Raw genomic sequence first — 472,530 nt, 5'->3', positions numbered from 1 at the left:
TATTCATTATTTATTACATTATAATATTATATATGATTAAATTATTTGATATTCATACATGTTATATACGGAAAAATAACTAAAAATGTAAAAGAATTGAAATTTAATTATTTCTATATAAAAATATTCCGTATTAAATTTCACATGCAAGAAGAAACTTCGTGATAGTCAGATTTCGGAATCTAAGCTACGCGTTTTGAACACTGCTTTCATATATTCGAAAATATGTTTTGACAAAGGAATCACTGGACGCTATTTTCATTAATATGTAATTTGTAATCAATTATTATATTGCATTGTGTTTTTCCATTGAAATTCTTTTTTTAATGCACTACTGAATTCTCAATAATAGAATAATTTTTCTAATTCAAAGTAAAATGAGGAAATGCAAACTGAAATATTAATAGCTCGTTAGATAAAAGATGGGTACATTAATTATTTTTAGTTCAGGATTTTCAGATTTAACACTTTGTACGTCTATTAGCAGTTTCCCGATCACGTGCCTAGGTGCTACATGGGTAAAGGAAAAGCAATGGGCACGATGACCGTATTTCATAAGTTTATAATAATATCTCAGCGACAGTAGCTATGCGTTACTGTATCGTATACGATGTATTTTCCACATTGTGTATATGTGGATAGATTGTGAAATTGCGTCACTTCGTTTCGTCCCTTGATCTATCTAAATATCATTATTTTTTTACAATACATATATAGTCTTCCAATTATAAAATTATTTCTAATTAAAATTGAGATTATACATATTTTTATTGCGCATTGGTTTTACGCAATGGTGGCTAGTCATCGCCAGTTGACTTTGGAAACATAAATAGAAAATGGTACGTAAATTAGAGTGTGAAAGCAATAAAACTCGGGGATATTGGAGGCGCCGCAACACATCCTCTCTCGTGTAGGCTTCAGTACCCGGCTGATATGTGTGATAATCGTGTATTGTGCGTGTGTTGGTGTGTTTGTCTTTTGCCATTTCTTAAATATAGGGTTAGATAGATAGGTAGCATATTCTGTGATGTGCGTGTTAGTTATAAGTAGGTATCACCAGGGCAGATTGATACAGTCTCTGATCGGGTAAGCGCATTTTCGTATAATCAATCAATCAACCTCTGAAATTATTATTTGAAAAATAGATGGTGAAATTGGCACAAATGGGGAATGATAATCGTCTAGTTTCGTCTATCGATTTTTCAAATTTGACGATTTTATCACGCTATCGCGATCGTAATCGCGAAATAGGACTCGAAACGCTCGTATATTGCTCGAAGTTCTGTATACACATGTACGCGTGTATGACCAACGATCGTTATAATCGTTGTTCGTATATTTGGGCATTTAGGTTTCGTGATTTATCATTAAAAGTAATTTTTTGTTTGCGATCTCGAGCCTAGATTTAAGTTTCAGCATCGTGTCCGAAGCAAAAAGAATCCTTATAAGCTCGAGAGACTCTATGGCAATTTGCCATAGAAGAGGGCAACTACTAATGGCTTTCCATCCAGAGGATGAAGAGTCATTATTGTTATTACTTCGTCACTATGCTCGCTTTTAGAATTTTAGCTGTAGTAGTAGTATTTATAGTGGTAGTAGTGGTCTATTTCTTGGCCAACGTAGATGTTGGTTCACCTTCATATTGGGCAAATTGCGCCTTTTTTGTACTGCCAGTAATTAATTACTGTTACGACTGAATGTCAATTTCAGTTTCAATTGGAGTTACGATGGAGTGATCGTGGTCGCTTCAATGTCGCTAATTATAATATAATTATAAAATATTATAATTATAATTATAAAATATTGCGATCGTCTTTAATATGTTTTATTATGAATTGTTAGAATTTCTAATGTTTTATTTTATCTAAGGCTGAATTAGAAAAATTGTGACTTATAATCAATTTTGTAGTGTTGCATTTTTATGGCTATTGCAAATATTTTTCCGTCTAATAATGCAGGAAATATTTCTTTCTTTATTTCTACAATAACTACTGTTGAGCAGTAGTTTCCGTATCTGACTTGATTCAAAAAGTTTCAGTTTCTAGCTTAATAATACTTTCAAAGTTGCTGCATTTTATTTTTCTTAAAGAATAACACACAAACAAAAATGCAATTTCTCCGATCATTTATTTTAATGAATATAAACTTAGTAAAACAACTTTGAAACTACGAAGATATCAAGTCTTCATAACACTGAAATCATCAAACTTTTACAATCACAAGAGAAGTACGTACTGATTAAAATAGTCCTTAAATTTGATTAAAAATTTTCAATTTTAACAAAAGTTATACTATTGATATTTATCTTGGAACGATATTTGTTATATAGATAAAATCCTTAATGAAGTGCAATGTTGTTTAATTCCTTCACACGTCTCATAATTTTGTCACGGAATATTGTCTCCTGTGTAGTTGACAAAAATCGATTGGCTATTTTAGTCTAGTGGGGATCGCAAATGAAGATACACTGTTTTATGTCCAAATTACGTAAACAACGTGCGACGCATGTGTCGTTCACGCGGAATGATTCATGATTGCTATCTGCAAGCTTAAATATCTTTTCCGAAATCGTAATAATGTCATAACTTTTCTCATTCCAATAATAACAGTTGTAAATCTTTTATTCCAGCAATAAAGTCTGATGTCGAAAATATTTGAGAGAAATATCACGGATGACTTTGCAATCGTGTATCAGCTATAATTATAGGTACTATGCTTTTATACATTTGTTTCTATTGCAATCAATTTTAATGAAAAAAGTGCAAAATTCATACAGGTTTAGGTATTAACTATTCTCCATGAAATAACGGTCGATAATTCTTTATTACAAACATCATCCACTGCAGCAAAAAGTTTGAAAAACACGTAATATTCCTGCTCTTTTATGTCTGTTTAATCGCACATAACTTTTTTTTGTCAATAATCGTAGAACTTAATTTAATCTCAAATTGCAATTTTCAACTTTACGCGATCTCCTTCGCATAAAAAAATAAAAATCTGCTTAATACTTTTATATTCTCCTTTTCACAATCAGTTCAATGGAAGTAACTTTATTGTCCATATCCATAGAAATATATATGCATGTATATATTTCTATCTCTATTCTAAAATATATGGATCGATGCATTAATAAAATGAAAAAATCAAGTATCGTTTGTGTAATTTATGAAAACTTGATTGCATGTCAAGCTATCTCGACTTTCATCCAAAACATTCAAGACAAAGGAGATGTAAGCTAACAATAAGCATGGATGGAAGAAGTTCTTCCTTTATTTAAGAAAACTTACAGGTGACGAATTGTAATCGATGAAGACAAATTCTTCTTCTCGTGGAATCTTTCTTCTGGAGATTCGAAACAACGATAGGAGTCCGGAGGAACGAAAACTGATGTGCTAGCAAGAATAGTATGGATTTTCTATTGAATCGTCCTTCCAAGTATATAATTTTTCTATCATTAGAAACTGTTTCGTATAACTTATTTCATAACGGTGCGATGGTATGTATCAGTTTCCAACAGAGACAGTGATAAATCTGAGCCGTCGAAGTTTTCAAGTTCTAACAAACACTAGAATTAAACGAAATTTTGATAAATACTTTCATGAAGATAAATAGAGACAACGATAGTACAATATAGCGGAAAAAAGAAATCTACAGTGATACAACTAAAGAAACCGAAAACAAAAAACGAAATACAAAATAGGAGGTCTCATTTTATATTCAGACGTGTATGTATCTACCTTTTCAGCGTTCGAAAAAAGTAAAAGCGCTTTGCCATGAATGCATATAAAATTCTTTATTGCTTGAATGCACATTTAAATATAAACATATAAATATGCATTTAAATAAAACTAATCATTTGCGTAAAGCATTTTCACGGAAATCAAAGAAATCTTTTCATCTGGATATGTCAAAATATTGCTGCGGAAACGATAATGAGACGTTTCAACGATTATCGAAATTTTCTGTGATGAAAATCTCAGCTGATCTTCGCGAATTCACGCATTCATAATTTGACGCGCTTCCAAAGCACAAGCAATCTGCAATCAACGTTTATTGTTAAACGAAGCAATGCGCGGCGATAGAAATGCATAAAATTTGACGTTCGAGTCGAACGAAAACAAAGAAGTTGGAGAAACAATGAGTGAAAAGCAAAATAGAGAAAAATCAAACTGTATCCTCTCCTTCGATACAGTGCATCATCAAGTATTTCAACGGTACGTACGTGACAATGTTACGGATCGTACGCAATGGTGAAATGTAATCGCGCAATGTCACTGCGAGAAGAAGCTAAAGGTCAGTTTTCACGGTGAAGGGAAATTAATCGGTCACTTATAGATAACTAGAGTCATGTAAAAATGATAAGCACCAAAAATAGCGTGAATTCTGGAGCACACTTCTTTAATAACATTTTTATATCAAATGCGATAAAGTATCTCACGAGATCGAGGATTTGTGTCGGAATTATAACTTACGTCGCAAACGTCTCGTCTCCGAATACGGAACTTATATACGGAACAAACTGTCGATTTACGAGTGACACAGTACGGTTAACCGCGAATCAGAGAAAACACACGAAATCGCATAGAAACGGACGAACATCAAATTCACGGAACAAGTTGCATAGCTACCATGGATGGCGAAAAGAACTCGACTACCGGTTTTGGATTCGGCGAACAGAATTCTTGACAGTTCGAGGCTAGAGACGGTGTGACAGACTCAATGACACTTTCCGAAAGATAGAAAAGTATACACGAAGAACCTCGGACGGAATGTAATGGTACGCGCGCGTAACGCCTGCTACGGAGGATGCGGTACCACTGAACGCTAAGGGGTTGCCGCTTCATAGGCGTCCCCGACTCGCTAGGGGCTGCTAACCGTGAGGCCAGCCAGGGTTGTCGGTAGTTGTAGTGGTGTGGTACTAACGTCGGTGGTGGTGGAAACGAGTATCGAAGAATCACACTGCACGGAGCCACCTGCCGATGCGTAACATGTACCAAAGTTTCGCTTGTCGAATCGTTATCTGTTTACACACAAAATATCGTCGTAGAAAATTGCTTGGAAAATACCGATTATCTCATTGTAAACGAGATGATCCACACTCATATATTGAATGTCGGATGTTGTTGTTTTGTTTTTGGCACAGGATTAGTGTCTATATTATAAGATTTATCAACATATGTGATATTGTGTCGATGTTCTTGTACTTTTAACGATTAACCCTTTGATGGTGTAGTTAAATGACGAAGAATTCAGAATGAACGATTTAGAAAATAAGTGTTTATTTGTCGTCAACGTCATTTGGTGTCAAATACAAAGTATTTTTAATTCTCAATCTGACAATTTTCAGTCCTCATTCTCTTGCGTCGTTATTTTCAAAATTCATTTCTTCGTTCTCGCGGCTCATAACTCACAAGCGTACGTGCGATGATCAGATTGCACAAGTGCGAACAGTTTCTAGTTTTTCCCAATTTTCCATTTCTACTATTTTCTCCGGGTCTGTCTTTATCTATCTCAACTTTTGTCTTTCCTTTTCTAATACTATTTCACGTCCGGAATTGTTCCATTGCGACTCAGTAATTGCATCGGCACTGGAATCTTCGATTCTCCTGAATCTACGTCAGACTATTCCTTGATTTTTCTACTACGTCACTCTGTTACATGTACTTAGTTCATTACTACTGATCGTTATACAATTACGATATGTTCAGAAGTTAGACGTTATTAAAGATGGTGAACACGTTAAATGTTTCACTTTGTCTATTGTGTTTACGCGATAACAAATAATATATTAAAATATCAATCGATTGGATTAACCTTATCCAGATTAGATTAACATTCGCTGATTAGATTAAACTCTTATGATATAAAATACATTTGTATATAAGATGTTAAATTAAAGTGTTTCATTTTATCAAAATGAGCAACGTTCAACGGTGAATTTCAAAGACTAAAAATGGATAATTATAAAAATAATTGTTGATAATTGTACATTCCCTTTGCCAACCATATGTGTTTAGTAAATAATTATTTATAAGCTCCCAAATAGTTTTCCGCTTTTCCTGAACACTTATTTAGGTTATGTCACTTTTGAAATATATGCGCGATATATCTAGCCATACGCATATTTATATTTTAGTCAAACGTACCTTTATATTTCTAAACTGTCATAAATATATTTTAAAAAATGGTTTTTATGATTGACATTTTGCATAAATTGTTAACCAGCATCAAGGTCCCTTTGGCGCAGAGGATAGCGCGTTGGACTTCTAATCCAAAGGTCGCGGGTTCGATCCCCGCAAGGGATGATGTGTTTTGCATTCAGTAATAGAAAATTATCTTTCTGAATTGCTAGACACACTATATGTTTTTGAAAATGTCATCGTAAACAGTTTTAACTCACCCGTCGTAACTACATTCGTTCGTACAGCAGGTAGTAAATTTTATTTTATGTCTCAATCGATAAAATTACTTTTTAAAGAAACTTTTAGCATAAAATTGGAACGAGAATTCACGCGTATTAATAACGATTCTCTTATATTCTCCTCAAACTTCAGAAGTTTTCCAACAATTTATGCTTTTCTCCTCCAAAAAGGGTAGATTATATTCATTGAAAGAAAAAGAATATTTTATTATACGAAAATTGAACCGAGGATTAGCATAAGCGGCAATCTTGCGCTCGGTTTCCGAAACATACCTGCCATGTAGAAGAATTGGTATTTTATCTCCGGAACTTAATTTAAAACAAAATTCAGAGCACAATTTCCTACCTTTTCACATCCTTTATACGACGTCAGTGAGTGGAATCGAAAGGGAAAATGTGTGGGTGAAAGAACTGGAGTAGAGGTTTCCAGGTCAGGTTAAGAAGCACTCGTTATTGGACCGAAATATATAAACGTGTAAGGAAAGAATCAGATTTTATTGTGCTCAATAGCTACAAGAATCATTGTTAAATAAAGACCTAAGTATCTATTCGATATAGATGATATCTCACTTAAATCGAAGATCTTAATTATTTCTGCTGATGTTGAAGATGATAACAAGTAAGTTGTAAAGATTTAAATAATTTCGTTTATTTAATTCTTGCGATATCGTGTAATTGTTGATATTTTTTATGCGACGATTAACGATGAAACACTCTAAGAGATCGTAAATATGACTAATAATTTAACGCTACTTAAATTGTCCATAAATGCATTCAAATCTTCGCTCTAATAATAGATAGTTAATGAAATATGAGAAGCTGTATGCACGCAGAGAAAGTAAATCACAAAAGTGAACATTTTAATCGTTTTTAATCTCATTTCTCTGACAAATGGCACGAAGAGAGAGTAGGTGGATTTCATCGGTTCGCAACGGTTCTAACGCGACCATTCAATTTTCTCTCGGGAGGATGAAAAACGTGCGCGTAACGTTGTTAGTACGAAGTAGAAAATTTCATTTGGAACGGCGAGAAGTAACGCAATCACAAGCGTACGCGCCTCCAGGTTCGAAGGTAGGGTCGTAGGAACTTACCTGGTGGGTTCCGCGTGAGCCTATCAGAGGGATGGGTTTAAAGAGGCCGCGCAGCATAGCTTCGGCTAGCGTGTGCCTTGACGCGGAAAGCCGGTTAGTCGGTCTCAATCCTGTGTGTCGCTCGCATATACCGAAACGTTCCACTCCGCTTCGAAAGTCTATCCGTGCCTTTTCCGAACTTTCGCCAAATTTTCCTTCGACTCGATCGGTGAAACTTTGTACTAAGGAAACTTCTCTTCCACTAGAGAAGAAACCAGCGCCGTTGATTTTGTTTGTCGTTAGTTGATCAATTTGTCTAACTAGTCGCGAACAAATCGTTTCTTCCTGTGAATTTTTCTGCGATCCAAAGTGCACGTGGATAGGATTTATAGCGATTATCTTGGAATTTGCGCATCAGAGGGTATGTTGATTTTCTTTTTATGCTAGTCCTAGAATAGCGCAAGCGCCTGTACAACAACGTATTAAGTGATTCGATTTGGTTTTGTAAACAGTCAGCACGTGTGAACAACGCAGCTTGCGTATAAATAATTCCTTCTGAACTAGATCGGCATTTTTCTTTCAAGTTTCTTTTCTCTGCTATTACAATCGATTCTTGTCGCGCAGCTTATTGTCCGTATGTAAGTTAAACATTGTTTTCCATATACGTATGGGAGATATATTGCGTGTGTATGAAATTAATTGAATGTATTTATGACAAATATCGATTGTCAAATATCATTTGAATGATAGATAATTTTCATTCTAGTATAATATTAGATACAAGTGTAGAAAATAAATACGACGCAAGTGTAACGTAACTCTGGATTATGTTATCTTTCACGCTTTCAAGAACGTCCTATATGTCTTATATATCATACATGTACGTACATTCCATTAAATATGCGTAATTTAAAATTAATAATAAGTCGGTATCCATTTTCGAAAGTTTATTTCAAAGTATTATTACATTGTGCGAAATTCGATCTCAGCCTTCTATTTGACATCGTTCAACAATAGGTGTTTCCAACAATTACACGGACAAGTTACATCTCATGGAGTTTGAAAGAGCAGCTGTTTTCTGGGAACAAGCAGGCCGTAATTGTGAAACATATATATCAAAGTCAGTAACCAGATATTGTGTGAGTTAGATCTCACACCTTTTCACAATAGCTTTACGATAAGTAGATTATGTATACGCGATTATTTTTCCAAACTCAAAACCTTTTTGTTCATACTATCAGATCTACGTATGTGCAATTGATCTCTAAATGACTATCTTACAAAGCTAATGATTCTAGTAACAATAACTGTAATGATACAATTATATCAAAACATCAACAACAATGATATCAAAACATCTTACAGGAAAGTGTTTTCGGACTATTTGTTGATACACCATGTTAGCCGTATCGCGTCAAATCTAACAGAACCTTATACCAAATGCCTATTTACTTTAATTATTAGCTATTGAATTAATGGAAATATTCAGCAAGATAAAGCAATCTTATTATATACGACGTTCTTGCAAAGGAGATTTTTTACATACTTGTATCTTTCGCACTTTTGCTTTGCTTTGCAAAATAAGCATATCAGAATATGGAAAGTTTCAACAATAGAAAATTAAGGAAGATGAAATTAATTGCACACGTGAGCTGCAACAATCAAACATCCTACGCGTACTTTTTCCCACCCTGTACGTAATATGCACTAACAATAGCAAGCTTGTTTCCTTTACATCTTCAGAGTTTTTACACTTACGATCCATTAGTATCGAAACGATAATGTTACATAGAATTGAATTCATTTGTATCGAACGCTAAACATCGATTTTGTAGCCAGAATCATTCGTTGTCTTTTTTCTTGCTACAATATAATAAATATTGTGTAATATATTCTATTGAAAGTTAATAGAAAATATGGACAATTCACGCGTGTATTAATCGTTGTGATTGGGCATGAAATAGCTGAATCGCGTGAGTAAATTTGGAGTGACCTAAATTGGCGTGCGAAGATTCCCAAAGAGTAATCAAGTCCCGCAAGAAAAAGCGAATTGAATGTACCGTTAATCCGCCATTAATTTTATTCCAAGTACTGTGTTACATCGTATGCAAATGCAATGTTTCGTGTGACTATTGAGATTTGCGCATCGTGAATCATTTTTTGTTGCAGAGTTCACTAGCTGTTACACACTGTGCAACGTAATATGTACGTTGTACAATGATAAATCGATCGACGTGTTAATTAATCACTGTACAACTCAATCAACGGGGAAAGCAATTCGAAGAATTGTGATTAATCGATATGAGTAGCCTCGTAAAAGTTTTATTTTCTAAAGTACGATGATCAAAGTTAATCGAGTGTAATTGTAAAGAAATCTGAATCACATTTGTTTGTTAAAATAACAGTGGCAATACTTTGTTGGGTAATTTCCAAACAATTCATATCCTTGTAAAGTAACGTTGAACAGCGAAAGCTCGACGAGCCAGTCATGGAGAAGGGATCAAAGAAAGAAGAGACGCAACAAGATACGACGAAAGTAAGAGATTATATCGCGAAGCTACGACGAAGTAGTCGCAATCGAGAATCGTATGACGAGATCGCAGAACTCGAAGCTGAGCTGCGAAGGGCGTACATTACGAAGGAGCTGCAAGCGCAAATCCTAGAAAGGGAGACCGAGCGTTACATCGAGAATGTACGGAAACAACAAGCCGCAGAATTGATGCGATTGGAACAGCAGGCGGTCCTCGAGGATGATCTTCGCCAAAGATCCGAGAGCCTCGAGAAGTCGGAAGATTACAGGAAAGAACTGACTATTCAGATGAAACGGAAAGAAGAAGAGAAGAGTTTGATGATGGAGGAAGCTCGCCACGAGAGAGAAATCTTAACAGAAATGGATAGAATAAGAGAACAGCACGAAGAACTTAAAACGCTTGAGAGAAAAAACCAATTGGCTGAGACCTTAAGGCGAGAACGTTTAATTTTTCAGGAAATTAGGCAGATTCGCGAGGAAGAGGAGAGGGCAGCTGAGGCGGACAAACTTTACAAGGACGAAAAATATTTAAAGGAAATCGATGAAAGAGTTAAAAGAGTGAGAAACCTTTACGAAGAACAATTAAAAAGAAGGGAACGAACAACGAGTAAGATTGCCAACATACTGATAAATGCAGAAACTAGAAAAAAAGAGAGAGATATTTTGATAGACGAATTGATAGCTGAGGATGTAAAGTATGAGTCGTTGCTGAAAGAGGAAATGGAAAATATTCAAAGAAAGAGGATGAGAGAGGAATTGGCGGTTAATTTGAAAGAACAAATTGTTTTCACAGAACAGTGTAAGTTACGATTTGTTGAGCAAGATAGAATGTTCGCAGAAGAAATTATGAGAAAAATTGTAGAGGATGAGAAAACTGCCAGACTGACTGCTGCGGCTAGACGTAGAATGCAGCTACAGTATCGAGAGGATTTGGCTCGATTGATCGAAACCCGACGTAAGATTCGAGAAGAAGAGATTTTCAATACGCAGGAAACTGCTAAAGAAGAAAAGAGGCGCGAAGAAGCCAATCTAGAACGTATTAAAGAAGATAGAAAACGATTGTTGGAAAAGCACGCGTCGAATGTTGGTGACTTTATTAATAAAAGCGCTCTTTCTGAAGAGGAGCAAAAGATTATCGAACAATTCGCATAATTTCACGAGTTTTTAACTCATAACCTTTAGCTAACTAATCCTTAATTGTCAATTAATTAATAATGATTTACACAAATCGACAATCGTCCATAAGTTAAATGATATTATTGTCAGGAGAACTTAGTTCTACAGTCTGAAAGTTCTCGAATATTTAATAGAAGATAGAACAAATCTACATCCCGGCACCTGTCGACAGGTGTTGCTAATTATTAAAATGTTTCACTTCCTTTGTGAGAGTTCGCCTGAGAAATCCAGAAAAAGCCAGATGCTTAGTTGCGTCGAATTTAGCACTATATCTGCAAGTATTTGATTCGTGTAAATTATTAAATTAACATTAGAAAATTAAATCTTGCCAAATCTATAAAAATGACGAGCGTGAATTTATTATGCAACAGGATAACAAAGAATGGAGTGTTCTGTTCTTTAAAAGAAAAGACGAAGAGAGCACATAAGTACCTACATATTGTCACAGAAAAAGATCGCGTTATGCGGACTTGAGAAGCGTCGTTTATGAATCTATTAAGTTAAGCTGTTGTAAGATCACTACATATGTTGCTACATAAGCAGGACTTGCTAGCTGAAATTCATAGTTGTACGAAATACCGTCAAATAGAGATCTTAAATTCAAGCATCATGTAGCGACGTAGATTAATATTATGACATCCAGGGCCGCACGTAGAATTTTATGTGGTCTGACTGACCCAGATTTCAAATCCTTACTTTCTTAGATTTCTGTCACTTCGCATATCCAGATGCCTTGAAATATCTAGGTAAATTTTGACACCTGACCAACTTTACGATTTTTCTATATCGCGAAGACTACTGTAGGTATTGTGCTTAAAAATGACTAGCATACATACATAGAAATAAACGAGGTCATTGTGACATATAATGTTCAGTATATTTTATAATTTTATCTTTTACATCTTATTTAACTAGTTAATTGGGTGTGACGTGTATACTCGTCGTATGAAATAAAAAATTGTCACTTACTATAAAAACTCAAAATTTTAGTAAAAAGTAATATAAACGACATTTAATGGCATGTTTCCTTTATACTTCCAGTAAACATATTATGTATTTTATAAAAAAAGTTTGATTATTTGATTATGCGTATATCGGCTATTCTCAAAACTCTTTTGTGTTTTGTATCAGCTACACCATCAAAAGCAAATCCACTTCGAAGATGTGCCGTCTGCTCAAAAAATGGAATCCGTAAGGAGTCACGTTACTCGTACTCCACTTGCGAAGTTTCACTTTGTGCGGTACCTTGCTTTATAAAATACCATACTGAAATCAACCGAATTTCTTAGATCTTTTTTCTTTAATTTTTCTTGTTTATGAATTTTGTTATTTTCTGGCAATTTTTAAGTTTTTAATAGCAATACCTTTTTCAACGATGAATTGACAACTTTTTATTGAATGAAAATGTAATTCTTCCTCGTTCTGCTTTATTTTTGTCGTAAAATTTATAATAGGAGCATGTGCCCTGCGTTCGACCTGTATACTCGTCATTGCTTGATTTTAACTACGCACCCTGTAAGGGATTTTTAAAACTAAATTCCGCTGTTAACAGATTGCAATTTCGGAACTATGAAATATTACGAATGATTTTTCTGATCCATTTAATTTTATTACTATTAATATTATTATTATCCCTGATAATTATGAAGGGGGGAGGGGGTGTACGTCTGTTTGAAGCAAACGCACAGAGTTAGTTAGAAGATTTCTGATTTGATTAACGAGATTAACGTCGTTTCGTGTTCGATGCGTAACTAGCGGAATGCAACCGTTTAAGTAACGACAGAAGCCGATCATCAAACGTAGACTGTTACGTTCTCCGTCTTCCGATTAATGCGCCCGATAAATCTTAAACACGACTGCGACTAAATTAAACTAGCTAGAGAACAAGCCGGTTTAAAGGTGATAGCAACGTCAATCGATTGCACAGTTTAGCAACCCAATCGATACCAAACGTGAGCGTGTATTTCCTTGAAATTGGGATCTGACGTTGGAAAACTCGATCAAAGGCTTATCGAAACGAATAGACTTTGAAATTTTGCCAAGCTTAGAAATGTCGAAGGACATTTCTTTTCATGAAATAATATAAATTGAAGAGAGTGTTAAAGAAAAGTAATTCGCAAATGAGCAGATTTTGTAAAACTTGGAAGGAGAGGAAATAGTTTTCAATTATCCTCCGTACAAAAGGGAAATGAAACACTTTCAATGCTAAATGAAAGAATGATTATTTGATGCTTACTCGTAATGGTACACCGTTATTTCAATTTACTTGCACGTTACGTGTATCTTCGTTTTCTTCTTGCTTGGAGTGGAAGAATCAAGTTTCTTGATCGTTAAAAGCAATGGTAGATATCTCGTTAACGCCTTTTTTTCGCAACGTTAAATTATATAAGCTTACAGACTGCAAATATTCCTTTGTTTATTTAAAACGTTAAAAATATAAGTAGAAACACAAAAAGGTTTCGAACTAAAAATAGATATGTTTAACCAAATAGTGAAATAAGAGATGCGAGGGAAAGAAACAACTTTCATGAAACATATTTCTGGCTTTAGTGCGGTTAGTCTCTACGCACTGGAACGTATAACATCATAATCATTCAGAAGACAAAATTACGCGCAAAACGGTATAATGTAAATTAATTGTTTAAGAAATTTGTTAAAAATATCAAGATATCTATTTCAGATTATTCCAACGAATCTGCACATGGGCATAGAAACCTAACCAGTTCGTAAATATCGCCTTAAACTAGTTTCAAGTCGTGATATTTATATATGCAGAATGTAGAAACATTTAATCCTCTACTTTTCCGTTGAATGAACTTTGTTATGATTTTTAAAAAAATTGTAGTATAATTAATGTTTTCATAAAAAAATGATTATCTTACCACGTCCTATGCTTTCAATGCTTCAACATGTTTCTATTTACATACTCGCCATTGTACATGTGCAAACTATTTTTTCACTTTTTTTGAAATTATTGTATAATGTTTTTTTTAAACAGTAAATAAAGTAGAAATACGTGCATGAAACATAGAATGACACGTGCAAGAAATACGTAATGGACTACTGTTTCCACCTTCTTTGTAACATGTAATTTGTTATGGAAAATAATCCTTTTTTTTTTCTTTTATCAATTGACGATCGCGTGACAACCACAAACTCAACACGTTTCTAACAATTGACTGTTTTATGGCCTTGTATCGAGTATACTCCTCGTTGTAACGCTGCTCTTTCTTGTGCCGAGTAACTTCGTTTAGTTCTCCGGAAATAAATTGCCTTGGAAGCAGAATGCAAGAAGCGAGAAGTCAGAAGTGCTTCGTTTTTTCGCACTATGTAACTGTTTCTCTGGCTAAAACGATAGAAAAATCGGGAACGTTTTTCGAATCGTAGGACTCCAATTATCGCTTGTATTCAAGTTGTATATGGAAGAATGAAACGTTTAATCGTAAAATAAATATTGAAAATTTGCAATATTTATTATTAATATTTATCAATATTTATCATCAATATTTTTACACTTGACATTGCGATATACAACATTGTACTGTAACAAGTTATTATGTTGGAACAGAAAATGATTTATGCTATTTTCCGTTTGTACAATAACTTCTTTGACAGTGACATTTAGAAAAGTGTGTATGTTATGTATACATATGTATGACGATTAGAAAGAAACCATTTGAAGGGTGTCTATGCAACACGTTGTACGACGTGCCGTGTAGCGGAGAACTTAATCCGATAAGCGAAACAAGCAAAAAGACGTTGCGCTTGCTTCTTAAACTTATAATCTTCAATAGTATAAATTTTACGTATTTTGAGATAAGAACGGTTGGAGATATACGCTTCCATATCGAGGCAATTGACTCTGCGTAGACATATTTTATTTTCTGCTATACATAAATTTCCGATTTTTAATCTTCCAGTATACAAATTATACCTTAGGCGTCATTACGTTATCTTTTATATATAAAGTGCATAAATATGTAAAATACGTTAAATAATCATCGAAACTAGCGAAAGTAATATTATAAAATTAACGCGGCTACTATTTTTAGTTATTATTTAAAATAATAGAAGAATCACAACGAGATAGACGATTCATAACGATGGAATTTAAAGTATACAAACAAGTGCAAATATTTAAATCTTAGAGAAAACACTTTCATTATGGATTCCTTTTTTACCAATTTTTAAATAAAACTACTAAATAAATTGTTTGTCTTCTCTAATTTGTAAATCCAGTTACATAGCAAACAAGTACAAGTCGATTATTTAATTTGCCAACTTGAATTTATTAAATAAATTATAAAAGAGTTTGAAGAAAGAAACAGGTTCTAAATTACAAACAATTAACAATTTCAGTTTAAACATTGAACTTTCAACCAGGAAACAAGCCAGAACGAAGAAATTAATCGTCAGGTATGCTCATGGCATGATTTATGAAACGATCACGATTTTTGAGGTCAAGGATTTCTTTTTATTGCTTACATATATCAACACTCCATCTCGGCAAAGGCAGTTAGTATGGCTTAGGTAGTTTTTAGAAATTCGTGGCTCGTCCTCGGTGACTTAAGGATATGTCGTAAATGAGGACTTTCCAAAGAGTAAGTTTGGTTGTAACGGTTCGATGACCGAAGAGTCAGACCTGGAGGAAGTTCCACACCGTTGCCAAACTTCGCCTACCGCTCACTATAGGGACCGTCTTCCTCCCTCTCTGAAAAGGGCTCTAAAAGTACCTGAAAAGGGGACAAACAAAACTCTTTAGATATAATCGGTAATTGCAATTTTTTAAATGTAGAGTAATCAACGTACACTGTTGGCCATAAGTATTTGAACACCTCGACCCTCTTGCACGATTGATTAATACTAATAACGTTGCAAATTAGAAGATATAGGTGACTACTATTAATAAATTTTCTCACGCAGCCATAACGGGATAAAACTCGTTGGTATAAATTCATGAGACTTTTTAATTAACCGAATAAATAGTGTTTGTGTCGATATTTAATATTCTTTCGAAGATTTCAACTTTCATGAGAGATAAAATATTTTCATCGACATATGTAAAAGGAAAATGCTTTTATACGAAGAAATTAGTTTTCGTGCCATATAGCGATTCAGGAAGAATTACACTCTGTTCACTCGTGCCTCGTTGTATATCGTGTATCTTGTTATCTATTCAATCGCATGGTGACAAATAATATGGTGACAGGGCTCATCCATCGTAACGTTACAATCTTATTGTGTCCCATTGTGTCGAAGCTACAGAATACCAAGAACTGCTACTATAAGCTACATAGTTATTCGGTCGCTTATTCCGTCCGCTTTTACAGAAGATGGCTTTGTAATACCATAAGCTACTGTTATACATATCGCCGGTTTGATAGCGGAGTGACATGCGAGAATGACACGTAAGATGAGGTTTGCATGATAACGCTCGCCCACGCGTTTCGCAAGTGATATTAAAAAAGCTGCTTGCATTAAAACACGCAGTTTTATGCTGTTCGGTATATTTACCCAAACTCTCTGCTAATGGCTATTATTACTAGACTATGAAGGTTTATGTAAATACATATTTTTGAAGAATGAAATCTACATAGCTTATTATGTGATTAGAAGGTTATCAAAATGTGCTCTTTATATTCCATTTTCTACATAATGATAAAGACATACGTGCCATATGTTGTAAACGAACAGATACATACGAATACATAAAGTGAAAGCATTCGAAATGGTAACAGGCGTTTATACTCCATTTGTGATGGAATCAATAGAATCCCAGTGCACACCTGACAACCAGCTGTTCTCGTCACGGTATCGTCATAGCCTTTCCTCGCATATAACTCACGTTCCCCATCATTCTCCGGGACACTGCATCGTGTACCAAGCCATGCATATCCTCGTAAATATTCTACTTCCTAACTTCCATAGAGGTCAAAATAGAACTGACGGTTAAACGGTTGTACGCTCTTGAAACTGCAATGTATAACATCTGTAGCACATCATAATAGTATAAAATTTGATCGATGACCTCGTACATTCTGAAAATCAAAAAATCTTTGTGAGTGGTATTAATTAATCGGGATATAGATATAAATTGTTATATTCTTATTGTGTAAAACTGGCAAAACTTTTTCAGCTACCTAATAATACACGGTATCTATAAACACAATCGTAACGCGAAGTATGATTAATTATTTTTGTTTTACACTGTTTCCTAAACATGAATCGCATTGCACTCACGAAACACTATTTGCATTCATGTACTACATCGTATATCTAATTATGCGACGTCTACCATCTTAGCGATTTATACAGACACTCACACTCTCCTGGCTTCGTCTAGACCTCTCTGGATATATGTGCATTGTTGGTAGTTGTCGCAGTGGGCGAAGGAATGAACTTTCTCGTGCATAACATATGCAGATCAACCGACCATTATGGAAGGTTACTTAATGCATTTACGAATATTACTCATAACGTTTCTTGGTCGATTGTGACGCGTGGGTTTACTCACTGAAACCGCCCTGGCGCCTCTCTGTAAACGCAAACCGACGATCGATTCCAATTACTTTTAATTGTGAGCGAACTATAGCTCTAGTATTACAGTCTATCATCTGTCATCTATCACCGTTTTTTTTCGAATAATGGCTAAAGCAATTCAAACACGCTTTACTACGCTTTACACGCTTAATTATCGATGCTTTGAATCGCGATATATGAGATTATGATAAACTAAACACTTTTATGCATTTATAATATGTAAAAGCAGATGAAATAAATTTCAGTCTAAGCTCTATTTCTCTAATTAATACTCATAAAAATATAAAAATATTAATATTTGTGACTTTTAATATAAAATCGGACCCTACATCGAGGTTCCGTGGTGTAGTGGTTATCACGTCTGCTTTACACGCAGAAGATCGCCGGTTCGATTCCGGTCGGAACCATTCTCTTTTCCTTTTTCATGCGTACGTATTTTGTGTATATGTATATCATGTTCCAAACATACTTTTTGATAATTTTACGAACAGATAATTTTAATTGAAAAAAGAATAAGCGAGTAATGCATACTTTAAAAGTTGCATTAACAGAGATTGTGAAATAAGGAAGAGAAACAAAAATAAAAAATATAAAAATGCTATAAAAATAAAAAATATAAAATAATACAAAAATAGAAAATATAAAAATAACATCAGATTTTATTTTATTATTTCAGATGTCAATGCAGCGAACAAATTAACGTAGGTTGAAATGTTGCTGTTATTGCTGTTGTCGCTATGAACGAGAGCCGGTGCTACATCGATTCGCCCGTGCTCGCTGAACATCAGCTATTCAACCGGAATGGGAAGGCACTCAGGTGTGATTATCATAAACGCAGCCTATACTACCGTATTATATTACGGGTTCGCGTTTAATTGCTCGCGACAAGAAGGGCGTCGACTATATACCGTACATTGATTTATCGTTCATAATTGAAGAGTAGAAATCTGGAACACTTTTCTCATCCCAGTCAAGGGGCAGCCGATTAATTTTTAGTTCATTATTCGTCAATTTTCTTCGCAACTTAGCGTGCTTTCAAATATATTCTTAAATGCGATCTCTACCAGTTTTATCACTGTTAATTGCTGCTTCGAATAAATAATACATTTCGTATATGTAACAACGACAATGAACTTTCATGGGCTGGTTGCTCCATCAGATTATTCAACAAATATGCAATGTTCTGTTAACATGTTTGAAAAAATTCGAGATTACTTCACGTAACATTTTAATCGCTTTTCCGTATAATTACGCAAACACGAGGTTTGATCTAGCTAGATAAAGATGTTAGATTTCGGTTTAAAAGTTTGTACGTTAATAATCGTTAACAATTTTTGAAAAAGCAGGGTCCTATACAACTGAACTAGTTTCTAAGTTTTGTTTAAAATAAGTTCAAAATGGTTATAATTTTTGTAAAATTTCTATAAGTTGTAGGAGCTTCGTTTATTTTATGATTAAAATTGAGAGAATGAAAGGTCTTTCAATCTGTTTCAAACAAAGAATTTTCGAGCAATTAAAGTATCAAAGACAATTAGAATTATATGTATATAAAGAGAAATAAAAATAAAATGTACCAACATTTTCTAAATTTTAGAATTAATCTTTAAACCGAGATGAAACGTTCAAATGCGTAGAATATAACAAAGATTTATTTAAAACGAGAGCTTTGGAATTATTACGCAATTATTACTTCGTGAATATGTCGAAAGGAAGTAGTTAAACACGATGAAACGTCTGAAGGCTAAGCAAACAAATCGTTTATATCGTAATTGGATAAATTATCTCCTAACATGCAATTACGACACGTCCAATTGAACAGGGAGAAAAGCAGCAATCGTTTTAATCGTTATATATACACAGCGCATTAAACAGCTTTGATTTCAGGGGATCGAAAAAAAGTGTGTTACTTTATACAACCGACTGTGGTGACGGAAAAGAAGATCTGGGACTCAAGCTCCAGCAACGATCAGTTTCTCTGGTAAGTTTAGTAACGTCTGTAAACTAATTACTATTATGTCTTCTTTACAAACAGGTAAGAAACAAGATGGGAATATGAAATTAATCTGACAAGGTTTTATTCTAACTATCTCGCAATTTTAGATCGACAATAATAGAAACACGAAAGAGACATTCGATTAACTCGTCGGATAGGAATATCCAGAAATAAATTGTTCCTCATGGGTAGTTGCCAGCTAATCCTAGATTAGGAATTGGCGTATCTAGTATCTCTCGTATGTCGCCTTCCGGGTCTACGAGGCTGGTAGAAGCTTCCATCCCTGGCAATGATTATATGTTTCTCGACTCATGATACTCCTTCTTCCCGAGCACACCCACGATCTTCGATGATTAACGAACGCGAAGACGACCCGTGGCGAACTAAGGCTGCTTTTAATTGCTTCAATTAACTACGTTGAAGCAGCACGATCCGCCAGTAGGAAGTATCGTAGTGCACTATCCCGACGTCACAAAGCACTGGCCTTCGCCAGTTATAACTTGACATTCTTTGTTCGTCGATACCTCGGGGGATATGTAAGATACTGTGACCATCGATAACGCTTTCTGTTCTATCTGCTGCATTTATGATTCGAAGAGTCGTCAAATACATAACCCATTTGTATTATATCGAATGACAAATCAATTGTGCTTTGAGGGAGACGGCCGCAATTATGATAAGATACAGCTATATTGCCAGAGAATCAACTATGGCTCATTTCATATCAACGGTTTAGATAAATCATCGAGAATAAACCAGATTTTAGAAGTTTCATGGAAGCGAAAGATGAATTAATGCAACGATTGAATTAATTTCACAGAAGCTTGGCTTTTATTAGTCGCGTGTATGGAAAGATTACATCGATGTGCGCGATATCGGTAATCGGTAATTGTTGTCTATTACTGACGATTATCCGAAATATCTGAAACATTATTCGCTTATATAATTTCCAATATAAACAAATACACATATATAAGATTGATAATATGTATCAAGACGGAGCTAATTTCCATAAGTAGACCTACTAGGAGCATCCCAAACAATGTAAATTCAACCTAACTCCAACTCATTTCTAATAATAGAATGAAAAATGTCCCATTAATGTGATGGATCTCGTTTGTACGTTGGTCATCGTATTGAGATGGATCGCCGAGTCAAACGGATTTCGTAATAAAGCTTCACAATCGGTCTGGGCTTGAACGCTTTAAGAGGGTCGATGTACCCGCGCATTATACGATCATCATGCGTACATATACATATGTGAAGTGTCTCCCTCACACGCCTGATACGCGTATAGTCGTGAGAATCCTTGAGCAAGTCAAGAAATCGTAATTCTCACGAGCCCTACAATCGGGCCTTTCGCGTAATTTCTCGGCTTGGGTTGCAGTCACACGCCATTTGCCTGAAGCAACTAGAACAGCAGACACGCATCTTTCTAAAGTTGTATTTAGAATCGCTTCGTTCCTCTTCTCGACATTGAATACGCATTAACCACGCTTTCATAACTTTCTATTGTACAACGTTTATTCAAGCCGACATAACTTACGTAGTGCACATGTATATTGACGTTATAAATACAATAAGTGAAGTTTTCAAAATGATTAACAGAAAATCGCCACTTTTTACTTTGCAGTTCCCATAGGCAGTAATTAACATGATTTGTAACAATTTATACGAGGGGAGCATAATCAATTAAAAATATTGTATAAATATGTTATAGAGTTTTAGCAATAATAATTTGTGAACTTCCGAAGGATATTGTATTTTATTTTTTTTCATAATCGTACAAGGGGAAGCTTTTTGGGAAGACATTATCGAAAAAATAATTATTTTATTACGATCGTAATTATCGTACGCACGCGATTATTCTCAGTGTTGAGATCTCATCACCTGTAAAAAATCTTCCAAGCATCACGAGTATTATCTTACTGCGAAGACTCACGAAGGACGTTGATCGTAACAGGAAAACCACGACCCTAGCGTGTGACGTGAAATATGTGGTCAAGAAATGATTCCACAAAACTGACATTTGGTTTTTTACAACTCTGAATATTTGCAAACGAAGTGCAATCTATGCGTGTGATAAAGTTTACGACCCACATACATATTTAAAAGTCCCATTTTATCTAAACTGTAAATACATAAACTGAAGAAATCTGAATTCATATTGCTGATATAAATCTAACTTTTTTCATTTCAGACTGCTCTACATACAGGAAGTGGAACGCAGCAGCAATATCTGGAACCAAGAATGGCGCAATTAGAAACCTTGGAAGCAAAGGTAATAAAATAAAGAAGATTTATATCGTTTAGTATATAAAGTGAAAATAAACTTTTTAAACTAAAATTACATACATAATACATATTTTATAATTTTGTTAATAATAATACACAGCGAATGCACAAAACAAAAACCTCCAAAGTACGAGGAACAAAATCTTAGGAAGAAATTGCATCTACAATGACCCCATTGCACAATAATTTACCAACTAATAATACATTAGTGAATTTACAAATTACAAGTTATAGATTGTAGATTTTTTTTCATAATTTTAAAATTTTACTTACTTCTTTATGTAAAGGAATTTATTAATGCTGTAACTTGTAACTCGTAAAATTTCACTAATAATACTACTTCAGTTACGCAGCAGAGTCCATGTTACTTAAAAAATTTTGTTTCGCTATTCTAGAATATGAAATTCTTGCTACGCCCAGGATCATTCTTTTTTACATTTTTTTTTTCTTTTTGAAAGACTCGCGCAAAAAGGTAGGTATATGGAAGTCGTTTTTAACCGTAACATCCCGTCGGAAGAAACCGAAGGCGATGTTTCGCGGTTATTGGCGGGTCCGCAATAGCCCCCAGCTTTTTAAGGCTGTCCAACCAGTGATTTATATGCAGATGCATGGACCAAACTGTGTTTCGTTCAGGGCCCTTCACTCGAGTTTCGGACTGAGGGACCGTGTGCGCGCGGGTGCCATTAAAACTGCCCCGAGTCAGCACACAGATACCCAATAGCGCAGCATCCTCAAAAATTCTTTTTTTTAATTCCACTTATGTCGATAAAATCGTAGGGTTTTGTTCCATTATTAAATTCTTCTATCTTTAATCTTTCGTGCGTATAATAATTTAACAGAAAATTAAGAAAGAGACAGAGCAGTGAAAAGATAATTTTCTTAAAACTTCTAAAATACATTTTAGTAAAACGTACACGTTACTTTTGATTAAATTTATATTGTTTGTTTTCCTACGATATAGGAATATAGAAATAAATATGTTACATACTACAACTGCCTCCTTAATTTTGATTCACTAAGATATATCTGTTAGAAGGAAAAATCATGTATCCATCCGTCATCATACACGAAACAACTGTGATCTTTTATCTCACCCTTCGGCGTTAGCAAGCATATTTTCTTAACTTTCTTAAGACGCGATTAATGTACGTTGTCAGATTCGTTGACTTCTTCGAGCATGCTACAAAAATCCATTCCGATGTTTACGCCCGAACAGACCAGCGCGAAGTCATGTTTTGCCATCTCAGAGGAAAAAAGCAAAAGCAAAAGAAAGAATGGACGAAAGAGTAAAAGAAAGAGAAAACAGAAGGAGCGTGCTGTGCACAGGGGGCTCGATATGAATAATGAAGAAGAACGTCGACTTGAAAAGGTTGCATCGACGTCGATAGGATATCTTCTTACCACGAGCCAAAAACGTTTTTCAGATACGTAATGATCTTTGTCGATGGAAAGAAGATTTTCGCATTGCTTCGTAACAATTTTTGGAACTTTCTATACAAAGCTCAAAGTTTGCGACGAATATTCTTTCGTAAAAGAAATCAGCGACTCGAGGACAGTGAAGTAAATTTTGTTTTTATGTAATTTATAAATCCATAAATAACAATGAAAGTTCTTAAAGTTGGTAATAGTAACAATAAAATTCTAAAAAGTAATACATATACCAAGTCTTTACACTTTACTGCTAAATTTGTAGCTCGCTACAGATTAAAGATTATTATAAAAATACAAAATGACGAGCAACATTTATTTTCATGAGAATGACAGAAAATAAACTAAAATACCATTTCATTGTTTCAATTTACCGCTAAATATAGTTTATTTGTAAATGTACTAATCTACTGGTCAAAGGTAGGCTTTAGTACGTCCTTGGGTTGAAAGACTCAGACAGATCTAGTCAGCCAGATTGCAGATCCTGGAGTCAGTGCCCTTTACTGTCTGAACAGCAATGCGCCAAGCAAGATTTCGTCTTCTTAAAACGTTGAAAACATTGCCTTTCACAAATTTCGCGCTCGAATAACTGTTTTCAGAGATAATAATTTAACTTCATTGGAAACAATGGAAGTAGCAGCAAGCGCAAGAAAACTTTACAATATTTTGATCAATGTAGAAATAGACACATATAATATTTATCGTTATAACAGATACGTGATGATCTCTGCAAATAAATTTTATTCCATCTATTAAATTTTATCTCTATGTTGTCATTTGCTATAATTAAAAGAATATTCAGTATTATATATGATATATATAATGGAAAAATCCTGCACTGTGAAAAACTGGAATTATACGAAGTGATTCGTATGATTTCAGAATTATGTCAGGAATTTTATTGTTTGCGATATATTTCAGGGAATTTGTTGATACTATCAGAACACATGGAAAAGATAAAGTAAACGCGAACACGCGCGCTATTCTCTGGGCGCAACTATTGTATCGTACAGTTGCAGAAGAGGGTGGCAGGATTATCTCGGAAATGCGGATCTTCCCCATGCAAATTCCGCAATAAATTTCCGCTTCCTCCGTGCACACCGCTATCATCCTCCTGCAATGTAACGTGTACAGCGCGCTTCCACACGGGAAAAAAATTCACGGAATGTTCGTACTGAGATCACCGTCCATCCGTTCCCACTTTTACTTCTCAACGGGGGAGAAGAAAGTGTTAGATTTGATACAACTCCTCGCTGCGTGTCTCTATTACCTCATTATTTCAAAAATGTTATGTGGCACTATTTTGTTACGTTATGAGTCACCGCGTAGTATACTTTCCCTCTCAGTTAAAACGTCTCATCTATCGTTTTGAACTTTGGAAAAAGTTTCGTGCCATTATTGTTTTTCTTTATCCAATTGAAAATATTTAGTTCTTATTTCCTAACTTTATCCGTATAACTTTGTTTAAAAAGATGAAAAACACACGGAATTTTAGATATTTCAACATATCTTGTAAAATCAAGAAATGGTAGATAAGGACATATTCGCGATATATAAGATCATATATAAGATTCAGTAATTCATAGAGTCAGATATAAAAGGAAAGAAATAGTACATACGTACAAGTTCGTTAATTTATTTCATCGCTATCGACTGTTTGACACTATGGCATCATTGGAATATCATGTTTATGGAAAGCAAGTACTTCACGGCTTGCACCCAAAGCCTTGAACTCGGATTGCCTTTTGTTTTCTACCACATACAATACAACGTGCGTAGTTGCTTTGTTCGATTCTGTCAACCTTCACCAAAGACTAAAAAAAAACGAACCAATTGCAAAACGATAATAATAATATTTTCGTATCCTTACGCAGATTCAGGCACTATTTGAATAAAATATTTGAAATAATTGATTATTTATTAAAATAATATTGTAACACTGCGCACGTTAAAACTTTAAAACAAAAGGAATTCCTAAAGTATAATTCTCTAAGATAGGAATACTGGACATAAAGGTAGAAGTTTCGTAACAGTAGTTTTATGTATAATCAGCCGTCTACAGTTCCCTTTCCAAGAAAATAATTTCCGGTCTTGAAATAATACCATTCTTAGAAACAGTGTAACACTACGAATCAGAGTAATAGCATTCTAGTTATCAAAACTGTTTGTACTTAATAATCTTATTTCCTCTAACTTTTTTAAAAGTTTGTAACTATAAATCGCATTTATGATTTTTTAAAATCGAACAAATGTACAGATACGAACACTAGACGGTACGTTTACTATTATACTTTTCACTACGTTAGAATTGTTTTACGTTTTCCTTCTTAAGGCATTGACGTATAATCTTCCGACTTAAAACGAAATAGGATCGCATGGAAAGTTTTATCCTATAACCGTGAATCTTTATGCCGTAAATCTTAGTTGGAGATAATCTCATGAGCGGACGGCGAGTAGCCGGCGCGAAAAAGGCCCAAGCGAACGAAGAACGTGCGAAGCGAAAGGTGACGGTTAGAAACCGTTTATCTTACCTGTGGATGAAAATAAATGCGCCAAGACTTAACAGAGTCTAAATTAACTTATTCAGTAACTTCATTACGCAAACGGAATTCTATAACAATCTTGCGGTGCTGTATGTCTAAAAGTAAAAACGACACGAGCTAAATATGACATATTAAGTATCACAATTAATTTACAAAATTTCAATGCTTTGATAAGAGGTGAAAATACAAGCAGAGCGCAAGGAATGTTTGGCAATGGCTACGGAGGATATCCGGTTAGTTGAATATTTTCTGCAAGCAAATCTAGTTGGTGGTCTCGTGTGGGACACACTGGGCGTGCAAGGTCTCGTATCGCATCCTTCTTTCTGGTTGCTGCGCAGTCAAGGCCGGCATTGACCTTCTCCGTGTTGTATGCCAGCAGGAGAGACCAAGTGCTGCTTTCTCAAGGACCATCGGCGTGCAGTACCGACGTGGAACTCCATTAAGATCGAGACATCCCGTTCCGACTATCGTCGCAAATCATAGATTTACTAGAGCGATAAATTTATATTTACACCGTCGCTGTTTTACACCCCGAGTTTCAACCACGTTCAAATCACATCCTTAGGCTAAAGAAATATTGATTCTACCATATTGTGAGTTTAGCTTCCGACTATTAGAATGAATTATTATTTGGAAGATCGAAAGATTAGACAAGACTCGGTTTCTTTTTGGAAATTTGTAACTGTTTATACGTGCGTGTAAAATACGATATCACGATTGTAATTAAGAATATCTGTTTGTCCTCAGATGGCCAGTATCGAAGTATCTTTGTCAACTACGCCAAGAAGAAAGAAAGGTGGCAGCATTTCCGGTGGAGTAATATCGCCAGCTGGTCATCGAAATAGAGATCATTATAAGGAGCTAGACGCTCTTCGAATTGCATTACGCGACAAGGAAAATATCATTCAAACGTAAGAAACGTTTCATGAATATATAATAGTATAGTACCGAACAAATGTTTTCCAATAATCGCTTCTTGCTGTAGCGTTCTGATTTTTTATATCATTTGTAAGAAAACGTAAAGTTTCGATCGCTTAGAGCGATCGGCTGGCTTTCGTCACCCTCCGTCCGAAGAAGAGAAAGCAAAGACACTTGAGGGTGCAATAAATTAAGCCCGCCGCGTACTGAATCGTGCGCTGGCAGGCTGCAAGGAATTTGCGACTGCTACGCTTACGATATTCTTTCATCTTTTGTGCAATTGTCAACTTTTTAAATAAATCTTAACGATTCAGTGACTGTGTTCTCTTCGGCATAAATAAATCTATGGAAAATATCAAATAACATTTCAAATATTTCGGTTTCGTTTCTATGGTTAAGTTTTAATTTGGTTTCACAGACTGAAAGGGCAACTGTGCAACACACTGAGCAACAGATTAGCTTTACGTAATGGTGCTCCACCTCTAACCGAGGCTGACAGAAAAGCAGCCGAAGAACGACTTCAAAGGTTGCGACGCGATGCGGATAATAAGCGGCTAGCGATAAAAAATTTGAAATTAGCGCTCGAACGACTAGATATTACAGAGTAAGTAGAAAACTTGAATGATTCTTGTGTTGTCAATCATCGATTACGCTAAATAGATATATTTATAAGCGTGTCAATTATTGAAAGAATAGATTGCAACAAAATTTATATTGGAATAATAGAGTAAATAAAAATGGGAAATAAATTGTGAAGTGACCGTATTATATATAGAACCCTATATGGCACATGGCTTTCATTTAGAAGGCTTGGGTTCAGTTGCCTGTATAAAAAAATTTTTTTTCTTTATTTATATATTCTTCTCGTTTATTTTATATGCAATTTGTATATCTTGCGAATAATTATACCGTTTATTATATTTGATTGTAATTATCTAGTAAAAAAATGTAACTTAATTAATCATTTTTATTCCAGTAATATCGATGTTCGAATTCAACAAGCTGAATTAGAATACAGACTTGGACGCGAAGAACTCGAGCTTTTAACTCTTCGCGAAGAAAGCAGAGCTTTACAGGCTGCTTTGGAATTGGCAGAGACCCAGGAGAAACAGAAAAATGATACAATATTTAGGTATCTGTCTTAAAGCAATAAATACTTTAAAAATGACAACTCGATAAAGATAAAGATATTATATCGAATTTGTACGATATATGTTATAACTAGGTAAAATATATTTAATCGTATCTTAAATATTATCATTGAGTTTATTACATTAACGAAATTTTAGGCCATAATGATTATGAAATACGATAGAATAAAGTATCTTTGATATTTGATTTATAGTTGTATCTCTGGTTCTACGCAAGTTACGATCCATGCAGTGGAAGTTAGCGCAGATCCAAAAAGTCCCCGTTTTGGTGCTGGACCAAGAGAAGACACACCTGGCTTGTATGTCGATTGGGCAGTTGAAGATTCTGGATTATGCAAGGGAGACAGGTTTCGTACAGTACAATATTCCACATTTTATTCGATAACTATACTATACACTTAAACATAAATGATTACTAAACTGCGGATATCTATGTTTATGAACACAACTAAACAGGTAGACTCTAGCTAGAGATTTGTTTCATTTATTAAATATTATGTAACTAGTACCGTATTTTGAATATTTTATATATTTTCGCATATTATACGCAGTCATGGTGAAATTTATAAAAACAATTTAATAAGTAATCCAATAAAAAGTCACAAAGTGACTCATTATCTGTATAACGGTATATTATTGTAAACAGGATTCTTTTCCCTTTATCTTTAGTCCGGATACTGACGACTGGCGGTGAACACGGTCATAAAGTATGTTTTCTACGCCTAGCAATTAGCACGTAAAAGGAAAAACGATTATTTCTTCTCGCTGAATGAAAAGATCGTACAGAATAGATCATTTGATTTCATTTATAGTCTTCATGACAGAACACCTGTCGTTCGTAATAAATTGTAACATTTCTCCAAGAGAAAGCAAGCAAAACTGGGGTAATAAAATTACGATTTGTGATCAAAGAACAATGAGGAAGAAGATAGACAACGAAGAAAGTAAATAAAAAATAAGGAATAGGAAGAAAGGTGAAGATTATTAAAAAAGGAAGCACATCAATACATATAACTATAACACATAACACCAACTGCTCACACTATGTAACCCAGCTATCATTGTCGAACAATAGTGCAATCTTGGCATTTGGTTCCCAACAGGTCACTGTAGCGTGAAGCAGCACCGGAAGTTCGCCGAGTGCCCTCGCTAATTGCACCTGCGGCTTCACATGACCCTATCCTTTATCCTCCCTCCCATTTTCATGTAGATTTTTTAGCAGCGTTTGTTACAACTCACACCGCTGTATTTTACATTCAGCCTTTTATACTTATTTAAATGTATAGTAGAAAATAGTATAAATGATCAACATTGTTTTAAGTTTAATACCTTTCATGAATGATTCGCTTTGCTTTACTTTGTTCTTGATTAGAATTATATAATTATATAGGAATTATATAAATTCTCAAAGAGAATAAATTAGTCTTTTCGCCAAGTCTCAGTAGAATAAGTCAGCCCTTGCTTCGAAAACTGAAAAATTTCACCTAATTAAGCGTAATCACGCTCATGAAACTCGTACTTATCGGTCAACATTGTCTACAGAATCTTGGAAGTGAATGGAAAACTTGTGGTGGGAGCAGGCAGAAGCGATCTAGCAAGGCTGTTGGCCGTTGCACCCGATGCAGCGCAAATCGTGGTCCTTCGAAAAGGCGAATCCCTGGCAGCACTCCGCACTCTTCGATCTGATAACCTTAGGCTGACTCACAGGATCGGATATCTCGAGGAACAAGTCAGGGATCTTCTCGCACCAAGTAGAGCCGAGGTTCCTGCAGACCCTCCACCGACCCGTCAAGAACAAGTTCAGGTATACGAGAGGACGACAAATACATTATTCTTCTTAGTTGAAAGCATTGTACAAAAAGATATAATACATTATTCTATACGTTAGTCCATAGGTCTTTATCATTTCTTCACAACCCTATTATACAGGATGCGGCATTTAAATGAAAACAACTGTACAGTAGTTCACAAACTATTTGAATATTCTTTTAGAACAGTAAAAAATGTTTGTAAATTCAAAAGCACCCAATTTATTTCGACATTTTGCAACAACTAGAATTTAATCTTTATTACTTTTTTTTTAGGTTTTTCAAAAAGGACCACAGGTAACTGCGTTAGTTGCAAATCTTCCTGGCCTTAATGTACGGAATTCGATGGAATTACGGCAGAGTTTACCAACAGTAAGAAGCAGGCACAGTGACCATTCAAAACGTTCGCTAGACGTAAAAATCTCGAACGAATTCGACTCGTCATCGGCTAGCATTTTCAATGGTCATCACAAATCACGAAGTAAACAAAAACATCAAGGATTTCCATTAACCAGGTCAACTGCAAGCTTGGATTGCAAACAAACGCAGATACAATCGCAACTACAACGTAGAAGACCACCGCGCGTTGAATCAGCTTTGGAACATTTATCTAAGAATCGTAAAAATTCATCTCAAGTACAACCGTTAGACTTCGATTCCGAACCAACCTATTATCGATTACAGGTATTTTGTTAAATTTTAAATTATGATTGAAGTAACTAAACGGATGGATAACATTTTCTTTCGCAAACATATTACAATGATTATTTGAAAGAAACGAATGTCTGGTAGACCAGTGATTAGTTATTCGTGAAATTAGAATTATGATTTCCGTAGCTTAGGATTCTTTGTCATTTCAGGAGACTCAGTCGCGAGCGTCAGAAAACTCGGATATATCGGTAGTCTATAGCTCCCAAGAATCGAAATCTCGCCCAGCACCACCGAAAAAGCCACTTCGATTGTCTCTACATCGAGCAGCTAGTCTTCAATCCGTAGAAAGTGCACCACCATCTGCACACCATGAAATAGCTAAAAAACCGATGAAAAGAAGTCATAAAGGTGATCCACCGGAGAAAGGCATTCGAACGGAAACAAATGGAGAAACAAATAACCAAATGCAAGAATCGCATTCCAATCCACCTCAACCTCCGCCGAGGACACCTTCCAGAGCAGAGTCTTGTCAAAGTGCGTTACGATGGCCTTCCCCTAAGCCACGACCTCATTTAGCACCTGTCACTATGGAAAAATGGTGCTAAACAAAAAAGAATGTAAGGGAAGAAAGAACCATTATGATATGAATGATATTTCAAATATCGACGTACACTGCATATTATACATATTTTTATGTATTATCTGTTCAGTGTAACATGAATATTCGAGTAGTATTAACAACGAATCTTTTAAGATCTCTGTTATTATAGAAAAAAATTGGGGAACTTACGAAGATTTTTATACGATGCATTTGTAAATACAAAATGATATTTTTATGCTTTTTACCTGTACTTTAAGAAGACTGAATTGTTCTGGATTTATTCGTACGCTATTTTTATACCTATTTTTAAATTTTATGTTTAATTATATTGGCTGATAATGTTTCGTTGTATACATTCATTTCATGTACTATGGAATATAAACGTTCAAAGTAATCGATTACGTAAAAAAATTTCGCTTTATAAGTTAAACAAATATTTCGTACAAAGTACGTGAAACGTACATTTATACTCCCTAATTTATAAGCATTAGTTCTAAAAATATGAATCTTTTTTTATTTTTATGTGATTAAGATAGCTTTATATATATATGTATGTATATCATTACGTGAACATCAAATCCAATTTTTTTTCATCAATTGCTAGTCGAAGTATATGTAGTATTAATTAAAATATTAAAATAATCATTTTTTTGAAAAAATAAAAATTTTATGTAATAGAAATATATAAATAGTTTTATTCTCTCAAATTACATATTCTTATCGTAGAATTCATTCTTATTTCTGCATAGTTCTTTGACAAAGTCTAGCAAGAAGACTGTTCATTTGTAGTAAACTATTAATTCCATCCACTATTCCTAGATGAGTTATTCCAATCTCCTAAAATGATAGTTCCAAATTTGTATTTTCATATCTATATTGATATAAAATATTCATTACATATTCATACACAATATAAATATATTTTAACTTACTTTTATAAAATCTAATTTTAATGGTTCTTCGATGGATAGATTTGTACAAACTCTGAATATATTACTGATCAAATCTTCTGCAGAATATCCCATTTTCCATAAATGTTCCATTATCTATAAACATTTATCAAAAAGGGCATTTTATATTCTTATGGTATGTTAAATGGAAGTTTTTAAAATAGCATAATATCTTACCCCATATGCTTTGGAAATTTTACCCTGTGCACATAATTCCAACATTTCTTTAAGAAGTAATGGATGTGGTTCGTCACAGACTTTAAAAACATTGTCACTGTTTACATGTCCAAAACCATTATAAGTTGATTGTAAATTATTTAGAGCCTGTCTCATATCACCCTGTGCAGTAAATACTATTGCTTCTAAACCATCATCTGTATGTGAAACCTAATTAATTCATTATATATATAGTGTTATTGCAATACATTTTCATTCAAATATTTAAATAAAAATACAACAATTTGTTAAAGATTGATCGTACATCTTCTTTCTGACAAACTTCAATAATCTTTGCTAAAATTTGCGCATCTGATAATTTTCCATATCTTAACATGGCACAGCGTGACTGTATTGGCTCGATAATTTTTTCACTTGTATTACAAGCTAGTGCAAACCTAGTTGTATTGCTATATATTTCCATTGTCCTACGTAATGCTTGTTGCGCACCATCAGTCATGCTATCAGCTTCATCCAGAATTATTATTTTGTGTTTTCCTTTTGCCAAATTTACCTGAATAAACATGGAATAAATGTTTGACGAAGAAAATTTAAAAGGGATATATGAAGGGGTTTGATATATTATCAAACATAGAAAAAAATACTTACCCTCTTTTGGGCAAACATTTTAATTTTATTTCTGACAACATCTATTCCTCTCTCATTTGACGCATTTAATTCTAATACTGCTTCCTTAAACGCTGGTCCTAATAAAATACGTGCCAAACATAATATAGTTGTAGTTTTACCAACTCCCGGTGGACCAGCAATGATAATATTAGGACAGTTCCCATGTTCAGCAAATACCGATAATCTGGATACTGTGTCTTCATTACCAACAATGTCAGAAAATATTTGTGGTCGATACTTTTCAATCCTAAACAATTAATGACCTTCATTTATTAAATTACTTTGTTTGCATTCTAACTTCCTTTTCTATTACTCTATAAATATATAAATCAATTATGGAATAAAAACATAACCTCAAAATTTGTTAATTTCGAAATTATATATTTATTTATACTGACATACCATGGCAAATTGGCCGATTTCTTATCTTTCTCTTTATTTTTTATATTATAACCACTCGTCGATGGCACAGCTTCAATATTCATAGGTTCACCGACAATATTCTCAACTCCCATCTTTAAACTTTAAGTTAAAATCGCGGGAAAAATCGACCAGTTCGTTTAAACATGGATAAAATAGGAATATAAAGTAACAAGTTTTGATCATTTTTGGGACAGTGCAAACAGGAGAGTTGCATTATCGATTAGTAATGATTTTTGATAATAGAGGAACAATACCTACGTACTAAATTCTTAAAAATTTATATTCAAAATATTTCATTTACGGAAAGTATTTATTATCTAAAAATACTATAAGAGAAAGATAGAAGAAAATACATATAGTAGAAGGAAAGAAAGATATATAATGTAATCTTGCGATAATATTGACGGCGTAACAAAATACCACGCTACGCCTTAAGAGGTCGCGAGTATCGATCGAATTTTGCGCATCTAGTAAATTTTACGCGATCGTCTCTCTTTCACTATCGTTTTGTCGATGGCTTATGGAATGAGATTTCAATATGGCAGCCGTCGTGATATCTGCACGAGTCAGTATCGCGGAAATGTTTTGAACTCGTTGAGTAATCGCGACAACCGGTTGACGTACAACGCATAGGTTAGTAGGACGAAATGACATTTTGTTCTTGTATCAGCTTTCTTCATCGAATAGATCAGTTTGTGTCAGGAAACCGGGTTTTCGTGAGAATCGTTTTTCTCGTAAAGTTGGGCCGCTAAAGTATATAGTTTGGCCGCAGTATCGTTCCAATGCAGGCATAGGTTACCTCGGCTTTTTCATTCCTTGAATCAAATTCAAACGCATATCACCTTAAATGGGAATCCGACGCTCGTTTCGTTTAACCTGACGATGTATGTGCATGTAACATCATGTATGTTTTGCGATTGTATGCTTGATGTGTGTACGTTTTTCTCAGCGAGGCTACATGTATGCGTGTACGTGCCAGGTGTGTGGATGCTGTTGTCGATGCGTGTATATTCATGAAATGTTTAGAATTGTCGCTTATCTTTTCTTTTCGAACGGGACATTGGTTGAGTGTCGCGCGTGTTTAAACGTCAAGAAAGAAGACTCGTCGTGTGTGTTTTTGACACATCTCGCCATGCTGAATGGACAGCATGGTGTTGCGGCCCGCTACGTACCGAACAATTCACTTGGGAACGGCATTTGGTAAGTTAATATAACTTCTTCTGTGTCATTTTTCCCCTATCATCGTTCAGTCATCGAAATTTTTATGACAAGTGCTTTCTATTGTATCGTTCTTCGATATCATTTAACATCCCACTGTATTTTGAATATCAGCGCCATGAAACTTCTTCATTATTTTATTTAGAAACTAGTGTCATTCTTAATTACTTACGTTGAAAATTAAGGAATTCTATGAATTGCTTGTTAATGCAAATACGTAGTATACTACTTTTATTTCGGCATACTCAGATAATCGCTTCCGGTTCTTCTTGATATTCGAAATATTTAATCGTGGGAAGGACATGATTCATTAAATTTTGCTAAGTTTGCGTCCTGCTAAATGCGATTCCATTTTTATTTGTTCAACATTTTTAAATTTTATACACACACGATATTTTACATAATTGATAATAATAGAAATTAAATTGTTATTAGTTTATTCAAAATCGACCACTTTATTTATCGCATGTTATTAAATTGTGACATATTCATAGCTAAAATCTGTGTATATATATTTATAGATATTGGACATCTATTGCTTATTGCGTAATCCGTTCCTAATTTATTTTACATTTAAGTAATATCATATACATAAATCAAACAATGTAACATCCGTTGTGCTGTGATATAGATTTCATCATCTTACTTATTAGCATAAAATCTACTGAACGAATTTTATATGTGTATATATATATATATATATATATATATATATATATATATATATAAAGCAATAAATTTTCTTGCACAAAATGTTTGAAAAAGGTTTGTAGTACTTACGTTCTTCATTTTAATATACTCATTTATACAGTAATTTTACAATTAGTTTTAATTAACTAGACAACCACGTTCAGGAACATTGATGAATATTGATTTGAAAAAAGCAGACATATATGTATATACGTAGATAATAAAGCGCAGCTTCAGCATGTAAAGTATGCAAGCATACACAGTTACTTGAACGTATAACGCGTGTTATAAGTTTACATTAACACGTGTTATTGAATTCGATTATTTCCCACGATTGAAAGAGCATATTTATTATCTCTTGGGGATTCATTTTTGCACTAAATCCGTAACTATATTAAATAAATCTTAATTCAATACAATAGTTAGACTGCGGATGCTTATGCATTTTTTAATAATTTAATATTTAATTCAATTCGCGATATGAACTATTATTCAAACATTGTTTTTTTTTACGGTTATATCTTTAAATCTAAAAATCTATTTTTAAATTCGCTGTCTAAATATTAGGACAAAACGATGTTACAATATTAGTATTAGAACAGATTCTACTGGTTATTTAAATTCTAAATTTGAACAACTATCAATCATTGGAAACGCGTAAATTCTCTTAATCCGACAGCTATTGTTTTCTTGTCGAACTTTCTGTAGTGCATCAGTATAATTATGGTTGATTTTATACATGTTTGTTGCTAGAATTCGGTCTAGATTATATATATACCTTTGAAGCACCTATTTTCTGCTTTTCGGCCCTGACATATTCGGTTGACGCATTCTGTAGATTACATCGAATAATTAGAGAATACGTACTGGTATCAGTCGTGGTCGGCTGTTTTTGGCCCGATCATTTATACTCTTTCTGAATTTACTAGACGCTAGAGAAATATTACAGTGTAAGAAATATTACGCATTAAATCTTCGCTACTGGCTTTTCGTTTCGGTTGGCCAATCGAATCCGCAAATATCAAATTATCCGATTTGTCTAGAGTATATCCGGTTTAAGTATCTACTGCGCAATTCAAAAGATTACGTTAATATTGGAATCTCTGGAAATATCGATAAAAAACAATTTAAACGTTTCAGTAAGTTTCTCGTATAAAATAAGGCAACTTCGGTGCATAACCTTTTTTTTGTATATGTGTATATGTTTATTTACTTTCTGGCTTCGCAGCCCGGAGACAAGGACTTGGCTTACACATTTCCAACTCGCACTCATTCCCATACAACCGCCACGGTACTCGCCATATCCAAAAACCCACACTTCCATCTCAAACACACATATCACCTTTCATATCTGATACTAAGAACGTAACATTTTTTGTACTTTCAATAATCGCAGTCTAATCCTGCTGTGTCGTTTTGGTCATTCTCAATGCCTAAGAATTTGTCTGCTAAAATGAGATCACGATTAATGTAAAAATTAGGGCATCGCGATAGAGTTAAACCGATCGTACAGTATAAAACGCTATGGAAGAATTAGTTAATCATTCGTGAGAACACTTTTCAAATTGCACCGTTTGTTATCGTTATAATTGTCAAAAAGCGATACAGCGTATCTCTATTATGTTTTCGGATGCTTAGATTAGCGGATTGTTGATATCAGTTCGTAGAATTGAACTCGAGCCTTGCTGAATGCGCTTCAGAGAACATTTCTTAACTTCTGTTTGCGTTTAGAGGGGATTACTGAAATCTTCAAACAGCGCCGATGGCGCAGTAATAAAGTAGCTTTGAAAAAATATGAAACGTGCATTAATATTTGTAACGATAATTCAGATGGATATAGCGAAAAAAATTGATATGCTTCGACACATGTCGAGTATAGTAGCTAATTAGTATTGCATACATGAAATGCAAAGTATTTGGGAAAATTATCTTCAGATCGTTGTTCACTCTGAAAATGAATTGCTTCTTGAATATCCTTAATTCAAGAGCCTACACGTATTCCTAAGCGTAATCTCTTCAATGTATTCCTGTAAAGCTTTTAAGCGAGTTATTATAAAAATATGTATTAATAATAATAGGTTTATGGGCCATTACGTTTAGAAAATATCAAGCCACTGTCTTTCATGCGTTCTTTCTTTTATATAAAAAACTTATCGTAATTATCAAAGTTGATAAAGCAAGATGGATTGTGTGTCTTTTAACAACGTTATTCATTGCTTCTTGCGCATAGTTTTTCCGCAGTCTGTTTATTATGCAAACGTAGAGATTTGCTGATGAATTAGTAGCAGAACTAATTTCAGAAACTGAACGCATTAAACAATAAAAACTTGCACATGACTCACACAGAACACTCGAGATGGAATATTGACGTGTAGGCGTATCATTGCATATTTTTTTTCATTTGTATCCAAATTTACCCACGTGTGAGATCATCATAGATATCATCAATTGAGAAACGAACAGAGCTTGAAATAGACATCTTTATTAAGTATATTTATTAATCCAACGACAGCTACGGTTCCGTTAACGCAACATTTCATTTACAATCTTTTTCTTGTTTAATTTACAGGATCGTTGGATTCTATTTTCTAACATTACGGTTATGACAGGAAGTTTCAAGGACTTGCTTGATATTATTTTGTTATCGCGTTTTTATTGGACGTTAAAATTGCGTCAAAAGATGCATTAGAATAGTTACGGAAACGGAGAATTTCTTTGCTCTATAAATAACAATTTATTGCGATTGCACTGTCTTTAGAATGTCTAGGCCCGTATCTAAAAGAGGAACTACGTACTGTACGGTGTTCTAAGAAGGGAGAATACTTAATAAATTTGGACCTCATTGTGTGCTAATTTTGCGAATCGGTATAGATGCATTTACTCCTGCAACTGACGTGAAACATATCAGAGTTTGAACATTTTATGGCTTTAACTGCTTTCTCTTTCTTAATTATTTGACTTAAATATATTTCAAATAGTTACAAATTAAAAAGTTGGAACAAGTTATTACAGAGATTAATGAAATTAAAAGTTCCCACACTGGTTAACGAGAATTTATGTACCTTGCATGTTGTTTTTATCTTGATATTTTTGATGAAAAGTTTCTTCCAACGAAGAAAGATATTTTCGCCGGTTAAATATCTTTTCGTGTCAAAAATTTCGCCATATATCTATGTTAAGAATCGTGGATCTTAATTACCGAAATAAATGTATAGGAACACTTGGATTACGCTTAGAATTGATATCAAAATAGTTTCAGATTTATTTAATATGTGATTTACAAGATATTCGCCGATATACATTTGCACGCGTCTCAGCACTTTCTTTGTCTCACCATCTTCTATACCACACTACTAACGAAACAGTTGCATTCATCTGTTTTTCGAGACGCTGTGCACGCACATACTCCACACACTCATACTCATATATGTGCGTCACTACTACGCGGCTAATCTAACGTAGTACACAAAATTACACATATCTCGATAATCTATTTTATTTGACAAACATTAATAGAGATTATAAAAATTCCAAGATAAGTATTTTTTTGCGGGAAGACCAACTAAATTGTTACTTTTCGCTGATCACTAACGAAATTCTTGAAAAATAAAGATATTCGCGAATAGGTTGCGGATGTCTATGGGTTTGTGAAACGTTTAAATGAAATATACGTGATAGACAAAAATTGTATAAAATACAAAGTATTGCGTAAAATATCAAAAGCGCAGTATCTATTCGTTATGATGTTTAACACGTGGAATAAATCTCCGCGTTGTGGTTCCATTTCTCTAGTTTAGCATTTACAAAAATACTAATTTGCGTAAACATCCGCAGTCTATTTATAAAACGACGCACGATTAAAAATACGAATCTGCGACAAGCGCAGTCTCGCATCAGAACGATTGTAATTATCGCGAGAAACTTTCAGGAATCGCTTCTTTGCATCTCGCGCATTTTAAAAGAGCAAGCAATGAAGAGATGGTAACGAGCCAAGTGATGATATATTGTGCGATTGCAGTTACACAATCCTCTTCACCAAATCTATAGATCAACTGTCTTGGCACTATTTCGCACGGTGCCCTACCTACCTAGACCTTATTTTCATTGTGGTTCCCATTGAAAGTTTATACTTTTTAATCTTTTACGTAATATTCTTTATGGCTATTGTCCACAGCGATTCGCGAAAGTAATTTTAACACGATTATTAAAGTTGGAACGTATTTTATATGCGTATAACGTGGCTCGCAAAAGTATTTGAATGCTTCTGCGAATCTTATTAGAATATTTCATATTCTATTTTTATAAACTACTTTCATTTTTCCAGTTTTACATGGCAGATGAGGAAACAGCATTACGTATATGTATTGTAATAACGTAAATCCTTGGGGTAAATCAGACGATCGATTCTGGAAAATCGAGTTTATTTTGGGAATAATTTTGGGATAATATAAATTTTACCTGGAAAATCGAGAATCGTTCTTCTCTCGTAATCTATTCTATTCAGCAAATGACTGCCGGTAGAACAAGACAAAAATAAAAATGTCGCTTGTCGGGTAGTTTGAATTCTATAGAATTTACATATATAAATATAAATATAAATATATATATATATATATTTGCACTTTAAACTTAAGTTTGTAATTAAGTTGTATTAAGTTTGTACACGTATTAGATAATTTCAAAACTTTTATCGTTTACACTGCTCTTCTTCTTTATCCGTAACGATACCAAAAAAAAAGAAAAAAAATGAGGTAGTTACGATATCTCACGACAATATTAAAGATGACGACGAAGTGAATGAATCTCCGCATCTCGACTGATAAAGATAAAGCGCACAAAGAACACAGACCACACCCTCGACCACACTGGAAAAGAAGAGAACCTATTCGTTCTCATTAATTGAAGAATCGCTGAGTGAATAGGTATAACTAACTCTCTAATTAAGAACGGATAATTTTAAGTAAGTGTGTGTGTGTGTGTGCATGGGTGCGCGCGTGTGTCAAAAGAAATTGCGCTGTGGTTGCACCTAAATGCCACGCACCCGACCTAGTACAATGCATATCTTTTCGCGCGAGTTCATCCCGAATGTAAGATAGAATTGGGAAATGTTGCAGAAGACTGCTAATGTGTTTCCAATTAATCATTCGGCTTCTAACCGTTTGTATAATTTCTTTGCAAATAACACGCAGTGGCTCGTAGAGATATTCGAATATCTGAACCAGGAAATTTCTAGCTAAGTTTATAGAAAGCAAAACTATCGCAATTCGTTTCTCATCTGTAATTTTATAATTGAAATACATATGGTGTATCTACCATCGGTCGAAATACAACAATTTAGAGCAAAGAGGAGTACTTTTCTTTCATAGAAGAAGGAAACAAGGGAAACAAGCTGTGTAAATAATAATAATCTTTGCGGTGTTGATATTTGCCAAGATGGATTTGAGGAAGTCCGCGATAAAACTGTTTTGTAGTTCTCATTATGTAGCTCTACTTAGTGCGCTAATATTCGCCACGTGAATTTTGAATCAACGTAACAGAATCAAGATTTTTGGTCGTAGAGTATCGTTACGATGCTATCGCAATAACGTGATTAAATGTTCGATTGCTGTTGGTTACGGCGAGCTGTGTCGTCCTTTACCCAACATTTGCTGCACGTGTTCCGTTAAAACAGGTAGCTTGCAATAAATTATTTTTATAATTATTTATATCTACCACCTTGACCTTTTTCTTGAATGGGAAGGCGATATGGTGGAGGAAGACTGCTTTATCTCTTGCATTACAAGGTTGTTTATTGGGTAAACATGCAATGTATATGCGGTCTCGTGCGTATATCATCGTAAAAATTTCAAACACGTCTGCTCCATAAAAACTTTAAACGATTAATATAACACGTCGAATTAGAAATGTGTCTTCGTGGAACGTACAACAAATAGGTATTTCTTTTCACGGTTGGTTATTTCTGTTATTAATTTGTGGCAGGCTTTCGAAAATTGCCAGTTTTTCTGTATGTAATAAATAATAAATAAATAAATAAGACTTACAGGTGAAATTCGGCAACTTGAAAATTCAACAAATTTTGCGACCTTTCATAAATGTAATTTATGTGATGCTGATAACGGTCTAATTTTTTTCCTACTCAAAAACGATCTTAAGAGTGAAAACTCCGCCCCCATACCATAAAGAAATCTTAATTTTTGATATTATCGTGAATATCTAAGAAACTTTATAAGATACAGAAGAAAGTTAAATAAAAAATTGTATTCTTTCTTATAGCCTATATCGTGGGTGTGAAAAATTTTCAAAAGAAATTTCTTCCCCATAATCCACTTCCACCTATGATCTTTCGAAGGTTCAATTCTTGGTGTATTTTTTTCGCCCCCCTTTATTTACACGATACAATAAATCCACGATATGTACGTGATATCTCACTTATTTTTAGACACGACTCATTCTCTCTACTTATTGTTAGTTGGATATTAGCGAGAAAATGCTACCGTAACCGTAACATTTATTTATATCCGGCATATTTCAGGATAAGAAATACAGAACAAATTACGTCTATAATTTAATATAGTTAATATAATTTAATCAATATAAGTAATTTACATGAGCTGTAATAGCTACACAAGAGCTCAGGAGCAGCGTTGTACGTTGTTTCAATTCATTTATTTATTCGTAAGGAGCTGCTCGAACAGTATCCATACGTGTGACAACACGAAATAAAACAGGGGGTAGTTTTTGAGAAAACATTCATTTTTGAAAATTGTTCACATCCGCAATACAGATCATAAAGAACACTTCAACTTTTAATGTAACTTTTTTCCTATATCTTACACATATAATTTCTCAAATATTCAGGATAATATGAAAAGACGAGATTTCTTTGGCGTTTGTTTTACCCCGTTTTTCAGCAGAAAGAAAACTGTTCCGTTATTAGCATCGCATGAACTAAATTTCTGCACCGTCAAATTTGTTTGAATTTTCGAATCGCCGAACTTCCCTTTTAAATAATTCGTGGTTTTATCGGTACTCGGGGAGAAAATATTATGTTTCTAATTGCATGACGTAAAAGTAATGTGTCTATAGCAAAGAAACATGAATATAGACAGTGTAAATATTCCGGGGCGTGTCTAAACTCGTGCACGAAGCCTTTTCATAAGGAATCCACGAGAGAATAATTATCTCTTTCAAGAAAAATGAGTTTGTATGTTTCTCAGAAATTCAGCGATTAAGTTACAAAAATGTATGATTAAAACACGTCGGTCTCTGTAGATATAATTTCTCGTTAGGTATACAACTTTCAGTATATCAATTAATCTTTTCACAATCTAATTGCACAGAATAATTATGACTTATACTTACTCTCTTAAATCCAATTAATTCGATACATACTGCAACAAATATGTAACTCTGCTAAAACGACCGCATCAACATTTAGGTAAATCGATATAGTAATAAAGTATAGTAACAAACAAGGCTTATAGACATTGAACAGTTAAATTCTGTATATTAACTTCCATTCATTCTTATTTTTAACTGCTGCTTTCGTAATAAAATAACATTTCGAAGTATAAAGGGGAAATATTTAAGGCAGCTTTTTTGTCTCTATTATCATCGCGATAAAATATATTTTCACAGTACCGAACGCGAATAATTAAATGGAATGAATTCCAAGCTTCATCTGTGTCATATAACAGCAAATATTTCAAGAGATTTATTTCAATCATTTAACGTGATACCCTTCAGCACTCCAAATGAAGCATGACAACGTAATCGATATTTCACTACCACGATCTTTCTGTCTTTTTTTATTTTATTTCGAAAATACGTACCTAGCGTGTCGGGAACAACGAGAGTAACAACACTGCACAGTGCGAAATGTCAGCAATATAGCACGAAAAAATTCAATTTTGATAATGAACCGAATAATGATTGGTGAAAATATTTTTGAACATTTACCACACACGATCTTTACGTGTCATATGAAACGTATTAGAATATGCAAGTTACATTCTTTTGTTAACCATGGGAATAACCATCGTTACTCCCAGCATTCCTTAAATTTCCCATCTACCAAGCAGTTTGCTAATTGATCATAGGTCGGGATTTTGCCCTGATACGCGGTCATTTCAAAATTCATATTCATAATGAAATCACATAATCGGACGACTCTTCCCTTTTAAAATTTTATGCAAATACAATTTGAACCTGATAACTTTCTATAAATGAATCACTATAATTATAAATATATAATCTGCGTTCTAGCTGTCTTGCTTTTACTTTCAGCGACATTATTCCAATATCTATATTTTTTTCGTTTTATTAACAAACATTAAATATGTATCAACGTCTGGTCGAATATAGATCGTGCCGTATGTTACTGGAAAACCCATGAAACTATTGGGTTGCCAACTAAGTGATTGCGGATTTTGTCATTGGGTGGTATTGACAAATTTTGGGTATTTTGTCATTGGGTGGTATTGACAAATTTTGGGTATTTTGTCAATACCACCCAATGACAAAATCCGCAATCACTTAGTTGGCAACCCAACATAAAAAGTTCGTATCTCCTTAGCGCAATGTATAATTTTGCCTGGTTGGATCGCTGAAACGTCACTAAGAACTATCGGTTAGACGCGAATTACGAAAGAGCAGCAAATCGGACTGCTTGGTCGCAGGTGGAAAATGTAGAAACGACAAATGATTATGCTTCACCTTGTACTTCTTCCGCGTATCTATATTCAGCCCATCCGGTCACTGTGTTCGCCACTATTGATCCATTACAGCTACGTGCAATGCTGGAACCAACTTTTACACGCGACAAGAAGGTAAAAACAAGCAAAAGTTACTCTCTTTTTTTTCCTTTTATCGTGTTTGCACATTTTCCTTTCTCGGCTTTTCCTGTCACATCGTACCGCAAGAAACTGAGAAACATTGTCGACCGCAGATAATATCTGCGAAGCCAGCGACCACCGATATCGTTTACGATCGAGACATCGCTTCATCTTTTATAAATTGAAACGCTGAAAAAGTTGTATCGATAGAGAGCTGATGTTTGCCGATGTTGACAGCCGTAAAAAAAATGTCAGAAGAAAGTATCGCGTCTCTGGGTAGATAGTCGTTTCGGTTTTGATACTCTGAAGAACAATTTGTTGGAAGTAGAGAACTACGTATGCTAAATTAAATTCGTTTAACTGTTGTTCCCAGTAGAGAAAATTGAGAATGATTGTTACGCTTATCAGTTGATAAAGTTTCGTCTCTTTAATTGAAGAATTTGCAGCAATAACGGGGTAGCAGGAAAATGTTTATCTCGCTTTACATAAAATGGAATATCCTAAAATGGAAGGTACCTGTTAAATTCAGCCCAAGGCATAATCGTTAAGACCGTTTGAATATTTTTCAGTGTCGTAATGTTAAAACAACAAGGAATTTTTGTTCTTATTTTTACACTTATCGATGAAATTTTTATTTTGCTAGAACAAGCGTGCCACGTGAAAATTCCGAACGTTGTGGAAACAAAGTTGAACCACAATCAAACCAGTGTTTAACATCCAAAGGACAAAAGTTTAAAAATATCCAGTTGCAGCGAATTTCCGACCAGCTTAGGAAATATTTTCAAACTGATACACCCCTGTTCTTCTTCCTCGTTATATTGCACTGTAATTAATTTACAGGTCGATTCGATTCGGAAGAACACGAAAAGTAGTACTACGAAAATAGCAGCACGAAACCGTGAAAGCGATTTTTCTAATTCAAACAATAGAATGTAAAAGTAAAATGTAGAGAAACGATAAAACCATAGACGATTGAAAGTTTGTATTAATACTATTATTTATTTCACCTATCTCGAAGCAAATTTTTCAAAATCCGGCCGAAAATTAAACATAAATTGCTTTTACGACTTGAACTGCATAACAGTAAACGCTTGTTAAAAAAAAAAAGAGTATGGTGTTGAAGGAAGATAGCAACACGAAGCGCGTTAGTACGATATTGATACTAATTTCATGAGTCCTTTGCCCTCGGCAACCGTTGTTGCCTGTTTTTCATTAACTCGCTAATTAAAAGCTGAATTCACGAGGAGAAATTTACGGTTACTTTATTTGCGTATGTATATTTTATATTTTTATATATGTATTTTACAGGAAAATTTATGGAATTTTTAACTTTCATAGCATAATTTTTCATTAAAAGTGTAAAATTTCAAAGCTTATGTAAGAATAACAAATTTTTAGGTGGTTTTATAATTACGAGACACAGCGAATCCTCGCTAATGTAGCGTGCGCAAGGTGCGAAGCTTTTTACGAGCTGATGTATTTAGCGCTAGCTTGGTCACAGTCGCACGATTACTTCATGATTTCCGGCATACGCGATGACGCACAGAAACTGATTTGGAGTTTGGAGAGTGTACGCCACCGGCCTACCTGTTGAGACGACGTACAAGTAATTTTAAACAGCGTTTTCATTACGCTTTGTACGTCCGTCAAACAAACGGGACTCCGAGTTTCGATCCGATTACGCGTTTAGTTCAAATTGCGAAAACTATGTTTTAAAAGCTTGTCGAATTGCCTGTCGCTTCTGCGCGAAGATTACTCTTCCTTTCGTGCGTTTTTCTTTTTATCCTTATCTCATCGTTGTTGCCTCGACTCCCAATCTCGACTATAAACTCGTTAAACGCAATAAACTGAGCAACGCTGAAGCTTCACCTAATGTCAATTTATTTTTGCATAAATATTCGCGGTCTATCAATATTTAGTAAATTAATTAGTATCTGTAGGATGTTCGATATGCCTAACTTTATTTTGTCTTAAACCTCATGTGGATTAGTCGAGTTACCTGAATTCGAACAACTCTAGACCACTTTGTCAGTATCAACTTGTTAATTTATTAAACTTGAAATACATTTTCAAGTTATCCTTATTCTTAGTAGTTTTATAGCTTGGATTCGAGTAACTTGACCGATCTAACGAGTACTTTGTTACGAGCAGTACTTTTAGCAAAAATTCCCTTTGAACTTAAATGAAACGAAATAAATATTAATTCAATGAAACTTCTTTTCTTTTAATATCTATAGTTGCATATGGTTCCTTTATATTTATTAAATGCAAGGATTATTTGATTTATAGATACTATTATTTATCATTTTTATCTGTCGTGTACAAACAGAATGAGAGGAACCACAACGAAAATAAAGTAACGATTACCCTCGGTTCTATGGCTCGATCCAGTTCTCTTTGTTTTGCTTCCTAATTTCCTTAACCAATAACAAATTATACCTTCCTATTTGTACTTTCACGATGCATCTCTTTTCAGTACAGAAAGAAATATCTTTTTCTAGTCCCGATTATATTTTATTTATAGCTGTGTCGGTTAGAAGTATGTGATTTTCTTTGTTTACATTTTTTTATACGTTTACTTTAATTACTTAATGAATTTGTTTTTCATTAACTTCTCCTGTCTTTGTAAATGTATTCGATGAATATCCGTTCAAACGTATGTACATCGAGTGGAAGGTAATTCCACCGATTTTCATTCTTGGCGCATCTGCGAAATCTTAAAAAGGTCTTATTTCGAAAGAACAAGGTACTTAATCGATACTTGGTCCATTTTCTTGCAACGCCATCATGGTTCAGATTCTATAGAGTAGTGGATAACGTAGATGTCTGCAATACTGTCGCAAACTTACGTTATCGATTGTACTTAGTCTCGATTGTGTCTCTAGATGGTGCCACATATTTGAATTCAGGATTCAGGGTTGCCTCGTAAAATCTCAATGTCTCGTTACCTCACTACGTATTTCTTTATTACTAATTTCTCTTTTCCTCAAAATACACATCTCGTTCTTGTCATAACTCGATGAAAATTAAATTTCTATAGTATGCAATGTATGTTAAATATTGCTTTCGTATTTTATGCGGCGATTTTGTAATATTTGAAGAAAGAAAGAAAAACGGACAAAGTGTCGTTAAGATTACAGTAGAAGAACAAAGAAACGAAATATTAAGGCAAGCTTCAGTTTAATATATATGTGTGTATATATATTCATGCGCACGACTTGGTGAAAACGACGAAAAGGTAGAAAAAGAAAACGGAAGTTGGCAAATACGAACGTTGCAGATATAATGTTATTGATTCTGGAAGTATTAGCTGTCCCGTTCCCAAAAAATAAAAACGAGAGAAAGGTGACCCGAAACATGCGAAACTCTGGAAGCTTATAATTTCATTCATTTTGAAAACATTTTATCTCGCGCACATATACCTACATTTAAGTTTATATATTTGCTACGTTTGTTTTTAAATCCTTCGCAGGCAGGCATATTTTTTTATACTCTGTGGGCAAACTGGATCGCTTAACCTCGTCTCTGACTTTTTTATTTTTATAGGCTTTCAAAAAATGTACGAAAGTTCCGAAATATTTTAATATTTATCTTCCTACTACATTATACAGGCGTTCGTTAACTTAAAATGTTCGAAACTTTTTTCGATACAGATAAAAATTCAGGAAAGAAATTTAAGAGTGAACTTTTTTTTTCATTTAATTGACCTAGTTTTACCGTTAACGTAGTTAACGATATTTTTTTACGTTCGTCGTTTATGATATGTGAAGGGTTTAATCGAAAAGAAACGTTTGTTGAAATTTCGTTTCAGACAGTTTTCACAACGCGATAAATTTCATTTTATTTCTACTCTCTCTTCCTTCCTCGAAAGGATTTCCATCATTTTATGTTTTCAGAGCATGCATGAAAGTTTCAGAATTTTCTTTTGCTTACTTAAAAGGTGACATTTTTTCCCCAACGAAATAATTATTCACGTAGCGCAAGAGACGCGCGTTTCCCATACAAATGAGCCATCGCTCCGTTATTGGCATAGAGTACATAGAAAATATGATTAGTATGATGGGATAATGTCTAAAGGAAGTTATTAAACATAATTACTTGCAGCTTCCAAATAGAATACACAACCGGCCACGCATAAGGCGTGGTATTTCAAGACGTGATATTTCGCTTGCGCTATTTAATTTATATCGTTGCGTTCCTGAACAAATTTACAGTTTCAGTCGCTTCCCACGGAACGGGATATTTCGCCGGGTCGTGGAACATTTTTGTAATTGACGATACAGCGAATTTAACATAACTAACAAGAATGTATTACATATTTAACGAAGTCCAGGAGCGAAGAAATAAATAACACAAATAAATGTCTCGAACCGTTTAAGATAGACGAGGTTTAAATATCTAGTATGTTTTACTGGCCAAATCGCTAAGGTCTATCATATATTAACAAGTATAGACAGTTTTATGCCTTTCAGTGTAAGCTCTAATGTATGCTTGAAGGATATACATTGATGTTAACTCTACACGTTTTTATACTCTGTGTCTGCAATTTTTTTTTTTTTTTTTCTATTATGATTTATTTTCGCTCGCACGAGCATAAATCGCTATTGTACGACGGAGAAAAGGGACGAAACAAGAAATATAAATACCATTTTTTTTTTTATCTCTGTAGTAACAAATCAGCGAAACAAAATTTTACTGCATTTCAGAATTCTACAGAACGTACTTTTGTGTTTCGAATAAACCTGAATGTTTGTTTCCTATTAACCTCTTAAAGATAAAACTAAGCAAAGACAAATTTTGTTCAATTCTGATTCACGTCGTAGACACATTCGAAGTAATCAATATACATTTTTATCTTTTTCTTTCGGATAACGTCTAGAGACGATAATTAAAACGTGAAATACGTTATTACGCGTATTATGTTTTAATTAAAAATTTATCTCTTAACGCGAAAATGCTTACTCTTATCTCATCGTTTCTTTACTTCGCATTTGAAGTGCAATTTAATACTTGCTCTAGGTAGATGATGTAATTGTTTATTTACATTCTGTAGTTATTCGTGTATCATAACTATTACTATCGAGTTCCATCTAGGATCGAAGAATTTGAAGAGATATTTGCTTGGCTTCGAATAGAATCTATAAATCACTCTGTTCGTGATAAAATCCACAGCCACAGAAGTTCCAAGCAACTGCGGAATTGAAAACAAGCAGAAGTCATTTTAAAGTATAAGTATTTTTAATGTCTACTAAGCAAACAAATACTAAAGTCTCAATTTTTAGAACACTCGATAGGATGTTTTCTTCTGCAGATATAATCCGTAGAAAATCTTACCGATTCTTTAATTGTAACTATTTTGGAATTCCTTCGATCGAAAAATAGCATGATCTAACGCTCGATTATTTAACGTGAAAACGTGTAATAGTTACAACATTCGATTAATATTATATTATTGTAATGTTAAATTAAATTAATATTATAGTATTATCGGTATGGTTTAAATATATTTATGCATTTTCCATTCTGTTGGACAGTTGCGTAATCTCGTGGGAATACGAATTTTTCACAAGCGAATAGCGTGGATTTTTTTTACTCCTGCACCTGTTAAATTGATCTAACTTTGACTATGCAATTTTTCGTTTGAAAATTCTATATTTCGGCTTTTTTCCAGTTGGAAATCATGTTTTTACAAATTTCATTGCACCTCTTCCATCATCCAATCCCAGGCCGAGTCATAACGATTTCTCTGTACATTTATCAGTTTAGTATCTGCGCTTGCTTTCGCAAATTATGAAAATAATACGAAATAAATTTGATTAACGATTGAATCTCTCTTCATCCGTAAAAATAACTTTTCGCAATTTTGCAGAATATTATTTTTGAATAAAATTCGGATAAAGATAAGAACATTTTATGGAAACTGTAAATAAGTCTTTTTATACTTGATAGGATTAATAAATATGATCTAACTATTTACGTGCAATCGGGAAAGAATTCGAAACTTCTCTTAAAATAGCAGAGATTCTATAAGAAGTTACAGCTTCAAGTCGGTCCGTACTTTTTCATTTACATGTATAGCTTCTGGATTTCTTAGTAAATCGTAAATTGTATCATGGCTCTGATATAAACTGTGTGAAATTCTTTAAACAGAATGCTTTTCACTCTTTGACTGTATTTCATCCTCGATTAATATTTCTTTCTTCTCCATTTTTATTCGACATTAAAATTTTATAAAACGAACGAAACCAAATTCGCTGTCGATGGTATTACGAATTAAAATATTGAAGTGGTTATTAAATTAATTACTGGAATGCATAAAAATCTATATAATATCAGTTTGCTTATGTCATAGAATAAATAAAAGGTAGCAGAGGTATCTACCTGTGGGAATCGGAGATTTAATCAAACTTTTTTCGATGACCCGCACCAAAAACGAATGAGATATAAAAGACAAACGAACGACATTCGAGACTTTCGAATCCATCGGCAACGAATCACAAGGACAGTTTCTAGTAGTGATTAAATTATTCGCTAATGGAAATTAAAATTTTTATCTTTCTTTTTTAGAAGGTATTATCAACGAATTTCTAAGATTCTCTCAATAAAATGAATTTCCCAAACGCAACTTCGTTTAAACTGTTCTTATTGTTTATTTATATGCAAATACTGTATTTTTCAATTATTGTTTCAATAACATTGGCGATTAAAGCTGACTCTTCAATTTATAGTTATAGAAAAAATATTAGCGATCGAATCGTGGCAGCTCCACAAACACCTAATCGCGAATATCAGAATTGAGATTTTTAATGATAAATGTTTAATCGAGCACGCGAGATTACCCCTTTAATTTGTCATCGACGGATTACGCCAGGCTTCAACATCACTCCCTGCTGTTCGTGCAGATTCATCAAAACAAAGTATAGGGCTGACTCCACAGAACCTTAACTGCGGAAAAATCTGATTACTTGTCCGAGAACTACTACATTTGTTACTCGAACGTATTCCGAGCTTATTAAAAAATAACGGTTTTACTCGTCACTAATTTTACTATAAGCGATCATTATACACGTTACAATCAATTTACATTGCGACTTAACTCATCTTCGCCGTTTAATCTACCCGCAAACAAAGCTAACGCGCTGGATGCTGCCTAAGGGGAATGAGTCGATTGGTACACAGCCAGCTGCTGCGCTATCTGACACATCGATGTCTTTTCGCAATAGATTAGACTTCGCGTTAACTAAGGGTTAACCTTGGACCATCCAAAGATAGATAAAGTGATTTCTTCCACGAGTAATTATAAAAAGTACAGACTTCTCCAGATGATATTAACAGCTTGTATCTTTACCTGCTAACCTCTTCAAAGAAAAAGTTCCATACAATGGAGAATTTATTCGCTGTGTAAGAAACCTTTTCTTTTAGAACATCGATAGATAGACACCAGTTCCGATAGGAACTGAACAGTTTAAAATAAAAAATTCTTCGTGATTCGTAAAGCAGCATTTACTGCTTGAAATATAATGTCGGATTTTTATGAAGAATCTCAATTCTTTATAAATGGCAGCAGTTTGGCAAAATTGAAAATTTTGAAGAAATTGAAAATTGAACAGAACAAAATTGTCTACCACAGAAACAGTCAACCTTAAACATTTCTAAAAATCAAATAATCGAAATATAAAAAGAAAATTGTTATATCGTTGTGTCGTAGAACCTCTGATATTTTAGTTACGCTTTGACGAGTATACTGTAAAGAAGTTATAAGGTAAAGTTGGCAGAAGCGTGGCACCTTCGACATATCAGATTGTCGATTAGAAATTAATACATCGATGAAGGAATCGTGCATCGAAGGCTTGATCCTTGATTGCTGGTTCTCGTCGCGCTGCCCGCATTGCGTCGGATTGCCCTCACGCCGGCGCCTTGCACCCTTTGCTTTTCTGCTGCCGATTCGGCCTTCTCTTCATCCCCTCCTTTCATCCTTTTCGTCGACAACGCCCCTTCCATTGCGTCCTCTACGCAGCCAAGATGCTCGTTAAGCGTTTCATCCTTGCAGATACTTTCATATTTGGCAATATCGAGTATTTCAAATATTTCAGCCACCGATCCATTTCTTTACCGCTCGTACGAATACTATTTATTCATACCGTCTAGTATCCACGGAAATATTATTACTGTTACGTCTCATCTATTTGTCAGATGATCAGCAAAATAGAATTATACAAAATTTTATATAGCTATTGAATTTTATTCAATTTGTTTTACCTATATATAGTAAACTTATCGATACCTATGTCAGTCTTACGAAAAGTTTACTTTTTATTTATCGTTCGAATGAAAAATTGAAATTATTAATTTTCGTCGCGATTAATTTGATATACAACTCCTTAAGAAATTTCGGAAATCCGAAGAAATATAAGAATATAATATTCTTACCGTAATTGTAGGTTTGACGACGTAAATGATCTCACAAGGAAGATTAATTTTGCATACGTTATATCTTCCATCTTTCTCACCGAAGCTAAAACAGGCTAAACGTTAATTTCGTTTTATACTCGACGAAAAGTTTACTACGCGAAACTATAGTTAACGTTACTCAGTGTAATTAAACTTCAATTATACCACATTGCCGCGTTTTTCCGTCCTATTTGGGCGTGGGTTGTAAGTACTTACTTTCATCGCTTTGGTTTGTATTAGGCGTCGTTAATGAAACAGTTGATAAATTACTCCTCGAACTGAAATTTCAAAGAACTTGCATTAAATTTCATTTATCGAATGTCCAGATTTCCGTGAAAATAATAGAACGTTATTTTGCAATATATCTCTCTTTATATCTATATGTCGTTCGTTAATGTTTGAATAAAAATCGACTATAATTAACTAGGCTTTTTAAGTGTTTACTTCCGTCTTACTTCATGGTCGAAAACTGGAGATTCTTCGATAGGCGGTTGAACGGAAAATTTGCTAAGTAAGGCCAATTTAAAAGACTCTTTGAGATACGACAACCATTTTTAACGAGCTAAAATAGTTTGTTCTAAAATTCGACTAATCTAAAAGCGTTCGTAATTATATTTATGAGAAACTGATCATTAGTCTGAGAATCTCTATTTAACGTCAGACATATAATAAATAATAAAAACCAACATTAATTGTAAAAAGAAGACTGCAGGTTTTCTTCATTTCCATTAAATTGTGATTTTTCTTTTCACGTTCAGTCTCATTCTCCGTGTCCCTCGCTTAGATTATTTCCGAGAATTGGAGACGATGACGAAGCCGATATTAACGGGACATCATTGTAATTCTGTTCAGACAAACACCGCTACATGCAGACATTACAATGACCATGCATGCGTTATAGCTTATCGGTCATTTTCATTAAGAATGCTTTGTTTGACTGACACGGTACGTATCTGAAGCTGTCAAAACACAAACAGTTTGACCAAGTTAGCTTTAGCAGTCAGCTGCGTGAACGAACCAAAAGAGACAATCAATGGCGAGGGAAATACGACGCCTTGCGTTCTATAATACAGGGTGTTTTACCCTCAATCGAATAACTGAACGTCTCTCTGGAATATTTTTAAATTACTTCAATCGATACTGAGAAACAGTTTTAAAACAGTCTGAGCGGTGTCAAAGGAGAGATATTGTGGAAAAATAATTTCTTTTAACACATTCGCCGCTGCTACACTTGTAGCTGCACATTCTCCTTTGTCACAGAAGCAAAGACGATCTTAAAACAAATGAAAGAAGACCTTGGAAGGACAATTTTCTTCGTAAAATTCTTCCTTCCAAAGCATTTAGGCGTTAAACGTTTCCCAGTATCATTAAAAATAAGGAGAGATACTTAATTGTTCCCTTAAGGATGACAAATCCTATTTATATGATATAACATTATATAGAACATCTAGAAATCCTTCGCGTTATAGCGGGGTATCGAACGCGATCGTACGATAACTTTGTTCGAACGAAATTGTCACGATAGCGTTAGAAACCCACAGAATGGCGCTATAAACCAGCCTTAATTCGAACGCTCCTTTGAGGTACCATAAACTAGCATCATCACTTTTCAGATCGATATAATATTTTATTAACGAAACTCTACCAGGTGAACACAACGCTGGTTAAACACTTTGTAGTCCAAGCGTAAGTGATCGTAATGGTGCTACAGTGCATCCTCGAGCGCATAGGGAATAAATGAGTGGATGAGTTACTGTCATCGTTTCCTCCTTTGCTTCGTGCTATAGTCATACTCCACGCCTGAAAAAGCCAGACGCGATTCAATTAATAGCATCGGTGAAATTTTACGAGTCACAAGTTACGTGTTACAGAAAAGATCCTGATACACATATACGAAAAGAGTTTGAGTATAAGAATGTAGGCGTTTGAAACAATCAGAGTTACGATCGAAAGAGACGACAAAAATTTCGAGCGATATGATTTGGTTTGGTAAAAAATAAAAATGCAGACCGTCTAAGGTTTCGTTCATTTACTTTTGATTCTCAAAGGAAAAATCGAATAAGAGGCTGCTCTGTCGGGCACAATAAATCTCAAACCACACAGGCATTTCCGCCGACGACGATTTATTTCATGGCAATTTACTTTATCCCGTGTGTTCGTCCAACCATGTGCCGTCACGGTCACAGCCACAAAATTAGAGCCCTTCGCTTGATGCTTCACTCGATTACAGAACCAGTGACTTTTTCTCTTTTAAATATTTCCCAGCGTAGTCACGTGCATTCGGTACACGCCTCTCCTCATCATATACGTATAAAAATAATTCTGTCCGACTCTTTCTTCTCTCCCGATAGCTTTTACGCTGTGGAATTTAAAATTTACGAGAAAACTAATTAAGCCATACAAATACGAAATGGCTTTAGCGTACATATAGGATTACATATACACGTGTTCGTAATTAATATACGTTGGCCTGTAAAAATATCCGAGCAAACAGTTTTCGTACTCCTTTCCGTAAAAATGAAAACTAAAAGAATTTTAATTTATCCCAGCTAAGCTTGAGTAAATTTTATTTCGAATAAAGATAACAAATGGCAATTTGAAGCAACGAGTCATTTCGACTATATACTTTGATTTATGAATAGTGCTATTGAAATAGTGTAATCAGAAATATACCTTTAATACTGTAAGCAAGATTCACAACATCCGACATTCATCCTTTCATAATAAAGGTACAAATAAATGATAAGCCTGGACGTAATAGGGAATTGGGGAAAATGGGAAAGAGGAATATGGTCTAAAACAGTGAATTTGAGATATTATGTATTCTCTTGGTTATCCAGTAACGAAGGAGTATTTATAATTTATAAATGTAAATTAAAGAATTAAATAGATGAAATTCTTTTCGTAATGGCCGGACAAGTCGACACTGATATAGATTCTTATATAAATTCTTTCCCTTATACCAGTTTTAAAAATAATTTGCGAGAATATTACTGCCTAGAGCCTTAGCCAACGAAGACAGTATTAGAAAATGGTTTTAGGAACTTAATACTTATATAATATATTGTGGTGTTGAGAACTTTATTAAGAATTCGATTATTTCATTTATAATAAGTACAAATAATTAATATTTAATAAAGTTTATACTTTTCATTTGATTAAAACTTAAGCTGAACTATTTCATGTAACTGTACAATTGGAGAAAATTGCGTAATTAATCCTTTTCTGGATTTGCAAGGAGATAGAAGAGAAAATGAGCAGTCGTCACAGTAGAGTTCTCCATTGTGCGCTCGGCACTTTTATGAACTAGAATGAGATCGTAGCAAAGAACTTTATTGAATTTAAATGAATTCATTTATATGCTAATTGACGAGGGAGTGTAAGCTAAGACTGAAGTTGCTGGAATTTCGGGTGTCTAAAAGAATCTTTAAAAAATTATTACACGCAACCTGAAATTTAGTAGCTTAATTCTTAATTCTCTAGTTGTATAATAATTTTATGAGTTCCATACGTCCACTATAACTTTTCGAAGATTTGTTTTTAAGATTTGCAGGCCAGAACGTTAAGTGATTTTATGGGATGATTCAGCGCTGACAGCGTTCGAGCCTCTCACAATCAGCGGTTCGATGAAACACATAATTTTAGCTGCCTAATGTTTTGGCACACATTGCTAACATGGTTTCTGACACGATCGAGAATTTCGAACTATTTTCGAATAAAAGCAGATTGTTCATAGTTTTATATCTTGGAGAATTTGAAACTAGTCTGTCAAGGTTTCGGTCATTTTTGTTCCCTAGTTTTCGTGTTCTGCCACTCTCAGAACGTGTTGTATCCTCAAGGTTTCAGATAAAACCATTCGACTGTTATTTGAAATATTTTTCAGTATCATCGACAATTTCAAAACTATTCGTGATGTTGGATGGATTTAAATGAAATACCCTGTATCTTCGGCATAATTTTAGTATAATTTTAAACAATCTGTGAAAGTATTGGTCTTTGCATAGTTTTACTAAAAAAGTTAATCGAACACGCCATGGGCAAATATTTCTATACAGATCTCTGTATAATTTTACAAATTGAAAAATAAACTTCGATTCAACTGAATTTCAGTTGAAATTACTCGTTGGCACTAATTAACTAGTTATCGAAGCACGTTAAGATAATTTGTCACTGTACGGCATGTCGCGTACGTTTCCTTCCGGTATTGGAATCGATTTCGGAGTTTAATTAACGAAGCTAGTTTGAATTCGGCTACAATTGATCTTGCCATGTATCACGGCCGTAACGACAGTCTTTTAACGAATAAAATTATAGCAAAGAATTTTTTAAAACCGCAACCAACTTCTGCGATTCGTCGTCTGAATGTACAACTAGATGCAGTGTGTATTTTAAGTATGAAATGGAGAAACATGTGATTGCAAAATATGTGGAAAAGAGTCAGCATGTCAGCTAACTTGCCGTTGTAAAAAGCTAGCGGAAAGAGGAACATATCCGCACGAGTGGTTCCATCAGTGAGCAGCGCTTTGCTGTGTAATACGCGAGATTTTTCATGAAAGAGCACGTACTACGTCTAATCTGAGGAGCGTTAGATGGAGTGATAGTTGATGACCAACGAACGAGTATTTTGCTTATGGTAAATTAAAAGCATACCGCAGTGTATACACGTGTGCTATCTATGCGGAGTTTAAATTAATGTAATCTAGTCTAACCATCTACATAGCTAGATACTTTGGCCTAATTTCAATTTGTCACTCCTCAAGTTTTTTGAGGAATATCCATGTCACTTTCTAAAGTAATTCTACGAAATTGAAGATATTTATATCGTTAATTTGCAAGAAAAAAGTGACACAGTTGGAAATCTATTCCCTAATCTAATCTGTTCCATTTTTATTTCGTTTCACAAGTTATAATTAAATTGCGGATATTTATGAAAACTCATATTTTTATAAATATGATTTGAAAAATGGATGCTTCGATACATCGGATATTTTACATACTTTGTTTGTTTCAGGTGTGCGGCTCAATACTGGCAAAATACGCGCAGAAAACCCAATAAGGTAGGAGATCATGCAATTTAATATTTCAAACTTTTCGTCATAATAATTGCACTTCATAATTTAATATTTAGGTACGATATATATGCGAGCGTGAAGTTGCAAAATATTTTACGCCGTCGTGTAAAATTTATTTATTTCATGCATACAAAATTTTCTACACACGCATAATAATCGTTCATAATCGTTAATCGACATATATTCAAAGACTAAAAATAACATACACATGCAAGGTGACTTTATTAATTGTGATAGTGTAAAACCACCGGAGAATTTTCAACTTTTGTACAGTTAAACTCTTAAAAGCTACTATTGTAATTTCATTTTATATAAATATTAATTATAAGTATGTAAAATATTAAAGTATGTTCCTTCTTTTAATGAAAATATAATACTATTCGTATAACTGTGAATTAATTTTATATAAATTTTTCTAAATATTCTTTGTTTTAATATAAAGCTTCGTTTAGTATAGAAAGCTGTTATAACGGAAGTTAGCATCTTGTGCTCGCTATGCATTTGACCAATAAGAGGTCAAGCAGCTCAATTTTTCGATTAATCGCTCTCACTGATCTGATTTATAAGTCCTTAGTTACCTTGGTAGCAAATACGTCATAACTTCACTACGTGTAGACTGTAGACACGTCATTGAGACGTAAAAGGATATTGATTTCTTAGTTCTCTTGTAACTGTGGCACATCAAAATCCAAATGTTATAATGAATTAATTCTCGCCTCTATTCACCGTAACCGCATCGTCACATTTGTACACATCATATCCAGAACTAACGTCATTCCACATGATGTTTACACGCATACGTGGATATGAATGCTGGGTACCTAATGAGGACATGTGCGATTGAGTTTATGTCTCTAAAACAAAATATACAGACGTAGAATAAACAGTTAAGTGAAAAGTATTGATTTCAACGTAATGATAATAATAATTTAACGAGTCAATTCAGTTAAGATTGAAATTTTCTTGCTTTATGAAATTATATATTTTGCTCTTTAGTACGTAGTAGTAAATACAAAGTTACTTTTTCACATTTTCCATATTCTGTGTGAAACATGGAAAGCAAGATAATATAATATAATATAAGATAGTATAATATTCATAATACAGAGGAATGGGTGTGTATGTATAATGTATATATGTTAAAACATGTATATGAAATTAATGATAAACCACCGAAAGATGAAACGGCGCATATGCAGATTGCATAAAAGAATTATTCGATACACATTTGTAACAAATATATGTTGATAGGATGTGAGTAATATTTCGAATAGAAATGGTCGTTTCAGAATGATTAATCTTCACAATGTTTGCACGACGTATTTCGAAGAAATAGAGCATACACGAAGTAACAAACGACAAGTTTCAAGAAAATTGGTCGATTTGAAAACAAAGTTTTCGACAACATCAAATGATACTAATTTGTCTTGTCGTGCGTTCGTTACCCGATTTTGTGACAAGTTTTATAAGACAGATATTCTGTTGACTACATCCTCCGTAAATGTTTCCATTCTACTTATTTTTACTCCTCCGCGTTCCGCGCCATTCAAACGTATACGTAATAGCGAAACGTGAAAGAGAGACGAATTCTCGTGCACAAGATCACCATAGCTATTCTAACACATCTACGTGTGTAATCCTATAATCGAGTAAAATGTATAAGCCCAATTATTTTCAATTCACTTGTCTGTATCTGTTTGAAAGCAATTTGAAATTCAAGTTGACCACTTGATCGATTACTATTGTGTCCTTTTCAATTATACTCAAAACGTTAAAGATATAAGAAAAGCGAAGGAAAAAATTGGAATGACACGTTGATACTAACGTTAAGTGGAAAAGTTTTAATCGTACTCTTGTATAATTAGTCTGAATATATTTTCTTCTTTATGACACGTTGCATAACTTTCTTTTCATGATTTAGTGTAGCTCGAAACTAGGACAAAGAAGTTCTTTCACACGTCTAGAAATATAACAAATATTTTGGATGCTTGTTATAATTAGATCGCGGGTTTTTATGCATTTATGATAAATTTGAAGATGCATATATTTTTTTTATTAAATTGTATTCATAAAAATGTGAAATTACATATACGTATCAAATGTGAAGATACAATATCGGCATTGTAATTATGTTTTGCGCGTTTTTAGTTGGTCGTCTTTCATTAATTAGAACAACCACTAATGTTCTTCTGATTGTCTGGAATTATTTATAGCACCTTTGTTAGGAACGATATATCGTTCCCTTTTGTTCCTGCTCGTTGTATAGTCTTTATTCGCGGAGAAGGAATAATGACGATAGAAAATTCGATTTGTTTCTCGAGCAACGAGGAAAAAGGTTGAGTAGAAGGAGAAAAGAGCCGCCGGTGTAAAGGTTAGGAATATGTCCGATGAGCGGCTCTTCGTGAAATAGTAAGCTAGGCACGAAGTTTGCCATCTCGTTTCGCCTCGTTTTTTGCCATTGTGCGCGCGTCACTTTCCTCGACTTGCCGGCGAAACGCTCATTGTTGTCTGAGCTTTTTCTCGTAACCTTTGTGGAGGGCGGCCGGTGTACATAAGCATGTAGCACACTCCCTATAAGTATAATACGTGCAATCTTTCTGCTACGTAGCCCTCTCTGTATTCTGCCTTCCTTTTATGTCCTGTCACCTCTGCCTACACCCCTCTATCCTTCTTTTAGGCCCAACGTTCATCCTGTAAACCATCGAGTACGAGCCAGAGGTAGAGAGAGGTCTCCAGGTGGGCGGAGATCGATAGAACCGCGACCCAGCTTTACCCTAGCAGGCCGGGGAACCTGGTACTACTAGTTTCCGCGATTCCTATGTACGCGATCTTCGTGTGTACACTTATATTACCCTTCATGAGTATTTCGACACTTCCAAATTATTGCAAATATACATATATACAATAATACATATTTTGATCTAATTTTGGTCCCTGACCTCATCTTAGCTAGTTATACGTATTCTTGGTAGATGTTGACAGATAGTGGTATGTCGTATCGACGAAAACAACAATTCATATCTATTAGTATAAATAAAGAGACAATTAGTTAAATGTGAATAAAACTTAAAGGATTCATAATAGAAGCGATTCTTGTTAAAAATTCCATGACTTTAGATCTCTGTTCGACGTTGCTTCGTCCGAATGTTTCTAGTCACATCCTAAAAGTTTATACATATTTTATGAAGCCTTAACTATTCATTGCGGGTAGACGTAAGACTAGAGCGATACAAATATATTTCTTATTTCAGCTTTTTAGCAGATCATTTTATTCCAGTTATAAGAAGAAGTAAAGAATTAACAGTAGAGAAAATATGGGGGAGAAAATACCAATTTTTTGATCAAATTGTACCAGGTGTTCAAATATTTATGATAGTCTACACATATACAACCGTAACAACGGTGTGTTACAAAATATAATTAGTGTTTCATACGCGATTTGCTTCCTTAACCACCCTTCTGTTATGCTCTGCAAAATACAGCTTTGTTTTTGTTCTTAACCAATTGTGTTATGTTTTACCGACGATTTTTTTCTACGTTTATTTACATCTTTACAACTCCGATCTTCCTATCGTTCAATGATTTCTTTAGATCGAAAGAAACTTTGTTTCTTATCGAACTGATAGAAGTAAAAATTGTAATCAGAACTCAAACCATTCGAAATTAAGTACCATGCAAAATTATCTGTGTTTCATTCTCGAAAACTGATAAAACTTGATGTTTGAGAAAAATATTTTACTGTGTTTTAGCAATTTTGAACTATTAAACCGGTTTAATTTAATATAATAATTAAGGGTTCGTTTTTCTTTTTTTGGAAAAGGTATATTTGTTTCTGCAATAACTTCCGTACCCAATTGCAGCGATTTTCTCGAATACTCACGTTTGTATCAAAATTATTATCACCCCTTCATAAAAATTTAATAATACTTTGGTACAATTAAATAATTCGGTTAGAAATAATTTTAATGAAAGAAATATAGCTATAGGTCGCCACGATTTCACGCACTACTTCGTCCCTATTTACACGATTCGAGAATATTCTTAATAAAAAACGTCCTCTTGAGCACGATCCTACTCACCTCGCATGTTACTATAAAAGATAAAAACGAAAATATTTTATATTGTGATATTAAAACTAGAGCGCGCTATAATTATCTAAAACTTTTAAAAGAAACTAAACTATAGTAGCTTTGTGAAATTATATTTGTTGCTATTTAGTATATAATACAAAATGTCTTTCTTCTCGATTTGCATAAGTCATTTAAGCATGCAAGAAGTTTACATTGTGTAGAATAAAAGAAGAAGAAATATATTTCATGTTGTGTGACGTTTGTCCGTTTTAGAACAGTACCTACCACGAATGGGAAGTTGGCGAAACAGGAAATGTTATTGTACATACAACCACCATCCTTCGTTTGTATTCTACGAGACTTTGCTGTTAAAATATTTACATTGCGCGCAATTGGTGCTGTTGTGTTTGGATATGCTAAAAGACTTAAGACCAGGTTTTAAAATAAAAATACGGTCGCTATTTCAAATGATCGATATATACATCTATTTACAATACTGTGACGATCATGAAAATATAAATACGACTGACTAAATATACGGCGATAGATCGATTACTTTAATATTATAATTGTTTTATCAAAAATCTTTTTGTTTAGCTATTTCGTTAATATTTACTAATATTGACTCAATTCGGATTAACGATCGAAACGTGTTTAAGAATTAAAAGATTCGATGATATTTACACCACTTGCTTTTAAGATTTTAACTCGACATTCTCTTGTATTTCACATGCCTCGTTTATATCGTACAATTTTAACATTTGTCACAACGTCGATTTCACGAAATTTCATTAAGCTATCAGGCTGCTACTACCGATTTGCCTAACGTGTGAATCATGTAATTAATATTTCTGCTTGATATGCAAAGTTTCTGCAGTTGTAGCAGCTGTCTTGGTAATTTAATCAACAATTACGTACGCTCTGTGTCACTCCCTAGTAACATTTAAAGTAACGTAACGGTAAGCGCAGTTATACAGAATGTTTTAGAATTAGTGATATGGACCGAAACGAAGTTGCATCACGATTATTCTATGTGAGAAAATCGATCAAAAATGTGGAGTGACATTTTTCGTGTAGAGATTTTTTCAAATAAATTTAATTTGTAACAGTTTTACTTCGCCAAATTCAACAAGAGAAACATTGATATATGCAAATGTTAAAAAATTGAAATTATATAAGAACGAAAAAATTCTGAGATTTAATGGAGCATACAGTGTGTAAAACTTTATTAGAATGCACTATGGTTTACAATTATGTTCTGCGTATTGTACGTTTGTAAGCGTTCTTCAGGGTATTTCCATTTTTCAAACGTTCCAATGCAAAAAGAATCTTCTCTTTGAGCGGTTCTCTACTCGTATTCAGCTCGCAGTACACAAGAAATTTGACTCCATAAGCAAAAATCCATCAATGTACGTCCAGGGATCATATTGGCTATTTTACCATAACGATCGATACAGCAGGGATATTGGTAACGTTTCTGAACACAAATGCAATAAAAAACTAGTCTATAGTGTACTCTAGTATCGATGAATTTTCAACATCGGTTTATTCAAGAACAAAAGAAGCATAAGTATCTTTGTACGAAAAGATGTTGCTTTATTAGTATTTTCAACTTGCCTTTTCATGTAGATTCATCCACTTTTAAATTATTATATAATATCAATTCGGAAACATCCTGTATATTATTCACTGGAGTAACTATACAAAAATAAAGAGAAGATAATAATCGTTATTAATCCTTAATAGTTACGATATCTGCAAATGTTGTCTGATAAACTGTGTCGAAAATGTCAAAATAAGAGCACTCTTGGGTTATTCTTCATTAGCGACACGCACGCACTTGCGTGACCACTAGAATGTAATTAACTTCACCTTTTTATTACACGCTCACACATATTTTTCGGTTTAAGGGCCGTAGCTTGCAGCCTATTTCTTCTTTAACACCTTTTATAGTTCCTTAAACTTTTCACACGTTACTTGAACATGGAAACATTACTTTGAATATTACCTTACGAAAATTTCGTTGAAATAATGGTAACATAACGAAGGATTAGAATTTCTTTTTAACAAATTAAAACATCTGTCACATTCTCCTAGGGATTAATATTACCAAAGACACTTGTGTATTTTTAGTAACTGCGAAAACAGAAGATTTGATAGTCATATTGACTGGTTTGGTAGCTGTAGCTTCGGTATCGAAAACTTGTATATATTTCGCTATACTTAAAGAATAATTTTGGACAGGTTTTGATGGTATCAGCCAGATGTCGTAAAACGTGCGATATATATATAATATTATGCATATATTCACATTAGGATACGCCAAAGTGATATTAATGTTTTATGTAGAGACGTAACTGCTGGCTACAAAAATCGATAATTCTGGGTTTCGAGCTGTGTCGCGTGAGGTGCACTCGTTACACTATAACTATCATCAATCTCTCTTTTTTTCTTTCCATTTCAATCTGTTTTCTCCCCTTTCTTCCTCTGTCTCTCAGCTTCTTGCACAACCTAAAGGTAAAGTGTATGATGTTGGATATTTTTTTTAGTCTATTACATTGTCGTCTGATAAATTCTTCTTCGTTAGTAACGTTAGTATTTATACCAAATTAACCTAGGAAGTAATGTCCATTTTATGAACATTAAAACATATTAATTTGCTACAATCTTCCGCTACTTCGTTTAATCAGCTAATGCACGTTGCTTTCTATTACTTTCTCCCTACTAGTTCTCTATTCTGGGAGCTTTTTAATGTTAGTTTCATTAAAAAGGAATATGAGTTTTGATTTGAAAAGACCTTCGATGTATTCTGCTTTCACAAATGTGTCTATCTTTTATCCATTTAAATAATTTTACAACATCTTGGGAAACTGATAATTGGGATGTATCTGATAAATACAAAGAACTGTATGAAGTTTTTAAACTGTATGAAGTTAACTTCCCATTTATTAATTTTCGTATCTTTTCTTTTTTCCTGTTCCAAGTTGTTTTACGTTTGTTCTACATTCTTCCAAAGCGTTATTTCAATATCATATTTAGTTTAGGAAATAATTCGAAAAAACTGTACCCAGTAAGACAGTGGACGCTTCTCTTCATTTTGACAGCAATAATATAGAGGGTTCTTTTTTTGGAATATGTGTACACCCTTGTATTCGTGTTCCGGTCTTCAAATTTTTTATTCTGGTTGTTCTACAGATGAACTGCTACTAAAAAAAAGAACCCTTTACTGTATACTATTGCTCAAAATAATGAGAAATGTCCAGTGTCTTATGTGTACAGTTTTTCCAAATTCGTACCTAAACTAAATAGGATATTGAAATAATATTTCACAACAATATTTAAAACAACTAGAATAATCCAGAACAACTATTACATGTTCGATTTTCAAGAAATAGGGAGCTGGTGAAATTTTCACTTGTTTGGAATTACTTCTGGGAATGTTTTTATTATCTTTATCATTTTAGGCATTTTCCGAGATAAATCATTATCTCTTTTTAAACGATGTATAACAAACATGTGTGTGTATATTTCGAAATGAACTTAATGGAGTTGTTGATATGTTCGCAAGGAGTACAACCGCCTCGAAATAGAAATATCCCTGAATTTATCATCCTAAATCCTACCATTCAGGTACTGAGTAACAGCAGCATGGTCATCCGCTTCGAAGTCAAAGTAAACATCTGTGTCACTTGATGAGCGCTTTTTAAAGACGGAATTAAAGGTTGCGACGGAAGAGGTGGATGAAAAGCAGCATAAGCCAATAAGAGATCAAGCAATATTCATTAACGAATTTACATTGTTGGTGAAAGTACACTGCTCAGAGTAATTAGAAGCTCGTTCTCCGATGTTACTTTGATTTTTATATCCATTTCTTGTATCTATTCATATTTTTCAACATTATGTTTCTTTCCCCCGATTAGCAATAACTTTCATTTTTAATACTTCGGTAATTTCATTGAAACACCGTAATAGACTTCCTTTTAACTAGAATTCCTCAGAGAACACTGGATATAAAAAGTAAAAACTCGATATAATTAATTGAAGTTTCATTTCGTACAAGCGAGATTGGATTACGTTTTATTCTTAGATTTAATAATTGGAAAAAAGTACACCGTAAGTACATCTAGGAAGAGGTTAAGTAATTCCATTTTAACGAGCAGATACTCCCACCGCAAAGTGATAAATTGATTGATATGCTCGATAATGATTTTTTGACACCATTCAATGCTCTTCTGTCGCGTGAAAAAGATCTCATGTCCAGATTTCCTTCTATGCGATGAATTATGTAGTGATTCATGTCTAACTTCGTATCAGAGAAACTCTCATTGAGTTACATTTCAATGGAAAATAATGATGTTATGTAAGAGAGAAAATGATAACGTGCAAATATAAAGTGAGATTAATAATATACAGCGTGGCTCTCATTTCTTTCCACAAAACCATGCAAGCCATATTCTATGAGTAAAATAGTAGCATAATGCAATTTATCTAAAGTTTCCTAGTAAATTTTGTCACTTGTACTTCGCAGACATTGAAGGATTAAATGATTGATGATCTACTATATTCGCTAAAATATTCTATAAAATTGTATGGTTCTGCAACGTAACATGGAACTTATAAGCCCGCAAATCCTGTATATTTAGGTCAGCAAGCTCGTCCAATTTTCAAAATTTGAAATGAAAAATTTATTTCAGTGTAATTTGCGATTTTTTGTATAATCACTTACTTAGTATAACTTACTTTGTATCACAGTTTTATTATTTGGAAATAACCAGTTCGTTCTTATTTTTAACAATCAGAAATTATTACAAATCGTTAACTATAGGACAAAGCTTTTATTTTCTATAATCATGATATATCTTTGCCAAAGAATATAACGATTTTAGCAAATATGAAAAATGAAAAATTAGTGTACACTAAACACGAATACCGAACGTCTTTAATAATTTTAAATTCTTAATGAACTTCTAAACCTTTAAAGTTACGAATTTACGATGAGTCTTAAAGGTTTTTGAAGTCTTAAAAGACTTAACGTTTTAAAGTCTTTTTAAAGAAAAGCTTATTCCGAAATCACTCGTTATTTTTTCCTTGTTCTTTTTATTCAAATATTTCTATTAATTGAACCTTCTAACTTTCGAAAGACATTAATTTGCTTGAAAAATTTTCACAATTGTAATGTTTAATTTTTATAATCGTGTTTCATGTAAACACAATTAATATTAAAGTGTCAGTGTTCTACTAAATGATTATAAAATCTTTAATGGATCGCAGTTAATTACGTTAATCTCAACTCGGAGATTGAAATGGTTTCACCGGGTCAATAGAGATAATCGTAAATACGATCGATGTACGGGCCGCCACATTGATGAAGCGATAAGTGAAAATTCGTGCACTCGTTAAAACGTAGAAATTATACGATTAATATGACGTTATAGCGATTCCTCGCTCTAACAAATAATATTCGATATTCAATTAGATGGAAGCGTAATTTGAACATCATGTAAAAGAAAATAATTTATGAGTTTTACGAATGACGTGAGCGTATTTGCCAACCAAGAAAAGCACGTTTCAACGAGATGCATAAATTTATTAACGAGCTCGCGTGCTTCGACTAGTTGATGGAAAATTTCCATTGTGGAAATTGCGCACTGCGTCTTTCGTAGGAAAAAATTAAATCTTGCTGATTGGCCAACTCAACTGGAGAGAGTTACTTCCGAAAATGCACTAACGAGTTCTTTTTCACGATGAGCAGCCCACTCGTGCAATTATGGGCCGCGATTGGAGTCCTTGATCCTTTCTAGTCGATATGTCGCAAACAGTCTCTGGTCCAACCTAGAATAGACAAACTACGATTCGCCTCGTAATGAGTAGCGCTGCTTGCTAACCAGTGACTGAATTTCAATGAAGTGACTAGAACGAAATTCTGTAGATATTATAGTTAAAGTATTTTACCTGAGCGGAATTATGAATCTTTTATTGAATACCTATTATTTCGATAAAGCTAAATTCGATAGAATGACATTTTGTACATATGCATCTATTTACTCATACAAAATAAAGTTTTTTATATTTAATCTGTTTTCTATCTGTGATTAATCGATTAAGCAATTCCGACTTGAAATAGCGTTCAATACAACATCGAATTCGGGGAAAAAGACTTATTGTGGAAATTCATAAAATAAGAACGAATTGACAACAATGATCTTCTTTAATTGATATCCGACACTTGTACGCGTAGCAGCTAGTTAACGGTAAAAGTTTGATGATATTGGTGACCGTGTGACACGCGAAGGGATTTTAGTTGCCCTTTGAAATGCCGGGGGTCGTTGCAGGCATTATCCAACTTGCCGATCTTAATTTCTTCTTACGACGAGCGCGTCAAGGCTTTCACCTTCCTTGCAAGTGGATATACATAGGTATATTGTACGATTTCGTACGACACGCGACCTAAACTCGCGTTTCACCACGATAAACACGAAAATAACCGGATTGTACGCTACTCGATATGCATTTTTCGTGACGTCACGAGATTCATCTGTGCCTAAAACTTGCTACGTTCAACACTTAACGTCTGCAATTAACATACACGTTTATACAACACAAGCTGCTACAGAAGCTTAAAATAATGAAGACGATCGATAATGTCAGGTTGTTATTGATTACGCACAATTTTAAAAGCCTGTTTCTCAATGGTGAATATATTGAGAGTTGAAAATCCTTGGTAGTGGAATTTAGGAATTTTCTATTCATTTTTTAAATATAAAAACTGCAATTACACGTTCTTTTTTTACTGTAGAATGTTTTATCGTTTGTGCAGAACCATAGTGTTGTAGCTATAGAACTTGCATAATTTAATGTCGTATCTGTGTTTCTTGTATTTCACACACTGTCTACATGTATGTCTACGACCCCACTGTGATGGAATTTATCGGTAATTCATCAATGCAAAGAATTTCACTTGAACTGTAGCACTTCTCGAAATTCTTGTTGAATTTATCGACAAGCATTTGAACCTCATGTACGTATACGTTGTTACATTAACTCAGTTCAGTTCAAATATCTCCAGTATTTCAAGGAATAAACGAAAATATTGCAAAAATTCGTTTTATCGACCTGTGTCCGATATTAAGATTGACGATAATGGAATAGCAATTCCATAAATAAGAAAGATATGTTGATATTAAGGTCACTATAAATAAATATTTAAAAAGGAGTTTAATTGTTGTATCGATTTTCCTGTAAATAGAATTTAGCTAATAATTATGTAAATGGGAAATGTACGAATTCATTCCGAAAGTACGAGATTATTCGTATCGAATTGAAAAAATATTAAGTGAAAAATCGAACGAAATCCGGAAAGTATTTTTCTTCGTACGAACGTTCTGGATTACGAAAGATCCAGATACGCGAGATGAAGGACTCGACTCGGTGTTTGATTGCGTCCAACGTACCTGACTCTTCCGGATGACCGACAGGTGCAGATCCATATTTATCAAAAAATTACAAGTAAGACGATTTTTATTTAAATAAACTAATACTATAATTATATGCTATTACATAGATATTTAAAAAATGCAATGCTACATTGAATAATTCCCTTCAGCGACTATGTCACGTTTCTTCCCGGTTTTGAAAGTTCTCCTTATAAGCACTGTTAGAAATCAGTTTTATCGAATTAATCGTTACGATCATTGACTGAGACAAGCAACCGGTAGTCATCGGTAATTGTGGCCACTAGTCAGAACCACTGATGGTCACGAGTAACCAAGTCTGCGGACAACCTTAAGACAATGCATCATTGAACTACTTGCGATCCCTAGGCAGACCGCAGACGTAACCAATCATCGTAACCATTAATGGTCGCGATCGATTTTGTTTTGAGCACTGGTCACAACGACCAATATGATCGTAAATTGCAAAATCAGTTAACATAAACCGTAAGGGAACGTTAGTTATCGACAACAGACACTTACAAAGGTTTCTCATTGAAGATTGTTAGGAGAACAATCTCGCTGCTGGTGACAGCCGTGCATTCTTTGTCACATCAAGTTAAATGGTTTTTTAACTTCTGATAGTTTTGAAACAAATATAGAAATCGTTCTAAAACTTTTTATAGGATTGTACGTATTGTAGGCACTTAATTCGGAAAGTTCTATCTCACACGGAACTGTGAAGTTCTCATCTTAATTTCCTGTACAATGGAGCATTGCTCACCTCAATTACAACCAACTTGTTCGAAATTCAGCATCTTGTTCTTCTCTTTCACGTTTTACTGTACATTTCTGCAGCACAGTTATCCAGAAAATTTCTTCAGAAATTTCTCCAATCAGTTAATAATCATCGGCTTCTCGTATTTCTTAGCGTCAAAGTTAGTTAATTTTAAATTAGGAACTTGCCAATTCATTTGAACATATTTAACTGTAACTTATTATTATTACTCTTAATAACAATAAGGTTTCTCGCAGAAATGGATCCATGCAGGCAATTATTTAACATTATACTCGCTTATCTTCCAGTTCGATCATTAATTTGACACAGAGGATGCTGAGAAAGCTGTGGTGCACTGTAATTGTTGTGATGTTCCGGTATGAGAGATTAATGGACTTGAGCGCAGAGTTGTAGAGAAAAATAGAATTTCTATATTATTATCAAGAGATACTTGATCGAAACTAAATTAAATATAATGTCACGGCAAAGGAAATAGTCAATTTAATCAAAGATTACAATAAATTGATAAAAGAAGACAGTAATTTAATAAAGAATAATTCCGTTAAGAATACATTGAATTTTGTAACTGCTAATGCCTCGCTTCTAAAAGAAATAATGTATTTTAAATCATGTGGAAAATTTTATTCTACTCCATTTTTCGCCGAAAGCAGAATGTACGCTGAGCAGCACAGCGGTCAAATGGCTTTGGCTTTCACGATAATAGCTGCAGGGGCTATTTCATCGCGATTTTTGACAGTAAAGGTATTGAAAGATATGTTAAGCACCAATAAATACAATAAGAAGAAGGTCAACTACAATAGACAGCTAAGCATCTAGCTAAAAAATGTAGAATACTTGGCATACTTTATATATGCGATTTTGCGTTAAAGTTTCCGTATTACTGGAACATTTATCTAACCTGGCCGATATTTTCTTATGGATTTAAATCATTTTGGAAAATCTCAACAAATTTGCACTCTCAATTTTGCAAAAAAAAAAAAAAAAAAAAAAAGAAAAAGAAAGAAAGGGAAGGAAAGCGTCATATAACAAAACTTTATTCCATATCTTCACGTGAACTCATGATCTTATCGATTTCATCGTATTTACTACGACATCTCATATATGAGAATCTTATAAAAACTCAAAGATGTTCAATGATAGCAGAGCTATAAAAGTTTTATGTTCGCAAAGAAGATTTATTGGTTTAGAAGTATGTAGAGAAATGACAGTACGAATTTATCAGTAACGCAACGAGCACGGTCTTTGTTCGTTTTTCAACGCTTCAATTTGCAGAACGAACGGATGCGTATACTTCTTGTGGTTGCTCTCAAAGCCAAAATCACGCATACATGTTATAGACAAAACGCACAATTTTCTTCCCTTCTTTCAGAGAATATAAAGAGTGAGAAACAATAGCGACTCTGTCCCAGTCGATTTCAGTATCCATGACCTGATTACTCGTACCTCGTATTGACGTTACCTACAGTTTTCACTAACGAGTCGTTAATCGATATTAGTACCATTTTATCGTTTTAAATTCACAGCATTCGAACAAGCGGTCTACCAGCTCAAAGCTGACTCGCTTTAATCGGTACTCATTCAATAAAGATTTATTGCTACGTTAAATCCTCATGCACAAAGGTACATTCATTCCAAGAATTTGCGAATTCTTCGATCTTTAACAAAGAGTGAAAGGAGAATGTGTAATATTTCGAAATTTACTCGGAAGCGTATTTACATAAAAATACCCGCGTTTCAATTATATCACTGATTATGGGATTTTATATTTAATTCTGAGTGCATAAATGCTTTGTCAATTGCTTGTTTTACCCGACTGTATTATTTGTAAAACAAATTTAATAATTTAGTCATTTTCAAGTAATAAAAATTAATAACAGCAAGCAGATATAAAGATGTAACAAGAAGGAGTTATGAATAATTATACACGTGGATGACTAGTATAAATATTATCTGTGTACACGAAGAAAGAGCAATTTTCCAGGGTCGCTAGCTTTATCTATTTGTGTAAATGGAAAAACGCACTCCTAAATGTCAATACACCGTATGCGTTAAAAATTGAACGTCTATGTATCGTATACACTAAAAGATGAACTCGTTGTATCCATGAAAAGCATAGAAGTGAAAAATATAAAACGCGAAACCACGAATACTACACATTTGTCGTTCTTTGGCTACGTGCAGTTGGTGAACGGTTCCACGAACAGTACTTTGTTTTTTTCTGTGGCTGTTCTCCCGCCAAGAAATCAGTGTATGAGAATTTAAAATAAAACTGTGCACGTAATGATGTAAACGGCGATGAGCACGTAACAGGAAGGAGAAAGATATAGAAAGGAGGAGAAGAAGGAAAAGAAGGTAACGAAGGAAGAAAACGGTAACGTAGCGAGCAGCGCCGTCGGTGGTGGATGCGGTAGAGGTTAGAATAGCGGTGGGTCGTGACGGTGGTGGAGGCCGCCGTTATGCTGTGGGTGGGATGCGCGAAGTTGGGACTGGGGGTTGGTGGGGAACGGACAAGGAGAAGGTGGGGGCCGGGTGGCAGCGGAGGCGGCTCGTTTAGCACGCAGGATCAGCTTCAGGGAGAACCTCGCTTCGTCTCTTTTACCTCGCGCTAGCTAGTAGCTCCGCCGCATTCGTACGTGCTACCAAAGACACGCGTTCGATAGAGTTGCGTATAGATCCATAGAGATTTCCTTTCAAATCGTTTCTGTGCGTCTATTTGTTCTTTCCCCTTCGTACTTTCTTCTCTTTACTCTTTCTCCTCTCTCCTCTATTTTACCTCTCGCTTTATCCATCCATCTCTTTCGTTTACCTTTCTTCTTTTATGCTTTTCCATTCACTCGTCTACAATTACTTCTCCCTTTTCTTCTCCCTGTAATTCTGACTTTTTTTTTTATTATTATCAATCACTTTTCCTTCCTTCTCTCTCTCTCTTTCTCTCCCTCTCTCTCTTTGTCTGTCTGTCTCTTTCTCTGGCTGTAACGACACGTAAAATCAGGAATTATGGTTCGATCGCTGTAAGTGCGATCAATTTCTGTACGTATGAGCGTACAATGTCGATGAGTCGGAAGAAAGGACAACGAATACAGACAGGAAGCGAGAGTGTTCGTTGTGTGTCCTCGACGATGATCGTCACCTAGAGAAGCGAGTACGCACGCTCGTTCACGGAGAGACAAAAATGAGGCGCGTCAGGACGTTCGTCGGAACAATCGACGCCGATGTTGTTGTCGTTAACGTACCTTCACAGACGAGTACAAAGAGAATAGAGTGAGAAAAGGGGAGAGATAAAGAGAGAAGGGGTGGGGGTGGGGGAGAGGTGGCGTCTAAGCCGCGGAGTACTACGGTTTAGGTTTGGGGTAGGGCGCGATAGTGGTATGGTTCCCGTTGACGTTCGAGTGCCAGGCTAATTGCCTTTGAGACTTGTGTAATTGTTCTTGAAATGGCGAAAAAGTGAACGAACAGGGCTAGTCCCTGGTGAAAAGAAGGGAAGAAAAGACGAAGGAACAGAGATAAAGGAAACCTCGAGTGTACTCCTAGCACTTCTGCGAACAATTTCAGCTTCGAAGAATTCAGAATGTAGAACAATTCGGACTGTCGTAGTATCTAACGAAAATAGGGATGATTCTCGGTAAATTTGAATCTTATCTTTTCTTATTTTCTTCCTTTCTTTTGTACGGGACTCCTGATCGTCGGAACGTTAGATCGGAAAGAGGAGATTGCCTGACCGCGGCTTATCGACGATGCATAACCCTCCCGTGCTCTGTTTCTCCTTATTCCGTCTGCCCTCGATGTCGTCGCACATTGCCATAAATACTATTCAAATTATCGAAATAATATAATTGCCTTTTTTTAATTGGTCGTTCACAGGATGCGTGAGTGTTTCACGTTAGCCGAGTCGTCGGTAAATTATGCGTGTACATAGAGGATAGCGGAGGGGATAGGCGAGAAGAGTGGAGACCAAGTGTCGTAGAAACTAGAATTCGGTCGTGTGTTGTGAAAAAAAAGGTGGGTGTCTTTGAAAACTGCAGGAAAAAGCTACTCTCATCGGTTCGTCAGATTCGTTATTGCATTACTCACTGGCCACAGTTTCAATTCGCGTGCACGAGTTCGCGTATTTACGTACGTACTTTACCTACTTTACCATTTTATCGTGTTATCTCCACAAGGGTCCGAAGTATCACGAAGGAGAGAAGCCTGGAATTGCCACGAAACAGCAACAAGGTCTCGTGCATCGTAAAACTGCCTACGTAGATCGTAGCCGGTAAGATGATTCAAATTATTTCCAACGGCTTGCAAAGCAACAGACTACAAGACGAACCTACCGCTTTAACGTATGAAATATCATCGGGTGAAACGAAAGTAATTGTGTGTTCATTCTATTGTTACTTTGGTTGCTTCGCCTAACCACTATTGTTTACCCAGGAAAGATCTGTATTTTTCATTATTTTTACAAAAGTATAAATTTGACGTTAATTAATTGTATATAAGGAAAATTGAATTGTGTGTAAGGAAAACAGTATTGATATTATACACATATCCATTTTATATTATCACGTATCTATGTTTCTATATTTATTGCCTCATTAAACATTTCTGTAATGAAATATGTTAGATAGAAATTGTCACCTATTCTCGTATCTAGCAATAAAAACTGATGTTATCGTACAAGAGATGCATTCGTATTATGAATATTTTATCGTCACGCATATGTATCGTAGCTTGTTTGAGTATTTCTCTACGAAGCATGCCTTTTTAAACAACCTTTTTTTACTATGCAGATTGTTCCATGATTATGCATAATAATACCCTTTTACTTATAAGAGGGTGGCGACGAGCCTAAAGTGTATATTTGCTCGCAAAGCCGTTGCAGTTCTAGATAGATCGATATATTACTTTGAAGAAAGTCGAGGCGTTGCTAGTTTGATTATTGTAGTATAACCGAATTCTTAGAACTGTTGTCAGATACCACGAGAGAGATACTTTGTATACTATATGTAATAATATGTATAATATATATATAATGGTATATATAATACCATTAAACAAAATATATCAAAAACGAATTATACTTAAGTGCAAACTTAATGTAAAAGCGATTTAAAAATATTCCTTCTGTTCAGTTCAATCTCCGGTACAACTTACAGTGCTTATCCTTGACATTCCAATCAGTTTCTATGCTATGAACTTTCGATACAGATGACTATCTGTCACAAATCGATCTTGAATAATTCATCCCGGCTTCGCAGTCAGGAACTGGGTACCTCTGAAATTACCGTCGTTCAGAGTTGCTTACAAAAACAGAGGGAAGCATAAGTGACTTTGATGGTGTTTCTGATTGTTTCGTACAGATTTACGATGAAAGTTTAATTCGGTCATAAACTTGAAAAATAAAACGATTACGTTAGAATAACAAAGTATTATTAGAATCAGCTAAATTTTAACATTTTAAAATTCATCTTGAACTTTAGGCAGAATAACCAAGCTTGTTTATGTAATGAGACATATATATATATAATAACGAAAAAATATGGTCAGGTTTACGATGAAAAGATACTAAAATTAGGATAATGACTCGAGTGACTCTGTGGTAGGATTGTTTGTGTCAGCGAGAAGGTAGCATACATATAAGAATTGTTATGAATCGTTTAATTGTCTTGTGAGGAAATCACGAAACGACGGGCCTTTTCTGCTCGTACTATTTAAACTTGGGTAATGTGGTAGAAGCAATAAGACGATAACGATAAGATGATATCATCTTCAGCGGCATTATATTGAACATTTCGTCAATTCGATGGCAAAGTAATCCAGACTCGTGAACACCGTTTAATATGGTTTAATATCTGATCGAAATCGAATTGCTCGCCGAGCAAGAACTCTCCGCAAGAGCAAATCTCTCCCGATTTCTCCTGCCTCGAGAAAAGTAATCGGACACGTACGATATAGAATCAACCTAGATTATGGAAACGATTGCCCAAAGTAATTGCGTCAAAAATGTTTGTTTAATATGTCCGTCCACCTAACAACTAACTTCGTCAGGTGAAATTTCTGATATAGATGAAAATGTCATATTTTTAATATTTTTCAAATCAAACGAGTGCCTCGTTCAATCCAAAAATAAAATTGTTACGAAAAAGAACACCTCGTGATATTTCTTGTATAGTATAAAGATTATCATTGAGACTGGCACAGAAAGAAATCTAGCAATTATGTAATACCGACCGGATTGGAATGGCATGACCAGTTTTACGCCTTCTTTGTTTGTATCAAGCACAACGTATTCCGAAGACGGTATACTTGAATATGTATAAATGCCATCGACATCGTTTCTGTCGCTCGTGTTCTAGATCACCTTTAACGTCCCGGTGCCATGGCGTCTATTAACGTTGAATAACGTCAACTTGTGCTCGTTGGTGAAACAAGCGAATGACTTCAATTAAAACATTACTTTTATAGAATAACTACAGATAAAATTAAGCGGCCTAAAAGAATCAATTAATGATCGATTCGCTAAGAGTTTGCGTTATTGTGTTAAGAATTTATTAATAAATGTCAATTATTTCACAAATAGAATACTTTTGGTAATTGTAAAAGACAGAAAATCTGCAATGCTTCATTTTGGTCAGTTTGGTATCTCAAAGTTAATGAAATATACATATTAAATGTAGTCTAATCATCTTTTATCTAGAAATTTGTGTCTTTAGGTATACATACAATCTTTCGTTTAAATATATAATGATCTATATACGTGTACATTCTAATACAAAATTGGTGAAAGGAACGTTGCTACGCGATTCAAAGTAATCTTAAGACATAAACCTGTTTTAACAAAGCGGATTCTTTGGTATTTAGATTGTGATTGATAGCAAGTACAGAATGTGTATTTTTGTTCAGGAAAGACGTTTACTCTGGCGAAAAATCTTTTTATATTACCATGAAGTACCACGCGTTCTAAAGTTAGTCGATGTTCTCAAAGTCAAATCATAAGTCGCCTTCACAAAAATAGGTCGAATATAAGGGAGGATAACACCTATATGCGATCAAAAGCTGAACATTGTGCGCGATGTTGAACTAACGGCCACCCATTCATCGACATTTCTCGTCCTTTCTTGACATTTTCAGACCTTCTAAGAATGTTATGGAAATCTCGGTTGCCTTTCTTGAAAAGCAGCTCTACTTATCCATTACAACCAGTATTCAACGAATCGTGTGTTATACGAAATTATTCAGTTCATTAATGGTTCGAAATTTTGGGAGAGACAGTTATTTTCAAATCAAAAAAAAAACTCACGATCACGAGTTCAGTTCTTATATTTTATGATCCTATGTTTACATTTTTTCTTCTTATCTTTGCTCATAGAATAAAGAAGCCTAGTTTGACGGAAGAAAACTGGAACAGTTTATATATTGTAATATTGTTTTTGTTTTCATTTTTACTTTTATTTCCCATGTGAAAAACATTTTCTCATATTTAAACTTTAAAATTCCTTCCTTTTACCGAGAAAATGAAACATTGAAATTCTTTCTTATCTGTCTTTTTCACTCGATTTCCTTCTCAATTCCAGTCCTTTCATACTTTCTGAAAAGCTGCGCATTCGTGGATTCATTCACATACTTTTTTTCGATTCGGTAAAGAGTGATTCCTGCAGAAATATTCTTATTCTTGCAGAAATAACAAGTATCGAGCAATTAAATTTTCTTTTTTAAAGGGTTTAATATCTGTTACTGTCTTCATATTTATTATCCATCAACAGAAACAAGATCACAAATAAATGGCGAAATTAGTCATTCTATTTGACCTGCATATGTTCGAGCATACATGTACGGCTATACCGCTGAAAGGGTTAAACGTGACGTGAAAAATATGCGACCGCGGAACATGCTGGCAAAACCGCGTCACTGTCTGCAAACAGCACTGCTATACTACTTGTAACAAGGACCTATCTACGAACTCGGTGCATGTACCGAAGAGGTTTCTCCATTCTGACTCCAAATTGGCCATTATGCCAATTATGCGGTTAAAAAGTATCACGCGCGCGGAAAAAATGCGGGCATATGGAAAGCGTATAAACATCCCTTCTTTTTTTGTCGTTAACAAACGATTTACATATTACAAATGATAGAGGCTGTATGGCGATAAAGGTTCCGCTGATAGAGAAATCTACTACACGATTTCAATTCTGTTAACTCTCTGATACTAGAAATCTGTTTGTTTTCTAAAAGAAAATTATCAGCGAGTATTTTTACTTTCCTAATCTCTTTTTTAAATCGACGTTTAATGTCACAAGTCACGTGTACACGACAACGAAGATTGTATTAAACAGAGCTCTCTGCGTAATTTTCATTTCGTTAATTTCTAAAAATGTACGTTTGCATAAACAACCGTGCTATAGTAATTATTCGAAATAAATAGAAACGAGACTCAACTACTTTGAGTTAGGAGACACGAAATTGTTACGTACTGCGAAATAGACTGAGCGCGAGATAATTTATGTATTACACATAGATTTGTATTTCTTTGACAATTTTACGGGCTTCTATGATTACTTACCGAGGCGTTTGCGTGTTAAATCTCTGCTCGCACTTACAGTCACTTGATGTTTTTCCGCACCAAGGCTTCCCAGGTGTTTAGAAAAAAGCATATGCAGCTCGTAATGAGATTCGTAATTGCACTCTCCTAGAAAGCTAGTGCGTGTATCCAATTTTCGTTAATAATTGCGCGAACGTCATAAAGTACATAACAAACAAAATCGCCGGAAATTCAGACAGAAATATCGTTCCATTGACAAAGCACTTTTGTTAAACCTCTGAAATTTTAACCAGATTTAATGCGATATAATTTAGAAATTTTTATTGATTTTTTAACCTTGATTTATGCTCTATTAGTTTAATTGTATTTAATCCGGCAATTGTTCGTATCTCACTTTTTGAAAGTAGGTGGACAGAATTGAAACAACTAAAAGCTGTGTCTTTCTGGAAACATCAGATTCATAAATCTGGAGCTTGCGTACGTGCAGTGAATGAAATACTGTCCGAAAGAGAAAGCGATTGAAACTATCAAATAAATGTTTCTACAAGCAAAGTTTTGAGTTATTTTTAACCAGCTGGTTAAATGTCTAGTTCCTATACCGTATATACTACCTGTATTCAGTCGTAAATGAAAAATCTAAATAAACGTATAACATTACGAGGAACTATTTTAACAATTCATAGAAAATTATTTGAAGCATTGAGAGCAACGGGGTTAGTTTGCTCTTAACAGCTCATTTTATTACGTAGCTAATCAAAAATATTAATGTTTCTGAAATATAAAGCGTTACGATATAAACATAAAATATGTGACAAATTTTTTATTATTTTTTTTATTTATTTCATACTAGAACAATTTAACTGTCTTGTGTGCTTCATAATTATACTGTAACATTTCACATTTCAAAAACTTTAGTTAGCCTAGTGCTACATTCTGGTTGGAAACTTATTGGGACAATATGTATACTGAAAACTTGGTGAAAATTGACAGCTCGAAGTAATATTGGCAGATATGACTTCGTGGGATTTTTATACTTTTTACGAGACACTCGAGGGTAAAACGGGGGTTATATAACGAAAAAGGGACGGGAGGAAGGGAAAGTCCCAAGAGAAACATTTGAGGAGGAACCATCCGATTCTGAGGAAATTCATGAACGTTGAATTGACGACCCTAGTGAATGAAGACTATAAACAATACTATGAATATTACAAACGGTGATACATATCTACCAAATATGTTCTTGTAAATATTATATGATTGCAAAGGATAACCAAATTGATAATCAAACTGTCACCGTTTACTACTTTCTCAAAAATCATATCAATCAAGTAATGATTCAACAGATTCGATATCTTTTAACACTTGTAAAACAAATGTATAATTATCACAATTAATATTCTTAATTGAGCCAATGAAATTTACATCACTATAGCTTAGAGTTTTTCATGCGCTACACTGGAAAGATTCAAAACATTTTATATATTCGTATAAATATTTAAATTTATATTGTAGATAGAAAAGTATCACAAGAAGCTAGCCGTGTATTTTTTAGCACTAGATAGAATTCCACACGGAATCTGAGTTTCAGCCTGTATTATATAGAGTAAAGAGCATAGCCAGTGACGAAAATGGTTGCGTTCGCATTTGTACGAGTACACAAGAAAGAAAATACGGTATCGCGGACGTGTTGACATACTCATCAAAACCGTGAAAGGGTCGGAAGCTTGCGGATAAGCAATCTACAGGGAGTGTGTATCCACAAAAGGATCCGGGACACGTCTACATGGTGATTTTGTAAGATTTGAAACAACCGTTTCGAAGCTCGAAGATTTTCCAGAACGAGCTTCGGGATCTTTTATCGGAAAAAATTGTGATCAGTAAATTCTTATAGTTCGCGAGAACTAGTCTTGTTATCAACTTTAAATCCCACTTGGACCAACGAAAACGAGTAGAACGAGGCGTCGAAAGTTGCTATTACGTCTCACGAACGGCAGATTACATTTCTAATTTTAGAAAACATCTCGTCACATAATAGTTTTCGTCCAGAAAAATATCTTCAGTGTCCAATTTTCAATATTTTTAGAATCCAAACATGGGTAATGTCTATAAAAAAACAGTTTTAGCCAGACTATGAAATCTATTTTCGTTCATTTTCAAAACATAAAAGTACTATTTTATACTTATTTCGAGTTGGAAAATAAGAGTGTAGTAGCACGGAAAGAAATCACAGCAACTTTCTGGATCATCTGACAGAGCAGTACAAAGCCAAGTGCTCTTACATAAACAAGTGATAATTAAAGCGGTATATCACGATACTTTCATTAAAATACGTATTATATCCTAACAAAGGGAAACTTTAGTATTCTATACCGAGAATCTTAATGCACATAGACGCTATATTGCAATGAGAGGAGGTGGTGCTCTCCCTCTCGCAATTGTTCGTGGCTCACTTCATTTCCTTATTCGCTCATCACTTTTTTTCTTTCCTTTTTTCTTTTTTCTCACTTTCACAGTTTCTCACCGCGAAAATTTAATAGAACAATGACTAACGAATCTCGCTATTTATGCCTCGATCTATTATTATATAACGCGTAATATAGCCCCCTTTTCTTTCTACACACTATTGGTAACGTTCGTACATTTGTGCAATCGTTGAACGTATCTAGAAAAGTCTTCTTCCGAAATACCATTTACAATCGTTAGTTTATACTGCTGTATGCACCAATACGGCGAGTGGCTTTTGTTTCACGATAATGCCTTTCTTACACCTCAATGGTTGTCTCTTCATTTTTGGTTTGCGAATCGATTACTGCCATCGACCATCGGTTTCCTCTTTCGAACTTATTTATAAATGTAGTCATGGAAAGAACTCGTTTTGAGGACGCGAAATTAAATAATAGCATAGTGTATATAGTATATACTCTAAACAGTGAACAGTAAATTTTTCTCTATATGGCAACAGTCTGAGGACTTTTTGAGTGCACTGTATAATCCTATATAAAATAACGAGAGATGCATTAACTTGTATAATAAGGTCGTTCGTTTTTCACAAAGAAGGCTTTTAAATTTAAATTGGTAATAGAATCGCATTCATTTTTTGACATGGTTCGGAGGGGTAGGTACTCCACGAAGTTCACAGAAATATTAAAAAAGAATGCCATTGACAATTATTAAGAGATAGAAAATTAACTAATTGTTAACTAGGTAGATCTGGTATAAAAATAACGATCCTTATCGCTCTTAAAGGAATTGAAACAAACTTATCATACAACCTAATGTGAACTTGTCTGCATCGCGACGTTTTTTATTTGATACGTAGTTTATCGGAACGTTTTTCAGATGAATATTTTACAGTTTGCCACATGTCAAATCAAATTCGAATACACGTTCGATAAACACGTCCGCCCTATTTTTCAGTGGCTGTATCGATCTCGTCACCACTATCGATGAAACACAGAGTTCCGATAGCAAACTAACGAGTTTATTTTTAACGTAGTTGAAGAAGAACCTGCAGAGCGGCCGTGTGCATGCACTGTACCGGTAAATTATAGCGACTCCCGATGACTCTTAATTGGTTGAAACAAGTCGGTTTTGCGGTCGATCGATCGAAGGATACGATAAAACGATTCGGCTTGGAGTTTCCTAAGTAAAAACAATCGAGTTGTATCTTGTTTTATTTCTTCTTTTCCAGGTCGTTTAGTATCGTAAAAATAGCAAATTTTTTATTCCGAAGAATGAAAAATAACAAAAGCCAAGTATGTAGACACGATGCAGCGTGGCTCCTGCTCCGCTGCTTTCCTTTTAAAACTTTTCTGAAGCGTTGCACTCTTATTGTAGAAACTTCTCAACTTGACATCAACAAAATCCGTTGTTCATTCGTTTCTTTTACAAGGATGAATTAAAGAATTAAATTGCAGAGTTACACTGCCGAGAAATTGGTGCTTCCGACTCGGAGGAAATTGGAATATCTCGAAAGCTTCGCTTAAAAAACTTCTGCTATGAACAGATATACTTTTTGCACGTTAAAAGGGAAGCAATCGAGTTTGGTGGTAAAGTAATTTCACGTGTCGGTATAAAAGCATTCGAATCTATCCATCTGTGACTGTTGTCCTATATACAGAATTAAAAGTAGAACAATCCTATCAAATTGAAAACAAATTTGGCAACCAGATAAAATAAGATAAATAAAGTAAAAAGATGTCCTATTTTGAGTATAGTTTCCAATGCTGGTTACCTCGTACTATTATTTATTAAATTCGAAACTACGAAAAAAACAAAATTTTATTTATACAAAATTTTATAGTAGAAACAGATGAATATAGAAATCCAAGGAAGGCATTAAACTGTTTTTGTAGGTATTGATCCATAAATTTGTACCGTTAAATCGAGTGCAGTTCGATTGACCATAACGCGAAGCGAAGATTTCTATTAAACTGCGGGAAGTTTTTTATTTTCATACGGCAGCTTATCGATTACCGTTCAGCTTTGTTATCTACATGTGAATAGACCCAGGAAATGGGAATGGCGATACATGCTTCCCTGTAAAATAACGTGCAACTTGTCGAGTATGCCAATTTCTACATTGTTTCTCTCTTTACTGGCACAAAGAAAGCTGTTTAATTACTTCAAAATCATGGGCAAATAATTTGTAAAATTTCCTGTATAACGAGAATACAGACAGATGGCAAAACGCAGATATAAGTTACTAAATGTTCTATTCTCTAAGCTAGAGAAGTCTTTTAGACTAGAACTCATCGATCACAACAAATTTTTATCAAAATGCCCGCTAAGATATAACATTTAACTTGAAACGTAACTTTTTGGGCGTGCAACTTGGTTAAGAATCGTAGAAACAATGTTGTTCAAAAACATCACCAAAAGAAGAAAACGTAACGAATGCTTCAATTCGATATCTTTATATTTTTAGAAATTCCAATAAAATACTCTAGAAGTTCGTTTTAAATAGCTTAACGTATCGGAAAATAGAAGCATAACTTCCTGTGAAGTATTTAGCTGTGAATATCCAGCTGTGGTATGCCACTCAAAAGTCATAGTGGGTTTACGCTGGGTTAAAGGTCGAGAGTTAAGAAAGTTATCTGTTCATCCATTGAGTTAGGAAACCAGAGGCCAAAGTAGAGTATGTCTCCAATCCAACGAGTATGTCTTCAATGCTATCCGATGTGACTTCCCACGATAGACCATGTTAGTGCAACGGTGGACATATCCATGATATGTCTGTTTATAATATCTAGTGCTTCACTGGAGCTACTGCTTGTATTGTAAGCGGTAGAAATTCATGTGACAAGACCCAATGTCGACGATACGTGTACTGACTATCGATGACTATTCTAGGTCTGATATTAATACATAATTTTATGATTTTTGTGGACGCCCGTAATACTAATTTGCCAGAAGTTTACATATATAAAGGATTTGTCTAAAGGATCGTTTTATACGCGTAGTTTATCATTTTGATTGTGTATTAGGGATCTTCTAAAAATATTAAAATGTTTCGTATCAAATAATGTTATCGTAAAGTTGTTATCGTTATCCATCATCTACTTGAACGATACTGCTCTTTTATTTAACGTCATCGCTCAATATCTCAGTCTTTTCGTATTTTTATACTTTTTCTTTTTCCTTCGATATCAAATATCATCCACGTGTTAACGGATTTGATGGTATCTGGATTTAAGGCTACAGATATCTACATGTATATTGATTGCAGTTGCTGCGCGTCTGCGTGCGCCGGCCAATGCAGATCGCTGTCGCATCATTTCCTTTCCAGCTCAATCTATCTTTCGGGGGTTGGGCAATTGCTTTAAGAGTGAAAACCGGGGCTGTCGATCCTTTAGTATTTATGACTTTCCGCATTACCACCGTTCACTGCTTTGCTACAGGTCATTTTTATCCCAAACAGCTTGGTTCCGAGAATCTACAAATTGAAAAATCAATTACCGGCAACCATAAATCAACCGTGACCTTAGCTCACAAAATTTGGCGACTCTATTTACATGTCCCTATTTATCAGTTAAAAATAATTTTAATATAAATCGCGACTGTAGTTGATGGAACATCGTATGTAAAAGACATTTTTGTTTAAACAATTTTCTGAAATTTCTGCATTTTCTTCAAGGCATGATTGCATCCCCTAAAATCGCATTATGACCCTGAAAAAAGTAGATTTGTGTTGCGGTTGACCTACTCTACTTGCACACAAAGTTTCGTACTTCTTTCAATTTCCGGGTTTCCTAACTGTCCTGTCTGATGCTAAATAATGATGCTGAGGCAATTACCGTGTATTTGCAACGAGGTAATAAGCAATGTGTTATCACTAGACTGTGGATGTTTTTCCATTCAAATCTGCATATATTTTTGTCAAAATGATTAAGAAGATTTAACAATAATAAATAAAGGTTTCACCTAGTGAATATTATAACATGTGTTTTCCTCTGGTAACCTGATAAATTACCTGGTAAATTAACTGTAGCGCTTGAATTTATTGTACTTTTTCTGGTAATCCTATTTTCTCTTTGAAACAGTTCCAGTTAGCAGTGGAGATTTACAAAGCGACAACAAAGACTTTGCTGCTAATTGTCTGAATTTTACATGAATCTGATACCCTACAATTCAATAATTTAACTGTAGAGAATTAAATACCGCAAAATGGACGATACCGCTGAATTTAACGTTTCTAAATGTCTGTTATAATCGTATTAATTGCAGAGGTTATTTCAACATAAATGATTTCTACCCTGAGAAAATTAAGTTTGTGTCTCTCTATTGTTCCTTCCAGGACCTTCAGAAAACTGGTGCTAATACTACTCGTGTAGCTAGATTTATGAAAGTTATTCTGTAAGAATAAAATAATGGATGTGTATATTATACAAACTCCTAGTCCCCAATCGATGAGATTGAAGTCAAACTTCAGGAGCGTGTATTACTTACCTCAACAAGTAAAAAAGTCTTAATGAATGTGGGTCGAAATATCATTAGTTTTGCAGTTACAACAGTTTTTATCAGTAAAGTATTACTTGCGTCTGACTACAGCATATGTTCAGTTCGGTCCATTTTAACACACACTTTAGTGTGTTTCTTTGTGAAAGCACACACACGTTGGAAGATTCCTAACTGTTTTCTCATCTGCAGCCAGCAGTTTCCGATTCTTTGTCTCAATTCGCTTACCAAAGTAAGTGGTTCACTGGACATTATATTTTTAAAATGTCCCCACAGATAAAAGTTTAGGAATTTGTACTATCGTTTATGAACCACAAAGAAAGTAACCCAGCTATTAAATTAGTTTAAAAAAAGATTCATTGAAAATAAGCGTCACTTGTTCGAAAAATAGCGTCAAAGTTCGCCATCCGAAAATATCTATAAATGACATCCTTTTTGTACGTTTTGAGGATTTTATATAAACCTACTTTATTGAATCTTATGCTCAAAATTCGCAAGTTTTCCGTGATTTATGGGACGGCAGTGTAAATCTGCTGAACATAGCAGCTATGTCATGGGCCTGACACGCCCAACCTACTTTTCACGAAGCTTAGTGTTCAAATGTTGTTTCTTACTTCTACAAAAGTGAGGAATGGTGCATAAACCATTTGTTGCCTACATTGGAGAGATAAGGGTTGCGACAAATCAAATAACGTACTTTCCAGGAAGCACAGATATGCTGCTTCTGTTAATCGATTTAGTAAAACGAGTGGCCCAAACAGTTAATCGCCAAACTTATGCTATTATAGGGTCATAGTCGAAAATGTTTTATAACATCGAAACGAACGATTAAATTACGGAATTTCTTGTAACGTTGCTTATCAGTAGTTCCTGTACGACTAGTCTCAGAGATTCATTAATATGGTCATATTCAATAGTTCCCTCGCAATAAGGATATTACTGCCCACTACTAGTCATTACAAGCTAGTATATATTAAGCTCCCAGAGGTACAACTACCAAAACCCATACACTACTCAGAATCGACAGTATATTATTGGTCAGCTAACATCCAAGACAAGGGATATATCAAAATATTTTACAAAAAATATATTATACATCTATTTGCGCTGTAAGATATTTTTTACTATAAAAAATTTATTCATTCTTATTAATGAACAGCGTATATCGTATTCACGAATCAAATCGTATGATACGCGATCTTATAATGAATATTGCCCACTAAATTAATCTTGGGTAATTGGTTTGATCGGATGAGCGATGAACTGGTTTGATATGGAAGGTCCGATTTATCGACCATAAACTCCTCCATTCTGATGAGAATCCGAATGTGACTTACTAAATTATTCGAATTGATTTCTTGTGCGTGACTGGTTTCTTTTTGCGTCTTATTTCAGTGTTTGAATGTGAGATTCCTTGGCATATTTTGTTAGTTTTCTTTCTCTTTCTTTTTGCCTCTTATTCTGCTGATTCTCTTGCCTCTATTGCTCTTGATATCTCCTTAACATGCTTCAGATTCCCTCTCAATTTTCGTTTCTTGTCACATCCGTATGTCGCGTGTGCTGATAGACGAGAATCTTTATCTTTGTTCCTTTCATATCTTACTAGATATTGGTTTGCCTTCGAGGATTCAATGCCCCAATGAATTCTCTTTCTTGACTTTTATTTTCTTTGTACGATTTCTATATTATTGGTGTCTGAAGCATCTAACTCATTCAATAGGTACATCTTCGTCATTCGTTACTTTGCCATTAATTTTTATGCTTACGGAATTTCCTTTATGTCTATGATTATGCTGTTATGCATTCCTTTATCGATTATCTACAAATACGTGATCTGAGAATATCTGCGATATGTCTATCGAACATAAAAGATATGAAAAATTCTGTGTCAGAAGTTTCATACAAAAAGCTCCTCAATTGTGAAAAATTGTTAAAATTTGAAAATATTATTAACATTAAATGTGAATCGAAGTAAACTATGTAAGATTATCATTTAAATAGAACATCACGTGCTATGTAAACGATGAGACGAAATTATATCCGAATACCTGACCCAACGTAAGGTACACAAAATTGTCATTTGAATAGAATATTACATAAAACGTGTTCAGTAACAATGTACAGTTGTCGTAATAATTTAACAGTAATGGAACCATGAAAGTTCGTCTTATTAAGATCTACCTACTGGCTTGATTAACTTATTGTGTTCCTCTACTTTCCATCTACTGTTCTAATTTTACAATTTGTCGTCAGGAAATTCTCTAACATTTAGACAACTAAGATATGTACACGTATTCCCATGGAACGAAGAGACAGTGGATCGTGGAATACTTGATTTCCTTTGACACGTTTAAGCTTGTTTCTTTGGTTTACAGAGTTAAGATTGCAACGTCCATTTGACGCTTTAATCCACTTCACGATTCTCTTGGGTAGAAAATAGAGAACGAAAGACAAGAACAGCTGGAAGACAGTGAGACTCAAAGAGGACAAATAAAATTTGCCGGGAAATGTACTTAACCAATTAGTACTAACGATACTAAATTTTCAAAGAATCCAAGAGCCAAAAGCTGAGATTCTATCCCGAGAATGAAAATTGATAATATACGTGGCGAAACTAAAACCTGAAACTTGGAATTGTTAACTCCTTGCTCCATAATATCCACTCATACTCGCGACATAAAACTTTTACGACTTGAAAAGTACTCGTAGAAAATATCCTTGTCAACAAAATTTTCTTCGAAATTTTAATACGTCCGTTGTTTCTCAGATTATCACTTGTTTCTAAGTAATTTACGATCGCGTTTACTCAGCCATTCCCATTCATAAATTTTATACGCATCATTCTATAAATTTACTGTCATTATAAAGGTACATGAAACGGCATGGATAAATTTAAAAATTTTAAAAATTTGTTAAGCTTTAAAAACGTCCTTGATTTCGTTACACTTACTTAGTTTAAGACGACTGTCTTTGTGACTGAAACCAACGAAAGATTATGTCACTCGAGAATAGCGACTCGTCACGTTGATGGTAGCCAGACCGATAGGAAACAATGGGATTTCCTAACGGCTCTCTTCTCCACCGATTCGTCGATTTTCTTCTGTTCAACTATGGCGCAAACTGTGTCACTTTCCCTGCGTCCTTGTGTGCTGCTATAATACATACCAATGATACTCCCGGTATTATAAGCGCAGTAATACGGCCGTAGACGTGAATGTAATTGCCAATACGCGACGCTCTCAATGGTGACACGTTCATTGTTTACCGCTGTGATCCTTTTCTACGAATGATCGACGAACGATACGAAACATCAAGCCAGACTTGAACAATGCTTCTTTGTTGCTTTTTCAAACAAAAGCTTTTAAGCATTTGTGTTTGCAAAGATTGATTGCTTTCTTATACTTTCTTCTCTGATAAATGCATACATTTTTATTGTCTTTTATGTAGATAAATATCTATAAGATGAATTATGAATTAAAAAATAGGTGGTCCATCATATCTAAGAAATTTGGATTAATAGCGTCGAATTAACTCGTCTTTATCGCCCAACAGGTTGAATAGACTCAGGATCATTAAAAAATATCTTGTACCATCTAAAAATTCATGTCCACGACAACTATTCGATCTAGGATTTCTGTTATGGCGTAATGAAATTTTACACCAAATTTGGTTATATGTTGTTTGTTCGATTTTTATAAATTATATCAGACGTAGCTATGTGTAAGACAGGTAATTAATCTCTTAGGCAAGAGCTTAATCCAGTAAGTAGCCGAGGAAACGGGTGCAATTCAATTGACATAGATCGGTGTCGTCTTTACAGCGAGGTCTCCTGATGTGTGCGTTGTGTTAATTATGTCCTACATTTACTTCGCGTTACACGAGGTCTCATCGTTGGTCCGTCGTTGCACGAAGGACCTCTGATACGCGACGTGTTAGCGTGCCATTAAATCCTGCTAGAGTAGCGTAATCGTTATACGGTAGACATACGTATTTATGATAGATCTTCTCCTATATCTAATGAATAATAAGTATTTGTAACGAGTCTTTCCGATCTTTTTTTTTTTCTCATTCTCTAACTCTTTCGCAAGGACGAAACTGGTTGTTTATCGACATTTTACCAACTAATATTTTTAACTGCTGCGTTGTGTGACGTATTCTAGTAGATCATGAGTTGTGCATGGCTAATATTTGCACGGCCATTGCTAACTAGAAGATCAGTAATTCGCAAACGTGAACATAATTTACGCGTTCAAGTCTCTTATTTATGAACAAACTGCGGATATTTATGCATTTATGATGATTTTGAATATGCGAAAATAAATAACGATCTGCACAGATGAAAAATATCTGAAATAAAAATACGTATATTGCGATATTTTTTTTGGTAAAAAATAAAGTATATTTTAAAATAGCGCACACTTATCTAATAGATACAAAATGAAGGTAATTCTCTGATGCCGCAGTTTATGACGCAAGCAGAAAATACACAGTTAACTGTCTGTCGGATTCTAATACCATTTTAAGATAGTCTAATTCTTAGGCAAGTCACGAGCTGCCCCGACTTCCTCTCTTCGGACGTGGAAAACGAAACTCTTTCAGCCGACGAATCAACTTGCCTTGAAGACTGCCTCTTTCTTAAAACTTTTTATTCGGATCGTGTATTGGCTACTCATTACGACATTATTTTACGTTTCTGTTCCTCTGCGGTTTTGCGCGTGCTTATGCTTTCAATGACGTTCTTTCTATATAAATACACTCATGGCAACTTCCTCTTTTTCTCTCTCGTTTACTTATTCATTTACATTGCTCCCTATTTACTCCCTAGGACACGTTTTCTATCTCTCTTCGTTTTTATGTTCCTTCTTTCTCCCTCGAGTATTTTCCAAAAGCTTTTACGACACAAGTTCGACAACGATAAAAATTCTATTATTAGTAATAATACAGAAGAAAATTACTGATTGGTAATAATATTAACACGCGTTATTCTTTGTTGTAGATTTCAAAATGGGTTGTTTCGGCAGCAAAGATAAGTTGAGCAAAGAGGATATGGATTTCCTTAAATCACACACAAGATACGATGAAGCAACTATAAAAGAATGGTACAAAGGATTCAAAGTAAGTGTACATTTATTTCATATTAATGTTATAGATTTATTCTTTCTACGTTTATCATTATGTATTAACGATAACAATATCATGTCCCTGTCTAATCTATACTTTAGGTTGTTACGTTTATCAACATTCTATCAAGTATAATCTGTTATGCGCTCAAACATTTTACGAGCTATGAAAGTACCTATTGTTAGAAGTAAAAAACGAAGAAGAAAATATTAATAGAAACGTAAATCAATGAATCTTTGATCATTTATGCTATTGCGGCCATTATCGATCGCTAAATGAGAGCTATAGAAAGAATATGAAATATCTTTAAAGTTCGCTCTCTTAAACGGTTTATTGGGTATAAACTCGATTCTTGAAAGATTCTCTTCTTGTCCATCGAGCCAGCCCCTTGAGTATTTGCTCGAGTTTATTCAATCAGATAAAAATAAATAATCCGCATTAGTTTGAACTGAATAAGTTTTCATTGGCTTCTTCGAAAAGTGCATAGTCCTAGCCTTAATTGGACTTTAAACAAATTCTATCAATCCCGATCAAAATGTCCAATTCCTCGAAAAAGTTAATTGCTCGAAGTTTCTCGGATAGTTTAAACACTTCAAGCAAAACCCATACACGTGGTACGAACAAATTAAACTAAGCAAATTGTCCGTTACCGTTGGACATGTTTCAACCCATTCCATATACGTATACCTACCTATCTCACGCAAACTTTCTTGTTCCTCAATTGCAGTACTTGAGTTTTCCAATCGAAAATTAAATAAACGAGTTTTAGTAGTTTACATGTTCGATCCTCCTACTATTCTATCAGTAACGAGCAATTTCGTTCGAAAAGTGTAAAAGACTTTGGCCTCAGAGCTTTGTTGCATTCCCTCTCATTCTCTTCTCTTTCTCTCTTTTTCCCTCGTGCTGTAAATGCGTACGCGTACGCGTAACCACCAGGGAAAATCGGTTTTTCACACTCTATTTCCGTTTTTAGCAAAACCATCAACGTCGATATAACTGTAAAACATCGTCTAACTCAAACCATTTCACTGTTAGTGTATAATCTCTTTACAAAGAGTGAGAAACACCATTTAGTGCAAACGAATTCTGTATTTTTAAGCGATGAATTTGACTGTACCATTAGATTTGACAGAAATCTATTTGCTTGAATAACAATTACTAATTACGTTGGTTTTTCTTAGCGGATATTTTACCTATTTGTATGCAGATCTACAAAAAAATTGATTTTGATTTATAAATTACCAAGTCGCAGAATATCTCTCGTACTAAGGAACCAGAAATACTTGACAGAAGATAGATCCAAAGATTATTCTACAATTATACATGTATAGCTCATACGTGTATTCGTCATATATATATATAGTAGAATCATTAAAAAGGACGATTAAAATGTTTTTTACACTAAGAGGATTTTAAAATAACTACATTGCTATGACATTTGCTTGCGTAACAAATAACACGTAAAGTGTTACTTAATTGCTCATCTCGACGTTAATTTCTAACTATATTATGCGCAAACAATTTATGTATACATTACTGAACGAATTGCGTATATAAATAAATTTCTGTACTTTTTTAAGAAAATTGCTTAAAATTAGTTATTCGACTTTCTAAGTAAAATGAGAAAAAATTATATCCTTGCAATCAATATGATAGTTTTGGTTTTGAAATAAAATTGCATAAGCATAACAATATTTTTCTAAATAAAGGTACACGCAGACACACAAACACTTGTTTTTCTTTACGTTATAGCAAGATTGCCCAAATGGTAGATTAACGCCAGCAAAATTTGTCGACATGTACAAAATGTTCTTCCCATCTGGCAATGCGGAAGAATTCTGCGACCATGTTTTCCGTACATTCGATATGGACAAAAATGGCTACATCGATTTTAAGGTAAGATGAGATCTCCTCAAATTTATTTTTACTATTATGTTCCTTCGCGAATGGAGAAGTACGTCTTTCGTCGAGGATAATACATGCAAGTATATATGCTAAGAATAGGACTTGAACGCTTCTGATACCGCAGTTATTCTGCATGATTAAACTTTCTCACTTTTTAAATCGTTTTGGACTATGAACGTTCCGTTTCTAAAGAAATATTCTAGTTTCGATACTTCGCTGACTACCGTTTTTCTGAAAAGAATTACGCGATTTATCTTCATGCGTGGAGTGCAGAAGAGTTTGCGTTTATAAGCGAAGCAAGTAAGTCATTCTTATATAAAGTAGAAGATACAAAGCTGACGAATAGATTTGAGTAATGTTTATTGTACAATACAAAATTATCGCACACAAAATATTATTACAAGATTCGGTTTCATCTCCATTCATATTACAGAATATTCTAATTGTTCTTTCTGCTTAATCAACATCTGATACACCGATGTTCTCAATTTTTTGCCACGATACACGTCGAATTTGATATTCCACACTGCGGCTCCCTTTATCTCTAAGATCGTTTAGGTGAAACTGAAATCTCTGGATCGCCATTGCATCAGACACAGTCGTGGACAAAACCATGGACAAGTGACATTAACAGTCCTTACTACGTAGTAGAAGGCAACGACATCCACGAAATGCCATGCCAACCACACATCCCTTATTCACATAGGTATGGTTTGCCTACCAATCTCTGAATACGCAAACACACTGAAAAATATTCAATACTCAACGAGTTCAGTAATTATTTTATAGAAAAGACATGTAAGAGGTGTACGACCAGTATTGAAGTTTTTCGCGAAGACGATATACAACTGATATTTTAGAGATTAAATAAATTCTCTCATTTTTCTTGGAGATAATAATTCTCGGTTTCGCTTCGAACGGTGAAAGACTGAAAAAGAAGTATACGAGTTTTATTAAATTCAAAAGGGTATAGAGCTAAAAGTTGCGATCCTTAATATACGAAAAGGAAAAAAAGGTACATTTCAGTAAAATTCTGGTAGAATAAATGGTTACGAAATAACATCAACGACCTATCAACATTGCCGTCTGTAGCAAATACATTTGCAAATACAAAGGTCTTTAGAAAAGGCTACGCCAGTGATACATAGTATAGAGAAGTAGCCGATGGCAGAAATTTGCCAGAGGGGCCAGCACGTCGATGGGGTCAATACGAGAAGTGGAGACACTTCGGAGGTCAGGAAGAGCAAAGAGCCGACTCGCCCTCGACTTCGTTCTTTAAAACCCTCGCCGTTTGTCTACCTCAGGCGTCAGATGACCTAGTTCAACTTTACTATATCTTCAACGGCGATGCTCGAAATTCACTGCGAACCTGACGTAGAAGCGTCAAGGTATCCAAAGATTAGCGCATCCACTTTCTTAATACTGTATTCTTCCTTAAAAAGCTGTTTTTTCTTTAACCTCGTGACCAGTCGTTCCATCTCTACTAGCTTCCGGGATATACCAGAAAATGTTTTTTCAACTTCTGACAATGAAAGTAGACAGTTCTCAAAGTGAGATTATACGTCTCTTGAGCGTTAATTGTAAAAAATCTACTTTGATTGGTAGATGAACAGTGTCTTGAACAAGATCAAAGGATGGAGGAACGCTGCAGGGTCGAGCGATGTTCCTTGCGCGAGTGAAACAAACATTTAACAAACTAAAAATATTGAATGGAGCGTTCTTTCGAGCCTCAAGAGAATTTATCGCACTTTACTATGTAATAATTTAGTTACCTTAGAAGCCAAGGATGGTGTCCAGAGCCTCGTTGAAATTGGACTGATATCTTGAGTCTACATTTATTTCTTGGAACTAAGAAACTATTGCCAATAACTTTTCTGTCATCTACGAAGAGTTTCGAATTATTAACAGGACAACAGCGAGGAAAAAGAAATACGCGCACATCAATTGTATTACGAATTTCAAATGTACAGTTGTGCATATTTTATTATCAATATAAATCGTGTAACATGAAGTGTTATGAAGTCTACATTATTGCTCGCCGACAAGAAAATTAAATTGTGTTATTACACAGAAATAAAATGTCAACATCAGTGACTACACGGATATTACCTACCTTTTATTACAGAAATCGTAATGTTTTATTGCAGGAATTTCTATTGGCCATCGATGTAACGTCTAGCGGGACGCCAGAAGAAAAACTAAAGTGGGCTTTCCGGATGTATGACGTTGATGGAAATGGCGTCATTGATATTCAAGAAATGACTAAGATCGTTCAGGTATTATGTGTTTCCCATTAATATATATTTCTCTTCTAGCAGATAATAGCGAAATCTTTTTCCTTTTGTTTTACACTGGTCGTACGTTTACAGCTTAGAGATAAGATAGCGCAAAAAGACTACGTCACTTCACGTTAAATCGTTTAGTTTTTACGTCGATATCAATGAATTTTTCAAGATGAAGTATGACACTAAATACAATTAAAAAGAGAGGTTTGCCGTCAGTTTGTCAATTTCAAATTCACTAAAAAAATAAAAAGCTTCGAATTTTCCAATTGTTGCCTATTTTTATGATAACGGGCTCTGCTTACGAACTTTCGAAAACGAAACAAAAATTGAACAGATTATATTTTTCTATTTCTAGGCAATATACGACATGCTCGGTGCATGCTCGAGCAACAGACCAGCAGACAGTGCAGAAGAGAGAGCGAAAAACATATTTGCAAGAATGGATGAAAATAATGACGGTCAACTTACCGAGGAGGAATTTTTGAAAGGTTGCCTTCAAGACGAAGAGCTTTCAAAAATGCTGGCCCCTTAATTCCCGTGTTTTGTTTCGGGATCGATTATTAATAGTACACTGTTGTCAAAAAACATTCGTAAAATACCAACCGACCGAGCAACAGCGATGAAAGCAATTTCAGATACATCTGTCTTTCATACGAAACGTATTTGTTGTAGAATTATACATACATATACAGACGCACGTATTCGTACGCGCCCGTACACATGCATACACGCACAAATACACGGACACGCGCGTGCGCGCGGATACATTGCAGCATTACAATGGTTAATACGAAAACCTGATAGAACACCTTTAATTCCCAGAATTGCAATTGGCAAAGAACAATAACTAAAGAATCGTTGTCTTTCTACGTTCTAATTTCGAGTCGAGTTACCGGAATCGAATAATTTCTCGAAAGAATTCGTCGACAGATTACTTTTTAAGGAATCGGATTTAAGTGCTGTGAACGCGAAAGGAGTCCACCCTTGATCTGAATTTACAACCGGTGATACGAAGGAACTCATACGTTGACTACTTGGAAAGTATCCAGCATTAGACATCCAAAAAATACCCAACTTCTCAACAAAAAAAAAAACAAAAACAAAAAAACACTTAGACTGTGAAGAGGACAACATCGGCAAGCAACGCTTTGCAATCATGACCATTTTAACATTTTATATAGTTGCAATTTCGTTGTCGGATGTAAACGCAAAAGAAATATTTCAATGAGATTGCATCGAGGAGTTTAAACTGATGCTTCCGCGGCAAGTACCTTAAGATTGACGTTTAAGGTGAACGTTAATTACTAGACGTAATTTGACAGGATTTTTCAATGTTTCGTGATCAAACGGTTCAGACAGTTGCTCTCCCTTTATAATTTGAACAACGACGACAAAGTGCTAGGACATTTCGTGAGTGATGGTAACACAACGAATTGCAAGAGAGTACTGTCGAATAGGTAGAACAAATTTTCAATCGAGGAATGCAATTTTATATTGCACGATATACTTCAAATGGTACATTTCACACCCAAAAAGGTATGTCATATTAACTAGTCAATAGTTAACTGATTAACATTTTCATTGAAATTTTTCTCGATCTATCTGTATAGAGTGTCTGGCAATGAAGAAAATATTTTCCAGGGTGATCGTACGTTATAAAATACTATGAAACTTAGAAATAAACAAATTATATTTATATTTGCCGAATTACTAGGTTTCAAACATTATTTCGTTGGATATTCAAACTTCTATAATCAAACAATATTGTTTGCATTGTAATTTTGTTTCTGTTTTTAATTGCATTTTATTTGACAATATAAAATCATTCCTTCAAATTCTTCCTTTCAATCCTTTTTGTCAAACATTCTATACTTTTCAAAGATTTCACTGATATGTCTTATACCAGTCTAAATACCGTAGGTCCTGAATTTATTTTTTATTCGTTCTACTAAGAATACATGCTACGCTATTTAAAATTTTCATGAGTGTCACTGTATAATTTCTCATATACGTATTATAGTGAGTGTATAAAATATACGCGCGTCGTCTAAAACTAGAAGATAAATACGAAACATTTAAGTTGGCAATGTATATGCGTGCAATATAACATGTCTACAAAGAATACTTAGTATTATTGTGTAATATGCATCAAGCACTACGTTCCTTAAAATTAGGGTAGTAATGGAATATATTCGACAGATAAAATCTATAGTTTAACGGAGATTAAGGAACTTCATGTTGAATAAAAAATATGTCAACGATGTTGTCCCTTTAAATTTACTTGCAATAATTTAAGATGAGGGCATATAGATAATAATACATTCATCAGCTGGTAATAAGGAGATATATTGTGAAAATTATAAAGTTTGTAACTCGTTAACTTCTTTGTGGTAAGGAAATATGGAAGCAAGGTAACCAGCTCTGAAATTTATACTACAACTGCTTACCAGCACGCATGCAATTTTTTGCTTTTTTCATTTCTAGGATCACGCGTAATAAGATGAAAATGCACGAGACGATTTTTCTCGAATCGGCAGCCAATCCGACATTCAGTTATTTATTGGCACGAAAATATAAATGATTTATAAATTTTATTTTCAATTTAATTTTTTAATGAATTTATACACGTTGGCCGGATCCGCAACTGAATCCCATAAAATTGCCTTGTGCATTTTTAGCTTAATTCCGCTTATCCTTTTATGCATCCATGTGATTTTTCAGTTTCGTAATAAACTTCGATTTTACGCTTAATGTAGCTCAATGGAAATCAAAAGTATACCCATAAGCAGATTAATAATTTTATACAAAATCTTCCGCTCGACAAAATTAACTGTACAATTTTTTACAAAATTTATTTCTTTTATTTCTAAACGAAATAAGAAAGCAGAAAGCAATTCGAACGAAAGGTATGGCGTTAATGAACTTTTATCCATGGTATTTCATTATTATTTTGATTCCTTATTTTTGTTCTTCTTTTTTTTACATCAGAGTTATCTGTGATTTTTAAAGCCTATAGATCATTCATTACTATTTAGATAGATGAAATAAAAAAATAATTTTTCTTCTTGAAAGAAAGGTTGCCGACACAATACTTGAGATTTTACGAATTTATATAAATCACGGGTAAAATATCGTTTCATTAGGATTTGCTCGGAAGGTTTGTAAGCAAGAAGTAAGTAGGTATCTATGTACTAATATGCAGTTCGTGCAGTTGATGTAAACAAAAATCGCTCGCGTTATCCGTATAGTTACATACATATTATGTATTGTATAGTAGACTAAGTACATATCATTGCCTCTTAAACGAAAATCGACCTGACGAAGTTTTCTTCGTGTTTTTACAACTTCGTGCTTCGATCATGCATACTACGATTTCAGTCAATTTTAAACGTGAACAAATTTTGTTCGTTAATACGATATTGGAGAAAAGATGCGACCTCACCCGCGCGCGCGCACACACTCCCAAAATCTTTAAATACATAATTATACGGAGTGAATATATTATTCATTCGCGGTATGATAAAAAAAAAAAGAATGATCTTTATTCATTCGTTGCAATTTATATAATCAGTGACATTCGTTCATTTAAATACATCGGCACAATATTGATTTTTTTAAAAATGTCCTCAAATGGTGGCATTGTCCATAAATAAACGTGATTTTGTATTGCATTATTTCATTTTGTTTCATACAAATTATAGTCGACTAATTACGTAACTAATTGTTTAAAATGATAAGACAGAAAAAGATGAATAGAAATAGGCAACTTTCGTATTATTATTAATTTATAGACATATTACAAGTATATGCATACATGTATGTTGAGATACTTTTCACGTTCTGTGTCCCTATTCGTGATCTTTTGCTTTGTCCCCAATAAATTGAAGGATAATGCGTAACAAAGCATCGCAATTCTCCTTAAATCGAAAGTGCAGCATTGACAATCGAAATAACAAGTTTCTTTATTGAAAGAGTCAATGGATATAGACGAAAAATTTTATAAAGCTTAAGAACAAACCCAAAGTGCATTATATATTACAAACACGTTGTTACATCTCAGTTTCCACCTTTGATTTTTGCAGCGTTCAATAATGAAAAATTAATTGCTCTCATAAAAGAATACATTAATAAAACCATCTAACTCTACGAGTAATCTGTTTTCTTCGTAAAGAAGTTATCTGTATTTTTTCATTTTTTCATGTTTTCTTGTACATACTGACATACGAAATACATTTTATAAGCCCACGTATAAAACATTTTATTAAACATCTTTGAATCTTGTCAATACGTACGAAATACGTACGTTAATACGTACGAAAGGGGCGTAACTCACCGGATAGAAAAAATATCACATTCAGTACGTACTCACATTTTATCTCCAATAAGTATTTTACTGAATTAATCTTAAGTTACAAAAGTTCAGTATATTTGTATGTCGTAACAATCCCAATAATTTCGTAATATGTGTCAAAGTTATTAAAACGACAATTACTGTTACATCAACGTAATATACGAAGTAACAACTCAATGAACAATGCTTAATCACTTTGATGGAATATTCTACCGTTAATATATACCCCATAGAGGGATATTTTATGAAATCTACTATGAAAAATATCCGAAAGTATAATCAATTGAAACTACGAATCTTTCAAGCTAAACATGAGAAATTCAAATGCAAGCGAAAAATTGAATTACCTACGCTATTTCACAAATCTATACTATTTTATATTTTTCTACGCCATCCATTCTATCCTCCCTATACATTCAATCACACTTCCAACCTGTTAAAAGGCACGCTTCTATCTTTTTTTTTTTTTTTTAACTAATAATTATCACTAGAATGCGGATTTCTATGCATTTGTGGGAAATTTAAAGGTGCAAGAAATGCACAGAATGCGCATGACAGGCAAAAATATATAAAATATTCAAGATACAATATTCTTCCATACAATTATAATATTTCGTAGGGGAAACAAAGCTTAGCTCCCATTTTTTAGTTGTATTCTTAAAAACATGGATTTTCATAAATATCAACAGTCTAATCACTCTTTCTACAACTTTTTGATAAATTACGCATTACAGCTATAAAACAAAACATTATAATACAAATATACTCTATGTATTGCGCGATAAAGAGATTCGTGACAGTCCTCGAATGACATGGTAGACATTTTTTATTTTCAGGCCTTCTTCGAAAGTTAGGATCACATGAATCCTTTCAGAAGAAATGTGGTTTAGACCAGTTTTGCTTTCAATGTATAAAATATCATTGTTGCTTTTAGGGGTGCGATAAAAGTGTCTTACGTGAAATGATTGCATTCAAAAAGGGACATATTACGATATATAGAACGTATTCCTCTTCTTTTTTAAGTCTTTTAAATATATTTTAGGATAGGCAGCTTCTTTTATCATATAATCTATTTTTTTACAATATTATTGACGATATTATGACAAAATTTAGCAATGTATTTATGCTTATATCTTTACATTTTGTATAAATACTTTCATGTAATTTATGTATTCCACGAGACTAATCTCCCATATATCTATTAATAAAGATACATTGATACCAATATATGGATATGGGTATGAATATGGATATAGGGATAAATATATGATGATTATTGTAACATGTAAACCCTGACGAAAGTCGAACTCGTTTGTTCGTTGTGCTGCTCGTGTAATAATCCGTAAGCTGTTGAAACATTGAAGCGAGAATTTCAATTCGAATTATACTTTCAAATAAATGATTAATTTATTTAAAGAATCACCAATAAAATCCTGTTGTCATAATAATACGCGAAATATATTTCGTGACTTTCAATTGCTTTGTATGTAAAAAAATTTTCAAAACACTACTCACAAATTTTATATTCTTATTCCAAAAATTCTTCTAATTGAATAAATATTTTAATGCTTTTCATTGCATCGAGTTACACGTAATACTTGTTAAAACTTTCCAAGCGGTGTAAATGAAATTTTTTAAATTTCATAAAACAAAATAAACTTCGCTTTCACGTTATTATCATAAATTACTGAATAATTGAAATTAATTCAAAATTCACATTACAATGATATACATTATACAATTTATTATGATAACATTAATTTCAGAATTTCATTGTATATTTCATTTCGAACGCAATGGTACACGTATCATCAGTGACGGTATATGGTTTGAAATTAAATGTAAAAATGGTATGAAGATACAAAAGAAAATATCGTTATTACATTCATGCTTATTTTTTTTATTTATAAAAATTGTTCTTTTTTTTGAAATTATATTATCACAAACGGATTTATGCAAATTACATTACTCAAAGTAGATCTGTATATTGCTCGAAAATTCGTTTAATTCTCATAGAATTGCAATTGCTAAAAACATAATTATATATGTATATATTTGTGACAGACAAAATATACTGCCGATTATTATTTCTGATTTTACATACTTCGACGTCGTTTCGACAATTTATTTAGTATATAGGCTCTTTAGGACCAGTAGTCTTCGATATATTTGAAGAATATATAGCCTTTGTAGAAATCTAAGATTAATAGATTGTAATAATGAACATAATTTGAACAGATACTTCAAATTTAAAATATCTTCTCTGCTATTCTTTCTCTACTTCTTCTCATTTGATGCTAATGCTGACGTTGTATAATGCTGCTTCTGCATCTACTTTCCGTTTTTATGCTGACTATTAAATATGAACTTGATACTAAAGAAACAATATGTATAAACTCTTCTATCATATTATGTAAATGAATTCCTTGTTGTTCCCTCAAAATCTTAAAATTCATACTTCGAATCTTTAAAGCTGTCATTAATTTACCATCAAACCAGTGAATAGATTTCGAAATATAATCGTAATAAAATTATTAGTTTGATGTTGTATAAATAAAATTGTTTAGAATCAATGTTTTCGAAATTCACCAGACTATGTAATTAACAACCAAAGGCTTTTAACAATTTAATCTGAATGTAAGTTAATTAAGTTAAGAAAAATTCTTTTCTTAGGAAAAAGCAAAATCTGTAAAGAGATTTATTCGATAACTTATTAAATTTTTGTATACTTTGCTGGTGTCCAATCATATTAAATAGAACATTAAATAAAAAATGTAATAAATTATATGTAATAGCGTCGTAAAGTATGTGATAGTTATGTGTTACTTTTTATTTTCCAAGAGCAAAAAAAAAGACTAAAAAATAAATAAATATATTTCGGTGGAAAGATTTATGAAATGTATAATAACAAGTAAGAGGTAGTTCAATGTGCAATTGAACGATAATTATATTCGTATCGTTTAGTATAAGATTATTAAATAAGATTGTAAATTTATTTGAAATCACGATCGACGATTTGACGAAATCTTATGACTGTATACTTTATGGCCTTGCTATCTTATAAATTGAAAGGTTTGAGATATACGTACTTCTTCCAAAAACCAGCATGTTTACACAGTTTTATTATAGATTATTTTGTAGTCTTTAGATTTTCGGATCTCTGTGTCTCTTCAGAAACGTGTAACTAAAAATTGTATATGCATTCGTTATACTCATTAAATAATGTAAAATGTATGAAAGGAAACGAGATATATATATATATATATATATATATATATATATATATATATATATTTGCTAACGTAGTAACATTGATTTTGCTGATATTAAAATTCTTATGTAACCTAGCTAATGCGCGCCACAATACTGTATGAATTTTGTATATACAGTATATTTCAAGAAGGGTGCGAAATAACGTCCTTTAAGAAAAGTTTTACCGACTTTTATCTGTAGTTATTTAATATACATATGTATGCGTTCTTTTAACGAGAATCTTGCATAGGGCACAAACATGTTCGATTTTCAAGAACACTGTATACAAGGTCTAAGAAATTCATTAAGTTGGTTTTTTGCCTAATGATTAAAAATCTTAAAAAGACATGTTAAAAAGAAGGAAAATAATGATTCAAAATAATTTAAAGAACTATAAAAATGATATATATATGTTCTTTAGAAATAACCTATTATTTGAATAAACCGAATTTTGCTATTATGTATTTTATTCCAATCATTAAATTACAAATGTAGTATTATGAATTAATGTATGTTACAATTAATGCGTTACATTTACCAAAAAACTTATGAGACAAAAAGGCGGCTGCTACACTTGTTATGTATGTGCGTGTGTGTGTGTATACATATACATATACATACTATATATAACATTTCTTAATGTACATTTGAATCTTTCCATAAGGAAAAAAAATGTATTTTTTTTCAAATCCATTTGATCTAATCGTAGAACTGACTATAACAATGTAGCTAAACGCAATTAAATCTTTTTTTTCGCAATTAATTAATTAATTGCGAAAATTAATTCGCGATTTTGAAGAAAACTGGGACGGGTCACATATTGTGGAAAATGAAATCTACCATATTTTTGTAACAACCTATAAAATAGTTTCAAGGATATTTTTATTTTATCGCACATTCATTTCATGCAATAAACTGTCTTATCGTTAACAAATATCATCCAACATAAAATACATGGAAGAAATTTCTGTAAACAGATAATTTTGCAACAAGTACCTGAATTTCAGTATTCGATTGTAGTATTATTTCAGACCAATCAACCCATTTTTCTTTGAAATCTCAATACAAATTCGAAAAAAATACCTTGCATCTTGTTACATACATAAAAGTTTGTTCTAAATCATATTTGTCATCGCTTCTGCGTACTTTTATAATCTGTTAGAGTCGCCGTATAATCTTTGGATCACAAAATAAGAAAATTCGTAGTTCAAGTTACGTATTACGTACGTAATATGTAATTACATATAAGATGCAGCTAATAAAATTAATCAAACTATGACCGATAGTTTCTATTCATAACTTACTAAAATAAAGTATTAAAACTATTATTCAGTTTCAGAGCGGCAAGAAATATTCGTGATCCAATGATTAATCGTACTTATAAGATCGGTAGTTCACTTCTAAAACACGCATCTTGAAATTGACATACATTATGCTGCAAATTAAAGCGTACAATTGCATTTATTTTGTGATATTTTAGTAGTATGAATTATTTCTGAGATATGAGTATATCGATTAATTAATTGGTATTAATAAACATGCGTATTTCATGATACAGGTATATGTAATGCGTCAGTATGAACATTATACTATGGGTCGACATAAAAATAGATACAGGAGAATGTGTTTTACAAGAATTACTTGACGCCATCCATACATTTGCTTAAAATTATGTAGATTATCGGTGGTAAGAATCTACAGCACATTATCAAGCGCAACGGATAATATTACGAGTCTAAATATCATTAACATACATTATTAATCATGTCTAATGACCATTTTTGATTCTCGTTTACTTTTAAGTGTTGAGAACCAAATGAGAATAATAGAACTTGCTAGAGACAAAATGATATTAATTTAAAGTTGACATACTACAATACTCTCGAGATGATTGCGTTACGACTCAGTCACATAATTTTTATCCTTCGCAGAGAAAATTTTAGATAACATACAAATTGTAATCATAGAACTACAAACTATTCATGGATAATTTATTATTTTATTATTAATCGAGTCTCCCTTTAAATCGAAACTAAATGAATGTCTTTTTTAGATTTTAGTTCTTTTTCTTTAAATAATCTAAAATACAATATAAAATATTGTGCATACATAGAAATGCTTTCAGACTTGAACAGACACCGACATAATTCCAGAAACATGTTTTTTAAATTTTACACCTTTAATTCACGTTCGTAATACACGTGATTGGTCTAATAAGATCTAATATATATGTACTTATTACGTCAACACGATACCTATTAGTATTTCGTTTAAACAATCAAACATAATTTGTTCGTAAATGGTATGCACCGCGAAAAAAAAAACGAAAAATATCGACATTACTCATCATTACTAATAATATTATAATAATAAATCACAGTATGCTATAAATGTATTATCATTCTTATTGTTGTTGTTGTTGTTATTGTTGTTGTTGTAATCATTGTTGTTGATGTTATTATTATTATCATCATTATTATTGTTGTTGTTGTTATTATTATTGTTATTGTTACTATCATCATCATTGTTATTATTATCGTGGTTGTTGTTATTGTTATCATTATCATCATTATTATTGTTATACTATCATCGACGTTCTTTTATCAAAATTGCTGTTTCTTCTATATTTCTTTTTACCATTACTAGAGCCACATTAACATTTTATTTGTTTTGTAACAATGGTGTGAATGTGTATGACTTTATAGGTGCAAATATAATGTTAACAGTTCGGTTTTTGTGGTGTATGGTGGATCTACACTACCGTTCAGAAGTATAAAAGAAAAAAATTACTGCGGTTAATTAAAAATCATTTAGTCAGAAATCAGCAGGTGTGCGGGTACTTTTGAACGATAGTGCATAAAGAAGTGCACGTTGCATAGCTGTTTCATCTCGCCGCCTCGTCAAGTCGATAAAGGATTGAAACAATATCAGCGAGTCCATAATCTACTCCGTAGTCCTATCTCCTCCTCCTTTCTCCTCTTCCATCTCTCTTTGAATATGATTCATGAATGTACACATGTTTTCTATGGCCAATGAAGAAAACCGCAAAAGCCCGGTTTCCACTGAGATCATGTAATTCGACAATTTTTTAAACAAATAGGTACAAACACTTATGTACTCTTTCTTGTTTACAGGCGTGCCTGGTGGAAACTACCAGCCACGAAGTGCCTGTTTTAAACGGCACCAGTAGAATAGTAGTCTAGTTAGTGCTTAATTATCCACTAATTGAATTCTGAGACCCCTTGACGGAATTTTAAAAGGGGACTTCGAATAACCATGGGAAAACAAAACAGCAAACTGAAGCCAGAAGTATTAGAAGACCTCAAGCAAAATACGGAATTCTCAGGTAGATTTTCATCAATTTTGTTCATATATGTATTTCATTTAACATTCAATTCAATAATAAATAATTCGAAATTCAGTTAACTAATATTTTTTTCACTTTAATTCTATCTAACAGCTAAGAACAAACTCAATAAATCTAAAACTTCTAACAAAGAACTAGGGGGAGAAGGGATTTAACTTTTTAATTTTTATTTGCACATCTCATCGTCAGGCAGATTCATTCAACGTAATACCAACTCAATGAGAAAATGTATGTCTTTTTAAAGATGCTGAAATCCAAGAATGGTACAAAGGCTTCTTGAAGGATTGTCCGAGTGGGCACCTCAGCGTAGAAGAGTTTAAAAAAATATATGGAAATTTCTTCCCTTACGGTGATGCCTCTAAGGTAAATTAAATTATTGATTTATAAAATTTATTGAAGGTATACACGTATTAATTGAATAAAATTAATTCATCTGATAAACGATAAAACTTTTATAATTTTTACATTTTTTCAAAGCATTAATTACTATCAAGCAGTCGTCCTAACTAATTTTCAAAATGTCTGGTTCCAATTTTCTTCTTCTTTTATTACTAAAATTACTAAAAGCACGACTTTCATTAACATTGAAATATGCTCATTTATATACATTTTATCGTAATTATAACTATTTATTTGAGATTGTTCTATCACATTATTCACAAATATGTTACGCGTAGTTTGCAGAACACGTATTCAGAACATTCGACGCGAATGGGGATGGAACAATCGACTTTCGAGAATTTCTATGCGCTCTCAGCGTAACATCTCGTGGTAAACTGGAACAGAAATTAAAGTGGGCCTTCAGCATGTACGATCTTGATGGTAATGGTTATATTTCGCGGCAAGAAATGCTGGAAATTGTGACGGTAAGGATGAAACGATTACGAGGAATGAAAGCTCAATTTTGATAATTTTGCGATACTGGGCTGTGAAGATTTCAAATATTCGATTAATGTATCCATTATAATCGGAAAACGATTTACCAAACAGTAAAAAACAAGATCACAAATATCTTAATTCATTTTAATGCAACCTAATGCCTAGTTAATAGTGGCTTGAAAAATAACAAAAGAATATAATAATAATAGCTTCTTTTTCTCAGCCTCCAGGCCATGAAAAGGGACTCGGTTTACAATTAACTCTTAAATTCAAACAAATACTCGTATTTCATTTATTTCTAAATACTCATATAAAAATACTGCTCTACTTATCAGGCAATCTATAAAATGGTGGGGTCCGTAATGAAAATGCCGGAAGATGAATCTACGCCAGAAAAAAGAACCGACAAGATATTCCGACAGATGGATAAAAACAAGGATGGCAAATTATCGCTCGACGAGTTCATAGAAGGGGCAAAAAGTGATCCGTCTATCGTGCGACTGTTGCAGTGCGATCCTAGTGCACAAGCTCAGTGAGGCCCTGGGCTATTACGCAAGTATTACTGTGTCATCTATATAACAAGGTCGGGACCCGGTCCGATAATGTCCACTAGAAATAAAGCAAATAGAAAAGTTACGTTCATAAAGAAATATCCTGGATCTGAAGGATTCACTTGGAAATCTATCAAAGCATTACTGTTATAATTTAATTCTCTTTATTTAGAAAGATATTTACTTACAAAAATTAGTTAATAATAAACCAGAAGAATTCTATTCCTTTCAGAAATTATTACAATTAATTTTATTTTCTTATGAATCGTAATAAATGGTATAGAAAACATTTGATAGGTTTTCACGTGAAATATCTTTACGTAATTATTTACTAAAAAATATAGGTGGTAGAAATAAGAGACATTTGTAAATTGGACCGGAACCCGAATAAGTCCAGGGCCTCTGGGCCCATGGCGCTTGCGCATACCGCAAGCTAGTCTACAAGACTAGTCCAGTCGCTCCGTCTCGTAAACGGATCGGTTTTAACACAACAAGTTTCATATATTTCGATAGTACTATGCTGCGTAGGGACGAATGACTTGTGAAGCTATCGAGAGATCCCGAGAATTTTGATTCGTAATAATTCTAAACAAACGTAGAAATATAGAATACAAAACATGAAATACTACGTATTTCTACGTACGTAGAAATTCTACGACGGACATACTACATATATTACCCGGATCTTGTGGTTGATTTTTCTGATAATTCTAACTATATGTTCCTTTCCGTTTTTGTTATTCGATCACGCTAGTTAGAAGATTATTTAATCTTATATTATTTTTTCTATTTTTTCGATGCTCGCAATCTTACGAAACACTCGTAAAAACCGATTTTTACAAAAGCTCGATGTTATTGAACAATATTTTTTACGATATAATTGCTTTTAACTACTGTTGACCTTCTTTTAACGAGGTGATTATATATTAGCTATATATTATCATATATTATTACGTATATTAACGTTATCATGTGTTCGCGACCTTCAGTTAAAATTAAACATTATAAATAATGCCCCTCGTCGACACGTTCTCGAGTAATCGTTTTTAGCACAAGTCCCCGTCATACGCAGCTTAAGGGTAAATTAATCTTTAAATGCGTTACATGATTTTTGTAAGCTATTTGCAAAAGCATATTTTATATTAAAAGATAGTAAACGTTTATAATTTTAGCAAAACGCCTTTGATTTTTCAGTACACGCTGTTGTAAAACTGTTAATTACCGAAAAGACTTATTTACGTGGTATCGTACTATATTAGCAACGAATTTAAGCAATTAATGGTCATCGAAATAACAAAGGTCATTGGAAAAGGGTATAAAGCGAAAAGTCTCTTGTTCAACGAAATATCATGCTTTCAGAATGCATGTGTAATATGAAGTTTTGTTCTTCTTTATAGATACGTAACATTTGCTCAAATAGCCATTATGTTTCATTTTATTAACAAATAACAAAAATGTATAATGAAAGACTGTGGAAATATTGGTATGTTAACGTTAATTGAAATATAATACAATTAAATATTTTTGTAGCTTTAAACACATATTTTTTTCTATTCTAATATTCTACATTAATTTAAATAATCATTTAAAATTTCCGTAAAATTAGATAAACGTTTCTTCCAAGAGCTACACCCCCGTGACCTTTGTTACAATTGCTTTATTAATACACGTTAATTTTGATAGAATAAATTCAGCTAGAAGAATAGAGTAAAATTAATCATCTTCTCGTAAAAGAAGGAAAAAGTGTAAAGTATCATTGCCTATTCAAGTAACTGAATTCATGACGATTTTCAGTTGCTTTTGAGCTACTGAAAACCTACCAAGATTTCGAGCCGAATGGAAGATTTGGACAAAAAGAAATGATGGAAAAAGAAGCAAATGACGAAGAAATGGCAAAGAAAATAAAATGAAAAATGGGAAGCCGAAAGAATCACGCTCACGCGCATAAACTGTTTTAGAGATTTATTTTTACGAGTGCGTATGTCGCGTGTACGTGTGCGAACATGCTATGTGTGCGACTAAGTATTTTAATGTGCATTTGCGCGTATGCATACGAATAGAGAAGAAGCAGCGAATAGTACAGAGTAGCAAAGAATATGAAAGGAGTAATGAGATACAAAACTTTATATAAGGACGACAACAAACTTAGACTTAAAAACAGATGCAAAAAAGAAATAGCGAATAATATAAAATCTCCCATTAGCTATTGTTCAATTAGAATCAATTTATTTTATCACACATTACATATATGTATACGCGACATTGTAACTCTGTTCATTTTTTATCAGTGATACGACATAACAATTTACTGGTTCCTTAATTATAACATGATCGATTTATAACAGAATTTCCATTAATTACGCAAAATAAGATATATATTTGTAAATTTCAATTTACATTTCGACAAATCTTGAAAGATTCGTCGTTGTTCTTTATACGTTATTATTTTTTTCGATATATTAAAATATGATAACCGTTGTTTTATTAATTTTTCTGCCCTGCTTGGTATCACTGGAGAAAATGACCAATACACATATGTTATGATTTTGCACTTGGTCGTTACACTGGCAGTATTGTTTTACAGGAGAGCAACATATTATAAAGATACAAATATGTACATATATACATCCCACATATATATATATATATATATGTATATATTTGTATCAACACATATGTATACCTATTATACTTTCTAAGATGTACATTCTTTCATCTTGTGCTCATTAATAATTAAGGATAAAGACTACATAGTTATATCTTTTATCCACATAGTCACTGTATAAATTAAATAACCTCATTAAAATTAATATATAAGATTCTAAAATAAATCTTGAATTTTTCTCGCTATTCAATAGGACATAAATAGCAACACGAAAGGAGAAAATTAGTAATTATAAAAAAGAATGATGACTTTGCCTTCTGAAATATACAAAAAGAAAGAGAAGGGAAAATGAAGAAAATTCTATTTAGGTAAAGTAGGATCGATATTTTACATTCAGTACTAGTTGACACAAAATGTAATTATTGTATCTTAAAACAGGAGAAGCAATAAGCAAGAAAAAAAAAATAAATCGCGACTAAATTAGCACGATTTTAAAATCGGTGATGTCGTGTAATTTTTATAATTTCACAGTCGCCCAGTATTTAACAATTTTCTAACAGTTTTTTTATGAAACAAGCACTTAAGATGGATATTAAGTCGTGTCAATTCGTTAAAACACGAGTAGTATTAGTCAGTTAATATAATTCATGAATTGAAAAATAGAAGGAAGAAACATTTTACGATGAATTAAAAGCTATTGAATTGTATGTAATTAAAAAGTTCTCCAAACGTACCGTTGTATATATTAATTCTTTCTTCTCATTACGTATTCTTCCTTTAATTTATTCCAAAAAATTTTGTTTTCTATCTTATACTTTATAACGATTTTAATTTATTGTTAAAATCATTTTCAAATTATATTATTTTATATGTGACTAGATAATATTAAATTTATATAAAAAAATGATTTTTTGTTAATTTATTTTTAACTTAAAAGATAGTTTCATTAATTTTCAATATAGTATTAGCAAAAATTTGAATACAACATTTTGTTTATCCAATATCTATTAAATTGCTTAAATAATTTTTAGAAAATTTTAGAAATGAGCCTTTAAATAATCAATTAAATGACAACAACAGATATATGCACAAAATAATTTCAACAATGTAAGATGTATGTATTTAAATACGCAAATATCAGGAATGTGACAAGTGTATATAAATATATTTAATTGTATTGTAAACATGAAAGTTTTAAATTGTGACAGATACAACAAAAGCAATTTATTTGATATTACTATTCTTTCCATGATTATTATATATGTATGTATATAAATATATTTTGTTTCTGTCAATAGCACTTATCAAATGTTCTCAAGTATTATACACTCAAACTAAAAAAAATGGAATGATTTGTAATTAAAACACAAAAGTTGATTTATTTGTTGCAAAATTTTCATTATTATATATTTAATATGTAATCATAGTAGTAAAGAAAAAGTTATAATAACTTCATTTACATTTAAATTTTATAAATTTTCGAAAGATAAAATATTCTTGAAACCTTTAATGGTACAACTATTTTATTAAATTTATTTCTTATGATGAAATTCTATATTTTGTTGCTAATGACATTTTACATAATTAATTTATTAAAATGACAAGTATCAGAATGTACTTTTAAAAAAGAAGAAAGAATGGAACATTAAAAGTATACCTTCTATAAGAAAATGTATGCTTAAGATGAAGGAGGAAAAAATAAAGGAAAAAATAATACTATGAAATGAATATGAAATATAAGTTCAAAATGCTGCAATTAAGAATGTAAATTTCAACATTCAAGAATTCTCATAAAGTAGTTATATGTACTTCATTTTTTTAAACATTAGATACAATACATATATTAAATAATATAAATTTTGTTCAAATTTATTTAAAAAAAGATATCAGTGATGACAGAAAAATTATAGCCATTAAGGGTTCCTTTGATATTCTAAAGAAAACTATATCTTACGAAAGAACATTTATAAACTTCGTTAAATTTATTGCTAAAAATTTACTATACTGCTATACCATGCTGATTTATTATAACCCAAGTCAATTGAGAAATCACATGTTACATACTATTGTTCAAATATATGTTATATATTGTTATCGAAAATAACATTTTTATGAATTTCTATGCTGGAATAAGGATTGCAACTAGTAAAATAATATTGAAATAGCATTTACTGCTCGTGTTTATCGTGATATTTCTTCCTAAACTATATAATTTCTTCCTAAAGATAAGATGTATAAAATTCGAATCCAATTACTGAGTGATGATTTTAACTCCTTCCAATAACACTTCATGATTTAATGGTTAAGAAAAAATAAAATTTATGCCAGAGCTATATAGCAACCTTAACACTTTTTCTCTCTATCTCTTAGCATGAAAAGAAATACCTAACACTTTTCTTTCTGTGGGTTTAATAAATGTTAACATTTGTTGCATATTAAAATTTATCTATACTATATTATGATTTTTGCCTAATATTTTAATATTCCTAATAAATTAGAGATTGTTCTTTAGAATGTCAACAGTATAACAGATTACTAATATTTCTTGTACCAAGAACCTATCACAGAAACTTTAATAATACTTCTAACATAGTTGGTCTTATTAATAACTCATGCCTTGAAAATTTTCTGCACTTATAAAAATCTTCTGATACCTATCTTAATAATGATCACAATGGAGTCGTATAGTTTCACAATTAAATAATGTTATACATGCGATATATACATTATCCAAAGCAGTATTGTTTTAATTCATAAAAATCTCATTCTTTTCTTTGTTACTATATCGTCATTATTCTTTATATAACAAATTATTTATGCCCATATTTGAGTAAAATAATTCTGTACTCACAAAAGTGATATTTTTATAGCAAAAGATAAGAATACCTACTGTGTGTGTTTAATAAAGAACATAATAAAGAACAATAAGTGTGTTAATATGTAAGGAAATATGAAAATTTAAAAATAGTCATATAAATAATTTTTTAAGTTATTTATTGTTACACAAGTATTTGTTCCATTCATAAATGGTAGAATAATAATTAAAATTGATAAACAAACTATACGGCTCAAATTTTAACAAACAAAGGAGGTAATAAATGAAATCCTTCACCAAAGATTATAATCCTCTACCGGTGTTTCTCTCATACATTAAAAATAGATGTTCTCCTATTGATATTAATATTGTATCTTTCTTCTTTTACCAATTACTTGTTCATGGTAACTCTGTAATCTTTTGTAATTCTTGATGTCTTCAAAAGTTGAGTATTTTTTAAATCTTTCATCTGTTTCTCTTATGTAGAATTTCACTTGATTGTCTATGGCTCAATATTTTTTATCGCTAGGGATTATTAACAGATTCAGTTTAAGTCTATATATTTATTGGTGCTAAGTGTGTATGTGAAGTACAAAATGTATATTATTAATATTATGTTCATCATTATTACTAAAATCGTTTTGTCAAACTTTTGCTTAACCACTTCCGTGTCAATATCTTTTTAAAGAAATCTATGTAAACCATTGATTATTAAATACAAGCAAAAATTTATCTAAAAGATGTCATGTTAAAAGTAATTTTATTACTTTTATTATTTTATAATTAATAATTCCTGATCAGATACTGAAATGGCTCATGCAAAAGTAAAATATTACATTTTTATATTGTGGTATCCCCAATTATAACAAATAATTAATTAGTTAATTCAGTATATAGTTAATTTACAATCTGTGTAACAATATAATATAAGATACTAATATTGTACAAAGCAAAAGAATTAAAAATCAAAGCATAATTCATCATTTTATTGTTATATTGAGACTAGAACACCGGTACAATATTTGCGTACAATATTGGTTATAAGACATGAAATATTAATTTGCTTTATGCCTTAGACATATTTACTATAAATTAAAATAATAGTTTGTCATAAGTAATGGTTATTAATAGTGATTTATTATTATATATAAGGATAAAATAATTTGTGTATCAATTAATTATTACATTAAAGTGTTGATATTATACTCGTTCAACCTGAGTTTTAATATATCTTAAAACATTTCTAAGTCACATTTCATGACGTTTTTCCATTTTTATAAAATGTATTTCTAAAATGTCATTATATTATATTCAGTCATAAAATGAACAAAATTTATTACGTAAATTATAAAATTGTATATTCTTATTTTATACAGGAGCATACCATTAATTTACTATTTAATAATATTAAAAGAAAAATATTCCAGAACTTGAAGTCACTGCATCATATATAAAGGTATTATGAACTGGTTTATATTGATTTGTAACAAATTTTATAACTTCTTGAGCTGCAAGGCCACCTAAAAATGCTGATACCGAATGCAACTCTGCTCCACCAAATCGACAAAATTCATGAACATAATCATCTTTTACCAATGGTCCACATCCCCATTCATTCAGTAACTTTGTTATGCATGCCTAAACAAAAAGGACAGTTATATAATAATATTCATACTTTTTTCCTATTAAAATAATTATTTTATATGAAATATACCTTAAGCTTAACTATATCAGGTTCTACTTGATCATCAAATTCTCCAGGATATGAATTATATTCTGTTTGAAATTTTTCAACCCCCCTAAGAACAACGTAATAAATCATCATACTCTCAGGATTTTCTAAACATTGCACTGAAAAGAGTAGAAAATTATTAATTACTAATTTATGTCACTCACAGGATGTTTAATATTTTTAAAACTATACAATTATTTTTAATCATTCTGCTTCTAAATTTTATAAGTTATTATATAGTACCTATATTGCTTGCATCAAAAATTTTAGAATCATATTCATTTGCGATACACGTTCCCCTTTGGACATGTATGTTCAAAGCATGTCTGCAAAACAACTTTACATCTCTTTCAGAAATGGAATCTGAAGATTTTCCTAATTGTCGTAACAGTTGCAATGTACGTCGCCATACTGCTTCTGCATCAACTATCGCTTGTTTGTGATATCTACAATAAACAAATTTATCTAAATATACTAGAAAAACGATATCTTTATAATAAATGTCTTATAATAAAGAATCTCACATTTGCTGAAATGTTATATATTTTTCTGTATCTGCTGTCATATCTGGCAAAGTACCTTTTAATGGTAATAATCCACCTCCCTCATTTTCAACAAAATCTTTTATTGCTTTAGCTATAATCCAAAATGAACTACTCTAAAAGTATATTAAATTAGTTTAAAGTAATATTATTTACTTGCATGATAATACTGTTTTGTTATACCTTAGCTGTTAAATTGATGCATTTATCATCATTAAGAATATTCATTACATTCTCTGGAATCTCAGTACATCCTACACATGTATTAACAGCTTTAATAGCTTCTTCAAAATTTTCTTCGCTATTTGCAGTATCATTCTCATCTCTCCTCATTCCTTCTTTTATCATTTCTTTTAATTGACTTTTTTCTTTGTAAGTTTTTGGTAATTCCCCATTATTTAGAATCCAATTTTCTAAAAATTTGTACAATATAACTAAGTATGGTATATGAGAGTGATCTTTAAAACTCAGTTCATCTAAATTTATGCTGTCAAGATGCTTCTTTAATGTCTCAAATGGTTTATCTAAACGCAAATCTGGAGTTTCATTGTCTGGATGTGTTTCTATGACTGTATGTTCCTTTATTTGAATCCTCATATATGCAATAAATCCTATACTTCTACACACTATTAAAGGTATGTTTAATTCCCAAAGCCTTTGTGACAGAAGAATTAAAGATCTGAAAATTTTTTCTTTTAAAATATATAATTTAAAATAGGTCAAGTTCCTACAATAATTTATTATTTATAATGATTCTTACTTTTCAACTAATGAAGTAGCTACAACAACAGTAAAATTGTTGAAAAAGTCAGGACTATTGCATAAAATTTCTTCAAGTTCCTCATCTATATAATCACCTCTAACATCAGAATTTAATTCTAACAACATTTGTGTTGCTACCTGTGCTCTTGATTTCCCTATACAGTCTGCTTCTAGAAAGAAACTATTTAAAAATACGCATTAAATAAATTTAAAATATTTTGATACAACTCTTTTATGTATAATTATTAACATCTCTGCATATATACTTTGCCCCAATATCTTCATTAGTAACCTTTTTTCCATCTACGATTGTAAATGCCCCAATGCCTGGTAAAACTAAGGATTTTAAAATTTCTGTACCAAGGCCTGTAGCGTTTATGACACAAACATGTGCACTTTCTAACGCAGTTTGACCATGATCACCCCATAACCTATTGGTAATTATTAATATTATTAATATATATAATAATATTAATATTATTAATATATTAATTAATATATTAATAATATTAATATTATTAATATATTAATATTATAACTAAATTAATTAACTTATTATAAAAATTTAATTATTCGTCAGGCTGATTAAAGAGAATTATTTTATCATAAATATACAATTACTTCCAATTACCTTTCTGATCCTGAAATAGGATAGGTTTTATATATCTATATATATATATGTATAAAATCTATACCTTAATTGTCTATCATATTTTCTGTTTTTTTCAGATTGTTCTGGTGATTTCGGAGCTGGTGATGCCATAAGGATAGACTAATAAAAATGGAATAATAATACAACACTTTAGATCAGATGAATTACACTTCTGATCAAACTATTAAACTGACATACACAAAACAACCATAAGGACAAGTTTACTTATAAACTTTCACAAATCGTCATGAATAGAGCAGTTTCATAGATAGAACATCATAAGAAAAAAGAAGTAACCCCTTACAAACTGAAAAGTTCAGTTTAAAATTTTATTGTACGATTTATTGAAATAAATAGTAATTAGCCTACGCACGTATATTATTACAGTTGTAATACTGAGTTATTGCAGATAAAATAATCATATATATCACGTTGATTAAATTGATGTATATGTATGTGTTTGGTATATATAATTTATACTCCTGACAAATATAAACAATATTGTATGTAATTTATATTTTGTCGTAAACCTCATTTATTATGTTGCGGGTTGATCGTACATTGTACACCATGCTTTTGAACAAAAAGTTTAAAGTTATTTTTATTGCACTATGAAAATTTTCATTTTTTTATAGAAATGGTAGGTAATTAAAATATTGAAATGCAATCAAAAACATATCTTCAATTAACTTTGGCAATAATTAAACCACATGTTGTTAAATCTCCTTTTGTGCTTCAGGTAAGAGGATATAACCTAAATTTAATGCAAATTTGAGACATATATACAAATGTAAAACTTTTAAACGGCAGCAAAATAGGGTTGGTGGAACAGTTGATTTCCATTTCTGAATAAGATTATGGTAATATTTAAATATTATTGTAATTTCAGAAAATTCGAGATTCAATAATTGACAACAACTTAAAAATTGTCAGATCACGCAGAACAATAATTACTCAAAAAGAAGCAGTGTTATTTTATGAAGAACACAAAGAAAAGTTCTTTTACAATCGTCTTCTGACATTTATGTGTAGTGGCCCATCAGATATTTATATTTTAACAGATCACAATGCTATTGCTAAATGGAGACAATTAATGGGTCCTACAAAAGTTTATCAGGCACAATATACTGCCCGTGATACAATTCGAGGAATGTATGGTCTATCAGATACAAGAAATGCAACGCATGGTTCTGGTATACTCTTCACTTTATAAATCCCCATCTATGTTATTTGTGTATAATATAAAAAAGTGTTCTTTTAGATTCAGTTGCATCTGCAGAGAGAGAAATAAGAATATTCTTTAGTGATTTTAATTTTAAGAAATGGTACGAACATGATGAAAAATATTATAATTTAGGTCAAATTCATTTTGATCCAGTAGCTTTTGTACATACTATTAACACGAGTTTCCCTAATAAAGAACAAGTTACAAAGTAAATATTGTAAATAAAGTATTACTAAATATTTAATAATATAGAATTTTACAAAAGTTGTGTATATTATATACAGTTATTAAATATAAATATACATACATATATATGTATATCTATATAGATGATGTATAATAATTCAGCACCTGACAAAGAAATATCTTCAATATTTAGGAACAATAAAATAAGTTGATATAAATGTATATATTGTAATCTTGTTTTGGTTTGCTCTTTACTTGAGATTTAATAGAAGTACCCTTTGCTTTTATACGAACTTATCAAGGATTAATCTTGATTTTCTCACATTACCTTTTTATATTTAATTATGTATTATCATTAATAAATAATATTTGAAGTTATGAGACATTAAACTTAGTTTCTAAATATACATATAAAATCGATATACTTTCTTTTTAGGGATATTGATCAAAAGGTTTCTTCTTGTTCTTTGGTTAAATATGTAGTTGAATAATCAAGTATACAAGTATTTCAATTGAAAAAAGAAAACTATTATACGTATATGAACTTATTTCATCACTTTCGAGTGCTGCTAAAAAGCATTTCTTAACTACCTTTTTAATTCTTTATGAAACTTCATCAGTTTTCGAGATAAGCTTTTAGGATATTAATGTTTGATTTGATGAACTTTGCAAATTGGTAAAGCTCCATTGAAAAATAAGGAAAAATAATTCCTGTTTCTTATACATTAAATTATATAACTGTATATAAAACAATAACAATTTAAGCATTCATTTTTACATAAACTTTTGGTCTTGAGAAAACTTTTATCCCTTCTTCTAATTTGTTCAGTTGTTTCTCTATTTCAATTTTTCGTCGTTGCGCCCTAAGGGTATCCACTTTTATAGGCATCATATTTAATTCAGTTACATAATCTTGGTAATCTAGAATAGTAATATTGATTTAAATAAACCACGATTTCACTTTAAAAAATTTAATTTTTAAATTACATACTCTTTTTTAACATTTGCAATGTCTCCTTACGCTCATTATCAGGTAATGGAACATGTCCATTTGGACAATTAGGATCCAATTCTTCTACTTTAGCTCTCTGTACCCTTTCTTGAATTTCCTTTCTGTTCTTAATATACCTAATCAAATAGTTTTTCAACAAAAAAGTTTTAGTCAGAAGCTTTAAAATCTAAGAAATAAAATTAAAAATGGTATGTACAAATTATAGATCACTGATGTAATAATTGCTATTTGTAGTAAAAAATATAAGAAAAAATCGAATCAATGAATAATAATAAATATACGTATAATACATATTTACATACCTTGGAACTACACCCATGCGATAATTTGTAGGAAGATTGTTATTATTACTATTATTACTGGTGTTGTTATTCATTTGGGTTGCTATCTTATTAGTTACAGTGGTATGTTCTTTGTTTAATTTAATAAAATTTACTTCTTCTTTAGATAATACAGATTTGGAACTTTTTGTATCATTTTTAGCTTGTGTATTTTTTTCAACGACTCGAATATCTCCTTGATCTAAAGGTGAATTTGTTATACTTCTTGAAGATACATTAATTTCTTCATTTGTATTATCTTTATTTATTGATTCATAACGATTTAAATATTTTTTTGAAGGGTATCTACACAGAGAAATTATTATTAGCAAACTTTAGACTACTATAATAACAATAATAATGATAATGACCTGTACACAAAAATAGCAAATAAAATAACTCTGAATAAAATATACAAATATACATACTTAACTATTCCTTCAGAAAATAGATCATCAATTTCCTGTGTGTCCAGTGTTTGAATACCTTGACTTTTAACTTTAATTTGAACCTTTATGTCATTGTCAGTATCTCCAACTGATTTATATGAAAAATTAGGATTTGATGAAATATTCTCATGTAATTTCTGCGTACATTTATGTAATCCTTTATTTTCCTTTTTTCTTTCTTTAATTAATAAATTATTACTTGTTGAATGTATTGTCTTTTTCATAAAAATATTATCTTTGTCTAATGTTGACGCACTTATTTTCTTACACAATTCTTGATGCTGATCTAATTTACTATTTACACTTGTATTCACATTATCATCCTTTTTTGTTCGAAGATTTGTATTAACTTTTGATAAAACATTATTATTTTGATTATTACTATAATTATTATTATTAATTTTTCTACGGTTGGATATTTGTGATTTTTGTACATCTTTTGTTCCTTTATTAATATGTAAGTGATCTATACGACGAAGATTTTTGACATTTTCATGTATGAAATTTTTTCCTTTTACTGATTCTAAAAAAGAAAATATTAATTACTAAATAATTTACAATAAAAATATAGATAACAATCATTATAAATACTAGAAAATATAAAGTTACTATTTTAATATTAATAAATAATTTTGTAAAAGACATACTTGAATCAGGAAAAATGCCTTTTAGCGTTGTCATGTCCAATTGTTATTTAATACTACTGCCTAAAAGTGATATTTTTTTTCTTCGTTAATCCATAAAATAAACAATTACGATTGTAATATTTCTAACTGAATAATTTTTAATGCATAATTTCCTTTACTATTAGCGTTACTAAATAAACAATGTTGTTTATAACTCGAAATATACAATATATAAAAATGATTAGAAAAACAGTATAGCCAACACAATTATTAAATTTATTCTGCTGGGAATTTGTATAAGGTATTAAAAATCATTTTTGTATCCATTTTATGAAAATATACAAAATAATTCTTAGAAGAAAACCTAATTGTGATCATTTTAAATGAACAAAAAAGAAATTGTATAAAAAGATGTTTACCTAATTAATGAGATTATTATTCAGTAATATATTTTTATTAAAACGGATAAGAACATTCAGAAAGCACATTTGCTTTTTTTTTGGTGAGATTACACAATGCTTCTACATGAATTGATTTCTTAAATAATTTTGTCATAATTATAACATATGTATTTATAATATGATACACATTGCAATCATTGTTTATAGTCTATTCAACGTGTTGAGTTGATTGAAGTAAATAAAACCACGTGATCGGGATCCAGATGAAACAGGATTGCTTCACAATCTTGAGATATTATAAAATGAAATACTCCGAAATAGCTTTTGAAGAATGTCTTCCTTCGATGAAAACTACAACTTTGCATACTGAAGGAAAAAATAAACTATAAAATAGGAAATATAAAATTACATTCTCGAATGTTAAATTTCTAAATAAAGAAACCGGACATATTCGTCAAACTAACTTCAGAAAATATATCTCTTAACCTTTAACCAAGTATATTAAATTAGGAAGCAGAGACAAATCTTTTCTACACTAACGAATATAAATCTATTCTTGAAAATCATAATTTGTTAGTACTATAGACTAGACCACGATCGTTGCATATGACTGCACCGGCCAATAACTAGAGTTCCATATACCTTGTGACCAATATCTTTTCCCTTAATAATTTAATTCGTTAAATTGACTACAGTAGATCTGCTGCATCTTTAAATTAATTTTGGTAGAATAAAATCTTGTATATATATTATATCCAAGTTAAAAGGATTATTGTATATAATAAAAAAAATATTAGTGGAAGGTATATTATTCATATCACTTTTTATTATAATTTTTTAGATAATAAAATTTTATTATTTTGTATTGTTTTAGTTACTGCGTTAGTAAAAATATTTATATATTAAAATAAAATTAAAAATGAAGCTACCTTTAAAATAGTACAATTTATTATTTTTTATACTCATCTTTACTCGAAAATACGATTAGAAACAATAATACCAGATTATATCAGTAATTATGATGAAATTTATATATGGAAAATATATATGCATTTCAAACTATATACTTTCTGTGACTTATTGTATATTATACATTTTTATATAAATAATTGATTACGAAATGATTTATCAAATATGTTATTAATTTTTAAAAATTGTTATTTGAAAGTGAATTATGTAAAAAACGTATTATAGGATATAAATGACACATGATCATGTATTTAGAATTAGACTTGCGAAAATACCAGTGTAGCTTCTTTATTTAAATTGATGTTAACATTTTAACAATTATTAAATAATATGAATGAAATATAAATAATAACACGTGTTTAAAGCGAACGCTTTGATTTAAAAAAGGACTTTAAAAAGTACACGGTATCCTTTCACTTATTCTCTATATCTTAACATTTCAAATTTCCATTTCCCTGATATACTCTTACATCGATTTTTACATTATTATGTCATCTTTAAATAAATAAGTTATAAGATCTCTTTTTTAAATAGATATAATACAAGTTGTAATTGTTTAATCAAATAAAATAACATTGTTTGGTACGTTAAGTTTTGATGGTCTTTTGGAACAGCGTCTATACTAAGTGACTTTAGCCGTTTGGAGATGGATAGTTTACCGTGTAGACATCAATTTACGGTATAGGCTTGAGACAAAGCGTAGGGTAAAAATAATATTTTTTCTGCAAGATCAATTATTCAATTGCCAATTGGACAATAAAATAACAAAATAGTGCGTTTGACAATTAATTAATTTCAGTCATTTATCGACAGTGGTGTTAATTCATAGCTGTAATCTTGACAGACGTTTTATACTTGTGAAAATTTCTGTTGCCGACGCAATTTTGTATTTTTATTACAATTTTATTGCAGGTAAATCATGAAAACGATTTCTGACTTAAGGTTATTCTTAAAATTTCTTTTATTTTTAAATATTTTATGAAACACTTGTATTATTTTCGAAAAAAGGGATTGTATGTCAAACCATCGTCTTTTGTTGCGTTAGCCAATTACACAGAAAATGTTTTCCCGCCATATTAGTAAAACTTGTTTCGGGTATGAAATTTTTAATAAATATCAGTTTTAACCTTTAATAGAAATGAAAACTTTTATGTCACGTTTCGAATATACTTATACTATCTTCCCGTTACGATTATTTAACTTTATTTTTATGTTATATTTATACTTATTGCTCCAAATTTAATTCACTTGTACTCTAAATTTTGAACAAACGATCTATACAAATTTATATTAAAATTAGTTGAAATAAAATTTTATTTATTTTAAAAGGATAATTTTACTATTATTTTACAATTATATCAATAATATCCTGTCTATTTAATATGTCAATAATACTAATAATGGAGCGTTTATAACATAACGTGTAGTATGGTTATATAGAAATTTTCTGTTTAATAAACAATTACGAATAAGGAATGCTATACTTGAAATATTTTTTCATACATGGAGAATGTTATTAATAATTAAAATTAAAGCTCTATAATAAATAATTAATATATAGATTTGTAAAAGAAAGAATGATAATATTGTAAATATTAATCTGAATAATTAGTTATCGATTTCAATTGTAATTTAAGTATTTAGTGGATACATAATAGTAATATTAATATTAAGAGAAAAGCATATTCTTAGAAGCTATGTATTACGAGCAAGTATTTCTTCTCGTTATAAAACAATGCTTTCTAATATACCTAAACATTATAGTTCATATACCTTGAAAGAAAGAATTGTTTGATCACCTTCACGTATTAAGAATTATAATAATGGATATGAATAAATAATATTTAGATATAATATGTAATTTGACATCAATTGAAATTGTCATAGTTTATTATATATATTGCATTGAAATTTTATAGTTACATAAAAAGACTTTCTGCAAACATGAGTAATACAGTAGAAAATGGAAGTGGTGATAATGTATCAAAGAAAAAAACTATTGAAGGTATATATCAAAAAAAGTCTCAGTTGGAACATATTTTACTACGTCCCGATACTTATATTGGTTCTGTTGAACCAATGACGGAAATGATGTGGATTTATGATAAAGAAAAAGAATCAATGGTACAAAAAGAAATAAAATATGTTCCGGGATTGTACAAAATATTTGATGAAATATTAGTAAATGCGGCAGATAATAAACAGAGGGATCCTAAAATGGATACAATTAAAATTGAAATTGATCCGTAAGAACTATTTAATATCTATTACGAAATGGATAATGTATAATAATAATTATATGAATTATAAAATGAATCATAAATGATAAAATTAATGAATAATAAATTTTATTTGTAGAAAAAATAATGTTATATCTGTATGGAATAATGGTAAAGGCATTCCAGTGGTAATTCATAAAGAGGAAAATATGTATGTTCCTACAATGATATTTGGCCATTTGTTAACATCGTCTAATTATGATGATGAAGAAGAGAAAGTAACAGGTGGTAGAAATGGCTATGGTGCCAAATTGTGTAATATTTTTAGCCACCGCTTTACTGTGGAAACCGCATCTAAGGAATACAAAAAATGTTTAAAACAAGTAATTATCTTATAAAAACATTTGAAATATTTGTTTTATAGTAATATGTGTCTGTAATTATTTAAAATAAATATTTATAGACGTGGAATAATAATATGGGAATTGCAAGTGAGCCTAGGATTAAAGACTTTTCTGGCGAAGATTTTACAAAAGTCATATTTTCACCAGATCTATCAAAATTTAAAATGCAGTCTTTGGATGATGACATAGTTGCTCTAATGTCTAGAAGAGCTTATGATGTAGCAGCTTCAACTAGAGGTGTTAAAGTCTATCTTAATGGTACTAAGATTCCTGTCAAGAATTTCAAGGACTATGTTGATTTCTATATCAAAGGTAGGGAAGATGAAGGTGGTAATCCTTTAAAAGTTGTATATGAAAGTTGTGGAGCTCGCTGGGAAGTAGCCGTTGCTTTATCTGACAAAGGTTACCAGCATATGTCTTTTGTAAACAGTATTGCAACAACAAAGGTAATAGATATAATGAAATAGAATAGATGAAATTAATGTTTATGTATAAAAAATTGAACAAACTCTTTTGCAAACAGGGTGGCCGACATGTAGATCATGTCACAGAATTAATAGTGAAACAATTAACAGAAACATTAAAAAAGAAAAATAAGGCTGGAGTAACAATTAAACCATTCCAAATAAAAAATCATTTGTGGATTTTTGTTAATTGTCTTATTAATAATCCCACATTTGATTCACAAACTAAAGAGAATATGACATTGCAACCTAAAAGTTTTGGATCAAAGTGCACACTTAGTGAAAAATTTATTACAGCTGTAATTATTAAAATGCAATTTTATTATTAATATAATACTTGTCTATATATGTATTAAATTTTAATTTATACTTAGGTAACGAAAATCGGAATTGTAGAAGCAGTTTTGACATGGGCGAAATTTAAAGCTGATAGTCAGTTACAAAAATTGGGCCCCAAGTCAAAACAAAGAAAATTGCAAGGTAAATTTCGTGTATATTCATATGATACAAATAATTTTAGTTATTTATATAATCTTGTATTTCAGGTATACCAAAATTGGAAGATGCTAATGATGCTGGAACTAACAAATCATTAGAATGTACACTTATATTAACTGAGGGAGATTCAGCCAAAACCATGGCTGTATCTGGACTTGCGGCGATAGGTAGAGATAAATATGGTATATTTCCTTTAAGAGGTAAATAGTGCAAACGTCATGTAAGTGAAAATTACTTAAATTATATATAATACTATTTATAAATGTTTTCAACTTTAGGTAAAATTTTGAACGTAAGAGAAGCAACACATAAGCAGATTTTGGAAAATGCAGAAATTAATAATTTAATAAAAATTCTTGGGCTCCAGTATAAAAAGAAATATGAAACTCGAGAAGATTTAAAAACATTACGTTATGGAAAAATGATGATAATGACTGATCAGGATCAGGTTAATTTTCTATTAAATTTTACATTTCCATGTGCATATTTTAATTGTGTAATAACATAATTTTGTCAAATGTATTTATTAGGATGGTTCACATATCAAAGGCTTATTAATTAATTTTATTCATCATAATTGGCCGTCATTATTGAAATTAAATTTCGTAGAGGAATTTATTACACCTATTGTTAAAGCTTCAAAAGGAAATCAAATATTAAGTTTCTTTTCAATGCCAGAATTCCAGAAATGGAAGTCAGAAACGGAAAATTTTCATACCTACAAAATTAAGTACTACAAAGGTTTGTATTTCTATTATTTTAAAAATTTTGTTGTTTTTTTTTGTTGGGAATACATAAAAAGATCTGTTACTTATAGGTTTGGGTACTTCCACTGCTAAGGAAGCAAAAGAATATTTTGAAAATATGACTAGACATAGAATTCGATTTAGATATGATGGAGATCAAGATGATCAGAACATCATCATGGCTTTCAGTAAGAAATGTGTTGATCAACGTAAAGATTGGTTAATGAACCATATGGATGAAACAAAGAGAAGAAAGGAAATTGGTCTCGGAGAACGCTTTCTGTACGAAAAGGATACACGGACTGTGTCCTTTTCTGATTTCATTAATGTAGAATTGGTTTTATACAGTAACTATGACAATGTTCGGTCTATACCAAATATGATCGATGGTTTTAAACCTGGACAAAGGAAAGTATTATATACATGTTTAAAACGTAATGACAAACGTGAAGTAAAAGTTGCACAATTAGCTGGTTCTGTAGCTGAACATTCAGCATATCATCATGGTGAAGTTTCTCTTATGTCAACTATCATTAACCTCGCACAAAATTTCGTAGGAAGTAATAATATAAATTTACTACAACCAATTGGTCAATTTGGTACGAGACTCGCCGGAGGAAAGGATGCGGCGAGTCCTCGTTACATTTTCACAATGCTCAGGTATACATGAAATTGCATATACAGAATGTCTGTTTTATCTGTACAAAGTAGAGTATCTCATGAAGAACTAAAGTATCAAAGAAATGTTTTTGTAAATGATATTTGGCATAATTAAGGACATAATATAAATTGTTTTTTCTCTAAAATAATCTTCCTTAAAGCATTTTTTTAATACTTTCAGTTATTTATTACCTCATCAAAATAAAACAGATATTTTGTACAAGAAACAATCTATATATATGTAATCTCCTCTGTTATTCACAGTCCATTAGCAAGATATATATTTCACAAACATGATGATCCTTTATTAAAACATGAATATGATGATAATCAAAAAATTGAGCCTGTCTTTTATGTACCAACTATACCAATGGTATTAGTGAATGGTGCCGATGGTATTGGTACTGGATGGATGACAAAGATACCAAATTATAATCCTAGAGAAATAATTGAAAATTTATATAGAATGATGGATGGTGCTGATCCAAAACCAATGGTAACATTTTTTTTAAATACTTCTTTAATATTCATTGTACATGTATTTTACCATATTTTGTCGCATTTTCTACAGGTACCATATTATAAAAACTTTAAAGGGGTCATAGAAAGTTGTGGAGATTATAGATATGTTATTAATGGAGAAATCTCAGTGATAGCACCAGATAAAGTTGAAATTACTGAACTTCCAGTTGGGACTTGGACTCAAACATATAAAGAAACAGTATTGGAACCAATGTTACATGGAACTGAGAAAATCCCAGCTATTATTACGTAAATATAATTGTTATTTTAGTATCAGTGCTAAAGATAAATGATAAAAAGATATTTATTACTTGTTTTCCCTTACATTATTCTAGTGATTACAAGGAATATAATACAGATACAGCAGTACACTTTATAATAATGATAAATCGTGATAAGTTAGTAGAACTAGAAAGAGATGGTCTTCATAAAGCATTTAAATTGCAAACAACAACAACCGTTACATCTATGGTAAAAGGCAAATAATATATTTAAGGTATTTAAAACTCAAACTCATTTATAATAAATTCATTTTTGCAGTGTGCTTTTGATGAGAATCTATGTCTACAAAAATATGATAGTGTTCTTCAGATTTTAAAAGGTTTCTATAAAGTAAGGTTAGAAACGTATCATAAAAGAAAAGAATATTTGGAAGGTATATTACAAGCAGAGGCATCTAAACTTTCAAATCAAGCACGATTCATTCTAGAAAAATGTGATGGTACTATAGTAATAGAAAATAAAAAAAGGAAAGATATGATTGCTGAATTAATTAGGCGAGAATATGAATCTGATCCAGTCTTGGCTTGGAAGTTATCACAAAACAGGGAAGAAGTTTTAGTAAGTATTGCGTCTTTATTTTAAAACAACATATTTGAAATGTATTAAAATTTAATTGTTATGCTACATTAGGAAGCTCAAGTAAGTAATAAAAAGAAACTTATGTAAACAAAAACATTTATTACAACTATAATTTTTATTTTACTCTAAATATTTAATATGCAAATTTCTGTAACATATTGATAGGAAGAAGTAGCAGAAAATGTTGATGAAGAATCAGCTACAGCATCTACAGCTATTGGAAAAGAGAACTTCGATTATTTACTAGGAATGACATTGTGGTGTTTAACGAAGGAAAAGAAAGATGAACTATTACGCCAAAAAGACGATAAATTAGCAGAATTGAAAAGGTTACAAGCTCGTACACCTATTTCTTTATGGAAAGAGGATTTAGATAACTTGTTGAATGAATTGAATAGAGTAAGCGTAACTTCTTTTTATTTTTAATAAGATAATATTTAATTTTTCTCATATATACTATATTTTACTATAGTTAGAAGAAAAAGAACGAAAAGAAGAGCAGAAGTCTAAACAATGTATTAAAAAACCACCCTCAAAGTATTACACTTCTGATGATATTCGTCGAATAGTACCCATAATTGATACTGAATTAAAAAGAAAGATTGAAAAAGCAGAAATTGTATCTAAGGATAAAAAGGAGGGCATAAAGAAACATCAAAGGGTAAATGGAGTACACGTTATTAAGTCTTTTCTTTTTTTAATAAAATCGCTTCTATATTTTTTGTGGAAATATAATATAACGTTTTATGTAACATAATAGGTAAAAAAAGAACCAATAGAAGATAAAGATGAATTTGACATGTTGATTGAATCAAATGCCAAACCTATAGACGATAGATTGGGCAATTCTCCAGAAAAGATAGAAAAAAAAGCTGGTGGCAAAAAAAGTATATATGCTCATAGTTATAATAAAATAAAAAATTCTATGAAATTTATCAATAATAACCATTTACTATATTGATTAGGATTGAAACAAACAACATTACAATTTAAGTCCAAAGTGAAAAAAGAAAAAGACGACAAGAAGAAAGATAAAGATTCTGATAGTAATGATGATATTGATTTCGGCAGTATTTCTCCTCCTCCAGCACCTCGTACATCTCGTAGAGCAGCAGCAGGTATTAATTTCCATTTGATATTTGTCAAATTTATGTGTATTTTTAATATGCTAATATTTACGAAGTTTGTTTTCGACATTACAGCTAAAAAGAATTACAACTATAGTAGTGCAGAATCTTCTTCTAGTGATGAAATACTCAGTGTTTCTTCAGACATGGAGCAGTGAGTACTTTATTTATAATTATATAACGTTATATATGCATACATAAGCAATATATACTCATTAAATTTATTTTTTAGTAAAACAAAACCTACTACAGCTGTCATTAATAGCGATTCTGATGATATTCTCAAAATACATAAGAAACGTAAGTAAATGTTACTGTCATGGACTATTAGTTTAACATATTAATTATATTGTTATATTGATACGCTAATTTCATATAAAAATTATAATAATTATAATTATATCTCTGTTCAAATAATAGCTAGTTCGGAAGAACTTTTTGATTCATTAGTTGGTAGTACTCCAGAAAAACAATCAACAAAAGCTCCTGCAGCATCTAGCGAAGAATCACCTTCAATATTCTCACCTCCGATGAAAGGTAAAGTATTCAATACTTTGTTAATTGCAAAATATTACATTTGGTATTCTTAGTTTGTGTTTACATATTTACAAAATATTTTATACAATGTCATTAATTTATATCTTCACTAATATTATAGCTATCAATGTCACTAATATTATGCCTCATTATTTATGTTTTAGCTCCGGCTAAAAAGAAAACTGAAAATGGTGGAAAGGCAATGAAAAGGCAGTTAAAGAAAAAAGTTGTTTCTTCCGATTCAGACTCGGAGGAAGTTATGTTTTCAAATAAACAAACTCCCGTAAGTAACAATGCAATTGATAATAACAAAATAAAAACTATTAATAAAAATTTATGACATATCACGAAAAAATAACGCAAAAAGACATTTATCAGTATTTTAAATTCATTTGCTATTTAATTGCACAAAAATTATTTAATTATACAGGTAAAGAAAAGAAAGAAGAAGTCTGAGTCGGAGGAAGAAAGTATTCTTAGTGCAGTAGATAGTTCTCCGGTACCACCTCGAAAAACTGCCGGTCGTGCTCGTAAACCTGTTTCATACGCAGTTTCGGATGATGATGAGGATGATTCCAACTGATCGATTTTGTACAATATTTTAAAGGCATAAGCAAATAAACACGATCTTAATCACGATCTGTGTGATCACATTTGATATAAATTTTAACAGATTTTGCCTTCATTAAGATCAAGGCAATACAATAATTTTATATGATATTGTACATACATATACTAGAATATATAAATTAGAATATTTTAAGAAAATTACATTTTACAGTGATAATTAAATAATATATGCATAGTGTGCAATGCGATAATACATTTGAGTCATGACTGACTGTATAACATTTGAGTATCTAAATATTTAAATAATATTCAATTTTAAAATATCTATACTATCTCTGTATGTTAATTTTCTGGAGAAAGATATTTAAATACTCATTGTTTTGTAAAAAAAATTAATAAAATATTTTTGCACATGTTAGAATATCAGCTCATTGGAAATGGAATAATGTGTGATTTGTTGCAAAACTCAGTATCAATTAAGTCAATTTTGTTATTGTAATAATAATGTATATATATAGAATGAAAAATTTAGTTCATCTTCATAAAACACTTAGTCACGTATTAACTATTACACATATTAACTACTGATCACATACCTTCTATTAATAGTATTGGTATTGAATGAAAAATATAATTGATGTTCTGTGTATGCTTAATAACTACAAATGTAGAGATTCACAAACATATGACAGTAATGAAATTTTTGTATTTATAATACGGATAGACTATTAATTTAAACATTAAGACTCGTTATATTAATTAACTTAAATTTGTTTTTATTTATTTTTTCTTTTTGTATGTTGGATTAATTTTGGAACAAAACACATTTTTTACAGACATCTAGCTGTGACATATCATTAATAAATAATGTACTTACCATAATATATGAAGGTAATTGTATTAATTAGCACATTCGTACGATTAATTATCTATATTCTGTGAACAAATTTTAATAAAGATAAATGATCTAATTAATCAAATAATACATAAAGAAAGAGAATATTAATCTCCTTTTCAATATATGTTACTAAACATGTTAAAATTTTAATTTACAATATTTAAATATTGTTAAAAATAATCTTTGAATATTAAAGTTATTTTAATTCTTTTTTTCTTAATACGGATATTATTCGTTTGTTCTACTATACCACTACATTTGTTCTCAATAAAAGAGGGCATAGAATAGTGAAACTACATGATATAAAAGTTATTCGCTTTTTTTTTTAGGAATAATGTAATGTGCAGCTAATAATTTTAGCTGCTCTACCTTTAAATTTTATAGGTGCCAAAGCATTTTAATATGTTGAATTATTATTATCTAATATTTTATTGTACGGGATGAAATAAAATTGATTTAAAAATTCCAAATGAAAACTTACATTAAAAAACAGACAGTTTTTATTTAAAATATTTTCCATTGGAACTATTTTTTCAAAAATTCTAAGCGCACGTTTCAAACACATGAAACAGAAATGAATACATCATTGAACACAAAAATTTCAAAATAAATGAGTAGGTCAAAACAAGTTCATGCAATCTCCTAAGTTTTCACTAGTTGATTTTCTTTATAATGATGTAGGTATAAAAATAAAATTAATGTTTAAAGAATCAAAAGGATCGATAGGCAGCGAAAAAATACGAGGAACATATAAATGGCATAATTCTTGAAATATTGTTTTGTTTTAAAAATCAAATTGTTCTTGAACTAAATAAATTTGTATGCTATTGTCAATATGCTAATAGTCAATGAAATTACAGATTATGAAAGTGATTTGTTTTTTTCATGTATATATAAATATCATCACAAGATATCAAATCAACCAAATGAACAACTTTTGAGTTTTTTGAACTGTATGATTGAAAAATACGGGTTTGAAAAAAGTGTATTATAAGTAACTGTTCAGAATGGAATTATGTAATAATTGTATTGTACTTTATAAACATTTATAGTTTTCTTAATTTTGCCAATTTTGTAACAAATCTTTCAATACATTATACTACAGGCTTAAAACTATTAATGAAAAAAAGGAATTTGATTTCATGATTCTTTAAAATTCGATAAATCCCATAAAAGCCCTTGAGACTAGAATGATTAAAATCTTTCAGCAGATCATTCAGTATGTGTATGTATATACTTCTTGAAATTTATAGAATTTACTCGATAAAATAACATAATTTTATACTATAATTAAAGTTAAGTATAAGTAAAAAGTTATGTTTTGTTCTTTATATACAAATATTCTAATCAAATTCAATGGAAATAATATTTTATATTATATTCCTATCCAAAAATTTACCTAATGAAAGAAAATAATTTTATATCCACACATATGTATTGTAGGAGAAATATACACTGTTATATGTGATTCATATTTAATTAATAAGTTTACTAACTTTAAATTATACACAAATACGTAAATTTATTGCTATAACGTTTCATACAGCATCCTCGACGCAATTCCTGTTGTTTATGAGGAAGATCGTGACTATGCTGACACGCAAGGGCGATAAAAAAAAACTTTGTTTATTAAAGAATTATTTAAATTCCTCTTTTTTTAAAATGCATAATAATACTCCAAACTCTAGCATGCATATAGTTATAAAAGCACATAGAGCAGGAAATATTATTATGTAATGCTTTTCTTTTCAAGTTGACCCGTAGTTTTTAAAGAATATATCTGATCAGGCAATATTTGAATATTTGTGCAATGAATTTTCTATGAAAAAAATCTTATTCCTTGGATAAAAATTTGTTTTCGATATATGCATTTAATAGTTTTATTAACGATGCATTTTTAAGGAGTCTTCACTATATACAAATGCAAAATTGCTTCTATCGCAAAACATATAAACACTGCTTGGTGCAGATTTGTTTCATTTTTTATCATTACAAATAATCCCAAATGAGATTTCATAGAATAAATGCTCGTTAAATGATTTTTTTTCGTTCTTTCATCAGTTTGACGTCTTATTAAATGATTTAATCTTTTCCTGGTAGCAATTTGTTGTGGTAGCAGAACGATATCCCTGTTTTTTAAAAGAAGTGTTTTTCGTAAATTTTACTGGCCAAAGTATATGCTATTTTTTGCCCAAGAATAGTATGCACCAATTGTCATTTTAAACTATAATAAATATATTAAAATATAATGAAACTAATCGCGATTATTTTAACCATTATGTTCAAGCAAAATTTCTGAATTAGGGAATTTTTGCTCGATTACAGTTAATTTTTTAATTATATGAAAACGATGATTACATAAATATACCGAAAAATTGAAAATTTTCAAATTTGACAATTATGCATACCCGTCCTCGGAGAAAAAGTAAATGAATTTATTCATTTTCTGACTAGTTTGTCTTCGAACTTAGTTTACAAAAAGCACTTCCTCGTAGAGGAATTTTAAAAGTATACGCTTTCCTGTTTAATAAATTTGAAAACCGCAAGAGAAATAGGAGAGGGAAGCAGGAACGGTTGGCTTTTAGAATAGAAGCGATGGATCTAGTAGTAGACTCTGTTCAGACTTGTAATGTATTCTCCTCTGACCATTCTTTGCCAATCACGTTGGTATTGATTTATCAACCAATACCGTGCCCACATTGTACCAACAACTTACAACATTTTAACAACTTTCTAGTACTCCCAAAAGCTGCAGGTTGTCGACAGACGCGACTATAATACAAAGCAAGGGCACTTGATAAAATAACTTAATCTTCTATTTCATAATTATCTATATATAACGTACATATATAAAACAAATTATGAATAAAGAAATAGCAACCAGGTCGGTACAGTATCATGAATCTTACTTTAAAAATTTTTAATGCCTGATTATAAGAATTGTTATATATCACGAAAATGTAAGATCATAATTATCGCGCCGAAGTCCACTCTAGAAAAAAATGAATCACTCTATTAGAAAATCATGGATTAAAAATGTACATGTGCATGGAGCATATAAACCGTGGACTGCGATTCTGTATGTTCTTTTTTTATTTGGGAGCATCGCGATTCTTTTACTTTCTTTGCATTCGAACCTTAGACCAATCAATCCGGTGTAGATAAGCCCACTCATTTCAGAATAGGAACAACCAACCAAATCTCCTCGTGTGTGTATGTTAATCGTTATTAGTCATGATATAAGTAATAATGTTAATATTTGAATAAAGTAACATGATGTGCAGTCAAATATTCATGGAATACTTGGCTGCACGGAGGTCATGCGAGGATCCACCACAGTTGTCTTTCCACTGTCAATGCTGTCCTGTTCTTTACACCATATATATATATTATATCGGATTTATTAGTATATATATATATATAGTATAAATATATACACGCACACTAGTTTTAACAATCTTTCGTCACACTCATTCATCCATACGTAACTTCAGAAGAGAGGAACGTCTCCATAAAAGCAAAGTCCCTCTACACTGCTTTGACGCGCTTTGCCTCGGATACTTTATCTTCCGTTGCTCTCTTTATTTTCACCGAGTAATTTTCACTTGTAATGATTTCCGTCGCTATACTCCTTTGTTTCCTTTTCTTCTTAATTTGAACTTCACTTTAATTCACAATGACTTATCACATGTTTATCTGTTTCTCTCATTTCTTTTTAAACACTATTATCAAGTCAGCCCACTGTTTGATACAAGGAACGATAATACAATTGAATATTTACGAACACAACATTTTTGTCATGCTGAATAATGTAGCTTGTATTGTAGAAAGACGCAAGCTTCTGGACTTGCGACGACCAGTCTCGCATCTCTCTTGCAATGTCCTATGTAGTTGGCCTGTAAGTATAGTTGTAAAGGTGTGGTGGAAGTGGTAGTGATGGCGGTAGTGGTAGTGGAGTGGTAGTGGTAGTGGTAATCGTGGCATTGGTGATGGTGATATTATCCGGTTTTTAGTATTTACAATTCGTTATAGCAACCGCTATGTTCCTAAGATGAGATGGTGTGCAATTCAATGTTCAAGATTTGGCATGTATTAGTATATCGAAGATTTTGTCTTTAGTTTTTTTCCACTACGAACTGCTTGACGCGTTCATACCACTAAACATGCCAATATTAAATGTGGTTTGTTGCTGCTGCTGAATCTGTTGTTGTTGTTGCTGTTGTTGCTGATTATTCGCTTGACGGCCATGTTTTGGCACTGGAGGTTGTAGATATTCATGTCTAGCTAATGTCAACACATCTATGCGCTCTTCTTTCCTATATGCTAGGCAACTTCTTATGAAACTCTGTGAAAGTAAAAACATTTACAAATAAATTTAGGATTTTATTTTCATATTGACAATTACTTAAATTTTTCTAATTCATATGAATTGATACTAAAATGGGGTACCTTTGCTTCGTTGCTAACAGTTGGTTTATTTGCAAATTGAACTTCAGTGGCTTTCAAAATTGTATTCTCTTCTAAAATTGTTGCTTGAGATTGATTATGTCCAAAGGGCTAAAAACAGTTTTTAAAATGTAGATCTTCAATGTCAATCTAATAGCAAATCAATGTTATATAGTTACTATAGTATAATAGTCATTATACCTTTTTGCCATATAGACATTGATAAAATATAACTCCTACACTCCAAACATCAACTTTCGATGATATTTTTGGAGGATTTTTACCAATAACAAAACACTCTGGTGGAAGGTACCTACATAAAATATGCATTTTACTAATCAAGTTTAACATAGAAAAATATAAAAATGTTCCTAATATCATAAAGTATGTCTCTAAAATGAGGAAGTACATACCAATAGGTACCAGCTCCTTGAGATGTTAAATCCATTCCATGGTCTGGATTATAATTTTCCTCATCCATTACTTTACTTAATCCGAAATCTGTTATCTTTATTTCTCCACAAACATTACCTTCAGTTAATAATATATTACCTGCAAAATTACAACAATAATAGTATATAATTTAAAATTTTACTTTATATAATAAAAATAACATAAGTTATATACAATAGAAATTTACCAGGCTTTAAATCATAATGTATGACTGGGGGTTTTATTTCATTGAGGTACTTTAATGCAGATACAACTTGCATAACAATAGATCTTGCTTCTCTTTCAGGTATAGTCTTATGCTGAACATATTTAATAAAATATTTAATTACAGTAATACATAATAAATGTTATGTGAAAAATACGTTAATACACACACCTGCTTAAGATAAAAATCTAAATCATGGCCATCACAATATTCCAAGACAGTACAAAAAGAATTGGCGTCAATTTCAAACACATCATACAATTTCACAACACGAGGATGATCAAGAGCTTTATGTATATTGTATTCTCGTAACGCATGCCTGCATAAAGAATAAAAAAATATATACATATATACATATATAACAGCCAAGTTATATATATACATATATATATATATATATGTAAAACAATGTAAAAATATATCCTTATATAAAAATAATTAATGTCACTTATGTATAATTAAAACTGGTATTATTTCAAATATGTATTTTGTTGCGAAACTGTAATTACTTTTATTTTATTAATTAATTAAACTGTTTAATTCCAAAATAAAAAATTTCATTATAAAAGTACTTACTTAATATAATTAGCTTTCTTATCTTCTTTCCAGTCTTTATTTAGTTGATGCACTTTACAAGCGACATATCGTTGCTCTTTTAAGTCAAATGCCTGTAAAAAGCGAAATACTTAAAAAATAATTAATTAATTGTTTACTAAAACAAATGTTACTTTGAAATTAATAATTTCGTTTCTATACCTTATGCACTTCGCTGAAGCCACCTTTTCCTAACAACATTAATAAAAGGTAACGTTCATTCAATACAGGATGAGAATTGAATCTCGATTGGTCCTCGTTGTGAATACGTTTCAGTTCTCTAATGTGCAAGTTTCGTTCTCTTTCGAGTTTTTCCATTTCTAATTGCAGATCAGCGTCTTCTTTTTTCAACGCACTTTGTCTTAACTAAAAAGACAATACATATATGAGATTATGTCAAAACTACGTTTATTGCAAATAACAATCTGAAAACTTTGCTACCTTGAGTATTTCATCAGCTTCATAATACTCTTGCCACGTATAAGATCCAGGTACTGCATCTGGCTTTAAGAATGTAGCTTCTGTGCCATTATGCAAAGAAGGTTGAGGCTGACTACGTTTCCTACCAGTTTCACTGTTCGATGGCCTTTTTTTGAGTAGTAGCTTTTTTTGTTTATCAATTTCTTCTCGTTCAGTTGCGATTTCTTCTTGCCGTCGAGCTAATTCTTGAAACGCATAACCATCCGTCCAATTTTCTTGAAACGTTGCACCCACCCTTTGAGTTACAAATTGACCCAACCTCAGTCTATTTTGCATACACTTTTGCCTAGCCTCCTTTTTTTCTATGTTTGATTTTTCTTTTAGTAGCTTCTTTACAACATCTATACACTTATTTATATGAGATTTGTGCTGTTCAATTAATTTTTGTTGATTAGCCATTTGATGCCTAAGTTCATCAGTTGTCTGAAAAAGAAAATATGTACTGTTAATTATATGAAAATACAAATACTAATAAATCTTATTATAATAATAAATAATAATAAAAACATTAAAAAATATTTTACTTTTTATGCATTTTTCTTTTTGGAAAGAGAAAGAGAACTAGATGCTTTCCCTATTCTATTTCTACTACTAATGTATAATTTTACACTCATAGCACATTTCAGAATTTATTTTACTTACTCTATTTAATTCATCAATTTTGTTGTTACGTAATTCTAAGTCTGAAGAGGCTTGAGTTTCAAATTCTTGTATCCTCTGGCAAGTAAGTTCTGTCTGAAATGTAAATAACACATTTTATAATAAATACAAACAAACTACTGTAACATCTGATACATTTGTCAACATAGTTCATAAATACCAGATACCTTGTTGCACCCAAATGGATGTAACATGCAGTTTCAGTTTTAGTGCAATTTTTGATAATTTCATTTAGAAAAACGATCAAAGTTCCATCTTTGATAGAAATTTGTGATAAAGTTAGTTCTACACATTATTTAATTTAATAGGCCAGCCCTTTTGCTATTAAAAGTAAAACTACAGAGCAAAACCCAAACATATAGATAGAACAGAACTACCACACAGGCAGCAAGGAAAACACCAAAAATGTATGCATGATTTAAGGTATGCATGTAAAAAATTGTAGGACATTGTATATTTTATACATATTTTTTTCTATAATAATTGATACATTGTACACTATAAAACAATTTTTTTTTAATTTTATCACTTTTGAAATATAAGACTATAGCCAAATACCAAGTCAAAGACGGTAAACATGCACACCTATTTTTAATTTAGAAATTGAAATAAATGGAAATAAACAATTTTAATGACTTAAAAGCAAAACAAAATTTATTAAATAAGGAGTGACATTACAAGGTAGCCTGCACTCCTATGATAACAAATGGATACAGCGCTACAGTCCAGTCAGAAGTTAGCTGCAAATTTACTACAAACATCTGACAAGAAATGCCCATTACGAAACTAATTTTAGAAAATTAAAGTATATAAAAATGTATAAAATGTACTCTCTTATACCAAGTTGCAATAAGAGATAATAAGAAAAATGTAAAACGTGAAATAAAAGGAGTAAATAATATTTGTAAATAAGATATCTTCTAATGAAAAAAAATGATATTACAAAGGAATGCAGTTATTTTTTGAGAGATAAATAAATTAATTTTGAATATTTGTATGCTCTAGATACATAAAATTTCTTACATAGTTATTACTCCTAAATTATGGTTAAGTATTTGCTACATGAACACACAAGATCAAATTTTTAGTTTAAATTATATAACTTTTTTACCATTTATGAAGAAATTTTAAATATTTGAACAAAAAATTATACTATTTATAGCCAAGATTTTTATGGGTCGTTTCTTATAAAATGCTTGCAGGAATTACCGAATTTTGCTTACATTTGGGGTGTTAGTCTTCGCTTGCCTGACCTGGCTTGTCCTACTGAGGTTGGTAGGCCTTACCTGCACCTGCTTGCTGACCATCGAGCCTGCAGGTTGTGTTGAGGCTGGTGGAGGAGGAGGTGGAGGTTGAGGATGAGGTCTTGGCGGCTGCATCAGTGAAGAAAATTCTGCCACTGAAGAATTGGGTGTTGTTACTTGTGGTGAAAGGAGTTGTTGAGGCGATGGTGGATACTGTTGAAAAATAATTACACAAAATATCAGAAAGGATGTAAAGGAAAAAGTTACAGAGTCATAATTATATTATGGAAATGAAAAATTCTGTTAGAAATGATATAAGTAGTGTATGTCTATGTATCTATATATGTATACTTTTTATATTTACCATAGGATATCCCTGTTGAGGTGAAGGACTTTTAGCACCCCCATGCCGAATGGGGCTATTACCCAAATGATGCTTTGAAAAATACTCATTTATTTTTTTATTTTCAAGAGCAGCAACAGATCTAGACCCCTTGCTTCCTATAGGTCCCCCAGTAATTCCCCCACCTCCATCGTCAGCTTTACGTTTCCTTTTCCTCTCCGAAGGAGTTCTTGGTACCTTTTCTGGAGTATTTGGATCTACCTCCTTATCACTATGTGATGAGCCTAGTTATTGCAAAATAATCAAGCTTATAAAATGTTTTTGCTATTTTTAATTTACTTATTAGGTGGAAGTTTGTCTTTATCATTAAATAAAATAAAAATATACTGACTTACCAGTGCTCATGTTCGAGTCTTGACTATGAACTGACTGACCAGAGTTTACAGTTGATTGAGGTGCCATCTGAATTTGTGACCCAGCAGACATCTGAAATGAAAAAAAGAGAAAAAAATATTGATATAAAATAATAGCCGAAATATTCTTATTTGCAGATACTTCAACAAAATAGAGAAACGACCATTATGATGGTAAATTAAAATAATAGTTATTAAAATATTACCATACAGAGTAAAAGCTATTATTTCGTACAATTATTTATATCGCAAAATTTAATATAAACCTCCTAGAAGAAACAACATGGAGAAAAATATCGCAACGCGAATCAAGATTCGTTACTTTCAGTAGAGGTTACACTTCGAAAATCATACCGGCGTACAAAATACTAGATTATAAAAATCGCATGTTATTAAGACACGATTTATTATACAGAAGGAAACTTAGGATAGAGAAAGACTAATAAGAAAAAAGAAAAACAAAGGATGTCCAAAGGAGAAAGAAGTAGGTTCAATGGGAAATGAAAAGAGAAAGAAGAGAATGAAAAAGACAGTGCAGGAGAGAAAGAGAGAGAAGTGACACCTTCCAGGATAGCCTATGGTGGAGCCCCATAGTCGTATTTGCTATTTGAGCTAATAGACAGTATGTCAACCATAGGCACGGTTCCGCGCACAATTTGTATGTAAATGACAATAGTACAGTATGAACAAAATGTCCAATATATGTTTAGAGCTAGAGGAATCACGACAAAATGGAGGACCCTAACAGAGGGGAACGACGGAAGGGCAGGGAGTTACAGAGCTATAGAAGAGGTAAGAGGAAAGGCGATGGAAAATGGAGAGGGGGTGGAAGTAGAGAAACAGAGAGAATGGGAGATACAGAAGAGGGGTAGGAGGTAAGAACTCGATGGCAGAGGAGTGGTTAGATTGGGAACCACGGACGCGCTCCGCAAGGGGGCAGTTTTACTCACTGTTTCACATCCGAACTCTGGTCAAGTCGGATAGTTAACTGGCTTTCCTATCGTACATACTTTTCTGCATACGCACCAAATGTAGCCGCTAGGCAAACTGCCTTCAATGAACAACAACGATAACCGTGGCGACACATACGTCATCCGATTTGTGACGTCGATTCTTCGATAAATTACGCACTCTTATTATTATCATCGGCGGCGTGTCAGCCACGTTTACTCCGCGCGCGGTTAAGAACCCGGATTAATGGTAAGTTCTCATGGACGCGGTCACGCGTTTGCGCGTTTGCCAGGCGGAACGCACACGTTCGAATTCCACGCTCTGTCACTGATGTGCACACGTTATTATAATTAAAAGTATTGCTGCCACAAGGCATTGTAAATATAGATGAATCGTTTATAAGGTTACACTTCTGTCATCTTCATTTTATTCGCCAGTATTAGAAGTATTTCTTTCACACTTCAAAATTTCCGATTTACTCAAATTCATATCGTTCATTAATCATTAAATGTGTACGCATTTGATGTATAATATATTAGTACGATAATCGTAAATATAAGCAAGAGCATGTAAACTTGAGTATCACAAATTGTAATATACTTATTGAATAAAAGAAACACTCGCATTCTACTTATATACGTATGTTTTCATCTTATTGAAAATGTAATACTTTGCTATCTTCATATGAGATTTTTTAAATTTTATCAAAGTAAAGAAAAAGAGCCAAATAAAGCATATAAACAAAGCAATAATAATAATAATATCCTTGAATACTTAAATTAACTGAAATATATTAAAACTGTATGTACTTAAAATCGTATTGTATTAATAATTAATAAAAATCAAGATACAAATAATAAAAAAATAAAAGCGCAATTTTTATGAAAATATCACGTCTTCGAAATATTAGAAATTAAAACTTATGTTCAAATTTTATTTAAATGTCTAAAATCATATTGAATTTTAGGGAAACAAGTGTAAGCAGATATGTACAATCGTAGTATATGAATAAATATAATTTCCTCCATGAGATTATCGAGTAACAAGATTGTTTGAAAATAACAGCAGACGTGTGAAGCTTTAACGTAATACTCATGGTATACGCTCATCCTTGCTTCATCATAAATACTACGAAGTAGAAGTAAGAAGATGAAGAATCGAAATTCGATTTAAATTACAGTCACACATAGATTACAAATATCGAAACCTATGCCTATTGCAATGCAGAAAACTTATGTGTATCTAAATTAGGATAACGATGAATTACAAAGGTAAGGATTTTATGGCTTACGGGTGATTCGTTTCACTTTCTTGCACTTTACTGAACATGCCAGCAATCCAACAAAAGATAGGAAACTTCCTTATCGATGGATCAATGTCTGTGCCCGGAACTGGGCTAGAGGGCCGGGGAATCGTTTCTCCGGCAGCGATTTGCCTTTAAGTTAGCTTTGCTATGTGCGCTTGCGTTAGTGTGCGTAAGCAAGGAGGTTACATGGGAAGTAGTAACATATACGAACCCAGTGAATCGGGACATGCGGATTTTACAGTACACTCCTCTATGCCTCACGACTTGACCCTTCTATGAGCATAATCACCAAGTCGTATCGAACGATCCAAACGCCACACGTAAGCTATCCTTTGAACACTCACGAAGTTGGTTCACTTCGTATCTTCTTCAACTATGCAGTTCCTCTTGTAAAAGCGGCGTGCAGTTAGCGCGCCGGGTAAACAGCAACAGCACCAGCAGCAGCACCAAGTGCCGTCAATGGCCACGATAAACGGCATTACGCGTACGTTTCACGGGCCACAAGCGAGCCAAAAACCCCAGCGTAGTCTCGCCTAATCGAAACGGAACTGGAACTGTCCGACCACCGTACTGTTCGCATACTACTACCTAGCGGAGGTTTCTCTTTCTCTCTTTCTTGGCTGCTCTCGCACTCCCGCTTTCCTTGCCTCTCTTCTCCTCTCCTATGTACGGCAAATGAGCAACGCGCGAGATTCCGAGATGCGGCAAAAGGTGCAACCTCCACCTCCCCGCGACGGCGCTACTGCCCAACGATCACAACAGACAGGGAAGAGAGAAAGAGAGAAATTGCCGGAGTGCGAGAGGGAAACCAAGTGAGATCGAGAGACCTGCGAGAGGAAGCAGAGGAGAGGAGAGGAGGAGGAGAAGGAGGAGGAGGAGGAGGAGGAGGAGGAGGAGGAGGAGGAGGAGGAGGAGGAGAGGGCAAGCAGAAGTTGGCGAGCTTGGTGGAAAGGGATGGAGGACAAGTTAGAAAGAGAGCTAACTGAGTGACGGAGAGGTTTTGTAGGGGTAGGGTCAGGAGAGGTAAAGGGGAGGAAAAGGGAGTCGGAGGGAGGCATATGAGACATTCCTTCAGTGAACGGGTCGACCGAGTGTGAGTGCAAGCGAGCCGGTAAAATCGATGTGGCGAAGTGTAGCTGTGCCACTACGGCGTGCAAAGGGTGTGCTGTACCCTATACGTGATCAGTAATTTGCCTTGTGACGTTGTGTCGTACAGTCAAATACATTACAGTATTAGGTGTTCAATTTTATGTATCGACCAAATCAGATACGTCTATGTAATAAATATCCACTATGTATCTAAGAAATATGGAGCAAAATGTTTTTTTCGAAGTAATATACGCATATGTTCATTTTTTAATGTCGCTAACATGAATCAAAAGTAGGTATTAAACTGTATATATTACGGTGGCGTAGTACTCTTTTATATATAATACAATATGCCTGTGCATAAATACATATTATTTATTACTTCCTTCTCATTTTCATTCTTCGCTTATTTAATTATTATATTATTGTTCTTATAATAAATATAGGATTTTAAAAATTATGTCAAGAAATTTTTTTACATGTGTTCATTATATTATGATAACGTATTTGAAAACCACTAAGCATTTGAAAAATTTTTCCGATGGCATATAAATCTCTCAATAAAATTTCGGTATCGTAATAATGAAATGTCAAGATTCTTAATGTTGGCAAAAGTACATACCTAATGCGTATATATAAACCTGTCGAAGCACGCTTGAAGTTAGCTGCAACATTGTTTTATTTCGTAGGATCTTGTACTGACTTGCATAGTCGTATTAAGTATCGTGTATTGAGAGTGGCACCTGCCTCGGAATCAGAAGAACAGAGCGCCCTCGCAGTGATTCTACTAGTTACGCTCCTGAAATACGCCGTGCCGACGTGTGTTTCAGCCAGTGCGAGGGCGTATTAGCGAGATGTAGACCTAGTGGTGGGGATTGAAAGAACGAAGCGTACGTATGAGATGACGGCTCGACGAACGAACATAACTGGTCAGACCAGCGGCCTGGCGAGAACGCATAATAGGTTTAGGTTGAATCATGCAGTGTTTCTTGCTATGTAATCGCGTTTTTACAGTGTATAGTGCGGTTCTATGCTATTTATCATAGTGTTTAGTTTTCATTTTATTTTCACGATCGTTTACTAATTGCTCACATCTGGATACATTATCAGTACAATTTGTCGATTAAAAATTGTTGTGATGTCTTATTTGTGTGTTCATATTTAGAAGAATGTTTTTGAGCGATTTTATATTCGCATATCTGTGATTACTATGATACATATTTTTTTGTAATTTAATATGTTAGTTATTTCATTATACACAACTTGATATTGTGCGCACTTGATATCGTGATTTGAGATTATATCACTTTTGTTATTGTTATCACTTCTATTACAATTGCGAACTTTGATAAAATTATGAAATATCGAAGTGCGGAAATCATTACTAAAATAGTGTCAGCGTTTATGCGTGTCTTCTGTTTTCTGACGGCACAGTTGAACAAGACGACGAAATAGAAGTATATACCTCATACTATCGATGTGATACTCAGACAAGGAGCAACGTTGCAATATTTCGGATACTGTGACAACATCGCATCAACGCAGTGTTTCCATTTTTCGATGTATGTACTGAATAGTTCTAGCATATTTACTTAACGGACGTACAGTTCGTTCTCAAAAATTCGCTTTCTCGAAATAGAATTTGTGTTGAAGTATTTTCACCACGTGTTCGATATTAGATTTAAGCATACGTGATTCTTTATAATAATCAGATTTGTAATAAAAACTATTAAACTCAAGAAATTCATAAATTAATGTGGTTTAACAAGAATATTTCGATAATAAAATAATATAGTATATCTTTAAAAGGTGTTTCGATTATTTTATCACATAGCTAATTGCATAATTAATCTAACATTTGGTTAAAAGATTAGTATAAATATAGCACGTACGATTAGCATAATGAATAAGGGAATTTCTAGATATTCGAAAAAACATTTTGATTTCGAAGTAGTCTCGATACCTTTCAAATAAAATAAATGTCTTGATAAAATGTCATAATATTTCTGGATATTATGAACATCCTCTTCGATATTAAATTTTAACAATTTAGGAGGTACACGTGACATGTATAGACATCTTGGCATAAATATAAGCATGAAAAATAGGAAAGAGCTCAAGAGCACATTAACGTAAAAAAATAAAGTGAAGGTAGATACACGTTTAGCTCCTAGACCTTGCAATGCCATTCGATTGTAGAAAACAGTGGCGACAACAGCCAGCAATGTTCGACGTGACGGCAACACAGCAATGACTACCCCCACTCTTTCATGGACGGAACCACTGTTTTCCCCTCCATGTGTTGCCTTAGCCCCCTCCAATGAACTCCCAATAGGTCGCACGCTCATTAGCCCAGTCGCGCACGATTCTCCCTCTCTGCCCCGTGTAGTCGCATGTCTCTGGCCGATCAGCTGGTCGGCCACGCGGCGTTGCCTCGTTGCCTTGGCTTGCGCTTTGCTCACTGTTCACAGCCACGCGGTTTTCTGTGTACACCGTTTCAGGAAAAGCTAGGTATGTTCCGGTGCCCCGAGTAAACGGCGTGTGCGCATTGCACACTAAGAGTTCTCATCATTTTGCTCGGGTTAAAATATCCTTTTAAATATAGCGCAATCGTTACCGAATATTTTTATTAATTTTGCATTTTCAACATGCTTATTTATTTATTTATTTAATTTTTAAAATATTTTCATAACCGCTTTTAAATGCTGTTTGTTACCTTCCTGGTGGTGTACTATTCAATGTATTATTTTAAATAATTTTTAATCTAGATTGGGGTTAAAGTCTTGCTACGTATATTCCAAACTTTAACTAACTTTTACTTATTCCGCTGTTTGCAATATCTTTCACACATTTTAACTCTTTCGAAACCACCGAGACTATTTCCAAGTTGCAAGATCATTTTTTGAAAGACTGATACCACGCATTTTTCTAAAATTATGCAGTCCTATTGCAACATAGAATTCGATTAATAAATGGGATTATGCAATGCATGAAATGAGTAGTAGTATTTTCATTAAATATATCACGAGAATATAGATTACATAATGTATCTACGAAAACGAGGGAGTTGATAAATAATAGGTTATAAAAATAAGTAGTGTTCTCTTCCTAAATCTAAATTATTGAAAGCAAAAGTAAAATAATTAAATATTTGAAAGTATTGATTACTTGTAAAAATAATAGCTACATAATCTCATGGAAAGTGTGATAATCGATTTCGCAGATTATTAAATAATAATTAAAAAAATATTTAATTTTTCTGAAACGAATTTTTATGAACGTTTTTTATGAAACGAATTCTTCGTTAACCTGTCAACCGGTAAAGTCGAGTTAATTCGTTACTTAAATTTTTAATCTCTTAGATACAATAATTTCTTTACTTATGAATGTTATATTTTTAGTGCGTTGTTTTATTTCTGCTGAAAATAAATTATATCATATTTATATTTGGAAGAATTGACTTATTGAGTTAGATTGATTTATTTTTAAGTTAACTGTTAATTTTATGATTATAGAAATTTCTGATTAGAGGACGATCCGGTTATCAGGATAAGATCTACTTTCAATAGTTTTTTCTAAATTTTCATTTATAGTTATGATATATTTATCTATATTTATAATTTTATCTGTAAGTATTAATATAGACTTGAACATAAATTCCTAAGTTCATGATTTAAATATATACATGTAAACACTATGTTTATTATACGTTAAAAAGTATTGTGCAGTAATAAAATTATTGTTATATATACATATATACAGATATATATTGGAATTATATTATTATTTTATTATATTATTATTTATTATACTATATTTTATATATATATATGGAATTAAAAAAAGTGTCTTCGATAAAAGATCAACGTGTACTTTGATATATCACATTATTTTCTTTTTTTAATATCGATGATAAAAGAATGATGTTTTATCAATTTTTTAAGTATAATTACTGTGATAACTTTATATAAAACTGGCGCAAAATTTTATTAGTGATTTATACAGCATGATTTATTTGTTATATTATGTATGATATTTAAAATAAAACTTAGGGTGGGGCTCAAATATATGAACCTTAACCAAATACTAAACTAGGAAGATCAGTAACGATCGAATGCTCTAGTTCTTCTACGTGGCACTAGATGGTTGTTGGTAGCGACCTCTTTATTACGGCCAAAATTTGTTTCCTTGACGATTAGTAATTTTGAACAAAATGTTATAGATTGGAATAAAGTTATATTTTAAAGATCTTTCTTCTATTTTCTTACTCGATTAATACAGTTAAAGTACACATTACCGAAGAGATAGTGGATAGAAGTGTTTTGATATGCTATTTAATATAGAAAAATTATCCGTTATTATCGGTAAATATATAGGAAATCTCTCAGAAATTACAGAACTTATAAACGTTCATAGGGAATTCATTAGAAACTCACAAGGATGTGGTAACTCTGAAAATTCTGTGAACATTAAATAACTAATGTACCGAATAATTTTTTAGAACTTTATATGCAACGCACTTCTCTTCGAATTTCTTTAACATTTGTTAAAAATTTTCAGAACATAATTGACGCATTTTCAGAAAATAATTGCAATTGAAGAAATTTGATCAAAAAGGAACTAAATGATTGTATTCAAAGATTGTATTTTAAATTACTTAACTATAGAATATGTATAACAGATGTATGCTGCTATTTTCATATCTTCTTTCAACTAAAGTAATTAATGGTATAATCTGAAGAGGACTAATTCCAAAAAGAATAAGACAACAATTTATAATAAAATTATAATAAATAAAGTTTATAAATACTTATGCATGTGAATAATTATTTAAATATGTATTTAAATGCTAGAAAAATGAAACAAATGACTATGTAGACAAGAATAAGACGTATAAAAGAAACAAATAGATAAAATTAGAAGTTAACAATAAGAAGACACACGAATAAGTAATGAGGAAGAAAAAGGAAATATGTACATACGTGCATATGTCTATTTTTCTTGTATGCACAGATATCAACGTATCAACAGTCGGCGAAAGGTGTTCAATGTGACGCTACATGCGGATGGTAATGTAGATTGCGGGTTGAATTTTAGGTGTCGCCCCCTTTTCCGTGCTGTATCATAGATGTGGTATAAAATAAATCTGACATTCTGTGTATTTTTGTGTCACTCGGTTTGGGTCTTCGCGAGTACTCTTATCATTTTCATGTCGTTACCAACATTACCGATTTAACATCAAATAAGATTAGTACACTTATAATGATATAAAGTTAAAATTAACTATAGTGAATCACGTGTTTTCAAAATAAAATTTGGAGCATATCACTGTGTTTCTTCAATATCTTACTAAGCTTCATCAACAGCAGAAGGTCATGAATGTTATATCAAAAATTAATAAATTACATACCTGAATTTTATTAACTACAAATCTCTTATTAAAATTACAAAATCCCAAATATCCGTTTCTAAAATAGATGATCAAAGTGAATACTTTTATACGAATCTTTTCTTTAAATGCTAGTAGGTGATTTTTTGTGAAAAAATAGAGAAAATATAATACTACATTTTTTGGGAATCAAGTTGCGCACATTTCAAATGAATCTGAGTATAAACTACTTACTTATTGTTAAATCCTTTTTTCCAGATTTAGTCACACATAAAACTCTACTTTAGTAGTGAGAAAACGAGTGATATTCTAGACCTTTAGTCCTTTCATTTTTCTTTAGCAATTATTTGATAAAGCTCTGAATCTATGTTTACATAACATTTTTTCTTATTTATATCTATAAAATACTGGCAACGTTTGGCTAAAGAAACTTAAAACAGCCTGTATATAATTTAAGTAAAAAATTCTTATTACAAATTTTAAATCTTTATGATATTTACTTGATTGAATTGAAGAAAAAGGAACTTAAAATTTTGTAATTTTAATAAGGGGTGTTTATGCTATAAGAGTTACATATATCTTTTGATTGCTAAGGTATGTGTGGTAAGGCTACTTGAGTGCATTAACAATACGCAGTATATAGGTTGAAATACATAAAGTGTGACAAGCCACTTTCTTCGAAACCGTTGCGCATATCGATTTTTAAATTAAATGAACTAGGATAATTATTTTGTATGCAATAAATTTTATAGTCTCCTAGACTTGAATTTTAAAGTTTCGATAAGTATTTATAATATGATAAATTAGAATAATTCGATTATTAACGATGTGAAGTTCAATTAAAAGTTTAAAGTTTTAATATCAGATGCGTACGAGAACCAGTCAATATGAGATAGTAATTCGTGAAGAATACATTACGATACCAGTTTTGCAGAGTAGATCAGTATGTAAACACAATAGTCATCGAGAAGAAAACTGAAATATCACTGATACAAGACAGGACGAAGTTACAAGCTTTTGAAACTCGAAAAGGTTCTAGGATCGTTGAACACAGGTCTATCTATACGTGTTTGGTTCTCAAGGTTGGTAGGTAGGTATGTATAAACCTTCCATGCAATGTGCGTAGTACCTACTTACTATCGAAAGGATCAATACAGGGGACATGCACCAGCAACTTGCTTGTTTTCATGAATCTCCCTCGCTAAGACTGTTGGTTACGAGTCAATCTAACCCATTATACTTTTACTATGAAAAAGGTAGCTTCTTGCTTTAATTTTTGATAAGTCATATGATGACGAACTATTATATGACCTTCATATTTTATATTAACCTAACCTAATTTCCTCTTTTAAACTTTTATTATTCATTTCCGCAATTTTTAATTTTTTAATGAATTTTATCCAATTTCATCGATCTAATACATTATCATGTAGCGCAATTATTTTATGTACATGCGTGTTATTTGAATGGGTTAAAATCTAATTTAAGATTGCCAAATTATTTGCATATTTTATGAGTTTTGTGAGCGTTATAAATATAAAATGCATCTTGCATTTGTAAATATAACCATTTATCGTAACTGAAATTATAAAATTACAGAACTAATAAACTCAGTCAGAACAAAATATAGGCTAACGGATTTATTTTCAAAAAGAAGAGGTACAAGAAAGGATATACCCAGAGATGATTCGCGTATCCTTTAACCTCTCTGATCTCCGGCATCCTATGATCGGTCTAGTTCGGGATAACTCGTGTACATTCGTAAGTCTTGACCGTTCGGGAATATGTCGAATTTTATAAATGAAGTATTCTTATAGTTATAAATTATGGTCGTAATAATATTAGGGTCATACAGAAGTTAATGAAACACACGGAATTCGAGAATTTAATCTTTTTCTTTTTCGAGAAGACTAAAGAAAAACCACTAAATATGTACACCACTTCTTACAACCGTAAAAATTACTCTAAAATTTTCAATTTTTGCACAGTTACGAAATACAAGATATGACATAATAAGATCTAAATAAAAGTATACGAAATCAAGCAGTCACGTATATGATCGAATGTCACCATGTTCTTGGACATCGTGTCTTTTTAGATTGTTGTTGTCGCGACCGTTACTTTATCGAGGGATGATACCACCCTTGTGTGACCACGTCTGCCGGGCACGTGGCAATAAATCAGAACGAATGATTATGATATGAGCGAATGCGGGATTGAAATTGCGTGTCACATGTCCCTGGTTGATGATCGAACAGCTTTATCCGAAGGAACTATTAGATCATCCTGAAAATTTCCACGACATTTTCGTATTTAGTTTTAATGGCACAAAAATACCTATTTCAAGCATATCAACATAACCATATTTTAAAGGTTGGTATCTTTTGAAATAATTGCCTGAACGATTACTAAAAAACAAAAGGTAACAATAGAAAGAAATTTATTCTTTTCTAACAACGCTGTAATAAAACGAATAAACGAATTGATCAATTTTCCACTAGAATAAAATCCTCCGTGAGTATTTTGTTGCAAAAATCAAGACAATCGCTGCCTGCCTGAATCCTTATCATCATATCACTTTCATATTTTATATTTTATTTCTATATACAGGGTGATCTACGAATTGGTTGACTTTTTTAAATGACACTACGTAACTTTGACTTCATACCGTTGTAGTGGACGTTAAAACGAGTTCAACGACCTGTTACTATGGCTGTAAAGTGATACTGAATGAATGTCGATTTCATCAAAGGACAGTCATCGTTAAAAATTATTTTATTTCCATCAAATTATACGTTTCAACATGAGCTTCAACACAAAAAATATTAATTATATGCATACTACAAAAAGGAGCACAAACAGGCTACAGAAATAGACAAGCCTTATTTAGTATGATATTAAATGTTTAGAGAACGTTGGTTGAGCACTTACGGACCTATTTCTTGACCACCTTTATCCCCGATTTGTTCCCATTAAATCTTTTTCTATAGAATCAGCTACAGTCAATGGTCTACGCTATTGCAATTTATAACATTGATTATCTAAAGCACCGAATCCGAACAGCATGTCAAAACATTCGTTATGACAGCATTGTAGGAGCAATCGATACAAATTTACTGCATCTTTCGGAATCATGTTTACAAGATTATGAGATACAGTTAGAGCATTTATTATAATAGGACGCACAAACGTACTGCAACACTAAAGAAGGTGCGTTTATTTCTGTACGTTGTTCATGTTCCTTTCGTAAGAGTCCTTCTGTGTGTATGACTAACATTTTTCTTGTTGAAGGCTAACCATTTTGAAATGTGTAATTTGATCGAAATAAAATTACTTTTAACGATAACATCTCCGTCGATGAAACCGATATTTCAAGATTTTGGGTCATTTCAAGGTCATAGTATAGCAGGTTGCTTAACATCAGCTACAATAGTATAAAGTAAAAAATACGTAGTGTCATTTAAGAAAGATAAGGCGACTTTGACCTTTTATCGAAAAAACAATTTTTTGGAAATGTCTTATATTGAATGTCGATTGAAAATTGATTAGCTTTTATTTAAAATATTTCTTTGTCGGACCATTGGAAGTGTCTGAAAAATCGTAGCGACCGATTCGAAGATCGCTCTGTATATAATGCCCATAATGTATACATAAATTGATCACGTGCGAATATCTTTAAGAAGACAGAAAATTTTCTTGGATACAAAGTTCACGTCTAATATGTAGCATTATAAACTAGACATTTATGAGATACGTGTGATACTTTATAAATATCATATAATATCGAATAAATCCTATCAGCACAACTGTAATTCCGAGTGCAAAGGGTTAAGAAAATACTTCATCAAACTATGCTCATCATCAATGATGAGCATCGTGTAAACACTTGTTCAGTAATTTATTGTCACTTTATCCCCTGACCTGATCTTAACGTCTAGTTTGGTAAACATGAAATCAGTTATGATCTGTAACCACAATATGAATCACAAAATGTTAATATGAATTAAAAGAGATATTCGCAAAGATAACTTATAATATATAATGTACTTGATAATCTATTTGTGAATGAAATTGCAGCAGAAGATTAGAAACGGCAAAATCTATGTGTAAATTTCTTTAACAGGTAGTAAATAAGAAAAATATTAGTCTTGATAATACGTTGATAACTGCAGCGAGGAAGGTTCGAAACTATCGATAGCTGCGTTTCAAGTAACATCCGCCGGAGGCGAGCAGTGTCGTTAATGGTAGGTAGGAAGTAGAATTGCGAGAGAAGGGGAGAAGCAGAAGGAACGGACGTGCATATTCGGCTTCTGTAGGGAGCATAATACAACCCGATACGATTTAATACGATCCGTCATGATTCGGCATAGTTGTCACAGCATACCGAATGATATGAGGCGTTGTATAGGAATAAATTGACCGCTTATTTGTTCATTAATATTATTTACAAAAATTAGTTAAGGGGGACAATCGTTTGAAACTAGAATAAAAAAAAGAAAGAAAGATTCGTATACTTAGTAGTTGCGAAGATAAGAATTCTTATTTGAAGATAGTTTCGGTAAAATTCGACAAAAGGCGGCAAGTTTGAAGATCTGTATCTTTTCTAACAATTCCGATATTAGCAAAATGATGACAAACTCCCTATTTTCATATGAATTACAATATACATGTGAATAAAATTCAATTGAATAAAATTTGGATTTAGTTTCGATAAGATTCCGTACATCGAGTAGAAAAACAATCAATTTGACGTGGAATGGCTCATACACCTTTACAATTATTTATAAAACTTTAACATTAAGTATCTGATAAATTCTCAATGTTTTTATAAATGTTGAATTTACACGTAAGAGTTTCCCTATTATTGCCATAATCGCGCCTTTTTAGCTTCCGGCTAGCTTCGAAGACTTACAAGCTTTTCTTTCTATGGAATAGTATATCTCTTCTTTATCTTCTCTTAGTGTTTTCTTATTTTAATACAAATTAAAACGACCTTTGACGGTATTATTACGGTTAGACATTCGTACACAGTTTAGGTCTCCTCACGCGTCACTGTTATAAGATAAAAGGAGGTCAGAAATAGGTTAATAGTTCAAAAGTACAAGCCAAATATGTTGGCCGGTCAAGGTCATTTCTCTATCGTCGATTCACCATATCAACGAATCTGATATAACAAAACCTACAAGCGTGGTAGTTTGACGGGCAGATTACAGAAGTGACTTCAATTTTTCTTCTTACGACAATATACTTTATTCTATCTTATGCGTTACGAGGCTCTTCATTTGTTAGTCTGTTTTTACTTATAGCGTATGCTTCGTCTTTATATTTACGATGAAAATAGAACTTAAAAAAAGCTGGGAGAAAAATGTCTTTGGCCAGTCTTTACATCAATACAATGCAGTACAAGTGAAAGGCAGAATTTATAAACAACCCTGATATATACACCTGACTATGTATTACAATTAGAGTTCGAAGATACATAATGTAAAAAGGCCTGGCAATAGTATATAAGTGTAAAGCTCTGTAAGTGAATTTCACAAATTACAAGCTATCTGATTGCTCTATTCGATGTGAGATAGCAAAATTGTACAATAGAAATTGATAGTATAATCTACAACTTGTCATTTGTCATTTGCTATTATGTGAGAGGGTTCTGAGTATCTACATGATTAATGTCCATTCAAGCTAAATAATGCATTTATTATGTTATATTGTGATCTGATTATGTGTTATAACGTAATGCTACTGACTAAAATTTTGTGCAAATAAATGGATTCATAAAGATAAAGGCGGTTTTACCGTATTTACAACCTAATTCAACGACCTTAAACCATCAAACAATTGACCTTAAACCATGAAACAACCACTATTATTTTTTCTAAGATAGAATTCATCGACTGCCTAACGGAAGGAATGAATATATAGAAAACGAAGAAAACTGTTTCGAAATTTGAGACCTACTTTATTTTTTCTCTAAATAAGTCTAAAGCTTAGTGTAAAAAGGGCAGCGAATTAATTTGTACACTAATATACTAATCTCCACATAATACACGATATCGATACTGCTCCAAGAGGCAGATTAGGGTTACATCGGATAGTGCGACTCGGGACATCCGTGAAAGTCATCCCATCGTCGCATAGCCTAGGAATACAAGGCGGATCAGAAGGGAAACTGGCCCTTGCAAACTCTCGAAGTTTCGCAAATGTTCGACTGCACGATATAATCCAAGTTTGGTAATAGGGTGGTACACCTGAGACGGAGAATCTCATATCAAACAGCGAATTGTGTACGTTTGCAAAAATATACATAGGAGTAAATCTTCACTTTACATTTCACTGCAATTGATGCATGTTCCATTAAAAACAATTCGTTAAATATGTATTTTTTACTATTCATTTTTATTGCACTGTTAATTGTAATATAGATAGATCGTAATATAGTTAAACTTTCGATTAGAAAAATATATTTTACGAAAGAAATTCGATGGACGATCGTGTGTTTTACAGATTTACATAGGACAATCTGCAGTTTGCCAATACTTTTATTCGTCACTGTATTCGTTCGCAAAAACAGTCGCTGTGACCTAAAAGCGGATTCGTCTGCTCAGAATATGTAATAAGTTTGCTATGACCTAATGGTGAATATATTCTCTCAGTAATTATCACTTCAATTTTAAAGACACACAAATTTTTCCATCTCACATAATGTCGAAAGATATTATCGTTATATTGAAACGATCTGCAATCCACTTTAATCGACTTATAATATTTGCTAAATATGCAAAAAGAATGAACAGAAAGGGAAACAATGCAGAAGAAAGCAAGGAAAAAGAGAAAGAAAAAGTACAGGCGAAAAATAGCTTACCCGTGCTCCGAGAAAGCGGGCCTCCAATAACTCCTGCTTCCTTGGGTCCAGGGTGGCCTGAAAGTGCTCCATCTTGACGCCAGCGCCTGAAAAAACACATCGTGGTTATTAAATCAAACTGTATCAACTTGATGAGAATTCTTAAGGAGAATTGTTTAAAGAAAATGTACGGATTAAAAGCAAATTTCGTGGTTCGAAACTAAATTAAAGTTTCGGTAAAAATAACATTCGCAATAAAGAAAGTAACACGTTTTAAGCATATAACAATTGGCAGGACAGACAATGGAAAGGAAATAGCATATACAAAACGTACAGTAATTCATAAAATTATTTGAACACTTAGAGTTAGTAGGAAACTTTTACGAATATGTTATGATATTACATACATAACATATTGTATTAAGTAAAAACCATTACCATTATAGCGGTGATAATGAGTCATACTTCATTACAGCGCTAATTAAATTTCAAAATGCTTTACATAGCACGCATAATATGCTATTCATGAAAGATTTCCATAAGTATCCAAATACTTTTGCGAATCAGTGATAATGAGCGCCAATTTTTGTTAAACTCTGATATAAAAGACAATTTAAACAAATATTTCATGTCTACTTCCTCCTTCTTTTCCCTTTCTCAAAAAAAGAGAGAGAAAGAGAAAGAAGAAAAAGAAAGGCAGAAGAATGCTATATGTGGAAACATTTTGTATCGTTGAACAATCTTCGGTTTTGCTTCGTTTTTATCCTCATTCAAAAAGCAAATATTTTCTATGTTGATTATGTCGTATTTGTTTAATAAACTAGAAGGACACTTGTCTCTAGTTCGTTGAGTTTGCCTATTTTCCTAATGTGTACCCCGATTTATGAAATAATAGAGAGAAAAGAATTTGATACACATCTTCATTCATTAACGCAAAGTCTTTAATATAAGGAAATTGTATCTTATTGTTAGTTATCTGAAATATTTGAAATAAATGATGAAATATTTTTTTTTTAATTTATAATTAGAAATTTTAAAAGTTGAAAAATATTACAATTTCTTAACGTAAAATTGTTCTTTTTCTTTAATAAATTTAAATGGATATAATAGTTATTCGGTTATCTTTTCTTACGATATCCAAAAAAGAATAGAAACAAATCTTTAGGGAATATTGAATAATATTTTGAATATTCATATCTTATCTTGGGTTGCTCGGTTAAAAATATTTGGAAAGTGTAACAGCGTTGTTCTAGAGTTAATATCGAAGCAGTAAAGTATTTAACTACTTTTTTCACTTTCGACACAATATGGCACCAGATCCATTTTCATGACTCTATTGGCTACCTTACTCGCCACTTCACCACCCGTCAGCCACGGACCTACTCTACCCTTACTCTTAGCCCTAACCTTAGTCCTTCTCAAGAAACACAATTCCTATAGTTTTTACCACTTAATTTACTACCAAACTCCGCCATTTTCACACATCTCCTTTCCAATTAAAATAAACAAATATTAAGGGCACAAAGGATTCAATAGATATCACACACATATCCAATTACTCATCGTTTAGTTACAACTTGTGTATTCGCAGTTATTATTTTAAGGTTAAGCTTTTGAGGAGTCGAAAATTATAGGTAGATTTTTAATTACGTGATTAGTTAGCAACTTAAACCTTCCTGTTGTTCAAAGGTTTGTTATATTTGTATTAAATATAATAATTTCATACTTGTACATACTTCTCTCCCAATAATATTAAAGTAAACTAAATATATTTTTCAGATGGCGCTGCTACTTAATACAGAAATAAGAACTTTATTAACCTTTCTCAGATCAGACTGCAACCGTGAAGGAATTAGTCTGATATGCTACTAGTAATATCGGTAGCATAACACAGCTTTGTAACTAGGGAAATCTCATTAATAACGAATTAAAGACTCAATGCGATATTTACTGATTTGATTTTTATTAGATGAATGTCTCCAAGTTGGTAATAAGCTAATAACGGTGGAAATCAGTTGGGGGCGATGGGTGATGCAGATGATAAAGGAAATATGCGAGAGAACAACAAATAATTAGGAACAATACGAATGTATGCTGAACAAAAATCTTTGTTGCAGATGACACACAGTATTGTGCCATTAATCCGCTGCTGTTGATTTTATTCTTAAAACATTCGGAAAGAGATTGGCTGAGAAACAACGAAGATGGGACTGGAAATTCATTTGACTGTGAAATTTGTGATCGACGTTTTAGCAATTGTCGATGAAGATATCAAGAAAATCTTCAAATCGTTAAAAAGTTATTCCAAGGAAAATTAGCTCGGCGTAAGTATAGATTGTTATATGTTAACAGTATAGGAGAAACGGACCTATTGTTAGAAGTAGCAGAGTGTTCTAAATACGTAAGTATTTGGTTCTTTTCAGATGACTCTTTTTCATTACCTGGAAAAGAAGAATATATCTCTTGGACGTGTTCATCAGCCCGATGTTACTTTATAGAATCGAGATGTGGCGACAGTAAAAAAAAGGACGAAATGGCGATAGGATTGTATAGAAATATTCCAGATTACACGTGGAGATTGGAATCAAGCATAGCGAGAATAAGTATACAGATCAAACAGAGAACCGATAAGTATGGCATACTGATCATAGTTAAAATGAAAGAAAACGATGATTTAGGATTTGCCTAAAAGAAGATTTGGGGGTACAAAATGGCAAATCTTTAGAATGGGAAACAGAGTCTATTAAAGCTTTAGAAGTAGGAATAAAGCTACCGTCATCTGATCAGGAATATGACATCCTGGAGAATAATGAAAACTAAAAAATGTAATGGCAAATATATCCGAACATATAAAAAGATATTTAGATTGTGATTAGACTACGGATATTTATGCGAAACATTCTTATAGACATAAATAAAAAATTGGAATAGAAGAGTAGTGTCTTACTCTTCATATATAGTAATCTTATATTTTTGCATATCTACACTTGTCATAAATGCATGCATATCTGCATTTTAGTGATAACGAAACGGTTAAGCGTCATAAGTTTTTGAGGAAATGAAATATCGTGTGAAGTATTCGATAGTATTCGATAACTTTATCTTACTACTTTTATTCACTGAATAACTTAAGAAATCAATTCATGGAAAAAATTTTCCAATTTACAATAAATAGTGCAATTAACATTTCGAGAAAAAGATTCTATTACACGGTTATAGAGCTCGTCAAACAGCACGAAATTTTCCGTTAAGATTTTTTCTAACTTCATTTAGAGGAGGGATAATATAATTTGGCTGAAATGTTAGAATTCAAAAGCATTATGTGTTATGCATTATTCCCAAAATATATCATTCGACGAAATCATACATTTCAGTTTCGTCATTGTTATTAAAATAGTATAAATTATGTCACGCATTATGAGTGAATATGTGTATGTGTACATATGTATATCTAACAAAATTCCAAACGGCATTATACTTTATTTTTTGCCCGAAATACAGCGTATAAGGCGCATTTTTCCTGGGATGAATAAAAGATTGCATGAATTGTATTATAATATCTTGTAACTCGGATGGTAAGGTCGGAATATTCGCCTAGATATTCGATATATAAAGTAATTATGTCAAAATATTTATCTATAACTCTTCATAAAGTACAGAATGTTACATATAAAAATATGTCTCCTTTTACAATTTTTCACATATAATAGGAATTGTAGGTATATTTGTTAACTGTTACCAAATACATATATAAACATACATATAAAACTGAAATACTATTCAATATTTTCATTGAATGTAATTATACTTTTGAAAATGTTAAATAACTTCATACAAATATAGTATGTCTATACAAAAATTAGTGTACATCGTTTCAAACGATAATAAACAATTAAAAGGGCAATAGACAGCAATAAATTTCTTTTACTTTATTAAAAATTCATTTTTTTCAGTCATTTAGAAAAAGATCCATTGCCCACTTTTATTAAATTTAATTATACGATCTTATGCTCAAAATGAATACTTTTATTTGTGTATTCAATTTAAATATTTAATTTGACTTTAGGTTTTTAACAAATCTTAACTGAGACCTTTAACATCATATCTCAGTTAATAACAGAAAAAAAATTTTGAAGCATTCTCATATTATATAATCAAACCAACAGTTACAATTAACAATTGTTGCATTAACATAATAAAGCAAAAATTTCTTGTATAATATTTTTGATAATTTGGTTTCATCATGCTTGACATAAATATAACACTCGTTGGAACAAGATAAAGGGCATTGGAATAAGCTTAGACTAATTTTTACAAGCAAAAGATTGTATAATTATATTTATGTCGTGTATAAAGCTTACTGTTAATGTCATTTATGAAAATAAACATGCCATATTAATTTCATCTACATATACATATAGATCATGACGGTATCAGCCATGACATGACATTAATAATATTAATTTTTAATTTGTCAATATCTAATATAACATTTTTATATTGCGAGCAAATATAATATATTACATAAAAGAATAAGACTTGCCATGCTTTATAGGTTATTAAAACATATTGATAGCAAATTGTTAACCTACTAGTTATATTGTAGTATGATAAAATAACAGTGGGGCTCATAGTATATTACATTCTATACACAATACTTTATTTTATTTACCAAATTAAAGGAAGTGTAAATTGCAAAAGATTATTTATTATCTCCTGCTTTCCAAAAGCAGTATTCTGCAGAATCCTGATTACCACTGACATTTTAATGATAAAATGTAAAATTATAATAAATAAAATGTGTAATTTTATAATTTACTTGTAATCATATTTCTTTGTCATTTTCTTGTTACTGGAATATAATATAATAATAGGTGTTTCAATTTCAGTATGCTAGTAACTTCATGCAATATAGTAGGGTGCTCGTCTAACTTGGATTAAAAAATGTGTACTCACATAATATAAAATTTATAAAACTTACCACCACCAGAATTCCAACAGTTATCAGTCATCCCTGTTTATCCATCTGTAAAGTTGGCACTACATTATTACACTGACATCCAATTTGTTCTATTATATCACATCACAAATATATTTGTCAGGTATATGCACTTTCGATGCACTTTTATCTGTCTTGCAATCTTTAAATAAACTCCTAGTTTCGTTGAGTCTTCTTACACCAATGAGAGCAAATATTACATTAATAATTTCACAACACTATCAGCACACAATATCAAATACATTAAAATAATTGTAGATTTCCATATTCAATAAAATTTCTGTGACTTATCTCTTTGAATATAATATATTTGCAAAAACTATTTTATATAACGCTTAAGTAAATGTACCAATAATTAAATGTAATGTATCGACATATAATTACTGAATTCAACAATTTTCATTTATTTCATTTTTAATAAAAACTATATTTGGGAAAAGAATATTAAAACTTTTAATATTATTTAATATTAATTGTATACCATATCCCTTTTGTATTTCAATCAGATACTCTAATGCATTATCTTATATATATAATATTATTAAATTTTATTAAATAAATTCAACTGAAAGATAAATTATTTTCAGGGTATAGGCAGAGCGTTGGTATCAGATGCACAATAAAATATTGTTAGTTAAAAATTGGAATCACTACAAAAAGAATTTAATAATAGTAATTATTTAAAATATTAGATTTTTAGATAAATTAATTTCCCAATTTTATGATAATATTTTAAGTGTAAATTTCATACAAAAATTTAGTATAAACATATGTACCTGTATAGAACAATACTATATCATTCCAAAAATCTAAAATCACAATTTAAATATAATCTTTTAGGTAAAACGACTCATATTTTTCTTTTTCTACAGTGATAAATTTCTTGAATAATAATCTATATTGCTATATAGTAGTAACAGTTAGAAAAATGACTGCCATATTAACCCCAAGTATATGTTAGGCAAACAAGAACACATCTGAATGAGGGATGATTGGTCAAACGGCGTAATAAAATACAAAATAATTCATCAAAATTTCATCGTAATTATATTTTGAAATGATCGAAATTCACGTAGATAAGAGTCTTCATTAAATATTAAGGAGAGGTTATGAAACCTTGTAAATAAAAACCTTGTAAATTCAGAGCAAAAGCAGTATGATATTACAGAATGACTAGAAATTTGTACAAGTTAAGAGAGAATCGAATCAGTCGAAACAAGATATTGAACCTGTTGTGCGGCGAAATCCTGTATCATAGCCATAACAGTTAGCTTAAAACTTGAAATGAAGTATAAAGAAGTACGAAGTATTTTTGTCGCGCGATCAAATCAGTGAGCCACCCCTCGCATTTTTTCAACAACGTATTGAGAATGTTCGTTTGACAATTTTAGTATGTTACCATATATGGTCGACAGAAATTCATTATCATAACAAATTCGTGCGATAGTATTTAATGAGCTAAAAGATTTCAAAGGAGTAGGTTACTTGGAAACTAGACTTGACATCATGACGATTCTTACGAAAGCACAGAAATGATCGTGATACATGTTTATGAACGATTTGTTCATAAATGTACCACAGGATATCTCTATATTGTCCGTATTACACTGTTTCCTCTCCACCCCTCCCTACCCTTATTCTTTCCATCGCTACTTCCTTAGATAATTCTATCTTTTTCGTACTGACCAACAAGGTTACATGCTCATCGATGTGAAACAGTGTATGAGTCGTGTTCGTGAATTTTAGTGGTCAGTTAACAAATGCTCTGTCTTTTAACGTACCTTGTAAAACATAATAAAACACCGTTTCTTCCTCCTACTTAGTTTTTGTTTCTTTCCTTTTTGCTCTAACTAACTACCTCTTTCTTTCTCTTTCACGGCATAGCGCATTTTGCTTATCGAAAGAAAGGGGAAAACTCATCTGGAAAATGGCTGCCACCAGCCAGTTACCGATTTATCCCTTTCTTGCATAGCTAGTTTTAATGTGGATAGTAACAAGTAAGAAAACATAAACGTTGCGAATACTCTTTGCAACTAACACGGCAGATCGTTGTTATGATCAGAACACCGATTACGCGACAGCACAAACGTATATTCTAGACGCCGGCACATACACGTAATAATCGCACTACTTGCTACTCCGAGAGAGTATACGTACTAGTTTTTTCCTCCAGAAATCTTACGGGAAGTTTATCTTTTGTCACTTATACATACGAAAACAACGCGCCACTTGTTAACACGATGATTTATCACAAAAAAGTCACTGGAGCGAACAATAATCATCAGCGTCTTAAAATCACTCCAATTTTCTTTTGCACGTATTTCAACGACAGTGACGTCGCTTCACCATGGCACTCGCACGAGTTTGTCTGTCTCACTCGCATCAATAGTCTCTTTCGCCACCTTACGACTTCGGGTATTATCGGTGAACTACGATGTTTATTCGGCACATCGGCTGACCAGTCACTGTTCACACTCAGATCGTCTCTGCTCTCTTCGTTACCTATTACTTAGCTACTTTCGGATAGTAGGCACTGCTGTCGCTAACTAGTCTTCTAATTAATGAAAATATACGTAAACAAATTATTTCTAACGATCATAATCTACCTTCCTTTTAATTTATTATTTTGTTCAAGAAAGTTATTCGTTTATCTCTGAATAAGAAAAATTGTCCAATCTCTTTTATGGAATTCACATCATACCCATTAATCTATTGTACTTAAGCACATGCAATACAATATATATGTATATGAATGCCTATGCATGCGCTGCCGTATTACATTCATAAAAGAACGATATGTGTTAATCTTTTACAATGAAATTGTATCAATTATGTATATATACATATATACAGATTCATTCTCATTTCAAATTACCATATACCTCCTAGTGTCATGATTTATAGTATTATTGTACTGTGGCGTATTAGTCTTTTTGATATCGAAGATTTATTCTTTGATACAAGAAATCCTACTTTTTAACACAGATACACACGAAAATATACATTAGAAATATACATAAGATCATAACCATAACATTAAGATTCGTAAAAACTTCTATGAATATAAATAATTGTATTTCTTTATGAACTCAATTCACATTTTTATTTAAAATTCTACAGAATTATCTGTAAAACATGATTCATATATAAGAATATAAATATAAATAAACTACATCTACTATATAGGTGAAACGATAACAAGATAGCCTTTATCAATATGAATTATTTAATTATACTTAATCTTATTTTTTCGTAAGGGTATAACAAATTGTATAATTAAGTCTTTGAACCTGCAGTCCGCTTAAAATGTTATTTAGATCGATATTTCTTTTTATAGATGTTGATGTTCCCTTTCTATTAATTATTGTTTTAAAAATAATTTCATACGTAACTATATACTCTGAATGCATGTGTAGTTCTACTATGTGTAGTTCTTAATAGCGTTTGATAACTTCGCATATTCCTTTAAAGGTTTATAAAATAAAATAAATTTGATTACACGCATTTGTTAATCTTGAGGAAATGCAAGTTTAATAATAGACTGATTGAATCCAATATATTTCAAATTATTTTTAGAAGATTATCATCTATTAATTACGAGTAATTCTGTATGCTGATCAACTCCAGTCTGATTTGAACTTCAACTTTATCTTTTTATAGCCGGAAATATCTCAAAAAAATTTGAAAGTAAAGTTTGTTATTTTTAAGTGATGTTTTTTTATTATGTATTTTTAAATAGAGTTCGAATAAATACAATAGTCCTGTTTTGTTAGTATTCATTTAGAATTTAGTTAGAACTTTACCTTACCTCGATTGTCTATTGTTACGCATGATTATTATAAAGAGAAATCATAATGTAATTTATTAGTAGTGAAGGATGGAATTTTTTAATCTGTGAACAGAATAAAGACGCAATAAAAGGTATGTATGAAAATTCTGGCTATGTAAGAAAATTCTGAATAAAATCAATAAAGTTGTTCGTAAACTAGCATGACATTAAATTCGTTTCATTACTTTATATTATTTTGAGAAAAGTAGCGAGCTAAATAAATAGAACATGTGTTTACATGAAATTTTTAAATTATTTTCATGTTTAATTTATTTCCGAAGTTATTTCCACACATACCGTATATATAGAGTATTTAAAAGAGTAAATGAACTCATTTTTGAAAATGTTTTATTAACGAATTATTTAAAAAATTGAACATTTATTGTGTCAATTAAGAAAAATTGTACAATTTTATAACTTTCGAGCTTTGACTTGTAAACTAATAATTATCATTAATTATTATTCAATTATTACACACATGATTTTTCAAGTTATTACGTTTAAGCTACAACAGATGTTCAAAAGTTTCTTCTTATGCGACAATGCAATGTAAACTTTCACTTATCAAACTATTTGTTGTATATATTTCTGGCGTACTTTGGCCTGTTATAAATGGATTTGGAATATATTACTACAACTTTTTCTTAACCTCTTATCATCAACTATTTTATATCGTTTTATAGATAAACATTATGGAGTATTAAATCTAATAACAGTACCCTATCAAGTGAATTAATGTTCAAAAAATTCATCATTAAGTAAGATCATATATATACATTTTTTTCAACTAAGAATTTTCTATGAATTGAATTGCTAGCATTGACTACGTTTGAACGTTTCATCATTGATCTGTTGTAAAATACTAACTCTTGCCTGGATTAATCGAAAGATGATATTTAATGGCTTATTATCGGGCTATTTTTCAAACGAATTATTACTCATTTACTCATATATATTTTATCTTTTATAAATGATTTATATTTCTAAATATAAAAAGATGAAATTTCACCTAAAAAGCTGTAAATCAGGAAATTATTTACAATTTTCGGGCGACAAAGGAATTTAACATGGTGAAAATGTTAACAAGAAGTACTTAATGTTGAAGATGCTATCTTTCTAGTTAAATAAAAAAATATTTTTTCCGTTTGCTCTTAGAATAGAAGAAATTCGATGATATATTTGCGTGGTATTTTATATCCATAATTTTTTGGATCGAATTAATCGAATAAAACGCCAGGGCAACGTTCGATATCAGACATCTGGTTTATATAATAATTTCTCGTACAATACACAATTTACCAGCCATTTGAGGTAAATATTACAAATTAACAAACTTTATACTTTCTCACTCATTCGTTCTAACATTTATACAGTACATCATTTTTAATTAATATCAAATAATATGTATGTATTCTCTTCTTAGCTTTAATATTAATAAAGATTTCAATGAATTAAAATTTGTATAAAGAACAAAAAATAAAATAATAAATATATGGCACATATAATACATTAAGAAATTAAGATGTAACTAAATATTAGACTAAATAAAATGCAAATACTATCACATCTGGGGAACCCTGTTTTATGAATAAATAACTAAATAAAAATTAACGAAGTTTTTACTTTATACATTATAGATATCTATGTATATACACAAAAAAAACGTCATCGTTTATAATTGTTGTAAAATACAATAGATTTTGTCATATTATGCGTGTAACACATAATATATACATACACTCATACATGCGGTGACTAGTACAATACAGTTTTATAATGTGAAAGCCAAATACATACATACAAAAAAGATTTCTTATACTAATAAATCTCGCATGACTCACTTTTTTCCTATTACAAATTTTAAACCTTGTGCCAGCAAATTTGGCACGTATACATAAATAAAAGTAATTATTTTTGTTTATCATATTTCTGTGTTAATGCGAAATTCTGATAATTATAAACAAAATCTCACTATTTCCAATTTACTTATCGTTATAATCAATTTGCGTACATACATCCATCATCAATAACCTTTTGTAACTTCTGTAACAAAATTGCAATGAATATTAATAATTATATGAAGTTTACTAACAGGCAATGCAGTTTTACTTAAATATTTTATACCTCGCTATTACTATTTAAACTCAATTGGCGAATATTTCTAATTGTAAAAAATTATTTTAAACGCTTGAATTAATTTGTTAAAATATTGCGGTATAATTAGTTAATGAAACAGATTTCTAATGAATTTCCTATCTTACTTAAATACATACATTGTTGACTGCTTATCTATTAATCTAACATAATGTAAATATTCTATATATTTGTTATAAGCGTGGAATTTAGGTTCTTTATATTCCGTATATAATTTATACAGATACAGTAGTATATTATAAATAATACATTACTGTTTTTGGTTTCGAGATTATAAAAATCATTAAATTGTTTAAACATTTTTGCATAGAAAAAGATTACAACTATTACACATATCTTGGTTTTTCTAGTTTAATTAGATGTATAAGATTAACGCGCGTTTTATATTTTGTAAAGAATTTCTAACGTTTTATACTTAAAATTAAATAAAACTTTTTATATTTTAAAACAAAGATGGTAATCTGCGTAAAAAGTATAAAATATATGTACAGAGCACCTTATTTTAATTTCTCCATGAAAGCTAATCACTATTAAATAAAATGTGGACTGTCTTCCAAAAAAAAAGAAGAAAAATATAATGTGTATTGAAATATTATAAAATAATGTTATAATTATAATATTATTATAATATATATATAATAATAATATATATAATAATAATATATATAATAATATTATTATAATAGTATCGGTTTCAATTGGATATTTAAATACTTTCTTCCATTTTGTCTCTCTCTCTCTCTCTCTCTCTTTCTCATATATTACTACACACGCATACACACACACACACACAAAATAAAGGTCCAGGTACTTGTCAATAAAATATATCTTACCGCATGAATAAAAATAAATATTGTTGCAAAATAATTTATATTTATTTAATAAGGTTACTATTACTCGATTAGAAAGATCACAACAATCGCGGGAAGAAAATAATTAACGAGCTAATAAAACGAAATATTAACATAAAAATATACATTATACCTTTCTTCAGCACATTTATCACATTGATACATTCTATTATTCAAAATTTTATTACAAGTACTTATACTATCTGGTTTGTGATTTATACTTTTTCTTACATGATCTATTTCTGAGAAGTAGCTAACTTCTCTGTTTTACATACATGCTATCTGCATAGTATGAATAAATTACTTTTATTCTACCATATTTATTTAGAGATAGTAGATGTACTATCACTCTTGTAGGAGTCGAGAAAAAATGAGAGTCCTGACAGCAAAAATCGAACCCGCCTCGTTCGTACTTTGTCGGCTAGCCAACTGCAACCTATACAACTCCGCTAAGGCACCCTCGATGATTCCTCATGTTACTCCTGTCTATTAGATATGGAGGCTCCGATCTCAGACTTTTTCATCTAGCAAAGGGTCATCCCGAAGTGAACTACAAAATTCTTACGTGTACGAGTTTTATATTTTCGAAGTTAATTCACGCGTATTAACTTTTTTTTCAGCTGTGGATGAGTGTTTAACGAGTGAAGTTAATGAAAATGTAATAATTTTCTATATATTATTAAGAAACAATGGCCTTTCTCAGATTTTATTACCGAATTTGTCTATTTTCACTATTTCTCTATGTCTACTAAATGTGGATGACTTCTGTTAGAGAAAATACAAACTCTTCCTATTAATTTTTAATAGTCACTTCGAGATGACTCCTTATGCGTTTCGAAAGAAATGTTAGCTTCATAATCATTTTAACAAATAACTGGAATTTGTATATCGTTTCGTATTAATCCGCAACCATCCCGAAATTTGTATTATTAGTAGATACATTAATTTCTTCGTTTTCAACAGCAGTTTTATTAGTTATATTTGAAAGTGTTTGATGTATGGTTGAGGTTTGATTGTCAGCAGCCTTTCCTTCCTCTACTGGTTGAACTGTCGTTAATGTACTCCACCAGTTAGAGAAAGCTCCTTTAGCTTGTGACAGTGCACCACCTAACAAATAAGACAACTATCTTTTAATTTATCCGAAGAATTGAGATTTCTCAAAAAAATGATCCTCAGAGGAATTTCTATCCTGTTGTATCATCTCGTGTGAACAGGTTCTGAACAGGTTTTTCCTATAACCATTGGTGCAAAAGATATATAATGAATATGATTTAATGATTCAAGTGGTACAATCTCTACAGACAAATGTTGAGAGTTTCAGGAATTTCAAAAATGTATCGTTTGTTCTCAGTATTCATATGTCGCATATTTTCCATTCCATTTTGGAAGATGCGAATGATGTCACCGTCTCATGCAGTAACTTTTGTCATGTCCTTTAATAGCAGTGGTAACTTGCAAAGCGGTCATTAAAAAAAGATGACAGCCTTGAAAATAATCTTTGCCACATTTCATGCAATAACATTGAGTTATAATTGTGATTTTACAATTTCGTATGGATTTAAATTTTATTTTTTTTTTTTACTTTACAATATTAATGTGAGCCTGCAGTCTGCGATATCAAATACTGGTTTCGGTATCTCTCGTGCCTCTATTGTAGTAAAAGACTCAATTTCTAAGACTTCTTTCTTTCTTTCAACTTAAAAAAAAAAAACTTGCTTGAAAAATAAACATGGTTTGTTGTGAATGATGGATTTAATATTCTTTGGAATTGTAGACGCATTACACATAAAACTCGATGATAAAAGATTTCGCAGAATATTAATCTTTGCAAATAAATAATGCACACTTATTTAAAAAAAGAATTCATTGTCTTTTAACAATGTTTTCATGACATCCATTCGATGTTTTGTTACGGAGTCTTGGAAATGGAATTTCGATGATTCAGCGAAAATTATAACTTTTGTTAATGAAATGTTTTAATCAAATATTTCAATACGTTTTAATAGAAACAGCATTTCTCTCCATTTTAGTATATAAATATTAATAATTCTTAGAAATTATTAAGATCAGACTGATCGTAATTGCGATTAATGTGCAAATCATAATATTTTTGTACCGGTCGGTGATTATCGAAAACGGAGCTGGTTTGAAGTATTTCTTGAGAAATTTCTTTACGATTAATGTAATCTAGATCTTTACATTGCTAGCATTGATAATATGAATATTATTTCTTAAGTTATTTTCACAAATAAAAAATTGGAAAGGGAAGAAGGTTATTGTATAAATAAATTTACAATCATTTATAACCTTTTTCTTTCCGAAAGCAGGCTATATCACCTTTCTCATGCAAATTTATTAACGGCTTAACAAGTTTTTAACAAATTTTGCATACGTCTTCAATAGCAACCAATTAGTCCTGAAAATTGTTTAACATTCTTAAAAGTACTAAAAATAAGCAATTCCTATATTGCTTCAAATTCATTTAAGAATGCAGGAAGGTTTGAGGTAAAGATACGAGAAGAAGGAGAATGAGAGTTACGAATGGAGAAAAACGGACACGGCAAAAAGAAATAAACGAATAAAAAAAAAAAAAATAAAAAAGTGAATGCAGAAATAAATAGACAAAAGCATGGAAGAAAAAGAAATATATATAAGACAGAAATAATATGTATAGTATAAATCATACTATACATTATGCAAAAGTTGAAATAAAATTTATTACTACGGATATATCTTTTCTTTAAATATGTAATTGAAACGCAAACAAAAAAGAAGTCCTTTTCTTCGAAATTAATGCACAAGGTTCCTTGCAATTCGATTGATACTCTTCTGCCAGTTCTGATTGCAACAATCGAATCGAATTCTGTCGTACTACTCGTGCGTTTTCATTAGTTAGAATTTGAAATTTACTTTAGATTGAAATAACGAGATAATTCTAATTATTAAACTGCAAACGAATATTAAACATAACATTGACTATTTTATTGTATAGTATTATAATAATGTAAATGCAGGAATATATAATAATCAATATAGCTACTACAATTATCTTAAGAAATATTGTAATCCTACCACTGCCATCAATTCAGTTATACATGTATTTATACTAGGGCCTTGCATTATGATCAGCCCCTAGTAAATACGCTAACGTTCGTTAATTCTAGCTATAGAAAGATCGAAATGGTAAAAATCAAATGTTTAAAAATCTTAAAGGTTTGATAACCACGAAGTCGACATATATTTTTATGTCGATTAATAAGTTATTAGTTCAACAATAAATGTTGCAATTTATCCATCAGCATTGCTAGTAACGCATATTTTTAATTTTACGAATTTAGATTCTTATATAATGGTAAATATGACCTTATAGAAATTTATGAGTTGATTATTAATAAAACATAAATAATTTAGTTTTTCATATAATAATAAAATTTATTGAATCCTCATTTGAAAAATTTTGTAAAAATTTGTAAATCTTTTTACATAGTTCTATTTAAAAAAATAAAAAAGGATCGCAATTCCTTCCCCAAATATATTCTTATATTATATGGAGATATTTCTTATTGTTATCTTAAATGGAAAGATCTGTATGCATAAATGGACTTACCTACTGCTTTCCCAGTTGTTGCAACCGCTCTTCCAGTTGATGCCATTGCTTGATTTAATTTTCTACCACTTTCTGTATTTTGCATTGTACTAGAATGAATGTATTACTTTAGTTCTATATATTTATTATCCCATTTTTTATTACCGTGATTATTAGATACTTACTGTGATAATCGTAATTTCATATCTTGCACTGATAATTGTCCTGCAAATGGATGACCTGGTTCTATATTATTAATTTCTGGTTTATTAGAATTACTCCATATCTTATAGTTATTCGTCGAGCGCCAAGCAGCTATAAATGCAGAATTGTAATGATCAGACTGACGAGTATCTTGCTGCATAGATGTTCTCAACATGCTCAATAAGTAAACTCGAAATTGAGTTCTAATCCATTCGTCTCCACCTTCCCATCCTACACCATCCAAAAATATATCTTTGCGTGGCTCTGCTACATGTCTGACTATGTAATCCGCAAATCTCAGATCCTCAGTTGTAAGATGTAATTGCCTTCTTAATTCTGGATCGCTTGTTTCTATCCTCGTATTTTCAACCTTAACACGTTTTAATAAAGCAGATTGTCACTAGTACTATATTTTTTTTTCGAAACAAAATACTCCATTTAAAATTTACCTCTACTAATACATCAATAAGTTGTTTTTTTTGTTTAAATAAAACATTTGTTGCACCCACTATATATCCTCTGACATTAATATCTGCCAAAAGATCTAAATATGGTAAAGACAGGTATGGCAAACATAGATAACCCTTAAATATATTAATAGATTATTAACAATTTATCATATTTTACATATAATATGGATTATTGATCTATATCCTCATACCTTTGTAAATATGTTTAAGGGTAAACCGCACAGTTCCGGATTTATATGAGCAATTTGAGTAATATTATTTGTCAAACGTGCGTCCGAAAGTGCATCGTTACTTGTATCACGTGGCAGTGTATTATCAGTGTCTGTTGTACTTAATGTAATTGTATGTATACTCTGTACCCTGTGTATATTGTCATTTGGCTTTGAAGAATATATAGAATTATTTTCTTCTGCATAAGATTTGGTACATTCTTGTGCTGATTCAACTTCAATAACTTTCATATTTAAATTTTCATTTTCATTATTATTTTTTTGTACTGTTATATTTTTAAATTCATCCATACATTTTCCTTCCATAGTTTCAATATCTTTATTATCGTTTATGCATAATGAATTCCTATCTGAATTACCGTTAATATGCACTGCCATTCTATCAGATATGCTTTCTTTGACACAATTTGTAGAAGATAGATTGTTATCAATGCTATTTATTGATATTTCTTCCTCATCAAATGTAGGAATAGGAGACATGGGTCTGGATGGTCTAAAAAAAACAATGAAATATAACTCATGAAAATAATATAATTAAAGGAAAGTAGTTCTTTTCTCTTTTCATGTTAAATATACTACCTGACACATGCAGCTTGTTGTAAGCCATGTTCTATCATGCCAGGATACAATGAGAGTAGTGTTAATATTGTAGCACATAATGGTTGAACTGGTGATTGATAAAAAACTATTTTTTTTTCTAGTAGAAGTAGTTTAAACAATAAAAGAACTTTATGGCGGAACTGCAATATAAAATCTCTTGCAGATAATCCTATAAATATAAATTTTTTTAATGTAAAATATTTCTTCAAGCTATCTTCATTTGAATTGAAAATGTTTGAATGAAATAATTTTGATTCTGATGATACTTGTTGACAATTGAAAATGAAAAAAGTAGTTACCAACAAAGATTTGTGGTGGTATTTGACTCTCACAACTCATACAAGAATTAAGGTGATGATAAGTATCTTCCAATAATGATACTTTACTAAAGTCACCTTCTTCAAAATATGCATGTGTTATCAGTGCCATTTTTACTTGAATATGACCGTATAATGGTAAAGTGCTTAATACACACACAGATTTTTGAACTGTACCTCTTGTTATATCAGATGTACGATTTTTTAATTTCTGAAAATACATAAATGTTTAAATAGTATCATTTTTCATAATATAAAAATACACAGTATAGCAAATATACACAACATAATTGACAAGAATGTAGTTCTTTTATAAAAGAAGAGGTAAGGAAAAACTCTTTTGATCAGTTGTATAGTTTTCGAGAAAAAAAGCTTAAAATTTTATATTGTAGTACAGATATTTTACTGCATACTTTTTTATAGAATCAAACTTTAGACATTCATTTACAATGCAGTTGATATATAAACAATATTGACATATATAACCATCAATTAGCCATAGAATTGTTTGGCCTCCTACCTGAATTTGCACATTAGATGATGTTTAATGGTTTATTGTGATGCTAACTTCCAAATGAACCACATGCAAGAAATTGACATGTTGTAGGGAAGAGTTTAAGTAAATGTAATGATGCTTTTCTCAAACTTTTAAAAACAAAATTTCATCTGGAGAACTGTAAAATAAGAAATTACTTAAATTTTTTGATATTAAAAGTATTTGCCAATACTAAAGAAAACATATATCTATATATATATATATATATATATATATAATGGTAGTTAAATATATCAAAATCAAATGTTAACAAATTTTGTAGATAATATCTTCTGAATTATTGAGTTTTTGAAATATTTTTGTAACTTTGAAATACTATGTAAATATATAAAATCAAGATTGATTAAGTACATTTTATCAATATATTTGTCTTTTACCAATCAGGACAAGACTGATTTATAAAAGAAAAATATATATTGGTAAAAGACAATATATTGATAAAATATACTGATAAATTTTCCTATGAGCATCATAAAATTTGCAGATTTATTTAATTACATAAGGTTTATTTTCAAAACTATTTTTCTCGAAAATTACACAACATGTAACAAAATATATTGAAGTTTGACATTTGAACGTTATTAAGCTTGTAAAAAAAAAGATATTATTACAGTTGTTATTATTCTCTATTGGAACTCATTTTTGCTTCAATTTAAGATTTTTACTGTACTTGTGATTGCCACCAGAGCAATCTGCCAAAAAAATAAAACAAGTTTAAGACATATAGAAAATAAAAGATTTAATGTATTAGTTACCTCAACAGGAATTTGTCTAAAACATGAAATACCATATATTGTACGTTTTGGATTATTCAAACTAGGTAAATGAAAGTAAACTGTATCTTCGTCATAATTATGAGATCCATCTGGTAAAGCAAGGGTTGGTAAATATTTCCAACCTAATGGACATTCATTCGGAGCTCCAGACACCAAAGGAGGAAATGAATACTCTACCTAATAATAACATATAATACCATCTATAGAAATTATAAATGTAAAAATGTTTATAGTTAATTAATTTTGAAACATTATTTAGTAAAAATACGATTATAATATATTACATATAAAAAGATGACAAGATTTAAACATTACAATACACCATACAGGATTTTATCATGAAAAATACATAATACAGTGTCTCAAAAGACAAGATTACTAAGCCTTTTTAACTAAAATAGCAAGTGACTTACTTGACATCCTTTTTTATGATGAAATCCAACGACAATTACATGAAGTATTGGTCCAACTGATTCTGCCATATTTTCAGAATGCGTATTACATAAAATTTATGTGTAATGCAGAATGTTTTTTCGTATTAATTTATTTATTTATTTAAAATGAGAAAAATATACTTTTCTGTTATCAGTCGAACTACCCACACTTAGCACGCGTTCTCAACCACCATATTAATTTCATGACTACCAACTACACTATTTATTCACAATCTAGTTTAAGTACAAACATGGTACAAACCATAGTGAAAATAAATCTGGCAACAATGCTTTAATATAAACATAACCTCTCCGTAAGGCCTCCCGCGACTTTATGAAATATCCATGAAAATGTTACATACTTCAGACGTAAATATCTTGAAATAATACGTTGGGAAAGATGTGGTTATGGAGGTCGTTGAATTTATTTTTTCACACTCTACAAAGATATTGAACAATAAATATAAGATTCTATTAAAAGACATGCTAATGACCTTGGAGTCTTGTAAAAACAAAAGTGACCATGAGTAAAAACTATTTTCAGTCTCGCATGTAGTATGTGGACCTTGAAATACTATACCTTTGTCCTAATAAGTTTGTGATACAACAATAAATAAGGCAGATTTAGCTGGGCTACCCTGTATGACAATATGACAGTAATGAATATTACTATGTGTTGTTGATATTTATTAATTTTTTACATGGTAAAAGTAATAAAAAGTGTAAATATCTGAAAAATTTCTGGTAAAATTAACTGTTTCATAAAAATATATATTTAAAAATTAGAAAATTATATATTTATAAAATTACATGTTTTCCGTTTATAATAATAACACTCCATTTATAAAATGGAAAAAAATAAAATTATATATGTATATATCATATATATTATATATAATATATATAATATATATATATGTATATAATTAGAAAACAAATAACTACTCAAGTGTAACGAAGAGGGATATAAAGAGAAATCTTTTATTATATAATTAGTTTCAATATTTTGAAAAACATGTACAATTGTAAAAAGCAAAATAATTTAATTTATACCATATTGCAATTAGACATTTCGTTTTAATGTTTTTAGAATGAGAGTTGTAGATTTCAATTAATTCAATATTTTCGTTAAACATAGTAGATATTAACAAAACTGGTTATATTATACCAGCAAAAAATATTATCAGTTCTATAATGACTTAACTTCGCCAATTTATAGCCTTGGTCTTTTTATGTATATAATCTGTCTATAACAGTGTCCTGTAGCACAGTTCTTATTATGCTCCATTCAAAATTGAAAGAGCATTCTGCTCATACTTGGTCAGAAAGATTAGTTTGTTTTCTGCCATCAGCCTCATAGCTGCCTCTCTTCCCTATGTTAAGGTGAAGGAAGAGGAGGAAAAGGATGGGTGGAAAGAACTGAACCCCGGAAGACGCGCTACCTGCGTACATTAAATCCCCGTGTTCCATCTGGTCCAATAGGCATACGAAGAACATTACTTGGTAGCCCACTGCTACTTGGAGTTATTGGTTTTGGTTGAATTTTATTTATTTCTTGCATTAATTTTTCCTCTGGACTTTTCTCTTCGCCTAAAATTCTTTTCCTTGCTTCTGCGTATTCTTGTTCCCTCTAAAAAATTTTTAATTATACTATTTTTGTAACACTTTTCATGTTAAAATAGTGAAAATATACCTGTTTTAAAGATTTAATAGGTTGTTTTGGTTTATCCCCATTTACTAATGGTCCATCACCACTACCTTGTGAATCTCTTGTAGGTCTTTTCAATATTTTTACTGTTGGCTTTGGAGGTACATATTGAGATCGCATACCATCTTCCCCTAACATTATCATCCTGGTACTCGTATTGTGACTGGTTTTGAAACTAAGGCATTACAAAATGATATATTAAGCTATAACTATTTTTATACTATTAACATTTTTTCATTTGTAATACTTCACATCAAGCAATTAAGTAATAATTGTAAATTAAAATTGTGCATTGCAAATATCTTTTTATGACATTAGTGCTTTCATGCTAGCAGTTTTTTATCCATAGAATTATATATTACTTTATATATTGGGTTGAGTGGAAAGTTTCCACTTTTTCTGTTATAGACAGCATTGTATTATTTTTATACAAATTGAATTGTTCAATCAATGATATAATCTCTGATATTTTCTATTATGCTTCCCTAATATTCCACAGACTTTTTGATTCCTTCTCTATAAGAATCTCATTCCTTTCCCACCTAGATTTTACAACAATCTGAATGAATGGCAACCAAATGACACTATGTTTAATGAATATGGAGCATTGGAGTATAATTTCCTAGCTTAATTCTTTTTACTCTTTTTCTGAGTTCTAAATTCATCACATGTAAACAAATATATTAATAAAACATGATTTATTTCATATTAACTCTTGCTTCTCCAGTGCTTTTTCTCCAGGTATTCACTTACTTGTGCCAATTATTAATAACTTATTTCAAAGTCTTTAATTTGTTTACAAAACTTTGTAATAGATTATTTCCTGTGTGTATTTCCTGATCAAGTGTTTTGTTTTCCATTGGTTTGTAGTATTATCTTTTTCAAGCATTATCATGAAATATCTGCCTTTTGCTATATGTAACCATTGAAAAAATAATTTCCATTACTGTAGAATTTTCAATGTATATTTTGTTACACAGTTTACTTTGTTTTCTTTTCTTTCACATAGCGAATACAGAAAGTATATACAGAGTTCATAATCATTCCAAAATAACGGAGCATTTCAACAATACATATTTGGAACATATTAAAATTTCATTATAAGGTTATTTACAATCTTAATATAAGATTATTTACAATCTTTGTCATTTATAAATCATCTTTATTTATTAATTTTAGTTTCTTCGATAATGGTTCATCATATATATCAACATCTCCTGATTGATATTTTTGAAATCATATTTGATAGGTTCAAATCTTAACAATAGATTCTCCATATATTTCACAAATGTTCTTTATTGTATATATAATTGTAGTGCCCTTCTGAAACTCATAAAGTAATAAGTATCGAATATGAATTTGAAACATTTTTTAATGATTTTTATAACAAAAGAATAACTGAATAAATCAAGATATAACTTCAAGCATAGAACATGTATTAGATAAGGTTATGAAAAATAAAAGGATAATGACTAATGAATTACATAATAATGTTATAACAATATTCTACAGCAAATTCAATAACTTTTCATTCAACCCAATATTTAACACATGATAATTCTAAATTCCAGGTTTATATTCTTTTTAAACTTATATATATTTTCATATATATATTTGATGTTTCTAAACCTACCTAGAAGATTCTATTTCTTCCAATGCTTCTACTGCATTCAACTGAAGGGCATCTAATTTTTTATCAAGCACCTAAAATTTATTGAATATTACTTAATTAATTTGACTATTATTAAGATATAGAAGTATTTAATAAAATAATGTTACTTGATACAACAGTATTGAACAAAAGTATTAACACAATATTCAATTCAGTGTACAAATATTTAAACTATTAGTATTGTCTCATTTTCTAAGTATTCTGTTTGAATTTAGATTTTTGTAATACTTTTATGAATATATCATATGTTATTTACTTTCTTCGTGTAATTTTGTTTTCATATTTAAATAAGAAAGATATTGTGGATGAAGATCTATATAAATTCTTTAATACATTTTTTTAATACTTACAAACTTATGCATTGAACCATGTATTGTATCAGTGCTTTTGTTCTATGTATATTTCAGTAATAACCTATTTAGAAGATAGAAGTCTAAAATATTTAATGTTCTACATTTTACATATCTATAAAATTAATAGATATATCAGTATTTAAAAGTAACATACTTTAATTCAATCAGAAATATATATTTTCAAGTAAAATACATTTTTATTTTCACTATTATCATTAACCACATGGATACTTATTTATTTAACAGTAAGTAGTGTTATATAAATATAATTCGCAAAGATAATCTATTTTCATGGTAGCAATATGCAAATTCGTATTATTGACAATAATGAACTTAAAATTAACATTTTAGGTACGTCTGCCATAGTATAGGTTAAGATAATTATTTCATTATCAAATGAAGTTTAAATAACACGATCTCAAATATTACGTAAAAAACAATTCACCTCTGATTCTTCAATTTCTTCCCAACTTTCAAGAATGTCATCCATCGCTGACATTTTTCGAATTATACACTTATTTTTAACTCTTATAAATCACCTTGAAGAAGTTAACAACGTTCGCATGAATCGAGGAACGTATAAATGTACATAAGATTGGCATATGTATGTATCTTATGGTAAGAGAAAAATTAAAATATTTGTCTTATGTCATATTTGCCAAATAAAGGGATCAAATATTTCCTAGACTAAATTTCTTTTTGGCGCAACGTTCAGGGTACTTACACCAAATTGTTTATAAAATAGTTTATACGTGTAATGTATAAATATTAATTAATAAATATGAATTTACTTTAATTGATATTGGTAATAGACTTAAACATGATATTGAGAAGGCAGAATGAGACAAAATTAAAGACAAAATTAAATAATCAAGATCTATAGAATATGTCTAAATAAATATGTTTATTCATATTAAAAATTTTTTGTAAAATTTATATAAATAAATAAAATCTATTTGATAATAATATTGATTATTAAACTTTTATTTATTGATATATTATTAAATTTAAAATATTTTATTGTTTTTAAGAAGCAATCATTTTTATTGCAAATATTGATATAGCAGATTCGTACAAATTTTATAAGTACTTTGGTTCTGAAAATATTTAATCTCTAAAAAGATTTATTTAATTTATTAAATTAAGATTAAAAATATTTTTTATATGAAACATATCAATATTACATTTGATCATTACCTGATTTCCTAAATGATCAAATGATAAAGGTTTTTGGCAAGGAGTAATAATTTTCTTATTTTCTTTACTTTATAATATGCAAATAAGGTTCAAAATTTTGCAAGGACATAGATTTCAATGAGATTTTTTATAATAATACATAATGACTAATGTATGTGGTTGTAAAATATTAGTAATAAAATATTATTTATAAGACATAAAAACTTTAATCATTTTTAAGAAATTTGAACACTATTTAAAAATTAATATATAGTAAGCGTTGTTATGATTGCCTATATAAATAAAGTGTATTATTTATTCAATGGCTGTTTCTCTATTTCCTATACATATGATATTTATTATATTATATAAGAATTCCTTTTATCCATTTTTGCCTTAGCTGTTCCCGGATAGTATAATGATTCATCTTTTTTACAGAATTCTTAAATTCCATTGTGGCTTGGTAACGTACAGGGTCAAGTTTTCCAGTATTGTAAACTGTTCCATTTTCATGTACATAATATTCCGTTAAATCATCGACTGTATTTGGTAAGTTTTTGGGTAATTTTACTGGAACAATTTTTACTAGATGTTTTACTCTCCAAAGCATAGCACAAATTTCTGGCGTATTTTTTACGAATACTGGATCTCTTTTCTGCAAAAGATGATATGGAGCACAAAGTTGAAGAAAGCCATAAATTAATGTTAAAATTAAATTTAAGTTTAATTTATTACTCTCTCTTCAAATCCTAAATCTGTAAGTATATCTTTTTCCCAATAAGGATTGCCCTTCCAAGGTTTTACTCTGTGAACCATCAAAACTTTTGATGGTGTAATTGGAGGATCTACATGATCTTTTTTACTGAAACAAAAAGTAATTTTTCATCAACAATTTATAAACACAAGTAAAACATGATATATTCATAGATAAAAAATATATTCATATATATAAAACATAATAGAATCTTTTTTCTTACACTGGATAATATTTAATTTTCTCATATGTGACAGCATCTTTATGCCATGCTTTTGAATACTGTCGATGACCACGTACAAATGTTAATAAAACGTTTAAACGACTTGCCATTTTCTACAAATCTAAACTGCGATTATTATTAGGTTATGTTAGGTAAAATTATAACATGTGAAGTACAGAACAAACCTGACATCTTACGGACTTCGTATCACCACAGACGTGGTACAGAATAGATGTGACATAAGATGCTTTTTCGTGTGCAACTGATTTATTTATCATTTTTGTGTTACATGTGACATCAATATATTTAGCAGCGATTTGAATTAATGGAAATCACAAACGAAGCATAGAATTTGATACTTCTGTTTTAAAAACTTGCAACACGATTTATGGATGACTCAAAGAGATAAAGTATGCTCAATGAGAAGAACAAAAGACCAACGAAAAGAGCAAAAAGTCCATACAAAATTTGCTTCTGTGGACAGATATATCGATTAAATATATCGATCTTCACAATATACTAAAATTAAGGCTTCAGACTAACAACGCAACTTAAAACTCAGAGTTAAAAGGAAGGCTTGAAATTGAGATTTAAATGTAAGGCTTAACTAAAACTTACAATTAAAGCTTGAATCTTAAAGATAAACAAAAAATAAGTTCCTCGCCGTTCCTTGTCATTCAACAACGAGGTTTAAAATAAACTTAATTTATGTATGATGTGTATCTTAATTTAGAAGATAAACATTTTCAATTATCGAGCAATAAGTATCGAGCAATATCTTGTGCACACTAATTAACTTTAACATAGTTTTGAAAGATCGAAAATCTAAAAGCCATGCTTCAATTGCTATATATATCTTATGGTAAATTTATTTAGGTAGTTTCACAAACATGACCGTGCGGTATTTGAAAATTGTTCACAAACTAGAGATGCCGGAGAGCATGCAGCTCGTAGGAATGCATTGTATTTCAACGTAATTTTCGAACACGGAGGGTTTGTCGAGCTGTAGAGCGACAGCCAGGTCAGGAACGGAAGGAATATTTGAATGCACCATGTAAACGAGCTTAGCAGTTATACATGAAACGCTACACTCAAACATCCTTTCATTCCAAAGCACTGTTGTATTTTTAATGATAAACATTCTGAAAATTCAATGTAGGGATTCGACTATAACCGCTCACGAAGCTATAAGGACTACAGAAAATTTTGATGTAGATGGTATCTACTCTTTGAAATTTCATTCACGCTGTAATAAGGCACGTCTACCGTGATTACATCGGTAAAATATGAAATTAATCTGAAAATACGAGTATATGTAGAGGTTACACTTTTAAAGAGTTTCTGTAAGTGTTCAAATGCTTTCACCAGTCACTGTATGTTCTCTGGTATTTTAATATTTTTATTACAGTTGGATTCGTAAAATTCACACGTAAATGGAGAGAAATTTCTGGGATTCTCTAATGTAAATAGAAGATCGAAGTACGGTTTGTCATACGTTTTGACAATGCAAAGTCCGAAAATTTAACATGCGCACATTCGATTCCTTACGTATCGTATTTTCCACACGACGATCTTCAATGGATACGTACTCTTGCGGAAATGATAGCCGCGTTATGGTTGGCAATAGCGAGAGAAAAACGAAGGAAAGGAAACGAAATAATCCATCTTGAGGTGGAAGAAAAATCTTCGTGTCTTTGCGCTTGAAAATTTAAAATAATCTGTTGTATCCTTTATATACGGATCAAAATATTTTTCCTCGTTTCTCATGGTAGTTGTGTACAAATGCTTTATTTTATAGGGCTTTTTGGCATATTCTTCAACGAGATAACAGATCGGTCTGAGTTCAGCAAATCGAGTTTGCAAATTTCTAAAATGACAAAAAGGACATTTTTACAAGTGAAACATCTGAAGATCGAAATGCATACGTTCATAAGAATCTGTACCTGTAGATATTTGATTGTTCCGACACCTCCGTGTTATTCACAGCGATAGTTCGTCAGGATACGTATTCGTTGTAACCGTAGCCTAAAACGAGAAAGAGTAACGTAATTATTGGCTTTTGTGTCCGATAAATTGTATTAATTACTATCACGAGAATCTGAATCTGCCAGTCAGCTGTTTATCGCTATACCGATACGATATATGCCAGTCGATAGCGATACACCGTGCGCAGGTGAAGTACCCGAAACATTCGCGAACATCGGCGAAATTATTCAACGAAACGTAATACGTTACACGTTTCCGAACGTAGTTGCGGTTAAAATGTCGATTAGATTGTGATTTATGGGAACGGTGGTTCTAGCAGGTTTGTGGATGCGACACTGTTCAATTACGCAATGTCGGTCTGGAAATTTCGCCTGGCGGATCTCCAATGTGTCGCACAGATATCGAGAAACGCTCCACCGACTGTATTTCGCGTATTGTTGGACTAAGTAATTTCAACGGTTCGCTTAATTCGTATCGCGGAATCATTCTCAAATAGTTAGCGCTGTTGGAAGTTTGAAGCAAGGGGATATAGCTGATAGACAGAGACTCTTTCTGTCGGATAGTATCTACCCCTGATGTTTTTCGATTTGATTGTTCATTCTCGAGGAAAAAAAGGAGTTCTTTTAAAAAAGTTGAGATTATTTCGGAAGATATCCGTGTACACTTTTCGTTTTTAAGATTTCGATCAAACACGCTTTTATCGTATTTTTCGAACAATTTGATGTTTCGTCATAGTAAGGAAGTAAAATAATTACTACTTTTCCCGTTGCATGTAATGGCTACCTAAGATGGAATTTGAATTCTCATTACATAAGGGGCGAGTGTAATACAATCGAAGCTAATGGACCGTGAGCACAGCACCATCGGTAATCTCGTTTTGATGTCTATTGTGGCCTACATCGCATAGCTACACATTTACGCGTGCACTATGTATCAGGGTGTATCAGTGGACCATTGCATCCGCCTTCGCAACTTAGAAAATTAATTGACTACAAACCAAATGTTACCGAGCAATTATGTTACATATTCGTATTCTTTGAGAACACACCCATTAATTACAAAACGATGAAGATTATATTTAATCCACCAAGGATATGTTTCTTGTTTTTGACTGACGAGCAACATATGAGGGACATATGAATTGAAAGGGAGATGAATGTGTATATTCTCGTACCATACACACGCGTGTGTCAAGTTGATGAAAGTTGCAGAAAGTTTTGGAAAAGATCACGAAACAAGTTTCGAACGAATGTATGTACTTGAAAGATCTAGATCCAGGTCGATGGGAAGCATTAGCGTGGTAAGGCGCGATATCGAACTTGCCACGTTAGGATATTAAAGTTCTTGTCGCAAGGCGAAGGGTTACGAAAGTTTCGCGATTCAATTTCGCGCGGACCCCATCGACTCGAGGACCGATGTGTCGGAAGATCTCGCCGATTTGCGAGATTTGTGCGAAAACTCTCGCCAACCTTTGAAAAACTTTCTTTAATATATGTATCCACGATAGAACCTAAAAGTTATGTACGATGGAAGATGTATCAGTGGCGATTATATTTTTATGTCAGAAACGAACCTATTCTTTACCTAGAAAGCTATTCCAAATTTTGACGAGTTTCTTGTTACAAAAACTAAACAGGTCGTTTAGAAATTTTATACTAAGTAGCAAATGAGATAGTAACGACAAAATATTGAGCAGCTTCTTGGAATTCTTTTCCGCGATTATAGCGTGAATGGACTAAAAAGTATTATGGATGAAACGGTCTGTAAACGGTTCTCGAACGGTTAAGGTGCCAATGAAAACATGTTATTCCTATAAATCTTTATTCAAAAATATCCAAAATACATTTATCCAAAATATAAAGTTTTGAATTATCCTAGCAGCGATAATCGCGAAGTAGAAACAGGTAATCACGAGGATCACAGTGATAAGAATACGTTATTACCAAACACTAAGTTGTTGCATATGATATAGTCCATTTTATAAACGTGTAAAATCGTCCAAAATTTAGTAACTAAAAGTACTGTTAAATAATAGATATTTATTAGATTAATTTGAAGCTTTAAGTTGGCCAAACACAATACGATTGGTGTTTTGTCAACTTTTGAAAAAATTGTTCCCTTATAAAACATTCGAAAATTTAACAACGGTCGTATTTGCTGCGAGCCCGTTAATTTGTTTAAAGCATTTGGTCAGAATATAACGTATCATTTATTAACGCGTGCGGTTGGTGTATTGAAATGCCTTCCAGTAATATTCAAATTTCTTTCGCAAGAGTTTTAACAAAGCTCGGGAAAATTTTAGATAGCTTCGCCTTCTACGGAATAATAGGTGGCTTAACCGAAGTGGCTTAAACTTTGCCCCTACTCTCGAATGTCGGTTCCTTCTGCTACCAGTTGAGAGGAGACCACGAATTTTAATCGAGAATCGTGTCGAAAACTTGGCTCACCTTCAACTTTTAAACCCCTACTCGCAAAACTCAACTTCTATTTTCTGAAATACACTACTTTTTCATGATAGATTGACCAACTTGCTAAGTTGTACGATCGCTTACGAATTACCTGGAAGTTTACGTGAATTAAAGCCAATGAATATGCGATCGTATATGAATAAAACGTTGGCTTGCTGTAAGGAACCTCAGCGAGTCAAGTCGTAATTGAAATGCAGACGATGTTTTGAATTGTCTTAGCATTTTTGAAGAGCGTTTTCCAACCAGCGGTAATCACGAAGTAGAAACAGGTAATCATGAGGATCACAGTGATAAGAATACGTTATTACTAAACACTAGGTTTTATAAACGTGTAAAATCATTCAAAAGTTAGTAACTAACAGTACTGTTAAATAATAGATATTTGTCAGATGTTAATTTGAAGCTGGAAGTTAGGCAAACACAATATGATTGGTGTTTTGTCAACTTCTTATTATAAAAAGGCAAAGTATGTATCAGAGCAATGAGCCAAATAGACGAACGTCAAGAATATACAAAAAGATTATGAACAATAACCAATGTTATACTTAAAATGTATCGAATCTGACGAATCATAGATTGATTAATATTATTTTCAAGAAAGCTGTAAGGTTGTAATTTTATATCGATTATTTCGTTTCCTACAACCTGATAGATCGGTTCGGTGACTCTGGTTTGCGAACATTTATTCCGCAACAGATTTTCTTCTCGTAAAGGAAGGAAACTAAATTGAATTCATAACTATTGGTTTTATACTCTATTTTTTATTTTTCACACGACTACCTTCATATTTGACGATAGGCAAGTATCGCTCTCGTAAGTAAGCAGATCGAACTGGTTTGAAAAGAGATCGTTCAGACAATCCCAGACCATTTTGAGTCACTTGCAACGTCTATACGGGTCTTTGACGCTTTACCTTCATTTCTTGCATTTCTCTTCATCGCAACTTCGAAAACAGCTGTAGCGATTTTCTCCTGGCAGCTGTCGAAAGTTACAACGAAAATCGCACTGGATTATAAAATTCTGCTTACAGAATTGCAATTCAAGGTACACAGTTAGATGATGAAACGAAAATTTCTTTTCTTCGTTTCTAACGACATGTATTGTATCGATAATGATATTATACTCAGTTTTGTTGTTTTTTTCCTTCTAATGGACGATGTACGAAAATGCATTCGTACTTAAAGGGTTGCTAAGAACCTCGAGTCTCCCACGTGCGTTCATTTCCTCGAGACAGAACTTTGTACGCGACGTCCAACTGTGGTTTCGAGAAATTTCGTGACGATCCAGTATATAAATGTATTTTATGAAACGAAAATTACAAGCGATTCTGAAAATACTAGTTCAGAGCCAAATTGGAAAAGCGATACGCCGTAACAATGGTATCAAATACAGAGTTTGGTTCGGATTTCGGCTGGGCTAGTTTAAAAGTAAGCGATGAGCTGTCGTTAGCTGTCAGTTCGGAATAGGAGGTGTAAAATTCGAGAGATGAAGCGTGGAAAGATCGAACCGATGCCGAAGCCGGTCGTAACACGGTTTGTCACTGTGATCGGGTGAGGAGTGTCGAGTATCGAACGTTGAACGGCAAGCACGCGGGACTGTGAGGCTCGTGCTCGGTTCCCCTTGTAAAAGTCGATAGTGGGGATAAGTGGAAACGCGTACGAGTCCGACGAGAAGAGTGAAGCGGCAAAGTCGAGTAAGAGGCAGACAGAATTCACAGACGGCTGGTCGTATCCCGATGTAAACCAGGAGACGGCATTTCGAGCTCGTTCGTTCACGCACGAGGGCGGTTTTTCTTCGAGGCCTTCGATCGAGCTTCGTGATCGGCGATCGTAACGAGCTACCCGACCATCGCGCACGGCTAACGGCAATCGATCGAAACGACCACGAGACCACGGAATCACGACAAGCATGCCGTTCTTCAAGAAGCTTAGGAGATTCTCCAGGCACAAAAGTGAGTTGTTTATTTCTCCAATTTGTCCGGCCTATTCAACACAAATTAGATAGAATCCTTGAAAAATCGTCCTTTCGTCGTGAAAACTTTGTAACTTCGTCAACCGCTGTTGTCAAACTTTGCGATCATTAATATTTTGTTGGCGCGGGCGAAGATCGCCGCGCCGATTGGGAGGTCGAAGCAATCAAAGTTATTCAAGTTGAAAAACTCGCGGACTGTCTGCGAAGTGGAGAAAGATTTTGCAGCTTTGTCCTCAAGTTCGAACTCGTTCCACGAGTAATTACATTTTCGTAAGATAGCGCGTCGTTTCAGGCCGAGTTTCGCGTAATGGAATTCCAACGCCGAGGGAAGTCTCCGAGAGAAGAGGTTGCAGTCGAGCTCCCGTTTGATTCGTCTCTCCTGCTTAACGTAGTTTCAAACTAGTCGCGACGTCCTGTTTCCTCGAGAACGAATCGGCTCGATCACCTATCGTCCTAAGTATTTTGCGAAAGGATACCAGGATGATACGATTTTCTTCGTTCTTCCGCGAAAGTCTTATCGAAAGCGTCTCGACCATCGAACATCGAGTACATACGCGTTTTTCCTGTTGTCCTAGTTTTTCTAATTGTGAGCAATGACTCGCGAAAAATGGAATAACGTCACTTACCTTTTTCATCTTTTTATCGCGTTTGAATATTTTATCTAATGTACACGCAATTGGAATCGCTACGAAAGCGCGCAACGCTCGTGAAAAATTATTCATCGAACGAGACATTCGCGAACAGATGAATAGCGTATGTAGCGTTAAATTACACTGTTTCGCATGCAAAATGTCGCACTTGGATTAAGTAAACGTGTCGAAACGCTTACCTCTTGGTACTGCGTTTTTCCTTTCCACGCGATCTATGTTTCTTAATTATATCTTTGTCCGGTCCCGCGTCTGATTTCCTTTCACTTATAATCATTAAGTATCATTTTCTACGTCGATTATTTGGCGCCAAGAGCTTCCCGGTGCGTGTGCAATTTTCTCAGCATGCAATTCTCGATTCGCGTGACGCAACATTTTCACTTTCCTCTCGAGCACGATCAACGAAGAAGGAGACGTATCAACCAAATGCGTCTCGCCATTAACGTTCGTAATCGAACGTTTCATCCCCTTTCCGTTTGTTTTCTCTTCCACGAGCTTTACACGTTACGAGTGACTTTCTCCTTTTTAGCTGACGATGCATGGTCCGCTAGACAAAAATTTACAACTGTACCGTCCTCGCAATTTATTTAAATTCTCCCCTGTTGAAAATTTCGTCTCTTTCCCAACGCTTGCGCGCGGCTTCGTTAACAGCCGTTATTTGACTATTCTTCACTCCACTTGGCTTCGTGCTTTGCGAATCACATTAGTTCCGAACACAAAACCGAACTATAGCGTTTTACGAACATTACGATTGAATCGTTGGGACACTTGGATTACACTACGAATTAGAGTCGCGTGACGTTTAAGTGACAAATGAATGGAAATTAAGGAAATTAACAGACCGTCGAAACCGATGGTTTTCACGATTGTTACTGCCGATTTCTTCGGCGTACGACGAAAAAGCGAACAAACAAACGAAGTTCCAAGTATCGTTAACCCTTTATCCTTCAATCCGGAGGCGTGGCTCCTTGAGATAAAGCGACCGGTAAACCTACGCTTCGGATACTCTTAAATTTATACTATATATCTTACCCGAGAGGCTTTTTCCTCTACCAAATTATGCAGCTTTCTTTCCATATCCTTCAGGGACAAGCATTTTCGACGCTGAAATTTATTCGAGTATTTTTCTTCGGCTTAAACGCTAGACCTTTAGTCGTTAGGTAAACGCGGAGGATTACGATTCGTGAGTTTTTTACGAGAGGATTTCGTTGAATAAGAACCATATTAATACTCCGGTTGTATATTAATCTTCAATTTACGTCTATCCGATGTAAACGTTGTTCCATCAGAGTGCGTTTTCTTATATCGTTAGAAGCAAAGAGCGATCTGCGCACATTAGTACCATTTCTATATTTATGCTTGGTCACTCTTCTCATCCGATAATAACTTATTTCGAGAATTTATAGCGTCACGATCATGTACTTTGTATCGGTGTCAGAGTGTTATGCAATTCTTTCGATGACTCGTATGCGTCAATCGGTCGCGATCAGATTGATCTTTGTTCAGTTTCGAGCATCGACCGGATCGGATGCGCAGTAACAAGTGTCGTGCCACCGGCGCGACGGTTTTCCGATCGCGGTGTCAAGTTCAGAATATAAAGAGTCACGTTTCAAAACCAGTTTCCCTGCCAGCTTAAACGTCGTCGTTAAAAAGGTCGAAAGCTGTTGCGCGCCCCTGGTATCGCCTAATTTTCACTCGTAAACGCGATAAAAGATTAGTCGATGTTGTGATCTCCAGATCCATTGGATTACAGAATATTGCAACAAAGTAACGAGTAGACCGCGAATCTTTATGTATTGATTGAAAAATTGAACGCGCAGAAATACGTTAAATATACAAAGTATAATACTCGTTATAATATTTAACGTTACATATATCGATGTGCAGAACGCAAACTCTTTTGCAATTATAGATAATCTCGAAGAGATTGGACACGGCGTTTTTTACCTATACTAATATCCATGTAAATAAACAAACAGACGACTAAGGGTAAATCAACGATGTTCGTTTCGACGCGTCATGACGAAAAAATTCGTACTGAATTGTTGGCGGTAACGAAAGATCGGACATGTCGTCGTGCAACGAGAGGAGACTGCGTTCCGGCGAGTTTCACCGCTACGATCGACGACACAGAACATCGCATACCGTTTCTCGCGTTGGGAAAACGAATTTAATTTACCGCTGACACGTTCGCGATGTCGAGTTGAAGATGTATGAACGCCATGAGCTTCGTCTTTTGAAGAGAAAGAAATTGAACGTGCATAGCGATGCCAAGCTCATACCTCTTGCTAAAGGGAGAAAATAAAAAAAAGAGAGAGAAAAGATTCCATGTACGTACTATGAATCGAATACAAGAATCAAAAGGCAAATCGGGTGCGGCCTTAATTTTCCTTTTCGAGCATGTTTTAATACTTTCTACTTACCATTTTTATCGTCTTTTTATTCTCTCCGTGATTAAAAGTTAATTCACGAGAAAAAGTTTACGATTACTTTATTTACGTTTGTCGTCTGTACATCGATGTATGTATTAGTATACGTCTATATTTTCTAATGTTTGCAATATCTTCTGATAAAGAAAGGTTATATACCTATACATATACATACACATATATTTCAGTTTAATCTTCTTATCGAAACTCGTTTCGAGGTTCACGAACAAAGATCGAAGATAAGGGTTTCCCCATCGAATTTCATTCGATCTTTCTTAGAGTCAAAACCTCGTGAACGTTCGGGCGTCTAATTTTACAGGATGTGTTTGCAATTTCTAGGTCGGCGGAGTTCTGCAACGAAGCGACACCATTATGTCCTTCGTCCTGGCATCCATCGTGTTTAATTTCGAGATGTTTCGGTTCTCTCTGTTCTTTCCACGTTTCCAACACTCAAATATACGTTCTACATTCCCGCTTGACTTCGTTCAGCGACCACAGTGAAATTCCAAATGCAGAAATACATTTATAACGATATTTTAATGCGTAACTTACGCGTATAGCGTCTCTCAGTGCCGCCTCGTGTGCTTTTCAACCTCGACTCTGCATTCTCATCAATGTTAAATCTACAATTTACGAAACTGTAATTTCTCACATTGCAAACTACAGGTAGCTAGCGCGGTTCAAGTTTTTCTACAATTTTTAAATTCCACTGGTAATTTCTACTTTTATCGTAAAAATTCATATCGCCGGAAGAAATAGAACCGCATAAAAATAATAAAATAATTCTCATATGTCACAGCTTTGTTTCCAGTCCGTCGTTTTCCAGCGGATAAATAGAGCTTTACGCTGACAAGCGATGTGCGATATTTCTTCCGCACTGCAAAAGAAGATTCCTGACGAGGTTACAAATCACATCTTCGCTATGGTTCTCGATCTCGCCAGCCGCCACAGAATTATCCTCGCGCGCATCCTACGAATCTCTGGATTATTTCTCCCCGGCGAATGTGCGTTTCCATTGAAAATTGCTCGGTACTTTCATCGTGAAATGAGGGGAAAACTGGCCTGCGATGGTGATCGATGACTTCTTCTCCGTGAGACGTCGGAAAGGAAAGAAAAGTCGCAAGAGCTCGACCTACCTTCGACCAGGAAACGAACGATTGTTCCCACCACGATTTCGTGTTAGAAATTTTAAGGGCGCTAACCGTCAACGACCTTCTTCCGAGCTTATATGCTTATTTCTTTCTTCAGATACACACTACATACTACACACATTATATCTTGCGATATATCTACATTCTTCACGGCAAGTCTGCACTTTTTGCCAGCTTGAAAAAACTATGGCAAATATTAAGGCAAGATTAAAATCGATTTATCAAAGGCAAAATCTACTTACGCGCGATGCCATCGTACCTACGTGATGTAAATTGAAATTCACTTGGAAAATAAATGCGAGGGATGGTGCGCGTTCGCGGATATCGAATCTGGAGAGCCGGTGGCAACCGAGAGGAATGTCAATTATGTAAATTTCTCCGAGGAGCAAAGCGGAATCGTAAAAAGCGAAAGAACGCGCTGTATGCTACTAGCCAAGCTGCGCTGTACGTGTATGACGATCTTCTTATATCTATTGTAATCCAAAATGTCAGTCGCCATGTTCGTAAGTTTGCGGACACCAAGCATGGATAAGAGAACAGTTGGCTCGACTACGTTCTGTACTCGTGAGACGGGGAAACAACGCTATTGACCGCGTCGCCCTGATGTTCTCTATCCCTCGAGAAATTACTCGATCTTCATGCGCGGCTTTTGCCTTTCTCTCACCTCTACCTCCATTTTCCTGGGTAAAGCATTCGTTGCTTTCCACGAGATTTACGACTTTTTCGTGGCTTTTCAAGATCCGCGTCCTAGGAAAGATTCAACTCGCGAAGCAAAGGGAAATGCGGCTGTCCTCGTCCGAGTGCGTTTCCACTTTTTCTCCGTTGCTCGGCCGCCTGTTCACGCTTTAACGAAGAAGAATGACGAACATGGTCTGCGTCGAGCAAGGGCAAGCGAATTTTTTAACCGGTACCTACAGACGATGAATTATCGCGTACATTTGATCGCCGATTATTTTGAAACGCTTTCAACGGACTCCTCTATCCTCTATGAGCTTCGGAAATTTTCATTTCTATTTTCCATCTTGCAGACTAAATGGGGATTTTATACTTGGCTACTGGTATTTTTGAGAAGAAAAAAAAAATAAAATGATACCGAGCGATTTTCGACAATGTTCGATATGTAAAGGTAGAACGTCGATGAAATTTCGCGATCTTGAAGCAATCAAGTTTGAGTCGACTAGCACTAGCTAAAAAAAAAACAGATTAAACGATTTTCGATAATGCTCGAAGAGGGAAGGTAGAGAATCGTTGAAACGATCTCGAAAAAACCAAGTCCGCCGTTAGTTGGAAATATCGAACATCGCTCTGACGAAAGAAGCTTCTCTCCAACGTACTTTAGTTCGGAGCACCAGAATGTCCGCAGGAGGTATCGAGGTATATCGTGAAACAAAATCGGCGTCTTTACGATTCACGATCGCACATTCCATGTACTTACACACTCGCGAGGTAATTAGCGGCGAGGAAGGCGAGACGACAGGAGTCGATGCACCGTCTGTCGTCGCGATCGATCGAAAAAAAATGTCTCGCGATCGTAACATAAGGACGGCGCGTGTGACCTCGAATGTTAATTTCTCAACTTCCGAGACGTATTTCCGAGAAGGAAATGCCTGGCAGAAACTCGATTCTTGCATCAGCCGAGTCCGTATTCGCATTTAGCCCAATTACTCCCTCTGCACGTACCCACCTTGCTCGCCATTCTTCCCTCTCTCTGTTCATCATGTCCCTCTCACCCTTTTTCTCTCTTTTTACCTCCCCGCCGGTTCTCTTTCTCTTCTCTCGATGCACTGTAATCAGCCTTCTAGACAAGACACGACGACTCACGTTATACTTACACACTTTCAGCCCTGAATTCTTTCGCGTGCCTTTCCAATACGAGAGACTGCATCAAAGTTGCATCAGCCGATTCCTCGGTCCAGCTACGCGATATATCCACCTGCAGCCACCTAACGGTTGGCTACTTTTTCTTATTTCCCTGATCGATCTTTTCCATCTCCTTCCTCGTCCCGTTCGTTTCGATCGGTTATGAAATCATCGAAACTCCCCATCCAGGACTCGCTGATTTCGTAACGCGTCTCCCGACTACCGCACAAAAAGGCGAAACGACATTGTTCGGACAATTACGAGACACGATACCTGCTACGGTCTCGATTTTCAACGGAATATTACGCCTGGGTGTATCGAACTACGTTCGAGGACCAACCGGGTGCAAGGACGGCCGATTCTACTGCAACCACAGCCAGTCACCAGCTTTATTCGATCGGTTGACTTATCATCGCTTCGGTGCCTTCTGTGTTCGATCTTCGACAAAGAAGTTATTATCGCGCTATGTTTCGATAAAGAAGCGGGTACGATAGGTGAACAAGTTGCAGCTTCAAAGAAGAAGGACGACAAAGAGACGTTTTTTGTAGCTGCAGGACCTTTGGTCGGCTCTTCTCGGAGAGGAGAGGTTCGTGCCGCTAGCCGAAACAACTAAAAGGGACCAAAACGAACGGACAACCGAACCGGATCGTCGGCGGAGAAGAACGCGATGAAGATGAAGAGGAACGGAGAATGGCAGAATGGCGGAGAAGCTCGGACCGTTGGTGAAAAAGAAGAAAAATGATTGGATCGACAGGGAAGAACCAACACCGTCATAAAAGAATGAACTACAGGGGATCCCGAGTATACGAGAGGGAGAGAGAAAATGAGAACACCAGTGGAAAATAAGAAAAAAAAATAGCAGGGGTCTCGGTCACGCGAGACGTCATTTTTCTTCAATTCCATCACGTTTTGCTTTTGTAGAAACAATTTTGACACTGGCGTTCCATGTATACGTATAAACCCTCGTTCATAGGTATTAGGACGCCTGCTCTGCACGTATTAGATGTTATAATTCGTTTCTCAAGTCTGGGTATTAGGCGATCGTTGAAATCTCGCAAGGAATGAGTCTAAAACATTTATAAATTACATATATTGTTTGGCAATATTATGATTATGATTCGAAATATTGAGATCGAATTTTTCAGTCAGCTCGTACAAGTTTCGAATATCGGCAAACTTCACTGTTGGCTAAAGGCATCTTATAGTCGATCGACAGGCTTTGCCACGATCGGATTTTCATTTCAAAGAACGTGCCAATGTATGCCTCTCTAGAAATTTCCGATCAACATGATAACGAGATTGCGCGTATATCGTATCACCTGTAGAATAGGAAACGGCGGCTGCGCCGCTCGCAGGAGTACTCGTAATTTCATTTGCCGGAGGAAAGCATTTCTCTCTCTATTTCTCTGCAGCCCTTTTCCGATTAGCGACAAAAACGAAATCAGGCTAACGGAGGCAACGTGATTTCCGCCGCGAATCCAATCGATGATATTTTTCGAGGACAGTAAAAGTTTTTACCGAATTTTAGTATCTCGAACGTAATATCGAGTTATGAGTTTAATATCTTTTTTATCGAAGAAAAATCGAAGAAAATTCTTGAAATAAAACAACTTCCACGTATCGTCCAAAGTCTAAAAATAATTTCCGGAGATAGATTTTCGAAGGGAGAAAATTTCATTCGTAAAATTTATAGTTTCCAGAGTGAGCGAAATTTCCAAATATCGAGAGCTGTTTATTACGGCCGAAGAGGTATCGAGGAGCTTCGATAAAGGAGTAACTTTACTACATAAATATTCAATGTCAGAATACCAACGTATCAACGCTCTTTGCCAGACTCTAAACTAGTTTTAGCTGGGATTATGTTCTATCTCGGAAGACATCGTGGTCTGTGATTCGTGTGTCCTAGGTTTAAAGGGTCGACGTTCCATCCGTCTCACCGTCAGACAAATTTCAATATTCCCGCATCCTGTCTCCGTGGAAAATCCCTCTGTTACACGGCGTTACGTGACAATACGTTGTATCTTTGTTAAATCAAAAATACACAGCTGCTATAGTTGAAATAATTCACGCGTGCATCGATCGAGATATGTGTGACTATACGATAGAGAAATTCCATACAATTCATATTTCAGACTGCTCCGATGGCTGTCGCGTCACCTGTAGATCGGACTTTACGTATGCGACAACCTCTTCCGGCGGAAAATTAAATCAGCGACCGCTCCGCATTATCCACCCTAGCGAAAAACCCGTGGACGTTCGCGTTTAAAAATTACTTTTCGCAAAGTTACGCGTTTATACTTTGACATCGTTCTCGCAATCTTGCTAACAGAATGTTGCTAAGTTTCGAGCAAAGAAACGATCGAGACTTGTTTGTACCGTTACCAGACATCAGTCGGCAAGTCACGGTGACATCGAAACATCGATCTTACAAAGAACCTGAAGAACGTAATTTCCTATCCTCTGCATCGTATTCTCGTACCTGTGTAAGAATTGGACGTTTTAAGCTTGTTTTATAGTTACGAGATGCAAAGTATATGTGCGAAATTTATATAATAAAACGAGAGTTTCGTTTAAATTGAAATTAGATCAGTTGAAATGGTACGGATGAAATGGGATAGACAGACGAACTGTTTTATCTTTTCGATAGAATTAAACTCATCGTGTTATTACCGTTTACCAGGGCAATTCTACACTGGAAGTTCGAAACTGGATATCAAACGTTCCGTGCATGCTACGTAACAATGTTTAACCACTCTTGATGGAATTTCACAGGACGTATTAGTAATAAGTAGGTATGTGCATGCATATGTATTTATATGCTGAGCGTTAGATAGAAGACGCGAATAGGAACGCGTTACATAATTCAAATTGTTCCGGAAGGAAAAGAAGCTAAACGAAGGGTACTCGTGCGAAGTAAAGCAAAATGGTTTTACGTTTTCATATTTTTGCTGTAGTATATTCACCTATCGATCGCGTTTCGTTCACGCCTCGCGATACTCTGCCAGCGTGTCTAGAATATTATCCGAAAAATGAAAAGGCGATATCGCGATTCGTTTGATTCTTTGATATTTCCATTGTTTTGCGGAGAAACCCGGCCAATGTTTTTGCGAAATATCATCAAACGCGAAGAACGAAAGTCTTCGAGAAGCGGAGAGAATAAATTACATTTGACATTTCTTGTATTTGTGCAGCAGCGAACGTGTTGTTCGTTTGTTAGCTTGTTTTTATTCGCGTCACAGATGTTTCCTCCGAGGAACGAACGGGAATCTCAGTTCTATGATACTCTGCGAACTTTCTTCGTACGGATATAGATATGTTCGGTCTTTGGTCGATCGAATTACGATCGGATCCAGAAATTTTATTTTTCCAACCAGAGTATGACGTATACGCGCATACTACGTCGGATAAATACTTCAAATTATTACTAAAAAAATATTTGACTGTTATTAAATACAGAAGCATCAAACTAAAAGAGTGGAATTTTAGAATGGCCTTAATTTGATAGCAAGGAACTGTACTTGCTGTTTGAGTATCCGACATTGTCGATCATGCAGAAATAAATGAAGGCAAACGTGCAAAGGCAGATCTCGATAAATTTTCGAGGACGGAGCAAAAAGTTGTAGCGGCTTCTGCTCGAAGAACATTATGCCGACAGTTTCTCTTGCCAATCATTTCGCGACGCGAACCGCCGCCGCGCTGCGCTGAGCCGCGTGACGCAAAGCGGTGGCCTCGGCGGCTTCTCCCCTTTCTTTCGAGCTTTTTCCTTCTCGAAGAACGAATCGCTACCTCATCGATATTCGATGCTTTTGACACAGCTCTCTTACCGTTCCCTCGCTATTGTTTTCTCTCGATGGCGCGGTAAATTTCTTCGCCAATACTCTGGACAGTTTCAACCGCATTTTCTCTTTCGAAAGTATCTCGTTCGATCTTCAGTCCCCTGAAAATTCTGATTGAAATGTCGTTTGAAACTTTTACATTATACGCAATTCCGCCAGACGGTGTTTCTAATTGTTCAAACTTTTATTTCATTAAAATGAGTTCCGCTATGAAAGTTTCGCAATTGTACATTGGGATACAAACAGTCTCGATTAGTGTATAGTAAATTGTATTCTCTCATGCGATTTCAAGTACTAACCGTTCTCTTGGATTTGGATCGAACTCCAATATTCACGAAGATACAATAGCAGCTTGCAATAGTCGCTTTGCTTATTCTTCTCGTCCATTCTCGGTGTCTAAATACGTCTAAACATTTACCTTCTGTCTGCCTATTTTTTCTATCGCGCACTAGTTTCTTTCACGACGTTTTAAAACAACGTCATTCGATATTTTTTAACGTCTTCTTAATCTCACGTTCAATTTTCTAAAATTTTGATAAAGAAGCAGAAGAATGTGGGACAGCGGCAGGCGAGTTAAATCGCGTTAGAACTTCCGAGGATCGTCGTCATGGGAGATAGAAGGGCCAAGTTCGATTTTAGTAAGTTCACGAAGACCACCTTCCATGAAATTAGAGCTTCGACCGCAGTGCGCTTACCTCTTATCCATGCGTGGTTCGCATAAATTGGCATGTACAAATAAAATCTCATAATTTCGAAGAGAGCGGAGCAAAAATCTGGTTTGATTAATCTCTGGGTTTGATTGCAAAGCTACGCATTAAGCCAGGATCAGATGGGATACTTTTGCGCCGTTTTGCGAAGGGAAAAAGGACAGGTAGAAAAAATAGGACAAGAATAGAGCTAGGACGAATATTATAGGGAAAATATTGAAAAGAGGGATAGCATGGCGTGAACCGCGAATGCGTGAAAATAATCTTTATCCTTTCGGCGGGGATCCGGTTCGGAAGCGGAACCGGAATCCAGCAACGGGGAAGGGGATGAAAACGGGGATGGGGATGCGCATGTACACGACAGGGAAGCGGAATAAACTCTGTGTGGACGCGCTCACATCGCGGCGCACAGTCTTCTCGATAGCACGTTTCCACGTAGCTCTCCTTCGGAATCTTCGGCTTCGTTTATTCGTTCGGAAAGTTCGCAGGCCGCTCTTCTCCGACGAGTTTTTAACTTTTTTCTGGTCTTTCGTCTCGAAATGGCAGCTGGTTAGACGGTCTGCAACGATTCTATAATCTTTCCGATTCATCGAGCATAACGTGGACGGTTTCTCGTGGTATAGTCACGCGTCACATGTCATTGAAATCGAGGATCGCGGCAGCGCGTTTCGCGAGTGAAGAAGCTTGACATTGCGGAACATCCATCGTGCATCGACCGTCCCACCGAAGATTACGATCGACGAAAACATTTCAGTTTTGTTGGATTTCGTGCTGCATTGGGCAGCAAGAATGTCATTCTTCAGAGGGTTGTGGAAGAGCAGCTCTAAACACAAGAGTAAGCTCCTCTCCGATCATCTTTTAAACACTTCAGTTGCTCGCTATTTTCATTCTCGCTTTTATAAACGCAGGCAACTTTCGTTCTGTTCCGTTTCTGTTTCCAGCGATAGTATTCCTAATCAACGTTAAATTTAACGCGGATACGGGAGCCAGAGTTCATGGTTTTCGATAAGCTATGCGTTATCGTGTTTAGAATTATGTACATGCGTGCTAATTTTTTTCTGTTTATTAAATATCGTAATCATATTCTCTTTCGTTAAGACGCTCTCAAATGACCGTATGCCAATGGAACTTATAGATTATGAAAGTTTTCATTTTCATTTAAAAATTATTAAGGATTACGTATCTATCTTTAACAAAATGCGCAGTTCCTCGACCGCGTAACGCTCGATTATACACAATCTTGCATCGTTAAGTTCGTTATCAAAGAAACAGAAGTATCGTTTTAAGGGAATTTTTTCAAATGACCAGTTAGCAGTTCGAAAGGTCACAGTACGTGTGCGTATAATCGAAATTCTAGTCGGATGCGATAATCGATGAAATTGCATTTTCTTGGTTGGCGGACAGAGGAAGCTTATTTACTGGAAGTTATTAGTTGCTCGGAAGATTAACGGTAACACCGTGCAGCTGCAAAATGTCGGGAAGCGATAACAGAGAGGAGGCAGCGGCGGCAACGCGGCAGTTAACGCGATTATTCGCAATAAGCGGCGTAATAGAGAGCCGCGTTTAAGATTATGGTAATGCATACCGGTTCGTGTTATAGGCGCAATGTGACCCCCTTCAGAGCACTGATTATTGATCATAAAATTTGCATAATCTCGTGGCACAGGCCGCATCTCGATGCGACGATCAAAGAATGCCAGTCCATGCTCGATTTTCACTCGAATCCCGGTATCTCTTTCTATCTCACCCTATCGTTGTCGCGCACAGCACGACATCCTACCATCTTAGACTCCAAAAAGACCATCTCTCGTTCTGATTAACTGAAGAATGCGAGATGCTTGCAAAATTGTTCTCTCGAAAGTTAGCTCGAACGGTCGGACGTTTTCGCTTCTAGGGGTTTAACTTTCAATTTTCAAACGCGCGAAATCGAATCCTTCGGCAGTAGAACATCCCTTTCGTTGCATTGGTGCACGCGAACCTCATAATTTGTTTTATCGATCGCTTCGCGAATTCGTACTTCGTATTCGGTATACAGTTTGAAAAGGAAAAAAGAATTCCACGTTCGATGTTGCGATATAGAGGAGCGAAATTAACCATCATAAAATGTAATCGTAAAATAACAACACGGAATACCGATTTCACGGAAATCTGATTTCGTAATGATGCTTGTTTGAGAATGTTTCGTTCTTTTATGCGATTTCGCGAGAGATTTTATCAAAGTGCTTAAGATGAAACTTTTATCAACGATTCGCATTATACTGGCAAGTGGTGGTAGCTAAGGAAAGTAAATTTTGTTTAACGAAACAACAGCAGAACAGAAGTTACACGCAACTCGAGTCTCGTTGGATCTTCGGTTTCTCTTCGAGTCGTGTCTGAATCCGCATCAAGATTTTGCGAAACGTACCAAAGCCTGGAACACGGTTTTGTTAATGCGATATAAAACTTTTATATCCGCGTTTAAATCGTGAATCGTAAACAACGGTGCTCGTAATTTTACGTCGTTATACAAATAGAACATCGTGACAAATTAAAATGGGCAGCGTGTACCACGCTGGCAATGCCAATTCATTGTCAACGTAAGTACATCCGTGGAATGAATTCTTTGCGCCGTCCGCGTTATATAATTATGACAAAACGATTAATGGCGAACCTTAAATTAATTTCAATTTGAAGGCGCATTTTAATTAAAGCGCGGAGAGAAACAAGTTTGCATTTGTAGAGATGCACGGAGGACTATGCACATCGAGAATACGCTGATTAAGTTCGAGAGAGCGAACCAGTGGTAATGAACTTGTCGCGCAGCAAATTGCGCGCGTAACGATTAACAAGAGACGAGAATCGCCTCGCCTCGCTCGCTTTGCCTCGCCCCGCCTCGTTTCGATGGCGAATCGACGTGATCGGATTAAATTTTACGACGATCAATGACAGAAGAAAATTACCGCTGATGGAGCTGTATCGAATTTGCGACCAGCTCATTATATTTGTTCGTTACATGCGTTGATTATCTACAAGACGTTCCTTCTATCGTCTACCAACGATGTAAACCGTTGGATATTTTTTCGCGCAGACGATACGCCTTTTTACTGCTTATTTCGCGATTTCACAAATTTTTCGCAGAAAAGCTTGGCAAATTTGTCGATTTTACGCGAAACGTGGAATTAATAGAAATTAATGAGACTCGGATAAAAATTCGTGGGAAGAATTCGCGGTCTGTTTACGAGTTTCGGGAATCGAATGGAATCGGGGAAATTTGCACCGAAGCGGCAGGTGCTTTTTGACGTCGAACCGATATTGAGCGCAACGAATACCAGTACTCGCGCCAGTCTATTCGTTCCCATTTCCCTGTAAAAGAGGAAGAGAGAACGGGCAGACCCATTTGTCTGACAAATTTATCGCATGATCCTATAAAGGTCCACGTTTTAATTCGAAATGTTTCGCTGATGATAGATGCAAAATTATGCATGTATACGTGGTGGTTGACGTATCGCCGTAATGGATAGAATGCGTCGTAAAATACTGCGTAAAAATCTCTACAATTCTAATGTGATTTTATGCGATTACAGTGCAGAATGCTTTTAAAATTTGAAACATTGCGGGTACCTATACGGCTACAATGGGATTCGAGTTGTCGATATAGGTTGGTAACTTGGTATTCCGGGAAATACGTTAGGCGACAAACTTTTCCCAGTAGAAACTAAACTTTCGCTGCATCGTCTGAAAGTTTTGTTTCACCGTTCGCTTTTAATGCACGCGCACTTTTTAAAAGCTTCGATGCGACGCCGTTGCAATTTCCTTGCTATCAATGTAGAAGTTTTAATTCTCTCGGCGAATGAAACCTGTTACTGTCCTAGAGAGCAAAGTAAGAATCGGTGGAGACGAAAGGCTCGATCGAAGTTACATTAAACACGAACGTTGCGCGATAATTGATACACGGGATCCGTATTTGCAATTAACGCTAAAGTAGGTTTTCCTGACTATCATAAATATTCATAGCGGTTGGTAGCGATTGAACGATTCGCGGATGTTAATGCAAATGACCTTGCCACTGCGACCGCTGCGAGTTTAAATTTGCCGGCCGACAATGATTTACAAGCTTTAGCAAATCTCTATGCATTTCGTTAACTCATCGAGCGATTGAATCTTAAATATTTGACTCTCGATCGCATTAAGAATTTATACAGTGTCATCGAATCGATGTGGACAGCCGCGAAGGGTAGAATGAGTATTCGACGTTTCGTACGAGCGGTTTAAGTGCCATTAGGTTCCATTGAATTTCGTTTGTCTCGCAAATTAATCCCCATTGACATTGTCTTCTGCTTGGCATTAATATAGTTGCGAGAATGCCCATAGGGGACGAATCAATGATAATAATTATCGTACCATCTTCTACGGAGATTCGTCGATGATTATCGGTCACAGATCTCTCGCATAATTTGTTTTTCATGTCGCTCTTGTAATTGTTACAGCGAACGAGCGAAGAATTTATATTTAAGATGAATTTTACTCAGACTCGTGTTTCGTATTTTAATCATTTCCGGCTGTAATCGAGCGACATCCAAGAGAAGCTTATCATTTTCTGTAATGTGGCAAATGTCAGCAACGTTTCCAGGGTTGAGTTACCTCTGACACAAATACACGACCGTGTCGTGATGAAACTGCTATTGTGCTAGTGTTTGCACCCGACGCTACCTGTTCGCGCGACTGCCGTTTCTAATGGAACAACAGCATTTGCTGCTTCGCATTGAGATAAGGATCGATCGGTCGGCACTATCCTTCAAGATAAGATCAATCATTGGACCAACTAAATGCATGCATAAACTCTCGAATAATTTAAACGAGCTCTAGTTTTATAAAAAAAGACACGAAGATCATCGTGAAGGAGTAGAACTTATTGAAATTTTGAGAAAATAGAGGGTCACGTTATGCAAGAGATTTTATTCCAGTTGTCCGTTTGGAGAGCCAGGATACAGGGCAAACGGCTCGAAGGCCGATTTAAATACAAATTAAATGGCAATCCCCCACACCGGTGCTATCGGTATCTCTTGGGTTTTTGTCGAGATTTCTAGCATGGAAATTCGATTTGCCACGATTAACTACACTCGTGGGATTCGTCAATACACGTCGACTATGTATACTTCTTCTCCATTTTCCGTTAGCAAAAATGAAAAAATAGGGCAGAAAAAAAAGAAGCATGAAGCGAGGAAAAACTTAGTTCGCAAAGATTATTTGATTTTATTTTGTAAAACTGAGAAAAGCAATCTGATAAGTTAGTAAGGTAAACATAACGTGGAAAATAGAGGAAAAAGGCTTATCGAAAATAAACTTCCGCATCGCTGATAGATCAAAGGCAGCTTGTTAAAACGCGTACGTCAAATAGACGTACTTCTTTCGTTATTCGATTCAATTCCGTACTTTCCATTTGGTCGTGTAAAAGCATTCTTTGCAGCGGCGCACGTAGGTATCGACGACGACGACGAGCTCGCGATAATAAGCATAGAGAGATGAAAAAATTCGATTCAAGATAGGAGAGTTGTTGAAAGAGGTGGCCGCGTTTATCAGCCAATACACATCAACCTTATTCGAAAGATCATGGGTTTTGGATTCCAGCCAAACGGATTTTCCGTTGACTTCCTGTCAGCCCTACACACTTCCAATGCAAATTTTATCATTTATTCGCTCCTTGCAATTTACGTCTGCCTGCCATCAAGAAAAACGTCCACGACCTCCCTTAAAATTTTCCTCTATTTTTCACGTAAAATTGATTTTATAATTAATCAATCATTTAGATTCGATTCAGGTGATAGAAAGTCGTTTGTTTGTTTGGCTAAACAAACTCGCTTGTTTTCCATCTACGTCGATTTTAAGATGATTTCTGTTTCGCGTTTTCATGATTCTATCACGAACCGCGCGCTCTTGAATCGTATGTGCTATTTCTCACACAAAATGATTACTTTTCTTCACACTTTTTCGCAACCGAGAGTTTTCTTTGATTAGCGTGCATTACCAGTCCCAGAAATGGGAAACTTTTCAGAGGGAAATGAATTTCACACGAAAGCTGTGCCACAGCCTCAAAGTCGATGAATGGGAGGTAAGCGGAAAAAGAGGGCGAAAGAAAGCCAGCAGCCACTGGCGACGAAAATTCTAAAGCTAGTCATCGCTCTCAGGAGTTTCGACGATTCGTGATTTACGATCGAAATTGCGATCAGGACACGTTTAACTTCTGTCAGTAAGATTAAGCGTATTTCGTACGAGCGTTTAGTTCTGTTAAACGAAATTAGTTTCACGGTTAAGCGTTTCCCTTTACGTACATTCTCATCGCATCGTCGAGCTTGATTTCACGAACATTCGGTAAAAGGGCGTGGAAAGTAAAAGAAAACAGCATAAATAAGCGCTGTTGTAGATATAGTTACACAGAATTAACATAGAGTAAAAGTTAGTCAAAAGAAAAATAAAAATAATACGATAAATCTATCGGCTGAAGTATATTCTATAGATACAATGTTTCTTCATGATTTAAAACATTCAATGCGTAATAACCACTCAAATAGTACGATTGTACATACAGAAACTGTTGACAAGGTACTTGCGTATTCCACAGAGCTCCCTTCGGTACCGACATTAATGATTTACGGTTCGGTTCTCTGGTGGTTATCTAAAATCGATTCTTGCGTAAATAATCTATCAACGATAAAGCATCATCGTTGTTTTAAGGATGCTGTATATGTAAATGGTATTGCTTGCAATGGGAAATATCGTCAACCGCAGTTAATCATAATTGTACGTAATTCAAGTTGAGCGATAATACCGAAGATTGATTAACGACTGCTTGAGCATTGTAATTGCGAGCAAATAGCTGAACGCGTACGTCGATAAAGCGCAATATCAAACCTTGGACAGATCGTTAATCATAAAAAGGAAAGGAAATTAACGAGCATGGTAGATAAGATGAAGATCGCTTGAACTTGTAGTTATTCGTCGGGGCGCGTTAAACGTTTACATTTGCCGTATGGCCCGGAAACACATTCCACGCTTACCAGTTCCTGTAGATTTTTCTAGATTTACGGTTTCGGTTTCGAAAGAATAAAGTAGGGAGAATGCACGGAACCTCGGGATGGTAGTTAGGCGCGAACCAACAAGAATAACGACTCGTATAAACGTTTTCACGAGTAACTGAGACGACTTAGGTAATGGTTTTCGTATAGCGTTGGGATTCCGTATTTTCTTGTTTAATCGATCGTTAGAAAAAAACAGTTTTCGGTACCTGCGATTTTGTTTCGTGCAAAAAGCTGCACGTAAGCGTATCTAAAATTTATTTATTTAATTTAAATTTATCTAATTTATTAAACATTTATTTAATTTATTAACTATCTATATGTATGCAGTCGCTTCATCTTGAGTGTTATCTTTATTAAGATTTCAAAAGTATGCCTACGGTTACCTGAACTCGCATATTTTTGCATGCGTGAAACGGTAACTGATGACTATTAATTACACATTATCATTTATCTTACATACACCAATAACGAATAAGTTCAGATTCGTGATGAAACTGGGGATTGGTGCCATTCTGGGGATAATCCATTCGTTGTAATAGGATTCGTCACGGGCTGTTCAGCTCTAACATAACCATTCCCTGCTTCCCTTAGGATTAGTTTCGACGAAGTTACGTAGCCACCCCCCGTTCCCACGCCAACCTTTCTGGCGTCTGAACACGGTTAATAAGACGACAGCGCAAGCGACGAAGGCCGAGGATCGAAGATTCATAGGTTACCGGGGAAACCTGGAAAATTTCAGGGGCGACTTGTCGGTGGAAGCTTTCCCCGAGCTCCGAATCCAGACCTTTGGCGAACGGAAATTAACCGTGTACGATAAAGCAAAGTATTGGAAATGATCTCCACTCCGACAGACCAATTAGCCGCCTATGGTGATTCAGCGTTTAATTTGATTTCTAAAATATGTGGAAATTTATACGTGGAAGCTAGAAGCAGATCCTTTCTTTCCACGAGCTCGATAGAATTACGCGACGGGAGAACGTAAGAGACAAAGCTCTCAAACGGGGACGTATAATATTTTTAAAATCAAATCCTCTTACCATTCTATACGTTTATTATGAACTGGTTTATAATAGAACTCTCTTTCAAATACATATATTGCAGAATCTTCTTTCGCGATACGGACATTCACTCCAACTTAATCTCAATCATTGAAACATTCGCGTTATAATATATGATCCTCTTATGATATTAATAAAGTGGAAGAACGTATCGCAGTGTACAGTATAATCTTTCTCGTAACTGATGTAACTTGTATGATGTTTCTTAACGTAAAAATTACGTAAAGTGCAACTGCGGATTAAAGCTTCGTACATGGCTGCTCTACTGAATTTCAATTTTTAACGTTATTTTTGCTTTTGACTGTGATCCTCGATGCTTTCCAATATGTTGTTATTTACGTTTGAAAAAATGTATTATCAAATTATGTAAAATGGCATTTAATTTCATTCACCGCGTCACCGTATCTGGTAATTGCTCACTGCACTGATTGGTTTATCGTAAACGGCTACAACGTTAATTTTGTTCCGTCGTGCATGTCGGTGGAAATTTCAATAACAAGTACCCACTTATCTTCCATGAACGAATTACTATTCCAATGGCACCGACTCTCCAGTCTGAACTGTTGAAAATAAGCCTGCGGATATAGGAGCAAACTGCTTTCCATCAACCAGACGTTTCCTTTCCGCTATTTTTATGTCAATATCAAACTCAATCGAGCTCGTTTGCATTCAAACGTTAAAAAGTTCCAGTCGAGGGAGTCCTTGTTTTAATATTAGAGAGCGGAAGGAGGAACAGTTTCGAGGAAGGGAAAACATGTCGACAAGATATCTCCAAGGAGAAAGAAGAATAAAGTCAACCGCGTTCGGTTGTCATTTCGAACACACGATGTTTTGCATGCAAATCGCGGTAAATGCGATCCGAAGCTGGAAAAGAGGAAGTCATTACTGGCGCTAAAATTACTTACGATGATTTTATATTTCTTCGTTGCAAGTAACCTCGCATAAGGTGTCTTACTTCTTGGCAATTCAGACTTCGTTTAGACTGGATCGATGTAGCAGACGAGAAGAATCGCTGAATTTTAACACCGCTTGCCTTGATTGATACATACGACTCATTGAGAAATATAAAATGTAAATACATACAACTTTTTAAAGTTTCAAAAGTTCCGTTATGAATGTATATGACGCGTTTCAGAAAATTTTAGTGAAATTTCATCGAGTTTCATCGCGTCAGCGCAGCTTTCTGAGGTACATTTTATGTTACGTGTAATTACATTTTTCAGTATAACAGGCTGCGCGGTAGAAGAAACATCTAAAAAGGTAGCGAATGAAAATTTGAATTATTGACACCGCGACGATAAAAAGACGACTAATATTCAGGCAACTGGAAAGTAGATTCTACGTCGGCAGACAATAATGACGTTAATTGGAAATTTGCTCGTTCGAACGAAAAGTTCAGTTGAAAAATAGAAATAAAAGGTCCTAAGGGAGGAACACGTCCAAGTGACGGTGGAAAGGAATCTTTTCTCCCAGGTGTCCCACCAGAAAAAGAAGTCGTTTCGAGCTGCTGAGTGACGTTGTTGCTATCCTTTTCGTCCACTACAGTCTCCGATGGCCCTTTCGTTCGAATGTCTTTCGTCTCCCCGAACAAAGAAGAATAATTGACACTTTTTCCGAAGAAAAGTGTCCGAAGCTTTTCGGAGAAGCCTGGAAAAAGCAAAATTTCACGGACGTGATCGGGACCTACTTTTCTTCTCTTAACGCCGATTCGTTTCTGAAATATATCTCGAGCAAGGTTTTGGTCGGCGAAAATTGAAACGACAACCGTTCGTGCATTCTAATAGAACACGTTAATGAAGTTCATTAGCTGGTCATAGAAATATGGGCAAGCTCATTTGCAATTTCATCCTCCACTTTCTGTCTGCGAAAGCTTTTCCAATTATCTTGCAACGTACGTTCAATTACCTGACTACAGAGGGAGTGACATAATTGTAACTGTTCTTCGAGATCCTAATGATCTGACCGAGTCGATTGGAACCAGGAAGTTAAAGAAAGGAAAAGGAATACGCGTAAAGAGATAATAACCTCGAGCAAATAGAGTGGTTCTTGTTTTCTCGAGCAGCGGAGGAGAACAACGCAAAGTTGGCTGAGAGAATTCTTCTTATCGTATTTTCAGTTTAATATTAAAAATGCTAAAACTTTTGCCCCGAGAAAGTTTATCGGCTTGTTTCTATCTGACTAGTATATATCTGGTAATAATTATTTGTATTGTAGCGAAATTGTTTGCGAGGTCCGGACGCAATTAGTCGGCTCGGTAACGCAACTTTAAAAAGTTGTCGGTGCAAGCATACCGGAATTGGTGGCGTGTCCCTACCTTTCGCTGCCTTTTGTTCCCTTCGCATAATCAAGGAAAATGTACCTCCGACGTATCTCCTACCTTGGAAAACCAGCCCAACCAGCCATTATTCTTCTTCGCGTAACCGCGGAAACCCAACAAATTATTGTTCCAAGACGAAAACGCCGCATGACTTATCGCGAACCGCGAACTCTCGCGATAGAAGCCAAGTTATCTTTCGATATTGTTGATTTCTTACTGGTTGGCTTGGTTTCGCAAAGGTTCGCAGGAGTAGAAGAACATAAAGAAACAACAAGGAGAAAATTGTTGGAATGGTAACTGTAATTTATGTAAAGGGATATATATATAACTAGCCCTCTCTAGTCATAGAAGTCCATAGAGTTAACGATATGGTAGCGCGTCTTCCTATTTGCTGGAAATAAAGATCTCGAGTTTACCGAAGCTAGCTTTCCCAAGCTTTGAGGATTTTCACTCCTATCCCCTTTGCTGCTTCCAAAAAGGGCGGTCACCGAAACTCCTTGCTACGGAAGCTTCCGTTTATGCCTTGATTATACTTTAATGGTCGAAACGTTAACACCGCATAATGCACAGGATAAACTCAGTGCATGGTTTGAAGATTATTTTCGCGATATTTTTGAGGAGAAGACGCTGTTGAAATTTCAACGCGATACATCCTGCTTAATCATGAACTCAATTTGCTATTACATTGCTGTATAGGTACAAATTCGAAAAAGATAAAAATTTGTTAGTACGAATTCTATTGTTACTAAATCCTTTCCGAATGTTTCATCGTTAAGGGATTAAAATATCTTACTTCTCTTTTCCGTAAGCTTATTAGAAGCAAGTTACACATATCAACGTTATATTTATTGTAACATTGACAGCCTATTTCATTTTGCCTGCTGTGTATCGCATAATAATTTATTCAACGTCGCCACTCCGTTAACATACAGCATCAGTGTATAATTCATAAGAGAATTATCTTTAATGAATATTTAACGGCCCGCTGGTGTTATCGGTTGTATGTTTTTATTAATACCGGCGTATTTTTAAATTAGACAACCGTGCCCTCGGCTTATAGTCGTGCTTGTTTCTTGTTAATCGATGCGACACCGTGCGGAGTTGATTTAGTAGCAGAGGTGTTGATATCGATGTGCATGAGACGGTGAAGATACGCATTATTATTAGGCGTGAAATTTATTTTTTAATGCAAGAAAGTAGATTGGGTTAGGTTTAACAACATGGAACCCTTTGTATCTAGTACATTAATTCTATATCAAAATATTTACAAATAAAAATATCGAATAAAATGATGAAGTCGTTGAAGATACGTATGTATGTACGTGTATCTAAGATATATGTATGTACATATACATATATATCTGTCAGAAAAGGTACTACCTGAAGCTGGTTTTTGAAGAAAATGAAATGAAAGAGCTCTCTACACAGGTATACGCACATACACAGATGCTTTCATTTTGAACTTTTGTTGAATACGAATCTTATGGTATATTGCGGCTGAAAAATACGAGAAACGAAGGGTTACTCGCCTCAATGTCGGCGCTTCTTTCTTTGGATATTTCCTGCTACTGTTAACAGAATCTATGGAGCAAAATATACGCCAGAATGAGAATAACGAATCTAGAAATATACATACGTACTTCGATAAAAAAATTGGACGTGTTTCTAAAATTATTTGTGTACACGGGACTGTTATTCGGTTAATTCTATCGAATCAGTCCACGTGATTAGCTTCGTTTGCATAATTCAGAGAATTTATGTATCTACCCAGGCATCAATTGAGAACGATCAATGTTGCATCGATGATGCACGAATAAACAATGGTTGCAGGTATTAACGAATCGTAATAGGCGCTATCGCATTACCGTGGATACGAGTGTTACGGTGGCGTTTATTTATCGATTGTGGGTTGACGGAAAACAAGCAATGGTTTGCGGTTTTCTATAGCACGCGTTGTTCGAGATTAATACCGATCAGCGCATTGCTTCTTCTTTACTATGCACATCTTTCTAACTATGTTTTCTCAGAAAGCTGTAAATTCAAATTGGCTTATAGTTAACTTTGTGAACAAGATAGCTTCAGTTGATAATACAGTCGAAGGATTCATAACAAAAAGGATCCTTTGTTGAATATTTTATGAAGTTTGAAGAAACTGCAGTATCTTATAGCGCTATGATATACTATCAACTAGAACTTCTTTATGTATTTCCGACTTGTTGTAAGCTGGATTCAGGGTTTAAGGTATAGAAAATTATTCAAGTAATTCTTTTCTTATGGACCGTATTAAGCATTTCTTGGAAAATGGAGTAAGAAGCAACAAGGCTATGGCGATAAGCTGAAGTCCCTATCGAATGAATCAGGCCAGAAGTAAAAGAGAAGTAAATCCGATATCCAAGGGTCACGTGGATATCGTGGTAAAAGGCCTGGAAGAAGATTTAATTTGCGGCTCACCACTCAGTGGCCGGGCTAACGGAAAAGCTCGATTCGCTATTTTTCACCTTCCCTTATCGTTTTTTTTTTTTTGTTCCAACAATTCGCAACGTTTCACAGAAATTGGAAATTGGCAAATTTAATAATAACCGTGCCAACGAACCACACGAGTTCATACAGGACAGATAGATATAGAAAATATTTTGTTTTAAAACAAAATTCAATTATTCCTTTTTCTTTATTTTTTCAAATGAACATATTTTCCACAGCTTTTTCCGAAACTCTTAATGGTTTGTAATCTGTAAAAGTGTTCCGCTGGTAGCAAGAGGGTAGCAATTCTAAGACAATGAATTTCTTATGCCTAAAGAAAATTGGATCCTTGTGAGTTAAAGCATACCGGTTGTGCAAGTAACTTACTTTTGTACACTAGACGGTACACAGCACCAGCAATGCATAGTAGTTGCTGAAAAACCTTACGTAATTACTTTCAATTCTTTCGAGACGCTGCCAGGTCCAAAGACCGTCGTCTTGTATTTGTGAAGTGCTTTTACTTGAAAATTTTCAACAGTGCTCGTCACCGTCGCATCGATATCAGCCACGAGTTTCTCACAAGAAACCCAACGCGTTAATGCACGTTTCGCCGCATAACTATTCGACCAGTTATCGATTGTATTATAAAATATGTTTAATGTTTATTTTATTCGCACTTCGTTTTTTCGCTCTAGATATATACTCTCAGTACCATTTAAAGATGTCCAGACGAGTCAAAATAATATTTGGATGGTTTGTAACGTTATGTGAATAAAAACAAAGAACTCGACGAGTATGGAAAATATGCGAGCATAAAAAATTAAGATGGATCCTTTGTTAATTATCTCGCGAGATAGTCGTTTAGAATGCTAACCTTTTCGTCGAAGAGAACACCAGGAAACTGTTTCAATGGACGCCCCGTTGCTTTGTGCGAATTCGTAAGAACAAAGAGTATCGTTGGACATCGAAACAATCGTCGGATCATCTAATTGAATCGTAGACGTGGGAAAGCTGTGTGAGAAACTTAATTGGAGTGACGTTTGGACTGAAACAGAATTGGAGGACGTGATTATTGAACGAACGAAGTTAAAATCCAAGTAACGCAAGACAAGTAGAAATTTTTCGAGTCACGATCAAGGGATGTTTTAACAACTTTCTGTTTATTCTATCTATTCTCTCCGAGGAACTAAAGGAAACAAAAATTTATCTGACGTACCATATGGTATTCTTTTTAGAAACTTGTGACATTTATAGAGAAGATTCGTTTCGGTCAAAGAATTGAGGAGAAACATCGTTAGAAACATCTGAAAGTATCGAAACCGATTTTCCTTCGGCGCAGAAATGTCTGAAGTAGAAAAAACTTCTCGTTCTACTCTTGAGAAACTTTTACAGCTTCTCCAAGGAATACTTTTGTCGTTTGCTCTATTGCACGATGCCACCATGATATATTTTCTTGCCTTCTACGTGAGAATTGCTCGTAGAGTTTTAAAAGTTTATGAAGTACAATAATACCGAGAACTGTTCTCTCGAAATACAAAAATGGTTGTTCGTGGAAGATTGTTGAAGAATGATAAGAATACACTGCGTCCCATATAAAACTACGCTAAAATTTCAATTTTTATACAAGTTCGTGATACAAGATACAACACGATAAAATCCGATTACGCGTATACAATACTAAACAGCTAAATTTATTAAAAATGGAGCAGATCCCTCAAGAAATTTATACTCTGTATATGACATTTCCAGGTCAGAATAATTATACAACGTATTGTAAAACCATGTCCGAAACTGTTCGAACGTAAATCAAATATTTCTAATTATCCTATCTGTTCTCAAAGCTCCTTCATAATTGGTACGTAACACTTGATACAATTCGCTTGTGGAATGGAATCGGTCTATCCTTGGGTGATCGATAGAAGGTGTCTGAACTGATAGGAGATGCATCAAACGAGAATACCGATTGCATGATGCTATAGGCATCCATTATTGGCACACGTGCCATTCCCGACACGACGCGGTCAGAGAACGAGACTGGTTTACGTAGTTGTATGTAGCAAGACTAATGTTACACCGGTCATCCCCCATTCCATTTACCGACGTATTTATCTCCAGCGAGCTGTTATATGCTCGTATATACCTGTTTCGATTAGAAGATATTTTCCTTATCTGTTATTTTATTCTATTATTCGATACATTAGTGTCTGTACGCATCTTCTTAATGTATTAACCGGGTCATTCACTAACCAGAAACTCCTATTAATAAATTAAAAAATAACATCTTACAATGTTCCGAAGAAGAAATGTGTTTCGATTTAATGCACAAAGCAAATTAATGACTGTCAGCGGGGAGGCAAACGAACGAATGTTGTAAGATGAGTTTGTATAATGTGTTCGACGTTAATTTGCAGAACTATGCGAGGAATGGGCTCTAGCGAATAGTCGCGAATGCGTAGAGGGCAGCGGTTCTGCTGGTACAACGCACGATGAATCTGAGGATGCATCGGAAGCCAGGTTCACCCTCAAATATTTAGGTAGTACCCTAGTCGAAACACCCTCGAGCGAAGAAGCTACGGCTGAAGCCATCAAAACCGTCATTACTATGGTAGGTACACTTTGATCCATGACTTTTATAATTACACGTTAACAGGCTAAAGCGTTTTTATGTATTAGTTTGCATCGCGAGAAACATTTCCCCGAGCAAAATTGCTTTTTGCAGCTATTTCGAGCGCGATCAAAACGTTCTTGAAACGGGCGAAGAAGACGACATGTAAAATTACGCATAAATATCCCCGGTGTACAACCTCGGTAGCACCTAGCTCATTAATTTCTCGACGAAATAAATTACGACGTTAGATAAGATCGATAAACGTTCTCGACTTGGCAGCTAAAACTTGCCGTTAAACCTTATAGAGATCAACAACAAATTTACTTTCTAAACTTTTTTAATTTTAACTAGCGATAGTTTAAACTTCACCCTTGATGCGCTGCTTTTTCTGTATCATTTTAACAAAGTGATTGATTACAAGGGGCATTTTACTTGTATACGGCACCGATCTATCCATTGTTCTACGATGCAATTAAACGAAGTCAATACATTTAACAAGTTAATTAATTTGGTTTAACGCGAAAGTTAATAGCTTCGTTAATGACAAATTTTGTCCGTTTCCCTTGAATAATTCTGTCCGTTTTCAACGATGTTCCGCGTAAATTAGATTTTTCCGTTTTATTAAACGTCAAATTATTTATAACCCTATCCTCTATTTTATCGCTCTTCTGGGAGACATAGTTACCGTACAATATGTACAGACCAGCTGTCTTCAAATTTTTTAGAGGATTCAAGCCAGTTTAAATAATCTTTTGGGGAAGTTAATTCGATGATTTTACTCCGACGTTTATTCTGGCCGAGTTTCACGATTACATTACTGCAAAATGTCACGGCAAGTTTACCGTTGCTCGAGAAGATATTTCGTTTCTCGAAACGGAATTAGCCCTCTTTCTTCTCGTTTACTTTGAACCGTGTTTCTACAGCGAACTGATAAAGCCGTTCATTAAACAAATATATTTCTCCTGTGACGACAATTATAGTGTCCCAAGGCCCTTGGGCCGAAATGTTCATTCACCGATGAAACAAAATTCGCCTCCCTTCGTTTGTACCAACAATTTAGCTTCACGATGTATATCTACATATATTAGGTAGTCCGAAAAGTTTCTTTCGTTTTATAAGGAAATAATGGATGCACAACATTTTCCGTTTTATATTATTTTATCGAATTACGTATGACCCATTTTGTTCTATCAAAATAAAGATCACATCGTTCGACAGGTTTAGGTTTCATGTTTGTACAAAGATGCATGGTTGCAAAAGACGTGTATGTGAAAGAAAGACACTTTTTGGGCAACCTAATATATATATTAATTACTTTTTTAGAGTTAACATAAAGAGAGTTTACGAAATTTTATGATGAGATTTTATGGTGAATGAAAGGTTCTTTTAATATTGTAGGCAAAAGCAAGCGGTAAGAAGCTGCAACGGGTCTCTTTAGCTGTGAGTTTAAAGGGTATTAGAATGACGGACCTTGCCACGGAAGAAGATCAGCTTCAAGTGTCTATATACAGGTACATATGAAACAAGACAGAACTCCATGAACGTATCCGAAGCATTTCCTGCTTTGCGAAACGCGTATACACACGTCAGTCACGATTGGAGAGCTGTAATCGGACGAAACCGGATTTGTTGGTTCTGGCTTGTTGTACATTTCCCTTTGCGTCAGCCAACGTAATATCCGATATTCAGGCTAAAATATATTCGAAATATCGCGCAATGGCGACGAGCAAACGTTACGTGATTCGATTCTGGAATATTATTCTCTTTGTCAATTTGAAACTATGATTTCCCCAATGGATCTTCCGATATCTGAATTCGTATCGAAATGAGAAACCGTATCGTTGTTTTTCCTCTATTTTTTAACCTTTTTGCTTGTTTTTGTGATTGTGTTTACATCGTCAAAATATTCTCTTCGGAAACAATCATATGGGAAAACAATTACAACCAACAATGCTATTTGTGTTTTCAGTTTTGAATATTTTAATAAACGAACGACTTTTTTTCGATACTTCTGTTTGAACAACACCATTAGAAATAGATTAAAGATAAGAAAGAAATTGAATATGATATTAATATCATTTCAATTACAGTGTTTTTTTACATGATTGTAATGCGTTTAAAAAGCATTCTGGTTGTAATATGAAATTATACGGTTCATAAAAAGCGAAGAAACGTGGTAACGACTTAGGCTATATATTTTCTTAATCACACGACATCCTCAAGTTTCACTGTAATACACCGAGGCTGTTAATGCCACTTTGATTAACTCTGGGTTCATATAAACGACTAGAATTTATACACGATTAACAGATAAAATTTAAAATTAAGGAATATCGCTTCAATTCACACAAGATACTCTTAATATTTACTCGTGTTGATATTATGGTATAGTTTTATTTTACAAAAAGACACCTTTTATTTTAATGACTTTTAGTGACTTTTAAGAGAGTTTGTTATCTTTGAATGATCGCCAGGCTTTTGTTCTTTAATCTCGCGCAGTTTAAACAATAATTCGAAATGTCCTTCACGTGTGCTTTCAGAGCAACTTTTCTTTATAATTCCATTGTAATTCCTTTGGTACGTATTCCTTTGTTGCGTAGCGAAAATAATTGCATATTCCTGGTTCTCATACATTTTTACAGTTCGCGAATATTCGTGTTTCTCGTTTCATCAAGATATTCACGTTATAAAGGCCTCGATTGTAATTATAGCAATTATGATAACTGTATCATAATACTATTACTTAGTACTGTATAGTACTACTTAGTACTAGCAGTTGAAACAGTGTTATGCTCTGGCATTTGTGTAAATTTTAACGAAGAAAATGGTTGTAGTAAAACATGCCGAGGAATCATAGTTTCCTTTAAAGTGTTTGTTGTGTATATACGCATAAGCAATTCTTTTCAGAATTTCATATTGTTCGGCGGACGCCGCTCACGATCATGTGTTCGCATTTATCGCAACAAATTTGAACGAAACTATGGAGTGCCACGCGTTTCTCTGCCCCAAAAGAAAAATGGCGCAAACGGTAACGTTAACTGTGGCTCAGGCGTTTAACACGGCTTACGAAGCTTGGCAGCTGTCCCAAGCCGATCCTAGAATCCATCACGCTCAAGATAAAAGCCCCTCGTTAACTGATGATAGGAATGGTAGGTAAATTATTTATTCTTTATCGTAATGTTTTAACAATACCACGCTGCGTTGGATACATTAAAGCACTACATTCTGTGCATTTCTGCAATTTTTAATTTCCTGCAAATGTCGAAAATCCGTAGTCTGCACATTACAAACGATTTATATCGTATAGCTTTTTCTTTTACACAAAGCTTTCGCAACAAGATAACCGATAACAATCCTATAACTAAGAAATAATCAAATAATAAACCGAATGATGAAATTTGTTACACGAGGAAAGAAAGTCAGCTTCGATCTAGAAGCTTCTGATCTGTTGTAAAAGTCCGTGCATCGCGTCGGTGCGATGCAGTAATATCTATGTGGTTGTGCACTTAACTCTCCGAGAGTGCGGATATTGCGGAGAGCTTCGGAGAAGGTTACGAGTGCACCCTAGGAAATTGTTCGGTAATATTGAACCTTGTGCGCACCGAACTACAACGCCGTGGGAAGCTAGAACAATTACAACTCGCGTGTTTCCTTCATTCGCCCAAACATTGTCGAGCACGTTCTCCCCAAAGAGAATTAGCTATGATTATTCCTTCGATAACTATTTACGTATTAAGTTATGGAATTTTGGGATGGAAGTTATGGTATTAAGGACAGAATTTTATTTTAATTTGGAAACAAAGGTACCTGTACTCAAATAGATACCTATTGAAGAACGAACACTATTCAAATATCACGCATTCAAAGAGTTTCTAACTCGATGCCCATGATTTTTGCAGAATTTTACGCCCGAAATGATTGACTCCTTGTGGAATCACCAAACAGTATATTTCAATTACTTGTTCAAAAATTGACTAAAGGTATATTAAAATTCAATAGACGATCAATCGACGTATTTAGGTACTGGTTAGCACGAAATTTTTTAAATGTTACTGCTAGAAAATCAAGAGCGATGCTCATGAATTTAGAACATTTCTTATGTTACCTAATACATATTTTAGAAACCAGGTGGCCTTTCTCAGAATGTTTTGTTACAAATTCTATTAAAAGCTCGTTTCGTAACTTGTTTCTCTTTTGAAGATATTTAATTGCAATATCTAATCATTTTTTTAATCAATTCTATCATATCATAATAACAAAATAATGATACAGAATGTAGTCATTAGTTATCGACACATAATCTTTATTTGTATTTTTATTTTCTTGTAATTAAACTATATCTCGTCAAAAATGAAGAAATGTCCAGGTATTTTCGAGCGGTAATGCAAGCGTAAGGATTAAAATGTAAATCAAAGCAAATAGTGTTCGGATTGAGCATTTTTTGTGAATGCGCAGGTATTGGTCTAGTGCTATGTCCTGTAATTAACGAAGCGTTTCTGGTTCAGGACTATGAAATGTCTCGGAGTTACCAATTAGCGATAAGCGAGAAATCAGTGTTTGTATGCGAAGATTCTACTTGCACATCACAAAGACTCGTGGATACTGGTGTACATGTGGGTCGATAATGAAAGTGTATCTAGGAGACCGTACCGTAGAGTTGCTGAAACAGGTTCTATTTCGCAATCTATGTAAACTGGATTTGATAAACCATTATTTATTGATTATTCCACGTGCGAAGCGTTCTGACAAGGAACGTTATTCAATTGACTGTTGACGTTATTCGATTACAAGACTCGTAAAAACATTTTGAAAAATGCTATTGGATTTAGGTATTAACTGTATTAAATATTCTTCGATTATTTTTCGTTTTTAGAAAACAACGAAAAGAAGAAAAACGAAGAAGAGGCAAAATCCGTAAACAAAGTTAACGAACAGAATAAAGACAATGCTCAGCGGCGTAATGCGAACGATACGCCGAAAAATCTTCTAATTGATTTGTCGAATGAGACTAAAGCAACCGGAAATTCATGGGTAGGCAGTTCATTTTAATGTGTTTCACGTACTGTCATTATTATGATTACATTTTTTTGTTATATAAAAATATTTCAATAAAAATACTTCGACGTACGAAGATATTGATGTTTCGATATTTTTAGGTTTGCTTCGAAGACGAAGATGGTAAGAAGATACAGAAAAAGAGTAACGCTATTAGCATTCCCATGACGACTTTGAGACACAGCACGACGTCTGCGTCGCACCACGTTATGCCGAAGCCAACGACAGGCTTCAAAATTCAAAATGCTTGGGGTGAATCGAGATCTGTAGACTTGATGTGTTCGTAGCAGGCGTAGCCTTCGGCCGATAGCTTCCGAGACGTGCCATTAATCACCGATCTCTGGAAGCATCTATCGAATAACGGCCAACCGAGGAAAATCAAGCAATAGACTAATTATTATCGTCGAACTCACGATATACCATTAAACATCAATGAATCGACTCGTTGGAAGAAATATTCTGCAGCAAATGCCATTTCGAGAAAAACAAGGTGCTGGTCGATCGATTCCAACGTAACGCTCGGCTGATTTCTAAACAAAATTTCCTGTTCTGTTGTGACAAGACTACCGAATACGCTTACCGATATTTTACAAATATCACGGAGTCGACGATTGAACGGTGATTTTTGTTGTGGTGATTTTTCCATACATTTTACGTCCTCGGAGAACTATCGATATCGAGCGGTGCTCGGGAAAACAAATAAATCGACAGAAAGTGGGTTTTGTTTCATCACCAAGAAATGGGAGCAATTTTTGGAACCTTTTTGTATGATGCCTGTATCCGTGCCAATTCTTTCACACATATCGTATACAATTTTATATTACTGTATCGTGCGCGTGCGTTTACAGCAAGTTTTACTATTTTAACACTATATGTATACCAAAACCATTTATTTCCGAACGATTTTGCGTAAAATCAAAGGATACTTAAGAGACGACATCAAATTGTCCGATCATCCACGACGAAACAAAACGAATTCCTGTAATTCTCATTAGATATAATGGAATTTTATTCGTTGTTAAATAGCTGGGCTATTTCTTAGTCGGGCGTTCTTAAATTTGTTTCTACGCGAAAAATATATTTAAAGCGTATGTTTACGATTAGGTAATAACAGAGAATATACTAATTATACTTTTGATATTATCTATTTGATTTTTTGATCTTATGTTGTAATTTCTAAGAAAGAAATATGTCTTGATATTAATTTTTGTCCGTTTTCCTTTTTTTTGTTAAAAGGAAAATTAGTAGAAATTAGTTTTATTTTTTTTTAAATACATATTGATAGATATTGTCAGCAAGACGATCTTAGTCAAGTTTATGAAATAAGAGTAATTTGACATTAAAAACATGCATTGGTACGTATACTGTGAAAGCATGTATCTATTTAACACGTTCATCATCAAAATTCGTAGATAATTTATGCGGAATTTGCATTGAGTGTAAAGTATGTCGCTTGAAGGCTTACTCGCGATCTCTGAACTACACGTCTATCTACGATAACATATTTGTGATTAATCGCGAATATAATTAAGCGGTCAAGGAGTTGCTTTCAAGAGTTTCAAATCAGACTTTGAGTTGTTGCAAGTTACAATCGTTATCGTATCGTTATTATTATATTAAAAGCTTTTTAAAAGAACTCTATTCCTTTTATCGCAAGAATATAATATACACCGCATTGACTTCTTTTTACGATATTTGAGCAATTTTATATTTATGTTACATGAAAAATCATATTCATCCCCGAAGAACGATAGCATTTATGACGTACGATGTTACATTATAGGTATACGAAGGTTTGTTGTCTGATAGTTGAACGTAGTCGGCTATTTTCGTAGGAAATTCGATAGATGTATAGCGCAAAATGATATTATACAATCATCGCTGTTCGTAACATTCACACTTATTTGTGAATCGATGTTAAAATTGCCGGCCGATTTGTAGCTAAACTTTAACGTTCAAACCTTGTCGAGCTTCGTGTTCGAAAACAAGTTAGGAAGCGGTACGTATTTGTTGTTGGATTGTTTCGTTGATTTGTTAAACAAACTATAGGAGTAATTGATATTTTGTTGGTGAAAATTGCCAATAATTTTGTATGGTCATAATACGATCGGCGGGGTGCGTTTTTGCAGTTGTGCCACGGTTGTGCAACGTCGCTTAATATCACTAAGTGTTTGAATATAATTACACGTTAAATACACTCATACATATCCAGTCGTACGTTATCATTGAATAATTCTGGCCTATCCTATTTCCTCGCTCTTGATCTTAATGACTGAATATCTACTTTAAACATTGCGTGTGTTCTTGTAGATTTTTCAGAAACGCATTAGCTATTTACAGTATAGCTTTTATTGATTTTATGTTTCATAAGAATGTTTCTCTGCCTCCGTAAACACATTAAAGATGGCGATAGATATCAGCTGCAAAAATACAATATTCTAACGTAGATATGAGAATAGTATCTTTTTTAATCAAATGGAAGTCAGTGTACTGTTACGTTTAATCTAAAATAATTCGAATAAAGTTCTGTCATTAAGTAGCTGTACTACATACCGAAAGATTACACGATAAGGTAGTTTGCTATCTTACTGTCACACTAGATGGAGACGCTTACACAAAGTGAATTCCTTTTCCAAAATTGATTATATTAAATTATATTAAACGAACTGATTACAAATACTATTATCAAGGGCTCTAGCATAACTGAACTAATATCATTAGCAAAATTTTGCAAATTACCGGTGCTAATCAATTCTTTTGTAGAACTGTAACAAGTTTGGCAATAAAGCAAATAAAGTCGCGTTGGTTAATTTTACAAATTGCAAGCCAGCTGATTGTGCTATTCGGGGTAAATAATTTTAGAGCAAAAATTGGAGTAGGTTAAGTTGAGTAATTACGTATAGATATAATCTGGTGATACATGAATATGTATATTGGTGGGCTATTCAGAAGGTAGCAAACACTGACTACCTATACGAAGCACAGGAGAGGACGTTAATGCAGAAATGTTTCGAGGTTACTCTATAGAGAGGAGGTAAACGAGCGCGTTTCAGACGAAGAAGAAGAGAGGAAGCGTAGAAAGCAAAGCCGGGAGGACGAAAGAGGAACGTGCGCGTTGTGCGAATAGAAAGGGCTGCCTCGTCGACCAAAAGACGAAATAGACTACTCTTCAATGTAACTACCTAGGCGCTGTTCGGTTCTATAGGTGTGTCCCAAATACGAAACTGCTTTCGGCCAAGTTTTTCCAAATCCAAACTTAACTCTTTTTCAACATATTTAATTACGGAAACAACGAAATACCCATTTATACAATAAAATCTCAATTATTAGAATACCGATTAACGGAATTAAACAATCAAACTTTAACAAAGGTCTATATCTGTATACTTGAAGAATTTTTTGAAAAATATTATTCTTGAAAGATTTGAAAAGGGACCTTGAGCGTTGAAACTTTAATAAGAGTCTATATATATAATTGAGAAATATATTTAATTAAATAAAATAAAACGCAATGATCATTTGAAATACTTTTATAGGATTTTCTAAATGAAGCACGCAAAGCAGAAGCTCTGTTCGTAAGTATCGATCGAGGCTCAAATAAAATAGTCTGACTGTGCAAATTTAATCACGGTACAGATAATATGATGGCTAAGAAAATAAAAATACTATGTTCAAAGAGTTCAGTATCAATAGAAGCGTGGAACGATTCAAGGACTGACCGGCTACTGAATTCGAAAGACTTCCTTTAATAGATTTCCTCTCGTAATACTTAAACTGCTTCCGAACGGTTGAAAAGTTATAATACTCGATGGTATTTCGATAAAAGTTGGATAAGCTATGAAAGAAACGAAGATCGAAATCATCAATTTAAACATTAAAAACGATTTATTCTTTCATTCCTCCTATTTGTTTCATCTTTTCAAATTTCTAACCAAACAAAATTGTCGACAATTTACAAATACGATACATCGATTTCTATCAAGATAATGCGCAATGCAATTTCCAAGTATAATCGGTCGTTTAAAGCAAAAATAATGTTTGCATAATTACGTTCCCGCTTTTTAGTCTAAAACGACAAAACGATCGGTCTATTAAAATGTAGTACGGAAAATGGTGGACAGATGTCGCGTCAGGTGCGTGTAAGAGTAACAGTCAATATGGCGTCTTTGAACAGTAATAAACCGCGTTCTCGTTTTTGACATGAAAAGTTACTAGCATCACCGCATGTAGGCGCTGTCGAACGTGTATCTGTCTCCGTGAGAGCTTTTCCTCAAGGATGTTCGCGGTAAAGAGCTTCGAAACCGGAGACTTGCGTCTTCCTCTATTGTCCAAGTTTCCCGCAGGATGGTCCAGCTGCAACGGCAGTGACTGGTCAACAAACAGTGACATTCTTCTCTTCTACGTGTCATCTCGCCGTTTATCCCGCAAGGACAGTGTCTGTTTTACCGTGCGATCGTGCTTCTGAGAAGGAGTGGAGAGAGCGTGCTCCTGCAAACTGTCCGTGTATAGTGCGAGTTCCTCGTCCTCTTTGACGATGTTTTTTGCCAGGAGATATCGATACAATCACATGGTTGACTGTCGTTGTTTACTTGATTATAATTCACCGAAATACTAATAACCAATCAGTTGACAAAATGCGTGCGATAACGTTGGAATTCACTGCTGAATCTGATACTCGTGGGTCTAGAATCTGACGTGGATTAAGGAAGCTGTACTCGGTCGTGCAAGTAGAAAAATCCCAGGAATCCCGTAGCCACTGCAAGCATCGAACGATCGTAAGTACTTTGCAGTCGTAAAAACAAAAGACTCGCGAAACTGTCAAGCGGCTTCGATCGCGTCCTTCGCTATTTTTTTCCACTCATTCGCTCACGTGACAGCTGACGGCGAAAGGGCTGTCACGATGCCACCGAAATGACAACGTTTCTTCGACACTTTGTAGATTTCTCGAAACTGTTCACTATTTACGTTATATATTATTACACTGTAAAATGCAACTTCTTTGCTCGACTTTGATATATGATTTAAATCTCCATCATCGATATGTAAATGGGTGTTTCCAGAGGTTACATCTGCACGCGAAATCGTTCCGCTCGCCGATATCGAACAAATGTTTACGAATCGTGGTACAGAAATGCGAAAAGCAAGGTATAATTGGCATTTATTTGTTGCATATGTATGGCTCGTTCTTTTTATGTATAATATGTGATTTCAGTGAGTCGGAAATTCGTTATTATGGGGCTGTAATTATATCTTTTACAGCTTTTTGCCCCATAATGGAATTAACATTTTTCGAGAGATTTGCATAATCTTCAGGATACGAATCGGAATAAATTTCTGCTACGTGAAACAGGTTAAGAAAATGGCCGTGAAAACATTTCAAAGATTTGGAAATGTCGTAAGATAACGATATCTGCAACACATACTCCTGAGACATTAAATAAGGCAAGCCAATGAGCGGAATCGTTTGTTAGACAAATAACGCATCCTTTATTCTTTATCGGCGCAGTCTCTTCAATGCGATCATTGTTGCCACGTCGTTATTGTATTCTTTCATCCATAGAGTACCGGAATCGTTTAACTGGAATTATTTCAGTGCGAGATGTTTTCGTTTATTGCAATCGAGGTTTAATTAAACTGCCGCGTAAGATACATTTTGCCTGTATTGATAAATTTGAAAGAAGAATCGCCATTCGACTATTAGATTTAACGAATGACGACGCGACAATCAAACGAATTTATAGCTATCCCAAAAATATTTGGGCATGATAGTAACAAAATTTAAATATCGGCACATACTTAACACAGGCAACGGATCAAAAATATGGTAAGTCACATTTTCCATTTTTTATACAAGGACCATTTTAAAATTCAATACATTGCCGTAGTACATAATCGACAGTATATGTCAATATGCAAAGACTGAAATTCAGGGGAATCCGTGCAAATCCACTCTCAACAACACATTAGGTTAAAACAATGGGGACCGTGCGTGCGATGACCTAAATGCGCGATAGTCCGCTTTTAATCTGCCGAGATGGAATGTACGCATCTATAAATGTCAGCTTGTCACGACTGACAGTAGGTCACCAATTTTTTAGTTGGTCTTTTCCCCTTACTCTTTACATTTGATCTACGTGATCGATTAGTTAGATTAGACATCCTCCACCATCCCACTACGAGAAAAGCGCAAATCAATCACGCGTATCTATGTGTTTCTCTACGTTTCTTACGTGGTTTCTCGCGTAACTTTTTTTTATTGTACTGGGTCAAGCAAAGAATACAGCGTCTTGTGCACTGACCTGACTAAAACGTGACAACAGGAACGACCTTGCACAACCAGTTGTTTGACGTTTCGAAGCATAAAAGAAAACCACATAAAGGACACTTATCTTTGCTAAGCAATGTGCTAATTGCGTAACGTGGTGTGAAATTCAAACACAGATAACTAGTGGATTTTTTGCGCGTTCTAGCCGTTAAAAATTTCGCGTCCCAGTCGTGATGGACAAATTACTTATCGTAATTATTGGCTCTAGTGATATAGATACAGATATAGTGCTTTGAAGTAGCAATATGAAACAAGAAAGATAAAAATTCAATCTGTCGAACAACAGATTGCGAAATTAACTCATTCCTAACTATCTTTTATCTTCGAAATTAACCATCCTAATTCCTCGATTGCGAAGGACTTCTGTTTCTAATCTAGCCGGATCGCAATTTGCATTTCTCGATGCTCTCGCTTTCAATTTCATGCTATTTTATTAAAAAAAGGTTTGCCGGTAGTGTATAAATTTTCTACGTATAACCAAATGACATTTTTATATTGTGAAATGTACTATAAATTGCAAAATCGCATTTAAGGATTAAATACCGAATTATCGGCTTTCATAAACTGAAAATGCAATATATAACTATCTTAATACATCTCGGAATGGCATGAAATCCTAATCAAGGTCGCAGCCAATCGGTTCGATATAATTTATAATTATCACAATTATCTACTGCCTACATAGTGATGTAATTAGAAGAGTTCTAAGAATTCTAATATCAGACAAACCTAAAAAACAGACACAAAAATAAAATATACGTGCTATGGAAAATTGAGTACGTTTAATTTATTCAATTAAATACTAATTATTTTTAATTAGTCATAGACTAAATGATTAAAGATGCTTACGACGAAGTCACGATAATTACGGCAAGAAATTCCATCGTGCTCATCTCGTCTCTCTTACCTTCCACCCTTCCGCGATAGTGCATTCTCATCACTTTACGAAACAGGTTCTCTCTTGGTGGTACTGTAGACATTTTCGCTGTAAGCTTGTTTCCTTTGTTTTCTTCAGCGTTTATCGTCCACAGATTATGATAAGAAACGAAATTGCTTTGTTCCGCATCTTTTTAAAGGTGTCGCTGTAGCTTTCGCGTATTGCTTGTAATCTACGTTCGAAATACGCTACTGTTCACGAAGATCCGGACACTTTTGTAACGACAGTACATGGACGTTAATAAAATACACAATGAATAAGAAACTCACGAGTGAAAAGAATATCTGTCATCTCTTTATGGAATTGCACATATGTGTTTTTATGTTTTCAGCCGAAACATGTGTTAGCAGTAAACGAAGTACGTATCAAATGTTTTGTGATCTATATTAATTAGAGGCGAAAGATCGAGCAGGGCGAGGAAGAACATGCGAACATAATAGCAAACAAGAAAGAGACCAGGGCACCGATGAGTTATGAAGCTCGTAGCTCGTTTATTATCGCAACGGCGGGGTTAATCACGCTCCGTCTAACGATTTCCTTGTTAAACCGTGCACTGCTGACGATGCGGGGCGGGGGATTTGTGCTATTTCGCGGTACCTTTGGTAAGATGGCAAGTTAACTTTACTATCCTGAATCAACCGAAGAAGCAAGAAAATTGAAAAGAACAGGCAGAAACACCGTACTCTGGTATGCCGTAAAGCTATTTCACCGACTACTTATCTGACTAGTTAAGCGAATCCATAAATACCACATAACATTGAAAGAACATTTTAAAGAAATTTTGTAAACAGACTGGGGAAATATGGAACCGAATTTCATTGTTAGCATTTTTATTATTCTCGATATTATGTCTATTTCAAGAACTATTGTGACCAGTCTCGAAGCTTGATGAACTGTAGCTTCTTCATACTTTTACCAGTTACGTAAGTTCTGGTAAAATCTGGTGGATCGAAAGAAAAGACTCGTCCGTATAAGATACAAGTGTTTCGTTGAAAGGATAAAACCCTCTCGCTGGCTTGCATTTCTACTACCATTTAATTAGGTGCATTGATATTTTTGGGTAGTTACAATTTAGCAAATGTTTCTAGTTTCTCCTCGTAGAGGAGAAGCTAACGGTAAATTCCGCCACATACAACTCCATGGCTTTCGGAAAATATGTTCCTCGTTCTAGGAACTCGCGCCTCTCCGTATATTACCTTAAACGAGTTTGCCGCAGATCGATGTGAACTACGTGTCTTGCATTGAAAGTTAAAACTCTCAAAAATATTTTTTCAAAGCACAGATGTATACTGTCCTCCTTAAATAAAAAACTAAAGTATTTTATCACTTCTTCTTCGTTCGATTTAAAGAACAAAGCAATTGGCATTGTTCCTTGTTATTTTTCGTATCGCAATATGTAAATTGCATTTCTGTAACGACCAAGGATAAGACTGATGTTTGATATTGGTTGCGAGCAACATTTGCGACTCATAAATCTCGGAGCAAAAGGAGAAGCAATTTCAAGAGTGCTGTCATAACGACTTGTCATAAATAAACGTATCGATTGCTGTTTGGACAATTCTATTCGTATCGCGAATGCTGTGATAGAATTTTCATTCGGTACAGATTTACATCTTCCTCACGAAAACGTTATATAAGGAGTAAAGGATGCTTTACTTCGCTTTCCAGTTCCCTTCGAAAAAGTTGGAACTTTGAAGGACTGAATGCGAAAAATTGGAGAAACATATACATATATATATATACGTATATGTAGTTCAAAATACTTAAATGACTCTCTTACGTTAAAGCAAAATTATTCTATTAGCGGAATAGCGTGTGTTATGATTAGATCGGATAATCAAGCTCCTATTGTACATATCACTAGAATTCATATAACAGGAGTTGATAATCAGATAATAGCATTCAATCTGCATGTATTTGGTTAATTGGGTATTAACTAAAATTTCGTTCCAATAAATAGAGTTCAAATGGAGTATGTAGTGGCTATTATATTGTATCAAGTAATATGATACAAATTATGTTACGATATGAACATAAGAGGTCGTCGATTTCTTTAAACTTACTTTTAGCATGTTGATACTTGTGATAAATGTCATCAAACAGACTATAATCATTGATTCTAGGTTTCTAATGCGAGTGTACATGCAGTGGTTATACACAGTTATTTTCTGTATTCAATGCAAAGCACAAAGGTAGTGTTGGTATAAATGTGTAATAGGAATATAGTGTGTGCAACACTATACAACACAGCGTTTCGGTTCAATTCTCGATATTACCTCTTTGAAATATGGTCCTTTCAAACGTAATTACACTTTTTGCATACACGCAACAAACCGTTACAAGTTAAATTGCCACTGTGAATGAACATTATTGCGATGCAACAAGGTGTAGCAAATATAGGATTCTTAGTTAAATATGAAATACAATATCACGACTATGCGATTACTTGGCAAATTCTAACGTTAAATAACGATTAACGGTTAGTCAGAGTTCTTGATCAAATGGTTCAAAGTAATTTCACTTTGTAAAAATATTATTGTCTAGTAAGTAACACACTTCCGATTTCGATCGGTTTCTGATAAACGAGGAAGGCGTGAAATTATTTCCACTCGTGCTGGATCATCTCCTTTCAGTGTCGTGTACAGACAACTGATTATGATGTAGCTACTGATTATATTAACTCTTCAATAAGATAAAAGAGATTATATAATGAACATAACGAATCGGTAAGATAAAAGATTATCGAACAATGAACAAGCAGTATAAGTAAATAGGAAATTTGAATGATCAGTGAATTTTTCATTTGGCAGGATATTATTTATAGTTCGAAGGACTGCGATCTGCAGCAGGAATAAAGAGATTATTTCAATAGCGTTTTTATCTGATTATCCGAAAAAGAGTAGGGTGTAAATTGGCCAGGTTCCAAGATACCTCGTCAGCATTCACGGAGTTTAAGGGAGCGCGAAAGAGTATAGAAGCCAAGTCGAATGGGAATATATATTTTCCTTATCAGTTTTTGCACGGAGAGCTCGAACGGTAGCTGCCTTCCGTACTCTTTCCACGAACACAGCAGCCATAGGTCGTCGGCCAAATTTAAAGGCTCTGTTACACGGATCAACGAGATGTTTTATGGGAGAGAGAACTAATTGTAGTCGATTAGCCTCGGGTCCAGTCGCCCCGAAATGAATCTGTCGCATCGATAACGAGAAACAGCAATTTCGAAGGATCTACTCAAACCGGCTGCCTAAATTATTCAAGTCACGTAGGGAATACTACGGAGACTCGATATATTTTGGCTGGTAACAGCGGGATATCGTGTTAGGGCAGTGCAGTTTGCTCGTTAAACATCCCGTAGGTTGCATGGTGCTTCACGGTAACGGAATATTCTATGAAACCGTTTAAGCTCGTTCCGAAATTATCGAGGGAACAAAGACAAGGTACGTTAACCAATTATGTCCGCCGTATATATTTAACGGCCATTAAAGAAGTTACGCGGCGAAAATTCCGTAATGTTAAACGGAAGTAACTGGTGCCAATAACTTGATTCAAAGCGGCGGATGCCAGGTTCCATTGTCTTTCAGAAAGATGAGCGAGAGACGTCCTCTCATGCATCTCACGCCCGCGGCAAGAAGCTCTTCCATCTTTCCTTTTCATACTTAACACCCTAGTCATGCATAATACAACGTATGCGCACATGTCTGAGGAAGACAAGCGCACCGGACGCGAACTAGCGCGTTACACGTTGACACTACCGTGAGAAGATCGCAGTGCCAAGGTTAGCGTGAAATCTGCGTCTCGCCTGAAAGCAAATATAAAGGTTTGGCCGTTTTAATTAGATTAGAAATGTAATTGTGTAGAGAAAGTGAGATTCGCTTGTGCTTAAAAAATTACTCGGAGCTATAATTTTCACTGCGCTTCAACGATTCCAATTTACGGAACAGACTTATCTTACGATTTAGAAGTTTTTTAACAAAATCGTGGAGAAAGCTACGCCACGTTAATTGTGCAATATAGTGTTACACGATCCGATGCGCAGTAAGTTCGTTCGTTTACGAACGAGTCTTTGTTATCTTTGAAACGCTACGAAAGATTAACGATGAGAATTTTTATAATATCGACTAAAAATAGAGCTATAGATATAAATATATTTGATATTGCGTATATGAATGAAAATTATGGGTACTCGTGAAACGGGTAACCCGTATGCTTGACATGGTTTGGCTATGCGCCAACAAGTTTGCAGGTAGCGATATAACTGGTGATTACTATATCTTTAAACTATACTACCGCTCAAAGTTACGTGAACAGTTGCCTACCTTTGACAGAAATTGATTTAGCTACAAAATTATTATACAAGTTGTGTTTGCTATGAATTCTTCAATTGATTTCGTTATTTAGATTTGATTTGGAAGCAATAAATTCCTCCGTTTTTGTAAGATTAATATAGTATTGGAATAAATTAATGCTATAAACTGTCGTTCATAAAGAATGTGACTTAGTCCACTTTTCGTCTCAATGGCTTGTTTCACTTGACCGGATGTCCTATGGGTAATCTCGATTAAACTCCATTTTTAGGACAAGTTTGCACTTTTATGTGACTCGCTTTTCTCATTTAAATATTGTACAGGAAATGCAATGAAATTCACCAGACCGAAGATATCACGTGTCTCGGTATCATGCGTCCGCACGAACTTTAATTTTGTTTCTGCGATCAAAAACGTCGGTGTCCTGCGCCCACTCGTTCAACGATATTCATTATTCATCCTATCCCTCAGTCCTTTTTTGCAAAGCCGCAGGCTTTTGTGATACAAAGCACGATACGAACTTTTTCGAAATAAGTAGCTATATACATAGTACGCCGAGTTTTTCATCGCTCGTTTACATCGATTCTTATGTTATCATTACAATGGACGCGTCTTTGCGTGAACGATGAAATGAATTTTTACTAACGCGTAGTAGATATACAGTACCAGGTTTATTATGGTTGTATAATCATGTCTATGCTATTGGCGCGAATCTCGCTCACTGTAACCATAATCTAAAGGTTATCACAAACGGAGCGATATTTGTTCGCGCGAAGTTACGATGATCGAGATTCACTAATGCCGCGTGAAATTAACTGTAACCTTGGTCGATATTTTGCGGCGCATTTTATCAATGCATGCAAATGGTTTAATTAAAAAGCGCATTGACTCGTGTCGACTCGCAAGTGTCGACGACGACCAATGTAGCGAGCAGAGCTCGCGCCTCCGGCCAATCACGCCTGCTGTCATTGACTCGGTCGTGCTTTAGGTCGACGTCGACGTCGGCGTCGCGTCGTTTCGCGGCCGGTCACCTCGCCAGTCTTTGCCGAGACGCCGCGCGGGTCGTATCCGTGTTTCTTTCGATCCTTCTCTGGGTTTCTCATTCACGAGACGCGAAGAAGACACCACACGAAGAGCTGGTTTTGCGATTCGGCGTTGTCGATGTACGACGCGGATAGCAACACGATCGCTAAAGAAGAAAAAGAAACCGAGCAAAGAGGCAGGAAGAATTGGCAAAAGGACAAAAAGTAGCAACCGAGTGAACGAGAGTCGTGACTGCAACGCGGAACGTTGCGGTGAATGTCGAGTGAATGGTGACGAGATCTTGTAGGCTGACAAGGGGAGGGCCAAACGTGTACTTACGCGAAAACCAGTTGCGTTGAGAAGGTCAGTTACTGGCTCGATGCGGAGAAACGCTCGATAGAACCGATAGTTTTCACTGTGGCCGTCCAGAATATGCAAACAGGTAGTGCGTTTTGCTTTGGAAAAAAATACGTTTTTCGTGATCGCACGCATCGTTTTTCGACCCGTACGAGTCACGTTTGAAGCGTCAAAGGCCAAGGTTGTCAGTTTCGCGTAGGTTTTAGTCGACGAACAGAGACGGAAAGAGAGAGCGAGAAAGGAAGGAAGCGAGTATCTAGCACGTGGGCGAGCACGGAAGAGTAACCGGCCTCTGCGCGTCGTCGTTGACACAAAGAGTAGAGAGAAAGTGGGAAAGGTAAGTGTTATGTAACACTGAATACGAGAATGCCGATTCAAGGGGAACTGGCATTAACTCTTTTCCTTTTCTCGAGCATCTGTGTGAAACGATTAAACCCAATCGGCGATTCACTGCTTCTGCTCCGATCGTGGTCTTACTCCTGGTTTGATATCATGCCAGTGTATTTATACTCAGTAATTTATATCCCAACATTTAACGTATCTGTTTTATTTGGGCACTTAAATTAACCTGTTATTCCAGTTAGCAGTTGAAAATTCTGTTGCATCGGTAGTTGTAATGGTATTCATGATTATATATAACATGGTGTTCAACTAGATTAAATGTTCTACTATTCCGATATTGCATTTCGTTAGAAAGTAAAATGTTTTTACGTCTTCTTCTTTCTTCAAAGCAAAATATGCATTACGCAATCATTATACAATACGATTACGCTCGACTAGTTGAGAAATTTGTATTTCCAGAATTTAATATATAAATTAGTTTTAAGATTAGAAGATCGATGAGATTATCACTGAAATATAGTCATTCGACGTCTGGTGCGACCGCTACAACGTTTATGGATCGTGAAAAAGTTTGATAAAACCTTTTATTATTTGCAGAATATGAAATTAATTAGTAAATAACGAATTGCCGATGAAGGAGCAAAGAGTGAGAGAGCTGATTATTAGAACGACTTGAGTGATTATATGACTGCCATTGACCTGCTGTCGCATTAGCTCAAGTGACAGTAGGTCTAACTGTCATAAATTGCAACGCCCCCAGAAATGTCACGGTATCGTGACATCGGTGAATGTATGTGTTCGATACCGATACTTAAACAATAAATGATAATGTAGCGTTTTTCTGGGTGGAACTTATGTTGACACAACGATTTGTTTTTCATCGGTAATTTTCAATGAAAAATTACTCTTAATTTGCCAGAGGCGACTGATATTCGTGACAGTGACTTGTCACAGCACGATATCGAAGAAAGTATATACATATGTAGTTATTTACAAAAGTATTGGAATATCTATCATAAAAAGCTTCTATGGATATATTACGTATATTATGTAAAATTTGTTTAAATTTTATTTCCCCTAGTTCTTGATGATATATTTGATTGAAACATGAAACTTATTCTTAGGTATTATACAGGTATTATGTAATTATATATTAGGTATTATGTAATGGGTAATTTGCTTACTGTGTCAATTTATTAGTGGTGAATAAATAAGTTAACTACACGTGGTCGAGTTTTCTTCGTGATCGAATCTCAGTCAGAAAGAGTAGCTAAATTTTGTCCTTTCAGCGATGAATATTACATAAATGCGTTAATTCAGTTGAATAAATAAAATTCGGTTTCATTCATTTATTCATACATTTGCTGTTCAAGTGTTCCCGAAGATATAAACCATTTTGTAATGAACATAATTATCGGTCTGTCGTTATTATTATCTTGTCATACCTATACACATGTGTACATAAGGTTAGTTAGCGAATGGAAACGCAAAACCACATAATTTGAGCCAATTGGATAAACATTCTAGGAATCTCTGATATTTATTTTTTAAATGAAGCGATAAACGTCTATTAACGAACATAAAATTCTATTAACTATTTATACTTTGCGAAGTTGCCTCACATATACTTTGCTGTATTATTTCAAAACACCGACATTATAACACACGATCAACCAACGCTGTTATTCTGCGATCTCTCTGTGCATTTACAATTCGATGTATTCCAAACACAAAAATTGTTGGAACTTCTGATTTGTTGTCGTATAAGAACCTAAAATGTGCTTGAATAAATACCATAATTCGAGTTCCTTAGATAAAAAAACATGCAAAAACATTCAGCCGACGACGTATTGAGAGTCATTAAAATTCACCAGGCTGTTTTTATTCTGGGTTAATTAATCTCGATGTTATTCTTGTTTCACCATTTTCACGACATACAGGTTTTGTGCCTAAAACGATCTAGGTGCGTAGTAACGAAACGCGTTTTCATTTGCTTGGTTAGCCCTGTTACATTTATGCTCGTTTAAATGCTTTGAGCTGGTCGTTTTTATTCGAGGATTGAAATTCATCCGAGAGCGAGTTTCCATTTGCGTATTCTCAACTATCTTTTTCTCATCTTTCCTCCCATGTGTCGTGTTTTTTCTTTTTGGTATAAACAGTAAATCACGCTTTAACGATGAAACTCATTTAGTTTAGTTTCATGTATTAGTCATTGTGCGATTTACCATATTGATACGTACATTATTGTCTATAAATTCTCATATTTTTTAAAACCAACTTTATCATTTTTATCAGCCTTTTTCCCTTTATCTTGTTATTTCTGTCGAGTGCAATATTTTAAGAATATTTACTATATCTCAAAAAATCGTCTTTCGTTTTAATGCGTAAAGCGAAACAATTTCGCTCTAAATAAACTTTTTTCCTGTCAAGGATAGATCTGTATCGAGGCGATTCCCGACGGTGAAGTGATACTTTGTTCATTTCATTGTCTAGTAACGTTGTGGTAAGCGTATATGTGCTTGGTTAGTTTAAAGGTCGATCGATTTTCGACTTGGACTTGCTCCAAATTCAAGCTACCGTAAAATCGCTTTTATCGCCATACGTAGGATGCACCCTTTACGTTTTATAAAGTGGATTCTGTTCGCTTGGACGAAAATATTTGGTAAATAGGAAGGATACCTAGTCGCTAGAAAGAATAAAAAAGAACGAAAATTGTTCGAGCTTTTTCAATTTAATTTTGTTAGAATTTTATCTGTATCTGCTATAAATTTGTAATTTCAGTAATTCACGTACAGAATTCAAAACATGTGACTTAAAAGAAGAAATAATATTCTTCGTTAGTAATAAAAAAAAAAGTTTCCACTTTCTGCATCAACTTAAAATTAATGTATGATTACTGGTATATATTTAGACCCATTTTCCATAACTTCAGTTTATCTTACCTCCTCTTTTTACCTACCATAGCTGAAAATTTTCCATTATAATTGCTTCATCATCAGTATAACGTGGAAGCTACTCATATTCAAAGTTCGTCGGTGAACTTTGAATTTTTCATTTTCTTTTCCGCCTGTAAGTTCATAATGGCGGTATTCATTATCTGATCACTTATTATTTATCTATGAGCGAGTAAGAATTGCTAAATAAGTAGAGGAAAAGAACAGAATAAATAAGAACGATTCGAGTTGTTTGTTTCAGTTGAAGGAGAAATATACAGTTGACGGCGTAATTGAATCGAAATTGTAAGTGAAGAAAGATTCAGTTCATCATAATTTATCATGCGCTTTCACAATGATCTAATTCATTTTATTGATTACATTCGACATAATAATAGGAAACAAATTAATTTTTTGTCAGCTTTTAAGTTAACTCTTTGATACCCTGCGCACCGTGTTTGCAGTGATATTATCTTGATTTGTTGCTAAAGTCTGCGTACGGTGCAAATAATATTTGTATGTTCCATAAATTGGACGGAATATTTTATAGGATCGGTGACATGTTCTCGTCCTCATTTTTAAAACGCGTATGATTATCGTGACTGTACTCGTAGGATACGTGCAATTTATGGTAATGTGGTATCCTGATGTAATTCGAATTTTCTTGTGTGACCGTAGTGGCGTAATCGTGTTACGCATCAGGAACACGAAAAAAGAGACCGCCTTATTACGTATAATAAAATTAATATTCATTTTCATTACGTTTCTCTTCCCTTACGGTTATTCCTATATCTCCATATATCGAGAAAAATATTATAGAGAGATAAAAAATATTTACAAAATAGTGATAATTGACTACGTGAAACTAAAAATATAAAAAATACAAAATATATGTGTTTCATTCTAAAATCTGTTCTGAGGTACACATTCAGATATTTTTAAGTAACTGATATACGTTCAGCGTGAAAGGTATTCGTACAGTAATTAGTTTCAACAAAAATATTGTAGAACATCGTTCATTAACAACATTTTAACAAATGAAAAATATGTATATATTCTTACAAGTTTGTAGAATAATTTAAAAAAAAAGTGAGAATATGCGACACCTTCTCCTGTCGTGAAAATAAAGCATTTATTTGTTAAAATTTTGTTACTAGACGAGGTTCTACGATAATTTTGTTAAATTTAAGTATTGCACGAATACTTTTCGCACGGACGGTAGTTACTGAATTTACTGGTAAGTAACGTTTAAAATTATCAGAGTAACAATTAAACTCTATAAATACTGCGAGCGTCCGACTACTTTATTTTTAAACGTTGCTTATCTGCAAATTCAGTAACCGTATCAGTTACTTGAAAATACCTATCTGAATATGTATCTCATATTTCTGAGTGAAACTCGTATATCTTGTATTTTTTATTCATTTAATTTTGCATAATCGGGTATTTTTTTTAATGTTAATTTTATTTAATTCTTTTTAGATTAATCCTGTTTGACACCAGCGAGAACCCATAGGTAAATGAGCTATAATAAAAAAATGTCACATTTTCTTTTAGAATTTAGCGGTTTAAGCACATGAACGTTTCTTGCAGCTGTTGTATCTCTCGCAATTTTATTTGTCTCAATGTGCTACATAGCCTGCAAAGTTAGAATCGGTCAAGCCGTTTTTAAGTTACAAGAGCACAAACAAACCTACACACATACGTACATGAAGACCAAACACAATACCATTTCTCTGTCGTAGTCGAATAAAAGAAGAATGTTAGTTTAGAAAAAAGTAGTTCCTGGATGGTTAGCTAATAAATAGATATAAATCGCACTAGTTCTCGTTTATACAGCTAACTTGTGCACGTGTTTATCGCTGTAGACAACACACACTAGGTTGTAATTCATAAATAATTTACGTGGCGAGTTAGGCAGTCACGCGATCTCGATCGTGTCATCCGGTTTTTATAGTGCCCCTATCGATGAAGCCAGTACGAGAGGCACAACGTTTTGTCTCGTTGTCTTTCAAAGTCAGCGAGTAGCGCGGTGAAGTTAATTAGAATTTGATTGATGCTCAGCTCATTTGTAGGAAAGTAACTGTATCCTCGGAATGTTAGTAATGTTGAACATTATGATAAATCGCGGGATAAATTGGTTTCTTAGAAGGAACATATTTAACCGTTATCTCTGCCTAGAAGCATAGAAAGTATTATGGGAACACACGAGTAATAGATTGGGTACTTATAGTTCCGTTTGACAAACCGAATGTCGCGACAAGAAACAGTAAACGCATTTACATGTACTGATATTTGGCATCGTGCCCAACGGTTCGACAGAAGTTGGCCATGTCCTTGCTTGTAAAGCTAAAGAAGCAAATTTCCCGAACGATGCACGTGTAGTTTGTTTTCATTCGCAACGTTCGTGCAGAAACTTAACGCAAGAATAGGCTCCCGGTTGCTAAAAGTACTCCACTCGAGATGTCTTACATACTCGACGTTCGTGTATCGCGAATAAGTACGCGTCTATGTCATGATGATGCTACAAAAGCCCTTGAGCATATTTTGTGGTAACTACGCACGGCTCTGAGAAACAAATTGCACGTCCAACCAACCTTCGTGTCACGTTTGTATACGCAAGTTAATCCAATTCACGAGGGAACTTTATTTCCTCGGCAAAGTTCGCGACCTCCTCGAGCTAATTGCAAGCTGACCCTTTCGAGTCATTCGCCAGCCAACTCCGAAGACATATTATTAAGCACTCTAAATCGGTTCTTCTCTTCTTTCTTTCCTCTTCAGTCTTTCATTCGTTGACGTCTACTCTTTTATATTCCGATAATTTTAATCTTTCTCTTTTCTTGTCTGCGTAAAACGTGCGTATTAAGTACAGGTACTAAATATATACTACTACTGTTCATCAATTAATAATGAATTAATAATTGGAAGTAACACTTAAGTAAATATCTTTTTATGAGATCAGCGTACTATAAATTCAATACTAAAAACAGTTACTGAATGTTCATAAGTGTAACAGTAGGTTAATATTATCGTTATTGTGGTTTCGGTGTTACCGCTTATTTACTTTGATAAGTACATTTGATAAAAGTATATTTCCGCTTAACTCACAGATAACAAGTCGAATATAGCATACCTGTATATGTAAACAAGATGTATACTTAACTACGATTATTGCATAAATAATGATTTTAACGAAAAATGTTTCAAATAAACGTAGATGGTTTTGTGGGGGACATAATTTGAGACGATTAATTTTTTTGCAGTAGGAGGCGTAGAAGATATAATATGAAGATATGTTTTCTTTTATCTTCTTTCACGAAGTTATTGGATATTTACCTTGGTTCGTACTTTGTCGAGTACCATCTTTAATGAGCTCATATTTATATGACGATGTTAAGGATACTTGTGCTGGAGCCAGTCTTGCAGCATTGATTTTCTCATTCTGTTTTCATTAAATTTTAAAGCTGCTATCAACCATCAACCACTGTTCTTTGATATATCTTCAAGAATCAGTCCGTTTGATTAATTTATTTCAACTGCAAATTTGTCGATAATTTATTATTATTATTATCATTATTATTGTTGTTGTTGTTTTTATTGTTATTATTGTTATTAACAATTTATCGCGTCGCATTTAAGGAAGTAGAAGGTTTTTAAAATTCTGATCGTAATGTAACGTAAAGTATCGAATAACTGGGCGTAGCCGGTAACTAAAGTATTTCGGCATATTCACGCCCATTTGATAAAACTTATACATACTTGATACATACTTATGAGAGAAAATAAATATTCACGTTGTTTCTCGTTTAACTTACTGCTCAGATTCATAATAATATATCTTAAATGTGCACACGTTTGAAAATAAAATATCTCTGTTTCATAATCTTTTGATCGGTGTTTGCTCTTAATTGTGGAAATCGCAGCCGCGAGTAACAGTGCCAACTACCGCTAGTGCCATTCTGAACCATCTGACCTAACTTCGAGTTAACTTTGGCAAAGGGTCTTATTATATCTCTGTGCGAGTTCTATCTTGGGTACTTCATTACGCACTCTGCCATTTCGACGGTAGAGAATAATATTGAAATTGCTAGAATTTCTCAAACAAAGATAATTGAGGTTTCTAAGAGAAGAGCCTTGTGGTAAATATATGTGTATCAAATTCAATTTAATTTAGCTTGTAATTATTATTCGAAATAAAAGTTTCAAATCCGTCCCATATTTATCCTTAGGGTTCTGTTTGTAAAAAGTATTTTAATTCTTAAATTCATCGCTTTTATCACACTTTCTTATCTTATAATATTTTTGGGAAAGTACAGATCTTTCTTAGCACATTATTTTAAAAAGTTAATCTCTTTCTTGTTACGTTTTTAAAAGAGTTCAGGATGAAGGTACTGCAACTGTTTCTATTGCTGATGCAAACTGTTTTAAAGTACAAAGAGATTGTCATAATAAACTACATAAGAAATTAAACACGATTATCTTGTAACACCGTTAAATATACGGAAAATTGATATATACGGATAATATACGGATAATATGATATATATATGAATTATTAATTAAATTAACAATTAATCATAAATTGATAAGTTACAAATTAATAATTAAATATATAAATATTATATATATATTACATATAAAATTATTTATAAACAATGTAGACAGATGTGTACATTACTCAAAAGGTGCAAATCGTTTTTCAGATATCGTAAATTTTTACTGCCGTTTTGTATCGGAAGTACTTGTAGTTTCCTCATTTGCTTCTATATTTGAACGCTAAGCGCAAAATACGCAGAAGCAGTTTCCCTGCAGGTTACCTAATAGTGGAAGATTTATTAATAGTATCTTTTGGTGAGATCATAAGGTTTACGAACGTATTCTAGATTTCTCCAAACCAGATTATGCCAATTCAATTTCTATATCGGAAGATAGCGAATGTCTATATCACCAAAGTCACGAAATTTCACTGTAAAATAAAAAGGACAAAAAGAAACGAGTTTAAGGTATACTATTTATACAATTAAACGAGATTAAAGGTATACAATTTAACGAGAGCTAGTGATCTATTGCCCATAGGAATTCAGTTTTTCAGTCGTGCAACTACTCTATATGCAAGTACATTGCCAAATGATGAAAAAGCTACGAATTAGCAGTGGCATTTAGCACTGGCATCTAAAGGCAAATTACGAGTCACAGGAAATCGGGATTACACGAAAATGAAACACGGGACATGGTCTTTTCAGCAAAGTTCTCTTTTCAAGCCTGCCGTTTTTGGAGCTCGAACGATCCGAGATTCGCGTGTCGAAGTTCGCAGGAAAAGGCAAGAAAGAGTTGTGGTTGGCAACGGTTGCAAGGGAAAACTGAATCCAGCAGGGAAGAGAACGTCGTGCATTTTAATTCGAGGTTCAAGAACCTCCTCCTACTCCTTTCCACCCTTCATTCCCGCCCTTCGTTCTATGTCCTCTTTGGGGCTTTTGCCCTTCGAGGAAAGTTTACAAAATGAGTAGCAGCAAGCCCCTCAGCATTTACTCGTTTGTACTTTTCTCCGTATAACGGACCTCTCCTTCCGCTTTTACACTTTTATTCTGATCCTCGCCTCAGTTTCCGCTTTTTGCAGCTTTTATCTTAATATTTTTATAATTCTTGCTTCGCATAATTCCTTACTCACCACCCTCTCTTTTACAAGCGACCGTACGTTTTCCTTTCGCGCTAACAACTTTCATTTACGAATTATGGAAGCCTCATCACGTTTCGCTCTCGCGTTTCCCTCCGAGATACGTATTTGCTCTCTTTTATTAATCTCTATGAAAATGAGTTATAGCGCCGTTCCTCTGCGTACTTGTTGCCGAGATTTCTTTTCGTACGATCGTTTTCAACCTTGTCTTGTTTAATCTCCTTGTCCATCGCGTTTATTTCTCTCTGGCTCGATTTCCTAGAATTCTGAAATCGTATCGCGGCATATCTTCTGATTAAAATCCCATAGGCGAAGTAATGTTGGCGAAAAAATCCCATTCAATTTCCAAAGTTTAACATCGCATATATTATATTGACTTACGTGGTAGGATGAAAATTTCTCAAAGAATCGCAGAGAGAAAAACGATTTCATGCAAGTTCTGCCGTAACTCGCTCCTTCTCAAAGCTCTTTTCGGAATGTTCTTGAACTACATTCTTCTCTTCTCATGAATTTAAAGAGATCTCGACCGCATTTCGAACGCGTTTCATACGTCTGTGTATGTAACTGCTTTGTTGGCGAATCGAGCGAACTAATACACGGTAGAAATGTCTCGGACGAAACTTTAATACCACACGTGTGCAAAATATTCAAAGCGATACTCAGATGCGACACTGACCAAATATAACTTGTTAAAGTTTCAAAAATTACGATTCTGAAAACATTAACGAGATAACGTTAGAAAATTACAATGGACGTAGGATTAGAAAGATCGAAGGTTTTCGCGTAGCATCGTGTCGTCGCAGTATCTGTAGTTTTATGCCTTACGATTAAAGCCTCACAGCTGCAGACTCGAACATTATACTATCTGCCACCTTTGTCTTGTGACTGCTGATGCAGAAACACTCGAGAACCCCTCGAGATTCAAGCCAGGTTGCATCCATCCGAACACTTTATCGTGCTATTAGTTGATCATAGTATGGAAACAGTGTTCCGTTATACTTCCGTTCGCACATACAGAGTTTACTGGGCCATTCATTTTTGTCGTCTAAGCAAGTATTTTTTACATAGAAGTCAGCCGTTCGATGATTTACAATCTACAGACGACTGATTCGTAAAACGATGAAAATATAAAGTTGGATAATTTATTTGAAACGAATATGATGAATCAGATGATCAAATAATTACTCCAATTAGAATAGCACATAAGTTTATCTCAAAATAAAGTCGTTTGCAAATAAATTCCAAAATCTCGTTTGAGAAATAAATTATTTCCAAATAATTGTCTTTATAATTATTTTAAACAATAATAGGAGATAAAGGATATGATATAATTAAGTAATAATAATAATAACAAAGGTATAATAATAATAAAGGAAATGATCGTTTTCCACGTGAGTATGTTATTATCTCCAACACTTTCCTTATTCAAATTTACAGTATTATATTTGATGACTTGTCCGAGTCTCTCTCGTGTTGTACTATTAAAGTATGAATAACAAGAATAACGATTACCGTATAGACTTAAAGAAGGTCTAGGTTGAGCAGAAGCCTCGCTACTTATCAGTCTTATGTTTTACCGTCGTATCTGAATCGATCATTTCGTAAACTTAACAGGATTCATTGAACTCATTTTTCATTTGAACTCATTCATTGATTCATTTCACAGTACTCGACGCTGCGAGTGAAAACATCTAAAATATCATTATTTCCTGTCACTGTATCTTCATGAATGCTTCGTCGATAAGAAACCCAAGAGAAATTATATCGAATTACATAGGAGATCTGGAAACCATTTTAGTGCTCGATTCATTGACGTGTCTGAAGGAATAACTACGTATTACGTCGCAATTTTATATAAGAAGATCGATAAAGTCTAAATTAAGAGTAAATATTTAATGATAGCTGGTTTAAATTGTAACTCAGTTGTTCAAATAGAGGAAGCACATCGAACGTATGGAATATTTAAATGAAACATGTTTTCAAATCCATTCATTAACGTCACTATTAAAATTTATCTCGTCCATTAACAACACATATAGAGTACGAAATAATTTACTCCAGTTTCGGTTTCGCCGTTCCAGATAAAATTGTCTCGAAACAATTTTCTATAGTTCGGCGAGCAAAGAACAGTCAGAAGCTTTTATTCGATTTGAAATTCCCGGTCAGTTTATCGGACGGTTGAGTTTTTGATACATATATTGTAGTTATCGAGGGATTTATGATGGCTCAGGTATTCAGGATCCCAGGAACTTGTAGATCGCGATACTCGAAGAGAAGCACGAGAGAGGAAGAATCTACCGGAGCAAAGACTAGTTGATGCTATGGTCGCCATGACGATGGTTATCGATCCCCCGTTTCGCAACCCCCGTATCTCTCTCTCTCTTTCTTCTCTTTCCTCTCCGCTTTTCTCTTTATTTCTGCTCTATTCTTCGAACTCTTATCTTTCCGCATAATGTTTTCCTTTCTCTCTTCCGATGTAAATCGCGTACTTTAACGCTTCGACACCCGACCTGATACTCTGTAGCTTCTATAAAAAGCTTGAAAAGATGCTGGCCTCGTTTGACTCAATGTTCTCAAATCGCCGCGACGCACGGCGATAGAGGAATGTTGTAATAGAAAATATGTAAAGCTACGTAAAGATCGAAATCTACAAGCGGCCAATATCGATTCGTTTAGAGATTCAAAGATTCACGAGCACACGAAGTGGAAACGATATCCTTTATTGGCCGTATAGATTCAATTTTTTACGAGTATAGTCTGCCCACCACGGCGATTCTGATTGCTCGTACATTTGATATGTTTTGGCGATCGTCCGTTAAGCAAACCCGATACTCTTTCACTTTGCACTTGTATCCATCACGATGGTTCGTTTCGAAAGGTAAAGGCTGAATTTCGTTTAATGTTGAAAATTTCGTACGTTGGTCGAGGTTATAATTAGGAGTAATGTATCATAAGGATATTTCGTTTGACCATAGTTATTACATGATAGTGCATTTATTGATGCGAATGGTAAAAGCTTCCGTAATCAAGGAGAAGTTTAATTAAATAGTGGGTAAATATCCTGTTTACAAGTGCACGTTTCAGTTTCTATCATCAAAGTTATGTACCATGCCAACGATCCACGTCTCTATGTTTGTGTTACTCTCTGCAGCAGTTTAATTGTGTTCACAGTTGGCTGAAATAATCAAAGTGACGCGTATTAGATTATAATTATTAAGTTTTTCGCTATTTACATTCCTACCTTGATTACATTTATTGTTAACGTCAAAGATTTTCTTTGTTCCTCTTTTTACTTTTATTTTTATTGGATGACGTGCCAGCCTCAAACTCCGAAGAAAGTTGGAAGGTAAAATTTCTTCTGGAACATGTTAGTCATAGAAAGTAGGAAGTTTCTCTAGTTAGTGTTAATTACAAAATTATTCGATTCTTTCTTACTTAATCCTTTCATAACAAAATGGTCTTGCGTTGTGCGAATGTTACATTATCCATATTACAGTTTAATAGATACAAAATCCATTTGTTAGGACGTCCGTTTTCTTTTTCGTAAATCTCTAGATCATTTTCTGTTTAATCAGGAAGAGAGATAACCAAATAAACCGGTTCGCCATCGATGATAAGAAAGATTGCGTTTTGAAATTTGCATAAATACTGTATGAAAGTTGCTCGGTTATTTGCAGAGATGAAGAGGAGTCGAGCAAATTTCCATAACAAGATAAACCGTCGCAAGTGGTACTACGCTGAACGCAACACAGCTCGTTAATAACAAATGTGCTTTCTGATAATATGATTATCTGAATTAGGCCATGCATAAGTAACAATTGGCCGATCCTTTGTATCGTTCAGCCGTTCAATTAACTTTACTATCTTGAGACAAACCATCTTTAAAGTTACTAATACTTGTCATATTAATTTAAGTAATAATATCTGTAGTAAATGTTTCACGTAATAATACATGCCATGGCTAAAGTGTTACAACTAGTGACCATGAAACATTTCAAGGTACTTCCTGTTATCGATAATCTGGCGCCGAAGCGATTAGTAAACATGGAAGGACAATTTTTCAGAGATAAACGGTACAAAGCGGATATTGTGGTGCAAAAAAAGAAAAAAGAAAAGAGTGGAACAAAGCGCTGAAAGGTATACAACGAGTACTTATAATGGAGAAAATTATGAGCGTGGCCGAAAAGCGGTGTGCAATGTCTCGTATTAAAGAATTAAAATGTGGAGAGACAAAGTTAACAGCGTTGGGAAACAGTTGGAATATCCGGATGATAGAAAATACAGTGATCTCGAAGAAACAACCGTAATTTATACATCCGGAGCTTGCGACGTGCGCGTCCGTTTCCGACATAGTTTACCATCAACCAGAAACTCGTTTAAATAGTTAAATATTTAAAAGGTTAAAGAGTCTAGCTTCCGTATTCTTATATAGGACTAGAAACGCGTGAGTTCTCACTTTTCGGAAAAAAAACTTTCTTCGATGAATTATTTATTTATTGTTGCATCAGCTTATAAGCCAGTAATAATCGCTATTGCATTAAAAATTATGCATGCACATTACTCAGCTTACGTGGAAATCAATTTCGAAAAGACGGAATATCTTGAAAGAATTTAAGATGAAAGCGTAATCTGAATATTTTCGGACGGATGAACTCATCTGTCTTTACATCTTCGATGTAGGGTATAAAATGGTGGAAAATAAAGGTTTGAACGTAATGTGAACGGCACACCTTACAATCTCTTTGATAGCGTTTCTCTTTTGTCTCCAGGTCTGCGTTTCGATGAAAGCATACGACATGCATATTGCACGACACTCGTTTCAAACGCATGCCTATGAATCGCTTTTCATCTTAGTATGTGCATATACGCTACTTTAATCGAGATGTATTCGAAAGAAGTCTCGGAATAAGATGGAAACCCTTGAAACGTTGTGTCGCTCGGGTGTTTATCGAGTTACCGAGTTTGGAATGTGGCCGGTTTCTAGTTATCGTTTGATTCACGGCACAACTCTTTCAACAGACTCGGTCAATCGAAATTTAGGTCACGAACGAATGAATGTCTGTCGTCGAAAATTCTATTCATTTGGGGATGGTCCCTTGTAAGAAATATCGAAACACAAGAATAGAAATTGAAAGAAATTGCTACATTCTTGTAAAAAAATTCTATTCTTGTTCAATACTACTATTTGAGAATCACGTATAGAAAATGTATGTTGGAGGGTCTTTTATTGATTTTCCTCTTGATGAGATTCCGGTAAACATGCTGACGTAATGTTTTATTAGACAAAAATCGAGATAAACTGTGATATGAAACGTTTGTATTTGCTACGCGCGTATAGAAGAAAATAACTATGATTCAAAGTGGAAGCAAACAAGAGACGACAGCGATATAAACGCACAAAGGTTGTTTCGTTCAAGGCTATGTATCGAACATGGATGATTCCGCTGCAGCTAGTATTTCGTTTATATACCGTGAATTTAAATATCGAGGTACATATATCGAAATACACACAAGACATAACGATTGTTATAAAGGATGAACGCGATAACATACTATCGAGTCTGCTTAGGAAGAGTTGACGATAATATCCTCTTTGACTATTCCGCCCACGCAACGCAATCGGTGCACCGAGAAGAAAATCGATACGCGATCACGCGGTGGAAGTTATTCGACGCGCCAGAGAAAATTCCGAATGGATCTTCCAGAAGAATTCCACACCAGTGCGAACGCTGTAGCTTGTCGACGGAAAATAATACTGTAGTTTTTCAACGTAATATCTTTCGCGTACCAACGTTTTACTTTTGCTCGATTTTTTCAAGTGCTTTCACCTACATCGAATCACGAAGGTGTTTGAACATTCGCCATAGAAAACTTGTATAAATACATAATGCGTGCTATTCAATTTTTCATTAGCTCTATCATCGGATAGAAGGATTAATCCAAAGCTATAATTTCTTTATCGAAGATCGTGTATTTCACTTGTCCAACTCTCTAGGACTTCTCATTTATAAAAATACCGTAGTAACTGTTCTAAATTTATCAGAAAAACTCATGTATCGAGCTATCTTAAAAGAATCGCACTTTTTAGAACATTAAATGGATGAAACGTAATATGTATATTTCCATAACATCTGTGTTAATGCTATCGATTCGATCTAATTTGTTTGACACGCGACCGAAGAGAGATGCGAACGTTTGGAGAGGCTCGATGCCGCGATGTTATGATATCGTAATAACCATTGTAATTGTAGATTTTGCAATAAATTACACGGCCAACAATCCATTCACACTGCCATTCTTTTTACGTCTTTGTTGTTTCTCGTATATAGTAACAGTACATGGATACATCGAATGTTATCGATCATATATCTCAACCGTTCTTATAAGTAGACTAAAATATCAATACCGAATGTTGCAAATTTTTTTATACGTTGCCACTCGAAAGCATTCGGTTACTTTTGCATATTATATTTGTGTATTTGTGGCAGTATAATGGGAGTGACACAAATTCTGAATTGCAACTTAATTTTTCTCCAAGGTTCTCTTTCCTGTGTACAATCTAACATTGCCGTGATGGGGCAAAGTTTCAGTTACCGACAAGTCACGCGGAACTTATTTTCTAAATTACGATATTTTTCCAATTTATTGCAAATCTCAGTGTAAACTATTACTGATGTTATCTAATCTTTCAGCTATTTCTCGGATTGTTGAATAAGATTCTCGATTAAAGCTTTAATGCATCGAATGTTACTGATTATCTGTACCTTCGCCAAAAAATCAAAGATACCATTTTGAAATTCTGAAAACCACTTATCGTGACATGTCATAGCTGACACACGTTCTCTGTACGCTTCACGATTATTTTTAACCGTGTTTGTAGTCGTATTATCTCTGTTAAATTTATTACGCAAAAATTCGACTAGAAAACAGGTTTAATAGGTCTGTATTGGAATAATCAAACGCGCGTGTGCGACGCGATCGATGCTGGCCTTCTAATATCTTTCTTTGTCCCTGACTTTGAATGTTGTTTCAGGTGTTTCAGGTGTTTCAGGTGTTTGCGCGTGTACTGTTTGCGAAATTTACGTAATTACGAGGTAACAGCCTTTTGCGATTACTGTTTCGTTTTATAGCAAGTGATAAAGCGTGGCTCGCATGAGCGCAACAACGCGTTACATGATTACTTACTTTCTCTGATCATGCAATACGCGCTAGAAAACTAGACTGGATACGATATCTTGGACAGTGACATCGTGCGTGATAGTTTTCTAAAAATATACGTTATCGGTGGTGATAATGATTTCTGAGATTTTTAAATTTAATTATATTCAAAAGCAATCTTTTGACGAAGTCGTGATTCGTTGACTGCCACACACCGGATGCGTTATCTAATCTCTATCCGGACCATTTATTATTACGTAGATGCGTACGGAATGTTTACTCCGTGTTTTCTATGCGATATTCTAAAGATCTATCATGCTTCCTTTCAAGTTCAGATTTACAGCTTCCTCTCTCTTCCTTGCAGAACGTGGGTACAAATTAAACAATGCTTCGCACCACACTTTTTTCTTCCCATTGAATTTTTCCGTTTTCATAGAAACGCGTAGAACGCTAACGTTGCTTCGTTGATTAACATCTTCTCAACGAAGATAGTTGCTATGTTCCATCTAGTTTACACGTTCCCTAGCACAAACGATTGCAGCAAAATGTTCCCTACGTTTAGCATTGTAGTCTACATTTCATAAAAAGATAACAAGCGTTTTCCCGATTACTGATTCATCGATAATCTGAGCGAATTAAACTCACATACTGTTCCTATAAATCGACCGAAGTCTTCGGATATTTATGACACTCATATATCCGACATTGGTAGCGGACGTATTAACGTTAATCCAGCAAGGCCTAAGCGGTGAAATGAATACGTAAAATAATATACACGGATCGACGTTATTGCAAAGTAATAAATTTAGAAATCTAACAATTGGAAAATTTTGAAGACCTTAAGATCTGACAATTTGAAACTTTGTGAGATGGAATGTTCGTCAACGCAATATTGGTCCTTAGTAGATTAATAAAGGATTGTTCGAGAAATTGCCTTTAAACGGCTTTTATGCTCTGCAATCGATATTTGAATCGTGCGATTCGTGTCAATGTCGGTAGTAGGAATTAGTTTCGTTCGCTCGATTTACGGACACTTGAAACGATATTGGTAATCGATTGTCATATCTGCGATTTGCGGTCATTCAGTGGAGTGACAAATACCAATGTAAAAACAGAGTGAAAAAACACGAATTGTGCAAGGCGAACTGGTTTTTTCTATTTGTCAGGATACCGAAGGTGTCGTTACGCTGAGAGCACTGTTGCCGGAGGGTAATGCGCTTGGTGAGCGGAAGTGAGAAGCTCCGGGCGGCCTTTTCTTTCTTCGGCCCTTGGTCCTGTTCCGCCGGCTGTTTCCACTCGTTCTCCAACAAGTCAACCACTGCTTGGAAGCAGAGGGGACGAATACAGTTCGGGGCGTCCTTCTGGATCTCGGAGGAGGAGGCGTCGAAGGCGTGGAAGAGCGAGCAGGGCAGAGGAACAGCAACAACAGCCAGCAGGGAGCGCCTCGTCCAGTACGGCGCTCTTCTAACGGCGGCAGGAGGGAGTTATGGTGTCTCGTACATGCGATGACTGTGGCTGCAGCCGTGGCACTGTGGCATCGTGCCCACCTTTACAAGGCGATCGCCTGCGTCGTCCTCGCTCTTATTGCCATTCAGTATTTACTTAGTGGCGTGATCGATCGTCGCTCCATAGAGACGATTTTCACCATTAACGCTACCAGGTACGTACGTCAGACGTTTCCCATGATAATTAGACCGCGAAAGCTTACGCAAATTTTTACAGAGATGCATCGCAATGGATTAATCGATAATTCTGTATATTCGTTGCATATACACTGTACACAGACTCACGAATCCACTCGAACTATCGTCTTTCGGTGCTAAAACTTTGTCGTTTCTATTTCCTAAAAATTGAATCGTATGATTTGCTTTAATCCTTCGGTTTAATTGTAGGATACATTTTTTCATTGCATCAGTTTTTAATCCCTTTTCATGGAGCGAGAAGAAGGGAGAGAAGCAGAACGAAAGATTACAGCGCTGTTTAGGCAACTTTTTAAGACGAACAGTTAGCGAAATTTATGACGAGAGGTCTGCAAATCAGTAATGTTCCGAAAGAATTCAAATTAATAAAATAAAAAATTGCAAAACGCTAGAGACGTTTTGAAATTAACATAGAATCTCATACATGGAGTATGTCGATGGAATTACGGGAAAAGTTTGAACATTTTATTTCCGGGCGAAAATCATATCAAATTACCATGATTATGTAATGGGAACCGACAAGTTCGGTTTGCTCGCATCCAAGTAAATTCCCGAGAAAATTCGTCATTTCGTCCAATCTGCACGAATATTCTAGAAGCGTACGTGATCTCGTTACTTCGTTAGTGGTCATTTAGATTGTCCGTTTGCGGAAGCTACTGACTAACGATCCTTTAACATTCGTATTCTCCGGAGTTGCAGTTTCACGGATTTACTCGGCACCGCACAATTCAAGACGAGTTTCAGACGATTAAACCAGTACGATGAAAAAAGAGAGAAGAAAAATGTTTCGGCGACGAACGAACCCGTCTAAAGAAACAGAACTCTGGGGGTGATGCAGCTCTTTTTTTGGTTATAAAATACAGAATATCCTGAGGGCAGTGACGCGTCGCTTTGAACTTTACCGCGTAAAATAGTTTGCCGTTTGCTCGAAGCGTGTACCCAGCGCGGCGTGCAGATATCAGCGAGAAAAATGAGAATGAAATGAAAGGAAGCAAATGCAATTTCAGTTCGCTGATTGTTCGCGTACATACGTTTCTTTTACCGGTCAAATGTTAAAATACAACGATACAGAATTATATCCTTGAAGTTGGATTTACTCCTTGCAACGATCACTTGTCGTCAAAGTGAAAACATATACAGGGTGGTTGGTAACTGGGTGGTACAAGCGGAAAGGGGGTGATTCTACGCGTAAAAAGAAGTCGAAAATATAGAATAAAAATTTTTCGTTTGAGGCTTTGTTTTCGAGAAAATCGACTTTGAATTTTCGCTCGGTACGCGTGCACGTTATCACATCTCGTTATAACGGATCTCAGTGTAGATTTTTAAAAAAATTAAAAAAAAATTTTTCTTCTATATTTTCGACTTCTTTTTTCGCGTAGAATCACCCCCTTTCCGCTTGTATCACCAGTTACCAACCGCCCTGTATATGTGTATACCGGTACTCTAATGGGTTGTTTCTCTTCGACCAACAACATTTACTTCCTTTTATACATAACATATCGTACTCTGAATATTTTCGTTATTCACTGTATCGCGATGTAATACGTGTAATTAAAAATATTTGAGCGTTAACTTGTCAGATTAACTGCTACTTTCACAAATTTAATAGGTAGCAAGGGGCGTTCTGAAGAATGGCATTCTCGATGCGTTAACAATTTGTAACGCGTTACGAAACGATCGTTCATTTCGCGTAGAGAACACACGATTTTCCATGGATTAACGCGACACGTATCGTGTCACAGTGCACAGGTCGCAGATACGATCCCTCGTATCGCATAGCGCCTCGTACATGCAAACAAGCAATCATTTGAATAGCTAGCTAGCCATTCCACGGACGCACGATTCTGCATCTAATCGCGCTGACATTCGCTGTTACTGTTAGTTGCGATCAAGCTCTAGCTTGTCGCTCTATGTCTCGCATATTATACCCATATTTCTCCATGGTACATATTGTTAATTCGATACCCTATTGTCAAGAAGTGTCGTCATTGCCTCGGACGTCATGACCATACCGTTATTCATATATGCACACCTGCGCCTCCTCTTTTGGTTGGAATCTCATTAGTAGAAGTAGTGCTTCCGAGAAACCTAATTTTTTTTAACCTGGCCATATTTAGCTCCGGTATGAGAACCGGAGTTTCCGATTTTTCTTAAAAACAAGCAATGTTTGCGCTTATTAATTCTTTTGGAATGCTAATACAAAAGTCAAACAGTTACCTACAAACTTTTATTAGACGTTTCCTTTTAGTTAGGTATCGACCAATACGAACTTCCGTTGCTTCAGGACGTTCAGCACGTCGAACGTTTCCTTATAGAGTCGTTCAGGGAAAATATTTGAAGCTTATTTGGAAATTATTTGGAAATAAATTAATCGTAATATTTGCTATGTTCTATCTATCTATCTATTTGATATGTTCTATCAGCGCGATACTCACAGATTGCTTCTGAACGTCGGGGGGATTAAAGATTAACCCCTTAACCTACAATTACGGGCATAGCCCGTAGTACGATGATCGGGTCAAACGTAAATATTACGGGCATACCCCGCAGTAGATGATCGGACCAAAATTCTCGAACGTAAATCGTAGGTTAAGGGGTTAAAGGTGCAATATTACGGGATTAAAACGAATCTCTTCTATCTCCAATCAATATTGTCTTTTTGCTTGAACTTTATATCTCATATTCTAGTAAGATCTTTTTGCAAATATGAATATGATTTTGGAATATTCAAAATATACAAATAATGGAGATACGGGTACGGGAGGCTCTGTTATAAAATGGATATTTCATATTCCCAGTCTCTTCTCTATCTTACAATTGCATCGCTTTAGAACTTGCTCGTGACTTACGACGCGATTCTTCGTAAGCCCCCATACTGGCGGATACAACCCCATTTAAATGCAAAATTTCTTCCCAGAGATTCTTGCAACTCTATTAACGCATTTAGCTGTGAAACTCGCAGAGAAACAGTCACCGGCTTTCCTATGTTTGGAGTTATATTTGGAACAAAATGTAACTCTGTTGACCTCGGTTATCGCGACACAACGAAAAATCGGCCAAGCGTTTCACAACGACCACGGGTGCACATGCAATGGAATAACACGCATGCATATGCATGAGAATGCACGTTATTTGGACTTTCCCGCCGATCCCGTGGCAAACAACACAACACTGTTTAACCCACTAAGGATCAACATTGCATTAATGCAACGTGTCATTTGTCATTTTTTCAGATAATTTACGTTATCGAATTTTATGTTTGAATATTTGGTCAAAGCAAGGAGCATGGATTTACGTCATATTTCGTTCAATTGCTATTTCTTTTTCCATCTCCCACGATTCAATAAAGTTCACGCGACGGTCACGATTTTTCAGGTATTTCTATTAAGGGTGACAAGGAAATATTTCGAACAAGTTAATCAACGCTCAAAACAGTGATAACAAATTGCGATAATCCGTAAATCTGTGAATTATTTACGACTGTGTAAAGTGTTCCGTAATACGAGATGATTTTACGCGAAAAAATAAATACAGTAACTGGAGTTACTACAAATATTGTAGTTAAGCTCCGGGCAATGTTAGTCTGTACAGTATCCAATAAATTTTTCGCGATTAGGCAACCATCTTTTTTCTGATTTACTGCGCAACACGACGCGACCCACCGCTACATCGTTCTACCGGAACGTATCGATTTTTCAACCGATTCACGAACTGCAGTTAATTTTTAAATGCGTTATCGAAATCAGCGACGATCGTTGTTTGCAAATGCGATACGCGCGCACGCTGCATGCATCGCACTCTATATACAGGGTGCGGCCGAAAGTTATGTACAAGTGGGCACGAAGTGATTCCTTATGAAAAAAACAAGAAAAAAATATAAAATACAATTTTTCCTTCGAAGCAATTCCAATGGAACTTAACGCAGCCATGTAATTTTCAAATAGAGCCGAAACTGAAAGTCATTTCGGCCGTCGCGTTGCGTCGATTTCTCAAAATTACTACCGAGGTTCGATCGAATTATTTGTATTTGTAATCGAAAGCTCCCATTGCGTTGAAATAATGTATTCGAAAGAAATTGCTTCAATTATTCGAGTCGTGAAATAACGTAGGCGTCGCGTCGATTCGGACACTTTTCCGTAGTAATCGTAGGATTCATCATTTAGCAATTGAATTTACTAGGTCAGTGTTTCCAAGCACTAGGATGGAAACCTCGTCGAGATTAGCCGGAGGCTGAGTGGCAGTCGAATTCCGTTAATTTCGAGTCGAAATGCCCCGTTTGCGTCTTATTAGGTTCGCTGGGAAGAGGAGAAACGGTAATCGGTCGCACACAAAGCAATTCGGGTCGATTCGAAAATCTCAGTTGGGAGCGCGACGACGTTATATCAGTTCGGACCGGATTTCTTCAAGCGGCGATATTACCTTGGTGATTAGACGGAGTCTATCGGTTTCCTAATCGTCGTAGAACGTATTAACGAGGTGAGTGAAATCGGCTTGCAGTTAGCAGTCGTACTCTAGCTCACACGGTCTAGGCACAATTGCATTGCACAGTTGTTAATTGGTTCGTTGCGTGCGGAAGATATTCAAACCTGATATCAATCGACGTTCGATCGTGGAATTTTTATGCATTTAGAGATCGAGTGGAATTACCGGTTAGTCGGCTGGCAGCGAGTGGTGTATACGTGCACATTATGTATAGGAATGTTAGGTTGCAAGTTTCTACTCGTTAAACGTAAAATAATATAAGAAAGAACGTAATAAGCTACAGAGTTACAAAACTCGATACTACTCTTTTAGCTAGTAATGCATCGGATAACAGACGATCGCTTTTCCGATATCCAATTTCATATATATTCAATATATATTCATATACATATTCGTATTCAAACAAAGACCAAGAAAATTATCAGTTTCATTAAAGGAATTTGGAAATAGAATCCGATGTGGCAAAATCGCGATATAATTTTGGCTTAAAATTTATTTTATTTCAGGTACGCGGATCGTACGTACAGGCATCATCCACGAGGGTTGATCATATACGGGCCTGTAACGGTGTCGAGTATATTTGGTAACAACAATGCCACCTTGGCGACCTTGTATTGGGGCGGCAGAGATAATTCCAGCTTCTCCAAACTGGAAACTGACTTCTCCACTCGAGATACGTACATCGTAGGAAGTTCGCAGGAATCTTTGACCACAAACTCGACAAACAGTACCGTGGTACCGCGATGTCCGCTTATTCCACCGAATCTTGGTAAATTTTTCTCCGTTTTAGTGAGGCGTTTCTCAACGATCTTTAGCGAAATTTGCCGCGAAAGACAACGTCAACGTTACGGAGCGTTGTAAAAATAGAAACGAGAATATCCCATAGAAAGGAAATAAAACGATGACGAATATCGTGGAGAAAAAGCTCGTTTCGCAAAGGCACTCGGATACAGCCTCTGCGTGCTCATTGATTCATTCTACTCGCCGATATGCTCGTGGAATTTTCTTGCCTAGAAGGAACACAGTGACGCCGCAAGAAATATTCCCTTACTTATGTTATCTTTAGATTTCCAGTGCTATCCAAGGTGAATGTAAAATTTCTAGCATCCACTGTGTCATTCCTGTATTATTTATCGTTTAGATAGTTTTCCGCTGGCAGTTCCATCAGGCTTAAATAGAAACTATACAGTTCCTATGTTATATCTACGGATGTGCTAGCGATATATAAATTTTTACATCTAACTAAAAGTTATATATCAACGTTCAAAAGTATCTGCCTTAAAAGATCAGCGTTAACATTGTATTGGACATTAACAGTGGGCCCATTGACCGTTATCAAGTCTCCTCCGGAGTTGGCAGAGATGGAAAAGACGTTCACCGAGGTGAAGCCAGGAGGCAAAGGTTGTCCAGTGAATTGTACAGCCAGACATCGGGTAGCCATTATCATTCCGTTTCGCGATCGATTGATACACCTTCAAGCGTTGCTTTACAATCTTCACCCGATGCTGCTTCGCCAACAGATCGACTATCAAATATTCGTGATCGAACAGAAAGGTAAGCGAGCTTTCACAGGAACGTGATTCACCTGCGGTATCCTCGAATCTTGTTCCTTTTTATTTTGTTAATCTATTCGTTACGCGGCACAGTACCGTGCAGGATATGTGGCGTGACGACCAACAAACCGCGAGGTTTTTTTATTTCACGAATGTCGTGATTATTAACAGTAGCAACGACCGATCTCTCGGTACAAATTCACTTGGGGAAATACGCGGAGCGGTTGCCCGATGTCAAGGTCTTCGAAACACGATGATAATGTTTTATGTAAGAAGACTGAAGCGTAATCTAATTGGTAACGCGCGAACTATGATAACTGTTGTACGTACCGCATTGCGGTATCGGTAGCATGAGCTCGAGAGAAAGAGGGAGAGAGAGAGAGAGAAAGAGAGACGTGCCGATCAGTTCGTTGTACTGTTTCGCACAGTCAAGTTTTGACCAGATTTTGTCGCTCACATATCTATTCTAGTCAGCACAGTGACGCCGAAGAATACTCTCAGGGGAGAGTAAGTTATAGTACGAGAGTGGTTCGCATTTTGGAAGCATTCGATAGTAACATTATTTTGTATTCACTCGAGAGAAAGTTGGAACGCGAGCGATCTCCGGTAATTGAGCGTCGCTTTCGCGTGCTTGCTCTCAAGCGCAATGTTGACTTCTGACAGATAACATATGCGACTCGCGATAGCATTCCTCTCAGATAGATACTCACCTCTACACAGCTTTAATCCTTTACACTCGAAATACCAGTTGTACTAGTACGATTTTTCCGTTTCGGAAAGGAATCCGCGCGACATCGTTGAAATCCCACGTCGCGAAACCCGTCAGTTTCGCCGCGACTCGAGCATGACTCGAGTGTTGCGAACAAGATCGAGTAGTGGCAGTTACTTTCAGGCGCGATTAGTCATAGCTGTCCTCGATTTGCCACGGTACCGTTAATATAAAATTAATCTTTTCTTCGTCTATTCCCTCTTTGTGGTCGTTGAATTGCGTCAAGCTTGTTGTACATAGCAATGTTGTACATAGTCATCGTTGCCGTGCAATCGCGACGACATGTTTTCTCGTTATAAAGTCAGCGAAAATCATCGTACAAAGTCAGAATGTAAGAATTAGTCAATTAGGATTATCAGGAAAACGATTGATCTATCGGAATTTTAGAAAATTAATGTAAGATGCGAAACAATAGCGAAGCCCGGGCTTGTTAACGCAACGATCGTCACTATATTCATAGAACATCGAACTGTATTAATAGTCTTCCTTGGTGGTGCGGAGAACGCGGGTGTCCATTTGAATCGAATCAAACCTATTGATCGGCGAGCTTCCATTAAACGTAGACCAATCTTCTCGAGGACGCGAACTTTGTTACGCGGACTTATCTAGACGTTCACGTCGACAAACTTGAAAATCGAGTTCTCCCGCTCTCAAGAATCTTCGTCACGATAATAAACCCGCGTACAAACTTAATTTACGTTCATCAGCGTAGAGCAGCGCTTACGGATGAACGAATTTCAACGAAAGTACCATCGCTGGCCTTCGATGTGCAAAAAATGACAATGAATAACTGAGTCGAAACTAGGTAACGAATCGCCAAAAATGGAATAAAAGTCGATCGATCGGTCCGAAGGATCAACGATCACGAAATGATAACAGTCAGCCGAATAGACGAAGAAAAGATTGGTGAAAGAGAAAAGTGTCGTATCTATTATAGATGCTGTCGACGGTAAGCGTCTCGCCTTTCAGAATCTGTAGCTCTTCTTTACCCACGACCCTACAATTTTTCCTTTTGACGCGATCTCACGCGTTATGTTGTTCCTCGGTTGACCTAGATGCAACGACCGCGTCTCCGATGCATCGCACGTGTCCGCTAGCGACAGGGAAACTGTCGATACCTGACAAACATACTTCCATTCAACCTATTTGCATATACGCGAACAAATCGCTCGTTTACCGAATTTGGTTCGTGGAGATAGATGACGCATCGTGTGAATGGCCATTCAAAAAATGAGATGATTTCTGGCGTGTAAACGAGAATCGTTTCGCGGTAAAGAGATGATTACGTTTTGGCAGAAACTCTTTACGCCTGCGTACGTCTGCAAGATGTTAAAAGAATAGTGGAACGAGCGCAGAGTTGACCGAAGATAGAGCTCACGGCCTACTTTTTCGCCAGCTTCTCCAGTCCTCTCGAGGCCTCCTATAAAGAGATAAGATGCGAAACTTTTGATCGAGCTGTACTCGTTTCTGAATCGCGTCCTCTGGCCGAGGACTAAGGTACACAAGAGCGTGAATCGTATCTCGTTGGAAAGAAATGACGCGCGAAATCGTTGAAAATCTTTCGCTTCGCTTTTGCGAGACGATCGATCGAGTAATTTTCCCCGTTTTCCAGGTAGCGACGCCTTCAATCGCGCGATGCTCATGAACGTAGGATACGTGGAAGCTTTGAAGGAACGACCTTTCGACTGTTTCATTTTTCACGATGTCGACCTACTTCCCGAAGACGATAGAAATCTGTACACGTGCCCGGAACAACCAAGGCACATGTCCGTTGCAGTGGACAAGTTCAAATACAGGTATCGCGCTAACATCGAACCAGATACGTTGCTTCAACTATATATTTCAACTTCGATTTCTTTCGTCACGCGTGTCGTCGTTGTTCTATGCAGGCTACCATATGCCGATTTATTCGGCGGCGTGTCGGCGATGTCATGCGAGCAATTTCACCTGGTAAACGGATTCAGCAACGTGTTCTGGGGTTGGGGCGGCGAGGACGACGACATGGCGAATCGAATCAAAGCGCACGGTCTTCATATCTCCCGATATCCAGCGAACGTGGCACGGTATAAGATGCTTACGCACAAGAAGGAGAAGGCTAATCCGAAAAGGTGAGCTGTCGACCGATTCGATCCGGTATTCGCGTACAAATACCAACGCTTAATCTTGAATTTCTTCGCCTTACGCAGATACGAGTATCTAAAGACGGGCAAGAAAAGATTCTCCACGGACGGACTGAGCAATCTTCAATACGAGCTGGTCGACAAACAGAAGCCAAAGTTGTACACGTGGCTTCTGATAAAGCTGACGCCTCCGCAACCTAGCTGATGGCTGTCTTGGATCGGATAACGACCCGATCTGCTCGAGATCGCTTAAGAAGAATATCCTTTCGATCCAAACGCGAAATGTCGAGTTACGCTCCGACAACGTGTCGCGTTCTCAACGTAGCAAGGTAAATCTCTTAAAAACGAAAGACGGAAAAAGAAGAAAAGAGGCGAAGACACTTTTTTATTGGGTTCGAGGAACATGGATTATTGAAAGAAGTCAGTGTTTCAGCCGCTTTAGGATACCGACGAGTTGGACGAGTTGTTTCTCCCGTGATTTTGTCATCAGCGGCGAATGGGAGAAACGTTGTTACGTGATATATTTTTATTCCTCGTATTTTTTTATCGCAACGATAGATTAAAGACCACGTAGAATGTAGCGTACGAGCTAACGTGCCAAAGGAGAGTGAGAATATATGTATGCGTGTGTGTATGCAAGTGTGTACGCGCTACCAAGAGTAAGCGAGAAGGAAAGCGTAAAGCGAGAAAACCGCGTAAAGAGAAACAGGAGTGGCAGCTGTGCCATCCTTTCCGGATCCCGCTACTATAGTTATATAGTACACATATGTGTATATGTACACTTTACGCGTATGTATCGGTCTATATGCGTACGCGAGTACATACGTACGAACCATAGAAAGCTCGAGGCTTCTCCGACGGCAGGCTGAGTTTCCGGTTGTCCGCTGTGTATCCAGGACAGCTTTGTAAACGACCTTTCAGCCGGTGTCGTAGGTGGCTTCCTTCGAGTTACATACCTACCGCGAACACCTTCCCGCTAGTTTCCCCATTGAATAGGACAAACAGATCCTTTCCTTTGTTTTCGACATCCCGACGCAATTTCGTTTTAATCGTGCCTTGCGACTTCCTGTGTTACGGACCTATTGCATATTGCAACTGTTGCGAACTCGAATTTTGTCACAAGTTTTGCTCCTTACTAGAAGTTCAAGAATTTCGGTACGATGGAAATAAAGTCTGTGCTATCGTCTTTACGATTCGTACGGCTCGATTAAGGTACTAACGAACGATTGATCTTCAGTCATCGTTCGGTGTCACAGCTTACGCGATTTCCAAAGAAATAATAAAATGAAAAAGATTGTCGGAAAACTTGAATATATATGTTTTTGGTCGTTTGAAGATAAAAAGAAGTCACGTAAACAACGGTCTCTAGCACGAACCACAGACAAAGCATATTTTTATAAGATTCATACGGAGCTGCGAGATTTAATTATTACGTTACGCTGGTTAATTGTGTCGCGAAAGGTTTATTTCCGCGTTAGGGGCTTGTGTAATCGTGTAGACGAACGTGCAACGGAAACGGTACTTAAGCGTATAACGTGAACTAATGTCGGAACCCCGCGTATTCGAGAGCACTCGTCGTTTATACACGTTTCCTCGAAATATGTTAAAAACCGTACACGCGTTTACATATACACGATACACGCATAAACACACATTTGCTACGATACCGCCAAGGCAATTCGCGCGCGCTGCTTGGAAACACGCGATCGTGTATAACAGATGAAGGAAGCGGTAGAAAAATTTGATGAAAAAATTCCAGTAAATTTTCGTTCGCCTGGAACGAAACTGGGCTGTCGCGGTTGCGTTTTTCAAACGGGGCGTGCGAGAATAAATGCGCAGGCGAAGAAATCAGAAACAAAGAAAAAAAAGAAGGAGAATGAAAAAAGTTTTCGGTCGAATCGAGACACACACAAATACATATCACGTGTAACGTAAAGTACGCGGTTGGATGGCGTCACACGACGTTCGATCGTTTGGGTTTCGATGCTTAAATCGTTAAGGGTGAGAGTACGGGCTGTGAATAATGCACCTTCCTTGCGGCGACAAAAATCTCGCGGAACAGAATACGAGAACGAGCACGGTAGAATTACGCCAATAGGCAGACGTTTTCTGCGCGTCGCGCCGCTCGTGTTTGTAGAGTGAAACATTGGATACCGGGAGAACAGGTTTCGGAATCGAACACAGGCACGCAGTCCTCTGTACGCTCGGTATGCGCCTCGTTAATCGTTGTTCCTACCGATCGAATTTCAAACGGTGTTACTCGAGATGAGATCGATGTTGCTCGTTTTTCATGGCTATCGAGTGTCCAGCGTCCTTCCTTCTACCGTGCTCTTGACTCTTACTATTTCGAAGAAGCTCGTTAACATTAAACGCGAAGTTAACGTTTAAAGGAGAACGATACACGCGAGACGATTCCGCTTTATTATAAGGATACTGTGTACAAGGCATTATCGAATAATCGATAATAGGTAACAATAAGAGAATAAGCAAGCGGAAGGTTGAAAGACGTCGGGAAACGTCAATGAGTTTAACCGATTCGTTGAAAACGAACGTCCTTTTTTTATTATGATTATTATCATTATTGTTACTATTACTACTATTCTCGCTATTACTATTACTATTTACTACTACTGTCACAACAACAACAACTACTACTACTACTACTATGTACTGCTGTTGTTGCTGCTACCACTATTACCACTATTACTACTATTACTACTACTACTGCGGCTGCTACCTACTATGTACTATTTTCTTTCTTGTTTCGATCGTTGTTCCTTCCGAACGGTTCTCCGTTGTAACATTATGTTCACGCGCGTCTCGGATGACGATCGAGACAAGACATTACAAGGAAAGGAATATTTTCGTAGATACATTTCATCGACAAATACGAAAGAAATACAAATTTTGTTGGTTAAACGTTTAATCCGTACTCGGTTATACTCGTCTCGCGCAACTTTGTAAAAGGCACGACGATTGAAACGAAGGGAGTAGCGTAAGCAGATTTTAGCTATTTATACGAGGGTAATGAAGAATGCGGTGTGTAATATACGTACGATTATTCGTAATCCGTCGCTTATATCGAGAATAATTATTAAGGTATCATGGTATTAAGGTGCATATTCGCGAATGAACACGGATACGAGGACGTGGTTAAATCGAAATAGAAACGACGAAATAAATAAGGCGTAGGAAAATGTAACTCGTATCTTCGTGTACGTAATACACGATGTGTTTGCAGTTTATTTGGAAGATTAGAATTTTTCACAAGTTACGCTCGTGATGTATCGAAATAATAAATCCTGTTAAAGCTTCTCCTCGTAAATCTCTCGGGTCTTTCTTCAACAATTGTCTTTAACGTTTTATCTCGTTTTGCCATTATTTTGTTTTGCAATTATTATGCATTTCAAACGTTCCAGAAAGTGGACTTTTTTTTGCAGAGATCTAACCACAAGACTTCACGTATCTTGCCTTTCCCGCAAGATTTCCTGAACCATGTTCTCCATGTTCTTGACCGTAAATTTGGCGGCTGTGCTTAAAAATTGTATCATAAAATCGTGATTTAAAAGTCGATGCGCCAACACGATGTCCTTCTCGTCGTTCAGATCCACGTCTCTCAATTCTTCGTATATTGAAGCTAACTTTTCAGGGAAACTCTTGCACTTGCCGATAAGTTCCGAGTGTAATACATTCCATGACAATGCCGCGGCCAGTACAGTCTGAAACGATCGAGCAAAAGAATGAAACTGACCGGACGAACGTGAGTATTTCGATACATCGAAAGTACGGTGACGAGTTATAAACAGAGAAAGCCGTTTTTGTATTTACAGTGCTTCAAAGTACAAGAAAAGTATTTTCAAATTCTATATCCTATACTTTGTAAAAATGTAATATAATATATCGTAGTACAATCGAAAAGCTTCCTTAAGAAAAGATCTACAGGCTCATGATAGATATGCAGTCCGAGGCACCTATTATTGTCTCAATTTCAGATGCAATTGACTCTGTTTATTATGTTTCACGATCTCCTTCCAGAAAGCTGTTCGATCAGTTGAATTTATCAACAACTATTTCCCTACTTATATACTCGTCGCTGTACAAAATAAAAACTGCAATTGCTTTCAAAAGTTCCTTACAAGGCAAATATCAAGAGTAAGCCAATAAATGACCACTTCGTGGTCCACTACGAAACATTTCTGCATGCTCTCAGCTGACGTGTGTTCACCGACAGCGAACGATTCGAGCGTTTCCACACTCTCAGGTAGGATCGGTTCACCAAAAAGTTTCAACGCGCTCGTTTCCTCCAGTTCCTGGTCCGAATCTCGATCGATTCTTCTTTGGACCTGATACATCAGGTACTCCAGGATCGTCTTCGCAACCTGAAACGTATCGTACTCGTAGATACTCCAAAACTGTTTGAATAATATGTATTCTAACATAGAAAATTAGGTAACTCGGAAGTTGGAAAAGTTCTGCATCTTTGGCTACGAGTAAAGTATATCATGCGGAATGCAACCCTATCTTTTTCTCGCCATAATTCGGTTTTATAAAACCGAAGATCATCATCGTTTGGAAAAAATTCCAAATTTCCTTTTTCGTGAGATATCTAAAAACCGATAAAACTGTCTAAGAAATGTTTAAATAAAAGTTCACCCGCATAACCATTCCTTGAAAGGAATTTTTTCAATGTACGTGTTAAAATACCACTGGTGATCCTTTTATTAATAAAAACTGTTACTGTACACGAGCGCGGTCAAATTTAATAGTAATTATTTTCATATAAATGAATTTAAAATCAGAATAAATTACTCGGTATCGTGCTCTAAAGTCGGTTCGCTAAAGAAAACTGCTAAAATGGACATCATATCTGATAATAATTGGTTTATTCGATTGAAAAAAATGTAAGGCGTAGGTCACTGACAAATACGAAAAGGAGGTATCCAGAGGTATCTTAACATGCATATTAAAAAAGATTTCTTTAGGAACGATGATTCCTAAAGAGGGTGGGGGTAACTCGAAGACTATGGATTTTCTTTTAATTTTTCTTACGCGATTCGGTAGACACAATGAAACGATACGACTTCTGTTTTAAGCTCGTTTTTAGATATCTTCCACTGATCTTGAGACATTTCAGGAGAAAAAATTTTGAATTTCTTTCGAGAGATGATTTCATTCTTAAAATCGAATTACGACAGGAAAAAAGTAAGGTTTTATTACATAAAGAATGGCATACTTTATTTGTACCCAAAGTTTCAGAATTTCTCAAATTTCCAGGTTGTCTAACCTTCCCTGCAAGTATTAGGTCGTCCTAAAAGTTTCTTTCCTTTTATAAGGAAACAATGGATACACAACATTTTCCGTTTTATATTGTTTTGTCGAATTACGTATGATCCATTTTGTTCTGTCAAAATAAAGATCACAACGTTCGACAGATTAGGTTTCATGTTTGCATAGAGATGCGTCGTTGTAAGAGACGTGTTTGTAAAAGAAAGACACTTTTCGGACGATCATGTAGACGCGCAGGAGTAACAATGGTTCAAGAAACCACAAAATTGGAAAAATTAGTTTCGTAACTACGATCGAGCTAATTGGAAGGTAATTATTTGTGACACCTACCTCGAGAGGTCCGTCAGAAGACGGTTGTCGAGCCTCTCGAGCCAGTCGCTTCCGCTCTAGAAGTTCCTCGACGTATCTTTCGCCCTCGTGCATATCGGTGCAGACACGGTTGCCTAGAGCCAAGGCCAGCGCTTTTGCAAATCCGTCTCGCGGAGTTTCGTCCTTGCAGAAAGCCAACAACAGCGCGGTATAGTTAACCGAGTATCGATCCGTCATGTACATCCGACACAGCAGTTTTTTGGCCGACATTCGCCTAAGCGTTTCTTCGGGACTCAAGCAATGCAGCAACGACACGTCGACTTGCGAGGCAGGTCGGCTCGATCGCATGGAGAAAGTCGCGTCAGTGTCCAATTGGTACAGTTCCTCCTCGTCCAGGTCCTCTGAACCTTTTCGAAACTCGTCGAAAGGAAGCTGCTGTACATTGGCAGAACAGTCCGAGCATTCGAGAAACCACAGCGACGTTCGACCGTACTGAGCTACAGTCACCACTTCTCTCAACTCGGGATCCTGAATCCTGAAGCGATCCCTGGCTATTAACGTTTCTTGACAGTTCGGAATGGGAAGGTCCATCGCGCAAACGAGAAATTCTCGCCAATCGACGTATTCGACGGAACCGGAAAATCTAGCAAGCAATTTCGAGATTTCGCCCAGTCGAAGTTGGTACCAAGAGCATGGCAGCAACATTGGCTCTCCCTCTTCCTGGCCGTGGCTCGCTAAATCTTGAAAGATATAAACTAGGCTGTGTTCGCATATCATTCCACTTGGCGCGACTCGTTTAAATATCTCCATCAAGCGCGCGAGGCTGGCTATTCGGAATCGGGAGGACGACGCGATCTCTTCCACGCGCTTCGGCTTCTCCGGTTCTACTTCCATCATGTACACGTTCGATCGGACGACGAACCGGTCACCCTCTAGTAGCAGCTCTGTCTCCAGCACCCTACTCTCCTCGATCGCGAAACAGAACACATTCGCCATGTCGTTCACGCTCTTCATCTCCCGCCAATATCTGTACGATCGTAAACGATGAAAACGGTAACGGGCACAAGAACGGTGATTGACAGGAGCCGATCGATAGATTCTTATGTCAACGTTCGGATACTCTTTCGTTTCTTTCAGTTAAACAACGGCGAAAATTTCGACAAAATGATCGACATAAGAATTAAAGGAGAAAGTAACTATAAAACCACCGATGATTAACCTGTCTACGATGGCATCGTAAATGCCGTGGAAGGTCCTTTGCAACGTCCTCAACAAGAAAGCGACATCCAGTCGAGCCACGTTCACTATCGAGTCCAGTTTCTCACGAACTCTTTCTATCTCGTAGGTAATGGCGTAGCGCCATTCCAAAATTAGATCTTGACCCCTCGACGCCATTTTCCCAATGATCGAATCGGACGAATCGGTCGAAAAGTCTTTGTTCTTGGAAATTGCCATCTGTTCTCTTCTAATCGCTTCGTTGCTAGCCGCGAACAACGTTTCCACGATACTTTTCACATATCGAACGTTTTCTACGATTCTCGTAAACAAACTGTTGTTCTCCATGTTGTCGATAGTTTTCTGTCTGTCGACAAACGCGTCGTTGATCTCCATTCGAAGAGATTCGCGATCGAGGGCAGGTGGAGCAGCGGCGTATGTTATCGTCGACCGTCTGTCTTTGGTTTTCAGTCTTCCTCTTGCCTTTCGATCAGGCGATTTTTCGACAAAATTCGAAGGTTCGAACGGTGGCTGCTCTTGGAAATCCCGCTGTTCGTTGCCATCGTCCACGTCGTTTTCCCTGTCGTTCGTCTCGATTTCGATTTTATTCAGAACAACCTTCGAAACGCCGATTTCTCGCAGCGGCTTTTTCATCATTCCGAAATAGTAATCTTGCAACAAACGTATCGTGTCGACGCATCGATCGATCTCCGCTTGAACGATACCGATGTACGTGTTAAACAGAACTACCGCCTCGTAAACAGCCCACTGGTCGTTGACGAATCGCCTCCGTTCCTCCTCAGCTTCGCGTCTTCTCCGATCGCAAATTTCCCAAAGTTCCGTTTGGAAATCTGCCACGCGACGATGCAGCTCGCACTTGACGTCCGCGTCGTTCCGTGCGTCCTCGTCGATCGCGTTGAACGCCTGATGAAATCGGTGCAGCAGATCCTGTTTGTTATCAGGTCGTTTAACAAACTCCAACGCGTTTCTCGTTATGAAATCTGCATATGGAACGATACTCGACGCGTGGATGCTCTTGAGGAGGAGCAATTCCTTTATTTCCTCCACGTAGATCTCTTCCAAGCTCTCCCACAGGCTTGCCAAATTTTCTAGCAACGCGAAAGGCAAAGGAAAGTCGACCCATTGCCAATTGGGTTCACCAGGTCTGGCTGGTCGCGGTTCGAACTCCATCTGGAAATCGTCGGATACGAGATCTTGCTTCGCCTCCTCTTCCATGGCGTCGTCGTCCACGTCGGACTCGAGTTGCGCGTACTCTTCCTCGGTTACCAGCTGTCGAACGACGGCCTCCTTCAAGGTCGCGCCACGTTTCGTCTCACGCTCGAACATATTCAACGCATCGCCGAATAATTCCTCGGAAGGTTTCCTCTGCAACGGGTCGCCTATCATAAGTCTGGCCAATTTCTTCAACGTGGCCAAATCGAAGGTGGAATAGTAGAGAATGCGAGCGATCTTGCGGGACGCGTAGAATTTGTCGATCGATGGCGAGTCCTCGTTCAACGTTTCGTAAGTTCGAACTCCTATTTCGAAGTATTTTGGTTGTTGCTTCACTCGAACGAAGAGCGTGGCGAATGTACGACTCGCGGGTTCGGCTTGTAGCTCCGCGCCCGGATCGTGTACCAGCTTTGCCTGTCTGTAAAATCGATGGAAAAATGACGGAGTTTACAAACGCGCAGTGTCCTTAGCGAGATTTTCGATTTACGATTTGTTTCTAATTGCCTGTTTGACGAGTATGGGTCGGACTTGTCTTCGAAGACGATTCTCGGAGTCACGGTCTCGATGTCCTCTATGGTAACGTCGTCGAAATCGAGCAACTTTGGGTCGGGAGGTGGAGCCGAGCCCGTCATCGCCGTCTCCAGTCGCGACATTTGCTCGTAAGTGTTGGGATAATCGAGCAGAACCCAACCTTTCGCGTTCACCAAGCTCTTCAAGTACTCGATCAAGATCTTGGTCGCGAGATCGTCCGTGATCGGTTCGCCCAACGTTAGAAATTCATAGGCCCACTTACCTGCGCGCATTCGAGAATTCAAGAATCGCGAATCTCTCGGTGCAAAGGAAAAGGGAGTTTGAAAGATTAGATCGCAAAGATTGGATCGAGCGCCTCACTCGAACCTACCAATGTACGCGGCATCGGTCAATACGGGATCTAAATCGTCGTACGGTATGTTCCTCGGAGTCTGCGTTTGCTTATCGCGAGTGTTCGATTCTTCCTCCGTCTCTGATTTGGCCGAAACGAATAACTTTCTCTCGCCAGTCACGCCTTTCCTCGTTGTCGTTTCCGGCGACGAAGTTGCCCATTTCGAATCTTTACCGAGTCTATCCATCCTGGCGCACGAGATTCGCCCTTTTTCGCTCTCCAGCTTCCTAATGACGTCCGTCGTCGCAGCGATTATATTCGAATCGATGTACTCCACATCGGACATCTCCTGCTTGTACCTGTCAACGACCACGTGTTTTCAGGTCGTCGGTACCAGTTACGCGGTAGAGCACAATTTCGGATGAGTACTTGGACTGCGTGTGACTAGCGTAAACACGAGTGAGAGTGCGCGAATGCCCGATGATAGCGAAAGTTCTAAAACTCTAAGAATCTCGTATCGATCGAAAAGCATACGGTACAACGAAGTAAGATCTCTCGACGTGTATATTCGTTGTAACGTATTATAGCGACTGATTCGGCGAAGCAGTACTTCGTACCCATCCATAAAGAAATGTCTAACATACCGTTCCAGACAATAATTAATCGCGTCTTCCATTCTCACAGTCCGAATAGCAGATCGATCGAGCAGCGCTCGAATCGACTCGCAAACCGCAGGGTTTCCTATCCCGAGAACGATCGTCACGTTCTTGAATTTCTGCAGCAAGGTTTGAGATCGGTCCACGGGATGAACATGAAGGAAGTTGAGAAGTCGATGCACGATGTATCCAAGCACCGCGCGTCCCAGCTTGACAAGATCTTGCAATTCTTCGGCCAGCTCCGGCAACGACTCGTTCCAAGGTGGGTTCGTTTCCAAATAATTGTCGAACAGAGCATCTCGCAGCAAATCCACCTTGTCAACCTCCATCCACATATCCGATTTCAGCAACATTTCGAGCTCCTGCTCCGAGGGTTGTTTGCGTTTTCCATTGTAAGGTACTTCTTCGTCGAAGATGGGCTGCGACTTGAGAAACAGCATCTTCCATTCGCTGAGAAGAACGAGCGGTACGCAACCGTCGTTCACTCGTCGGTGGTCACCCACGTTCAACGCGATGCTCGCCAAGTCGTCGACGATGTCTCGGCAAAATCGCCAGTGTTTCTCCCGTATCTTTCGTATCTTTTCCATCAAAAGCCGTTGGCGCAATTCGCATATTCTTCGGCATTCGATTTCGATGTCTTTCTGTCGCTTGCTCACCAGATCCTGAGCTCTTTCGTAGCTCGCGCGATGCTCCACCTCCTTTGCTTCTACGGTTATGTCCTCGACGACCTTCTGATTTTCGGCCATTATATTCTTCTGCTCGCGGACCTCGCACAATTTCGTCACGATCTGTTTCTCGTATCTCGACTGGTCCAACACTCGCTTAGCGATTTCTTCGTCGAACGTTCTTTCCTGTTTCTCCGCCACTCTCTCCCACAATTCCGAGAGCAGCGCTTTCTGCATCTTCGATTTCAGAGCGGTAGCAGTTGCTGCGCGCTTGCTACGATTCTTTAACCACTCGACGTACACTCTGGCCATTTCTGGATCATCCGCGATCGCTCTCATCTCCGCAGCCTCTTTTTCTCCTTCTTCTCTTTCTCCTCTTTTCCTTTGTCTTTCCCGTTCGACTTCTTCTTCCACTTCCTTTTCTTTGTCGTTTGGCCCGTCTTCTTTGCCCGGCTTCTTCCGAACCCGGTGCTGATAAGCAAACCGGTCCAATTCCTCGCTATGCTCCTGTCTAATGTCTAGCAATGTTTTCGTACTCTAAACGCACAGGGGCGAAAGGTAACTTGTATGACAAGGCGGTGTACGACGCACCCGGATGATAGACGATGCAGAGTAGGTACTCTTCGTGGAAAGGATATAGCGAGGTCATAAATCGAAAATATTCCTCGGTTTCGTCGAAATTCAATAAAATTCGGATCTTCCTAGTACTCGTGTATATCGATACCTGACTGTTATGGCCTCGCTAGAGTATTCCACCAAGAATACTTACATAGATACCTCGGCTGGCCACTGCTCTACGCTGGGTTGCGCCACGGTGTACGACGTGGGAACAGCCATCAACTTCTCTCGTTCTTTTTGAAACTTTGCTAGTATGATTGGGAAGTTGGTACGATGCCAGTCAACGACGTCCTTTCCCTTCGCCAACTTCTTCGACAAAGGGTGTTCCATCGGTTGATACGGTGGAGGGTCCTCGCAGACTTTCGTCACTTCGAACTTCTTCGACGTGGGTACGAATTTTTCCCTCTCTTTTTGCAGTGTGATAAAGTGCAACCTGTCCTTGGTTTCCAGGCACAGGTACAGCCTGTAGAACAAGCGCATCGACGTGGTACCTTTGCCGCAGGAAATTTCTTCGATGCTTTCATCGTCGCTATCGATTCCCACGAATCGCAACCAAAACTTCAAGTGCTTCAGATTTACTCTGCAGAGAGCAGGATCTTGGGTAACGACGATCGTGTCCAACTGATCGCGGTTTATTATGTCGTAGCTGTGCAGAATCTGTGCGAGAAGCGAGCCGTCCCTGGTGTAGTAACCAAACACCTCGGGTGTCAGATCGATCAAGATTCCTAGCCTCGCTTGTATCCAGTTTCGTAGAATGTCACCCATCGTCGAATATCTTGCGATTGATTCAAGCGTATGTCGTTGTCTATATGTCGGAGGTCTTACGACCAACTCGTTGTTCCTCCTGTCCTACCAAGTCGAAATATCGGTTCGCTCGTCTTCGTCATTTTCCGAATATTTGTCGCGAATATTTGGCCGCGTCTGAAGCTTGCCACCGATCGTTCGATCGATTCGTATGTCGTTCGTTTTGTACGTGGCAACGTGGACGACGCATTCCTTACCTTCGTCGTGGAATATACAGACGTCGTAGCATACCATGAAATTATATTTGAATTTCTAGGACATTCGTAAAAATCGAATGGAAGACGGTGAAGCGAGAAGAGTTAAAAACCGTGCATATAAAAAGTGTGTACTCTTTATTATTCCCTTTATACTCCACTGCACATACACGACGTGTTACAGGCCTATAGGTACAGACGGGTAAAGAAAATCTTGGTTTCTCAGCTTTTTTTTTATTCACTTTAAACCAACAGCGTTTGAGCATTGGTTCGGTTCTGCCAAGAAATAACCACAGGATGATCGTTTACGCCTAGAAACGTGGCTTCGAACTTCATCGGGGGAAGTTCCGTTTTCTCGACGGTAATAAACGTTAAATAAACGATAAATAAACGGAGAATGAACGCTGGGGCTCGATCGCGTTGCCTCTTTGTCGTTCGCCTATTCGCTTGCGGGACTAAAAATCGGGGGTCCATCGTCGGTGCGTGAAAAAAGAAATATCAGCGAAAAAGTGTCGGCTTTCTCGGCCGATCGTTGCGATCGATATTCATTCAAGACGGCTGTGCGAAGCCGACGCGATGCATCGCCAGGACGCGTACGAGCGCCGATTCTCTTCTCTTTTACTTTCTGTCTGCCTACGTCTTCCCGTGCTTTTTCTTTCGCTTTCTCTTTCGTTTAGCTTCGATCTCTGATCGGCTCGACTCGAGAATCCTCGCCCGTACGCTCTCCCTCGGATGTCGGCGAATCGTCCGGACAACATTTAGGAACCCCTTGTTGCTCGCGTTAGTCTACACCTACAAATAAGGTCCACAACGCTGCTGCTCGACGGATACATCCTTCTTCCCTGCCCCGCGACACTCGTCCGACGAGCACGCCAACGATACACGCTTTTTCGTTCTTTCTCTCAACTTTTCCGTACACAGCACTCGCAGTTACGGTTACCCTGCCACTCTCTCGTAACACACTCATCCGCGTAAGTACTAATCGTCGTCGTCGTCGTCGTCGCAGCGATCATCGTAAGAAACCGTAATCACGGTAATGGTAATAATTATAGCAATAATAGAAAATCATCGCTCGCCATCGCGATCCTCGTTCTACGAAATGTATTTATAATATGTATATATATACTATATATATATACTATATATACCATATATATACATATATATATTTATATACATGTATATGTATATGTATATGTATATGTATACGGTGCCGTCGATCATGCAGTTACATCGTACCGCAGCGGTAATATAATTACATTACGACCATACTCGCTTCGATTGCTCGCCACGCAAAAAAGACAATACGCAACATCGATCTGACGTTCGCCGTTTCCCATCGTGGCTACGATAAATCGTAACTCGTTATTGTTGGTGCCGTTCAGCTGTATGTACAGAAGAGGTATACAATATGCTCGGTGATAATATTAATGTTTTCATATTTATAATAATTTACGCGCGACTACAATGGATACGGTACTCTCACACACTCTCTCTCTCTCCCTCTCTCTCTCTCTCTTTCTCTCCCTGTTTACCATTTACCGTTTCGTTGACTCCCTTCTTCTCTATCTCGCGTTTTTCGCTGTTCTTTCCTTGTGCGCCCTAGCCTTGCTGCGATTATTCGCTTCCGCGAATTACAAAACCAATTTTTTCTTTTTCCGCGCTCGTCGCGTCGATGTCGCTACCCTACATGCGTGCCATTCGAACGCGTTTCTATCCTGTGTTTTGCCTATTCTCTCTCTCTCTCTCTCTCCCTCTCTCTGTTTCCTTTTATTGCTGGGAAAGTCGATCTTCGTGAGAAAGATCCATTGGGAAAAGTCGCGAACGAAACGCAGCATGGAATGCATCGAGAAGAACGAACGGCTCGAGGAAGTAACAAGCGGCCGTTGTCTAACGCTCCTCTTTCCTTTCTTCTCCTTCTTCTTCTTCTTCTTTTTCTTCTTCTTCTTCTTCTTCGATGAGAAACAAAAGAAACGCCGTTGGAGCGAAGCTCTTTTCCACCAAGTCGGTAGGTGCAGACCACGTGTCCTCGTTTCGAGGCGTGCCGGGCATCTCTAACGCTACCATATCTAATAGGAAGGAACGGGCTCGATAACTTCACCTAAAATTCTATCTCCTAACTGTAATCTACGTGTCTACTATGCTTCGTGTGTTTCTCGCGTGTATCTGCGTATCTAGCTTCTTTCGTCTTCGTTTGTTTCTTCCTCCTTTCCGCTACTACCCTTTGCGTTTCTCAGATCCAGCCTTCCTCTTGCTCTCGCTCTTGCATTTATTCTTGCCCTCCGCGTTTTACAACACGCCTGTCCATTTGTTTGTGTATGTTTGACGTACGTGTGATACTCTCGATTTTACCACTCTACATATATATATATATATAAACGCGTAACCACGCGATAATTTTCGCTCGTGTTCTCTTTCGCGTTCACTCAAGCTCTCGCTTCCTTTTCCACCCTCTCGGTGCTCCTCCATTTCATCCCATCTGTTTCACTCGCACTACGCACTAATTTTAAACTAACACGTCGCTATACGCAAACTACTTCACCGCTAATATTTAGCAACATGGACATTGTTATTTTGCTTCATTTATTTCCTCTTTCCCTTCCCCTAAACTGGCCGACGATTAAATCGTTTCAAAATATTCGTCGCTTCTCTATTATGCCTGCTCTACCGCGCTAAGAAAAGGATTATCGTTAATTCGCTCATTACCCGACCGCTAGTTATCGTCGACTATTATTTTCTTATCGTTACAATCCCGGGTCCTTGTTCTCTTCCTACCTCTCGTACACGCGCACACACTCGCTTCCGCTCTCTCTCTCTCTCTCTCTCTCTCTCTCACTTTTTCTCCGTTTCTTGGCAATCGCTGGCGGTTGCCTATCTACGATCTAGGTAGTGGGTTCACGACTCGAAACTCGGAAGATTCGTTGCCAGGTGTCGCAGATGCGGTGACTAAAGGATCGAGCACGATCGCGATTGCCGAAGGAGTCGAGTTTCCCTCGAAACGCGCAATACGGACACGTCCGCGGAACCGGGTTCCACGGACGGAAGTCGAAAGCTAACGGCGAACCGATCGTTTGCTTCGAAGAGTCTCAAAGGCACGTCACTTTGTAGGTACCCGGTTATTCTATGCATCGTTTTCCTTTTGCGACAGGCAATGGACACGATTATCGTTATTGTTATTAATAATATTATTATTGTTATCGTTATCAATTTTGTTCTTCTTTATTATTACTCTTATTATTAGCATTACTATTCTTTGTTACTTTTACCATTAGTAGTACTATTAGTAGTATCGTTAACATTAACATTATCCATAGTATTAGCGTTAAAGTTAATACTAGAGTAAACGTCGATTACCGTAAATCGTTATTAATATTATTGTAATTATTATTATTATTACTATTATTATTATTATTATTATTATTATTGTTATCGTTATTATCGTGATTCGTTATTACGAATTTCTTTTGTCGGCTGTTGCTTTATTAGTTCAACTTTAATTACGTTCTCGTCGTCTCCGGTCACCGATATTGCGCGTTCTAAGGTCGCTCCAAGTTTCTATCGGTTGGTTGTGCAAATATCGTATACGAGGTTGTCGTGCTATATGTTTAAATCTGTTTTGAAAGTAATCGTGTCGACAAGGTCGTTTTACACGTGTTCTCCGGAAAGGATTGCAAAGCCCTTTCCATCCGTATCTACTATGACCGTGTAACAATTATTGTATTATCGCGTATTCTCTTTCCTCTAGCGCTCGTTTCATTATCGTTATTACGTCTATCGCTATTGCTATCGTTATTATCGTAATGCCTAGAGCGCGTTATCGTTATCGATACTATCCGCTAAATTCGTTCCGGCTACGGACGAAATAAGAAAAAACGCACTCGGTACAAACAATAGTGTTGTATCTATCGATTCGGAGGTGCGAACTGCGTCTACGATTCTACGAAAAACCTCGAAGCGCCGGAAATCGCGCGATCTCGATATCTGTCGATGCGACCGCGCTTCCTCGAGACCTGGCAATCTTGTTCTCCTTTTCTCTCGCGGACGTCGTCGCGGTCTCGTTCCTCTATCCTACATTCCTCCCGGCTTACAGCCAGCAATTATTTCCGTCAGTCCTCCGACATATAGAGCGTATACCCAAAAATCTTTAGAAATTCCGGTCGCGGTTGTACGAGTCGCGAGTCTATCGGAAAGGGAAATACGCACGCGGTATTAACGTTCGTTCGTGAGAGGATTTTCGAGGTCCGCCGTTCTCTCGGTTCTCCCTCTGACTTCCGCTTTTCCGAGCTTCCGTGTCGCGTCCCTCTGTTTCGCGTGATATCGTTTGAATGGGAAGAAGGAAAGCTCGCCAGAAGCGAATTCGATGTGTCCCGAAAGCGTCGAGATATTGTGCTTTTGGCTCGTGGAGCTGGACGAAATTACAAGGAATCACGGTTCACCGACTCCTTTCTGCGCGTTCGCACTGTGCGAAGAAAGAGACTTTGACATCGTACACGCGTGGAAAAATAGCATCTCGCCACATTTTCTCGTTCTCTAGCGTCTGCGCGCGTTCGTCAACCGTCCCGGTAACGTCGCAGACGACAGAGACCGAGCGTCGAGAACTCGCTCGGGGAGTACGGCTGTTTATAGTTATTTTCTCCTCGAGCGAGAGAAAGATCGTGCGCATACCCATCGTGAACGAAGGGAGCGCCACGATTTCGCCGCTGTTTGCCGCTGATTTGCCACTAGATACGCAAGGAAGTAAAAAGGAAGCGAAAACTAAAACGAACGATTCCGTATGAATTTGTAAAGATTTTTGGCGTACTTATATCTCACTTATATGATACACGCAAATTTCTTCTACCTACGTGGCCACTCGACGCTTTATATCCGAATTACCGTGTGCGATACAATCACGCGATTAGCAGTATCACCGTTACTTTATTATAATTAGTGTTACAAAAGCTTGATTATTTGGATCGGACTGTAGCAATATATTCACATGACTATCGTCGTGGAAAATAAAAATTCAACGTTTACATTACAATTACTCACTGTCCTTTCGATCGTCTCGATAACTCGACCCGCAATAAACGGTAATAAATACATTCATTTTTATGATAATAATAATAATAATCATCATCATCATAATAATAATAATAATAATAATAATAATAATAATAGGATAATGATAAAAATAATAATAAACAAATAATAGGAATAGTAGTAGTAGTAGTAGTAGTAGTAGTAGTAGTAGTAGTAGTAGTAGTAGTAGTAGTAGTAGCAGTAGTAGTAGTAGCAGTAGTAGTAGCAGTAGTAGTAGTGGTAGTAGCAGTAGTAGTAGTGGTAGTAGTAGTAGTAGTAGCAGTAGTAGTAGTAGCAGTAGTAGTAGCAGTAGTAGTAGTGGTAGTAGCAGTAGTAGTAGTGGTAGTAGTAGTAGTAGTAGTAGTAGTAGTAGTGGTAGCAGTAGTAGTAGTAGTAGTAGTAGTAGTGATAGTAGTAGCAGCAGTAGTAGTAGTAGCAGTAGTAATAGAGCGGTAGTAATAGTAATAATAGTAATAGTAGTTATACTAGTAGTAGTAGTGGTAGTATCAATAGTACTAACTGTAATATTAATAATCACCAGTTTAGTAGTAGTCGTTATCTCTGTTTCTGTCATCGTCATGGTCACTGTCATCATCGTCGTCGTCGTCGTCGTCGTCGTCAAAAATAAAAATATTTCAGTCGCGTATCTCGGTTCGACTACTGTACAGATATTGCCACGAAACGTGTCGCTTTGGAATAACGCGCATTCCCTTTACTCGAGCTTAACCCTAAAGTTAGTACGTTCCTCGTGAAACAAACAACGCTCGTAAGTCCTCTCCCTAAAGCATAACCGGAAATGTTAAATAACGTCGCTGGGCGGAGCGTTCTTTTTGGTCGAGAAACAAAATCCGCGGTTGCGTCGTGGCGACTACGACAACGGCGACAACGAAGTCGACGTCGTCGCCGTTCCTCCAGCAACCAGCAAGAAACGAAGGAACGCCGAAACGAACGATACGAACACGTCGTTCGTGCTTATTCCCCTTGTACGCGCACGAACGATCATCGTCGAAACTTTAACTTTGCCAATTATTGCCGTTTGTTCATCGACAGTGAAATTTTCCAGAAGTTACGGAATAGTGTTCTTCGTGTATACAATACAATGCAATACAATACAATAATACAGTACAATACAATACAATACAATACAATACAATACAATACAATACAATACAATACAATATAATGTAATATAATATAATATAATATAATATAATATAATATAATATAATATAATATAATATAATATAATATAATATAATATAATATATAGAGAGATTTATATATTATATGTCGTATATATATATATATATGCATATATATGTGTGTATATATATATATATATATATATTCTAATTGTCATCGCGACGGCATTCGTCGTCGTGCAATGGCACGACGATCGTACGATTGCACAAGGAAAACGAGTTTTTACCTAAGGAACTATCTAGCTAAATACAATCGACAAGTATAACCGCGGATAACATCGTCGGATAACTCGAGGATCAATCGCCGCGACATTGCACTTTCAGTTTTCGAAGAAACGGATTCGACTGTGGCCTTGTCGTGCTCGACGATGCTTATTTTAGGTATCGCTGGATCCCTTCGCTTTCTCTTTGTGTTCTTTCTCGGCTTTCCATCTTACAAAGTTAGCGTTATAAAATATCGGTGGCGTACGAGCGCACGAAAACGATGAGACAAAAGCACGCATTTCGAATCGCATATAAAAATACACACAATGTTCTCGCTCGACGATTAAACGCGTAATCACGGTAAATCGAAATTCGGATTTTGAAAAGGGAATGCTCGAGCTCTTGTATTCAGCGACACCCTGTAGTTTGGACGCTTTGGAATTACGTAGAAAATTGCATTCGTTTCGATCGACTATGTGACTTACTTACTTGTCCCCCCCCCCCCTCTATCACTCTCTCATCGTACGTCACTTTCTTCGAATCATTCAAGTACGCTTTTATCGCGTTCCATCCGCGTGTTACCCACGCATCGTTATTGCCGCGAACCAACGTCGCGACGAGTCTTCCTCGACCATCTAGCAGACACGCGAGTACAAAGATACTGCTCCGGAGAAAATCAGTTGTCATCGCGTTTCGTTGCACGTTCGCTGCAACGAACGCGACGGGTCGACGAATCGATTGCGCGCGATCAGGGAGAAAAAAGAGCGGCTCGTTCGATACGATGGCAGTAATGAAAAGATGCGCGGCACGATCGCGAACTAAGATAAATCTTTTCGGCAGTTTATCGTTTTCATCGGCATATTTTCGTTTAAACCAATTGTCTGATTTCTGATCGTAGAAGAGCGAAAGAAGAAAGTAAGCGCGGTAGGTGAAATGGACAACGAGGAAGAAACAAGCGGGAAAAGACGAAGGAGCATAGAACTCTCGTTCGGTTTGGTTCGCGACGCGACCGGACCGCGTGAGACGCGACCGGATACAACAAACCAGTTGCATTAGGTCGATTTGGAAAACGGAACATTCCAGAGTTGTGGACCGATCGGCGACGCGTGTGTTGCAAGCTTTCCAACTAATTGTAAGCTCGATCGCGGAGAACGTTCGTTGCGAACGAATGCGCGTTTCCCGCACAAAGGAGATACGCTCGGAAAGCGGAACAAGAAGACCGAGCGAGAACAACGACGAACGTCGCGCGGTACATATGTATCCTGTTTGTCGAGTGAACGCGTTCGTTGGCGGACCTCCGAATCGCGTCGATGCTTTGGTTGTTGCAGGGATTCCTATCGCATATACGCTTTCGCAAACGCGCGCTCGTTATGCCTCGTACGTCCGCGCGAACGATATATTTCTCTCTCTCTCTCTCTTTCTCTCTCTCTCTGTTGCCGACTATCTTCTTTCCTTTTCGCTCTTTCCTCGCAAATAAGCGCTTTACCATTTTACCTTTCGCTTCATCTCGCATTTTCTCTCCTTGCTTCTCGCACACACTCCTGCTCGATCGTGCTCGCTCTCGCTCTTGTCCTCTCACACACACACGTACGCACACACTCTCTCTCTCTCTCTCTCTCTCGCACTTTCCTTTTCTATCCTGGTTTCATTCGTTTCGTGATCTTCTTCGTCTCGAACGAAAACGGCTCTTCGTTTAACGTACGTCTTTCCCATGGACGTGAAACTGTTCCTAATCGTCGCTTCCTTTCTTTACATTTCCACGAATATATATAAATATATATATATATATATTTGTATATGTATGTATATGTATATATATTCATACATACATGCATACATATACACACGCATCTGTCGTAATATGTCGTGGGCCTGTGTACGTGTATGTGCGTGGGCGGGTAGGTGTTCGCGCACGCGTGTGTATATATATGTACGTATAATAGATCGGACAGTCTAGGTGCGCCCCTGACGCGAAAGGTGGTAAGGTTCTTGCGTGTCTACCGAGAATCACCACTCTCGGACGTTTGAGCCACCGTCGCCGGATTGTGGCTCGTCTCGTACTCCATCACCTCCTGGTAAATCAGCTCCTTCCACTGGTCCACCGTGTGTTCCCTCTCGTCCACGCTATGGTCGTAGGGGCCTGGTGCAGGCTGTAACAAACGTCCAACTAACATTCGATCATCGTCTTTCTCGTTCTCTCGAAAGAAAGAACCACTCGACAGACGCGACTCGAATCGGTCGCCGATCGATACTCTCCTTCTTTCTCCCACCACCGTCACCATTCACCCCGCCCCCTTTACAAACGTGAAAACGTGGTCGAGGGATAATACGGAAGTAGAAGAAGGTACGTATGTAGGCGAGGCGAGTGCGGTAGCGAGACTGCGAGATTAACGAAGGATCGACGACACTTACGGCATTGACTTCGCCCTCGTCGTACCACACGTTTATGTAATTGTGCAGCAAAGCATCGTCGACGGAGATGCGTCGCTCGGGGTCGATCACGAGCATGCGCGACAATAGATCCCTGGCTTGGCTGGCTGAAACACGGAACGAGAAGAAAAAACGGGCATGGAAGAAACGTAGCGAAGGATGAACCGCTTCGAGCGGAAGCTTTTCCGATCGCTCACCTTTCAATCGGTTGTGCTCCGACGAGTCCGATGGAAACAGAACGTCCGGGAATAACCTGTCGAACGGATATCCCGGATACCGCGGCCTGTTCTCAACGTAATTCCTGACCGTTGGCTGCAGCCGCTGCATGAATTCCTGCGCCGGCGTTCCCAGTTGCTCTGCAAAAACGTCCAGCGGGCGCGTGTTAAAGCGCGCACGTTCCTCGATGGAAGACGGGCAAGCGATCACGGCGACCTACCGATTATCTTGTTCCACTGGTCGATGTGATCCGTGCCGGGAAACAGCACACCGCCCCGAATCATTTCGCCCATTATGCATCCGACCGACCAAATGTCCACGTTCTCCTTGTATCCCATCCCGAGGATCACCTGCGAGACGACAGATCGTCCGGATCACGGTGTACACGGTGTGTCGAGAAAGAAACGAGCGGAAACTGGCGCGATTCTAGTAGCGAAAATCGAGACTCGCGACACGAATCGATGAAATCGACGTTATAAGAAATGATCTGTATCCTGATCTATTCGCCAACGCTATACCGATATGCGTGCTACGAGTTCGCGTTTCGCGTTCTTTTTCTTATCCTTACCTCCGGCGCCCTGTAGTATCGCGTCACCACGTACGGCGTCATCATGAAGGTTGTCCCAGCGGTCCTAGCCAGGCCAAAGTCGAGAATTTTCAGCGTACAGTCTGCCTTTACCACGATATTGCTCGGCTTCAAATCCTACGCGTAACCAACGAATAGGAGGCGCAAAAAAAAGGCTTGACAACTCGTAAATCTGGTCGTGACCGAAAATAATCGAATCTCCACTCGCGACTTACCCTGTGAATGATACCGGCCGAGTGTAAGTGCTTGATGCCGCACAGCATCTGATAAAGCAGGTAGGACATACGCTCGTGATCCAGATCCATCTGAATCACCTGGCACAGGTTCGCGTCCATAAGCTCCATCACCAAGTACACGTCTTGAAACTCGTCCAACGACCGTTGCGGCGTGAACGCGTTCAACAAACCGATTATCTGTCGAATAGAGAATAACCAGAAATTCGAATCAAGGTAGCGTACGCTCCCGTTTCTAAGTATCGGCTGGAATATCTGGGTCCTCTCGCACTTGAGCGTCTTCCAATACTTATCAACGTGGCTGTACATCCGATACGACGAAAATATATACTTACGTTCTTATGATTGACCAGCTTCATAAGCTTGAATTCCCTGTACGCTCTCTTCGCGTGCGTCACGTTCTGAAAAGGTCTGGAGAGTTTCTTGATCGCGACATTTTGCGCGGTCACCGTGTCGTACGCCGCGCTGCAACAAACGCGCGCAAATAATAATTAGAGATTCATCGATCGATGGCGAGTCGTCGACGACCCTGCACACCTTCCACTCGTACGGCAATTCTAATCGCGTTTCAATTATGTAAACGAAACCATGGAAGGGCTGAGTGCTAGCCACTCGGTCATCGTACTGCTTTCTTCGCGTGCGTCGTCGGTTTCTCTTAAAATCAGTCAAAATTGTGGGAAAGCGGCAGGAAATCCTGCGCTTACTTTACTTACGACTTCAAGTTTAATTAAAATTATTTAAGCTTCGACACATGGTCGATGATTTGCACGACAATCGCCATCACTTACCAAACGATCCCCTGTGCCCCGGAACCGATTGGCTTCAGGTTTTGATACCGCTTGAGAATGGTGAATCTGGTGTCCCCGACTTCAACCGTGTAAAACATGGCGGATAGCCGGGTTGTCATATCAGGCCCCAGGTAAGGCATGCGCCTCGGTGCTCGTCTCTCCTGCTGCACCTGTACCTGCACCTCCCCTCCGCTCGAGCACTCCTGGTGCACTCGATGAGGACTTACGCTCTTAGCCACTTTGGATGGGGATACGAGCGCACCTGGCAGAAAGGAAACGTAGTCTCTCGTCCCTGTTTCCTCGGTCCGTCGAGAGGCACGAGCACCGGCACCGATACCGGCACCGGCACTGGCACGCTCTCGCCGCTTCTTCTCCGGCCTTCGCTTCCGGACGACACCGCTGCCGCTCCGTCGCTTTGCTCGCTTCTTATACGCGCTGGATTCGTCTACGACATAGAACATAGGTAGACGTTGCTCTATTAGTTTGGGAAAATGTTCTGTCGGTTTCATGTAATCAAAATATAACGGGCGTTTTTTCAATATTTATGTAACTAACTGTACCCCTCGCAATGAATCGTTGATCCTTAGAATTTACGAATTTATCGACAGACCGGGTGCTTCTCATTTGTAAACGTTTGGTCAATCGTGGTTGGTCTTCGAACGAAATATCGCCAGGACGAAAACGAATATCTTTCAACGCTAATAGCCTGATAGGTGGACAGCCAACAACGACCATGACAAAGACAGGCCCCGAACGACGCGCGTTTCGATTCTCGTCGAATCGGTCGGCGTCGGATCGCGAACGTATCTACCTCGAAAGTTTCAACGTCTCGGTCGAAAATAGAAATTGGAGCAAAGTCGGGCAGACGTTCTCGGTCGCGAAAGAAAAAGAAGACGAGCGTCCGCTGGTCGAAGAGTTTTCGACGGTTTGCCGGCCAAAATTAGAGGAAGACGAGGCGAAGGGGAGGAAGTCGTGCAAATATTTCGACGACAGTGTACCACGTTTGTCGTGGAATACGGCAATTTCTTCTGCTACCGCGGGATTCCCCCAATTATTTATAGAGATCGTCGCAGACGCAGACGCGAATGCCGACTCTGACACCGACACCGGTTTCGTAGAACCGCAACTCCGCTATCTTTTCACTTCCCTTCGAGTTTTCGCCTCGTGTCGCTTCCTCCTCTTACCCACCCCTCGGCTCCTCGTTCGAATTCTCTTCACTGACGGCCATGTTCGCTGCTCGAATCTTTCGCTCGACACCTGCTACCAATTACGCAATTACGCGAAAGTTCGTGCGTATATCGTTCGAAACTCGCGCCAAGATAGTTACGCGACTCGGGCCACTCGTCTGTCTGGACTTACAGCGAGGAGAGTTGGATTGTCCGAATCCACGTCGGTAGATCGAGATGAAATTTCATGGGTATTTGAGGAAAAATGGTGGATTCGAGATATGAAATTTCGATCTCGGCAACGTGGAGAATACGTGTCTCTGCTCGAGATGTTTCGAAAAGTTCAGGAGCATAGTCGGAGTATCGAAGTCCTGATGTCTCGAAGAGTTAACGACCACTGCTTCTCTCTTTTTTTTCTCTTTTCCTTGTTCTTATCGCCGAAGGCACGACATTCCTTTGCTCGCTACCACCTTGGATCGTCTCCAACGCGTACGTGCACGCGTTCGCTCGACCACAGCTCGGCGAAATTCGTTAGACCGTTTTAACGTCGGCATAATTCATCGGATAAGAAGGATTTAAGGATTTAAACCGAAGAGGCTTGGTCGAGATCCTGCGCGGATAATTATGATTTTAGGTCCCTTCGAGATAATGTTTCGAAACGGTTTCTCGTGGATTTCGATCAGAATCGGAGAATCAAGGGGTTCGCATCAGAAACGGTCGTCGTCAAATTTTTCGTTTGTTTAAAAAACAGTGCAGGCTAGTCAGAAACGAGACTGGCAACACGGCGAAACATTATGAAAAACGACCATGTTCTGACTCGTCGTCGAAAACTTACCATAAACGAACGGCCATTGTGAACGCTCGATGACGAACGACTGAATCTGAAGCGGGCGAGATCTGCAATCAAAATAGAAAAGGCAACGTAAATGTATGTTTAAACGCGAGTCGAAGCGATTTCCACAACGACGAGGAATTTTGTCGAGGAAAAGTTCAAGTCGCCGTGACGTAACGTAACGTTCATACGTTTGGATTTTTCAACGCAACAAACAAGATCGCGTGTTTCGTGGACACAGATCTAGTAAATCTAGACGAATCGCCGACATTATGTCGTTTTGCGATGCTGGAAAAACGGTAGAACGAAAACCAATAATTCTCTCGACAACGAGGAATCGCGTCGAGCGTCGTCCAATATCGATTCGAGGGCTGGATTTTGCCAATGTATTGCCAGTGCTTTCTCGTCGATATCGTTGGGACGGACATTCTTGCGGACACCGATGCATACTAGAACGTGCAACATAGGCAGGTCGATAGCGCGAAATGCAATCGGAAGGAATAGATCGGCTAGGTGCGTTAATGCCGAGTCCACATTGACCAAAGTTATGTATTCGTCGATAGAAATAGCATCGTATCTAATCCATATTGGAGCTCGCGAACAGAATTCCAGCAATTCTGTCGTGAACGAGAAACGTTTGAAAGTAAATTCGAAATTCCTCACTTTCTTGTACCGTTTCACCTTGCTTTCCACCCACTTACCAGCCATCTTTCGTCGTCACGACCATAAGGGAAAAACAATTCTTGTCTCAGTGTCGTGCCAACTGCGAGAACGAGGAAACGAAACATCGGTGTAGCTGAACGTCGGACAAATTACCGTGGGAAACTTCATTTTCGTCGTTGCCAAGAGATTGCCAGTGAGATACACGTAACAAGGAATGGCAATCGAGTATACCGTATTACCGTATTAACGTACTTAACGACGTCCTAATCGTGTCGACCGTTGTTCCGTTTCTAGCGTCGCCAACAGCCGGAAGCGACGTCTTTTTCGCCGCAGAAAGTAATTTACTCTGGAGTAACGTCGTTACGGAATGACACCTTGATCTCCGGCAGAGAAAGAAAAAATCGACGATCGTCAATTTTCTTTAGGCCACGCTAGAGTAATTGTGCTCCAACGTTTCTTTCGAAACGTCAAGCAAGATTGGCAAAAAATATAAGTAGCATCTCGAGCAGAATCGCCAATTATCGAATTACAAGACACGCAGCAGTTTCCTTTCTTTAAATAAGGTAAGCCACGTACGCACCATCTATATCGCGAATATCTCGAACTTTCTGTGATCTCGAGCCAAAATCTACCATCTGCGCGATATTTGTTACTGACGATAAACGAATTTCCATCGAAGAAAAAGGAGTTACGTCGCGCGGAAGCTAACTCGCGGAACGCCCGGTAACAGAATCGTCTAGTAGAAGACTCTAGGTATTTACTACGACAGATGATAGTAGGCAAGAGGAAAGAAACAGGACAACGAAGCGGAGAAGAGTGGCGCGCATCCGTCGATACTCGGACCGGATCGCTTCGAGTTTCGTCGAGCAAAGACGACGTCAACCGCGCATAGTGTACACAGTGCACAGCAGCAACCGCGAACGTCGATTCGGATATTAAATTTTCTCGCCACCGGCGAAGCAAGACGTATTTCCCAGAGGACGGTGCTGGTGTTTTCGGTGGGTCGCGCTCGCGCTCTCGCCCACCGTTTTCCCTCTCGCGTCGCCCTCGTATTCCCATTTCCCTTTATCCGCGGCCAAAGTAATTGCACCGACTCAGAAAATCATCGTCGTTTAATTCTTTCGAGAATGCCGGATTCGTTACCGTTTGAATTCATTTGCGTAATTGCGCCGTATCCCGACATCGGCAGATATCTCGAGAACGAGGCTACCACCTCGTCGGCCGACTTTTTATATCGATCCCCTGGAAATCGGTGAGCCCCGGATTAAATTTCGCGGCGTCGATTCAACCGCCTGTAATTGCTTCGAAGCGTGTCTTCTCCCTTCGTACGGTTTAACGCCTCGAAATTCCGAGCGAATCCAATTCCCTCGTTCAACGTTCGCGCGCCAGCATCCTCCCCGATGGCCGACTTTACAACCATCGTCCCATCGATTGTTCGGCGTCGCGTCGCGCTCTATCGACGAGTCAGCGCGGAGGAAGAAACCCTTCAAAGCTGGCATTGCCGGGAAGATGAGAGAAAGATCGACGCGCACGATATCGCGAGCCAGCCTCTGTGCCGCACGCCGACTGCTTATCAGAGAGAGCAAATGGCGAACCTTTCTGAAACGAAAGGTCGGGACATCCAAGAGCTGTCGAAAAATAATTAAACATCGAACCAGGAAAATGTCTGGTGCACACGTTCGACGTGTGATATAATTTCCAGGGGAGATCGTCGTGCAGAAAAAAACGGGATTTACGAAATACAAAATCAACCTTGCATAATTGTAATTAAATAAATAATTGTAATAACGAGTTTTCAGTGAAAATTGGCAATTCCATTAAAAGATGTTTTCAAAATATATATTTTCTTGCTAAAAAAAGTTGTTCACCCAGATACTTACTCCGCGTCAAAATAATAAATTACCTCGATTTGACGTAATTCGCATGCAAAAATGATTTTCTCCGCATCGCTCGAACGATTTCCACCACTTCTAACATTTGTCGGGTAAAAAGTTCCTCGCGATAAATTTCAACTCCGCCCATCGCAATACCGCACTCGGTCGCGAAGCGAAGCAAACTGGTGCTAGAGATTTTGCCACGAACGAAGAAAGAAAAAGTCAAGAACGATGAAAATTTTAAAGAAGGATTTTCCTGCCAAGCGAATCGTAAGCGAACCAAAAGCATAAGCATAGGGGATCCAAGGACTCGGCCGTAAATACCGGTTTTAGTTGTCAGAGGTGATGTACGAGCTAAGAGATAGGGAACGAAACGTCGCCAAAGGACGCAAGGGGTCTCACGCCCTCGATAACTCCGACCAACGACCATCGATATTATCTACCGAGGGGCAGAAATACGAATGACAAATCCGGAATATACGAAAGCCCGGCGATAAAAAAAAAGTATCGCTTGTCCGTGGCATGTTTGTACCGCGATTCTCTCCAGCTGTGACACAACCGCGGATCGACTGGACTCGAGCGAATGAGAGCGAAGCAGGGGGTTGAATCTCGATCGGGCATAGACCCGGGTCGTGCCGCGGCGCAGTGCTTCGTTATCGAAGGTTAATTTGATCGTGGAGCTCGTCACGGTAATTAATTTCGATTGGTATTCCGAATCGGCCGCGAAACGTCTCACCTCCTCGCGTGCCACCGATAATTACCAACGACGAACGAGGCTGATTGCCTAGAACTGCCAACGCGACAGAAGGGAAACGCGCCAAGGAATTCGAAAGTTCGTTGACCGAAATTTCGAGAGCCCGCGAGTAAACGGCCGAAGGCAGATCGAAATGCTGGGTGAACCTCGAATAGATGGACGGACGGGCCGAACGAAAGTAAAAACGAACACAGGAGAGTGCATGTTTCCGCGGAAACTATAGTGGCCAGTTAGTCCAGAAACGAAAACTCCAAACGAAAGGCCATACAGATGCTCTTGTCGCGCTTGCGTATTTACAGTCCGACGTTTTCGACTTTGTAGCAACTATTTCAGTTTCCGTGACTTCTCAGCGAATCTCGGACGTTGTCCGAGTTAACGAACACGAACCCTAATCAGTTTCACGATATACAACCGATAAACTTTTTATTACGGTATCTAACACTCTTTATAGTCTAAAGTTTCAAACGAAATAATAATTCAAGGGGTTGTTTAACTTTAGATTTAACCTAATTATTTAGACTTATCAAGTATCCCAATACTTACGAATATCACACTCGTTTGTCACACAGTCGATACTTCCGACTGGAACAGATTTTCGATTCGCCACCCCAACAGACACTCGCTCCACTCGTCTATATTTTTTTCTCGTTCGAGGACTCGCAATGCAGTTTGTGCTTGGAAGAGCGTGCGTTGCGTCACGAGGGCACCGATTATCGGACCTCGTGACCGCGACCCGATCAATCCTAACCATCCCTCCTTGGCCATCGGAATTAGGACAATTCAAAACTTTCGATACTTTGCATCTTTTCAGTAAAATTGACAGGGGTTAGCGAATATCGATAACAAAGGAGTTTTGTCGATTACCAAGGTGTTATACACGTACGGATAGGTGAAAGACAGTAATTTGCGTTTCCTTCATTCGTCTTCGTTACGGCGCCTACGCTTTCCAGCTCGAATCTTGTCGTCGACACCGTTAAAACGACAGTGTTCTTTTGCCTGCCATTCGGCGCATTCCGTCGATACGATAGTAAAACATCGCATGGTCTCGACGAGAATAACGCTTTGCCGGGGAAATTTAAAAGTCTAATCTCGTGCTGTGCCCGTGCGAGAAACGCGCGATTAATGGTAAAAGCAACTTTTTCGATGCGTCTCAGTTTCGATGGCGAAATCGCCGAAAGATACGAAATAAAGAAAACTAAGATTCCTTGTGAGAAGTTCCAAATTGAGAGGTTGCGAAGACGAAGAACGTATCGCGGCGGAAGACGAGGAAAGCCTCGGGTGTCGCGTGTCGTCGCGTCTTCGCCTCGTCTGCTTTTCTCCGCTCCTTTTGCCCAGCCAGTTCCGTTGTTCTCGGTTCGCGGCCATTTCTTTCGCTCGTCCCGTCGCGTCGCGTCGTTCCCCGACGAGTTATGCAACGAGGAGATGCCACCGTCGAGGAATGCCGTTAATTGGCCGAAAATAAATGCCGCCGTTGAACGTCTTTCTCTGCTGCGTGCTCGCATTCGAGCAATGTCGCTTTGCCTCCTCTCGTCTCGTTTCGACCCGTCCGCACTTTTCTCGCTCCGCGTCACTCGATCGGTGACTACCGACGGTTTTTTGACACCGAGACGACTTCGTTGTCGCAAACCGAGACCGCCGGAGACGCGAATCTCCGTCGCTGTATTTTAAAGATAGCTCGGGAAAGCGATAGACGCGAGACGTCTCCTATACGAAACGACAACGACCGCGGCCCCAACCGTTACCGATAGATTCGAATCTATTTAAAGGACATGCGTTCCTCTTCGCAAAAAGAACATCTCGTCTAGACCTTGAAACGGCAGTCGGCTAAAGGTAGGATTTTCTATAAACGTCAGACGAAAGCTACGCGTCTAGACGTTCGTATCTAAGACGTTCGTAAGAATCTTTTTGCTGACAATCGTCTCGATCACGGCCTGACGAATTACGAAGCCTCTAAACGAAAAGACACCGATGGTATTATAGACTGACCTATTTCAAGCCGTCGACATTCTGTCTTCTTATTTTCGACCTCGCATCTCCCTACTCGGTCCTTCTTTCGATCGAAGGAGCTCGGGTACGCGACGAGCATTACGTCGATCACGTGGAACGGTTCTCCGGAGGATTTCGCGAATCCGACGACCCGTCAATTTGCCAGGCGTCACGTTTCTCTTTCTGTCGATAGGTCGCCGCCGTCCAACGACAAAGTGCTTTTCTCCCAACAGCCCCTTTCGTTTCCTCGAAAATGGAGTCGACCTCTTTGGGAAAAAATTTACTAGGGCGTTGCGACTCTGCCTATTTCAACGTCAAATAGATTTCTCTTTCTAGCCAAAAAATAAGAAGCTAAGGTATGAAAATGGAAGAAGAAGGAGCGGGCAAATAAGAAGGAAAAGACGCACGTTTTCTTTACCCCGATGCGATGCAACATATGGAAAAGCCGAGAAAAACACGATGGAGGCCGTTGCGGATTTACGAGCGTGAACGTCAACGTGTGGCGTTCGCATAGTTAACGATGGAACGATAAATCAATGCGTTTACCAGCCGGCGAGGGATGGACGCGCCTTGTAGATGAACCGAACGATATTTATGCAACGAACCGGTTGCGTATTCGTGGTTGGTTGAGTCGCATGCACGACCGCGTTCGCAACGGAGCGACGCGACGACGCGACGGTACGGTTACGATAGCCGAGTTCTCGTACCTCGTCGCACCGCTAGGCTTCCAACGGACAGCCGCATTGTTTCGCACCCCTTCGCGCGTATCTATCAATCTCGTTTCGGTTTCATCGGCGTTGTACTACGCCGCTCGAATGACTGGCAAATTGATCCCTGTCGTTAAACGACCCTATGAAATTGCTGTCTATGGAAAATTCAACGAAATTCGGTAATTCTCGGCTAATAAACGCATTCTCGCCCTTCGCGATGGACGCAGAACTATCCTCATAGACTTTTCGATCTGCTACCACGGAGCGCTATCCGTAACCCGCGATCGACGATATCTCAGTTACCAAAATGATACCAAACACGATCATGTTTTCTTACATACTTACGATTAAACAAGAACGATCAGACTCTTCGTTTTATTCGCGCTCGATGTTTCTCTCGTCCTCGACGCATTTAAAAACCGAGCGAGTCCAAGAGAGACGATAGGCGATAATTCTTAGAATGGCGAGTAAGTAAGTACCTTTCTCGATAAGAGTAACGTAGCGAACCCGAACACCAAAGTCGCATTTACTAACCGAAGATTACTATATTTTCGTTTTAATTCGTCCAACGCGTGTGCATCGTAGAAAGAGGCCTCGATTACTCGCGCAGCTGGCACGGAGAGCTCTTGGTTATTCGCATCAAAGCTTCCGTTCTTGCCGGCTGTTCGTCTCGTTTGCTCTCTACCCGTCCCTTCCGGAATCTAGGATGATCTCTCCACCATAGTTTCCGCCTCTTCCCTCCTACTCCTGCCGAGTCGGTCTTTTCAGCCGAACAAACCATTCCCTTTTCTCCCTTATACCGGCACTCTAGCGTATACGATGAAAATGACTCGAGGCACCGGCTCGAGTCTGTGCCAGCGAACGAGGAGCGGAACCGTCGCGACGCGATGGCAACGGCAACCCGTGGAAACTTTTCTACCGACGAAACGCGACGCGCCGTTCGATTATAGGCTGCGTTCTCTAATTGCGCAAAAGTAATCCAATCGCTCTCAATTGCACCAAATACACACAATTCGGAGATGTCTTCCTGTCGACAAAACATTTAGTTAAGCCTATGGAACTCTGTGGAAGTTTGTGTTCTACGGTGCTTGAAACGCGACCTACTATGCGAATTCGTACACGGTGCATCGCGACGAAGAGAACCGTACAATGGCTAACGTATAAACAGGAAAGTTATGCCAAATTCAATTTGCACGAACTCACCAAAGTATTTGAACGTTTTCCATAGGAACGGTAATGAGATATCGCTGTACCGAAACACCATTGTCGTATTGATGAAATTTGATTCGTTGGAAGCTTTAGCGAAGCGACCGATGAAAATTATTCGACCGATAAAACTTTCAAACGATCGGCTACCGATCATTGTGACTGTAATGTCGGAACACGCGTTGCGAGCGATGTTCGGCGTTACGAAAGGAACACCTGAGCTTGATCGACGATAGCCAGAACGCTACGAGTTGAAACGGTTGGCCGGCACGCGATGCTTCTCGAACATCGATCCTGGCTCAGCTGACTTTCAGTCCACTCGCGTGCCTTTCCTTACGGTTCGATACGGCTGCTTTTAAACGCTGAACACAATCCACGTAGAAGGAAGCGAAACGCGTAGGCGAATTGTCGCGGAAGGGTAGAATCGCAGAGAACGATGCACTGGAAATACTTGGGAATTTAGACGAGCAGTGACATCGTTAAAAGTCTCGAGTGCATCCCCTTTGATTTAAAATGCAAATTTTTGTCGAAGAAACGAAGGGAGCGGAAAGCTACGAGATTGTCGACCGAGCGACTGCTATCGCGACTATAAACTTTCCTCTCGTTTCCTTTCGGTACTTGCAAGACTAGCGTCGCGATAACCCATCCAAGAAGCGCGCTAACAACCTCTCTATTCTACATCTCGTCGTCGACTTTCCTTTCCTCCCTCCGACTCGCCTTTCTGTTAAATGCATTCGGTAACGAAAAGCCGATATTCGGCGGACAGACTCGCACTATCGGCAGAACTCGACAGCTCGTTTTAGAGATTTTGCCGATGGGCAGGTTGCGCGACGACGTCGACGAAACCACCTGCTTACGAGCCAGCCTCTGCTCGCAAAACCATCGTTCTTCGTTTTCCCTATCGAATTTCGATACCTATTCGCTGCTGCCAGTGGCGCCTTTGTTTCGTCTCTTCTTAAACGACGGTCCAACCACGGTGGTAACGTCGTCGCTCATCCGCGCGGTGTCGTTTTACAACGATTCAACGAGAAACTTTCTCGATCCTGCGCCATACTAATTGACTAAACTTTTTCTTTGTTTTCGCTAATAAGAGATAGAGAGAATAAACGATCGAGCAGACGTCGCATCCCGATTAGCTCGTTCGCCAATTTGATCGAAGGGTTCATAAAGTCGGTATAAGCCAGCAGCATGATCGTGACAATCACATCTCGTTGCAGTTACATCGCTGAAGAAATTTCAACGTGTTTTGTATCTATAACAGACATAATATATCCATATTGAATTTTTATAAACGTTCAAAAACTTGTACTTTCGTGAGCCACTGTACGTAACTCCTACGCTCAATGGTTTAAACATGAGAATCCAACGACAAGATTCGCGCAAACAAATATTATTATTATTATCATTATTGTTACACGGGCCGAGCCCAATAATAAGTACGAAAGAATATAATAATATGCGCAATGAGAAAAGTAAGAAAAGAAAGTGAATATAGAAAAGACAACGAAATAAAATAAGAAAAAGGGGACGAGGAACGGGAAAAAGAATATTATTGGAAAGCTTTACGTGATGAAAGGATATTGTAGAGCTACATTTTATATGTGTTTGAAGCGTCCGAGGAGGCCGATATTTTCAGCGTATCGATTTGCTAATTTAATAATTCCATTTAATGGATCTCGGGTGCTGTAGCATATTTTGGTAGTTGACGGCCACAAATCAAAGAAGTTGATCAGGTCTTAATGCACGTGGTAGTGCATACAGGTTTATGTGCACCAAAAGGGGTGGAGTTGATTTTGCCGTTAATAATAAATAAAAACGGAAGATCTGCTACAATTTCGCGAATTTCGAGAGTAGATAGGCGGATAATATTATCTAAAATGGTAAAGTAGTTACGATCATGAAATGACATTCTAACGTCTTACTTCTAAACGGCAAATCTAAGAAATTTCTGATGAATTTTCTCAAACAGAAATACGTATTTGTCGTATGCGATATAATTGCGATGCAACTAACGAACCATAGAGAAATTTTAGAGTTGGCACATTTAGAAATTCCGAAGACGAGCGCGTAGCGAACCCAAGGGTTTTCAGCGATTCTTTGACAATATTAGAGCAATGTTTTGAGAAATTCAAGATACGTATGAAAATATTCTGACATTGTCGACCGCGCTGATCTCTGTCGAGATGCAATTCGATAGATTATAGCTAAGACAACTGGATTCGTTTTACACGAATATCTATATAGTAATAATATGACATTTAGAAAGACTCAAGTCCAATTTATTTAATACACACCAATTACAGAGGTTACTGAAAAGTCATACTGTAATTATATAGCGTCGTGGTGGTTAGAGATCCGCTTAAATATTTTTAGATTTTTATCCCAACGAACAAAAGCCGAATAAAATTCCCCAGAGACATTTTCCACTAAACGAGGATGCTGCCTCGTCCTTGATGTTCCAACGCTATTCCGCGAACTTGTTCGGAATATCGATGGAACGCCTGCGCCGACCACGGACTGAACTATCTTAACGAACCGTGTCACTCGTATGCTTCTCGCTGAGTTAATACAGCCCAATGATATGGATCGCAACCGAGAATTTCAAATATTCCAAAACACGTTCTAGAAAATTCGTAGGAAGGCGAATGCAATTCCCTTCCTTAGATATCTTCCCTAGAGATCTCATCCTGAGGAAGTTCGGGGCGAGAATCGGCGACCTTCTATCACGACATCTCCTCGTCTAAATCGCCTGGAAACAAGTGTAAACGGCCAGGTTTCGCCCACGCTGGCCGGGCTATTGGCACGAATGGCCACTCTGATTCAAATCTCTCGAACGTCTCTCATCGACGAATTACGATCGTATAACTAGTCGCCCTATAAAGCTACCATTGCGACACGGTTTTAAAGTCAGTCTAATTATATAAAGGGTAGAAAACTTATTGTAATGGGAAAGCTGCAGGTAGTAACCAGATATTCTACTTCAAACACTTAACGATTTGTTAATAGAGGAATTAAGAAATGATAGATTTCTTTAGAGAGAAAGATGAAGGTCAAATCTGATACAGAAATTTCGATCGCACATGGAAAGGAATCATCGGTGATAAGTTCGACTCAGCCCACGAGTCAGGCGTCGCGGAGACGCCGACGCCGCCGATAGTGGAACTAGGAAAACATTCGCAGTTGCAAATTACTCGTGATACGCCAGCATTAAGCGTTTACGCGTGTGTTTCGCGTAACGAGGAAATTTACGAGATCGCAAGTTCGATTTACGAACCAGCGAAACATCTGCGGTTGGAAGTCGCTGGTGCACCGAACTCGTCTCGAGCCTCGAGCAGAGGGAAGAAGCAGGAAACGAGCGGCGCGCGTGCCACGCGTACTCTGGCGCATCGTTGCACACAGGAAGCGGAACAAGAGGAGAAAAACGAGACCGAGACCGTGTCTTCTTTGGTCGAAGATTTCGCGATGGTGGCACTTCAAAGCGACGACGGCCGCGTAGAAACGGAGCTGGTCCGTTTCTTAGAACGCTTTACGAACCGTCGCGCCGCGAGAACTTCGGTCGCTTCATTTGCTGGATTTAGAATGAATTATCGGGGTATTAACGTTGCGCGGACAAGTAATGCTCCTCCACCGTACGATCTACGACGTACCATCCCATTCTCGGATCTTGCCGGTTTCCCTTCTTTGCACAGTGGCCTGGAAAATCGGATTTCGTAGCCAAAACCCTATTTTTTCCTCTTCAACGTTTCAAAGAAATTGTTCTTTTACGGATTAACAATTTTATTTCTCCTTTCGAATAGTTCTGTGGTCAACAAACTGATGATAATCAAATCGACAGATTTCACGCTTAAAACGCCCTGCGCAATAAAATACGTTCTCGTATATACAAGTATAAGCTTTTACGATCTTTATTCCTCCGTTTCTGTTTGCAAAAAAATGTTTTACGAGAAATTCTACGAAATCTCACTCACCGAATCGCTACTCCGTGTTCTTGTCGTGTTCGCGATACCTAAAACAAAGAAATGCGTATTCGACGACAGTGGACATGATGTACGCGCGTGAAAATAAATCATCACGTAAATTCGGTTGTTAATTTCCCAGTTGATCGAAAGGAACGCTAGACAGCTTCGAAATGCGAAGGACCGATCGAAGAAACTTCCTAAAAATACTAGACGACCATCGACAGTTCCCGAAATTAACCATACATTGCAATAGACGATTTTCAATCGATAGAACACGATCGCGTTTCTTCGAGTAATTTCGTAATTAGATCACAACTTCTACGTCTCGACGGGAAGCTTGGTAACTCGTAAGCGTTTTGACAGGGCTTCGGGTCTTTTTCTTCGCAGCACAGCTTGTCAAAGCCAAAGCGATTAGCACGAAAAAGTGGAATGCGTTTGAAAGACCAAGTCGATTCGAGTTTCCAATCTAAACAGAGATCTAAATATAATCGAAACATCGGAAATGTTTCTCTTGCCTCTAACCGCTTTGCAAATAGAGTACAATTCTGAATTTTCTGCGCGACGGAACGTAGCGTAACCACGACATTCGCTTTGCTCTCGGGAATGTTTTTGTGACGACGCGTCACATTCGTTGTCTGCGGAAAATGATTACCAACGACCGCTGCCTCCATCTCTTGCCCCACTGCTATCGATCCTGCTTATTTATAGCGATACAGGAAAACGGGAATCCGGTCGTCGTACTTGAAGAAGTTTGCACACGACGAGTCTGGTTCGCGTGAAAATTGAGCTTGCCTCTTTCGATCTTTTGTCAAGTACGCGTTAGAAACTGCGTTGCGCCTATTAACCCCTTCAACCCTAGTGAAACGCGATACGCCCGAGTGACTGTTTCCGATTCCCTGTTGTTGACCTTTTAAGGCTTACCTTCTAAGGTTGGAAGATCAACGAAGCAAGAAACGCGTCTATTAACGAGAAGTACTTTTAGAAAGCGACGATTCGCTCGAAACCGAAACCAGCGAGAAAGTTTCGACTTTGCCAACCCCGTGGCTTCGGTTGCGGTCATCCCCGAGACTCCCCGAGGCTCTCCGAGGTCGTGTCCGATCGAATCGAGTAGCAAGTATCTACCACTCGGTCGATTGGCTCTTTGAATTAAAGCTAATTGTTGAAAACCACCTAAATGTAGAAACGTCATCGATAATCCAGTATCAGATTTAATGCTGTGTTTCGAATGATGTCACTACGACGAGATCGTGCGGCGAAAAGGCCAAGCCGCGACCGAGAAAGAACAGTGAGCTGTCGGACGTTGCCATTGAAGCAACGTTTGCAACGAACGTCGCGAAGCGACCCGATGCGCCACTGCAAAAGCTGCACGCGCAATTCCTCCGAATAATTCCTCTTCTGGATTTCCATAACAACGGCTATTGAAATTAACATTAACTGTGCATCCACTGAAAAATCTAAACGACGTTCCTCGTACTATGACCTCACCGTGCCGGAAATTCGATTCTTACGAAAATCTGGACATGTTGAAAGCGTCGTAAAGCAAAGAATCAGCGGGATATTCTTGCGAGTGGTACTGGTGACTGACGTAGATGAAACGTGATTGTTATTGTGGAAAAATGCGGTGGATGCGAAATATGAAACCTCAGCTTCGACAAAGATACAAATCCTTAACGTGTGTACACTGGTTCATGAAAATATTTGAACATTTCCCATAGAAAATTTTCATGTTCCTATTGTACGTGTTATATAAAACAGAAAATACAAATCGCGTGCCAAGAATTACACACCGAGGAGATGGCAAGTATCGCCGCTTTCTTCCTCAACCTTCGTGTTTTGACTACGCTATTCCACGCCGCCAAAACAACCCACGATTTATCACCGATGTTGCATCGGAGAAACGAGGACAATGGGAAATTTCATCCACCGATGTTTATCGATACGGACGACATTCTCGTTTTCGATCTGCCTACTAAACGGAGGAACTTGCTTCTCTCGACGAACACAGCACCTTTTGAAAGTAAATCGAACAAGAATGCAATAAAATCCTAACGAACCGCGAAATTAGCAACGTAAACGTAAACTCGATACGACGTGTAACTAGTGTAGGTGATAATAAATGGAAATACCGAACGTACACGTTACAAATTTACGTGTTATTTTATTAAAATTACTAAAAATTTACTGGTCACGTTACCATTTTGCACAAAAGCATCAGAACAAAGACAATCGTGCAATTAATTTTTTCATAGCCTGCGACAAAAATTGTTTTTCTATTAATTACGAACCCTCGTCGTGTAAAAGTGGAGTTACTAGCTTAGTAACGAGGGCCAGCATTCATCATCTTCATCGCTACTCTGTTACGTTTGTGTCTGTTGCAGGCACCCTCGACGAGAGCGTTGAAAAACGTGTAGTTTCAAATGCAACCAGCGAATGGGAGTACGACGAGCACTCACGGCCATATTAACCTACCGAGACCGGGGTAAAATGTTCTCCGTACCTTCGAAACGAATCGTATCATCCGCCCTTCTTCGCAATCCTTGCTAGAAAGCTAACGTTCGAGAACAATCCAATCGTCGCGGAGCCCGACGACGAATGCGCGGCGGTTCGACCAGACAAAATCGCTACAACCCTGTCCTCGCTTCCAAGAGGAGCAGAAGGGCAGAAATGGTAAAAAGCAGAGGCAACTAAGCAAAATAACGCGCGATTTAGCAACTTGTATGCCAAGAGGCTGGGTAGCTCTCTATCTAGGGGACGACTTTCCATAAATCATAGCGACTCGTGAAACTGCTACAAACCGCAAGCATACAAATGAGAATGCAAATTTTGGAGCGTTACAGCTCTTTCCCTCGGATCCGGTGTTAACTCGCGCGTTTCATAATTCTCTAGGGAGATGGCATACTCCTTAACTCGCCTTTCCCTCCTTCCCCTTCATCGACGATCTTCTCTGTACGTCGCTTTCATTGTCTCTACGTGCTCCTGTTCGATATCGTAAACTTAACTTACGCCGCCAGCGAAGTTGCTTCGATAAACGGAAGAGTGTTCCTGTGCGCCTTCTCCTAGCTCGAATCCTTTAGCCGCCTTTCCCACGGTGGTTTCTCCTGCTAGTTCCCTTTACCATTGACGTTACACTTATCTCCATAGTTGGAGAAGGTTTATGTAGAACAACGCGACGAGGGAACGGCAAAGCCAATTTACCAACACGAACTCCGACACCGTTAGCGACTGTATTAGCGATCGTGTTATCGTCTCTATCGAATCAATCGTCCTACTTATCTCTCTCTCTCTCTCTTTTCTTATCGAATGGCTCTAAAGCAATTTGCAACTTACCATAGGTAAGGTTTCCTCTGCTTTGCCCGATGTTGTCGTCAAATCGTCGATGTTCTAGATCGACCACGAGCTTTGCTTTCGACATCCTCAATTGCGAACAACGAACGAACGTTTGTATAACTGCGATCCGAGAATTCGTTAAATTCGTCGTTCGGATCTGCTATTGTATTGAAAAAAGTTGAAGAAAAAAGAAACAGTGGCACGAAGCAACCTCGTAACCTCCGACACTACCTATCTATCTGTTTACACAAGAGCCTCAAGGACAGGATTTACGAAAGTTTGTAGTATCTAGGTGAATTTGACCGATCGTAAAGTCAACTTCTACATCTTTACGCGAGACATAAAAGGAGATTAAACGTCGAACGATCCGTGTCGTTTTACAACGTCTCGTCGAAAACGTCACAACACAAACAGTTGTTTCTACCGTTATGTATGTACTTGTATATGTACGTACTATATCAAATAGGTACCTACCTATACCTATATAAAATACCTATATGAAATATCTATATAAAATACCCATATGAAGTAGGTATATAAAATAGGTAAATACCAAATAGATCGTAAAATTTGCAGGCTAGGAAAAGTACGAATGTTTCAATGGTCGAAGCGATTTTAGGGATTTCGAAGGAGATAAGGAAGCGGCTGGATAATTTTCCCAGAAAATGCAATTTATCGATTGGTTTTTCGAAGTATGAAACTTTATCGCACATAAATTGTAGAATAAACATTAGCGTTGCTACCTGTGTACTTCGTGCGAAATGGTGGCAGACGCATTACGGTAACCGGGACTCGCATAAATTTTCCCGGTAAGAAAGCAAAAGCAGCCTTTTCAGCAATAAAGCGTACGCCCTACAAATGAGAAGCAGAGATAAGGGCAGCCGCGGCTAATGCGAGACGTGCTCGATTATTCACAGACGCTTACCGATTCAACCTCGAGTCGACGTTGACGCCGTTCTTGTGCTTGACGAAAAGCCGTCGTTGTCTTTAAGCTCACGCTCAAAGCACCTAATTTATAAGACAACGTCGTCTGGCCCGAGCATCTTGACTTCTTCGGTACGACTGCTATAAATCTTAGATAAACGGCCCTCGAAAACACGCCAACGAATAAAAAGCACGACTTTCGCACCGTCGAAACTATTTCACCTTCGACTCTCGGAAAATCCGCATAATTTGTCAACCTTCCAATGGAATCTCGAAATCCCCTGCTTCAGGGGATATTGGATGCGTTCGTAAAACGATTTATTGGCTCAAAAGCGACTGTCGTAAAGCAAAGACACAGGCGATAACACGTACGCGGGCAACTTGCGGCCTGCACGATAGACAATGTCGCGGCGACGAATTTTATCTCTAATACGAACGATCCGATCCGATTCTGTTCGACTGCTCGGCTAAAAACATTTACCAGGGTTCATGAATTGTATTTTGCCCATCAAGCCGTAACAGCATACGTCCTATCGCCGTTGTTTTTACCGAGCGAGTGGCCAAGCTACTTAATCAAAGGACCCTCTGAGTTTCGGGTCCGGAAATTTCGCAAGAATTCTGGAGGAAGATCGTGCAAATACTGTTCCTTTCTCCATTTTTATACATACGATAAAAGCCATCCTCGTCGTTTGCGAAAAAGTATTACGGATAGTCATTTGCAGCGAAGGTCCATTTCGGCCAAGCACAATCTCGCTCCTACGAAATATACGCTATCGTTTGCCCCTAGGAGAAACGAAAACCCGCAAGAGAACCGATATATGTAAAACCGTTTCTAAGAGATCAAGGGTTCCTAAACGATAACGCAATGACGTCCTCCGGTTTACAACGCATTGCGACGTTCTCGGAAATTTTATGCGAAGAAATCTGATTTCCTTTAACTTGTAAATCGTACGATATGCGTGTTAATATCCGCAGATGATCTGGATGATTACGAATAATCGTTGCGAAAGAAATATACAAAATGATTGTGTAGATTCGACAGTTAAAAAGTTACAGATTCTACGATTACAAAAGTTTCTAATTAAGGATCGACTCGTTAATACTACTAATTAATTAACCGTATAGACCAAAGTATGCATAAAAAAAGTGATTAGTGCCATGATTAAGCGTGCAAAAGATGGTTGAGCGATCGAGAAATGGAAGAACCCAGCTGCCTTGCGTTTTTATGCAAAACAACGGAATATTTGGAGTATAGTTAGCTCCGTCTCGACGGAATGCTTCTACGAGCAAACGGCTTTTGTCCAACCGGTGGAACTCGAAGTGAGAGATAGAGAAACACAGGGGGGAAAGGACTCTTTCCACATGACGGAACGTACCCAAGAGGAAACGCGTAAACCTAAGCCATTCCAAATAACGAAAAGAGCTGCCAGGAGTGCGTGCCAGTTCGTTCCTGACTAATTTCAACTCACCTCACGAGTTAGTATCCCTGGTGATTATGTCGCATCCAAAACTATTATTCGTCCCAAACTATCCGACCCTTTTGCTTTTCGAAGGTTTACGCGTGTTATCAGGCGTACAATATACGGAACTATGGTGGCCAAATTACAGATTATGAACCACACGCGGCTCGTATATTCTTATATAGCACTTACACATCCACGGTGCTGACGATATAATTTGTCTGTAGGATTTAAAATATTTAGATAATAATTCTATAACGTTTATATTTGTAATAATTATATTTGGAAGAATGGAAATTGATTTGTTATTACGTTTTAAGTCTAAGATTATAAATATTTTTGGACAATAGATGGCCCGATTATCGTAGAGACAGTTGCAATGATAGAAAAACGGCTTTAACGAAAATCTTGGAACAACACTTTGAACATTCGAAATCATAAAAGTTTCGAAACCTTTAAACTGGAAATTCTTTCAATCGAAATTCGATAAGCTAAGCCTCGAATATCTCTGAGAGATAATCGTAAACTGTATTACCATTTCCCGGTTGACGAAAGCAACTCGGTGTTACGAAAAGCCTACAAACGTGATCGTGCATTCGATATCCTACTTTAACGACGTATCGCCACGCGACAACACGCGAACTCATAATTTCCCATTCTCATTCGAACAATAAAACCTGCGGCAATGTTCGTCTCTTCGTTGCGTCGTGTCCCACTGATCGAAAACGACGTAAGTGATATATCAGGCATAGCGATTAGTTTCTAATCGTAATGTTGTATACACGTATCGCACCCTTGCTATAGACAATTTCAAAACCGCATCGTTCACTCCATAGTACATATTTCCTAGGTTTCCGAGGTAACTTTACTATTAATGAATCGTTCAAAACGAGGGGCATTGTGACGAGAATCGTGGAAGAACAGAAACAACATCGAGCTTCTTCCAAAGTTCTAAACGTGATTTCGAGTTTGTGAACACTCTACGTAGATTTGTCGCGTGTAAGCTAAACAACTTGAGAGAAGAAGGGTTGAGAAGAGAAGTTGGGCTATAGAGACATCCGTTTGCTTACCCTTTGACAACCCCCACGACGTTGACGATGACAAAACGATGAGGACGATGACGATGAGAACGATGACGATGAGGACGATGACGATGACGATGACGATGACGATGGCGATGACGATGACGAAGAGGATAACGACGATGAAGATGAGAACGGTGATCGCAGCGACAACGACGACGGCGACGACGACGACGGCAACGACGACGACGACGACGACGACGACGACGACGACGACGATGACGACGACGACGACGACGACGACGACGACGACGGCGACGACGACGGCGACGACGACGGCGACGACGACGACGACGGCGACGACGACGGCGACGACGACGACGACGACGACGACGACGACGACGACGACGGCGACGACGACGGCGACGCGACGACGACATTTTGACGACGACGACGGCGACGGCGACGCGACGACGACGACGACGACGACGACGACGACGACGACGACGACGACGACGGCGACGACGGCGACGACGGCGACGACGACGACGACGACGACGACGGCGACGACGACGACGACGACGACGACGACGACGACGACGACGGCGACAACAACGGCGACGACGACGACGACGACGGCGAAGCCGACGTCAACAACAGCAACAACAACGACCACTCGTCTAGGGCACTCTCAAAATTCTCTGAAACAAATGGAAATATTTGATTAAATTCTTCAAACGTGAAACATTTGTACTCATGGATACTGTTCGCGTTCTTTGAGTTATCGTTGGTCGAAAATCCTGAATTCGAGAGAGTCCACGGTTAATAAAGCTACACGAAATATTAAAGTCCAAGCTAAGTTGGGAGACAACTCCAACTTATCGCGATGAGTACCTCGACAAGTAAACAACCACACTGCACTACATAATACTACTTCAACGATCTAAAGAAACAAAATTATCGTGCCTATGAAATACTACTTTCCGTTAGTTTCGATCTTCCATTACTATAAAGCATAGTGTCAATTAGATGTTGATAAATATTTAATATTGGAATCTTCTTTGATGAGTACATGTTTCCAAAGTTCGGTCCCAACTTTTTGGAATACTCAGTATAGGGAAGCTATTTCCTGACGTATCAATTTACAGAAAACCTCTCAATCGTTTCCAAGCGACCGTTTTAATTTTAATTTTTATACAGTCATGGGTAGTCGAAGGTGAAAACGAAAAAGTGGAAATTACTTGTGAATGAAAGACTCTTGTCTGGCTTCTGTATGCAGTAACATGCACTTGTCTATCCAGGCCGTATCTAATTCAAGTCACTCTACGTAACCGATGTTTGAGGGAGGAAGTTCTGATATTTCAGAAACGTTTCAGAAGTTGTTCGAGCACTTTGTAATTCCTATCGTTACTTCGTAACGCTACCGAGAAACAACAAATTTAACGTACATGTACATCATGTCGTCAAATAAATTCGTGCCCTAATAATTATATATCTATAATCTCCGGTGTTCCTAATGTGTTTTATGAATAATTGTATTTTAGAAATCATACCGAACCTTAAAGATTCTAAATAAAATAAAAATGAACCACACGAACTTATTAGATGATCTAATGGGTCCAATTGTGGGTTCTTCGATGCTAGTCGATCGAGGGAGGAGCAAAACTTTCGTGAAGCTATAAAATGTGGTGAAACGCATAGCGGCTAAAAAATTGACCGACGAAGCAGGGAAACGAGAACGAGCCAACAACGGCGCCAGGGTTATTTATACCGAGACGACCTTTGACGATGTCGACGGTGATGCTCAATGAAAATCTTTCGCACCGTCAACCAGACGCGGAAGAAGAGCACGCGAGACATTCTCGGTTCGTGTGGCGCCACGATGCCACCCTAAATGTCATTCCCTTGGACCACTTCGTTTGCCAGACAGCCATCGATACTCGCCCAACATCTCCTGCAAATTCCTTTGCCGCTTCTTTCCTCGATGGGTCGCCTGCTTGGCTGCCACTGGTGCGGGCGCCCCAACCACATAAAAATACCGCGAATCTGCTACCAAAATTTCCTCTCTTCAACATACTACCCACTTCCCGAACCACTGACAAATATTGCGTAACGACAATGATGCACACGAATACGCAATTGCCGCCAAATCTATTTTTATCGGGGTACCTCGTAGGCGTGTCATATTATACCTCTGGAATCGTATTCGAAACAATGACCTCGTATCTTTGATTTGTCCTACCGTGAGGTGCATAGCAATGTGACAAACACGAAGCGTTTGTGTTTTAATTAACACGCTATCCGCTCAAAGTAACGTAATGAACGCGCAACTTTTAGAAGCACAAGAAAGAAAAATAGTACAAAAAAGTGAAGCAAAATAAAAATGAGATACAACACGGTTCTTTTAAATCCTATCGCTAAAGATAAATGTCGCGTCGCTAAGCGTTAACGAGGAAAGGATGGCGACGGGGTGCGCCCAAAGAGGGAGCGAAAGATCGCGTGCCTCGTCAGCGAAAGTTCGATACTTAATTGAAACAGCCGAGTAAGCGAAGCTTTTGCTTAGGTGTACAGTTACTGTTCCGGCTATAGCCTTTCGTTCTTCTCAACAATCGTCCAGCCAACCATCCATTTCGGATTCGAACTATTCGCTCGTTATCACATCTAATATTATCGTCTTTGATGCATTTCAAGTGTATATCACATTTCGTCTTATTTCTTCGCAATCGATCAACATCTGCCATTCGGGAACAAACTACGAATTTATCACGAGGACATGATTTTTGTAAAATCGTCGTACGTGATTGTTCGCTGTCACTCGGTGAAAAACATGTTATTATCACAGTAACTCTACGCACTTGTCTTTGACACTGCTAAGTTATCTACAATGGTGACATTCATCTTTTTTCGTTTTGACATCACGATACCGGAGATATCATGAGTCCAGTCGGATATCTCGAAACGCAACGAACTTTGATCGGATACGGATATAAGCTCTTGCCGAGCAAATACAAACAGAAATCGAATATCGCGTAGCTTTGCATCGCTGCAATTCCATTCCGACCAAGATCACCGTAACGTTGACTTTTTGTATTTACGCGCTCGAAAATTTTTCACAGAAACTAATCTATCGAGTCTCCATCTTCCGATACCGCCCACCTGCAATGTCGATCTCTTTCTCGATCAAGGATATACATATTTACATTTCATCGAAGCTTCCGATTCTTTCATATCCTTTTGAGTATCGATCCAAACACCGGAAATGTTAAATATATTATCGGTAAATAAAAAGCTACGTATATATCCTAATAGGATCGAAATGGTTAAATAGAAAACAAACGAATAAAAGAACAGAACGCGTAAAATCGCGCAGGCAGTTGCGATTTGTCTTTCGATGACCACGTGCAGGCTATTACAGAAACATATCCACCTTGATACCCTATGCTCTACCACTATTTATAATGGGACGATGCGACCAAAGACGAGATATTAATTATCGGGATAGCGATTTATCGTTAACGCCGCGACGAACTACGGCCGGACCAGATAATGTCCCTCATTTGTCACCCCGGGCTCCGACCTGATGATGATCGCTATCCTCGAATAACGAGCGTTTTGCGCTTTTCAAGCATTCTCCGGTCTCTCCTCTTTATTCCTGTCTTTGTAAACCATCATGGAAATACGAAGAGTCGAGCTGTCCCTATTCGACTTCCCAACGTAATCGCCCCAGCTGCAATTCAATTTCGTTTCTTATTTATAATTAGCCCCAGACCCTTTAGGTGAAAAAATAAAATATATATTTGTTATTCCTATTTTCCCCTTTATTACATAAAAGAGAGAAACGAGAACAATGAAAGATACGAACTGGCAAAAAGATCGAAAAATAGGGATGTACGGTAGAGGTAGTCGATAAGCGAGCGGATTCGAAGAAGGAAGAAATGCAGGAAGTAGATGGAGATGGAAAGAGGGAGGGAAGGAGGGAGGGAAAAGTGGCAAAAGAGGAGTGAAAGAGAAAGCTCCCAGCATTGTACCAATTCACGACGTTAATGCGGAGAGTGTTCTAAAGAAGGGCGAAACAATGGTGGCACTCCACCGGCTCTGATTCTCCTTTTCTACGACGCTTCGAGCAACGCTCGACGTTTCACGTTTGACGTCCGTGCATGCACCATTGCCACCACACGTGCACAGTTACGCGAGCTTAACGCTTTTATAGAATGTAGAACCTTAGTTGGCCATCGTTACGCGACCAAATCCCCGATTAAAGTACTTCCTATATTTGCACGTAACCAGATCAAAGTATAGTAAGCTGATGTTCTACAAGATATAATTTAACACGAAGACTACAGGAGATGTTTTTATTCGATAAAAATAGAAAATAGTGTACACTGCATAAATTGTTCATATATCACCAGTAATATATATTTGTGCAACTATATGTTATAGTAATACAGCATTAGAGTCAAACAGAGGAAAAACTACGATAACTTTCAGAATGGGCTAATAACTAGGAAATGTCTGATAAGTAGCTTGCCGGATTTTCAAAATTGTTATATCGCAAATGTAAAAAACTTCAGACGGTTTTCTTTTAACTAACGAGCAGAGAAAATTGAATTTCTCTCGAAGCATTAACGTAATCGAGCTAAGCCTGCGAAATATCTTTCCGCATTTTCTTGGAGCTGGCGCACGCAATGTGCTAGACGCGCTACTTAAACGTCATCGTTTCCGTCCTCTCGACGTTCATATTGCTCACTTCGCAGTGCGGTGCATCGCTTCATCGTCGCCGTCATCGTCGTGGTCGTTTCTCCGAGAATAACGAGTCAACGAGGCCTGACGAGAACGACCTTCTTGCCTTTGAGAGACTTTTAGCTTACGATTTTACAGCTTCGTGAAATCGTGCCTCGATTTCCTCGTTAAACGTTGCGAAATTTCGCTCGTTTAACGTAACGTTACTGCGTCGCCAACGAAACGACGATAAAACGTAATCGATGAACGTAACAGCGTGCATGAAGATTCGTCGAGAACATCGATTATCAGTGTAACGAAGGCATTTTTACCCAATTGAACCTCCCAATAAATAAGGATTTAACTCGACGTTATCTCCTACGGATGCTACGTTTGTCTAATTCGCTTCTTAAGTAATCGATATAAAGGCGATGAAACATTTTAAAGGTCATTTCTTTTATATCAAGGAAAGAAAAAAAATTCTTTAATTTTCTAGTTCTTGAATTTTTAAGCCTCATTAACGAGTCAGTATCACGACAGTAACGAGCCCTTCGATTTGTTCTCATTCGTCAATAGTGCTCGAGCGACTGTCAAGAGGGACTATTTAGGCTTCGTGGCCGCAAACGAGGACCAATTGGATACAAGGACGGAATAGCTAAACCATCGTCGTGAAAATTATTACGAGCGACGAGGTTGCGCGTAACGTGCCCAAATGGAATTTCAATAGGGGAACTACTCCCACTCTTTGCTAGGAATCTTTATTTCGACCTCCACAAGGTCGATCGTTCCATAGATTGAAGAGACATTGGCCCTTTGAAACTTTCTCCACGACCAAACTTCCATCTTGTATAGATCAGCGCATAGCGATATCAATGTTATTCGATGAAACACTCGTAGTCAAAAAATTACGAAGATGTTCGATCGGCCGAACGTCGAACGTTTCGGTTTGGACAATGGCCAAGGACGTGTTGCTTAATCTCGCGTCAGCAACGAAATCCGGCGAGGTTGCTCGTTCTCAATGCAGCCCCGTGACCGACAACGCCAAGAGGTTAATAATTATGCGCGATTACGCGAGGTAAACATCGGGAATCGATGCACGTAACGTCGACGCGACGTCCCGATCGAATAGGTATAAAAGGGGGCTACCATGATGTTTCGAGCATCAATCGATTTTCAACCAAGCTTGTCCAAGCATCTCCTCAACAATCTACAAAATGAAGTGCATCGCAGTGAGTAAACTTCTAACCCATTTACCGTCGGCGATCCGATTCACAATAACTGTTCTAACTAACGATATTTTAGCCTAAACTTTGTATCGTTTATCGAAACTTTGCCATAAAAATTAGCTTAGAAGTTAAAATTCGAGTTTACAAAAGCATATAATCGGTTTTAGTCCTCGTATAGTTAATTTTTTCTAGAAATGAAACAACGCATACAAAAATAGAGAATCGTTAAATAAAAATATTATGCCAAGAGATTGACGATTTAAGTGAATTTGTATTCCCTGGTTAACAGATTAAGGCTACGATTATGATTACAGTGAATGCGTATTCTGACAAATGAAACGTTCCAAGACCAAAATGCATATCTATCGACAGAAAGACAGTTCGTGAAAACACGCATCTAATCATAATCCAGCGTTAATACACATCCGAAAACAGAGGCAAACGAATGACGATATTAATGACTTTCTCACAATTCTAGGCTATCGTTTTGCTCGCTCTGGTCGGCGTAGCTTTAGCGAAACCCTTGGAAACGGAATCCATCGAACCGGTGAAGGCCGAATCAGTGGCAGCGGAAGCTGAAACCGCGGTTCGGGATAAGAGAGGACTCCTGTTGGGCGCAGCTTACACCGCACCCGTCGCTTACAGTGCAGCCTATACCGCCCCGGTCGCCTACACGGCTGCTGCCTACAACTATCCTTACGCCGCGTACACCGGCTACCCTTACTACGCCGCTGCCTACTCTGCGCCCTACTACGTTGTCTAACCATCTAACCGAACCACCTACCTACATTTCGGACCTAATCACGACGACTGCACCGATCTCGACAGCTCTGCCGAGAGCTCTCCAGACTTGATCGAGATGCATGAACGATCACGTCGAAGGGTGCCTCGCATCGCACAACACCCTAACCAAGACTCATCAACTTAGACAATATCGGCTCAAACTGAAACACAAGTGCTGAAGCAAATATAATAGAGCATAACATTCTCTGTTACTGTGAACACGCGTTGATATGACTACAAGATGCTGGCATCCTTCTACGCTTTACTAACAAGCTAAATATGCATAATTGTACGTGTACATGCATTGCGCTGTATATAAAATATGTAATAAAGTAGCAAAGCATAAAAAAGTTCTCCACGTATTTTAGCCGAGACTCAACTCCAATTCCGAATAAATTCAGAATCAACTGCGCAACAATTAGTAGACTGTATGTAGACACTGATGTTGACGCAATTTTTTATTTTTATGAACGTAACTACTAAATTTTTGGATAACTCGCTTGACCTGGATAAATAATTAATTTGTTAGAAGGTAAACGTAAGAGACAAACAAAGTATGGAAAAATATAGCGTACCAAATATTCTCAGGCTTCTGGCCATTCCAGATAACCTAGTGACTCAACGTGTAAACGCGCCTATATATTTTACTCGCCAATTCTGCACGAGCGGTGTCGCTTTCAGTCGAATAAAGGTGAGAAGTAACTGAGAATAAAATTGGTTTCTTTTATCAGCGCTGTTTCAACCATACGTACATAGGTACTAGAAAATATGAACACGTTGCTGACATTTATTTGCTCGGCATCAAATAAATAATTCACAAGAGTGCGCGGCGATGGAAACGGTAGATTCTTTTCTTGGCTATCCACAATAACATCCATCGAAAATATATATGTCGGAGTCAGGTTGGCATTTTGAGGCGTTCAATGAACCTTTACTTACTTTACCGTAGCGGAATAGCAGCGATAAGATGGTCGAGATGATGGTGACAACGAATTCAGGTTCGATAACGAATCCACGGTCCACGGGATGACGAGTACAAACGTAATGCACGACTCGGGTAACTTTCTCGATAACTCGCTCAGTAATTCCTCCAACGACTAACTAACTAACTCGTGATCCAAGTAAAACTGCCCTTATATATTCCTGTCCCCACTTCTCGGGTCAATCTTTGTTTTTAAGGAGAGTCATATAATCATTCTATACCTCTGTCAGGTACACGTCTCTCCTGTGACCGTGGCTACGTCTAGTGACCTGCTATGTCACCCTGAACCCGAACCCATCGTCATAAAGCCAGATTAGAATCTTAGAACTATTTCTTATTTTTATTACTTAAGTGTAGCTATAGTAAAAGTCTGGACAAGGGTATTGGGGTTTTCCCAACATTCCGGATGCGAAATCCCGATGTTCTTTTATCTCCGACATATATATATACACATATATGTATAAGCACAGGAACACGTTACAAAAATTTCTTCTCCTCTAAACATTCTTTTCTTACCTTGATCGATTTGATATAAAACAAATAGTTACGCACAATTAACGACGCTAAACCAGAAGGAAAGATTTTCTATCGCACAAAGACATTGCGATTTCTCTTTGCTACGTTTGTGAGTTTTCTCGACGACGAACGATGCGTTTAATTTCCTTCGAATACCGATTAGGAGTGAAACGAAAATCAAACGGTATAACGAAGGGTCGGAAGGGGTCCTGTTAGTGCAAGTTGGCAAACAAAAGCCGGTAGTTAACGCAATTGTCCCCAGGGATCCTTCGACCGAAGCCGATTAAGCTCTGACCGATCTTTGATGCCAAGTAACTAATGGAATCCAATCCAGCGTCCACTCGCAGTTACTCCCTTCTTGCTTTCGTTCTTCCCTCTGTTTCGGCACGGTGCCAATTTCTCCCTTTACCACGACAATCCGTTCCTTTCATTTCACTTGCTAAATCCTCCTAATTTGAGTGAGTTTATAATTCTAAACTACCGCCTTTCAACGTTCAAAACTAACATTTTACGCAAGCGCCGAGTGTCAGGTCTGAAAGGTGTAGGTACCAGCAGCTCTTTCGTTAACTGCGCGATTAGATATAACGCATATCGCGCGTGCAACTATTATCCAATCAGAGTACAAGCGTTGCGCATTTCCGTGCTACACGTGTCCCTGCCGATAGACAATGAATATTCACTGAGCGAAATATCAAACGCGTGGCAAATTCATCGACAGGGACACGCGACTCTACTATCGGCACCAGTCATCATTTTTTATACTTCTCCCGAACTCAACATGAAAATCTTGATGAAATTAACAAATCACCTTTGAACCAACGTCCGAGCAAACAGCTAACTGCCGTAAATCTTGTTTCAGAACAAAATCTACGCTAGTGTTCAAAAGTATCCGAGCAGTCACTTGTTTTGAACAAGAGGATACTTATGAACTGTAGCGCATATGTATATCGCGAAGCTTTTCAGCAATTACGTTTCATGTTGCCTGTCCGACTGAAACGAGGCAAGAGGCACGATTATTCGCGCAGAAAGAGATTCGAGGGTTCGATGAAAAGAGATTGCTACCGGAGACTTTGTGGGAGCGCGCAACATAGGAGACGCATCCATTAATTAGAAAACAAGCTATGCATCGAGCAAATACACCAGCCAACCCCATTTGATTCAGCCTAAGTGCGGGCTAATTATCGCATTTGTGTATAGGAAGCAAACACACAGTCTCTTGCTACAGTGATCTCTCCTGATTACATAGAACCAACGCGAAACATCGAGTCATAGTTCTATTAACGATTCATGCACGCGGACCTATGGAACAACACGACAAACTTATTCGCTGATTTTCCAAGTAGCCGATAGTAACTTTCATCGTGAATATCGGTAGCGTTATTAATCCATTGGTCCTTTATGCGAATCTAGTGATCTTCAAAGTGGTTAGATTCTTTTGTCGTTTGGCACTCGACGTTCTACGCAACACATACATTTGGAAAATCTCGCTTTATCGAAATCGGGAGAAGCGTAGAATGATACGTAGCAAAAGCTTCAAAGAAAAGGGATAATAGGATGAAGGAGATAACAAATGACGATTAAATAAATAAAAATTTAGATAAATAAAAGACGATTTACATTATATACATAGACTTTACCTATTTTACCTAAAAACTAAACGAAATTTATCAGTTTATTATTTAGTTAAATGCAAAAGCATTATTCCATCCGTTGAGAGTGCCTCCTATTACAAAATTAATTAACAATATTCTGTAACAATAAGATGGAAAAACTGCTCTGCGTCAAAGTACAAGATTGAATTTTAAAATGTTGAAACATAGATGATTTAAATAACTATGGATGTGCGAGTACCCGAAATTATGAGCCTGGATCGGGTCGGCAATGCTTTTTGGACTCAGATCGGTATCTTGAAAGTTTGTCGATACATAAACATATTCAGGAACCCGATTTGCGACTCAGGACATCAGTTATCTTGTACTCGAACTAAATTTGAGGCCGACTTGTACCTAAAGTAAAGCTTTTCTTGTACATGCTTTAACTAAGTTTCGATGCAAGAAAACAGAAAAATTATATTTTGAATCAAGCATCGGATCCCGGAATAACGGGTACTCGAATACGATTTATTTAAAATAGCCATACCTTAGGAAGCTATCTTGCGGTATATCAGGAACATGTGCATTAGGTGGTTAATTTCTGGTGCATTAGAACGAGAACCACGAGGCCGGACTCGAAAATTTGTCTTTCTCGACCCGTATTATATCGGATACATTAAGCGAACATTCATTACGCGTAAAAAGCTTCCGCCGTATTTGTATTTCCCTCGGATTTTATTTACCTTTAAGCTACATAATTTACTATTATTTATATATTTATATATCTTTATTTATTTTATATATTTTTATATATTATATATATTATATTATAAATATTTTGTTCGCCTGTTACGTGTCTCTCGCACACTTTTCTGTGAAACGCCAGATCGATGAGTTTCAATTTGAACACAGCTTCTATACGTTGAGTATAGCAACGCAGCTCGTTTCGTCAACTATTCTTTTCATTTTTACCTTTGATTGTATGTCAGTTTGCACATAAAAAAAAATATACAGTCCGATAGTTGAGAATGTACGAGCGCAAAACAGAAACGTACCGATCTCGATTATAAACGATCTATATGAGCAACAATATATGTTACTTCGCGTTATACAGTGCGGGCTAAATTCGGCGGGTCAGGACGGTCACTAGCAGTGCAAATAATTAGTTGGACCGCAATAATCCTAAGGAACTACAGATTGTTTTATTACAAATGAAACAAAGCATTTCGATTTTACCGTTAGTGCCTCAATCGTTATAAAATGTCTTCAGGTCGAGACGTTCCTTATGGTTATTGCTCCATCAGATAAAAAGGGGAAACGTGGGTTTTCCCATTGGGATTGTCACCCGCAAGCGACCAGTGACCGAACTTCACTGGATTCTCATCAGCAAATCAGTCATCATCTCTAGACTGGTTCAACGACTACAGATCAGTCAACATCTCGGCACTGGTCTATATGTACTTTAGATCAGTCATCTGGTTAACTTATATTTATACGCACCGAGCGTAACCATTTTGGCTACAAGTTGTTTGAATAAAGCGTAAATTGTAACCTGTTACCTCAGGGTTATAATCAATTCAACCACCTTTATTATCCTAAACGAAATAGGGGATCGATCACTTGGTGGCGTCGATTACATAATCGTAATGGGAATTTACGGCTCCCGTTGGCGCGCTTCCTCGCAATCGCGTCTCTCCGCGAACTGTCGAATATACTATATAGCTAAACTATAGTTTACTATAACTAAAATCTTCCATTTTTCACTCTTGAAAGCGCATCGTAGATTCAGAAAATAATTAAAAAACACATCTTTGCAACAGCACGTTACGGTTCTTTTCTAAATTTATTCCTTCCGTTCTCGTGCTTCCGATTTATTACATTTCAGAAATTATTTTCTCAAAAATAACATTCAGCGTACCTCAACATATACAACTAAACACATATGTACATTATCTACTACGCAAAAAGTATTTAGTAAGCGTGTAAGAAACACGAAAATGTTTCACGCCGAAGAGACCACGATCAAGCGTACACATAATTCGTTACCTTCGAAACGTAGAGATAGCATCGAAGGTGATACGTATCGATCGAAGGTAATTGTGCGACAGTTGCGAGTTCAAGATCTCGGTAGAAAGAAATCCACTACGATTACGTACCTGGAACAGAAAGAGCACGTTCGATTAGAGAAACTGGTTAATCTACAAGAACTGTTCATGACGACGATAGAACACGTATTTGCTTGCGTACACAGATTGTTTCGTATCGATACCTCAAGTTTTAACTCTATAAAGTCAAAAGGCCAAAAGACATATCATAAAATGTTTTCAAATGACGCATGACACGATACCGCGTGTCGCTGCACGAATAGCTAGCTCGATTAGCTGAGTCGGATTTTAAAAGAAAAAAATCACAGGCATAAAGCGGATAAAGAAAAATTGCGAAGATAAAATATTGTCGAAAGCACAGGATAGAATGAAGAGAACGAGCGATCGAAGAGGGTGTGCGAGAGCAACTTGAGAAAATTTGAGCGTCGAACGAGAGGAAGAAGGGGGTCCTAGAACGATTCCGCCATAAATCAAACGACCCTCTTCAATTTCGCGGAGTTAGTGCACCATTCTTCCCTCGAGTTCAAGTATTTCCCGCTTTTTTCACAGGGCGGCCTTGATCGCAGGGGGTTCCTAAGTTGGTACGCTGTAAACTCGACGGTGGATCGATATAGGTGACTATCCCGAGCCACCAGGCAGCCGAATTCTACGTACCCCGCGCCTTTTCGATTCGCGCGGGCGCGCTAGATTTCATTTACCGCCGATTACGCAGAGATATCCGTGCCAAGCATTATCTCGACAAATGACGAGGCAAATCAGAAAGCGTAGACATAGGAGAACAACGATCGACAGGACGCAACACCAACTTTCTTATACAATAATTTATTTAACGTACTTACGAGAAATTTTATTCGATTAACGATGGAATCGCGTAGATTTCCTGATACGTGTACGTAGTTCGGAAGGTCACAAATATAACAAATATCGTTTTTTTTTTTTTTTTTTTTTGGAAATATTTTTAAGAGCTTTGTAGTAGCTGTATATATACATTCTCGATCCATATCAAAATATCTGTGCGATTCTATCATCGATGAAATATCGATTTCGTCGCATAAATCGGGTACTCTTATTCCCATCGATTTACATATCGATTACATATTTACGTGTGTCGAGGCAGTAATCCGTTTAAAATACACGCGACGTCCGTTCACTTGCCTTTCGTCTTTTCATTGACCGATTTAGCACGAATTAATCCTTCCGATAGCATAACGTGGTTAACGGCGAAAAAATATATCGAAAAAAAATTGATCTTTAGTAAAAGGTATGCTATTCATCTTCTTGGTATACGAGCAACTTTCGTTCTCATTCGTTATCAATGCACGATGACCAGTGGCACGCAATCTCACCATATCGATTCTACGTTCTGCGAATTCGAGCTCAGCTTTATTTTCACAGGTCGTTGGAACGATCAATTTCAAGGCGACAAACGTTTAACGCACCATCCAAATAATCCAATTTTCTGCTAAATCGAAATCATTTCGCGAAATGAAAGGCAGGATAACCTGAAAAGTATAACACGTATGTATCTTATTATAATCGTGATGCTCGGATCTATTGTACGATAACGATAACGATGATGATGATGATAACGATAACGAGAGCGATAGCGTGATATATTTCAAAGAAAAGCTTTCTTGTACGTGGTAGATCAATGTTAGCGTTACAAGGGATTCGCAAATTGACGAAAACACGAAAACGGTATAAAAGGTAAATTTGCGAATGTATAAATAACGCGGGAAATAGATTCCAGAAAAATGTCGCATTTCTCGAACAGTTCTGACTAGTATGGCCCCAGCAACGTGGACAACAATTTCTAAGCAACATGTTTGCAGAGATAAACGAACATAACGGAAACGACCTGTGTTAGAAGCTTTTGTATACGATACGTCTGCACGTAATTTACAAAAGGCATGAGTTGCGTGACGGCGCGCATCGAAGCTCGTTCTAGTATTACGGGCTATTAAGTTCGAGTTATCGCCAACTTATCGCTCAAACTATGCGGCCGCCTTGCCAAATTCTCTTTCGACGTCTTTGTTTTTCTCCCTTTGTTTCTTCGTGCTTCTTTTGGTATGTTACGAACTTGTGCGAACTCTTACCAGCTTAAGGCTCGATTCACACTGTCGGTCCTCAAATTATAATTATCTCATGGTTTCCAATATAAGTTTACGCTATGAGAAACGCTCCAATCTCAGACCAATCTCGTCCCGGCAACGATCCTTGAAAAGAACATTTTATTGTTGAACATGACGCGTTGTTACGACATTGCTATAACTTGGTGTAATTGCTAACAAAAATTTGGATCTCTTACGCTATTTGTTGAATGACCTTTTTTTCATGCAACGCGTTTTAGCCACATATTCGACGAATGTTTATCTGATAAAATATTCTTTCCACGGTACAACTACGAATAACAAACCAACGACAAACAGTAAACAAAAGGAACAATTAATTACAAAGACTGGACACGACCGTCTCGGACGAGTTTACTACAGTCGCTAGAAAATCAATATCCAAGTTTGTATATGTGCTAGTATTATTTGAGGGAGGCGACCGCATTACCACCCCCACCCCCTCACCTACAACGGTTTCTTTCAACACATGGCGTTTCCGAACGATTTGTGTTAAAACAAACGTCTTACTCGTGTTCGACAGAATCAACTTCTCGCAAGTCTCACTATTTAAATAGCTGAACTGTGTAATTACTAAGAATTCGCCAAGCATAAGAAAACTATGAAATAATCGTTGCCGATATCTACGATTCTTTGTTACAATTTTACGCCAGTCTTTCTCAAAGTATTAAAAGTCTTCTGCGCTTATTAAAACGTGGTTACCCAAGTAACAAGAGCCAATGAACGTTCAGTCGTAACATGTTTAGTAATAAAAAAAATAAATGTTTACAAACGAATCTTACGACCTAAAAGCCGGCTGATTATCACAGCCAAAACGTAATATATATATCGTAAAATAGTAAAACCGTAAAAACAGTTTTTGAATCTACTAAGGCTACTGTGCAGTTAGTAAATTATTGTAAAGGAGGTTCCTGGTCTCTTTCCTGAACGCAACATGTAGGTGTATCGATAAAAGGGACCAGTAGAGACGTAACCCCTTGAAGCAATATGCGAGCACATAAAGTTTGAAAAATTCACGTCTATATATCTATTTACGATCAAAGAGGAAACCGGGAACGGAGCAGGATTATCTGGATAATATGGGCTCGGTTCTTCGTAGTCAATTTCACGGCCGATTCAACTTTTGATCGATCTGCCAGACATAACTAAAATACCCCGAATTTCTCGTAGCAGAACACATCCTACCTTGTAAATATCGATCCTCGTTCCTTCCGTAGGAGTGCCACTTGCATCGAGTCAAAGGTAGCTGGTGCAAGGGGAGAAAACGTTGGAGAGTATGATGGTAACGTTGCCCAGTAACGATCTCGACATCGATAGCAGCAGAAGAGTCACGTGAATCGAACATTCAGTCACGAAGACGCAAGGTAGGAAGATGTAAGGCTGGGCGGTTGAAACTCACGAGTTTGTTCTCTGTTATTCGTTGTTCGTTGTCGAAAGCGACACGTGGTGAGTCGGAGCACACGTCTCCAAGGCTCGAACAGATATTACCCGTATCGCGGAGAAATTTTATTTATCGAAAACGAAACCGGCAAGCACGCGCAATAATTCAATCATTCACTGAATCACTCGTATCACGTATGATGTGCACAGTCCCCTTGATTATGTTCGGTAGCCTAATCGAAGTTCAAAAAAGCAGACCACCCAACTCGAAGCAGTGATAACTTTTAAAATCTCTACACTTTGAGGACAGCAACACCAGGCGTCAAGTTTACACTAAAATCAACATGGATGTTGGCGAATAGACTTCACTTGCGGCATTCGGAGCCGTTGCAACGAAAAGCACGACTTTCACACGAAACGGCAAATCCGTGTTATTCTAATTTTCGAAACATCGAAAGGTTGAATGGAATTAGATTTCTCAAACAGAAAGGGAAACAGAAAAACATGAAAATAAAGGACAGGTACGACGGCAGAAAAGAGGGGAGCAAGAAATATGGGGGAAACAAAGAACGAAGAATAAGAGGAAGAAAGGGGTGCAATAGTGAGAGCGAGGAAGGAAGAAAGAGCAAAAAGGAAAATGGAGGAGAGGCAAAGCGAAGCGAGAGAAAGGAAGAGTACAAGCGGGTGGATGAAAACGATGCGATCCGTAAAAAGTCCAAGAGAAACAAACGAAAAGACGCAGCGCGTGTCAAGTGCCACGCACGACTGATCAGCCCGTGGGAAGTTCGGGGCTGGGGCTGGCGCCTGCGCGATCTCATCTTCTCCCACTCGTCGCTCCCTTATTTCTTTCCTTCTCTTTCATACGCTCGAATATACTTGTCGCGGTCGACGCAACCCCACCATCACGGCCATCCAACCCTCCAACCGGTGGACTATCTCGGGACGATTCGCGATATTCTCTTGTCGCGACCCGCCGGTCACAGTGCTCCCTTGAACCGGCGCGACGCGACGCATTAGCACCGCGTTTACTATTTTCTTTCCTTTCCTCTTCCACCTTTCCGATCGCGCGTCGCGTCGTCTTCCAAATATTTTTTCCGTCCTGGTTCAATCGAATCCACACATTTTATTTTCCTACGCCTCTCTTTTTCTTGGTCACCTTTCCTGTAGTTACATTTCAAGCCAGTAATTCGTTAGGACGAAACCAACGACAAGGTACTGGAATGTACAATGGCTGGCGAAGGTATCCGAATATGTGCATACTTGTAAAAATCTTTTACGAGTATAGCATATGTATTATAGGAAACATTTTGGAATTTCATTAGTAACGAAATTCGACTATCATGATTATATAGTAAAAAGGTAGGTAAAGTAATAGAACGCGACGTGGATCTAACAAGTTTCGATCGTTATCATGCTCGAGACGATAGCATGAGACTTAATTCGAAACTGCATTCCTGTAGACTTACGCATTGATAAAAATGCCCGAGTAAGTCATGCGCGTATTGCGGAAATATTTTCTGAAAACCGACGCTGTGCTATCTATAAAAATTACGCGGAGATTAATCGTTCAAGTAGAACGAGATTCTTGTGTACGTACCTAGAAAGGAAGTACGCATAAGGAAGTACGTTATCGTTGTAGGAATACGTCCAGTATATTCGACGGTCGATAAAAAGTACAAAGATAGAAGGGAAAAGACCGTATCGACGCGCGGCGAAAAATCGATTCGCGAACGTAGATTGTAGACGTATCTTGGGCCGCACGTTTCACTTTCACACTTTACTTCTCTCTGTCGAAATCCGCTTAGCGGCCCAACAAATACATATATGTATGCGTATCGTGCCGCATCCAGAGCTCAGAGCACGCGATAAAAGGTGGTGGTGTATAAAAGAGCAAACACATTTACGGAAATGCGGTCGAGACACGTGCCAGATGTCACACTCGTTCTGAATTAATCTCGTTCCCTTTAATCTCGGCGAAAGAGTAATACTCAACAGCTGTACATTAATTAAAGTTAATACAACGCAGGCACCGGAACGTTTGAAAATCGCATAGACTGCATCAGTGACCATTCATCCGTTTCATCTTTCTCCTGTCGCAAATTCCACAATTCGATCTCGAAGTGATAGAAGATAGAAGGTCGCTTTTGTTACGAACTTCTTAATTTGTACGACCGAAACGGAATGAAGAAGAAAAGTGGTAGATTCTCGATTTACGGCAATGAAAAATATCGGCGAACAAAAGGTATCGTAATGAAAGGGATGAATCAAAAAAAGAGAGGACGAGAATGTGTCTCTAAATGTTCGCGTCGATGCGTGGTCGGTCAGCCACCTTTCTGTTCCTAAAATAACCCTTTTGAAATAAGTTTCACCCTCTTGCGTGAAAGGGGCCAAAGTACGTCACTCGCTGTCGGATATGACGCTGAGACGGTAACCAACTATTCGCCACGATCACTCTGAACTATAAAAGTACCTAAGCGTTACGACGCATATTTCGAACAGTAGAAACGCTGGAATCGGAGAAAAAAATTCTCCGATTACAAATTCATTTTTGTTGTACGTTTCCGGTTCACTTTCCACGGGAATCGGCTAAAATAGGTTAAAAACGTGCTCTTGCAGGAAAGACGTCGAACGACCGCTATTCGTTCACAAGAGTACCGAATCAAATGAGATTTCTTTTCTCGGAGAGGAAACTCACTTCCCTGTTGTTACCGGTTCGCTCTTACTTAACCGAGGCTCCGTCTATTTTTGGTTCTCTCAATGAAACGATCTTTCGCTTACGATAAGAGATCGATTCGTCACGACAAAGAAAATCGTAATTCTATTTCGATCCGTATTCATAAATATTAGGATGCTTGCGAAAAGAGCCCAACCTAAGACCTCGATAATCTTTAAAAAAACTATTAAAGTTATTAACAACTACTATCTAATTTCAAATCTCTGACTACAAAGAACTCGTATGTCTAGAAAACAAAATTCTCGATCATGATAACGCATAGCAAAATTATTTTGGCCAACACTTTTGGCGGAACGATCACACGCCTGTCGAATTAGGAGTTTCAGCTCCCGTCAGGCTGGAAATTATCCTCGACAGCAGTGACAATGATGTTTGCCGTAACGTACCTTCAACCAGTTCCTAGCAGGTACGCGGAAATATTTATCATGCAACTGACGCTCACGAATTTTGCGACACTCTATCTGTACAAAAAATTAATAAAGAAGGAATAGATAAATTATAATTTCAATTTACGCAGGATGTATCTGTATCCGTATTGCGTATTATTTATATCTGTAGAATACACCGACAAAGTTTAACTGGGAAAACCTGAAATGATCTATATACATTCGCGAACACCAGCTGCCGAGAGCGACTGTATTCCCAAATATCGTCGTTTCCACGCAGACCTTACTTATTACTGTGACTGTATACCAGGGTTAACGATTCCTAACGTTCTTATACGCTTATTCTCCGAGACACAGACGTAGGGAATACCGATGCATCATTTTCATCTATAGAGTTGATGATTATCCTATCCGTCGATTATCCTATGACTTTGAAAACGTCTCCAGATGACGGATGACGAGCTGTTCGCGTTCGTTTGATCGGAGTAACGTCAGAAATATGAAAGAAACCATAAACCCTCGTTTTCCTGTGAAACGTGGATTCTGTTCTCGCGTTAGCTGCATGTCTATCTTGTAACTATACTAGAGTCATATCGCGTTACTCGCGATTCTTTTTGTTATGTTATCGTGTGCTTTGTTAACTGATAAACACACCTTCAGCGTCGTCCCAATCGCAATCCTTAGCATGATATTCTTTCCGCGTAATACTCGGTACTCGTTCGTAGTTAATTGTAATCGGTACATGGTCAAAGATGTATACACGATGGGATCACACTGACGCAAATATATTTGTTAACATCGAATGTATACATCTTCGTTTAAGCGTGAATTTAATTCGAGAGGAAAGAATGGTGGAAGAAAAGAAGTCGCTAACAAGAAACAAGGGAAAGAAGAAAGACGAGGGAATTGCCAGCTCGAGAAAGCAAGGCGAGGGTAGGAGTCAAAATCGATAAAGCAAGATGGCGGCATATAGTACTGCAGAGTACCGCAGCCTAGCTACCACGAGATTATCCTCTGTTACTACTCCTACCAACCTACCCACTTACCCACCTACCTACCTACCCATCAACCTACCTACCTACCTGCCTACCTACCTACCTACCTTTCTACCTATCTACTTAGGCTATCTGGTCACAGGTAGGTATGTGCTAGCAGTTTCAACGCAATCAGGAAACCATACTTAGGTACCACACTTAAGCGTAGGAATTGGTTCAAATCCGTACGAGGGATTTAAGGTTCTAAGGTGTCTGACTTTTTAATTTATGAAACAGATTGTGCAATCAAAATTGCATAAATCGTTGTTATAGTTGTAGCGCCACCATTAGATAGATCGCGCGACATTCACTAACTATGCTACTGTTGCTACGTATCCGACACCAGTGATCGAGTCGTAGTAGCGATCAGACCTTACACCTTCGCGTTACGTTGCACGAGTAGTGGTAGGTAACCAAACGTTAAACGAATGTAGAAGTTTTAGAATAGTTTTTACATTCCTGGAAAAGAATAAATATATAAACAAGAATCTCTAGTTGTTGATACATGCCTCTCAATTTTATGATGATAACGATTCACCATTAACTTCCCACTTGTTACTTTCAGATCAAAGATCTGTGTCAAAATATCTATAGCTTCCAACTTAAAAGAAAGGAATGAAAATCCGACAGAAGGAAGAAGGCCGCGCAGTCGTGCTTAGTTCTCAATGAGATTCACCGGCATCTTTTGCACAAGCTCGCTAATCGACTCGCTAGTTATTTTTTTCTTCTTCCTGTTCAATTCCTTCTATTTTCTACCCTTTTCGTAGTTCATCCACAATCATTCTGCGCGTTAAATTTCTCCATTGGTTATTTTTCTTCGGCATTTCCTTGTTTTTTTCGGTAGAATTTGAAGCAACGACCGCTTCAAAGGATTTTGCATTGTCTCGCGTTACTTTTCATTCCAGGGCATATTTACCTCGTTATTAGCAGCAGTATGTTAACGAAACCAAGTATATTCGGAAAAGAGGCTTCATGTACCATAAAAGTATATTGTACTACTTGCTTTCGTTATCGAACTAAATGGGGAGAAGTTATCAACGCTGATAACTTCCACTTCCGTCCTTATCTTTCGACGAGCATAATAACTATGATAATGCATCGCATTCCAAACATTTTTGGCGGAAAACGAAGCGGGAAAATCCGCGAAAGGAGAAGAATATGACTGATTTAATGCATCGTTCGATCGAGCTAAAGCAAAGCTCGAAAGTCGGTGACTCTTCCCGATGAAAATAACCGTAACTTCTTGCTAGACGAATGCGTTCGGTCACGCGATAGAATCCGAGTATTAAAGCTGAACTATCCTGTTAGTTTCACACGATATTTACACACTTCTTATTCGAGGGTTGTGAGAACAGAAATGCAGCAAAGAAGATAATCGTTTTCCATCATGTTGGGGAGCAAACAGCGGCAAATTGTGTCGAAGTGTCGCGATATTAAAAGAAGAATAATCGGCGCATCGCATGTCGGTACGAGTTGACGCACTCCTCTTCGTAAGTATTATGAACATGAACACCTATTGACTTCGTACAAAATGCGATATTCAATCTGCGGTATCAAGAAGACGATTGGTCAATCAGAATGTTGTATTCGTTCAAAGTAACGATTATATGTATATATCGCGAGCCCAAATATTTCAATTTTGAACTACATCGGCTTATACTATGCGGTGAGGACAATGTCCGGGGCGCGAAAAGCGTGAGAGGATGCGACATGTGAAGGTCGCACAACCCGAAAATCCATATCCATTACGTTTACTGAGAATCACGCTTGCGCGATTTCGCTCCGGTATCGAAGAAAACACGACTAACGACCCTCCTCGGTACGATACACTTTCCAACGATTAGTAAAATCATTAATTTACGTTAACGGAACGCACGAAGAAGATTTCTTTGCCGTTCTTACGTTATTACAAGCTCGTCGTATTCATTCCTATCCTTTCGCTACGTTTTTCTCAGTTTCGTGCGAGGAAAATTCATTTTAGATGCGCTTTCCGTAGCTAACTCTCGGTGACTAACTCTTTCCTTGCCGCACCACCTCCATTGCGTCCGCAAATCAGAAAAGAATGTCCCTGTTCTGAATAGGCCAGACTTTGACTTTCACGATATATCGACATGATAGAGGGCGGAGAACAAGCTACGTCCAACTTAACACGTCAACGATTTTCCAAGATACAAAAAGGGGATTAGGAGCACTCACCTATTCAGGAAGCTACGACAAGTTCCATATCCCTCGCAAGTGATCTCTGTAATAAAAAAAAGTCAAGACGAAACAATATAATTAACGAGATACTCGAGAAGCAGAAGCGGTGAAATCGTATAATTGTGGCAGGGGTAAGGCGCGAAAAAAAACGGAAGGGGATACGATGAATCGGTTTCTCCGGTGCACTGCACAGCACGGCCAACAAAAAAAAAAAAGGGTACTTGAAGGCTTCGTCACCCTCGGTAGAAGTATATCGAGCGAAGATTCCCGTTTGTTTTCTGACTGGTAGGATTTACTCAGCGTACATCCCTCCGATGCATCCCCGCGAACAACGAGGGATGTTGTTTTCGCGAGCGCAGTTTTCTTCGGTCTCCGTTAGGGAAGATTCCAACGAACTACTCCATAGGGAGAAAAGTGGTTCGGGAGGGTCATTCACGCACCTATTTCGCTCTCTCCTTCGTGCTCTGTCCACCGGTATCATCCCGATGCATCCTCTCTAATTGAAAGCGATATACTACGTTCGCGCATCGAGTCTCCACGGATTAAATTCTTCCGGGACTTCAAGATCCAACAAATCAACTGATTCTTCTTTGCTTCTTGCATCTTTTCTCGAATATACAGGATGGTTGGTAATTGGAGGTACAAGCGGAAAGGGGGTGATTCTACGCGAAAAAAGAAGTCGAAAATATAGAATAAAAATTTTTTTTTTAATTCTTTTTTTTTATTTTTCCATCGAGACAACGATCCGTTATAAGGAGACGTGATAAAGTGCACGCGTACCGAGCGAAAATTCAAAGTCGATTTTCTCGAAAACAAAGCCTCAAACGAAAAATTTTTATGCTATATTTTCGACTTCTTTTTTCGCGTAGAATCACCCCCTTTCCGCTTGTATGATACCACCAGTTACCAACCACCCTGTATATGTAATAAAGTAAATCCTTGGGGTAAATAAGACGATCGATTCTGGAAAATCGAGTTTAATCGAGTACAATAACGATTAATAACAAATCTACTACAAATTTTAGCTGGAAAATCGAGAATCGATTTTCTAAGTCCTAAATTACCGTTCTTCTCTCGTGATTTAACCTATTGTGTGAAATGGCTACCGGTAAAACAAAGCAAAAGTAAAATATATCGGTTGGCGGGTAGTTTGAATTCTATAGAATTTACGTATATATACGATATATTGTAACTTCGATGGTCGAGCTGTACGTCCTTCAACTTATTACGGATTAACGTTGCGTTAACGCAACACTTCGTTTGTAACTTTCTTTCAGTCAACTTATACAATATTATTGAGCTGTATGGAGAAAACTGGGAAAAATCACTAAACTGCATAATTGCCACTTTTAATTCTACAAGCAGTAGCTTTTCTTCTATAAATCTCGTCGGAACAAAGGAGATCGAGAGTACGCGTGTTTCGAGAAATTCAGTTGCATCGGTTTTAACTGAAACATCGCCAACTGCGACGTTTCGATAAAATTAATATAAGCGGCCATAATTACAGGAAATAGCGGCGCCGCTGGTTTCCTCCAGTCGTCAACGAGTTAATTGCTTTACGTTTTAAAATCGTCTGCGCTAACATTCAAGTGGTCCGATATCGTGTTTAATGCGGGTATCAGCGAAATTTGGACGAAAAGCGTCACGTAGATATCGGTCAATCGTGCTCCGACCTAAAGAGGCACGCCTTGATTGTGCAACGTCGAGACAAGGAATGGACTGCTCCAGTCCGCTATAATTATTTAGATTGCCGAGTACATCAAGGGTTCTTCCGCTGGTGCCCCGTGCGCGTACGGATCTACCAACTTATCAGTTGCTAGCGCACATTTGTATTTCCAGACACGACAATTACCAACGACCAATTGTACTATACTACAGATATATAAGAATAAAAGGCATTTCGTTCGTTTACATAACGTTAAAATTGTAGATTAACCACGAGGATCACCAACGTTATGAATTTATTACCGTCAAAGTTTACTGGTTGGTAGGACGTAACTGCGACGCAATTGGAATTTGCGAGCTTGTTGCGAAACTAGGAGCAAGAGGAACGATCGTTTTAAAAAACGAGCAACAACTTTCGCAAAGTTAACTACTCGAAAGTTTAGATCCGTGCTGCGGTTCGATTGGTTTTGCCTTGACGAATCAAATACAACCATATCGGCTCGAAATACGTCGAAGAAGCCCCCTTTCCGCATAAAGAGTCCGATTAAATTTTAATGAGAACTTCGGCACCGATCGCCGATTCGAAGCGAATAAATAAAAGTAGCGGGTTTTTCTGGGAAAAACCGCGGAGAATCCTCGGCGACGTATCGTTAAAGTTTTCAACGCGATACCGACACGCGGCAGGAATTTCTAATAGGTCGAAATTCGTATTAGCAATTCCGATCACAAGCTTGCGCCTAGCACCGCGCACTTGCTTCGTAAATCGACAAATTTCGTTGGACGGGTTTGCCGTATGAATAACGACCAAACCACGCGATGAAAGATGTTTTTTTAAGGCTAATAGACACAGATATTCCAATTATACGATTCTTAATCCTTTTCAAGCTCTTCACGAAAGTAGAAATTGTTTAATAATATGGAAACTTTCCTCACAACTGAAAAAAGAGACTTCTCAAGTAAAATAAACGAGTTTCGTTACAGCGAGCATTACGAAATATTTAAGTCGAATTGCACGAGAGATAGACACGAAAATGGTGAATGGGTTTAGGTTCAAACGTGCGTCGGCGAAACATGGCCAACCTGTACAGTTCGCAATCACTTAACGAGCACTTTGCTTAATCAGAGATTTAAGATGCACGATACTTAGGCTTCCCTCTGGCAGAGCAGAATACGCGAAGCAGCAAGGCCGTCAGAAAGCATTTAATTTCCGGTGGATGATCAGAATAGGAAAAAAGCGAGGGCAAACGCGAATTTATTCGAGGTACGAAACATTCTTTGGTTAATTAGATTCAACGTATAAGGGAAAGCTCGTCATCGACGAGTTAGATAAAAAATTTCACGGAAAGGTACATCCGCTTTTATCTTCGAAACATGATTTCAATTGATCTATCTGAATCGCTTGAGACACTGCGCGAGACATACAGATATTAGAGGAAAAAGCTACATGTTATGTTGCTGAATAAGTTCTGCCCACCAGAGCAAATCTCCTACAAATTACATCTTCAGACATCCCCTCAATACGTAGGTATTGAGTTACTACGCTTGTTTCATGGAAATATTAGAAAAGGACCGCTAACTATCGTTTACCCCCAAAATTATTTGAATAATGTTATATTCGAATGATCGGAATGCGATAAATCTTACGAATACGAGGATAGCTGGGTTGAAAGCGTTATTCTAATCTTTGTCAGACATTTAAAAGGGTTGGCATTTAGCGATTGAAGCCTAACTCGTAACAAAACTAACTTCTTACTTCTCCTATTTCGAGACACAATCGAATTGGGACTAATGGCATTAGCGAGATTGGCGAGTTCTTTGAAACTCGCGTAACTGAGCTACCCCTTCACAGATGGCACCCAGCTTGCTATAACTTTCGTGCTACGACATCGGTAAAGAAGATGCCCCAGGACAAACAATTCTAAAGTTCCTCTGTGAAAACCGACATCGCTCCAACGGCAAACAATTTTTCAAATCGATCGCCGTAAAATATCATGATAATATCCTGCGTAGCATTATGTTTTCGTTATGTAATAAGCAGAAAATGATAATTTCAACGAAAACACTTCGTTTTTCGCTGACAGTGAGACGGGAAGAAGAGAGAAGAAATATGAGGAAGAAACGAGATACGGAATAACAGAAAAGGAAAGAGAAGAAACAAACGGAATTTCGACTTCGATCAACTTCTTTCGGATGTAAGTAAAGTAAGTAAATATCGAAGAGAAGAATTACGGTTAAAAGAACTGTGAGACCAGCGGTACAACGGAAAGAAACGAAGAGGAAAGAAGAGAAGGAAAGCGAAGAGAAGAGAAGAAAGGAGCGGAGATGCGGACGCGTGCGGATTCGTTCGGTGGACTAGAGGGTGAATACCGTTGGCAAGAGCGAAGGTAGGTGCGGAGGTGAAAGTAGCAGCGCTAGAGCGACAGCAGAGCGGCGAATCGGAGGGTGAAGGTGGTTCGACCGAGAGAACGACGGAGCGGTAGACCGGCAGAACGGCAACCAGAGCGGGAGAACGAGAAAGCGAGAGGGTTCAGAACGGTGGATGACGATGGTCGGGGGTGAGGAAGGAAGGGAAATGGCAACGACGATCAATACTTCGCCACGCCTCGCGCCACCACCTACTCTGTCGGAGCGAAGCTCGACTTTTCCGACCATTTCGTCTCTCGGTCAAGAATGGAAACCATCCTGGATATGTCTTGCTGCTCGTGACGCTATGGTTTTTTCAAAGTTCTCCGCAATTCGAATACATTGATCGCGCGTTTTCTACGAACAAGAGCTTAGTCCCTTCGGTCGATCGCGCGCTCTTTCGCCACTGTCCCACCATGCAAGCTACGAACTACCGAAACACCCGACAGTCTATCGCTTACAGTTTACACGTTCTCTGGTCAACCATCTACCCTACAACCGATACTTCATCGTCATATTTTTTGGAAAATCATCAACTAGTTGCAACGAAGCTACTTTTCTCGTTTGTTCCAAGAGAATATGAAATTGGGACAAACGATCACATATGTGACGAAACGGTTAGGAAGTGGCTAGGTACACATGACCTCGTTCCACGGGGTCACGATACGGGGGTGTGCGAAAACACGAGATGGCAGCACGCTACGGTGAAATAAGAACTTTTTACTATCCTCGATAGCTTTTATTTTCATTATGCTCCGCGCTTAATTTATATAATCTTGCGAACTTTAACCATGAGATCGATGCATTCGAGTAGATTAAACAAAACTTACGCATGCTTGCTTCGGCGTTCGAGAATCGGCGAACGAACAAGGATTGTCTTACGATCGAGCATAATACGTGTCAAGATTCGTCTGCGAAAGATTGCTATAACGAGTAGGCAACACGATATGTCTGCCGATAATTCATCTTCTTCGGTACCTCGTCTAGGGCTTTAAGAGAAAATCGTAAATTTTACGAAAACAGCAATGTACCAACGCAAGTAACATGCTAACGCGAAATAGTATTATTTCGAACAATAAACTGATAACATGGTTTCAAAAAAGAGACAAAGCGAGAAGCAAGTATGACTTACCCCTGACAAGGATTTTACGGCACCGAAATTCGATTTGGAATACGAAGTAGTTCACAACTCGCGACTAATTCGATTTTCTAAACTGGACAGCGAACGAAATAGAAAGATATCGAGAGAGTTGGAAAATTCTCGTACCGGAGAAAATGTATAAAAAACTATTAAAGCTAGTACCTACGAGTCGATGAATTGTTATTGTTTAAATCCAATCACAGCAACGTGCAAAGCAACGGTAAGCGGATTTAGATATATCGATAAATAACTACGGCAAGCGAAAAGCAACAATGGTGAAAATTGTACAAGAATATTCCACGCCAACGATCTGCGGTTCGCAAAATTAAGGTCATAGCCAAGACCGTGGCAACGGAAGAACGAAAATATCGTTAAATTCGACTCGACGATATCAAATACGAATATCGACGTCAATAAAGAAACCGGTGACGTAGAAAGTATCTGATTTATAACATCAAAATTGAGTCCAAAGAATGCATCGATTACGCTGAGCGCGTGTCGCGTATGAAAATCACCCGCGTGACCGATCAACACTGTAACCCACAGCGACAATTCGCTATCGTACTCTGAAAACTAACTATTTTTCTCCATTATCCAACCGATGGTAGAAAGTTTAGCAAAACCTCGAAGGGCACGATAGGCAATTTATTCTATCGAAAAAGAAAATACGTAAAATGTACGTGTAAACAGAGGTTTGGGTAGCTGCCATGCAATCCATTATCGCCCTCTCCCCCCACAATCGAGTCGCAAGTATTCTTTGCAATAAACGAACGAATCGAAGCAAGAAAACCCGAATACGCACGCCGCTCCAAAATTTTTACACGCCACGCCCACTTTCTACCGAAACCATTCACGCGATGCACGATATTTCGATAAATTGACTAATGCTCGCGTTTGTAAACACGATGTAAGAACAGATCGATGAGAAAGGTATATCACGTTTCTTTGGGGTAAAAGGGCGAAGATACGATCGGTCCGGATTTATTGTCAGAAAACGCGTGGCGCGCTGCGTCGTGCGTAAACAAGCTACGTTTACGCGTGCTTTATCATCGAAGGGTCGTGATTGTGGTACACCAGCGGCGATAGTTTTGTTACGATATATGGGAATCTCGGATGTAAGAATAAACGTAAGAATAAACGTAGGAATAAACGTAAAAAAAGCGAAAGAACCTGCTCAGTACCGTGTGACTCCGGAATCGAAACGTGTAAAACGCGGGTACTATTCGTCGATAAAAATGTTCGTAAGTATGATGCTCAGATTAAATTCGAAAAGACACCAGAAGATCACGATACGACGTCGAGAAGACATGTTTCGCGTGCCCAGATGCAAAATATAATATACTTTCGAACACAAACAGGGGATCGAGTAAAAAGCTCGATTCCGTTCGTTCGACGAACGATCCGGGGCGGAACGAACATCGTCACTTCGCGTCGCGTTGCATTACGTTCGATGTTGCGATCGGTGGTTGCAAGCAAGTGGCCAACACGAAAATAACGCGTGCAACTGCGCTACTAATGCGCTTTAAGGCAATGTGCTCGCAACGGGAACACCATAAGAGGTTACGGTTTGCCGAATTAATTTGGCTTCTTCCCTCTAAACGACGACGAGGAGAGGAACGAACATGGAAGACAGAAATCAAGGAAAACGCGAGAGATGAATCGCGATGTACAGGAAGGAAAACCGAACGCGCTCGCGCGCTTGTGCTTTGCGTGTGTGTGGGTGCATGTGTGTATGTTAGTGCGTGCGTGCGTGCGTGCGAGCGAAAGAGCTAGCGGGCGAACGAGAGAGAGAGGGGGGAGAGAGAATAAAAGGGAGAAGGAGGGAAAAAGAGGAGGGAGAAAGGGAGCGGAAGGGAGTAGGAGCCCGAAGAGATCGGAGGGTCGGATCGGAGGTTAACCTGTCAGTTGACGAATCGATGGTTCGAGCGAAGGTGATGAGTTGCAGAGTGACGACGAGTGAAAGCGAAAAAACCGGACATTATATAATAATTGGAAATACTCACCTCTGCTGGTGAATGCGTGGCAGCCAAGCACACTAGTGCCAATCGGCGACCGCCGCTAATCGCTGCGAGTTCACCGAGTTCACCGTCTGCCGCACTAGAAAACCTTAGAATTTATCACGAAAACATGATCGGGTAACTTTCATAGGACGGGCGAGGAAGGAGCTCACTCTCGAAGCACCAACACTCGATGACGTCATTCCACTAGCGGCAACATGGAGCCCAAAACGCGATAGGACGCGGGCTCGAGAGACTCGAGTTAGGTCGCGCTCGCTTCGAGCTGTCCCTCGAGCTAACCTCAAACCGCTCGGCCGTTGCTCGCGAATACGCGAACCCTTCGATCACCACCGGCTGACAACGACCGACTCTCCCGTGCACCGACACCGACACCGACACCGACACCGACACCGACACCGACACCGCACCGACACCTCTCCTTTCTTTTCTCTTCTCTCTTCTCTTTCCCTCCTCTTTTCCTTTTCCTCTCTTTCTCGCTTTCTCTCGAGGCTTCGCGCTGCGAAGCACACCACCGTCCGCGACTAGAATTCACTTCGGTCCGCTCCTTTTTCCACGTGATTTCCGAGAGGCCGCTAACAGAGGGCAGTCGCGTGCGCGCCCCCCACAACCGCGGTTCCTTCACTGCGGGAAACCAGAGATTCGAAATCGAAGCTGCGCGTCGCGCTACCTCCTTCGCTTTTCCAACAGAGGACGTTGTCAGGCGACCGAATGGACCCGATGGGTCGGTCGTGCCGCGTCGTCGTGAGTCGTCACCAATCGTGTCGGGTCGTTTTTCCTCGCGTCCCGTCGTGTTGCGCCGCTTCGACAACGCCACCGTCGCCTACTTTTCCTAACCTCGCTTTCTATCGTATGCGGCTACTCATTTCTTCTTCGCGCACACGGCACCAGTTTGTCCTACGATTCGCAATTCTCGTATCTTTTGATATCGTTCGAACACGATTCTTCAGCTCGCATTTGTGTTCGCATTAGCGTTCCCGTTCACTCGTGCTTGTATCGTATCTTTTTCGAGAAACCTCCGAATCTCTGTGATCGCCGACCAAACGAAACGTTCGACACGACTGGCCCGTGCAGATCGACTCGTTCGCCCACTTTGCTCTGTGAACGCGCGCGCGCACGCGGCTACGCGATCGCGCCACGACCAAAATAATCGCTTCCTCGATCGACCGTCGACCACGACCTTGCGCCATTCCGCCGCGCGACGCGCCGCGTTCGGACTCGTTGTCTCATTCCCTCCGTCTCGCCGAAACCTACGATCAATCACCTCTGGAGATGCCGACATCACCTTACGTCTCTCGAATCAATCAGATTGATGCGGTGCAGTTAGACGAGGAAATCTACAAAGTGCTTAGGAATCAAGCCAGGGAAATCGGCAAGTATCAACAGATAGAGAAGATCGATCGATGGCAACCCGAGATCGACGCGCTCCTCAAATTCTTCATATGGAATTTCTCGCTGCGCCACGGAAAATCGACATTTGGTCAGCAACTGCTCAATTTGCATTACGAAAACATTACAAGCGCAAAGTCCATTCTCTATATGCTTTCAACGATCGGTCCGGCGTATGTACGAGATAAACTCGTGGATAGTGGCGCGAATCGTCGTTTCACCATTTTACTCGATCGTGTCGCGAACGTCTTGAAGCTCTTCGAGTTTATAAACTTGTTGATCTTTATGCATCGTGGGACGCAGCCTCGTATCGTCGAATATATACTCGGAATCGCGAGTTCTTCCACAACTGTTCACAAACCGAGAAACATCGGCTACTCGTACATGACCAGAGAACTGTTATGGCACGGTTTGATGGAATTGTTTACTACCAGCTTGCCCATGGTAAATTTCCATTACTTAAAGCACACGATGAAGAAGCTATTCACGCGGTCAAAGGCCGTCGACTTGCAAGGCATATTACCGACCATGAACTTGTCCACCAAGTGCGCCTATTGCACCGATACACCGATCCTACCGGTACACGCGGGTTGTCAGCATATTTTTTGCTACTACTGTTTGAACGCTCACTTCACCGTGATGGTCGAGTTTCAGTGTCCCGAGTGTAGCACGCGACTCTACGCTACTAGTATGAAAACGTACGAAGCCAGTTCCTCGACCTCCAGCAAACGAGAAATGTCGAGCACGGCATTTTAACGTTCTCCGTCTTATACCAATAAACAAACATTTTGTACATACAGATATATATATATATATATATATACATATACATATACATATACATATATTTCTATTTATACATACGATTGTACATGCATTGTGTTTTATTTTTTTCTTTTTTATTAAAAATACCAATACAAAATTCTCTCTATCTGCTTTCATACAACGTTACGATTTATTCGGTGTTTCCTTCGAAACGAAACGATGATGGATCTGGTATATGATATACTTCTTGCTTATCGGAATAACTGGATTACCGTATAAAAATATCATGCCGCCTTAAAATGTTTTCCGTTTCGTATATTCGCGGCAATATGCGTTACATAGATTGGTCGTTGGTTTATTCATTAAGTAGTTTTACTTGCACGATGGGCGGGCACGTCCATTCATTACCTGCTAACATTCGGATGGACACGTTTGAATTCTTTTCGTCCACTCGATTTCTTCGATATCTCGATTCGGTTGCGCTCTAATCTTGATTGGAATGTTTGCTTATTCTCTACAGTAATAGGTAAGTTGCGCGAGCGTGCGATCGCACCAGCCGTTCCAACGATTCGATTGATATTCGTTGACAAAAATTGTTCGAAGACTTAAAAAGACGTACCGTGGCTGTACCTTGTACGATCACCTGACGTATATAGTATAGTATAGTATCACCTGACGTAGGTGTAATTAACAACCATATCCCGCTGTAGTACTGAATCCGTTAATCGTAGTAAAAATGTTGTTAGGCACGTCACTCTTTTCACTTGGCGAAAGAAACTTGGCGAGATCGCATCAGCAAAGTAGACAAGATTAAAACACCTAACGTTTCGAAACAAGGCGGAACATGGTATATTTCATTTTATTCGTTAGTCTCCGAAAATATGATTCACCCGGATCGTATTTCATCGATTCTGAGAAACGTTTTACGGCGCACGATTAAATTGCCATCATGATAGGTTTTCACGTTTTTACAAACGAAGCGTCTTTCGGAATACGCATCGTACTATATCGATACTATTATTACACTGCGCGTGGAAACATGCTCCAGAAAGGCATGTTCGGTCAGTCGAATGATCTCGCTGGATTGTTACTGTATGTTCGTCTCTCAATTTCTCTTCTCCTTCGCGAATCTTGTATCCGTATTTCGTGTCGTTATTCTCTCTTTCTTTGCGTACAAATAAAAAAGAAATAAAATTCGTCAGCAAGAAAGGGGTTTCAGTTTTTGCGTATCAGACAGATCGAGGAGGAGAGAAAGAGAAAGAGAAATATGCGTCAAGAAATTTGCCATATGCAACGTGTCAGGAAGAAGACAGGAAATAAGACGAACGATACGACCTGTACCGTGATGTTCGAAGGCTAGGTATCGAATGCTTCGTTGTCGCTTCCTTACCTATCATCGTTTCTTTTTTACCTTTCTTCTTCTTTTCTTCCTTTTAATTCTAATCGTTTTAGCAACTAATTGATCTGCTAAATCCCGCAAAATCAGCTGATGCACGTACCTACATGCACATACGTACGGTACGTATGTGTGTTCATGTGTATATACATATATACATATACCTATATTTCTATATTTTTCTAGATAGGAACATCGAAGAACAGCGTAACGCATCTCTCTAAAAAAAAAAGTCGTCGAGCATCGATCGATCGTGTAAGTATCTCGAGCAGCGTAAAAATACAAATAATAGAAAGGACACGAGTGGATTCGCGGTAAAAGGAATCTTGCGGTCATCGATCAAGCTTTTCCTCGGGAACAACAATGATCGTTACGACAAAATCGTTCTGCGACGTCCCATCTCTGCCGCGAAAACAAGAACGATAATTCTCCGCTACGAAATCATGGGATAGGTACACGATTTTTGTTATCCGACCGGTGTAATGATCGGACGAAGAAAATCAAATTCGAATCGAATTTTATCAAAGAAAACGGTTAATGTTCGACACAAACACGAGTAACAGGGACGATCGGGTACAGTCTTGTTACATCACACACATACGCGCGCGCATACACTCGTACGCATAAAGTACACATAGCATGTATTCCTTTTCTAACATTTCGATCATTTTCAAGCATGCGATTTTGCCGCACCAAACAACAATAATTTATGCTTAAAAGGATTTCACAAAAGACTTAGTCAAGAACTATTAACGATAAAATCGTTCGACTCGTTAGACATTCTCGATAAGTTTCATCGAGACGATATTCTGAATATTTTCTTGACACGCGATAAACAATAATTTATATCGCTAGTCGCACCGACAAATGGATCGATCACTTAAATCGCGATAAATTGATATTTGAAGGTGTTTACATCTTTAAATATTGTCGATCGTAGCGAGCAGAGCATGAGCTCGTTGCCGAACGCTTTCATTTCATCCATATACGAGTATACTCAGAAAAAAAGAAAAAAAAAAAGATTTAAAATATTAATAATTTACGTAGAACACGAGTATCTTACTTTCGTAAAACGACTACTGTGTAAACGGACCACAACGTGCAGCTTGTTTTAACAAAAATATTCTCGTTCCCCGTATGTTTATCAAGTAGACGGATGTTGAGACAGAAAAGAAAATGAAGAAAAGAAGAGGAATCACGATGCACTCATACGACGACCGATTATTGAAAATAATTTAGCTGCAGAATCGTTGGGCAGGCATTGCACGTTAGCGGTATAGCTGAGTATAGACTCAAATTATAGTTTCAAGGGTAGTTCGGGAAAGTCGTTTCTCCTGTAAAACGATCGATCGTAATACGGTGAAAAAGACACAACTCGAAATACCCTCGAACGTTCAATCGCCCCCTCCGATCCGCTTCGTGGAAAAATCATTCGCATTTGTACGTTCGACGTCTTTCGCGAGTGAATAATAAATACTTTATTACATTGTAAAACTCGAAAACGCGGCTGCTGCGAGAAAATCCGAAACTCGCGAAAACCGAGAGAAACATGACCGTGTGCCCTTCTTTTCGCTTTATCTTTACGTGAGTTCGCATTTCCGTCTCGGTTGCCAGCTTAGGTTCTACGTTTCTGCCGAGTTTCGAGCTTAGTCGAGATTAAATATTTTAACTTCCCTAAAGCGACAGGTCGCCGAACGTACGGGATATCCTACGCCCATCGCGCATATCGAGCTTCAAAGCCTCGTTTTTCCGCACTTTGCTATACTAATTGAACCGTTATCGTTAATTTATAGATACTGTATACGCCTATCGTTCAGTCCTATTACGAACTCTTCACCGTTACACAAAAACATATATGATACAACGTGTCGAACGACACTACGACTCCCGGAGCATCGTGTTTCGCGCTCCGTACAAAATAATATGAAAACCATATCGATTCGTCGAATATCGCGCGACCACGATAGAAAGACCATTAGCAACATAAAAAAAAAGCTAACGAAACGAAAGTAGTAACGAGTTTCTTAACCTAAGGCACCTTTCGACCGCGTGAATCGAGGACTGCAGGGAAAAAAATAAAAAAAAAAAGCAAACGGTCCTTGACCACAAAAAGAATCATCCGCCTATTCTTTCGGTGCCTAGAATCGCAAATTAACATACTAATTATAACTTGATCCTACTGTCGAGTCGGCGAAAGGGCTCGCGTGATTTGATTTCGATCTCGATTTCGATTCTCGTTCGAGCATCTTGAAACGCAATCGAGTCTGCGTGCGAACGCGAGGCTAATTTTAAGTACGACGCGGTCCTGTCTAAATTCTTTGTATTCGTTCTCACGAATTTTGCGAGACTCGTGACATGTTTCGTCCCTACTACCATTTGGTATCCAGATTGCATTTCTCCATCGACGACGAGGTCGACGACGTGGTCGTTTTGCGTTCCGCACCAGGAGCAGCGCTACCACAGAATGGACTAGTACGTTTGTTCATTTCTGAAAACGTACAGATGTTCGGGTGAGTATTAAAATTGATTGACGTACGAAATCGCTACCAATGAGACAGCCGTTTACGTACCAGCGATTAATAACATTATTTTACGCCTTGCACCCCAAGCGGTTATCCCGATTTCGCATAGATCTTTTTCCGTCAGAGATGGAAATGTAGCCATGTCCACTTCGTGAGATGTGAACAGGCCTAGCAAACAGAAAATAAGCAACGTATAGAACGATGTGAGCGAGCAGGTGAGCAAGCAACACGAAGATGGGATTTACCATAAGCATTGAACGTTAGCGTTAAAACGAGACGTTGTATTATTATTATAAGCGATTTTTAGCCGCCACATTCACGTCAGATCTACGCATTTAACGCTTATAGGAAATCTCACGTTTCCGTGCTTATATCTAGCGTCGAGGCCGATTAACGAGCAAAAGCCAAAAGTTACAGACCCAAAAATTCAGCGAATAATAATTTTACTTACGAATATACTTTTCCAATCCAACGCTAACCAACATGCTGGTTAAGTCATCGTACCGGTGGGTTGTAATTTTGTTCAAATGCGTGGTGGGCGTATGCTCCATATAGTTGGAACTTATGCCGATCTGTCCAACACGGTCTTTACCGGATCCGATTCCAAAGTCAATCTCTCTGCTGAATACCGGCGTCGTTGGTTCCTTCCATAAATCAGATGGATGGGAGGTGGTAGATTCCTGCGGCTAAAAGGAACTTGCCAATATTGTTCTCGACTCGCCGATTTGTATCGACACCTAATGATGACACTTTGGTTAAAAGAGATACGCTTACCTTCTTTATGTCGCTCGTATTTATGGGAGGAATGGATTGACTGAGTCCGTAGCCGGACCAAGCGGAAGTAGGAACACGATAATCGTTGGTACTTGGTTTCCCTTGAATCACTTTCGCCGCTAGTATCTTTTTCTGCTCGTAATCGAAGGGAACGAGATTCTGTTGCACAGCCATTTCCAGCGATTTCTTCTCACAACCCGGCGCACGACGATCGGGTACCGTAATATCGGACAACATGCTGGATATATCTGTGGAACGAAAAAGTTCAGTCCAGAATGATAATCTCCTGTCAATTTCAAGGGGGGAGGGGGGCGTTTGCCGAGCACTCACCTATATTATGACTACTCTCGATAGGATTGACCGGAGATATGTTACGCGGACTGATAGCTGGACTAGATAGAGAACTGGAAACGCTGCTCAACGACGAATAAGCTGCGGTTAAACACAAATAAGAGAAAATATTTTTAATGGAAAGAACATAGCGGGTCGTAAAAGCAATCGCACTTAGAAATATATATCGAATGTGAGAAAATAAGAAAAATGATAAAACTTACCGCTACCTTCCTTGCTTTCCAACGAATTACCGTTCAATCCGTGAGTATTGTGGAAGCCTACAGGCCCGTTCGAATGAAGTTGTCCGATACCGGTAAAAGCGTGATTTTGCAGTCCATGTGAATGAGGAGGCATCGCGTTGTTATGCATTACGTGCTGCGTCGTCAATAGGTGATTAAGGTGTGGATATGGATAAGAGTGATGAAGCGGCAGTGGCGAAAAGATGGACGGTAATGGTGGTAAATGACCCCAATGAGGCGACAGGGCCATCGGATTTGGCGAATGAGGAACAGGCGATACGCAGTATGGAGAATTCTGTGTGTTCACCGTTAATATGCTCGACAAATTGTCCGATAGACTGCTGACTAAACTATTGGGACCTACGAATCATATTTCCACGATCGATTAATCATTAACATTTCATCGACTTGACAACGAATCGTTAGAAAGCGTATCGCTGAACGAGTCAGTGAAATCAATCGAATCATACTCACCGGAGCCATTGCCAGTAGAGTTTCCTTGGAAAATATTAGCAGCGTTTGGAATGTGATAGGTAGCCGGTATCTCGGCGTGCACTCTGGGCTCGTCCAGGCCTAAAAGCTGCTTCCTCGCTTCGTAAATATTGCTGGCGTTTCTTTCGATTCCTTTGATGATCACGGAAAGCGTACTCTGCTTCGGCTTGTGCCTCACGTTTATGAACACGTCCAACGACTGCATTAGTTGGGAAACGTTCTCGCTATCTACCGAAGACATCGAGTCCTCAGGAAGGTCGAACATTAGGACCAAAGGCAGGGAACCCTGAAGAAAAATTTCCTCTGCTTTTACAAGATATCATTTTACGTCATCGTAAACTGGATTCACAAACAGAAATGACGTTATCGGACCGATGTTGTTAACGGTATGATATATGTGTATTTTGCATGCACGGAAGAGGAAGAGAGGCAGAGAGTGCGTTGAGAAGAAGAGACGAGTCAGTATAAGGAAAAAAATATAACAGAACAGATAAACGGTTCACCGATTGGCGATAAGAAAATCGAATCACGCGGACAACATGACCTACCACTAGCTGTTGTCGAGCCAAGTAAACGTTGTGGATGCCACCTGTGATCGTAACGTTGCTCTTCTTTAAGCTAGGAATGTTCGGATCTCCGGCATCTGGGAACATTATTTGAGTGCCTGTGCGTTGCATGATCATCTTCAAATTACTGCTCTGCTTTCCCAATACGATACTGTGATGTTGCGGCGAAATCTCCATCGACATTTGTACTTGTATTTGACTCTACTCGGATGAGGAATGAGATTCGAATAAATCGGATCTTGCAAAGGCGATAACAGAACGAGAGGACGATCGTACTTACAGCTAAGTTTTGGCACATGTAGTGAATTAGAAGCACGGTCGCTTCTTTCACTTGAGATACCTCCCATTCGCAACCTTTGACAACTACCAAAGTAGCATGCAATTTTGGTCTGGTACGAAACATCACTTGAACGTTGTATTTTTCCTGAATTTTAACTACGTACGGCGAAGTGGAATCGGGCACTGTTTGCGACGCACTCATGATTGGTAACTCGAACGAGAAGATCAGAGGCGTAAGATTCTGCAAAGACAAACGGATCGATAGGTATAACGAAGGTACATTAAGCCGGAGGAAAAGGTATATATCGAGATCTGTCAGACACGATCGAGACGAATCTCTCGACTTACCCTGACACGAGCACGGGCACGTTCGACTCCCTCCATTTCTCCCGCAATCGACACCTGGTTGCTCTTCTCCTGATGATTACTTCGATTACTGTCTGGAAAATGGATGTGGCATCCAGTTTCCTCCATCACCCGTTTAATCGTTAGTCCACCCTTTCCAATGATGTGCGAATGGTCCGTGTAACTAACGTCCAACTTCATAGTTACTCTGTTACTTTGCTGCAATCGAAACGAAAGATCGTCGTCGATGTTTTCGAGGTTCCCGTTACTGGCGTAGCAGGCGTTTAACGCCAACGTTGCGTGCGAAGATCGCGAGATCGATCGACGCGGCGTGTATCGGAGCGAAGCGCGAGCACGGTTCAACGACGAAGTCGGCCGAAACTGCGGATAGCGCGACGAGAAAGATAAATTTCGATAAACAGCGGCATCGAGCAACGTAGAGACTAATGGAAAATTACGCATCGCCCACGACGTTAGGAAGCCGTTAAGCTCTTCACGCAACGCGATGTGTTGAATTTTGTACTCGACGCAATATGCACGCGATCCCGATCGTCCGACCGTCTATCAAACATTATGTAAAAGGCTACGCGATTCGAATTCGTTCAGGTTACGACTAGCGTAAAGGTGAACGCTCCCTACGCATTCTGGAAAATTGTTACTTGCCTCTTATTTGCCTCGATCGTGCTAAATTCGCGTGATTTCGCTGCGTATCTCACGTTCCAACGAGGAACAGCCACGACGAGGTTGTTACTTATGAAATCGTGCGACATTCACGGCGTTCGATCGTCAGAGCAACAGGTTTGTAAGTACGTCTACTCTTCGTTTCGTTGGAAGCGATTCGAAACGATCGGAATCGAGCAAAGTCGATGCGGTGCGGTACGATACGGCACATTACTATATCATGTGGTGAGATGTGGCGCAGAGAGTGGATGAGGCAGTGTGTATCGAAGCGGGAGGCAGAAAATGAGTGGGAGACGGTGAGCGAGAAGGAAAGAGCAGTTTGCACGGCCGGTGGAGGACTGTGTTACGTTGGAGTTGGAGATAACGGTACGTGGCAAGGAAATACAAGGCGGCCGATTCGGCCGGTCGGTTAACGCGAGCGAGACTGGTTCGCATGACGTCTCGCTTTCTCGACGAGGAATTCGCGGGGCTCCGTCTGCCTGTATAAATAGAATACCTTCTTCCTATGCGTTGCGGTTACATCCCTTTCTTTCTAATGATTCCGTAGTACCTTGCGACCAACGAGAAAAACAGTCAGACTGCCAAAGATGTTGATACAAGTCGGCGAAAGTTTCACGATGCGAAATGGAAAAATGAAACTGGCTGCCTCGACTATACGACAGTTTCGTGCAGACGGAATGGTGCAGCGACCTCGCGTTAATTCGACTTTTTTGAGAAAGGGCATTGAAAGGAAAACGAAGGAGATCGTTGCTCGCGCGCAACGTCGAACGTTTCCGTCGTCCAGTATGATCGAATACACCGAGCCGTTGCATCGAGTTACGTTACATCGCGCCGTGTCGTTATAGAGGTCTTGCTACGCACAACGCGCGAGCTTTTTATCATTCGATGGATTATCTGTGATAAGAGTGAAGAAATGTTTGTACGGCACGCGGATTCGATCGGTTCTATGCCGCTGAAAGTCGAATTTCGATCGACGAGGTCACCGCTAATCTCGCAGCTCGCGAGTGACGTAATGTATCGGTAAACAGCAGCAAATCGCCCGTGACACCAGTCGCGAGATCGCACGCTTTTATCTCTCTTTTCCGTTGTTCGCTCGATGATACCCTCGCCGACCGACTCGTGCGCGAATGGTTCACCAAACCAACGAAACGAAACGACTACGACGAAAACAGTGGAAAAATGCTGCTTACCCTCGTGTCCAGAATTTCCATTATTTTCTCCTTTGCGGCTCGTACGTCATCGGGTCGACCCGCGACCTTTATATGCGGATCTGTAAAAGAAACGAATTACTATATAACAATGCGACAATATGTCCCCTCTTGGAGTTGCGGGTTACGAGGGATCGCGATCGGTGAGCAGCTCTTGCGCATCGACCGAGCCACCAGAACCGGCTGAGCTCTACAGCAGCACCGAACTGGCACCGAGTCACCGATTACCAAGAGGCTTTTAATATTCTCTGAGCGCCGCTTCTTCGAATATGCTTTTCTTCCTGGGTACGGAACACATCGAATTCGAAGACTATGACACAGACACGACGTTCAGAAATACGTACTTTGAACGCAACAATCGTTCACCGATGATCGAATCGAACCGACAGTTTAGTTCGATCGAATTCCTCTCTCTTTCTCTCTGAATGCAGACAGAGACGAATGCACGAGTAAAGAGAGCGAAGCGCAAAGAGCAAACGCGACCGAGGCGTAAGGAGTATTTCGTAATTGGTCTCGTGGAAGGGATCGTTTCCCAAGAGGCGTAATTCGTTCGTTTCCTTGTTGCACTTCGTCCGGTTGCAGAGGCTGGATTCCGTGCAAACGGAGCTTTCCAAAAAAATCGATACTCGCCGGTGAATTCGCATAAAAATAGCGAGGATACAGAGAGGATGGCGAGGACCAAGCCGGTTGCTAAGAGGAGAAAACTCGGGCCGAATCGAAACGGTGACCCAGAAATAGATCGCGAACGACCGCGCGGGCGACCTTCGCGAATCTCCGCCGCGCGTGGTCTCCTAGCTGCACAGCAAAGGCAAAGATAACGCTGGACGCTAGATCGCGGTCGTCGATTCGCTCGTTTCGCGAGAAGAAACCGAACAAGCGATCGATTATCGAGATACAAGCAACGGTGACCATTTTCGCTGATATAGTCCTTCGCGGGTTACGTAACCTAACACCGATAAATCGCACGCTAGTTTTTGTCTGTGCGTAAACCTCTACTTCTACTCTACCTGCTTCGCTCAAGGAGAACGCTCTTTCGAAAGAAAAAGGAAAAGGATCGGGATTTAAAGTCGTTCGGCACGTTAGGTGAACGACCAAACATTTCGTGGTAATCGAGTTATCTCGACGACCAACGTATCGCTTTTATGCAATCGACGATAAATCTCATCGCGTGTATCGCGAGTCCACTTTCGCAACCTTTCTATTTTGTCAACTCTTTCTCCGACTTTAACTATTTCCGGTTAACAGGCTGACCGAAATTAAATTAGACTTCATTCGCTACATCACAGCGAGACTCAAACGCGAACTCGCCAATTCTCGCGGCTCGGATACACAACCACTTGTTATTCACGATATTATCGATCAACGATACGTGCGATTGTCGCTGAAAATGGATCGAAGCTCGAGAAAAAATAAAAGACTTTTATTTCGTATAAAAATATTCGTCGACGTTCCACGTTGCCGTCATTGATATCTCGATTGGTTAGTCATATTAATCGAGTTACTCGAGAATTCAAGTGATATGATGATTTTTCTAATAGGTGGATCGTGGATGTTTATGCAAAGTTTTTTATATTTTAAATATGACGAATTCAATTAAAGAATCGCAAACTAAATATTGTTACGAACGTTCAACCTTGGATATTATATATATATATATATATATATACTTTTATGTATTATTTACGTTTTTACATCTTTAAATGAATAAAGATGCATGCATAAATGCATAAACATTCACATTCTACTTATAACAACAAGGATAGAAAGTTAAAAGGACAAGTTGATTAATCTGGACGAGACTTTACGATAAACTTCTCTCGTGAACAACCGCGACATGTATACGTAAGTATGCTTATCAATGGAAAAATTCACGGCGAAGAAATCCTTACATTATTTCACATTTGGCTGTAGGAAATACGAATGTGAATACGAATGCGGATGCGGATGCGGATACGGATACAAGCATGAATACGAATACGGATACGGATACAATTGACCTCGCACTCGACCTTTTAAAGACTCGAAAGTAGAATATGTAGCTCCATCATTGAGTGTCACTACCTCCGCGTTGTAAACCAATGTACGTACACGTGTACGATACTCGACTGAATTAGAAAAACTGATTTCCCAGTTCTCTGGGAAAGAACGACGTCGTTACACAGCAACGTTCGAAGCTCTGAAAAAGTGACGATCGTTGGTTTACGTTCTGGCAATGAAAGAAACGTGGCCCAGGGGCGGCAAAGTTCGTCGTAGTGGAGGTAGAAAATCGGTAGGAGGTAAAACTATTTATACCGGATTACGTGATTTATCATGCACAATAGGTTCCTTCGGTGGCAGAGCAGTTTCGGAGGAGAAGGGACGGTAAACAGCTGTTCAAGTCACGAGGGAGGGATGAATCACCGAAAAGTTTCCATGGCGAGAGGTACGCGAGGGAAGGCTACTGGCAAACGAGCAAACGATCGAACGTTTCCGTTCATCGGACGAATTTCGTCTAGCGATTTCGACGCGTCCGACACGCACCGGGAAACGCGTTTTACTTCGCCGACATGCACTGCTGCGCCAGAGCAAGCACACGAGTCGTTTCGTAATCACTTTCGATTAATGGGTGCGCTCTAATTATCGAGGCTACGTTCAGGAACGAGTCGCGTAATCGCGACGAATCGAAGCCGTCATCGGTAGAGCCGGCAACGAGCTCCACGAATTCTTAGTTTCTAGCTCCTAGGTTGTAAATAGAAGCACGACTGTCCGCTAGGCGGAACAAGATCGTCGATGCTCGCAAGTCGTAGACTACGAGCTGCCGTTTGATCAGAACGCGAAAACACGGCGAACATGTGGCGCTGTGGAAGAACATGCAACGCGAGAATTCGCATACACGAGCTGCAAATAGACGTAAGAAAATACACGATAACAGCCAGCGTCAGCTGTCGAGCCAAGGCAACGCAACTACTCGCGTAATCGCATGCCGTGTATATGTAACAAGGTTCGGTCGGTAAATGATAAACAGTAGACACGATCGAACCGAAGAGAAGGAGAGGCCGAAGCAAATCAGGAAACGATCGGTGGATCCGCCGACCCTTCAAGGTCGACAGTGTCGTCGAACCTACTTACTTAGGTTGTGTCACGTCGCACCGCATAGCGTCGTTAGCTCACGTATCGTTTCCGGATGTTTAGCTCTCGCACCGCACTCCGATATTTTCTATCGGCTCGTTTCTAGCAAAATATTTGCCATTTGCGACGCGTGTCGATAACTTCGATCTAAGTTTTCGATCGTCTAAATGCAATTCCGATCGGCGGACGTGCTTCGAAGTACGTGCGAAGTCGCGCAGGCGCGCACTTACCTTTCTTCGACTTTGCTCCGATCTTTAGACGAGACGGCCACGTAACGAAGGTGTTTGTTTCCTCCATAATCTGTAATACATCAAAAAATTGCATTTAATCGCAATCAACTGTTTCGAGCGTTCGTGCTCGCCGTCACGCACGCACACATACGAACTATCAGAGGATCGCGAAGTCGTCGAAGAAAATTGTAAATACGGTCCGGTATCGAAAATTACCACGGTCATCGTTGTCGGGTGGTGATGGTATCTCGATCGGTATCGATCCTGATTACTTCGTAGTTCGATTTGGTTAGTCGATGAATCGTCGTCGGTGAATCAGCAGCAGAGAAAAAGAAAGAGACGGAACGAACTCGGAGGAAAGAAGAGCTACGGTTCCGGCACTTGTATCACAGTCACTGTTCGTATGGTTGTTGGAAATGTTACACCAGGAGCATGATCGTTGTGCGATCTCTTCGGCGACGAGAAAACCCGTTCGGATCGAGAGCGGAGTAGAAAGAATCTCGAATGAGCGGAGACAGCTCCGGGTGACGTACTTTCACTGCCACGACTGTCGAGAGCCGCGAAACGTCCCGCCGCGCCACGCCGCGCCGCGCCGCGTTATCCGTTCACTTCATCGCGGCTACCCGATACGCGCGATTGATGAGCCGACACATCAACAACCATCGACCATCGATGATTTTTATTTCGATCTTTTCCTCCTAAAATTTCACCAAAATCCTTCCACGAGTTTCTTTTTTCGTCGGAATCGTCGCCGATCTTGAAATTCGATGCAGATTCGATCGGGGGCTCGGCTCGTTCTCTGGATCGGCTGCCGGTTAATCGAGCCAACGTTCACGTACACTTTTCACATGCGATTCGTACACCCGATCCGATCGCGTTATCGGTAACGCGGTAGCTAAGTTTGTGCACAAATCGAACTTGGAATTTTAGTTGAGGCAGTTCGCGAACGAAACCGCAACCGGGAAAATGACGAAAACGATGCCGACGACACTCGCTGCGCTTTTCAACGTGACCGGCTGTCTGGTTGGAAGAACGATGTTCGGAACGGCCACGTCGTCTCTCGCTTTTACCGCGTCCGGATCACTGGCACGACTGACTGACTAACAGCATATAATGTAACGGGACGGCTCGGTGAACCGCCTCCCACTCGTCGTCGTCGCGACTCTAGCTGTCTCCGTTCCTCCGGAGTTCCGTACTCCCTCCACTATTGCCTCGGCGGAGAAACGACAGAACAGAAACGAAGTAACGCGACCCGATCGCGACTATACTCCAACCATGCACCAGAACATCTCAGCCGTTTCCGCCTGTTTCCATTGCCTTCTCCTTTCTTCTCTCTCTCCCGCGACGATTTAAAGAGCCGAATACAAGAACAGGTAGTTTTCTGCACGATTCATCCGTACGATTCACCTACGAAACTTTGACTCCGTTTTCGGGCGGCTACTACCTGGAGACCTGTTCTCGACTTCTTTGATGTTCGGTTCATTGATTGCGTTACACGCGAAATCCTATTAATAGATCACAGACGCGCATCTGTGCCGACAACAATCGATAAAATCTAACGATGTGCAAAAGCGAATGCAAACGTGAACACGCAATCAGATTCGAATGAACCAGTGTAAGCTAGAGTGAGTGAAACGAAACTAAGCGAGACTAGACATGAGAAATACATACGTGGAAGTAACACGGCCGGAAAGTTTCACGGTCGGTCGTTCGATGGAACGCGTGAATCTCCTCCGAGCAGGGTTACCTGGAAGCGCATCAGATACATTTTGCGAGCAGGCACCATCGTAAAAGTTTGAATGGCAACCCGATCGACAGAGGTAAAACCGTTTTAGATTCATAGGGAGATTTGAAAACGAAAAGAGACGAGAACAGATAATTCAGCAAACCCGACAGCACCAACACGAAAAAATGTTTTGACGTAGAGCTTCGGAGGAGCGAGATTGAGTGTGTAGCGGCGAGTCGAGTAATGCCGGTCTATAAATAATCGGGCGGTGTATTTCCAGGGCCCCTTTTACGCAACGTGTCAACGATAAGGATAAGCGCGAACGTTGCCTTCGAACACGACGGCAAACGTTTTGCGTTCCCTGCGCTCGTCTATGCGTCCTACACAACACGCGTTTATCGTTGTTCCAACTATTCGCAGGTGCACTACGCTCTACGCGACAAGCGTATCATCTATTATCTCACGACCATCGCTTTTACCGAGGAGAGAGGAACATGTCATATGTCTTTCGTTCTCGGATACGCCTTCCAGATGCAAGCTTGACTCCACGTAGAACGCAAACGTTAATGGTCCGCAAAAGATCGAATTCGAAAGATCGGCGAGTAGAAAAGAGAAAACTTTCGACTCGAAGCCAAAACACCGAACGGTGACTCGATAGGACAACAATTATCTGCCGCTCCAGCAACAGCATCAAAGAAAATTCTACAGAAATAGCTCCGTTCGGTTTCGTATAATCGCGAGGTCGCAACACTCTGTGCTACGAGCGCTGTTCGCGAAATCCGTGACGTTTTGCGCCATCGTTCTTTCCACGGCTCTTACCCGTCTTGCGTACCCTACATTCGTTTTTCTCGAGAAGAGACTCGAATAAATACGCGTTCCGATAAAAATCCTCAAAAATCGAGTAAGATCGCGAACGAAAACAATGCGATGATTCAAACGTTGGACGATAGGTTTAATCTGAAGTTAACACAGAGTTAATGTCAAAAATGGGAGCAGCGACGGAGCGACTAGTTGTCGATGCTATCGAATATTTCGAGCAACGAGTCACAGCGTGACGCACGGAAGGCGTAGTCCGAGTCCGCAACAATGACGATGACAACAAATTTAAGGCTGACCTTCCGTCCACGCAAATTGTATTATGTATTTTAAATTAAAATCGACAATGAAATATAGGTGTCGTTAGTCTTACACGATTACATTGCCAGAAATACGATACGTGTTACGCGTTGCATGTATATATTTTTACACATTCTTCGTACGACATAGGTCATAGGTTGCCGATGTCGCATGAACGAAAAATCTTTTATCCGGTGACCGGTGATCGGTAGAGTGTTCTGTTCAACTCGTTGACGAACAATACTCAAAGAAGACAAAAAGTACACTGCGTAAGTTCCAGAGAAAATTGGGGAAGATAATATAGCGCGCGGAAAACGAGTTTGATTACCGGATCGACCGATCGAGATATCGACATGAAGGACGTAACGCAACTTACGTTATGAAAAAACGTGTCCGCTAGCTTGGGTGCGTCATTATCACCTGTAAACAAAGAAAAATGTACGGTCAGGGTACAACGAACTCTCGTCCGTTTGTTCTTTTTCTTTTTCGATACATTCCATCTTCGAGGATGGATCGTACGTAAAAAGACAATGAAATGTTTGAAGATATTAATTAAGGGCGAAATCAGCGAGCACAGCTCGGACGTCAATTCCGACTTTGACACCGATTTGATTTGGTTCGTCAGCCAAACGGATAAACTTATCGCTGATATTTACGTGATTCGCTCGATTTCGGCACAGGCGTAAATATCTACATATGTATGTAGAGCGTCTCAATCAAAATAAACGTTACGATCCTGGTATTTCTAATCGTGACCAATTACCATTTGACAGTCTCTCTAATTCCGTTTACAAACAGATAATCTATTTAAATCGCGCGATATGTAGCTTTCGAGAATCGTAAACTCGCATATCGAATAAGAAGGAAAAAGAGAGAGAGAAAAAGAAAAAAGGTCAGAAATCGAGTGACTCTGACCACTCACCTAGAAGCATCTGTTCCAACTTTCGGCGATCAACGCGAAATCTTTCTTGCAGCAGGTCGTCTGGATTGCCAATGCCAAGTACAGCCGCAATGTCGAACAATTCTTGGCGACTTTCGAAGCCCGATTTACCAGAGACGCTGGTCGTCATTGTGCCCTCCGACGTCTCGGACATCGTCTCCGTCGCTTTTCTCTCGTTTTGTATCACCTCGTCGGGTCTCATCTTGTCCAGATTCTTCGATAACCACTCTTCACCGTTCCAACTCGATCAATCCTTCCTGTAGAAACAAATACAAAACGGAACGATTTACATATTCACTCAACTGCGGACGACACAACGCACGAGTCAAGGATAAAGGCATCCGAAACGAGGGCAGCGAAAACGCGAAATTTCGGGAAATCTGGGAATAATGGCGATGCGGTATCGGCCCATTTCTACGAGGAAACGCGATGATATCGATCGTGAATTCGACGAGCGTGTCGCGTCAATGACGCGCACGAAATTGAGCAGCGCAATGATCTCGATCGCGCTATACGCCATGCCAGTCCCCTTATTTTCTCTTTCTATATTTTCCCGCCATTTCACTTTCTCCTTGATCGTTTGTTTCTATATCTCTAACCCCGTTCGAATCGGCGCGTCGTCTTCCTTTTCTTTCTTCCGTGTTCCGTGTTTCGCTCCGTATGCGTGGGTTGTACGCTACCACCACAGTCCAGGACCAACGACTATAGGACGCTTATTGCCCACACCGTTCGCGTAAATAGCTTAAGGGATTCCGGTGAGCGTAGCGCCACCGGCCGATTTCTTGGAATTCGAGCTGAATTTCGTGGAAGAGGCTCGACAAACCAACCAATCGGAACCGGTAATTGCCCGGCTGACGATTCACTCGACGCGTGGTTTTTCTTATCCCTCTCCCCCCTCCGCCGACGCGGTTCGCGAGACTACCTCTGTCATCTACCTTTCTCTCGTTGGTGTTCTCTTCTCGCTCCAACACACCTGTGCCAACGAATGTCTGCAAAAAATTGTTTTCGCCAACGCGCGACATGTCGCGTGTACCTACGTGACTCATGCCTCGTCGATTACCCTGACGAAAACAATGCATTCGATCGCCGGACGATACCCTAAACTTAATCCACCCGATACCGAAACTATACCTGCTGATACCGTCGAATTTCCGATCGGGACGCCCTTGATCAAATTTGCCGCCATCCATCCATTCACCCCCTATCGCGTCCCAAATTCTTTCTCGTCCTTCCTCCATTTGACATTTTGCTTCAACCTCGATAGATATTTGCTTCCTTTGAGTCTCGCCTCCTGTCCTTCGCGTAACCTCAACGTAATTCTACTAATTTTACACGGTCACGAGATGAGCGGAATGTAAGTCCATGTAATAATTAAAATCGTTATACTTGATCAAACTCGAAAGAATCGCGATACAATGGCGGGGCCGATCACAGATCGTAATTCGAACATTTACCGAACCTAGCCATTTAAATAAATAAAGACTCGTTTACTGGCTATCCAAATGGATCGACTGTTCCAACATACGAACCTTGATTAACCGGCGCACTTTTTGCGTCGTATCACGATGAAAATTCAAGCGAACCTTGGTCAGTCGAGACAATATGGAACGTTTGACGATAGTGAACACGAAGACGACGGAAAGACGATAGCAACGACGAGGTGAACAACGAGGAAGCGACGCGACGACGGCACAGTCTTTCGCTACGTGCTTCCTACGACCGTTACCTTGACACCGTCGTGATGGACTGTGTCAACGAGGGTTTCGTCTCTCACCGGTTAATACCGATCGCTACCGACCAGTGCCGATTCATCGCCTATTCAAATTTACTCTGGAACTAGAACGTCGCCGAAATTTTTCAGCATTTCTATCTACCCGATTAATTGAGCCTGCTCAATGAGCAACGCAGTTAGGTTATGTATAGATTCTGTTCTTTTTTCCTGTTTTACGCAAATTACTTTCATCCTCGCATATAGCAACGTTTTGTCAGTTGTATATCTCAAAATTGCGTGATCGATCTTCTTCCTTTGCTTAACCTCTTACTTGGCCAATATGAGTTAACGCTAGTAGTACTAAATCAATCAAAATAAGTGTTTAGAATGAGAAATTAATTTGCTTTTATTCATTTTTAATCCGTAAACATAGAAGTTTCTGAACAAAGGATCCGCTCGCACCGCCCCATTACGTCAAATTAAACAAACGCTTACCATAAACATAAATTGTCTACGATTTCATATGGTCTTCGTCTCGATTATTCATCAAGGGTGAGTTATGGCTAGTTGCGCGGTCCACTAGCTGTCCTCCGCGTCCTCCAAGGAAAATCGAATCTCAACTAGCCTTGGTCTACCAATCCTGGTCATGCTTTGAAATGTCTATTTTCGTCACCTGTTGAAAATCTTACATTTTACAAGAAAACGACCGTACTGCGATTCTGTTCGTGACCGATTGTCACCGCTTTGCGTTGGCGCTCCTCCTGAGGACTCCGATCGCGTGTCGATTTCAAAGCAGACTAAGGGAGACTGTGTCGATCATAAAACGTTCTACAATCGTTCCTTCGTACTCGTGCCCATTCCCGTCACCGCGTCCACCGCCACTCTTATCTTGGTTATTTTATTTCACTGAGCTGCGCTTTCGTGACACACTCTTCTTTCACTATTCTCGCTCAACTTTCGCTTTCGATCACTCCACCTTCTAATCCTCCTTCCCTTTCCAGGTGGTTCTTCTAATAATCCATCGAGAAACATATAAAATGCACCTATTACTTAGAGCGAGATCTTTTTGGTTTTTTAAGACTACATTGCTCGTCGAAACGATTTATACTATTAATATGTTTAGAGATTATGCTAAAATCGATAGCGATCGCTTTCGCATCGAGAAGAGTATAACGCAAGAACGAGCCCAGAGAAAGCCTTTTCGATTCGCTTGGCGTTATATGTTTGCAACCATATTTTTTTTTGAAAAAGTGAAAACGTCATTTTCTTCGTGCGTGATAGGAACTTCGAACGCTGCTCGGACGCAAAGCAGACTTGTCGTTTGTTGCACGGTTTTCCACGAGAGGTCGTTCATCGTTTACGCGCTGTCTTAGCGCGATACATGAAGAATAATGAAAATTCGTTTGGCTACAAGATGGCGTGCGTGTACGTTTTGTTTTCAGATCTTTTGGAGTGTTGGGTTAGGAAGCAGAGGATTATCATTGACTGTACATACGTTAAATTTCGCCAACTTTCTCTTAAATTCGATCACTGAATTATAAGATAAAAGGAAAGTAACAAATTACATTTGTAGTTGTTCTGCTTGTTCTCCCTTTCGAACCGAGGAAATGAACAGAATAAGTATAAACGGAAATGTACGATAGATATTATTTTGCGGCCAGTTCCAAAGGATTTAGCAGAAAATGCTTCAGACGCTACGCGAACGTTCGCAAAAACGCAAGAAGTTGCTCGCTCAGACGGTGAGGACTACTCAAACGTGATTTCATGACGTTGAGGTTATGATCGCAAGTAAGAGTTTGTGAATGGTATGAATTCGTTTCTTCTATGTAGTTAGGTGTTTCGAGCGTAGACGAGTTGCGGCAAATCCTTGGAACGGATGTCGACGATACGCAGAAGAAAAAATTGAAATCGGTATCAGAGAAATCGGAGAACGGAGTGAAAGATTTAAAAAGTGAGACAGGTCCGACCGACGAAATCGTTTACAAAGACTCGTCAACATTTTTAAAGGTAGGCGAGTTTGTATTCATAACCAAGCAACTATCTGTTTCCACTTTCGACTACAGATTTATTTTTTAAGGGAACACAATCGTCGAATCCGCATAATGACTACTGTCAACATTTCATTGATACGGGTCAGCGACCTCAAAATTTCATTAGGGACGTGGGTCTGGCGGACAGATTCGAGGAATACCCGAAACTACGGGAGCTGATCAAGTTGAAAGATGATTTAATCGCTGAAACCGCAACACCTCCCATGTACCTAAAAACTGACCTGCTTACGTACAATTTGAAGGAACTGAATTGCAAGTTTGATGTAATTTTGATCGAACCCCCTTTGGAAGAGTACCAACGCACCTGCGGCGCTACAAACGTGCAACTTTGGAATTGGGATCAGGTGAGTAGAGATTATACAACGTACCTCTTCTCTACTCGTAACGCCTTTATTAAAAACAATCTATATTCGTAGATAATGGAATTGGATATCGGCGAAGTGGCGGCCAATCGGAGCTTCGTGTTTCTGTGGTGCGGCAGTAGCGATGGACTAGATATGGGACGTTTCTGTCTTCGAAAATGGGGCTTTAGACGATGCGAAGACATATGCTGGATTCGCACCAACATTAATAACCCGGGGCACAGTAAAAACCTAGATAGCAAGGCCGTACTTCAGAGAACCAAAGAACACTGCCTAATGGGTATCAAGGGGACCGTCAGACGATCCACGGATGGAGATTTCATTCATGCAAACGTCGATATTGATTTGATCATTTCAGAGGAGCCCGAATATGGTTCTATAGAAAAGCCTGTCGAGATTTTTCATATAATCGAACACTTCTGTCTCGGCAGACGACGGTAAGCGAGGAAAGCATGTACATACGTATCAGGGCGTTCAACTCACTCAGCTAATCAACAATATTTTTCGCACTTTACATAGACTGCATTTGTTCGGTCGAGACAGTACTATTCGACCAGGCTGGCTTACTGTAGGCCCTGAGCTAACCAACACGAATTTTAACGCAGACCTCTATACTAGTTACTTTGCCAACGGTCAAATCACCACTGGTTGTACAGAACGTATCGAAGCTCTCAGACCAAAGTCTCCACCGCCAAAGGGAAAAGTCGCCGGTCGAGGTAGAGGCGGTTTCACTCGAGGACGTGGTAGAGGAAGGTAAAACGGTCCGCCATCGATGATCGTTTCAGATCCTTTCTTTACATATTGTAATGATCAAATACACCACACGTTGCCAGAACGTTGGCAACCAGATCACTACATCTCTTCCGTTAAAAGATTCGGTATCACGTGAAGAAAACTTGTACCTTTGTATTGTACGATAATTTGTTTTACATATTGTGTTATAGCGTAGTTCAAATACATCGCGCTACCGAATATTCCAATTCTCTTCAATTACATGTAAATATAATCACGCAACGAATTAGTTAACGCGCGAATGATATTGAAATTATGGGGTATTTCTCTCACACCCTGACTTATGATTTAGAATCGAATATCACGATGTTTCTAACAATGTACACCGTATTACGTGTAAATACCTTTATTCATTCGTGTCCTATTTGGAATATTTTGTAACGCAAACCAATATACAACATGTTTGAAATAAAGTTCAGTGTCGAATCGATGGTCACCGAGAATATCAATGCTTTATGTCTACTTACGCGTGTGGGTCGCTTAACAATATATCAATCATTCACCGGCACAATTAGCCGAGAGCTTCTAAATTTTCGTCTAATTGCTTAAGAACGATTATACAAATCTTAGCATCTTAAGTATACGCATTCTTAAAAAGCAAACGCGATTATTTCGAAACGTTTGAGATCCGGTCATATTACTTTGTACTTTGTGTCTTGAGAATATTGAAATTTCTATAAATACAACTTACTATATAGTTAACTACATTTACAACTTTTATACGATCCACGGAAACTTACGAACATACTTCTTGGCCCCAGTAAAGCTTCCGGTAGTATAGAATACGTATTCGATAAATGGTTCGCATTTTCTCGCATCTGAAACTTTCCATGAACTTTAAACGTAACGAAGAGGAACCAATCATGCTTAACGACAATCGATTTACGACGCTTTTAAATTACAGATTTCATGGAATAACATCCTTTGATTTTCATCGCTGACGCATCGCCAAAAGTTTACAAAACGTTCGTTTCATAATAATTCGTATAACTTCTAAATCTACGTACGATTACTATGCTCGGCGAGTACAATAAATTAAAGAATGGAATTATCTCGACGATAAAAAATATAGAACACTGGATGTGTTTACCGATTCGGTTCATTGAACGTCTGAGAGAAAGAAAAGCTTGCGAAACCAAAATTATCGTTTGAATAAAATCACGAAAAGAAGAAGGTGACAAATTCATTGCCTTAAAACAATGATCGTCAATATGCATAAAAATATCGAACGACGAACCTTGCGGTCAACGCGAGTATAAAATATATTTCTTTCTAGCTAATTACATATTGTCGTCGATATAAAATATACGAGAAACGAGTATCTACAAATTAAAATCGATCAACGGTACGATCGGTCGTCGAAAGTATAAATTAGAAGGTGTTAATCGTCCGAGTTAAGAAACGCGTCTTTTTTTTCACGCAGTCTTCCATACAGCGATTCGCTGGAAATGATCACACTTTTTTTTCTTTTCCCAAAAATGCCGTGTAAGCGAAGAGAACTATCTTACACATGGTAAAAGTGATTAGACAGAAAGAGAGAGAGAGAGAGAGAGAGAACGAGAAAAAGAAAGAAACGCAATTTTTTTGAAATTCTACCAGCTATTAAGAAGAATACGAATATATATGTATAGCGATGAACTGGCAGGCACAGGCAGAACTCGTTGGTATCGACTGATCAATTCGTTCGTGAGCAAACGATGAGTCGCAGTGAAGTGGACCGTTTTTTGAGAGTAGAGTTTAGTTCTGATCGGTCTCCATCGGATCGGTCTACAGTTTCAAAGTCACAAATAGGTCGACTCCCCTGTAAGCAGAGTCAATGTGAATTACGTGGAAAGTTGACTTGTTAGCATATATGTACATAGTTAACGAAACGCAAAACGCAAAATCGCGTCGAGCAAATGCGTACCTGTATAAAAGAATTTAAATTTCTGCGAATGCGAGTGGCAAGGATCTCGGTTTTCTCCGTTTCCTACTTTATGCAGGGTGTTTCCTAGCGTATTTCATAAGAACAAACAAAAATCATCGTTAAAACAGTAAACTCGCACTACGTTTAGAAAAGTTCGAGAAGGAAGAAGAAAGAAAAGTAAAAGAGATACGGAAAAATGAAACGAACAAAATAGAGAGGAACAACGTGTTGTTGTTTAATTGCGTCCTCCGATGCTCGATAACCTTTCATTTTTTTTTCTTTTTTTTTTTAAATGATCGAAAATGTTGGAGGGGACGATATGTGGAGAGTTGTATTCGTATATAATATCACAGAAAAAAATAATGCATCTTATTTATATTTTGAACATTCCGCATGAATCATATAAAAGTTAGTTTTAAGAGATATCACTTATAAAACGATATTCATGAGCTTCGTATGAGAAAAAATATGTCCGAGAAGCGTGTACGTTACAAGAAGTAACAATATGGTACATACGTATGCCATAATTATTGGTACGTAAAAACGTATTTAGTAAGTTTACCTTCTTCGTTACTTTTAGAGGGTAAAAAACTGAGGTATCGCAACGATTGCTAGCGAGTCGACGTTAGTTCAGTGAACTACAGATGCGATTAAAATAGTTCGAGCGAGGTAAATTTACTAATTCGTTCGAGGTAATCCAAAACTCGCTACCTGATAACACGAATAAGTATTTCATTCGCTCTTGTGCTGTTTTCGATCATTGCACGCACACACGCACGCATTCTCTCTCTCTTTCTCTCTCTCTCTCTCTTTCTCTCCCTCCTCCTTTTCTCTCCTCCCTCCCTTCCTCTCTTCCATTTTATCAACCATCAAATTTAATTTCGATGACAAAAAGAAAACCAAACATAGAAATAAAGATAGATTCTGAGACGCGGGATCAGAATTTATTCGAAAAACGAGAATGAGCTTTTTTCCTCGATGCATTCTCTTCGACATACGTGAATCGCGTATCAACGTATTTATCGTGCCATAACTAATTTTATGCAAATTTCATAAGTTTACGGTACTTATATCAACGAACGGAAAGATGCACCAGCGAACGATAACGAACGACCGCATTTTTTTGACTTAACCGTGCGCGCGTATTCCTATTCGTATTCGTAACCTTGTCTAAGGCTCGTGGCTAAAATCTATGCGAACGATCAACTCGGCAAGTTAGCAAAAGAGAGGAAGCGTTGATGTAAACACGCGAAATTTCAACATACTAATACGTTTCGTTAAAAGGAATAAGTTTTTGCAATATCATCTCTTGTTGCACATACGGACTCGGTCGATTTTGAATTTTCTTCCGTAGCGCGCGTGCGACTTGTCCGGTCTGCGTATCGGTCTGAGCGTATACATAATCGAAAAGTTCGTTCATGGCTGCATGTACAAACGAACAAAATGAAGATACAATAACAGCGAAATTAGAAGAAATGCCAGTTAGAACGATGCATGACGCGACTCTATTTGCCATCATCGTTTTTAATTGCATCGAGTTACGAACTATCGTATCGCAACGTACAAGCTATGAGTTAGGAAAGGACGGCGTCAGAAACGATTCTTGTTGCGTTCTCTAAATTCATTTGTATCCTTTGCATATTCGATCAAATGGACGTTTCTCATCCAAAAGCTTAAAGAATTCGCGTATTGTGCGAGTGCTAAGGAAACAACCATACCTTTCATTCGAACAAAATTTCGCGAAAAATTTCGATCTACATCGAACGTTACTACGGTCGCAGGCGTGCACCGACTTTTTAAACGCATCGCGAACATCGTAACGTTACAACGTGATCTTTTTTTTTAGCCGTAACACAGAGCAGAACCGCATAGCTTCCGAGTCCGACATCTATGGCTTTTCTATCTTTCTTTTCTCTCAATTTTGCTTTTTCTCGAGACCATGTAAACGAACAGCGATCAGAAACATTCGTAGAACATCCGATGAGTCGGTGTAGAATCTATTCGACGATATCGTCGTAACGATTTATCGATTAACGTCGTATCGCCTTCTACTTTCGAAAAGAATAAAAACTGCGAACCCTACATCGAATAGATTCGTTTATACAATTCTACTTTTCACGGCGCAATTCGCAAATTTTTCACAAATACCCTTAGCTTAGGTAAAAGCAAAAATGTTTATGCGCGCCGTGATCACGAGTCGAAGTGAAACATCGCACGGCCAGATTTTTCATCACTATGTAATACTTAGACGACTCACGCACGATACATTCTACATCGCTCGTCTATTTTCCTTTTGTTACGCTCTTTTCCTCATTTTTATTCTTTTTTGCGCATATACATAAGTATCTGTGATCGCAAAATTCGTCAGATTAGATCATTCGATATACATATTCCTTTCGGTAGATTTGTCATAGTGAAACAAGTTTTGATAAATTATACCGATTGCAATAGAAAAACATAAAGTTACGTGTTTAGCTAATGCGGTGATACAACGTGTATCGATTGGATCGTCTTTACAGAGGAAAACAAAGTTAATACACAAGTACGATAAACGTCGTCGTTATCGAACGAAGAGCAGGCGACATCCTCGGCGTTGTGGTTACCGATGTTAGAGTTCTCGTGAATATTGGTGATGCTGATGTTCTTCTTGTCCTTACCATTCTTGTTGCTGTATTTATTGACTTACAATTTATTAACGTTACGAAAATAATCTTGCTTTTTTTTACAGCATTATTCTTCCATCTGGATTCATAATCTATATAAACACACTTTCTTTCTCAGCCTATAAGACCGACGCAGCTATTTCTTCAAACACCAGCCATTGTCTCGTATTCGCGAGAATGCGCAGTTTCACCGACAAAACGAGATAAGCGTTACACAAGCCGCATTATGTATCTTTAATATGCCGAGCATGGAACTTCTCTTTATCATTTACATTGATTCTCTCTTTTTATAACGTTTAGCCTTTCCACTCTTCTTTTTCATTTTCTTCTTCCTTTTACTCCTACCTTTCAGAGTTTGTTCAGAGAACTTCCAGCTCGTTGATAATAAATATAAAATACATGGTTTAAAAAAACATTCGTTTATATTTATGCTTGGCGTTTGTAAATAAATTCCAATGGAACTCTACGATCAAACATATTCAACGAAAAGAAAGAATATGTGCGTAGCACGAGCCAAACTGATGCGCATTCGTCAAAGAAGTTAAGAAAGAAAGAAAGCGACATATTTTTGAGACACGAATCTTCGAGATACGAAAGAAAATTTCGGTACTGATATAAACGTTTTCTTTGGCTTGTTGGAACTAATATGCGTCGTCTAACAACACTTTACATGTCGTTAAAAAGACACGATCGTTTGTTCGAGCGTAACATTCCAATCGAGCGTACATCTTCGATAATAAAGATGATAGTCGAATTTCTAACGTCCGCATGTGAATATGCGAGAGACAGCAATGTCGAAGAGTGTAGAGGGATGACTGGCGATGAACTCACAAAACATCTATCATTCCTCCGTCTGATAGAAGGCGGTATCGTCCAACACGCTGGTCCATGTCCACTAAGGGTGAACAGACATATAGAGAGGCAGTTGGTCAATATTGTGTATTTCAATTCTTAGATCGAATCTATATCTAAATACGGTGCGGTGCGGTGGAGGACAAAGTGAGCTCACTACCAAATATCTATATATTTCTCTTCTTCTTCTCTTATCCACATTCCTTTTCAAGTAAATTTCTCTCTCACTCCCACTCTCTCTTTCTTCCTTTCTTCCTTTTTATTCTTTTTGTTCGCACGCACATTCTTCCAAAGATTCACGTTTCTCATCGTCTTTTATCGACAATAAACGCGCGCGATAGAGTAAACGTGTTAGTGATTAACGATCGAACAGATCACCCAACACACGTACCCACACCGTATTAAATTTATAAAAAAGATTTAACGCGTGATAACGAGACAACAGCACGTAGCATCATATTCGGACATGCGAAAGAAAAGGGGAAATTACAAAGCTGTATCCATTAAATCACATTAAAATACTATATAGCATTCTCCAAAGATCAAAACGCTCTTAAAGATCATGTAAACGGAAGAAAAAATAACATGCAAGATAACAAGATAACTTCTACGGAGCAAACCAAATGGAGAAATTTTCATGATCGACATTTGATACAATTTTGAATGCTGTACAGGCATAACGTGATCTATAAAGCTCAAATTTTGTATTTGGCAGAAGCACATTCTGATACATTCGCATGACACGCTGCCAATGCAAAAATGCTACATTTCTGTCTTGTGCAACAAATATTTGACGCTATGCAAAGGAAAATGACGTATAATTATTATATAAAATACTATTCGTCGTTACAGCGGCATACATTAAAAGGCAAAGGAATTTGTATATCCATATTCAAATACGGTCTCATGAAGATCAAGTATGTTACACTCTTCTGCCAAATTATTAGTTTAGAATGTGCTTCGGATACGTACAATGTTTGAGTCCAATCAATGAGCCAAGCGCTTCATAATCCTCCCGTAAATAAGGAACTACAAGGAGAAAGCGTTACAAACGATGTACATATTTTATTTTTTATAAATAGAAAGGAAAAGTAGTACATAGATAAATATAAAAGGGTGGGGAATCATAAGCAAGTATGTAATGAACAAAATTTTTTGTAGTAAGAGTTTTGAAGTAAAGTTTGCATATTACAGAGAATCGGAAGACGTAAGTATATAGAAAGTTCTAAAAGTGTACTATTTAAAACTGCAATGCATGTGTAACATCATCCATAAAATATTTGTTACAGGAATACATTTGAGATATAAATATACGTTTATACGCTTAAAAATCGCTAATATTTTGTTTGAAATATTAACAATAATAATAATAATAGTAGTAGTAGTAGTAATAGTAGCAGTAGCAGTAATAGTAGCAGTAGTCATAGTAATAGCAGTAATAGCAGTAGTAGTAGTAGTAGTAGTAGTAACAGTAGTAGTAGTAGTGGTGGTGGTGGCCATAGTGGTAGTAGTAGTAGTAATGATGGTGATAGTAGTAGTAGCAGTAGTAGTAATAGTAGTAGTAATAGTAATAAAATAATGATAATGATAATGATGTTTCTGATGGTGGTATTAACATAACGATAAAACAGCAGTAGCAGTTGCAGTATTAAAGATAATAATAATAATGATGTTGTTGATGATGATGATGATGATGATGATGATGATGATGATGATAATGATGATGATAATGATGATGATGATGATGGCAATGAATCAAAGTAATAGAAGTAGAAGTGAAAGTAATAATAGTGGTAGCAGTAGCAGTAGCAGTAGCAGTAGTAGTAGTAGTAGCAGTAGTAGTGTAGTAGTAGTAGTAGTAGTAGTAGTAGTAGTAATAGTAGTAGTAATAGAATAATAATAACAACAACAACAACGATAATAATAATAACAATATTAACTAATGATAAAAATAGTAATAATTAATAATAAGAGTACATACAAAGATATAGCAACGATATAATTAATAATCAGAAGTATAATAGTATCACAAAATAATCATTACAGAATATGTAATAGAGATGTATCAATTTCACAAATTTAAAATATTACAGACATCCGATAACTATGGTTATTATTAACTACCAACATGCAGCGATACAAAAACCAGTGTAAAATTACAATGTATCAAGGTTTTGATATAATATTCCTAAACATACATCAAAAAACAAGATAAAATTTTGAATATTTGCATTCTAAATATTAAAAACTGCCAGGCTTCATCTATCTTCTGCATACTCATGCATGACACGATAAATATAATGTTAATCATGAAAATTATTAAACATGTACAAGTACTACAATCTATAAGAACAATTCGGAGAGGAACTACATATTGACAAACGATGAAATTTTCAAAGAATGACAATCATCCGAATATCTAATCCCTGTGTGGTTAGAGAATTGTTCAATTATAATAATATGAACTACGTATTTACAAAACTAATATATATAAAAGTCTAAAATCACCGTATATTAACAGCTTCAAAGATATCTTTCTATTTATACGTATCAACTATTCATAATCAGAATTCCATGTTGTTTGAAACTTTGTGCACCTCTATTATGCTTTTCTTGATAACCTAATTATATTATTAACAACAATCACATGTAAGTTTCATCCAAATATTCGTAAGTTTTCTGTTTTACTTTAACAGGACCTTATGAATTTTTACATAGTCATATCGTACGTAGAGATTTTAATTCATCACACGTTCAAATGCGTAAGTAATCGAAAGAAAAATGGATCATTTTCTAAATAATAATAAATTTCATAACTTCTGATCATGTTTAATTTTTTTTACAACTTAAAAAAGAGAAACGGGAGAAAAAGAAAACAGGAAGAAAAAGAAAAGAAGAAATGTGAGGAAAACTCTTCTCACGCTTGATAATGAGCAAACAGATGAAAAATAGGAGATTAATGATAACAATTAAGTGAAACACGCGAATGTGTGTGATTGAATATAGAGAAAGATCGTTGCGATTTTGACGTGAGTAAATTTAGAGGTAATAGGTAAGTAGGAAATGAAAACGGAGCGAATAGAGTCTCATAAGGAAACTTTGTGTACGTATCAAGTAACAACTTTCAATACTAATTTATTTATCGACAATTTATTGCTACCTAACAGTATACGTATCCGCTTCGTAATCATATCCATATACGCTTGAATTATGACTGCGTAGCTGTACGAAAATCTGTATCTGTAAAACCTATATTTATATATATTTATATATATTTTTATATATATATATATACATATATATATATATATATATATAAATATATATTTATATATATTTATGTATATGTATATCTAATAGAAAAATAATTAATTAGTAAAATCAGTATTAGATCGTTTTCAAATTCATTTTGCAATGTATGCAATTCTTTGCATGCCATTTCGCAAGTCTTATTCTCGTAAATTTATTACGACATATATATATTTAATTTGTATGTAACTATTATTATTCGTACCACAAATTTGTAACTCAATACACAATTTCCGAATCGATATTCGATACGGACGACATTTCAATGGTTGCACTATAATTCAACAAACGTAAAATATCAGTTTTAAGACCGCTTCTTTAAAACTGAATTTTACGAGGTTTCGCTAAATATTTCTGTGTACAATTGTCGCGAATTTTTCGTGTAACTTTGTACCCATAAAAAAAAATAATTTAAAAAACAGCAAACGAATAGAAAGAAAAAATAATAAAACACTTCTCTCAAACTACATGTAATTATGTAAAAGAAAGAAGTTAATATCCTTAAGGTAACGTTATTCGATTAGGTAATTTTTGAATATTTGCACACGATATAATCCTAGTACCGCAGTAACAAAGATTCACACACGATAATTTACTCGATAGAACACGATAACTTAATTGAAATTAGATGTATCTTGTCATCGATATGAAAATCGTGTTTGCAAGATATCAAGAATTACAACTTTAAAAAATTGCACAGCCTGTTAATCTATAACATATTTCTATTACAAAATTGAAAGAATTAAATTTTCTGTACATTTGTTATCTTACAAATTTTGGCTACATCCTTCTACTCAAATCTATGCGAATTAGTTTTGCTATTTCCAAAATGTTAACGATCATCACATTGTATAAGGCAATCAGGATACATTTAAGTTATTTATCTGTTTCATAATGCCACGTCGAATACAAGTACAAACGGTAAAATGTTACGATTACAAATTGTCGCGCTTCTTACTCCCGTACTTATTGCATTAGTCAATTATTTTCTATAAGTTGGCTTTGTCATACAATTACAAAACAAATACTAGGTTCGTACATAGTACGTGATTACATAATTGCATAAACGCAAAAGACGGCACTTTCTCTTCAACACTAAGAATTCTCTTATTTGTTTGTTTGTGTGTATGTGCGTGGGCACGCGTGCGCGCGTGTGCGTATGTACATATGTATATTCACACACATACATCAAATTTTACTACTTCGGACAGTTAAAATAAACAGTCATCGAAACAAAATACTTCAGGAAATCTAATGAAAAATAGATGGAACGTACATGGTAGTCATAATAGAGATTAATTCTTTTTCAATAATTTTTAATAATAAATATCCAATAATTTCTATTCAGAAAAAAGATCGTAATCTTGAATCTTGAATACTGAAACATCTTAATATTTTGCAAACAATATCTGCTATGCAAAAATATACAATATCTTAATTTGCAGTTCTTTTATTTCAGGACATTCGATGGAATCTACTTAGTATCGACTATCTCAGATATATTATCAATATCAAAAGCTTTTGTTAAACAGATGTAGAATCAATAACTTTGATTAATTATAACTTTAGAACTACAATAAAACATTAAACATTCATTCGATAAATGTTATCTTACCGAAGGAATAGTATCGAAATATTCTGATATTCTACTGACTTCATAAAAATTCTCTACCAAAGTATTTTTTTAGTCTTCTTATCTTTCGAAACTGATCAACCTAAATCTTTCTATAGACACATATTATTGTTCATTATCAGAGGACATTAGATAAAATCGATGCATTTAAGAACTTATCGAATGCTAATTTTTCATGCTAGCATAACAAAAAGAAACTAATAGCACGATCTGGTTTCACATAAAGTTATTGTAAAGCTCGAATGCCAGTTCAGAGAACTCAGCGTTTAAGTACAAGATACGATAAATATATGTATATATACATATGTACGTGTATGTACATATACAAATATATATTTCTTTTTATGTGTCTAACGTGGCCGAACGTATGAGAGCTGAAGAACGTTTCGCATTGCCAGTGCTTTGCCGATGACTACTTCTACTTTTATCCCCATGCGAGAGTAAACCTTTTGCAGTTTCTCTGAGACTAGCTCTTTGGTGGATACTAACGTGTGTACGGCTACTGCTGTGTGTAAGAGGATGGTGATTCACCACCAGAGATGCAGAAGACTCACCAGATTCCCCATCTTCATCTCCCGTCGTATCACCAGTTGTGTCGCATTCACTGCTATCCGCTTCGCTTGATTCGCTCGGGGTATCTTGTCCTCCCATTCCTATTTGTATACCCTCTCCTGTTCTATTTGTTGTCGCTGATACAGTTTGCGATATATTACCACCCATCCGATGCATAAATAAGCTAACCTACAACAACGTTAAATCAGTTAGAATAAAATGATTGTTCGTAGAATAAAATTCGGATGAATATAATAAATACATATAAAACGCGTCAAATGTGTGTGATTAATTTACTCATCAAACGTGATCAATTATATGTACTTACTTTAAAATCAGCGCTATACACTTTGTGATGTTTATCCTTGTGTGCGTCATCCAGACCCCATTTATCTATACTTAAAACAAGAGTAGGTGGCATAGGTCCGAGACTAGCTAAGGATCCGGCTCTGGGTTTCATGTGCGACATAACCACTGGTAATTCCATAGTTGCACCATCGCAACTCAATGCCCTAGTTGAACGCTCAACTGGTAACTCTCCATTATCGTATTCCGGCGATAAGTAGTCTCGTACGAAGAATGTATTGAACCAAAAATGAAACAATTTTTCCTAGGTACGGAGCGAACGAATTGATTAAGTATGTTATGAGAAATTATGAATCTCATTAATTTTATCTGAATAGGTACCTTTCGCTTCATTTTTGGTCTATTAAAGAAATCCACTCGTATATCTCCTGTCAATGCTATGCTGTGTTTTAAAGGGATGCTGACTGTGTGCATTCCTTTTCGTACTTCTACTATATCAGAGCTAAATATTTTTTTCTTAGATTCAGATATTACGCAATGCAAATCTAAAATACAAAAACTGTATGTAATCATATTTTACATCTAATTTTTTCAATGCATCCTCAATAGCTCATTATTCTTACATCCTTGACCTCCATGAAAAATAGGTGCTGGATCCAATTGTATTTTTCGTAACAACAATGTAACCGGTTGATAATCTAGTCCTTCTTGTACAAGAGTAGCATAATAATCCACATACCTCCTCTGTGAAGGTATTGTTACCCCCTTCCTGAATAATAAACAATACTAATAAAACAATTGTTCATACATAAGAAGAACAAAAGATAATATAATCACCTATCGTGTGTTCTTTTATTTCCATAGTAATTAAGGGCTTCTGTGGCAGTGGGAAATTGTTTAGTATGAAGAAGGTAACAACACACCATTACACCCGTCCGACCTTTACCAGCCTTACAGTGTACGACAGCTACATTTTCCTGATGACGAGAAAGCCATTCGTGCACGTCTTCGCAAAATGGTCTGATTTGATCCAACATTGGTGGATTATGATCATCAAACGCATATGTAGCTACCCTTTGTTTAAATTTCTTAAAATCATAAGATCTCTCTGAACATCTGAAAGATATAATTGTTTTAAAATTTATTTCTTGATCCTTTGATAAAAGAAACAAAAATAAGCATAAAAGAGTGTTTGAAATGCTTACAGATTGTAAATCTTATAATGATCTTTATGCCTAGATTCCAACAGTTTAACAACATCATCTATGTGATTCCTATACACTCCTTCTAACTTTTCAGCTGGAAATCCCATTGCTATTAAGTTATCTCTTATATCTGTTGTTAACACACCATGGTTAAGGAATGTAGAAACAAAAATATCAATACATATTACAATACAAATTACGCTGATAATTGCGAAAAAAGGGATACATGTGAGATCAAGGTCAAACCCATCTTCTGTGAAACGCCTACGACGTTTGCTCACCATTCCCTTGATACGGTTGGTCATCTTCATATTACTGATAGTGTTGGACATACTTGGCTGACTGAATTTTAAATCTCCTCCTTCAGTTCCAATAATTTCAGTCTCCACTTCTTCTTGATAACAAAATGACAAGATTGCCCATGACCATTGCTAGAGAAAAATGACAAAATGTTGGTGCTAAACCGTTAATTATAATTATGACAGATGTAACATATGTATATACATCTATACATTTGGTTCGTATCTTTAGAACAAGATTAAGAAATGCATTATACAAACACTGACAAGTAATACAAAAATCAAGATGACAGAATACAAAAAAAGGATAAAAGATAAACCTATATTTGAACGTAAATGGTAAATATAGAACCGTTAATAACATACTCGCATAAATACTGTGAACTTAATCTTCATACAATCGTTGACAAAATCAGAAGTACAGTCAATAAAAAGCATTTTCAGAGTTTTACAAAGTAACAATTATAGTCTCATGTTTTTTATGATAAATTAAAATCGTACATGAATGCGGTAAGAAAAACTGACACTTGGAACATGGCGAAAAAGAAAGAAAAGAAATGATAAACGATAAACATTCGCGATTTATGGTCATTTAGTTACAAGTTCGTTATCAAAAGAACATTACTCGCAAGAAAACGCCGTGTAGAAGCGTCGATGAAAAGTTAGGTTAAGCACCGTTTATAATACATCACAGAGGCCACTTAACACCGCGGTACATTTTCACGCCAGTTTCACCGATACATTGTCCATCTTCTCTTTAATTTAATGTTCACATATCGTTTATAGGAGACTTGCATCAGATTTTAAAGAAATCGTTCGAGATACCATATTACTTTTGAAAAGTAAAAAAACAATCTTTTCTCGCATGTAACGTAAAATTCACTCCAGTCCTTTCGGAGCATGTTCAACTACGATCTAGCGGCACTCCCAGTTACGGTGAATTTCTAAAGAATAAAGTTAGCATCGATAAAAATCTCTCGAGTGCTCCGTGGAATCCGTTGATCTAATTGCTTTATAATCGACAAGTTTTGTCTAATCACACCAATAAATGTATAAACTGGTTCAGAAGTTTCCGTTCACAGAAGAATCACGTTTTGATGGCGTAATCGTGTCATCGTGTCAAAGTAGTAATATGAACTCAAACCACATTCTATCACGAAAATAAAGTGGTTTTTGGACAAAGAATTTATACAGATGTAATAAACGCACATATTCATGAATACGACCGTGAGGAACAACACAATGTCTATGTTGCATCCTCAATTTGCCAACATGGATAGACACGCACACGCGATACGGACACTCACCACTAACGCATAAGATCATGCATCGCGGTTGTTGCGGAATGGTTGTCCACTCTGCGAACGAACCGTCGTGATGTTACGCAGGATTTTACAGACGATCGTACCGGGATCCGATTGGAATCGTCGTTTTTTCTTTCCTCTTTATCTCCATCTTTTCGTTAAATCGTTAACGAAGGTCAGGCGGAAAAATGAAGAAAAAGTCCAACTTAATTAACGAACAGAAGTTTTCTTTGTAACATCCATTTTAAACACAGTTTACATCTTATGTGAAATGTAAAATCTCCCTCAGCCACCTTTGTCACTAGAAGCGCCATTCACAACGACGCGTTCATATCGCGTTTACTTGCGCTTCTCCCTGCAATGCTTAATAACAGCATTTATGTACCTTTTCTTTTAAGAAAATATTCTCCTTTCTCGTCTATTCTCGGCGTTTCACCGGTATTACTGCCGTATCTTACCGAAAGAAGAAGAAAGGAACAGGGTAAAGGCTCACAGAGGCTTTGTCATCCTAGAAGTTTCATCCCGGAAACTTTTGCTGCTCTTCTCTGAAATACTCCGTCGGTATCCTTTTTTTTTGCGCATGCGTTTTTTCTATTCCTTCTTTTTTTTATATTTATGCTTTCTTTTTATCAAATATTTCTATTAAACTACAAAGATTATTTCTCTAAACATTTTATGAATGCCGATTCCTCACACTTAAAATCATATTTTATTAATATTATTAATTTTTTCTTCTTTATACTACAAATGCTGATTAAAAGTTATTGTAATCTTTAACCAAATGCCATATACGTATACATAGAAACAAACTATTTAATATATGAAACTATAATTCTTTCTTTTCGGTATTTCATAAATTTTCATTGTCTTTTACACAAAATTATTTTCGAACAGTGTTAATTTTTCTATACACGTACTGTTAAGTTTGGTTATAGTCTCCATCTCAAGTTTAAATTATTTGTGCATTAGATATAATAATTTCTTTATCGCTGCTAATTTTGTTTTTATCAATTGCGAAGACGCGATTAATAATAATATTCGAAATATCTGCTTATTTATGAACAAGAATTATGAATTCTTATCTGTACACTGATAAATACAAAAGCTTATACATTTAAGTAACAATCAATTAACAAATTAATTTACATAACAATAATGAAGATATATCCATATTAATATTTCTTATATTAATCGAAATCACGTATATACACTTAAATGCACTGTTATGCACGGACATATTTAGAAACTACCAGTATGATTAATTTTAATTCACTAACTAATAAAAAAGAAATTAAAATAGAATTAAATTAAAATGGCAAAATATAAATGTTGAAAAATTCAGTGACTTTTAATCAAATTGCGTGTGAAGAAAGTATAGGCTTTTTTACATCATCTTTGTATCATAAACCTTATTAAACCAATGTGTTGTACGCAGTATAATAATTTAAATTAGACTCAAATTTTTTCGTCTTGAAATATGTAGGTTAATAATTTTATCAAACGTAACTTTATATTATATACATGGTTATGCATATATACATTCTTCTTTCACGCGCTCTATTCCTTTTAGTGTAAGTAATTATTTATCAATTATGAAATTTTGCAGTAAGGCAAACATTTTTTTTACACATATTTGGATATTTGAAAAGGAGAAATATTACTATAAAATTGTTTCCCTAACTTTTTTTTTTTAATAAAAGAATTTTAAAGTAGATTGATATATTATAATATCTTGTTTAGTCTATATCAGATTTAAGAGCACTAAGAGTACCCGTATGTATTTTAGATGTTTTTATTTTTTTGTACGATGTGAGAAGATCTTCCATTGTTATAGGTCGTACTGCATCATGATATTCCTCATCGTCAGTACTGGTAGTACTTGCCTCTCTGCAATACAAAAAAAGTTAATTATGCGTTTTAATATTAACTTTTACATATATTCTTATAGTAATGATTAAACATAAATATTAACTGTGTATGAGTTCGCAAATAATCTCGAACACGATAAATCGACGCATTTCTGCAAAGTTCTTGCAGATCTGATCCAGAAAAGCCTTCCGTTATTTTCGCCAGTTTTGCTATATCCACATTTTCAGCTACTGGTTCATGATCTAAGATCAGTTTCAGAAGTTGCATTCGTTGTTGCTCATTCTGAAATATATATCATTATATATATAAGAACTGTATGTTACATATGCAGTAAATATGCAGTATTTCATACATGAATATGTGATATATATGCAAGAACACACGATTTTTATCAATTTGTATAAATTTTATTTACTGGCAAACCAATGTGGAAAGTAGCTGGCATACGTCTAAGAATAGCTCTGTCTAAATCTTGTGGTCTGTTAGTAGCACCCATTATTATAACAGTGCAAGAAGAATCTGTAATTAATCCGTCCCAAAGAGACATAAATTGTGCCTTCATCATTGCTGTTGCTTCATGATCTTGTGAATTACGTGCTCTTAAAAATGAATCTATGAAAAAATCCACAGAATATTTTACAACATTGATGATAGCACAAAATACATTATGATACATTCTTCTTTCTCACTAACCTATCTCATCAATAAAGATTATACATGGTTGAAGTTTCACAGCTAATGAAAATACAGCTGCAGTTAATTTTTGACTTTCACCATACCATTTATCAGTTAGAATGCTTACATCTAAATTAATAAAACATGTTTTAGTCTCTTTAGCAGTTGCTTTGGCAATCATTGTTTTACCACAACCTGGTGGCCCATGCAACAACACACCCTAAAATTAAAATACAGATTATAATATATAAATCATTTAACAATATAGAATCATATACCTTTGGTGCTTGTGTTAATTGAGAGTCTTCAAATAATTCCTTTCTTTGTATAGGCAGTATTACAGTTTCCTTGAGTTCTTGTATAACATGTTCAAGGCCTGCAATATTTTCCCATGAAACTCGAATATCTTTGGGATCTACTATATGATTAGCTATCATCATTTCATAATCTGTCAACTGATCCATATCTACTGTCCACAGTAGGTTATCAGTTTTGGCCAATTTTCGTAACTGTTCTTGTGCCTATAGAACATTTAAATCACACTTTTTCATAGAAAATATATAAAAAATTAAGATTACCTTTTTAATATATAGAGAACAAAGGTTATGTAAGACTTAATTTTTGAAAATATTAAATGATTAATGTATAACCTTTTTTCTGGCTTTTTTCTTTGCATTGTTCGTAGGATCAAGTTGATTCATAATCCATTTCATACTGAAAAATCCAAAAGCCGCAATAAACGATATTCTTGCCACAAGTACAAATACTTCCGATCGCGTATATCCAACTCCATCCGCAATATTCATTGTATATGATAGTCTATTTCAATTTTAACAGCAAATACTTTTGTCCGTGTAATAACTTCTAACCTTTCTTCACCAATATCACATGCCACTTTAACACTGATCAAACTTCGAACTTGAACATTTGCAAAGAAAAGAGTGGTTGTATACAACAAAGCGAGAGAGAAGCGCAAGACATGCGCAAATTATGAAAAAATTCAACAATTTTAATATAAAATTCCCCACAATTCACAATAATCAGAATTACCAATATACAGCGTCACTACTTGGGAGTCAATAGCTGCAGTCACAGCAATCAGGTTTTGTTTATATCTACTCTTTCGTCTCATTGGACAAACTATAGCAGAGTGGAAATGAAAGTGCTCACGCTTATGATTCCCTAGCTAGTGCTGCACCATATGGACGATACTGAACGGTAATTCACGTTAGCATATGCAAGAACCTATAAGTTAGAGATCTATCTTGTTTAATTCTACGCTACAAGAACCTTTTAATTGTACGGTTAGATGAAAAAATTTATATCTACTTTTCTATTCGAGATGGACAAGTATAAGAATCACAAAAATCGCGCAATAATTAGATTAATTGTAAGTTGCCTAAGAAAGAGAAATTAATTGTTTACTATATTGTAGCGGCTAACTACGCTAACAAAGAAGAAATTGTGTAAACGGCTAGCACGGTTTATGACTGAAAATCTATTTTTGAGAAAGCCATGATTTCCAAGAAAGAACATTCCATAAGGCATGATTCTTTAAAGTTTTTCAGTACAGCCTCAATAGCAAATTGGTGGTGTCATAAACCCGTTTCGTCACCAACATCTCCTAGTAACAATACTCCCACCAAACGTGCTGCTGAAAATACGCGAAGTTTCCACGGAGAAAAAATAGTCAGATGGAGTAGAGACTCCATTGCGTATAGATGTAACCATTTTCAGTAAAAGTTAAATGTTAGAAGCTGACCTATATTGAACACGTCTCTGATCTACCTTACAATATTTTTGTTAGAGAAAACAAGAGACTATTCCCTTTCAACCGATAATGGATCAGTAGAATAATTCAATAATTTTAATATGTTTTCTATACACCATTCAGACATTAACATTAACATTAACATTAACCCTTGGCACTCGGCATGTCAATTATATTGGCATGAATATTTTTTAAGACACTTTGCCGGTTTTACAGCATAGAGCTGAGCGGAAGCGCTGTTCTTTTGTTTAAGAGCAGGCAAAAACTGTTATGTCGTTGAAGAAAGGGCCTTCACAAGATTGCGGGAAAGCTCTTTGAGGGACTGCTGCTTTATAATGTACACGTCCCTCCAGAATCATCAGATCCGCCGCATGTAACCCATGTTAATAGAAACAACAAATAGATCTGGACCTTACCGATGGGTGAGTCATGCATCGTAATGATATAAATTATTTACTATTTATGATTGAAATTTGCTATCTGTTATTTATTTGTATATGTATTAAATTTATTTGTTTGTAAATTGGAATGTTTGATGATTAAATAGATACAAACTATTTTTCAGATGGTTAAATAATAGTAAAAAACAAGAAAATGTTTTAGATATGTTAAAAAACATAAATAAAATCATTAAATTTTAGTTTTCCGTCAAATATTAACAACCAAATATGTGTACTTTTCATCATTATGATACTAAGTGCTTAATGTTAATTATGTATTTATTGTTTATTCTTTTTTTGTTATTCGTCATTCGAATAAATTTTGGTTGCTAATCGTAACAAGTTTACAAACTGACAAGCAGAAACAATAGCGTAGCGATCAACCGATTGTGGTATGGACTACGATGCGGTTAGGGCTTGATGGGCCTTTGTGACATCGCCGAAAAATTGCTCACGAGGCATCTCCATGCTAGTCCGTGCTAAATCGGCCTTCAAGGCACTTGAACATGGCTTCAGTGGAAACGGTCCCATATATTTGTATGAAACCAATTTTTCAAATAATTTTCCAGTTTAGCTGGTCTATAGGAACGGTTCCATATAAATACATTGGAGCAAATTGTTTCATTTTTGATTGTTAATGGATCTTTAGCTTAAGGCTTACATTTGTTTAATAGGTGATAAAAATAGACACGAACATGATATACCATAGCATACTAGCCCATTGTTCTTTCTATTTTTCTCGTGTCATTACATATTGTTATTTATAATGTTAAGCATTTAAACAAAAGGCGGTCTTTGGATACAATCTCAGGTATTAAGCATATCTGCGTTAAATTATCAATCTCAAGATGTATTATAATCCTTCATAGATTAAATCTATAGATTAAGAGAATTATAGACAGATTCAGAGAATTAATAAGCTTTACTCAGTAATGAAAGTAAGATGGATAAAAATCATAGAAAAAAAATGTGTGATGACTTCAAATCTTATGTACAGTTAGTTTATACTTTTGTTTTTATCATTTTTATAAACAAATACGAAAGTAAAACAGATATATCGCGCCAGAAATATTACTCGCAAACTATCAACTACTAAAATTACTACTAAAATGAAATTTAGGTTTTCTTATAATAAAAATATTATCGCAAGGAAAATAAATTTAATTTCAAATCTAAAAATTGTTAAATCTATTGTGTATAAAGAATTTTATTAAAATTATTGTACAATTGTACTGATCCGTTGTTGTTTGAAAGGAAGGATTTGCTTTTATTTTCTAAAAAAAAAATATTATAAATGATTAATTTCTCATTCTTAGACAACTAAATTTAATTATTACGCGATTTTGTTATTCTCATACTTATCTATCTTAGATAGAAAAGTAGATATGAACTTTTCCGTAAAACCGTGTAATTAAATAGGTTCTTCTAGCGTGGAACTAAATAGCCTCTTGTTTACTCTAGTGTGGAACCAATCAGAGCAGATCCCTAACATCGAAATTAAATAGTTAGATTCTTGTATATGCTGGCGTGCAATCAAACAGGAAAGATTTCTTCTCTGACTATAGTTCCTAACACATTGGTTTCTAGCTAAGGTTGCCTACCTGTAATATAATATCTAGTTGTTTTTTTTTACATAACTAGTAAATTTTGCTTAAACCAGCGAAATACTATTATTCGTTTTATGTCTTTCCTGGAGGTTAATTATCGACTCTTTTTTAATTTCATTCTCTGTTATATGAAAAAATTTTACAAAATCTGCTTAATTCGAAATAAGATAGCAATATTGAATTTCGGGAATTCCTTTCAATACCTATTGACATTCTACTTTTTTAATTATATTTTAAAATATATGAATTTGCATGAAAATTCGCAGTATAGTTACCAACTTTCATATCTAAAATATAACATCTGAGTTTGCACTGCAATCAATGTGAGATATATATAAGTGCTTCTGACAGTGCTGAAAATTAACAATTTTAATTTACTGTTTTGTCAAACCACCAGAAATATAAAAATTGAAATATAAATTTAATTGAGAAAATGTTAGTATAAAAATTAGATTTAATATTATTTATTTCGAATTATTAATACTTGTTATTTTGTAGAGTTTCTTGACATCAAAAGATAAAGTTGCAATAATGTTTATGGGTCTTGCTGTTACAAAAAATTGTGTGAATACAGAACATGTAGAAGAATTTATAGATTTTCATATTAAATATTCATTTTATTTCATTCTAAGTATATTCTGATTGTACTTGTGGAAATAATAGAAATGGAAATATTTTAACTCATATTATAATATTAATTATGACATATTTCTTATTTTAGTTTTTCCAATTCTGCAAAAAAATCATTTTGATGTTTGATTTTAATAAAGAAGCAGATATTATTTTACAATTTCAAACAGGTACAATTGCAAATAGCCTTTCTGCAGACAACATTATATTAAGGGACCGACACGCCGAGGAGGATCTGGATCTCCTTAGACTTGCACAACGGCCCAGGGGATAGCATTGAGACGGATGGTCCCTCCCAATGCCCGAACTAACCAAGGAACGACTCCCTCAGACAGGAGAAGACGCAGCAGTGCTCCAGCAGTAATTCGAAAGAGGTTCTGGGGCATCCCAGCCGAGTGTCAAGTGGTCCACCTTGGGGTTTTAGTCGGTAAAGTCCGACACTACCTATACTACGCTTCTCAGAAGAGCAGGCGGCGGGAGTGTCCATGAGGATTTCCCCACGTATAAAAAAAACAACATTATATTAATTATAATATAAACATCTATTTTAATTTCATTATACAAATTAATATACATAATTTAGTTTTATAATCTTATTATTTTAAATCAAAGTCAATTATTTCAACAATTCTTAAAATTAATGAAATCTTTGTTAGACATGTGCATGAGATTTCATCTATTAGACTGTCTATTTTTATAATACATTACTATGGATCATTGTTGAATTTATCGTATTATTAATAAAGATTAATAATCAACATATAACATTTGATAAGGCCACATCAAATTTGAAATTTTATGTACCAGCACCAGCAAAACCATTTTCATGTTATAGTTACTTGGTAAAAAAGTATCAACTGCTTCAAATGTAAAAATAAGAAGAAATTATGAAGCAAGGAATCATTCATATGTATTATATTGCAGGTAATCAAAAGTTTCAGACAAAAACTAACTGGGTCGTTAGAACTAATGGGAATTTGGTGCAAGTCGGTTTATTCTAGAACAGCAAGTAATAAAAATTGTTCTTGTACCGTGAACGACCAAGGTTGCTCGTTAATATTTTCGGAAGTAAGTACATTTTTATTTTTTGTTATTTTCCTAATATCTGATAAAATTTTTGAGATTCGCCTTGATCGCTGTAATAAAAATAAAATCCTATAGCAGAGTGTGAGTATTAATATAGCGTAAGGCAGCCAGCAACCAATATTGACGCATGCGCTACCACAAATGTACAATTGTATCCAAAATTCACTGTAGTAGAAGCGACTGTTTTTTGCAAATATCTCGGAAATTAAGGCTGACCGCCAGTAATATGTATAAAAAGAGATCGTTCTTAATCGTGTCCTCCATCACATATTAAAAAATCATCGAAATCGATGAGGTTTTCTTTTATACATTTTCCGTAACTTTTTGTAATACATACATTGATTTTTCCTGCATTATTGTTTCAAAATTCCTCAAAATTCAGATTTTAAAATAATTATACTTCTCGAAGCCGTTGCGAATGTGCATGCAATTTTCTAAAAGATTATAACAAAAAATTCAAAACTATGTAATAACTTTCTTTTATATTTATATATTGCAAAAATATTTATTTTTAAACAAATTACTACCTTTTTTTAAACTTTCCTTCGAATTTTTATTTTTGTTAACAACTCTTTAAATAAATAATAAAATAAGTATTTAAGTAATAAAAAATAAAAATAAGTATTTTAGAATCTTTTGAGATTTTTTGGAAGTCAGAAGAATAGTAAGAAGGTTAATTATAGATGACTCAGATTGCCCATGGAAGATGCAAAAAGTATGCTTGCTCACGGAGGGTTAAGTACTAACATCTAATAAAGTTTTATAAGATATCTTAAATTATAATACTTTAATAATTTTACTTAGCTATGAAATATTTTATACAGCAGAACCTCAATTATCCAAACATGTTTCCCATGTAAACAGTTCACTCTTCTACATAAATTTTTGTTAGCTGTCAATATTATCACTGGCGAAAAGGTCTAAGAGCAATTTATGTAAAGAGAAAGATTGAAAGAAAAATACAGATTCAGAAGAAATTATATTACTAACAAAGTTGATTTATGCCAACAATGTTGTTTATTGCATGTAATTATACAGCAGCTTTGAATATTACTGTAGATTATTTACACTTAATTAAATACAAAATTGTAGGCTGAATTTAATACAAAAATGTACGATAAAAATTGACTTGCTTACCTTATAAAATTATGAAATACATATTAATCATATAAATTTATGTAATAATTGAAAATGGACGGATTCTGATATAATTCTGGACGGATTCCTTTCATTTATTAAAATAAGGCTACTTTTTATATGATACTGTTACGTTTGTAACCAACCATTCGAATCTCCCTTATTCTTGGTGATGTTATCTTAGTATTCTATATTGTCATCTTAAAGAGAATATAATAATCGAAATAGCAAGACTCAATAAAATGATTATTGAAAATGACGATAAAGTTGATGCCGTATTGCAAGAATTTTCAGAACAGGAACATTCTTCCCAATATACACCATTTTCATACACTCCCCAGTTACAAACACCCGTGACTCCGGTACTGGCAACGGAAGAACATCGACGGATCACTTGTCGCCATCTACCGTCCCCTTCGAAAATTGATCAAAATAATAAACAATGAGAACTAGATTAGCAATGAAATTATCAAATGGATGTAGTAGTAAGCGCACCACGTGTTTTAACTTGTTGAGAAGAGCTAAATATGTAGTAATACAAAATTTAAAAGAAGTAAACTTACAGATAAAACCACGAGGGCTCTGACGTGTTATTTTAACACAGAAAGTGCCAGGCATGTATGACTCTTCGCTGTTACATTCTACAGCGATGTTTTTGTCTTTATCAAATTTTTCATACGCTCCACACAAATCTTCGCCTTTAGGGTCGGTGTCACTACTACATTGATAACAACGAATCGCTTGAGTGCCTAAAATTTATTTAAACGAACTAAAAAATCGATCGAAACATAGTAATAACTAGACTGCGAAATTTTCTGCAGTAATAAAGATTTTGAAAGTGACAAATTGCAAAGAATGTGCATACTATGAAGAAATATATAAAATGTTCAAAGTATAATGTTTTTTTTATAATACTTGGTATAACAACCTTGTACTGAGGCTATACCTTTTTAACTATATTTTCAAAAATATAAATTTACACAAAACTCCGCAGTTTATTCATAACCTTAAAATGAACGAACCGATTCTTTATGTAAAATAAAATATGCCAAAGTAATTTTTATTCGAAAACATGTACACTTACCTACCACTGAGAATAAAAGTAACAAATTAACACTCGCGATCACATTTTTTACAATCATTTTGAGATATTTTTGGAAGAATAGTTACTTATTCATGGGCGTTGGTTAGTATAAGCATTGACTAAATACAGACAGATAGATCTAACATTTTGTGGGACTTCGTGTCATATGTTCTGAAATACCGATCGTGTAAAAAAGTATAGGTTTTGTTTTGGCACCGACGAGGTAATTTATTGCAGCATGTTGTCATTCAGTTATGCCAATGATGCCATCTACGGTTTATATTCAATCCAACTATCGAAGTCGATAAAATCAAATTCCGCTTTTGTTATACGTCCATATATACACTTCTTCAACGGCCTTCGTGTTTTAGTTCGTGCTACTATAAAAGAGGGCGATAAGTGGTAAGCGATAGAGAGACAGAAAATTAACCTAACCTATAGATTTATATAGAGTAAATCATACCGATAAACGGTGAGTGATAATTCATCGCTCAGCTGTGTGGCTTATTCCGTATAAATCTATAGGTTTGATTTATTTTCTGTCGCTCAACCGTCACTTGTTTTGCCGCTCTGCCGCTCAACGCTTGCCGCTTATTGTTTTTCCGTATAATCATAGTCTTAGACACGTAGGAACTACCGGGTACTAAGTACCTATAAGATCACCGAAGTCAAGATACGTTGGGCATGGTTAGCCCGAAATGTACTGTTGTTAAGAGAAAGAGAAAGAGAAAAAGAAAAATTGGAATTTTTGTTTCTAACGATAAAGGCAAAAAACTGAACATTGTAAAATAAATAAACATACACATGTATATGTAATATATATACATATGTATGTTTAACTATTAAGGCACCAAATTTTAACTAATTATATATTTTTAGAGAGGCACGCGCTATAAAATCTCGGATTTTTATGGAAGATATATTACGTACTTTAAAACAGGGTTAAGGAATATTTGTGTATAAACACTGACTATAAGGAATCAAATAGATGATCGGAAACATAGACAGTGGCCTGGAAGTTCCATCTTAATTCAGACCTAGTCTTAAAGTTTTAAAGAAATGGGAAGAAACGAGACCTAAAAATTCTAAGAGACATACGTATATTCAAAATTCGTCAGCGAAAGTTCCCCTTTGAGAGAGAGAATCATTTATGATTCAGTTTCAGTATGTTACAAGACAGTTTCAATATGTATCAACATAAACAAAAAAAAAAAAAAAAAAAAATGAAAAGAATTTATTTTGCTAACTATTGAGTAATAACTCGCTTTATAAGCATTAAAGATTAAAGCATTGGAGATGGCGACATCGCGTGGCGATGGGATTCAGTCATGATACCGACAGAAAATCACTTTTATTCAGTGCATACGTCTTAACAAATGAATACGAATGCCCATTGGATGACATTGAGGAAAACACGAATGATTCCCTATCGTACATCGGAATATTCGTCCTTTAATCATGGAAGAAAGAAAATTTAAGAGCTATCAGACGCACCCGAAACATTTTACGCGTTACGCGTTTTCTTTTTGTTTCGAAATATAGATAATGTTCTAACGATTATTATCGACGAGAACGATATGTCGCGATAAAGATAAATATTTTCCAAAATCACGAATACGGAATTGGCGTATACGAAAGAATATCGTAGCGTGTAACATGGAAAAAATTCATCGATCAAGATGTAAATGCATATTCGCAGACAAAGATCTACTCGATAGATTTGCAAAGATCCTTGGTTGGCAAGACTTTAATGGAAACGCGGCCTTTGAAAACTATAGGCATCGGAATATCCGTGCAGATGCAGCGTCAGAGAGTGGTCCCGTCTATGTTGAGACACGAGAACGCTTTTCCGGTGACACGTAAATAAAAGTTCGAAGGTAAAGCGGTTGGAAGTAAAACTAGCCTAGATCGAGGACTGAGGGGTAGTAATGCGAAGAAGAGGAAAGAAAGTGAGGAGAAGAGGAAAAATCGTTCCATTGAGGAAGCTGACATATACGAAGACCATTGCTTCTCGTTGATATATTCTCACCAGGGATTTTGCAATTTGGTCGCGAGTTGATTTAGGTCTGCAACGCATAAATATTTTGGTGAATAATCGTTCATTTCGAGCAATCCTAATATCATCTTTCATTGACGCGAAATTGTCAAATTTATTGGTAATGTTTAATCGGTATTTAACTTTTATCAGACTTTTATCTATCGTTAGCTATAATAATTGTTGCGATCTTGCTACGAACAATCATTTAGACAATGTGTTAATAACATTTATGTATCATATTCGCAGAATGCGATAGACAGAACAGGTATGCAGCAACTGCTAGCGTATACGACGAAATAAGGAGAGAACCAGAGAAAAGAAATCATAGGAAGAGACAACGAAATAAAGACAAAGCTCGTCAGTGGTGGTATAGAGAGGAAGTCTCGAGAGGAAGAGATCTTCTCTCTTATTTCTGAGGTAGTCGGTTTTTCTTTCGTTTCGGTACGAAACAGACCGAGCACGTATCTCGTTAGCGAATCATTAGCAACTCTTCTCGTGCTGCAACTACCGTCGCAACAAATGCTCGCGGCTTGTTCTATTCCGCTCTCTTTTATCGTCTTCTTTCGTTTTCTTGTCCTATTTCAAAATATTTTGCGATCCTAATCTTTTTATACTTCACGCAACGTATTTCTGTTCTACAATTGTAACATTTATATTTTCATCAAATCAATTTTTCTGAAGCGATACTATTTGCTCAATACACACTTCATTGTCAGCTCCAAAATATGTATATACACGTCTATACGTAGAGGCGATGGTAACGATAGATCGTGTTTCGACTTCGTTCCTTTCCTATTCAAACCATGGCGTCCATATTTGTTGTTTTGGCTGTCGTTCCGCTCTCGTTTAAGCCCCATCACCACCTCACTCTGGCTACCGAACGCCTTTGGCAAAGCGTGGGTCGATTTCGCAGCAAATAACCAGACGATAACTCAGCGCTGACATTGCTACGGCACTTGCAACTCTTATCGTGTACATGACCGCTGAAGGTATTATCTCTTCACCAACTAAAGACCACACTGTTCTTGTTCTTATCTTTATTCTTTTTTTATTGACGCATGTCTATTTCTTGTCAAAAGGAATTTTAGTGAAAATTTAATTTTAAATGTAATGTGATTAAAAATGATATTTCAACGACCCATTCGTGTGCAAAGCAATAAAGTCAAAGATAGTGTAGTAACTTGAATATTAATCTGAGAAACCGTAGATACGTGGAATATGTGCTTGCCATGATGTTAATTCGTCGGATGAATCGTCCAGATACGATCATGGTGAACATAAGACACCACACATAACGTAGCAATGCAATGACAAACATCGAACAGAGTCAAGGACGAAGATTCGAATTTATAACAGCGACGATCAGCTTTTGGCAAATAGAATAAATTTGCAAAGTCTCGGCATTAGAGCGAGACGATTTTACTGGAGGGAAGCCGCATAATACGATCCCGGCTGAGATGGGTAGAGGGAAAGTTCGAGAACGGATCGAATGAAATTTGAATAAAAATACCGTTCTTCCTCGGATGGGTTCTCCGAGAAGGCAAAGTAAAGCACGGTCTTAGCCGCCAAGGGGTCAGTCGACTCAATTCCTAGAGGACGACGCATCGTATAATAGCTAGATTTTCCAATAGGCGGTACTAGCTTCCGGATCACGTACTTTCTCTTCGTTTCGCTATTTCTTCGACTACCTGCTCTTGATCACGCTTCACCGGAATCTCGCGAAAACGCGTTCTCAGCCTTTTTATCGATTTCCTTCATCTTTACTCTCTCTCTCTCTCTCTCTCTTTTCTCTCTCTAACGGTATTTTGTTAATCGATTTGACCTCTGAACGTTTACTGACACTTTGACGTCACCTTCATTTAACGTTTCGAAGTTTATATGTATAGGACAATGTTAGCCAACAAGGATACCTGATTATAGTAAAAGAAAACTTGCAGGTAGAATTCGAAAAGTAGACAAAGATAATTCGTAAGAGAATTTCTAAATTTCGGATCAAAGAAGCCGATGATTATCGGCTAATTTAGTGGCCGAGATTGGTAAACACTGTTGGTGAATCGTTCGTTATGGCTGACATGGTCCTATGTGTATTGGGTATACGTGCCGCAGAATCGACCGTGAGACTATAAATTGTACTGGTTAGGCAAGAAGAAGAATGGACACTTTTAAAAGCCTTTAGCTATCTTTGGATATTTTCAAAGATTTACGAAACTAGAAACGATCTTGGTTGAATACAGGGTGGTAGTAAGCTCACAAATTTCTTCCCTCCTTTTTTTTTCCTTTCTACGTAGTTTTGTAACTTTCTTCTCGTTACTCCTTTGCACTCGCTATCCTTATTATCCTTGTTTTTTCCTTTTCTTCTCGTCGTCGTTTCTTTTAAGAAGCTTCGTAGAAACTCTTTAGCTCTTGATATTAAGCCAAGCGATTTTACGCAAACGACGGATCGCATTTTCCAAGCTTTCCATCGCGAAACGCAAATCAAATTCCCCAAAGGATTTCACTCCGATCCTACCAAACTTTGTTCCTGTTCTTTAGGAGGGTGTCGAGTTCCGTATTTCGCGCAAACTACCGTTATATATTATACATATGTATATACACAGATATGCTGGATTCGCGTTCAATTGTTTTTCATTCGAATAATTCTTTAGCCTTTCATAATCGCGATAAAGAACAACGAGGAACAAAAAGTATCAAAAAATGACTAAGGCAAGGAGAAAGCAGCAGATCGTCGATCCTTAGATAACGCGACACTGCATAGTGCGACGTATGAGTATGAGATGGGAGGAGGAAATTGATTTTGCATTACAAAGCCGGTAGTTCGTAATAATAGAGCGTGCGTTTCATAGGCACAAGTACGAGCACTTACCCTCTATGAATTGTCCAATTATATTATTATTCGAAGCTAAATCCGTAGTCGAGTATCCGACCGAGTGAGAGGTGCGATACGAAATACGTTTCATGCCTTGATTCGCAATATCAATGTCAACTCGAATATAAACTGTTTATGATCAAAGCAAACTTGCGCACGAGCGCTTGTCCTTTTTCCTGTTCTCGTTTGTCTAAAAGAATTTGGCGTGCTGTATGTGCGTTACACGATACACCAATTCACGTCAGAAACGAAATTTTCTTTGTAATAGAAGATTTAGACTTACTATTACTTACTCTATTACTTCGTAATAGACTTAAGATTTTTAATATTTTTCGTTCTTTTTACCGATCTCTTTTATGCATATATTTGTCCAACAGATAGCGAACTGTTGGCGAATAACAGTATGGACCCAGTATTCTAACGAATGTGGGAAGAAGCAAAACGAATGAGGGGACAGATTCGAAGAGATTACAAGGTTGGCTCATAAATACATTAGCCGTGCTAATTGACGAATCGTTAATCTCGCTACGCGTTACGTCCGGAATAGTAACGGATGCGAACAATAATGTCTCGGAGGACCGCAAAATCGGTTCGGACACGCTTCGCTCTCCCACGCTCGGAAATTGCATCGACCTACACGCTCAACGAATTCCTACCAAACCCTCGCTACGTTGCGTTGGTCACAATGTATCAGGCAGATCGCCAAACGACTGCGTTTCTCCAGCTTCCTTGCTTTCTGTAGTATCCTTTTATAGCCATTTTTATCGTTACCTTTACTTATTTATTCTTTTGTACCTAGGTATTTTAGTACAACACTTTGTCCGATAACAACAAAGAAAATAACGAGTTTGTTGGAGTTTTCGTTTAGTTGCTTCTCATCTCTCCCCTCATTTAGCAAGATACTTCTTTAACATCGATGGTTTCTTCTTTTCGTTTCAGAAATCATAAATGTGCGAGAATTACGTCAAACTTCGAATATGACGCGTGATAGTCCGAAAAGTATGTGCCATTTCAAGATTGATATAATAATATGACGAAAACGAAAGAGCGAGGGAAGCGTTGGTAACCCGCATAATCAAATGATCCTATCCATATTCGCGAGAACAAGTCGATCGATCACGATCGATGAATTACAAGGAGCAGAGCTGATTCAATTTGTTCGACGCTAGCTTGCAATTTTTCCGATCTCGTTGCACGCGAATGATTCTACAGGAAATGCGGTTGGCATGAAAATGTCTGTTTACTATGTAAAACGTCGATTACGAGGACGCTTCTGCGTTTATTTTTCTATTCTTCCTCAAGTTTTCAAAGATATCTCCACATAAAGGTTTGATTTTTTAACGTCGCGTCGGAACAGTCATCGTTAAGATATCATTGTAAATCGAAGCTTAGTTATTATATATTATTATAGATATATAGATATTATATATTATATACAGGGTGGTTGGTAACTGATGGTACAAGCGGAAAGGGGGTGATTCTACGCGAAAAAAGAAGTCGAAAATATAGAAGAAAAGTTTTTCGTTTGAGGTTTTGTTTTCGAGAAAATCGACTTTGAATTTTCGCTCGGTACGCGTGCGGTACGTTATAACGGATCTCACTGTAGATCGTTGTCTCGATGGAAAAATTAAAAAAGAAGTAAAAAAAAAATTTTTATTCTATATTTTCGACTTCTTTTTTCGCGTAGAATCATCCCCTTTCCGCTTGTACCACCAGTTACCAACCACCCTGTATATTAGTAGATATCCTAATTTTTTTATAAGATAGAAGACAACTTCTCTAAATAGTTACCGAAACTTCTGATTCGTATGAAATATACGTGGACCGACAATCATGATTCTCATCGCTCGATCGGGACATTTGAAATATCCAGGGGATCTCTGAAAGAATTATCCGTGTCTGAATATCGAAGGTACTTCGTTCGAAGTATGTTGCAGTGTTTGCGCGGTTTCGATTCCAATATGACTGAGAGAAAAAATTACGATCAAGATGACTTCACGGATGGTTGCAGTTTCGAGGTAAGGTAAGGTTGCATTCAAGGCACCAATGGGTCTGTGATCGTAGTCGTTCGTCGAATACGAACAAGTAAATATTGATGCGCCAGTGCGATCCGATCGCCGCGCTGCGGGAATAAGTCACTCTGATGGTAGCAAATCCTTCTAAACTCTAAATTGGAAAACGTAATGGAACGACCAGGTAGAACGTCACAATATTCTGGATCATCGAACATGTACGTGCGTATCGTGAACGTAATTGTTCCAACTAGCTTCCCGAAACAAATCGAATATTTTGAAAACTCGAAACTCCTCAATATGATACCGCGATCATACTCTCGTCAATTTTTTCATAGATATAGCGGAATTTAACTTACCCTACCGATCGTAGATATGTACATATTAAAATACCATTTCGTATTAGATTTTCCTTTCCATATTACCTCTTATTATTACAGGAGTACATCACAGATGCCAATGACATCTCGTCTACATGAAACGCGATCAACGGGACGGAGACCGCTTATCCATCTTTCACTATGATTGCGCTCCTTTCTCTCTTTCTCTCTCTCTCTCTCACCCTCTCTCTCTCTCTTTCTCTCTCCCTCTCTCTCTAACGTACGCGCTCGTTTAACCCAAATATCGAATGTCAATAAGAGAGAATATACGCAACCAGCGATTTTCGCAAACATGGAATCGAGATACTCGCGTCGATCGATCTTCGCTTGCTGTGTCCTTTCGCCTCTTTTTCGTTGGTTTCTTCTTTTTTCGTAACGTCTGAAACGAAACCGAAGGAAGTAGAGAAAACGGAAGAGAGAAAGGAAGTCGCGAAAGAACGTATCCAGTCGAAGTTAATAACGAATCGCACCGATGGGATAGAGTGCGGATTAACCGGCATAGCTCTCGACTTCGCTTAGTTACTGGTAACTTTGATCTACCATTCCGAATGCGTCGGAAGAGGCGGAAAGTGGAGGGTTCCGACACACGAACAGTTCGGTCAGAGTTCGAGGCAGCTTCGTCCAACCGATACTCTCCAAAGCCCAGTTTCCAAGCTTTCGAGATTCCATTACGGCTGGCAGTGGCGCGGCGGCGGGAATCAATATTTAAATTCGTAATGGAAACGCCTGGCTGCAATTACGGAACGCGAAGCTCGACTGTTAAAGCGGTCGAATTCTCGCCGTTTCCCTCGTCCGATCTGAACCGCCCGCCAACGTCCTTTAACTTTTGCTTCGGTTTCCTCAGATCGGTTTCTCTACGTTGTATCGCGTGGTGATACGAGCCGCGAGTGAAGATAAACAATCTCGCGTTTTCCGGAATATCCGGGAAAAGAGGGAAAGGAAAGAAGAAGAGAAAGTAGCGACGCGTAACTGAGCGCCACTGGTCGAAGCGAGTTTGAGTTGGTGGTCGAGGTAGAATTGTGCGTGGATCAATAAATCGCACGTGGAATAGAACGGTTCGACGGAGACGCGAAGTAGAGAATAAAGGGAGCTTGCGAAGTAGCTTCGCTGGGAATTTAGGAACAACACGTCTCCCGATTTCGGTTATGAAAGTTTTGTTATCTCGGTGCTCGATCCGCCTCGTGGCGACGCGACACGACGCGACACGCGACTACGCAAACTTACTCACATGCTTTTATACCTCGAGCTTTTATGGCGAAACGCATCGATTATCCAAAGCTCGAAATCTACTTGCAGCCAGTGAACAGCACACATGGATAAGTCGATGACGTTTCCAGCGAAGCTTCGAATGGATCGTCGCGTCGCACGGAGTGGTGAGCGGGGGATGGTCTACGGGCAAAAGGACGAGAAAGAGGAGGGCGAAAGGTAAATCGGGTGCAGCGGTCCCGCGAGTTTGCTCGTAAACGTCAGCCGTGCAACGTCCGAGAATCTCGAAATTCCAACAGTCGCTTGTATCCCCGACGGTGAAGAGAATAGACCTAGTTAACGCGAAGCTACGACTAGCGTTAATACCTCGGGTCTCTTTCGAAGCCAACCGTCTCTGCTCTCGACTTTGTTCGATTCGATTCCAGCAAACTGTTCTCCCGACGACTGGTAATCCCGAATTCTACCGTCAAGAGGACTTTCCGTTCTCACATCGCGAAACTTGACGGTCAGAGTTCGCTTTCTCTTTTTTACGGTCACTTTTTCCGCTTGTTCGTCGATAGTCGAAAGTTTGGGAACAAACGTGTAACGTCGAGTTGCTCCTTTCGTTTCGAAATGGAAGTTGAAATGGAAATGGAAGCGAGGTCAATTCGAAGCTCGCGAGCGAACGTCCGCGTTCCACGAATAGTTATCTAGGGAATAGCGTGCGTTACCTGCACGATGGAAAACTCGAATACTTCTTCGTCTTGGATCATGTCGAATCGAACGCGATCGAATACATCGAAATACGGAAACGACGTTGCGAAATCAGTTTTTGATTCCGTGGGCCGACTATAGATTGGTTATCGCTCAAGAGTCTACACCAACTACTGGGGGCGAACAGGTTAGAGGCGAATGCATGTCGGCGATATGCAAACTTCCCAGGAAGATGGTAGGAAAAAGGGTGGAAATGGTGGAGGAGCGCAACCATCCTTTATGCAATTTACATGGATAATGCAAAGGGAAGGATCGTTCCTAGACCAACAGGACGCAACTGTCTCGGCCGATCCCGAGCGAACCGAACGGTAGAAATTCAATTACACGAATGGAGCTGAACGCGACCACGAGCGTGGCCGCGGACACGGCCGTAGAGGCAGGAGAAATCTAATAACCAAACAATGACCGGTCGCTTTTCGAGGATAAGGCGCGAGTTTCTCTTATGCGGTTGCGGCTGCAACAGACTCAGACCGGTCGTGGAAGCAAACGTGTCGTACGTGGTACGCCGTGTGTCGAGCTACCGCGAGACGAGAGGAAACAAGCGCGGTACGTATTTTATTAGTCAACGGGGGCATCGTATGAGTTACGTCCGGTCTATCGAACAGTCAAATTGCTGTCGTCGGAGCGAAACGTATACATATACATGTGTATCTATATACATAGAATTTGAAACAATGCTCGAAATCGCAGACAGCATTATGTCGTCCGTTTTCTCTATTAACGCTGCCCCGCTGTTTACGAAAAAGCCGACCGATGAAAGGCGCGGCAGATAAAGGGGTCTCGAAAGGGTCTCGACCGAGAAACAATGAGCGTGCTTCAATTATCGCGCGTGTAAAAAAATCCGCTTATATCCTCGGCGAAACCGAGTATCGACCCTACACCCACCCTCCTGCCATATAACTTCGGCAAATAGCTTTCCCGCGGGGATTTTAGGAAAATCTGGAACACGGCCAATGCTGTTCCATCGCGTTACATCGCTCTGCCTGAGTTTATATTCCTTCCCTTTCTTCCTACCTATTTTCGCGTTTATTCGTTTGCCAATGCAACGAGTTACGCGCGGATCTGAAACAACTTTCTCTTTTTTTCTCTCTTCCGCTCATCTGCTCGCTCGGCCGCCGGTTTCCTTTTCCTGTCCCTTTCCATGGACGATTTTCTCAAAGCTCATCGATCCTTCGGCAAGTCTCGTAGTTAAGCGCGTGCGAATCTCGAGAACCGCCTGAACCGACGAAAACGACTTTCTTTCTTTCATCCCATCTGAAACGTTCGTATATGTACACATGTATACCGCACTATCTTTGTATTCTTATCGTTCGCGAAGACCATTCCGTGTTCGCGGGGAAACGAAAGCTCCGTTCGCGTATAGAAAAGAACCGAATATACGGCCGTCGTTCGAGCAGACCCGCGTGCGATTTTTTAACTCGCTTTGCTCTTCCCGTGCTTGAGAGCGACAAGCGGGATGTTAGGACAATGCAGCTCGTATTTCGTACGTTCTCGACGCTCTACCAATGGATCTTGCTGACTCACACCGACCATTCAGGTTCCTAAGACAACGACACCGGGCGAGGGTTTTAAAGTTGCATTATTAATCGGGATAGACGACAGAGCAACGAGTCGAGTATGGGGTGCAGTTTTGTTTTCAAGTCTGGCCGTGCACGCTTCGTTGCGTGGGCGTTCGTTTAATTATCGAATGTAAATAGGTTCGTTAGGGAGACGTTTTTAAGCGGGTGCTTCCCCTATATTCGCTCGTTGCTCTCGAGGCCGAAATATCTCGCCGGCGCGACCCTCGAAATTCCTTCGTTTCGCATACACGAAGACTTTGGAAATCTCAAAACCGCCGAACGGAAATAGGATTATATCCTGATTTGTCAACTAACTGTACATGACAACAGGCAAATCTACGACACTTTTAAACTCTAAACGAACGAAACAAGCGAACGTTTCGTTTCTAAGAGTGACAAATCATGCGTTGCCGAGATTACGAAAGGATAAAGAAACGCGATAAAGCAAAGAATCCTACTTTTCTCTTGCGTTTCTTATCCGACATTATGAAAAGCCAGTATAAATTCTCTATGTCGCAAATATCCTGAAAATATCTGCGCAAAACGGAAGTTAGGTGGTAGGATCGATGGATCGTTGCACGCGGGAAAACGACAGAAGGAGAACGCGACGATTCACGGGTATGAACACGTAGCGGTCGTAACGCACGGACGAACGTCCGAAACGCGGCTCGTGGACTTCACAGAGAGATTTATGGAAGCGCGTGCGCGTCCCGATCCACACATGGACCGCGAATAGAAGCATCCCCTTGTTTTCCATGGCACATCGTCTTGTAACGTGTGTCCTGTCGCGTCGAGCCGCGGCGTGTCGCGTCGTATCGCGTTTCGGTCGGTTAACGAGTCGCTGCTTCTTCCGAAAGCGCATTCCAGAAAGACAGTCTGAAAAAAGAGGGAAAGAATCGCGTTAAGAAATGGAACGAAGAAAAGAAAGGAGAGGGAAGGAAAGAAAATCGAATGGTCGGTGTTGAGCGAGGAATTGGAGCGTCGAAAGGAAGAGCTGAACGGCGGAAGAGAGAGCACGGAAGGGAAGAGCGGAAGGAAGGAAGGCACGCGTGTTGGCTCGGAGTGAAGGGAGTGGAAGGGAAGAGAGGGGAAGGGAATAGAACGAGACGGAACGGAACGGAATGGAACAGAACAGAACAGGAAGAGAACGAGAACAGAACGGAACGGAACGGAACGGTAAGCCAGGAAGGGACGGATAAGAGAGTTAGGTGGGGGTGTGGGGTTTAGTGAGTTCGGTGGTGGCGGCCGGTCAACGGGTGGCGAGTTCTCAGTCTGTCCTGCGCCGTCGAAACGAAGGAAGCGCCGCTCGTCGTCGAGCGCGACGTCGAGCGCGACGAGCCGACGAGCCGACGAGCCCGTGCCCCTCTTAGTTCGCGTTCGCTCGCCGTCTCGAGAGTCGCGTTTTCTCCTTTTGTTTCGATTGCGCGAACGCGCGCGCTCCTCGCTTTTCTCTTCCTCTTTTCCTCTTCCAGTTCTCCCAGTTGCCTATCGATACTGATCACGCGACCAAACCTGATTTTTCCGTCTTTATCCCATCGAAAAATCTCGCCGTACCTCCGATAATCTATTTCCTCCCCTTTTTTCTCTCTGTCCATCTCTACCTCTTACATACACACTGTCTTTTTCGTTTTTTTCATTTCTTTCCTTGTTTCTCCCACTCCCATTCTCTTTCGTGCTTAGCCTGTTTTTTTCTACCACGAACTACCTTCTTTCTATTCGCATCCCCGTTTCTCACGCATTGTCTAATATTTTCTTGCTTATTTCCTATGACTCGTGCCATTTCACACGACGCGATAGAAGCGAATGTTCAAGGCTGAATTTCTCGCAAAAACCATGAACGCGGCAATGTTGGATTTTTTGCTACGGACTTGATCGAGAGCCGTGCATCGACCACCTTCGTGTCAAGGTAGGTCCATCGCTACGATTACGTTTTCTCGTTGTTATGAGCGTTCACTCTGCTAGAAAATGTAGTTCGTGTTTTTTGATGGATGATGAGAGAGTCGGTACGTGTTATGGACGTCAAGAATCGACAGTTGATCCTTGACCATTGGCCATTGACCGTTGCGTTATTCCGTTGTTCTCGTGTCGCTGGCTGATTGTTAAACAAATCCATACGAGCAAACCTGGCGACGATCGGATCGCTTACTTTAAATCATACTAATAATGGAACATTGATTTGTAATTTTTCGTGAAGCTTTTTTTACACGCGCTTGACATTCGTTTCACAATGATTTTCATCTGTTTTTGCACGACTAAATCGTTTGTTGCGTTTGTAACGGTCGACAGAATCGCTTAAAGCTTGGCGTGCAATTTTTAACGAGAATCGTTCATTGACGTCTACAACGCGACTTTAAAGTGCATTTTTAGAATGGTTGCAATTACGCGAAATCGTTTGCTTCGAGAAAAATACCGCCGTGATTTTTGTTCTATTCGACTTCTGTACGTTAGAATTTTGCTCGCGCAAAAATTGTATCATAAAGAAAACACTTTTGGGGGGTCAGGCTTTTGTTCTAATAATTTGTTACGCGTGTATATGCATATATAAGTGTAAACTTACCTCGATCAAACGTCTTTAAATTTTTAACACGAATCTAATTAAGACGCAGAAACAATTTTAAAATGTAAAAATATACAGTAAAATATACAGTAAAAATATACAGTGTTTCCGCGATTATCGAGAAAAAGATTATTTACATCGAGAATTTGTGCAATTTCTTATAGTATTGTAATACTAATTTGATCGTTTTGAACTTAGCAACAGACAGTTTACCTTACTAATTTGAAGATAAATTTACGCCTCGTAATCCGGTGATCGCATAAATGTTTGCGTACTCGTTTATGGTACTAGCTCGGCGCCAAGAAATCCAGGAAAAACTTGAACGACAGAAATTGTAATAATTTTCAATAAAAACGAAACCAACTCTTCTCTCTTTTTCCTATCTGTATTTTGTCTTCCTAAGAACCATGTAGGAACGAAATCGAAGAACGGACGCGTAATCACGGAAAAAAGATTAAAATGACGATCATACGTAACACACGTAAAAGGAATGACGTTTGCCAGGGGAATTCGATGCTTACTGCTGTCGCGTGCAATGAACATTTTTCCATGGCAGTGTCGCGTTTGCGTAGGTGAGCCAAGTTTGAAAATTTAAAAAGATAGGTCGAATTTTCTGTCGGAGATTCGGTTCGCTTCCCGGTTCCAGCGGGAATAAAACCGCATCGTCCGATATCGATACCGATACCGATTCACGGTTTCTGGTAAAACTGGACGCGTACAAACCGGTCAGATGCGCGAGTTTCCCTCCGATTTTCCGGGAGTTCGCCGAACCTGCGGTTTCCATTTCGCTGCATCCGCCCCGCTCTGTCCCTTCGATGCATCGCTGCGCCGGCCAATCGGTCATTCTCTATCGAAAGCTCCGTATAAAACACTTGAATAGTTTTTTGCGGTCGATGAACGTCCGGCTCATCGTCCCGCCATGTATAAATTTTTCACGAATTCTCATCGAATAAAAGATAAGTAGGATGTAATAAGTAAGATAGAAGAAAGACAAGAAAAGACAAGGAATGTGAAAAAATTCTTCAAAATAACATAAATCGGTTTCATACATAGAAACGTCTAAACGGTACGTCAGGTTCTTTTTTCGAACGTAGCTGGAAGTAAATTATCGCTTCCTTTATCGAAATAAATTTACGAACGTAGTTTTGCAAACTCGTGTTCGCTTCTTGTTGCTCCTTTAAGTCTGCCGTTTTTAGATTTAAGCGGTTCTTCCCTGTCACGAAAGTTCGTGCAAGAAAGGTTCCAAAGGTACGTGTGAACTGTATAAGTAGTACGAGTACGTCACCAAGTCGGTCGCGAGGGAGTAGAGGGAAAGAGAGAGAGAGGGAGTAGAGGGAAAGAGAGAGAGGGAGAGAGAGAGAGAGAGAGGAAAGGAAATAAAAGTCGCAAGGTACCACGCACTAGGCGCTAGGCTCCATCCTTGAACTGGGTCGCCTAGCGTGTCCTGCAAATATCGCTGCTTCGCCGACGACAAATACCGTCGGCTCCTCTCATGAATTGCAAATTCGCGCGTGCAGTTTTTTTCATGCTTGCGCTGCCGCTATTGCCGCGTGGTCGAACTTCAATTTTTTTTTTTTAGAAAACAACGTATTCCATATAACGAACTTATTAAACCGATTTATGAGCCTAGCATTATTGCAGGACCATTTTTTATTCTCTTCGTACCTTCCTTACAGCTCACAACACCTCTCGAATTCTATCGATTTCGATATTAGTTTCATGTAGTATATTATATAATCGAACGATCGATTTTATCAGCTTCCTCGACTTCCGCCAGCAAAAAATTTTACCAGATGGCAGGTTTACAGATTACCAACGTAATCGAATCCCTTCGTATGCCCTTCTCTGGTAAAAGGAAGGATCAATGGACTCGCGTAAGGTGTCGTCTCGATGTCGTTTCCGGACGTAGCTTTCTTTCCCCTAAGGTTCTTGTCTCGAACAGAGATTTGTCGAAAATACATATTCGTATCGGACGATATCCTGAACACTTGCCAATTATTCGTGAAAATTCGTATCTAACGGAAACGAATTCTTAATTTCTAAATTCCCGCAGCTATTCTAAAAACGTATCGATCTTTTCAGGTTGTGTGTAACGAAAGGTGGCAGGGATCGATAATACCAAGGAAAGTAACAAAATTTCATCGTTACGACGTCGGCAGCGACGGTTGCGTTGACAACATTGGCGATAGCAAGAGTAACAGCACCAGTAACGGCAGAAGCAATCTCGAAGGCGGCGACAATGAGCTCACAGACGAGGAAATAACGTCAATGCCAACGAAGTTTGTTCCAAAGTATTTATCCAAGAAAGAAGTGCCAAAGAACTGCGAAAAATTAGCTGTAAGGCGATAAACCGCGAAACTAAGAGGTTAACGGAGGAGAACAGAAGAATTGAAAGAAGGAGGGGAAAGAAGGGCGAAACTGACAGGGGAAGAAGGGAAGTAAAGTGCGAAGCGGATAAAAAGAGAAGGAGAAGGAAAAGCAGAGAAAAGAGGGGGAATGATGAGAAACAACGTTGCGCGCGAGAAGGAAAGATCGCGGTAGGCGAAGGATAAAGACGTGGATCGGGCTGGATCCGGGTCGATCGGTGTGATGGTCTCGGGGTGGTGCCCGTGCGTGCCGATCGGCCGCCGGGAATCACCGGCCCAGCAGCAGTCGGCCTCCTCTTCGAGGAGCTTCGGAACCGACGGTGCGCCGTTCACCGTCAGCGCGGCCACCGATCGCGCAGAAATGGTCCAGATGTTTTATTACGAAAATCGCGGCAAATGCTGCAAGAAGCTTCTCCGATACAACGGATATCCAAACAAGGTAAGCGGATGTCTTTTTTATAGTCATTTCTACGTCTTAAGCGTTGTTACGATCACTCGGAAGATAAGAACAAATATCTCCTTCGCGATTTCATTTGGTTCGAGGCAAAGAGAAAATTCAGTTCTTGCAAAATGATGTTTTTATGGTGCCCGGTAAGAGTTTTCGGAGTTCGGAGAACAGAGAATGGTGAAAGATCCGTTTCAAGTTCAGGACGGGAAAGGTTCCAAGTATCCTAAAGTCCCTGGGGAAATAAATCGATTCGCTATCTGAATAGCCATTATGCGGACGTGGCTTGGAGGCAAGTACGGAGGCCGGGAGGTTGGTAGGTTGGCTCATCGGTAACGCCAGCCGAAGCGTACACTCGGAGAACTCGGCCTCGGAGAAGACGAAACGCGAAAGAGAGAGAAGAAGAGAAAGCCAAGGGGAAAAGGAAAGTCGGTCCCTTAGCCGTGTTGCTGGTGGAACTGGGCTAATGCTTCGGAGTTCCAAAACTCGTATCGGCCGGAATTTTCTTTCAATAACCAAGTTATTATTCATCGCGTTCATTTATTACCTTCCTTCTGTCCTATTCCCCCTTTTCCACCTTTCGAATCTTGTCTCGCGCATACAAACGGCCAGCATTCTTTCGATTCATGGCGAATCGAATTTTCCTCTCTGCGAGGGAAACGAGAGATCGCGTTCGAATCAGAAAAGAACATCCGGCGTATTTTTACGAGGGGTTACTCCGATCGACGATCGCTCGTAAAATATCACATCGAATCATCCAACGAAAGATTATATTTTCGATCTTATCGCGTCAGCTGTTTAGCCTTGGCCGACCGAAAATTGTTCGCAACGAAACTTTTCTTCTCGTCTTATACATATCGCTATATGTCGCGATAAAATCCCGCACCGGGACGTTCGTTTATACGTTTATACGCGACAATGAACACGCACGGCGGGGAAATCGCAAGACGACCGGTTAATCCAATCTCATGTCTGCAATCCGTAATCCAGCTGGATGGTAATTCTTCCTAGCGAATGTTTTGAATATGGATGAGTATGATTTCCTTGGCTAATTTCGTTATCTGCATATTAAAGACTTCCTCAAGCAGAAGTGCCCTCCGACTTTTCTTTTAACGAGAGACGATCTCTTTTTTTGAGTAACCTGACGCGACCAAACAGCCGCCTGTCGTCTTTAGATCTCCCAAGCTACGACGACGATAACGACCGCGACGACGACGACGACGACGACGATGCGTCGCGTAGTCACGAAAATTCGCGTCAACCTCCAAATAATTTCTGTGCTCGGTCGTTGAAGTTCTATTTTGAGCTACATACTTTCGCTTGGAGAGACGTGGATCGTCCAAGAAAAGCGACAAATAAGGATAAAAGGGGAGAAAAAGGAATGCGTATTCGGGTGTACAGACGCACAGGTCTCCGCGCGGTTGAGCTACGATAAAAGGCAACATTGTCTAGCACGATGAATGGCCTAGGCGGTGACCTCTCTGACTTTCAGTGTCGCAGACGTTCTTTATGTCGGCACGATTAAAGATATCTCGGATGAAAGGGTTTCGTTTCGTCCGCCGCAGCTTTCCCTTTTTATGCGAGACTGCGCCGGACCAACGAAAGGAAAAGGTCACGGAATCTTTCAGAAGGAGGAAAAGGTTGGAAAAAACATAGCCTCGTCGCAAAAGCTATTGCTTCTATTTATGAATTCATCGACTCTTGTTCTACCTTATTTCAGCTTCTCCGCTTTTCTCGCATTTAATTTTGACAGAATCGACCGATCTCGAATACATCCAAAAAGGGAAAATCATTTATCGGTTCTCTATCGTTTTTTCCCGTAGTTCTTGTCGTCCTGGTATGCCGTGCTTTGCTTTGAAAATGGCCACAGTTCCGTTCCGCTTTGCCACAAACGATCGCGTGGATGATAAACGGCAGACAAGCTTCACTACTTGTAGTTTCGTCCGGCGGAGTTTATTTCGTTCGAGACAACGAGAAAATAAAATGCTTTGGATCCTCGTTCTTCGTATCGACTTATCCTGTATCATAGGATACGATAAAACGAGCGTTACAAAACATCCATCTCCAAATACGATAAATAATCGCCTGAAAACGATAGTGGGTATTTAAAATTGCTAAAAATACGATCAGTTTTTTATTGTTTCGAAACGAGAAAGTGCAACATTGGAGGGACGATATTTCGAACATGTATGTGTACGCGTGTGTGGAAAAGGAAGAAAAAGCTAGATTCGAATGCGGTATCGAGATCGATGGAACCGCTAGACTCGAAAAGACTGGTTTGTTCTCGAGCCAAGGAACGTTGCATAGCTCCGATAACGGCCGAACTAGCGGAGGAGCTTTCGGCTGGGTGAAAAGTCAACGGCGGTAAAGCAACGTCTCGATTTTTTCTCGTAGGATAGCGTGGGTTAGGCTAGAAATCGAACAGAGTTCGGGAACGTAGGGTCCTTTTACGATACTATTTCTTTCTTCCTCTTTCGTTCGATGAGTACGCGAATCGATTACTCTTTTATCCCAGGTAATATCGTGCTTATATAAGGGAAAACAAGGTTGCTACGTCAAAAGGTACAAGGTTTTTCTTTCATAGTACGAATTTGCCAAAAACTATATTTATACCTGTATCTTTCTTGCTATACGTTGGTCTCGCGCGTGATCGATCGTGACGGCCTCGACAACGAGACAAAGCATGCGACCGGATGATATCCGCTGTGACGAAATAAAGCGCGCACTGGTAGTACGATTAGACGAAGTAGCGTAGGTAGCGGAAGAGAGAGTCAATCGGAAAGGTAACGATACGGAGAGAGACGCATGATGGAAGAACGCCGAACAAGGGTAGGGAGGAGGATTGAAAGCAGTGTGGCAGGAGCAGGAACGGCAACCGAATGACTATGACGCGGCGCGGCGCGGCGCGGCGAGGCGCCGTGGTGACGGAAGGATGGGGATAGGAATGGGAATGGGGTTGGGGGGCGGAGAGCCAAGGGGCTTGGGGTTGCAGGAAGGCAGAGAGGAGCTGGATCCAGAGGTTAGGACTGCGGGAGGAACGGAGATGGTAGACGGAAAGGATGTGGAGCGAGGAAACGTGGAACAGGAGAGGTGGTAGGACGGTATGGGGATTGAGAGAAACGGAGAGAGGCGAAAGAGGGAGGGTGAGTTGGGGGAGCAGGGTGAATCGCGGAAAAGAGGCAAGAGGGTGGATATTCCAGGCTGCACCCCGTGGCTGTCCCAGCGCATTGCCATGGCAACCGACCCTGAAACACCCTGCGGCCGTCGCACCATCGGAGCTTTGCTTTCCGATGATAGTAATAATGTATCCTCGCTTTCGTTGATGTAGGTCGCAGGACGTTACCGCGTTACCAACGGAAGGCTAGTTTTTTCATCGACATCCTCACCACCGGTCACGATTCGCAATTACTTTTTACGCTGCATTTCTCCTTTCTCTCCCCCCTTCCCCCACTTTTACTCCTCTCGCCCGTTACTTCTACCTCTTACTCCAACTTCTTTCCCCTCTTTTTTCGCTTTTCTAGAATACCTACCTACGCTTTCGTACTGCTCGCCGTATTTCTCGTACAGCTTCTCTCGTGCCTGTATCGACACGTTCTCGTTGCTTTCCCTGTTTTCCACCGAATACAGGAAAACGATTTTTCACGATGACGATCGACTGCCTGAAGAACATGATAACGGTGATCGAGGGAAGGGAAGAATCGTGGAAATGTTAGCGCGGATATTCCATCGGGACGTCGATTGACCGCGTGTAAAAAATGCGATAACGGAAACAGAACGAGAAGAAAGGAAAACGAAGTTGGAGTAAAACACGACGTGTTTGTCGATGCATCGCAGCGAGTGGCGTCGGCGTTTTTAATCGGCGCCACTTGTTTCTAACGGCTCTCCTTTGTTTAAGTCCCTACACTGCGCTTCAACCCCACGATATCCCCAACCTCCGTCTCTGTCACCCGTCTGGTCTATCCCGCAACCCGTTTCCTGTCACCCGTTACCCGTCACCCATCACCCATCACCCGTTATCCGTTATCTACTTCACGTTCGTGCGTCTCTTTTCACACCGTTCTTCGCTTGGCCCTCCGATGGTCAAGCGATCGAATCGCGACAAAACATTATCGTAACTCCATTTTTCTTCCACTTCTTTCCAGCCTTGCATAAAATCGGAGAAACCAAAAACCAAGGACGAGTGATACCGCCATGAACGTTCCTTTACGCGGCTGATCCACCGATCGTAGACAAATTTGTCGATCGGTCGTTCCGTTGTCGCATCGCCGCCAGCGGGTCTTCCTTTTTCTTTCTTCCTCGACACCGACCATCAAAGCCGAATCGTTAAGTTTGCTCGAGTGGCTGCCTAAAACGTAATTTCGACGCTAACGAGTCGACGATGCGCCGCTTAATTACTTCTGTGTACGAACTTCTTAACGATTAACGAGGACGGTTGTGGACGGTTGTTAACGCGTAAACGCGACGCGATCGTCCAACGGTTGCCGATTCGAGATACGGAGGCGACCTAGTGCTGCCGAATGAAAATTGAATCGCGGATGGAAGACTACAGAGAAGGCTGGATGAAAAGAAGCGCTCCCCAATTTAGGGGAAGGTAAATGCGAAAGGGATCGATCGGAATCGAGTCGAGGCACACTTCGCGGTATTTGTTCGACGAGTCGTTTCGAAGATTGATTCTTTCTTAAGGGTAGTACGTGAATGGAAGCAGAATAGCTGATGGAACGTAGCTAGTAGAGCCCGGTTTATCAAATCGGATATAGAGGAAGGGCAGATAGAAATTCGAATTACGATTAGTTGGTCCGATGATCGATAAACGAGATGGAGTCGAATGTTCGCAGGAAAATCTTCCACGGCTTACTCGCGACGGGCGAAAGAGAAGAGAAGAGAAGAGGAAAAGAGAAGAGGAAAGGAGAAACGAGAAGAGGTCGTTACCCGTTTCGTTCAACGACCCCATTACGCGTGCAAGATTAAGCCCGTCGTATCTAATTAGGTTTGTAGCGTGGCAGGTGTAAAGTATTGCTGACCGTAGCGTCGCGTCGCACGGATCGGTGGGTACCGCGATTTCTGGGATTTCGTAGAGAACCGGATTTAATCTAGGTTGTACCCGTGTACAACCTAATATGTACGTGTACTTGGATATATATATATATACATAATTTACCTATATAACCTACATGTTTGTAGATGTATATACTTATATAACGTACATGTGTATAGATGTACATGTAGGTATATGTATATTTATCGTCCGGAACGGCATCGCGTTACCGGGCTACCGTTTTCTCGAGCAACTAACCCAGAAAATACCCGGTGCTTTGTCCTCGGGAACTCGATCGCTCGAGCCTTCGCTAGCTGCGAACGGAAAGGAGAGAGAAATTGGTAAACGAGAAATTCCTTGAGAAAATTCCTCGCCATTTCGAATTCTAGTTAAAATTCCGCTCGCATCGTCTCGCCAATTCTCTGGCTAAACTTTTCTCGGCGAAGCCCCGGGAGAAACGGGAACTCGCAATTTCTCAAAACGCGAGACTCGACAGACTTTGTTGGACCCGCTAAGTTTCATGTTCGACGCGTCACGTTGATCGGTCGAATTCATTATCGTGGCTGTGGCTCATAGCTCGTAACTCATAGCTCGATCCAACATCGTGTCACCGTTTTTCTTTGCGCGATTTGGCGAGTCAAGAGTTTCCCGATTCTTATTCTTACAACACCATTGATATTCCACGATGGCGTTGCGCATCCAATCGTGTTCAGAAACTAAATCAAGCGAAACTTTGCGAATTCGCGAGATGAGTCCATTTGATGAGTGCATTTGATCGAAGTACGCAATAATAATTGTCGTACTTTTTATCTGGAATCGAGGGTGGTGAACATCTCGACTGTGCTTTGGTGTGTGTAACGCAAGATAGCGAACAGATATGAACAAGCACGCAAAAAGGAAAAGGAGATTCAGCTAACAAATAAGGGTGACAAACAAGTAGTATTAGAAAGATAAACGGGAGGGTTGGGAAACGATGTAAAGAAAGGGACAACGATGAGACGAGACGAGGCACGCGCGTGGAGCCAGAGACGAGAATAGAGCGATCGACGAGGCAATGGACCGAAGTAGCGGATTATCGGATTAACTGGTAGGTATATCCGGTGTGCGTAGAACGGGCAAGGTAGTGGGCAAGGTACTCAGGCAAGCTGGTTACCCTTACTGATTCCGCGGATCGGATGGTGTATCGGAGGGTGTATCCCGTATCGTATATCCCCAATGAGATCTCGCGAAATTAACTTACGATACCTGGAATTACGAGCTACAAGTTACGTAGGTATACGAGTTGGAGAACGAATAAACGCCACCTTTGCTCGGAACACGAGGTCGATGCTCCGAGTTCAGCTACGGAAAAACGAGCGAGAAGAACGAAGGGATATATTCAAAGGAGGGCGCTCGCGACGGAGGAAACGCCCGTAAAAGTATTTTCCGTTTTGTTCGCGAGTCGTGTTGCCAGAGAAATTACGAAGATGGCAGTTCGTTATTCGAACTTAAATAAGCCAGACGACAGAACTGATTTCTTCGATGATTCGCCTCGATGAGCAAGCAACGCTGGCCAATGCGAACGCATCAGTTTCATCAGTTTACCGAACAGGCGAGAAACTTTCCTATCAACTTTTCTCTCGCGTTCTCTATCTTCCCCCGATTCGCTGCAATTTTACCATTTTTCATTACAAATTCGTTTTACGAAAAGACCAAGTATTCGTACGCTATCGATGGTATTTCCATATCGACGAGATTGTCTTAAAATATCGTAACGCATAAGAAATCACGGTGTCGGTTTGCATTCCATCTATCCTAGTTGATACAATGTACCAATGGGAAAGAGGCGCGAAAAGAATCGCGGCTATAGTGTACGAAAAAATCGGTCGCGTAAGGCATCACACGAGAGACAAGTTTAAAGAGAACGCAAAGGAGAGCTTAACCCCGGAAGGAGGATCGTAGCTCGCCCGAAGCGTTCCTTTGTCGCGCGTTGGAGAAAACTTACTACCTTTTACGAACTCTGCTTCCTCTCTCCCTCTCTCTCTCTCTCTCTTTCTTTCCCCTTTTAGCTAACTCTCTTGTGCTTGCCCTGTTCCCTTCGATCCATTTCTTCGCCACTTCGTCCGATTTTCATGTTCAGCCTTTAATGTTCGTTGGATCGTGAAATTTCAACATTCCGCTGTCGTATCTCTTGTCGCGCAAAAGCAACGAATATGTTCTGTATGCCGCAGGTGCTTCTATTTCCGGAGGAAGGCTGGGCGAGAAGCGCGAGCAGTTCCTACTGGACTTTGACACCGTTTTGGTGGAGTCGTAGTCGATGCAAGGTAGTCGAAGTTGCTGGAACCAGGAGGTGAGTTTTGCGTGGTATCAGGATGGCTGGAGATGTCGAAGCGTTTACACGTTGTCGACGATAATACCATTGTTACGACGTTAACGGACTCGTTCTAAAAGGACGCGAGCGATGCACACGTACATCGTTACGACGTTTTGCCATAACCGTATTCCTGCCGGCAACGGAAATTCGTGCTTTTAGGTTACGTGGTTGGAATGCCTATACCCTGCTTGCCACTTTACCAGCCGAAGATTACAGGGACGATGCATCCGAAATTTCACTACCCACTTATTTCCTTTTCACGAACTACTCCTTTGCGGCCTCGACTCATTTTCCACGCATTTCAACGCATCGCGACGTATGTGTCCTATTTCCACTTATTCCAATGTCTCGCTAATTACGGCTCTCCTATAATGTCATTATCCAACAGTTCGTCCTTTTCATTATTCTTGTCCTTTTTTATCCTTTCATATCGAAGGACCGAGATGCGCGACAGGGTCAACGTAGTTGAGAAATAGTTGTGGAATGAGCGCTCGACTCGACGTCGCCCTCGATCCTCGATCGTCCGTCGAAGAACAGCCAATTACTTCCCAAACTTGTCGAAAGAGCCAATTAATCGAGAAACTGACTTGCCAAGAGTGTCGACTTGCGTGCAAACTTTCCACTTACCGTTTGAACATACCGATTTGCGAGAAGTTGCAGCCATACGATCGAGCGATGCAGGGTCAACTCTGATTACAGCTTATCGTTTGTAACGTATCCCATTGAAAATTACTTAACACGCGTTCGCCTTGGAAAACGGATCGTTCTGCGACACTCACGCTTGGCAGCACTCGCGAGGCGAATTTTCCGAAATATTCCACCTAGTAATTTTGCGAGTCGCCCACGGCATGGGAGCCAGACCGCGCTAAGTCAAGACAAACAAACCGGTCCGCGGTCGGTGAATCCTCGATTCGAACCGCTTCCAACTTTCGTACGGCGAAGCAAACACGGCGCTATTTGCAAGTTCGGACCACGTTCACACGCGACACCGGTCAAAGCTCGCGATTACGCCCCGAAAATCCTGCATCCTCGCTGACAGTGTATAACTGGCGCGTTGTTTCCTTGCCTGACTGAACCGCACACACATTCACTTTATATCTCGTTTCGATAACACACGTACAATAGTACACGTACGTGTAAAAAAATGTAATCAACAGCGATCGACAAACCTTTCTCCCGTTCTTGAGCAAAAGTTCCGCGCGAAACTAACAACGAGCAACGGACGCGACGCGACGTTTCGATCGCGTTTAGGACAGGTCGACAAACGGCGCCAATTGAAATTCGTTCGTTTCATGTTTTATTGAACAGCTCGACGTGCAACACGGTGCCCAGCGATCGAAGCACGAGCGAAAGAAATTTTAGTCGCGAAACAAGCAGAAGCGTGTGTAGGCAATCGATGCGAGTAGGTACGTAGGTAGGTACGTAGAGGTTGGCGGACAGCTCGAGCATCGAAAGGGTGCTCCGGCTCGGAACTTTCCTTTGTGAAGCGAATCGAGAACCGGAGGAAAAGTCAAAGCACCAGCCACGGTGGATTTTAAACCGAGTGTTGGATCCGCCGCACTTCAATGGAGAGCGTTTAAACTTTTAATGATCGTCGCCGGCTGAAGCGCTTGCCGGAATAAGCCCCTCGAGTCACCAGGGAGGGTTGCCCTCTCCCTTCTTCTCTTTATTCCTTTTTCGCGCTTCTCGCTCTATTCCTCGCTTATCCTTCGTTCCCTTCACACCCTTCGCCCCAGCTTCCTAAAACGGTCCAATCCCTTCCTTCGCCACTCTTTCCCTTTCGAATTCCTCCCTCTTTTTTCCAACCTTTCTTTCCTTATTAATTATTCTTGGCTCGTTTCGCGGGTACGACTCCACGCCCAAGTAGCGGCACGCTTCGTTTCGCGATTTCTCTCCTCCTATTCGCAATGTACCCCGATCGTTCTATGGATCATCCCTGCACATATTTCGTTCAACTACATATACACGAGACCTCCCGATAGTTTGCTCCCTAATCCAACTATAATATTATAAGTGATATCTTACAAGTAACAAGTTACAAGTTATTAGTATTAATAACTAGAGTTTGCTCGTGAAGTAAATGAAATTTTACAAATAATTTCTAACTTGCCAATTGACAAATTATTTCTTTAATCCGATATTGCCTTCTTTCATCGTTGGTCAGTATAACGTTATCACAACGACATTTTGATCCTTGTTGTTTCTCACTTACCGTTCTCGATAATCGATTTTCGGACCTTAGGCCTGGTCGAACAAAGTAAACTTCCTCGTTCAATCTGTTGTGCGTTTATCGCTTCGAGAGCAAAACGTTGTAACGATCGTATCAAAGCATGGCAGAGAAACGCGACGGTAATCGTATTACTGATTCACGAAACGGTAAAGCGCTTACACAGAGAATCGAGCGGTCGCATGTTTTTTTTACAACAAAGCTGCCCGTCAGAATTGGCAACAGCTGGAAAATGTTGATGTACTACAATCAGCGCTATATGTTTGTCCTTTTAAGTTACCTAGCCAAGGCTTTAATTTATCATGGCCGGTCATCGCCACTCCCGTTGTTTGATGCGACGCTGGGATACGGATACTTGTGAAAGCAACACAGTGAGATCATAAAGTATCAAGTAAGGTCATCGACTGATCCAGCCAAAGTTAAGGCTATACGATACATAATCCGGGCGTACGCAGACATAAATTAACTTTTGAACTCAATTTTAATTATTGTCCGATTCTATGATCTCACCGTATCCTTTTCGCCTTCTATACTTGTGCACTGTACACACGTACTGTTCGACAAATATTACGATTTTGGACAAGCAATTGCTTGCTGTGGATAAACGCTTCTGCATGCTTTGCTGGTCTCTATCAAAAACTTTAATCGAATGCTATGCGTCGTATAAATTGAGAAAAATGGCAGGCGTGGTTAATATACCGGACAAGTTCATAACGGTCTAAAATGCATTTTCCACTTTGTCGCATCGTCGTTTCACGCGTATCGTTCGGTCAACGCGTTACTCATCGAATTAACGTTGTTTCAGGTACAGCACTCAGGCAAAAATGGTAGACACAGGAACGGGCACGCTTTATATTATCGGCTCTTTCAAGAGAATGACCACTGATCCCGATTTCAAGGTACATACCGTTCCAATCTCTTCGTTACCGAATCGCGCGAGTCGGAACTTTAAGTTCCACGTGTGTGCGTTTCCTTGCTAGAAATGATCAAAAGCTTTCGTCGGGGCAAGCGAATTATCAAACGCGATATTACACGCCGTAGGTCGTAATTCGTGATACAAGCGAAGAGCTGCCTTCACTTCACCTGTACCACGAGTTTAGACATATACGCATAGCAGATGTTAGCAAATGTGAACGTTGCCTATTTCTTTTTGTCGTCAGTTGTACCTGACGTCGAACGTGTCGTCGAGCGACTTCAACATGGGTTATAGTATGACTGGCACGTTGGAGCGTGGCTGTAAGAAGACCAACACCTTCCAAATGACTCACTTTGCGGTGATTCGTCGACGAGACTACGAAAAGGCCTACGAAGACTCGAATCCCACCTAGTGCCCGTCCACACCCACGCTGTCCGAGTGTGGGGATTGCGAACACTACGCGTAAAAGGAAATGGGTGTTAACCAAATCACGCGCGCGGCTTCCCTTCTGATTTATTCTCGATCCGGAACAAACGTTCTCTTGCAAAGAAGGATCACTTTCCGCATCGAAGATCCAGCAGATCGTTACGCGGATTACATCGTGGTTTTCAAATGGGTTGCTTATCGATTACGTCAACAACGCGGTTCTCGATTCTGCTATCTGATCTCGATTCTCTTGAAATTCACGAAAAAAATATCGAAAACTAGCGATCAAGGCTGCAATCGAATTCGCGACCGATCGGTTGCGTTACGCGATATCTGATACGGGACACGCGACACAAGATACCCGATACGCGATACGAGAAATCGAGGAAAAAGAACCGGGCGATCGGACACCCGACAAACGAGCAAAAGCCAACACGTCCAAAGGTAGCGTTTAAACTTAGGTCGAATTAAGTAGTTTTTAACTAGTGGCGAACGATATGGAAGTGGAGTATACAAAAGTAATGTGATCGAAGATCGAGAAAAGCATTTTCCAAAGTATTAGCACGTAAGTTGTAAATCTCGCAGGCGATAAGTTTTCCTATGCGTCCTTCTTTCGTGGACACGCGCTGCTCCTCGTCCACCGATCGATTATCGTCATCGTTATTACTGACGCGCGATCGAGCTTCCTACGCTTCCCGTTCCTCGAGCTCCTCCCTCCTCGTGCCGTTCCGAGGAACCGAGCTCGCGGGAAACTTTGCCCCGTTAGTCGCGCGCGCTTCCACCCAACACATACACATATGTATAATCCTCTTGGCCAGGGTCGAGGATCGTTGTCGTGTAGCGGCCTAACTTCGAAGCGATACTTATTTTTGTTAAAGAATAGAGAGACGCGCGGCCGTAACACGACGCGACGTCTCCCTCGATCCGAATCAACTTCGAATGATCGCGTTCAATGATCGCGAGCCCGGTGATTTTTGTACCTTCGGCTTTGCTCAACGATATCTAGCTGATACCAAATGCGAACGGCATAGACGTAAGTTACAATCGATCGTAAATTAGCGTTTATCGACCAATAGAACGCCCGTGTCCAGATAAGTTTCGCTTTAAACATACCTCGATGGATACTCGTGTCTCTATAGTCAAGATTTTACGGCGACACCATCTTTTTTGAATAATCGAACAATGCTCCCTCCTTTTCTACCTTTTGCTCTCTCTCTCTCTCTCTCTTTCTCTATATCTATTTTCTCCCTCAGTTACGCTTTTTCACCTTCTTGTTCTTGTTGTTCGTTCTTTCCTCCGTACTTGAATGTAAACAATCTCTTCGCGTCCGTTCCTCTTTCTATTTGTCCAAACGTAGACTATCGCGAATGAACCCAGTATGATTCTACGTGCCATTTAGTCGTGTGCTATTACGCGTTACAGGGTTTCAAATGGTTTTTCGCGATTCGGCGAGGTTGAGCGAGCTGTTTACCGATTGATCGCTTACCCTTCCACTAAATTTCAAATCATCCTTGTCTGTCTTTTATTTTTATCCTTCCTATCCAAGGAAAGTTCCTTCGTTAACGTTTCTTGCAAAACGACAACTTAAGACTGTGGAAAATTCATTGATATCGTTTCTCGCCGATTCGCGATTCACCGAATAGAAAATCGCTACGAAAACAGCGTACAAATATTCGTTTAAAAGCTAAGTTAAAGTTTCGAGAAAACTCGATCGATGTCCGTAGGTCGTAGACAATTAGTTTAGACGTAGAAACGTAACGCTTCGTCTAGCAGATATTGTAGTTGTTAGATGTAGTCCGAATCGCTGATAAGTAAAGGCGATTCTGTCGTAGATTTGTTCAACCTTTGAAAGAGGCTGGAGAAGAATCGATCGAATAATCGTCAGATATTTAGGCTCGCGCATGACTTTTCCTTTTTGTCGCTTTCGTCGTCCGATAAACAGATAAAATAGAGAAGTAATCCTCGCATAAGCTCGCTACGTTGATGGAAAGAAACGAAATCAAGCACTAAATTAAATTTTTATCTATCTTGGCGAACAAGCTCTACGAAGATTACTCCATCTATTGCTACTACTATTATTCGTATATATTTTTTTCGCCAGATTTATCACGATAAGATATCGTTGATTGGAGGCGAAGGCGACTCTCGAGTCTCTAAATTCTAGATAGATATCTGCACGCTCGTAAAACGGTAAACACTATTCTCGCTTATCGACACAGTCTTAATCCTGTGTTCGCTTCTTTTTTTCGACTAGCTGATATTTAGATCGGTAGATAACGATTTAAGTGAACGTATACGTCCGATATCACGGTCCCTCCTAACTACTTAGCAGTAGCTTCGACCCACCGTTGCACACTTTCGTCTAATCGAAACGAAAACGGCGGTCCATCCTCGTCGGGTGCACAACGGGTCTCTAGTCAGTCTCTTTTCATCTTGCCCACTGTCAAGGTTCCGTTTGAAATCGTTCGATCGGTTTACACGTGACGTTATTCGCTGCGTGTAGACACTTCTTTCGAAGAAGCTATATGATTCTTATCGTCGAACGATGGCGCATCGTAAGATTCGAGTTATTTTTCCATCGCGGATCCTGATCTTAATCAAATCGAAGATCCTAAAACAGAAATTATCGAACGATTGAAACGGAACGAAGCAAGGGGCTAGATGTGTTTATGCTCCTAAAGTAGAGAGAGTTAACAAAGTAGACGTATATCATGTAGTGGTCGTAGAAAAGTTGATGTGATCGTTATCGTTGTCAATGTCATCGTCATCATCATCGTCACCGTCATCATCGTCATAATCGTCATCGTAATAGCCATTAGAACCGTCATCATCCGATCAAATCCCATTCTATAATTCCTATTGGTCCGTTTTCTTTGGCGTGTTTCACCTCGGCAGTCTCCACGGCGAGTCCACTGTTCTGGTCTTCGTCGATCTTGCGATCACGTCCGAATGGTAGGTAAATTTTATTTTTTCTAGATTCTAGACGACAGAGACGAACGATCGACAGAATCTCGTAAACCCGCAGCACGATGTCGACGGTAGTCGATTCGCCGAATGAAACGGACCGAATCGACTCGGATCAGATCGGATCGGATCGCGAACGACTGATCGTCGCGGTGACGAAATACCCTCGAATTCCGCTTGAAACACGGTAGTCGAGCTTTGCCATGCAAGCATAGTATTTAGTACGCTACAGGAGTACTGTAAGTAGATGCGGTCGATCCGCGGCAGACACCATAGGACAGCAGATACATAAAGTAGTACATAGTACATAGCTAAATGTAATCGGCTTCTCGCCTCTAGTCCGGTTTCGTTCAAAGCTTCTCATCCGATTTGTCTAGTCTAAACGCTCTACCTCTTACATCTTCGCCTTCATCTTCATCTTTGCCTTCAACTTCATTCTCACCCTCCGCCTCTGCTTCTCCTAGTTCCGTAACTCGTACAACTAACGGCAATCTACACCACTCGTAATCAATGTGTAGTCGCTTTAGAGAGATGTAATGGTAGAAAAGCCTGCAACTTAATCTTACGACTATCAGCAAACAAATTATTAACTATAATCGTATCGGTCTTAAAAATGCGAACAAGAGGTATTCGTATTCAAAGCTATGGCTGTGATCCTAATTAATCGTGAACCGGTTCGTAAAAACTATATACATATACGATGTAAGTAGGTTACGACGACGCATGTAGCGACAAGCGACGCGATATTTTGCCAAATCGTTGCGTTTCACGCGGGCTTGCGTTTTTCTTCCGCTATTCCGAACATGTACATATTCTACACGGACTCGACTGCGCTCGAGGGAACGCGTTACGTTCTTAATGTCCGGTGCTAAACAGTTGCGTGTTCTTTTCTCGATCGTTTCTCCGGTAATGTTTCTTTGTTCACCAGTCTGCCCTTTCCCCGGCATCGAAAGCAGCGAATATCGTTGCCGTTTCGCGAAGATCATGGTCGTTTCGTGAGAATCAAATGGTGGCAACGACGACGTCGTCGACGACCACCGCACCCCGTAGCGAATCAAAATGGAGGAAAGGAAAGAAAGGTGAGGTCGCGTGCACCTCTTCTGGTCTCTCGCCGCTATACGAAATCAAAAATCGCGAATTTCTCTAGCCATCGTACCGAGCGTGTAGCGTTTGCGAACGATGGATAGAGCAGTTTCCCGCCAATAATCAAATCTAACTCGCCGTGCGAGAAATTGTTGCTCACAAAATCGGAGACTTGGTATGTATTTTCTATAAGCACCGCTAACGCGATTCGATCACGTTGTTCGATTTCTGTGGAGTATTGCTCGTCGACGAATCGACGAGTCGTCGAGCCGATCATAGTTGCCGGGAATAAGCGGAACGAATCGAGTACGAGTACTGGTGCGACAAACGCATCGATGTATTTTCACTACAGTCCTGTCTACAGTCAATTCATTTTGTATTTATACCTAATCTATGTATCTATCGTCATAATTTATGCCGAAATAAATGTTACATTTACGCACAGCGGAACGATCGCCATTTCGCTATTTTACCCTGTCTCATATACGCGTATATCCCAAACCTGTCGTTGCAAAACGCATATTCAATCGGGGCAAAGCTTATTTCAACAGACGGAAAATAAACGAGTCTCGGACTGTTTGAAATTTTTCGACGGTTTCTTAACGAATGAAATTATCAGCAAAATTACCAATGGGCTATCGGTTAGCCAGAAGATTTAAAACGACGTAGGGTCAAGGAGATTATTCCGCTCGCTCGCAGCCACGCGATACTGTATCATGGTATATCAATGTTCCACAATCACTTTTCAGCTGTGATAACAATAATTTTTACAACTAAATAATCTACTAGAAGGGGTGGAATCTATGTGTCGGTCACCACGATATTTGATTCTTATAGTTAAACAAAAAAATGTTTCGTGTTGAATTTGATTACGAAACGAAGAATTTGCTAATCTAAAAAGGACGATTTTTATGACAATTTGAATCTTCTTCTATCTATTTTATATTCTTCGTTATTTCGTTCCATGTCGGAAGGTTAACACGAACGATCAAATATGTTCATGATCAAATTAACACGGTTCCACAAATTTCAAAAGTTCACAACAGAGGAGGAGGGAAAGTGACATGCGCGCTAAATAAAACGGTATACCTACGTATTTGCAAAAGACATATGGAACGCATATCGGTCATTATCATGCATTAAACGCGAACGCAAATGTACCGCGAACAAAAGTTCTCTCAAACGAGTACGATCTAGTTAACGACTGTCGCGCAATTATCGGACATTGGAGCGAGTATCTAATTAACGCGGGCGCCGATAGCATTTGCAAGCTATGACGGGACATCGGGTGTTCGCTATAATGTACACTGGCAGCAACACGTTATTTCGACGCCTCTAAAACTTCGTCAAAATTTCGCATGCAGCGAACTGATCGCAGCTTCTATCGCAGTTTGAAATAACTTTATTTCGGCTCGGATAGCGGCTCTAATCGCATTGTTTACAGATCATGCGACAGAGCGAGACGCGATGAATTTGAAACGAGTCTCCCATAGGTTGTTCTGGCACTTCTGTATAACCATTAGTTGTATCTCGATAACGCAATCAATATTTTCTCGAATCGTAAACTTCCTGTGACACCACGCACCAGACAATCCGCGTCTGTCCCAACAAGCAGGAAGACCGAAAGAATTTACGGGAAACCAAAAGTTCGCAAACTGCCCTTCTCGTTGTTTATTCCCGTTTCTATTCCTTTCTCGTCCTATTCATCGTTCCCTTTCGGCGAGCGAATTTCCAGAAGCGAAGATCCAGTTCTCCTTCTTGAACCCTTTCGTTTTCTCGCAAGCATTAAACGACTGCCGAGCGGCAACAAAGGAGGGAAGGAAACGCTTAGGTTTAACTGGTTTCGGCTTATCTCAGAGTTTCGTCGTATTTAAGGAAAACACGAGCAGAACCACGAGATCGTTAGGAAAGTTAGCTAGAGAGTACAATGTAACCCGCGTGTTGCAAGCAACAAGAATAAATACGGTCTGCCGACAGTTTAGTCTCTCCCTTTCTCCTCCCTCTAGCTTTCTCTCACCGTTCCAATTGTATCGGATTGTATCGTGCCACCCTCACCTCATCGCCTCGCAACGTCTCACGATACACAACCCACTCCCGCTCCCAATACTCGCTCTCATAGCAAGCGTTTCTCTTCCGAGTGACACGAATCGAAAACGAGCGAAACCTAACTGCATCGAACTCCCCTCTGCTCCGGTAAAATCTGCAAAATCGATCGACATCCCCCGCGAGCCACGTGGTTTTAGATATTTTAACTAGGCAAGGCCGATACTCGTGAAACTTATCGGCGAGATCGCTAGAACGATCGGCATCTAAATGTTTATCGTGCCGTTTTCGAAAAGCCGAGACGGTCGAGTTGCAGCCAGATCTGCGAAAGAGCAGAACTTCTCGACGATTAATCGCAAGTAGGAAAATGAAGCGCGCCCCAAAATTCCCTGAAACTTAAACCCACGTAACGGCAAAGGGTATCTATCGAACTCTCGTTTCGCCTTCTTCACGATGCGAAACTGCTCGCAAGTGGTCGATCTACTTGCCCTGGGTCTGCACCATCTCGATCTCGCTTCCTTTCCAGATCGTCAATCTGATTCTTACGAAATTATCGATCTACGTCTGGTCATCGTTTGGTTTCCGTAAACTCAGCGTGCGAAGATTAGTTCGTCTTTCAGTAACCACGAAGGTAAAAAGACATACTATTCACCATTTTGTTAAAAATATCTTCCACAATTAGTCATTAAGAACAATGTGGTTATCTGCCCTGCTTAAGCCGATACTGATACATATATAATTGTTTCTCTATCGTGTCAACGATAGGAAGCGCATCAAAGGTAGTCGTAAATTCCCGTTACGATTATATTATACAATCGATGCCACGAAACTGATCAATCCCCTATTTCGTTTAGGATAATGGGAGTGGTTGAATTATTATAACACTTGATTAACAGTTCAAAGATATTATGTATTTCCAACAACTTGTAAACAAGATGCTTACGCTCGGTGCGGATGTGTAAGTTAGAGAGATGCCTGATCTGAAGTAGATATAGACTAATCTAAAGTCACCATTCACTGATCTAAAGTCATCGACTGATCTAAAGTCGTTGATCTAGTGAAGTTCGGTGACGATGTTGTCGCAAAGGAAAACTCTTGCTGGGTGGTGGTCGCTTGCGGGTGGAATCCCGGGAAAAATGGGCAAACCCACGTTTCCCCACTTTTTCACCTGATGGAGCAATAACCATAAGGAACTTCTTAACTCGAAGGTGTTTTATGCCAATTAACGGCCTTAAAGTAAATCGAAAAGCTTCGTTTTATGACAGTTCCTTAGGATTATTGCGGTCCGCTTAATTTTACGTGCACAGTTAGTGGCCGCTTCGACCGTAAAGAGTCACCGGATGTAACAATAATACTTCTACGAAATATTTTGGCGTTCTTCTTCAAATTTCTTTCCAATCGAATACACTTCGTGCCAAATTCCGTGTCGATTTTCCACAAAGTTCCCTTAATTGTAGGTTCGTGTAATTATAAGATTCGGCATTAGAATAAATATATTTAGAATACGATCAATCTGCTACCTTTTATTCGCTTTTTTATTCGAATATCAAAGATATTTCAGAAACATGGTTTTAAACTTTCCGTACATTCCCGACTAATTCGCCAAAGTCGACTGTATCGCCGATAAAAAATAATAAGAAAGAAAATAACGCGAAAGTCGTCGAAAATAGGAAGGAAGGGAAAGATACAGAAACCATCTGGTTGGTTCGTAAAATATGCAAACGGCAGGTAGCGCGTTCAAGAGCAGCGCGGTTTGAAAGACACGTACGAGTCCAACGATTCTTGAACAACGATCTTTGCAGAACCAACGGCAAATGTGGATGCATTTACGGTTTATCCGTGACGTCGAGTTTACATACCACGTGACCGATATGTTCGCTGGATAACAGCCATCGATGCGGAATTTTCGTTAGTGGCTGAAAAAACTGCCTCGAGATCTCGAAACGAAGAGGCGATGTTCGAGTTTGGACGAGGTTAGGCAAACGCCAGTTTTAAACTTTGCTCTCTTCTCTACTCTTTCTTTTTTCTTCACTTCTTTTTTCTCGGCGTAATTTAATTAACGCTGCCGGCGGGAAACAAAGCGACGAGAAAGCTCCGCTCTTCCCGCCCTTTTTATCGCGATCTCGTCTCTGAAATATTCTTGAACGATACTTCAACTTCTCACCCTCCTGTGGCATGGTCCAATTTTGAATTGCATTAAGAGCGAGAAAGCTTTTACCGACAAACCAGACGAAAAAATAAGGAAAGACCAAAAGTAGTCGTGGAACTTTGCCTAGCGATCCGTGTTGCAAACACGAATCGAAAGACAGACATTGGAAACGCGAATTTCGAGCGTTGCTCCATGGCGTTTTGCTTTGACGGACTAGTAAAAATCGAATCGTAAACTCTCGAACGTTGACATTCCTCTTCGTTGTATCAAAGAGAATCGTCAATCTAACAGAACGGTCGTTTCAAAAAATTCCCAACTCGAACGCCATCCATGTTAAAGAAGAAAACTTTCGACCAAGTGCGTGTACACTGGCGTACGAGTATAATAAGATGAGAGCGAGAACTGATCCCGAGCGATATAAATTTTCGCAAAATGGGAAGGAAACGGGAGGGAAACACGATCGTTCCGCGAGGAGTCGGTTACCATTGTTGGTATTATTGCTTAGGCGTCCTTATCTTTAAGAGTGTACGTGGACCGAATAAATAACGTTACTCTGCCTGCACGTAGCTACGGCCGCGCACAACCACGATTTTCTTTCTCCTCTCGTGGATGTTAATTTCGCGAGAATGAAGGGACAAGGAAACCGCGATATATCGAAAGGAGAAAGAAACGCGCGTAATCTCGGGAATCATAGAGTTCGTCAAGGAGGAAACGAGGGAGCGAATTACCTAGTGCTTTGAAGACCTTCGAAACTAACGGGACGAGCAGACGAGAACCAAGAGGGTTACCCAAAGGGATTATCTTTGTGCCATTAGCTTTGGACGCGACACCAGGGAACCTCGAAGATTTCGTATTTGCGTATACCGAGAAGCAAGCGCCTCGAATATACGTATGTATAGTTAGTTGGTTCGAGTGTACGGCCACGTTTTAACTCGTTCTAGGAACACGATGGAAATCCTTGGCTTCTCGTCCGAAAAGATCGATCGACCAATTCGGTCAACTCGCTGGCTCTGTAGCATCGCGAGAACCATTTTTCGATACGTTCTATACGCGTTAACGCGGATCGATCACGCGCTGCGAGGTTTCAACGGCAATTATGACGCGCTTTGATCACAAGCCTGTCACGCGACCGTGAAGACTGTCTCGTAAAGTGGGAGAACAGCTTTGTCGGTTACGATACGTACGAGACGCAGCTCGCAACGCGCAACAGATAGCGCGCTTATGCTATAGCACAACTGTGAATATCTCGCATCGGGAATAATTTCGGCAATCACGATTGCGTACGAAGAATTCTCACGTGATGCGACGGCATATAAATTCGAGGTCTCTGGCAAAACTTTGCGCAACGCAGACGCGACCAAATCGCGTCAACGATGTACGCGTCGCTATTGAGCTAGCGAACAAACTGTCCGAATATAAGAATCACAGTGTTTAAACAGACAAACGAGCAACCCTCTCGATCGAGCCAAGCGATCCACGAAATTTTCGCATCTAGCGAGAAAATCATAACTTGACGATAGATCGCAAGGTAGACGTAGAACGTATATTCGAAACGACTGGCGTACATTTGCAATGGTAATCGGAATAATCTCGAGAATCGAGTCGATTATGGGAGAGCAAGGCGAGAGAACTTGTTCGGCGTTCTTTTTCTCGCGACTCGACGATCGATCGATTGGTCGGAAGAATCAAGATTCGATCGAGCGAACTAGTTCTGTTTTCACCGATTCCGACGACACGCGTTTTCTTCGTGTTAGATTTTTTTTCAGGAAATGGTATCTTCTTACTTGATAACGTTGGAAGCATGCCGTCGTATATTTAGAGAATAAGTTGTTACTGGCACGTGCGGTTATCTTATCGCGGAATATCATCGGATCGAAGGGTCGAAGGTCGTTTTCGATCGATTCAAATTGGGAGGAACGCTCGTCCCGAGTGCGGCGCCCTCCCATTCCTTACAGACGATGCTTGTTCTTACTTACGTCTAGCGTAGTACGATCACAGCTAAACTTAGGTTTTGTGTAAAAATCCGCGACGCGAATTCGTCAGTTAATCTCGTAAGCATTACCGCTGCCGCCGCCTCTACCGTCAAACAGCCGTCGCTGCTGCTGCAGTACGGTCATCATTATCATCGTGGATATCGTTATGGTCTATCGGCGATATCGGAGGACGATTTAACGCGACGCTAAACGAGGACTCGTCGACCGAGAGAGCGGACCATAACAATTGAATCGTTTGACCCGTTTTAATTGGCAAGTTACACCGTTGCGAACGGGATGCTCGCCAGTAAACGAAGCGCTTACTAGTTCAGAGTGCTGTGGATTCTATCGGAGGAGAGTCGTCGCACAGAGTTCGTTGGCTTTCGTGATATTCGCGCAAACGTTTACACACCTGGCTGGAAGTTGTTCGATCCGACGATAAATCCATAAACGCGACGATCGAGCGTAAAATTTGGATTGGTGGTTTTCGATTCGTCTAATTCGGCGAGATTCGGTTTGCTCGATTCTCGGTTCTCGGATCCCGAGTCGCCACGACCATCCGCCTTTTTCGCCTTGGACGCGCAGTAAGATTGAAAAAATGGTGACGAATAGTGGAAGCAATGGAAAAATATCGACGATAACCGGTAAGGATTTTGACGGGATTCGGTTTATACAATCGTTTCTGGTGTTGCGCAACGCGTTGCTCTGCGTGTTCGCTCTTCCGACAAGCTTCTCGTGATTTTCAGTGAGAACCGATGACACGGATGAAACAGGGGACGTCGACAAAGCTATATCGGCAACAGGTTAGAGGACTCGTGCTGATGGTCGCGACAGATTCGCGACTCAAAATGCCTTTTACTCTCGTATGTGTACCTTTCCTTCCCTCTCGTTCACAGGCTATGGTATGTTCAACGTGATGCTGTTTCTCGCGGCTCTGCCGGTCGCGTGGACCGGCATCTTCGATACCACCACGACCGCCTTCATCATAGCTTCCGCCGAGTGCGATCTCAGGCTCACTTTCTTTGACAAAGGTGTTCTTTGCGGGTTCCCGTTCCTAGGTAATCTCGATCTCGTCGAGAGCCACTTGCCGTGATACTGTTATACCATGATTCATGTGATCTCGAACGCACACAGGTATGGCGTTGACCAGTTTCCTCTGGGACCACTTAACACCGCATGTCGGAATGAGAAATTTGTTCATCTTCGGCCTCCTAGTGGATTGCATTCTAAACTTACTCGCTAGCGCTATCGATTCTTACTACGGGTTTCTGGTCATCAAGTTCTTCAACGGTGTTCTGTGAGTATCATCCCTGGTCAGTTCTACAATCCTGTGATATCCGATACCCGACACGTGTGCCGTGACACACGTGTGACACGTCGCTTCGGTACATTCACTCGAAGAGTACGAATTTCAGCGCGGGAGGACCGTTCTCGATGGTTGCCACGTATCTTTCTGAATTTCACTCCCCAAGCTACAAGGCCAGTTTCACCAGATGGGGAAACCTCGCTATAAACGTAGCGATCATTATCCCAGCAGGTAAGCCATGCGTGTACTACCTGCTTCGGATTTCCTGCTTCTCTCGTCCCATCTCGGTCCTGTCATCGATCAAACGACCGTTTCTTTTCAGTCCTCGCTTTTCTGATCACTCCTCTGCCGTTGACCATCAACGTGTTCAATCAACGATACACCGCTTGGCGGATTTACTTATTGGTCTGCTCGATTGTACCAGTTCTCGGTCTCGTAACAGCTAGCATGCTGCCTCAGAGTCCCAAGTTCCTCGTAGAGAACGGTAAACTCGACGAAGCTCTGATGCTGCTTAAAAGAATGTACTCCGTTAACAGAAGGAAGCCAGCCGACACATTTCCGGTGAGATTCAAATCTTTCGAATCTTTCCCATTTTACCTAATCGCGTCGCAAGAATTCGGATACGTACTCGAGACACGTCATCTCTCGTACTATGACATTTTTACGTTACTTGCTCTATTTTGCTAAGTAGTATGCTGCATCTCACAAGCGGACCGTTTCTCCTTTCTTCGATGAATATCGTCTATCCTTTTCGAAGTTTCAAATATGGCATAATTTGTTTCTAATCGCTTAATCATAAAAATTTTAGAGGACTCTATGGTTATAAGACGCAATGCAAAGATACAGTTCGAATACCTGGATGATAATTTACTCTAGAATCCTAACCATTGCTTGCATCGTTGTTTCCTGTTTTCCCTTTCAGATTAAAACGCTACTCGTATGGCCATCGTCGCAGGGCTCCGTGTTTAAAACGAATTCCGAAAAAATACGACTCGCCTATTACAACACAAAACTTTTATTCTCTTCTCCGTATCTGCGAGTCTTTATGTTTCTAAATTTTCTCCAATTCGGTAGCATGCTGGGGTAAGTTCTTCGGTTCGAAAATGAATGTTGCGCTGCGAAACCCTGATTCGACCGTCCATTAAGCGCAGATTTAACACGATGAGACTTTGGGTGCCGCATCTCTTCACCATTCTGAATAATTTCGACTACGAGAGGTGGACCGAGGACCGAGCGCCGACCATACGCGAAATGTTGGATCGTCGAATGTCGGTTCCAGCCAGAGATTACTTGGACTACCCAGATTTCAACAACATCTGCATAACGGTGAGGAAGTGCGTGGCCAACGCTTGTTAACCCGCGATCGTTTCCCAACATTGGAATAATCAGAAATTCTTCTTAATTCTCTTTCTCTCGCATTTACTTTTCAGTGGAAAATCAAAGCGGTGGTATACCAAAATTCCTCCATTATCGCAGTCTCGGCAGTCGTGTTTTCGTTCCTCGCTGGCATGGTATACACTTCAAAGTTTAGGAAGAAAATGATAATGCGTAAGAACCGTTGTTTCGCTAACGATCGACTACTCGTTAAGCTATGGTTACAAATGTATGATAATAACGAATGAAACATCTGACAACGAACATCATATATTCGCAACAATTTATATACGTCCGATTGTTTTAACGTATTCGTCAGAACTCATCCATCGTAACTATAGTCTTACTCAGGCGTCGCAAATTTTCGCGATACATGAGGACCCCGCGCTCGTCGGATGACCAATCGCTCCTGTTGTAGTTGCCGCTTTCTTTATATCGGTGATAAGCAGTTTTGGAATAAACTGGGCGCAATCAACTCCCTATATGCTGACACTGGCAGCCGCTATAATCGTGACGACAAGGATAACGGGTAATATCGTTACCGCCATGAACATCGACGTTATTCCTATTCCATTAAGGTAATGCTTGTGTCGCAAATAACCAGACGAACGTGTATACCTTCCTTATAACGCGATTCGTTTCTCTTTTCGTCTATTGTCGCGAAACTTATGTTCGCCCGAACGCTTAAATACATACGACGGTTCGCGACGTTCGATCGCGAGTAACCAGCCGTTTTCTAATCCAGGTCCACCAGTTTGAACGTGCTCGTCACCGTTGGGAACATAGCAGCTGTTTTGGGAAATTTTATTTTCTCCGCGTTATTGGACGTGGAGTGTTTGGTCGGGTTCATGGGAATAGGCTGTTTATTACTCGGTAAGTGAGTACGGGAATCGAATGCAACGCTACATACGTATGTCACTATTTTCTAACTCGCTCACCTTCTTTGTTTAGTCTGCTTTTGCCTGTCTTTCTTCCATCCAAGGCCTGTTAAGATGTCGGAGAAAAATCATTCTATGTCCAACGCGTAACCCGTTAGCGACCGGACGAAACTCGAAACGAAGGGAAACGAACTACATACGAAATGTAAACGAAACGAAAGGAAATAACGCAGATTTCCGTAGCTTGTCAAGTTTGGCGTAATGTGAAAAAGAGCCACGCCGAAGAGAATGCTTTTGCTCTGTGTGCAACTGTGATATCTTTGCAATCCGTTTCCGAGTTCCATTCGGAGCCAGGCCAGGTCGCACTTTTCTATCCACGTTTCACGTGCAAATCGAACGATTTTTATGTTACTTCTATCCGAGTATCGAATTACTGTAAATATAGTATTTTTCTAATTGGATTAAAAGACGTAGTTTCTAATTTCATGATTTCATTTCTCATTTCAAAATTCCTTAAACATCCAACCGTTGACGTTAACGTAAAAAGCTTTCTCGTACGTCGTAACGACTAAATGTAATAACACGCTAAAACGTAAGTAAATTAGCCTTTAGGAGATTGATTTCCGCGAAAGATGACAAATCCATCGATGATTCATTTCGCGAAACTTCAATATGCAAAGTAAGACTGAATGCACACGAGCGACATTTTACCGTGCGATCCTGCTACGACCATATTTCTCTCTTTGTTTTCCTATTAGCAACTGCAAAGACATATTATCGCAGCGATGTCGCATGGTAAAACGTCGTTCGTAGAGTTCCCGCGTAAACGAACGATCGTAACTTTTCCATTTTGTAGCTTGATAAATGTCACGAAAACAGCATCAAGGTGAAATCTAATTAACGTCAGACTAATGGAATGTCGATAATGCGATTATAACGATAAATGAGGCACATTATTAAAGTACGATGTATTGTTGCGCAAAGCAAGTCGTTTTATCGGAATCGAAAGTTACGATCAACGGCGCTCTTAACTTTGCGGCAGTGTTAAATGTAAAAGCTGAAGCGTTTCAGTCCTCGCAACAAATTTCACAAGGACGTAGTTCAACAAGAACTATGGAAATAATAGTACGAGTGGAACGTTTTCTTGTACTAGAAGTAAAATTCCATAGAAGTTAGTTTTGTAACACGTCGCTACGTTATTTAGTCTTTTTACATCATATGCACATTACGAGTGATTTTATTCATTTGAGATCAAGCTCCTACGCGTCCAGAATGCACACACCCATATTAGAATATGTATACAAAATCAAGTTTCTATGATGTATGCAAGACAAATGCAAACATTATACATTTTTCAAACGTGTAACATTCCTTAAGACTAGTTCGAGGGAACGACGATAATTAATGTACAAGCATAAACGACCGAAACATTAAAACGTGTCATTAGCGTCTTTGTTTAAACACATTTTAACAATATACATAAATGTGTACATAAACTTCAATATTGATACTAATCACCAAAATATTGATTGCTTCCAAGAATCTTATTACTTCTCCAAATGTAGCAAATCAGGATACAGGCGAGATAAATACCACGTCCGGACAAGACTTTACGGTACATCCGATTGGATTTCATACCGATACATCGAAGTAGGGACCTTGAAGATCATAACTTGGAGCTAGTGAATTTAGAAATTATATTTAGTATCTCTAAGAAGTCTATTTATATAAACTCCATCTATTTATTTTGTAATCTTTCTTATCAAGAACCATTTGCGAACTATCCACTGATCACTATATATCATTCAAAGTATTTTTGTGCCATAATTTTAGAAGCTCTAAAGTCCTCTTGTCATTCTAATGTCATTCCCAACTTTATCGTTTCAGCATAAAATAATATTACAACAATGATAATTCCAATATTCACCGCTCTAAATCGTAGATGGCACAATGAAATCTCAAATATATTGTACGATCGGTATTTCAGAACATGCGATACAAAGTTCCATAAGGTGGTAAATCTGTTCTATGTATATTTTGTATATTATTCTCCTGTCGTTGGTCAATGGTGATGATGGTGATAGCCTATTCTGTACGTTGCTCATAACAAAAACCGAATATCATAATAGTTATAAAAATGTTAAATGTTGTAGTGTAAGAATTAATAGTTTAGTTCACATGATTTTAATTACGAATAAATAATGATGACAAATGATCAAAGTTCTTCTGATTACTGGTAATTAGTATTGATACCGAAAATTGTTTTCGGTTATCAATAAAACTTAAACACGACGATACTTTTTTTGTTTACTTTCAATCATTGTCAACTTTTATCAACATTACTGATAACATCTGATAATCAATACCTGTCAATGTCAATACCAACTCTGGTTCTAAACACACATACGAATGACAGAGGGCGTGCGGTGTGCTATGTACGCAGGAGTAAAGTAGGAGTAATAACTAGCAAAAATGGCTATTAGTCTGTATATGCATCAATAGTTTATAACGTGTCTCTCAGTGTTATTATATATATATAGAGAGAGAAAGTATTAACCGGTTTGTATGACGTTTTTGCATTATTGAATTTTCTTAAGAAACCAATGAATATTCGAGAAATTTATAAATGTGTGTTATACTGCAGAGTTAGAGAAATATAAACGCTGAATTATCCTTAGGTTAAGCAGTTCCATCGAGATTGCATTGTAAGATTATCTTTTATATATTTCAACAGGCATATATTTATACATTACTTTCTATGTGTATATAAAATAGTGTTATGTGATATATTAACAGAACCACTGCTTACAAGTGCTCTAAAGGTTTTAAGATGGCATTATCCCGTATCAGTAACTCCTATTTATCGACAAGTTTATCACAGGTTTCGCATACAGGTATGAAGTTTATAATTTACTTTTATGTACGAGTTTATGTCTGTTACTATTATCTCTAAAAATTGAAATCGATTAAATTAAATAATGCTCTCATAACATTTCGTATTATTATGAAATGACAGATTGAAACCGATGTCTCTATATTATATCTTATACATTTAAATTAATTAAATAAACAACTAATATCGATTATGTTAATAGAAAAATATTGTTACCTGTATTAAATTATACGTATATATGTTACATCATTGCTGTAATTATATTATGCTGCAACCATACATTTCATCAGGAACAATAACAATGATAAACATTTTCACAATGACTGTTCCATTGTATCAGTTGCATAATAATTAACAACGAACTGAAGTTTGTTGCGTGAAAACAGTTTAATATATATAACGATAAAAATGATAAAAAACAATATTTTAACTACTTGTCAGATTTCTTACAATTTTTTTTACTTCTTTTTTCTCATTACACTGTCATTTCTTATCTGATTTCTTTTGATGACAATTTTTTCAGCAAATACATCGTTAGGCAAAATACAGTGTATCCGGTATGCAGCCGTTCATCAAAATCGCATGAAAAATCTTCACTTTACAAGTGTCCGTCAGTATCCCGATACTCCTACTCTATCGCTTCCTACAAACGTCTCCGAAATATTTGCTAATGAGACCGGGCGATTTACACCTGAAAGGGCACGAGACATCGCTGCACCGGTACTATTATATGGCAAGAGTGATTGTAGATCATTTTTTTCGCAACAATTATCAAAACCAACAGAGCGTTCAAATGGTTTGGAAAACTCCAGTGATACACATGTAGATTCGTACGATTGTTTTGGAGCAGTTAGTTTGAATGGATCGATGCAAAGCAATGTCCCGAAACCATTTTGCTCGAATGGAAAATCAACGCATTTGAACATGCCAGGCGGTCAATGGGCTAGAGACGGAAAATACATCGCCGAGGATATGCAGAAATCTCATTATCGAAGCATTCGTTTACCTCAACTAAAACTGAATAAAATCAGTTAGTAAGAATACTATGAAGACAAATTTTCTCAATGATTTTCCATAATATTTTTTATTAGAATATTGGTGGTTTAAATCAAAACTTCTGCATGTGGTGTAGGAATTACATAAAAAGGAAATATTTTTTACAAAATGTATTTTAGTAGTAAGCTTTTATCAATAATTATTATAAAATTCTTATTGACGAGGAAAATAGTGTAGAAATTGTAATCTATTACTCAGGTCTAACAAGCTGTGTCACAGAAAATTCACTTTTTAAACCAAAATACATCTACAATATGGGATATTCAACGAAAGCATCTCAACCGCCAAATAATTTATTGAATGATAGAAAACAGCAGGTGGTGGTTACACCTACACCGCATTTATCCAGGAAAGAAAGATTTAAAATAGTAGCAAAGGATTATGGGATTACTGTTGTCATATTTCATGTAGCACTTTCTCTGGTATCTCTCTGTGCTTGTTATGTAGCCGTAGTTAGGTTCGTTTTTCAATAATCCACTTTTTTTTACATATAAGCTTCTTTTGCGTTGACGCTTTTAAAAGTTTTAATTCTATAGAATATTATTTGGTTTCTCTCCTAATAAAACATAAGCATTAAGATTATTCGAGAAATAAATATTGAAAAAATAGAATTTATATATTATTCGTATTTAAAATAATTTCATGCATTGATTATAGAAATATTGATTTCAGAGGTATAGATTTAAAACCTATCATTCACTTTATATTCAACATAGAAGATGAGCAAATAAATGGTGTCATTGGTAATACGTCAACTTTCTTGGTTGCGTATGGTTTTCATAAACTCATGGCACCTATTCGGTTTCCAATAACGGCAGGTGTAACACCATTTCTTGTAAAGCATTTAAGAAGAATAGGACTTCTTAAACCTCCAAAAAATATAGCAAACAAAACACAGCAATAATATTCAGTGATTGATTATAATAATTATTTGCTTGATACTGTATGATTTGCACATGTGTATATTTTGTAATTAAATATTTATAAACCAAATTGATTAAATAAACTAACATACACATATAAACCATTTGTTTTTATGTATATATATTCAGGTTTATTATATAAAGAATATAATAGTTGTAATTACTTTACACAACGTCACGTATATTTCATATATGATACTTTGCGCATCTACTATAAGTACGGCAGTTGTAGTTACAATATTTTTACTAATAAGTTTTTCTTTTATTAATCGCCGTAAATACATGACATACACAAAAGCTCGGCAGTTTCAATGGACGAATTGATCAGTTATATTGGAACAATGATTGCGTTCGATACGCAAATCTTTACTGCGTTTTTTCTATTCGGCTCGCAGTTATCGAACCCTTCGAGATTTGATTATGCATAGGAAACATACGAAAATGCCAATCACTTGGCAAACATGTTTATGTACATAACTTCTGAAAAATATATTATAGTACATAGTAAAATTAACGTGTATAAGTATATATACAATGCAGTTAACCTAGAGTAATACACATCTTACAATTTATGTAATTTTATATATTTCAAAGTTATGCTTGCCTCAATTGTTTTCTACAATGGCAAACTTTTTTTAAATGCAATAACAAAAAAGAAACCTAAGAAGATCATTAATAAAATTGCTCAATGTTAAGAGTAGAAAAATTTTGAATATTTTGTAGGTCTTAATTAAATATTGTAAAATATTTCTCAAACTGTTTCTTTAAAGTATAAAAGTTGTTCGCGAGTTTAGTAAGCGTAATTGTTCTCAATTTATTGATCAAACCTAAAAAGGGAGGTTTAAAGCTACAATGACACATAATAGTACCTATTGTTTTTTATGCATATTAGAACAGTGCACTTATAAACATTGAACACATTTTCTTCAGAGCATTTATAAACGATTTAAATGATGAGCTATTGTGTTGTGATGAATTATGAGTTCTATTAATGCAAACAGGAAGAATTTATTACTTAAAATATGATGCAAAAATCATCTAATAATACTTGTAAACTAAGCAATGATTAGTTCTAACATTTTATACAGATCTTACGCAATTCTCATAAAAATACAATAGAAAGATTCACAAATATCTTAAAGAAGCATACAATCATCTCGATAAAAAAATATTTTGGCACAGTACATTTGTATAATTCTTGTTACTCTTTATAATGCACTGATAAGATACAAAAATAATATAAAAATGCATATTTCATCGAATGCATCATTCGGATCTCTTCCTACTAAATCAAATTTAGTAACATTACATTATATAAATTGAATAATTTCAGATGCAACAAAATGTATATTTTTCCACTTTAATTTGATTATGTATTATTTGAGCGTGATATTCAATTAGAAAGGCAAAATTTTTCCATTTTTGTTGCATAAAACTAGTCAAGTCTTTAAACGTACGCCTCAGCACGACGTCCTTGTATGTGATTGAAAAATTGTCGCCAACTAGTCAATGTTTTACTTGACCACACCCAAAAGCTACTTGTTATACCAACAATCATAGCCATTAAATATTTTATCATGAAAACCTCAAATTCTGGCCGCCTTCCGACATCGCGGGTACGCTCTCCAACTGGGCATGGCATCGAATATAAAGATTGTGGTCCAGGCCTTGAACACATCTCCATGTTCCAAGTCAACATCCACTGATCAAAATATGCTTGCTCATAAAATAAGCAAGCAATGACAATCAATGCAGGAACTATGTATAACACAGAAAATATGCCAATACGTATCATTAATTTTTCTAGTTTGTCAGTCTTTGTACCATCGTGCTTCATAACAGTGCGTATACGGAAAAGAGAAACAAATCCAGCCAATAAGAAGGCAGTTCCGAGGATTAGATAAACGCATAATGGTGCCAAAACAAACCCACGTAGAGCCTCAACATTCCAGAGGCCCACATAACAAACACCAGACAATATATCTCCTATAAAAATAAAGTAATGCATTCATAATAAGTACATGAATTATATTAAAAATAAGTTCTCCTTGTGTTTTAGATTATTTACCTTCTACCTTTCCCAATGCAAGGATAGTAACTGTTTTTATTGCTGGAGCACCCCAAGCTGCTAAATGAAAATACTGTGAATTAGCTTCTATTGCTTCGTGGCCCCATTTTAACCCAGCAGCTAGGAACCATGTCAATGTTAAGATGACCCACCAGATACTGGATGCCATCCCAAAAAAGTAAAGCACCATGAAAAGTACTGTACACAATTCATGCTTGGTACCTTGGGATATTGTTGATGCCATTTGAATTCTCATATCTAAAGGAGGTGGAAAAGGCTCTCTGCAGGCAATGGAATTGCCAGCTGCCCAACCAATCACATATGCCAATGCTACCATAAGGTAACATACTGACAAAAAAATGATTGGCCTTTCGGGATACCTACACATAAATGTAATGTGCATAATATAATATAACATTATTACATATTTTATATACTATATTCAAGGAAAGTTATACATGTGCATATCATATTAGTACGAGAATTTTATACTTTTTGTATTGTGATAAAATTTACTATAATGTATATCTCATAAAGACATACCATATAATACAAACAGCCATGTATAGGCAATAATTTATATTCATAATTGCAAGTTGTGAATTAAAAGACTGTGCTTTTAACTAATGACTAGCTAATAACTAATTATTTAATGATAATTAAATAATCAATTATAAATAAATATGAATACAATTACCTGAACCTATCTGTGTCAATGAGAAACGTCAAGAAAGTGAAAAAACAAGAAGCTGCACAAATGGAGGCCCAAGTGCCAACCCAGATCCTTGAAAATCGTCGTTCCCTTTCGGTGAAAAACATTCCATCACAAGGAGCGCCGCAATTAAGCTCAACTTTGTCGCCGACCTTCAGCGAGTAACCAAGTTCATGCGGGACCTTGAACTGCATTGGACAAACAAAACCAAAATCTCTGGCACCGAGCATAAATCCGCTACCGTACGGTTTTGGTCCTCCGGTCCAGGACGGTTGAAATTCAGGTACAGGCATGAGCGGTGGCGTATAAACCGGTGGCGAGGGTTCAGGCGGTGTGGTCTCGTTGTGACCCACACATAATTCAGGACCGCCGTTTTCGGGTAACTTAGAACAATCGAGATTGTCCGGCCACGCGAAGCCGAAACTGTTCATCAATCGTTCACACCCTGCTCGAGCACTCTCGCATAGCGATCTGCACGGAGGTATTGCTCTGTCAATGATAGTGCATACAGGCGCGTACACCGTGCACAAGAAGAAACGAAGATCAGGGCTGCACTTCATCTTGACCAAGGGTGCGAATTGATGAACTTCTTGGCCAGCTTCTTCTTGCTTTTGATGGTTCATTAGATTTGGCATAATCGTTTCATTGTACGGAATATTCATGCATAGGTTGATCGTGATCGGTTCACATCTTCCGTGATGCGCCAACGGATCTTTTGCATGAAAAGCATTGACACTGAATACGGCCACTGAAAGAACATAGATCGTCGCGTAACACGGAATCATTGTTGCGTATCGTTGGTCGACCGCCACTTCCGAGATCAATCGTCACGCGAAGTAGCTTTCGAAAATACGCGAATGCACCACGCCTTTGGACATCACCAACGAATCGTGCGAGACATAATAATACTGAACGGTAGGAGCAGGGAAACGAGCGTACCTAGTACGTAGTGATGATGATGGACGCGACCGCAGTACTGTAAACAGAACACGGTGAATACGTTCTGATAGCAAGGAAACTTATCCGAAATTTATGAACGATACTACCGCCATCTGTGGAAAATACGTCCAAACACTACGCATTCTTCAAATTAGCAGAACATTCGAAAAATCTCTTTCTATACCTTCAAAGGTAAAATAATAGTTTTTAAACCATAAATTATGCGTAATATATCTATGTGTAAATAAATATAAATCTAAAGTAAATCTAAACAAAAAAATAAAAATAATCAGTAAATGATTATACTTTAGTTAATATTACAATGTTTTTATTAAAGGTAGAGGTTACATAAATGAGAAGACTCGATGTCAATCGATTCATTTTGATTTTATTTCTTTCCCGACATACAATGCACAATACGTTCGATTTCGTTAGTTGTAATGTTTATTCATCGCAGATGATTAGCGTTGTCGTAAGTACTATGGTTGTCATTGTTATATTTTCTGTTTTAATTATATAGTACATACGTACTCGTGGAATTCGTGCACTTTCAGACGGGGTCGCACCTTCGGGCGGTTATCTCACTGCATACTGTAATGGTAGTTTTTCGAGTCTATACGAATTACCCGAAATACGATTCACAAACGGCCTCGTTATCGTAAACAAATAAATAATTTATCTCCTCGGAATATTCTCAACTTGAATCGTCACATTAGACATAGGAGGTCAGCCTTACGATCTTACGATTAGTAACACTTAAGATTCAATACGGAAGATTGCAATATGTCGAGGAAGCCACTTTTTCGTCTTCTTGCAATTTCAACGGTATTAATGACCATTCTGCGGCATAAAACGAAGGAGAAGCCTGTTATTAAAGAAAACACGATCTGACGGAACGATCGAATGAACTCCGCCTGTTTTTGCCTGTCGCACCTACTGATCCTTCCGATCGAAATCAACGTTACTTTTTCTAACACGCATTCCTATTAAGAAGAAAAAGGTCACTTTGGTTACCACTTACACTCTGCTCGAGGGAACCAACTACAAATCATTTATACACAAATACCTATTGATTATAATATACATATACATATACATATCTGTATTAATGCCACGATTTATCGCGTATAAAACAACATAATAACGAGGAAGACGATTGATAATAATAGGTTTAAAATTTTTATAGCGAGGGTAGACAAGGAAAGTAAAATTATTTAGTGAAGTGCATAAAACTGGTTTGCGTAATACCATATACACATATCTATATTAAATGCTATACCCTTTCAAATTTTATTACCGAAGTTAATTCTCAAATGGATCGTATACGTTCGTTGGACCTAGTATTCTTCTTTTCTTTTGGAATACATATATGTATAGAACAGCTGTACAAGCGGGAAGATCTAAAGATCTTTGGGCGGCTTAAAACGTTATGATTGGCACAAAATACGAGGTGCTTCGCAAAGTGTACCGTGAGACATCTACGAGTCTCACTTTCCTCTGAACTCTGAATGATTTATTTGTATTTCTCACTCGCAATGGGACGCACTAAGATTATGAGACAAACGTTCATTAAATTATGGCACGACCTGCGCGCTTTTTATCTTAAGACGTCCCAGAAACGTGAAATCACTGTTATTACTGCTGTAATGCTTTAAGTCTTTCTTCTCGAGTACCCGCAAATATATATTAGCTTTTACGCCTTGTATATTACCTAGCTGATCCATTAACTCGTTAAAGGTTATGATTAATTAAACACGCGTAACAAATTATAAGCGTCTGGTAGATCAGTTAGGGATACGTAATTATATTCAAATAAACGTTTTCTTTAAAACACATCCAGTAATATACCTACTTAGAAGTATACGAATGTATTATCCTGAACCTGAAAAGAAGACGAAAAGTGGCTCGTGCCTCGTGTTTTACCTCGACAGAAGTCGATTATCCTCTGCTCGTACACAATCACGTCGTAGTGTGCACGCAAGTCTCGTTATGCACATATAGGATTAGAATTGTGGTATACGGTCAGAGATTCGCTGGCAAATACGCGCCTGTACATAATTACGTGCAAAATCCGCGCGCAATGCAGAAGAGAGTTGCCTCTTTCGTGATTAGCCCTTTGGAGGTTATGTTATACATGTGAAGCATATATGCCATTGATCTTGGATTTTTGGCGTGGCTAGATAAATTTACATTTCTCCTCCAAAGAGTTAAGCCTGTTCGCTCGCTCCGAAAAAACATAATTGATGCAATCGTGTTTGTAATAAAATTGCGTGTATAATTAATACACGTTTCTTGATTAGCACCGAACTTAACTACTAGTCAGTTTACGTACGTGTTATGTGTCCACGCACGGTCTACTCTAAAGTGTAATCGTGTGTTTAAAACTTCGAGTGAAATGCAATTCATTCTTCTGCCGTTGCGCCGTATGACACGCAACAAGTAAATAGAGATTAAAATACTTTCGAGACATTCGAAAAAATGGACAGACTTTCTTGGAATATTCAGCAAGATTAATATATATAATGCTCTTGCGTAAATTATCGCCAGTGCGCATTATATTATATTTATTCGTACTTCGCGTACGTGTAGATATATTTTCATCTATCTATCATTCTATCTACCGTTCTTCTAGCGACACTAGTCCGTGCCCAACTAACCTGTCCGAGTGTGTCAGGTGCGTGTATATCGCATCGCGTAATTTTGTACACGATGAAAAACGAATTACATGCAGGAATAATGTACCCGTAAAATATTTCTATTTACAATCAATAATTTTATGGTTCTCCAAATATGAATATCAAGTGTTAATTTATAACTAGATTTTATAATCAAACTTTAAGCCAATGTTAGGCTTAAGATTTATGCTCTTGTTCGTATAATTTTATAGTTTAGGCAATATATTTAAGATGGATAAGAAGTAAAATCTTTATGTAAATATACTTGTCATATACTTTGGATCAAATTTTAAGTAGATAATTGTTGTAAATTAAGATAAAGAGAAAGGTTCTTTGTGTGACCCAAGGTGGCCTGGCAACTATTGTCACCTAATACTTGTATAATTTTAGAAGCTAAAGATAAGTTTGATTGACAAATATTTCCTATAACGATAAACATCTTTCTTTATTTGTATTAAACAATGTATTTTGCATGTGTGTACGAAATATGTGTTGAAAAATCTCTTGACGAATATAGAGACGTTTGAATATGGAATATGGTCATTGAAGGCCGTTTTAAATCTTTTTAGTGTAGCTATAATGAACTTGTTAGTGCTTGTATTCATCTAAAGAGCCTTTACCATATTAAGTAACACATCATTTTATCCAAAGAACTAACAGTGACCTTCGTATCTTGATACTGTCGCTATAAAGAAATTTTTATCGCTATATACGATGTTCTCCACTATCGTTTCAGCAATAAAGTTTTATGGTGGCAACAGTAACTAGGCCACTCTTTGAATCGTGCCTTCAACAGATTAATTCAAAATTCTCAAATTTCTTAAAATTAATAAAAATCTTTCACGATTAATATTTATCTATATTCGAAAGTCTCCTAGATTTGAAATTTATGGTAATTTTCTGAAAAATAATTTAAAAGCTACTTGTGGCACTTGTAAAAGGATTTAGTACTTCCCAAGGAACGATGATTTATAGTTACCTCGAGTGATTTAAGCACAGAAACTTACGCCGAAATAATGAGAAATTATACGCAATAAAATTTCGTATTGAGCACGCTATAAAACATAGTTTTGAAGATCAGTTTGTCTTGGAAATATACACTCAATTTTATTCCCGGATGGTCGTGAACGTCATTCACGGTAATCTATACGTATCAATACCCGTATACCGATATAATTTCTATGAATTTCACGCGTGACGTTCACGCACGCAGCCATTGTGTGTCCGTTTCACGGAAAAAGGTACTCACTTGGTTACGCGGATCACGATATAACACGCGATACCTGCACACGTCGAATGTAACAAAATGAGTAACGAACGAAACCGAAGGAATTTAGTAGTACAGTTGCACTTTTGAGCAAACGATCGCTCTCATCGCGTATCGTAGTGAACATTTCGCATATTTTTTCTATACGCAACAAGATATATCGTACGCCTGGGAAGATATATATTTGGCACTGGATTCCCGTCGACAGAGCTTCTCAGGCTCAAATCGCAATTCATCTCGCGTTAATTAATTACGATCGCGCTGACCTTATATTAGTAATGTCGATCTTTTCTTCAAAGAATAAATATCTTTATCGTTTAAAACTGTCAGTATAAAAGGTAAAGGATTATTCAATTTCTGTCCCATTTAATTTCAGGGTCTCCTTATTCGTTTTCCAATTGTTTGTCTCGCCTCAGAAAATTAAACCGTTCTGAGACACATCCTAACGATAAGTATAAAACTATTCAAGAATTTGAACAAAAATAAAAAATTCCAACAACCGGCATTACTAAGACAGGATCGAACAAAGCGATAAACACTGTCGCAACAATGAGCGACGCAAAATACCGTTTTTCTTTGCTACATACCGGATATACTTTCGCGTTTTTGTTCGCGTATCGCTGCGATTAAGATCCGCGGAACCCATCGAGATCAAAGGAACGATATGGAGCAACGATCGAGAATTTTAACGAGGAGAACAGCGTATACGCTCCGTTCATTCCGCTTATCGGACTCAGCAGCCATGGACGCGACTTCCAGGCCCCGTGTTTCAATAGTTTCGAATCGCGCGTACGGACCGGCAAATACGTTTTGTTATTGTGTATCAACGCGCGGTCGTCTAGGATATGAAAAAAATATACGCGACCGCGCGTGTATTATGACTAGATAGCTTTGTAGTCCTCGCTTCGGCGATCGAAGATCATCATCATCGATCCTGTCATTCCTGCCAACGCTCGTCTCTCCATCACCGTTGAAACGCTTATCCGCCGTTACGCTGCATGTGTGCATGCAACAGAACATAGATCGATCGTACGACGATTTCGTGAGACAGCAACCTGACTTGAATGTCGTCAAGCCAGAATATCGATAAATACGGACGATGACTGACAAGTAACATCCTCGTTTCGGCGTTTCTGAACGAAAAGCGATAGAAATTTGTACGCATCTTGTGTATTACGTTACACTGAATTGCATACGACGATAAAGTTTGAATTACCGAATTTAAGAAATCAATTCTTAAGTGTGTAGATACACTTCGTTAATAAAAGCATATAAAGTATAAAACTAAGAGTATACAGAATATTTTCTGCATCTAATAAAATTAAACTATGGATTTAAAAACGTGTGATTCTATTTTACTCAAAGTAAAATTTTATCTAAAATACTCGTTTCAAAGTATGAAAAATATTTTTACTCTGAGGGAGAAGTCTATCGTAGCTATGTATAAATTTCACAGATGAGGAGATTACTTCTATCAGTGACCTCTCGTACAAATCGACAGATCACGTCCTGTCGTCGCAGTGAAAATCGATTTACGGTATTCTTTTTACATAACGATTGAGCATAGAACGCCGACGTAAAACCTGTACAAACTAATCCTAATTTGATCTTAGTAGCGTCCCTAAACACGAGTGTCTTAATCGCTTAATTAAAGTACAGAGTTGGCTCATGACCGGCTAAAACACGCGGAGAGATCGAACGTGGGTAGAGAACGATCTGCGCTCGATGCTCTTCGAGCCGTATCACGAAGAAGACATCGTACGACGATGATATGGCACAATATTTCCCTTTATCCGTCTCTTTATCCATTCCTTAGCTGTTCATCACGGTGGATCGCCTGGAGTAGCCTCGTCTTGTTACCGTTTCACCCTGAGCTTCGCACTCCTTCTTCACCCGATCGATTATGTCTGCCACCAGCTTCTCTTCCTTTTCCCTCTGTTGCTCCCAATCTGGTCCTTTTCCGACCTGTTGGGGCACGTTTCACAATTTTTGCCCTTACTCTTTCGACCGTAATCCGATTGATCGAACGAAGAACTCGCGAGCGAAACAAGCAGACAGGCAAACACGCGCAAACCGGAGTGTCATATCGAAAGCTTTTCTTCCATCGTTTTCGCATGCTTGGTGCTTTTGATCGGCTACTGACAGATATCTAACTCTACTTACTATACATACAGGGCTTTCTCAGATGTGGTCCTCGCCAATTCCAAACAAATTTTCGACAGTATTTAAAATACTTTCTCATCCTCCTATTCTCCAAATCGTCTAGACCATCGTCCTCAACATAATTTGGCCATTGCAAAATTATTTGGATGGAAGAAATATAAATTGTATCTCACTAAATTTCACTGGAATTGACGAAAACTGATATCTGAAGCAGCCTTAATAAATACAGAGGCAAACTGCAGTTTTTTTTTTTTGTTATGCAAGTCCATTGCGATGAAGAAAAGTCATATTAAGGATGCAACTTCATTAACGTGCATTATTTTGGATCATTGCGTGATTGATAGTAGCTTCATGTTTTGTGAATGTACCATATTGGAAGCTGGTATGATGTTCCGTACCAATATTAAATCGTTATTAAATCATTTCTTTATATAAAACGCGTTTTCTAATAATTAGATGCGGCAAGCAGGGTACGAGGAGTATGGCTAGATGGCGAAGCGGTCAAAGACTTACTTCCGAGGTCTTCCGCGCTTTCTTGTTGGCTGGCTCTTCTCTGTTCTCGTCGTTCTCGTTGTCAGAGTGGCGGGAGCTGAGGTGACCAATGTAACCCTTACGGGACTTGAAGTAAGCGTTACAGCTGTGGCACTTGAACAGCGGGGCCGGTTGGGTGACCTGGGTGGAGACGTGGAGTTTGTACTTGTGCCTGTACCAACGGGTTCGAGACGGTAGCACCTCGCCGCACCACTTGCAGACTACGGAACCGTCGTTTTGAATGAGGTATTCCAGCAGCTTGTAAAACAACGTTTATTTGGTTTTTTCTCTCCCTCTCTCACCCTTTCCTCTTTAATCATCCTCGCTCGCCCCATCGTATCACGTCGCGCTCGATCGTATCCACCCTATCTTTCTTTTCCTCCCTTCTCTAGGTTTATTCCCTTTGGTATAGAATTCGAAACCCTTTGACCTGGTGTTGGTGATGATTCGAGACAAAAATCTATCGCTATCGGATTGGAACTTAGCTGCGAGTTACCATGATACCATGAATTTGTTGGATTTCAGGCAAAAACAAATATTCGAGATATTCTCGTATTTTTGTTCTGCGATTTCTTTATGCAGTCATCGAGTTCTCTGTTTCTGTGGCGCGGTGTTTGCTGGACGGACGATACACCGACAGAAAAGGCGTCACCCGACATAAACGAGATTAGAAATAAAATCCACTTCTCCGCACGCAATTATATATAGAGAAAGTGCGGTTCAACGAATTCCTTGCGAAAAGTAAACGGCGCGCTAATGAAAAAGATACGAGGACAAACCAGATAAGACATGCCCGGATAACGTTACAGAATGCTTTCCATTCGGTTGTCTGCGAAAATGCATGCACATTGCCAACTAGTTAGGATAACAGATAATTAGAAATAACCTTTCAGTCGTAAAGCAAAACCGTAAAATTCTTTCCACATTTACCTGACAATTCCAACAACTGGATACAAAGTATCACGATCACTAATTAAAATGATTATTATGCCTTTTCTTCTACACCAATGAACAGTCCCTATATCTCCTCTCTTATAATAAGATTTTAATCTATACTCTAGTGCAATCAAACAAGTATGTAACGATATATATCTACTTGTAAGTACATACTTCTAACTCTCTAACGAACTTCCCAAAAATGCTCTTAGTCTAAAGAATGGTTGAACCAGCCGAATGGAAAACACCTTATAAAATGCGCGGCGACAAGAGCTTTCCAAGTGGCTTCCTGGTGCTCTGCCCATTTCTGTTGGTGCCGTGTCCGCGAGGACATGGTGATAAGCCGCGCCTCCTTCTCATAATCGTCCTCTGAACGAAGCCAGGTGGCACAGCTGGTGCACTGCCTGCCGAAGCAGTATCAAAAGCAGCAGACCAACCAACCTGTTTCCTGACCTCCGGCTCGGCCTCCCCGGATTCTGACTTAGGTAGCAACAGATCTCCCCGATCCTCCTCCCGGTCGGTGAGGAAGTGCATTCCGCTAACCACTCGCTCGGACTTGATGTACGTGCTGCCTGTGTTTCCTTCGCTGAACGAATCCTCGCCGCTCCTCGTCGCCGTCGTCAAAGGTGCTGAAGGAGGAGGCGGCGGCGACGACGAGGACGACGACGTGCAGATCTCGAACGTGATGTCGCTCGGTAGACTCGGCAGCTGATCTGGGCAGACATGGAAAGAGAACAGGTACAGGAGCGTTAGTATCATTCAGCTGGAAGATTAGTCATCGGTTGTGTTCCTTGAATTTGTGAGGCGAGGAACGAGGACAATTTAATGAGGTTTCAATGTTTTATTATCGAGTGTAAGCAATGTCTTAAATTGAAATTTGGGAATAGTTTTTGGAATATTACAGTCTGTAGCTTGAAAATAGGTCTGAAAGTCTTGGAATTTATTATCAGTTCGAGCAGCGTTCAATCTGAGCTTTTAGGAAATTTAGTGATTTGGATTCTTAGGAGTATTACAAACCACGTTAGTATCCTAAAGCAGGACTTGGAAAAGGAGGAAAAGCTGTTGATTTCCTGAAATGTTCGATAAAGTAATTTAACTCTTATGTTTCTTTCGATAAAGATTCAAGGATCCTCTGAATTATGGTGAAAAGTCTTATCCAATTAAAAACTTGATTAAGAATGGATTTAAAGATAATTTAAGAATTAATTTAAGAAACGTATCCGTTTGGTCGATTTTAAGTTCAATGAATATTTCCGCATGGCGTATTTCGCGAAAGCAAAGGACGAATAGTTCCAAAAGAGAAGAACGACTAAACGGAGAGATGTATGTTCCTCTGTCTTGCTTTAATGAAGGTTGCGCTAATCGATACAAGAAATAAACGGTCGGGTATTGCAGTTGTATATCACAAAGAGTTACAAAGAAACTACAATTAGATAAAAACAAATAAAAATAATAATAGGTATTAAATTGTTATAGTCCTTATCGCCACCCGGCATCGATTATAATAGGTACATATGTACGTACACTTAAATGTACAGTCAACGACCGACGATAATCTGCGAACGTATAGCTTCATTTTCTTTATTATTACTGTTATATGATATAACTTTTTTTTGTTTGTTTGTATAAGCGCGCTTCTACCCTCAAACGGGGCGAACGTACAATATAATATAATATAATATATAATAATATAATATAATATAGTATTTATATATAATATATAATAGATTTTTTTCTGTATTCGCAACGTCTATATCTTTTAATAATTCTCACAATTCCTTCTCTTCTATTGCAAAAATCTACCATTACTTATTAGTACATTTTCGTAGTTTTAACATCCTGCATGAATGCGTTTTGTTACTTTTAGTGTCACTAATAGAATTATGTACTGCTTCTTTCTTCTATCGAAACAGAGTGTCGAGTGATGCTTCCAGGATCGAGTGCAAATAAAAGTGTCAGTACTGGTACCTATATATTTCGTATATGTCTGTATATCTTTATAACATTACGGTGAATTTCATAAAACTCACTTGCATTATCTCCATTTTTAAAGCGTCGAAGAACAGTAAGTAGGAATAATAATGCAGGTGGACATGCGTGTATATACCTTTTCCTTTTCTTTATTTAAGACGTCTGCCGGTGCTTTCTTTTTATCGATAGATATTTAAACGTGCGTGTAAACCGCGAATTTTATTCGCAGCAAACGAAAGATTTGTAGTGGGTCGAGGTTCTGGTAATAGACGAGGAGACACAAACGACACTGATGCGTTGCGACTTTTTCATCGGTTTACGCGAAGAAAAAACGTACTCGCCGCTAACACATGAATAAAACGTGCAGATTTAACTATGGTAAATATAAATAAGTCTATTCGCCAGAACGTCGTGACAATATACATAAATATATATCATCTATATCTTGCATTCTACTTCAACGAATAAAATTGGAAACGTAATAGAAGGCATCGCATTAATGTCACAAGCTACAATAGCATTTAACGCTCGAATAAAATATCTCTGCATCATGAAAAATTCAAGTAACCGCATTTGCATTTTGTTCGGTTATTTCGTATCCTCATTCCGTATGTGTTAATCGTGTGGCTTCCTTTAAAGCCTAACGCACCTTATCTCGTAACCTAATTACCCGATGTTATAGTTAAAACTAAAAATAAAATAATAAACGTTATTTGACGATGACAATAATATATATACATATATATTATATATATGCTATATATATAATATATAAATATATATAATAGTGTAATAATAATATAATATAATATAATAGAACTATTACAATAATGGTATAAAACTAAAACGTAAGAAGTAAGGTAGTCACAATGCATGGAAAGTGAAGAAAAAAAAAAGTATAACACGACCGTTTTCGATTGCTTTTGCACACATCATAGAATTAAGAAATTCGTTTTGTCATTTCCTTTTTCTTTCCTAAGACTCATTGGTATCGCAATGACGTTAGAGCCTTCAACTGTATACGTATGGCGCAAACCTTATCTTTCCAAATAGTAATAATTTTCTTCGTTAACACAAGCAATCAATCGAAATTGCATACGATGCCCATTTTTTATAAACGTACGTATCGATCCCACATATTATACATCAATCACTGACTCAAATTGCGAATCCATACACAATTTCTCCGAAACTGTTAATATATCTTTCAGTGATTAACAAGCAATACGGAATTCAAAACGTGCTCTGTATTCTGGTAGTATTGTAGATGTGTGCTTTTTCGTATATGCATAATATCAAAATGAACGTTACGCTTCCTACATAACAACTACAAATTGGACGCAAGAAACAGAATTGTGCGCGAATATAAATTTCGTGCTTCACCTAACGGAAACTAAACAGTTATCATTGTTTTTCCTTTACATTTACGCAATTTCGTAATACATATATAAATATATATATATATACATATATATAACATATATGTGTTATATTAAACATATGATCATCATATATAATACATATATTATACACACATATATATATATATATATATATAAGATATATATGTATATATATATTGATATATTTTTTTTTGCTTTTTTTCCTTTTAAATACCGACTACGAGTACGAGCTGGATCTACGAGAGAGAAACTCGACGAGTTCCTCGTGTTACGGCAACGAAATCACACGCGGGTTCACATTCCCTCTCACGTAATATATTTCTCTTTATATATATTCTTTTAAATAGTTCTCTGTAATAGTTAAGATTTGATGATTATCATCATTATCGTCGTCATTACCATCATCATCATCATCATCATTATTATTATCATCATCATTATCATCATCATCAGCATCATCCTCATCATCATTATCATCATCATCATCATCATCATCCTCATCATTCTGAGACATACACATCACACGTCTAACATCCATGCTCATTTTCTCTCATGCGTATAACACCGATGCGGAAGACCAAAATACTGCTTCCCGTTCAGTATTCGTTCGAAAGTTCTCGCAACGAATTATAGCATTATAGAAAAGGAAAATAGCAGGAAGAGTGGACGAAAGAGGAAATATTAATTCGCTGTTAATTTAATTTTTAATTTATAACAAATTTTGTAAAATAAGGGATTTATAACGTCAGATCTATGGGTAAAATTGTTATGCGATCAAACAAATACATTCTTGTAAGCATCTAATTTAATGATATGTTTAATTTTATTACTGAATAATATTATTTTTTATCAGGTTGAAAAATAACGAAACGATGGAGAATAGTAGAAATTACAACGAATGGCGAATTATTTTCCTCTCGTTCTTTCTTTCCTGGTTTATGTTTTAGAACTGATACGGAGGGATAGTAACGCGTTGTTCCTACTAACAAATTATAACACTTCGTTTGCATTAGTTCTGCTCGACTGCGTGAACGATGTTTGAACATTTCCCCAAAAAGTTATTGGTATGTATGTATGTATGTATATATATATATAAGCACGTGCGCGCACGCACGTACATATGCGCGAATAAATTTATATTTCGTTCAACTATTTCTACTCTGCGGTGTCCCAACACCGAAAAAAAAGAAAACGTGTTAACAATGTATCAAATAATAGATTTCTTTCAGATTTTTTAACGAACGAATGAACGAAAAAAGTATAATATAATATAATATTGTAATATAATATAATAATATAATAATATAATAATATAATAATAATAATAAATCAAGGAGAAAAAACAAACGGTCCAGACCCAAAACTAACTGAGGGTCATTAAATATACTATGCCTGTATAGATAACTTTCTTTATAACTTGTCTGTGTTTGCCTGTGCATTATTAACTTATATACCTAGCAATAATAACCAATTCTATCGGTGCTTGTCCATATCTAAAAGTTAATAATTCTTATCAAACAATAATATTAATAGAAATAATAGTAACGGTGAAAATAAAAATAATATTATTTTTGCTGCATTAATAGTAGTGCGAGTAATAGTAAATCAGTAATAATAATAGTAAGAATAATAATTAATTATTGGTAATAACTATAATACACTTTCCCAGAAAACCTGTACATATACCGGTCTGTTATGCAGTATAATTCATGTTTCTTCCTCCCTTTTCTCTATTTTAGGCACTATCTAATGAACTCTACGAGACTTCTGTGCCACGTAGGGAACCGTTAATAAACTCTCTGATAAATATACATTTTCATCTTCTTTCTGCCTTTCTTTCTTTTAATATTTTACTAATATGCTTTATTACGCACCATTGGAATCAAATCTGTTGGAAGGCGTAGGAAACATTAAAAAGAGAAAAATAGCAATAACAGTTATAATAATATTAATACGAATCCTGGCTATGAAACTCTGCACTTTTGATAACAATCCATCTGCTCATCTTTCTTCTCGTTACTTTAGAATATAACACATCTGACAAAAATTTGGAAGCACGTTATTATCGCTTCAATAAGCTTCTATGCAAATTGATAAGCATAGATGAATGTTTGTTGAAAGTTTGAAGATACAGGTGACATTCCCCGATACAAACAAAGGGGAAAAATATCCAAATTTCATTTTTTTGGCGGGAAACAACTAGTTTGATCGTGATTGCATACAGTTTTGTGCAGATGTATAGGGAACTATGAAAGGTGGAAAATTGGAAAATATCTGGAAAGAAGAGAGAACATATTCACAACCAACGTTTCACACGTGAACTGCTGAATTTGAAAGAGCGGGTACAACAAGGAAACAAAAAGAAGTGAAAAAAGAAATAAAAACATCGCGAGTGCGTTAAAGCATTGGAAGTTTTTTTAAAGCTATCACGGTATAATCTAAAACGGGAATATACCCATACGATACTTTGTCAGTCACATTAATCGTATTGCTTATGTTGCTCCGTTATATTTTGCTTCAAAAAGAAGAAAAGGAAGATATACTCTAGACATAAATTTTACATGTCAAAAATGATGCGTTCGTATCAAAGAAAAAGAAAAGGAAAAAGAAAAAGGGGATACGCGGTTGATAAAGGCACGAGAAAGCTGGCTAATTTTGCGAGAATATATATCTCCCTCTTTTTGTTCACCAATATCGTTAAATTTCGTTTCTCAAAATATAAAGAGAAAATTGGAATTTTATATGCAGACTACGCCCGCGTAAAATACTGCGACGATATTTAGTAAAAGAGAACTTTTCGGTAACGCGGACTCGACACGATAAACATTACTTTCAACATTGTGAAACAATGGTTCCCATATATGATACATACGCAAACGTAACCGCCTACAATATTAGTTACACGATAAAAACCTATAAACAAGTATAGCCTTTTCAATCGCTATCTTTAAAAGTTCCTCTTTTTCCCACTGGCCAAATCGCTTTCTCCGCGAATTTCTTTGAAATTTCACGCGGCTTACGTTTCCATGTGTAAAACCATGGCGATCAGGATGGTCGTGCAAGTGAAGGAGACACAGCCGGGCATCGATCGTCCACAAGCATTGCGCGCTATTGCACAGTTCAAGGATTATATAATACTAATGTACACAGCAGCACTACTCGAGCACTTACGTTCGAGTATAGACATCTCTTTCTCTTTGTCCTTTAATTCAAAAAAAAAGGAAGAAAAAAAAAGAAAAAGAAAAAAGGAAAAAATCCCCGCGATAACTCGACGTCGTCCCGCTCAGCAGTGTTTGTATGCGATCTGTCACGTTAGTCTCCTCCACTGGCCGATATCAACCGTCGGTCGCCCTTCTTCCCGAAAAGACGATACTCGTCGGGCTTCCATTAAAAACGACTATCAAAAATTGATCGCACGCGTAGGAAATCCGATCTCGCTTTAATACAACGTGAGGAGTCGATCATCGCGGGGGTGAGATAGGCTATGCGATTGGTCCGCGGCACACAGGTTATGATATATATTTTGTTTTCTCAGACCGAAGACAACTTGATCGATTTTTCTATCGGTGTCTCTCTGTACGACCACGTATTTTCACTATCGGGTGACTAGACTAGGGCGGTGCTGAGAAGACGACAGAGTAAACGAAAGGAAGATTTCGCTTTCTCAAACACGCCCCCGCCTGAATATGGAGAGCATCCTCGAGGTGGCCACGTGCTTCAACGTCGTCCTCGAGAGCGTGCTCCTCGAGTTCCTTTGGACGTCACTAGTCGCGACGGTCGTTTCTCCTCGGCCAGTGTTCTCTTCCGCTGGTTCAGTGGTCGTTCTTCGTGCTGGACCGATCGCCATCCCACCTCGCCCTCGCCCTGCCCGCTAAGGCGAGAGAAAAAAACCAAACGGCATCACGCAATCCTTCGGCATGAAGCAGTCGTGCACGGTTTTCATATGATTCTTCATTTTGTCAGGCCTGGAGAATTCTTTTGAACATACCGGACACGGGAATACCTTCCTTTGATGGCCTTCGTGGTAAAGAAAAGCGTGTCGTTGGAAGCTGTATTTATTCTTGAACGTTTTCTGAATGTCGAGCTTCGCACACTCAGTGCATTGATAGACACCCTCGGATATCGAGGCGTAACGAAAGAGATTCAAACCGCGAACGGACATCTCGGTCAGCTGTTCAGCAGGATCCTGCGAGTGCGATGTGGCGCGACGCCTCATGCGTCTCTTCGGCACCTGTCGACCAGGCGGAGCCGACATGGTTCCGATCTGGTGACCGCTGCTCGTCGACGAGGAATTGGTGGTTGGTGCAGGGCTACTACTACTGCTACTTCCGCCGCTGTTCTGCGCGTTGTTCCTACCGGTTGCCGGTGACATTGACGAACTTCTTGTCGACGTGGTGGTCATCGTTGTGCCGGAACTGGACGCTGTGTTGGACGTCGAGCTAGTAGTTGTGGTCAACGAAGTGGTGGTGTTCGATCTCGCGTTCGATGTGTCCGTGCTCGATTGATTCGCCGAAGATCCTGATCCGGAATTTCGACCTTTCTCTTTCCACGTCTCGCCATCCGACTTCGTGTTCCCCGATGAAAACTCTGTGAAAAGATTCGAGTTAGTAAAGAGACTGATTCTTATCTAGAATAAGTAACGATCATGGTTACAACAATTACGACAATGAGCATTATCAAAGAGACTTTCTAAAACATGATTTGCTCTCTGGCTACGGTAAAGGCTGTGTAAATTGCATGCAACTGCGATCTAATTCGTACTGAAAATAAATATTTAATGATACCGATGTATGATTGTATACTCTGATGCGTGCAGAACAGAGATACGAGAGGCTACTGCGAGTCGTAAAGGGAATTTATAGCTCGATGTGAAATCAACATGGCATATAAATGATTCTGTATAAAGTAATACAAATAAAATCTAAATAACACCTGAAAATAAAATTATAATATAAAAGAACGAATAATAATCTACTTAATAAAGTACCAATAAATAATACGAGGGAATCGGGAATTTTGGATATCGATGAAAATAAAAATCTCGCATTGATCAAACAAAACCAAAACAAAGTATAGTCGTACCATTTTCTTTTCTTTTTTTTTAACAAGTTGTCAGGCAAAAATCGGGCCTTCATTGCGTACTTTGTGTACTCGTAATATACAGAATGACGGATCGATTCCACGCTGAAAATTCTTGACGATCGTGTATCAACTTAAAAAAGGGGAAAGGTAAGCAAAGGGAACATAATGGCAATGATAACTAAGAAAGAATTCACCCGATTCTTTTCTCCCTTTTTAAGCATCAGTAATTTTGGCACATCCCAAGATGCACTGGAAAGTTTCCAAATCGAAAACGTCGGGTGATTTCGCGGAGAAGATAGATACACGTCGTAGAGTCGTGAATCTGTCGTGCAAAACGGTCTCTACGTCGTACTTTGTATCGAGAATTCGATCGATGCGAGAAACGACACCAGTTCCGGCATTGCGACTAAATTATGTGACAGACTTTGTCCTTTACTCGCTTAAACATCTTGCAATGTTTTATTAGAAGCAAGCTAATAAGTAAGAAATAGAACAAAAAATAGTCTTTCAACTTCTATATAACGATCAAAATGAACATTATCAGCGTAAAATTGTTATAAATCGTTTCTCGCAACGAAAACGTTGAGATAATGAGAAGAAAACAAAAAATAAAGAGTTTAACAGCCAGCGGACTTATAAAAATCAGAAGTTAAATGCAACGAAAAAAACCATGTACATATATATATTTATCTTTTTTCTTGATCTCCAAATATTTCACTTTGCTTCATTGTCCGGACAGTAAAAATAATAAATCAACAATACGCGTACGCAACATGCAAAACAAAAGTCCATAAAAAATAATAATCGCTGATTTCCTATCGTGATTGGCTTCTCAAGCAGTTGGAACGTCGATTGTTTTCTCTTTTTGTTTTCAACACTGATGACTGCTCTATATTCGAACGTGCGAGCAAATCGGTCGAATTTCTGTTATTTTCAAATAAGAAACGTTCGCTTTTATTCGAGTAAGCCACACACAACGTAGGAATCTTAATATCTAAAGATCGTCCGATCGGTTCTGACAATCGTTTCTCGCCGATTGTGTTGACGATTCTATAAAAAATTGAATGGTAATTCGTTAACGAGAGCCATTTCAATGATTTTATTGGCAGCGTGTCTTTTGATGGATAATCGTCAACGGCGAGACAACGATCGCTATCGACCAACCAGATGCATCCACAATCACTAAAACGAAACTAAATAAAAGTAATTTTTGGCTAAGAGTAACGGTGCTTCGTAGTGAATGCGGGAATTCTTGAATTTGGTGTATGTGTGAACATATCGAGATATACAAAGGGACGATATGATTTCTGTTTCAAGTGACTAACGAGAAATCTCTACGTAAGAACACGGCTGTGGAACGTAGTAACAAGATTAGAAACAAAGGGTAATTAGAAAAAAAAACAAGAAAATATAAACAAACGAAGAAAGAGAAAATTTTCGTTCCAAAAAGACAAGAAAAAGAAGAAGACAGAGAACGGTTGTAGACAACTCGTGGCGAATTAATCGCGTGTGACAAATCCTTTGTTTTGAAATAAATTATGGCACTTTGATGATGATGCGTCGCTTTGAAAATATCCTCCAACTACGCGGGACAGTAGAGATTTGTATGTAAACGATTAATGAATGATCACGAGTCTCTGAGCCTACTTACACTCACGTTCCACATACGTGCGACAATAATAACGCATATCATAACGGAAAAACAACGAAAAACGTAACGAAAGGAAGTAAAATAAAGTTCTACTGCGTGTAGCATTGCGCTGTTAGTCGTTATAGTAATTACCTTCTTTTTCGAATTTCAATTAGTCTGCTACTTTCCTTGACAAGCATGTATATACGTATACATATACTAGACAGACGATCCAGCTCATTAATTTATGGTCGATTTCCATTACAACACACAATTCGCACGACAACCTCTTCGATCATTGTTTCCTTTTCCTTTCCGTTTCGGAATAAATCATTGGTAACAAAATATTTCAACGTACGCTAGTTTAGTACGCTTATTCGCTAGTTTTTCAATCACTTCTTTTTCCCCATTCTTTTTCTTTTTTATCGTAACGCGTGGAAACCATTTAAAAAAATAAGAAAATACGACGCAGAACGTCGATTACTTTGTAAAAAGTTGTAACGGAAGAAAACAATATTGGTAAATGTATAACATAAAATTAAAAGTGACGTAACAGCTGAAATTTACTAAAGGTGTTATTGCAGTTAATGGATGAAGCTTCATACAAGAAACTCGCTTGACTTACGCGCTGATAAAGATAAAATATCGGGCTTCTACGCACATGTTATCACAAGGAGAAACAATATGATCGATTTTCAAAGAAGTTTAAACAATAAGAGTCGCTAACTTCAAAAAAAAAAACTGTTGGACAATAAACAACTTTCTTTCCTCTTTCATTCATTTAACACAGTGTCTTATTGTTTCCTTCGATGCGCTAGTTTGTACGTTGGATACACTAAACGATTTTTCGAGATGCCCGCTAAATATTCTTTTCGAACGATAACGCTGATGTTACGTTTTCGGTTTTTCATTGATCCTTAAGTAAAAGCTATCCGTTCAGATTTCTATCAGCGCATCTCGTAAAATCGACCAGGCACGCACGATTAAAAGTGCATGTAAAACGTGAGTATGCATTGCGCGCGCAACAACGGAGACGTGAATGTATGAGACAAAAGTCGGTACAGCGAGACTTAAAAATCCTTCAATTACAATCTATTGAACACCGTTCTTTTTATTATCGATAGTCATAATCAAACAATCAGTGCATATAAAATATACTAAGTCTACCCAGCGTCAGAAAAGACTCATCTTCTCTAAAAAGTTCCCTATAAAATTTTTTCTTGTTTCTTTATTTTTTTTTTTTTTTATTTTCCCTTTATTACTCTTTTACGCTCATTTCACGACAAGGTCTCACTTATTTGGCACTAGATTGCGATCATCGGGCGCGCTTTTTAAAAAAAGGGATATACACACACGCGCACGCGCGCGCCTAAGATCGCGGGCGTCGATAACAATTTATTATTATTACTTCATTTTTTTACTTTTCTTTTCTTCATCGTCATTATTTATGTCGCTTAAAAAGGCACCAAATCGGGGATTACACCGCTACATATTATTGGATCCCACTGAAGTACGTTAATTCAACGTATAATATATAAAGTTAAAAGTCAACCACATACCTCCTTTGCTTCTTTCTTTTTTTTTACTCTCATTTTCTGACGCATCATTTCAAAAACTGCAACGACGTTAATAGGTATTATCAACTAGCGCTAAAATATATTCGATATAACTTTTGTTTATATATATAAATATATATATAAATATATATATATAAATATATATATAATATAATAATAATAATAATGATAATAATCGTAATAATAATATTAATAATAATAATCGCAATAATAATAATAATAATATGTATATATATATATATATATATATGTACCATCTTTACGCTTGCCGCATACTTTGTATATGTGTTTCTCTCTGTATACGTGTTTGTGTACATATGCGTGTAATTTATTTGCGATAATAAACTATGATTCTTTTCTTTTTTAATATATATATATATGTTTATGTATATATATATATATATTTATATTTAATATATATATATTAAAATCTATCCGATAGTACAGTCTGCTTTTTAAGCCTCGTAATTTACCTCTCTCTCTTTCTCTCTCTCTTTCTCTCTCTCTCTCTTTCTTCCTCTCTGTTACTCTTTCGCGTTGGTTTCTTGCAAGAGCGACTGATGCCGATAACACGTGAAAAAGAAACTTAGAATAATCGGTATTGACTGGTGGTCCGCTTTCGAAATAAGGGACGAATAAAAGGGAACGATGGTTATTGGCGTGTCGCCATTGCAAGAACCATATATAAATATAATATAATCTATGTAAAATTTTTCTTGTTTTTCATATTCTTTCCCCCATAACCCACCCGCAATGTCCGTAGACTTATAAATTAATTAAAATATGTTCAACACGAAATTCATCAACGAGACCTCTGTGATCCTAACCGCGATTGGCGTGAGAAATTCGCTTCTGCTTCCAGTAAAATTCACTTAAACGAAGGCAAAACAGTTGCAGATTTTCGTAGAAAATTTTAACTCGGCCGATTCTTCCTTTTTCTCTTTTCACTACAACGTTAGTTGAAATTAATTTTTAATCATTTTTTATGTAATGCGTAGTACAAGTACAAGGTACCCCCTTACAAACAATTCCTCATAACACTTCAAAGTGTTTATTTCTTCCGCTATGAACACTTTTTACAGCTTGAACACTAATTTTGTACGAATATAAGGATTTCGTATCATTATAATCCTTAATCCTTAAAAACACTCCTCGCAAGCTTCTACTAAGTTTTACTGATTGGCAACATGAATTTCCCCTTTTTTACAACCTTAATTCTAAAGATTAACAACATTTAAAGGCAACGAACGTGAGCGAATGTTGTACGATAAATTTTCGTAGCAAGCTTCAAGATCAGTTGCTAAATTTCAACAATTTTATTAGGTATCAGTTTACCCTGATCACGAGCCTTAAGATACCATTAAGGAATTCGATGTAAGCAGAGATAACAACTTGATTCGCATACGCGTCGTTACAAATGTTCTTTTTTTGCTTCTTTGCCAAATGCTCTGCAACTGTCTTTCTAAAGTTTAACGGCGGATAGAAACATTTGCGGATCTTTGTTTTCTTGTACAATGACGACGACGACAACGACGACGACGACGACAAATAAGATATTTAACAGAATAATATATTATGCGAGAAATAAAATTTAAAGAAAAAACAAACATGTGGTCAACAAGGATCACCAAGAGTTTCAGGTCTTCCAAGCGATTTCTCACGCAAAAGTCGACTAGGGTAAACTAACGCTCCTTTTCGTACGGACGAATAAAATTGGATATCCCAAACGAGCTATCACGGAAAGCCCCCCGTTTAAAAGAAACAAGCACGTGGATCTATTTTCCTGGTCTATTGTTAAAAAAGTGAGAAATTGATCGTGAGCCTAGTATCGAAATGATTGAATTGTCGTTCGTTACAATTTGGCAATTGATTTTGCTTTAGGCGATCCGAGAGCTCTGTTACACTGTACTTTCCATTTCATATCGACACGCTTTATTCCGCTTCTATAAATCGTCCTCTTTACCTGCCATCTAAAATTGAGTTAGTCTTAGCCTCTCAGTGATTATCAAATGTGAGTGTATTACTTTAATTATTATTTTTTTTCCATTTTAAATCGATATAAGCTGTTTTAGCCGCTGCCTCTTTGCACTTATTTTTGTTTAATATATAATATTTATATTCAACTATCAGTTTATACCCTCTTTCCTCAATTTGTTTTCATATTTTCTTCCTTTTTTTTTTTTTTTTTTTTTTTTGGACGGGCTTTGCGTTAACCCATCGCGAACACAACAATTTCACCAAGACCGGCCTGCAACTGTCTCTCGTCCTTAAAATTTTCTTTCTGTACGTCAAACAAAAAAAAAAAACACAAGCTAAAATAGGATAAACTAAAACAAAAGAATACACACACACACACATCTTTTCTCCCCGCCGAAAATAATCCACCGACGCGGAATGGTGGATACTCTTTGGTCCATGAAAGTTAAAAATTTTGAAGATAATTGACCTGAGAGCATATCGATTTTGCGAGTCAGCGGCACGGTCCATTACGATCAGAAATATTAAAACATCCGTATATGCTTTTAGTTTGTTTCTCTTTCTATCGTTCCTTATTATTTTTTTTGCTTTACTTTACCTACTCGTCTAATCATTGCTGCCTGCCTAACTAATAATATATCATTCTATCTTCCTAAAAGTACGCGTAATTGCATCCGGAGGCGATCGATCTTCCGATCGCTCCGTATTTCTTACAACTAAAATTTTTTTATCTTTGCAACGCTAGATATCTCTTGAATAACGAACGAACAACACTGGTCAATCGTGGGCGATATCGGACACAAGATCGTATAAATCATGTTGTGTCCTGTCTCTTCTTCTTTCATTTTTCTTTTCACCTTGAAATCCCACGCATTTAAAATAACAACGAAGGTCTCCGTTACGATTATAATTAATTAATAGTAGCAGTAATAATATTTATAATTATTATTATATAGCCTCTAGTCGTCTAATGTCTATGCCCAACTAGTGAAAAAATTTGTATATAAATCGTTTCGCTTCCTCTCCGATTCATGCGTGTCGTTCATAATCATAACAATCGATCTATGAACGAAGGTCCGACTAGAGAGGATTCGACAAAGTGTAAAGTGCAAAATATAGTAAGCTACAATCGTATTTTAGTGCTGTCTCTCACGACTAAGCCTATGTACCATCACTGTAGCCGTATCCCTTTTGAACAGTAATCGATAATCGACTCGACCGTTTGCGCGTGCACGCTATAGTCTTTAAGACTAAAAGAACTCACAAAGAACTCTGTATCCTTTTTTCTTTTCTAAGCATGGTCTTTCTGAATTAAATTATACATAAAATTATGCTTCGGATAAACTGCGTAAAACTCGTAACAAGTAAGACAAGGATATATTTTTAACAACGATAATTTCTATGACCCTGGACACACACACATCCTTGTCTCACGTTATTTAGAATTTAATATTTACAAAAAGAGAATCTACGTTATAACGATTAGCTTTAGTTGATTATGAATTTATGTAACAAATTTAATAGTCGTTTTAATCGCATATTTTTGCTCTTGGGAACAATATATATATATATAGATATTTTACCCACGATTCATTTCAAGTTAAACAGGAAATAAACGAACGTATCATTTTTTGGGTAACGATAAAATCCATGTTTTCTAATATAATATATATAATATACAGAATATATAGAATATATAGTAGTAAAACTGTGTCCAGCTGTACTGGCTAAGCACAAATGTTTTGTTCAATAGAGTACGGTACAGTACGATATGGCGTTAAGTTACTACTAAAGTGCCTTCAGTCTATCCAATGTCAGTACTATCTTGTATTTGGTGTCGTTAAAACCGTCCCTCTGCAGTCTTTCAAGAATTGCATGTCCCGTTCCGTTAATTTCCCCATTAACTATCTCCATCCTTGCCTGCCCTAACCGCGGACTTCTTTCCACCTTGGCTCCCTATTACGCTACTATATAACTTCGAATCAGGCTCGACAGCTTGACAACAGCTCAACGGCTCAACAACATGGCGAACGGTCATCGTACATATATATTGCATTTACTCAGTCTACGTGGTTCCCTTATTTATATTGTGTGTGCATGTACCGCCGTTTTACTTCAATAAACGTATGCATATTTTCGATGCTACATGCGACACGTTTGATTCTCTCCGTAATATTATAGTCACACAATAGTAAATATACTCTTTGTTGATTTGGACTCACGTTTCTTTTGCAATTATCTTGCTTACTTTTTTCTCCTCTTTGTTTCATAACTGATCCTCGTTGTCGTACAACTACGTTAAGACGACCAAACGAGTACACCGGTTCAATCATATATAAACTCTTTGTATGCGCATATCTCTTTTTCTTACGTTCCTCCTTCTTTTTTCTTTTTATTTGTATAACATCCGCGATTCCCTTGAAGGGAAGCGACGCGGTAAAGCTCGTTTCGTTTGTAACTTAATGCCCGTTTCGTGTTACGCGCACGAAAATCATTTTTCGAGAAAGGGAGCTTTCGGTTTACGAAATAGGCTGAGATACACCCGCCGATTTTGTCCGAAAGAGCGAACTTTCGAACGAATCAAGAGAAAACCAGTAGTTATAGGATCCGATATAGCACGAATTATATCACGTTTAATAAAGTAACCGGACATAAAAGGTACTCCGTTCGACTGTATTTGACTTTACTAGCTGCTATGATTAATATCATATATCCATTTGTTAAAAGTCCAGTTTCTTTCGTTTCACGTTGATCCATTGAAAAAGGAGAAACTGTTTTGAGCTGCAGTAGACATATGGTCTACGATTCAATTTCCCCATATTGGCGGAAACAACGTCTTCGGATTTAGCTGTTTGTTCTGCCTGTTTGTTGTTTATCAAACGTTCGTTAATTGTATAAAGGAAACAGATGTACAACTATCTACGTATCAATGACGATGATCATCGGATGTTTAAAATTTGTATATTCGATTGACTATCCGTTTACCCCCATATCTCTGATATCGTCCTTTCTTGATTCGTCCTACTAGCGTTGTCTTCAAAAACCAATCCTCGATTGTATTTTATTAACTACGAGACTAATCTAACTACTACTACTTGTTCTCTCTTTGTCCGTTCGAAACACTGCGACCTTTTCTTTTCTTTCTTTTACAGCTATGGGTTTATCCGGAAAGCCACTGACACGTACGCTCGCATCGCTCTTGAGCTTTTCACGCGATTTTTTTCGTTTGCTGCCTCTTCCTTGCGTAACGTCCCCTGACCCTTACCACGACGACGAAGAAATCGATCAACGATTTGTTCAACGATTTATCGACGATTGCACGACGCGAAGTGATACTTGGCCGTTAAGAGCACCTCCGCAAACGTAGGAGGAGCATCGTAACGGTAATTTGGATTCTTTCTCAAGAGGCAGAACGAAGGGAAAGAGCCAAGGAACGTAGCCTGAGAAGAGAGGACGCACCGACAGCGGTCTACCGCTGCTGACCCATACTACTGCTGCCACTGCTGCTAAGAGCCATGTGCGACTTAAGGCTATGTATGATCTTAACGTGGGCGACCATGTTATCTTTCCGCGTGAATTCCTTATAACAAACCGGACAAGCAAAGTACTTGACGTTACGCTTGTGTGAGGTGACGTAGTGCCGGCAGAAATTACTGATGTGTGTGTAGGTACGATTGCATACAGTGCACCGGTATACGTCGCCCTCTTTCACGCAGAAGTCCCGTACCGAACCTTCCGTTCTCTCGTTTTCGACCTTAAACGATCCTTCGAAGTCGCTTTGACTGATCTCCGATTCACCGGCGACCAGATTAAATATGGCACTGCTCAAATTGTCTTTCGACACCTTTTGCTCCGATTCGGAATCGGAATATTGCTGCGAGTCATCCATGGACGCCATAATTGCCGTTGACGATGTTTTTCCTTGAAGAGACGTGCTGTACTCCTTACGAAAGCATCGCTCGAAGTTGATGCGTATATGAGTCGGTGACTGCGAGCCACCGCCACTCGACGTCTCCTCCGGGTCTGAAACGAAGAAAACTTTCTTCTTTAAACAGTTCTCGACGCCTACACCTTTGTATCGTATAATATATATATATACATATATATATATATACATACATATATACATACATACATACGTACGTATGTATATGTATATATATATCAATGTTATAATAACATCATTCGAACTTAAGTATATCGATGCATTAGGTATAAATTATCACATATTTCTAGTAATATATAATAGTGTATAATAATGTACTGATATAATAACGTATTTCTATATTTGTGGGGGGAAGCAAGAGGAAGGGTAGAGCCAGCAAAAAAGAGTCACCGTATTCGAACCGGCTGTCCGTCAACTCTGTCCCATGTTAAGTGTTTTATGCCGCACCCGCTTTTCCGTGTCCCCACCCCTGTTCGTCGTCATTCCCTCTTCAGATTCTTTCGCTCTCACGCACGCTTTCGCTACTGCTCACTGTTGATCGCGGCTTTGCCTCGATCCCGTACCGGCTGGCTGCGAAGAGGACCGTTACGGTCTCGTTTGCCATACCATGAAGAGCATTTCAGCGACTCAACGATGGCTCTCTCTTTCTTTCTTTCTTTCTTTCTTTCTTCCAAATAAATATGCACCATACACGCGCTCAGACATTCTCGCGATCACACGTACGTACAATCTTTTTTCATACATACGCGCGCGCGCGTATAATTCTTTCTCCCCTCCCATGCGTCTCTCACACACACACACACGCACGCACGCACGCACACACACACACACACACAGGCGCGCGTGCTCTCACGCACCCTTTCTTCCTCGTCTGTCACGCACACTTACATTCCACCCTCTCGCGTTTGCAGTCTTACACCATTTAGCTCGTATTTTTCCTCCCGTTCACCTGGACTCGCTCTCGTATCTATTGCTACGGAATGTATGCAAATACATGTATACACGCAACACATCACTCAGTCAGAGACGAACGCTTACACATACGCGTGCAGAATGCACGTATATGCGAATGTTAATAAACATCATCATCATGTACACTCGAAAAAGACCCCCTCCCTATTAACTTTACGTTTTAAATAGTCCGTGCGTCCCGTCAGTCTAAACCGTATACGCATATTATCCATTCTCTACGGGAAGACGATCCATCGAGATCGAGGACGCTCGAGAAGAAGCAACGTTTTCTCTTCTTCGATGCAATTATATATTGTTATACTTAATCCGCTTTCGGCTTCACTTTACATCAGATTCTTTTATTCGACTTTCTCTTATTTAGATTCTGGCATTTCGGAACGGTTTCATTTTATTATTTTTTTTTTTTTGTTTTGTTTTATTTTATGTTATATATTTTTTTGTATTTTTTTGAGCGGCTGGCCTCCCCTAGTTCCCTCGCTTCCCCCGCGCAAAGGTAATCTCTCAGAGATCAAATGGTGACTCAGATAATCTCAACTCACCTGCGCAAAGAGAACAAAGCAACACGTTTCACGGTCACTACCGAACGATCATCATGTTCGACATCTTCGAAGCACTCTGTCATGTGTGCGCGTGCGTGCGTACGTCAGTAAAGTAATTTCTTTTCTTTTCTTTCTCTCTCTTTCTCGAACATCATATGGAAAAGAATGTACGTCACACTCTCGATACCAATTTCTTTTTATATTGATCTCTCGCTCTCTCTTTCTCTCTCTCTCTCTTTCTCTCTCATCATTCGCTCTTTCTTTTCCGTCACTACATTTGTTTGTCCATCTCTTTCCGTCCTGTCGTATATTTTCATCTGTTTTCTCCTTCCCGTTTCGTTTTCATGTTTCGGACTTTTCCCCAAATTTCTGTTTCTCCGTGTTTCATTCCTCCGTCGTGAAAACTCAATTAGGCAACGAGAAGAACGCAAGAGAAGGCGGAAGCGATAACCTGCCGACGTTCGTTGTCTGTTAAAAAGAGCTACGCACACTTCTTTTTTTCGTTGTAATGACATCTATCCATTTCACCACGGTCCGTCACTTCGGCGCAAACATAAATTGCGTTCAACTTTCTTACAATGAACGAACGTGAAAAAAAGTAAACCAGCGTTTCAAATAAAAATCAGAAAAAAGTAAGCACCGCTAAAAGCTGGCTCCACCCCCTCCTTTTACCAAATGGCCAATGACAGCGAAGCGTTTCTCATTCGCGTGCGGGGATTATAAAATCATATATATAATAACATGTACATGTGTATATATTTATATGTTGCACATGTATACGTATAACAATATATACATATTGTATACAAGCACGCGCGCGCGCGCGCGCGCGTGTGTTTGTGTGTCTGTGTGTGTGTGTATCTGTGCGTGCGCGCAATATGTGAAATGGGATCGAAAAAGGTAAGTAAAAGTGGCAGTAAATAGAAATGTATATATAAATATATAAGTCTAGATTAGAGAAACGAGTGAGGAGAACGAGCGTAAAGAAGAAGGAACGAAGCGCTGCGCATTGGCCGAGCATAAATTACAATGGGTATGTATATTTTATATTATGTCCCTTAACGACAATCGGTGGGTGGTAGGTTAGATTTTTGGAGGCTACAGCATTCAAAAGGGAATATATATCTTGTGTGTTTGTTGGCACGTTTTTTTGATTCCGCTCGAACGTCTCGTCGTTTCAGAGGAGCATACACAAACGCCTGTATGGGCTCAACGAGACGACGGCTTCCTTTCTCTCTCATACACTTTGTTTCTTTTTTCGTAAATATATGTGTATGTATGTATATATATATACACATGGCACGCATATGTATACATATTTTTTCGAGATTTTTTTTTCTATTTCGAGTTGTCACAGGTCAACGCGTGACTTAAGTAGTGGTCTCGTTTTCGAAAGCCCGTTAAACTTTGTGCGCATCGTGTTTCGATATGTTTCGCCTACGCGGCTTAACACTGCCGAAAAATTCGTTTCAGATTGCACGGAAAAAGGAAACGGTTATTATCATTAGTAGTAGTATTGCTTTTTTCTTTTTTTCTGATATTTTTAACAGACCGCGTGAAACCCGTGACACGCATAAACTCCTGGGAGCCTATTCACCTTCTCCGGATACAAATCACAAATACTTTTTTCAATACTCAGCGAGATTTGTTGACCTTAATTCCATGTAAGGATGCTAGCTCAGGCAGTATCCTCGAGTTAACATCTTAACGAATTGCACTCGTCAACAAATTCATCGGCTCGAGTCTCAATATTCTTTCTTATTTTTTTTTTTTTTTATTCATTATTATTTTTTTAGTGTACTTGAGTCTACGACCAAAAATAGCCTCCCCGGAAATATTGCTGCGATACTGCGATTCGTAATTAGTTTGCAGTCGCGCAACGACGAGCAAGGTATAAAATTAACAGATGAAAATTCTGAAAAATTAAATTGATTAGCACATCGTACAGCAGTGTTTTGTAATATTTTCATTTGCATATTCATCACTCAAATTTGTCAAGATGATTGTAATAATTTTGATAAAACAAATGATAGGTAAATACGTAAGAATATTTGTTAAGGGTAAGAATACAATATCACCTGGAAAAGATTGCAAACGGAATATTTGTGTGTAATCACTGTTGGTCAACATCGAATTGTATCAGGAAGTTAAATTTAATTCGGTGTAATTCAAATGGAGCAAAAAATGAGTTATTTAAATATTGATAAAAACCTACGTTTGCCAAATAGGCACAATATCCTCCTTTTCCATTAATAAAAAATGATTGGGAACGTTTACACCGCTTACATATCAATATTGTAATATACATTCAATTACTTAATATTTATCCTGAGTGCATTTAGAGTATCCTGTTCTCAAGTTAATAAATATTATTTGGAATTCTAAAATCAATTCACAGATACTCGATAACAGAGTCTTATCTTTTAATTTCAGTGATAGGCATAGTTGGTGCGTATATTAGATGGAAACGACACAATGTTGTCGTTAATTTACCGAGAAGCTAAGTTTACAGGTTATGTGCACCGAAACATGTAATTTCAAATAGTTGTGAAAAGGTAAGAGTATGGGATCCCTTTTAAAACCGTACAATGCCAATTTTGTATCTTTCGTATCTTTCTATTTTTTTTCAAAAGTATAAATCATATTGACACTGCAAAAAAAGACGCGTACGTTCGTGGGTGCGGTTACATCGATAGATATCGCTTCTTAAAACTTTAATTCACGATCGCGCTGTATCGTTTCCACCCGATATACGTACCACCCGTAATTCTTAATTTTTGAACTTAGGAACAGAGCTAAATCAGTTGATACTACTATCCATTGATTAAAGATTAAATTTGTTCAAGCTAGTGTACTTGTACCAAAGAATGTTTTAAAATATGTAATGACATCGTGTTACTTCGATTATTCACGACATAGATGGTGATTAAAAAGTTGCGTTAATCGTGTAAGCTGATAATGGAATTCCTTACCTTGCTTGAAACCTTCGTTCCCTTGCCTACTGTGTGGCCGCGCGAACGTCTCATCGGAGGCTAACAGATAAACAAGAACCAGTCAGATTATTGACAATCAAGCAAATTTTCACGAATGACAAAAACAAACAAACACATTTATTTAAGATAAAAAGGAGAAAGTGCTTTACCTTGGGCAGAGGTGCTAGGCGTCGGTTCAGGTTCCCGTTTAACACGAGATGTTAGTGATTCGGGTGTGTCAGTACCATTTTCCGTTGGTTCGTCCTTCCTCGTCGACGACAAAGAGGAAGCAGCCAGACTGGCTCCCGATGATGCCGAGTTCCCGACGTTATTGCTGTTCACGTTGTTACTACTCGCCGAAGCAGTACTGGAGTTTCCGCCTCTACCATTATTACCGGTGCTTTCGCTCTGAAAGTCGATACTCATCTTCATTTCCATCATTTCTGGCGAACCTTGTACGAGATCTGTCCCCGAACAGGACTGCAGCTCCTGGCCCGTGATCTCGCCGATCGGCGTATCGGAAGAACCGCTGAGCTTCCTCGGTCTGCCCCTTTTTCTCTTTGGCGCGGATAAGGCCGAACCAAGGAGAGGATGGCTCGACATATGGTGCATCCTCTTCTGCGAGACGTGGTGGTGAGGCCCGATTTGGTTTATTCTATGTAGATTCGGTGGTGGTGGAGGTACTGTGTTTTGATTGCCAAGCAACGAAGAGGTAATACTAGGCAAGTCACACTTGTCCTCGTTTACCTCGGTCAGGCCCTTTATCCTAAGAGACTCAGCGACTCTCAAGAAAGCGGTTAGCCTATCCTGGTCGACGCTGACCTCCCCACGATACATGAAATCCAAAAGACTGCGCATATCCACGTAGGGGACATCTTTAAGAATGACTATCGGGTGCTTGTCGGGGTGTCCGACGAAAAGGGCCTGCAAAGATAGTAAGAAAAAAATACTCGGTCGGTATAGATTCGGCAAGAGGGTCGAGTAAGAAAACGTTATGAATTATTAATACGCGTCATGAATTAATCTACCGTGATGAATTATTAATAATGTTCTAGAACGCGATTCATTGGACTTCAAAAAGAAAGCATACGTTTCCCCCAGGATCTCCGGTTTGACGATGCATTGTTCTCTCTGGATGAGACTTGTCCTTACCTGAAAATAGGGACTACACGCCGACAGCACCATCTTATGTGCCCTGAGTAACTGGCCCTCGACGGCCAGCGTAACATCGACGAACGACTCGTCATGGAGTAGTTGATCGAAAACGGAGAGTAGATTACTTTGATGATTATTCCAGCGCAGACAAAATCTCTGCGACGCCATCGCTTCACTTCTCAGATCCGCCAAGTTACCGTTAATGTCCGCTAACATCAGATCTAGTGTTGATCTTTTTATTGGTATTGCTGCTGCCGCCTCGTCGTCGCTTCTTCTCGCCTTCCTCGACGAAGCCGCTTGCTCTTGCTCGTGCTCCTGCTCGTACTCTTGCTCGTGCTCTTCTCTTCATCGGCCACAGTTTATCATATCCTTCCTTCACATGATCTGCGTCAACAAAAACGAAACATTTATTTAACAATTAACTAAAAATCTTTATTTTCTTTAAATAAAATTATTTCACGCATCTACACATTCATATAATTAATACGAGATTTATTATACAAAATGGTGTTCAATTACTTGCACGATAGTCGAACTTGCTTCGACGTAAATGATTCATCTCAATATGAATCACTATATATATTACTAATTCGTTCTCGCGATCAACGCGTGCGGAAATGCTAGGAGATAACCGTGGCTCGACAGAATTCCTACACATGGAAAATTTCTTGAAAATCATGTACGATCCTGGACGAGTCCTCTAAACGTTCCACGTATATATACGATAACGCCTGCATGCATAATCGTCCATATAAGCTTGCGAGACGATACGCACGAAGTATGAACGTGGGTGTACGACCCTGGAGGACGTAGGTTGGGCGAATAGGCGACTCGCTTCGTTCGTGCCTTTTATGTAATTCTCTCCTCACCCCTTCACCAGCCCAATCACGGTCACGTACGCAACGTTTGTTTCGCCAAGACCGCAGAGATGCGGCAGAAATGACTTTCCTCGGTTAGTCGAAGGGCGGAATTCGTAATCTGCCACCAGGGAAAAGGCTAGAAATAGCCGAACAGGTCGCCAATCCAACCGTCGCCCACGATCAAAAGAAACAGATCAGCCGATTGGTGCCATTTATCGAAAAGGAGATAAACCGTTGACTCTCGATACCTTCAGATCATTTCTACGACGAGTTTAGATTATATTCGTACAGAGTTGCGAGTCAACAATATGATCAGAAGGAAAACAAGAAAAAAAAAAAGTAAAAAAAAGGGGGAAAGAAAAAGAAGTGCAAAAACGTTGTGCGCAATCGTAACGCAGATAGCATAAATTATTTATGTTTTTCACGAACCCTCTATAACTTGGAAGTTACATATCTTATAGTCATATCTTTCATATTCCGTTTTATCCACTTATCATTTTATATACTCTATATTATATTTTATTATCGTAAATATTATTGAACTCGTATAAGACCGTCTATTTACATACATACTGGCTCTTAATTTTGATATCAAAATGAGAAACTACATTGCACTGCAGATTCTTTTTCTACCGAGTAAATAAAACTTTGGTCGCGGAGAAAATCCTCGATGTTGAAATGCATTAAATTTAAAGACACATCGAAAACGATAACAGGTACCGAACGTGATATCTACCGTTGAAGATCCATAGGTATGGAGCAACAAGAAAAATATCCGCATGAAAAATCCGAGAAACGGGAAGCAACTTTTTCAGCGAATGATACGGAGGAGAATAAAAGCGAGAGGAAAAGAGAAAAGTCCTGCCTCCGCCTCCTCAGTCCTCGGAACTACACAACGTGTGGAAGAGGTCGACGGGTCGGCCGAGAGAATCAATAGCATTTTCTACGCATTCGGATCGATACCGTGTTCCGTTGCTTTCGCGCGCAAATCTCGATATATGTGTACACGTACACACATATCCATGGACACGTGTACACGATGAACCACGCGAAGTCTACATAGAATGTTCATCGTGAACGTTGTGTCGTATCGTTATATATTCGGTATAAATGCAGGATAGCAGTGCACGACCTTGCACGACCTTGTTAATACCTTGAGTGAATGGTTTTCACGGTGAATGGCACGTCATCATGGTGCAGCACACACCTCAGTGGCGGTACGTTAAACGATCGCGATCGAAGATTTCTGAAACGTCGTGGCGCGAGTTTCGATAGTCGACTCCTTCATCTTTCGACATCGCTCGATTCAACCTCGACTTCCTGATAAATGGATTACGTAATGAAATCGTGCGAACTCTCGACCGCTTTATTAAATCGGCTGCAAAAATGTGGAATTCACAGTGTGACCAACGTAACTACGAAGACTATATGACGGCGTATCGGCGTCTAACGATCAGCCTGCGCTTTTTGAACCTTTTTCTATATGCTCATTTCTCTTTCTCCATCTTATGAGCTAAAAATTAAATAAATAAGAAGAAGAAGAAGTCGCTTTTCGCGTAACGATTACGACATACATGTGGTACAAGCGGAGGAAGAGGGGAAAAAAAAGATGACGTTTTAATCAGTGTAGACATTCCGTCTACTCTAAAATAAAATTCTGACCCCTGATGGCAGAAACGAGAATAATCTAGACTCTAGACTGTATCGGAGATAACGTTTACGCGAATAAATGCATAAGGATCGTTAAAGAAAATCTACGGGGTACCAATCAGTGTTTATTCTGCCGGGACATTATCTTAGGTGATTACGTAAAAAATTATTGAATCAACTGAAATACGTTGCTTCTTCGATCGGTATTATTAGCATCTTTTTGATAATACTTGGGTTAAAGGAATATTTTCGATCGAATCGAAATAGATATCGCTGCGAAACGCGAAAGATTGGCAAACTTGTATTCAATGAACCGTACATGAAAGTTAATAGAGAAGGAAACGAGACGAGAGGGGAACAGACGTAAATGAAGACCGTGACAGTGTACACAATTGCGTTCCTCGAAAGGTGCACGTATAACCAATATCGAACCACCACTCTTAGTCATATTTGTTTAGTCGCGCAGACACACCGGACCGTGTTCGACCAGTTTTCGAATGAACATGAAAAAACCTGACGCTTCTACACACAGGGCCGTGTTAACGACTCGAAATATAAAAGTAGTCTGTAGATTGCCAATCGAAACGTCATCACCGATTCTCGAACGCTATTCAGATTATCAACAACGGCCGCCTGGCGAATACGCTCGTGTCTCTATTCGAGCTTTAGCGATGATCACTTCTCGCGATATAATTAAACCATTAATTACTTCCTATGCTTTCGTATCATTCTTCTTGTTGAAGGTGTATCATGACGTTCCAACATGTGGAAGCGGTCTCGAACGCCGATTAACGTACGTTTCGCTCTAATAACGGGAAATCGAGAAATTCGTGAAATAGGAAGCACGAAAGCGAATCGTTGGGGATCCAGCGACCGTACACTATTCGTTCGATCACGCGTGCGACCGTGTTCTACGTGGACGATAAAACTCGATTAAATGATATTTACAACTTCTCTATCGAATCGATTTGCGCGACAGAGAGCCTGCATAACATGCATGTGCGCGCATCTCTATGCTGCTAAAACATTTGCATTCGATAGATAACGTCGTTCGAACAAACGCCGATTACAAATCGGTGAAAGGTTGCACAATAATAGAGGAGCGACGAGTAGAGGGGACGATCGAGCTGCTGTTGGTTTTATCTGACCGTATATGTACCACCCTCTCGATCATTTCTCGTACGAACTTCGATCCGTTAGAATCCCTTAACGATTACGATCACTGCCATTGATATTACGATATGTAGCGTCACCGCTGGGTTCTTTCTTACAATTAGTTCAACAACGTTGTCATCGTAACCGACCCCATTGTTCCTAGCTTACACGACTATGTATATTCATCGTTACTACGAAGATAGTTTTAACGATGCTCACAAAAACATTTGCACGCTATCACGCTACTATGGCTAGTCACATGCAACACGCACACGTTTACTCACGGTGCGTCTATAGGGAACGAGCGAGTCTCCCGACGCGGTTGACCCCAAAAACAACAAGGTTTTCGCGATTGATGGAGAAGAATACCTTCGCGACCGTGACGGCAACGATGACGGAAAGAATCGTGGAGCCGCAGACAGTATAGAAGCTAGCGCAAAGAGAATTCGAGTGCGCGTTGCGCGAAGAGAACGTTTCGCGGCACGCGTACTCGATCGCGATTTATGTTGTAAACAGAATGAGATGTGGGCCATCATCGATGACACCGCGAGATGATACGTCGTATACGATCCATGTTGAGCGGTCAGCGCGCGCGTGCGTTCTCTAGCACGCGTACGTATACTCATGCAACCGGTAGCAGAAAGCTAATCAAATCTACGCGCATACACGCGCACACACACGTACAGTGGCGGTACACGCACGCCTGTTGCTCACGCACGTGCGTGCACCAGCGTATCCGTATGCGTGTCACGCACACGGCTGGGCTACATTCTCGTTTCTGACGCGCACACGTCCTTAAAGCGAGAATACATGTATGCGTTCGTACGTGAGTGTACGCGACTCGCTCCTCTCATGGCCACGCATTGCGTAATCAGCACCAGCGGCAGAGTCACGCCGAGGTACAAAACGAACGACAAAGCGCGGCAAATACCGCTGCGTTTCGAGAGCCTGAAATCCTCGCTCGTCCTCCCTATCTCTTTCTTCGTTTCTCCGACTCTTTTCCTCCCTCGTACACCATTCTCAGTCTTTCTCTCTTCCTCTGTCTTGTCACGTCTCTCTCTTTCTCTTTTTGTTCCTCTGCTTACGTGCCCTCCCCTTGTTGGCTGGCCTGTGCCTCCTACCTTTTACTGTTTCGACGCTTCCGCGTATAGAGGATACGGGTATATGTACAGTACACACGTCGCATGCACGCCTAAGAGCCGGACGTAGTGTGGCTGTGTTCTCTACTAGGCATTCTGGGATCCATTAATAGCGTTTAAAGACGATAGTTTTTATCCTAGGATTATTCTTACTGCGATTCAGCCGAGAGATACGTATCGATAGAGAGAACATTCCGCTGAGTCATCGCTCAAGGATGTACGTGTCAGTCGACAAAATCGTTTCTGCAAGGAATTCTGCGGCCGGTCACGCTGTGCACCGTCGTTGCGCCAGCAAATATTTTTCCGTTTTTCTCGGTCCCACGTGAAACCAACCACGGTTGTAATAACGACACGCCCCGCCACTTTGAACCGATTCTCGAGGGCCGTCCTCGCAATTGCCACACTGTCGAGTTTTCATTGCGAACCGACTCTTTTACACTTCAAATTTTCTCGTATTTGTAAGTACGGTTAAGAAAGCGTCACGAAACAGAGCAGAAGGAAATACAGAATATGAGAGAAAAAAAGGAAGCAAATAGGGACATCCGGAGGCGCTACCCGGTCTAGAATAAGGGTTGCTTCATCGATCGACCGAATTTTAATGGTGGATCGAGGTCGAAGCCAACCGAGTGTGCAACGAAGAAGTGAAATGGCTAGATAAGCGGTTAAATGGATAGGTCAACGTGGAAAAGATTCAAATTCTGTTTGACAAGGGAACGTTGGTAATCGATTCGAAATTCTGCAGGATCATACCGTGAAAAAAGATGAGCGGGATGTTTCTTGGCACATCTTCCTTGCCATCGATAATGGAAAACTGAGAGAAAATTGAAGCGAGCGTCGAGGTTGGGCTTACAATAATCAATATCTCCAGCGACGAAATAAACGCTCGAAGCAAATCGAGAGTCTCGGCACAGCCGTTTGAGACAGAGATGGAAAGGGAGGGTAAGAGAGGGAAAGAGGGGGAAAGAGAGAGCGATTTGGGGTAACCTTTCTGACGAGATTTTCCTCGCGTGGTGGTGATATAATTCGGGAGTGTTTCAAATCGAGTGAGGCAAGCGTGCACACTCGGATATCTGTCCCTTGTCGCACCTCCTCCCACTGGGGGAGTGCCAGGATGTGCTTGGAACGATGAACGCGCTCACAGTTCACACATTCCCGAGCACACCGTGGCTGCGTATGTGTGTGGCAAAATGTATGAAGGCGTGCATGAGGCACGCGTATACGCGTGATAGTTTGTCGGCATCGAGGCACAGGTACAGCTCATTCCGTTAGGTTGTAGTGGAAGCACCAGGTACGAAGTTAACGGAGAATTTTGCGGCAAAGGGGAAGAGGGATTGGCTACTGAAGAACGTGTCCCACATTTTAGAGCCTTCGTGGAGAAATACTCGCAACATTTCTGATTCGTTCGTTCATTCGCCAACAAGCCGACACCACACACAACACCGGAATATACGGCGTTTTTGGATTCATTTCGCCATACAAATGGAAAATCGCATCAAGCTTTTTATTGCATATTCGAAAAGATTCGCCCCGCTTTTAGCGAAAATAATTGGTGATTACTACTATTGTGTATATACGAGAAATATGCACGCATAAATTCAAAACATTCAATGAATAATGCGGTCTTATTTACATAATTAGGAGTTCAAAGGTTTCGAAAGCATAGGTTTAATTCAAAAACTCACGAGCGATGTCGCCCGAAATGTCTAACCACGCACACATTAGTAACCGTAAGAGAGGTTTTCGTGTTGACATCGTGTTTCCCGAACAATTGAAATTTAACGAGTTTCAGCCGTTTTTCGACACGTCGAAAAGCATCGTCAACCCTAAAAGAATATCGTGTACTCCGTCACAGGATTCCGAGACGTTGAATCTCATCTCTGAAGAGCTTGCTCTTTTGCCCCTCTCAGACATGTGACCACCACAAACACAGATTCAACGTACACAGACTAGTCTGAGCCACTCTCACGCACTCACGCATGCACTCACAGACAGGTCGGCCATCTTTCTTTCTGTTAGCCTGCACCCTACTCCTCCTACCCGCCATCGCGCCCTCCTACACCTCCTCAACCTCGTACCCACCCCTCTCTGACGCTCCTCGCCCTCACGACCACCACCCTTCCGCCGACAACGACGGTCGACCTCGCTACGCGCATTGGCGTCCACCCTACATTTTTTCACAGTCGAACGTTCTCGATTCTCAAAACTTTCCTAAACATCATCCTCTACATGCTCAAAGGTTTCTGCGAATAGCTGTACAAACATTATGGCTCGATGCAGAATAACGACAGTTTACGACAGGAAAAATAAAAATTTACGACCGATAGTGGAGAACAACCACAAGGACATTACTTAGAAAAAGGTGGTCAAGTCAAACCTTGACGCAATTTTCAACAGCGATATTAAATATTTTACGAATATTTTGGTCATTCATTTTGACTTGTATTTAACGGACATATTATGTTAATTTTTCTTTTTTTTTTTTTTTTTTTTTGGAGTTTATACATAAAAGTGGTCGACCCTGTAGCGAGCTGCGTGGCTTTTCAGCGATTTCCTACGCAACGTTCCGTTCCCATAGAGCGATTAAATCTATGCACCGTTGCCGACCCTCCGTTAAACATGATCGCCCCTCGATGCGCATTGCTGCGGCGGTCACCCCTCTTTTTTCACTAAATTTTTTTCCCTAGTATCCTATAAAAAATCAACTTCATTCCAAAGGATAATATTCCGCGCTGTAAAATAACCTTCTGCAGTTCGACCGTTAACAATTACGATTTTCAGATGTATTATTTCCACGGATATTACTATGTCGTAACGATGCTATTAATAAATGGTACTGCAGCAATTATAGCTGTAAATAATTGTAATTAATAACTTCGATTACTACTTGCTTATTAACTTTTTATTTTAATAAGATCGAGAGCAGGTAAGGTCGGTATATAATATTGTTTAGTTCGCGAATAACATAGTTTCGGCGGAAACTGAGCTAGCATGAAAAAGAAAAAAATTGTTCGATTAGATCAACTACGGCGCTGTTAAAGGACTGACTAATAATTTGCTTGTAACTCGTTATTCAATGCGACCTCAGTTTTTCAAGCACGCAGTCACGAGAAACGTGGCAACCTCGGTTGACGTACAGTGTCGTGCAAACGTATTACTGTATTACGTACAACCACGATACTAGCAGGTGTAACTAGGGCGCGAAGCTGAACAACCATTTCGCGATATAGTTGCATGGTGTTATGAAAACAGGTGCAGGTATACCCGATTCTTGCTCTACGACGTCCAGTTTAGACCGACCGGACTGTTGTTGACACACCATCCCCGGTGAATCATTCCAAGGATAAAGGAGATTCAGACAAAAGAACGACCAGCGGAAAATAAATACATACTTCGAAACGTTACTCTCGGAATCTATTACTGCGAACCATTATCAAAGTAACTGACCCCTTATACACAATGTGACGTGTAATATGCAACAATAGAATGCAAACAGGGTGAAGTATTCGTCACTATTGAGAAGATTATATAGCTAGAATGTATGTCACCACATTATGATGATTAACATATAAAGTTAAATCCTTTGTATCTCTTCATATATTTACTATCAGTCGACCTTTTCTGCCGATCAGCCGAGAAATGGAATAATATAGTTCGAGAAGTACCCGTTTGAAATATACTATCCTAGTGTCGCTGAAAAAGTAACAGCACCATTGTTTTCCAGAAAGATTTAGGGTTCTTGAGCAATTAACGAAAACACAAATGTATCATACTATATCTGCATGAGAATCAAAACTGCAACCAGTTGGCAAAAATGCAAACTGCTGTCGGAGCTCGACATTCTTGTAATGGATATATCCTGACGACCACGCAGTCGTAATCCACACACGTAATAAAAGGAACAACGGATGGGGAGTACAGGGAGAGGCAGCACGTTGCACAGTCATCACCGTTACACGAATGCGCAGGCGCACGAAGATCGTATACACGTTTTTTTGCACATAAAATAGAAATTGGTAATTCATACTATCTTATACTAAAGTAATTTAAAGCTTACTTCATCTTAACATTATCGACAATTTAAAAAATACGAAACGTAATGTGAAACACGCGTTCAGCAAAGTTTTATTCCTACGTGTTCTATCGTAACAACAATTAACGAGTTACCACCGTTTCTCAAGTTTGTTCACCACAAAAATATTTCACATGATTGAAAACGTACAAGCACAAAATATATTTTTTGATTAACCAAATGTCAAAAATGTTCCTCTATTGGCAAAAATGTTTCTTATTCCATCGTCTTTTTTCGAATAACCTGCTGACATAACCCTCTAACAGAATAGACAGTGTATCGCAAAGGTAGTAATCTATATTATCGACCAACATCTAAATGTGCGGGAAGTTTGAATAAAGGAAGGTCAATATATAGCACTTATCGATTCATTCTGAGTTAACGAATGATACTTGTCACATTAGTAAATTAACAAATTATTAACATCACAAAAGATACTTTCTAGGGTATACAGTTATTTAGTATAACTCTCCCTATAACATGCGAACGGCCACCATCATCACCATTATAATCGACGCTTCAACCCCTCGCGGGTACCATGATAAAATCGTCACGCTACTTTAATCAGGAACCCGCAGGAAGTTCCATGTAAGTTCTCATCGAAACACACGTGGGTACGAATATGTTGAGCTTCAGTGCACAAGCTAACACTTGTCGCTTATGTGCAGGTTATATCATTTTTTTTTCAAACGTTTCCGTGATTCACAATGTAGTTTTCAGACACAACATTATGGAAATAAATGTCGACAAAAATGTATACGTTTCCTCACTTCTTCGAATAAACTAAGTATTAGATAGTCAATTCACTATCAGATGCTAAACAATATTCAATCGCAAAATGCTGTCAATATACATAATTCTTTACCTGATAGTAAAAAAAATAGACAGTATCGCTTTTAAATAACGCATGAACAATACAGGCATTTGCAACATTTGTCTCAATAGAAAATGATTTAAAACATTCGTTTTTTAAATTATATTTTATAGGCGTATAACTTTGACATTAATGTAACACATGTAAAACCAACAGATAAGAAACTAATACACTATCCAAAATGGAATAATATAGACCAGTGGAGACACCACGTGTCCAAACCACGTGGCTGGGTGTTAGGTTATTTCACTTGGCGGGAGGTCAATAGATGAACGCTTTTTTCTTTCCTGACATTTTTTCACGTGTATTTAAAAATCATGCGATACAGATGTAACGAAGATGTAACTTTTGGAAGCATGTTAATTATTTGCATCTATAAATTTACGTGATGAAACAAGTGTATATATTTTATGCGTATTACGAGAGATAGCTGTTGAGAAATTATACAACATAATTTTGTAAGCTAGGTACAATCTTTGTTCAATTATGTCTATATCTCAAAGATAACAACGAATCCCTGTTTGAGATAACTTGGCTCGACGAATAACGGTAAATGTGCACTTTGAATTCTTATACGATGTACTCACGATTCTAATCTTTTGGCAAAAAAAAATATATATATATATGAATTTAATGATTTTCAAGAAATGGGAAACACTGTTAAAGAAGCAAACAAATCCAAATGGGATACAAATAGTTGGACAAAATTTTGGATCACCCACAAAGTTGAAGACACGGAAATAAAATTCACCTCAAAAAGTAAATGCTTTCACGAATTTTTAAAATAATTCTGATGATATTTCACACAGCATTAAACGAAGACGATGAAAACATATCGAAGCGAATCGCAAAACTGCAAGTGGAAGCATAGGTTATAAATACATCACAATTATGCACAATGCACCTGTAATACGCTGATATACGTGTATGTCACCATCTACTCCACTTCCATCCACAAACTTACTTAATCGCAAGGCCTTCTTTTATCGATTACGAACAATTTGCACAACCGAATAGCGTTTTCTTATTCCTTTCTATTTTTTTATACACCCCGATGTAGCACAAGTTACATAATTTTTCACCACGATATAAGAACGGAGAGATTAATTAACGCACGGGTGGTGACACTGTCGACTGCCGACCGAAAGGCACATTCTGACACGTGCTCGAACTCGAGGCTGTGGCACTGATCCGATCTCGCGCGTTTACGGAGACGAGTAAGGTATGTGTACACAACTCACCTGTTATGGTATGTGGTAACGATTGCAATCTAAACCGAAGGCTATATTAGTCAAATGAGAAAATACGATATAGACGGGGGAAATCACTAAGAGGAAGTGAACACGAACGACAGTAACAATGACGCTCCCTCATCAGGGAAGCAACTGCAAAGGTATTACTGGGACTAGGGAACTAGCAGCTGAATGAACACAACAAGGGGGAGGATGGCCGGCGGATGGACGAACGAACGACTCGACTCGAGTCGAGTCAGCCTCGACACCCCGGGGCGTATCGGCGCCTATGGGCAGCGCCATGTCCGACCGCGACACACGTTCGAGAGAATAAAAAAGACAGAGAGGGGGAAAAGAGAGAGAGAGAGACAAAGTGCACGAGGAAGACAGAGTGATTCCAAGAGACGAGGGAAGGAGAAGGGAGAGAAGATTTACGCAACCCTCTCTCGCCAAGCGAAAATCCACGTCGAGAGGCACGCTGTCGTCGATGTGTCGATAAGCCACGTAGTATCCTCCTCCTTATGCGTACTTCACTTTTTTCCATGTTTTTCCGAGAAATTGCGAAACTAACCTCTTTCTTTTTACCCCGTTAACGTTTTCTTTCTCTGTTCCTCTTACTGCGTTAACCCTTCCTACGTGTACATACACAATATCGCACCGTGGCGCGCACGTTCACACACATAAACGTGAGCGTATAAACATATGAAGCACTGGCAAACACTTTTGATTCAAAGTACACCACACAGCAACTGGGATGACGATGATGACGACGACGATAATGATGACGATGACAACGATAGCGAGGGTGATAGTAGTGATGGTGATGTCGACGACGAAGACAGCAACAACGATAACGAAGAACACACGACACGAATTGTGAAATGAAGGGAACGAGGGGCGAATAAAACGAGAGGCAAAAAGCGAAAGATAGATGCACAAATAAAAAGGGAGAAAGCGCTAAGAAAGTGAGAGAGAAAGAAGCGTCCTCTCTTCGGCACTGGTAATATCGATTCATAGGGTAAGCACGATGGCAACGACCCTACCTGGTTTGATGAAATGAGCTCGAGGCGCACGAAACGTTTTCACCTTATCGACACCGCCCGGTTTTTCCCGATGACACCCGAGTTCGATAGCAGCACGATTCTACTTAATACACGATACTTTTGAGAATTTACACTATACACCACGTCGACTTACCTTGGCATCCTGGGATGCGGCTGATTCGACGACGGGGTGAGAGCCTCTCCACCGAGGACGTACGACTTCGCCCGTGCAGCGCTAGGACGCCATGTCATCAAGTCGAGGCGCGGACTCGGGGCAAATCGCGCATATACACACCGATAGAGAGAGCGCACGAACACCACGTAGCTGACCAACCCGGTGCCTGCCGTGCTGGGAATTCCTGCTGCGCCACCGAACGGCCGTCACGGAACCTCGCCTACGCCCGCCTAGCGCCACGACCGTGCTTTCCGTTCGTGGTACCCTTCACCGCTTTGCAACGCTCACGACACCCGCCCGTTTGCGCGCCCTCGTTCAACCGAACCACCGAAGTTGAGCCGCGCACAACCTCCCGCAATCCTACCACCGCCACCTACCCAATAGTCCCCACTACACCCTTCACCCTCTCCTTATATCCCCCACCTTCTCACCCTCCTCGTCACGCACTCCTCCCTTCCCTAGGTCTGCGACACCCTCTACTCCCTCTCGCCTCATCCTGCGCGTTTCGTCCTTCTCGGTTCCCCTCTCTCGCACTCACACTTCTCTAATTTCTCTTTCTTTCTCGCACTTTATCTCTCTCGCACCGATTCTCCCACTCTTTCCTTAGCCCGCAAGGAACGAATCGCCTGACTTCTTTCTCTCTCCTACTAACCATCGCCTTCTCTTTCTATCTTCTTCGAAACCTACACAAACGCAATCTCTCTCAATTCGTCTTCCTCTTTCTTGCTCCTCACCCTCGATCACCCTCCAAAAAGGGCACTTATTTTCGCCCCTTTGTTCTCACGGTTGTGACCAACTTCTCCTTCTCTCTACCTTTCCTTAAACCTACCATCTCCCCTTGCCTATACGCCCTCGTTCCTCGGGCTTCTTTCTCGAACACACCCTCTCCCTCTCTACCTCCTAGCTACTTCTTACGTCGTGTTACTGCGCACTCGTTCTGGCAAAGTCGCCACGAGCTCGTGCAACTACTCGCAAAGTTGTTACCCATTGACGACGTCATGTGCGGTTCCAGCGGTTGCGACAGTCGCTTATCGCTTGTCGTATTATTTTGATAAAGGAAAATGCGGGTTAAAGGGGCACGGAGTTTCTGTTCAAGTTTTTAAAATAGAGCCACACGGATTATGTTACGGACTTGCAACGTGATATCTCATTCATCTTTCTTTTGTTATTTTTTCCTTCTATTTGTCGTTAATGTGATTTTAAATGTTAAAGAAAAAAAAGAGATTAAAGCTATACACGGTAAGCAAAGGGCAAGGATGACGATACATCCAATTGTTGAACAGAGATTCGTAATCGAGAACTACGTTTCGTTTCAGGGATGATCGAGTAGAAAAATACCAGGGGTTGGGCATAGGGGGCTTGGAAAGAAACTCACGAATGTAATAAGACGGCTGTGAAGGAGATGCGTTGTGAGTTACACACGCAACCACGATTTGCGTCTGCGCACTTTTTTCTGTACAGACTCGCCAAGTAGTAGTGAATGATAGAAAGAGACAAACGCTCTCCGCCACGAGGCTGTTTCTCAACTTCTGAGCTGCAAATGTACAAGTACCAACCACATTTGCGTATCCTGGTAGTAGTTTGTCGCTGGTTCAGCTTCCGCTTCGTACCTCGAGGCTTGTTGCGTATCCGTGGACAAGAATCCGAGTGTCGTCACGTTGCTATGGAAATAAATGCACCTTCGTCTGATTTCCTCGTTGAATCAATGTGTGTTGGTTGCGTGTCGTCACCGGAATCGTTGCGCTACGCTGACGGCACCTTGACACGTTTACCCCGACACGCGTATTCTACACCACTACAATAATGTCGAAACGACTTCATTATCGGAAGCTTTTATTATACGATGCTCACTATCTTTATCGATACGATCGATTTAAAACGACGAAAGAGCCAAGTCACTGATTGTTTCCCGCGCTTTTACTTTGTACTCCCTTAAACGTAATGTCGAGTGCAGAAAGTGAAGTAAAATATGAACGATGAAAATTCGGTTGGTACTTCAAACGAAAAATACATGTATGTATCGTATACCACGAGGTAACGCGTTTCCAACACACGAGGGTTGGCTGGAAGCGATACGCGGGGCGCTGCCGCGGAAGGATCCCCACGGATCTTTTCGGTCGACTGATAAAAAGGCTTGAAGCTGCCTTGTCGCGATGGACGAGGCGTATACGGACAAAAAAAGTCGCTGGAAGGGGAAGCTCCGGAGAGTCTCAGAGTCGGGCAGGGGAGAACAGAGCACGCGGGAACGGAGGGATCGTCTGTCGGTGGCGGAGCTGAGGTGGGGGCGGTAGGTACGGCGGGGACGGTACCAGCGGCGACGGGGTAAAGAGGTAGAGACATACACGTAGACAACGTGGGTCGGGGTAAAGGGGAGCTATCGCCGCCGTCACCGCCGCCACCACCACCATCACCACCACCGCCGACACTGCCGCCGCCGCCGCCGCCACCGCCGCTGCCGCTGCCGCTGCCGCTGTCGTCGTCGTTCGTCGTCGACGCCGCGCCACGATGATTTGACTCTACTCGCTACCGTCGCTGACGCCGCCACACGATGATTCGATTCCTCTGCTAGTTGCCGCCACCGCTACCGCCACTGTAACCACCACCGTAGGCCACTCCACCGCTGTTGCTGCTGTTACTTCCTCTCTGCTGTATTCCTCTAGTGTCCTTGGTTTCGCTCTAGCAAGACCAGCGTGCTAATTCTACTACGTCGACGCGGTTTTAGAGAAACTTGGTTGGCTCTCCTACTGCTAGCGCGCCCACGGCCAGGGCTGTATCGCTTGGGGCTGCGTATTAGTCCATTCTAATCTCATGGCTTCCCTGCTATGCTTCATCATACTGTGTTCCTTTACAATACATATATACGTATAAGTATATATGTACCAAAGCAAATTTCTTCTTCGATATGTACGACCGATTTTGGTTATCTTTCGAAACAAATACCAACATACAAATAATATCTATCAGTAACTGTTTTTTCTTACAAGCTATTCTGATCCGATATACCTTATCTTATCAGAAATCTTGGTTTTTCCTAATTTATAGCGGCAGGAGTGTATCTACGTGATTTCGCGCAATTCTCCAAACATCTTTTCCATATAACACACTACCGTGCTATTTTTCTTTTACGATCCCCAAATTAATACCATCATAACGTAACTCATGAATAAACAGGGTGTCGACCGTAGTCTCTTGATCTTTTGACAGCCTTGAACTGTCTGTCCGTTGATAGCCGCGACGATTCGGCCAGTAAAGTGCCTGTGGAACGACGTTCCTTCGTGCGCGGCTAGAACACAGGCTCAGCTAGTATCTAGGGAACTTAGAAATCCAGTGGAAACTAAGTCGAGTAGAAGGGATACTATCGGAGGAGGTGGCAGCAATGGCGTCGGGAATCGCGAGGAGTAGGCAGAGAGGAGACGGTTGCCTTCATATACCAGGGAAAAGAGGACGGCGGAGAGGGTCGAGGGAGGACGCGGAGAGACAGAGTCGAGGAGTACTACACGTGTCGCTGCAGCGGGGTGTTGACCCCAAATAGCTTTTTTAACGTGACGTAACCACGAAAGGGTTGAGAAACGACTAGCAACGTCGTTCGATGCCCAACCGACTTCTTAGCTAAAGCCAAGCCCTTGCCTCGCCTTTAAGGCTCGTGGCTGCCCGTTAGATGTATAGCACAACGATCCTTTCATACTCGAAAAGCCACTTGCGCGGTTCTCTGCCCGCCACCACCATGACCACAATGT

General features: G+C 37.4%; 29 protein-coding genes, 3 long non-coding RNA genes and 2 other non-coding genes across 89 annotated transcripts; 19 read left to right on the top strand and 15 right to left on the bottom strand.

Annotated features, from left to right (window-relative positions):
* The first annotated feature begins 6,232 nt into the window (after positions 1 to 6,232).
* Trnar-ucu lies at positions 6,233 to 6,305 on the top strand. The gene has a single exon. It is a non-coding gene; the product is annotated as a tRNA-Arg (tRNA).
* A 1,253-nt stretch (positions 6,306 to 7,558) lies between these two features.
* On the top strand, positions 7,559 to 31,747 carry LOC117210684. 5 transcript variants are annotated; one of them, XM_033453937.1, is made up of 11 exons: positions 7,559 to 7,912; positions 18,414 to 18,554; positions 19,622 to 19,715; positions 21,931 to 22,011; positions 26,744 to 26,907; positions 27,333 to 27,518; positions 27,891 to 28,046; positions 28,260 to 28,412; positions 29,608 to 29,869; positions 30,150 to 30,557; positions 30,737 to 31,746. In XM_033453937.1, exons 2-11 carry the CDS (start codon positions 18,475 to 18,477, stop codon positions 31,127 to 31,129), a joined length of 1,977 nt encoding a protein of 658 aa, XP_033309828.1. In that variant the 5' UTR covers positions 7,559 to 7,912; positions 18,414 to 18,474; the 3' UTR covers positions 31,130 to 31,746. The 5 variants fall into 5 exon arrangements, with proteins under 5 accessions (XP_033309828.1, XP_033309826.1, XP_033309827.1 ...); XM_033453935.1 differs by having other exon boundaries at positions 30,734 to 31,745; XM_033453936.1 differs by lacking the exon at positions 7,559 to 7,912 and adding an exon at positions 17,385 to 17,774 and having other exon boundaries at positions 30,734 to 31,745.
* On the top strand, positions 9,980 to 11,173 carry LOC117210649 (meiosis-specific nuclear structural protein 1-like). The gene has a single exon (XM_033453861.1). It carries the CDS (start codon positions 9,980 to 9,982, stop codon positions 11,171 to 11,173), a length of 1,194 nt encoding a protein of 397 aa, XP_033309752.1.
* Trnav-uac lies at positions 18,072 to 18,144 on the top strand. Its single transcript has one exon. It is a non-coding gene; the product is annotated as a tRNA-Val (tRNA).
* Positions 31,748 to 31,809: 62 nt separating the features above from the next.
* LOC117210687 (replication factor C subunit 2) lies at positions 31,810 to 33,583 on the bottom strand. The gene is made up of 6 exons (XM_033453944.1): positions 33,324 to 33,583; positions 32,901 to 33,168; positions 32,557 to 32,805; positions 32,253 to 32,462; positions 32,058 to 32,171; positions 31,810 to 31,962 (listed from the first exon to the last, which is right to left on the bottom strand). Exons 1-6 carry the CDS (start codon positions 33,434 to 33,436, stop codon positions 31,861 to 31,863), a joined length of 1,056 nt encoding a protein of 351 aa, XP_033309835.1. The 5' UTR covers positions 33,437 to 33,583; the 3' UTR covers positions 31,810 to 31,860.
* A 244-nt stretch (positions 33,584 to 33,827) lies between these two features.
* LOC117210688 (neurocalcin homolog) lies at positions 33,828 to 110,435 on the top strand. Of its 2 annotated transcripts, none has more exons than XM_033453945.1 (5): positions 33,828 to 33,977; positions 105,435 to 105,646; positions 105,912 to 106,030; positions 106,345 to 106,533; positions 106,882 to 110,435. In XM_033453945.1, exons 2-5 carry the CDS (start codon positions 105,577 to 105,579, stop codon positions 107,080 to 107,082), a joined length of 579 nt encoding a protein of 192 aa, XP_033309836.1. In that variant the 5' UTR covers positions 33,828 to 33,977; positions 105,435 to 105,576; the 3' UTR covers positions 107,083 to 110,435. The 2 variants fall into 2 exon arrangements, with proteins under 2 accessions (XP_033309836.1, XP_033309837.1); XM_033453946.1 differs by lacking the exon at positions 33,828 to 33,977 and adding an exon at positions 95,824 to 96,233.
* On the top strand, positions 33,995 to 98,600 carry LOC117210689 (neuronal calcium sensor 2). Of its 7 annotated transcripts, none has more exons than XM_033453947.1 (7): positions 72,434 to 72,569; positions 73,770 to 73,907; positions 74,069 to 74,163; positions 90,383 to 90,501; positions 92,260 to 92,403; positions 94,560 to 94,688; positions 95,053 to 98,600. In XM_033453947.1, the coding sequence occupies exons 4-7, from the start codon at positions 90,391 to 90,393 to the stop codon at positions 95,227 to 95,229; spliced, it is 561 nt and encodes a 186-aa protein (XP_033309838.1). In that variant the 5' UTR covers positions 72,434 to 72,569; positions 73,770 to 73,907; positions 74,069 to 74,163; positions 90,383 to 90,390; the 3' UTR covers positions 95,230 to 98,600. The 7 variants fall into 7 exon arrangements, with proteins under 7 accessions (XP_033309845.1, XP_033309838.1, XP_033309843.1 ...); XM_033453948.1 differs by having other exon boundaries at positions 72,494 to 72,611; XM_033453951.1 differs by having other exon boundaries at positions 72,519 to 72,537.
* Positions 110,436 to 113,880: 3,445 nt separating the features above from the next.
* LOC117210685 (NEDD8-activating enzyme E1 regulatory subunit) lies at positions 113,881 to 116,421 on the bottom strand. Of its 2 annotated transcripts, none has more exons than XM_033453940.1 (9): positions 116,404 to 116,421; positions 116,249 to 116,325; positions 115,820 to 115,984; positions 115,552 to 115,734; positions 114,975 to 115,470; positions 114,774 to 114,907; positions 114,493 to 114,695; positions 114,232 to 114,368; positions 113,881 to 114,155 (listed from the first exon to the last, which is right to left on the bottom strand). In XM_033453940.1, the coding sequence occupies exons 2-9, from the start codon at positions 116,314 to 116,316 to the stop codon at positions 113,925 to 113,927; spliced, it is 1,617 nt and encodes a 538-aa protein (XP_033309831.1). In that variant the 5' UTR covers positions 116,317 to 116,325; positions 116,404 to 116,421; the 3' UTR covers positions 113,881 to 113,924. The 2 variants fall into 2 exon arrangements, with proteins under 2 accessions (XP_033309831.1, XP_033309832.1); XM_033453941.1 differs by lacking the exon at positions 116,404 to 116,421 and adding an exon at positions 116,185 to 116,194 and having other exon boundaries at positions 116,249 to 116,359.
* A 10-nt stretch (positions 116,422 to 116,431) lies between these two features.
* Positions 116,432 to 117,838, top strand: LOC117210690 (nucleoside diphosphate kinase 6-like). Of its 2 annotated transcripts, none has more exons than XM_033453955.1 (3): positions 116,432 to 116,944; positions 117,095 to 117,398; positions 117,467 to 117,838. In XM_033453955.1, exons 1-3 carry the CDS (start codon positions 116,867 to 116,869, stop codon positions 117,640 to 117,642), a joined length of 558 nt encoding a protein of 185 aa, XP_033309846.1. In that variant the 5' UTR covers positions 116,432 to 116,866; the 3' UTR covers positions 117,643 to 117,838. The 2 variants fall into 2 exon arrangements, with proteins under 2 accessions (XP_033309846.1, XP_033309847.1); XM_033453956.1 differs by having other exon boundaries at positions 116,434 to 116,845.
* Positions 117,839 to 117,940: 102 nt separating this feature from the next.
* LOC117210686 (probable serine/threonine-protein kinase DDB_G0282963) lies at positions 117,941 to 120,990 on the bottom strand. The gene is made up of 7 exons (XM_033453942.1): positions 120,911 to 120,990; positions 120,443 to 120,807; positions 120,045 to 120,104; positions 119,377 to 119,920; positions 118,931 to 119,254; positions 118,608 to 118,744; positions 117,941 to 118,537 (listed from the first exon to the last, which is right to left on the bottom strand). Exons 3-7 carry the CDS (start codon positions 120,076 to 120,078, stop codon positions 118,377 to 118,379), a joined length of 1,200 nt encoding a protein of 399 aa, XP_033309833.1. The 5' UTR covers positions 120,079 to 120,104; positions 120,443 to 120,807; positions 120,911 to 120,990; the 3' UTR covers positions 117,941 to 118,376.
* Positions 120,991 to 122,033: 1,043 nt separating this feature from the next.
* On the top strand, positions 122,034 to 130,908 carry LOC117210705 (DNA topoisomerase 2). 3 transcript variants are annotated; one of them, XM_033453985.1, is made up of 24 exons: positions 122,034 to 122,305; positions 123,313 to 123,639; positions 123,752 to 123,995; positions 124,076 to 124,462; positions 124,540 to 124,779; positions 124,855 to 124,960; positions 125,026 to 125,178; positions 125,257 to 125,426; positions 125,509 to 125,719; positions 125,796 to 126,384; positions 126,649 to 126,880; positions 126,956 to 127,155; positions 127,242 to 127,377; positions 127,447 to 127,746; positions 127,819 to 127,827; positions 127,933 to 128,166; positions 128,240 to 128,428; positions 128,528 to 128,654; positions 128,733 to 128,885; positions 128,970 to 129,048; positions 129,127 to 129,194; positions 129,315 to 129,431; positions 129,596 to 129,714; positions 129,862 to 130,908. In XM_033453985.1, the coding sequence occupies exons 2-24, from the start codon at positions 123,338 to 123,340 to the stop codon at positions 130,012 to 130,014; spliced, it is 4,518 nt and encodes a 1,505-aa protein (XP_033309876.1). In that variant the 5' UTR covers positions 122,034 to 122,305; positions 123,313 to 123,337; the 3' UTR covers positions 130,015 to 130,908. The 3 variants fall into 3 exon arrangements, with proteins under 3 accessions (XP_033309876.1, XP_033309874.1, XP_033309875.1); XM_033453983.1 differs by lacking the exon at positions 122,034 to 122,305 and adding an exon at positions 122,369 to 122,488; XM_033453984.1 differs by lacking the exons at positions 122,034 to 122,305; positions 127,819 to 127,827 and adding an exon at positions 122,370 to 122,488.
* A 1,459-nt stretch (positions 130,909 to 132,367) lies between these two features.
* LOC117210706 (serine/threonine-protein kinase tousled-like 2) lies at positions 132,368 to 162,728 on the bottom strand. 14 transcript variants are annotated; one of them, XM_033453989.1, is made up of 16 exons: positions 162,097 to 162,727; positions 160,298 to 160,533; positions 155,338 to 155,423; positions 139,720 to 139,810; positions 139,346 to 139,608; positions 138,961 to 139,194; positions 137,720 to 137,812; positions 137,039 to 137,500; positions 136,760 to 136,963; positions 136,580 to 136,671; positions 136,175 to 136,322; positions 135,986 to 136,097; positions 135,759 to 135,897; positions 135,547 to 135,658; positions 135,349 to 135,456; positions 132,368 to 135,244 (listed from the first exon to the last, which is right to left on the bottom strand). In XM_033453989.1, exons 2-16 carry the CDS (start codon positions 160,326 to 160,328, stop codon positions 135,029 to 135,031), a joined length of 2,391 nt encoding a protein of 796 aa, XP_033309880.1. In that variant the 5' UTR covers positions 160,329 to 160,533; positions 162,097 to 162,727; the 3' UTR covers positions 132,368 to 135,028. The 14 variants fall into 14 exon arrangements, with proteins under 14 accessions (XP_033309880.1, XP_033309881.1, XP_033309878.1 ...); XM_033453990.1 differs by having other exon boundaries at positions 160,298 to 160,489; XM_033453987.1 differs by having other exon boundaries at positions 160,298 to 160,486.
* LOC117210708 lies at positions 142,880 to 157,842 on the top strand. Its single transcript, XR_004488142.1, has 3 exons — positions 142,880 to 144,645; positions 157,434 to 157,640; positions 157,740 to 157,842. It is a non-coding gene; the product is annotated as an uncharacterized LOC117210708 (long non-coding RNA).
* Positions 162,729 to 167,375: 4,647 nt separating the features above from the next.
* On the bottom strand, positions 167,376 to 174,641 carry LOC117210675 (late secretory pathway protein AVL9 homolog). 2 transcript variants are annotated; one of them, XM_033453914.1, is made up of 9 exons: positions 174,302 to 174,641; positions 173,868 to 174,065; positions 172,539 to 172,767; positions 172,219 to 172,408; positions 171,601 to 172,132; positions 171,389 to 171,523; positions 170,921 to 171,309; positions 170,757 to 170,845; positions 167,376 to 168,256 (listed from the first exon to the last, which is right to left on the bottom strand). In XM_033453914.1, the coding sequence occupies exons 1-9, from the start codon at positions 174,368 to 174,370 to the stop codon at positions 168,048 to 168,050; spliced, it is 2,040 nt and encodes a 679-aa protein (XP_033309805.1). In that variant the 5' UTR covers positions 174,371 to 174,641; the 3' UTR covers positions 167,376 to 168,047. The 2 variants fall into 2 exon arrangements, with proteins under 2 accessions (XP_033309805.1, XP_033309806.1); XM_033453915.1 differs by lacking the exons at positions 173,868 to 174,065; positions 174,302 to 174,641 and adding an exon at positions 173,077 to 173,154.
* A 633-nt stretch (positions 174,642 to 175,274) lies between these two features.
* On the bottom strand, positions 175,275 to 178,796 carry LOC117210682 (SUZ domain-containing protein 1). 3 transcript variants are annotated; one of them, XM_033453930.1, is made up of 5 exons: positions 178,501 to 178,796; positions 178,053 to 178,167; positions 177,664 to 177,734; positions 176,016 to 176,205; positions 175,275 to 175,952 (listed from the first exon to the last, which is right to left on the bottom strand). In XM_033453930.1, the coding sequence occupies exons 2-5, from the start codon at positions 178,062 to 178,064 to the stop codon at positions 175,761 to 175,763; spliced, it is 465 nt and encodes a 154-aa protein (XP_033309821.1). In that variant the 5' UTR covers positions 178,065 to 178,167; positions 178,501 to 178,796; the 3' UTR covers positions 175,275 to 175,760. The 3 variants fall into 3 exon arrangements, with proteins under 3 accessions (XP_033309821.1, XP_033309822.1, XP_033309820.1); XM_033453931.1 differs by having other exon boundaries at positions 178,053 to 178,116; XM_033453929.1 differs by lacking the exon at positions 178,053 to 178,167 and having other exon boundaries at positions 178,501 to 178,794.
* Positions 178,797 to 179,517: 721 nt separating this feature from the next.
* On the bottom strand, positions 179,518 to 180,387 carry LOC117210654 (39S ribosomal protein L30, mitochondrial). Its single transcript, XM_033453869.1, has 3 exons — positions 180,209 to 180,387; positions 179,967 to 180,093; positions 179,518 to 179,886 (listed from the first exon to the last, which is right to left on the bottom strand). Exons 1-3 carry the CDS (start codon positions 180,316 to 180,318, stop codon positions 179,596 to 179,598), a joined length of 528 nt encoding a protein of 175 aa, XP_033309760.1. The 5' UTR covers positions 180,319 to 180,387; the 3' UTR covers positions 179,518 to 179,595.
* A 5,953-nt stretch (positions 180,388 to 186,340) lies between these two features.
* Positions 186,341 to 220,033, top strand: LOC117210653 (low density lipoprotein receptor adapter protein 1-like). Of its 4 annotated transcripts, XM_033453864.1 has the most exons (7): positions 189,296 to 189,609; positions 189,640 to 189,653; positions 212,565 to 212,758; positions 214,160 to 214,272; positions 215,669 to 215,910; positions 217,635 to 217,792; positions 217,918 to 220,033. In XM_033453864.1, exons 1-7 carry the CDS (start codon positions 189,548 to 189,550, stop codon positions 218,101 to 218,103), a joined length of 969 nt encoding a protein of 322 aa, XP_033309755.1. In that variant the 5' UTR covers positions 189,296 to 189,547; the 3' UTR covers positions 218,104 to 220,033. The 4 variants fall into 4 exon arrangements, with proteins under 4 accessions (XP_033309758.1, XP_033309759.1, XP_033309755.1 ...); XM_033453867.1 differs by lacking the exons at positions 189,296 to 189,609; positions 189,640 to 189,653 and adding an exon at positions 186,341 to 186,613; XM_033453868.1 differs by lacking the exons at positions 217,635 to 217,792; positions 217,918 to 220,033 and adding an exon at positions 217,217 to 217,567 and having other exon boundaries at positions 189,254 to 189,609.
* Positions 220,034 to 222,027: 1,994 nt separating this feature from the next.
* Positions 222,028 to 260,818, top strand: LOC117210695 (beta-1,4-N-acetylgalactosaminyltransferase bre-4-like). 4 transcript variants are annotated; one of them, XM_033453974.1, is made up of 8 exons: positions 230,425 to 231,099; positions 235,520 to 235,553; positions 248,036 to 248,529; positions 253,558 to 253,820; positions 254,369 to 254,605; positions 256,986 to 257,169; positions 257,263 to 257,481; positions 257,560 to 260,818. In XM_033453974.1, the coding sequence occupies exons 3-8, from the start codon at positions 248,375 to 248,377 to the stop codon at positions 257,696 to 257,698; spliced, it is 1,197 nt and encodes a 398-aa protein (XP_033309865.1). In that variant the 5' UTR covers positions 230,425 to 231,099; positions 235,520 to 235,553; positions 248,036 to 248,374; the 3' UTR covers positions 257,699 to 260,818. The 4 variants fall into 4 exon arrangements, with proteins under 4 accessions (XP_033309864.1, XP_033309865.1, XP_033309863.1 ...); XM_033453973.1 differs by lacking the exons at positions 230,425 to 231,099; positions 235,520 to 235,553 and adding an exon at positions 222,028 to 222,591; XM_033453972.1 differs by lacking the exon at positions 235,520 to 235,553.
* A 112-nt stretch (positions 260,819 to 260,930) lies between these two features.
* LOC117210701 (sperm flagellar protein 2-like) lies at positions 260,931 to 268,088 on the bottom strand. Its single transcript, XM_033453981.1, has 7 exons — positions 267,043 to 268,088; positions 266,438 to 266,757; positions 266,041 to 266,329; positions 264,308 to 265,954; positions 263,110 to 264,115; positions 261,630 to 261,872; positions 260,931 to 261,212 (listed from the first exon to the last, which is right to left on the bottom strand). The coding sequence occupies exons 1-7, from the start codon at positions 268,056 to 268,058 to the stop codon at positions 260,952 to 260,954; spliced, it is 4,782 nt and encodes a 1,593-aa protein (XP_033309872.1). The 5' UTR covers positions 268,059 to 268,088; the 3' UTR covers positions 260,931 to 260,951.
* A 393-nt stretch (positions 268,089 to 268,481) lies between these two features.
* On the bottom strand, positions 268,482 to 271,067 carry LOC117210699. Its single transcript, XM_033453978.1, has one exon. The coding sequence runs from the start codon at positions 269,100 to 269,102 to the stop codon at positions 268,485 to 268,487; it is 618 nt and encodes a 205-aa protein (XP_033309869.1). The 5' UTR covers positions 269,103 to 271,067; the 3' UTR covers positions 268,482 to 268,484.
* Positions 271,068 to 275,749: 4,682 nt separating this feature from the next.
* Positions 275,750 to 316,065, bottom strand: LOC117210694 (stress-activated protein kinase JNK). 3 transcript variants are annotated; one of them, XM_033453970.1, is made up of 10 exons: positions 316,049 to 316,065; positions 315,176 to 315,703; positions 280,056 to 280,500; positions 279,603 to 279,732; positions 279,250 to 279,447; positions 279,017 to 279,151; positions 278,669 to 278,798; positions 278,430 to 278,588; positions 278,215 to 278,339; positions 277,800 to 277,952 (listed from the first exon to the last, which is right to left on the bottom strand). In XM_033453970.1, exons 2-10 carry the CDS (start codon positions 315,333 to 315,335, stop codon positions 277,800 to 277,802), a joined length of 1,635 nt encoding a protein of 544 aa, XP_033309861.1. In that variant the 5' UTR covers positions 315,336 to 315,703; positions 316,049 to 316,065. The 3 variants fall into 3 exon arrangements, with proteins under 3 accessions (XP_033309860.1, XP_033309861.1, XP_033309862.1); XM_033453971.1 differs by lacking the exon at positions 316,049 to 316,065 and adding an exon at positions 282,057 to 282,118 and having other exon boundaries at positions 315,176 to 315,836; XM_033453969.1 differs by lacking the exon at positions 316,049 to 316,065 and having other exon boundaries at positions 275,750 to 277,952; positions 315,176 to 315,335.
* LOC117210700 lies at positions 305,088 to 307,016 on the top strand. Its single transcript, XM_033453979.1, has 2 exons — positions 305,088 to 305,886; positions 306,362 to 307,016. Exons 1-2 carry the CDS (start codon positions 305,872 to 305,874, stop codon positions 306,644 to 306,646), a joined length of 300 nt encoding a protein of 99 aa, XP_033309870.1. The 5' UTR covers positions 305,088 to 305,871; the 3' UTR covers positions 306,647 to 307,016.
* Positions 316,066 to 329,706: 13,641 nt separating the features above from the next.
* On the top strand, positions 329,707 to 331,277 carry LOC117210698 (peroxisome biogenesis factor 2). The gene has a single exon (XM_033453977.1). The coding sequence runs from the start codon at positions 330,220 to 330,222 to the stop codon at positions 331,090 to 331,092; it is 873 nt and encodes a 290-aa protein (XP_033309868.1). The 5' UTR covers positions 329,707 to 330,219; the 3' UTR covers positions 331,093 to 331,277.
* A 649-nt stretch (positions 331,278 to 331,926) lies between these two features.
* On the bottom strand, positions 331,927 to 348,799 carry LOC117210691 (protein bicaudal C homolog 1-B). Of its 6 annotated transcripts, none has more exons than XM_033453957.1 (15): positions 348,586 to 348,799; positions 347,039 to 347,313; positions 346,493 to 346,536; positions 343,275 to 343,344; positions 339,919 to 339,998; positions 338,051 to 338,266; positions 337,704 to 337,943; positions 337,406 to 337,624; positions 336,840 to 337,143; positions 336,348 to 336,725; positions 336,124 to 336,225; positions 335,794 to 336,041; positions 335,471 to 335,705; positions 335,068 to 335,187; positions 331,927 to 334,985 (listed from the first exon to the last, which is right to left on the bottom strand). In XM_033453957.1, the coding sequence occupies exons 2-15, from the start codon at positions 347,256 to 347,258 to the stop codon at positions 334,867 to 334,869; spliced, it is 2,595 nt and encodes an 864-aa protein (XP_033309848.1). In that variant the 5' UTR covers positions 347,259 to 347,313; positions 348,586 to 348,799; the 3' UTR covers positions 331,927 to 334,866. The 6 variants fall into 6 exon arrangements, with proteins under 6 accessions (XP_033309848.1, XP_033309850.1, XP_033309849.1 ...); XM_033453959.1 differs by having other exon boundaries at positions 335,471 to 335,699; XM_033453958.1 differs by lacking the exon at positions 348,586 to 348,799 and adding an exon at positions 347,656 to 347,809.
* Positions 348,800 to 350,195: 1,396 nt separating this feature from the next.
* Positions 350,196 to 352,415, top strand: LOC117210696 (N6-adenosine-methyltransferase non-catalytic subunit). Its single transcript, XM_033453976.1, has 5 exons — positions 350,196 to 350,506; positions 350,598 to 350,774; positions 350,845 to 351,162; positions 351,235 to 351,617; positions 351,700 to 352,415. The coding sequence occupies exons 1-5, from the start codon at positions 350,450 to 350,452 to the stop codon at positions 351,935 to 351,937; spliced, it is 1,173 nt and encodes a 390-aa protein (XP_033309867.1). The 5' UTR covers positions 350,196 to 350,449; the 3' UTR covers positions 351,938 to 352,415.
* Positions 352,416 to 353,210: 795 nt separating this feature from the next.
* Positions 353,211 to 366,588, bottom strand: LOC117210693 (phosphatidylinositol 3,4,5-trisphosphate 3-phosphatase and dual-specificity protein phosphatase PTEN). Of its 5 annotated transcripts, XM_033453964.1 has the most exons (10): positions 365,064 to 365,316; positions 364,625 to 364,829; positions 364,399 to 364,528; positions 364,031 to 364,309; positions 363,817 to 363,962; positions 363,575 to 363,738; positions 363,216 to 363,497; positions 362,890 to 363,076; positions 353,879 to 353,962; positions 353,211 to 353,773 (listed from the first exon to the last, which is right to left on the bottom strand). In XM_033453964.1, exons 1-10 carry the CDS (start codon positions 365,133 to 365,135, stop codon positions 353,754 to 353,756), a joined length of 1,569 nt encoding a protein of 522 aa, XP_033309855.1. In that variant the 5' UTR covers positions 365,136 to 365,316; the 3' UTR covers positions 353,211 to 353,753. The 5 variants fall into 5 exon arrangements, with proteins under 5 accessions (XP_033309855.1, XP_033309856.1, XP_033309857.1 ...); XM_033453965.1 differs by lacking the exons at positions 353,211 to 353,773; positions 353,879 to 353,962; positions 365,064 to 365,316 and adding an exon at positions 365,323 to 366,588 and having other exon boundaries at positions 361,407 to 363,076; XM_033453966.1 differs by lacking the exons at positions 353,211 to 353,773; positions 353,879 to 353,962; positions 365,064 to 365,316 and adding an exon at positions 366,005 to 366,588 and having other exon boundaries at positions 361,407 to 363,076.
* Positions 366,589 to 366,794: 206 nt separating this feature from the next.
* LOC117210702 (ATPase family AAA domain-containing protein 1-B) lies at positions 366,795 to 376,459 on the bottom strand. The gene is given in 9 exon segments (XM_033453982.1): positions 366,795 to 367,888; positions 367,974 to 368,152; positions 368,286 to 368,482; positions 368,564 to 368,765; positions 368,824 to 369,066; positions 369,196 to 369,352; positions 375,396 to 375,630; positions 375,780 to 375,965; positions 376,301 to 376,459. Coding segments are annotated over 9 exon segments (1,608 nt in total). The 5' UTR covers positions 376,359 to 376,459; the 3' UTR covers positions 366,795 to 367,737.
* Positions 369,632 to 371,465, top strand: LOC117210703. The gene is made up of 2 exons (XR_004488140.1): positions 369,632 to 369,935; positions 370,533 to 371,465. It is a non-coding gene; the product is annotated as an uncharacterized LOC117210703 (long non-coding RNA).
* Positions 372,010 to 375,229, top strand: LOC117210704. The gene is made up of 2 exons (XR_004488141.1): positions 372,010 to 373,420; positions 373,918 to 375,229. It is a non-coding gene; the product is annotated as an uncharacterized LOC117210704 (long non-coding RNA).
* An 11,913-nt stretch (positions 376,460 to 388,372) lies between the features above and the next one.
* LOC117210658 lies at positions 388,373 to 407,936 on the top strand. Its single transcript, XM_033453873.1, has 5 exons — positions 388,373 to 389,020; positions 391,754 to 392,476; positions 399,728 to 399,846; positions 402,903 to 402,996; positions 403,258 to 407,936. The coding sequence occupies exons 2-5, from the start codon at positions 392,261 to 392,263 to the stop codon at positions 403,423 to 403,425; spliced, it is 597 nt and encodes a 198-aa protein (XP_033309764.1). The 5' UTR covers positions 388,373 to 389,020; positions 391,754 to 392,260; the 3' UTR covers positions 403,426 to 407,936.
* A 5,744-nt stretch (positions 407,937 to 413,680) lies between these two features.
* On the top strand, positions 413,681 to 417,695 carry LOC117210656 (synaptic vesicle glycoprotein 2A-like). The gene is made up of 12 exons (XM_033453871.1): positions 413,681 to 414,295; positions 414,398 to 414,454; positions 414,548 to 414,709; positions 414,786 to 414,948; positions 415,067 to 415,188; positions 415,280 to 415,518; positions 415,880 to 416,040; positions 416,109 to 416,283; positions 416,388 to 416,505; positions 416,750 to 416,909; positions 417,077 to 417,204; positions 417,283 to 417,695. The coding sequence occupies exons 1-12, from the start codon at positions 414,250 to 414,252 to the stop codon at positions 417,357 to 417,359; spliced, it is 1,608 nt and encodes a 535-aa protein (XP_033309762.1). The 5' UTR covers positions 413,681 to 414,249; the 3' UTR covers positions 417,360 to 417,695.
* Positions 417,696 to 419,539: 1,844 nt separating this feature from the next.
* Positions 419,540 to 422,182, top strand: LOC117210657. Its single transcript, XM_033453872.1, has 6 exons — positions 419,540 to 419,768; positions 419,854 to 419,914; positions 420,006 to 420,103; positions 420,626 to 421,132; positions 421,357 to 421,615; positions 421,831 to 422,182. Exons 3-6 carry the CDS (start codon positions 420,040 to 420,042, stop codon positions 422,060 to 422,062), a joined length of 1,062 nt encoding a protein of 353 aa, XP_033309763.1. The 5' UTR covers positions 419,540 to 419,768; positions 419,854 to 419,914; positions 420,006 to 420,039; the 3' UTR covers positions 422,063 to 422,182.
* Positions 422,183 to 422,185: 3 nt separating this feature from the next.
* LOC117210655 (frizzled-7-B) lies at positions 422,186 to 425,859 on the bottom strand. The gene is made up of 3 exons (XM_033453870.1): positions 424,847 to 425,859; positions 424,150 to 424,529; positions 422,186 to 424,067 (listed from the first exon to the last, which is right to left on the bottom strand). Exons 1-3 carry the CDS (start codon positions 425,644 to 425,646, stop codon positions 423,529 to 423,531), a joined length of 1,719 nt encoding a protein of 572 aa, XP_033309761.1. The 5' UTR covers positions 425,647 to 425,859; the 3' UTR covers positions 422,186 to 423,528.
* A 4,500-nt stretch (positions 425,860 to 430,359) lies between these two features.
* On the bottom strand, positions 430,360 to 471,082 carry LOC117210681 (protein tramtrack, alpha isoform). 8 transcript variants are annotated; one of them, XM_033453925.1, is made up of 7 exons: positions 468,773 to 469,168; positions 456,594 to 456,980; positions 455,612 to 456,365; positions 455,442 to 455,501; positions 433,814 to 434,085; positions 432,419 to 432,694; positions 430,360 to 431,707 (listed from the first exon to the last, which is right to left on the bottom strand). In XM_033453925.1, the coding sequence occupies exons 2-7, from the start codon at positions 456,810 to 456,812 to the stop codon at positions 431,555 to 431,557; spliced, it is 1,734 nt and encodes a 577-aa protein (XP_033309816.1). In that variant the 5' UTR covers positions 456,813 to 456,980; positions 468,773 to 469,168; the 3' UTR covers positions 430,360 to 431,554. The 8 variants fall into 8 exon arrangements, with proteins under 8 accessions (XP_033309816.1, XP_033309818.1, XP_033309817.1 ...); XM_033453927.1 differs by having other exon boundaries at positions 432,419 to 432,657; positions 468,773 to 469,167; XM_033453926.1 differs by having other exon boundaries at positions 432,419 to 432,577; positions 468,773 to 469,167.
* Positions 471,083 to 472,530: the final 1,448 nt, after the last annotated feature.

This window comes from Bombus bifarius, unplaced genomic scaffold, assembly GCF_011952205.1.
Source record: "Bombus bifarius isolate JDL3187 unplaced genomic scaffold, Bbif_JDL3187 scf7180000008208, whole genome shotgun sequence".
NCBI lineage: Eukaryota > Metazoa > Arthropoda > Insecta > Hymenoptera > Apidae > Bombus > Bombus bifarius.
Note: the sequence above shows the minus strand (reverse complement) of the source record. Positions and strands in the feature narration are given on the sequence as shown.

Coding starts and splice junctions, on each gene's coding strand:
- LOC117210649 (XM_033453861.1), top strand. CDS start 9,980: ATGGAGAAGGGATCAAAGAAAGAAGAGACGCAACAAGATACGACGAAA.
- LOC117210684 (XM_033453935.1), top strand. CDS start 18,475: ATGAACGAGAGCCGGTGCTACATCGATTCGCCCGTGCTCGCTGAACAT. Junction 22,012..26,743: donor TAGAAACCTTGGAAGCAAAG/GTAATAAAATAA, acceptor GTTTGTCCTCAG/ATGGCCAGTATCGAAGTATC. Junction 28,047..28,259: donor AAAAATGATACAATATTTAG/GTATCTGTCTTA, acceptor TTTGATTTATAG/TTGTATCTCTGGTTCTACGC.
- LOC117210687 (XM_033453944.1), bottom strand. CDS start 33,436: ATGGGAGTTGAGAATATTGTCGGTGAACCTATGAATATTGAAGCTGTG. Junction 32,806..32,900: donor AAATGTTTGCCCAAAAGAGG/GTAAGTATTTTT, acceptor ATGTTTATTCAG/GTAAATTTGGCAAAAGGAAA. Junction 32,172..32,252: donor AAATTTCCAAAGCATATGGG/GTAAGATATTAT, acceptor AAATGTTTATAG/ATAATGGAACATTTATGGAA.
- LOC117210689 (XM_033453954.1), top strand. CDS start 90,391: ATGGGTTGTTTCGGCAGCAAAGATAAGTTGAGCAAAGAGGATATGGAT. Junction 90,502..92,259: donor AATGGTACAAAGGATTCAAA/GTAAGTGTACAT, acceptor TTTACGTTATAG/CAAGATTGCCCAAATGGTAG. Junction 94,689..95,052: donor AAATGACTAAGATCGTTCAG/GTATTATGTGTT, acceptor TTCTATTTCTAG/GCAATATACGACATGCTCGG.
- LOC117210688 (XM_033453945.1), top strand. CDS start 105,577: ATGGGAAAACAAAACAGCAAACTGAAGCCAGAAGTATTAGAAGACCTC. Junction 105,647..105,911: donor GCAAAATACGGAATTCTCAG/GTAGATTTTCAT, acceptor GTCTTTTTAAAG/ATGCTGAAATCCAAGAATGG. Junction 106,031..106,344: donor CTTACGGTGATGCCTCTAAG/GTAAATTAAATT, acceptor TGTTACGCGTAG/TTTGCAGAACACGTATTCAG.
- LOC117210685 (XM_033453940.1), bottom strand. CDS start 116,316: ATGGCATCACCAGCTCCGAAATCACCAGAACAATCTGAAAAAAACAGA. Junction 114,908..114,974: donor GCATCAATTTAACAGCTAAG/GTATAACAAAAC, acceptor ATATACTTTTAG/AGTAGTTCATTTTGGATTAT. Junction 114,156..114,231: donor CTGATATAGTTAAGCTTAAG/GTATATTTCATA, acceptor CTTTTTGTTTAG/GCATGCATAACAAAGTTACT.
- LOC117210690 (XM_033453955.1), top strand. CDS start 116,867: ATGCAATCAAAAACATATCTTCAATTAACTTTGGCAATAATTAAACCA. Junction 116,945..117,094: donor AATCTCCTTTTGTGCTTCAG/GTAAGAGGATAT, acceptor TTGTAATTTCAG/AAAATTCGAGATTCAATAAT. Junction 117,399..117,466: donor AAATGCAACGCATGGTTCTG/GTATACTCTTCA, acceptor GTGTTCTTTTAG/ATTCAGTTGCATCTGCAGAG.
- LOC117210686 (XM_033453942.1), bottom strand. CDS start 120,078: ATGACAACGCTAAAAGGCATTTTTCCTGATTCAA. Junction 119,921..120,044: donor AGGCATTTTTCCTGATTCAA/GTATGTCTTTTA, acceptor TTTCTTTTTTAG/AATCAGTAAAAGGAAAAAAT. Junction 118,538..118,607: donor ATTGCAAATGTTAAAAAAGA/GTATGTAATTTA, acceptor TTACTATTCTAG/ATTACCAAGATTATGTAACT.
- LOC117210705 (XM_033453983.1), top strand. CDS start 122,454: ATGTTTTCCCGCCATATTAGTAAAACTTGTTTCGG. Junction 127,156..127,241: donor AAAATCCCAGCTATTATTAC/GTAAATATAATT, acceptor ACATTATTCTAG/TGATTACAAGGAATATAATA. Junction 128,886..128,969: donor ATCTCGTAGAGCAGCAGCAG/GTATTAATTTCC, acceptor TCGACATTACAG/CTAAAAAGAATTACAACTAT.
- LOC117210706 (XM_033453989.1), bottom strand. CDS start 160,328: ATGACTGATAACTGTTGGAATTCTGGTGGTG. Junction 136,323..136,579: donor AAGAAAGCTAATTATATTAA/GTAAGTACTTTT, acceptor TTCTTTATGCAG/GCATGCGTTACGAGAATACA. Junction 135,898..135,985: donor ACATTATGATTTAAAGCCTG/GTAAATTTCTAT, acceptor GTAATTTTGCAG/GTAATATATTATTAACTGAA.
- LOC117210675 (XM_033453914.1), bottom strand. CDS start 174,370: ATGGCAGAATCAGTTGGACCAATACTTCATGTAATTGTCGTTGGATTT. Junction 172,409..172,538: donor ACCACCACAAATCTTTGTTG/GTAACTACTTTT, acceptor TTATATTTATAG/GATTATCTGCAAGAGATTTT. Junction 171,310..171,388: donor TTATTGATGTATTAGTAGAG/GTAAATTTTAAA, acceptor AAACGTGTTAAG/GTTGAAAATACGAGGATAGA.
- LOC117210682 (XM_033453929.1), bottom strand. CDS start 178,554: ATGTCAGCGATGGATGACATTCTTGAAAGTTGGGAAGAAATTGAAGAA. Junction 177,735..178,500: donor AAGAAATTGAAGAATCAGAG/GTGAATTGTTTT, acceptor AATAAATTTTAG/GTGCTTGATAAAAAATTAGA. Junction 175,953..176,015: donor CTATTAAATCTTTAAAACAG/GTATATTTTCAC, acceptor AAAATTTTTTAG/AGGGAACAAGAATACGCAGA.
- LOC117210654 (XM_033453869.1), bottom strand. CDS start 180,318: ATGGCAAGTCGTTTAAACGTTTTATTAACATTTGTACGTGGTCATCGA. Junction 180,094..180,208: donor AAAATTAAATATTATCCAGT/GTAAGAAAAAAG, acceptor TTTTTGTTTCAG/TAAAAAAGATCATGTAGATC. Junction 179,887..179,966: donor ATTTAGGATTTGAAGAGAGA/GTAATAAATTAA, acceptor CATCTTTTGCAG/AAAAGAGATCCAGTATTCGT.
- LOC117210653 (XM_033453864.1), top strand. CDS start 189,548: ATGCCAAGCTCATACCTCTTGCTAAAGGGAGAAAATAAAAAAAAGAGA. Junction 215,911..217,634: donor GTTAACTGATGATAGGAATG/GTAGGTAAATTA, acceptor TTTCGTTTTTAG/AAAACAACGAAAAGAAGAAA. Junction 217,793..217,917: donor AAGCAACCGGAAATTCATGG/GTAGGCAGTTCA, acceptor CGATATTTTTAG/GTTTGCTTCGAAGACGAAGA.
- LOC117210695 (XM_033453973.1), top strand. CDS start 248,375: ATGACTGTGGCTGCAGCCGTGGCACTGTGGCATCGTGCCCACCTTTAC. Junction 257,170..257,262: donor GTGGACAAGTTCAAATACAG/GTATCGCGCTAA, acceptor TGTTCTATGCAG/GCTACCATATGCCGATTTAT. Junction 257,482..257,559: donor GAGAAGGCTAATCCGAAAAG/GTGAGCTGTCGA, acceptor CGCCTTACGCAG/ATACGAGTATCTAAAGACGG.
- LOC117210701 (XM_033453981.1), bottom strand. CDS start 268,058: ATGAGAGCGATCGCGGATGATCCAGAAATGGCCAGAGTGTACGTCGAG. Junction 266,758..267,042: donor ATTAATTATTGTCTGGAACG/GTATGTTAGACA, acceptor GGTCGTTGACAG/GTACAAGCAGGAGATGTCCG. Junction 264,116..264,307: donor TACGATGCCATCGTAGACAG/GTTAATCATCGG, acceptor ACGATCGTACAG/ATATTGGCGGGAGATGAAGA.
- LOC117210699 (XM_033453978.1), bottom strand. CDS start 269,102: ATGGGTGACATTCTACGAAACTGGATACAAGCGAGGCTAGGAATCTTG.
- LOC117210694 (XM_033453970.1), bottom strand. CDS start 315,335: ATGTTCGATTCACGTGACTCTTCTGCTGCTATCGATGTCGAGATCGTT. Junction 279,152..279,249: donor CGGCCGGTATCATTCACAGG/GTAAGTCGCGAG, acceptor GGTTACGCGTAG/GATTTGAAGCCGAGCAATAT. Junction 277,953..278,214: donor ACGAGGGCGAAGTCAATGCC/GTAAGTGTCGTC, acceptor CGTTTGTTACAG/CCTGCACCAGGCCCCTACGA.
- LOC117210698 (XM_033453977.1), top strand. CDS start 330,220: ATGCCGACATCACCTTACGTCTCTCGAATCAATCAGATTGATGCGGTG.
- LOC117210691 (XM_033453957.1), bottom strand. CDS start 347,258: ATGAGACCCGACGAGGTGATACAAAACGAGAGAAAAGCGACGGAGACG. Junction 339,999..343,274: donor CGGAGCAAAGTCGAAGAAAG/GTAAGTGCGCGC, acceptor TTTCTTTTACAG/ATCCGCATATAAAGGTCGCG. Junction 336,226..336,347: donor GGAAAGCAAGGAAGGTAGCG/GTAAGTTTTATC, acceptor GTTTAACCGCAG/CTTATTCGTCGTTGAGCAGC.
- LOC117210696 (XM_033453976.1), top strand. CDS start 350,450: ATGCTTCAGACGCTACGCGAACGTTCGCAAAAACGCAAGAAGTTGCTC. Junction 350,507..350,597: donor AGAAGTTGCTCGCTCAGACG/GTGAGGACTACT, acceptor TCTTCTATGTAG/TTAGGTGTTTCGAGCGTAGA. Junction 351,163..351,234: donor AACTTTGGAATTGGGATCAG/GTGAGTAGAGAT, acceptor CTATATTCGTAG/ATAATGGAATTGGATATCGG.
- LOC117210693 (XM_033453963.1), bottom strand. CDS start 365,135: ATGCTTTTTATTGACTGTACTTCTGATTTTGTCAACGATTGTATGAAG. Junction 364,310..364,398: donor CATTATAAGATTTACAATCT/GTAAGCATTTCA, acceptor TATATCTTTCAG/ATGTTCAGAGAGATCTTATG. Junction 363,498..363,574: donor GACCAAAAATGAAGCGAAAG/GTACCTATTCAG, acceptor CTCCGTACCTAG/GAAAAATTGTTTCATTTTTG.
- LOC117210658 (XM_033453873.1), top strand. CDS start 392,261: ATGGTCTCGGGGTGGTGCCCGTGCGTGCCGATCGGCCGCCGGGAATCA. Junction 399,847..402,902: donor GAAGTTGCTGGAACCAGGAG/GTGAGTTTTGCG, acceptor ACGTTGTTTCAG/GTACAGCACTCAGGCAAAAA. Junction 402,997..403,257: donor CCACTGATCCCGATTTCAAG/GTACATACCGTT, acceptor TTTTGTCGTCAG/TTGTACCTGACGTCGAACGT.
- LOC117210656 (XM_033453871.1), top strand. CDS start 414,250: ATGGTGACGAATAGTGGAAGCAATGGAAAAATATCGACGATAACCG. Junction 414,949..415,066: donor AAGTTCTTCAACGGTGTTCT/GTGAGTATCATC, acceptor TACGAATTTCAG/CGCGGGAGGACCGTTCTCGA. Junction 416,506..416,749: donor TAGGAAGAAAATGATAATGC/GTAAGAACCGTT, acceptor CTCCTGTTGTAG/TTGCCGCTTTCTTTATATCG.
- LOC117210657 (XM_033453872.1), top strand. CDS start 420,040: ATGGCATTATCCCGTATCAGTAACTCCTATTTATCGACAAGTTTATCA. Junction 420,104..420,625: donor ATCACAGGTTTCGCATACAG/GTATGAAGTTTA, acceptor CAATTTTTTCAG/CAAATACATCGTTAGGCAAA. Junction 421,133..421,356: donor ACTAAAACTGAATAAAATCA/GTTAGTAAGAAT, acceptor TCTATTACTCAG/GTCTAACAAGCTGTGTCACA.
- LOC117210655 (XM_033453870.1), bottom strand. CDS start 425,646: ATGATTCCGTGTTACGCGACGATCTATGTTCTTTCAGTGGCCGTATTC. Junction 424,530..424,846: donor ATTGACACAGATAGGTTCAG/GTAATTGTATTC, acceptor ATTTATGTGTAG/GTATCCCGAAAGGCCAATCA. Junction 424,068..424,149: donor TGCATTGGGAAAGGTAGAAG/GTAAATAATCTA, acceptor TTATTTTTATAG/GAGATATATTGTCTGGTGTT.
- LOC117210681 (XM_033453921.1), bottom strand. CDS start 456,812: ATGTTAGCGGACATTAACGGTAACTTGGCGGATCTGAGAAGTGAAGCG. Junction 456,366..456,593: donor CGTGTAGTCCCTATTTTCAG/GTAAGGACAAGT, acceptor CTATCTTTGCAG/GCCCTTTTCGTCGGACACCC. Junction 455,502..455,611: donor GCCTAGCACCTCTGCCCAAG/GTAAAGCACTTT, acceptor TTTATCTGTTAG/CCTCCGATGAGACGTTCGCG.